The following is a 576,716-nucleotide window of genomic DNA, read 5'->3' as shown; positions in this document are numbered from 1 at the left end:
GATTGGCACTTTAGACAAAATGGAGCAAATCGGTTAATTTATCTGTGTTTGACTTGCACATCTGCAAATTTTTTACTGTGCCAGTTAAATCAGTGATGTTTCTTCCTCTCTAATTGTACAGCAACCAGTGCAGTGTTGATCAGCTGTTCTCAGTGTGCTTCCAAGCCTAAATTTACTGAGGAAAGTCACTTGGGCAAACAAGGCTTCATAAATTATAATTTTGTTTAATTGTAAATGTTTATGGTATAAGAGATGAAGGTGAGAAAATGGGGAAAATATAATATAGAGAAATTCTTGAAATTGAAAGGTTCTCAAACTCTTGTACTAGGGGGCAATAGATATTTAAATGGCACTGCTGAGTAATATTAAAAATAGTTTCAGTACTCATGGCTTGTAGAAGTCTCTCACGACCCTGCAAATTATTTCTCTCTGTACTGATTTTGTCCTTTTCACATTCACTGAGCAATGATTATTTCCCATGCTTTTAAATGGAGCTGAAATTAGCTTGGTTATTTTTGTTTAACAACAACAACCTCAATGCATGTTGTGCTTTTTATCCTGCTAAAAGAGCTTTGTTTGTTCCCTGGCATTGGAGATGATGTCAGCAAAGCTCCTGGAAGAGCAACTGCTGTTTGCTAATTGCTGTCTGCTTCACAACTAGCAAAGGTAGGAATAAAGCCAAGGAACCTTTGTGGCCCCACAGAATGTAACCTGTGTTTACATTCAGTGGTGTGGCTTCGTCAAAATGCAGTAGCATGAAGTAGGCATGAAGTACTTAAGATAGTTTTCAGAATTAAGTTATTCTTCTGCTCAGTAACAATAGTAGTAATATGTAGACAATTCCTGCTTTCTGTGTTCAGAGGTCCAGCATTTGAGTAAAATGCAGGAGATTGGAATATCTGAAAGGATAAGCTCATTTACACAGTCTGGCAGGGATTTGCACTTGGGGTTGATTTTTTGCACTTCATATAAGGTCAGGAAACTGCATTTTTGTTTGTTTTGTTTTGAGCATCATTCATCCATTTAGGACATTATCAATCCAATACATACATCCCATTTCTACTAAAATCAATGAGACAGGGCCTGAGAAATGAGGGCAGAAGATAAATACTGTGAAGACAGAAGAAAATGTCTTCTTTAATTCCTGCTGGCAGCAGTTCATTGTGTCATGCAGAGTGCTAAGGTCTAATTGCATAGAGATGGGCAGCCCTCATACAGGAGTTTATCTCTTTTGGCAGACAAGTAACTGGGAGAACGGTGACTCCTCACCCCTGCAGTCCCATGAGCCAAAGGGTTAATTTTTATTCCTGCTGTGGATTCTCAGGCTCTCTCCTTTGATGGAATCCGCATTCAGATTCTCCAGCAGTGAAGAAGAGGGCAGGTTTTTCCCTTCCAGGCTTTCATTATGCTGCAGTTTTCATGATTTTCCAGGGCTGCTGGGTTCATGAAAATTAATGCAATTCTGCTAGACTGTTTCCTTTGCTTGAGATGTGCCCTGATGCATTATGAAACCATTCAAGGGACTGAAATTTCCCTTCCACTGAGTTCGAACCAACAGCATTTGATTCGTGCTGTTCCCGGAGACTTCCTTATGACTCCAGTATTCTTCTACAGAATCCAAGAGAATGAATTGGAGAAGTCTTCTACGTTTGGGACCCTCCCCTCCAAAGCTTATTCCCATTTGATGGCATCAGCTCACTTTGCTGGGAAGTGTTACATGTACTCAACAGGCAGATTTTGCATATACACTGTTCTGTGAGATTTCAAAACCATATGTTGTCCTTTCTCTTGCTGTGTAAGGAGATGGCAACAGACAGTGAACAGGGAATATTTGCCAGACTGGAGTTTTCAAAGGCAACCAGAGACAAAAGCAATTGGTGCAATGATAACAGAACAGTTTCTTCTCTGATGAGTACTGTTAAGTCCTCCAGTGATGGTACCTTAGCTGATGCTAAGCTCAATTTTAGCTGGAGGAATTTCCACTGAAGGCATGGGTTTACTCTAGTGCTTTATTGATTGCTATAAAGTAGTTCTGTATTTCAGAGAAAATCTTCTGTCAGGCACCTAGAGTTTGGATTTCTTGATTATGTCATGCCTGTGTCTCGTAGAAAAAAAAAGTAAACCTTGAGGAAGAGAAAAGTTGATTTTGAATGTAAAGGAGCATGAAAAATCAGGATGAAGTTTGATCACATTTACTAGCGAGGAATAGAGGTTTCACTCAGAGCTGTCAGGTAAACCCATGTGAAGAGATGCTCATCCTTAATATGAGGGTGATTGGAAAATTGAGGGTGATTTCAAAATGAGCCAGTGTCTATGTATATGTACAGCACACCAGGATGACCAATCCTGGAGGGCCAAATGAGCATGATTATAAGGTTTTATTTTTAGAATTTCAATGTATGCTTTGAATATATGGGCTCCACCCAGAATTTCTTCCCTGCCTTCTGACAGTGGTGTCTAGGTATTCAACCAGATGGCAGTAAAAATGGGGGCACAATGCTGGCTTTTCACAGGGGCGCTTGTCTTCAATAAATAAATAGATGTTGCACAGGATAAAGCATTGCTCTCTAAATCTGAAGTAGCTGAAGGATGCCAGTATGTGCTGCAATCGCATTCCTGTTTGTAGTGTAGTCATACCTGCAGAGAGAAATGGGCTCAGGAGTGCCCCAACTCCATCATTCACATTTCAACATCAGGTGGATAAATGGCTCTTCCAAGGACTTCTCCCCTGCCTGACTCTTCTGCATTACTGGTTTTCTATCTACTGGTTCAGTAACCTGCAAAGATGGCCAAGGGGCAACTTATCTCCCTTCCCCTCATCTGTTCTCTCATAATCAATTTGCTGAAAAGACAGATAAAAATTCCAGTGAGTGTCTCCTTATAAATTTGGAGATAAAGACATAAGTGGGTAAGGGACCTCTTCCAGCACCCTCTTCATTTTTTAATGGTTTCCCCAACAGTCCCAAAACACTCTTGTGACTTTTCAAGTATGTAAATGCACTAATTCCTGTCTCTTCAGGTATTTCCAAGTAGAAGTCAGGCAAGCACCACCTATTCCAGTGATTATATGCCTGTTCTCTAGTGTGTTCCCCTTCCCATCTGCTGGGACGCCTCATACTGTTTAGCATTGCGTGAATAGCAGGGTGCTTATGACATGCTGACATCTATTTAGATCTTGCAGCTGAAAACTCTGGTTCTACAGAGAAAATTGCTGTAATTTCAGGTATAAATGCATGGAAATTCTTGGTATCAGTACTGTACTGTCTTTATAATGGTGCCTGATGGTTTTTTTGGAGGAATGGGGTGACACTGTGTGAGTAGGAAGTTGGAAGGGTTATTTGGTGGTTGAGCAAGTGGCCATTGGGTAAACTGTAGCTGAAGTGTCTCAGATATGCATTTCTGCTGCATGCACAAATAAAAATATCCCAGTGCACGTGGCAGGAAATGAATGGGTGGATGAAGCTACACTTGTAAGGGTTGGCCTTAGCTTTTCTCTTTCCTGGGACATGGAGGCAGTGTCTCAGTGGGCTGCTGTGACAATGAACTGCACCTCCATCAGCTGCTCTGATGAATCTTCCAGTGGACATTGCCCAGAGCTGTTGGACTGTGGGCTGAGCACCAACAACCTGAGCTGCCTGTAGTCCTGACCCAGCAATGGAACACTGACATCCTGGTATGTGAGCACAACTTCATAGCAAAGTCTGAACTCGAATGAAAGAGTCCATTAGCAGCACCCTTCCTTCCTTCCTTCCTTCCTTCCTTCCTTCCTTCCTTCCTTCCTTCCTTCCTTCCTTCCTTCCTTCCTTCCTTCCTTCCTTCCTTCCTTCCTTCCTTCCTTCCTTCCTTCCTTCCTTCCTTCCTTCCTTCCTTCCTTCCTTCCTTCCTTCCTTCCTTCCTTCCTTCCTTCCTTCCTTCCTTCCTTCCTTCCTTCCTTCCTTCCTTCCTTCCTTCCTTCCTTCCTTCCTTCCTTCCTTCCTTCCTTCCTTCCTTCCTTCCTTCCTTCCTTCCTTCCTTCCTTCCTTCCTTCCTTCCTTCCTTCCTTCCTTCCTTCCTTCCTTCCTTCCTTCCTTCCTTCCTTCCTTCCATTATCCCCTCCCCTCCTCTCCTCCCCTCCCCTCCTTTCCTCCCTTCCTCCCCTGCACTTTCCTCACAATTCTAACTGCTTCACATTTTTCAATGTGAAAGGATCAATAGGGAACCATCAAAGAAATGGTGTAAGGACTCATTTATTTCCAAAGTTTTTTCTTTCTTTTGTCATTGTTAATTGGATTGCTTGTAGCCAGTGGGCTTTTGATCCACTTAGCTGCCCCGATGGCAGGGGAATGGAGAGGAAAGGAGAGAGTATTTAAAATGCTATAAATCATGTAGAGATGCTGAATGGTTTATAATGATCAATAAAACAAACAATTATCCTGTCATTACCCAATACACTGTCATGATGGCTTCAAGCACTGGCAAGGAAAATATAAATAATAGTAGCATGTATAAAAAGGGAAAGATCTGAAGCTGCATTTGTAATGGTAAAATCCACAGCCCAGTAAAATAAGGCTCCCATCTTAGAGCATGCCTGAGGTAGAACTCACCTGCAATTAGCTAATATTGGTTTTCATTCTGTTCTAGCAACAGCTTTACTCTTTTAGTAGAATCGTGGCTCTGAGAGCACCTATCACTGTACAGAGAGTCAAACCCTGCTCTGGAGGGCTTGAATTAAAGCAGAAGCAACAAGTAGTCAATATTCTTCACTATCTTTTCACTATGGGAGGTACTGGTGATTGAGGACTACAGCAGCTTCTGTTTCCACAGAATGCACAAGTTCAGTCTGAAGTTTGCCTCTCTTTGGATTCCTAAAAGAGACTCCATGGGCGCTTCTCAGACTTGAAATGTCTTTCCCAAATTTAAATTGGTGGCAAAACTTCTGTTGATTCCAAATAGTGCATATTTAATTCATCATTCTATAGACGCTACTTGAACCAGCATACCCAAAACAGCAACAAAAGAGCAAAATTTTAACACAAGCATCACTGAAAACAAGTGGATTGCCAAGTGATGAGGCAGTCCCAACTCCCTGCCCTTCCTAGCGCCTGTGCACTCCTTAGGTAAGAGTTAGACCTGTGCCACTGTATAGCCTCTGCCTCTTCCCCTGCTTCAGTGAAGGCATGTAACCTACAGCTACACCTGTGGTGAAGACTGTCCCACCTAACAACTGATACAATTAAAGATTTCCTCTGGGATTAAGTGCTTTGCTGAGAACGTCATTGGGGCATAAAGTGGAGTTATAGCCAATAGCCACAGCACCAGTCCCTTTCTCTGCAGATAGGAAACAACTCTACCAGTGACTATTGTCCCATCTTACAGTATCGTGATGAATTCCACTTCTACAAGTACATTGCCAATGGCCCTGGATCTGATTAGATGGCATGTGCACATCATGTTGGCAAACAAGCTAGATGTATCCTTTTATCAAAGGTTCACCCCCACTGGACATCTCTCACAGCAAAATAGTTGCTTTGTACCGGCAAACAGCCTGTGTGAATCTTGAGCGTTCCCTGGTTTCCGTGGAAATCTGCCAGCCCAGCAGTGGGTCTGGAAGACCAGCAGGGAAAAAGTTAATACAATTGAATGCAGAGAAGAAAAAGCATTGAAGTTTTCAGTGGTATTTTTCTGTTTCTTTTTTTCAAATGCAAGTGCTTAAAACGATGTATTTATAACAGCTGGAGGAGTTTTATAGTGCTGTAAAATGCACAGTTTTACAGACTTATAACCTGTTGTGTAAGGGGTGGGGGGGATGTTGCTATGGAACAAAAGTAATGATGTCACATTATTAGTACTTTTGTCTTCAATGTACCTGGCTGCTGGAAAATTACAGTGTTTGCAACAGACCTTGCAAGGATAAACACCCAAAATTTGAAAAAATAGCCACATAGTAACTTGTTAAAAATTAAACTCACCCACAGAAGCCATTTCTTTGTTTTGGTATCTCTTGTGCTAGAAGAATAGGAATGGCATGATGTTCACAGTCCACCCTGTTCTCATACAGGATGTTTTTCAACCTTCACCTACTTCCTCTTCAGGCAGCCCCTTTTTGTGAAATGGATGGGCTGATCTTGAATCCATTGTGCAGTTGTGGCTCCTTAGCTCCATATGGTCTTTAGCAAATATTCCTTCAGCTCTGCTACCTCTTCCTGTCAGAGGAGAGAGATCTGGAAGAGTCTCTGGGAGACAGAAAGAAGGTGGGAACAGAATATTTGGGTGATGTGTATCTCAATACTGTCATCAGACTGAGATTAACCCTGTCTGTGGGAGTTTCTCTATAGCCACTGTTACCTTTACTTTGACATTTCCTGAACATCGTGCTTGGGGTTCTGTCCTCACACTCCACATACATGTAATCACACCTCCTTCGTCAGAAGTAAGAGAGGGCTAGAGTACTCCAGACATTTGAAAGTACTTAATATCACAGTTATATGAGCTGACTTTCACAGAGCTGCTCCAGCACTGCTGCACTCAGTGACCTCTCAAGTATATCTGTATCCAGGAGATCCCATTTAGCAGGGCACAGCTCTATGCAAATATGCAGAGACAATCTACTGCTGAAGAGATCTTGCTTTCTTAATATAGCAGTCTGCTTCAGCTGCTGTGCCTGTGTCAGGGTCCACTGGAGCTTATTGGCTGTGCTCAGTGTGCATGGCTATTCCAGACCCAGGCTAGACTGTTTACAAACAGTAGAGATATTCTGTATCTGTAACAGTTTTTATGCAATTTAGAGAAACATTTCATGGCTGATGTAGAGTTGTCAACAATAAGTAGAAACTTCAGCCCCAAGAGCTTACACTTTAAATAGAAAGCAAGGGCAAGGGAATGATTATTCATCCTCAGTTTGCAGATGAGTAGCTGGTGCATACTGCAACTAAACATCTCACCAAAGATTATGCAGGCAATCTGTGAATGAGCTGAGACCGGAACTCAAACCTCCATTGTCCCAGCTTGGGACAATGTATCTCCTCTACTTGCTGCTTGCATCTTATTTTACCTTCTTGTTATAGCTAGCCTCAAAGCTGTCAGTGATTGAGAGCTTTCCTACATTTTAAGATGTGTGTTGGGAAGAACAAAGTGCAGGGGACAAGTCTAACAGCAAACATTTCTTGGCTATACAGGCAATGAAGACACCACCTGTTCTCTCACAGGGGGTTAACCACTGCCTGCTGAAATTCACAGACATCAATCTATTGATTTCATCAGATGCTCCATAAAGCCTCTATTAGTCTGTCTGAGGTGCTTAAGCTAGAACACATCAAAGTAGGATAGTATATCTGAGTGCTTGCATTGTTTATCACACTTATTCTCATAATACTTCATTTGACAGGAGAGTTTTGCTGTTTCATTTAACAGAGGGACGACTGAAGCTCAGAGAGACCAGATGACTTGTACCAAAGTAGACACAGGCAGTGGCAGAGGAGGGAGTTGGATCTGGGACTCTGAAGTTCCAGGCTTGTACCTTCAACAGTGACTGATCCCTCAGCCTGCTTGGCTACCAGTTTGAGCAGTTCCACTTCACTGGGAGAATTGCTCAAGAGACAGCAGAGCAAATAGTTATCTACAGAAGGAGGGAAGGACAACCTGCAGATGTGGAGGCCTGGATATGTTCTCTGAGATGTTTATAACCTGCACAACCTAAAGGTAGTGATTCTATCTATCTATGCAAGTATATAGACTTGGTAGGGGAAGACAGGCATTGGTTTTGTGCCCTGGGAATGGGCTGCCCACTGTCACAGCCTGTCAGTCCCTCAGCCTGCATGCTCTGTAATTTATCATTTCCTTCAGTTCATGAAGAGATGTTGGTTTTCATGAACTGTACATGTTGGGTGATCCACAAATATGATCCATACGACACATTGCTGCATGATCTTGCCTTGTGCTGTGTAGGTGTGATTTGTCATGCATGTTATGTGGTAATTTTCCTGTGACACTGATTGTGGCATCTTGAGAACAGCTACCTACAGTAGGGAACAGCTGAAAGGGTAAACAAGTCCGAGTCTGGGCCAGGAGTGACCCTGCTGAGTGTGAGAAAGTGAAGGAGCCATTCTGAAAAGTTTCTCCCAACCACTGTATTTCACACTGGACCTCAGTCACATGAACCAGGTACCAGCTTGGGTGCCTCAAGGCTCTGAACAGAAAAGGGAGAAGTACAGCAAGAGGGGTCCTTGCCTGATGCTGCCAAATACCAAGTCAAACTGTGCTATACCTGCAACACACACTTTATCTGTCTGGGCTTTATCCAGTAGAGGGGGGTGTTGGATACTGACCTGGAGATGGCATTTTTCTCTAGGTGTGATCATGGCATGGCCCCCATTCTCTTCAGTTTTTCTGACATTTATAAGTGATATGAAAGTTTTTTCACAGAGGTGCCATAAACAGGTTACTGTGCTTGTTATTTACTAAGGGAACTTGCTGTTGATGTTTTAACGAGTGCTAGTTTTAGTGGTTGTACCCCTTTAAACTGTAAATCTCAGATGGCCTTGCAAATGGGAAAGTTTTGGGCTGTGGCATACCAAGAGAGTAGGGAAAAAAAGCACTTTATAGTGGAATTTGGGATGATAATGCAGGATTAGGCCTGCATGAACCTGTATGGAATAGAAACCAAAGCAGATCTGTAGAGGGTGATCTATAATTGAAGAGATGTCTCATACCTAAGAAATAAGGTACCTCTATTCATTCTTGGAGCAGTGTATGCCTGGATATGCTCTGAATATTTCTTTTGTCCACTTAGGTGCACACTTTGGTTTTGGTCAGGTGGCTCATTTTTTCTTTCTAGACCTAACTTGTTGTGTACTGCTGCTATGTGCTGCTAAACAGATGTCATGTTCTACTACAAAGCACCCTGCCTATCAGCTCTAGGTAAAGTCCTTCTTGTATATTTTAAAAAAACAAACAAACAAACAAACAAAAAAAACCCAAATAAACCCACCAAAAAAAGCCAAAAAAAAAAAAAAACCCAAATCTGTGGAAATACTATGGTCTAAAAGCAGAGATTTAACTGGTTTCTATTCCTGAGGATCACTACTATCTATAGTGCATTGACGACTCATGGAACAGGAAGGACTATCAGGAGAAAGAACTGGAGACCATTCACAATTACCAATCAAAAGACAGATGTACCATAAATTGTGTTCCAGAGAAGTCAGCAAGAATTACACAGACCTTTGAACTTTCCATATGAATTGAGTCAAATTGGCTAAAGGAAAGTTATGCATTTGAATCCAACAGCAGAGCCTCCTTCCTGTGGGTGTATTTGAGGTCATAAGCACTGTGGAAATATTGCTTTTTTGAACATGTTTTTTTGGTCTCAAAGGAATTCCCAAGAAGGGAAGCTGAAGCCAGGATGAAAGAAAAATATTCTTTGTGGAAGTACTGACTAAACCCACAGGAATAGCTTCTGTTGTGGTTTGGCAGTGTAAATCAGAATGAACTCACCTGTAAAGTGAAAAGGACTCAGACTAAATCATGCCTTTGGAGTCAAGTCCAAACAGAATCAGCAGAGAGATGATGTTCTAGCAGTAGACAATGAAAGCAGCAGGATGATAATGCCCAGCACCAAGTCTGTTTTGGACACCTCATGAATGTGCCTGGATAAGAGTCAAGATATCAACCTACTTGCTTTCATTTTGGTTCCTTTCCTAGAAGAAAATTAAGAAAAACTAGAGTTTAGAAGAAGTAAAATAGACTTATAGCAGCTGGGCAATCCAACTTCCTCCTGAGATTTGAGTTATTCCTTGCAATTCAATTAAGAGAGCTTTGGGTTAAGTCTGTTGGCAGTGAACTTGATTCTGGTCCAGGCTCAGGCATCTCACTGCCTGTCCTGCTGCCTTTGCCATGTCAATATACCTCCCTGTGCCTTGGCTTGTCCAGCTGCAGAATGTGGATTGCACTGCCCAGTGGGAAGGGCCTGGAACCCCTTTCAGCATTAGTTTATCTAAGGCACCAAAAGAGATGGAAGAAAAGGGTAGAGGAAAACTCTCTGGAAGTGCACAGGTCTACTGAAATAAATGGTCATGGAAGATGCAGAATCAGAGTTTTAGGGAGTTTTAATTATTTGGACCTATCCCTGAGGCTTTGTTACAAGATGAAATGCTCCTTTATAATGCACAGCTGGAAATACTTTATCCCTTCATAGATTTCTTCTATTGCTTGGTATTTCCTATAGCATCATGCACTACACTGTATAGTAAATCTCTCCTCCATCAGACAGACAGATACAAAACAGAAAGTGACTTATTATTCAGTCCCATTATGCCTGTTTTCATAGAAACTAATTATTCTGCATTGTTGTATTAGATACTTTAAGAAAGATTACATTTTTCTTACTTTTGGCTGATAAAAAAAAATTAAATCCATCAGTTTTCCTAAACATATTAGAGTAAAGACAGAATTTCTCGTTCTAATTATTAATCAGTCGGATTTGAGGACACAGAATATTCGACTTAAGCTCAATATATGCACGAACAATGTCCCAATATCACATTTTGTATTGAAACAATTTTTCACTTTATTAAAGTCTTTAGGAGAGGAACCCAAGCTGCAGCTCTTGCTCAAGGTCGTGGGAGCTTAACGCAGCCTCATTGGTGTAACAAAGCTTAAATGTTATCTTCAACTTTACAGGCACTACAGGCATCTTCTTTCCTCCCTCCAAGCCCCTCCTCATGCCTTAGTGTTGTAGGGATGAGATAAGGGAGAGAGAAGCTATCCATCATGCCTGGAGCCTGGGTGGGAATGTTCTGTAGAAAGAAGAGAAGCCTGGGGCTTGGGGCAGAGTTAAGGCAGGTGCTAAAAATTTTGATAGAATGGTGATTTTTATAGATTTGAATCTGGATTTCAGCCATGATTTGGCAAATAGAATTATGGGAGCTCTTAAACCTGAGCATCTAATTCTTCATAGAGCAGGTACAAGAACAGGGAAAGTGAAGAGCATCTTTTCCAAATCTGATCTGCTGGCAAGGACAAGCAGGTAGCTTGGAGAATGGCTCTGATTCTGTAGCCATGACACCACTTCCTCATGGAGCACAGCAGAGCTATCAGGATGTGAGTGAGCCAGGATACACTGATGGAGCCTGGTGGACCTGGCCCTCTGTACATGAGATCTGGCAGCTCTGTGAGGCATCTTGCCTAGAAGAGCACAGCACTCAGCCCTTACAGTTGCATTTCTCCCTCATGAAGTTGTCATGCACCAGATTGGTTACTGCCTTTTGCTGTGTAAGCAAAACTTCAGCCCAAAGTGGCTGAATTTTATTTTAGTTTTAGCCTGAACTGCCTTGCAGTCTGTTTTGTTGGTTTTGTTTGGGTTTTTTTATGAAGAATTTTCATCAGCAATGTAAGATTCTTCGTAATTTCAGGAAAATCAGAAATAATTTAAACATTTTCCATTCCCCATTCTGTGGTTCTGTGGGAGGACCAAGCATACTTGACTTGAAGAGACAGGTCAGACACAGGCACTAATCTAAGGCAGGATAAATTTTGGCTGTTCCAGTTCTGTAGGGGAGGATAGATAACCTCCCCACTAAAGATTTGAAGTATCTGCCCCTCCTAAAAGGAGTGTTTATGGTGTTGTTCCAAGAAAGGGACTTCCAACACAACTCAATAAGGAAGCAGACCACAGAAGAAAAGACCAGTTGTGGATGCCCCATCCTGGAAGTATTCAAGGCCAGGTTGGAGAGGTTTTGAGCAACCTGGTCTGGTGGAAGGTGAACCTGCCTGCAGCAGGGAGTTGCAACAAGATTATCTTGAAGGTCCCTTCCAACCCAAACCACTCTGTGATTCTAGCTTCTTGGCCTGCCTTTGAGGCTTAGATGTAAACTGGGGGGTGGGCACTGCCAAAATCAGTCAAAAGAGCTTGTGTCATTGCTGGAGCATGCCTCAGACATCCCAGGATGTGTAAAGTGAATTAACCCTTTTGCAGGCTTGAAACAGTGCTCTATGCAATGTACACTATTCCCTAAATGTGAGCTTCTCCATTCAGCCACTCCACTGCAGTTAGGAAGAATCTCATCTCATAGGGCTCATTTTCTAATCAACCATGCTCCATTTGTGAACACCACTTGTGTACACAATTATGGTACAGTCAGTTAACAGCATAAGGTAGCTACATGATTTGCAGGCACCTGCATTAAATATTTGAATAAACTCATGCTAATGTCACATCAGATTTCCATTTTAGTGGCAAAAATTTACTGTGCACACAGTCATACAAGTATTTTCTAAAACTGGACTCCCGGTCTAACAAGTGGCAATATAAAGATCTTGTCTTCTTTCAGAGATACCAAGAGCCTGTAATTCACTGTGTTATGCTCATGTTCAGAATCACATTTGCTTCTTTAATAACAACTACAAAAAAACCCCAGCTCTACAACCCTGTGTCTTTTTAGGCTCCCCCCGCAAAAGCCCACTGTCAACATAAAACGTAGGGCATCAAGATTAATAGCAGAGTAATGCACATGGATGTCATTTCCATTTTAATTCTAATCAGCGTTTAGCGTGGCAAGTGTCACTGTAACACCAGCAGATGGAAGCTGACACTGTCACTGCTGTCAAGTGCAGAGGGTTGTGGGTAGCTAGGGCACTGCTCTGTTATTTTCTCCTGGTTAAATACCACATTGCAGCAAATTAACTTTGTTTTGTTGTCACATGCTCTCCTGTAGCTGCTTTCTTAACATTGCTGACTATGCAGGCTTGAGAGTGAGTGCTGGTGGTTGGAGGGAGGGGGTTTCAGGCTCCTTCAGCTTGCCCATGGCACTAAAACCCACGTCATGGGCATGCCATAGAAGGAAATGGAAAGAGCAGGGATAGAACTGGGAGATGGAGAGGTAATAAACATTTCTAAGTCTGTGCAAAATATTTTTCTGTTTCTTTCTTATTTTAGCATTTCAGTGACTCAGAAAGTATGCTGGGAAGCAACAAGCCTCTGGCCTTTCCTGTTAGAGCCCTCTACAGTGGGTGCCTCAGCCTGAACTAGGCTCCTCTAGGAGCCTTGTCTGGGGTTCTGTAGGCTAAACCTGTCTGCCTTTTGTTTCTCTCTGCACTGCACAAATGTCAGGGCACACACATTGTGTGTGTCACTTGTTTGACCTTCTCAGGTGCTGCAGTCATTGAATCTGCATCTCCTGCATTTGCAGCACAAGACCTTTGTGCTCTGTGGCAGGTTTGCCAAATTGTTGAAATTCTTCAGTGAGGTCTTAGAATAGAAAACAGAGCAAGGGGTCATGCTGCTTTTGAGGTGTGCAGTCTAATGGGGCACCTCTTCTACAGGAATTCTGCTGAAATTTCCTTGTCTTAGGTAAAAACTTTTTCCCAGTGCTGCTGGAGGACGGGATCCTCCCATCCCTTAACATTCAGGACTTTGTTTATTATTGTAAATGCAAGCAACTGCAGAAGAGATAGCTGATTGTATCTGTAATTTTTCTTCCCTTCTGCAGGCTCCCAGTTTTGACTAAGTATTCTTTTAAAAAGAATAAATAGCCCTTGGGAACATGTGAACTGGAAACTGAGATCTCATGGTAGTGAAATGTGCCTATGCAGCTCATATATACTTCCTTGATAATCCTTTTCCTGACTGCTGTTCTCCAGGGCAGATAATGATTTTATCTGAAGATGTCATCCCTAGAATATCCACAAGTTGTATTCTTAAATGAATTTTCAAAATAATCCCATTGCCTCATCTTGGCTCTGCAGAGTACTTGACCTTGGTCTGTCATTTCCTGCCTTAGGATGGTCCTTCTACACCTTTTTCAAAGAAAAAAGAAGATGAGGAGCCACTGGTCTCTAGGCAGGGCTGCCAGGGCTGGGGAAGCTCCACAGGGACCTATCTTACGTAATTCCATAGGAATTTCTCAAATATTGACATCTGGCCTGCTACAGCAAAGTCACCACTGCTTGGTCTCACTCCATTCTCCATCAGGAGCCTGACCCAATACGACAAAGTCACTGCTGGCAGCTATGATGTGTCCCCATCATGACACACCCTGCTCCCTTCTGGCTGCACTCCTGTCCCTTCTTCTCACCACACCTCCCACGCAGGTCCTCTGCTTCTCATGAATGCAGGAAAGGGGCCAGGAGGTCAAACACTGTGTGGGGTTTGTGGTCAGAGCTTACAAATATAATTTGTCCTCTTCTACTATTTTGTTATTCAAGGGGAGGCAGCCTACTATTTCTAGTTAAAAAAAAAAAAAAATTACAGCAGAATCCTCTCCTGGCCACAAAGCAGCATATCCAGGAGATTATAGTTTCCACTTTGTCATCCCTGTTGTAAAAAGCTTATCAATTGGCTTTTTGCACTACACTTAGATTACAGGCAATATGTTCTAATGGATGGGACTAGGACTCAGGAAGCTTGAATTTTAACTCCATCTCTGCTTCTGGTTTGCTATGCCCTTGCAAAAATCACTTCATGGCTGTTTCCCTTCTACTAAGTTCATCAGCCTTTCTAGGAAAAAACCCATTCTTCTTGTAGATGCAGAATCCAGTGAGGTGAATGGGGGTGGCCCCATTTCCCACAAAAAGTGATCTGTGGAGATATGAATGTGTATGATATAGCATCAAATTTTAATTTTTAAACATCAAAACCTGCTTCTAGTACTGCTGTTCCTCAAAGCCTTGATGACCATGTCCCATAGAATTGCATTGCTGTTGCTGTACTGTCACAAAGCAAATATCAGCAAGTTTAGAAACTGCAAAAAATCTCAAAATAAGAACAGGAGTTCACAGACAAGAGCTGGACAGCCCTATGTCCTGCCACTTCTCCATGCAGAGCTCCTTGCTATTCAGGTCAGATTGGAGGGATCACTTTTAAACAGATCTCCAGTTCCCTTTACCACAAATGAGGCCTTGCAGAACCTTTACTGCAAATGAGGCCTTGGAGAAGCAAACTCTGTTTTTAGTGGCTCACTTAGAGGGCTGATGCACCAATGTTAGATGGTTTAAAAATACACAATGACATTGAGTCCACATGTAGACACATAACAGGAAGGTATAGAGATGAATTTTAAGCTCAAAAGGGAGTCCCTTATATTTGAGCTTTCAGACATATTCCTGTTTTTCCTGACAAAGCTAGAAGAACATCATCAAAATCTTCTAAGAAACATTTCTACAGCGCACATCTGTCTCTCTTCTCTCTTTTACTTCCTTTCCCCTGTAGATGCCTATCTACTATATATAGACTCATTGCTCTCAGTATTTATCTTGCTACTTGACATCTTCAAGAGAAGTGCTGGCTTGTAGCATACATGGCTTGGGATGTGTTTTAGAAAGACCAAATTTGAAAGCACTTCACTCTTCCACTCCTGCAGCAATCCCTGAGCTTCCTGTGTTTTTTGTATGTCAACATAGGACTGATCAGTGTTTTGGACAGAGCAGCTGCTTTAGGAATGGGTTTATTTCACCCAGTGCCAACTTCAGCTGAGCCTCCATCATGTGCAGAGGAGATGGAAGGAAGCTGAGCCTTCATGGCTGAAGTGTTCATTGGCATCTCTGCCAAGGATGACAGCAAAGAAGCTGTGCTGGTTTGGCTGGGACTGCTCTGAATTTTGACAAACTTCACTGGAAGACAAATGTCTTGGCCACTGTCCCAGACCCAAACATTAGAGTCCTTTCCTCAGCTCCCTGCTTGCTGCTTCTCTCCCCAGAGACTCCCATACTTCTCTCTGTAAATAGGCACAGTTCCAGCTGTATATTGGTAGTCAACAACAAATAAAACTAATGCCTGATAGAGTGGCAGCTGTGAAAGGAAGGTGCAGCCTGAAGGGAAGAGTGGAGCTTGCTTGCAAGGAGATATGCAGGTCCCTGTTCAGGACTAGTGCCTGAACACTAGGAAAGGAAGGGCTGCAGGGTGTGGGGTTGGGTAGGAGAGGGTTGAAGCCAGGGAGCTGAAGGAAGGGAGCCAGTGGCTGAAGCAGAGTGGTGGTGAGGGAGGACCCTCTCAGGGGGCCAGTGCTTGCTGACATCGTGGGGATGAGGCAGCAGTGCCTGATTGCTCTTCCCCCTTACCAGCACTGCTGATCTAGCAAAATGACATTGTTTCTCCACAACAGGAAAGGAATTGAGGCAGAAACCTCATCAGTATACCACACAAGACAACTGATATAAAACATTCCCCTGTTAGTACCATTCTAAAGAATCTTTAAAAGATATTTCTTTTCTGTTTTGTAGCAATCTCTTCAGCTCTTGCTGATCCCTAGGGAAAAAACCAACAAACCACAACCTAGCTTAAAAAACAAAAACAAAAAATAACATCCAGCAGACATCACAGGACTGGGATCAGGAGATAACAACAGAGAATTCCTCTCCTGCATGCAGGTTAATTAAATGACACAGATAACCTTGTGCATGCCCAGAAAAACTGCGTTTTCTTTCTGAAATCATATCAATCATTTAATTATCCCACTTCTCACACTGCCATTATCTAGAGCTAAAGGCTGCACAATTATTTTTTGATTTAGTTTTTTTAAACTCACCTTTTTTCTTTCAAAGTCTGTGTTATCACTCAGTTAAAGATACATGTAAGTACTCTAGCTCAGATCTGACCTCCCAGCATATTTTTCCAAAGTTCTTGCATTTCATTTCTCATCACTGTGTATGCTAACAACTTCTTAGCAGAGTATGCAGCAACTTAATTGCTATTTGTCACGCATGGTAAAGTAAGATGCTCAAAGTCATAGAGTAGGTCAGTGTCAGAGAAGGGGTTCATTCCCAAGCTAATGAACTCTTTCTAGAGCCTACTTCTGTCTCACATTGCTGGCTTAAGGAAACGAAGATGGTCTTTAGGCTTTGAATGCCCTCAATCTCAATAAAAATAGGTTTAATTAGTATCTCAAATCAAAGGGAGGAAAAGCTGCTCATCTTCTCTAGTGATAAATATGCTGTGAAGGCATCAGTACAGGTGTACTGCAAACAACACACAACAGAGTTTGGCCACAGCTGACTGACCTTGATCAAAATAAAATGACTTGAGAACACTTGAGGGTGTTGCAGGGAAGAACTGGATTTATATCATCTCTGTGGTGCAGAACTGAAAAGTGGGAAGCTTCAGGGCAGAACTGAGTGAAATCAGCTAAATTGCATCAGATTGCAGGACAGAAATGGCAGCTGGAGTGTGTGGAATACCTTTGCAGACCTGGATGGAGCCTGAGGCTGCCATTGCAGTGGGGGTCTGCAGGACAGGACCACATGAATTTTTCTGGTCTAAGAGCTGCTTTCACAGGATACTGCTTGCCAAATCCCAAACCTTGCATGAACCACCAAATGTGCAAACCTGCAGTATGTGGCAGAGCCCACTCTCCACTTCTCACCCCATAGTTGTATTCCAGGCTAAGGAGTGTGGGCAGCTTGTCTCCCAAGATTTTCAATCCCCAGATATCTGCATTTGCACTACTAAAGCAGGGTGGTGGAAGGCCAGGGAGTGTGTGGGGAAGCTGGAGCGATGGAGAGAACTTCCTGTGCATTAGAAGGAAATTCTTATTGGCTTTGACTGCAATTTGTGCCTTCACAGCCTGGGTCCCTCGCCAGCTGTTTTTCCTGTGCTGAGTGCTCTGCTTGCTCTTGTTCACATTGCAATCTCCAGGACTGTATTTTTTTTTTTTTCTTAACCAAAGAGCTGCCAGCTGGTGTTGTTGATCACACCCCCAGCAGCAGGCACAAAGGCCAGCACACACTTTACACAACACTCCTTCTCTTTCCCATTCTATTTCATCCCTAATAAAAACATTGTCATTTTAAACAAGCAGCTGGGAGTGTCACTAATTTCAGTCCTTTCATTAAGGTGGTTTGGCATAGCTTTTTTCTGTACAGCTCTTCTTGCCCCAGAGCTATGGTTGGGCACAGGTTGGTCAGAGTCCAGGTGCCACACTCTCAGTCTGCAGCAGTTAGTAACCCTAATCCATTCAGGCAGCCCAGGCAGCCCTCCTCAGCTGTGTGCTCCCCTTCTTCAAGCTCCCCACATGATCCTTTGCTGGGAGTGTCCCTGACCATGCTATTCATTCTCTAGAGTTTCTGAGCCCTTCCTCCCTCCACTGGCAGTCACTGCTGTCGCTCCACTAAAGGCACAAAACCCTAACCTCCCCCTCTTTCTCATTCAGAGACAGCCAACAGCTGTCACCCTACCAGAGGGCAGAATCTGCTTCTCAGAAGTGCCAGAGAGGGCAGCCTGCAAGGTGAAATCACTCAAGTCATCCCACTTGAAGTTAGGCAAGCTAGATCTTGGTCTGTGGAAAGCTAGAGGCTATTGAAGATGTACTTTCCGCTCTGCATGTGTTTCTGTGTTTCTTTCTCTCCTGACTCCAGAGAGGGCCCAGAATGATGAGACGTCCATCAGAGATGCTGAATTTCAGTAGCTGAAGTTGGATGCGATGGATCTCTGCTTTGAAAATCTTCTACTGCAAATAGTGCCAGACTCATGAATGTCTCCTATCTTTGTCTTACAGTAGGCTTTTTATTTTCGTCTAGTACCTGTCTAATACAAAGGGGTTGAGTATGTATATTGTGCTAGGAGTGACCTCCTGAAGTGCTGATATTCAAAGTATATGCACCTACCACTGACTTTTTCAAGATACAAGATTAACCTGAGTCACTGGCTTTCCCTCTTTCTGATGGATACCCTTTCCATACTCCTTCCATTTCCATTATATCCATATCAGCATGCATGACAGAGAGAAAGTGTAAATAGAGGCAAGGTACACGATAAAGAGCAGGGTAATACATTTTTTATCCCCACCACTTAGGGATGACAGCATCACATATTTACTCTCTGTGAGCTGTGGTTGTTTGCTTCTAACAAATGTAAATCAGGAGTGTGGTACTGCACCATCCATCACTACGTATTTTTAAACCATTCCAGAGTTGTTGAGGTTGTACCTGAAGTCACTGATATTATTAATAGGGGTGGCAATGATAACAAGATGCTCTGATACCTTATTTCCCAGTGGGATTCAGTCCTGCACAGTGCATATCTGTATTTTTCCAGCCTTGACTTGTCTTCTTGCCCCTCTGGATCTGAGTGACAGCCTTTGCTGTAAGAATCTAAAGAGAAACAATGATCATTTTCATCATCTTCAGCTGCATTTGCAGTTGCCCACTTTGCGTTCAGCTTTGCTAAGGATCCAGGTAGGAACCATCACACAGCTTTGAGTAGCTCTGAACGAGCAGGCAGAGCAGCACCCCTGGCTAACCTGCAGTAACACAGCAGGGGAAAGGCAGTCCCTGAAGGTCTCTTGTCACACAGTGTGCTGGGCACCGCTGTGTACTAGCAGCAGGTGGGAGGGGAATAAGGAACAAGAACGCAGATGATTGATTGAGAGAAATGGCTGTCTCCTGTCAGGAGCCTGTCACTGCAGAGCTGGCACGGGATGACGAAAGCAGCCTGAAGGGCTACTCACCTTCTCTCTCTCTCTTTCTCTCCATTCCTCCCACTCGGAGGGCAGGGGCAATGGGGTACATGGCCTTGCAACCAACCTCTTTTGGCATTCATAGCTAGTTGCACTTCAGCATGAAAAAACGAAGGTGGTATGTCTCCATATTTCCTCATATTTTTAAACAAGAGTAGATAAAACCCCATCCTAAACAATTACTGGTCTCTCCACCTACTCTCCTACTCCTTTTTGTTCCTGCACAAAACTTGTCAGCTTTCCATCCATAAGAGAGGTACTGCAGGCAGGGAGGAGGGGTGAGGGAAGGCTGGGGGCTGGAGCCATTTAAGCTGTCACCAACTCTATCAGAGCATTTAAATCACTGACACGGAATTACAATGCCACATATTGCAGTTCAAAAACAACCAGCACCCAAATTCCCTTCAGCGTAGCATCCTTCCCCCAGGATAATGCATTTTCTAACTTTATAGTATATTGGGATACAAAGAGCACAGAAAACTCATGGACTGGATAGTATTGCAAGGATCTATACATGGAACTTTTTTCTGCTGATGGGTAAATCAAATTCAAACAGCACAAGCCATTTATGCTCTCCTCTTTCTTTCTATTTAAATGGGTTACTGCTGGTAAGCACCATAATAGTTAAGGATCTGTCAGCAATTCCAATACAAAGAAGAGCAATCACACCTTTAAGCAGACTTCCAGTGATGGGCTAGAGACTATCAAAGTTAAATAGATTCTTAAAATCCTAGCCGTTAGGGCTGGGAAATCTTTCAGCACTAATAGTGCATGACTGTTCCCTGCAATGAAACCATCATGATAAGTGGTTTAGCCCGTGCTTCTCAAGAACAGCTCATCGTGCCCTTGTGGCCAGCCCCCCTCAGGTCAGATATCCCATCATCTAATCTGCATCAGTTTGAGAACTTGTCCCCTCAAGGCACCTTCATTCTACAGAGATGCCCCTAGTCTTTCAAGACCTGTGCTCTTAGGGGGTTAGTGCTGATGCTGACCTATCTGTCTCAGTACTTACCAGTTTTTGCCCTGCCAAATGTCTCTCTTAGCCTGTGATCACAGCTGCTGATGCTCAGAGAGGTGAGGGACTGTGGTAGGTGCCAGCTAGCAGAGGTCTCCTTTAACTGTGATTTATAGAGTAATTGCCTGTCTGCAGCACATGGGTACACTGTCGGCCATGCCTTTGTTCCCCTTCAGTTCCTCTTGAATGCACTATATACTAAGCATTATCCTCTCTCCCTGGGTTGCCCTTCTCAAAGATACACTCTGCCATTCACTGAAACTCATATCAAAGCCAGGAGTTCTGAATTTTTGCAACAACTCTGCTGCACCTTTTCTGAATTCTCTGCAGTTTATTTACATCTCCCTTGTGTGTCACCGAATGTGACTTCTGTGTGTGTGATACTGGCTTTTCTACAGCAGTTTGTAGCAATTTGCCAGGGAATAATACAGGACATGTACTGAGTGTGTCTCTTGGTAAATTCTCCCAGTTCTCAAACATTTTCGATGTAAATGCTTCTTGAGGAAGAGTTTGGGAGGGGAACAGTAAGACTGGGGGAGATAGCACATCTTCGTGGTTTGACAGCCTCTTCGGAGGTGAGACAGGGATTTTTTTTTCCCTGACAGTCATTTGATGAGATGCTTAGGAGAACAGTCTGTTCTGATGTGTAGAACTCTGTTTTCTCTAGATATTCCTTTGAGAACATATAAAGGAAAATCTAAGGAGCCACTTGATTTTAGGTCAAGTACTATATTTGTTTAAAAGTGGAAGACAAAATAAACGGAGTTTTGCTTCTTACTAGAACACTGATAAAATGGCATGGCATCTAGTATTTTTGGAGACTTGCAAATGAAAACACAAAAACTTTGGGTTCATTGAGAAGATATTGGTTGCAGCAAGGTGTTTCAGTATATATGAACAGAAACTCCCTCAAATGGGCTAAGACCTCATTTTGACATGAGTGGAGCAAGGACATGAAAGTTGGTCCTTCCAACTTGTCTCTAGGATTTCTTTTCCAATAATTATTCCCACTGCAGCTTAGAGGGCTAATTCCTGCAGTTTAGCCTAGGAGTTGCCTAAAGTACACAAAGTCAACAGCTTTGCTCTGAAACAGGCTAAGCAGCTCCCAGCAATTCTGCTCCAATTCTGCTCCAAACCTTGCCTCCTTTGGGAGACTGGAGCGTGACAAACAGCTTGAGAATAGGAAGAAGCCTCTCACAACACTCCAGCCATTTCCCAAGTGCACCAAACCACCCTAAAGCTGTGCCCTAAGGGTGTTCCCTAGATCTTAGCCTGTAAAAGAATAAGATCGCTGGCACCCTCCATTCCACAGCCAGTGAAATAGCTGTTGCTGCAGCTGCAGATTAAATGTCTTTGGCCTCACAGAAAGTGAAGAATTGGACAGCTCCCTGCCTGATACTCCTTTACTTTTGCCTGCTTTGTATATTGCTTTTTACTTGACCCTTGACACATTCTGGTCGTTTTCATTTAGCAAAGGTAATTGTCCTCCAACATGACCATTACAAGTAGGGAAAGACGGTGCTTAAGAGAGAATAATGCAGAACAAAATGCATCAATGCCATGCTGTACCCAGATTCCTTTCACCAAAACTCAACCCTCTCGCCCTCTCCAGCACCAGAGGCACTCACAGCCTTGCATGAATACCTGTGTGGGTTAGGTATGTCCAAACACAGGAGTTTGAAGTTGTGTGCTCTTGTCCATCCAGGCCTTAGGGCAGATTCATCTCACTTCCACCAAAGTTTATTCTTTATTTGAGTCATGCAGAATTACCTCAAACCAAAGCAGCCCTTATCTTATCTCTTTTCTGCTTTTGTTTTTCTTAGGTCTGACCTATTCAGTGGGACTTGTCTCCTTAGTAGAAAACACAGCAGGATCTACACTTGTAGTATAATTCCTCTGTATAGTGGTTACTCAGCAGATTATGAGTTGTGAATTTAGTCATCTTGCATTCGTTGCTAGCAAGGCAGGGTCCTGCTGAAGTCACTAAACACCTTACCTCTGTCACAAAATGGTGCTGGAAATCACCTTGCACACCTGAGGGCATCCTTTCTGAATGCTAATGACCCACAAAAATGCAGCATGAACTAAAATTTACCCAGACCAGAAATCTTCTTTTCTCATAGAGCCTTTCCCTAGGGTTGTTAGTTTAGGTAATCAAGTCTTCATGAGCAAAGAGAAGCATAGATTTCCCTCATTCAATATAACTGTAAAATACTGCATGTGTTTGTGGGAACAGGTATTTGCTGTTCCACAAGCAGGATTGTAATTTTTCTGTAGAGCATGAGAGCCATGATTAGAAAGCCAGGATTGCTCTGCTCACAGGAATCCTGCCATTGTCTTTGATTGCATGGTATTAACTGTAAATTATAGCCTTTTGGAGACTGCATGTAAAAATAAAATATAAAAAAATTGTCAAAAGACAGAGAAAATATTGATTCTGGAGGCAGTGGAAACTATGTCTTGGTGGAATTAGAACCTTAAAAAATAATAACAAATGAGCTTTTGTGAGGGTGAAAGAGGGACTAGGAGAAGAGAGCAGTGATTCTCCCCTTAGGGCAGTGTAAATTTCAAGTAGCCCCATTGTACACGAGTTATCACTGGTTTAACCAAGAGTCTGGCTCAAGGCATAAGGAGAAGGCACAGAACATGGATTACAGAGGTGTTACTGAGGGGCTGGTGAACTGTGTCTGCAATGTATGGAAACACAAAATGGAATTAGCTACAGCCTGAGACTGCTGTTAAGATCTCTCAGATTTCTAATGCCTTTTCTAGCTCTCAGTGACACACGTTTCCAGGTCAGCTTGCTCTCAGGAATCAACTCTGTCTGTTGCTCCATGCTGATGACAGATACCACAGCAATCAGTCCTCCTACAATTGAACTGGTAAACTGGAATTGCAACTGGACTTTGCTTCACTCCAATACCTGGAGGATTTCCTGCAACAGCTTTGAAGGTGCAAAATGGTGGTAGAATTATAGTTGCTAAAAGCCTTCAAGCCTGAGGCTGCTGAAAGCTGAATACAGATACCCTAGAGAGATAATGGGTTTGCAGAAAAAGCCAAGCATAGGACAGATGGCTTTTTTCCCCATAGATACATTGGCTTTAAACCCAGAAATTACGATTAGGTCATGGAGTCTGGCTTGCTGTATGGCATAGGCTAGAGATTTTCACCCAAAAATTCCTGTTTCAAGCCCATAACTTCTGGCTGAGCTCAAGTGTGTATTTCTAGAGCACTCATGCTGTGGATGCAATTCAGACCAACAATTCTATGAATCTATTTATCTTTGCCGGTTACAGCATAAATACCTGGCTGTCCCAGCCTTGGCTGTTAAAAAGGCTAAATAAAGGTCACTGGGCAAAACACAAAAATAAGAAAAACAGCTTAGCAAATCTTTGAGCAAATACCTAGGACAATTGCTATCATTTAATATCTGTTGGTGAACTTCTTCTACTCCCAGACTCCCCACTGAGAGGGCACAGTATTCATTCTGTAGATTTCTCCTCCTTTACCCTTCCTGGAGTCTGGTTTTATTAGAAACTCAGCACACAAATACCACAAACCCTCTCTTCTCATTCCTCTGCCACACTTTGCTGTTCTTAGAGTTCCCCTCTAAGATCCCACCAGTCCTACATATGTGACCAAACCAATATTTCACTCAAAGTTCAATTGGAAACCTTTGTCCAACCACAGCAACTCACACAGACGTTGTAGTAATTGCTCAGATTTTTTATGAGGATTTCTAGCAGGAGATCACTCCTTTCTTCTGAGCAGCAACTGACATAATTTCTGTCTGATACGGATTGGCACTTGCATCCTCTTGCCTCAAGAATCCATTAGTAAATCTGCATGTCTTCCACTATGCCCCAAGCCCATGCATATGAATTCCATGAAGATTATTTTCTTTCACCTTTCTAAGTTCCCTTGTTCCGATACAAATCCACATCAGCCATTCTATTCTCCTGAATTTTCCCCATCCAAGTCTTCTTAACTGCCTGATTGTTGTTGATATTTCAGGAAAGGGACACTAGAGACATCACTCAAGAGGGAAAGTGTAGGGGTTTCTAGGGTGGTAGACAAAGAATTTTAAGAAGATTTATATGACATATTGCTTATGATTTGAGAGAATCATTACCTAGGAGATTCATCTCTTGTTCATAACTTTTTTTTGGCAGGGAAAAGTAGGCCAGGGACCTTTACAGACTTTCTCTCTTCTCTTTGAGTGATGTTGTCTCCTTTTGCAGAGCCTGCCTCACTGAAAATCATTACATATCCATAGAAGGCAGAGTTAGACTTCCTTTTGCACTTTTCCCAGTACACCTTGAAAAGCAAGAGGATCCCTGTAGAAGAGGGGGAGCAAGACTGTGAGATTAGCTAGTGCCTCTCTGAGGCAGGGAATGAACTAGGTTGTTATTTCACCCCTTGTCAAAGGAGTAGAACACATGGCTCGTGTGACAGTTCAGCCGAGTCCCCTCACTATCAGCAGCTATCTATTGCATGCTTCTGCTAATAGATATTCTCCTAGAAAGGTTATGATAAAAGAATTGGGAAGGAATAGAAGGAGCTACAGGGGATGGTGAGAATGAGAGAGGCACAAGTAACCAGATCCTAACACATTCTTATGAAGCCTGTCTTTTATTTCCTATGTTTAGAGAAAACAGTTCTCACTTTATGGCTTTTGTTCAATCAAAGAGAAAATGAGCTATAAAAACAAAGATAGGAAGGAGTTAACCAATTTCCAATTCAGTGTGTTACAATTTACTTCAGTAATAATAATAAAAAAAGAACAATACTGAGAAACATAATTTTTAAAATGAAGACTACTAAATCAATAGGCACTACATGACTAATCATTTTCTATTTTCTTGGGGGAGGAAGGTAGAGCTGTGATCAGAAATCAAAAGCAGAAGTGCCCAGTTTCTCTGCAATCTGACAAATTCTGCTATACTGTAATAAAGAAGAAAGGAGATTTTTACATGAGCAGAAACTAATGCTGGCAAATGGCATTAAAAACATTGCACACTAACATAATCTCATTTTGTGGAAAGATAATGAAATTCATTTGATGCTAGATAAGTTAATTCCCAAATACCTGCATTTCTTGACAACTGAATGTTTCAGCCTGAGACCAGAAGTCAGTGGCAACTGCTTCACTTACACAATCTTCAGTTGTGGTGGGACTTCACATAATAACTATTAAAGTCTGTGTTTACCTAGCAGCAAGTGAGTAGCCCTGTCAGCTTCAGTAGGAATATAGTCTGTAAGAAAGGCAGGTGTTTGAGTGCTTCTTGAACCTGCCACTCCAGCAGTAATTTGTAAAATCCTATTTGTACAAATAGTTCTCAAAGTAGCGAACAAAGGTGAGCAAATATTCTCTCTTTCAGCACTGAATATCCAGAAGGCCTCAGCATCAGTGGAAGACTGGGAGGAGATTTCAAGAAGGAGATTTCAGTCTGCATTGCAGTTCCTCAAATTACTTTAAGAATTTTAACCCAGATTTCATAACATACCATCGTAGTCCTCTGGCACTTAACCGCCCCTTTGCTCTTCTTGGGGTTGATAGTAGATGTCTTTGCTTTTTAGAAGTGAAGAAATGTGTGCTGGCTCCTGCCTGGAGCATTTTACTGTACAGAATCTTACATCCTAAAGGACTCAGCACAGCTGTCATAGATGAACACATCCCAGTAAAAGGTAGCATTGCAAAAGCTTTTAACAGGACAAAGCAACTGACTTAGAAGTTTTAAATTCCACCATTTTTAACATAATATCCACAAATAAGACATAATGAAGTGTGGGGTGGGACAGGCAAAGGAACTCAGATCATGGGGCATTCTGGTACAAGAATTCTGCCAAGGCCTGTGTGACAGGGACACTGCCCCCAGGCTGTGGTGGGTGGGTCACAGCAAACTCAGCAGTACTAAATGTATGAGTGATGTCGTCTAAACAGATCGAACCCTACCACTGCTTCTGATCAGATGTGCAGGAACTGGCACAACTGACATAAACAAAAGGAATTTTGATTTGACAGAAGGTCCCAGGATGCATTTTTCAGCACATACTCACATACCAACTCAAAGTTATTGGGTAATAGGTAAGAAAAAAGCAACTTTGATTTTGCAAAATTCCTTTTGCAGTGGAGCCTGTGTTTAGAAGGTGCCTGCTTTAGTATACAAGTGTTTGTGGGAGATTAGTACTTATTAACTAATAACCTTTGATGATGTTTACTCCCACAGTTGATTTGCTCAGGTGTTTGTCACACAGAAGTAGAAATAAGCTTCAATGACACAGCTTGTTCATGGTTCAGTCTGCAGAGTTTTGTGATTTCTTGGCAACTAAGTGATGGATTACTATTTTCTGTGAAATTCTCCTCTTTCCTGAAAGGCCTTTCATGCAAGGACTCTGGGGTAATTAGAAAAATAATAACCTTGCAATACCCTCTTGAGCTGTTTTTAATGAAATGAAGTGTGGAGAGGGTAGGTGCTTTGTCCATAGTCAAATAGTGGGTAAGTGGCAGAACTGAAAATAGAACCCAGGAGCCCTAGTTTCTACTCTTTGCCTCTAAGAAGCACTTCCACTCACATTGGGTTATCCAGTGTTAAAAGACCTTTTTTTCTTTTTCTTTTTTCTTTTCTTTTTCTTTTTTTTTTTTTCCTTTTCTTTTTGGACAGGACTGAAAAAGAGTATTTAGTGCACAGGGAAATCTTGCAATGGCAAAAGCTGGACCAGATTAATTAGCAGATTTATGCTGGGTTCTCAGTCAGTTTTCTGCAGCTCAATCATGCTTTATTGAGCACATAAGTCATTTGTGAATGTTACCCTTAAAAGAGCCTGGTGAAGTTCCATCTTCATTTCAAAAGCAGGGAATAAAAAGCACAGAGAAGAAGAAGAAGTTACTTCCCCAAATTCACAGAGGGAATCTTGGACACGCCTGTCCAATTTTATTGCCAGCTTCCTTTTTTGCTCAGAAAAGTCTTTTCTCTGTTAGACTGCATTGTTTCCAGAGTTAGGAATGTGCATCCCTGGTCAGACTTTAAAACACAAGTGGAATTTCTGGGCACATATATGAACAGCTTCCAGGGTCTCAACCTTTAATTGAACCGAGTTTCTAAAACAATAGCACGAAACTAACCATTGCCAGAAGCTACCAATCCAACATGGACCTTTCAAAAAGGTGATTTTACCTCTTCAAAACTTGGTGGTGGTTGAATACAGTGCCACTGAAGCCCTTGAAAGTACAAACCTGTGCTGTCCACTTCCCTCTGCGTCAGAATAGATTAGGAAGGAGTGGTAGTAAAAAATTCTGCTCCACCACAGCTAAGTTTCTGGAGAAGCTTGCAAGATGAGGGAGATGATTGTGGTTTGTTTGTAGCGATATTCCCTGTCAGGTCCTATTCTGAGGAGGAAAAATCAGAACCTTTGATTTAAAATCAAAAGACTTTGCTCGAACCAAAGACCAGATAATTTGCTAATGGAATAATTTTCCTGTACAGAACCTGACTTCACTGTCATTTCCTGAACATTAAATGTAAGTTTAATGAAAAGATGTGTCTATTAGTAACTGCAGTGATACTGTCAGTTCTTTACAAATGTGCCTTTGGCTCATAAGTCAGGTATCTATACTTGCAGAATCATGCTGGTCTGTGTTGATTTTCCACCAAACAGTATAATGTGTTCATCCCATTCCCATCTCATCCATCTCTAATTGGGTCAATATGAAAAACATCACTTCTTTTACAGAGAGAAAAAGAAATTCTTCCCAGACAGCTCAGATCCCATCTGTTGAAGGTAAATGAAGATGTCCATCCCTACATTTTGGAGTGAGGTTGGATTAAGAATGATAGAGAGGCGCTATATTACAGGGTGATAAAGCACTGTTTACCTCCTGGTATGATCAGGCTTGTGGCACAACTGGGGAGCAGCAACACAGCTCTTGGCAGAGCCAATGTGCCATCATGTGACACTGCGTGACACACAGCAGCTCCGAGGCACATCAGTGTCTGTGCCTGCCTCAGACACATGCACACAGTGCACAGGCAGAGAGCCATATACAAACATCATAACACAGCAATTGCCTTCTGCAAAGAGAGCTAAAAAAGGCTGATAGAATTATAAGAAGATCCAAACTTCCTGCCTAGGTGTGCTGTGAGAGGCAGAATAAATCTACTTCCCCTCTGGGACAAGCTGCCTGCTGGAGAGAGCTAGGCAGAGTATTAGCATCACATTGCAGTTTATTAGCAGAGGGATTCTGGACAATGGTGTTTCTTACCAAGCTGATCAGAGCCATAAAACAGCCATTCCAGCTCTGGAAGCAGCTTTTGTGTGCCTTGGCCATATAACAACATCCTCACTCAGGGTACCTAAGTCTGGTACCATCTGACTGAGCAGCCTGTCTTGCTCTCAGATCTTGCCATGCTGCCTTTTATCCAGCTGCACATGAGAGTCTACTACCTGATAAAGTAGACTGTGAATAAAAATGGGCATTTGCTCTGCTCAGGAGCATCCTCACCTATATGGGGAAAGTCTAATGACATTGGAAAGGGTGGAGAACTGAGTTTCCATCATAGGTCCTGTTCCTGTCCTACAAAGCATCTCAGCAGAGTCCAGCACTTTGCAGTGACCTTGTAAGAATTAAAAGTATCCATCAGTCCATGCAGGCTTTGGGTAAAGCTGAGTCAAGGTCTGACAACTGCTCTGGCAATAAGTGTATCTCAGTAGAGTGAGTCAAGAGCATATTATGCAAAGGTTTCCCAATCAAAACAACTTATTAAAAAAGAAAAGCCTTCCATTAAACATCAGTGCCTCAAGGTTTATTAAGCTTCATATTTCTTATGACTCTTCCTATATAATCTTAGTAAGCTTTTTAAAAATTAAAATACCTATGAAATAATATCAAATGACTATCAAGTAGTCTGTGCTCTGTATTTTCAAGTAAACAAAACGTGATTATGTTATGTATCAGTTTTTATTTACTGAACGTATAGTATTCAGCAAATAAAAGGTCAGATGTGTTTTCAAGATAAAAAAAAAGGTTGAAAAGTATTGACAAAAATGTTATAGTCACTCTCCTGACAAAGGAGAAATTACTCTATTTCAAATCCAATGAGAAGAAAAGAGTTGAAATGCCATTCAAGATGGTCTTATGTACCCAAAAGCTTTGCTTTTTTTTTCTCCCCCTCCTTTTCAGCTATACTGATTGGTCTTTTAAAAGACATTAGCTTTATTGACATCCTTAGATGTTCACAGCATAGCAACTTGCTGCACAATCTTCTCTCTAAATTTGTAGCAGTATGTTCTGAGTGTGCTTGGCTGGACTCTGTGCCCTGTCCTCAGGGTGGCTGCTGGAGATGAAGAACCTGGTCCACCTGTGCTGGAGCACTCCAGCAGTCTGGGGGCAGCCATCCCCAGGCCCTGTGGATTCACAGCTCTTTCTCAACACTTTCCAGAGCTTCCTCACACTTGATATCTTCCTTACTTATTGAGCTTTGGGGTAGGCCTTTAATAATATTAACCCTTAGAGTTTTACTCTTGGTGACTCTTAGAGTAAAACATGATTGATAGCCTGATTTTATACAAAGAGATGCTAATTTCTGTTTAATTTTCTCCCTTTTATTACTAATCATATCACTGCAAAACGTAGTTTACAACAATATAAATAGGATCCATTGCTGGAGGGAATTGTGCGGCTTCTGTCAATATTTCAGCACCCAAATGTGAAACAGAAGCAATTAAACTCTGAGGGGAAAAAAGTAACAGTGTGGAACACATCAGAAATCGGGTCATGAATTCACACAGATGGGAAAGCCAGGAAGCAGTGGGAAAGCAGGATTTTGATTGACTCACCGTCAACAGTAAATGAGCCATTGGCAGTTTACTGTCAAATTTTTGCCTTTTAATCTGCAAGTTCCAAAGGTGATGGCACCCCCTCAACCCACTGCTTGGAGCTGGGAGGGGAGAGGAAAGGGGGACAGAGAAAGCAATGGCAGGAGTTTAAGTGAGAACAGGGATGGGTCGACAACACAGAAGGAGGAAGGCAATTTTATCATTCTCTAAATCTGATGTGTGGAGCTAAAGTTAAACAATATCCAGGCAATAGTCATGGGTGTTAAAAATATGCCACCCAAAAAGGATCATGAGGTCTCTGCAGATTAATTAATAATAACAACGTTGCAGTAGTAATTAGAGGCAGTGACCAGACCCAAACCCTGTGGTGGGAATTGTTATACAAATATAGTTACGGATAGTTCTTGCTCCAAAAAATCATATAAAGCAAAGGGAAGAGATGAAGGAGCAGAAACCTCCCAGGTGAAGATGGAGGCACTGTGACCCTAGCAGGGCTTTGGTGTTGCTTGGAACATGCAAGGTGCAGACAGGGAGTGTTCCTTTGTTTGCTTGTACAGAGTATCTGCTGAACAGGCTGAGAGGAGGACAGGCGATGTTTCAATCCTCTGCTGGTCCAGCTTTCTCCAGTGAACAGCCAAGACTCAGCCACAAGCCTGGGGGGCACACCAGGATACCTCACAGGCTACCAAAAGACCAGTTTGTCCCTGCTAGCTAGGATGTGCCTGTTGCCTGAACTAAACTCAGTGGAGGTTGTGGGACTTTCATACCACCCAAGAAAACACAAGACCTCGGAAAACACGGGGTATTTTAGCATGCAGGAGCTCAGTATATTTTTCTTTTCAAGCAGCAGCGCAGCACTTCTGAGAATGAAACAATCAGTTATAAAAGTAACCTTGCAGCACAGCTTCAAGGGGGAGTTATATATGCTGGCAAATTTTCACTGTTTATTCATTCTAGACATACTTATAGACTAATTCTCCTCTTACTCTGATTTTATATCAATTATTCACCATTGATTGAGTGGAGTTAATTTAAATTTACAGCAGTGTAAGTGAGGAAAAGCGGCTCGTAATCAGTAGCAAGTTGATTCTGCCACCTTTACTCACCATGAATAGTACCTTACTCATTGAATAATCCTATAAATTCCTCTTGGGGTTTCTCACAGAATAGGACAGTATGTGATCTGAGTAAGGATGGCAAATACTTCTCATACTTTTCAATTACCCTACTGGACTGGACTAGGTGACATTTGTTCAGCTGTGCATTTTTAATAATTTTCTAATGCATATCTTGAAATGACATTTCCTCTGTACCATGCTGTTTGGAGTTTGGGAGAGGTGTGATGCAAGAAAAGAGCAAAAATGTTGTAACAGCACTGTTGGACAGACAGCATTAGAAAACTCTTCCCCAAGAGCCACAATCCCCTTTTAAATTGCTTATTTTCTTGTGCTTTTGAAGAGATTTCCTCTCACTGGTAGTTAATGAACATTAAATTATGTTAGAGTAGGGTAATAGCTTGCTAAATTTTTCACTAAGAAACCAAGTTTCCTATTGCAATCCTTGTTCAGCCTATGCACGTGCTGAAGGGATTTGCTAGATCAGGACTAGCCTGGATGTGTGTGGCCTATTGACATTCTGAACTAGGACAAAAAATTAGTGATTAAACTTGGTGACTGCTGAGGGTGACTTTATTTAAAAGACTCCTGATTTTTTAAGTCCAAAGCAGTAATTTTTAACAGTGCCAGAGAGGAATTCACGATCTTTCAGTGGTGGCTCAGCTCTGCATTCCCAGTTTAGAACAGCTGTCAGATTAAAGGTCAGAGATTTTAAAAACAATAATAATTTTTAAATTACTTGGTTCTTTTTTTTTCCTTACCAAAACCAATTGAATCCAGTTATCACTCAACACATAGATAAAGTTAAGAAATAATTATGTATTTATTAATCTTTTGAAAATTATTTATCTTGGAGACAAGCACTCAGTGAGCAAAAATTATATTAAATTGTTAACCAAACAAAATAGAGGATTCAAATGAAAACCCTTCTTTGGGGTTCTCTGCTGTGATCTGTACCAGGAGACAGGATCTGTGCCTCTGCACAGGCTCCATTCTCTCCATTGAGCCAATCATTTTGCCAGTGGGTAGGCCTGTGCTTGAAATTAGACACTTTTCTTTCTTTTCTTTTCCCCCAATTAAAAGAGACAAGAGAGGAAACAAAGAGTAGGAAGCAGCAGAGGAGATATGAAGGACAAGTTCAAGAGACGTGGCATTAACAAGCAGGACAGACCCCACAAAAGGGATACATTAGGCCTGTGATACAGTGTGGGTATATGTCCAGCACTTCGTTTTATTTTTGCAGTGTTGAAAGAGAAATTCTCACTCACATCTGCTTTGTCAGTTTTGCTGAAATGATTTGGGTGAATGATAAGGAGATAGACAAGGAATCCATCACACAGATGAAAGGAGTTGGTGGATGTGTGTCAGGCAGAAAGCGCCCCTGCCCCAGGCCCTGAGGGCAGAAATCAGCTGAGGCTGCTTGCCAGGATTTCACAGCCTCTACAAAATCTGGATATTGTGTGACAAATCAAAATTGCTTGTTTCTACCTGACTGCATGCATTTCCACTTGATGGGTTTTATGCTTACATGTCTCCAGTGAAGGAATGTGCAAGTATGGCAGTGCTGAAATGTTCAGGACATCTAAGTAAATGTGGCTTCTATTAATAAAAAATAACTTTGCGTTATTTTATGACAGCAAAAATACATTTTGCCACCCAGTAGAAGTCTCCATGAATAAGAGAGGTGCAAGGATATTTTCAGTGAGTGAGATGGCTACATATTGATGAGACCACTGGAGTCTCCTTAGTCTTAGTGGTGATACTGGTAACCACACGTGTATTGGCAATGGAATACAGAGCCAGCCCTAATGCTGATTCAAACCCAGGTAATCCTTGAAAATTGTTGGGTGATTTCTGTGTGCTGAAGCCAAAGCACAGGTTTGGGCTGTGTGAAAACACAGTGGATGTGACTGACACAGAGCCACACATCTTTGTGTGGTTTGTGGCAAGCAACTGGAGACACTGCAGATAGGAATTGTTTACATTTGGAAGCAGAGTAAATGCAATGGATGTTGGGGACCTTCTGGAAAACCAGGGATTCTGGCACTGCTATTGATCTGTTATATGATTTACTTGACCTTCTGCTTTCTTGCAGTGTCACTCATTGTCTTGCCTACTTATACTGTACACCTTTCAGAAAAGAGATTATTCCTAGCCCAGAGGATCATTAGTTTTATTTGAATCTCTAGATGCTTCTGTGATAATAATAGTAAAGAAACTAGAAAACCTGTTTTAAATATATGGTGTGCACCTGTGAGAGACAAGGTATGGGAACACCAGCGAAATGGGGTGACCTTGCTGGGGATACTTCTAAGCTGAAAACACACAGATTTTGAGAGAAGAGTTAGGGGAACAGCTGTATGAGGAACAGGGGCAAATAATCTAACTGCATTTAAGGTGATACTTGCTAAAAAGAAATGTATAAAAGAGGGTTTAATTCTGGTTGTGGGAACTGTACTCAGTGGCCAGTGGATGTGATCTTGCATCCAGGGAGCACGGGGGAAGGACACAAAATGATGACAGTAAAAGCATCTGAACTTATTTTTTCTATGTAACTGTACTATTGCATTCTTACTTAGCTGAGAACTAAATAGATTGACTGAAGCAACAAATAAAAGCAGTGTTATAAATTTTGTAGGGGAGAGCAGTTTGACAGAGATGAAGCAACCTCACCCTGCAAAGAAAAGCTGTGTTTCACTCATCAACCACATTTTCATTTTTCCATCTACAAAAGTGAAGCAAGGAAAATCAAGAAACATAATGTACCTGTGTATTCAAAAAAAATCAAGGCGCAGAAATGGAGGGTAAACATTAAATTTAAAGCATTAAAGGTTAATAATTTTCAACATAGGAAGGTTTCCAGAAGCAGGGATCTGCCAGGCTGTGTAGTAGAAATGATGTTATTCTGTGCTTCTCGGTGAGCTGCAGGCCAGGTGATCAATAGAGTCCAAATTTGCAGCAAACAATTCAGAGTTGAGAAGACAACAAGTGATAAAGAGGAATGTTGAAGTTCTGTAACCAAAGAAATAAATAAGCAGCCAGCAGCAGCTGAAAGTTATGTGAAGGGATGTTTCAGGGTAGTGGATGACTAAAGCTACCACCACTTACTGCTGTTTGCAATCCTACAGGTAACAAATTACCTGTAAACCTGCATTATTACAAATTCAAGTTCCACCAAGTAAGAGCTATGATGTATATAACTCATATATAAGAGATATAAACCTATGCGCTTCGAAACATGAAGCATAGCTACCGGTCCAACATCATGAGGAGTTAGTAGATATACACTGTATGTGTCTTCTGAAAGGAATGGCCATCTTTCTCTGAGCCAAGAAACAATTTTGGTAGCCCTCCCAGTGCATACATTATCCACTTATATAACCTTTGTTTTCAAGGCAGAAGAAAAGTAACTTCTACAGAGCTTTAAAAAAGACCCCTAATTTCTTCCTTCACTTATCTGGCTATTCGATTCTGCTTCATTCAGAACATCTTTTTTCAGACAATTCACTTATTCTTCACAATCAGCACTTCAGTCCAGTTCAGAGGCCTGCCAGATCTTTTTTGTTTGAACACTTCTGCTCTTCAGAATTCTAAAGTCAGCATTTTAGGTCTTCCTTTTCTTGACAGAAAACAGTCACTTTGGAGATGATTAACACTTTTGTCACAGAAATGTTTTCCCATCAGACAACGTGATTTCACCTAAACTGAAATTTGCAATGATAAAATGTCATTTCTGACAAAAAAAACTCTCTAAAAAATAGGGTTTTCCAGCTGGGGGAAGCATAACAAAATATTTTGTTTGGGGTTGACATTTCAACATAAAATGACTTATTTTTTGTTTCAATGTGTTGGTTCAAAATTAAAAATGCCATAACAGAATGACGTGTTGGATCATTCTGTTTTGATATAAAATGTCCAGATCTTAACATTTATTCTTTTCCTCAGACTTTTTGCTTTTTGTTTAGGTTTGAAATGAAGAATAAGTTTTAAATTCCCTGTGGGAGGAAAAAATCTATTTCCTCCTCTGCCCTCACATTAGGAAGAGAGACTAGTCTGAAGTTGAAGGAGTAGGCAGGAGAGCAGGGCAGCCCCAGTTTTGCATCCTGTGTTTCATGTCATGGTTTAGCTGCATACATTTGGCCAAACTGCTTTACTCCTTAAGAAGCTGGGTGGGTTGTGGAGGGTTTTTTTTAATGAGGCAGAATGCTTGTCTACATCTCTGGCAGTGCTTGGGAAAATCATCAAATCTAGCTTGTAAATTAGGAATAACAGTACTTGCCTGTCTCACATGCTATGATGTGAGTCCTAATTGGTGCTTATGAAATTCTCTCAGATTCTTGAAAGATGCTGTAGAAATCTAAAATCATATTTACTTGAATGAGTTATTCAGGTGACTTAGAAGTGCTGAGCAAACTTGGCTGTTATTTTTAACAAGTATGAATTATTAGTTTTGAACAGTACCTCTAATCCTCTCTGCCAGGTTCTGGACTGGCTTCTTTAGGTTCTTTTCCTTGCTCTGCACTTTTATGCACAGGAGTAAAGCAGCACTTTTCAATAAGCTGAACAGTAATGCTAATTACAAGGATAGTTTCTTCTGCAGTTGACAACAGAGATCCATGAGAAGTTTCCATGTTGTTTCACTTCCAGACAGATAATCTGCCTCTGTTTGATTACTTTTTTTCTTGACATCATCTCTAACTCATGAACATAGACATAGAGTGGTAAAAGTTGTGGGATCAAGACAATAGAAAATGCTACAAACCAAAGCAGATGAAGTAAGAGTTTTTATCTGGGGTTTCTTTTGCCAAGTTTCTCTCCTGCTCTGCTTGACATCTAAAGAGATTTTCCACAGAGTTCAAATATCAACTATATTGGTTCAAGGGGAAGAAGATGGGCCAGGATTCTTGATTGCATTGTACTGTAGTTTCTTATTCTCTCCAGTTCAAGGCTCTTCATGCTAGTAGCTTGTACTGTGTCTAAGCCAGTACTTTAGACTCCAGTATCAGGTCTTCAGTCCATGTCTGCAGTCAAATAAAAGCATGAACGACAGTCCTATCAAATGCAGCAGGATCAGGACAAAGTCTTGTTCTCCACATTCCTCTTTCTTTTTATCTTACTATCTCTCCTCTTTGTCTTCTTCAGCATTTCTTGCCCTTTCTGAGTTTTCATCTGGATTCCATCACTCATGGGACAAGCATGCTCTGTTCTGCAGCACCTGCCAATCAGCCACACCACCAAGTACAGCCCTCCCACCTGAAAATGAACCTCTCATCTTTCATATCCCCAGCTCTTTTACACTGCTATTTGTCAGGTAAGCTTCAGTCTGCCTGCTGTTTAATCTGTTATTGCTCTGTCTAATCCTCACCATCTGCATCCTTATTTTCTGTATTCCCCTGAGACTTTGAGCTTCTTTACTTCCAGGTCCAGAAGGACAACAGCGTGGTTTTTCTTTCACTTGGGCTGTAGGAACTGTTAGAAAACATCATGCATGTGCAATGTGCCAACACTTCCACGATTATGTAGGCACAGACAGAAATACGTGTTTGCATGGGGCATCCAGGGTTCTTGCACTGAGCATTTCCTTTGCACAGTAACATCTTTGTTTCCCCATCAAGAAGCATAATATCCTCCTTGTGTTCAGGTCAGGAGGAAAAGCAAACCCAGTAAACTGGCACAGTTATTAGATCTGATACCTTGGCTCGGGAGAAGAAATTGGGAGATAAATTAAAAGTTGGTCCCATTGGAAGGTTCCCCAATGGATATTGATCAGGCCCAGGTGAACTAGAAACAGTCCAAGGAGAATTTATTGATTAGAAGCTGACAACCAATTGTTTCTTCCTCTCTCTGTTTCGAGGTTGTAGTTTTTGTCTGCCTGCTTCTCTGATAGAGGCCGCAGGTAAATTCCTTTAACTGTACTCCTTTGTCTATGTCCAAGGGGCAGCAGAGTGGAAGCACAAAGGCTGGCAAAGCTCATTAAAGTCAGAAGCACAAAAATGGAGCTCAGGTCTTGCCATCGCCTTCCCCAGAGATGCTCCGGGTTGTTCTCTATTCCCTCCTGAAACCCTGACCTCTTGTCCTTCAGATTACACAGCTGGTTACCTGAAACCTTTGCTCTTGGATTTCTAACTCTGGCAAAGACAGCATTCCCATGAAAAACACACACATCTCAGTCAAGGAGAGGCGAGGAGAGAGGCAAAGAGGCACAGAGGCCCAGGTAACCCTCAGAGGCATTTATCTGCTTTGTCAGCAGATCCAGCTAAAGATTCAGAAGGAGAAAGGGTACTTTTCCCTGACCGCAGGAGCCACCTGTGGTTTTTAAAGTGAGTTATCAGTTTGCCTCATCATTGTTTTAACAGTTTTCTACTGTTAATAGATTTCAGTACCACTGAATCTAAAGGAATTAGGGGCCCAATTCTGAATATAATCCTGCTGGGGGAAACACAGAAACACTCCTGCACATAGGTACATACTCTTCTATGAACTCTTTAAAACTGCAAAACAAGTTTCAAATCATAAAGAATGTCAAATACAAAGTTAGCAAACACAAGCCTGAGTCTTCTCTGGGGTATATAATAAATCTTTAACTGCATCTCCTAACACTACTTTTTACCCAGCAGTTCTGTCTCGGGACGATGCACGGAATAGATGGAGCTTTATGAGTAAGCAGCTAGTCAATATTTTATTTCCTTCTTATTGTTTGGCATATGGCTCCAGGCTCTATTTGCTGGATACAATTCAAACCCTACTCTGGAGGGAAAATGATGAACTTTCTACCAGACTTTTTTGGAGGCACTATAGTGGCTAATTGCTGTACAGACCTTAACCAACTTAGTGCAACATCAATTCTGGCTGATGAGGGCGTTCTATTGTTTTGAGTTCCTTCTTGGGAAAATTAGGCAGAGACATTGCATTTTTTTTGAAGTTGTTTATATATTTGAACAGCTCCCATCTTTCTCCATTGTAGATAGCTATGTTCAGGATGTCCTGGAAATCCAAGTCGGGAATCAAGGAAACAGGGCAACTTCACTGAGTGACCTCTCGTGGTACTTGGCTCAAGTGAATTGCTTAAACTAAGACATGCATACAAAATGACATTTATACTAGGAGGCAGGAGAAAACCATCCCTCTAGACATTCAGACACAATTATCTTGAAAACCACCTCTTCTTTCCTCTCAGCTCTTGCCTTGTTTACTGTATGCTTTTCCATCTTGGCAACAAATGAGAAGAGATCCTAAAGACAACTTTCTTTCTTTCCTCTTTCAGTATAGCCTCCTGTTCTGCTGTAATATGCAATATGTGAGTCAGGCTTCAATCAGCAAATAGTCTGTGACAGGGTAAGAAAGAACCAGATAATCAGAAATATGTTCCAAGGAACTGGATTTACTAGGTCTTCATATTCAATTTGCTCCTGCTATTTTCTATATTCCAAATACATAACTTACCAGTATCAGGATGTTTTCAGTGCCTTGCTTTTCTTATATATGTCTGTGCATGTGTTTGAAAAAACAAGCAATGAAAACTTCAGAAATTCCATCATGTGAGTTCGGATTCATTCCTAGGTGATTCATCAGCAACGTGGGAACATTTATACATGCTGTATAGACCTCTGCTACCCAGGCTGTGGGAGGAACTGATAGAAGAAGTACACAGTTATCTTCCTTGTAGGTCAGCACACAGAGGGGAATGAGGCAAGCATTTTGCATCTGGGTTTTACAGTTGCTTGCTAACAACAAGAGATAGTGAAACTCTTGAATCCTGGATTATACTGTGGGCTCTGAAAGGGAATTTAAGATAGTGGGCCATGACATTTCTGTCTCTTTTCCCCAAAGTGGTCCTAGGTGCCCTCTTCTCTACTGTTTATCTCATATTCTATCTTCTCTAGCTTTGCTGAGCTCATACCCTTAGGAGGTGTGAATGTAAAACCAGACAATACAAGGTTGCTATTGAAATGTCAAAATTCTGTAACAGCTTTACAGCTTAAAATAAAGGATACAATATTTTATTTCATGGTTTACTGATTTAAGAAAACATGTATTGTAGAGATGTTATAATACTGACTGAACTTTGTTGCTGTGATGCCAAGAGGATTTTTTGCCTTTTCTTTTATATACCTTATATATAACTTTTAGGTATCCTCAGTATTCTTAGCATGCATACTTGTAATTCCTTAAGTCTGATAACTTAGCATAGTCCTAGTATTTTGTTAGGCCAGGAGACCAAACATCCTAAAGGCCTCGCAGAAGGAGGCTGGAAAACCTTATGCTATCTTGGAAAACCAAGGTGCTCTCTAGAACATATCCTGTAAACTAGAGATTTGGCCCATCCAGTGGGCAATTCCTCAGATGGGGGAATATCACACCATTCATCCAGGACGCCACTGTGGCATCCCTCTTAGATATGCTAATTGGTAAGGTCTATAAATGGCATGTGCAATCTACTGTGTGTGTGCATTGCAGCACATTCCACCTTGGCAGAAGGGTGCACCATAAGGATTCTTATTAAATACCAGGGTAAAAACCCCTTATCCTTTAACTGTGTCTGGCTCTCAATTTTTTAAGACCAGGAAAAGGCACCGGTTGAATTTGCAGAAAAAATAGTAAATAAACTTCTTTCCCCTATTTCTTCTCTTTAAAAATAAAATCTGCAAAACTCCAGGAAGATTTTTCCTAGATTTATCTCCATTGGGTTAGTAGCCGCTAGGCCAAGATGTTTTCCTATGTGATTTATATGTCTTTTCACTGGTCCTTGGAGTTAATGTTTCCCCCCTAGGTGTTGGCCATTTGTAGCACAGCTTGAAAGAATGAAATAGTGTTTTAAACTCTTCTTCCCATCTCAAAGTTGGGCTTTCAACTTTAAAAATTGATTCACTTTGGGTGAAAGGTCCTGGCTTGAAGGGTTCTGGGGAATGAGGTTCTTTATTAAGTGACAGAATTTGTGCATGACGGACAGGATCAGGAGACACTTCCCGATCACTGTCTCTCCTTCCAACGTGACTTGCTCCTGAACTAGAGGTATCTGCTGTAAGGGTGAACTATTTTAAAGGTCTGGTCAGTCTCTCTACTCTCTGCTCTCTAGTTTTGATGGTGACTTTCTCTGATATGGACACTTTTTCTAGGAAGAGTTAGGTGGGGATTGCTGGCATGTTGCACACAAACCATTCAGCCATTTGAAAAAGTTGAGCTGAGGTTATGCGGACACATAGAGCCTGGATTAAATGAGTTTTAGCCATTTGGCAGATTGATTCTCTCAGGAATTTGTTTTTCAGCTTGACAAAATATAAAGCTTGATGAAATGCAATTTTAAAATATATGTATTTGGTAAATTAATGAACTGGCACTGACTAAATGAAATTATCAAGAGCAATCAAACTCAGACATTTTTTGTGATTTTAATGAGCTTCTCTCTTCCCATGGACAGAAAGTTATATGTGAAATCACTGTTACATAGCAGAAAGGTTCACTTTTAGCATCTTTAATAAGAAAACACTTTATAAAAGTAGGTGCATAAGAAAATCCAGAGTGTTCAGATCCATTTCATTGGTTTCAAATTTGTTGAGTTCAGATTAATATTAGAAGAACAGGATCAGAGGGGTTTTATCAATGTCCCCATGTTCCTTTTATAGTTACAAAGGTCTGCTCCTAGGGGTTCAACTTATCTGCAGCAATTTGTTATCCAGGGAAAATCTTTCCACCCCATGTGCACCAACAGCAAATAACAGTGAAGAACAGAAACCAGGTGGAGATATGAAATTCTGGGGTAACTGGAACCAATACCCAAGCTTCCACTGTCTTCAGTAGAGACAAGGTTTCTCTCTGGGAGTTTGGCTTAAGACAATTTATATTAGCAACTTCCTGTAGTAAAGGAATACATCCCACTGATGACTTGGGCCTGGGTGAATCTTGAGTATGTGCTGGTAAGCTGGGCTTTGTGCAAATGTGGCCTCTGCTTGTGGAAAACAGTGATCTGTGATCTGGGATGTCTTTCTCATGCAGACTATTTTTTATCCTTTACTTCTCAAATTTCTTGTTCCAACTGATGGATTTCCTTACACTGAGGAAAATATGTCCCCATCCACCCCTGTTCTCCATTCTTTTGAAGAGGACATGGTAAGGGCATATCAGACAAATGGGCTGATCCAAATAATCATGAAATGCTGGCAGAGTTTTGACTTCACTCCTCTCCTGATTGTGGCCTCATGCTTTCAGCATGTTCAGTGGAAATATGCCTGAGCATATGTTTGAATTTCTGCTGTAGAGCTCAGTAAAAACAGACTGCCAAATTCATCTCTGATGTAAGCCCTGTTTTACTTCAGCAAATTTACTCCGGGGAGAGATTTGGTTCTGTGTACTTATGTGTACTAAATGGAAAAGTGAATTTTTCTGTTAATACTCTCTGCTAGGTTTTGGCTAGAAAAAATGCTATAGCACTGTATTTTTGATGCAACAAGAATGCGTATTTATGCATCTGTATCTGTACAGCTTTTTCTGTATCCACTTATTTGTAAAATTAAAATATTAGATAATGAAAGTGGTCTTAGAATCTGAAGTGATTAGTATGAAGGCTTTTTACTCATTAAGAGGCAAGCTTGCATTCAGATTTTGAGGGGGAAGGATGGGCAAATCTGGGTATAGGTCTGCAGGAACAGATCTGGATTAGGACATGGCATGCTGGGCCTTGGCATAGCCACAGGGAGGTAAAGGCAGATCCAGCCATTGGGTGGTGCAGGCCAGGACACCATGGTGTGTGGGCAGGGGTCACAGTGCCTGCACTCAAGTGCTCCAGGCAAAGTCATCAGATCCTTCATATCACAAAAACAGAGTTTACCTAGCAAACAATTTCAGTGCTGAAATGGACAGCACTCCTGATTTTTTAAAGAATTATAGGAGAACTGAAATGGAACCTGACAGACAGCTTCTCTCCCTTTGTCTGTGATTTAGGAAGACTTCAGGAGCAGAGGGAGGTTACCAGGGCCAAGAGAATCCCATCATTGCTGCCTCATGCAGAGTTTGCCCCAAGGGTGTGAGTTACACAGGTGTCCCCCAGCACCATCAGGCTCCCTTTGGGGCTGCAGGGGTGTGGTGTCCCCCAGCACCATCAGGCTCCCTTTGGGGCTGCAGGGGTGTCAGACTGCAGGAGCCATCCTCTCCTCAGGGAAGACAAGAGCAGACATGGGTATGGTTCAGTGCCTCTTTTTTGAGTCATGTGTTCCCACCTTGGTGGAAGCACAGTAGACAAACATGGGATTTAATCAGCCACACCAGGGCTCCTGAGGAGTGACAGCTCTGTGGCACTCCTGGGCTGTTCCTCTGCAAAGGCAACCACTAAGATAAAAGGAAGAAAGAAGGAATATGGATAAGCTTGCTCTCCTCTGTGTAGCATCCTGCAAGTTTGTACAATGACATTTACCAATGCTGCCCACATAGTTCTGTCTCACCAGAGTCTGGAACAGAGGTTAGATTTTGTAGGTCACCATAATAAAACCAAGGCTCCACTCCAAAACTCCTCACTGACTGCCCTGTGATGCAGGGCAAAAACCTTCAACCTTTCTGTACCTCATTCTGCTCCAGTGATGCCAGCTCTCCTCCAGAAAGGCTTGGATGGCTGAGAGCCATAGCATTCCTGCTGGAGAAAGGCTTCCTGTGTTTGTTCAGTGACTGTTCTGAGTGAATCCATAATATCAGAGCCTAAAGACGGCAGAGTTCCCACTCAGAATCCCTCTCTGCCCCTCACTGACAGTCTTCCTTGTGCTTCCTGGTAAAAACACAAGGTGGCACTGAGTCAGCAGGACCTTAGCTGACAGTTGCCTCTGCATTTCTTTCTATTTATATACAATTATGGCAATTTGCAAGATCTCCTGTGGGTAGGCTGAGATCTCCCATTTCTCTAATCGTTTTGTGAGGATAGTGCCAGTGACCATCCTGACTCATTTATTGCAGAAGTTATTGTTTAGTTACTTTATGTAACGTACTAACAATTCCATTAGGAAGTGCCAGAGTAACCTAGCAAATGGACGCTCTCAAGGACTACATTCTTGCATCTGCAAGAAAAAAATAACACTTGAGAAAATTAAAGAGAAGCTATCTCAAGGGATCCAGGGATCACCTGAATGGTGATCTACCATCAGGCCCAGACTCCTCATCACTGACAATACTTCTGCCAGACAGAGAGGACTGCATTGCAAAACCCCACCTCAGCTCCCTGCAGGATGGATGTGCCTTATGAGTTCTACTTTTTGCTATCTGCAAGCAATTACCAAATGTAAAATAGCAGTGGGGCATGATTGCAGCTATATGAAAATACAGACTTGCCCAATCCCTACTGATGGCTTAAAACAGCAGTGTCAAAACCACAGCTACACAGTGCCCCTTTCCTCTTTGCTCTCCAACTGGAGGTACATGACTGATAACACAGTCAAAACTGGGATTTGCCTTCCTCTAGGATCTAGGCCTGGTAAACAGAGATAAGTGCACTGTTTACTATGGAAGTATGTCTGACACCTAGAGGGGAGAATTGGGCAGCAACCCCTAAGGTCCATTCCAAGACTTTTTGTAGCACACCATGGGCTATGTGCTTATTCCCTCCAGAATGTCCTTATGTGTGATGTGAGGATGACAAGCTCTCTTTCTCTGGACAGCAGTGTGATGACAGAGTACTGGGTGATACAAAGTTCTAATAGCTGTGCCATGCAAATAGGTGAAATGTGTAACGCTATTGCATTTGGGCTGTTTGATTGAAATGGTTTGTTTGCCTCCCTGCAGGGTAAATGTCATTTTGTGTGACAAAGCTTGTGCAAATATATTACAAAGACATCCCCTCACACAGGAATTTCCCTGATTCTCTTTTTTGGCATCACTAACATGGTAGGACCAAAGGACAGCAAGTTTTTAACTGGAAGACGCTAGGAAAGTGTATATATATATATATATTAAAAAAATTACCTTTCATTTATTACAGTACTGCCCAGCCAAAAATCATATTCTGTTTTCCCTTATACAAGGCCCAACAGCAATGACAAAAAATAGAGAGTTATTTGTGGATCATGTCTCCAAGCCTTCTGTTTGCTGTTGCCTCAGACAAGTATCTCTGGGTTTAGGAAGTGTTTCTATCCTGCCCATTTTCCACTGCCTGTGCTTCCCCACCTTGCTCCTTGGCTCTGTGGAGATCCTTCCCCAATCCCCTGCCCACAAAACAGTTTATTTAACCTTGAAGTTCCCTTATCAGCTGCATCACCCTGCTGTAGCTGTGAGACCTAAATTGTTTTCCATCTCCGTGAGCTGAATGGGGCCAGGCCTTCAGAGAGCACAGGCTTGGAAGCACTTTAAATTAGGCAGTCTGAGATGGAAATGCTCCAGGTAACAAGGAAAAACAAACAAGCCCTATCCTTCTTCTGAGGCCCTTTGCTCCTTAAATGCCTGGTGGCTCTGTGGGAGCTCCAGCCCATCTCTCAAGAGAGTTGTGCATAGCATATGACTCTTAATTAAATACATATTTCTGTGCATTGTGGAATGAGAGGAGGCTGGTACCAGCGCAGACCAGCAAGCCTGTCACCAATAATGCTCAAGTTCTCTCCTAATTGCCAGGTCATCACTGAGCAACATCCCTTGTGGAACTGCACACACAGTGTGGGCACAGTCCCACTGCACCCCAAATAATGTGGGTTTTCCCTACTCTGATTCTGGGTGTCAGCAGTCCCTTCCAAACCCCCCTGCTGGCCAGGCTGTGGGGAGTTGTGGCTCAGGAAGCACAGGACAGCCTAAATGCCAGGTGCAATGACCACCAGACACTGTTCTGGACACAGAGGGATGGGAGCAATGCAACGTGGCAGGGCTGTCTGCATAAGCGGTGCCACCAAGGTGCCGCTTGGAGCTGTGTCTGCAATGTGACAGGTGCAATTGCAGCATATGCAAACATAGGCCAGCTTGCTTGAGTGCCAGCAGGGCAGGGTTCAAAGTAGGGCAGCTGCCCAAATTTATATTTAGAACTTGTGCAATGGCTGTGGGAAGTCAACACCATCACATCTTCACCTGGTTTACTTCTAACCAGGGCAGGAAGCTGTGCTTTGCACAAAACCAGTTTGCCTTGAATTTGGAAAAAGTACAAAGAAGGGATTGCAGCTTGTCCTGAAAATTTCCCTTACTTCTGTATCTTACCCTCAGTCACAGAAGCACAAACCTGTTCCTCCAAGGGTAGCTGCATGCCTTTACTCTCCCTTGCACTGCAGTCTTGTGTGGGAATTAAGTAACTTGGATCCTCTGGAACTGCAGACTGAATACAAAGACAATCATGTCTTTTACATCATTGATTATCTTTTTTGCATTTGGACTGCAAGTTTCCATTCATTTTGCAAGTGGCTTTTCAGCACAAGTGTGGTTTTGGTGTCAGTTATCACCAAGTTTGACACAGCCCATGAGAAAGCAGGAGGAATTACGTGAGAAGAGTTTACCCGGCTGCACAAATGTTCTTGGACATTAGAAGGAGCTACCATGTGTTTATTCAACAGATGAGCTCCAGGCGAAAAATTCTTATTTCATTAATACTGGAAAATATTAATCCCTCATAGCATAGGGGGCCCATGAAAAGACTGGAGGCATAACTGTGCTCACAAGAACTCCCATGCAGAATGTTCCAACCACAGTTTTGTCTCTGGAGTTACAGGGTATGTAATGATGTGGAGCTGACAACACCATCTCTCCAATGGAGGGCACATGGCTTTAAATGTCAGGAGCAGGGTTGGGAAGATGATGAATTTATAGATCGTGGGGCTCAAACAAAAAACACTAAAATTGAAATTCTGTGTTTGTGGGAGTCAAACGATATTTTTTATTAGTTCTCAGCTTATTTGCCCATTTCTACAGCATTGTTATTTTTCCAGTCTTTACTCCAAATCAATTTCTTTAGCAAAGGATATTTTAAAGCAACAAGGAAACATTTTGTACAAAAATGAACTGTTTTGACATTTTGAAAACCCTCCCCTGATTTCCTGCAAATACTGCTCAGCAAATTCAGTGCAGTCTCATCAACAGTTTTATTCTCATAATCTTATGCTAAAATACTATTTTGTGCAAACTTACTGCCTGACAGAAAAAATAGCAATATTTCTTCTGTGAAGACAGAAGTCTGGACTTAGTGAGAACTTTGGATACTTTGGCCTCTTCCCCTGTCTGCCAGTGGCATGTTGTGTTGTCCTAGGTCACAGCACTTCTCTACTTGTTTCCTCTTTCTCCGGATGACAAGTTCTTAGTCAAGTAATTCTACTCAGTGCGTATCCATCCAGCACAGATTAGAGAGGGGAACTGATGCTGATTGTGATTCTGGGTGTCATTTTGATAAAAATTTCTATTACAACTTCTCTTCATGCAGTGAACAGGTTGTGGCATGTGGTTCCAGGTGAAGGAAATAGATTTTGTTTTACAAAACATAGCGGGATTTCATCTGTATGAAATCCTAATTGCATTCTTTGGCTTTACTTTAACCAAGCAAAGCAAATTAGAACCAAAGCAAATGCTACCTATATTTAGCAAATACCTTTCCCTTTAAAGCCAATCATTGGGAAGCTTTTGTTCATCTTCTTTTATCACTGTGTCTCTTAGTACATAAAGGACACCATGTTGGACCTCCTACCTTCAAGTCCTGCCCAGTGCAGCCTGCCTCATCCTGCCCCTTCAGACTCTGCGGGGGCAGCCAGGCAGTTTGGACTCCTGCTTTTGCACTAGCACAGCAATCTTTCCCAGGCATCTGTAAGTACTGGATAATGAGGGGCAATACCACCAACCCTATTTCACACAGTATCTTGACCCCAGAGAGAAGTGGTTTGAAGAAGATCATGCTGGGAATCAGTCAGACCCAGACTCCTGGGCCCAAATCTGCTGTTGCACAGCTGCCCTTCATTGACAGCAACATGAGTCAGAAAGCGCCTGTGCATATGGTTCCTAAAATAACTGGTAATCAGCAAAATTCAGACCTTTTACTCAGTCACTTCTCTTGAAAAACTCTTGTTAGGCCAAATTTCTTTTTCTCCCTCCATCACACAAGTCCTGCTCCATTGAAGATAAAGGACTTGTTTGCATATATCAGAGAACAAGATAACCATTGTGCTGTTCAGGAGGTATTTTATCCATGTAAAGATTTGGCCAACTACTATTATTTAGTTACAGGCATGTAGGTGATTTGCTAACCATAAAAGAAAGCAGATCTTTTTAATTCAATCTAATCAACACACAAAGCTGGCTTAAAAGAGAGGTGAGAGAAGAAATTTCAAGCTGGAAATGCAATGTGGAAACCTTTGGATATTTCTTTGTGCAGCTCCACCATGCCAGCCACACAACTTGAACCAGTTCTATGTGAGGCAGTTCTGTGTAAGCCAGTTTTACCAAGGGGAAGCAGTGCAACAATGGTAATTCCACTGAGAATCATAGTCCTGCTGAGATGCTGTGTTTGGCCCAGGCAGACCCTAATCTTGCCATATTAACAGAGCTTTCTTTTCTCTGTAACACCTCAGAAAACCACACACCTACAATTTTGGTATTTTCATCTTTTTTTCTTTTTCCTTCCTGTTGCTCACTTAACATAAGGGGTTTGCTGATGTTGTTTGAAAAGCACAGTCATATGACTAAACTGACCAATTAGAAATTTATTAAATAACCCATAAACCTGGATGCTTTTAAAACATGTGTTTTAAGGTTCGTGACAATTTTTTTCATTATGGAAGGAAACCAAATCAAGCATGTAAGTTGTGCCACAGTGTGCATAAAGCAGAAAGCATTAGGCACCAGCCAAGCCTGTCTTGGACCATTCCTGTACGATCCACAAGCTGTTGAATTACGAAGTTCCTGCTTTGTCAACTGCCCGTGGCTTGACCTTTTGATTTAATCTGGTAGTTGTTAAGGGAGCTTTCTATCTAGTGTTCTCAAAAGATGGCAGGGAAAGTCTGCCTTCTATCCAGCATTTGTTCAGCTCTGAGTAAATTGCTACTGCTCCAGCACTTCACCTGTGCTACCACTTCGCTCTGAGTATCACATTCATCATCCATTAGCTTGACTTGCTGTATCATGACTCTGCTGCAGTGTTATACAGAGATTTTTCAGTGCAGTGACAATGTGGAGGGTATCAAACACCAAAGGAGCAACCCTTGCCCAAAATGTCATATCCTAGGTCAGTCTCTGACCTTACGAACAATGCTTCCTCAGGGAGCCTGACTTATGGACAGGCCCTTGGCTTCTGTTGCCAGAGAGATCACTATATGACCTTTCAGAACCTTTGCTCGACTTGTTACTTCATCTGCTCTGTTTTTAGGAAAAGTGTGGAGAAAATGCTGAAGGAAAGATCATCCATGATGTTGACTGACAAAAATGCAATTATTCTTACTTTGATGTCTTTCTTTAAACAGTTTTTCTGAGCTAGGGACAGCAGACATGCTTTTAATTTATTTATTTGAGCAGGTGATGATCCAGAATGCAGAACCACCTGGTGCATATAACCAACCTTAACACAGCCTTCTGATGCTGGTGTTTGTCATGGGAGGGGTTCAATTCCAGCAGTCTCACCTGCCCCCTTCCAATAAGGGTCAGAAATTTCCTGGGGAGCTTCACCGCAGGGTGCAGCACAGCACAGGTGACTCAGCACCATTTTCTCCCTGAGGCCTCCAGTGAGCCCAGGGGTGATCCGCAGGCTTATGAGTGCAGACTGGATGAGAAAGCCTGCAACAATAGCTTCTGCCCTGTATTCCCATGAAACCAGGCTCCACTATCTTGCAGTCAAACTTCCAGGCTACTGTCTCTACTCTTTCTCCTCTGCTGCTCTTCAGGTGTGAGGAATCCCTCCTGTAGGCATTCAGAGCGCCATGTCATTATCCACCTCTGTCCCCCACCTTACAATTTCTTATCTCCTGCAGTGATGCAGCGCTGACATCTTTGACTGCCTTGCTGATAAATTTTTATCCTACCACCACATGTCATTGTCCAGATTTTGTCTTTCATCTTCAGACTACAAGGGGTTTTTTTGGGCAGGCAGTCATGTATTGCTTGGTAGAGGGCAGTGGGGTCTATGGTTCTGTTCCTATAAACTGTGTAAGAAAGCAAAGTATAGCACATTAGTCTTTTTAGCACAGCCCTCCTACTGTCTGGTCCACCTGAGTAATAAAAGCTATGAGTTCCCCTACAAAAGGAGCAGAAGACCTAATATTTGAGGAATGCAAACTACATGTGCATCAGCCCAGGGAGCATGGGCATTGCTAGCAGAAAAGGGGTTAATCCAGTCTTTTTCTCCCTGAAGTCCCTGCCGGGTGGATGAAAATGAATCACATTTCATTCTGCTCTCAGTCAGCTGAGATTGCTCTATAATTTTGTTTTTAGTCATTCGTGACTGAGACCTTCTCTGGCAAATTTAGTCACTGAATGTTTTTTTGCTGTTTAGCCCCAGTCATTTGAAATCTCGGGGGAAAGTGGGTTTCATATTGGGACATCTGAGAGATGAGCAAGGGTAAAGCTGATGGATGTTGATAGTTCAGGCTGATGATATTCAGCATCGTTTCCATATCCCACATTGCTGGGCAGAGATACTCGATTCATTTATTCATGATCATATACAAAGCATTTTAGTCTTCAACTCATAATAGCTTGTGACCTTAAAGAGACACAGTCAAGTACTTTTTGGGCCAGAATTTAACCTTCTGTAGAAATTGCTATCTGCTGAAAGTGATACATAATAATAGCTGCTACCATTGCCATTCATCCTGCCATCTCTACATACTATACACGCATTACAGGGAAATTAATTTCATGACCATTAGAAGAGATATAAGTGTATAATTTTCCTTTTTAACAGCAGGAGAAACTGAGGCACAGAAGTTAAACCTCTGGCCACATATAAAATCAAGGACAAAATTACACAGAGAATTGAGGTCTTCTGTTCCTGTTATGCATAGGCAAGCAGTGTCTTACACATGCTAAACAGTTAATTTGTGTTAATCCAGCCCTAGGTCTTGAAGAAAGTTTCCAGAAAAAATTTGAGAGTTAAAAAAATCCTAAAATGCAAAAGGTCCCTTTGCTGTCTGTGCTTTAGCAGCATTAGCAAGGAACTATTCTCACTATTTCCAGTGATTTCACAGTGGCATTGACAAAATTTCTGAGGCACAAACAGGATACCAAATAAAACTGAGACATGAAAGTATTCCTGCTTCACTCAGAGAAAGATGGATGAGCCTGGAAGGCAGAAGGGCAGGGCAGAGACGTGCATCTACCCATGAGCTTATACATGCAGGACACAATGGCAATCAGTCTGATGAGAGACGTTTTGCTCCCCATTTTCCAAGAGGAAGTTAGGAGCACCGCAGAGTCCTGCAGCCTCTCTAAATGGAGTCCCAGTTCACTTGTCATGATCAGGAAATAAGTCTGCAGCAGGATTGCAAAGGGCTGTGCCACAGCTGAGACGTCCAGTCGAGTTAGCATGGTGAGACCCTATGGTTTCTGTGGAATGGTGCTGGCTGTTGACAATAGGGGCTGATGGAGAAGGCATTTCCATGAAGTTAATGGCTGGCTGGTGGAGGTTAGGGCCTGAGGCCATTATTACCATTGTAAGTTCTGGAAATATAAAAATGCAGAGAGAAAAAATAAAGAAAATTGCCTTTTTATATATCAGAGGGTTTAAAGTTGAGCTGGCTGTTGCCATGGCTACAATATTCAGTTTGCAGTCTTTAGTTATTTAAGACCAAGGGCTCGATCTTGCTGAATCAGTGAACTCAATGGAAACATGTCACCCAGCCTCAGCAGGGGAAGAATGAAACCACGGTGGGGTGGTAGGAAAGGAGAACCCATTCCCATCCCATTAGAGCTCACAGCCCCTGTGTTCAAGGAGGCTTTCTGAGGTGCAGAAGCAGTGCCTCTGTGAGGAGATGGGAATAGCTGCAGGCTTCTGTGAACTCCTGAAGTTCATAGGATCAGGCCAGGATGCTCACACCAGTTCTGAGTTCCTTACAGTACAACATGGGCATCTTTGAAATGAAAAGGACTGGGACTAGTTACTGTTTGTAAACTCTAGCAACTACATAAATATTTGCACTATATCAATAATTTGTAAGATCAAGACTTCTTGAAAGGAGACATAATTTCTCAGTGGCAATTGCACATGTTTTGGATCACAGAATTGGTAAGGTTGGAAAAGACCCCTAACATCCTTGAAATGTTCACCTTATTCCCAGAATGGGCTTTTCACGGTTCATCTAGCAATGACATAGTTTGTGTTTATGATGGAAAACTGAAGTTTTCCCAGTGTGAATTTTCAAGTTCTTGTTAAAATGGATTAGAATCCCTTAAAGATTGCTGTCTTTTTGGATTAAACTGTGAAGTCAAATGAGACTGTGGTAGAGTACCAAGAAAATGCAACCAGCAGGGGTTTGTTCCCTATCTTTGCTTCTCTTCCAGGGGATTCCCAAGGGGATCTGCTACAAAACAACATCTTGGGCTGCAAAGCCCTGTCTTACAAAAAAGTGGTCCCATCTATGTGCCTTGATATCCCTCTTCTGTTTCTACACTTGCCAGAGAAAAGCCAGAAGGATTTCACAATCTTAAGAGAAAGAAGCAAGAAGTACAAAATTAAGTTCTCCAGGTCAGAGACAGCCCAGCAGTGTGTCCTCTGTAGCAAGTTGCCCCAGTGGCACAAAGTAGCTGCTTTTCTGTATGTTTTAACAAGTATGTTATAGGCTTAGATGCAATACTGAGAAACATAAATGCCTTATATTTGCAGAACTGACTACCACATCAGAATCTGAGGTGAAAATGTATGGATATGATTCTCTGAGCTGTGCCTCTCTCCTAAAGTGTATCTATCTGTCAGTATAAACACATTATCTCAGAAATGAACACAGTAGTTTTGTATTTACTATGAAGCTGCCATGTCCCAAAGCTGCACTGCAATGCCCAGGATTTGTCTGTGGATCCCCATCCCCCAAATTTATCTTGCAGGTTCATCCTAGGATATTCAAATTGTTCCCTACATGTGTAAGTTGGCTGTTTCCTTGCTTTTCTGATCTATTCTGCACATGCCTCAAGAATAATGGTGGTCCTATGTCCCTTTGAGGCATCTGGTTCAGCTGTGCAGTGGTTGCTGGCTTTTCCTCCTCACCAAACAGGAGGTACAGCACTCCCCAGATCAGCCTCAGAGCTCCTGCAACCCCCAAGTGAGACCAGATAACAGTGCCCCATATTGAGACAGAGACAGGAGAGTTTTATCAGGGAGGAACATGAACCAAATGAAAGCTTTGGGATTTCACTTCAAACTAAAAATGCCATTAGCAGCCCCCTTTGTGTTTGGCTGCATGGGTGGGCAGGCATTTCATTAATGTCCTGAGCAAGCCGAGGGAATAGCTGCCTGCGTGTGGTTAGTAAACAGCACAGAGACACTGCATTAGTATGAAATTAAAGAATTCAGGAGGGAAAAGAGAGATTTCCAGAAAAATTAAACACACCAGATGACCAAGGAGACATCTTATTTCCTTAGGCAGAGCTACACAAGTTTCATCAAAAACTCTGGAAGATGAGGAGTGAGAGGTTTCTCCAAGAGCTGGCCATGACCTATTCACCACTCCGTGCTTCCTCCCAGCTTCTCTGCCAACCAGAGACCGTAGACACACACCTCTAGCCTTTTTCCACAGTGAAAACTCCGCTGAGTTTCCCCTTTGTACTAAAAAGAAATATGATCCAAATTTCCAGCTTAGAGCAGAAAGCCAGATGCGGATTGCAAGCAGACCCCACACCTTGTGGAAGAACAGGGGGTTGCTCACGTTTCCTTCCCTCTCCCATGAGGATGCTTTTCCAGGGTATGTTAGCAGCAGTTCCCAGTATTTCTGTTAACATTTCTCTGTCTGCTTTCCAATGATGCAAGATTCATTTGAATACATAAGCATGCTGGGAAGTAGGAAAGGGATGATTTCCCTATTCATTAAATCAAAACAACTTGTATTGGGAAATATTGAATTTTTATTGAAGATGGATGATACAATTGAATTTTCTTTTATAAATTGGTTATTTTTTGTTGACTGCTGCTGCCATTGTGTGTGAATCTTAAGACTTAAAAATTGCTAGATAATATTGTTTAGGCCTATATATGGTAGTGAGAAAGGCTGTTGAGAGTCCCTGGGAGAGGAGCTTTTCCTCTATCAGCTCTGCCTCTCTCCCAGAGGTTTTCCAGCTGGGAAGAGAAGATTCAGTACTGATAACTGCAGTGTGGACTGATGCTTGCTAGAGGCTCAACTGTTCTGTGGGTCACAAGCATGGGCACAGCTATCCCTTCATCACCATTATTCACACTGTGTAAATCTGGGTTTGATACCCCAGAGTCACCTCCAGGCTCACCACTGAGCAGGATGAGGCCTGGAATATTGGCCCACAAAATTTCCTGTCCCTAATGCATGACTTAATACACTGCATTAGTATATCTTGTAATATCTATACAGGAATTTTATACAATTTACATGGTGATAGGTAATTTCTTCTCTCCTCGTATCCCAAACCTGTATTTCCTTTTCCTCTATCTGTCCCTCTTCCCTCCTTCCTTCTCTTTCCCTGAGTTGTCAGTACTAATGAACAAAGAAACATCTTTATTTAACCCCTCATGACATCCTCTGCATCTGAAATCCCTGGTAATGGCTTATGGGAACCTTCCATTGATTGGGTTAATAGAGAATAAAATTGCTTCATAACTATATTTCTCTTTGATTTTAAAATTATGTCCCCTATCCCCAACACTGGGAAAGAGTTGTTAACCCTTTCATTGTACTAGTCCTGCTGGGGCCTTCTCTGGATGGTACCCAGTGTGGAGCTGGAGAGGATAGGTGAAAATTAGTAAAATCCCTGAAGGAAATATGTGGTATTTCTGTGAAGATAATGAAAATTATCTGAATAGAAGAAATATCATGAAGAAAACTATGCATAGATTGTAAATGTTACTGTGAGAGGGGGAGAGTGCAGATTACTGGGTTGCTGTATTTCAGCCCCTCACATTAAAAACTCAGCTCCTTTTCCATCAGTCTCATATTCCTCACCTGTGTTAAAGGAAATGGAGGCCATTGTCTTCTTACGATTTCTCTCTTGCCTAAGTTTTATCGAAATGCTACAGAAATGTAAATGTTGCCTGGCTCTGCTGCCACCCATTGGAGTTACACTTTTCTGTGTGCATGCCTTATGCAGCATTTTGTGGATATTTATCTTGGTTTGAAGTTTTTTCAAGATGTTCATAAAGTGCGGAGAGAGGATTTCCCTCTGTCTTTGTACTGCCCGTGGCCATTGCAACAGTAGATGAATATCAACTTATCCTGGTCACCAAAACAAACTTCCAAAGAGAAGTTCAGCTGGAAAATTAGTCTGCAGCACGTGTTAGAGTTTTACATATCTTCAAGATCTCCTTCCTCTATCTAATGGCATTACTGCCCTCATTTCTAGTCTTTAACAACTTGTCACAATAGGAGATGAAAACAGTGACATAATTTCTTATAGTAAACATATGTTCTTTCAGCCCAAAGGGTCCAAGTGTGCTTTGCCAATATGTGTGGCAATAACCATCACTCCCTGGCTGTGAAACAGCTATTTGAAAGCACAGGGGAATCTATGTGGAAGCATGAAGAAGAGAACAGAACAGTATTCCTTTGGAGTTGTTTTATTGATGAGATGAAGGAAGGATGTCTCAGAGAGGTGGAAAGGAATTCTCAAATATTAATTTGATCAGGACAAACAGAATAAATCCCCCATCATGACCCAAAGATCTTTAGGGAGAACAGTAATTAAGAATATCAGCACTTAAATTCCTTTTTAAGCATTGCAAGAAGCACAGGTCCCTAAAGTTTTGTTGAGGGATTCATTCAGCACCAATTCTGAAAGAAGAGCTTTCCCTCAGAATAATAAATACTGTTTTCTCAGGCTCTGCTTCTCCTGCAGGTCTCTTCCATGGCCCAGCAAGGCCTGTTAGTAATTAGGTGATGAGATTTGACAAGATCACAGCACAAGCAGATATGGCTGCAGGTTTCTGCCTCAGTTTTCAATTAGTATTTATCTGAGCAAAACAGCTCCTCTGCTACATTGTAGTGGCTCACAGGGTAATTTTTCAAATGAGCATTTTAGTTAATATCCCATAATGGCTCAGATATGCAGACTGAACCTCCTAAAAGATTTAGATGTTTATGGTATTTACCGTAACAGCTCCAGCTCTTGGACTGATTCCACAGCAATGCCTCTTCCCAGACTGGTTCAGAGCAGTCTATGACAACCACCACAACATTCGCTCTTTCCATCTCAGGAATGGGCTCCCACAGCTGATACAGATGCTTTGCCTGTCTGCTGTTGATTTGCTACAGATGGAGACCCTTCTTAGCTAGCAGAGGCCCTGCTCTAGTGACAGCATCCAAAGCCCAAGCAGCACAGTGTCCTTGCAAAAACAATTTGTGCACATCTTTTGTCATTATTCATTGTACCAGACTTGCCCAAAAATACAGTTTGAAAACAATCTCAATCCTTTTCTCTTGCAGCTTGGGACATTCCCACCTACTGCTGTGAGAGAAAACAGATTTTGAGATCAGTAACTGCTGCTTGCTGAAAGCCTGGCAGATATGCCAATACAAGCACCAAAGATGATACCACTACAGTCCTGATTTGGGCTATACTGCTCAGGATTTTCTCCTGCATGTCATTTACGCTCTTCTTATCCACTGCTGGCGGTGATGGGGGTATGAATCACATTACTGCAGCTGGTAATTTTAGAAACACTGCCTGGGAATGCTGCTAAATATAGAGAGGGGCGAGTAAAAGGCCTTCCTCTTATCAGGCATCTGTGCAGGTTCGTGGGATCTCACAGTACAGGTGGTATTGTTCCTGATTTAAGGCTCTGCAGAACCTTTGATGAAGCCATGCCTGTCCATCACAGAGTAGAAGGCTGCGTGGGGCCAGCAGATCACAGAGGCTGAGAGGTCTCCCAGGGCCTGGAGCATATTGGCAGTTTGTCAGGTAGGACTCTGCCCATGAGCACTGCCACTGAAGGTTTAATTTGAGATCTGCTCTGTGTCATTTACACAGATCTCCAGGCTAAGCAGGAAGGAAGAAACACTGGTGTTTGCATCTACAAGCTGAGGGGTAAAACACACAAGCTGCAGTGGGTGGAGGAGAAGAAGTAGACAGTGTAGACCTCTAGGCAGCACATGAGAGTACAAGGCTGCCCAACAGGAAGAATTTAAAACACCATTAAAGGCCAAGTGAATAAAACTCATGCAGCTCATGCCTCACAGCTTGACTTTGAGGACTTGGGTTGCCATCAAGACATGCTGCTGCAAAGATCCTTTGGGACATCTGCAGTTGTAACTCATCTCAAATCATAGGGAACAAGGAGGAATTCTGCCAGTACTATATCTTTGAAGAAAACCAGGACCCTATTAAGATGGTGTCTCTCTAAGTGAAGGGTTTCCTGCCCTGTCAGTCCACTGAAAGGCCTTGCAGAGCCGTAAGGGGGCAGGAGAGGCAGCAGGAAGGTGAAGGCAGGATCTTCCAGTCAGTAGGACTGAACTGAATGGGAGAGTAAGAATGAATTTCCACGTGTCCCTGCAGTGCCGAGGTAATGCAGCTTTATTGGTGCAAAGCCATAGCCTACTCTTGCTGGCAATTGGAGAGAAATTCCAAAGTTTCCATGTTTAACAGCTTTGGTTTCCTTCAGGAGCAAGAAGTCATCCTGGGGTGAGCTCCCACAAGTGCCTCTTCATCTGTCTATATGTAAAGGGAGAATTATTGTTTTCCCTTGTATTTTTTGCCTAGATTTTCCCCTGAAGACCCAAAGTACATTCCTTTGCCAAGTACAACCAAGCAAGTGTCAGCATTTTCCTAAAAAACGTCCATTCCCAAAATGGTTTTCTGCCCCCAAAACATCAGTGGAATTATTTGAACCAGTTCCATTTATACTGGCAGAAAAAAAAAAACTCAACAAGATGCCAATAGACATCTCCATGTAAATGACATCTTGCAGCCCTGTGATAACCAAGGCTTGGAACATTCTTGTACATGGAAAGAGAAAAGAAATGGTGTGTGGGCCTGTGTTCCAAGGGTGACAGAAAGGAGAGCCCATACAGAAAAGGCCTTACAAGCCAGAGCAGAAGAGAGCTTTCATCTTTTTCCAAACAGAAAAGAGTCTGCATATCAACTGTAGAACAGAGGTGCAATTTCTATGCCAATATCAAACGAATCCTGCATGCCAGTGTAGAAGGAAATTTACAGGTCAATATAAGAGAGCATTTCTGTGAATCACACTACAAAAAAGGGTGCTTAGACTGCCCTAAAAGCAAGTGCTTTTTTTCCCAAATTAGCCCAGAGGAGAGCCTACCAATGAAAAAGAACCTGCATAAAAAATCTCTTGTAGCTGCCATTGAAGAAAAAGAATGACAGAACCAGTCTTTTCAAACCTAAACCAATTAACAAGGTAAAAGAAAAAGTCTTATGATAATTAAAAATTAAAACCAACAAGACAACAGTGTAAAAAATGAAAGAAATTAATAAAAACAATTAGCAGAGATGAAAAAAACCCAGGGATGGGAGTGATATAAATTGAACCTATTATAAGGCACTAATGACATTTGAAAACCTAATTTTTACATTGTCAGACCATTTTGATTAAGTGTTAAATGCTGCTCTTACGAACTTGGCATATATTGTGCAAGAGCAGTAATTTCTGGCTTTATCTTTTTCATTTTCTCTGAAAAGCTGCTTGTGTGCTGAAAGAGGCAGCAAGCACTCAGGACTTATCAGTGCTCCCTTCCCTTGCATTCCTCATGCAGGAAGTGCCAGCCCTGCCTGACAATGGCTATTTTCATGTTCACAGAGAGTAGGACCTATATAGAGTTGGGGGCAATAAGTCATGAAGACACTGGGTGCTGATGAGAAAAACAGACATCTTTTTAACTAGGAAACTTCTCTCCTTTTTTTCCTATTTTTTTCCTCCTTTTTTTTAATTTTCAAAAACGGAATAAGCAAAATAATTGAAAGAAAGAAAATTGACTTTTTATGGCTTTTTAAGTGCTTAACATGAAGTTTCATCTAGCAAAATTATTGTTATTTTTATCTTTAGCTGCGTCGTTCATGCTTCTCCTTAAAGAAGATATTTCTCCAGTCAGGATGCCAGCTGCAAGGAGCCGCGCGGGGAATGACAATGGCCTATGCAAATACAAAGCTTCAGCTATAAAGGAGCTCCAGAGCAGCCGCCCCGCCCGAGAGCTGTGACCAGCACAGGAGGAGGCAGGCGAGGCCAGGAAGTGACCCAGGGCAGGGGAGTGACCCTGGGCCAGGGACTGACCCAGGGCCAGGGAGTGACCCAGGGCTAGGGAGTGACCCAGGGGCAGGGGGTGACCCAGGGGCAGGGGAATGACCCAGGGCCATGGAGTGACCCAGAGCCAGGGAGTGACCCCAGGACAGGGGAGTGACCCAGGGCAGGGGAGTGACCCAGAGCAGGGGAGTGACCCAGGGGCAGGGGGTGACCCAGGGCCATGGAGTCACCCAGGGCCAGGGAGTGACCCAGGGCCATGGAGTGACCCCAGGGCAGGGAGTGACCCAGAGCCAGGGAGTGACCCCAGGACAGGGGAGTGACCCAGGGCAGGGGAGTGACCCAGAGCAGGGGAGTGACCCAGAGCAGATGAGTGACCCAGGGCCATGGAGTCACCCAGGGCCAGGGAGTGACCCAGGGCCATGGAGTGACCCAGGGGCAGGAGGTGACCCAGGGGCAGGGGAATGACCCAGGGCCATGGAGTGACCCAGAGCCAGGGGAATTACCCAGGGCCATGGAGTGACCCCAGGGCAGGGAGTGACCCAGGGCCAGGGAGTGACCCAGGGCCATGGAGCGACCCCAGGGCAGGGAGTGACCCAGAGCCAGGGAGTGACCCAGGGGCAGGGGAGTGACCCAGGGCCGGGAGTGACCCAGGGCCAGGGGAATTACCCAGGGCCATGGAGTGACCCCAGGGCAGGGAGTGACCCAGGGCCAGGGACTGACCCTGGCTCTGCTGCTGCAAAGGGAGGTGAGGATGCTCCAGACCTTGGATGAGTCCCTCAGTCTGGGCAGCAGCAGCGAGTGCCCAGCCAGAGAAGAGAATGCTGGATCTACTCCCACATCAGGGAGGCCAAACGTGGTTACTGATTTGGGATTTGTGACTCCAGACACCCAAGCCTCGGTTTCCTGGAGTCCCTTCAGTACCCCAGGCCCCATCACATCTGCCCTTGAGAAGGTGAAAGTCTGTGGGATTGCCTTGTTTCAGAGCACAGGCTTGTTTCTTCTGGCCTCATCTGCAAAGTCTCACTGACCAAAATTCAGCAACATAACATACCAGCCCCGGCACACTTGTGCTACGGCTTGCTACTCCAGAATTGGCCAGAAGAGAACATAGGGAAATTACCAATAGGAAATTATAAATTTTCAGCAGGAAAAAGAATTGTAATTTTTTTTTTTTTAACTTGAGAACTGAGAAAGGGCCAGGAAAGCACTTTGCAGGCAGGAGGGAGTATATGACAGTTTGGACTGCTCCTGGGTGCTGAGCACTCCTCAGCTCTGTCCATTAGAGAGTGATAGACTTGTAAATGACAGATCTGGTCTTGGTGACAGAACAGAAGAGCCCCAGTCCAGCATGATGGTCCACACGCAGCACTAGGTAACAATGTGCTTCTCCCCAGCAAGTCACAGTAACTAGGACAGGGACATGCAGGTATTGTCAGCAAGAAGAGCAATCAGATGAAGGGTGATTACACAGAAAGCAAATTGGGCTCAAGAAGCTGGCATGTCTGGAAATGATGGTGCAGAGAGAATCTTTCTGCTCTGGCAGGGCACAAAGTCTTTTTACAGAGACATTGCATCCCTCAGGATAAAAGATTTGATCACAACTCTCTTGGTGCCAACCTGACATAGAAGAAAAATTATACATTACAAAATGCTAAAAGACAGCTAAAGGGAAGGAGTCAGACGAGGGGATGGAGAAACAAAAATAAATCAGAATCACCGCAGAGAAAAAAGACTGAAGGTAGAATTAAAATATAGAACTTTTTGAAGGTAAAGATTTTAGAAAGAAACAAATATTGAAGAAAATAGGAGAGGATGTATAAAAAGACAGGACATAAAGCCAAGCAGCGTGGCCAGTGTAATTTATATCAATTTTTAGTGCTCCTTTTCCCCTGCCCTAGGAATAGTTCATAAACCACAGCATTTATTATAGGGGTGGTGTCACACACTGCAAACCTATTTGTGAATGTTACCACTGGGGGATCACATGTGGAACTGGCTTCCATTGCAGCTGACAGGCTCAATAAATTCAAAAAGATCAAGAAGAACACAGGTGACAGGGGGTATTTGGAGTGTGCATGCTCTTCTCTTTTTGTTGCACAAAGAAAGGAACGCGAATCCCCCATGCTACCTACCAGTCACCACGTTTTTATTGTAAGCCTTGTAAAATCTGATGTTAAAGTCTAAGCTCTCAGGTCATGCAATTATGTGAGTCTCTGCTTTCATTTTTTAAAATGTCAGTTTCTAACCTGTCTACCTGTGAAGAAAGACGTGGAAGCACAAACATGTACAGACTCTAAGCAAACTATTTATTGATTTATTTTTTTTTTTAATGTCTTGATGCTGGGTACTTGATTTTGAATTTCCAGGGTACACTGAAAGGGCACAGTGGCTTTCTTGCAGCCAGCACCAAGGCACATGTGAAGTTCTTACCATATTCCTCCAGTTTTGAGGTCTGGTATGTTCATGAACTGTCTTTTGAAAAACCTGTAGGTGTTGACGTGAGCTATAGAGATTTGACCAACCTTCAATTTAAAGAAAGTCCCTCATAGAAGTGAGTGAATACAACTAAAGTCTACAAAGGTTAGCCAGCTTTTATTATCTGGAGATACATTCCTCATGTTTTATATTTATTGTATTTATCTGCTCCTTTTATTTAATGGCAGATATCTGGGAGCAAGCATCCATTAAATTCCATCAAAACTTGATTCAGCTCCATGGTGCTGAGAAGAACCATGATGATGAGGATGATGAGGATTATGATGAGGATGAATGAAAAAGCCATATGGGGGGGCCACTGAAAACCTAATTTCATTATGTGAGAGAAGGAGCAGCAATTCAGTAGGTGAGAAAGAGGAAATGCAGGCGTTGGATCATTCATGCATTGCATGAAAAAGAGTAGCAAGATAGCTGAAAACCCTCTCTGGTCTGTTTGCAGGTGTTGCAGCCACCTTTGATGACAGTGTAGACATAGTAAAATATATGATTTGACAAAAGAGGTGTACTCCAGTCAGAAAGAGCTGATTGCTTTAAGCAAGGCCACTACAGCATAGCCAGAATTTCTGCTAGCTCTCCTCTCAGCAGCTGCGATGTAGTCCTTTTGTCTCATGACAACAGTGGAAGTGAGGATTCGCTGAGCGTTTAGACTTCATCTCCCCTTTCTAGTTACCTCCAGCTCCTGTATGTCTGCCTTGCTGCAGGAACTGGCTGTTTGATTCTCCAGTGCTGTGCTACAGCTTGTCTCCAGCTGTGCACTAGGAATATAAATCATGCCAGTGCTGCAGCAGGGCAGGAGAGATGGGAGCATTTGCCTTCCTAAGGCTCCTCCAGGTGCTTGTGTGGATTCTCCAATCCAGCCCCAGGAGAAGCTTCCCTTGGCAGCCACAGCTGCCAAAGCCACGGTGCCACTTCCCCCAGGACTGTACTAGGGACAGGGCTGTGACAGAGCTCTGTGCCAGCACAGCCACTGTGCAGCCTGCTCTCTAGAGAGCATGCAAGCTCTAATCCATGCATGGCTTCTGTTTGTGGAGAAACAGGGAACTGAGGCTGCAGCTTCTTCTGCCAATGCGCCCCTTCCATTTACAGTTTAAATACTGTGGAAAATCTAGAAGGACAGACAAGCAGAGCCTGAAAGGTTGACTTGTTTACAGAGTCAAACCTTGCGAAGAAGCAGATTTCAGACAGTTACTCAAGTCTCTGTGATCCACAGAATGGCTCAATTTGTTTGTGGGATCTGGTAGCCAAAGAACCTGCGTTTAGGAGGGATGTAGAGTTGAGCTGATGGATGCCAGATGCCCAGATTTTGCAGACAGGAGTGTGTGTACATGTTCACATCTTGTCTGTATGTGTGTATGCTTGCAGGACAGAGCCTTTCCCACCATCATTTCCCACCATCATGGTTTTTGTTAACTTAGTTTGAATTTTTTGGCTTTCTTCCCTTCTCACCTTCCTATTTGTGTTATTACCTCCCTTCTAATTGTAGTGCAAGCAATCTAATTCCATTCAGTGCTTTGGCAATGCCAATCACTGGCTCCAGGTTAGAGAGAGTGAAGTGGCAGCTGGCTGGTAAATTCATCCCCAGCCTTGCCATGGCAGCTACCTGTGGGTCCTGAAATAGCCAGGAATTTGTGCTCTGCTTCAAGGACCTCATGGCCTGAGGAACAACAACTGTCAGGACTGTATGGAACTAAAAGAATTTGTCACCACTGAAAGGACAGTGTCAGCTGTGGAGCTGGACTGGAAGAGGAAGAGAAAACAAGGTTTGAAAAATAGAAGAAAGAAAAAGAAAAGTAGAAGAAGAAAACTAATCAAACACCATAGTCACATTCTGCCTTGTATGACAAACCAGTGCTAGATATTCTCAGACTCAGAAACTTCATTCTTTTCTTGCAAAGAGAGAAGCCAAAGGTGGTAGAAAAAAGGCATTTCTAATGTGCTGACCTTGAGGTGTGAAGCAGTGCACTCTAGCTAGGATTTCCCAACTGGTTACCTATTTCCTGGTCATCCCTACTGTTGGATTTAATGTTCTTGGCTCCTCTGTTCAAGCAGAAACTAAAATATTAACTCTTCCCAGATTTACTTTTCAAAATCTGTCACAGGACAGTTGAAAAGGGCAGAACAAAGGCAGCATTGTCTACCTAATGAGAAGGAAAAAGACAGTAAGGAGTCTGGGTTTATCGCCATCTCTGGCACTGACTCATTGCACGGTTTGGTTTGGTTTTGTCTTTTGCTTCTTCACAGCACTCTTGTAAATATGGTGGGTGTATGTAAATAGCCTCAATGGGCTTGGAGAGAAGCCATGCAAGAAGAAAATTTATAAGAGCATAGAATGGTACTACAGAGCCTCAGGAGAAAAACTGGAAAGACATCGCTTCCCTGGAGTCACTGTGAGATATTTTCATTTGTCCTTTGGCATGGCAGCTTCCAGGCCTGACATTTAGAGGCCCCTCCTGTGGCTGGCTCCTGCTGTACTGTAAAGGGAGTGAGAAGTGCACCCCTAGGATGGGGCAGAGTCCTGCAGAGCAGCAGCACTGGATTTGGCTGCAGGGACAGAGGGTTTTGCACTGCTCCCAGCTGAGGAGGAAGAGCAAACAGAGACATCCTGCAAGAGAGGTCGCTTCTCTTGAAGGGGAGTCTGACAGGATGAAGGTCATACAGTGAAAAGTCCTTGTGTGTTGTGTACTCTCAAACATTCTCTGGGTCACCTAATTACAGTGTTCTCCCTCTCCCCAAGAATTTCATCTTCGAACATGTAAATCACAGGGAGTTTTTTATTTGTTTATTTGGGTTGGGGGTTTTAGTTTGTTTCTGGTTTTGTTTATTTTCGGTTTTGTTTTTTTTTAAGAAAGGAAAACCAAGAACTATGTGACTTTTCAAAAGAAAAGACTCTCAGATTTTTGGTACTTCACTCCTGACTCTTGAAGGCCTGCGACAAGCATTACTAAGTGGGTTAGTACTACCAGTATCTCAGATTATTAAAGATAGAAACTGAAAACTAATTAGGAGTTCATGTTGCATTTTCCTCTAGTGTTCCACTCAGCTGGCTGGAGTGATACTAGCCTGTTTAATTTCCTTTCCTTCTGCTTGTCAGTGCCACTGTCTGTTTTTCATATTGGTACCAGGAAGCTCCTGAGTTTATAGCATATTTCAGGGAGAGAATTCCTCTATCAATATTGAGTGATTCTCTATCAGTTTAAATAAAGTGCAAAGGATATTACAAATATATATTTTTTGTGGGTGGTTCCAAATTCATAAAGTGTACATTTTTGCAGATCCAGGTAGGCAGTTGAGGCCATTTCCTGCTGTTGCTATATTCATCATCCCACCTCTTCCAGTCTCATTTTTCTCTGTCTTGTTCTTACCTTCCCTTAGATGTACTCTCTCTTTCCTATGTCTTCTCCCAAATGCTGTCTTTCTCATGCTGCCTGTGCCAGCCATGTCCCTTTTACCCTGAATGCCTCCTCCCCTGCAGCTGTGCTTTCACACCACATTGTGCGTGGCCCTTTCTGCCTGCTGTGTTTCCATCTTGGCTCTTCTGCTCTCTTCCTTCTCTCCTGTACCTCTCAATTTTTCTTTTTGCCTTTGTCTCCTGCTGCCTCATTCTTCTGTCTCCCAAGGGCTGCTTTCCCAAGAGAAGCTAAGTCGAATTGATCTGCCATTTAATTGCCTGATGTGTTCATTGCCTGTGCCTGCTGTTTGAAATAGGCCTGCCTGAAAGTCCCTGGGGGAGGCAAGGTTGTGTGGCAATGGGGGAGGCGGATAGATGGGCTGGCAGCAGCTCAGCCAGAAGGCAGCTTCCTCAGAAACAAAACACCTGCCAGGAACACCTGTGCTTGTAAATGTTTGCTGCCATCCTTGGGCAGGTCCCAACACTGGGGGAATGAACATGTTTATTCCATGGCATCAAACCAAGGCAGCTTCCTGGCACGTGTGAAAGCTTCCAACTAGCACTTATACTGAGCACTCCGTGTTCAGGGGGAGAAATGCAAGCCAAGAGTCACACACCTCTGTAGCTATGGGTTCAGAAAAATTGGGAATCCTCCTGACATCCCAGCAGCTCTAGCTCCAATGGACCTTGTCATTGCATCCCCTGTGGGATGGGTGAGTTGCACAGTGGTGCAGATGAGGGAGGACCATGACCTTGTCTTATTCTGAAACCTTTCCCTCCAGAATGTCAAAGTACTTGGTCAGAAAACCTGGCTCCAGCCTTATGGTCCCTCATGTAGGCAAGGTTCCTTCCTCCCTATCAGGCTCCAGGAAGAATTGACTCATCCAAGGTCATTGCAATGATTTCTAGTTGTAGTTAAAATGAAATCACTGTCTTCTACTTCTAGACTGCAGACTCAGTCCTCCTTTTCCAAGGAATTTAAAGAGGGACTATAGTATGAATAGAAGCAAACCCATTTAAGCAGACTCATTGTCTTTGCAGAAATCCCACCTATGAACTGAGCTAGCTTGGATTTAACACCACAGGGTTGATTAAAGGTTACATAAAGATTAAACACCAAGACAATTGGTCTTGCCAGGGAGGCAAAACTAAGGATTTTTGCACTGAGCATGGTGGAGATATCCTTCCCTTCCCCTGTATTTGTGCAAATTTACCTAACTTGTTTGTTACAAAGGAAAAACATGAGCTCCATATACCTACAAACACCCCGGAGGCTTCACTTCACCTCAGTGTAACAGCTGGATGAACGCCCTAGGCTCCAAAGGCTTTGCCAATAAATGACATTTTCTCCTCTCTTTAAACACCCCGTGTGGCTTCTTAAGCTTTAGGCAGCAAAGCATTCACGGGAGAGCAGGCCATTCAGAGCACCCATCACACTGATTTTTGCTGCTTTCCTAAACACTGTCCACAGTGACCCTCATTGTTAAGGGAATAGGAACAGATTATAGCGTGTTTATGGAGGAGAACATCACTAATGCTTCGCCTGATCAGACACTGGAAATAAAGGAATAAGCTAAAACTGAATAATAATAGATGAGAAACACAGAGCCAATCTGAATTAAGCACAGCAAGAGCTGGCCAGTTGTCTTCACTGCTTTTGTGAAGCAGTTTCATTATTTGCTCTGCAGCATCTAGCTAATGACATGGCAGACATAATTAATATGGCATGGGCCTTTCCGGTGGGCAGGGCTGCACGCACAAATCCATATCCTTGTATTGTTTCTTGCTGGGGTTTAGGTGCATGTATTCACCAGACAAAATATTACCCGTCTGTTTTTACTATCTCCCTTTCTCAGACTCTCTTTCTGTCCTTCAAGGCCTTGGGATTTCTCATGTTTATTCCTCTGTTCTCCTTCTCTCAGCATTCATTAAGTCAGCAAGCTCCTTGAGAAAGAATCTAGTTTTTCATTCCATGTATAAAGTGTGGTCCTGGTCCTGTTTGGATCCTGGAACTGCTACAGAACATCTGCAAATATGCATGTGCTGCAGGGAGCACAAGGTGACCATGCTGGGACATTCTGTGAGCTGTGTCCATGCAGGCAGGGAGTCAGGACACACACTTGGTTCCAGGCAAAGCTGGATCCTTATACTGAGGATTACATTAGGGAAAAAGATAATGTGTGGCACAGGCAAAGACTTAGGAGGTGCATCTTAGGGAAGGTTCTTAGGCTGTCAAAGAAACGCAGAGCTATGACTCCCTCTTCTTAACAGCTGGGACAGCAGAATGGCTGCATATATCCATCAGCACAGAGCTGAACAGCCCCATCCTGCCAGGTGCTCTGCTTCTGACTTTGAGCTTTTTGCACAGAATATTCTTCAGTTTAGTAAAGTGCCTTGATTTAAAAAAACCCTTTTAATCTTGTATTTCTGTCTCACTGAATCAATGGGATTTAAACATGTGCTTAACCTTAATCATGTTCTTGAGTATTCTCCAGAACTGGGCCTTTTACAAGGATACAAGTCTCAGGGAACTTGTAGGATTTTTGCCTTCTTGCATGCTGCTTCTCATATACTATTGATGGAACAATCTGTTACTCATTAATGCTGCAGAATAAGCCATTTTGCCTGAATCTTTTTTTTTTTTTCCACAGACATTTTAACTGCTTGTCTTATGATATATTTATTTGATTTCCAGTGCTTAGTTACAATATGGCAGCAAATCTAGAGTACGTTTAATAACTACTTATTCTGTCTCCTCAGGCATATATTGACTGAAGGAGGTGGCATGAACTCAGTGTTGGCATTGAGCTACAGCACTGAGGACCATCCTACAAAAAGAAGCAGAGACAGAGAATGAGAAATTTCCAGCTGGAAATTGTTGTCATATAGAATGTGAAAGATGGAAATCAGTTCCACTGGAGTCTCAAGGAGAGATTCCACCTAACCCTGTCAGGAAGGTTCAGGGCCCTTGCTGCTGGTAAGTAGACTGTTCTTTGTATCTTTCTAGAGGACAAAGGGTAAAATCTCATTATTAGGGGAATTTGTTTAGCACTGAATAGGAGCCCCAGCTGTAGAACAGCTATCCCCTAGGGAACCCAAATGATGTCTATGCGTATGTTACCCCAGAGTTACTGGCCTGCCTGTCTGGGATGTGGCTTTGTGATTGATAAATATATGGAAAGGGTATTGGACACCATGGAGATGACAGCTTTGGTGGAGGCTGTTTGTTCTTCTCTTCCTTGTGGGGATTAAGGGGTTTCGGAGCATTACCAACAAATCAGTCCCTGCTGTGAGCCATTCCACACTTGTCCTTCCACACTTGTCACTCCACACTTGTCACTGTTGGTAAGGGTGTCATTCCTTTTCATGCCCTGGCAGGAAGTTAGGAGGGTTTCCTTGGCAGATGTTTTTCATGCTGGCTCCCTGCAGAGCAGTGATCCTTCTGTGCCTCTATGTGCAGCTCACCATCCACTGCCCAGAGTCTGTCTGTCATCTCAGACGCTGGATTTCTATATGCTCACTTGTGCACTGGGGTACATATCCAGGGAGCTACTAAAAAGTGTGTTCTTCACATCAGACCCAGGTCTGCAAGACCTGGTGATTACTGGCCACCAGAGAACCCCTCACTGAACTGAGAGAGAAAGATGTCTGTACAGTTGATGCAGAGAAGTTCTGCTGCTGGACAAAGGGTAGTGGGACAAACAAAAACCTTCAAAACAGGTTTACTGACAGGTCATAAGAAAAACTGAACAACATAAACAAATTTGCCACAGGAGCACACCCTAGTATTACAGCTTTACTTGGGGTCTGGGTTAGTACATCACTGTGAAAGGACAATACTCCTCAGTCCTTCCCATGTCCAAGTGCATTCAGAGCCTGGTGCCTGTGAGCTGGGAGACTCTGCCACCCCCATGGCATGCCTGCCCTCTTTCCTGCAAGGTATTTAAAAGCAGCCATAGTGCTGTGAATCCAACTGCAAATCCCTTGCTGCACTGCATGCCAAGCCAGCCTCTTCCAAGGCAGGTGTGTTCCTGATTCTAATCAGCAGAGAGGATACAGGCGTGGCCCAGGGCAGCAAGGATGCAACCTTCCCGTGGATCACAGATGGCAAAGGCTGCCATTCACACTGTGGCCTAGGCAAAATCCACCCCTCTGGATGCTCAGGAACTGTTACAGGAACAGCTGCTCTGGGCACTGTGTGAGAGGAAGGGCCAGAGACGCTTCAAGTGTTTTATCACTTTATCACTCTCACCAAACCTATCCCCTGTGGAGACAAAGCTCTGACAGTTTTGTATTCTTTGTCTCGTACAAAGAAGGTTCACAATAGGAAGGTGGCTGTTTGCAAGGGCTTGAGAACTAATTAGTGGTTTTCTTAGGACTGTTTAGATGCTAAAACAAAACAAGTCTAGGGCAAGAGCTGCCTTGTGAAGGGACCATTAGCTATTTCAGTAAGCACTATGTATTCTTAATATTTTTTTCTGTACTGAGCATTGCAAAGGTGTAGAGGATTCAAACACGTTGGTAATTTCTTGACTGTAAGATAAAACTAGTGATATGAACACAGCTCACTGCAAGCTCCTCTTCACTTTGATTTAGTTGTGGTGTTGATTTTGCTTCATCTAGCTCTGAGACTAACTGGGAGACTCTTTCAGCACCAAATATTGTTGCTCTGATGTTTATGGTACAGAAGGTTTTAGGAGATAGGCAGCATCAAATTTTGCATTCTTCATTTAGACTGAATCTGTGAGGGCCACAAAAAAATCCAGTCGCTTTTGATCCTGAATAAAGATGAGAGTTTATCTGACACTTTGCTCTGTGTCTTGAGATATCCAAAATTCCAGTGTTGTGAGCTCTGATTTGGATTTCTGGCAGCACAACACATGAATTAGATAACTTGTTCTTGTTCCTAATACAATTAGATAATTTTGTGCTGTTTCACCAACCTCTTCTTGTGTGACTTAGGTGATGAGTCTGTGTGCCTGAGACAGGTTTAATACCTACCCACCCACAGGTTCCTCTTAAGCTATCATTCTACACTGTCATTTTACCAGAGTTCCAACCTGAGACTGTGACTGCAGTGGAGTTCATTTAGTCTGACTTTCAGCTTGAGCTGCTTCCAACACTGCTGCTTTCCCTGATTTTTTATGCCAGCTTACAGGTGATCTCACAAATGTTAGAGGAGACTGAAAGGTGGCTGTATGAGCAGCTGGCCCTGACCCATTATCAGGAAAGCTGATGTGAAAAATCTGCTTTTACACTGGGGGAGGGATGTTTTACGAAAACCAAGAGCTGTTCCCGAGCTGTTCCCAAACAACTGCAAATCTGTGCTTAACACTGCAGGGAGAAGGGGAAAGATATTTCCTTTGGCCTGCCTGTGTCACCATTTCAACACATCCAAAAGCCAGGTCTGCAGGTGACCCACCAAATTTTCAATATATAAAATTTAGAAGCAGTAATTTGCTAAGCTCTATTTTCCTGAAGGTCATGTGGTTCTCAAAGCAGAAGAATCACTGAGAGATACAGTTCTAATTGTACATGATGGTGTCTGATTAATTGAATTTAAATGAGTCTTCCAATCTAAAAAGCAATAGTAGTCCTTCTTAGTTGGACTGCATAATTTTCTATGCCCTGTAATGATTCTGCTATTTAATTTACACTTTCTCTGAGGATCAGCCTGGCTGTTTCAGAAGACTTTAGACTGGGGCCAGTTTCCTTGAGAGTTAGTTGTAACATGCAGCATTGTTTCCATTACTAATTACTTACCAACAGGGATAAAAATCTACCATTTCTTTTTTATCTTTTCCTGCAAAGACAGTTTGAAATTATCTTTTCCAAGTACTTTCCAAGGAACTCATCCCTTTTCTCTCTGAAGAATCTCTTACTCTGATTACTTGTTGTAATGGAGGCTCTGTATAGGACTGCCTCAAAAGACACTCAATAGTTTCAGAAGCCACAATTCTCTGTAGACAGCAGCAGCTGCTGGCTTCCTGTAGAATGCAGTTCAAAACAACAGATTTGGAGTCCACAGCAACACCTGACGTGAGCCCAGGTTTTGTCAGAGTCTGTCTGTCACACATCACATTTCCCTGCTGCTCAGAACTGACAGCAGGCTGTTACCAAAACATTTTACTGGAGCCCTCACGACTCTGCTCCTCACTTTGACCATAAAATGTTGATTTTTCAACAATGTAATATTTACTCAGCTGTAGGCTCTGTCTTAGAGGGGGAGTCTCAAAACCATAAAGTACAGTGGGATTGCCTAACGGAGGTTTGGGCTAGGAAAGAAGCTGAATCTTATCATATACATGGTTTATAACCTCTAAAACAATCCTTACATTTTCATTCTAACCAGAGTTTTGATGTTTTGACCGGACATTCTGACCCAATTTACAGATCTAAGAGATTCTGGACAAATAACCTGACCTTTTTTTTGGGTATTCATACAAGTAGTTACCATGATACTCATTACAACTGCTTATTTTGTTCCAAACTGGAGAGGACTTAACCTCCTGGTATCACTGGAAACTTCCTATCTTGCAGTTCTCTTCAAATACTAACTTCATTTCTTTGAGGTCTACCTTGAGTATAACCATTTAGTGACTTCTATCACTCATTTCAAGGGGAAAACTTTTGGAAGTCTTTTCCAACCTTAATGATTCTAAAGATGGGGCCCTACACAAGTGCTTGAGTTACTGCCAGACAATATTGTCCCAAGTTACAACCCTTGAAAAGCTAATTTTGGGGTAGCCCACCAGTACATCCACCTGACTTGCCATGGTTGCTGAAGTTGTTATTTAGGGTGTACCCTGATGCTTCTCCTCCCCCAGTGGCCTTTTCCTAACTAGTGCCCCTGGGTATTTAGTGAGAATGTTCCAGAGTTTTAAGTTTTATAGAATTTTACTGTGTGGCGAGTGTAGAAATGAAAAAATAAATTTATATGATAGACATAGAAATGAGTCTTCTCTTTAATTTGCACAGTTACAGCAAAAGCTCTAAGTTCCTTCTCCCCCCACATTGCCAGTTTGCCTCAGTCCTTAACCAGTGGATCTCTACAGAGGCAGCTAAGAGACCTCAGCCCTCATGGTCAGTCTACAGCTCCAGGCTGAATATCCACAAATTTGGAAGCATGAGCTGACAGCCTGTTTCTTTAGTGGTGTAGGTGGCTAGCCAGTAAAAGAAGGGCAAAGAAGATCAGCTAGTTTCAGGTAATAAATGTCCATCAGGCCTTCAGTCTGACTGATTTCTGTCAGCTTAAAATCAGGGGCACACATACAAAGACTTTGTATCACAGCCCTCTGAGATTTGTCTCATAGGTAGCCTTGAGGCCTTTAGAGAGCTCCCTAATCATCTTTGCTGTCTTGGAAATATGTATTTCTACTAATTAGCCAACTATTGGAAAACATGTCTGGACACTGCCATTGGCAGAATTAGGCTGGCTTTCCCCAGTCTGTCATTGTCCTGCATAGCTCTAGAGATGGCAATTTCCTGTTGCTGGCTTATATGGTAGCAAGACACTGAAGAACTTACACCTCATCTTTTATATGCTTGGAAAGGGATGTCAAGATGATGCAGTGTTGTCTCTCACTCCCTCTTTTCTTATTTTAAGTAGAATTAGAGCCCACGAATGTGAGGAAAACCAGCCATGGCTGCAGTCAAGGCATTGTGCAAGTCTTCCTCCCACAGCAGTGCTGGTGTAATGTAGTCTAGTTTGGTTTTGTTTTCCCAAATGTGGCCTCCCACACTTTCTGCTAAAGTCCCTTCCAAACCAGTTTTCAAATGTTGCCTTCTCAGCTCTGAGATGTGACAGCACCTGAGGTGTGCTCTCACAGGCACTCTCAGTTAATGCTGCAGTAATCCAGGTACATATTTATCTTTGTGAATGCACTTCTGCATCTCCTCATTCCTAGACCTGGATCTTTGCTAAAACATAGTTCTAACCCCAGCAGAGTGTGCAACAGCAATTCTCAGCTTGGTTTATTGAGCCAGGCTGGGAGATTGAGCTAATCAGCCTAGTTCATACCTATGGTGAAGGCAGACAGAAAATTTACTCAGGACAGAACAAGCAGCCTTTGTTCTTGTCTTACTAATGACTGATCTGCTGTTGTCCTTTAGCCCTTCCTTTCTGCTTGCTTGGGACATACTTCCTGCAGAGGAGACCATAAAGAAGTGATCTGACTAAAGTAATTTTCTGTGCTTCTGGAACGAGTCTAAAAGCAGCAATAGCAAGTACTTTAAAGCTCCTTATTGAAGTGACCCTTCTGTACCTTAGGATGTACCAAAAGAGATGGACTAAAGCAATCAGATGTCTACAGGTATCTCATCACTTTTTGTCTAGTCAAGCTTTGTAATTCTTTTTTGTTAACTAACTATAACCAGATAAAATACGAGGACCTCTGTGAAAAGCAGTGGTTGTAGCAGACAAGACTTCTGAGGGGACAGTTTCAGCAGTGTTATTGAAGCCATACTTTTTTGCATTGTTCTGAAGTGAAACAGGAAAGCTCCAACATCATTCTTGTGGTTTGACAGAACTGCAGGCAACTGACAGCTTCATGTTGTAGTGATCATTTAACACCTTGTTAGTCCTTGGGGACCTGTTCAGAATTAAAGTTGTGTTTCACCAGGCGATACGCACGCAGGCAGCGGCGTGAACAACTTCCAGGATAATAGTTGTACTGCAAGCACTGGCTTGAAATGTTAAGGGAATTGTGTGTCTCTATTAAGGTAAATATTGAGTATCTATCACTGTGGCATTTCTGGAATTGAGGTCTGTGTTAATCAGGAGGCCATTATTAAACAACCACAAATCACAGGCACAAGTAAGCAACCTTTCACTCAGCTTTGCTTCCTGCTTTCCTGTATTCAGCCAGGCTTACACTGGGTCTGCACAGGCACACAGAGGTATCTAGCACAGAATCACAGGCAGGAATTACACATGCCATTTCAATATCTAAGGACTAGAGCAGCAGAGGAGACAGAGGGACATGAAAGGACAGGAAAGAGAAAAAAAACTGAGGGGCACCAGTTAAAAGAGAATAGCTAATCACCTAGAAGAAGAAGTAAAACATAAGCATGAATGTTTACATGAGACAGGAAAAGAAGGATGGATGAAGAAGGATTAGAAGGTAAAAAATGGGAATGGAGAATTTCCAGAGGTAAAGTTGAAATAGAAAAGCATACAACAAAAGGGGAATTCCATTAAAAAGAAAGAAAGGAAATGCCACAAAGCAGGCACAAAAATGAGCATCTGCTCTAAAGAAAACCTATGACTGGAACATTGCAAAGAGAATAATGAGGTGACCCATGGCCAAAAATGTGCACTGTTTCTCATTAATACTGAGATGCTAATGGCTACCTTCCCCAAATCTTCTCTTTCCTGGGGTACCCTTTCTTTTTGAAATGTTCTGCTTCAAATATAAAATTGAGGCAGTTTCACCAACAGGGAATCCACCCCTGCTGTGTTGAGCTTTCAGGTTGAGTTGGCTGCTCCAGACAAGTCTGAGTCTTTATCAGTCAACACCAGGTTCTTCCTTTAATGTATGTTACCTGCTTTCCTAATACTGTTATTGCTATTATTATTACCACTACCATTTTGTTCCAAAAGTTCACTCAGACCTTGATCATGGTCAAATTCTACTGTGATAATCATTATTAAAAAATTTCAAGTAGTAATAAGTAAAGGAAATAATGTTATCGCTCAGTCCAACAAAAAGATTATTTGAACAAAGTACTTTTCATCAGGAAACTTCCATTTACTGAAGCTGTTCCTGGAAATTTTTGAATCAGCTAAGGAGACAAGATGGACATGTAGCAGTTCAGTACAGCTTCTTTATCTGGAAGACTCTGTTGTTGCAGTGTCAGACAATCATGCAGTCTGATGGCTACAGGCAAAAAGAAAATTGGGCTTCTATCCCTCGAGGAGGATCATCTCTGATAGCACAGTGTTTCCTAATGTACTGTGGAGGCATTAAAGGAGAAGTGCCTCCCATGGACTTCCTGCCTCCACAGCTCCAGGGGGTTTTGAGCAACCAGGGAGGACTGGCTTGAAAGGCTGATCTGCCTCAGACCTACAGCCCTGTCACATCTCAGCCACTGTGCCAGGGCTGCAGTCCATGGGCAGAGCAAGCAGCTCCTGATGATGCCAGCAGATAGAGAGCCCATGTGTGCATGGATGTGAGACTGAATATGCTCTCTTGGGGTGTGCATTGCCTTGGGCTTTGGATGTAGGTTGCTACTGCAGTTTCTGTTTAAGTTTTTCTGGTTGTTAGGCCTCTGCTCTTTTCAGTTCTTTTTGTTCTCCCCCCACCCACCCCCAACATAGTCAAACAAGGCCTCGGGTTCAGCTTCCCAAATCAGCCTCCACAAACTTGACTAGCCAGATCTCCACAGGGAACAAAGTCACATAGATTTCTGTGACAAAACACATTGATCTGACAGGGGTTGAGATAAATCTGCCTCAAAAAGTTAAAGCAACAGAAATACGGATCCACAATGCAAGATTTCAGTGACAAAACCAGGGAGCTGACAGGGACTCAGACAAATCCATCCATGCTGAGTGACTGTGCATTCATTCCACACACAACTGCCTGCTTAAAGAGATAGTGATGAGAGATCCCCACACAGCATCTAACACGGCATCAGCATTTGTTAGGAGATTAGTGTCGGGAGGGAGAAATACCCAATTAAAGAGGTATTACTCTGCCATTGGGGGATTGGGAGTAAGTAGCAATAATCATGCCAGCCACTGCCACAATAACAGTGCTGTGAAGGAAAAAAATGGAATGTAAAAGAGTCTGAAGAAGAAAGAGAAAAGCAGAGCGTATTCACAGGTTTGGAACTGTGGCAATGAAACAGCTCCAAAGAAGATAACCAGCTCAGACTCTAATTTAAAAATGTATGGGATCAGGACAAAAAGCAGCCTACATAGCAAAATGCCAAGTAGATCATTCAAGGTCCATGTGTTCCTGTCCAGCTGGGAGAATTGCAGCAGAAAGAGTGACTGCAGGGTGGGAGAAGCTGGTGCTTAGAGCAGGCTATTGGCGCATTTATACTGCCACAGCAGAGACTGCTTGAGACATAAGAACATGAGAGTATGAGGAATTGCTTCCTGGAGCAGAGCACTGGGCCATCTGGTCAAGTGTTCTGTCTCCCCCACAGCAAAAGCACATGCTCTTCAGGGGGAGCCTGGGAGCTGTGGCACTTTCTCTCCCTGTTCAGAAATGCTGGATCAGTGATGCTAACGGACTCATCCTTGCCCTGTTTCCAGTAGCCACTTGTAGATTTGCTCTTGAATTTGTCTAATAACACACTCCCCCTTTGCAGGCTGGCTGGTGACTTTTATTTAATTAAAAAGAAAGAAAAAAAGGAAAAAGAAAAAAAGATTAAGAAGAGGACCTGTGTCTAGAGCAGTAGCCTTATGCTTGGAAAACTCTGACTCCATTTCCTGCTATATAGTAGGAAAGCCGCTGAAATTGAGGCTTTTAGATTCTTAAGGATGATGATTTTCAGAAACAAACATATCTAATTCCCATTGATATCAATCAAAAGGAAATAGACTCCCCAGGGCTTTTCAATTCAGCAATTTGAATTGCAGTTATGCATTTCATGGTTTGAAAAGTGTATCAGCCAACTCTGCATCCGTAAGTTTCTTAAGGACCTTTAAAAATGTGCCTTTAGTCTCTGTGCCCTAACCTCAAAGTCCTAAGGAGGAGGTTAGAGCTGCCCATCTCAGAGAGGTGTGATAAAGAGAAACACATCAGATACCATGAAGGGTTCATCTGCTAAGGCAAAGGAATGTCTAATGAAGATCAAGAACTGTCAGAGGCTCTCATTTGCCTGGGGCACTCTGCTGAGGATCAGCCAGTGAAATGACCTTTCCACACTCACAGAGACAGTGCACACATGACAGTGTAACCATGGTGGGGAAATGAGGTGTGGAGGTGAACAGTGAAATATATAGCTGCAGGGATGCTGCAGACAACTCTCTCTCTCTGAGTCAGAAATGCTCCCCAGCTAAAGGGAGTGTATGAGTGCTGTATGTTCTTTACGAATTTATCCAAGACCCACATCAGCCCTGGTGTTAGTGCCAGTCCTCCTGAGACTGCTGAGGTGGAATGGAGGCCAGTGACAGAAGGCTACCATGCTAGTGAAGGTAATTCCACATCCTCAGGTGACAAAACTTATCACCAACTAGAAAATCCCTGTCTGCACATGCTTGCTGTGGAACATGTCAGGGAGATGCTGCCTGTGTAATGTCAGGAGAAGCTCCTGTTGGATTTCCCTTTGATTGCCCTTTCCAAAGGCATAGACATTTGTCGTGCTTGCTTGCTTTCTCACTTGCTGTTCTATCTTCTAACCATTCCAGCTGCCCATCTGCTTTTGAGTTGCTCATCGGTTTTCTTGCCTAGGAATGTGAAACAGCAAAAGCATCTCATGCACTGAAGCAATTTTTCTGTAATGGATAAAGAACTACTGCAGCCAGGTACTCTATTTACAGCTTAGAACACGAACTCAGCATCCCACTGTTGTTACTGCAAGCACCAGTCTCTGCAGATGAGCAAAATGAGAATGACTTGGATGTAGGGATTTCCTTTTAGGGAGCATACGGTATCGGCTAAGGCAGCATAACCCACAGACCAGAACACTCATGGGATGAGCAATGCACTTCTGGCTTGCCAGCTGCTGGCTGAGTCTGGGCCAAATTGCTGAGCAAGCAATGGTTTTTCACTTTTGTCTTCCTGGCAGGTTCCAGTGCTAACTGGTTTAAACACTTGGCGCCTTCAGACTCAGAATAGAGTCTAAAGGCACCAAGAAATGCAATTAATGAGAGGCTGTAACACCGTGTGTCAGAAAGGGCCCTTCTGCTAAAACTGCCTACAGGTGATTCCCCTTCTGGCCTAGGCAGCCTGGGACTCTGGTTTCCTATCTAAAGGAGGTGTATGTGACTCAACTATTAATAGTATCCACCTCTAGTGCACTTCTTTGCGGTGTCATTTAATTCTTAGAAGCGGCCATCTCGTCATCGAGCCCAGGGAATCACTGGAATGGCTGAACAACACCCAGGGAGGGTCCTGGACCGAGGGCAAGCTCCGAGAGCCGGTCCGCGGTGCCGCAGTGCGAGGCCCTGCCCGGGCGCAGGGGCTCCGTCCCTCCCGCCCCTCAGGGCCTGCCCCCGGCCGCCCCGGCAGGACGCGCCCCCGGCCCGGCCCGGCCCGGCCCACGGCCCCGTGCGGGGCCTTCAAATGTGCCAATTGCCGCCCGGGCCGCGGCCTCGCACCGCACCCTGCTCGCTCCGTGCCTCTCCTGTGCTGGTAAGCGACTGCAGCTGCTCTAATGCCTTTCCTCTACTTGTCCTGAAAGAGTTGGTGGCTTGTTTCCTTGGTTTTTTTGTGGTTTTGACATGTATCAGAAGTAATATAGGGCAAAAGAATGGAGGTAGAAGGGGAGCTCTAAGGGTCCCGCAGCCTGGAGTTTCCTCTCTTGAGTTGATGCATGGTTTGCTGAGAGAGGACTGCTTTAACTTAATGTCTCCTGGGAACTGAGGGTTCTAGTTAATGTTAAAAGTGTTGTTCTGGCAAAATATCTGCCCCCATACCCTGGTTAACGTTAAAAAGCCGTCCATAAAACCTCAGTGCTTGCCACATGTATAACGTTCTTTATCAGTTCAGAATGTTCTCCACAGTTGTATCCTATTTGCCTCATATCACCAAGCTTCTAAGCTTGTGATAGCTAGCACCTCTGTAATTATAGAAAATAAGTGTTTCACAGTGTTGGGCACCCCAGCAGGAAAAAGCTCTAAGTTGTAGTCTTGGCTCCCCCACAAGTGTTTTATCTTCTACTCCCTGCTTGATTTGTGGAGGTGCTGGTACTGTTTCAGCTCCACGACTCAGATACTGAGCTCCCTGAAAGGGCTGTGAGATTCCAGAGCTGTATAAAGCATCATTATTATGTCTATTTTTATAGATAAGAAAAAGCATGTTTGCAGCAAGCAACAAAAAAAGTATTTCCCAGCTTTGAATGTGATGTATAGAAAAAGGTATATTGCTCAGCTGTTACAGTACCTCATATCAGTGAAATATAGGGTGTTCCTCAAGTTGTATTACAGCTGCAAAATCTGTTTCCTGAAATATTAGGCATGCCAGCCAGTTTGAATGTAAATAATAAGCATGTCCATTTTTAGCTTTTTAGAGGCCCAGGAAAGCCATTTATTCCAGCGCCATCTTGAACCTTTGCTCTCTGGGGGTAACTGTTGGTTGTTTCTGTGCCCTGGAAATTTGATTTATCTGAAAACAAGTTTTCTTTGCTTCACTTTGGGCTATTCTCTCTAGAGGTTAAGCTGTACTTCAGGTAGCAATGAGCCCTGAGAACAGAAGACAATTTATTGAGAGTTTCATAGCAATATTAATCTGGAGCAGGTGTCTGCTTCAAAACATCATAAACCAGATTTCCTAAAATCAAGGTGCAGGCTTAAAATCTGTGATATTTGCTAACATACACACTTAGAGAAATCATTCAGTTTCTTTAGTTTCTTACAAAGGATTGTAAGTGACATACAGCAGTCTCAGGTTTTTTCATGGTTTCCTTTTCCATGTAGTTATTCTAGCCAGTTTATTTAAAATTAAATTACTGTTTAATTATGTAATCTAGACACTGGAGCTTTAGTGAAAAGTGTCAGGTATGGTTATATCCTATATAAAAAAGGTGAGATTTGACAGAGCCATTTTAAGGATTTGCCTGGGTAGTTTTCTCAGGCTCCTTTCCTCCCCAGTGAATTTATTGTAATTAAAAACTAGTGCTGTGGGTGCTCTGTAGGATTTGTATCAGTGTTTAGCTGTACCCTAAAAATAAACATGTGCAGAAACTTATTATTCTGACCAGCAGGGGGTTTGATCTAGGGGAGAGAGCAGACTTTTGGGGACAGCAGATGAGCTTTGTTTTAATAGGGTTGGTTTTTGCTCAGGCTCTGTAGTTACAAGTCTGGAGGCCACTGTCATAAGCAATATCCTCTCTCATGCTCCAGTGGGATGGGATTTTATGCAAGAAACACTGCCATTCTTGACTAGCAAGGGGAACAGTTCTTGCCCCATTACAGATGGGCCTACATATAAAGGACCTACAGCAAGAAAAGTCATGAGCATCTAAGTAAAAAGATAGGTAGTTTTTTCATTCTGCATGCAAGACCTACATGAGTTAATTGGGAACGTGAGTTAATTGCAGAGTGGTCAAGAAATGAAGTAAATATGGAAGTGTATAGTACTGTACAGTCTGTAGTCTTCTCACTTCATCCACCCCCTTCCCTCAAGTCTGAGCACTGATCACAGCAAAGTAACGGAGTTTTTTTTTTCCTCCTTGTTGATGCTGTCAAACCTTCCATGTCCCAAACCCCGTGTGTATAGCACAGCACCCTCTGGAGCTGGTGGAGGGCATCAGTGCTCACAGTCACAGGGCACACTCAGCAGCATCCTCACTGTGAGCTCTGCTACAGGATCAAGAGACAAAAGTAAAAACTCGGGAGGAAAAGCACTGGGTTTATTTTAGCATCATGGTGCTGGTATGGTTGTCAGTGTTTCTTGGAATATGTACACATTACAAGATCTGTTCTTTATGAATTTTTTATTGATCTTGCCTCAGTGACTATGATTAATAGTATTTTCATCCAAAAATGTCAGCTCTGCCAATAAATCTGATTTTTTTCCCTATCCATGCTTCTGTTCCTTCAATCCCTGGAGAGGATTAATATGAGAAGAAGCTGAAGCTGAAGGGGAATGTTCTCAAGGACCACACCATCACCATATGTGACTTCATTAACCCAATCAAATTCCTTTATTATCACCTCTTACTGTGGTGGCATTTTGCATCTGCTTAGTGGGGGCATCTGTGTTGGATCTGTGCATGGATGACAGGAAAGGGTTCCTTATTTCAAAGAATTCAGTGCCTAATGAGCTGTGCACAGGGATTGTATCAAACTGTATTCAAAGATTATTAGGACTACAGTGCTTGGAGACCGAAGTATTTTACAGCTTTTAGAGGAATATATAAATGCCATGTTTGTTTCAGAAGGACTCTGCCAGATTTCATCTGTTGGGCAGAGAGGCAATTACTTCCTAATCACTAATCAAACAAAAGGTGATGCAATAGCAATACATCACCTGCTACCTACAGCTTGCCCCTCCTAATTTGTGTGCTGAAATGTAGTCTCTGCTGCTCTATCCCTTCATATTGAAGCAAGAGGGAAGCTGCTGTTCAGCAGTCAGTTTTACCTCAAAATCAGATTATTAATCAGAACCGGAAGACTTGTTTTACATACTTGGGAAAAGCTGCCCTTTTTTTTTTTTTTTTTTTTTTTTTTTAAGTGCAAGCTCAAAGCTGTACCATATTTAGCTGGCTACCTTCTTTATGGAGCTCAAGGTAAACTGAGGTGCCTAAATACCTTCGTGAGCTGTCTTAAACACCCACTGGAGAGGAAGAATAAGTAATGTGTGTTACTGCTCTGCCTGAGAGTCTGCAGCTAAACCACTATTAAAGCTGAATGCTGTGAAGGGTTAGGTTGTTTCTGGAGTGAGAAATTCTCCAAGCCATGGGTGGGATACCAGGAAAGGGGAACCAGCTGTTATCAAATGAAATTATTTCCCTTGAATTTCTGCCTTGGATTAGGAAAAACTTCAAGGAACGAGGCAATTTGGCATTTTTTTGCCTCGGTAGCTGAGAGAGTTTCTGTGATATCCGTTGAGAGAACCAATCAATAAGTAAATTGATCAAAGATGAAATTGAACGCTTCTTGCTTTTGCACATCAGAAAATGGGAATGTTGCATGGCTCCATTTGCCTGCTGTGGACACAGTCACTGGTGTCTGCCAGCAAGTTGGCAGTGTTGGCTGTGTTCCTGTGTTTGAGAGGGGAATATCCGTATCCCTGTATCCCAGTGGCTCTGTGCACACTGCTCATGTATAGCTGTTCTGGCCCTGCTCTGCCTGTGGGCCTCAGCCAGCAGTCCTGAGGTGCTGAGGTCAGAATTAACAATGTTTATCAGAGCCTGTGCCCTCGGCAGGAATTTTTCTCATTAACTGATGCTGAAATTCTGTTTCCTAATAAGTTTGCTTGTGGTTGTGTGGAATCTCCATAAATGATTGTGGATGTCCCCGAAGGATGTATGTGTGCTGTTTTTCAGTAGGTGTGTAAAACTATGCTGCCAATTTTGCACAAAAATATTTACTTTAGATAAATCTTCTGAGACTGAAGAGACAAATTGGAAATATTTGTGTAATAATTACTCATGGAGGGCCAGCATCTGAACATGTCGGAAATTAATTTGGTGGAATGTGTATGTGATTAGTCTGGGTGCTGATGCTATCTTGATGAGTACTTTCTTTCATTTTTACTGATTTCTTTTTCATGAGGAATATACAACAACACTGTAATGTGGAGTTAATGAAGGTTGGGTTTTATTTTGGAGGACATATATATAATTGCAGGGAAATAAAACATCTGTGCAACGTATATTGCATATCTGTAATCTGTCCTTAATTGTTACACTTTTTATCTTTGCATTTTCAGAGCTGGAGACTGGGGAGTGTTATTGAATCTTTATTGCTTCTAAGATCCTAGATTGATATTTGGAAATAGTAAGCTATATAACAACCCTGAGCTGATTCTTCTTTCTGTGCAATGCAGCTTTAAATTTCTAAAGAGTCAAAGCTGCATCTTATTTTAAGATGCTGGTGCAGACTCCACTTCCTGGAGCCTTTGCTTTTGTTCTTTCTCGTTTTTAGCTTAAAATAAGTCATTCGGAATAAAAGCCTATTTTTGTTCTTTGTGGGTGGGAAAAAAACTTGACTCCCTCAGTTCTCATCCTGTGCACATCAGCATGATGTATGTACACCCAGTGTTAGTATCTGGGAGATACCAGATAAAGCCTTCAGTTACTTTGATCTACTAGTCATGTGTTAAAAGTAGGAATAAAAGTTCCTTTCTAAAATACAGAGATTTTGAGATATTTGCGGTATTGTGCTTTTCATCCCTCTGCATTTTACAAATGGAGGAAACTAATGTGGAGGGAGCACTTGGACCATTGCATGGAGCAAGCCACCCTTACTGCAGAACAGAGGTCTTGCAGAACATGTGAGCATGAAACACAAGACCTTAGGTAGGAGAAGGTGTGCTGTGCCCAGCTGAGGGGGCAAGTAGAATTTCTATAGTCCCCAGAAGTTCTATATAAATTACAGAAACAGAAAATAAAGCTTATTAGGTCATTTCTTCCTTTTTCTCTGTTCCCCAAGGCACGGTTTTTAACACTTCAACCATTTTTGACAGATGACTTTAGCCCGTTCAAAAAAAATTCAGATGATGGAGACTCTACAACTTCCCAAGGCAATCTATTCCAGTGCTTAACTGTCCCAATCATTAGTCACGTTTAATCTGTGGAGGACAAAGGCTGACAGAGCCGTTCCCTACAAAAGGAAAGGACTTTTAGAAAATACAGGCTCTTTAATTTCAGTGGACTTTTTCTCCCCTGATGTGTAAGATGGTTCCTTCCCAGCAGACACAGGTGTGGCAGTGCTTGGGCACATCCAGAGCTGTTTGTAATCCTGAGGGCTCAGGAACTCACCCCTCCTTATAGTGTGAGGCCAGAGCATGGATGCCAATGCATTCCTTGTTCTCCCAGAAATTTTGTATAGCTAGAACTTAGGAGTGTGGTCCAATTTTCTGGGATTTCTGGACATGTGCAGGACATACTCAGTAAATGTGAGACCCCTGAGGAGAGCAGGACAGCAGCTTGTGTAGAATGACTGCAGCTGCAGGGGTATTTAACACCCACGTGTAATGTATGCAGGGAGGGAAGGAAGAAAAAGAGAGGAGGAATATTAAAGAAGGGGGATATTAAAATAATTCACAAAAGGAAGAGTTGGCAGAGATGCACAGGAAGGGGTTTTGAGTCCTGGTGGCTGTGTGCTGTTGTCAGAGTGGAAATGCAGAAGCTCTGTACAATCTGTGTTTGTGTCAGTTTCCCTGTGCAGAAGTGCTGTGATATGAACTGGCTGTGCTGCTCTGCAAGCTGTCACACAGGGTGTGTTTGAGCCATGAGTTAGACTTCTGCTACGTTTGAGTGGGATGCTGGGGCAGTGGTCCAGCCAGGTTCTTCGGGACCAGCAGCTGATAAGCTTGTTCTGCAGGGCAGGAACTGTCACTTTGTGCTGAGCCACGCTCTGTGCTGCCACCAAACAAACTGTAAGAGAATTACATTATTTTTTCCTAGTGAAATGTGTGCTGACAGGGAAATCTGCAGGTGTAGGAAGGTGCACTGTTAAGGTTTGTACTGTCACAGCTGGTGTTGGCCAGAGCTCTTGACACAGCTTGGATGACCGCTGCCTTGCTCTTAAGGTAGTTGGATGTCTCAAACAAAAGTGATGTGTCTTTAGTGGTCAATGGCCACCTGGATTTATTCAGATGCTGGGCTGAAGTGAATAGCTGATCTTGTGCTGTTTAGCAAGCTATTACTGGAGATTTGGAATCTGAAGCAGGCAAAGACACCTGAGACCATGGACCATGGATCCTTGGATATGTGCGCTGGCCCTGATTTTTTTTTTCTTTTTTTTTTCCTCTAGATGCATACAGGGTAGTTCAGGTGTTCCCACTGTGTGCCTAGTGTCTGTCCCAAAACAGCCTCTTAGGTGGCCTGAGAGCTCTCCCTAGCCAGTACCTTTGGTTTTCTTGGGAGAGGAACAATGTATGTGAACATTCAGAGCTCCTGCCCCTGCTGAGGCTCATGTAGGGGGGTACTGAGTTGGGAGCAGCTAAGGGCTGTGTTCCAGCACAGATGCTGACAGGGAGCTGGTTTGTTAATGGTTTCCTGGCATCTTGGACTAGCAAGCTGTTCTCAGCTTTCAAAACTTTATTGTCAGAATTTTAACTGATAACTGTTAAATTTCACTGTTGCATTTGGTTTGGATCTGCTGCAAATTAAATCTGACTTTGTGAACCACTCTTTACAATGCTGTCTGCTGGAAGGGATCCGAGAGCACCACCTGAGCCAATCTCTGGGTCAGGTTGCTTTCCCCGAGCTCTCTTTGTGGCTGAAGCAGATAAAATTTTCCCTTGGTTCTCATTCTGTCAGGTGTTTAAGAGCATCCATAATATTTTAATTAAAATGACAAAATGGAGTAAATCTAATAGCTAGCTCTAGGTTATACAAATACCGTAGACCTGAGAGCATTTTTAGGTGCAGAAGGGTTAACTGCACAGAGTTTCATACTTGAATGGAAAAAGAATGACACCTTTTTGTTATCAGCCGTTTTGGTGCTGTCTTTTTTAATCATTTCAGGCTTTGAACTCCTGCTCTGAAAGAGAGTCTCTGTCTCTTCATCTTCAGCGGCTGCCAGGTCTGGAGGTCTAATCAATGCAGGTTATTGATAGCAAATCAATTAAGGCAGACAAAAGATCAAAATTAAGGGGCTTTCACTAAATTAATAAGTGATTCCAAGTCTTTTAACAGAGTGCCTGAGATAAGGGCAGCTCAGTCTTCTGGGACAGCAGCCTCCAGTCCTGTTTCCAAAGACAATCAGCTGGAGGGAGCGAGCTGTGCTTTTTACATCTTTTCCCCCATTTAAATAACCAGTTTTGTTCAATAGTAAGTGTTTAAAATCTGAGTCCAGCAAGGCTGCCAGGAAGCAGGTCCTAACTGAAAAGAGTAGATTTATCTGCAGAAGGATGTGATGGTCTCATTCAGCTGATTGAGAGAGGACCAATTATTTCAAAAGCCAAATTTATGTAAGATCCCAGCCAAAACCAGACTTAAGGTTTACTTCAATAGCAGATATATCTGAAATTGAACTAGAGAAGCCCACAGAAGCAACTAGATGCAGAATAACTACAATTATATGCATTCTTGCCAGATCCAGCCCTTCTGCCTTGTGGCCGGCCCTCTTGGCAGAAGGTGGGCAAGGCTCAATCCAAACTACTTGCAGTCGGTGGTCCTGCACAGTTCCCTGCCAGGAATGTCAGAGCTAAGGTGCCTTACACTGTGGGGCTGGGATTTACTAGTGCCAGTACATCCCAGCCCCATCAGCCTCTCCCAGCAGACTGACTTGAGGCTGGGAGTTCCCTACCAGTTAGAGCAGCTTTTCCACCTTTCCTCCTGCTTTAACCAAGGGAAACAAATGAATTGTGCTATGCAGGAAGAAGAGAGCATCTCTTACAGTTTCCATGTGCGTAGTGCTGCCTGCTTTTTGTGCCTGTTTTCCTGCTTAATAACAAGGGCCATTCTTTGAAATGCCAGAAACTCCTGCTGTGACAGTAATTAACAGGGATGGAGATGGAGCTGGGAAGCAGCTTACAGAAGCACAAATGCAGCGTGTACCTCCTTGAGGATGAAGACTGGCTCAGGTCCCTCCATGAGTCTCACTTGCAGTGTGGTGGAAACACTGTCCCCCTGTTTGTGCCTATCTGGGTTCAGTCAGGTCCTTGTGCCATTGCTGCTTGGCACTGCCCAGAGGGGCTGGATGCTGTTCCCAGGTGCTGAGCAGGCTCTGGGGGCTGAGAGCAGAAGTTACAGTGCCCTGCTGGCACTTTCAGGGTGCCACAAGAATGGATCCAGAGGTCTGGCTTTCTCTATGCACTTGATCCTGTGATGTCAGGGGAAATTCTGAATTAAATTCCTATCGTTTTTGGTTGTAAGCCTAATTGCAAGTCATTATGTGTTAAAGAATACTTTTTATATGCTGTGTGAAAGATTTCTCTGAAATGGCCGTGGCTTCCAAAACTTCTGACTAGAACCTTATGCCAGAAGTGCTAATATTTGGTGAATAGATGGAGATTTACAAATGTAGCCCTTGTCATAGCCATGTCTGTGACAGCAGAATTGTACCTGAATGCCAAGCTTTACTGGGTCAAATCTTATGCAATCAAAGGTTCATCTTTGCTTCTGCTACTTTGTCCACTGAGCTCTGCCCGGCTCATTGGCTATTCTATTGCTGGCACTGAAATCCAGTGTTTTACCTTCATCTGCTTTCCTTTGGACTGAAAACAGCAACACAGCTGATGTTTGTTGGTCTAATCCCCTGGTGATGATCTGCCCCCATCACAGAGTTGTGGAGCTGGACACTTGGCACGGAGCAGTGGATGTAGTTGGCATTGCAACCCAAAGCTTGGGTCACATCTGAGAGGAGGCCTAAGTGAACTTCTTACCCCACATGGGACAGATGAATTGTAACACTGGGAAGTGGCTCTCCTCTCTGAGGGTGCAGTGCTGCTGTGCTTTGTTTTTGTGCCTGCTGGGAATGACTCTGCTATACTGTCTTCCTTCCTTCAGGCAGGGTTTGCAGCCCTCAGATGTGCAATCCTTTGCCTTTCTTCCACTGCTTTCAGTTTCCTCCTACAAACGCCTGCGCTGACTGCAGTTCTCTGCAGCCACATGTCTCAGTAACTGCTTAACCTAGAAATTCATTGCTAAAAGGATCTGACATCATAACACCCTGGAAAAAGACTTCTAACTCCCCTTCCCCCTCCCTGGTCCTTCTCTTTCTTTTCCCAGAATATATGAAAAGCTGTAACTACTAAATCAAAATCTATTTGATTTTTGTACTCCCTTGATAACTGGGCAGCTGATCCCTATCACCCAGCTAAGGCTTATCTGCTGCCTCCAGCCTCCCTGCTGCAGCAATTGGTTCCTGCGGGGACAGCGCTGGGTTATAAAGTGAGCCTGATACCGTGGGCAGGGCCTTTTGCTTTCTCACTGTGGCCATTGTTGGCAATATGTTACCAAGCAAGTGCCTTGGATTTCTGGGAGGACTAGAAGGAAGGACTGGGCCTGTGGGATTTAGAGGTTCAGAGATATATTTTTAATCCCCTTATTACTTTTTTTAAGTTGTGAAGTGATGTCAGGGAAGGTGCGGGGTCAATAGCATAGGCTAGAGCCAAGGTAATGGGTTGGTGGTTTTGCTTTAGCTCTTGAAGATCCCAGGTGAGATCTTGGCCTTGTAAGGCAAGCACTGACCTACATGTGTGTTCTTCATTTCAGCCTGTTCTGGAAACAGTTCTAGTAGAAAAAAAACCTGCCAACTGCTGTGCTTGGTATATTACTGCTAATTTTGAACTGTAATTGTAATTTTTCTGTAACTTTTCAATGAGTTTACCAGGGTGCTGAAGAGGCTGTAGATCCATATCTGCACAGCTGGGTGTAGGTAGCTCACTCCCAGCTACATAACACTAGTAGGATGTGGGAATAAAGGCATTCCCACCCCATCCCTTCTGGCTCAGTCATATCCTAGCTGCAGTGATTCAGCTATCTGGAGCCACTGGAGAGGCTGCAGTCATGTTAGCACCTTTTAATAAGCAAGATGAGGAAGCAGGGACTGCCACAGCTCCAATGCTGGTATTATTTAACTTGCTCAGCCGTCATGCGTAGTTAGGGTTCTGTTACTCTCATTGGGCATTAGCCTGAGGTGAGAGAGAACAGAGTTAAAGCAGATTGTCTTTCTTCCCTGGAACTGAGGAATCTGGGCAGCACACACAGCTTTTTTGGCAGTTTGGTTCAAGATTAGTTGGCAGTGCAGATAAAACTGCATTTTGCAGTCCCAAGAAGAGTGATGCAGGGTAATTCCTGCAATTGGTGGTGTAAGAAAAACGCTGAGCTAAGAGCAGTGAGGCAGCTGAGAGACTCAGCCAAGTGACAGAGATCAGCTGCAAGAAGTCCAAAAATAAAAAATTGAGACAATAATTATAAGAGCTGCTGGGAAAGGCCTTCCCTCTCCATGCTTATTTGCAGCAGAAGTCGCTGGCCTATATAGTCTATCCTTGCTTTGGCAGCAGCCACTTGTGTTGTATAGCGCAAAATAGAGGCTCCACAGCCATCCTGCCCCTCAGCTCTCTTCGTCAGCTGCTGCTTTGATGATGTGTAACGCCACCCCACACCTCTTTCATCTGCAATGATGTTTTTAAAACTTGTCAGCCAGCCTGGCAATTTATATGTGTGGCTCTGCTTACAGGGGAAGGTGAGGCAGACACTTAACTCCTCACATTTCAATTTCTCCCTCTTCAGACCTCGAAGTGTGTTGATACTCTCCCCCTTTTGCTGACAAAACCTACTGGCACTGGATACCCAGCCACTGACAAGCTGCCCCAGTTTGGTTACAGGAATATTGGCTGATCCTCTCCTTGCTGGTTTGTACACGTGAGCAGATCTGTTCAGTTCACAAGTCAACTCGTTTCAAAACTGTTACTTGTGTCTAATGACTAATAAAAATGAAATAGTGTAAGAGCAAGTTGAACACTCCCAGACTGGCTGCTTGCTGTATCGGGGTGTTCTCTCTGATGTGAACTTACACAACTGAGTTATAAAACCTTCAGCTGGGCTGATAAATATTATTTGGCAGTGCTCCCCAGCACTTGCATTGACCACTGAGATAAATGTAGGATTTTCTCTCTTTCAAGTGGGTAAAACTGTTCCAGTTGGTGGTTTTTGCAACAGCCTAGAGCAAGCCAAAGTCCCAATGTCCTGTAGAGCTCCATGTCTTGGCTCTGATGCTGACATTTGGACATCCAACAGGATCAGCTGCATTGTCTGAAGCATTTTCTGCTACTGAGTGGGCTACAGGCCTCTTCTCTGGACCCAGATAAACCCTGGCACTTTAATGGTTTGAAACAAATTCAGGGCTAGGTGTTTGCAACACTGCTGCACTCAGAAAAAAACCAGCTTCCTACGTAGGTAGTACTTTTCTAGTGTCTAGACAGATTATTTTACACTCCAAGACTATATAATTGTATGTGGTTAAGATACCAGAGCTCAGCTCTGGCATAGGCACTGGGCACTGTTATCCTCACTGAGCAGGGTACTGCCTTTGTTTAAACTACCCAAATGAAAAGCTACTGCCTTCCCAGTGATTTAAACAAAAATGTTGTGTTCTGTATTGGAGTTGAATTAAAAGGGAGTGGTGCTTCAGCCCAGTGGACACAGTAATTTGCCAAGCCAAGGAAACTTCACTGTTTGCAATCATATGGCTGTGCCATGCTTCTCTTCTGGTTGAATTAAAGTGACTTGATCTCACCTGCACAAACACTTGAGTTTTAAAAAGACTCAAAAGTGCGTGTGCAGGTATTTATCTTTACCTCTCAGGCCTCAACACTCAAGTGCAGGGAGTGGATATGCAGACATGTTGGCTTCCCATCCACAAAACAACCTGTGCCCAGTCCAGTGCCATCTCTGTACCAGGAGGGTGCCTTGGATTCATGTTCTTTACCAGTGGATTTCTGCAGCAAGAGCAGGAATGTCAGCCAGGAATTCCTGGCATTCATTTCTGTCACCAATATTGCTGATTGGTAAAGTGTTATGGTGGTGACAATGGGCATCTTTTTTCCTGTAAGAAATGTTATGTGTCTGCCTGTTTCATCCTGTCACCCAGTGCCTTCTGGGTCAAGTGTAGAGACCACTCAAAATCCAGAGACCATGTGGAATTAGAGTTCTGCAGGGTTTTCTGTGTTACAACTGTGATTTACCTTGCCCTTTGTTCTACGTCTCCCTTCCCAACTGGCACAGACCACCTTGTTTTCACTATCCTAAGGGTTGTGGAGAGCTTAGGCAGTCTTGTAGCCTGCAATGAAAGGTCTGAAGTTCCAAATGTATTTGGGTGGAGCTACCAGAAGTAAGGCCTTGGTGTCTGTTTGCTTTTATATCAGAAATGGCAACAATAAACTCTCCTGAGACTTTCGCCTGCAAGTGTTCCCTGGTGGACAAAGGGTCACCTGGTGGAGGAAGTCCCAGGTCTCATGGTGTGGCTTTTTTCTGCAAAACGTAGCTAGACTCCAAATCTGGAATAGAAATACAACTCATTAGATTGTCCTGCTCCTGGAAAGAGAGCACAAGGTCTAACAAGCGTGTTACAGAACTCAGATGCATCCCACTATCATTTGCTGTTGTGGATACCCCAAACAGTGTTGCCTTCCCATTAAGGCAATGAACTGAAGTCTGTGAGAGGCAGTAAAATGACTTCAGGATTGTTGGAATTTCTGTAGCGTGGCAGCAAGCCGTTGTAGAGCAGTTGACAGAAGTAAAACCATTTGTCCTTACAGTGTGGAAGCATTGAGTGTGTCCAACCAAAATGCAAGCTCCTGTCAAATAGATGTGTTGGGTGAAGCTAGGAGGGAGAAGGATGGCACAGGGACAGTGGCAGATCTAAGAGGAGACCAGCCTTGCTGGCTGCTGCCTGTTAGAGCCCCATTCATTGAGAGGTACAGTTTTGGCAATAAATGTTTAGTGTGCAGGTGGGCATTATTTTATATCTAGTGTAATTTGAAAGCAGTCAGGATCTAAAAAGCCCTCAACAGCAGTGATCCTGAGCAATTGGTACTGCTGCCAGCATTGATAGAAACACAGATTTGAGCTATCAGAAGCACAAAACTCTGCTTTAAAAAATATGTTTGACATAGGAAAATGAAGAGTTTGCCTCCATTGTCCTACTGGATCAGGTAAGAACTCATCCGGAAACACTGGACACAGATGACTGCTACTGTCCAGTTCCTGGGCACCAGCATTGTCTGTAAGAGAAGTGGTTCTTATTTTTGCTTTTTAGCAGCTCTCAGATTTGCTTGCAGGAAGACTAAAATAAACAAGATCCCTTCTCCAGCGCAGGCAGTGAGCTATTCCACATACATCTGTCAAAAAACACCTGCTGTGGCAAGGGATTGGGTTGAGCTTGCACAGGGTTTCTGTTTCTTAGGCCATGGAGGATGTTGCTGAAATTCTCACCTCTAAAAGCTCTTTGGTTTCACTGGTAGCAGAGTGTGGCAGGGGACAGTCTCCTCTGTTCCCTCTCAAGGGGAGGGGAGGGAGCTGTTTGCAGGTGGGCAGGAGATGGTACAGGTGCAATTAAAAAAGTAATAAATGTAGGGACAAAATTACTCCCCTGCATATGAGTATTTTATAGTGCCTGAGATGAACAAGAACATAGATACTCTTAGGGCTTTGAGACACAAAAGAACTCACTATTATCCATCCTGCTTTTCTATGCATTAAGGCTTTTAAAAATACCTCTTCCCTCCTTTCCTCACTCCTTGCAGAATACATACATACAATTCTTTTTGCAAACTGCACAATCTCTTTCACCTTAGTAAATTGAAATTCAAAATTTTAGCCTGTCTTCCCTGAAGAGGTGGTAATGCTCAGTGAAAGGCAGTTTATTCCATGTGATGGCTTATTATCATCACTTGCTTTCCTACTTTATCTCTAAGTGGTTGTTAATTGGTGCACCCATACCTAGTTAGTTTGAAAACTCAGGTCTCTGTTTAGCAGCCCAAGCCTTGCTAAGACTGTCCTTTTAGGCTGTATTTAGAAGAACTGGCCACATCATTGGTTTTCTGTCCTGACCAGCTTTATGTTCAGTATAGCCTGAATAAAGGCAAAAAATGTGCAGTACGTGTGCTTGGAACAGCTCTGCAGGGACATCCAGGAGAGGAGGAAAAGACTGAAATGGTGGAAATGAAAGACCCTAAATGTAGACCAGCACAATTTTGGGTGTAGTCTCCAGTTCAGACAGGGAAAGAGAAGAGAGTTGAAGCCTGGGAGAGGTGATGCTGTATTTCTCATCTGGATGAAGTCATGCAGAACGTTGCTGTTTTCTTTTCATGGTACCTGTGCTTTTCCCTGCCTCCTTCAGTACGATCAACTACTCAGATGGGGTTACTCTGTGTGCATGTGTATAAATAACAATACCTTCCTTTCAGTGTTAAGAAACAAAAACAAGTTACTCAGTGGTAGGAGTGATGGATTCCAGAGTGCATGACTGAGGCTCATTAGAGCCCAGTGAAGTATAACCCTCCCCTCTTCCTGGGGGGGAAGCTGAGGAACAGCAGTGGGATGACTTGACTCAGACAATGTGTGACAGAATTAGGAACAGGAATCGGGAATTTAGTGCTTAAGACTTTGGCTTTCTGACAAGATCATCTGTCTGTCATTAACAGAATGGAAACATGAGTCGTGGCTTTGTCTTTAGGAAGAAGAGATTAAATCCAAGTGGGTTATTTCAGTTTGGCCTGAAAGGCTCAGTGGCAGGTGCGAACTTTCTGCTTCCTGTCATCCAGCTCTTAATTGCAAAACGTCTTTGCTGTTTGGTGTAGCACTCTGAATTGCCAGGATGTTGTGCTACAGCAAGATGACACAAGCATTGCTCTGTTGCTGTCTGGTACCAGCTTTGCTGGTAGGCAGGAAATGGAGCACTGACTCCATGGTATTACTGCCAACAAAGTGCCTTGGAGCACAGGGCTGCCAGAGTGAGGTGCCCACTCGTGTCTGTCCCTGCTGGCTGCTCAGGATCCCTCTCTGTAATCTGGAGAGCAGCAGTGAGGCTGGGTCAGCTCCACGTGAGTCAGGTTTTAGCACTGAGGCAGCTTGTTTTAAGGGAAAGAGATGTACCACAATCAGCAGCAAGAGTCCTGACTCCATGCCCCACTCCAGTGTAAGCTGGTGAAACTTTTTTTGGCTTCAGGAAAGCTTTGGATTGGTTGGCCTCAAGGGTCCTGCCAGGATGCTGCTCTTGCTGTAGGCATGTGGCTGGCTACAAAGGAAAGGGGGGAGAAAAGTAGTGATAGAATGAATGAGAAGAAAGGGGCAGGAATAGAAATTCAATCAATCTCTATATTCTACATGGGAAAATTAACATTTCTTTTAAGCCAGCAAGATGGCAGAGCCTGGCTGCATGGAGATAAGTGTGTACAGCAGCTGCCCAGTGGGGTTTTACAGGTTGACAGTGTTTAGCATGATGCATTTAGCAATTTCATTGCCAAATTCTCAGTGATGTTACATATGGCGAAAAAAATCTGCAAGAGGAAGGTGAGGTGTATGTGCTGAATCCACCAAGAAATAGCTTCCCCACTCTGTGGCCTGATGAATGCCTGGGTGAAAGAAGAGGTGAAGCAAGTATGTGTGAAGGACAGGGAGCTCACATCACCTTTGTCTGGTGAAGTGACAAGGGGTTTAATGAGGATACCCTGACAACAGACTCTGCTGTGCTGCCTGTTCAGGCAGATCAGTGCTGTCCTGAGGTGGCTGCTCAGAGTTTGTATGTCTTAATAAGACCCACCCCATTGTTTGCAGTGGTGAAGCCAGCTTGGCTATTCTTGCCTTCTTGGCTATTTGTCACCACACAGTAACTGGAACACCAGTATAGTGCAGATTAAAGTGAACTTTTTCTTCTGTGGGGAAAGGGAAGAGTTGTTCTTGATGGTATCAATAATATCTGGGAAAAGGGGTTTTTGTCTTGAACCTCAGGTGGTTCTGAATTTCTGCATAGAGATGGGAATGAGGAGCTAGAGGGTGGGTCCAACAGGATTAAGGTTCATGTTTGAGCCCTGTTCCACGACCCCATCTCACATTCTGAATTTGGCTTGAGAAATGAGGACAGCTGAGATGATTGGCTAAGAGAGACCCAGTCTGGTAAGAGAATGCTAAAAATTTGACTCAATGTAGTTAGCAATAAAAAAAGTCTGACAGGTCTGGGGAAGGGCTGCGTCATTTAAGCTGAAGGGGAATGTAAGCATAAGAATGTACAGTCTAGTCCTCAACAAATGGAGGCTGTAAAGAACAAAAATGCTTCCAACCATCGAAGTGAGGTTGTGAAGCATCTTTCCCATAGGAGCAGGGGAGAGAAAAAACAAATTGTCTAGGGCATTGCTGATAAATTACAGGGCATGAGTGCCAGCAGTTAGCACAGACTGGACTTGAAAACACAGAACTCCCCTTCTGTGCCACACCCCAGATCCTATATTTTTTAATTTTTCATGCTAGGCTCCCAGCCTGCTGAGAAGTGGTGAGAAATAAACATTGCTGCTAGACTCAGGTCCTTCACAAAGGAGCAGGATGAGGCCACTTTGAGCATGTTGTCAGCAAAGTCCTAGAATTTAGCTTGGGAAGCTTTGAAAAGGAATAAATGTTTAATAATAATACGTAGTTTAAACCTGTTTTATCACCACTGGCTTGCTGTGTAAGGAAATTTCAAGATGAACTATCTGCTCTAAGTACAAATAAGTATATTTTGCATGTACTTTTTTTACAGAACTGCAGGGCAATATTGACAAGCTGAAGTTAGTCTGGGCAGAGGAAATGAACCATCAAATCTCAGCAGAGAGTATGAAGACTATAATGCTGACTGCTGAGAGCAGTACAAGATGCCTCTTGAGTACCAGGGGAGAATGATGATGAGATATTTTCACAGGGTGGATATGCAAAAGAAAACAGTGCACAGTGAAACACTGGCAGGAATCCTTTGGTATCAGGAATCATCTTCATGTCTCCTGGGATTCTCCTAAGTTAAATAGCTGATGCTTTAGAAAATTGACCTGCATTATTTCAGGGATGCATCCCCCAAGTTTTTATTAACATGCTGTTAGGAGAATGTTCTGATTTTCTGCAATTAAACAAGAATAAGTAACTAGTTGACATTCTGTGACTGAAGCCAAAAGCTGTATTAAATTACTGTATGTGCAGAGACAGATACCATCCAGAGAAATGGATTTGGCCAAAGAAAGATAACTATGAAGAATGGAGTGACTTGCTGCTTCTAACAGATTAGCAGCCAAACTGTTTGAAAAAGGGAAAGACCAAATGGCAGGTTTTGCTTTGACATGTTTAATAGCATTGTTTTTTCTCAGTGTCTATTCCATCCCAACTCTTCTGACTTTGCTTTCAAATTGTTGCCAATAGTCTGTACATGTGAAAATGTCTTGTGTGGTCAACAACCTTGTTGCTCTTTAATAATGGGTACCACGTAAGAGGGACTTGTCAGACTGGTGCTCTCTAGTGCAGTTGTTAGTGCTGAAAATGCTGCATTGTGTTTCTGTGGTTGACAGTCTGGATGTTTCCCTGAGTGAAAGGCTCCCCCTCTGTTGTTACTCTGTGCAGAGCTAAAACCAGAGCTCAGCAAAGTCTGGCAGTGTTCTTCCATCGCAGGGCCTGCCTGCTTACATGATCACCAATAATCAGCTGCACATTAGCAGCTTGTTTTCTGCTCTCTGGCTTGTTGGAGATGATATATGAAGTATGAAGAATAATGTGAGATGTTTTTCTTAAGCTACGTTAAGCCCACTGTGCTGACAGCAGCGAAACAGAACTTGTTTTGACAAGGAGCTGAGTTAACATGACACAAAAGCTAAACTCAGGAAAGATGAGGATCTCTGTCAGACCTTCGTGATTTTTTTTTTTTTTCTGTTGTGGGGCAGTTTAAAAGCCTCTCCCCAGTATTCTTACCTTCCCAGGGTTTATTTTCCGTGCTGTTACCTTTTTTCCCACTGATCTTTGTTGCTTCCAGCAAAAAGAGTGAAGCTTTATTTTGAGACTTCTGGATCATTACAATATTGGTAGTTTTGCATCTTCATGTAGTTGTGACATGTCACTGTGAGTTGTTGCCTCCAAGGAGACAGATTCAGCTCGACAGGAGGAAGATAGTGTCATATCTCATGACATGTTTCTTTGCACCATGGGGCATATATGAGGAGTGAGGACCCCAACACAGATGGCTTAAGCCTGTAATCCTTTTGTCTTCTCTCAGGCAAGCATGGGGATTTCAGATCAGCTTTGGGGCATGGATCAGGCAGGACTTTCTGTTTCTGTAACCATCAAGGGGCAACTGCTACCCTAGTAGGTCATTGAACCAGCTCATTCTGCCACAGTCTGAAGGATTGCTTGAGGTCTGGCATTATTCATGCTGGGATGGGTATGAATAAATCCTGTGTTCCAGTGTGTAAACTGTTTGCATAGCAGAGGTTGGAAAGGGGGTGTTGTCCCCACTCTCCCTGCAATGTTGCATGAAGGCTTTGCATTGCCCTGGAGGTGGAAATATTTGAGCTTAAAAGAATCATGGTGCTGAAGGTGAATGGACTCTGACAGTCAGTGACAAATAGCATGAATGCTTTTCCATGGATCACCTGGACTGGGGGAATCCTGTGGCTACATACTGCGGTTTCTCTGGGCTTGCCCAAGTTTTCTTGTTCAAGGAGGAGTGCATGTGCTCAGGTACGTCCCCAGCATGATGCCACGAGGTTGAGATGGTCTGCACCCAGTAACCAGGGTTACAAAGCCAATTACAAAGTTTCTGTTCCATAGTTTAGATTTATTGAGTTAATCCTGCTGCTGGATATTTATTAATTTTTTTATCTATGGGTATTTTCTGCTAGATTCTCTCCTCTAGGTAATGGGCTGGTACCAGTGATCTATAGGAGCTGATCTCAACAGGAAGGGACCTTTCTGGTATTATCAGTAGGCAAAGGTGCCTTGAAAACTGCTCACATGTAGAAGTGTGCTCCTCCTTCAGTACTTGTTCAGCTTTCACCAGTCACCAACTACAGTAACTGAAACTCAGTCTTCCCTGCTGCCATGGGGTTTGGATGACAGTCCTCTTCCCAATGGCCAGGTCACAAATGGCTCTTCTGTCAGTACTGGAAACCCTTCTCCAGGGCTGCATGAGCCAAGGAGGTTCCTTGCCAGGCCATCCTGACCAGATTGCAGTGAGCTGAGCCAGGAAAGTGCCTCCATCTGTTGCATCTCTTTTCAAACTGCTGGTCCCAAACACAATATTGAGTAAAGTGGTAAATGTTGCTAAAACACTCTGGGATTGTGAGCTGGGAGCAGCACTGAGGTTTACTGGAAGCCTGTAGAAGACTTCGACTTTCATAATGCTGAAATTTCTGCCTTCACTGCAAGTGGCTGCAGAGCTCCTACTGACCTCAGCTGGACAGGACAGAGCCAGGAAGTACAAATCTTCTCTTGCTGCCTTGCCCAGAGTGTTGTCAACAGCCTGGTTCTGGCAGGTAGATGAAGGAGTCCCATAATATGCAGGAAAAAGAATTTATTAATAAGCTTTATACTGTCATGACCAGCTGTTTGGATTTTGCCTTTGTGTGTCCATGTGCAGGTGTGCTTTTAACTCCTTTTCCTCTCCAGTTGAGGAAGCACAGACAGAGACATGTTTCTCACATCTGCAGAAGCTTTGGGGTTGATGTTGGTGTCTAATGCAGGAGCAGGGGACTTAGGGCCATGACAATATTGCTCTAAGGTTTGCATGAGCACATAGATAGGCCTGGATGAAAGAAAACATCTTCACTACAACAGAGATCACACTAGCAACCACTTCTGAATGTCAGAGCAGCGGCTAATATTACAATAATTGCTAAAATTACCATAGCATCTTTTCTGAAGATGTAATGAGAGATGAATGTTGGGCAGCAGAGGTGCAATGGACCTGAATCATCTGCAGTGGATGATTTGTTGAATGGAGCTCTGTGTGTGGTGAGGAGCTGGATCTGCTCTGTGGTTTTCCAAAGGACCGTTGTGCCCATCAGTGGCCAGCTTAATCTTACTGCTGCAGTGTCCACAGCAGCTCAGTGCTCCGTCTATCCAGAAGCCAGGGGATCAGACAGGATGTTCTGGCCAGGGACTTTGCCCCTGTCAGAATAACTCCAATTGCCCTGGGCATTTTCCAGTAGCACCTGTGTGCAAAAATGCAGGTGCTGAGTTACATTTCCAGCCTTGCTGAGAGCTACTAGCTGCACACTGGAGTTTGACACTGTAATAATAGATTTCTTTTGTCAGATGAAATTAATCTTGGATTATCTGCTTCACCAATCCAAATACAGGCTCCTACATTAGCATCCACTTTCCTTAGGCTTGAATCTTTCAGGAAATAGATGCAAATTGGAAAACCTGCATTAAGTTAACTGAGGTTGTAAATCCCAGCCACATCACACGTGAGCCTGGGAGGTAGAGAATAGCTTTCAAACTATTTCCCACAAATTGAGAGTGAGTGCTGCACTCCCGTACATTTTATTAAAGCTGTGGTGAGAAACAGACTTGCCAGTAAAGTGCCCCCGTGCTTGAAGCGACCACTCTCATTTAGAGGACAAAAAATGCTGTCATTGACCTGCAGCCAGTGGCATCCAGATTAACTTCTGTCCTCTGAATTAACAGACAAAACTTTGTAAGGTGTCAATTGGAGCTCAATGTATCTGACACAAGCTTGCTGTGTCAAGAACTCTAACAGGGAATCAGAGGAGCACTTCGCTCTGCCTCTCCTTATCCCTGCCCCCATTGTAAAATATGGCTTTTAATTGTCTGTAAAATTTGGCTGGTTGGTGAATCCACAGGGAGAAGATGTTGGTGGATGTGCAGTGAGTGGTGTCAACACTGTGCTGCAGTGCAGAACTGTCTGAGCTGTTGAAGAATCATTTACAACTGGAAGCAAGATTGCCTGGGTGAAAACTTTGGGGGCCTGGACCGTTTGGATGTGGAATGACTTGGCATGCCTTTCTGGATCATCTGAGATAGTGTGTCCTTTGCTGTGTGGATGTTTAACCTTCTGTACTGCATCACTCACTGCTGAGTGTCAGACATATCCCCATTGCCTGAGATTTAATTTCAGGAAATGCTTACATTTTCTTGCTTAGTTTGGTTGGGGTGTTTTTTTCTGTTTTTGCAGTTCAGATGACATCCTTTCAACTAAAGCCTTAGAAACTCCAGGACTGTAGTCCAAGTGTGATTTAAAAACATGCTAGGAGTGGAAATGCAATTAAGGTATCTTGACCTTCTTTACTCTGCCCTGCAGCAATGCAAAGGAAAACAATTTGGTTTAAAGGTTATTGTAATCTAGAGCTTTAAACTCTAACATGCCTTAATCATTACTGAGTGGTTATTGAAGAAGTTTATCTTCATCACAGTCATAAACAACTGCTAAATAAAATGTGCCTTTTATGTTTTTATTAAACAAATAGCACAATAATACTGGTCACTGTGGCCATTTTGTGAAAAACTGAGTCAAGTATCAGTTAGCACATGAAATAATGTGAAGTCTCAGCTGATGGTGTTAAGTGGAGATAGTCATACCAATCACAGGTACTGTGTTCCTTACCTTTTTGGCTTCATCTGAAGAAGGAAAATTGTTATATGGTAAGGTTATTTCAATACAAAGAACATGTTTCAGGAGCTCCCACTCCTGCTCTGGTTGATGCTCCTGGAGACTACTCACACATTTAATATGAAGAGTGACATACATGTTTTTTCTAGCATGAAGGCTGGGTCTGTCTTCTCAAAACTGCACTTAGATTTTAAGCACAGACATGAAGGACCAAGGAAAGGTTTTTGTCAGGTGTGCAGCAGGGCTGATTTGCTTGACCCACAAGAGGCTGCACCCTGGGTAGCTGTTTACAAGCCTGTCCTCACCTGATCTGCCACCGATTTGCCAATATGATGTGTAGGTTGTACAGGACCACACAGGAGAAGAATATGCCTCTTAAGATGATTTATCTTAATGAGGTGGAGAGCTTGGAGTGCATGGTTTTTCCTTTTTTGTAAAGATCTTGCAAGACAAAGAAGAACCCGCTATCTTTTTCTGAGGACAAGGTTTTTAATTTTTGGTTTAGTAAAGTGAAATTCTTCATAGGACATGAAGGCTTTTATCTCTCTGTGCCTTCACTATAATAGATCCTCATGTGAGCCAGAGGATGAGAATTTCAAAACCTGTCACTGTTGGTCTTGCCTGTTATTTGTGGTGTGAGGAAAGCTGACTCAATTGCACGCTTGGAAATTTTCCACCTTTGTAGGAAGGGAAGGACAGAATCCCGTGTGGATCTGTGCTGCTGCAAAGCCTTGAGCTGCTGTGTGGGAGCTGTGGCTGCACAGCTGCAGCTTGGCTGTGCTGGGAAGGGGGTTCAGTGCACATGGCCCTGCTTAGCAGATGCACATTTTTGTTAGTGCTTGATCTGACACTTCATTTGGAAAGCATTCGCTGTCCTCTCCCGACAGTGTTTTGTGATCCATATTTTTTTATGGCTGGTATAATCTGAAAATCAAGTATTTTGGCAGTTTTCATAGCTCCATATAGTACACTATATTAATCTGAGCAACTGCCATTTGTCTTTAATCTGTCCAGATCCAATTATTTTAAGTGTCCACAGGTGAAGCATTAGAGACCATGTGTTCTTTCTGTTTTTAAAAAAAAAATGAAATTCTTTATCTGTCATGGCTGGAGGTAGGAGCTCAGTTCCTGGTCATCCAGTGGCATGTGATGTGACAAGTCCTCTCTGTGCCTTGGCTCTCTCCTCTGTGCAATAATATTCCAGCATTCCTTCATTTATAACAGGGCCAGAAGTCTACAATGTCTCTAAGGTAACCAGGAGAGATTCACATCAGACCTCTGTCATTTGTTTGGGTCCACTGGAGAACAGAAGTTTATTCAGTATTATCTTCATTTTGAAAGTAAGAGCAGTAATACTGGAGTCTTCTGTAGCAGGCATGGTCTGAGTAGGGACAGTTTATGTAAGTGAGGAAAACAGGAACAAAAAAACCTGTTTTTTTGTTGTTGAGTGTTTCTCAAATGATTCATGTTGGCAACACAACCTGAAGGGATGAAATTAATAAAGTCCAGACTGTTCTTACACTTGCCAGGCAGGTGCACAGAGGTAATAATGGTAATGGTGTTACATGGGTATAATTGCACTATATGTTTGTTTTAAGAGGCTGGCAAAGAGCTCTTGGGCTATAAAGGGTTAGGATGTCCAAGGAATGCAAGAGCAAGATTGCTTTTGCCTGAAGGCCTAGCTGCATGCTCAGCATCTCTAATCCTCTTCTCCTCCCTGGACTATGTTTCTTGACCTCCTTGTGGGGTTTTGATCTATTACTTGGCCATAACTTCCTGAGGGGGATATGCCTCTTAGAAAATCTTGGCACTTCCCTATAGAAACAGGGCAATGTCTGGAGAGAGGCACAGGATTGGACTTTTTGGCATGGGTGTCCCCATCAGGAGTCACAGCCTGTGCTTGGCTGATAGGGAATTTCTCCTCTCAGAAATTTCTGTGCTAGCAGAATTACTATCATCTCTTTAGGGGCTATTTGGTGATGCTTAGCATTATAGTCTCAGCTGTAGACCTGGTAGCTACTGCTGTGTGAGGGTAAATAGCCTACCAGATTTGTCAGTACTTGTCCCCTCAGTCACTGGCAGTCACCTCTCAGCCAGAGAGCTGAACTGAAGCCATGGACACAGAACCATCTCCATGCTCTGAGACATTTGTGCCAGCCCAGCCTGGGAGCTCAGCAGCAGCAAGGTGGACAGTAGGGCTTGGGCTGTGTCCCTGGGTGCCAGCAGAACCCTCAGCCAAACCCCATTAGGCTGTTGGGATATTCCATAAAGGAAGAGGCAGTGGCTCACTCCTCTGAAGGAGTGAGCAGGACCAGGCAGCTGTTTGATGCACCACCACTTCTGCTGGCTGCCAGTGAGGAGACCAGGGAGCCCTGGGTGTGGGCTGGCTGAGGGAGGCACCTACCCACCCACCTGGAGCACACAGGGCCCATTAAGAGTTAATGCCTACAATTAGAAATGAGCAGCAAGAGCTGGAGGGTTCAGAAGGATGGCAGTGGGTGTGAAACACTCTAACATTCCCATTAATTTGAAATGTCTCCGTTCTGGCCAGAAAGAAGTGCCCAGATTTTTTAGTCAATATTAATTTTACACTTGGCACCACAGGAGAGTGTGAACTGCTGAGTTCACAAAGGGCCCATCTAATAAACAGACAATAGAAAATCAGAAAAGGGAAGATTGAGCTCACTTGCCCGGGCAATGAGAGTATAATAACCATGGGGGCTGCAGAGGGCAATGGAAAATTCTGAGCAGTAATGAGGAGTCACAGCAAGTGCCTGTGCCTGGGCTCACTGGGCACAGGTAGGAGCCAGGAGAGAAGGTGGGATGGTGCAGCATTGTGTGGGGAGAAGGAAGGCTTGGATCAGGAATCAGAGACAGATGAGGAGGAGGATATCACGTCACAGGTGTGCTATAGGAATGGAGGGCCAGATTAAAAAAGCAAATTGTTCTCCTGCAAATGAATCCCAAGCCTGCTCTCCATCTGATTTCCTTTAGAAGAGGGTTTGACATTTTAGATGAGCTCCCACATGCATGACTGCTGCTCCCCTCTGCCCCTCCCTGATCACCTCTCCTTTAAATGAACCTTTCCCATCTCCTGGTGACCTGCAGGATAAGAGACATCAGGCTTTAAAAGCCACCGGGTTAGCCAAGTGAATACTGCAGAAATAAGAGAGAAACATGATTCCAAGGAGCCAGATGCTGCCTCCTTTCTAATAACCCCGAGGAAACTCTCTGGGAACTGGAGATAATTGTAAGGAAAACAGGTTGGTTTGTCAAACGTGGTTGCCTGTTTTCCTCAGCTTTCAAGCAGTCTGCAAAACCAGTTTCTTTTTATTCAATCTTGTTGCCTAGTACAGGGCTTTCCAAAACCAGAAGTACTTTGTTTCAAACTAATCCATGGGCACTTAAAGCGTACAGAGCTCCTGGTGCTCCATGCCTTGGCCTCTCCTTTCTTCCTGGGGTAGTAGAGTCCAAAGCCGGATAACAGACTGAGGACTTCATTTCCTGCTGTGGCTGAGCTGATGTTTCAAAATAGATTGATTTTTCTGCAGGATTTTTCTTTTAGTTCCCTTCCCTTTTCTTCTTAATGAACACTTTTCATATCTGTAGAATCTGAATTCTACCTCGATTGAAATGGCACCGCTGTTATCAAAATTCAAAGCCTGTATCTCAAACCCCAAGCCACTGAAATCCCTGGCAAACCTAGCACCCGGTTAATGAATACATCTTGAGGAGCCCAGATACTTTATTTTCATTTCTGTCACACAGTTAGTGTTTTTGATCTGCCCATTAGAGAAGCAAGGTGAAAGAGTAAGAACTTGCCTGTCTCTGCATTATCTGCCTGTGACAAGGTGCCAGTGGCTGCTGCATCTGATCAGCTATAATATTCAGGACTGATTTCTGGATAGAAAGCCACTGATTTTGTTTAAGATCAGAAGAAGGAAAAGAGGCACGACTTCCCAGCAGTTGTGATCCTGTCAGTGAGATTAAAAACAATGAAATGCATGGCATGTGAAGTCCTTGGAAAGAGAGGAAATCAAAGCCCTGGTAAAGAAACGGGGAAAACAAAGTGTGGTTAGACAAAGGAATAAGGGGATACACGTGAAGTGCATGTGTTGGAGAGATGGGGCAAATAGACTCCTTTGGAAGAATGATAAATCCCCAGAGCCTCTGGGGTGAAAAAGAAAAGGCTTGTGGAGAATTCATGAAATATGCTAGGAATGAGGACAGGGATGGGAGATGGGGCAGTCTTATGGAGGAAGTGGAGTAGCTGGGTGCAGGGGCCTCGTGCAGCAGGAGCGATCCCTTCTCCCAGGGGTGACATGGCACCAGCACTGGAGACCTGCACTGGGCAAAGGCAGCAGCCTGTGGGAATGTCCTGGGCAGATGGCAAAGTAAATCACAGTGCAGAGACCTGGCCTTAGTCTTACTTGTAGCTGCAGCTCCTCAAGTCTCTTCCTTTTCAAGCTTGAGCTGTGTTTCTGGAACTGTCTTCATACAACCTGGAGGTTTTACTGGGTTTTCAGTCGAGCTGAAATACAAGTAAATACTCTAACTGCAGCCATCTTTTGGCACCCAAATTTGCAACACTCTTCAACCACCGAATGACATCTGTTTTGAGGTGTGAGTTAAAACCTATTTTGTGTCCTTCTGCAGGTGCTTTGCACTTGGTCTGTGCCTTTTCCCTGCTTGTTCTGTGCAGCCCAGGAGACTCACCCTGGGTCCAGGAGACTCACCCTGGAAGTCCCTGGGTGTGAAGTAAAGACTTGGACTGCAAGCAGCTGTGTGATTCTGGGAGGTCAGCAAGGCTGAGGGTGCCATTCATGGCAGAGAAGTGCAGTACAGTGAGACTTTTTTTTTTTTAAACCTTATTCTATCCCATTTATGAAATGTCTGCTTGAAGGTAACTGGCTGTTTTTGTACCATTGGACTGTGGCGCTGTCTGTCTTGATCATGGCTGTATCTGGGGGTGTTGGAGGGGTGGGAGAGACAAGTAAAGTTCCATCTTGATCACAACTTCTGCCCCAACTGTCTTAGTACAGAAGCTGAAGTGTGCACATCTTCACGTCTGCGTTTTTTCAGTAGAGTGACACCTCCTCTTTCAGCCTTCAACGTGAAGACTTAATAAATGCAACCTTTGACCTCTCCCTTCTCTTTCATTTAACATGTTACCTTTTTCCATGTGTTTTATCACCTTGGTGTGGTGGCTGCCAAAGACCACACCAGGGCCCTGCTGTCTAATGTGATGTGGATCAGGTTGTAAGGGTTGAGGTGAGTGATAATGTGTGTGTTCTGAGATAACCACCCACTTACTAACATGCTTCCTTTGGCCAAATGGCTGGACTTACTTGGAAACACACCCCTTTTGTGACTGCTGCCCTGTGATGGGAGAGCATGAGGCCTCTTGTGGATCAGTACTGGGAAGGTGCCATGTAGTTCCAGTGTTGGTTCTTGAGTGCAGTGATCACTGTACCTCTTACATGTGTAGTGAGTCCCACCCTCCCACGCAGGGCATGTGCGAGGGTTTTGTGTAGGAGGGTGTGTGTGGGGCTTTACACCCAGCTCTCACTAGGCCTCTTTTCTGAGCTCCCCCTGGCTGCTTGCTGAGGGTGTTGATAGCACCTTCTTGTTCCCCCACTTTGTCACAGAACATAAAATGCTGGCAAAACAGGTTTCTGATTTGGATCCAGAATCCAACATTTGAGCAGCCGTGAATTGTAACAGATTGCCAGGACTGGAAGGCTTCACCTGAGGTCTGAGGAACTCAAGTATGAAATAGCTGCATTGCCAAAGGCAGTGTGTAACATTGCTTTAAAAAATTTCTTGGCACCTGAAGTACAGAGAGTGGGTAAATATAACATTAATCTTTAAAAAAAGGTTTGGGAGAATCCAGGAAACCAGGAGCTTGGAAGCCTGGCATCTGTAGTACATAAACTAGTAAAAGCTGTAATAGACAAAAATATGTTTGACAATGAGATAAACACAATCACTTTGGGATAAGTCAGTGTGGTTTATATCAAGGCAGGGTGCTTGTCTTGCAAACCTCTTGGAGTTCTTGGAAAAGACTGTTGATAAGAGAGAAAGAGCTGGTACTAGATTTCTGTAAGACTTTTGACAAAGTTCAGAATGCCTTACTGGGAACATGTGCAGACCCTGCAAAGAAGAGAAAGTCCAGAGATGTACAAATAATTTGCAAAGAGATTGGAGACAAGGTGGGAGAATGCTGCCAGAGAGTTTCACAGTTCAGTGCTGGGATTTCTAATCTTGAAGCTATACAGGAATGACCTGCAAACAGGGAGAGTGAGTCTTCAGACTAGCTTGTTGAAATAAAAATTTTCAAGGCAGCAAAAATAATGGTTAACACTGGAGTATTGTTGGAAAATCCTGAGACTGAATGGCTGGCCAGTGAAATGGTGGATGAAATTTCAAGTAAATAAATGTGAAATGAGGTATGCAGATAAATTATGATTGTTGTGCGTCTAAAAATCATGGGCTTGGAGTTGGCAAAGATCTTGAGGTTATGTCATACAACCTTGTGAAAGCATCAGGTCAAGCAAAAGAGAAGGATAAAGCAAATACTAGAAGCTAAGAGAAATAAAAAAAAGACTAAACCAGGAAAACACTGTTGCATGGTTCTGGAGAGAGACGTGGTGTTGGTTTTAGTCTTGTTTTGGTTGGCTTGTTTGTTTTAGTTAAAAAAGCCTGGTGTGCTTTCACCTTCAATACAACAAGTGGTTCTGCTTTCTTCATACGCGAGGAGTGTACTAGGCATGGGAAAACTCCAATAACAGGAATTTATAGGAACAGGAATCCTTCTGTATAGGATTGAATGAGAAATTGTCCTCAGCTTGGAGGAGACATGTCTGAGAGCTATAGCAAAGGTGGAAGAGCTGTTGACTGCCTTCCTCTGCACAAGAGCAAGGGGTTTCCAAAGAAAGCCTTGGCTTTCTTTGGAACCATCATGAATGTTCTTACCTCCTCTGTGGTAGGGTGGTTTTTCTCATGAATAGCAGAATCATCTCTCCTGAGGAATACTGCTTTCCTATCTGAATTTCTTTGCTGAAATGGGAAGACAAAGCCCCCCTAGGTAAAATCTTGTGTGATAATTTATGCATTCATTATGCTGGCCCAGCCTCCAAATAGATGTTTGGCTGTGGAGGGAGTTTCCTCGCCCAGATGAATCACTCACTGGTATTTATGCCATACATGCACGATAATCTTTTTGATCTCTGTAGGCATCTGGGATTCTTCTGCTTGGGTAACTGGCAGCCAGCCTGGCTCATCATAACTGGCAGCTGCAAAGGTGGAGACTGGTTAGAAATAGCTGGAAATTGATAAGACCCTTTTGGAGACTTCTCTTCATTTTACTGTGAAGGTGTTGCGTGCTTGATTGCCGTGTTTGCACCATTGCTTACAGACTGCCCTGTGTGATCTCTGTCCCTGCAGCACAGGGACTTCCATAAGAGCTGGGTGAGGGGGGGAAAGTGAGCACAGGGAGTTAGAAGGGACAGGGCTCAGTGGGGACTTCAGAGCACCTACATAGTCTTACTGGATGCTGAATATACTGAATTTGCTGTCTGCAAATCCCCATCAATCTGTGGCTTAAAGAATGTGGGGAGAGTGTTGGAGTGGACAGTGTTTTATCACTAGCAGGCCAGCTCCCACCAGCATTAGCACATGGCCCCATCCAAAGACCACTTGGGAGGGCTGAGCAGGACATTTTCCTATCATGTAGGCTTCTTCTCTTTTGTGGACATCATTACAGACATGAGCTCTGCACCTTGTCTCTGTGCAAGGTGTGTGTCATGTTTAGGTGATAAAAAGTATTATATCTGCCCCTGGACTAAAGGAAAAAAATAAGCCCTTATCAGGAAAGCCTGTATAAACAGCTCTTTTCCAACTCATTTCTGCTTTTCTGTCACTCCCCCTTATTCAGTCCTGTTTCTCTGGCACAGTCCTATCAGCACACTATTATTGTCACCTTTAATCAATCCATGTGTGTCTAGCAGAGAGGTGTTTTGGTGGATATGTATATGCTTGGGAGTCCTTGGGGCTTTTCCTCTAAGGAAGGTATGGAGGGTAAATGGTCTGCCAGAGTTTAAAGTGGTGCTGCTGGGGTTGTAGAAGAGAGAGGTGCTGGGGAAGGACCTGAGATCTCAAAATGGTATTGCCAGAATGTTGATATGCAATTGAAGTGTGCAGAAAAGAAGGTGGAAGGAAAAACGGTCCTAAAAAAAGATTTCCCAGCAGTTTGAAAATTAGATTTTCCTGGTGTTTGGTTTCTAACCTCCTGTAATCAGCTAATGCTTGTGCTGTCAAAGCAGGTGCTTGACCATCTCTGCGGGTTCCACGTTGTGTGTTTTAGTGACTGGTGGTTTCTGAAAGCCCAGCCTGCCCAGCAATGAGCTCGTGGGTATCTTGGTAATGGGGAAAAAAACCTGCAGGCTTCCCTCTGGGAAATGTGTGGGCAGAGTGCCGCTGTGTGGTGACACGGAGCACGGCGTCCTTGGCACGGGTGGGGGTTGAAAGAACATCTCTTTGAAGCTGGTGGAAGGATGCCTGATTTCTTCCCAGGGTCTGGGTTGTGCCTGGTAAAGGACCAGGAGCAACACTCCAGACTCTTATACTTTGGTTATATATTTCCTCTCCAATAGCCTTTTGAAAAAGGTAAAGCAAAACGTGTTCTTTTCAGTTGTGTGTTAATGTCATGCCTTTCCTCAAAAGGGACAGGCAGCTAAAGAGGTAAGAACAGGACATGTACAGATAATATGCCATGTTCTGGCATTTTGTCCAAATATTATGTTACAAATTGTCTCAGTTGTAGGCAGCACAAACTCAGGTACTTGGGGCTGTGCTTTCTTGTACCTGTGCCAATAATGCCAGGGCTGCACTGTGCTCATACCTCTATTAGAGTGTGCATTCTGCACCCACAGTGCTTATACTGAGACTACAGTTGTCTTAGTTGCTTGTCCTGGCATCCTCATAACTAGGTCATTTGGCTTTACTAATAGGCCTCACACCTTAATTCTTTCTTTTCACTGCTTTTTTTGCTTATGTATAAAGTCTGTGGATAATTTGCTTTGGGTTCTGCTCCAGGGAAGGGAAGGCTTTCTTCTGAAGTTGTTTGTTGTAAGATTGAATGGAAAAGAGAACAGTAAGCAGCAGCCACCTTGCCAGGGGCATAGCCTGCAGGCTTTCCCTGTGCTATAAACCAGGCACTGGCTCTGCAGCTGAGCCATCCATATGCTCAGTGGCTCTTTGCAGGCATCATTCCAAAGCAGCCAGGTTTCATGAGCTCTTCAGCCTGATCATAAGAAATTTGGTAGAATTTAGAAGTGTGTGTGACCATTTTCACTGTCCCTTTCAGTGTTGTAAAGAGGATTCAGCTGCTGATGTCCTGAAGCTGCCCATGGGATCCATGTTGTTAAATCAGGGAAGGGAGCATGGTATGCACTACAATGCACCTCCAGATACACACACACCCCCTTTATGTGTGTGCTGCTCTTCCCCTCACTTGGAGGGCAACCTAAGGGATAGTCATGGGCCTGAACTGTCTCCCTCAGAAATAAACATCTTCCTCCATGTTACACCAACCCCCAGTCTTTTAGTTTCCCATCTAGTCCTCCTTCATACCCAGCTATCTGCTGGTGGAAGGTTCATTTTGTGTTACAAAGGTCCTTCAAGGCCATCCCCAGGCCATCTTTCACAATGTCTCCACTTGGCTTTATCGACCAAAGTGTGAGCTCTTTCTAATTCTAGCTGCACCTTTCTTGCCTGCAGCAAAGCTGTTCCTTCTTCACTTCACATTCTCAGTTGTCCCACCTTCCTTGTCTGCACATTGTCAGGAGCAGTAACTGTCTGTTGCTATAAAGGTAGAAAAAGGTCACCCTTTTTACCAGCTGACAGTGCTTATGGCATTACTTTGGCAAGATTTATTCTTCCCATTGCAAGAATCAAATTCTATCACCTCTGGTAATTAATTGACAGAATCCCAACCAGTTCAAGAAATTTTGCAGCCATGAAGGACAAGTAAAAATTCATTCTGGTCCCCTGGGATCACCTGTTCTGGCCCTTTCATTGATGTTTCTGCATAAACATGCTTAACCACAACTTAGTTAGAAACTTTGTCACAGAAAAGAGGAGTTGCCAGACACGCTTCATTTCTAAAGGAATTTTTATTACCATCTGTGCCAATCCTAGTGTTTGTGTGACCCATTTGAAGTTTTTCCATGGGAAGAGGCTCCACAAATTCATAGCTTACTCCAGTGCTTTGCTGTCCTGACCATTAAGTCATTACACTTTTCCTCAGTGTTCAACTTAACTTTTGCATTTAAACTAACTCTTTATTCTATCCACTTTATTACTTTCCTAGATGCTGCACTACTCTGTGTATTGGAAAGTCATTATCATGTCCTTGGTGCTCTCCTATCTCAATCTTTCTTCACAGGCCATGTTTTCTAAGCCTCTGATTTTTTGGAGGCCTTCCAGCAAGTCCACAGCTTTCTTAAAGTGGGATTTGTAACCCTGTGTCATCCAGAGAGTTTGAATGAAAGAATTAAGAAGTATAGTATTGTGGGGCACACTTCCATTACAATGATAAAATAAAGCATGGCAAATCTATTTCTTATCTTGTGGAAATCACACCTCAGCCTAATCTCCAGTTAAAATATTCATTAATACAGTCTGAATAATAAGCACATATAGAACAATTACTATGAATCCAGCTTTCCTTACACTTAGGAGATGCAGATTTGTGCACATGAGAGGTTCTGACAAGACCAGAATAGCAGGGAATGAAGATTTTATACACACCTGTCTCTAACAGAAAGGGATTATACACAAATGAATCTACAGCTGGTGTTAGCCTACGTATCTCACACTGGGCCACAGTGACCGGTCTGGTTTCTGGAAGACTGAAGATAAGGAATAGGAATACAGGCAGAGACTTGCACTGCATTGTGGTAAAATCTGGATGCTTCCTAAAGGAAACTAGTGAGTGTCTTGCAGGCATAACCTAGCCCTTGTGCCTATCAGGTCTTGTTGCAAATACATGAAACTCTCTGAGAACATGAATGTCGTGGCAGGTCACTCAGATTGTGCTAATTTGACCCCATGCCATCTAAGGAATCCTTGTACTCTAGATTTGGCTGCTGCTGCTTTTCTGCTGACTGGTGTAGGTCATGCTTGTTCCTCCTTCATGGGACCTCCAAAAGGGACATTTCATCAGATGGTGCAATTGAGACTAGGCTTCAGCTCTTGGCCAGGAACTGCTCACCTCCCTGGCAGGAGAACTGCTCTTCTCCAGAGTGCTCTGGGACAGGAACAGGATTGCACAGAGCAATGAAGAACTGGCCAAAGAGAGAAAAGAAACAGCAATGTTTACTGGATAGGAGGGACAGCTTGTGAAATGAAAAAATAATTTCATGTTCTCAAAGGACTCCTGTGATCTGTGGCTGTTAAACCACAGCTTTAACAGGGCTTAAGGCTGCTGCTGAAGTGGGCACACTGCTTTGGTACCTAATATTTGGAGATGAGGAGAGGGGTGGGTACAACAGTGTTTGAGGTTTTGTTTTTTGGGGTTTTTTAAGGCTTTAGAGCATGAGACTTAAGGATCTCTGTCTGCTTAATTTGGCAGAAAAATTGTTTGAGTGGACTTGATAACTGAGCAAGGGAAGCTGGGTGCTTTTCTGAGGGAAGTATGATAGGAACCAGCACCTGTAGTCTGAAAGCACAAACCAAACTGTAAATTAGGCACCCTGTTTGAGGGATTAGCCCCTGAAACGCCTGTCCAAGGGTATGGTACATTCTCCATCCCATGAGACCTCATTCTTTGCAACTCCCTGAAAGGAGGTGGTAGCCACCTTGGGGTCAGCCTCTTCTCCTGGATAACCAGTGGTAGGATTAGAGGAAATGGCCTCAAGCTGTGCCAGGGAGATTGAGGTTGGGCAGCAGCAAGAATTTCTTCACAGAAAGGGTTGTCAGGCATTGGAAGGGGCTGCTCAGGGAGGCGGTGGAGTCGCCATCCCTAGAGGTGTTCAAGAAACCACAGGATGTGGCACTTGGTGCCATGGTTCCGTTAACATGGAGGCACTTGTTCAAATGTTGGATTTCATGATTGTGGAGGTATTTTCAGATCCTAATGATTCTAAGATTGTCTTCAGAAACACATTTTCTGGGACTGATGGTTTTGTCATGTGTGAGATTTTTGGGCTCAGTCCAAGAATAATGATGATATGTCAGTCATTTACATATAGAATGATCAAATAATTTCTCTTAGCCTTCAATACTTAAGAAATTATGAAGTGTGGATATTAAATTAAAGACACAATTTTCCAATATGTGCCCAATAAAGATTAAATAGGACTCCATGTTTCAGTTTTGTATCTGACATTTCCTTACAGGGAGTTTAACTTCTAGAATATTAATAATGTTCTTTAGCACTTAGGGACTGTCAACCATCTCTGGTTTAGTGTTGTAGAATCAAGTTTTATACTGACTTGCTGGGAGGTATTTGTATGAAATGCAGATTTCTTCATTTGTACTAAGGGTAACAGTTCAAGTTCTGACTCAGTCATTATGATTACACTATGTTCATACAGCATGCTTGCAGCTTTTTCTCTAGTGGTATTTAAAAACAGATTTTTAAAAGGCATTTAAAAATGAAAGAAGTTTGCATATTTTCATATGGAACAGTAGTGCATATGCAGGAGGATATTTGATAAATATATATACATTTAAATTAACATATAATAATTTTCAGGTACTTGATTTCATACACTATTTAATGATTTTTGGATTAGACATTGTTGCAGGGGTGATCAAAGGGCTCTCTTAGCATTTCATGTTGATTTTGCTTTATTAGTGGTTTGGGGCTCCAAACAAAATCTTGAGCCACTTTGCTGAAGACATTAAATTACATGGTAGGAAATGAATCTCTTCCCAAAGGAAATATTGTCTGAATAAGCCAGATGTTACCTGGTTTGTTATCCCCCTTTACATGTGGAAAATGGAGTACGGAGCAAAGGCGCCGTTCCTGAGGTCACAGGGAAAGGACGTGGCAGCCCCAGGGACTGGACACATTTCCAGAGCCCCTGTGAACAGCTTTAACCAGAAGATCATTCCCTGTTTATAAGGTCAAGATCAGTATTGTTCCAGACTGCAGTAAATTATTTAGGTGCCATATTTAGATTTAGAGACTTTACTGAGGAGCTCAAGAGATGCAAACCTTTTGTATGGATGACTCTGAGGAAAAAAATTTGTCTTTGGTTTATTCAGTGGTACTGTCACTGTAAGCAATTTACTACTTGACATAAAGAAAAGCCTCAGATTTTGTCTCTAAGATACTGCAATGGGTTTTGCGCAGGTACAGATTGAGATATTTCAAGTCTGTAGTTTTGCTAATGGTGGTGTGCCAAAAACCCCCAATATAGGTGTCTTGAATATGTCAAGGCAGTCATGAAAAGTCTGTGTTTTCTTTAGCAAAATACTTTTGGGGACTTTAGTGAGATCTAATGGCTGTTCAGAGAACTAATACAAAATACCTAACTTAGAGCTATGCAACATCTCCTTTCTAAATATGTTTATGCTTAACTGAGCTCAGCTTCCCATTTTTATTTGTGGCTTAAAGTAAATGCCCTGAGCACATTTTACACTCAGATTAATAACCACTTTATCATCACAAGCCTTCCTGGGGCTGCCCATTTGGGGTTTTTGTTTTGGTGTGGTTTTGTTTCTTTCATAAAACAGGGTCAGCATGGTTCTCTCTAGCATTTGTAAAGAGGGAAATACATGAATTATCTGTCCCCTTTATTCAGATCATTCATTTCACTTTTGGAAACTGGCCTTATTTTCAGTTATCAGGCCAATACGTAGAAGCTGTCTGGTGTAAGTGGTCTGGTTGGGGATTTTTCTTGGTGCTGGTGGTTGTGTTCAGTGTGTGATTCCAGGCGTGTGGAGGGGGAGCTGGGTTTCACTTGCAGTCACTGCTCAGAGCTGCCATCTCCGGAGATCTCCGGCAGCGCTTGCTGTTCCATATCACAGACTGGGAGAGCAACCCACGGCGCTGGGCTCGGTGTGAGCCTCCTGAGATGCGTGTGTGCAGTGAGTGACCTGGGTTAGCTGCCTCTCACCACTGCAGGGGGCTCCCAGCTGCTGGATACCTCTCTTTCTCTCCTGCCTTCAGTGCTGGCTCTGCTGGGGCTGAGTCAAGCGGTGCTGCCCAGCTTCTCAACAGGTAAATCTTGTTCCTTTCTTACCGCGTCATCTGAAATGCGTATGTAGAGCCCATCTGCAAGATGCTGGGCTTTATTAAGGTGTGGAGATTAGTGAATTGCAGGTTGGTAACTGGGGAAACCTACTTTCAGGCAGTCTGAGGTATGGAACTTGCTGCCTCGTATGTCCCCGTGCCAGGTGCCACAATGCCAGTCCTTGGCAGGAAGTGCAGAGGGCCATTTCCTGGCTTTTCACAAGTGGACAGTGTATTGCAGATGTCAGTAGTTGAGCTGTACAAGTTATTCCGTGGAGGAAAAAGGCTTGATGCTATCTCAAATCAAATAACTGTGATTTTTAAATTCTTAGTAGACACAGATTTCTGCTTTTCCTGTTATTTTCCTGTGTATACTGTTGGGTTTTTCTTCACCGATTTAACTCTGCACTGCTTGGGGTGTGTGCTTTTTTGATGAAAGTGTCTGGACAGAGACTTTAAGATAAGAAAGAGTTCTTTGGCTAACATTTGGGTCTTTGGAAAAATTCCTTGAGGGAGAATTCTACCAGGCTTGTAATGTGTAGTGCTAGGGAGTCTACAATCTACACAGGAGTCTCACTGATCTGGCTTGATCATTTAGGGAGAAGTGCTGGAAGTTTCCCGAGTATGAATGACAGGTGTTTCAGACCCTAGGCCTCAAGACTTGGGATCCTGGGTCTGGTACAGGGTTTCCTTGGATAGAGACAATGAGCTGAGCCGTGTCCCCTGCCTGCTGGGGTTTGGGAGTGGTGGGAAGTGCTGTGTGCTTCTAGGGAGCCCAGCTCCCACTCAAATGCTCTGTGCCAGGTTCCCAGGGCAGGGAACTCCACTGACAGCTTTGGGCCAAACTGGTCCCACAAGCCTTCAGCTTCCTGGGGAAAGAGGGTGAGGGTGTGTTCTGCTGCTCAGCAGGATGTGGCTAATCCTGAGCTGTATTTCTTCAGTTGCCACTACCTCTCCTTTGTGCTCCTGAGCTTGACATGGGGGAGGCTGCTCATGCATTCCTTTAATGATGCCTTGCTCTGTTCTCTGCTGCTGGGGGTTCTTAGTGTCACTCTGCAAAAAAGGAGTTACTTAATCCTCAATCCCTCCACCCCAGGTTGAGGGAAGTATTAATACTTCAGTGCTATTCCATAATCTTATAGAGAGAAAATGTGAAGCGTAGAAAGATTACACGACTTGCCAAGTTCAGAGTGAGAGATGCCAGATCTCTCTTCCTTTCTGCTCTTGGTATCCCCACAGTGCTTTTCCATGGCTCCCTGGGATAGTTAACTGCCTCCTTGGTTTGCCTGTTCTGACCTTAGGAAGCCTGGAGCTTTGATAGGGTTTAGAAGCTGATGATGCTGAGGTAGGATTGAGGTTGAACCCTTCACTGTGGAATTCTGTGGTAACCTTCAGGGAAAGTCCTGTGCATGTGGACTGAAAAGAACCTCAGCAGAGCCAGGACTGTATGTGTGGCTTGACTCATTGCACAGGCAGGTGCAAAGCCTCCCTTTTCTGAGGAAGAACTGGGAATACTTTAGGCTAACTGCCGCAGAATTATGGCGGCGTTTCTATGACTAGATGGGGTATGGGTTAAGGTGAACATGGTGCCTTCCAGAGCCATAACTGGCTTAGGTATCTGGGCAAAGAAAAGCTGGCAGACAGTGAATCAAGCAAGGCTCATTCAAGAGAGCTCTTGCAGTGCCTTGATGTTGTGCTGATGCTGGGCATTGAGGAGCTGGGAAAGAGGAAACAGAGCCTGTTCATGTTCACAACATTGCTTGAAACTCAGTAATCATCAGCCCTTTTCCCATGTAGCTGTGCATGTCTCTGATGTTTAATAACAAAGCTCCTAGACCTGGTTTTCTGGTAGATAGGTCATTATTCCATAAGCTCCTGTCCCAGCATTGCCACTTTTGCTGGCTGTGTCAGAGCAGGCCCAGGCAGGATGGCCTTTGGCCTTGCTCAGGCTCTTTGCCCTCAGCCCCATCCACAGGGCAGCTCAGCAGTCAGGGAGCTACGCACCAGTTTGTGGATGGAGAACTGAGACACACAAGGGCACTTTGTTATAGGCTCCTCTGCACCACCCTAATCAAAGTGTGAAATGTAGCTCTGTTGGGCTACAGCAACTCTCATTCAGACCTTGGGCAAGTCTCTAGAGCTAATGGGAAGCCCGGAAGCCTTTATGGTTCCTGTATTTTTTTGTCCTCTAAATTTAAATAGTTTCTGTCTTCTGACCTGGGTATTTTATCAGTCAGGATATCCCGGAGGTGGTGGAATAGCTTGCTGGTTGAATCATTTTGGAAGCCAATGCTATTAACATTGCACAAGAACTGAATCTTTCCCACTGAAGTGTTGCTCAGCCCATGCTTTTTAGATTCTTGTGAAGTTAGGCTGTCCTCACTACAAATAGTTTTGAGAGTAAGCATCTTTATCATACTCAAAGTGTTGAGATTGGAAAGGGTGGAAATGACAACCAAAATGATCAAAAGATACAATCGCATCCAAGAAACAAACGTGCTGGTTTACTCAGCCAGGCAAGATGAGGGACATGTGTAATCTGGTAGAGTTTAGAAATGGAGGAGACGGAAATGTTGCTGCTGAAGGACTTGGTGATACAAGAACAGGTGACAATAAATTGCGCTTTAAAAAAAAACCAAACTAACTAGCAAGGAACTAGGAGACTTTTAAGCATGAGATGAAAGAAGCTTTAGACTTAGCTGCTCAAAGTAGTCCGGGAAATCACCTAGAGAGGTTAGTTATGATTTGGAGAAATGATTTATGAGATGGTGGCAGTTACCTTCTGTTGCCACAAACTTGATTTAGTAGCTTATAAGTTCCTCTTTTTACGGCAAAGTCTGGCAGAAAAGGCACATTTGCCAGAGTGTTACTGCCACTGTACTTTCCCAAGGGAGCTGTTCCAGTGCATGGCTATCCTGCTTTTCTGGTAGAACTGTCCATGGGGAGCCGCAATGAGCTGTGTTATATCTTGATCTACTGCGAGAACTGAAAAGACGTGAGCGTTTGATTTCTCAGAAGGTGAAAGTAATTTCTCATAATACAAGTGCAGATTGTTATTGCTGCAGTTATTGGAATGAGGTTTTCCCCCTGCCTGGCTCTTCTCTAGGTGTCTGGACTAGCAAAGTCTTTTATCCCCCTCTGCTTGGTGCAAGGCTTGGGCCAGATTTTTCCCTCTGTCTTTTACCAGAGGGAATAAAGAGTGACCACACTGATGGAGCCAGTGAAGCTCCCCTGGGTTTGCTGTCACACATGACAGCAGCACAGTGGTGCTGTGCTGCTAAGAGGGAGTTGTGCTTGGGAAATAGCTTTTCATTTTGTTATAGAGACAGTGATGGAGTTAAGGCTATAATGCAGGGTCTCTTATAATCACACTCTAATTATGCTTTGTAAAAGGCTTTGTAAGCTTTTATTTTGTAATGAGTACTGCAGCCAGAGCAGCGTTTCTGGCAGTGAATCACGCACATGGTTTGGGAGGTTCAGTGCAATGTCTCAAGCATCCCTATGTCATACTGTGTCTGTCCCAAGGACATAGCCCAAAATGTAACCTCACTGAGGAAACAAACAGGGAGGGGTTCTGCCCTTTAATTTACCTGTCCAAGTTAGCAGCCTCATCCCCAAGGCTTCCTCTGTAGTCTATGGAAAGGGAAAAGTCCCTCAAGAGTACTCTTCAATACTCTGTGTTAGGCTACAGCTGCATTGCCCCCAGGAGGAGCTTTTCTTTCCTGAGAATTTGTCATGTGAGAAAAACTGGCTTTGTACAACTTAGGACTTAAATCTTGTAAAGTACTATGACTGTGAGGATTCCCTGCCCTCTGCCAGGTGCCTGGGAATGCATTTGGGAGATGAGGCTTTCTTCGAGGTGATGTCTCTTCAACACAGAGGTCTCAATACTGCCAAAATCATGCGTTCACATCCCTGTGCCATTTGCAAAGTTTGTGTATATGGCTGACATAAAGATGATCTAAGGCCCACAAACATTTGGGTAGGTTTTTCAGATCGTGTGCCTGGGCTTTAGCCCTGCTGGCTCCAATCCCAGCAGGCAGTGCAGTGACCCTGGAAGGTCTACTTGGCTTTTGGTGTACCGTGTGACTCAGAACTCGTGGGGGGGTTTATATGTATACATGGAAAGTTGTTGAGAAATTTGAAGTAAAATTGCAGTGGGTGCTTTTCCTTTGTCTGTGTCTTGCTTGAGTCATGTAAAGGTGACAAAAGCCCTAAGGGCTGATGTTTGTATAGTTTTGCTTGTGTGTTTTTCTTTTCACACCAGGCTTCAAGAAGGATGTGCCTTCGGTGGGTGATGGGAAGGTGGAAGAGAGATGGACAAACAACTGCTATCTCCTGGCTGTCTCTGGCATTTATCTTCTGCAGTCCTGCCTGTAGAAAGCTGGTCAGATGTGTTAAAGGCATTGTAGAATGTATTAGTTCAGTAAGGTTTAGCAGAAAATCATTGTGCAAGAACTAGCTTTCTTTGCATCTGAGGAAAAATTAATTCTGTGCACTGTGGTTGCTTGAATAATGAGATGCAAAATTTGGATTCCATGCAGGTGTCAGTTACAGTGAGCTCTTGAGAGAGGTTGTATCAGTAAGAGCAACGGTGTGTCAGTGTCTATCACGACTGTGCTCATTGTGTTAGGATGTGGAGGGAAGGTTGGAAGTTCCCTTGCTGCATCTGTCAGTGACACTGTCAGCTTCTGCATGTCCTGCCTGTGTTGACCAAGGAGGAAATGCAAGCTGAGACTGAAAAATAGAATGAAAATGTTGAACTTCACCCTCCTATCAGCCTCCTCCAGATAAGCAGCTGTAATCTCTGCTCAGGGGATCTGGCCTGGACAGCACTTTCACACTTGTCCATTCCTATGGCCATATCTGTTCCCTTTCAACTGGCAGCTGAGGGAAGGCTCAGGCTCTAGAGGCTTCAAGCCACCTTTGCACCACACTGGGGGCTCATCCAGGAGCAGATGTGTGTGACATGAGCTGGGCCTGGCTTAGACGCTTTTTGGAAGAGGCACTAAGGCTTTTCTCCTCCTAGGGCAGTCCAGAGCCTCAGTGACCCCCTCCTGCCTCAGCCAACTCCAGATGCTGGCACCAGCCTGTTTGAGCCCCAGTTCTGACCAGAAAATGCAGGCTCAGGGAGCTGTACCTGGCCAAAGGGCAGAATGTTTGTTGTCATCCTCAGTTAAGGTCCTCTCTTCTTTGGAACTTAAACATTGATCAGACTACAAAACTGTGTCTGTAAAAGCACAGCTGTTCTCTGAAAGAGACTGCAAGTGTTTCATGCTTGTCTCTCAGGGACTTGGTGGCAACTGTGCATGGTTTGCAAGTAGAAAGAAACTTTTTTTCCCCTAACTGCCTCTCCTCCAGATGCAGCCTGAACTCAGAGACCTGAGCTGTAGTCTTTTCATCACCCTCTGATCAGAGGGTTTGATAGAAAAGCTGAGTGTGCAGCAGCACCTGTGAGCTGGGGCCCAACAGTGTGCACGAAGGGCCATCCAGGGAGTTCTCTTCGTAGGACTGCTCATGCATGAGCTGGAACTGAGCCAGCTGCTGCCCTCCAGCATTATTTTGAACAAAAAAGTCACACTCTTCTACTTCTATGTGGTGCAGCTGTGCCCTTACTTAGTGCTGCCTTTATTGCCTCAGGTAGAGCCTGCTGGAGAGACCTGGGGGCTCAGCAGTGCTCAAGGCCAATGGGGCAAAGACCTCTTTATGCTTGCTGTTGTTATCTCTCATTTAGCAGGTGGAAAAGAAGAAGTAAAACAGGTAAAGTGAAGAGTTGCAAAAAAAAAAAAAAATTCTCTGGTGATGGTTTAGCAGAGAATGTAGAAATGCATGATTCATCTAGATACTCCTGCTTTCCTAAGCAATAAATGGTGCTGCTTTCCTAACTGCACTATTCTCAGCTGTGTATTTTGTGATAAGAACTACTGACAAAAGAGGATTCAGCCAGCACTGCTGGCCTCTGTCCACCTGAGCTCAGCCTCCTCATCCCCTCCCATCTTCTTGAGCCTTCCCTTGTGTGCAAGAAGGAAAGGAAGGCCAAGGTCTGGAGGTGCTGTAAGTGGACTCAGATCCTTGGCTAGGTTTTGACTCCACACACAAGCACCACCTCTCCTAATGTGCCTGGAATTCAGGTTTCTGCTGTGGTTCTGGTCAAGGTCTCCTTTCCTCTTCCTGCTTTGGAATGTGAGGGTGTCCGGGCTTGCAGTCAGAGCTCCACCTCTGGCAGACATGCCAGTGGAGAAACCTCAAGCAGAAGCAGGGAAGGTCATTGGTTTCCTATGTACTCTCAACAGCTCATGATCTTGGTTATTTCTTAGAGCAAACAATTTGGATCAGGGCTCATTCCAGCCACATCAGGCACTAACCAGAGCTTGGGGACAGGGAGGAGGCTGACAAGCCTGCTGAGTCAAACTTCCAGCAGACAAGCCCGTGCTCAAGATCCTACAAAACCCAGGTCTAGGGGCTTGTGTTGTCCTGTAGAAAACAGTGAGCCTCATGTAGGACCAAGGGCTGAGTGCAGTGAATGGGGTCAGGCCATCTCTCCAGACAGTGCTTGTTCAATCAGTGACTAAGAACAAACTCTTGAAGGGCAGCCCCAGAGCCAGACTTCTTAGAATTTGTACCCTGGGACTTGCTCTCTCAAGCATCCTCATGTAAGGCTCTGTTAGCTGTAGATTTTGGTCTCAGGATTAGCTTTGGTATTTGACAGTATAGGAGCTCCAAAAAAAGCTTTGCCCTTGACTGGTGCATTTATAACTCACCACCACCACCCCTTTATCTTCCACCTCGTTCCTTTTTGGAGGAAGCCTTCAAAGAGTGGAGTTTAGAGAGCTGCAGATATTGTCTTTTTTGATTCAGATTAAACAGGGAAAGGTAGATGCAGGTACCAGCATAGTCCATGCCTGGAGCAAGTCAGTTCCTTTGGACAAAAGCCTCAGAAAGCTGAGGAGAATAGGCCAGGTAAAAGAATGTGCTCTATAGATATTCTAGAACCAGTTATGCTCCCAGATGTCTGCTGGGTCCTGAACTCTTGTAGTTGATGAAAACCATAGCAAGCTGCCATGCCTGATTCTTTCTCATTTCAGCCTTGCAGGTAGAGAAGAATCCATAACAAGATAAAGCAAAAAAGAGGAGACAAGTTTTCTTTCCCAGTCCAGGAAAAATAACCTGTTGGATTATAATCTGCTAACAGCAAAGAGTGCCAACATGAGCAACGAGGGGGCAGAGAATCCCATCTCATCCACACTGACCCAGGGTCTGAAGAGAAAGAGGGGGAGACCAAAGAAGCAGCCACAGGTGAGAGAACATCATCCCAAGAGGATGCCACGGCAGTAGCCCCATGGGATCTGCAGGCAGCCCTGGGAATCTGCTTGCTCACAAGTATAAGGGAAGGAGAGGTGTTCTGGGGTAAATGCTGGGGCTACCCAGGACAGCAGCAGGATCTGCACACTAGGAGATCTCAGCTCCTGGCCTCAGAGGCACCTCTGATGTGACAGGCAGTGACAGTTCAGCCAGGACATGTGTGAGAGGGGCTGGCCAGGTCTCTGTTCTAGCCTGGAGACTTTCATGTGTCATCACCCTCTGTTTCTGCACCAGTAATTGGATAGAACAGGCAAGGCCCCTTGGCCACAGTTCTTGGAACTTACTCATTTCCCCAGCCCAAAAGACAAAAAGAGGTAGGAGTATTGCTGATCATTTTCTAATGCACTTCCCAGCTGGAAAAGCAGAGACAACCAGTTATCTAAGGGTTTGGGTGCTCTTAGTGGGGGGTGCATCCAAGACCAACCAGAATGAGAGATTATAAATTGTTCCAGGGATCGTCCTGCTTAAATGGTTTTCTCCTTTTATCCCAGGAGGATGGTGGAAACACAGATATTATCCCCCAGGATGCTGTGGAACCACAGCCAGTGAAAAAACCACGAGGAAGGCCAAAAGGAAGCAAGAAAATGACTGTTCTAACTGGGGGAACGGTGAGAGGAAATGGCTTTTACTCATTTACAGAGGAGAGAAAGACTGCCAGAGAGACCAGCAGGGATGTTTCTCTTAGCTTAAAAATAGTGAAAGTTGCCCCTAATTCAGCTCAGCTTTAATTGCCACCGTTGGACAAATCAGTTACTGTGGTTTTAGTCCTTACCCACCTCCCAGCCTAACTGTGTTGCCACTGCCTGTTCAGCAGTTTCCTCCCAGTGTTCCTCCTCCACCACTGCCAAATAATCACAACCAGTGCAGTCAGGCAGGTGTTTCCTCCTCAACTGTCTTCTATCCCCAGCTTTTTTTTTTTCTGCTAGGTGTGAGACAAGACCTTTTGTACAAAGGTCACCTTGGCCATGTTCTGTGGTTTAGTCACAATGCCCAGCAAATCTGAGAGCTGACAATATTTCCCCTTTGTTTTCAATAAAGGCAGAACCTTCTGCTGGGAAGAGGCGAAGAGGGAGGCCCCGCAAGTGGGTGAGTACGGTGTTCAGTCCTTTCCCTCTTCTCCAGTCACAGATCCTGGGGAACTTGCAGCTGAGTTTGCCCTTTTCAGACTCAATGTCTGCCACAACATTCTTTCAGCCTTGGTAGCCTGGAAATAATTAGGGAAGCTCTGACTGCCTTCCTGATGGCCTCCAAGATTCAGCTGCTGCAGAATTCTGAGAGCCCAGGGGAGATACTGTACTTAATTCAAGACATACCAGACTTCCACAGTATAGCACTTTCTCAGGCTTGGAATGTAAGACCAGAAATTCCATCCTTTCTTACAGAGAGGGGTTGTCTTCCCAGGAGACTTGAAAGACTGAAACGATTGCTTAGCATCTCAGTTTGTCTCAAAAGAAGAAACTTAAAATTAAACTAAAAGAGAAATTTGATGAATGGAGAAACTTTGAGTCCTGTCAGCAGGAGACTATTTTATGCAACAAACAAAGGATTAGTAAGAATCATTAGCTAAGAAGAGAACATTTCAGGTGTAAAAACAAGACAAAAGCTTTTAATCAATAAGGGTATTTAGTCCTGTGAACTATTAGTGGTATGTTACCTGTCATTAGGAGTGATTAGAAATCCCCACAACAGCCACAAACCATTATTTAGTGTGCAACACAAAAATTGCTAGATCCAAACCCAAGCGGTGCACTTGCTGCAGGAATCCATAGGTTTGTTGTACAGCTGTGGTGGCACAAGAGTGCTCAGGAGGGAAAGGAACATTTCTGGTTCAGCAGAACCAGAGGGACAGAGCAGCCTGTGAGGGCCATGCAGAAGGCTTGCAGGGAAATTTTCATCAGCAAGGAAGTGCCAGGATATGGGAGAGAACAGAAGTCTTTTCTAATGTGGCAGTGACCTTGCATGCAGATATTTCCTGGATAGTGGGCAGCTGTTTGCAAACCCTGTGCAGAAGGTCCCAGACAAGGGAACTGTTGCATAAATCTAAATGTTCCTTCTCTGCAGTCCAGGTGAGAAGGTAACAGTCTAGTTCAGCACACTGTACTTGCTCAAAACCCATTGCTTTTCCTAAGCCCATTTATCTTATGTCATTTAAATACACAGATTGGGAAGCCTGTGTTACCAGTGCTTAAAGCAATCAGCTGTGCAAACTAGGATCCTCAAGCTCTGTGGAAAATTATCAGAGGCACAAGTGGCTGTGTCTTACAGAGCAAAACTGTACCCAGTGAGTTCTGCTGGTGTCATTTCTGGTCTGACAAATCTCAAAGACAAGCAGGAGTTTTTAACATTTCAAAATATGTCATTTTAACTTTGCTTAGTGAAGGATTCTGATGTTTCAGTTCAGAATTAAACAGCTGAAGAATTTTGGGGGGGCAAAACCAAAGCAGAAGAAAAAGAACAGTCATTTTGGTTTTAACTGTCAATAGACAAAATGTTTAGCTGGTCAAGACAGGGAAGAACCTGAAATATATAGAAAATACAGAATATAGAAAATATCCTGAATATAGAAAATATTGATGAAAAAAGGTCTCCACAGCTGCATAATGGGCAGTTTTTTCAGTGTTGGGCTGTGTATCACAAGGCTGATATTGGGATGGTTTACTATGGCTTCTGACAAGTATTCAGAGACTTGTGAATGTGTGTAGACTGCATGCCCTGGTGTGTATTCTTGCCTATGATTGGATGTAGGAGTTGGTGGCAAATGGATGTGCTGTCAGGGCTGCACAGTCTTGTTTAAATAATTATCCACCTAGTTTGCATATTTGCAATTTTGTCTTTCAATACCTAATTTTGCATGGCAGGGGGGGATTGTTTATTTTTGGTGTTTTTTCATTGTAGCCTCAAGCAGTGGTCCAAGAAGGAGAGTCTCAGGAAGGAAATCCTCTGAAAAGCAGTGACTTGAATTTGAACTCAGCACCAGCCACACAAGGTTTGAAATTAGATAATCATAATTACATGAGACTAAACAGCAGAGCCACGCTCTGGCAAACCATGCACTTACCCACAAAGCTCTGGCTGTAGTCTTCCTGGTAAATCCTATAAACAGAGGAGCATTTGGAAGGCTTCCAGGCACATTCCTTCCATCTAATTCAGTTGTCACTAATTCAGCAGAAGTGCAGGTAGAAAAAGAGAAAGGGAAGAAAATCTGTCTGTCTTTCCAAGAAGTCAAATATCTGAGGTTCTGATCACTGCTACAGGTACAGCTCATTGAAATTGTCTGGCTGGTGTGTAAAAAGTGAAAGTAGTCTATTGTTAATGTCATGTTTTACTTGAGAATATTTATGAATAGAAGATCCCTTGGTATTTGGGACATTTTAGTACTCTGGATTAACTCCAGAATGCTTCCTGGATGGTCTTCCTCTCTCCTTCCAGGCTTGTACTGTCAGTTAGAGCTCTCTGGCAGTGGCTGGCACTGGCAGAAGTGCCTCAGCAGCACAGACAGTGATGGCACTGGCCAGTTTCTGTGGAAGGCTCCGATTTATCTAAGGTTCTCTGAGATGGGATGCCAGATAACTGTTATTGCTGTTGTAGGAACGTACAGATGCACCACTCAAAGCCCCAGCCTCACCTGAACCCTGCAAATACACAAAATCTGACTCTATACCATTCAGGATTGTTTCTGAGGTAGATTCCAGGAAAACTTGTGTGCATCTATGTCCTGCCTTCAGAGAGCCTTGTAGGAAGCTGTTCATGAAATGTTTTCCCTGGGGTGAGAAGGGGCCAGGAGCCCAGGGGAGGCAGATGTTGCCTGGTTTGCCGTGTGGCAGCACAGCTGCTCTCTCCTGCCTTTGGTGTGCAGCCCAGCCCGGGTTCTTAGAAAGTCCCTGGAAATGCCACATGATGAAATGCCAGAGGAGTTAACCTCAGTTGCTCAGTTCAGTTTCCTCTGGGGCTCCTGCTCCCGTATCACTTCCTGCCACGGAGCTGAGCGCTGACATCAGCGGAGCCGCAGGCTCACGGGGGATGAGCTCACCTCCGGCCCGGCCCGGCCGCCTTGGGGACAGTTAAACATCGCCCCAAACCACAGCCAGGGCGGGGCCGTTCTTCTTCCTTTCAGTCTGAGTGGGGCCCGCGGCAGTGGCAGGAGGATCCGTTCCCTGCTGAGGCAGGGAGGCGGCAGCAGCCGGGACAGGATCAGCGGATGCTGCGGTCGCTGGGAGAGGGCCGTGCAGAGCACGATAGCGCAGCCCCAGCCGCTGTGCCCCGGCCGGGCACCCAGGGGGGACTTCTGCTCTTGGGGAACGTCTGCACTTCTGTGAGAACAGAAACCGGCCAGGAAATCACTGGGGATAAGCATGTACAGTATGAAACCAGGCAATCCTCTGGAAAAGGTCTTAAGTTGTTATTTGCTCAGGAGCTTGAGATGGAGTGGTAATCCTGGCTTAAAACTTCTGACTGGAAAGGAGAAGCATGCTGTTCTGGCTTACTGGAAACTGTGGATCCTGGGACTTGTGTGCAAGCACAGTGCAGCTGTAGCAGCAGCTTGCAGACAGGTAGCTTCTGGATTAACCCATTCTGTGGGTCTGTTTAACTGGGGTATTATATGCCTGCAAGATTTTGTGCTACTCATGCAGGAGGCTACTGCCCTGAGACTTGTTAGCAGGAGTCTGATCTCATAATGATCTGCTATAGACACAGCCAGAGCTTTGGCCACGGAGGGCTTTGGTGGTTTTTTTTCCCCTTCCATATGAGGAATTTTGAGGTGCTGCACCAGGGAGGGGATGGGAGGGTACAAGTGCTTGCCCATCCTGCAGGTTGTACACTGCACAACTCCAAGTGGGAAAAAGATCTGCCCTGGGCTTCATGTCTGCAGCAATCAGATGAATTGCTGAAATAAACACTAACTCTGTCTCTCAGTTTGTTATGGAGAAAATCAAGATATGCAGCAAGAGCTGCATTAGAAATATGCAAGATTTGCAAGCCTCCAGTGGGGCAGAGAGCTGCTTTAAAGCCAGCTGGTTTTTATTCTCATGGCCTTTGCCTGGGGATCTAGCTCTGCTTTTCCCAAGGCACTGGTTATGGGGGACTCCAGGTTATCTAAGAACAGGCAGGAATTTGTTCATGGATCAGGCTCGGTTGTGTTGCTACCTGTAGATGCTGCCAACCACAACTCCAGCATTAACGTTTCTGATTTTCTGGGTCAAGAAGCATTCAGGGGTTTTTTCTGTGAGTACCATTACTGAACGATTGATGAATCTCATTTCATAGGCTCCTAAGCCACAGTGGCAGATATGGTTTGTCTGAATAACTGTTCTTGGCTAATGGACTATAAGTGTGAGGGAGAAAGAGGTTGCTTTCCAAGAGCCAATGCAAAGCCCCGAAGCAGCCTTGGGATCTTGCCACTATTTTGCTATCCCTGTGTTCTTTTTCACACAAACTTTGTCTGCTTCGTTTCCACTGCTGCCCCAGTGGTCCCCTGAGCTCTTCTGAAAACCAGGGGTGAGGCACAGATCACAGCAAACTTGTGTAGCCAGAAACATTCCCCACTCACACCATTTCCAGCCATTCTGCACATCTACTTCCCTGGTGTTTAATATTGGGTAGGGCACTTGGGTACTTGGTGTCTCATGAGGATTCAAGGAAATACATAATTGCTGTCAGCAGAGGTGGTTGATGAGTGTTTGCAGAGCAGAAACCAGACAATTTGTCTCAGACTGTCACTTCTGGGCCCTCAGTAGCCTCATGCTGAGCTCTGCTGCCCGGGAAGCCATTTGTGTCAAGAGCTCCATTTAGCCTGGAGCTGGTACAAGAGCAATGGGAATGTTGTTGTGAAGACCTTTTGTTGCTGGGGAGTGGATCCTTGTCACCTTTCAACCTTGTAAGGGGGTACTGGGCAGCAGGGCTCCTGGACCCAAAGCTCTAACCTTCTGTCTCCTGTGATCTTTCCTTTAGACATCACTGGAAAAGACGGCTCCAGGTCTGGCAAAACCACTGGTCTTAGGAGATGTCTGAGTAGCATCCCTGCTGCAGCTCAGTAGTGTCCCACCTGTTTGTGTCTTGCTGAAGCCAGAGGAGTGGAAAGCAAACAGGACTTTTATTGTTGTATTTCAGATTCTTCATTTGTGATAATTTTAGCCAAGCTCTCTCCTGTTGCCTGTGGACTTGCTTACCCCAAACATCCAAACAAGGATTTAGGGGAAGAAATGGCAATTTGCCTTGTTGGAGAGATGCCTTTTAGAGTTTGTAGTATATCTTTTGGGAGTATAATAATTTCTCTTTAAAACATTTGGATAACCTGGTGCCTTGCCCTGCCACAGAGAGCAATATTTCAACAGAAGTTGACTCAGCAATACAGACACAGGAAAGGAAATCTATTTACACAGCTAATGGCTGAGCTTGTCTGCCATATCACCTCTGGCAGACTGATGGAGCAGTGCCAGGAGTTAAGTTTTGCTGTGTTGCCCATAGGGACTGTATCTGAAAGACAGCCTTTGAGTCCTTTCTTGACTATTTCAGAACAAAAAACCTTCATGGCATTTCCAGCTTGCCCTGCACTGCTGTTCCAGTGGCCAGTAACTTGCATGCTTTAGAGGAAAGTTTGCACCCTAATATCTTAGGGATTGATTCTGAAATTTTTATCTTAATGTGATCAGCTCAGGGCCTTCTCCTATAACTTCTTCTGGCCTGGTGGCTCTCTCCCCAAGTTTGATAGCAGCTCCAAGTGCACAGTGTTTACAAGCTTAGTCACAGCCACTGGATTTCATCTCTTCAAAGGAGTGTCTCTAAAGAGCCAGTTATAAAGTTGCTTCCTTGCAGAGCCTCGGGATTCAATTTAAATTAGTTTAAATTCGGTCCCTAACATGCGTGTGTGGGGTCCTCTAGTGTCACAACTATGCAAAGAAAAGCTGCTGATAGTTCAGTTTTGGGAGACAGCAGTAGCCAGTTGGTTTGAGATTGTTGCTGGCTGCTCTCAGTTTCACACTGTTTGCAGATTTGTGCTTTTGGTGTCAGAGCTGTTAAATTCTGAGGAATTTAGGGTATTTCCAATATCCAGTTGCAAATAGTGAAATCCCGGTGGTATTTTCCATCTCCTGGATGTTCTGCCTGCCTATTAAAGGGACAAAGTGGGTATTTCAATTATCTCTGACAGGATGTAAAATTGGCTAGCTTTACAGTGTTAAATATTTAAACAGAACATAATTGGCTTTAAATTTATGGTGGTGCATAGCAGAACCCATGAAATGGCTGTATATATTGAACTCATTTATTATCTTTTCATCAGAGTTCTGTTCCCTTGGCAAGTATTTATTTAACACCAGAAAAATATATGCAGAATTAAGAAGGGCTGATTGGAGAGATAATAGGGGGGAAGGTCGTGGGTTGCTTTTTTTTTTCCTTTTGGGTCATTTTGTCCAGTCCATCTAGTTTAGTACTGATGAGTCCTGATCCCATTAATTCTGCTTAGTAGTGATGAGAGTCCTAGTCCTAATTCTATGTGGTATCTGGTTTGCCCTAAGGGTACTCTCTTATGGATGGAGCTTGGTGGTCACAGCTCAAAACTGCATCACAGATAATCTTTGTGCCTCCACTACCAAACAGCAGAGAAATCTAGGACTGAATGGATTAGATCACAGGGACTGACCTAAATCCTGTGCTATAGGATGAGCTGTGCTGCCAGATACAAGGAGTTTGACCCCCAGCTCCTGCTGTGGGGATAACTCTGGGTGGGACATGACACAAGTCAATCTGTACTGTTGATGGAGACATGAGAAGGTGCAGCTGGTGCTCCACTGAATTCTGCTGCTCTTCAGTGCACTCACAAATTCAGCTGCAGTTCATATCTGCATTCAAAGGCTACTCCAGTAACAGACCAATATATTTACCAACTCCTGTGCCTGATTTTCAGTTGATTTGGTAGGTTCAGTACTCTGTTTGCAAGGCCTGTTTGTACTCTGTTTGTACTGCCTGTTTAATTAACCCCTGCTACCTGAGAGCAGTAGCTGTTGCAGTGAGACTGTAACTTCAGCTTCTAAATGGATTAGGGATTACATCTGTAAGAGACTCAAGCTTTTCCTGTGACATCACTCAGTCCTTTCTCAGCTGGTGGCGTGGAATAGGGGTGCACACTGCCTTGGCTAGATAGTATATCCATCTGCTTTGGGTCAGCAGTATTCCTCTGGGAAGTGCCTGCAAAGCACTTCTTAAAATTAAAAAAAAAAAAAAAATCTAGTCTTTGCTACCTCTTACCAGTCCACTGAAAAACCTCAGAAAAGAACTGTTTCCATAAAAATGCAAGTGCTGGAGGAGAACAAACAGAATTCCACTCTTTTAGGAGCTCTTCTGTGTGTAGTTGAAACCCCAATTCATAACTTCAGCTTCTATGTTTACACAGAGAATTAGGATGGAGGTCAATGCCTATGAAAGGTGGGCAGAATTCCAGACATCTTCAGGGAGCTGGGATTTCACACTGGATCACTTGGATTGTCTTTTTAGAAATTGTCAACTTTTTTATTTCCCAATTAGTTAATTACCTTTTCTGTGTAGACAAACCTACCTCTAAGCAAGTGCATGTCAAGTGTTTTTAAACTCAAGCAGTTTTGGTCTAACTTGGCTAAAAATAAGAGGTCATTACAATTGGTTAAACCACAGGAGGTGAGTGAGGTTTGTTGTCTAGCAAAGTTTGGAAGTTTCCCATAAATGGTTTTGGTGAAGGCATAGAGAGTGTTGGCAACTTGCAAATTAGCCTGGAAGTTTGTTAAATAAAGGTCTTAAACAAATGCCCCTCAGGCTCCTGCTTTGCCTCCTCCTTGTGCAGCACCCTCAGCACACACATGGCTGGATAAGGTGAGTGTCTCTTGACCTGGACTTCTGGGGATTATAAACAAAAATTTGGTTGTTCAGGAGCAGCCCAGATTGATGTGAAAACAAGAAATAATAAGCATGAGGAATCACACATGGAGAAAATCAGACAGCCTCCTAAGCCCAAATGTGGAGGCCTAATTCCATCCTTTTGTGTGTCTTGGAGGCTTGATTGGAACACAAGCCACTTCTGCTTCACATGTACACCCAGAAGTCTTCACAGTTGAGTCTGTTTCTCCCCCACATTGTTCTGTGGGATATGCAGCTATTTAGCTTTAAATACAATTAATTCTCTGCCTGGGCACTGCCTCTTGAGTTCATCCGACAGCTTTCCTAACTAGTCCCAAAGTTTTGGGGCTGTGGGCCAGATGAGGCAGGAGCAAATCTGAAATACATCAACAATGTCATCATCTTCTGTTCCCCTCAGTGTGGGCAGAGCTGCAGGTGAGCTGATGAACCCCTGGTTTGTACAGGAATTCATTTTATGGGTAAGTTGGGATTTCTTTTTGTACTCTGGATGCCAAGGACTGGCAGCTGGAAGCTCCCGCCCTCCTGACTTCTCCAGCAAGCGTTTCTGAAGGGATCTGAGTTTCTGTGCTGTAGAACACTAAACTTTGACCCCCACAGAGCTTCCCCTTCCAAGTTTTTCACATTTAGTTCAGTTTTTGAAAGAGCAGGGGAATTCACTGCACAGAAATTACCAGCAGATACTGGGCTAACACTCCAGCAGTTCCTGTGGGAAATTGAAAATGATAGGGGAAAAAGACAATCACACTAGACTTTCATGTAAATAGTTTAATTATATTTCAATGCTTTAAAACACAGAAACACTTGAATTAAATTACATCATAATGCTTCTGCTAAATTATACATCCAAGAACTGTGAGAGGAGGTGCTATGGAACTAAAAGAATATGAGCCCAGCAATTACCCATAATATTCTTTTAGTCTTATTATCTGCACTTCTTTACTCTTAAGGGCAGTCATCACAGGACAAAGCCTACCATCACAGGGAGAATGGTTCAAGAGAATTCCTGTGTAGGTGTTTGTTGTTGCACTGCAGCACACAGAACTGGGAGAAGGGCACACACTGGGCTGAGGCATTGAGGAAACAGCTCAGCTTACACTTGCTTTTTGTTGAGTTTAAAACATTGAAATTCCAATCCTAAGAGTTCTGGGGAAAATGCTGCAATTTAAGACAGCTGGACACCCCTACTGCCACGTGTTTCCCTGTGCTGCTGCAGAGCCTGGAAAGGGGACAGGCAGTGAAGGGAGAAATCAGCTGTGGCTGCTCTCAATGAGCACTTGCAGGAGCTGGCAAGTGTGTGTCTGTGTTGGGAGGTTATTTGTCTCTCAGCTGATGGCTGGGAATACCCACAGACAGACTCCAAATTCCAAGGACCTAATCTGCATTACACTGAGTATTTGTACCCATGCACCTTCCTTCCAGCAGCATCCCTGGGGGCAAACAGCAGCAGCCTGGGAGTGCCTCCTGCCACATCTCCTGGCAATAGGGAGTGGGCTGTTTTTCACACCCCAACCCCGAACATACCCCCAGAAATCCCTAGTTCTAAAAAGACAGCTGGATACTGATAAACTAAAGCAATTTAGCCCTGCAAAGCTGCCCTGAGCAAAGCTGGAAGAGGGAAGGCTGGTAAGGAGCTGTGCCCTGCAGGGGTCAGGGGCCCAGGGCCAGGAAAGAGTCTGCATTTAATGAATATGGGAAAAACAATCACACAGGGGAAGAACAAAAACTAACTGGCAGGTCCAAACTTGCAACAAAGCACGTGGTACCTGAATTGTCACTCTGAAACAACTCCTTGCATAAAGCTTTAGATCTGCATTCAAATTTTGGCTTTCCCTGATTCCCTTTTAACTGGTGCTGTGGATGGAATAAAATCTGATTGACAATGCCTGTAACCACACAAAGATCAGCAGGTGATCAGGGCATAGGTGGCACTGATGGTGCTCCCTGGCTGCTGTGCTGGTCTGCAGCACTTGGGGCCAGTGCCCACCAAAAGGCTTTCAGCCAACAGACCCCCACACTGCACTGCCACGTGCCAAGGTGGCCAGAGACCCCTTGGCACTCTCTTCCTCCTGCAGCCCTGAAGGATGCACAGGCAGAGAGATGCTTCAGGGCTACAGGGAAAACCCCTGGCTTACCTGTCTAGTCCCACCTACCTGTTCCTAGCAGGTAACTCGAGCAGAGGCTAAGGCAAAGCTCTGTGTTCCCTTCAGCAGGAAGAAGAGAAGGCTCTGACTGCAGGTCCTGGCAGGTAAGGAAGTACAAACCAGCTGTTAGTCATCTCTGGGGGCAAACACTGGGTTGTTGTTGAGCCAATACATGTTTTTCCTTTTTTAAAAGAAAGTATTTCAAAGCTTAATGTTTTTTCCTAGATAACGCTCTGCACTGTAGAAACTTCCCTGAGCCAAAGCAGGAAGGGATAAATGGTATTGGAACCCTAGTTCTGCTCAACTCCTCCTTGTGGCCCAAGCATTCTTATTCCTAGCACAGCAGCACGGCTCACATAGCCAGACAGTGTTAGTCCCTGGCTCTAGCTCTGTGAAATCCCCTCTGTCTATACAGTAGCTCTAATTTGGGATATTCAGCCACTTCCTCCGATAAGGATGTTATCAGCCAAATCTTCACTGTTTCACTTTTTCAAGCCAGTGAATTCCCCATGCTACAACACCACCCTGGTGCATGTTTAGCAGCAGCCACGGGCCTGGGAGGTGATAAATCCTATGGTTGTGTTCTCCTTGCTGTGCCCCAGGTCAGCCCTCAGCTGGGGCAAGCAGCTCTCCTGGCTCATAGAGGCTTTGCCACCAGTCCCCACCCAGGACTGGCCAGAGCTGTGGTCACTGCACAGAGAGGCTCATCCATCACTTTCCTTGGGGCTTGGGCACACAAAGCCAGTGGAGAAGTTCTCTGAAATGTGTGCCTCTCTCCTTCCCTGACCCAGAGAGCACAGCTCTGTGCTCTGACAGGTTAATCTACACAAAGCGGGCACTGTTCCTAAGCTCAGAGCTTGATAGGTGGTGTCAGGCAGTGCCAGCCCAGAAACTGGAGCTCAGGAGCTTTTAATGGTAACACACACACACCAGAAAATCACCACTGCCCTCACAAAGGGTTCGTTTCCCAGAGTGATGGCACTTCCTGTGCCCGTGTGTGACACAAACCAACAGGTGACCAGCTGGGCTCAGTGGATCAGCCATGCTTGAGGGAAGTCACTGCTTTGTTGGTTTCATCCTCCTCGTTCTCAGCAGGATCCCGGAGCAGGGCAGGGCCCGGTCATGCATTGATAGCGTTGGCCACGTCAGTGAACACCAGGCGGCTGGGTCTCTGCAGGGCTCCCTGGCTCGGCAGCAGCACCTGCAGGGGAGCAGGAGAGCTCAGAGCCAGCACGGCTGCCTTGGCTCAGGCAGGGGCTGCACCTTGACACGGCATTCACCCCTCCCAGGGGAGGCTGCCTGGCTAATAAGGCGTTAACGAGGCTGTGACAGGAAAGTACAACAAGCTGGAGAGTTAGCACATCCGTGCCAGTTTAAAATCCCCACATCATTGGATTACTGGGTCTCACTCTTTATATATACAAGGCAACATGAAAAGCTTGAGATATCAAAAAGGTCTGGAAATGTGCCTTTGCCTGAACTTGAGCTGTTGTTTTAGACTCTCCCTCTCTTTTTACATTGAATCTTCAAACTCTTGTACTTCCCAACATTAGCGAGAGGGATCTGAGGTAGCCTGCTGGCCAGTCTGTCCCTGGTTTTAATGGGCTGAGGTTAACTCTGGCCTTACAATTTCCCCCCTTTACTACCTCCAGGTAAGCCCCCTATGTGGACTAATAGAGGGATCTGATGTTGTCCTAGTATGTGTTACTCAGAGGATAAGATCCTTTGCTTTTATACACCACATTTCCTGCTTTCCAAACTAGTATATTTCATATGTTGGTTATTTTTCATATTCAAACAAATCTCCTTTGAACTCTTTAGCAGGTTGAGAATGTCTCAAGGTAAGTATTTTATAATTACAGTTGTATTTATTATTTCCTCTTTTCTGCCCACACCAAGCTTGCTACAGATTTTCTGAAGGTATAAAGTGTATGGAAACAGAACTGTTTGGGAGAACTCCTGCTGGACAGGAAAAGCAGGGGATGACATGGGTAACACAGTATCTGGAAAGGAATGCGTGAAAGGAGAGGTATGTTTGCTCCAAGGACAGGCTGTGTAAGGGACACCTGTTCCAACCATCCCTGCTGGCTCTTTTAAAAAGGCTTTTTGTGTAGTAGTGGTGACAAAGGGAGCAGACAACACTGTGCAACTGGACCCAAACAGTGGTGAGAAGCCCTTCTTTCCAATTTCTCCTACCTCTTGTTGCAGGAGAGAGCCTCCTGTCAAAGACTGCCTGACTCCTCAGTCCACCCTAAGACTCCAAAACACTCAAGTCCCTACCTCCAGGGCTGGCAGAGATGGGGAAGTCCTCCTGAGATCTTCCCTGCCCTGAGCCCTACAAAATCTCCTTGGCCCTGTTGTAAAGCAGTGCAGGTAGCAGTGGCTGCAGTGAGCCTGGGGTGGTTGCTGCCTACCTTGCTCTGGGATGCCTGGGAAGATGCTGCATCTCGCCCGTGTTCCAGCAGCTCCTGCTCCAGCTCATCCTGTTCCTCGGTGGGATCGAAGTTGTACATGGGCATGAGCTGGTGCCGCAGCTTCTCCAACCTGCCCAAGGGAGGGGAGGGAAAGGGTTGGCTGAGAAGGACAGGGCTCAGGCTGCTCCCCACCCCACTGCTGAGGCTTTCTGCAGGCTGCTTCTCCTGCTGCACAGGGATTCTGCTGCTATGGCTCTTGCTGGATGAGGCTAAGAACCTCTTACACACAGCTGGCAGGAGTGCAAGACACCCAGAGTGCAGTTACAGGAATTAATTGCCATCACTAATCTATGTTGGCAGGCTTTGACACACAGAGGAATCAGGATTTAAGTTCTTGCAGACCTTAAAAGATTAGGCTTTATGTGGAGGGACAAAAGAAACAGTGGAACATACTGGCTTGGCTTGTTGTGACTTCTCCCCCTGTCCCTCTGCCCACACCAGCCCATCCCGCCATGTCACAGCCAGCAGCACTTCACTTCAAGCTCCAGTGGCCTGAGAGTACTTTAATTCTGGGGATGAAGTACATAAAATTAAACAGAAAATAATGAGCAATAAATAGAAAATAGGAAAGAGAGAGATTCTCACAGGGAGCTGATGCCTGTGGACACTGTTCCTAGTCTTGTATCATTGCTCCAAGAGACAGAGCTATGAATTATTACTCAAAAGGTCTCCTCAGAGCTGGATGATGGATGGGGTGGCTCCTGGGAGAACACTGAGTCCTGCCTTTGGCTATAGCTGAGTTTAGGAGTAGAAGGAAATACACAAGCAGTTACTGGCAGTGTCACCACAAGTATCTATTTTGGCAATTGTTAGGATGACACATTCTTCCCCTGCTTCTCTATGGGCTTACCAGCACAACCATTATCTCCAGCAGTGCTACTTTCACAGGCAAGCACTGGCTGCTCCTGCAGCAGCACCCAGACCTGGGCTTTGGGGCTGGGCTAGGAAATTTTACAGTGGGCAACAGCACTTTCTAGAAGTCTGTGGCCTGGCCAGATCTGCCCCAAGGAGTCAGGAAGGGAGGAGGTACCACAGCTCATGGATCTTCACCAGAGTCCCTGCTGTGAGACGGAAGAACCAAGATGCGATTCTCCCTGCGTGCTGCTCTCCTCTCTATTTTCAGCCAGGAGCTTAGCAAGGAAATTAAGACATTAACTCCTGGGCTGAAGCTGCATCTCTGCACTGTGCTGCTGCCAGTTGCTGTCACTGCCGGGGCTGCTAGAAAACATAGGAATCTGGGAATGGCCGAAACCTGAGATCTTCACCTGTCACGATGGAGTTCCCAGCATCTTTATACTCCCATAACCCTCTCCTCTGTTTTGATGCATCTCATATTGAAGTGTGATGAGTTTGTAGGATCCCTGACCTCCTCCTGCTCAGCCTTATTCTCCTTCCAAAGCTGTGAAGGAGTCTTTGACACTGGTGTCAGAGGGATGCCCAGTCCCAGGAGTGCAGTGTGCCAGCCTCAGTCACACAGTGTTCTCCCACAGCCATCACTTGCACTCTCCCCATCTCCTCCTGAGCTCACTCTGCATTCTGAAGCACTGAGTTCCCTTCAGCCAATAACAGATCTTACTTACCTCTTCCTCTTCCTGATATACAGAACCTGAAGGAGAAAAAGAAGCATCATTACAGCAGTTCCAGTAGGATGGGGAATAGCTGAGAAATTTTGGGCACACAGGAAAGAGGCAGAGAAGGTTGGTGTCCTTGTGCACCAAAGTGGGGGAAGGGAGAAGTGACAATGAAAATGACATTTCATAGCATCACTGTGAGCTTGGCAGCACATCATGTCTGACACTAAGTGCTCAGTGGCCTGTTATTAGGTGTGTTAGTAGGAGTAGGAGTATTAGGTGTATTACCAGGTGTAGCTCAGCACATTTCTGTGGCTGCAGGACATATGTTGCAGTTTAAGAGTGGATGAAAAAGCTTCCCTTTGTGATTTTGCAGATTGTGCAGACTTCCTACAGCACAGAAGTGCTGCTACCCCCTCCCCAATACAAAGGGAAGAAGCAAAGAGGGAGGGCATGCTCAGGGACTTGCCTCTGTCAGCCTGTGCAGGGAAGAAAGGGAGGCTTTGGGCCTCCACAGCCTTGTTCTGAGAACTATGGACGCTGGATGCTGCTCTTGGGAACTTTTGACTGTTTCCAGGTTTTCTTAGGGGCTTTTGGAAAAATTCCTCCTGGGGCCTGCAATGAAATTTTGCAGTAGGCTCCTCTGATGGCTGTATTAGTGAAGCCCTTCCTTGCACAAGGAATGGGAGCTTGCTGCTACCTTCTCTGTTGGCAGGGAAATGATCTGGTTACATAAAAGGAGAGCTGCAGCCCTTGCACTGCCTGTGGTTGGTCCAGAACTGGGGTACCTGAAAGCCTCTCCCCCCAGCATTAATGGCAAGGTTAGTGACACACCAAACCCTCAAGGACTGATACCCAGCATGCAGAACCTTGGAAATGCAGTCCTTGCTAAGATGGATTCAGGCCACTTTAATTCAAAAATAATTACCCCATGTCCACAGGGGGGACTTACATGGTTTCAACAGTCTGCTTGAAAAGTTAACATGGATAAACTTTGTTGTGGGGCCCAAGAGAAGGTTTAAATCAATGCAGCTGTTCCAGGTAACAAGTCAGAACAGAATCTGCTTTTTTCCCTTTAAATTTAACTTCCTATTGCTATTAAAAACAAATACTGATACATATGGCTGGTCCTAGGCCTGCTGAGCATCCCATTTGGATTAGACCTCAGGGAGACTACAGAAATACCTGGAGCACTTGATAAAGGCCTTAAAATAGAAAGGAATCTCAGGAACTATCAGTTCCCAGCAGTTCTGGGTGAGACTTGAATGGGATACAAATAAATTATTCAGTGCAAACCAGTCCTAGAACCTCCAGCCACCCTCCATCCTCAAGAGACAGGAATGTTTAGCTGGGCTCTTACCATTGCTACAGCCAACCCAATCACAGTAATGATCCCAAAGGAAAGCAGCATGGTGCTCATGCCAGGTCCAGTGCTGGCCATATCTGGGATTTTGGTGCTGTTGAAACTGGTAGTCTCAGGGCTTACGGTGGCTGTTTGTGGTACAGTCACATCCAGAGCTGTCCCTGGGTCTGGCTTGGCTGTGGTGGGAGTGCTGTGATGCACGTCATGCACAGAGGGTGAGCTGTAACTCATCCTGCCAGCTCTTGGTAGCTCCTGTTACCAAGCTGTTGTCCTCTCCCATCAGCTGCAGGAGTGCAGAGCTGCCCTCCCAACTGAGGGCCCCACGTGAGACCTCTCCTGCAGCATCACCACTGATGGGTTTTCCTCAGGGTAGGAACCACACTGGACTTGGCCTAGGACAGAATGAGAACAAATGAGCAGTGCAGAGCTCTTGGAGACAGGCACAACATTTCCCACAGTTCCCCAGCAGAGTTTTTGAATACCTGCTCAAAGTAAGAAAAATGTTTTTTAAGCTTACTGAGAGCCCCCAAAGTCATGCCTGATTCACTTGGAGTTGGTGATAACTCTCCCATCACTATTCCAGCTCTGCCTCCTTGCAGTCACTTGGAGATCTATGTGGGACAACCTCAGAACCCTTGTCTCTGATGTGCCCCAGGCTGAACCAGGTGGTCTCTATCTGCCCCATGATAGAGCATCTTCCTGCTTCTGTCTCTTTCTTTTAATTTTTGAAAAGTTGTATTGATCCCCTTATCCCCTTCATGGGGTATGTTCCCCCAGTGGGAACATACCCCATGAAATGACACTCAGCTGTGAGGCATCCATATCTCAGGATGCTTTTTATTGAATCCAAAGCAGGAGTTCCCTGTTGTGGTGCATCCCTGCACTATCCATTGTCCCACTGCCGCTCATCCCAGTGCTCTGGAAAGGGTGGGTTGCATCAGTCCTCCATCTAAAGACACCAAGTATTCCTCAATCCCTCATGAAAGCACCCACTCAAGCTTAGTCATGCACTGGCAATTATCAATATTAATTTTAAAATTAGTCTCATTTTGGATTGGAATTGTGAAATTTGATAGATCTGTTCATGCTGGAGAACATGAAAGGCTTTAATTGCTTCATACTTCTATTGTGCAAATGATCAAGAGTTGCAAAACATGACACGGGATGAGCCTATGGGAAGTATTTGCACACTTTGTTTATAAAAACACTGTATGTAACCTTAGATCATCAGTTGCTTCCCTGAAAACGCAGCTACCTCTGGAGCTGAGCTGACCTGAGAACTTCTGTAGCAGTTCTCTGGTAATTTCCCTGCAGTTTAGCAGACATGACATCTCTGAGCTGGAATGCAGCTGGCACAGAGGGGTTAGTGAGCTCTGAATAGAAAAAGATGTGCCTGCAAAGAGAAACGAGCCATTGTTCTGCTCCACTCTGTTCCATTCCAGGCAAGGTTACTGTGCAGTTCCCATACTGTGCTGCCTTACTGTTGTCCACAACTGCAGGAAGCAGCATGATCAACATCTGCCACTAACAGCTGGAGCAGGGAAACCACCCCAGGCAAGCAGCACCAGCCTGTGCTGTGGCCAGTCAGCAGCTGGAGCAGTCACCTCCACTTGTCCTGCAGCTCTCTGAGCAGGTAAATGCTTTGCCACTCATGCAGGGTCTGTCTCAGTCCCCTGGAAACAACTTTGTGAAGCAAAGGGGAATTCTGAAGTGCCTGGGAGACACTGTCAAGCTCCCTGGAGTTTCCAGAGAAATGTTAAAAATAACAGTTCTGGTCTGGTCCCTCCTAACATTGTCCCTCCTAACCCAGTGAGTCATTGCAGCTGAAGGGGATTGTGCCCTTCACTGACCCTCAAGCCCTGCACTCTGCTTTAACCACAGGGCACCTGGACTTCTCCAGCCATTCCTGACCACAGCAGAGCTCAGGTGCAGTGCACACTTGGGCACAAAGATGGTAAATTTGAAATCAGTGTCACAACAACAGCAGCAGCAGCAGTGACAGCCCAGCAGGGAAAGGGAAGGAATTATTGAGCAGATCAAGCAGCTGCTCAGGCAGAATCCATCAATTTGTGCTATTCAGGGAAACTTTCCATAATGATAATACCCATTTTTAAAAAAGCCACTACCAAGGAAATAAAGAGTGGAAAAAGAGTCTAAGTGAAAGGAGTGAAGCAGACCCAAGGGGCTTTACAGAGTATGGCTCTAGATCTTGAACAGCTCCTAAGTTTTGGAAACAAAATGGGTTAGGCCTTCAGCTGAATGTGGTGTCAGTTCTAAAAAACCAAAAAAGGCTGGGTTGAAATAAGCCAGCTGAAACTCTGGTCAAGGGAGAATGGTGCCTCTTTTGCTCTTGGCATCCTGCTCATGCTGAAGGATTCCCATTCCACAGACCTAGCTCTAAAAGCAGTCCTGTGTCAAAGGTTTCTGACCTGGCTTAGACAGGTTCAAATAGTGCTGTTTCTGCTCCCCAGCTCCTCCTGGTCCAGGCTGCAGACAGTCAGACCGGGAGGCTGAGTGCCAGGATGGCCCAGGGCCCACAGCTTACACAGCAGAGCTGGGGTGGGGATCACCTTTCCCCACCATCTTCCTTCCCCAGTTGTCATCCTGGTGCTGGAAGTTTCATCTGCAGGCTGGGCACACTCCAAGCTTCTGATGGCAGCTGTAGGGCCAGGGACAGCTACTACCTATCACTGGCAGGTTCCAGCATAGTCCATGCACAAATAGAACAGAAGAGGAACCAGATCCTCGGCTGCTGCCAGCTGGCACTGTTCCACTGCCTGCACCAAGAGAGCTCCTTGCACAGCAGGAGTGCTCTGTGCTGGGCTCTGCTGGTCTGCAAATAAGGACAACACGTTTGTTTCTCTCCCAAACCAGCATTTCCAAACTGATCTGATTGATAGGTGCTGCTCACTTCTGAGATGCAGAAAATTGTTTTGGGCCTCACTCTGAGTCTTTTCTGAAGTATTGGTTTTAATCTCTGTGCTGCTGTTTCATTTTGGGTGTGACAGGAACAGAGATTTGTGTCACAGGGATGAAAATGGGGCAGAGGGTCTCTGGATGAAGAATAATAACAAGTATAGATTCTTCATTACTTCACCAAGATGAAGTATCTGTAGTAACTCAGCAATGCAAGCGGCACTGTGTTGCTGCTGGCAACGGGATGTGGCTTCCCAGTGGGTGAACTTTTGGCTTCCCCCACCTCTTCTCCAGAGCTGACCAGGCTCCAGGGCAGCGAGGAAGCCCCAGCCGTGTGTGCCCGCTGCTCCGGAGCTCCCTGGCTGTCACCCTCCCGCTGTCCGAGAAGGGCAGGGTCCCATTCCACCCTGGCCCAGGCGCGGGGACTCTCCCCAGCAATGTCACCGTTCCTCTGACCCCGCTCTGACACACACCGGATTAGCAGCGACCGCCCCGGCCCCGTGCGCGCAGCGCCACTGCACCGCTGCCCCGACTCCATCCCTGCGGGAAGTCCCTCCTTCCCCATCCCGAGAAGTTTCCGGGCGGATAACGGGTTACGGGGCCCTTCCCGCTGCCCAGGCGGCGCGGGCTCAGCCCCGGGCTCAGAGCCGGCTCCCCGCGAGGCGCAACCACCGCTCCGCCGGGCCCGCCCGGGACACGGCCGGGGCCGGACCCCGAGAGGCCGCGGCAGCCACGCAGTGCCCGCGGGAGGGACGGGACGGCGCAGCCGGCCACCCCCGCAGCGCGGCCCGGCCCGGTCCACCCTGCCCCTCCCTGGAAGATGCCCCCGCGCCGGGGCGGCCGGGCCGGCACTTACTGCGCGCTGCCGCCGAGGCGTCCGGTCCCCCCGGGGCGCGGGCGGAGCGGCCGCCGGGGGCCGCGCCCGGGGCCGCGGGGGCCGGGCCGCGCCGCTCGGCTCCGCGCGCACCGCCGCTGGCCCCGCCCCGCCGCACGCCGCCCCAGGCCATTGGTCGGCCCCCGCGAGGCTCGGTTCGCGATTGGTCTGCGTGGCTGTCACTCAAGCGCGCGGCGGCGGCGGGCCGGCGGTGCGCTCAGGAGTCGGGAGGGGCTCCTTGCGCTGCTGCTCCTTCACGGCCCTGCTGCGGGACGGGAGGCGGCTGCCCACGGCCCCGGTCCCCGAGGCAGCCGGCGGTGCCCCCAGCCCCGCTGGGAGCCGGTTGGGCTCCCGCCCCCGAGGGAGCAGGCCGTGCCCCCGGCCGCGCCGGGAGCCATGAGGTGAGGCGTCGCTGTGCGCGCGCTCCCCTCAGAGCAGCCCCGGGCCCGCTCTCGCCCCTCAGGCGAAGGGAGCTCCCGGGCGTGCTCGTGGTGTTTCATGTGCAGGGAGAGCTGAGAGGCGGGAAGAGGAGCCGCCTCCGATCCCAGCGCTGCTCATACGGCTCGTTCACCGCCGCAGGTCGGCAGCTCCTGGCTGCCCTCCCCGATGTGGCCGCGGGGCTGTGAGGCGCTGGCTCAGCCGGTCACTGACAGCAGCTGGAACGGGACTTGGACACTGCGAGCTCCAGCCCTTGCTCAGGCCTGTGAGTGGGGCAGCGCCTTTCCACAGCCACCTGTGCACGTGTGAGGCTACAGGGAGAGGGAGCTGGGGCTGAAAGGACCAAACCACGGAACTGCAGAGGGGAAAGGGAAATCTGCTTCCTCCCTGTGTGCAGACTGGTATTTGTACCAAGAAGAAGCATGCAAGGATTTTACATAAGTAGCTGGTCTCCTTTATTAAGGGAGACAAAACAAGGAGCCACTGGAGAGGGTCCAGCAGAGGGCAACAAAGATAAAAGGTCTGAAGTATGTGTCTTATGAGGAGAGACCACAGGAGTTGAGCCTGTTTAGTCCAGACAAAAGTGAGAGAGGATCTCATTAATGCATTTAAGTACTCAAAGGAGGTTGTCAAGAGGGTGATTCTCAGCAACAGGATGGGGAGTAGTGGCCATAAAGTAAAACACAAGAAATTTCACCTCAACATTAGGAAGAGCTTCTTTATGCTGAGGGTGGCAGGGCACTGGAATAGGCTGCTCAGGGGGTGCATGCAGTCTTCCTCTCTGGAGGTACACTAAACCCACCTGGCCGTGTTCCAGTTGGGAAGTTCCTTGATTGGGAAGTTGGACTGGATGATCTCCAAAGGTCCCTTCTAACCCCAGCAGTTCTGTGTTTCTGTGCAAATTGTTTCAGCCGTGGCCAGTTAAAGTCCTCTCTGCCTCCCTTAGAACGCTAATGGGTGTTAATGTTTTATTTTTTCAGTGTTTCTCTTGTAGCAGTAAACAGGGCCTTGGAGTGGGAAGCTTCCCAAATAGATACTGTAGCTGACAGACCTTACCTAAAGGCAAGTTTTCATGGGGGCTGTTTGTCTCTCTGCTGAGAGTAACACAGATGGTAAAAATGGGATCATTCGGCTCTTAGAGCATCCATCCCTTTGCCAGGAGGGAGCAGGTGAGACAATCTGGAGATCTGCACTGCAGGGTATTCCTTCTGCTGCTTCCCTGGGCTGTGTTTGATTTTGCAGAGGAGGGCAATGGAGGCCTGACTGTTCCAGGGTTTCCCTGTGCAGCAGGAGCAGGACTGTGGTGCCAGCATCTCCAGGCTGGAGCCAAGTTGGTCTCCCTAGCTCTCCCTGCAGCAGCATTCCAAGGGGGCAGCTGCCAGCTGCTCAGTAGTTGTTTGTGTGGTGATTTTTGGGAGAAATTGGAGTAGAGGAGGTTGTGGCCTCTCTGAGACAGTGTTGAAAAGCAACCATCAATAGAGGAATGGCAATGAGTACTCAGGGAAACCCAGCGTTGCTCCAGGGACTATGAGTCAGAAAAGAGAGGGGCTCTCATTTCTCATGGATCACAGCAGGAAAATGTGGTTGTTGTTCTGTTTGTCTCGAACAGTTCCAAGTGTGATATGCAGCAACTGTTTTGTAAGGTTTCATTTCCTTTGTCTCCTGCAGTCATCTTGTTTGTTTTTATTCCCCCCCCCTGTCTGGCTCTGCCTCTTCTCTCCTTTAAGAGACCGACTTCCCTCTAGCAGGGTTTGTCCTTTCTGGCCTTTCCATCTTTCAAGTGTTTCTCTTCCCTCTATTATGTTGTGAGGTTTTCTCCTTCCTCTGCTCTTAGCAGTTCAGCTCTGGCTCTGTGTCCCCTTGTTTGCCCTCTGGGGATGGTAACAGTGTGAAACACCCTTGATCCGTGAAGTCCAGGTCTTCTGTGAGCATCTCTGCCAACCTCTGACTTGTGATTTATGAAGAGAGAGGAATAAAAGAAATAATCTAGGACAGACTGAAGATCTTCGTACAGGGAAACCAGGGTGACCCACCTGTGGGGTGGAGAGCCAGGGACTGGAGCTGAAGGTTGGTGTGTCAGTAACTTTCTGGGACCCAGGACAGGCAGCAGAGCTGTGCCTGTGTGTGGGCAGCTCACTTCTGCCCTGCCATGGGCACAGACTGACCTCTGGAGATGGGCAGCTCTGGGAAGAAGCAGGTTGCAGGGCTTAGCTGGTTGGCTGTCATGTGAGTCTTTTTTGGGGGTCGTCCTTTGTTACTGTTAATTGGTTTTGTGGTTGTGGGCTGGGATTAGGGCAAGCAGTCTGCATTTTGTCAGAGGGGAACCTGTTATTTAGTAGACCTAACTCACACTCTTCTCTTGCCTTGTCTTCTAGCCCAGAAGAGCTGCAAATGCTGTCCCGTGGAGAACCCACTGACTGTGGTCAGCTGGTGCTTAGTCAATAACCTGTGGTAGCACCAGGTGAATCTCAGCGCTGACATCAGTAGGTGGCAACAAGGAACAGGTGTGGAAGCCAGAAACTTCACCACAATGAGATGCCTCACCCATCCACTGCTCAGGAAGTTGTTGAGCCTCCCACCTCAATGTGTGCCGGGGCGAGGGACTCCAAGTAAAGATGCTATGCTCTGTCCAAAGCAGTTGTTTCTGAGGCAGAGCTGCAGTGCAGCACCTGGGCTCGTGACTGCCACTGATATGGTCAACTATTGGCAGAAGGTGTTCAAGACAAATGGGATCCCTGAAGCACAAGAATCCAGTCAATATATTGTGTCATTTGTCCTGGGAGCAAAAACAGTTAAGTAATAGGAAAAGAGTAAGGTCTGCGTGTGCTTCTCACTTCTTCATTTTTATTGAATCTCCTACCTTTTTATCTCATTTAGAGGGAGTAGAACAACTTATCCTCCGTTAGATGGAAGAGGGGGTGAGAGGTAGTGTATTATTGCCAGTAGAACACTCAGGGGTCTCTTAAAACATCTCTTTTGCAGACACTGAATTGTAACATAAACATCCACCCTGACTTGCCTGATGAAGTGATTCTTAGTTTTAATTGTTTTTGTGAGCCCCGAAAAGTGTCAGAAGAACAGTTGTAAAGGTTTGTTTCTAAAGATGCAGATAAGTTCTTCTGATGGCTCTCCAGCTGATTTCTAGCAGTCCCAGGCAATTGTGTTTGTCAGCATCCTGTGTCACCCTGGAGGATGCCCACGGCAAAGGACCCTCCAGTGGCACAGATGGGCAGGTTTTAAAGTGACTTTGTCTTCAGTTTCAGAGTCTGGATTCCAAAAGCCTCCACACTCCACTTACAGCGCTGCAGCAAGAGCAAATCCAGCAGCTGAGCCACAAGCGGCTACAAAGGTAGGAGCATCCTCTTGTACCTATTCCTTTGGAGGGCTTTCCTTCAGCCTAAAGGCAGCCAGGAGAATGGCAGCAGAGGGAAGGCAGCTCAGATGTCAGCTGTGCAGTGGTGGTCTCTCATGGTGATTTAAATGAGGGGTACAACTTGTCCACCTGCAAGGCCGCTGTCCAGTTGGTCAGGCCCCAGCCTGTACTGGTGCATGGGGTTATTCCTCCCCAGTTTATATGATTTCGTATTACTCCTTGCTGATTTTTATGAGATTCCTGTCAGCCCATTTCTCCAGAGATCTCTCTGAAAATTTGCACACCCATCTGGTCTGTTAGCTACTCCTCCCAATTAGTTCTGTCACTTCAGGCTTGCCAAGGGTGCTCTGTCCCTTCAGCCACACCAGTAAGGTGTTGTGGGATATTGATCTTGGGGTACTCCACTAGAAATCAGCCTTCAGTTGAGCCTTGTGCTGCTGAAATCAGCCTTGCAAGCCTGACTGTTCAGTTCGTTTCCAGCCCACCCCATTTATCCAGTCTGTACTGCATCAGCTTGCATATTAGGATGTTATGGGAGACAGTGTCAGAGCCCTAGGGAAAGTCAAGATGTGGTTTTGATGCACCAGACTGGTCATTGTGTCATGGGTGACTGTCAGCTCATTCAGGAGTGATTTCCCCTTTGTACATCCATGCTGACCAGTCTCAATCACCTTCCTGCACTTGGCATGTTTGGACACAGCCTCGAGGGCTCTTTGTTCCATCACTTTCCCTGATATCAAGGTGAGGCTGACTACCTGTAGTTCCCAGTTCCAGTGCTTGATGACAAACTGGACTGTGGGAAGGGAACTCTCCCCACTCCCTCAGCATGCACATGCACATTGCTCATGCAGTTGCTGGCCCTCGGCAGGGGTTGTGCTTAGCAGTGAGGAAAGCGTGCCATGAGAGCGTCTCTGGTCACCCAGCGCAGTCCCAGAGCGCTCACGCTCCCTTTGCCTGCCGCAGGATGCCAGTGCAGTACGTGCTTGGAGAGTGGGACTTCCAGGAGCTGACCCTGAAGATGAGACCCCCAGTATTTATTCCACGGCCTGAAACAGAGGTATGAGGAAGGGGTGGGGGCGGGCTTGGATGTGTGAGTTACATGACAGGATACAATCAGGGCGTTGCTGTGAGGGCATCCTGTATGCTGGGAGGCTGCAGTGATGAGGAAATCACATCACTCCACTTCTTTTAGAATGGGGGTGGTTCAAAGCTTGTGATCTGGAGCTGATGCTAGTAACCTTTGCCTCCTGCCTCAGAGGAAGGGATGTTGCAACCCAATGTATCTCTTAATTACACAGAAATCAGTTGCCATTGATGGAAGGATGTGGCTTTGCTTTGCTTAGTCCTGCTATAGTAAGGACTTCTGAGAAGTTCAAAACATCTATTGCTATATCCCATCCCCTGTATGCTTAGTGCATACAGGAATCTAAACGTTGTCCAGAGGTTGCCAGCAGAACCCTGCAGTAGTAGGAAAACAGAAATGCAGTCCAGAGAGCCTGAGTGTCCCTGTGCTGGCTGGTAGGAAGTAGCACCTACTGTCTGTCACATGGTTCCATGGTGGTTTCTGGACAAATACAGGAAACTGAAAGGTGAGTTCTGACCTGGGTTGGAATTAAATGGGACTGTCAGTCATAAGAATGTAAAGGACAGCCATACATGACCAAGTTAAAACTCTGTGTTCCCCAGCATTCCTACTGCTATGGAAGAGCTTAAGATCTACATGGTGACACTTCCCCTGTCAGTAGCCTAGTTTCACTTTCAGCACATGGACCATCATAGCAAGGAAACTTTTTGTTTACTAGTCCTCAGGAAAGCTTAGGATTTGCCAAATGAGTTTTTTATTTTGGATTGTTTTGGAGGTTTTTTACCTTCTGAGAATTTGTTTTCTTTTGGAGCCTCTGTAAACTTTCCAAGATGAAGTGGTCTTCCTACCTTGTCCATTTATGAGTACCAGAAGCTTAAACCTGTTTCAGTCTAGTAGTCATTCTTCAATTGTTTGCCTGTTGTAATGGGCAAAAGTTAAACAGAAATTTAAGGACAAAGACAACCTGTGCTTCTGTTGTGCCCTTTGAGGAAAAGGGTGCTATTGAAATCCATGAAGGGGTTCTAGAGTATTTAGTGGGAATCAGCACAGCTACAGCATAGACATCCTCTCAAGTCAGAGAGAGGAAGAATATTTAGAACCAGTCTTGGTTTGGTGTGGGACATCAGCAGCACCTCATGGAGAATCTGCTGGGCCCTAAATCATAGTGCTGACACTTGTGTCCAGAGAAGCTGGGAGCTCTCTGCCTGGTCTGGGTTGATCACTCTGTAGTGATTGAGTTTGGAGATGGACCTCCAAGGAATAAATTTGCCAGTTGGAGCCAGCAATGTATGTCAATGGTATTTCTGCTCTGGATGGTCCAAGAGAGTATTTCCAATCTCCAAATCCCAATTAGTTCACAGATGCAATGGGAGCATTGAAATCAGGGAAAATGTGTATGTTCTGCAAGTCAAAATATCTGTTGGTGAGGCTTCCTCTGGAGCTGTGCTCTGGTTCTTCACCCCATGCAGTGCCAGGCTCAAAACAAAGGCCTATTGTGTGGGGTGGAAGCTGGGCTGGCCAATGCTTGAGAATGTTGTTAATTGAGCCCAGATGCCTAATTTTTGTAAAAGCATCTCTGCTGGCCCAAACTGGAGTGCAGTGCTGTGTTTGAAATCACTTAACATACCCTGGTGCAAAAATGGAGTGTAAACAGCTTAACCCAGACATGTCTGGCAAAACTTTATTTGTTGTGTCACTTAACTTACTATGAAGGCACATTTTTAGCACATTTATTACAGAAGACCAGACATTTATGATCATGATTCAGGAATGGAGCTCTGTGGGCAATGGAGAGTTTGCTTGTGATGTGCTGGGGAGGTTCCTGTGGCAGGAGAGCCATGGGGACAAAATCCAGCTATTCAGCAGCACCTGGCAGGACATGGCTGTAGACTGGTGCTGCTTCCAGGAGCTGTGTCCTGTGTGTAACCTGTGTATAAAGTAGTGTCCAGATCCTTTTCCTTCTGCTGGAAGAAAGGCTGGTGATTTCTGACTTTGTGTGATGGGTTTGGGTTGGGCTTTGTCTATGTTTTGTTTCATCAGAGTAATTTTTTTCAGCCTTCACTGGACTTGAAAACTAAAATGGAAGTACCTGCTTTCAGAAATGTTAAAGTTCATTGCGTCTGTTACTTTCCTTTTGTTTAGAATTTGTCTGCAGTGTTCTTAAAAGGAGTAGGGCTGAAACTTTTCACCAGATAATTTCTGTAAATAATCCTGGTTCTTTAGGAAGCAGTTAATTGTTATCCCAGTTTCAAGTTTATCTGTGACTGCACACACAAGCCACGTGTCTTGTTTTTGGCTGAGAAAATGTGACTCCCTAAACTGACTCAGTGCAGACACACAGGCAGCTTCAAAATTTTCTTCCTAATTTTTTGTATGTAGCTTCTGCAGGTACTCCTGTGTGTTGGTTTGAGTCTGAGGAGAAGGGAAGCCATGTTTATGACACACATGTTGTTCTCTGGTTGCAACAGAAGGGTTATTATGGCTCTTGCTCCCAGCGCCTTGGTAATGGCATGAAATTAAACACAGCATGACCCAAACCACAAGCATTGTTTCAGGCCTGGGGACAGAGACACACGCAGAGAGAGAAACTCCCTTGTCTGCTTCATTCTGTCCTGTGTGAAATTTGCCCCCATGTCATCTGTTTAGTTCCCTCTGGTAGCTGAGCCCTCTCCTGTTCGCTCCCTCCGGGAATATTTGTGCAGCACATGTGGCTTTGTTCTTCTGTTCCATGGGAATCTGGCTGGGAAGGGGACAGGCAGGCAGAAGCAGGGAAAGAGCAGGTCCTATTCAAGCTCTGGCCTGCTGGGAGGAGAGCTGTGGACTGGCTGCTGTGGGTGCTGGGTGGGTTTGGGAGGCCCTTGGAACTCAGCATCCTCCCACCTTTCCTCCTGTGGCACCAGAGCCAAGCTTCTGCACTGGGGAACGTTTGCACCAAAGTTATGGGGTGTACACAATGAGTAATCTTTGTTAGGTGATTATTGTAATGTCAGGGCATCCCTCTCTCAACACTGCTCCCTCACTATTAAAGGAGAAGAAAGACCTTTTCCCAAAGCAAGTATTGTTTTGAACTTCTAAAATTTTAGAAGTTCAAAATTTTGCTTTTTTCCAAGAAGTTCAAGTTCTTGCTTTGGGAGAAATAGGACAAAGAGGAGGAGTATTCAACCAGCCGTGGATATGTCATTCCTTTTTTGCCCGGGTGACTGCAGGCTCTCTGATCCTGCTTTGCCTTGGTCCAGGCCGCCTCCGAGGGAGGGTGTGGGATACGCGGCACACCCGCCTGGTGCCCCCAGAGGGCGCTCCAGGCTCACGCTCGCCCAGTTCGTGACGGTTCGATTTCCCGTCGTTATCCCAGGATTTCTGATGGTTCTGGAAAGGCTTAATTGTTCAGTGGAAACAAAAATAGCCATAGTTTGTGCCTCGCAGCTATTGATCCGAGCTCCTATAGCAGATGGTGGGAGCAAAATGACAAGAGAAAAGGTGGGTGTGGAAGAGTCCCCTCTTCTCTTGACAGTGAGCAGTTAAGGAGTGTTCTTAGCCAAAGCTGGATTTTGGACCATCCTGCTTCATAATTGCTAATGGATCTGTCCCCCACTGATTTGTTTAATCCTCTTTGGAGTTTGTCTATGTCTAACCTCCCTGGCATCACGTGACAGCAAATCTTGTATTGTAGGTGGGAAAAGTATGTTCTTTGCTTCTGGTGCTGCCTGCTTGTTTAAGCATAAAGGAAAACCTTTAGTTTTTACTGTATAACACTTAAATAATTCACCACAGCATTTGTGATTTTTAGTTAAGTCTCTGTCTATTCTTTTTCCACCTGTGATTTTTAAGCTCTTTTGCTTGTTTCCCAAAATAGGTTGTTTCTTTCCCATGTTTGATGCTTGAAAGCTGAATTCAATGCTGTTTACTTGCACCTGCCTGTGGAATGGCATTCATTGTGTGGAGTGTTCTGTGAAAGCACTTGAGTCAAAGATTGGCTCAGAGAAACCTTTAATGAAGTTTAACTTCCAGATAAACATAATCATTAAACTTTCAAGAAGGTCCAGCACACAGAGAAGGGAGAGTTTTCTTTTCCTGACCTGTGTATGCAAATAAACAGATTGCAAGGTGGGCCCTTTTGCTCTCCAGTGTTTTATGTCAAAGCAGTGACCCATTTTCTGTTCCAATCAGTGCTGAAAGGAAGCCTTTGATGCAGAAATGTCCTTTCATTTCCCTAATTTCTTTACCACAGATGGATACTTCTTGGAAAGGTCTGAAGGTCATACTGTCTAGTGAGTATAGCCATTAATCAAGAGTCAGAAGACTGGCTTTTTTTTCATACTTTTGCCTCTGAGCAGTTGTCTCTTCAAGGGAAGGCTGCATCCCCTTTCTGTGTAATGGGCTTCCCAGTTTGGGAAGTGAAAAGGCTAAAAGTTCCCTGTCTTGACATGGCTTAAGGTCCTTTCTTGAAATATATGTAGACTTGTATAAGGCATATTAAACATAAATACACTAGAGCATTATTTAATCAATCAAAAATTCTCTGCTATGTGTCAAAATAGAGCTGTAAGCAAATGTGCTAAAGATGGAGCATTGCTGTTGTGGCCTCACAGATCAGATTTTGCCCATATGACAGGCAATACTTCATCCATGTGTTGGAGGACAAAAATATTTCCTGCAGGTGGGCTGTGGCACAGAGGCTGGGGAATGGAAGTCACAAAGGGAGCAGAGCAATTGGAATTGCCTTTTGGGCTAGGCACAAGTGTTTAATAGGATCATATAGAGAGACAAAGAGAGCAGCCTGTGCCTTGTAGCTGAGGCACTTGTGCTGCCAGAAGGGCTTGGAGAAAGATTTGGGATTGCCAGTGTCTTAGGGATATTGGCTGACCAGGAGCACCCCCTTTTTGTTGCCCAGTGGGCTGATGGGATCCTTGCATGTGGGACAGGGGAATGCCACATGCATATAGCAGCGTTAAATAATGAGTGTTGCAGTAGTGGAATAGCTGCAGAACTATTATGTCTAGTTATGTTACTGGCTACTTGAGGAAGAAGTGGGAAATTAGATTTGGAGAAAAAACACTCTGTGGATTAATAGGTTGAAAAAGTCTGCCTTGTTGTTGAAGACTGTGCAGCTCATCAAAGACAAGCTTAGGGGTAAATTATCTGGCACAGACGGCAGAAATTTGGAAACTGAAGTCTCTCTAGTTTCACAGACAAGTGTATAATAAGCACTATAAATGCAGGGCAGAAGAAAAGGTGCACATCTCAGCAGAGAGTGTAATTAAATGCTGAAACAGCATAGCAAGAGTCTATTGCTGGCCACTTGAAAATCAGGACAGAATGTTTTCCCCGGACAGATTTCTTCTTGTTCAAAAGGAAATGATGGAAGAAACAGCGTTGTTCCTAGCTGACTGGCCAAGATGAACTGTGGTGGTAATTTCTGCTGGCGTCCTATGCAAGAAAACAAGGCTCTGCTAGTGCAGAGAATTTCTTCCAAGCTGGTGATTTTCAGGACAGACAAAAAATGGAAATTTAAAGCTAAAATTTGTGCTGAAGGCAAGGAAAGCAGCAGCTGTTCTTTTAAGTCATGCACAAACCTGTCCCCCAGGTTGACTTATATAGACTTTTCTAATATGTTCTTACAGATCTCTGTTGTTAATGCCTGTATTTTTGGGGGGTTTTAATCTCCCAGTTGTGGTTGAAAGAGCCTCCTGTTTCCATGCATTTCCACTGAGTCCAGTAGCTCATCAGCAGCGAAAGCAGGATGTAGCACTAGAACTGGAGAAAAACAAGCTTTAAAATGGCTGTGACAGATGGGACTGAAGAAGATTCCCTCATGAGGGGGGGAAAATCCTTTTCCTCCCCCAAGCTCTTTTCAAACATCCAAGTAACTAGAGCTAGGGATTAGCAAGCTAGACTAGTGCATCTGTCCAGATGCTGTGTCTGGCAGCGGTCAATACCTGTATCTGCAGAGAAAGCAAATACCTTTTTTCTGGAGAGGTGTGCCTGGCTAGAGCTCTGTGCTGGACACCTGAGGTACAGCCAGTGTACAGCAACTTGGATCCACGCTTGCCCCTCAGGCATGGCTAAATTTAGATGTGACAGCTGTGGTAATTTCTCTTGGGCACAAGCACATATGGGTTGCTGCCTGTTGGTAAAGTCATTCCTGGGTGCTGTCACAGCCTCTGCTCCAACAGATGAAGCAGCACGTGGCATGTGCCCTGACATCAGGAGCAGCTGCTGCGTGACCAAAGCCAAACCCCTTCCTCAGTACTAGGTGTGCTTTGACATGCTTGTCTGTCATTGCTAATGCCTAAAGCCACCCTTTTTTCAGGATCAGTGGCTCCTCTGGAGTTACTCAGGTGCTTTGATTCCCATCCATTTATAGTGGGAGTTCCATGTGTTTGATCCTCACATGGGCCATTCTCTTCAGAGCTGGACTCAAGGATCCACGTGGGTCCTTTCCAGCTCAGAATATTCTGTGATTTTTCTTTTTCCTACTATAGTGCCAGGCAGAATAGCCCAGGACAAAAGCCCTGCTTGCCCATGAAGCAGTGGGCTGGTTTGATGGCTTGGTTTTGGAAGTGGGATACTGGCAGGGATTTTCTAGGGCCATTGCCGTGGAGTTGGGTTTCCAGCTTGGCTTCCTGGTGTTTGTCATGTGCTGGTTGGGAGCCAAGTGGACAAACAAGACAGGAGAGGTTATTGGGTTAATATCATATCAGGTTCTATGGAAAGTCCTGGATTCTGAGAATAGAAGTTTCTGGAAAGCACACAAATAAGTGAAACATTCCCAGGGAGTGAGTGAGAGCAGGTTACCAGAAGGTTACCAGGGTTTTCCTGAGTGGGTTTCCTTTCCTTCAGTTTAGTGACCTGGGAATTCAGAGTCTCCTGCCACCTGGCTCTTACCCCTGGAACTTTGTCTTCCCTGCTTTCCCCTGAGGCATGGAAAAAGGGTGCTTGTAGGGAATGCAGTAGTAGTTTGTGACTTCCACCCTTGCCTTTCCTATTCCTCACTTCCTCTTGTTTTATTTAGTTAGTTTGCCCTTTTTGATGGCAGAAATATCTGATGGGCTCTTCCGAGGTGCTGGGCTGTAGCAGAGGATCCCCTCAGCTCTGCAGCCAGCCTTGAGCCCAGGAACCTCTGCTGCCTCCTCCCGACTGTCTTGGGGTTGGAACCCAGCTGAGCCTGTCTGGTTCTGCCTGGGCTGCAGCTGTGCAGCCTCTGTGGTTTGGCTGCTGGCAGCCCCTGGCCTCTCACTGCTTTGTGCAGCTGCAGTTCCAAGAAATGCAGTGAACCAGAGCCCTGGTCACAGGGCAGAGGTGACACCAAGAGCCTGTGAGAGCAGAGAGGGTGCTGGGGGGCCTTGGGGAACCACACTTGTGGGTGGAAGGGTGAGGCAGAGGCTCAGGGGAAGCTGGAGGCGTTCACAAAGTCTTGCATTTATTGCCCTCAAAGAGAAGGTGGGGGGTGGAGCCCAAATAAAGGACAGTGTAAACTTAGGGTGAATCTGGCAGTGAAGCAAGATTTCCTGGAACCATAAGGTGAGAACAGCCTCTGAGTGGTTTGGCTAAGAGACAAAAACTTGAGAGCCTCTTGGGTGCTGGAAGTTAGGTAGGACGAGAAGCAAATATTTGTGTCCCCTGTACATGTAAGCGCAGGGTAATCATACAATGGGAACAATTGGGGTTGGAAGGAACCTCTGCAGATCATCCAGTCCAATCCCCATGTCAAGGCAGGGTCACCTGGTGCAGGTGACACAGGAATGTGTCCAGGTGGGGTTGGAACATCTCCAAGGGGGAGACTTCGTGCCCTCCTTGGGCACGAAGCTGTTCCAGTGCTCTGTCACCATCAATGGTAAAGAATTTTTTCCTCATGTTGAGGTGAACCTTCTTGTATTTTTAATTTATGACCATACATAAGATTTGCTTCAAGGAAAAACTTCAAGGGGCTACTGAATCCACTTTTTCATGTGACTTCTGTTTCCTCCTCCTGGCTGTTTCAACACCTCTGCTCACCTATGTATGGAATGAAATGTGCAGTCTGTCCGTGCATGCAGGTGTCACCAGCTCCATCATGGGGCTGCCCAAACCATGTAGGGGACCTTCCTTCCCTTTCACCTTGCTGCCATTGCTAGCAAAAGCAGCAGAGGATTTTAGATTCTTTCTGGTTCTGTCTGTTTGCCATTCAGTCCCTTCACTCCTTCCAAAACAGACTTTTGCTGAAGGAAGAAGCTTCTTGCAAAGACTAGAGGAGAAAAGTTCTTCAAAATGTTCAATTTCCCCATTCTGACACAATTATCACACTGATACCCATGTGTCTGTATGCCAGGCTCCAGGATGGAAGTAGTTCTGCCAGTGCCTGTAGTACTGGTTAGCAGAATTTTTTTTTGTTGTAGATTGGGTTGTAACTGATAATAATGACTCATACTGTAAGCAATAATTTGAATGTTAATATCTCCACAACTGAGAGTTCATTCTACCCAGCGATTGGCATGCTGTGAGCAAATATGGAATTGGGTCACAAAGTGTTTTCTTTTATTTCCCAGTGGAATTTCTATAATTTCATATCTCAGCCTTCAAAGCTGGTGATCAAACTGATGGTTAAAATGGCTTTTGGTAATGTTGGCATCACATTAGCAGGTGTTTGTGCTCTGAATCTGTTCAGTCTGAGAAGACATGGGGTACCCTACTCAGTAAAGACCCCAGCCTTTGGCCAGTTGCAGTTGTCCCAGTCCCAGTTTCTCTGTGCCAGTCCCAGACACCTCTTTTTAGTACCATCAGCCTCTTCTTTGCTTTTTCCTTGCTGTGGTTCCAGTAGGATTCTTGTGCAAAGGTTGGGAATGTCTGACTTGTCTATTTTGTAGTCTTTGTATGAACACTGTAATAGCCAGAAATACTTCATCTCCCAAGATGAGATTTGAAAGGGACTCTGCTGTGTTCTGCAAAATGCTGTAATTTATCAATTTCCAGTGGTGATATTTTGGAGGTGATGGTGTGATTGGAGAAATACAGATTTTGGGTGGATCATTTGCTAGAAGGTGAGAAATACTGAGAAGAATCTGATGAATACAGTTTCAAAACAATTTTTGATAATTTAATCATTCCTGAAACGTAGTGGCAATGGGAGTGGGATGACTAAACGTATTCTGTGTCATGGTTGCTGGATTTTCCTGATTGCCAGTTAGAATACATCTTCTTTGCTGGTCAATCAGGTTGAAAATAATTATTCAAGCTTTTATTGTAGTAAGGTACTAATGTCTGGAAAATTATGCCATTCCTTTAGGTTGTCCCATTATTTTTTATGTCTTTTACTTTTGCACTATTATGGTAAATGCGTATTATGAGAAAACCAGCCTTTGCCTCAGTAAGAATTGAAATGAAATAACCAAGACAATGAGGTAAGGCAGTCAGAAAGCAGGACTCAAAGCCTAAGTAATATCAACGTCCCATTTTATTTGTATTTTATGTGGTAAAACCTGAAATCAGTCATGTTTAAATGGGAGCTTTGGCAAGCACACTAAAATGCTTTCACTGTGGAATGTGTAAAGTAGGCATTCCATTCAAACCCATCAAGCTTGAAATTACTAATGAGAAACCTTAAGGAAGTTAATAAATGGTTAGAATAGTTCTCATGTATGGAAGTCATATTTGGACATTTGTAATCAGTAACTTGTGCTACTCTGGGAACAGATGGTTCCGAGTTACTGTGGAGATTTCCAGGAAATGTTTGTAAGTGTCCAGAAATGGCTGGTATTTAAAGAAGTTATTTAATAGCCAAGCAGAATTTTTTGTGTGCCTTTTCTTCTGTGGTCTTGGAATCCTCAGCACCCCTCCTGCTTTGCCAAAGCAAGCTGTGGCTACAGTCCCTGTCTGTCTGCAGTGCCCAAGTCTTTTCAGGCTGATTCATCTGGAGCTGTTTGAATGGCCAAAGCCTCTTCTCACAGAAGTGGGTAGATCAGGTGTTTATTTTTCCCTTTTGCTGTCTGAGTCCTGTAATAGTTTCCTCCAGGTTGGGAGCCTGTGAGACTGTTTTCACCCGTATTTGTCTAGGAAAGGAATCCCAGAGCAGCAGTGAGGAATTTGTGATTTTGGAAAATTGTTAGAAAAACTCCCATATGAGGGCAATGCCAGTAATGACATGGTGACCAGGGCAGGGCATTGTAATGTGGCTCCTCATCCCTGGCTGAGTATATTCAGATATCAGTCCCCAAACTTGCCTGCTCCAGGGATGGTTCAAGAAAGCTCATCTACCTGAATGCTTCATTTTTGTACCTGTTTGCATCTCCCTTCCCACTCGCTGCACATGTGGAGGGGCCTGTCATGAAGGATGACCAACAGCTGTGAATCTCTTCAGAGGTACTGCACCTTTGCACAAGGCATCTCTTATGGTGCACCCCAGTAAGGATGAGAGATCCAAGGAGAGGCTTCTGCCCTTATGCACAAGCCTGTCCAGTTCAGGCTCCTGACAAAAGTCATTGTAAAGTAACAGAGGAGCTGACCTGCCTGCCAGACTTGTTCCTTTTAAATATTCCAGCTTATGTCAGTTATTTTTTGTAAATTTTGTTAAGCTTTCTGGATTTAAAGGAGAGGTCCAAGAGCAGCCCTCTCAAGTAGAGAATCCTAGGGAACACCTAGGGCAGCAGGTCTATGTCTGCTCCTTCCCCAAGGATGGGAGGGAGCTGAGAGCTCCTGCTGAGCTGTTGATGCGCTCAGAGTGTTCATAAGGTTTCCATCTCACAGTTTTCTCCAGTGAATAACAAAGGAAGTTCATTCTGCAGTCAGAGGGAGGCACATGTGTGCTTTCTCTTCTATCTCATTTTCAGAAACCTTAGAAATCTTTGAGACTCTCCTGCTGTATTGGATTTTATATAACATGGCAAAGGGATTTTAGAAAGAAAAGTTTGATGTGAGTGAGGAGGCAGACATGGCAGAACTGCATACAGATCCAGGAACATGGATAAAAATCTTTTCCATGTGACTTTATAGCAACAAAATGTAGTAGGAGTCCACAATCTGAAATCCATGCAGGGAACTGCACACTTGGATCATTTAGTAACTCATTGCCTTGACTTTTCATCTGCAGGTTGGATTACTGGTTTAGATGCTATCAGGAGCTGTGCAACTGCCTCCTGGTCACCTACTGTACTGAGACTGTGTAGAAATCTTGAGTTTTGAAGCTTAGAAATTCTAAAAGCCAAAATTTTGGAGTAAGTGGTGTTGCAGAAGATAATGTGCTCCAGCTGTCTGGTTATTGTTTTCCCCAACAGTGCTAGGAGATTTCAGAGGATCTGTGGGAGATTGTATCCTGAGGATTTGGTCACTAATCAAAGCACCCTGTGGGGCAGATGGAGCTGGAGTGACTTCTGGCATGTCAGTTCCATTACTACCATCTGTGTATTTAAAATTAGCAACAAAAATACATTGCATTGGGTACAGAGTCTAGAAATTCAGTCTTCAGATCACAAAGGTGTGAGTGAAAACAGCTCCCTTAGTAATTTTGTTTTTTTGTTTTCTTAGGATCTTGTCTCTTTAGTTGTGGAGGAAGCATTTCAGAAGTCTGAGAATTCGACCCTCTGTTTCCCAGTTCCTGTTCCTCATCCTGTGATCCTGGAAATTGGCTGTGGCTCTGGAGCAATTGCTCTGAGTCTGCTCTGTAAACTGCCACAGGTGAGCTCTCTTCAGTGCTCCTGGTGCAATAGATGCCTGTGTTAGAGGACAATCCCACTCTGCTCATCTTCATTGAGATGTCACAAACTTCTCTGAAGGAACTTTGGCAGCTCAGGTCTCTGACAGGCTCTGCAAGTTCCTAGAAGGTAGAGGAGGGATATTTGGGAATTGCTCCCTCTCCCCATCTGTCTCCAGGGATAGCGAAGGCATAAGCAGAATGAAAGAAGTGAATGTGCTCATTCTTGAGCTACTGCAGCTCACTAATAATCACCTTATCTTGAAGCACTGGTGGGTGTTGGTTTAAGATACTAACCTGGACTGAGGACAGGAGGGACTGAGGCATGGGCACACACTCTATTTGTTGAATTTATGGGGCAGTCTAGTCTATAAACCACCTTGCTGTGAATCAAAAAATCTGGTCTCTAGGAAACTGAAGACTAAATGATACAGGAAAGGGATTACCATGGCAGTGTCAGTATTTGGGATGAAAAAGACAAGGAAATCTCACTGCCACAACTGCCAAAACACGTTTTTGTAGTCTTCTGTTCCTTAGTAACAACCCACAGCTTCTAAACAGAGTCAAAAAAGCAGGAGGGGACTGAGATCTGGGTGACCAAAGCCCTTCTTGCGCTGATCTCCATTTTTATGGAGATGTTTATGGAGATATTCCTGGTCAATAAAATGAGAAATGAATCCAAGATCTCATTGCCTGTGGTCATGGGAAGATATTCCCCACTCCTCAGAACTGCTGACCAGCCAGTTCCTTCTCAAGAATGAGAATTGCTGTGGCCAGCCCCTCCTCTTGTAGAAGTATAAGCCCTGCTGTGTAAGAATTAGAGGTTGATGCCTCTAATGGAAGGGGTGTTCCTCCTCCCAGTGACCTGAGAAGATTAATATTTGAGCTTCATGACTTCAGAGTATAATTGCTCTGATTTCCTGAGCTGGGAGAAGAGCTTCATGCTCTTTTCCTTGCTTGTTAATTTAAAGAGCTGTGTCAGTCTGTCTCTCTAACTCATGACAGTCCTTTCCCAGCCCAAACTGCTGTACCCAGGGAAATAAGGAGCCTTGACTGATTAGAATTAGTGGTAGCCACACTGACAGCTAAGTGGAGTTACAGACTGGGTAATCTCCTTAGTGTTTGAGGCAGAGTTTGGCACTAAGGTACTGAGAAAACAGCAGCAGTTTTTCATTTATGGTCTCAGCTGTGTCCTTCACCTTAAGGGTGAGCTTCATGTGTGGGGCTGCTGGCTTGGGACCATGAAATTAATCCCCTTAGGAGTGATGGCAAATCACACCATCATCACCAAATACCAAGCAGTTTCTTCAAGCATGTGTCCTCTGTGTAAATCCTACCAACATCTGTGCTTAAAAAAAATATCAAGCATAGCAAAACCAAGTTAGGCTTTTGTCTGTGGTTTTCCCAAGGTGGAATTGAAGGTCAAACAAATCTCTCTTTGTGGAGCCCTGTCTCTTACCATTTTGCTGGAGAACTTTTAAATACCTGACACACAGTCAAGTACATGCAGTCAATACAGGCAGTGAAATAACTGTGTAAAAGGTGTCTGCATAACAGATGGAAAATGCCAGAATCTGTGTCCAAGTGGTTGTGTTTGTGTTGAGAGGGATCCTGTCTGTGCTAGGAAGGATAAATCCAACAACATGACCTTGCAGCAGTCTGTGCCTAGCCCAGACTAGCCAGTGTTGTCTCACCCTGCCAGGAGCAGTGAGGGATCAGTGAGGTGAGTCACTGTGGCTCTGTTATTGTCTATTCTGGTGGGCTGCTGGCTGTGCTGCAGAGAGCCTTCAGTCACTTTAGTGCTTTACACACATCCCTGTGATCCCAGCTATGCCCTTCATGCATTCCTCAGGAGCTGTTCCTTTCAGGAGCCAAGAGTGAGCAGTCTCTTGTCAGTTTTGATCTTGCATGTTTGGCAGAGCATGTCTGCTCAGGAATCTTGATGTTATAACACCTGCTTGGTGGATTTGTTGGGTTTTTTTCTGTTCCAGAGCAGAGTCATAGCCATGGACAAAGAGGAGGCTGCTGTGAATCTCACCAGGGAGAATGCATATAGGTACAAGACCACATATTACTCATTTTTCTGTAAATTGTTGCTTGAGAAAGACCAAGAGTTGTCAATACTTGTACATGTTTCTCACCACTGGAAACCAGAGACTGTTTAGTTGTTGAGCTCCTAAAGAGTGTAACAATTTAGAAAAAAAAAGGCTTATGTTTACCAGAGTGTATTTCTTTGGCTTGTGAACATAGTTTGCAAAGACAGCAGCCTAAATAAAGCAGTGGTACTCACATGCTGTTTGTCAAGGGTTTTTAGAGTGTTTTTTGGTAGCTATTCTTACCCCTGTCTGTGAACTCAGGAAGCTCAGGACTGAAGTAGGAATGTTTATGTCACTTAGGAGGTTAAGGACAAGTGTATCCTGAGCCTTTTGCTCTCTGGCTCCCTCAATCACTATTGTTGTGCTTGTTTCTGTCCTGGCTCCTCCAGAAATGCTTGCACAGTCAAGTAGCACTTTTCCTCTGACGTGCTGCCTGGTGTCCCTCAGCATCCTCCCTGCAGTCTTGGTTTGGTGGGAATGGTGCTGCTGGATCCCATGCAGTTCAGACACCTGTGCTGTGGCAGGATGGATGTTCAAACACCTTGTGCTGAAAACAGAGACATGTCCGTCATGTTGTCCTTGTCTTACTAGAGGCTCCACTTCCTCAGCAGGTTCTTCTGTCAGGTTGTTCTGGACTGTCAGTACCGCAGTGAACCCCAGTGCTGGAATCCCAGTATGCTTCTGAGTCTCTGTAGGCTTTGTCAAATGAGCTTCAGATTGCATTCACATCCTCAGTAACTGCTGGGCCCTAGGCATTCATTAGAGCCATCTCAGACAAAATTCCTGTTGCTATTTCTCATGGAATCCAGTACAGCTGTGAGTCTCAAGAGGTGCTCATTAACTGGGATTTCTGTCCACAGACCCACATACCCCTCTTTTCCCAAGCTGCTGCCGGCACTGAGGGGGCCACTTCTGGTGCTGGCTGCACTGGGCTGCATTTCTTCACTTCTTGCAAGTCCCAGCTTGTGTGTGTGTGTCTCAAGAGCTGAGCAGGAGCTGAGTAGCAACAAGCTTTTCCCAAACTGGTCGCCTCACTGTTACCCTTTGCCTCCTAGCCCAGTTACAGAGAATGGGGAGCAGAGGTTTCTTCCTAATGTGTCAGTGTCAAACCAAATTCTGTTGCAATTTTTCATAGATATAATAAAAGCTGGCCAGATCTTTGTCTCCTTGATAAACTATAACTCTGGCCTCTGGGGAAAATTGTCTTGCTTATTAACATTGCTTGTTGGCTCAAGAGTGGATGAGGGAGTATAAATGCCATGTCAGAGAGCTGCATATTTCTCCATGGATATTTTCATTGTGTCTTTGTGATCTTCTCCCTGGCATGGTGCCCTGTAGTTCTTGGGAGAGAAGTTAGCAGGATAAACTGTGCTACTGCTTGACTGAACCCAGCTTAGATCCTGCCTGCTTTTCAGAGCTCCCTTATCCCAGCTGTGCTCTCCAGATGCTTAGATGAGTCTTTCTGGATCAATTCCAGTGCCAGACCCATCTGGGCACATGGCACACATTGCAGGAATCCCTCCCTTTCCTGATGCCCTCAGGACCACAGCCCTCAGCAAAGGGAGTAGAACTTGGGTGTGAGGCTACTGTGGTGGGAGGAGAGAATATGCTGGGAAGATCTTGGCTGTTGTGAATGTAGGTGTATCAGATAAGAGGTGCAATATTTATTGATCTGTTTGTAGAATGTACTGTTCATGAACACAAATACACCTCCTAATCTTTCTTCTTTCTGTTGTTGCATCTTGCATCTGGAATTTTACAGGTTGCAACTCCAAGAAAGGATTCACATCATCCACCAAGATGTTTCACACAGTAACTCTTTTCGCTCTTATAATCCCCTTTGTCTTTTTTCCTTTTTGTCTTTGATGGGTGGAGGGAGGCATGAGAGACAGCCAAGGGACCATTCTGGGATGCAGACAGTAGAAGAGTGTTGATGTTAATAGAGAAAAAGGTCAGTAAGAAGTGAGCCAGTGAAGCTTTTCCCTGCAGAGATTTCCAGGGCAGATGATCAGCTGACAGAAGTCCCTAATTGTATCAGAAAGTGAATTGATCCTGGGTTTAGGTGTCCCAAGGTTGTGTCTGAGCTGGGAGTCCAGGTGCTCTACTGTTGCTGGGGAGAGGCGAATTCATAAAGAGTGTAATTCATTCCATGCAGGCTTTAGATAATCAGGTACACACCTGTCTCTCCATTGATGGTAGAGGGAGCCCATATATTTAGCTTAGATTAAATGTCCAGCCATATTCACCTGAAATTAGGTTAGTTGAACCAGGAGAGGATGCTTTTCTTCCCCAGAGCCAGCTGAAACCAGTTAACACTAGCATTTGGTGGGGCCTATGCAGTTAGGTGGATAGTGCTTGGCTGTTTGTCAGCAGCTGTGGAGCCAGGAGCTGCAGCACTGTGGGTTCATTAGCACACCTTTCTGCCACTTGTTTTTGACACTCTGCTGCCTCTTTGAGCTGAAAGCCCTGTGCCAAGAGGCTGCCCAAGGAAGTGCCACACTCACATGGTTCCATGAGGTCTGATTCAGGGCTGGCCTGTGTCAGACAGCAGCAGGAGTGTAGGGACCTGCTCCTGGTCTGCAGAAGAGCAGCCCATTGTTGTTTTTGCTGAGGGGCCCTGGCTCTGCAGCACTATAAGAGGAAGGATGTTCACCTAGACAGCCAGTCTAAGTTCCCACTTAGGCCTTTGTGGACTCTCTGAGTTCTGGTTGTTGCTTTAGATCCAGGTGGGCACAGAGTTCCAGGGCATCAAGCTCCTGTGCTTTTTACCATGTTTTGTTAAGCAAGCTCTTGATACGAAAAAATACTTCATCTGTGCTTTCCTTTGTATTACTCTTGCACTCCTGGGACAGGGAGCAAGGCATGTTATTGCAGAAAGAAATAGGATAAAATTTTATGATCACAAAGCAGAGTCAAACACATTTACACATGCCTGGAGACAGTTTCCTGGGGAGGATCTTGACACTGAGCTTATAGGGAAGATGCTGCTGTTAAGAGATGTTTGTGATTCTTTTTCTTCTCTAGGTTCTGCCAAACAGCTGTTGCTCTGGGGCCCCATAGATGTCATAGTCAGTAACCCCCCATATGTTTTCCATGAAGACATGGCTTCCTTGGATGCAGAAATCCTCTGGTAATCAAAGAGATTTTTCCTCTCCTGTTCCTTGAAGCAAGGTTTTCTGTCTGCTTCCTTGTACTACGCACAGTTGCATACAAAACATGCAAATGTAATATACACATGCAAAATATAGGTGTGTTTATTTGGGATATAATAATACAGCCTTGCTTTGATACTGCTAACATGCCTGAAGCAACATGGAAGTGTTTTAAAGATTTGTTAAAATAGAAAAAGTACACAGTTTGAAATTAGCAAGTTCCCAATCCAAAACTGATTGTCATGCATGTGAGAAGAAAGTCCTGCCCCCACCTCTGTACAAGATGTGCACCAGAGCAGGTTCTGGCAGCTGAGCTTTCTGCATCCCAGCTGGCTCTACTGGGCTAGCCACAGCCTGAGCTGCTGTTTGGCATGGATCAATCAAGTCCTTGCTGTACAACACCCTTGCTCTCTGGCCAGCTTAGAGAGAACAGACCTATGTGTTGGATCCCAGCTACAGTTGGCCCCTAATTTTCAGAAATACTTCAGGGGATGTTTTGTCCTTGTGCTGAATGTGAGGTTTCTCAGCCCAGTGGTAGCTGCCTTCTCCCTCTCTGTATTTCCCATGGAAGGGGTGAGTGCCGTCCCCTGCTCTGGGAGTGCTGCAGTTCAGGTGTGTCAGGTGCACCTTTCTTTGTGGGGTGATGCATTCTCAAGGGCCACAGGAATTGCTGTCAAATGTCTTTTTCTTCCCACACTCCAGCTATGAGGACCTTGATGCCCTGGATGGGGGAGATGATGGCATGAGAGTCATCAAAACCATTCTGGCTTTGGCTCCTTCTCTTCTGAAGGTTTCTGGGTAAGCACTACAGTCTTTTGAATTTCATGTCTTTTATCCATCCACTTGTGTAAATTCTGTGCTTCCCTGTATGAAAACAAAACAAGAGGGAAAACAGTTGCCAATTGTCCTCTCATTGCCCCAGTTAATAAAAGTTTTTAAAATATCATGTGTGTAAACAAAATTAGCTTGAAATTGGTTAATAAAGTGGTGTGAGCCCTTTTCTTGGCTGTTGGTGGCATTTCCTAGTCATTAGTGAAGTGAGAATCTTCAAAGGTGAAAGCAGCAACAAAAAGAACATGGAAGAGAGCAGCCAAGAAAGAGTGCAGAAAGGGGAGCTTTCTAAGGTGAGTACCTGATGGAAGGAGAAGCAATGGACATCTCTTTGAGGGTGGATGTAGATCCCCACTTCCCTCCCACCCTTTCATTAGGGGAAAATTCTTTGGTGTACCAGTATAGAATGCTGAATATCCCAGGAAAATGAAGATCAGTCAGGGATTGTTTCTTAAATGTTAAATTTCTCCACGATTAATATTCAAGACTGGTTGTTCCTATTTTCTGTCACGTGGGATCCATTTTGAAGATCATCATGCTGATACCCAAAAGTCTGGGTACCCAAAAGTACTGTTCATGTGCCAGGGCATTCACACATCCTGTTGAATACTCCTGACATTTGGCCACCATAAGAGAGGTTGTTGAAAATCTGCTGTTTTGAGAAGAAGAATGGGAATATTGAGAGGCATAGTGCATGCAAAATTCATTCCTCATGCTTTGCATGACCACAAGAGCAGAAGATGCTCCTCAGAATTTCCCAGCATTAGAGACTGGTCCTGTGGGGTTGTTTCTTAAGACTATTTCTTTTCCTTCTCTTTTTGCTTGTTCAATAAGGTCAAGCCCTCATTGAGGAGTGGAAGTCTTTTAAGGTCAGAAATGAGATCCACACTCAGCTTGTAGTTAGCCTGGTGAATTTGTAGGGAGTATTTAGTATGGGATGTTTTAAGAGTTCTCAGGAGAGCATTTGATGGGATTTGGCTTGTGTTCTTAGCCTGCTAAATGTGTCTCTTGCTGTGTCCCAGGCCATAACCAGCTCCATTACTCCCTGTGCCAGTGAGCTGGGGTGGTTCTGCTTTGTCATGAGAGGGAACATGGGGAGGGAGCCAGTGTCATAAAGCCTGGCAGAGATGGAAATTGCCCTGCAGTGCCAGGCCTGGTCCTGGTGCCCTAACTGAGGTTATTTGATCAGTTCTATGTAGGCCTGAATGCTGGTGTTGTTTTCATAACTGATTTATGGAGACATTCACTGTGGAAGAATGTGTGTTCTGACTTGTACTTCATGTCTCTTGCTGCTTATACACAGAGGGACTTCAGGCTGCCAGGCCAGTGCTCAGTGTTCCTGCAGCATAAAATCTGCCTTCTGCCTTTAAATCTTTGGGGGTTTCAGAAGCACATGGCTGGTGGAATCTCTGGGTGAGCTTCAGAAGGGCTCATTACATCTCTATACAAGGCTTTAACTGCTCAACAGAGTACCATAAGAATTGCCCCCAGGATCAATACTTTCTCCCCTGAAGGAGGCAGCTGGGATCTGCATCTTATGTGGACAGCTATGATCTGGTTTAGGGTTGTTGGATTGCACTGTGTTTACTGACCTTTTAATTTCATGCACTGGTCAGAGTCACACAGAAAGAAAGATCTTAATTTTTATCAGTTTAGCAACCTAAATGTGCGTCTCTCCAATTCTACTCCCAAATGTGTCTTTTCAGGAGCCTGTTTCTGGAAGTTGATCCCAGGCATCCAAATATGGTGGAGCACTGGCTACAGGCACACCCAGAATTACTGCTCACCCTCCGTGCCGTTCACAAGGACTTTTGTGGCAAGTAAGTCTTTTTTTGCCTTTGCATTTTTGGAGGTTTTGTGTCCTTTGAAGAATATGTCCCTGCACCTTTATGTATTGAGTGAACCCAGAGCAGCTTCACAGCTGAAGCCAGTCTTTGACAAAATAGGGTCTCCCTGGTTGTATCTCAGCTTTCTGATATTCTGAAACAGCCTGGCAAGTGTTTGAGTGAGAAATTCTGACCCAGGTGAGCATTTCTGATGGGGTGACTGGCTCTGGTCGGGTTATTGCTGTTGGAAAATTACTGCTTTTATAGGAGGGAGGTAGAGGCGCATTGTCCCTAGTGAGACTTAAAGCTCTGGTCTTTCTTTTTTCCACAGGCCTAGGTTTCTGCACATCCAGAAACAAAGCAGCTGACAACTGTCAGACATAACTCTCCTTGCAGGATGCTTTTTGCTCTTGAGCCCAGCTGAACAGCTGGTTGAAAACTCCTTCTGCCTTGTGAAAGTAATCTCCATTCCCCGGAGTGTTGGACTTTTCATGCAGTGACAGACCCTTCATATCCTGACACAGACCTCATCCAGAGATGCAGAAGTTCAGCTGAGCATGTGGAAGTGTTTCACCTACCTCAGGGAACTGCATGAAACATTTTAGTCTGCTCTGCTAAAGTGACTCAATCATCTCAGGACCTAAGATTGAAGAGTTCACAGCTCCAGATTAAAAATACAACTTCTCAATGTGCCAAATCACCCATTTGGCCTAGAAAGAATTTAATTATATATTTTTTTTAATTGGCCTTGAGATACATTTATATAAAATGTGACCAGATGGGGTGATAAGCTCAAATCCTGGCTTATACTGGCACATGGATTTGCAGGTATAACAGGACATAACTGTTGTGCACATTTCAAATGCAGTTCTGTTCCAGGATCCTGATGCTCCAATAGCAAAGCAGCCTTTGTTTCCCACTCCTGCTGAGTGATTGTCTCTGAAGGATCAGTGCACATGTTACAGCACCTGAATTTACAGCCTTTGACATTTGGTAGATGCTGCCAGAAATGGTCAACACATTGTAATAAAGACAGTGCTTCAGACTAGGGTCCTTAAAAGAATTTCACTGCAACTATTCAGAGATGCTGGCAGACCTGAATAAACATCTGGCACCCACACATTGCTCTGATAGTAATAGAAATGCCTAAATTCCACATGAGACATTTAATTGCAACACTTTAAAGAGAAGGCCAGAGTCACTACTCTGCTTTTGCAGATGGAGAAGTTGAAAAACAGGAGGTGAAATGACCTGCAGAAAGTTTGACAAGCTGAGTTTGGAGTAGGACCCAGTCTCTTGACAGGCGTGGGAGTAGCTGAGGTCTGTCTCTTTGGGAAGGATGACTCAGACTAGGCCTGCCTGAAACAGCTCTGAGAGAAGTCCCTGAAGTGGACAGTCAACATCATGTCAGTGTAAATAATGGCAGGATTAAATTCAAGCTGCTGCTTGCTGGTGCTGCTGTTTCCAGTGGTGCAGGTTCCCTTCTGAACCATAGCTAGCCAGGGAAGGAAGGAAAGAAAGCCAAGGAAGGACTCTGCTCTGCCAGTCCAGATGGAAGCAGTTGCTGGGCCAGTGGAGGTGAGCACTCAGGAGGGGTGGGAGCATCCAGACAGGGCCCTGCTGTGTGTCTGCCAGGGAGGAGCTCTCAGGCTCTGTCCAGGCTGACCTGGGGCTGCACAGCCAGGAGCATCAGGAAGGAGATGCAGCAGCAAACTGAGTCTGTTGGAAGGCTGCAGCTGCTTCACGGGGTGTTACATGAGCCCTGATACATCTGTTCCCTTTCCTCTCTGCCTCTCGCACACTCTCACTCCTCAGATGAGTTTTCCCCATCCCCTTCACTCCTGAACATTGGCCCTGCTTTCCCACAGACACCTGAGCTCTCTCTGATGAACTAGCTCTTGGGTTCCAGCTGGAACCTTTCCCTGCTCACAGCTCTCTTCACAGACTTCCCTTTCACCCATTGTAATCTCACATTACATTTATCCACTCCAGTAGTTTATCGTGTCCTGTACACTCTTTACTTGAATTTTTATGTCTTCTCTGGCCTCCAGTACCTGCCCTGGTTAAACACAGTAGAAGAAATCTAGGGAAAGAGAGAACCAAAATAGGTCAGTTAAAGTGCACTTGAGCATGGGTTTGGAAATACCATTTCAGTACAGCTAATTTCTGGCCTCCTAGAGCCATGAGTACAAAGTACAGTCAAAGTGTATTTTGTGTGGTTGTGGCTTTTTTTTCTAATAGTAATTTAGGGGTATTAAGTTCAGTTTGTCTAACTCTGTTTAAAAATTAAAGAAATTAGTTCTCAGATTTCTTCTGGGTGTTAGCAGTGTTTGTGTATGAAATAGAGCATTATACACAGCCTGCTTCTGCCGGAGGTAAAAGCTGGGTAGTCCATGGGCTGGTGGGAATCTTAAACAGCATCATGCTGCATTCTTTAGAGGGTGGGCTGGTTCCCTGCAGTAGACAGGTGCTAGGTGGCTCTCTAAGAATGCTAGTGGCAAGGCTGCAGAAGGCAGTGTGCTTTTTCTTGGAAGCATCAATCAATCCCTTGTCCAAGCAGGACAAATCCCCTGCAAGATACTCTATTGGTCTAATCCAGTAGGACAAGTGTTAAATTCCTATACTTACCACTAAAACACTTGCATTTCTATGTATTTGCATTGCATACTGGTTATATATCTTGGAAAATCACATGATGCTGCTGACCTTTTCATAAAAGGAAAAATTGCTGTTCTCCCAGGAGGCTGGATGTTCCTGTCGGACTCGCATCCGAGGGAATGTGCTGCTGTAGTACAGTGTGTTCCTCGGTGCTTGACACAGATTGGCCTGGGCTCCTTTTGGTACAGAAGCCCTGGAAAGCTCTTTGGAGGTTTTAAGGAGCCTGGCTGTGGAGCCCTGGGCCGTGTGTGTGTTGCTTGAGGGCAGGAGGCTGAGCTGGCGCCGGCAGAGCCCCAGGCACGTGAGCTGCTCCCTGGAGCCACACAGGCTGAGGCTTCACTTGGCATTCTGCATCATCCAGTATCTAACAAACACTGAATTTTCTGGGAATTTACTGGGTCTTGGGAACTGTATCAAAGTGGTGATTTGATTCCTGAGGTGATGCTGTCAGAGGGGGGCTTTGTGTGCTTTCACCCTGAGGAGCGTGGTTGTGTTTGTGTTCACATCTGTGTTCTGGGGGTTGCCGGGTGTGCGGTATCTGCTGGGGTGACATGGCCCTTCCCGAGGAGGAGCCGCTTTGGCAGAGCCCTGCAGATGGAGCTGCGGTCCCAGTTTAGCTGTGTGCATGCTGGAGACGCTCCTGCCTCAGCCTTCCCTCTCTGGGCAAGGTGCCCGCCCAGGAGAGCAAGAACTGGGGTCGGCAGAATGTAGGTACAGCTGCAAATGGGGCTGTTCCTGTGCTGGGGAAACAGAACTGCCACAATGGGCTTGTGAGGCTGGAAGGGGAAGGGGACTCAGCTGAGTGGGGTTGTACCTCCTGCTGTGAATGGGAGGCCCAAAGCTCCCCTAGGACTGGAGATCAGAGATAGATCCCATTCTTCTTCTGGTGTAACGTCCATGTGAGCACCCCAAAGTGCAAGTACAGACTGTGCTCTCAGTCTCCACCTGAGATATGGGGTGAAAGGGATTTTGCAGGGACCTTAGAAACAAACATTTATCCTCACAGTGTTCTCTGCTGAGCCTGTGCTCTTGTAGGGCTGAGATTACTTTCCATGGGAGGGACTGATTAGGGTGACACAGGACATCTCTGGGGTCATACATGACTCTGTGTGTGTGTGTGGATTACTGGCCAGCACTCAGTTCCTCAGTGTAGGGCCACAGATCAAAATGACTTGGAAGGGAATTTGACTGTCATCTAGCCCAATTTCCCCATCCAAGTAAGCATCAACTAGCCTTACATCATTCCTGACAAATGTTTGCCCAGCCTGACCCAGAGGCTCTCATTGCTGGTAAGGACTTTAGCATGCAATCTGTCCTGATGCTTTGTGGTTCTGTCTGCTAGAAAGTTTTCTTTTGTCATGGCAGTTCTGCTGTGACTAAAGCTGAGCACTTCTGAGGTGGAGAGCAGCTGTCTCTCTCCTTTAGAGCACTTTCCATGTAGTCTGTTCCCATATTTCCTCACAGTCTTCATTTCTGGGACAAACAACCTCAGCACTTCTTTCTGAAGGTGCCTTGCACATCCTTTCTTCCCTGCTTGTGAAATGTAAGGGGGATTCTGTGTGCTTTAGACTTGTTAGAGGTAATAATTGTGCCTCTGCTGAGTGGGATAATAAAGCTGCTAGAGCTCACCCTGTTAGAGAGCAGTCATTTCCCAAGTGAAGACCATGCCAAAACTTGCTTTAACTTTTTTAATATTTTTGTTTGGTTGGTTGGGTTTTTTTTTGGTCTGGGAAAGTTACCAAAAAGTGTATTTAAATTTTAATAAACTGCAATCCTGATGAACAAATAAGAAGGCTTCTCTCTCACACTCAAGAAGATAATGAGGTACCATGAGAGATTTAATCCAGTTTCCAGGCTATTTCCTCTTCCATAGATGTTTTGAGATGCTTTGAGTTCAGTGTCAGAAGTTTCAGATGTTCTCTGGGGAGAATCATGTCACAGTCCTTCTCTGTTTCTTTTCCTTGGCAGCTGCTGGCAAATCTCAGTGTGGTCCATCCAGTCTCTGGTGAGCACAGGGGCACTTTTATGAAATTCATCTCATCTGCTGCTTGGTGACAGGACTCAGCACCCTGCTGCAGTGTGATAAACCAGATTGGCTGTGCTGCTTTCCCCTGCAAACCCAGAGGATGTGAGAGTGAGCAGAGCACCAGCAGTCACTTCTCTGCAGCAAGTGCCTCTGAGCACAATGAGGGGCTGCTGCAGAGGGCTGGGAAGGTGCATCCTGTGCACAGCAGCTACTGCTGCTCTGGCAGTGCTTGACTGTCAAATGTGCTGTGCTGCAGACAGGTGCAGAGAAATGCTGCCACATATTGTGGTCCCTGTGGTTTGTCTCCTTAGTGTGGCTGATGTCAGAACTGTACCTATAAGTGGTAGCTTCTAGCTCTAGAGATCTGCTTCATCTGCTCCCTTCATCAGCACACCTGGATGGTCACCATTCTATGTTTTGTGTGCTCATCTCTGCATTTTGGGCAGAGTGGGCATGGATGTGTGATTTCAGTGCCAGCTGCCCTGTCAGCATTACAGAGATAACCCCCATGAGCAAGGTTACTCCAGGGTGCAAGGCCTTAGAACCACTGCATGTGAACAAACTGCTGCCTGGGGAGGAAGGAGCCTTGGCCCTATTCCATGTTTGCTCTGGGTTCAGCTTGCTTAAAAGGTCTACATAAGTAGTTTCACACTTCATCCTTTCTTTTGTGACAGCTGGGATGTTCTGAAATCATCCTGTCCATGGCAGGGATTCTCAGGTCTTGGCCTGATATTTGCAACATGGCAAAGAAGAGTTTACCATCCAAATATCCAGTGGCAACAAGTGTGATGAGAAACTGAGGCACAGCAAAAGGAGGGCCATGACAGAGTCCCAGCAAGAGCTCAAATGCTCTTAGTGGCAGTTCTGGCAAACCCAGCTGTAGCTGTACTTCTTCCTTCTGTTACTGGTATTTTAAATAGTGTCCATCCCAGCTGTTCCTTGGAAGGATGATGGTGCCTCGAGAGCAGAAAGCAGTGATTGTTACTCTATGCTGGAGAGTGTTACCAAGAAATGTTTGATTTTGAGAGCCGTGGTGTTTGGATGTGACAGGAGGGTCATTTTCACAGTGTGTTACTGGCACAGCCATTGCTAAATGCTGCATGACTTGGAGGCACACAAATAGCAGATTGTTTGGAGGAAGGAGGAGGTGAAGAAACATGACATGAAGCTCATCTAGGGAAGACAAGATTCTTGGGAATGGGTGTGTTAAAATGAAGCTGAGGTTTTATCACCGAAGGGGTTTCAGGGACAGACAAAGGTGATACAGAGATTCCATCATCAGAAGACCTGAAAAGGCACTTGATTATTAGAAATGCACAGTTCTTATAGAAACAATGGTGGACCTAAGACCTGATTGGCATTTAGGAATCTTCTCTCACCTATTGGTCAAGAAGGGACAACTCCTTCTTGTAAATGTCTTTGACAAACAGAGATTGCCTACCAGGTGCAGAGATTGAGATAATATTTGGTTTTATTCTTTCTCTGAGCTTTCTCACAGCTTCCCAGGAAAATCCTGGGAGAGTTGTCTCTCTCTGTTCAGAGGATATGTGATTACCACAAGGTTTTAGGAGGGAAGGCTTGTGCTGCCACATTCCCTCTTTGCCATGCTGAAATCCTAAGTGTGGCACTGATATAAAGTGCAAGTTTAACGTAGGAGGCAAACTGAGCATTTCTGCTTGCTGCCTGCGCTCAGCAGGTGAGTGCAGCCCCTTCTGCACGTGGATGGATTCCTGGTGGACCACAGGCGCTGGCAAGCAACACCGGACAGAGCACAGCACTCTTGTTCATCAAGAGAGGAGCACTCGAGTGTGTCACAAAGATACCACTGGCCTGAGTTTCTATAAACACAGTTTCTGTGGAAGTTGCCAGGCTGGATGTGAGTATAGGGAAGGCAGAACTCTGCTTCCCAAGGCATGGCCTCAGCAGTGGGAGATTTTTGATTCCCACTTTACATCAGCTGCTACCTACAGTTTTAGCTCCCCGCTTGCTGCTTCTTCCTTTCTTGGTGGTCAGCTTGTCTCCCATGTTTTGTATATACACAGCAGCATGCTCACAGTGGGCATGTCCACCAGCTTGGTAGCACAGTGCCTGTGCCTATGGAGTCCTTCCCTTGGCAGCCTGAGCTGCTGCGGGAGCTGCAGTACCCAGCAGTGCTGGTGGGAGAGTGGCTTCTGCCATCCTCTCTTTTCTTACTGCAATACTCATGTGAGACTGTCTGGAATGTGAGCACAGTTGCTTGGGTTGTTGAAAAAGGTTTGAATTATTATAAAATTCCTGGCCTGGCATTTGGCTGATGATTAATTACTTGGGTTTGCGTGGTACTTTGATGTTCCAGATGTAAACCCAGAACAAGCTGTTACAACTGTGTTGACCTCAGTGGAGTCATCGAAGTCATTCCAGTTGGCACACCTGGTGCTGTGTGGTATTTGTATTCTGTGAAACCAGCATCCAGTCATTGATTTAAGTCTTTCCAGGGACTGGAGCCTCTTAAGCTGTTAATCTTTTTTTCTCTCCTGTATTGATTGCTGTGCCACTTACCAGGAGTGACCTTCTCACCACACCTTTTGACTTTGACCTTGCTGCTTCTCTGGAATCCTTCTCTGAGCCTTTGCAGTTTGTGCTGTTTGTATTCCCACAGTGCTTAGAAACTCCTCACAGGTTGCTCCATTTCTCTCTTAAGTTTTCCCTTCTCTACTCCCCCGCCAGTATCTTGTTGTGTAACTCTCCCCAGCCAGCGTTGTTGGCTTGCACAGATAAATTTCTTGGTGCTGGATAATTTGGAATAACCTTATGACAGAAAAATCCCCCTCCAAAATGCAGTTGAGTCTTGCATTGTCCTTCAGTGATTTGGCAGCTGGTGGGGCTTGCTGGGTGGAGTCCTGGTGCTGGCCTGTGCTCTCTCTGCTTGAGAAGAGCAGATTAAGCTCAAACTTCATTCAAACAAGGCTTCTTCATTTAATGTGGATGGGCAGCAGGCACTCAGGCTGAAAGTAGATTTTGTACTTTAACTTCCAGGTCAGTGGGTTTTTTGTGTTGTTTGTGTCAGCAGACAGTGGCCCTTTGTTCAGCAGCACAACTTTTTCCACCTCAGCAGCACAAACAAGGCACGTGATACAGGTCCTGAGTTGTGCAATAAACTCCAGCAAATATATTGCCTGTTCCACTTCAGGGCTTGATTGTGTGCCCTATTGACCAGCAAAAAAGGCAACAGTATAGAGGTAATTACTTACTCATTTACTTCAGCTTTTCCATCCATGGTTGTTGCCTATGTGGGGTAAAAAAACCCATAAGTACTATGAGAGGGAAAATTTTGTCTTCAGAGAGGTGGTCCTGGTAACTTGTGAAAGCTGGATAACTTAATAGCATTAGTCAAGTATTAAATGAAATATTTAATTTAGTAATGATGTAATTTTGTTGCTAAGGAAGGATAGGGTTACGGTAAGGGTAGTCATGAGCACAAAAATTAAAAGATGAAGGTGTCCAGATGAATGTCCTGTAGCTTGCTGGAGTCCTGATCACAAAACAGCTGCTTGGAATCCCATCTTTGCAGGGGTTGGTGCTTGCTGGCACCTTCCTCTGCAGAGTCTGGAATGGCAGGAGGGGAGGCCCCATCCCTCCCTAATGCTGGGCCTTTTCCTGAGCCCCTCTGGAAGTTGTGGGCACGTGCCAGTAGAGCTGTGAGCATTCCCACGTGGATGGGGTGGGACATCCCACACAGAGCAGCACACTGCTCCCTGCCCAGGTCTGGCCTGCTGCTCTGTGCAGCTGCTGGGCAGAGGGTGAAGGGAACACCAGCTCTCCTTCCTACTCCAGTCTGGCAGTGCCTCACTGCTCCAGAGAGGCTCTGCTCAGCCTGGGGCCAGCTGTGCCTGCCCTGCTGTAGCCTCCCTATTTGTGCTGTGGATCCCTGCAGAATTCCCTCCATCCAAATCCTCTTGGACTTTGTTCCCAGCAGAAAATCCTGCTCGGGCTTCTTGGAATTAAGGCACATGAGTCTAACTCTGAATTGCTGTTTCTTGGGAAGTTCTGATGCTGTAAAGATTGTTTGGCTTTTTTTTTTTCTTTTCCCTGTAATCTGAATGAAATAATGTTTAAAATTTCCTATGAGGACACTGTGTCCCAGATTTTGAGTTTTAGAACTGTATTGCTCTGGGATTTCTGAATTCTCGTTTTGAGCTGTATCCATTTTCAGTTGTTGTACTGCTTATGCTTCGTGTTGATTTGCTAAGTAAAGCCTAGTAGCAGGTCACAGTTATGTGTATTATATAAAAAAATGGTAGTTCCTTTTTTTTTAATCAATAACAACAGCAGCTGCTTAATATGATTGAAACATCTCATTCCCTAGAACAAGAACTGCCTTGTTTGCAATGTAATGAGAATCTGGCACTGCAGTTACAACATCCAGCAATGGTTTAACCTAGAACGCTGGGTAACATTGTATTATGGAGTAAAGAGCAATTCATCTTAATGATATGAAGAGTAACAAAATTCTTCACTGTTTTTATCTTGTTAGGACAAGGTACTAATGATGCATGTGGGATAAAGACCTCTTTAAGATAAAATTTGGAAGTTATGGAATGGAGCTTCTGAGCTGCCAGAAGCAAGGCTGTTCCAAGGAGCTTTGTCAGGAACTTTTATCAATGTTCTTTCAAGAAACAAATCAAAGAAAGGGTCTGTTCTTTAAGAAGTTCTTCCCAAGAAGTTGTTTTGCTGGGTTTTTTCTGCTGTTCTGTCCCAGGAAAGGCCTCTTCATTGCACTCCTGAGTGCTGTCAGTAGAGAAGTCTTGGATGTTCTCATTTAAACTCAAGACTCCACAGTGAAAGTCCTGAAAATCCCCTCACTGCACCAGCTGCCCTTCCTTCCCTGGCTCTGCACTGCTTGTGGCACATCATGTCAGGTGTGAAGGAATCCAGGAATCCTCCTTCTCCTGAGGCAGGAATGTGCTGCTTGGCTGCTGTCCCTCCTGCCCCTCACAGGGGACAGGACAGCCTCTGGCCCTGCTGGACTTCTTCATGGAGCCTCCTCCACCTGCAGGAAATGCCAAATGCCACCATGCCTGTTTCTCTTCTCCAAAGTGCTGCCCAAACATTCAGCAATTCAGAAATAAGTTCCAAAAAACCACAGGATGTCCTGAGCAGGGAAGATGTAGATAAAAAAAAATTGTGGTAATTGGGAGTGGGGCTGTGACCCAGCCTCATCCCCATGGGCACAGCTGTGAGCAGCAGGTGGGCAGCACTGACAGCAATGAGCCAGGGAGTGCCCAGGGGCACTGAGCAGCCACCAAGGGGAGCAGAGGGCACACGGGGGCCCTGCATCAACAGGAGGGGACAAAAGGTTGTGCTGAAGAACAAGAAGGGCAGATGCTTGCAGCCTTCTGAAGTGATGGGATGTTACTCTGTATGGGCTGATGCCTGAGGTGGTGAGCTGTTCCTGTGTGTGGGCTGAAACCCTCTGGGATTGTGTGGGGACACTCTGTGTATGGTGGCCATGCCTGAGGTGGTGAGCTGTTCCTGTGTGTGGGCTGAAGCCCTCTGGGACTGTGTGGGGACACTCTGTGTATGGTGGCCATCCCGACTGTGACGTATGCTGTGACAGGAAGATGGCTTGCATGACTGGGAGGGCACAAAATTAATGGAGCCAGAGTTTCCTTTCCTGTCCTGCTTTACATTGAAATGGGATGTCTGGTAGGTGGGCCTTGGCTGCTCTTCTGGAGGAAGTTGTTTCTGTGGTTACCTTGCAGCTTTTGTCACTGCAGACTCTGCTGGGAGCCCATGGTCTGGGCAACCAAATTCTAGTGTGGATCCCAGCATAGGTGAAGGGTGTATCAGTTTTAAATTCATGCAGCTATTACACTGTGTAGTTAAAATAAAATGAACTGACACTGCAGAAACAGCTTGTTTGTTACAAACAAATATGTTCTGTTCACAGTGGAGGAGTACATCTGGGCTATGGAAGAATTTTTTTCCTAGGCTAACATCTGGGCCTAGCTATGTCCAAATTGATTCTTTAAGCATGTATGCAAATGCCTTTGCTTATTTTTAACTGGTGCTTCATATGCCACTGTTCCTAGCCTGGGTTTATACTGAAAGTGGATCTTGCAAAGGCTGGGAGACAGCACAGCTACATATATGATATTAAAAACTGCAGGGAACCTCCAGTGAAATGCAGGCAGCAGGGAGTTTGCCCATCAGTAGGGAACAGATGTTTCATTAGCAGGGAAGCCTGAGGGAAAGTGAGCCTTGTTAGGAGAAGGATGTTCCCATTGTTCATGGCAGCAGGCAGGGCTTAGTGGATGTATCTGTTCAGCTGCATTTTAGAACTTGCAGAGTCCAGGTAAAGGCTGTGAACTTCTGAGTAGGACAGGTCTGCGATTTGAGGATCTAATAGAGACTCTGTCCTTCTGTCACCCCTGCCTGAGCCAGAAAAGCTCCAGATTTAGAAGGAATGTGTGGTGGAGAAGAATCAGGGCTCACATGGCTGTAGGATGGTTTTAGGGAGACAGCCTTGCTGCAAACAGAGAGTTTAAACAGAGTGCAGGGGTGTGCCAAGAACTCTCTGTGGGGTTCAGCCTGAAAAATGGGCAGGTGCAGAAGGGGCTGGGAGGAGGAATGAGGGTCAGAAAGCCTGGCAGGTGAGAGAAAAACAAAAGAGAGGGATTTATTCTGCCTGTAAAACAAAGCCTGGGGAGGAATGGGTTGTCCCTCTGTAAACACTTCATTGCCAAGTAAATACTAGAGGGGACAAAAAGTCCTTTGTAATAAAGATCAATGCTGGCACAAGGACAAAGTGGTACGAATTTGCTATTAATAAACTTAGCCTGGAAATTAGATTTTCAACCACTGGAGTGAGATTCTGGAGCAGTGTCTCAAAGGGAGAAATGGAAACCAAGCAAGCTTTGTAAAGGAGCTTGAGGAGCCTGCAGTCACAAGTTTTCTCTCTGACAGTCTCATTTCATGTCATGCATGCAGATGCCTTAGCCTGGCCCAGCAGTCCAGACAGGAGGGTGACTTGCAGGAGCAGATGAAGCAACTGTAATCAGAAATTCAATAGCCAAGGTACAAGCTTCAGGAGAGGAGAGTTTCACAGTAGCTGAGCTCTGCAGACATCCAGTTTTGACTGTCTAGTGGTTGGATTTTGTGAGTCCTACATCTGTAGTCTGCAGGGAGAAGGGATTTTCTTTCACTTTTCTTTTTCTGCAGTAATTGAAAAATAGAGTTAGAGATTTATCATTCTATGGAGACAAAAGTTTTCTCCTCAGTTGTCCAAACAATGCCTATTCAGCTATGACAAGAATATCTTTGTTCTAAGCTGTTGTAGGATGTTTGCCTTAGCAACACAGAGGCATTTGGAGGAGCTGCCTACATACAGTCTTCTCTCTTGGCAAATAGAAGAGGGGAATACAACAAATGCTCCTCCCTAAGAAGTTGAAAGCATCAAGAAATCATAATTAAGATGGATCTTTCTCCTTTTGAGGCTTCCCCCAAATTCTTTTGTACTTTCTGTCAATTCAACATAGAGAATAATCTGTATAGGGGATAGTCAATGTAAATTTCTGTATTTCTTTTCATGTGTTTTTTTCCTTCCTCTGCCACTCCATTGTTTCTCTACTTTCCCTCACATCTTCAATGAAACCAATGAAGGTGCTTTTGTTGTGCTGGTTTCATGCCTTTTCTTTGTAATGCTGTTAGTTAATGTAAGAAACTTTTGCCCATTGAGGAGATATTTTATTATATTAGTTTAAACAAACACCAGTAATAGAAACAAAGGACTCAAATCTCATTTGCTTTCCTTTTTTGTTAGTGTTCACTCCAGGCTGGAGCAGTGGATGTAATCAATTGTAGTGGATGTAAAGAGAGGACTGAAAGAATTCTGAAAAATTAGTAGTTATAAACTTGGAGTTTTGCCCTGAGTACACACTCAGTTTTGACATTTTCAAGGGTTTGCAGATGTTTGAGCTGAGAACAGTAGATCCTCAAGAGTTTGTGTGTTTCTGTAAGTCATATTGAGAATCCCTCACCTATGTACGTTCCAGAGTGGCAGCATTCATGGAATAATGGAAGATGTTTGGAAAATGTTTTCCGTGTCTCTTTATGTTGTGTCACTGCCTCATCTCTCTGCTGCCTGTAGGACTGAGTCACAAAATCCTGTTTAGCCTGGTTTACACAACCACAGGGCTGCCCTAGAGATCTGGGAGCTTGTGAAAGCCACCAGTGGGTGTCTGACCCCACCCTCAGCTGGATGGAGAGGCAGCTGTGGAGCAACCCAGGCAGACTTCTCCAGTAAGAGAAGGAAGGTGAAAGGTTTGCTGGTTTGTACCCATTACTGGGATGAAAGAAATTTCAAGGTGTTTTTTCCCAATTAAGGGGTCATTTTGCCACAGTTCCTGCTTATCCTGTCAGAGTGACCTGCTCAGCTCATCCCTCAAGCTGAGTTTCATTCTTTCCACTGGTGAGAGTGGTGAGGGTCGTGTCAATGAGATTCTCCTGTGGTTGCATCAGCCTCAGTTGGACAGTAAATAATGCAGGGTGGAGTACATAAATGCCCAAAGGTGTGTTCATAAATCCCATTGAAGAGACTAAGAACAGTTTCTTCAGTCAGAACAAACAGAATTTGGAGTGTGTTGCACAGGATGAATTGAAAAACACTGCTGTTGCCCTGTAATCTGAATGCTCCTACCTATGACTGTCAAGATGTTTCCATTAAAGGGATAAAATCCCTTCACTGAATAATGAAAGGCCTTTATCCTAGAAGTTATGTCACCCATTTGTCTCAGATAGGACATTAGAGCAGCTCTGGTGCAGAGGACACCCCATCTCCTGTCCTGGGCTCCCACCAGCTGTTCCTATCTCCGCACTCAGCTTGGCAGCTGGGGTTGTTCTTTGTGTCAGTGTGGTTGGTCACTTCTGCTGAGATGGTTTTTTCCTCCTCTGAAGGAAAGGTGAAGAACTAAAATGAGTTGTGCCATTATCCAAAAGGCGTTTGGAGCCTGGTGCTTCTTGTGCAGCGCACAATTCCAACACCCAATGAACTTCACTTTCTCTGAGAGACCAGCCAGCTATGGGGATTTATTCACCCTTCCATATGGCAGATGGGGAGTGTGGCAGGAGGGAACTTGGCACAGCCCTTTGGCTTGGTTCAGATTCAAGTGAAGTGAGGCTGTTCTTGAAATATGTCAGTTGTAACCAGTGCCACACCATTGGATTTTGTACCAGTGGGTTGTAAAGATATGTGAGGGGGCAAATCTTGGTCATTTTGGATGTGGAGGGTCTCCCATGCTCAGTTGAATCACTGCTTGCAGTGTCTGTGAGGATGCAGCAGATCAAAAGAAGGAGCAGATGGGCATTAGAAGATGAATTAATGAAAGGAGCAAGAAGGCAGCAGGCAGTGGGGATTACCCCCATCTTTCCTTTTCCTGGCTATGCCTGGGATTTTACATCTTGGTAATACAGAGCTTGGTGCCCAGCTGGGAAGTGTGGCCCAGCTCCTAAGGAGGAGGTAGATTTTAATGTCCACTCCTCTGTCTAAGATTATGGGTACTGACACTTCTTTTGTACATCTGACTGCAAGAGAGTCCAGTCAGCAGGGTGCAGAGGTGGCATTTAAATGTAACTGAACAATTGGGAAGGACAAGAAGGAAGGGATCTTTGTGTGATGCTGCAATCTGTGTTCAAGGCAGTGGTGCCAGACCTTGGAGAGGAAATCTGCTCAAGGAAGTGAACTAACATGATGTAATACCCTGAAAAGAACTGTACAAATCAGGAACTACTCCAGCCTCAGTGTTTTGCCTTTTGTTCTGACTCCTCTGGGCTGCTGCTGACCAGAAGAAGCAGTGCAGTCCCTGCAGGCATTTGCCTTTCATTTCAGTGGCTCAGAGTAAGGGATATCACACAGAGACAGGCCATCATCTGGTTAAATTCAGCTGCAAATGTCATGGAAAATCACAGTGCTCTGTGTGTGAGGTGCCTCTAGCCTGTTACTATGAAGGTGTAGTACTTCTTGTTTTACCCATTTTCTGTCAAGGGCTTTGCACCTTTACAGTTCACTTTGACAACTGGTGAAACATCTGCAGCACAACCCCTCAGAGTGACCTGCTACACAGCCTTGGTCTGGAACACACCTGTAATTTTCCACCTACAATCCCTGCTGGCGGGGGTTAATGGTAGGTGGCTCCTGCCAAGTGACTCAGGCCATGACTGGTGCCTGCCCAGCTCTGATAAAATCTCTGCCAAGCTGTTTAGAGAATTCCTTGCTCTGATCACCAGCTCATGTGGGTGTTGTCTCCACACCCCCGGCTCTGCTGGCAGGTGTCTCCCTTGAAACTGAGAGCTCACATCAAGCTCCTGGGCTTTTCACTGACTTTACCTGAATGCAAGAGATCCAAGGGCTGCATTTATGGTGTAACACACAGTGTCTTGGGTTTTTTCATCCTCTTTTAAGTGACAACAGAAACTATGACCAGATTATTTGGGTTTTGGTTTATTTGTTTTTGGGCTCTGCCGTGTTGTGTGCTGAGCTTGGCCCACGTTGGGGATGGTTGATGGTGAGTGGGGACACCTGCGAGCAGTGGCCTTTGCCTGGCTGGTGAGGGCTGTTAAGTGCTTGCTCTGGTGCAGGTGCTGGGTGTAAATCAGGAGTTAGTCACCTGCAGAGGTGTTTGGAGCAGCTTGGGCACAGGTCTGGTTTGCAGAAGTGCTTCTTCACATCTCTCTGGCAGAGTAAAGGTGTCTCAAGGCAGTTACTGATTAATTTTTCATCTGTTTGATTTTCCTCTCTGACAGAGTGGTAGAAAGACACTGTGCCAGAATCAGTGCTGCTCAGCACAGAGTAAGGATGAGGCTGCAACACTTTGCAGCAAAATGCTGCTGTATTGGCTTTGTGTTGATTCATTCCAAATATTTATTCCTCAATAGCACTGTTTGTTTTTGTGTGAGCAGGGAAAGAAGTGGACAATTGTGCTTAATATTAATTTTCAGTGGTGCAGTTAATTGTAGACTTCTCTGAAAAGTGAATATATTTCTTTTGCTAGTGTTCCTTCCCCCATTAACCTAAGCATAGGTGAAAGCTTTGACTTCACAGGGTTGTTACTGTTTTGTCTCTCAGTTCCATGTGTAGTGAAAGGAAACAAATCCAGCCCTACCTGTGTTGGGTAACATAAGGGTTGGTCAGAAGGGAACAAGGAAGTGGGACAGAAGCTCCTTGGTTTCCTCAAGGCTGTTTCCCATTATGCCAAGCACTCTCACTCCTCCTCCTCCAAGTTCCCTCTGCATGGAAGAGAGAGCACAGAATTCCAGTGCCTTTCTCCTGGGTGGAGGGTCAGGGTGCTGATCTGGAAAAACTTACCCACAAGGACACCTTTTAACTCTGGGCATCAGCACAGAATTCCCTGATCACTGTCAACAGTGAGTCATTGCTGGAGACCTCTGTGACCTCCAGCACCAGGCCTGGCCCGTGAGGGGAGGGGAAGGTGCCTGTGGGTTTGTGGTGGAAGTGGCCCTTCACTCCTTTCAGAGTGACAGCACTGTGAGTAACGACATGGCATGGCATGAGGTGGCAGACAGCTAAACTGACCTCAGTGGTGGCTGCTTGCTAAAGCCAGGCTGTCACCAGAGTCTCAGAGATGAGGGGGCTGCTTTTGAAGGCTTTGGGACAGACTTTTCTCAGATAAGAGGGCCTAAGTGGGACCCAAAGGACAGTAGCCCTTCTGAGTACCTCATCCCTGAGTACCACTGTTCCTGTTCATGTGTAGGCAGAAGAACATTCAGATGTTTTCATAGACACGAGTATTGCCACAGTTGCCCAGCCCTGGTCTTTCCTCTGCAAGGCTTTGATTGTGGGACCCTACACTGCAATCACTCTGAAAATGAAGCCAGGCCTGAGTAAGAGCTGCTGGTTAAGCACTGAGTCACGGAGGGAACATGTGGCAGCAGTTTCTCAGAACTCCTCCTGGCTTCAGTGGTAGCAAAGAAGAATTCTGTCTGTGGTTGTAACTTTGCCAGGGGTTCCTAGATTTGTGCTGCTTTAGTGCACAGGCAGCAGGAACAGTCACCACAGGTATTGGGACAGCTGTCATCAGTCCTGGAGTCAAGGGCAGGGCTGCAAAGAGGATGTTTCATGCCTCTGGGAAGCTGTGCCTTTGGTGTCATGTGCTTCCTCCCACTGTGTGCTTTTCTAATCCTATGGGCCTAACAGCAGCCTGCTGGAAGTGTCTTGTGCAGTTGGTTTTGGCCACCCCAAAGGAGCTTTGTCTTTGCAGAGGATGATTCAGTGGAGGTGGCAGGAAGGAACAGTTTGACCAGACAGAGCAATAATTTCTTGTTGGGTGGCATGAGATAGCCATGGTCCTGGGAGATTAAAGCTTTTCAGGAAATGCTCTCGTTCATGTGGTCCTTTTCCATTCTTGTGTTTTCCTCTTGCTTCCACCTAGAAGGGTTTTGTGCCAAGAGACCCAAGAAGATTCTACTCCTTTCACTGATGATCTCTTCCCTTGCTTTTCCTTTTGTCCTTGCCTCAGTCCCCCTAAGGCAGGGGGGTCTCAATCCCCAGCTGCCAGCCTGTGTCAGGATCAGCACTGTGCAGAATTCAGGCTCTTACTTTATCCCTCTCTGCAATTTCCCAGCCATAATATTTTAATTCCCTTCCTTCACACCCATTCTTGGAGCACACTTCTAAGGTCTGACTCCAAGTCCAGCAGCAGTGAGAGCAGTGGGAGGATGCTGTGCATGCCAAGGAGAGCAGCAGTGTCCTGACCTGGTGCTGGGGTTGCAGGTGCACATTAGTCCCTCGAGCCACAGGGACAATGGGAGTGCAGGAATGTGCATCCTGAGAACATAAATGTGTGGTGATTGGTTACACAGATCAGCAGGTGCTGCTTCTTTGAGTGCAAGGATTGATGTGCAGTGTGGACTTCCAAGAAACCATGAAATAGTGTTTTAACAAACCCAGCACATCTGGGAGCAAAGGATTTTAGAGCTGGATTGGGAGCATGACTGTGACCTTGTTAAACATAAACCTAAATAAAAGGAAGACTCTCTCAGCTAATACTGTAAAATACAACTTAAAGTGAAAAGATTCTTGAGTTAAACTTGGCAAGTGTTGTGTAAGAAAACAATATTAGAATTAGGTATTCTTTAAAAACAATGCAAAAAAATGTGATTTGCCCTCAGGAAAGAGTTATCTTCGTAAAAGCTGAGCATTGTTCAGTGGTGAAAACAGCATTAGGAACAAAAAAGTGAAAGCAATGTGAAAGGGGAGGGTGAGCTGAGCACAGTTAATATAAATTAGAAATGAAGTGGAGAAAACTAGAAATGAAAAGGAAAATGTAAAATTATCCTTGGCTGCTATCTTGAAGGGCACTAAAGAATTTAAACATTCTGCTTGAAACAGAAAAAGGAATTGTATAAGGCCTCTTTGAAATGGAAATGCTGCAATTGTTAATGATGATGAAAATAAGTAGAAGCATTTAGTAAGTATTTCTGATCTGTGTTTGTATGACAGCAGAATAATACAGTAGACTCACAGGAGGACAATGAATTAATTTCTCAATTATTAGGCACCAGGAAAAGAAAAGTATTATAAAATACCAACTGGTAATAAGCATTTTAGAAAGTACATGTTCAGATAACGTGCAGGCAAGAGCCCCAGCAGAGGTGTGGAGAGGATAGGTGCTGTGCATGTGGCAGGTCTTAATGGTGGGGAAATCCAGGACACTGGGGTTTTAATGTGCCAAAAGGAAACATGGATTAGCCAAGCAAAACAATCATGTGGGGAGTTCAGAGTGAAGGGCTCTGTGGTGGGGAAGCAGCAGGCTGTAGAAGCCTCACAAACTGAACTCTGACTTGATCTGACATGGCTGTAAGAAAGCTGCCAGCCTTTTCTGATAATAGAACCCTCTAACAGTGCAAACCAGCTGCTTTCCCTGAGAAAGAACTCTGAGCTTGGGACTGTTACTTGCCACCTGCATCAACTATTCCAAGCTATCAGGAAGAATGCAAACAATATCTCAAATCATTACAGGGTAACAGCTTGTTACTGACCAGCTGGGGATAGACATGGGATGTTTGTAAAACTCTGTATAAAGGGATGTGTAAATAAGCCAAAAACCTTTTTCACTCCATGAGAAGAATATGTTTCATCTCTCTAAAGCAAAGTCAACAGCAACAGGGCTCCTTCCTGTCTCCCTCTTTCTCTGGGGGCTTAGGGAGAAGCCCTGAGGGAGATGATCCTTTTGTGTAGCTGCCGCATTTACAGCCTCTCCTGACTCTTACAGGACAGAATGACTAGTCAGCTTCTTTAGGAACAGGTTGTTTGGAGTCATGGAATCAAATAAATAACATTTTTAAAAGGCTCTGGATCAAGAAAAGCCCCAAAGTGCTGCCAACTTGAGAGACAAGTGGGCTGGCTTAGATTCCAGGCCACCATTCCCCAAAGCAATGTGGCTTTTGGATTTACTGGTAGTGAGGGTGGTCCTATGCTGTTTATTCCTGGGTATTCTGTCTACCAGTGAGTTAAGCTCCTCCTTACACAGGAATTCATTTCCTGTGGAAATATTCTGAATGATGACACAGATGCAGAAAACAGTAATTCCTCCTCTGATGGGTGAGGAGGGGGCATGGAGTCTGTAGAGCTTGGAGCCTCCCTCTGACGAATAGGTCTGCTTGCAGGTGAGCTTTTGGGGTTGCCATGGACTGTCCAGCTGCAGAGCCTAGATGCTCTGTGGAGCAGCCTGTGAACTGAGGGAGTTCTCCCACCTTTGCACCTGCTGCAGGACAGGATTTCCAAGATGAACTCCAGGAAGGTTCTGTGTGCTGGCCATGTCTCCAGTGGGCACTACCAGGGGCTTCCCTGCTATGGGCTGGAGGCCTGGATGAGATCTGGCAGCCCAGACTGCTCCTGCATAACAAACTGGAGTATAAAAGGGTGAAATGCTGCCCAAGGAGGCTTCAAAGATACAAAACAGACATGCCTGGGTGCTGCTTCCAAGCCAAGGCCTTTGAGCTCCTCACTGCAAAAGGGTGGAGCAGGAGAGGAAAACCTCATCAAAGAACAGCCTTTGCCTGCTTGTCTCCCTTGCCAAGAAGGCAAGACTAAGGATGACATATTACACTGTTCATATGCTCATTCTGCTTTCAGTTGTGTGATAAAAAATATTTATTGTATTTTTAATATATAAATATATGCACAGTCCCCCACCTCCCCATCATCTCCTGTGCCTCTGCTTGGATGTGTTCACCACAATGGCAGAGGTGGTAATTCCACTTTATATTCTTAAAGCTGCCTTGCTAGGAAGGTAATTTGGTTTTCTTAAAAGGCTGGAGTGCTTTTCCCTGAATTGTTATTTAAGGTGTATTTTTCAGATGTACTGACATCTCCAGTGAGCGTTTCATAATTTAAGGGTAAATTATTTCTTCTCAGTCTTCTAGGAAATGCCAGTACCTGTGAGTATCATAGAGAGAGGCCTTTGTGTGTTCAGTTAGCTCTGAGATAGGGATATTCAGTTTCTGTGCTCTTGCACTTTGCACCTGGTATTATTCATCTCCATTCATTACAAATGAGCTTCTCAGCCTAATCTTTTGTTCCTATTATCAGGCTGCTATCTGTAATGCTGATGTAAAAGCAATATTAATCATTGGATGAATGGTAGGAACTGGAAATTGAATTACAAATGGAATTATTAGTATTTATGGAAACTTAATTATGCTGTAATGTTTTGTAGACCTGCATTGGAAAAGATCTGCACCACACAAGGAATGCTTTTCCTGGTGCAGTTTTATATAATCAATTCTCAGTATCTGGAGTTTTCTCTAGGTGATTTTTAGATGCAGTTTTAGAGCCCAGTGCTGCTTTTTCTGTGCAGGGTGAGGGAGGGGAGTGAGCTTGGGGGCCCTGCTTGTTCTTATCTTCTGGGGGTGGGAATGCAGTAAATGAAACCAGCTCAGGGAAACTCTTAATCTCTCTACATTATCTGTCTGATCTAGCAGAGATCCCATGTTATGGAGAAAAAAAATTCCAGGAATCAGTAGCTTCTACATCTGGGAAGTAACTTCAGTCCTAAAACTTCTTTGGCAAAAGCTGCTTGGAGGATGTTTTTAGGGACATACTGTGAGTGTGACAGGCTGTTCCATCTGTTTGCAGAACAGTTGCAGGCTGTGAGCAGAAGAGATGGGGAGGTACCACTGACCTCTTCAAGGGTATCACCAAAGGTGGAAAACACAGCTTGGAAATGCATTTGAAAATACCTCCTTAGGTGTTAGCTCTGCATCAGTCTCTGCATGTCCTAACTGGCACTGTGAGGCTTGGGGTGCTGATATTGTAGAAATCCATAAAAATGCAGCTCCAGATGTCAGCCACAAGCTTTGCAGTTTCTGAAGCATTTCAACACTTCTTATATGTCTGACTGTGTTTCTGCTTACAGAATATTTTCTTTGTCTTATTCTTTTAGCAGTTGTTAGGTTAGACTGTAAAGAGGACATCTTTCCTAATAATCACATGAAAACTGGTAGTAGAAAATAATTCCTTTTAAAATGTAATTCTCCAATTTAGCATTACCCCAGTAAAATTATATTATTCAGAAGAAAAGGCCAGAAAATGAAGTCTTCCAGTTTCTCTTCTAAGACCTGTTATTAGTGAAGCTGAACGAGTGCAGTGCTGCAGGCTCCTGCCATTTTTTCCAGCTGCAGTGTGACTGCTGCCTGGTTTATTGTGCAGTTTGCACACTGGGTTTGTCTTTTAATCACTTCTTTCTTTACCTGTTTCTATTCACAAACTGACAGGACTGGCAGATTAGCATGGCTGTAGAGGTACCTGTTATTGGAGCTGTTGTTTCCTTCATCCATTATAGATGGGGGTTCCAAGGACATTCTTATTGTTCAGTAGCTCTCAAACCATGATTTGTATCTGCTCACTGTATGTGGGCTGTTCATTCTCAAGGGGTTTGTGCAGAGTGACCCTGGCCTGGGTCACTGTAAAGCCACATTCAATTTAAACAAGGGTACATTCAGCTGGCCAGAGTGTGTGTTTGGAGTTTAAGCCCATGGTGGTTTGCTCCTGCCTCCATGGGGCTGATTACCACACATTCCTTTCTTTTAATTTCAGCCCTCTGCAGTTCTAGGAAAAGGTCCTTGATTAAGTACTGAGAAACCAGTCTATTTGTGGGTCTAATTTTACTGCTTCAATTACATTACTGTATGCTAAATATAGGAAGGCACCAAGCAAATCCCAGATCCAGGGCAGAACAGGGTGTTCAAGAGCACTGTTCAAGTTTAAATGGCGTGGTTTGGGCCTCTGTTTAATTCTAGCTAATGAACCAATTTCTCACAGAGCATAAATGAGCACATCTACATTGATTTATAGGCAAGGAGCTGGGTCATCAGTTTGGCACAGCTAAAAATGAGCCCAATGCCCAATTCTCTGCTTCCTGCTCCTAATTGAAGGGAGCAGAGATAAATGGTGTGTCATGCTGTGGAGTGCAGAAGTCCTGGAGGGACTGCAGGGTGCTTCAATCTCTAAGCTAGTGCTTGAGAACCTGAAAATCATAGAGAGGAAAATGTTCAACAGCCTGTAACCTGGTCTTGTGATTTGCTGCTCACTCTGCATTGCTTTCTGTGCTATTCCCTGGGTGGGTTTTTAATATCCCTAAAATCCATGTAAGATAGCAATGAAGCCTGCTTGTCTCCCAGACCTCGGTGTGTGGCCTTGGCACGGCAGGGACCTCCAGCAGCCCATGTAACCAGGCAGGTGGGAACTTTCATTCCATCCGACAGCTGAAAGAAACACCCAACAGACACAAACCCAGAGCGTGGAGCATTGCAGTAGGTGAGGGACTGATTGCAGTGGAGACAGAGCCTTATCTCTGAGCTGAGCAGCTCCTGTATCTCGGGGAGCAGCTCCTGGGGAGCCCCTGTTGGCATCGGGCCAGCCCTGTCCTGGGGTGGCAGCGCCACTGGGGGCCACTGCTGGGACATTCACTGTCACCCCCAGGGGCTGCACACGGGTGTCACACCTCCCAGCACAGCTGACAGAGGATTTCTTGTATTGTCCAGCAAGGTCAGGCTTGAATTTTACAAAAGCTGTGTGAATTCTCAGCCAGCTGTGCCACTGACTGCAGACTTTGCAGCAGGATTGCTCCCTCTGTTCATAGCTCTGTGCTGCTGCCTTGTATTTCTAGGGCAGCTTGTGGGGAACCCTGAAACAAACTCGTTTTGGTTCCTGTTTTCCTTTTTTCTCTGCCTCAAGACTATTCTCACATTCCTCACAGCTGGTGACTGCTCCATTTCCCTGAGTCTCATTCAGAGTGCTGTACCTACAAGCCAGATACTTGTCATCTCGAAAAGATGTTTGTTTCCACAGAAGAATAGCAATGAGGTTACTGTCTGCTCCCTTCACAGTCAGCCAGGCTGGGAGAAGTCCAAATGTCCAATCATCCCTTGGAATTCATAATGCTTGAAGATAAAGCAGCCAAAAATAGGTTCTATGAGCTGGATGGCTCTATAACTTTCTGTGTTTATCTAACAAGAAAATGTTAGGAAGTACAGTAGGTCATGGACTAAACTGAGCGAGATCATGGGGCATGTGGGGGCTCATGGAGATGAGCTTATTGGTTATTTATTTGATTAACTTAACCTCTCTCTGCTTGAGAATTGTCTTCTTGCATTGCTCTTATGTTTGCTTGATGATAAAAGGAAAACCAACCCAGCTGTACTGTGAGGCATTAAGAGATGCTGAAAAGAGTCTTTTGGGGAGAGGAGGGGGAAGAAAGGAGAGTTTGCACAGCTCTGCCAGAGCCTTATTTTTTCCTGCCTTCCAAGAACAGGCTATGTTCCATTCCCTGCCGCCCCCTCAGCTGGTGCTGGGAAGAACAGCTGAGTTTAGCTCACTGTTCCTGGAAGTCACTGAGACAACAAGCATCAAGAAACCAGCATTTTCTGTAGCACTCTCTGCTTCAATGGAAAAGATGAGCTGATCTTGATCCTGCTTGTTCACTAGCCAGGATTAACCCTCACTGCACCAAGACAGGCTACAAAATGTGCCCTTTCAGAAAGGGGCCATGTGTCTGGAAGCCACTCTGAAATGCAGTGTCACACCAGGTTTATGCTGGGACCCCTTTTATTGGTTTTTTTGACTGTCAGAGCTGAAACAGAACAATTGTTCAGCCAGGCTGTACCAGTGGCCATGTCTTCCTCTGTGCTCAGTGAGGGAAGTGCCTTTTGCAGAGCAGAAAGCTCAGCCACAGACTTCCCCAGAACTGCCCTAGTTAAGAAAAGCCTTGTGAGGGCAGTTCCAGCTTGGTGCTGTGCACTGATGCACAGAATATTTGATTTTGGGCTTTTAGAGCCATATAATAACCATGCCATTGGGTAAATTCCAGTCAGTTCAGTGAAATTGCTTTTATGAGGGTTACAGACAGGGAGGAGGAGTTTATAGTTTATGATCCAGTGATTTGGATTCTGTTTCTTGTTGCCTGATGGGTTGTCCAGGGCCTCAGTTTCCCTGAGTAGTGTAAGATATACTGATACTGTAGTTCAGCTGGGCATCCTTAGAGTTTGTTAGTGCCTGTGGGGTCCCCAGCAGAGAGATCTCCAGAAACACAATCTATTACCAGACCACTGGAAATGCACTGGTTCATTTGCTTCTTTACTTAGACTGATTCAAAGCTTGTTATTCCCCAGCTGTGAATGTCACAGCCATAGCCCCAGTGCCAAATTTAGCTGAGTCTGATGAGATCAGGAAACAGCTTAAAGTGACCAGAACAGGCAGATGTAGGCATGTCTGGTGTTATTTCCATGGATGCAATTAATAGAAGTAGTCCAAAGGTTTTTCTCTTTCAGTGCTTTTGTCTTTCTTTATTCAAGGGATAAAAAAAATCTGTTTCTTTCCCTGTGCTTAAAATTGACTTAGACTTCTCAACTGACACAGGTCAGCACTGATCCTTTACTTTCTCAGTGGATCTCTGATGAGAGCTGGCCCCTAATGTCAGCTCCTCTTTGCAGTAACCTGGGAAAGAAAAACTTGGCATGAGTGCCAGCATGGGCATCTGGCACAGGGCGCCCAAAGGAGAGAAGGTGTTGGGGTAACCTGGGGTGTCAAAAGCACCATTTCTGGTGGGTGGCACTGGTAGCTGCATGTAATGAGACAACTTCTTGAGATGATTTTTGTGCTTGTACAGAGTTCAAGGAAGTGACTGATTTTTTTTTATTTTTTTTTTAAATTTCTGTCATGGAGGGTGAAGGAAGAAGGGCTGAAGCACTTTGATCCTACAAGATTCTGCTTTGCCCCATCCTGTCCCCTAAAGGGATTTCACTCCTCTTCAGTTGAATTTCAGGCTTCAGAGCCATCATCCCATAGTCCTGTGAGGCAGGGAGGAGGCTGTGGGGTGATCCCTGGTGAGGGTCTGGCCTCTGGGGAAGGTGCTGAGTGACCAAGGCCATCTGCAGCTCCCATACCTGCTGTGCCTTGGGCAGCTGCCTGGAGCAGCAGCTTTCTCCTGGAGTGTGCATTCCAGGGAAGCAGGGCCACAGGGCTGGAGCTGTGGGTGTGCAGAGGGGCTGGAGGTGCTGTCCCTGGCAGCTCCCTGAGTGCAGAGCTCAGCCCTTCTGTTGTGTGTGGTCTTATTTTGGTTTGTGCTCATTCTTTTTACAGCGTGGGAAGGTGCCAGAGCAGCAATGCTCATGCTGCTGATCAGTCTGTAAGGGTTTCTTTGTTTGTCTGCTTCAGTTCTTGGAATTGATCTAGGCCAGGCAGCATCTTGAAAAACACTAACTAGAAAAAATAGCTTCCACCTGATATTTTCCTTTTAGCACAGATTCAAAGGGAAAAACAGAGCTGCTGCAAAAGACTGCAGGCATCCTGTGTGGTGAGGAGGTGTCAGCAGCTGAGTCAGGCCCACAAAACATTAAACAGAAATCTGTGTGTATCTGCTTGTCTGGACACAGCTCCATCCCTGTGCTGTGCTCACAAGGTGGGTGAGTGTTTGTAGGGTGCAGAATAACTAACACTTACCAGGCATGATAGTGATGGGTTTGGTCCTTGCACTGTGGCCTTGTAGATGCCACCCACAAGAATAAAATACAGTCTGCTGTTTCTGAGTAACAGGCTGATCACAGTGAAATAAGGAATGAGACCATGATAGCATTCACAAATTTCCAACAAATTTGTTTTCCAGCAGACTGGAATTTTCATGGGTGGAGAATGAGAATTTTCTTTGATTTACATTTTATGATAAAAATGTTCCTGTTTTGTAAGCAGAAGTTGCAGGATCAGTTGCTCCCCTGCACACAGGTCCTATCCACAGTTCTTCCCAGGCTTGCTAGCCCTGGGATGTTTGGTCATATGAGCTGTGACAATTGTCCTAGAAATATGAGGCTTGAAACCTAAAGTGCTCATTATCATTTCCATTACAGACCCATTCAGCAGTTTGCAATCTGGGATGCATCTAATGTTACAGGAAGCCATCTCCCAGGAAGCTTGCATTTGATACCAGTGAGGCAAATAAAGGAGGAAAAGGGGCCTGGAAGCCCAGGGTGCACAAGTGGTTTGTCTCAGGATAGCTGACATGTCTGGGAAGAAAGGGAAATTAGCTCTAGGTCTTCTGAGTCTCAGCCAGCAGCTTTGCTGCCTCTCACCTGGGGGTAAAAGTCTCTGAAATGGGTGGTTTGATCACTGTTGGCTCCTGCTTCCTTCTCTCTTCATTCATATTCAGTAGCTTGTTTGCCAAACAATTTTGTAGGTCTCCAGAAAGCAGAGGGTTGGAGTTTGAGAGTTCAGCTACCATCAAGCTCCCAAAGGTGCCTGGGAGCTTTGCTTGTACAGCAGAAATTTCCAGAAGCCTGCTGGTGACCTAGACCCTTTGCACCAGGTGCTGCAGTGGCACAGCTTGGGAGTGCTGGCCCTACCCTGCCAGGAGGAAAGAGACAATCCTGTATGGCTGGGAAAGGGCAATGGTTTGTATCTTGTTGCATCCCTTGGCTTTAAGGCTTTAGTTGTTTTTTGGGAATGGCACTTAGAGGTGAGCAGAGACCCACAGGTGCCAGCTCTGGCTCTGGTGTGCACTGAGAACTCAGAAGGGACAGAGGCCTCTTTCCCTCAGTGTGAGGTTTCTTTGCCGTTTCCATCCCAGGGGCATTTTGTTATCAGCTGCACTTTCCTCATCACTCCTAAGGGATTCTCCCTGGGATCTTATCTCCATCCTCCCTGCCCTTCTCTTTTCCTTTCCTTGGCCTGCACTCTTGGCTTCTTTCCTCCAGTGTCTTGTGCTTCTCACTGTCCCCTCCCCAGTCCTGAGCGGCACAGACTGCTTCCTCCCTTCCTGTGTCCCCCACACTTGTCCTGTTCTTTCCTAAATTCTCTCTTTCTTATCCTTCCTCCACTTTATAGCTGGTTCCTCTGTGGCTGTCAAGTGCTCTTGTCCCCAAGAAGAACAAGCAGACCAAACAAGGTTTGCCAGGTCTTTGCTGTGCTGTTGATAAATTTGGTGTTTCTGTTGCTCCTGGTTCTTGTGAGAGCACAGGCAGGGAGCCCAGCACCCCCTCCCACGCAGTGAGCTCACAGGGAGCTGTCACAGTTTATTCTAAGAAATCAGCTAATGTACAGTACTCGGCAGAAGCACCCCTCCCCTGGGAGGATCAGCAGAATTAGGATGTGCAGCAAGTTATCTTGGGGATTACACAATCTTATCACCTCCTCCAGGGCACCAGGGAGAGGCGAGCTCTGCTCTGAGCACTCTGAGTCACGCTTCCCCTGAAACATGGTACAGGTTTCCTGACTCACTTCCTCCCAGGACTTCTGTTTCCTTAGGTCTTTTCACCAACATCACAAAAAAAAAAAAAAGAAAAGTGACAGAGAAAGGGAAGTCAATGCAGCCATGGAAGTGCGTGCCCTGTGCTCCTTGTGTGTTCTGAGCTGGGGTGGGAAGGCAGTTCTGCTCAGCAGGCAGTGTATGGAGAGCCACTCGCTGCTCAGGAGGCAGTAAGGATTTTGTCTGGCTCCCTGAGACAGTTGGATGTAGATGAGCACTTTCAGTTACATGGCTGGTTTCTGTTATTTAATTTGGAAACACCCCATCATATATCTACAAATTAAATGTACCAGTGATCATCCTCCTGTGACTGGCAGTTTGTTCTTGCACCATCTGAGTCTGGAATGGAGAAGGGGTAGGAGCTGCGAGTGGGCAGAGCTGCTGTGGCACACATCCTGCCCAGGAGCCTGCTGACTACTCAAAGCAGATATTCTAAGCAATGATGGTGGGCTTGCCTTGCTCCTGGCTCTTAGTTTAGGCTGCTGCCAGCTCTTGGTCTCCAGCATCAGGGGATTCTCTGCGTAGTTGTTTTTTTCCTTCAAGCCTCTGGATTTATAAGTCTCTCTTGTCATGAGATAGTCTAGGGTATCATTTCTTTTTTGTTATATTTTTTGAGCATATTCTCAGCCCTTGTAGTTACAGGGAGAGCTTGGAAAATATGACTCTGTGAGGGATCAGCAGCCTGAAGGCCGATAACCAGTTCCATGCAGCTGCTCCACCCTGACACCCCAACTAGGAGCATTTGTTCTATTGTGTTTTTGAGAGCTGGCTCCTGCATTGAGAGCCCTTGGAATAAGCCTTGTGCACTTGCTCACCTACTTCAGTGGAGTGGGAGGGGATTGCTGAGCTACTGAAATAGCTGCCTCTTCAGCACCAGGAAATATACTCTCTCTGCATCACAGCCTAGTTCTAGAGTGCACTTTGTGCCATAAATAAGTTCAGGTTGCCAGTCATCCCCAGGGCTCAATTTTTTCAAGCCTTTGTGGTAAGAGAAAAGATCCATATGAGGTCTAAGTCCTGCTTATCTCCAGTGTGAGCTGCCTGGCAGTGTGGGTTTCCAGGACATGCTGATAGAAGGTCAGAACCTGGTTTGGTGTAGCACTGCCTTGCAGAGCTCTGGATCAGGCTGTAGCTGCTGCTGGACTACTGACATCTGCCCCCAATGCCACCTCTGTGTCAGTAGTAGGAAATCACCCTCCTGACCTCCAGCTTGTGTCTCTCTGCTGGTAGAGGGCAAGTGGAAATGAGCAGGCCTTTCCGTTCTGTGTCAGGTGCCTTCTCTGAAAACACTGGAAGGAGCTGAAAAGAGAATAAATGTACACCCAATTCCTGTGTTTATTTGTGTGCTTGTAGCTTGGCAAGGGAGGGAAGTGTGACTGTGTGAGGACTCCCTCCTCCTACCCAGGATTTATCTTTTTGAATGAAGATTTACTCACACTAGTCAGTGAATAGCTTGTCTCAGGGAACTGGATGTGGGTTAGTTCTTTGGGAGATTTGGCAGGTCAGAAGGAGAACATGGACAACCAGATTCTATTGAAACACCAGGAACTTCCATTCTGCCTCCCAAAACAGCACTCTACAAGGGATGAAACACTTCGGCCTGGGTTGAGCATAGAATTTTCTGTTGTTCTGACAGCAGAGATCATAGAAAGCTGGTTTGGGGGTTTATTTGTTGATTTGATTTCATTTTGTTTTGTTTTTGTGTTCATTAGCAGGAGCAAATGCTGCTCATCTTGTTAGCTACTAATAGCCCAGGAATGCTGCATCCCAGCAGTGCTGGCCCCGTGCCTGAGCCAGAGATAATAGTCATGTTTTTCACTCAATTACAGGTGTACAAGCCAGTAACAGCACTTCTGCAAGAATCACAAAGCACCAGCTGGAGTGTCTTACAAGATTGAGACATACCAAAGGTTTCCCAGCTTTCAGAAGGGGGAATAAGGAGAGCCTCTGAGCACATCTGTGTTTGGAAAACAGGAGTAAGAGCTTTGGCCTCTGCTTTAGGTGGAGGGAGATGGTCTGGAGATGCTCAGTGGCAGGGGAATGGAAGAGCTGTGCTGTGGAATGTTCCAGCATGTCAGGTTCATTGCTGTCAAAAGGAGGGATTGCAGACATGGTCAGATCTTAACTGTGAGCATGGGAGGTGACTGGCCTCTCCTCTTGGAAATCTGTAGCAGGTGTTTACTGTGTGCATTATGTGACTGCCTTTTTTTTTTTTTTTTTTTTTGTTTCCTGTTTATTGACCTTTTTTTAAAAAAAACCTATAGGTTCTAATAGAGTGCCAAATTTATATTATGAATCCTACAGTGACTGCTGTAGGTGTATCTTAAAGGGCTTCTTGCAGGGAAAGCTTGGCCTAACACAGCAAGTTCTGCTGCAGGTCCCCCTTCCCCTATGCTCCCACTGGGTACCTTGTGTTTGGGGGCAAGGAGTCAGGTGGATGGAAAGGACAAGGAATCGTCTGTGTGTGTCCAGGTCACCCTGCAGGACAGGGGAGGAGAGGCTGCTCTTCTAACTTTGGAAAACAACCAGTTTGGCTCTAGCTGTCCTAAGTTTAGAGAGGTAGAAGGATTTTTTGATAGAATGTGGTCTCATTCTTTATTCCCCCTCTGACATTCCCCCCTAAGCTCTCTGGAACACTGGGAGTTTATCCCCCGTGTCTGTAAGGATTTTCTCCTAATATATGGAATAGCTAAGGAAGTAGTTTTACAGCCTTGTCTTATAGTTACAGTTAGAATCCTTGCTTGGCAGCACTTGCAGTCTAAATAATGCAAGATAAAACCACAGCTGATAAAACCCAGGGCACAAATCGAATGAAAGGTTAGCAAGAGGGCGGCTCAGACGTAAAACAAATTAGACATACTGAACTATTTTTTTTCCCCTCTGGAATGGTTGATATTAGTAATGTGGGGAGGGGACTTTCCTTGGAGGCTTGTGTTGAGTTTGCAGATCTGGCCAGAGCAGAGCTCTCTTCTCATCTGCTGCAGTGCCTCAGTCTGCTAAACCTGCACAAGGGGAAAGTCTGTGCAGCAAACAAAAGGCAGCTTTGACGTCAAGACCTGGGACTGTTGCCCTGACACTGGGAGGTGGAGCCCAGAAAAGAATCTGCAGCTAATAGGCTCTGGACTGGAGTGCACTTTGGCAGAGGGACAGCTACTATCCCTTCTTTCCAGGAATAATATTGTTTATTTCTATCTCACTCTCTGGCTAGAGTTACCTTACTCAGATTTCACTTCACCTGTCTCTACCACAAAGTCATCAGAGCCCAGGAAAAATTGAATCTGCAGACTCCATGTTCTCAAAACCCCCTCACTGAAGAGGGATACATCAATACTGCATTTTTATCTTATTTCTTTGCTTTGCTGAGTTTATGACTGCAAATATCTCTTACTGAAGCTTTTGCTGGTACAATGCAATAAACACCTGCACATGCAGTTTGCTCTGTTTGTATGTGGCTGCACATGTGCAGGTGCTGGAGCAAGTACCATTCCTGCCTGCTGAGGAGCAGTGGTGGCTGTGGCTCTGTGTGTGCAGGATTCATGGTGTGGCAGCAGTGGCTCTGTGTGTGACAGCAGTGGCTCTGTGTGTGTGCAGGACTCACCGTGTGACAGCAGTGGCTCTGTGTGTGACAGGAGTGGCTCTGTGTGTGTGCAGGATTCATGGTGTGACAGCAGTGGCTCTGTGTGTGTGCAGGATTCATGGTGTGACAGCAGTGGCTCTGTGTGTGTGCAGGATTCATGGTGTGACAGCAGTGGCTCTGTGTGTGTGTGCAGGACTCACTGTGTGACAGCAGTGGCTCTGTGTGTGTGCAGGATTCATGGTGTGACAGCAGTGGCTCTGTGTGTGTGCAGGATTCATGGTGTGACAGCAGTGGCTCTGTGTGTGTGCAGGATTCATGGTGTGACAGCAGTGGCTCTGTGTGTGTGTGCAGGACTCACTGTGTGACAGCAGTGGCTCTGTGTGTGTGCAGGATTCATGGTGTGACAGCAGTGGCTCTGTGTGTGTGCAGGATTCATGGTGTGACAGCAGTGGCTCTGTGTGTGTGCAGGACTCCCTGTGTGACAGCAGTGGCTCTGTGTGTGTGCAGGACTCACCGTGTGACAGCAGTGGCTGTTTCTGCTTTGCGCAAGTGGCTCTGTCCTGGGGACAGAAGTTTTTTTTCTGGGAAGTTCCACAATGTCGTAACACAGTATGGTGCCAACCTGATGTTCAGTGGGTTTATTACAGGGGTTTGATTGGTTCTGGAATTATTTTAAAAGTCCCTATTTTTATGTTGATTTCAGGTTGTCAGTCTTTCCTGGGCAGACTGTACAAATTGTTGAGTCATAGATCAAACCTATGGTAACCTGTTCCATATTTTCTGGTTTATTCATCTTTCCCTGCAGCTCAGTCAATGTGTGTTTACCCCTTCTGCTCTTGGGGACTCTGTGCTTTTGAAAGTTGAGAAGCTGAATCCCAGCCTCTGGACAAGGATGGCAAAGGCACCCTCAGGTGTAGCTCTATTTGGCTGCATATGATCCAGGGGGAGATGAAAGGGAATTTTATGACCAGCTTTGGAAAGCTTCACTCCATAAATCTAATCAAGTTTGTCAGAGTCCTGTGAGTTGTAATCCCTGATCACTTGTTCTTTAGGTTGGCTGCAGGGAGCAACCTGTAAATAAGCTTTCCCTCTGCTGCACTGGCAGTACTGCTACCCAGACTATAGAATGAGAGACTTTTTCGCCAGCTCTTGTTCAACCTTTCCAAGGTTTAAGCTCACAAAAGTGCATTGCTCCTCTTTTTATGTATACATACCATATGGATGAGAAGTATTGAAAATACGAGATATTAATGGCATAAGAGTGTAGAGCTCTGTCTGGTTTTGAGATTTTTTTTTAAATAGAGTCATCCCTTTAGAAGACACGAGTTCATTTTTTCCATTCAGGATCAGTTACTCAGGATTGTCCCTGGTAAGATCTGACTTGCTTTGCTATGTTGGCGGCCATTTACTTCCTCCTCCCACCTCAAATTCAGGCATGGAGATTGTCTGTGTCAAAAAAACCCCAACAGTTTAAGCCAAGTTTTCAGCAGCTCCTCAAATAGGAACATTTAACAGAGGTTGTTTTTCCCTTCTAGTTCCTAGCATGAGCCTGTCGAGGATCTGCAAGTTTTCAAGCTTGGGTCAGAGCTGTCTCTGCCTCTCTCTGTACTTCCCTAATCTGAATTCCTCACTGTGTGTGTTGTAAGAGTTTCTTTGTGTGTCATTCTACACAGAAACCAGATCCCAAGAAACAGTAAGTTTTTTTTTAAACAGCGTTTCCTCTTACAATCTCTTGCCCCGCTGTCTGATTGGGTGGTTGGCAGATGAGGGATTCTGCTCTTCCCTGATTTCCTAGAAGAGCCTGGCTGCTGGCTGAAGTGACCACAGCAAGGAGGATGGGAGGGACTGATTTGCAAAAAAGGTGGTGATGGATGAGTGTTAATGGAGAAGAAAGAGTTCTTGGACCTGATTTAATTTCCCCAGCCTTCCTAGGAAAGGGAGGAGAATGAATGCATCTCTCCCACGCAGCACTGTTCCAGCTGCCTCCTACCCATCCATTTAGGCACTAGCTCCATATTTCTGTGTTGAGCAACAGAGGAGATGCTCCAGTGTGGACCTAAAACATCTGAACACTTATGCTGTGGTTTCTCACTCTGTTCTCCATTGCATTTAATTACAGCCTGTTCCTTAGAGCCCTTGTGTCTCTATAAATTGCCCTGTGGGAAGAGAAGGTGTTTCTCTGGGTGCCACCCAGATGTTTCAGCAGGGGAGGAAGGAAAGGTGGAGCACTTGGAGACACAGGGGAGGACTGGGAAGATGAGCACACTGGCTGGGTGCTCCTGATAAACTGATTGGCAGTGAAGTAATTAGCACTGGCACACTGCCAGTGCTGAGCATTGATGCAATTTGCTTGGATCGGGCTTTCAAGGTTTTTTTGCCCAAGTCTTGGTTCCAGCAGCCCCAGCAGGAAACTGCAGTTCATCACTGGAGAGGGGTGTTAAACAGTGTGGTAAATGTCATGGCTGCCCAGCTGTGATAGGTCTAGCTGGGGGATGAAAAGTGGAGACTTTCTGAGTATCGATCAAGTCAAATCCTGGCAATCCAAATGGTGTTTGGAAACTAGCTCTGTGGGGAATGACTCTATTTTATGCTATCTGGGCAGAAAGACATGCTGGGGATGTATATAGAATTAAAATTCTGTGGGGTGAGCCTGGGCCACCAGTGTTTGCCCGAAAAATTCAGCAGTTACCTGAGTGCTGGCTGAAGGAGTTCTCTAAGAAATGGGCTGTTTGACTGTTGGAGTTGGTGCTGTGCTTAAACTCTGAGTACCCAGAAGGACTAAAGAGTGATGTGGAGAACAGCTCTTCTCTCCTAGATGCTTCTTTTCTTGTGCTCCCATCCCATGGGACATAGGGTACAAGGCAGGTGTCTGATGCTGTAGCAGTGATGAGCAACTTTAATCACCATCTTGAGGGGTAAATATTACTTATAGTTGTGCCTTGATGGCTTTAGAAAGAGTACATCCAGAAAGAAGAAGTAAAGAAGAAACATATTGTTCAGCTGATTCAGTTTTCTGAGAAAAGGTGGAAGCTCTGAGGTCCTGTCAAAGGCAAGACAAAGCAGCAGCACAAAGTTATGGACAAGGAACTAAGGACAATGATTGATCAGGCTTCAGTACCTGTGTGTGCAGACTGGCAGCAGTGATGGTACATGCTGTATTGAGAAGTTAATATGTAAAGGCAGAGTTATGTACTCAATTTGTGCAGTTCTACGTTGTTTCAAGGGTGGAATTGCATAAGGGATTGTTTTTCTGGGATTCAAAATTTCACTGTTTTGGCTAGCAGAATTGGAGTGAAGAATAAGGAAAAATAATGGCTGGGTTTGTAAATAGAAAGAAAAAAGGATGGTGGTTTTATTTTTTGGAGTGCTTCCTGCATCTTTCTTCTCCCATATCAGTAAAATCACTTCATGTGTTCTGCTTGAGTGAGAGTTAAATTTGCTGTGTTGTCTGTAATTTATTAGCAGTTTGAGTTACAGCAGCTGTAACTTATATAGATTGGAGACATTTTCCATGTAACTGTCTGTTGCATGTTTATCCCACACACACCAGACATTAATACCTAATAGGTAATTTTCTCCTAGGATCCTCATAGTAGAGCTGATGAGGCACAGCTCCCACCTCCAAAGAATTTTCCTTTAAGCTGTTGTCCAGCTCATCTGACGCTGCCATTCTGCCACTCAGAAAGGGGGTTCTGCTTTACATGATGTTGGTGCTGAGGGGGTTATGAACATGATTAACCTTTTCACATATCTGGGATGAATGAATCTGAAACCTATTTCACATTCCTGGACCTGCTGTATTTTAGTCTCAGTTTTAGAGATGAGTGCTCAAGGAAACTACTTAGAATTTAAGACAAGGAGCTAAATTAAGAAAGAGTGAATACAACTCAGTGTATGGGGAGAGGAAGAGGAGCATCACCTGTCAGCTCACCAAGGCATTCAGAGACTCAGGGAAACTGTTTGCTACTCATCATTAGGGGACTGGTTGTCAACACATTCAACATGAGTAACTCAAGACTTGCCGCCAGAAAGCCCTCCTGACAGTAGACATCCTCTAGTTAGTCATCTTTTGTGGATGCCAGCAGTAATCCATGGAAACCCCTCCTGTCCTAAGGGCTGCAGCTTAAAAGCAACTGGTTAAGACAGCTGCCTCTGGTGATGTTGGTGTGTATTTTATGTCTTTTCTTTTGTGTCAGAAAGAGGCTTGGATCTGAGGGAAGTCAGGCTCTGCATTCCCATAGGGTCACTGTAGATGTTGTGCTGCTGGGTCAAAGCCAGTGCAGGTTTGTCCAGAGTCAGTGCGAGTGGGTTTTCAGCAAGAGCTCCTGGCCTTCCCCATTTGGCATGTTCTGACCTCTCAAAGTGTCATGGAATGTGGATTTTTGCTGTTTGTTCTCCATTTGTGTAGCAAGGAATAGTTTCATTTGCAGTTGCTCCTTCTAGAAGAGTGAGACCAAGTTATAGACCAGTGTCATGGTCCTCTTGATTTCTGGCTATTTCCTTGGCCCCTACAACCAGGAAAAGGACTGTCCCTCAGATAGACCATGGGGCTGTGAAGAGCAGGCCAGAGTGCCTTTTGGGCACTGTGCATGCTCGATGGCCTGATTTTACAAAGCACATCTCAAGGTGTGCAAGTATGTGAAGTTCCAGCCTGTTGAGGTTTCCAAGAAAAGTAAGCTGGTTAGGCAAGGCAGTGTTTCTTTGGATGCCATGGAAAAGGCAGTATTGCACATCACTTGCTTATTCCAGTTTCTACCCACCCATTTAAGCTGGTGTGTGAACACAGAGGCCCCAGGTACCTGCTCTCTAACAACAGTGCTTATTGCTGGAATTCTTCCACACAGACCAGTGCCTCACTCATCTGTGATTCATGGCTTGAAAGGATCAGTACTGTGTTCTGGGATCATGGTACAGTCTAAATCTTGACATTTTCTTCTTTTTCCTCTTGTGTGTAATAAATAATATTTAAGGAAGCTGTTGAGAAGGATGTGGGATTAAAAGCCCTCTTACTTTCAAAAGCCCCCCTACCAATATGTGTAGACAGCTGTAAATATTTTTCATTGCAGTTGTCACACTTGGTTTAAGATCCCAAAGGTGAAAGTCCATAGTAAACTTTCTGTTTTAACCTAATATGCTTCTTTGACCTTATGAAAAACTAAATAAACACACAGTATTGTGGCCTTGGGGACAGGCCAGGAAAAACGCAGTAAATGGAGCAATATCATCACCTTTCATGGCAGTGCAGATGATTGAAGGAAAAGTATGTGCTGTCAATAGCAGGGAAATCCATTTAGTTTATTTACTTTCCTTCAGCTCCTGATTTTCATCCACCATGTTCTGGGTTTTTCTGTCTGTTAGTTGTCAGCCAGGTGCTCAGCAAGCTTCCTTCTGTAAACTCTGAATGTCTGCAGCTAAATGCTGTGCTGGGAGAACCCAGACTCTGGCCAGGTTCCTTCTCTATCGTCTTGGCAGAGTTTTCTTGAACCAGAGAAATTGCATGGGATTAGCTAAGAACTTGGTCCCAGCCATGTCTTGGCTCATGCTATAGCCATCTATTTATCCAGAAATAAATTTTATAGCTAGGTGTGTGCTTGGCTGTGCACAAAGCTGATTGGAGCAGAGTTAGGAGCCGAGAGTTAAGAGTCTAGAGCCTCAGGCTCTGAAAAAGCCTGAGGTAGAAAAGGTGCTCTATAAAATGAGGGCCCAGGACTGCCTGCTGTGTGGTCCTTGTGCACAACTGTCCAGCTGGTACTGGAGATTATGCCCAGCCTGGATTGCCTGTGTTAGGCTCAGCCTAGTTCACACCTCGCTCTTGTATGGCACATTTCCATCTTGGCGATGATATTCATTATCGCTGATGTTTCCTGGTATAATGTGTGCTGACGCTAGAAAGGGTTTTCAGCGTGATACCCGGGCGTGGCCGCTGCCTTTGGCAGAGTCCTTTTCAATCGCAGGGCCTGAAATTACTGCAAGCAAAGCTGGGCTATGGCAGGGGCAGGGAAGGCAGCGCCGGGCAGGGGAGCTGGGGGAGAGGTGGGAGCCGCCGCTGCCAGTGCAGACAGGCTGCAGCTGGGCGGCATCTCCGCCCTGCCAGCGCTGAGAAAAGCAGGTCAGAACAATCCTTCTGGGACTGACGTGAAGGAGAGGGCAACGTCTGGAGAGCTGAAGGGTCTGTGCGGTGCGGCCTCTCTGCTGCCATCCTCCCTCCCCCGTGCCGTGCCCTGGCCCCCCCGTGTCCCCGTTGCCGGGGGGAGCGCAGCCCCGGCGGTTCTAGGAACAGCTCGGCCCGAGTCAGCAGCCGCCAGTTCCGGGAACCGCGGCCCCGAGCCCTGCGGGACGCTTCAGGGAATTCTCGCTGCCATTCCAAGCATGGCAAAAGAGCTCGTCCGGTGACCTGAGGCTCCCCCGTGGCCGGGGGCAAAAGCTTGGAATCGGGCCACGGGAGTGGGAAGATTACCAGAGACTGGAGGGGCTGGAGATTTATGCCCCGCTCAGCTCTTTACTACAGAATGTTGTTTGGCTTCTTGAGGGATCCAGAGAAGGAATTTGCTACATAAGAGACAGCAGTAGTGACCACAGGAATTTAGAAAAGGGATATGGAGTTAAAAGGTCAAAATTTCCCGCCATCAGTCATCATCTCCATGGTAGGAGTCAGAGAGGGTGCCAGGAGCTTAGACAGAGATTTTGGGACCCTGAAACATCCCACAGCCACGTGGCCTTGAATAAGTGAAGCAAGACAGACTGAGTTCCACTGCCTGGTGCCGCTGTCCCGCACTTGTGCTTCCCAGTGCCACGACTCATCAGTCCTTGGCCTGTCCTGAGTTCAGATCTCTGCTGTGTGTTCCCTCCTTCCAAAGCAGGAGACGATGGGAGCTTTTCTCTCAAGCCCTGTAGAGCTTCTAAGGAAAATACTCAGCCTGACACTGACAAATTAATGTTATTTTTGCTGCCCACTTAGAAGTTAAAATTATTTCACGTACTGCTGGCAGCCTGGGAAGAGTGAATTTCTCACAGCACTTGGCTTTAAACACATCTTTTGCATGCAGTTACTGAGTTGCTTTGGGTTGGCTTCAAATTAGCAGGGAATTGAGGAAGTTGTTAAGTTGGATATTGGCTTCCAAAGCACTTTTCTCAGTCACTGTAGCAATGATGCAGACAGTGCCTGCCTTCTCAGATTTTGGGTAGGGCATGTGTGGAGGGTCTCTCTCCTGGAGAGGTGAGCTAACCTACCATGAGTTACCATAAGACAGGAGGGAAGGACTCACATTTTCTAGCCTTCTGGCTAGACCAGATGAGTCACCTAGGCCTTGACTTCACCAATGCTGTGAATTTCATTGGGATGTTATCATTTTGCACACAATTTCCAGCCTAGTCCTTCTCTTTAAAGGCCTGTGGACTCTGTACCAACTCTGACCCTGAATTTTGCTGCTCTTTTTTGACTTGGGCTGACAACCACAGCTCTGTCACATTGTGCTCCAGCCAGCAAGTGTGTTGTCCTCTGGGGCTGTTTGTTTAATGCCCTCAGCTTTCCCCTAGACTTTAGTGCAGACTGTTTCTTTACTTTAACATATAATGCCTTTCTCAGGTATCAGTCAGCCCCCAAACCTCTTTCTCCCCATTTATTTATTGCAATTCTGCTTCTAATGTTTGATTAGACTTTCTGATACTGCTTTTGCATCTTTCCTCCTCTTCATTCTTTGTTATTTCCTCTGTATTTTTCCACTGTGGAGAAACTTCCACAAAATGAGAGCCAACAAAGTCTTTTCAGCTCACATATGCCCTGGGTTTGGGAGGAAGCATATGCTCGTGTTTGTGGGGGAGGCAGCTGTTCTTGCTCTTCATGTAAAAGACCTTAATGCATTCACAGGATTATGAGGTTAGAGTAGCTGTTCCATCAAAGCCATAGCAACTTCCTTGTTGCCTTTCATTTTCTTAGTCTATTATATGTGTTTGGTTTCTATGAACAACTGATTAAAATGCATAAGAGTAGCTCTTTATTAAGGTTTTATTAACATTTAATTTGCTTTTCAGTTTTTGGTACGAGATCAAAAGGCTTAGCTCTTTCCTAGAAAGATAACAAAAGAGTTGCAGTGCTGTGCTAGGATATTGTTCCTTTTAGAACTTCATGTGCTCTGCAGGGATATGGGCAGAGACCCCCTGCCATCAGGGGTACGTGGAGGGAGGGCACAGTGGAGATCACCAATCTTGGGGTCTCCAGGTGCCACACACAGGAGCAGCTCTGCCATGGTCTGCCGGGGTTTCTCTTGCTTCTTGCTCACCTGGACACACCTGAAATCCTGAACTCAGCCCCTCCAGTCCACCCTCCCTCAAGCCCTCTCCCTGCTGTGCTTTTATACCACAAGACTGAGAGTGTTGGGCAGAGGGTGGTTCCTTGGCACAGCTTCTTCCTGGTCTCCCCAAGTTTTTTCTGGTGTGTAGCTGATGCAGGTACTAGTGAATAAAGCTGTTGAAGAAAAGATTGCCTGTGAACTCTTCAGCTGGAGTCTTCCTTTTTCCCCATACAGGTTTAGTTCCCTTCTTGTTACTTTTCTGTGCAGAGTCCTTCAGGAGCTGGGAGATCAATTATATTTGCTTTGTTTGTAGATGCTCTGCTCTAAGGGAGTTATTCCCAGTTCTGTCAGAGCATCTCCACTGAGCCTGAATGTAGCTAAAACAGCAGAAGTAGCTTTTCTTTCATGTTTGAGTTTTTCCCTTGTTCACCAAATATTCTCCTTTTGGATGCAGGCATGTGTTTAAAATACACAGGACTCCTTGGGTTTGGGACTTGTTGCTTTGCTACAGCAAAAAGATAGGATGAAGCTGAGAGGAAAACTTAAAATTCTATATGAAAATTTTCTTTCTTCTCTCATTTTCTCTTTCTGCAACTGATGCAGATGCTCCCTGTCATTATTCTCTCAGTTATCAGCTGCTGCTCATGTGGATAGACCCTCCATTTCAGCTGTTGCTGACTGCCAAGAAAGAGTGGTGGTTTGATGACAGAAGCTTCTTCCTGTTGTTGTAGATCAGTGGCAGAGAAGTAGAGCAATTATATTGTTTGTCTGTGAAGTCTTGAGGGATTTTTGATCCATGCATTGTTGCATTTTCTATTGACTTTCCTCCTAGCAAAGGTTTACTTTGAAGTTTGCACGTAACTCATTTGTTACATGCGTCTGCGAAGGGTGAAACAAGTCGCAACTTTTCTGGCTGCTTGCTTTCAAACAAGCTGTGCAATGATTCCTCGGAGGAGTTGTCAAGGAGTTAATTTTTTATGAATTTGTTACCTAATCTGAAGGATAAGGAAGATGTTCAGCTTACTTTTCCTATGAGAAACTGCAGTCCTAAAGCAAACAGATCCTCCCCCTCTCTAAACACACAAATTTATTGCTATAATACTTCCTTTGTCCTGTAAGAGAACCCCTTTCTTTCAGATATTAAATGCAGAGGTAGTTCCTGCCTGAGCAAGTTTCCTTGTGAGTTAGGAGCTGGGACTGGAACAGTGAGCATGGCTGTGTCCACTGCAGATTGGACTGGCTGCCCACAGCCCTTTGGCTAAGTGGGTTGTGCCATGGGCTGTTTTGGCTCCTAGAGTAAGGCAGCTTTTCCTCTTCTTCCTCTGGGGTGTTCAGGGGAACTGAACTGATTTCCATTGATTTCAGTGGAAAATCCCACTTGCTGGGCTCCATGGAACTGCTGCTGACAGCCAGGGCTGGCACCCCAGGGAGTGTGGAGCAGCTAGAGACAAGTGGGAATAATTACAGTGTCATGTTTAAAGACTGTCCTGGTCTCTTTGTGGTGTCCTAAAGAAGGTGCAGAAGGCATGACGCTCCCTGCCTCCTTAGCCAGGGGAGACATCTGTCCAACCTGAAATTAGTGCTGTCCTTGGAAGAGGCTTTTCCCTGATTTCCCTGGCTCCTGGGTGGGGTTTGGGGAAGGCCTGTGCAGATTTCTTGCTCAGCAGTGGAGAGGAAGCTTCCATAGGTATTCACAGCACCATATGGCTGCAACATGATGTAGTGCCAGTGCATTAATTCCCTCCTGAGACTGGGTACCTCTCCCTCTTTGTTTGCCTTCTTGTTTGTTAGTTTATTCTCCTGTTGCACTGTCTGGGAGAAGGCTGAAGGGAGCAGAAGCAGGTGAAACGTTTAGAAACAACACAATTTCCTGGAATAAGGCATTAGCAGTTGTCTTTATTGACTGTCTTCTCAGTCCCAAGGGGATGTTTAAGCAGCTCAAAGGCTGTACAAACCATCTGTGATAACAGTAAAGGGCAGTGCAGGGGCCGATGCCCCACTGGCACAGCCCTGCCTGACCCCGCAGCTCGAAACACTGAGCCCCTAAAGCTGCCAGGATGCAAATGGGGGGTGTTTGCAGGATTCGCTCCCCCTGTTTGGCAGGAGGTGCTGCAGTGGCACAGCTCAGAGCCATCTGCTCCAGCAGCCTGGATCAGGAGAGCACACACCACTGGAGCTCCACAAATAAAGGCCATGGGCTCACTGTCCTTGGCCTTCCTTCCCCCACTTCGCTGCGTGATCACCGGAGACGGGTTTGCACAGTGAGCAGCAATTCCTGTCTCAGGGTCAATTCTGTGCGGATTTTTGCCCCACAGCTCTCACTAAAAGTGTGTGAGACTTCCATCTTACCTCCTTTCTGGGCACTGCTTCCCAAACTGAGACCCCTCTTGTCAGTGTAAGGTGCAGGTCAGGTGTGGTTCCTTCCAGACTTCAGGGAAAGTTCATTTTTAGCTTTGTGTGCTTCCCTAGGCAATATTTCCAGCTGATCTATCTTCTTTTCTGTGTTTTCTGTGTTTCATAGAATTTGCTCTTAGAGCAAAGCAGTAGATTTTGGTTGGGTGGAGTTTTTTCCTTTTTTTTCTTCTTTTTTTTTTTTTATTTTGTGATAAAGCTGTTCAATTATTTTCCTTAGAAATCCCTCCCTCGGTGCACTGATTGGGCGTGTGGCAGAGGAGGGGCTGCTGTCAGCATGGCTCAGTTCCTGGAAGAGCTGAAGCGCAATGGAAATGACCCCAGGGAGCAACGGGCTTTCCACAGAAACCTGATGGGGGAAGGGCTGCCTGAGCCTGGATGGCTTTAAGAGCTCATTTTGTTGCCTTTCTGCAGCCTGACAGAGAAAGGGAGGGAGTGACAGTGTTACACACGGCTTCAGTCGCATCAGTAGGGTCTTAATGCAGCATCCTGTGTAGTAAGGACATTAGGCCATCCTTTTGTGGTTCTGTGCCCCCAGGCACCCTGTGGGTGCTGGCAGCATCCTGCTCATCTTCAGAGACCCAAAGGCTCAGCAGATAAGTTTCCCACTCCTTTCTTACACTGGAAATTTGTAATTCTACATCATATTCCCATTTGTATAATGTTTTCCTTCACCTTTCACTATTTTACTTGCACTGTTCCTGCCTCTTTGCTTTTAAAGGAACAAACATGAATTGCAAATTTCATAGCTGTGATCTAACCTTTTTCCTCACTTATACTTTCTGGGCTGGGTTGGTGATAGGGCCTGAAGTGATCTTTTTGGATCAGTCATCCCACAGATATTTTGATATTTACCGAATCACTGGTATCTTTTTTTATCTGGACTAAATATCAGTTGCCTTGTGCTTGAGGGCAACCAGGGAAGAATACCACCTCAGTCCTTATGGCAGGGGGCTAAGGGAGTTCACATTAAATGAAAAATCTGCCTGTGTTACAATCTGGAAATAAGATAGCAGTGGAAGGATCTGGAAGCTTCTTCCAACCCCAGTTTGCTTTGGGTGCAGTGTCTTGTGGTTGCAGCCTGAGCTGTGAGCAGGCACAGGATGCTGCTGCTGCCTTGTCAGACTGAACCTGCCATGTAGGAAAATGCTGCTTTGCATGAGAGCATTCCTGAAGGCTGCAAACCTTTGGAGCCAATGGTTTCAGCTGCCCTGAGCTCAGGAGCTTGTCTTTGTTAGGAAGTCAGAGTGAACCAAGGCAGTGCCTGGATTTCAAGTGCTTGTGCTCTGTGTTCTTGGTGTCTTCCCAGAGGCTGTTTTTTTGTAACTCACTGAAATTACTTAATTACCTTGTGTCTGAAACTGATACCAGAACATGGGGGATCTGGGGTGCTCTGAGGTGCAGAGATTTGCCACCCTCCTGCAGGCTCTGCTGGGCTCTCAGCAGGACTATTGCTCTGAGGAGTTATCCACTCAGGATTGATTCCCACTCCTGTAGTGTGGGGTGAGCCTCACCTCAGACTTCAGGTGCCACTGGCACTAAGATTTAAAGTTTTTGTGCCGGCACAGGTGGCTTTCAGAGTTTAAGCAGAAGAAAGAGATATTGCTGTTGATGTCACACTTGATCCACAGATCATGCTCAGCCAGCAGCAAATATAACCCTGCTTCTTGGCTAGAGAAAACCAGAAAGGACTCTGCTTTTGTTTCCTGCCCCAGGAACTTGAGTTTCCCCCACTGGCTCCTCCATTCCCACATCAAAGCCTTTTGTTAGACTGTCTGTGACCGCTGCTGCACAGAGCGGTTGTGACCTGCCCTTTCCTACACACTTGGGTGACTTTGCTGGGAGCTGCACCACATTTTCCACAGTATGGGAGAAATTCTTCATATATTACAAAGTTGAGTAATGAGGGGGTTGATTGCAATTTAAACTTTCTTTTTCCAAGCTCATTTGGTCAGCATTGGAAACTCATATCTGATATGAGATATACTCAAAACATACTGATATGAGTATATCTCATATCAGTATGAGATATACTCATATCTGTGCATGTATATTTTCATATATATAGATAAATAAGTCTACTGCTCATAACAAAAGGACTTGACATTTAACAGCACAGAGAAGTGAAACTAATCAGATATGTTATTTGAAGACAGCACGAAGAAATGCTGGTTTGTAGCTGTTTCCTTTCCAGGCAAATCCTCTTAACTCTCTTCTGTCAACTAAACACAGGGTGGATGAGGTGTTTGTCACGAGAAGTGTGTTACAAGATGTAATTAGTAACAGAATCCAACTTTCCATGAAAAGCTTATTAGCAAGGAGTCAGGCCTGTTCAGGTCCTCCAGTGCTGCCCTGCTCCTGCTCCATCAGGGTGAGCTCCCAGGGAGCAGCAGCAGTTCCTTGCTCAGCAGAGCTGTCTCCAGCACGGTGGGGAGGAAGGGCAGCACAGAGCACAGCGCTGGGGTTTGTGCAAGAGCAACAGAGCACAGGGTGCGAGCTCTGGGATCAGAGGTCAAGCCAGAGTTTGCAGTTTGAGAGGGAAAGGACCAAGGGAAGACTTTCTATGGTGAGAAGCCAGGGACAGCTTTGCCTCCCGAGCATATAATGCCAGGATCAGAAATGTGGCATTGATTGCTGTGGGGACAAGGGAAGCCACTGTTGCTTTCCTTTATGGTCCTACCCCTCCAATGCACTTGTCTCCTCTGGCAGTGCAGGGAAGAAGGGAGCTTGGGCCACTTACAAACTGCTCTTGCTCAGATTTGAGGCAGCGTTGCAAGGGCAAGAAAGAGTCACCTTTGCCCAGAGTAACTTTGGGCCTGGCTCGCTTTGTGTCGAGGTTGCTGGTGTGGGGCTGAGCTCAGCGGAGGCGGCGGCGCGGAGAACCAACCCCTTTGCGTGCTGCCATAAGCAATTCTCTGCGATTGCTGTCGGGCTTGTTTGGAAGCTGCCCTGGTGAGACTCCTCAGGCCTGGGTCGAGCCCTGCCTGTTCTGGCGCCGGGCGCTTTGCCCACTGTCCGCAAAGGCCGTTCCCGCTGCGGCGGCGCCGGCCGGGCGCCAGGGAGCCTCTGGGTCAGAGGAGGCAGCCTGGGGGACTTGAGCACATTTTGGTCTCCTGGCCCCTCACCCAGGGTCCTCCCCAGGCCACCCATGGGCAGCCCCTTTCTCCACGACACTGTCTGTAAATCCATTGGCCCAATGGGAAGCATTCACGTAGCCCTGTGTCACCCCTGGGGATAAAGGAATCCTTCAAGCTCTGTTCTTGGGTGGTTCAAAGGGTTTTTGAGAAGGTGCAGAGGATTGCTTTTAGAGTAAGATAGCAGTAGGAGCTGCTGGTGCACGCAGAATAACTGGTTTGAGTGAACACAGCTCTGGTTGGGCTGCTTTGACTTTGATGTAGAAGAAATGACCCACTTTCCACAGGGACAGCTGGCCTTTGAAAACAGAAGTGAAATTGTTACTTGGTAACTGTGTAGGGTTTGAAGTGCCTTTAGCATCCTAGTTTATCCTCAGCTGCTGAACCTTGTGGTTGCCTTTGTGTGTCTCAAGGGCAGGCTGGTCACCACAGATAATTTTGTATCACTCAGGTATTTTCTGATGATGTGGAAGAAGATCACCAGCACAGGGAGCAGAAATGAGGAATAAAATGAAAACTCCCCCCATTCAGGCACTTCTGTCAAGTACCATGCAGGAGATGTACACTGGGTCCTGGTGTCCTCAGCCTTTTTGTTCCCGCCTCCCCACTGGAGGTCATGGGGAGGACACGCAAAGGCCCAACATCTCCACAAAACAGAAAGAGGAACCAAAGAGGAAACTTCCTCTATTTGCTCATTTTCCTTATGTTCCTTGAACATGCACATAGTTCAAGTGGGAAAGGAGGAGAAAAAGAAGAAGTGTTACTAAGGTTCATAGATCTAAACAATCAAAAAATTAAGAAATTCAGAGACTTTTTTTGTGCAGATTTTCAATGTCTGGCATTTTGCTGTAGTGATAGTCATTGCTTTAACTATTTACAGGTTTTCTTCTATCCTTGTACCACTCTCCTTTTCCTTGCTGCTGTTGGAAGGTATCCCAGCCATGGTTCTTTCAGGATAAGGGTCAAGTTAAGGGGTTTGTGTCAGTGGGGCTGGACTTCAGAACACATTTCATGCTGATTTTTAACATAGTCATCTTGGCATATGCACTGGTCCCAAGGTTTAAAACTGGGGCTGGGAGGTGAAACTTAAGAGGGTCTGTGGGAACCATCTTTGCTCACTGGCATTCGTCACATAGGTGGACTTTTGGGGGTGTTTTCCCCAGTAATGAGTTGGGCTCTTTCTTTGGCAGTAATTCCAGCTGGCACTTGGCAGCATAACATATAAACCTCATTTGCCTTATTTCCTTTTGCATTAAAAAGCAATCTCTACAAGGCAAAACAGACATAAAAAGTCTGTGTTCCCTGACAGAACTTGAAGTGCTTCCTTTTGTAGGCTTTAATCACCAGCTGCCTCCAAACAAGCACTGCTGCACTGATTATATCAGCCTTAGGAAGGCTGGAGAGGAAAGGTAAAAAAAAAAAATTCCTTTATACTTTGGTTTCTGTGACATCATCATTTGAAGTGCACATCTTGGAAAGCAAACCCCTTGGAAGAGCCAAGCACTGGGAATATTTATATCTCTGGAGCTGGGCAAGGTAAGCCCCGTGAGGAGTGTGACCTCGGCTGGCTGCGTCACACGCTGTTTGTTGGGCTGTTACCTGGAACCACCAGTGCCTGTGTTCTCTTTGCATTAGGTCATTTGTTTTGTCAATAACTGGAAATTCTGAGAGCTTTCTGCTTCTGTGCAGTAGGAATTGATGATCATAGTTGTAGGGATCCCTAGAGGATATACAGTATTTCCTGTAGACCTTTTGGGTTTTAACTCACTTAAGTAATAGGCTGAAGAGCAATGCTGCTGGTGGGAAATGGGAGGAGAGAAAAACCAGCTTCTTTGACAGTTTCCTATTTCACTTAACTCAAGCATAAGGACAGAATGTTTCTTTTGACTCACAGGACAACAATTGTCCTTGGTTTAAGAAGTTCTTTGACAGGAGTGTTGTTCTTCCATCAGCTAATTCCTCTAGGAAGAGCTGAGACTAACAAGGTGATTATTGGAGTAATTATAGGCCAAAAGGCAAATACAAAATAAACTGCAAAATTGACATGCAAAATCCTGCTTGTTGCCTCCTGCAAACTGGATAGAGAAGCATAAGCAGGGTAATATATTATTTTTATTGTTTATTAGTCAAGTAGGTCAGGATTGATAATATGTGATGGGGTTGTCTGGTCGTGTTACAGAATGGACTTCTCTGAACCCACCTGTCTTCTCAGCCAAGATGGGTGGAGTGTTTCCACTTCCAGTAGCTGTGCTGAACCATCCCTTTGGAATGATGGTTTGTATAAGCACTAATACCAACATGATGATCAATGCATATTTTCTGTTAATGCCAATGCCCTTCTATCTTAGGAAACAGCAGAAGCCAGCATGTGACATCTTCACTTACTGCTCCAGTCAGTGTCACACTGTCACTTGACACTGGCACAAGTTATTTTGTTTTCAGCTGTGTGCCCGACTTGTTCTGGCTTATGTAGTGAAGATCCTCTTTCAGGCTGTGCTCTCCAGCCAGGCAGGAGAGAGCTAAGGGATGCCAAAACTGCCTTCAGGTGCCTTCTTCACGTGGCACTTCTGAACAGGAGGGGCCCATGGTGTGGACCAGGCCTCCTCCCTGCCTGCCGTGGGTTGGCAAGGCACAGGGAAATTCCTCCCTTACCCCAGAGCCAAGCTGGGAGGTTGTGTGCAGCCTGAGGGGCATGAGCCTGTCAGATGGAAGCTGCTGTGGATGGAGACAGATGACTGAAGGAGTTGTGGGCACCGTAGGAGCGGGAGCCCAGTCTGGTTTGTGGAGAGTGCAGCTATTCCCCACATAACACAATCCACACCTTCTGCACCAAAGTGTTTTTGCAAGCTCCATGGCAAACTCTTCCTCCCAGCTGGTTTGCAGTATCCCAGGGCAGGGAGGGCGTTCCAACATCTGCACACTCGGGCTTGGAGCGGCTGTTGTGGAGAGTCCTGGGCCAGCTGCCTGGCAGGTCACACTAACCCTGCTCCGAAGGCTTTCATCAGCCACAAAAGATTCTGCACAGGGAAGCCTTCCATCTCCTGTGTTCTTGGAAAGAAAAGAGTAATATGGAGTCCCCATGTCAGCCCCCACCCAGATTGTTCTGCCCCTGCTGATCCATCCCAGCCTTGCACTGCTGTTTTGTCCTGTTCTTCCCAAAATGCTGCCCAGTGCCTCTCAGCCAAGGTGAGTTCTATGGAGAGAACAGCACTAAAAGAGGTGAATTACAAAGAATCTCCAAAGAATGTAAGGAGTATTCCAAAACCAAGGGCTTAGAAGAGAGTGAGGTATTTTCAAAAAGTTAGATTTTCCAAAATGTTCCCTGGAAATAATAAATAATATTAGGTCATGCTGTAAGCTATTTCAGATTTATGTTTTAATTATAATAACACCTTTTATTAGTGCTCAGCACTTTCAGACAAGTGCAAACATATAGCATATACACTGGGCAACATATTTCTTCATCATAATTCCAGGCTTGGAGGTAGTGTTTTGAACTCTGCCTCTGCAGTGTTTGGCAATGGCTGCGGTGACACTTGCATGATGGGAAGAATCCTTGCCAAATTGGGTAACTTCTGACAAGTATAAACACAGCTCTGCCTTCTGTAAGCTAGATTGAAACCATGTTGCTGTTCTAGGGAGGAAACAGCCCTGACACTAAACACTCTGCAGTCTATGATCAGCTATTAAATCTCTGCTCATTTGCACTGAGTGAGCCCACAAGGAGCAGGCAGTGAGGGACAGCTGGCAGGGAAGGGTGTCCCAGGAGATGAGCAGTGGGTCTTGCTGTCTCTTTGTCCCTGATATAATCCAGATCTGTTGTTTTTAGGAGTTGTCATCACAGAAAGCTCTGTCCTAGCCAAGGTGAAACAAGTTTGCTGAGATCAATTCAGGCTTGGCTGCTCAGTTTTCTGCAGGCTGATGTTTACGTCCCAAAGTAGCATTGCACATGTTCTGACTGGAATGTTTGTAGGTGAATTCAAGAAAGCCAGAACTTAATTGTAAACTGCACCACGGGCTTTCCTTCTGCCTTTGAAAGAAAAAACCTCCATGCTGGGTTTGTGCATGCTGGAGACAGTGTGTGAGGAAAGGGTTTTCCTGTGTTAAACAACAGCACTTCAGCATTACAATTTCCCTTGAAGACAAATTCGTATGAGAATTTCACCAGGGATCAAATTTTTGTCTGTAAAACTAGGAATATGAAGTGAACCAAATTCAGCCCTGAAGTAAATGAATTCCCATCCCACTCCTTGGGAAAGGAACCTGGATTTAGCCTGTTGTGTTTTACGGGTTTCCATGGCAGGGCTGTTTCAGCAAGGGCAGCATGTCTCCAAGAGCCACAGTTGGAAAAGTTGCAGTGTATCTTCCAGAGCCAGGCAGTCACATGATGGAGTTACTGCCCAGGCCAGAGTCCAAGGAACTCCAGTCCTGGCTGAGCTCTGCCACTGAGTTTTGATTGACCAGCTCTTCCTTTGTCCTTCCATCTGGCATATTTATATCAGGTTTTTGAGAAATACCAAGTCTCTGATGGTCTGTTTGGGCAATCTAATGCTGCAGTAACCAAGCTTTTATTGTCACTCTAGTACCATGGGGAGACATTAAAACAAATGCCTTCCCTGGCTACATAGAGTGTTCTCTTAAAATAGCTATTTTGACAAAAAACTAACATTGTGTTTGGTTTTTGCAACTCAAGTCTGAGCTGCTGCAAGTGCATTTACTCTGCATGTAGGAAGTAATGGCATTGAGGGGAAAACCCTGCCAGTGAGGTCTGAAGAAGAGCAACCAGGAGGAAGGTAGCTCTTGTTCATGAAAGGAAACCCTTCTCTGCAAATCTAGGTTGGTATGTCAAGTTGGAGCAGTTCTGATTGAACCCTTTCCTTTGCTGGGCCAGGCTGCCTCCTCTGGGTCTGTTCTTTCCTATATTTAAATTCATCAAATGAGGATTTTGCAACAGGGGAGATTGATGGGCCAACAGCCTCTCTCCAGCCATGACCACTGCCACAACTGGTTACAGGGGAATTAAAGGACTAAGCCAGCAGTGGTTTGCAGTAAAACTTCCTTTTTTGTTGTCTCATCTGTAGTGAATATAAGCTGGAGTTCTGAAACTTTGTTGTTTTCCCTCCCCTTTCCAAATCCAAAAAACTACTCTGAATTATTATGTTAAGATTGTTATGATGTAAAGTCCAAATTGTAGTTTAATTTCCATAATTTTCTTTTGAAATTTAGTGCCCAGGCTAACAGTGAAACCCTTAAAATTACTTTTCTTCTCTCTGGTCAATATGTTGCCTACCAATAGCCTTTTTTTTTCTGAACAATATGTTATTTTCAAGTAGGAAAAATTACTAGTTCTTGCTAAAGTTTGGAAGAGTATGTTTATGTAGACTTCTTAGTCCACATAATTGGACACTGAAAGACTCTAATTTTATTGCTAGGGCCACTTTGTCATTTTTCCCTGAGGATGTTTTTTTGCTGCACAGCAGAGGTGATGACAGATGTCTGATGGATGCTGCAGGGTCGTGCCTGCTCCCGAGGGCCACTTGCTGCACTTGTTTGTGCTGTGAGCAGCAGGAGCCTCATGCTGGGCTGTGTTTCTGGGGGAGCAGCAGGAGCCTCGTGCTGGGCTGTGTTTCTGGGGGAGCAGCAGGAGCCTCATGCTGGGCTGTGTTTCTGGGGGAGCAGCAGGAGCCTCGTGCTGGGCTGTGTTTCTGGGGGAGCAGCAGGAGCCTCGTGCTGGGCTGTGTTTCTGGGGGAGCAGCAGGAGCCTCATGCTGGGCTGTGTTTCTCGGGAAGCGGCAGCAGGAGATCAACACCAGGTTCATTCCAGGCAGCATTAGCCTCCAGACAGAGCCGTGCCTCCACGTGTTTCTGCTGCCTGGGCTCTGGCACCCAGCATTATAAAAAGCCCACAGAGGCAGGCCTGGGTGTGGGCAGGGAGCAGACATGTCTGAGTCTGAACGTGTTATCAACACTCAGAGCAGCCAGGGCCTCCTCGCTGCCCTGCGTTGGGCAATGCTGGCAGCGCTGCCTTGCCTTGACTCCCTCTTCCCAATTCAAAGCTAGCTTGCTGTGAACAGACAGAGGAGGAACGTTTCTGCCCAAGGACAGGGCAGATCTCTAAGTAATACCTTATTTTTATCTCTGACTGGCTTTTTTTTGTAAGGAGCTGCTCAGACTGATGGGTTTTTCTCCTGTTTCCCCTGTGAATGATGGGGGGGGGTCACAGACAGCATGATGTGGACGTTGTGACAATGCTGTTCAGAACTGAGGGAGCTGGAGGATGTTACTTGGCATCCAAAGTTGTTCTGTCACATCTTCACTGGATATTGCTTTACCCTCCGCTCCAGACCGTTGGACTGCTGAAGATTTCTGGGCTGGGGAAGAGGATACTGTAATTCCATCAGGATTGCATGGGTCTCAGCAACCATTAGGGGGACAGATAGGAGAGGGCTGTGATATTGGCTTCTGACAGATTTGAACACAAGAATATATTTGGCAGAACAGCTACACAAACAGTGTCCAGTTAATTTTGGTTTTAATTCCCTTAATTTCATAGATTGCAGGTAAGACTGACAATGGAATTTGGACTAGAAATGACATGTAATAGGTCAGTAACTAAAAACACCTAACCATGTCTGTCCTAAGAGAAGTAAATACACTCTGCTGATTCACTTGATTTGATGCTGGTTCCCCTGGCTTGGACTGGGGGATTTTGGGCAACTGAGAAGATGTAGGGAAAGGACTGAGGTTTCAGTAAGTTAGAAAAGATAGGAATATGTGCATGTGAACTGGTTATTTCACCCGTGCATGTGTTCCTTTTTCAGAAGGCTGATGATTTAAGACAGAAAATGTTACCATGTGTGCCTGACAAACTGCAGGGGAATTCTGCTGAGGGAGTGAGCCATGGGAGTGTGGTTTCAATCATGGACTGGGATTTTGATTCCCAATCCTATCAGTCTGCTTTTCAGACTCTCTGAGGGCTCCACACCCATGTTTCTATCTGCAGACAGAAACTGTAAACCAAGAGAAAATCCAAATTGTTGTGCATTGGCTCAACAAACCATACAGGTGTCACTGGGAGAGGAGCTGCAGCTGTACTGCAGTGCTGGTAAAGGCCAGCATGCATTGCCACAAATGCTCCTGGTTCCAGAGATGTGGAACTCAACTGTAAAAATCAGCTCAGTGTGCACAGAGGTTTGGCACAGGAGTTTTCAGAATATGAACCTGTTTTCTTTAACAAAATGTACTGAAGGTGTAGGAGTGGGAGTTGTTAAGGTAACAGCTGATGAGGTAAAAGCACGTGTGACTGCAGCTCTGGACCAGCCTGGCTCATGCCAATCATTTCCACCTTCAGCCTGTGGAAAGGAAACAGCAGGGTTTCCTATGTGTACTCAGAGGAAGAGTTTAGCCCAGCTAAGAAATTAAGAAATCACTCAATAATGTGTCAGAAATGTTACATTTTTCTTTCCAGGTTTTTCCAGGGTTTTCAAAGTTTCTTTTTAAAGATGGATGGAGCTTTTCCTTCTTTTGTTTTCTTTTTTTCCTTCTTTTGTTTCCATGTTTCCACTTATTTTGTGTTTGCTTCTACCCTGTGTAGTTCTCTTTCCATATTTCCTGTTAAACCAAGTGTGATGTGATTGTTTTTGTTTAACAACTTGATCTGGAACAGATTATGGCATTGCCAACATTTCCTGGTTTGGTGTGCAATAGAAATCTATCCGTCCGCTCACACTGATGAGATTGTGGAAATATTTGTTAGGGAATGCCAGCTCCCTGGCTGGCATAGGAAGCACAGCACATGCTTCAGGAATACTTTAAAGCAGTATTTTCAACTTTGAAGTCACTAGATTCACAGAGGGAGAAGGATGGGAGTGGAACTAGTTCAGTTTGTTGGTGGTTTTTTTTTCTGAGTGTGTTTTCCATTTTGCAGTGGTTGGGAGCACATTATGCCTGCTTTGGGCAGGATGGGGGGATATCTCTTGGTCATCTCTTCTGGAAGAGGAGCACGGAGGGACCACAGTGGAGTCACCTCCCAGTAGTGACATTGCCTCAGTGTGTTCCCTGTGTTTCAGAAGCTGGACAGATGGGGTGTCCTCTGGCTCCCTCTGACACTACAGGGCAGATCCAGTCCCTGTGGTTTCCCCACCTGCTGTCTGGTGTCTCAGGTGATGTGAAAGGCTGCAGGGCCAGACCACAGGTACAGGGACACTGCAGCCCAATGGTCCCAGAAAAGGGGAAAATGGATTTGCCCTGGATCTCCCACCCAAAGCATCATCTGCCCACTTATGTTCTGCCTTCTTTCCCCTGCATTGTATTGGTTTTCTATGGCACACAGAAACCATACAAGAATCATTCCTGTTCTTCCACATCATCAAAAAATGTGCCTTCAGTCCTTATTAACGCTGGACTTAGGATCTGCTGCTGCTCATCAGTGTGCAGTAGGAACCAGGCCCACACTGAGGATTTTGGTGTTTACTCTCCCACTATCTGAAGGGTCTTCTTTTTGTTGAAAGGCTTTTTGTCTTGTTTGAAAAAAATGGTCCAGAGTTTGCCCTGTGTTCTTGGGGAGGATGTCTTTAAACAGAAAATGAACTAATCCACTTGGATTTTACCAAAGACTTTGAGTGGCTTTAAAGTATATTTAAAATGTTTATTTAAAATCCAGAGTCAAATAATTTTTAACAAACTGTCTCAAGATAGAAGAAACTGACTTTTTGGAGTAACTGTATTGTTTATTTGTTGTATTGCAGTAGCACCTAGAGATCCCTACTGTGCTAAATGCAGAACAAACACAGAACAGAGCTGGTCCCTGCCCGTGGGAGCTCACAGCCTTCAGTCTGGGGTCAGCCAGGAGCTCCTGGGCTCTCTTGGGGCAGTGAGTCAAACCCACAGCTTGACCTCCCCATCACCCCCAACAGAGAACAGATCAAGTAGGAGACAAGTTTCAGAGAGCTGAACAACCTGCCCTTTCCTGCTGTACTTCTCCAACTGATTTTTCCCAAGTGTAGTTACCAGGCCTGTGGCTGAGCTGTGTGGGCTCCCTGAGATCACTGCTGCTCCTCAGAGAGCTGTGGTTTCCTTGTTCCCAGTGTCCTCAGGCAGATAGAGGTGTTTGGATAAAAGGAAGTCTTTTCAGTGGTTTATAATTTCTATTATTTTTTTTTAAGTTTTCCTTTTTGCCTTCAAAATTTTCATTCTCATTCAGTACCTTTCCATGGTTGCTGCCATAGAGGGGAAGGATATACCAAAAAGCAAACCTGACATCACACATGCACACTGTCAATCATCAAAGTATCAAAAACAAAGCTTGCAAGAGCACAAACTTGTATAAATGTGGAGAGAAAAAAAAGGACACTGACTAAGCACATCGGGCCATCTTGTCCCTTTTGGCAGCTTTAAGACAGGGTGGAAGAAACTCACCCATTTTTTGAGTCCTGGGTCACCATCCCATCTTTTTCCATTTTCTCTTCTAACACTCAGCTATAGCTGGGGGTTTGTCCATTCTGACTTACAGAGCCTTAGAGTCCCAGGGAGGGATGAACAAGGAATCCTTCATGTTCACTCATGCTAGAACAAGTCAGAGGGTCTTAGGGGCAAAATAAGCCACATGGTAATTTCTGTCTGTTCCCTCCTCTACTCTCACTCGATTGCAAGGTGTGAAGATTATGAGATTCAGCAAATGAACAGGAAGGGGCAACTTGTCTGTGCTGGTTTGGGGCAGATCCCATCTGCTGTCTGTCCCTCCTGTGTGTAAAAGAGCAGGGGAAGAGCCATTGTGCCTCATCTCAGGGGGTGAAAGGGATGGGGTGCTAGAAGGAAACCCAGAGCCAAAAGCCTAATTATGGATAACAAACATGCAAGTCAGAGCAGGGGGGAGGAGAGGTCTGGACCTTGGCAAACAGAAATATTGGATTGTGGTTTCCAGTGTGTGCTCCAGCCTGGAGCTGGCAGAAGCCGCATGGCCAGTGACTAATGCTGACCAGGAGCAGAGCGTGCAGCAGTGTGGCATCATGGGAGCAGGGAGCAAGGACAGCTCTGTGGGCTGAGGTGCCTCTAAGTGTCACCCCAGAAATAAATAAATAAATATCCTGAAGCTGTGCGTGTCACTGGTGCAGCCCAGCAGAGCTGTCTCTGAGCCCCTGCTCAAGGAGACCCTGCTCTTGCCCTGTGTCTCGGGCAAGGTCAGGGAACAGCACTTTAAAAACACAAGCCAAACACAGGGTGCTCTGAAATGAAATCCTTCTGCCTGCATATGAGAAAATTTGGTTTCTAATTACTTGTTTTGAAATGTTTTGTCACAAACTTCCTTTGGAGATGGAGAAGATGGAAAAAAATGGGATGAGAGCTCCCTGGCCCAACCTCACTATCCAGATCTCTGTGTAGAGCTCTCAAGGAAGAAGAGCTTCCTCAAAGAAGTCTCCTGTCCATGTGTGATGCAGCACACATCTCTGGGAGTTCCCACTGTGTTCTGAGGTTGTGATACCCTCTGTAGCTAAGGAAGAAAAAACAAATAGTCTTTACCTCTGTAGAGGTGGGTCTGGATACAGTCATCTGAGTCTCATATACCCCAGAAGCCTAAGGAGAGCTTGGATGTGGACTCCTGTAACCTGTCACAGGGACAGGCTCAAACAGAAGCTGTTTGAATGTGAATCCAAATCCAAATTCCCAAAGAGTTTCAGCTGCCAGTTGGCTGGGAGCCTTTATGCTATCTCTAATTCCACAAAAGAAACAAAAACAATAATAAAGTAAAAGGTGCTTTAAAAATACCATGAGGAGAGAAACTGCCATGGAAATAAATAGCAAAAATAACAACGTTAACATGTCCGGTGTCACAGCAACTCTGACATTCAAGTAGTGTGGCCGTGCCCGCAGAGCTTCTGCCGGCCCCTGCCGGCACGGCCCGAGGGTCAGAGCTCAGCTGGTGCCCCCGTTGCTCACTGAAACAACCCACTCCTCCCTGGGGCTGGAATGGATGTGAAGAGAAGGGGAGAGGAAAGATGGATGCAGTCTCTGCTGATAATCAGGTCTTCGCTGTGCCCGCCTTTAGTGGGATGGAGCCACAAAGTTCTCGTTGTTGCGTCTCTCGTTCCTGCCTGAGACAGAAGGGCCACGCTTCAGAGCTGGAAGGGATATTGCTTCAGGTATTCCCCCATCCGCCGGGGCAGGGGCAGCCGCTCCACGTCAGCCGTGCACTTGTTGATGCGCAGCCGGCACAGGTGCTGCAGGCTGGGCATGCAGTCCTTGCGGCCCAGCGGCCGGATGAGCTTCAAGTGTACTGCAGCTGCTGCCAGCTCTTTCTGCAGGGGAGGTAGAGGAGACGGAGGCGGGTAAGGAGCCTCGGTCTTGCTTTCCGTTGTGCAGGACAAGACGTAGTGCTGGATGAGACTGACCACATCTGGGAAGGCCAGGATGCGAGGTTTGGACAGGTAGTTGGAGTCCAGGCGGAACCTGCCATCAGTGTACTCGATGCGCACGTTGGTGGGCCCGCGGTTGGTCTTGACGGACAGCGTGAACAGGTAGCTGGGGTGGGTGCTGTCCCGCACCAGGAACGTGCCCTCAGGCATCTTCTGCAGATGCTGCTTGGCCTCGCTGGCGGTGATGGAACCCCAGTACCAACCTGGAAAAACATCCGAGAAAGAATTTGTTAGGGAAAGAACATATTCCAGGACTGGCGGTAAATTTATGGAAGCCTTGAAGACAACCACGTTAAGGGCCTGAGAGCCAGAGCCAGAGTTGGCAACAAATTAAGACCAAGTTCTAAAGGTTACCTGCCTGTGCTTGCCATTGCTGTGCTGGGGCTTGGGATGAGGCTGGCGGCTGCTGCAGCAGCTGCAGTTTACAGAGAAAAAGCAATTTGCTTTTTGCAATTCCTTCTCCCAATTCAGTTACAAAAGATAAAGCAATAAAATAGTTCATGATGTATAGAGACTGCAGATACACTTGCTGTGTGCACAAGAGCCAGCCATCCACACGGGAACCAGGTTCCTGTCTGAAGTGGGATCAGGAGATTCTTCTTGGTGCTCAGATTATGGAGTTGGGTCCCTGCACCCTTCTGACCCCGTGACTTTGCAATTGAATCTTACCAGATTCTCGCAGGTAGGAGAAGGTTTTTGCAATGCAGAGAAGGTCTTCTTCAGGGTCCCGTGTCTGAGGTGGGTTGCTGTCTGGAACTGGAGCTGCAAGGGCAGGTGCAGACTCCTCCTGGAAGGCCATAACTGGGAGAGGCTGCATGATGGGCTCTGACAATTCCTCAATGCCCCTGAGTGATACTCTCCTGATCTTTTCCTCCGCCAGCAAAGGATGAGGTCTGAAATGAAAGGCACACTGTGTTATTTATCCTTGCCTTGAGATCAGTTGCAGGGTCTGTAGAGTGCATGCTACATTATATAATGTGTTAGGTTTTACAAACAGATCCTCAGTACCATTGTTTCTGAGAGAGGCAAGGGAGGAGGAAGGAACACAGCTAGAGATGAGCCCTTAGAAACAGGGAAAGTGAATTTGCCTCTTTGATCTTATGGAAGGTGGTCAGTCTTGCAATTTACAATGATTTTGAACTTGAAATTTTTAGATGTTGCCTTTTAATACGTAGTTTCGGGGGCAGTAAGGTTTATGACAGCATTACAGCTTCGGTTACATGATTACAATGTTGGAGCATTTCTGTTTCTGCCAGTGGGATTGTTCACTTACTGCAATATAATTAGAAGCAGAATTGGGAATAGCTTGGGTTGTGTCCTACCCACTTTCTGCTCAAGGATGACCTGATCCTAAATGAATCTCTCAGAACTCAGAGTGAGCTGATCACATAGGAGAACAGTGGGAATTCTTGTTTTAGCCAAGCCTGTGCACTACACTCACCCCACCGTTCAGCAGCTTGATGGAGGAGGCAGTGTGGCTGTAATCCCTGCAGGACTACAAGAGGAGGCTCTGCCATGGCCAGGCTGCTAGAACACATATTCCCTGTGCCTGAAGTGGTGAAGCTATTCAGCATCTAAATGTATTTTCACAGAGCGTGGAGCTCTCATGGGTCATGGGTGCTCCTCCTCAGCAGCACAGGGACTCCTAAAGGAAAGCAGAGCTCTAGGGAGGATGGATGTCAGAGGCCAGGAAAGTCTTCATTCCCAGGCAAGCTCCTGAGCAAAAATTAGTTTCTGTCCCAGTATGTGTAAGCTCTTTGCCTCTGTGTCCCCCTGTCCTGCTGCATGCCCTGTGTTACATCCCCCCACCATGCCCAACACACTTGTCTTTCAGACACTTTAAAGAGAAGATGCCTGAGAGAAATACACTCAGTCCTCAGTATGACCCTGCCACAGCACCACTGGAGCTGACAGTGATGGCACAGGGTAGAGCCACCTCCTCACATCATTGAAGAGAAGCAGGAGGAGACTGTGAAGTCCTAAGTGCTTCCCTTCACATCATCCTCCTGCCCTCTGCTCTGTGTGAACAGGGACACTTCAGGTACATAAATAAATGTGCTATAAACTGATCTGCACCTGATCATATCTGCACTCCACCACCTCAAACTGCTAAGACTCAAGTATGGAACAGAGAACAAGAAGAAGAGATGTGGGAGGAAAGTAAATTAGAGAGGACCTGAAAGCACTTTCACACCTTGTAAGCGAGATACATGATCAGTTCCACATCTCTGCATTTCTAAACAAACCATGGAGGTTTGGAGTTAGGTAAATTTAAATCTACAGAGAGATACTCTCACCCTTGCAATACATAGCAAACCCCCTGCTATTCTGTTGGTATTTAGGAAGGAACATTCTTTTTTTTCAATGTGTCAAATCACATTTCAGAAGAAGGATACCTGCTTGGCTTTCATGGTATCTAATCTATGTTTCTTAATTTCTATTAACGGGCAAGAAGCCAGGCTGAATAAAAGTGATTGCTGGCCCTTGTCCTCACCAGGGACCCTTGGTTACAGGACCTGCATTTTCAGGGGCTTTTGTACATCTGGATATATTTTTGTACCTGGAGATGATTGTTGGAAAAGCTCCAAGTTCTCTTTTAAATCCTCTGGGAGATACATTTATAGGTGTTGAGGGCTCCATTTTTCAAGATATTTGGATGTCTCCCTCTTAATGTCACAGTCTTCACAAATGCCTAGCTACCTGTCTCTTTGGGGAAAGGAGATTCCCAATTCTGCATTACCCCCCGTTTTGCACAAGGAGGACCATAGGCCAGATCAGCTGCTTGGAACATGGTGCAAATAGCACTGAGGTCATGGACTTGATCCCCATATGGGTCATTCACAGTTGGACTCGATCGTCCTGGTGAGTCCCTTTCAACTCGGAATGTTCTGTGATTCTGATCCTTGCCTGTGCTGATCCTAGTTACCAATTGGTGCTGTGCAAGGAGGGTGTCCTGGGCCTGCTGGCAACGCAGTGTCTCTCACACCAACAGCTCCCTAAGCTGAAAATGACTGTGACTGGTACTAAGGAAAATCAGTCCTGCACCATTCACTCGCCAGAATTCGAATACTGCAGTCCAAGTGCCAGATCTCTCTGAACTTATTTCCTCCTGGAAAATTTTTCTGGCCTACCCTTCCAGAAGGGTTTGGAACATAAAGAAAACTTTTCATAGCATGGAACTTTTTTCTTTTTATATACCAACTTCAGAGAGGAAATCAGGAATTGGCTGAGAGGTGGGGAAGGAAGGGAGAGATAGCGAAGCTACACAGGGAAATGTCTGCCATGAATCGGAGGAAAGTTGTTACTTTCAAGGGCTGTACCAGTTCACAGCTTGGTCCTCCAAAAAACCACATCAACTGTGTGAATTTGTCAGTCGATTTCTTTTACATAGCCCATGTGCTTGAGATGAGTTTTCCCACTGTACTCATGCTCTGCTGCCTTACACTTTGTGCCACCGGAGGCTGGAGGAACCCAGACCCCGTGCAGGCACTGTGGGGATCCTTCCACCGCAGCCAGAGAAAGGCTGGCCTCACACATTTCCTATTTTCCTTCTATACCCTGGTCTTATGCCTCTACAAAACCTCCCAGTGTGGCTGTAGGCTCAAAGGAAGATGCTGGAAGAGAGGAGCAGGATTAGAAATTTCAACAGACTAGGAGGTCCTCGTGTCCTAAACAACTTTGTACATAGGCTGAAGAAGGAAAGGTGCTGCTGGGAGCAAACAGAGCAGCTCCAAGCACAGGAATGGGAGAGCAGAGGGATCAGCAAGTAACAGCAGACTATAGCTTTTAACGCAAGAACATTTGCAAAAGGGTTAAGAAGAATTTGCTAGGATAAGGACAGATTGAGAAAGGTTTGCTGACATGAAAAAGTCAGCCCTTTGGTGGGGCAAAGAAAGGATTTGCAAATAGTGCTTGCAAGAGAGACAGGAGAGGAAAGACGTGGAGAATCAGGACTGAATAGAGCAAAGTGTTCATACAACAGCTGTGAGGAGGAAGCAAACAACCATATGAAATTTGGCATGTTTGGCTCAAAGTCTGGGTGCACTCTCCAGAAAAACAGCAAATAAACTTCCCTGTGCTTTGGCAGCTAGTGTTTCGGAAAGCCTTGGAACAGCAAGAAAATTGAGCAGAATCAGATATGTCAGATACCATTTAATGTTGGCTTTGTAGTTACTGTGCTGATAAGCTAAACTTCATAAGACAATATAAACACTACAAGAAAAAGTGTGGAGCTGCTCTCCCTTCCATCAACTGCATCCCAACACTCCATTGGGAGCTTGGTCTGAATAGGATGGAGAGTATGGAGTCCAGGATATTCGAAATCCTAGAGGATAATGAAAATGGAGCAATAAATGGTCTTCAAAATAGACATTAAAATGAAAACATCTACACATCTGGCTCCATAGTAAGTTCTTGGTGGGTAAGGGAAGCAGTAGCTCTTGTATGTTGAGCCTGGAGAAAAGCTTCAGAAGGGGGTTTCCCAAAGGCCAAGCTGAAAACTGAATTCCCTTTGCCATGGCTATAGAAACTGCAGCTGAAGACTGAAAATAAGAGTGAAAACAAACCCCTCACACAGTAGGAAAGTAGTGGTAAACTCGAGCTCTGCTTCTCTGTGGAACACATTTTGGGGAGGAAATGGCAGGAAATTCCCCATACTTCAGTCATTGCAGGCAGACAAGGGAGATTTTACTCTGAGGAAAATCCACCATACACTGGAGTGATAGGAAAATCTGACAAGATGACTCAGATTGAAACAAATGCTCACAATTTCCAAGTATGCAGCATGTGTAAAAATACCAGGTGATTCCTGCACACTAGGTATTCCTCATCTGATAAACGAAGCTGGTCACAGGGACTCTGAAGTGCCGACACATCAGTACTGATACCAGAGAAGGCATTTGGATGTCACCTGTTCTCCTGAAGGCAGATGTGGAACTATCTGTGTGCCCCCTGTGGCTCTCCCTCTACGGAAAGCTGCGTGTATGTACATACACTTAAACTTACACAAAACTGACATTAATTTAGCATAAATGCCTCCTTAGAAATAGACCAAAGCACCTAAAGTCCAGGGAAGTTTTTCCCTGTAAGCAGTTAGATTCCAAAAGGACTTTAGAGAGCAAGCACCTATGGTGTTGGGTTGGTGTCTGCACTGGTGCTGCGCCCACCACACTGAACAACACACTCCAAGTTATTCTTACTCTCCCAAAGACTTTGAATACCCTGTAGTTTTTCAGCAGTAGAAAGCACGGAAATCAGGAATACCTTATGGTTCCATGATTTTGGCCTTGGAATCTAAAACACAGGCACACGGGACAGACACATGAACTCAGCACTCGGCCGGCCAAAGTCATTCCCATTCCATTACAGTAACACATGGCAACACACGGGAGCTGAAAAACTGTCACAGAGAACCTTCCGAACTACAATTATCAAAGCACAGCTTTTCACAGAAGGCTGCAAAGTATCTTACCCCTGAACGCAGAGGATCATGTCACTCCCGGACCAAGGGAAAAGCATTAAGTCTTCAAGAAGGAAATTATTTCTTTTCTTCTTGCCTTCTTTGTTTTCCCGAAGCAGCGAGTTCAGCCTCTAGCTGGGGTTCACGGTGAGAGAAGGCTGGCGAGTCCCAGCAAACCCCTTCTGCAGGTTGTTTCAGACACAGCAAAAGCCAAGCAGAAGACGAGCTGTCCGACAAAGACTTCAGCAACTTCGGCCAAGAAAATGCGTGCTCTCTCAGTGCTTTAGAAAAAATAATGTATTCTTGTTCTGCTTTTCAGAAAACAGCAGCAAAAAAAAAGTTTAAAAAAATAACCAGAGAAAAAGGAAATTACATATATTTAAAGAGGAACTGATCTTCCTTCAGAGTACTCTGAAATAATAATAATAAATAGGTACCAATAAATAAGATCTCCCCGAGTGCTGCGGGAAGAGCCGGAGCAGCGACCTGTCTCAGCGCTGGCTCCGGAGAAATGAAGCTCCGTGGAAGGAGGGGGGGGCGGAAAAAAAAAAAAGGCAAACCTCCTTGGTAATCTTTTGTGTGTCCCTTTTAATCTGTTCCAGGAAGTGAGGAATTCCTGGAATCGTATTGTGTTCGCATCACTCTTCCTATATCAGCCACGAGGGGAGGAGAGGAAAAAAAAAAAAAAAAGCGAAGGTATAAATAGCTGCGTCCAGCACGGCCGCGTCCCTGCTGCCATGGCCGGGGGAGGGAGGGGAGCGGAGCCCTCCCGGCGCTCGGGTGGGCAGGCAGGGTTGGGGGGGAAGGGAGGGGAGGGAGGGAGGGGAGCCGTGCGGAGCCGCCGCCGCGCGTGTTCGCGGAAACGCCTTTGATCCATTTCCAAGAACTTTCCAGGAACGCGGGGCCGGCGCGCCGGGCGCTGCCAATGGGCGCCGCCGCCGCATGCGCGGGGCCCGCCCGGGGCGGGGCGGCAGCGCCCACCGCCTCCTGCCCGGCCCTAGTGCACGGCTCCCTTTGATTTTCCCGCAGTTGTCTGTCATTTTCCTTCCCCTTGGTTTTAAGCGTTTGTAGTTTTGCGGTGTCGTTTCGCGCCTCCCCTCCCCGGCGGTTCGGCATCCTCCCCGAGCTGGTGGCGCCTCTCCGGGTCTCTTGAGCACCGGCTCGAGGCTGTGAGGCTGGAGGGGTAACCGGGGACTGGGACAATTTCCAGTGAAACCTGGGGAGTACGGGGAGGGTGTGCTGCAGGGTCTGCTACTCTGGGCAGCCATTGTGTGGTTGTCACGCTGCATAGGTTGTCTTATAAGGGTTGTCTTGGTCACCTGGGAGTCTCCTGTGAATCAGGTATTAGCTTAGCAAAGTCTCCTGGAAAAGGCTACACCACCACCGTTTTGTCCTGCATTTATAGAACATTGTCGAGTTAAAATCTGGTAACTCATGAGGAAATATTCCGGTTTCTTTCAGGGTTATTGAACCTTTTATTTTTGAACAATTTATAACAAGAGCTTGATTGCTTTTTTCTTTTCCTGCCAGGAGTTGCCACCTCTTCTATTAGAGATAAGAGAAAATGAGAGTGGTCTGTCTGCCACCTCCATTAGAGTAGGTTGAATACTTAAAAATATTAGTAATCATTGTGCTATTCAGAACATTCAGAAGTGGATGGGGCCGGGAGCAGAGGGGAAGGCAGGATGCTGATAAGGGTGAGGTTAGAAGGGTGTTCCCTTCATGGGAATGAGCCTGAGAGCAGGCAGGCTGTGTTCAGCTCCTGACTCAGGCTTTCACTCCCTACAGTGTCATTTGGCAGCTGCTCAGCCTCTCCATCCGTTTTCTGTCCTGAATCAGGGGCAGTGCAATAATGAGTGCTGCTAATAATACCTAGCTATGCGAAGAGAGAGGTGCTGAGGGCCATCTAAGTATCCTGAGTGTCTGCCCATCCATCTAAGTACTCTAAGGGCCGTCTCAAAGGGGTGGGAATGTCAGCCTGCAGGCACTCCTTGACCAGTTTGCTTCTGAGCCTGACAGCTTCAGCTCACACTTCCTCTGAATGTGTGTAAATTCGCAGGGGAGGCGACGGCCTGGCAGAGGAATTTCAATCCTCACCTTTCCTGTGCACACCAAGCACAACATTCAGACGATCATTCGGAGGGCCCTTTGTAGCCCTGGCTCAGGGTTGCAGAGGACACCTGCGTGCCTGTGCCCCTCCAGCATCTAAATCCGAGGTTGTTTAGACCTTCTATCCGTGGTGCAGCAGCACGATGGATTTGAACAGATCTAGACTACAGAGGTGGGAGCAGCTCTCGTCTCCGGCAAACCACAGTGAACCTGCACATTCAGAAGGTATTTAATTCGTCGTCAGCCTCGGGGGGGACGCTGAGGTCCCAGCTTGGTGTGCCGGCAGGAGCGCTGCAGTCCTGCGCCGGCACTGAAGAGCTGTCTGCATCTTTTTTTCACTTAGAATTGGGCTCCATCTAGCGATCCTCCTCCTGGAGGAGGCTTTTAGTGCAGGCTCTGTGCTGGGGGTGAGCAGCCATTTGTATCTCGGGCGCTGGGAAGGCACGCTCAGAACTGTGCAGAGGGAACATCCCCGCCGGAGCGGGGTCTGCGCTGGCCAGTGCTCCCAGTACCCGTCCCGCTCTCCCGCACTGGTTTTCCAGCCGCGGTCCCCGGACCCGAGCCGCTCTGCTCACGGTCCTGCAGGACCCGGAGAAACGAGCATTGTCTCGAAGTAGCTGATGTGTGTGCACATCAATGAAAGGAGATTGCACTTGTGCTGGAAACTTCTTTGGGGACCACCTCAAAAAAAATATTCAGGCTAATGCCTGGGCTGCCTTATCTAAGAAATCTGTGATCGGTTTGAAGTCAGGAGCACTCAGCAGTGCTTCATCACTCGACATGAACGTTGTGCTCATTGGCACTCCTCGGGCACAGGGCAATGCCCCGAGAGGGGAACAGCACAGTGTGCCCGATGTGCCAGTGTCCCAGACCCTGCACAGTCAATATAAAGCGTTGCTATTCACACAAATTAGTTATTTAAAGCCAGTTTATATTCATATAAATGGCTTTCCAGAGTACTGTCTTGAAAAATAAGGACATTACAGAGGCAGTAGCAGGAAATCTTGTTGAGTGATATCATTGAATGCTTAGCTTTAGTTATGAAAGGTATCAAGGAAAGCTCAAAGCTCTCAATAAAGCCAGGGAAGAAAATCCAGAAAGTGAGACAGTAAATCCCTCAGGAAAGTTCACTGGCACAACAGCACCATCTGCTGCTAAATGTGTGCTTGGGAAACCCGGTGGCCACTTCCCACTGCAGTTGTTACAGGACTTCCTCTAGGCATTTGGACATTCCTGTGATCTTGGTTTACCTTCACCAGTAGCTTGAAAGACTGAAAGTAAATCACCCCTTTGGTTACTGCCTGGCCCTTATCCTGAGCTGTAGTATAACAAACCCCACTGAGTGACCCAATGTTACCAATAACAAGCAGCTGTTCCTTGTTTAGAGGGGCCAGCTCGTTATTCCAGTAGGACACACCAATTCCTGTAATCAACAACAGGTGGTGCATTTAATGCTGTGGTTTTGATTTCCCAACCTGGTGAGTAACAATGGAGGAGTTTCCAGGGTGTGTGTGAGCTGTGCCGTGGATACAGGGACATCTGAGTTGGCTCCATGAGAAGCAGGATGTGCAGAAAGGAATGGGTTTTATTTCAAGCTGTGAAAAAATACCCTGGGTTATTATAAGGAGCTCAGCATATTCGTTGTCCTGAGGCTTGTGGCACATGGTGACCTAGAAGGTGATGGCAGTGTGGCATCTGTTAGGAGTTTTGCTGCCTGATTCAAATGTTGCAAAAATGGTATTCTTGAGTGATCTGAAAGGCCACCTCAGGACTACCAGGTAATGCTGTCATACCCATTAGTTGCAGGATGTTTCAATGAAAGAGATTAATTTCTTCTGCTCCACTGCAGCATAAAATGAAGCACCATCTCCTGTAGACAGATTAGAAGGGTTTTTTTATGCTTTTGATTTATGATTCTTCTGTGAAAAAAAATGTGTCTTTTTTTTCATGTCTGCTGAAAGGGAAACATCCAGCTGGTATCTCTCTGACTATCCCATCAATAAACTGTGGAGGAACATAGATGGAGCCTCCCAAAACCTTCTCAATGACCAAGACAAGGTACCTGTAATAGAGTGTCTGAAGCCAGGCATAAAAAAGCAGCTTTTCTATCCTTGTCTGTATTTCTATAGGAAAATACCTGCTATGTGCTAACATGGAGAAATTAATCTTGAGGAACAAAGTCAGGTACCAGGACAGGCTCTCCAGATGGTGAGAATGGTGTTCTTGAGACTTCTGTTTACTTAACTAGAAGCTGCTTCATGGCCAGAATTTTAATTCCTCCTGGAAACCATGTTATAAACCCATAGACACAAGGACAGAGGGTGTTGAGAATAAAAGCAACAAAGCATCAGTAAAGATCATTGCCTAGGAAAAAGCTTTATAAACCTGGTTTTGTGTCAGCCAGGAGAGAAAAGAGCCAGGCTGTTTGCTGATGAGCTTTTTGAGTTTGGGGTTTTTTTATGCCTTTTTGATAAGTCTGAGACAGACACCTTCAGAGCAGAGCCAAAAGACAGGCGAAAAAACATGCATATAGTTTGTGTTTCAGACCACTGTGTACATGACAGCCTAAACTAAAGATCCTACAAGAGACTGCTTTTGTTCTCCTTCATATCAAAATGTTACTCTGTAGAGCTGCCCTTTCTTTCTTTTAATATCAGAGATGCAGTTTCTGAAGAACTTCCTGGGGGATTTAATAAGGTTGTTGCAACCACCCAACCAGACAAAGCCGTGTCCTCACTTCAACCTGACAGTACAGAGGATTTTCTCTTTGGTGACATCTGTATAATGCATCCCGTGAGTGTGTGGATTTCTCATAACAGCAGAAAAAAATAGAGAGCTGTTACTCAGACAAAGCAAAGTTTCAGAAAAACATGTCACTAGTTTTCAGCGATAATTTCTTTATCATAGCTGTTTCCATGAGACATTGCTATCAAAGGGCTGACCACCAAGGAAATCACTTTTGTATATAAGGAAACTGAGATTCCTGTACCATTCAGGTATCACTGCTCAAGATCTGCCACCCCTCAGAGAACATTTGATGACGTTAGCTTTCCTAGCTCTCCAGATGACAGCAAATTCAGTTCCTTTCATTTTTATTAGGAAATGAGACATTTGAAAGTCTGAAATGTCTTTGATCCCAGCTATTGAATTGCTACAGCCCAGCAAAAAGGCAGTGAAAATACCCAGTGAAATAGCCAAAATTAACCTTCTCTGTTTAAACAGAGTGGTGCTGTCTGTCTGTAAAGCAGGTATCTGTGATATTGAAGATGTGAGAAAATCAGGGAGAACATATCCAAACTGTGTGCTGGCTAAACTAAAAAGCTTCACCAGGTTAAGATGATGGTTAGAGGAAAGGGGTTGCTGCCCCTAAGGTTATTGAAAGAAAAGGACTTAATTATTTGCTGTTTTCTCCTATAAGCTGTGTTTTATTTTGGGACAAAGCAGGCATAACTCAGCTACACCAAATTCTCTTTTGAAATTTAAGTTGCTGGATGTTGTTGCTGTTGGGGACTTCTCATAAAAGTAGGATTAATGTTTAATTTACAGTGTGGAGGATTTTTGTGAAGATGAAAGAACTTTTGCTGTAGTGGGCTCTTAGCCTGTAATAGTACTGTTTTAGGGGGTTTTTTAAGTTCAAAAAGCAAACATCAATAAATAAATAAAAACATCTGTTTGAGTGAAAAACATCCCCTGGCTCAAGAAGCTGCAGTGGGGCTGTCAGTGTATTCTCCATCAGCATCTCCAGAGGATGCTAATGGAGCTCCACCTGCCATGAGCCCCAAGAGAGGCTTCAGGAGCTGCTTTTTACTTTGGGGTCATCCTTGTGTAGAGTGAGGCTGTCTGATACTTGGGCTGATGCTAGAAAGGCTTGTTAGGAGTTTATGGTGGTTGAAATTAGCAGAGGGTTGAAGTAAGGCCATATTTACCATGATTCACATTGGGGTTTTAGGTGTTTTGCCCTGTTTAAACTTATTATTGCTTGCTGGTAAAATGATGAACTTTGCCTAGAGCATACCCAGGCAACATCAGGTGGTGAACACAAACAAGCTTTTCATCCAGTGAGATACTCCTCTGACTTCAAAAATGTAGTTTTTATCATCCCAGTTTAACTCTTTTCATCAGGAGATGGCTCATAACTGAGACATGTAGAAACAACTAATTTCACACATCCTGTCTCATTCCCTCATCTTTCCTCCTTGCTTTCCGTGCACAGCTTATTTTTTTAGAAACTCATTCTTGTAATAGTTAGAGTCATAGTTTCTTAATGAAATTCCTTACTTCTGACACACTATAGAAAATAGCAACCCTTTCAGTAGACATCTGCTTGGAATTTTTACGACATTTAATATTTCTTAGAATAGAGCCATAAATCGCCTTCTACCAGCTTCAATGTGCTAGTCAGCGTAACTGCTGTCTGCTTTGGGCAGCCTTAGGCTTTTGGGTGAGAGTTACATGGAAAGATCTGAAGCAGGGGCAGGAGTGGGAGCTACAGATGGGCATGAGCAAGTATGGTTTTCAAATTAAAAAATGCAGAAGAGAGTGGAGAGATTTAGCAGTTTTCTGAAGGGTCTGACCCAGTGACTGAGTGCAGAGAAGAGAACTAATAGTTACCTGTTGCAAAGAGAAGGAAGTTACCATCCAGGACAAGCAGAAAAGCAAAGACAGAGAGAAGGCATGGGAAGGAAAATCAGAGCAAGCTGGTGACCGCAGAACCATGTTATTGAAGGTTTGCAACCTGGGAGCTCACAGTTACATATATACATTTCTCTGAGACTGCTGCAGTGGGAGGTGATGCAGACTAAGACGGCTGACAGCTAAACCTGAAAAGATTGGAAATAGCTGTTTTCCTCAGGGATTTGATTAGCCAAGAATAAGTGAACTGAATCGGGGGGCCAGGCCCTCCAGCAGCTGAAGTGCTGAAAGCCTGGAAGGGAAACCTGAGGCAGAATAGCTGTAGCATCACATCACATGGTGATGTACTGCAGATCTGCATCCTGCTAAGTTGAACTACTTTTTATTCCTTGGAGAAAGGGCTCATTAGCCCTTTTAATTATTTTCCTATCTGCTAGAACTCCAGATGCTATTATGTTACGTAAAATGACAAATGTATTTTTAACTTGTAAAGCATGTGAACTTTAAGCCCCTTCCAGTGATACGAATACAGCTCCATTTCGATGCATGACTCATCTTCACATGTAGGGAAAAAAGCTCAGCATTTCACATCCCTGGAACCACACTCTGTGCACCAGTGATGAGCGACAGTTGCTGTGGGAACCATCCCTTTTAGTATCCTGACTGTGCATCCGAAAGTGCCGAGAAACACTGACCGCATCTTTGGTCGCCTTTAGTGACTGCATTAAGTGAGAGCATCCTTTCGGTAGCCAAGCGCCTGAAGGATCACTGCCTGTTTAACACGGGGTTTGGAGCGAACGTGGCGATTCTCCCCTTCCCCGAGGAGCCATCGGGGGAAGGGCCGGCGGTGCCACCGCGCGGGCGCGCTGCGGTACCAGCCCGGAGCCGCCGCCGCTGCAGCCTCATTTCCCCCCCTCTACCAGAGCCGTTTACCCCAATAAATTAATATCGTGCCTTAAATCACCGCCCTAGATCACCTTAAAACCACCGCGGGGGTTGTTCCCCACCAGGGCTGTTCAGGGGAGTCCGAGCAGTGGAACCTGACACGAGTCAGCTCCCGCTCCCCGCTCGGGCCCGGCCCAGTCCGGGCCGGTTGTCGGGGCTCGGGCCGGTCCCGCCGCCGGCAGCCCGGCGCGGCTCGGGGCGGGAAGGCGGCGCGCACCTGCCCGGGGCGGCGGGGCGGACCCAGGCAGAGCCCGCCTTCCCCGAGCCGCTCCGGGAAGCCTCGGCTGGGGCCGCGCCGCCACAGGCAGGTAATCGAGCTCCGGCGTGGAGCTGCCCCCGCCCGGCTCCCGCCGCCGCCACCCCCCGCTCTCCCGGCTTCGCCTTAGGGCTTTCCCGGCCTCCGCCGCCGCCTCAGCGCGGGGCCTGAGCGAGCGGCCCCTCTGCTCGTGGTAACGGGGCCGCTGGCACCGGGACCCGCCCCGGGATCCCCCTCAAGTCCCCAACGGGACCTCTCGGCTTCGGGAGCCACGCCGTGACATCTCCACGGACTTCAGTTTCTGGGAGGTTTGGTGGTCCCTGCCCCTAGCATGTGGACCCAGGCAACTAAAGCACAGTCCCAGGGTTCGGTGCCTGCCCAGGCAGTGCCGCTCTGAGGTTCAGTCCAGGTATTCATGGTTCTCTTGCGTAATTTGGGAGTGTCGGGATGAGGCCGGGGACCATTGTGAGGATTTCTATATAAAACATTGAGGCAACAAGTGGTTGATGAGGGTTTATGAGCTCGAAGCTCTGTTCTGTTGTGCAGAGCTTAGCTGTGGTGTTACTCCAAGACTCAGCAGTTACTCAGTTACTTTTTGTTGCAGTAAAAGCAGTGATTTATACCTGCAGACTGAGAGCTGTGTGTACTGGAAGTGGGGTGACAGGTCTGTAAAGCTCCAATGTGCTTTCCTGAGGTGACCCTTCACTTCTCTCTGGCACCTGGTCATCTTGTTAAGAGAAAAGTGGTGAGGCGGTACAACAGTTAGTTGATATCAATTGCTAACACTTGTTTACATTTCTACTCAGGACTAAATGGCGAGCAAATGGACTGCTTGAAGCACTGGGTTTGATTGCTTAAGAGAAGGGGCTCTGCTGAGGATACCCCACGGGAATCTGTCGGGTATCTCTGTCATCCCAGACTCTTCCCTGATATGGAACAAAGTGAAGGTGAACAGGAATCCCAGGCTGAGAGTCACGTGGAGAGCAAGAGCAGCGTGAAATCCTTGCCTGGGGGAACAGCCCATGTCAAACTAGAGATAAAAAAACATGCAGTTACAGACGACTACAAACTCTCCAAACGTGTGCTAGGGTTAGGAATCAATGGCAAAGTACTGGAGTGTTTCAACAAGGAGACAGGCCAGAAATGTGCTTTGAAGGTATGTGTGTTTTGTCTTTTTTTTCCTTATTTATGGTTTGGAGGCCAGTGTTTGTTCCCTGTAAAAGCTACTTGTTCTGTGCTTACCTTTCTCAAAGAGTGATGCGTGAAGAACCTGAATATGTGGAAACATTTGCTATCACAGCACTGGAGTCCCAGCTTGAGCCTTTTCCAGAATATTCTGTGTAGTTTCCAGAATAATGTTATCAGCTGTGAAATTCTTGTGTTCATATTTAAAAGACAAGAAAGCGGGGGAGGGAACCATGTCTTGGTGTGTTCTGGGAGAAAACTTGTTAGATTTTGAATGAACATATTATGCAATACTCACGAAGGAAACTATTTTGGATCATGTGCAGTGAATAGGCCTAAACTGTGAAATACTTAAATGTTCATTGATCTTCAGTCTTTCCTCTGTTTGAAGATTTTTCTTAAGGAGCATTTCTAATTGTTCATTTATTTTCCTCCTTTATTTTTGCAATCAATTTACCAAAGGATATTTCCTGGGAAAGCACCAATTACACCAGTATGTCAAGTGAGTTTAGTAGATATTTATGGTGGAAGTAGCACTTAAATAAGTAGAGCAATAACCATTCATTAGAGAGCATAAAGCTTACTTACCTTTTGTTCTGCAGCTTTTAAACTTGAAAATTTCCTTAGTGCTCTTAAACCACATTATTGGGAAAACAAACAGCCTAAATGAGAACCAGGATGGTTCAGTACCAGAAGACTAAAAGCAGCTGAAGTAATTGTCATAAGAATTACTTATGGGTGTTACAGATTCCTTGCTGGGGTTAATCTGGTGGGTCCAGGAGGCTCTCAGGTATCCTTCCTTTCCCTGTTCACACTCCATGTGTGCTGGGAGCAGAGTGGATCTGCCATGGTCAGCTGGGGGCTCTGCCAAGGCCTGCAAAACAGAACTGCTGTCCCCACCAAAGCCTTTGCGTTGTGATAGAGTAGGCTGGAAATACCTGGCAGCTTTGGCTACTGGAAAAAAAAATTAATAGAGGAGTTAGAAAAGCTTATAAGACAATAATTTGCTGATTAATTCACATGTTTCCAATACTCTGATGTAGTTTATCACACTCTTTTGTATTAGCTTCATGTAGCTGACTGACAGAGGTTTATCAAAAGGAAACTGGAGGTTTTGACAACAGACTGCAGGTACTGGGGTTTTGCACCTGCCATGGGGAGTGTCACATCTTTGCATCTCTGAGATGATCCATTAATCAAGTCCTTCTGGAGTGCTAGCAACATTAATTTCTAAACTTAGCATACTGTGATGAAGGATAATAGTTAATGCGGAAGCTGATCTGCTTTTTCTGAAGAGTTCAGTGGCTTTGTTGCTGGTTAGAAATCATTCACGCTTCAAAGGGTTTGCAGTCATAAGGGCTGGAAGTGTTTTAAAACAGAAATTGCCTTTCCAGAGGGCAATCCAGTAGCAACAAGTATGTTCCAGAGTAAATTTTGTAGCTCTGGAATGAAGTAGGAAACTTATTCCAATGTATGTTAACATCTGGGAACTATTTTTTTTATTTTAGCCCTCAGAGCTGGGGAGAGGGAGAAGAGAATGGAAATTGCAGTGGCCTGATAGAATGTATTCTGCTTGATGGGTTGGGGGAACCTATTGGTGGAGTCTCTAATACCTGTTTGTGTTTAGCACTGATTGAGTTGGCTGATTTTTTTCAGAACTTTTACTATATATTAAGGACCAAAGTTCCCCTTCCCCAGTCATTACAGGTCAGCAATAGCTGATGTATCACTGAACTTACCCTGTGAATGTGTTTGTCATCCTGTTTGCCATCCAGCTGTGCAATGTGTGCACTTTTCTTCTGAACAGGACAGAAGTATGGCAGCAATATTAAGATGTTTATAAGTTCTCTAGGGAGTTTGAATGGCAGATAATAGTTTGCTGCTTGCATGTGTGCATTTCTCATCGTTACGGGTTTAAGTGCTGAATAAAAAGTTAAACATGCAATTAAGTAAAACTGCCAGCAGCCCAGAGAGAATCCACTGCTCTCTGCAAAGATGGTCTAGTGAGAAGATTACCCAACAAGGAGGAATAAAAACTCTGCTTGGTTAATTTGCAAGAATAGAAAGATCTTTTCCCAGCCCTAAAGATATTTGCAAGGATGAAAATATTCATAGGAAGTTTTTCCTTTGTTTCTTGTGAAACCTGAACTGGGCCACACAAGTCCCAAATCTGCTCCAGATGACAGTTCAGAGCAAATCATCCAGTCAAAGCAGTTATGTAAAAGGGACAAGAAGCTTAGGAAAAAATATTCAGAAACAGCTTCACAGCAGAATTCTCTGTGTAGGGACAACAGGGCCTTGCCACTGCTCGTTCTTCTCAGGTGTGATGGCAGGGTTATCATTCACTTACAGGAATAGAAAGTGGAGACTGATGAAGCTGTTACAGAGCAAACCCAACTGGTATGACAGGTAAAGAGAAATGGAAAGACTGAGTTGCAAGTTGAACATGAAAAAAAGGGAAGCTGGATGGATTTTTTTCTGGAGGTTGCTTGCACATATCCACTGAGATTTATGTATATTTGTGGACAAATACTTCAGGCATGGGAGTGCGTGCTGTAACTTGCTCCTGGGAAGGGAAGAACATCACTCCTGCTGCTGAAGATAAAGTGTAATAGGCTGTTCCCCTTCACATCAAACTTGCCCATTAAAGCAGCTCCTGACTGGGCAGATCACACTGCTTTCTTCCTGCAGGTTTTCTTTTGAATGGGAACAAAGCCAGCACAGCCAGGGTCTGGATAGAAGTTACTCAATGGAAGGTATTTTAGCAGAGGTACTCAAGAGGAAAGGGCTTGAACAGGCAAAAATATTCATCCCCAGAGCCATACATCAATCAAGCACTCCATGCTGTAATTGGGAGGTCCCTGTTCTTGTTGTTAGTCCATATCCATAATTGGAACAGGTTAGAATTTCACTAATCATTTTGGAGTGGGAAAACACAAGACATCCTTTTGGAGATACTGCAGGGTTTTGGTTATTTTCCTAAAATACTGTGTGGCTTAGTTTACTCTGCTTGGCATTGTGATTTGCTGCCCAGTTTACAATGTGCTGTCAGCTTTGTTTCTGTTAAATTGAAATGCCACAGGCATTGCTGTCCTGCTCCAGAAAATCTCATCTGGTTTCTCACTTAGACACATAATGACGTTTTGGCTGAACAGCACTGTTTCCAAATAGTGAGAACACGAGGATTTAGAAAAGTAGAAGTATAAACAAAACTGCTGTGCAGCACTGTGGCCTTCTAGAAGGGACCTATGTTTTGGTCTCTGTCTCCCTTACAAACAGAAAAGCTTCTCAGATCTCTTTCCATAGTTGATCCAGAAATAGCTGTCAAGTGAAGTCTAGTCACTCTTCTATTTTTATCTCCTCTCTGCCAGCCTGCCCCCTTCTGTTCACTTTACCTTTTGGGGCTTTATGGCAAGTTTAACCTCCACTGCTTTAACACTGACATGTGCCCCAGTGTTCTCTGCTGATGTTTGCACTCCTCACTGTTTTTAGGGAGAGGAGGAAACCAAAATAGCTGGTTACCTGTGAGGATAAATGTGAAGTCCTGGGACTTGCCTTCCATGAAAAAAAAAAAAACCCCAACCTACAGCTCCTTGTTCTTTCCTTCTCCCTCATTTCTTTTTTGGCACAAATTCCTGCTAAGTGGTGTCAAAATGATACTTCAATGTATTTGATGATCTCCTTTATTTTTGTGGAAGATGGTAGGAAGGGCTCAGAGCTAGAATTAAGAAATAATAAGAATAGAGAGAACAGAGAGGTAGAGAGCCTCCTGCAGGGTATTGAGGCTTCTCTGCATCTGCAGCTTCAGGATTTTGGTGAATGTTTCAGGATATAAAAACGGTGTTAGACATCACTGCTATACTATTTATCTTCAGTAAACAGAAGGTGCTTCTCTCCAGAAGGAAAGGAAGGACAATTCAGGCATAGCCACAAAATAAAGACCCTTTGAACTTCAGGAAAGCGGAGTACCTAGGCTATGGGGGCATTGGCACTTTTGGGATAAGTAACTCCTGAGCAGCACTGGTAAAATGCTTCTCCCCTAAGCACTGGGCACATGCCCTGTGTCCTGCAGATGCCTCCAGCCACCCAACACTTTCAGGTTCAGATGTCAGGTGGAGGGTGTATGAATGGACCTGCTACTTCATGGAATTGTTTAGGTTGGGAAAAAGCCTTAAAGATCAAGTCCAACCATTAACCCAGCACTTCCAAGCCCACCACTGAACCATGTCCCCAAGTACCACATCTACACATATAATAGTGAGTTAAGTGAGTAAATAGTGAATAAATAGTGAGTTAAGCCATCCCCTGCCTCATGGAAAATGTGTTGTGCTGCTGAGTGCCAGCAGAAAAGTGACTGTAACTTGCTGATTTGAAGACAACTAGGCACAGCCCAAATGTTAAATAAAGCAAAAAGCAAACACAAGATTGAACACTCTCCTTGCCTTTTAGGTTTGAAGAATGTTTAGTGAATGATAGAAATAATTGTAGAGTAGGAGTCTCTGCTGCTACACATAAGAGTATTAGCATAACTTTCTTCTCAGAAGGAAAGGAAACAGGTAATGGAGAAAAAAATTTTATAAAATAAGTCCCTCCCAAAATTATTCTTGGGACCCACACATAGGACTATCTAGAGAATGTTGTTCTGCTTTCCATAGGTGAGTTGTTGTGCACAGACAGGCATTCTGCCTCAGTTTCATTTAGTCTTGAGCTATGTTTCTGTCTCCCACTCAATTTTAATGTTTCTGATTACATTAAATAGTTCTGCAAAAGCTATTATTGGGATAGTCTGTTTCCAGTTAGTTTACCCTGAAGCTAGGTCATGATTGCTCACAAACAGGAGACTGTACAGTCCAAAGTATTTGTTTTGCAAATTATCTAAATAGCTAGTGCTTGTAAAATACCATTCTTGCTGCCTGAAGTAAGATGATGACCAAGGAAAATGATGCAGCAGTGGAGAAAGCACTGCACACAGTGAAAATGAAGGTTATTTTAGGCTGATGATTGCTTGTAGAATAGGAAATGTTAACAATCTTCTTAGATGCTGTAGATTGCATTTTTAGAAGAGAATTATGCTAGATTAGGAATGAAACATTTCAACATTTTTGGCATAAGGAATAATGGTGTGCTAAGCTTAGAACTGTGATGACCGTTTGGGGAACCAAGTGTAATGGTTGCTTAGGTTTTAGCCAGGATGAAGCAGCTCTTCTGGAATGAGTGTGTGTTTCTGGAGGAAATCAGCACTTCCTAGTGAAGTATTCTGTAGTTCCCTCTTCCCTACCATGTTTCCTGCAGAGGGTTTATGCTGGTTTATCTCATGCTACAGTAAATTCAGTGTCAGTAACACAGCTTAGTCTGAGTAACAAAGTCTGGGAGCTGTGCTGTAGATCAAAGCTGAATACAGCATAGAATGAATAGGAGTTCAGAGGAGTTCTAGTGAAATGGCAGTCCTGTCTACAGAGGAGTGCCTAAAATATGGATAGCATCAGACTGGTCCTTGAATTTTATCCTTCAGTGCCAATCTTGGTGACTATTATGTAAATATGCTTAAAATACCTAAAATAACTTCCAGTCGATTAAAAAGTGGGTCGTTTCTACTGCTACAAGAATTGTTTTTAAACCAGTGAGTCATTCAAGACCAGAGTCTTTGAGCACTTTGTTCTTATTGGGGCCAGACTGGCACCTTTCAAAGTGTCAGTTGGACTAGTTAATTTTTAAAAAACGAGGACTTATCCATTTACTTTGAAGAGCTGACATTCTTGACTGGTCTGCTGTTTGTTTGAAATATAGCAAATAATTTAAAAAATAAAAAGATGGGCTCGGTCTGAAATAATGGAACAATATGTAATAAGTTTTTTTTTTTTTTCCAATGGCAATTAATTAAGCCTAAGAAGCAGAAACAGAAAGCCAAATGCTATAAACCATTAAGTCATCTTGAAAAAGCAAAACTATGTTGATGCTACTTTGCACCTTCTCTGTTCTCCTCCAGTCTCTCAGCAAGCTGGCACACGTTATAGCCTGACTTGCGTGGCAACAAAGCTCGGGAAGATCAAGGCGTGTTCCCCGCCTTGCTAGGTTCAAAGACCTGATAAAGTTCCAGATAAGTGTCTTACTCAGCTGCGGGGAAGGTGCTGAAAGCAGAGCACGTGTGTGCCTCGGTCAGCCACCGCTGATCGCCTGACACCCTCCTAGAACTAGAAGGCTCTTCTCTCTCTCCCCCTCCTCGCTTTAGAGTATAAATCCTCCTGTGCCATTTAACCAAAGGAAAACCTCGCTGATTTGTGCTAGTGGGAGTCTCGTTACAGGTAACTGGATTTTGCAAATCAGCTTAAGTGCAAAGGAGCAAGATGCAAGAATTTTAAACTTAATTTACAACACCAGTATACTTCAGGTGTATTTACTTATGGCCATGTAGAGAGATTCCCAGATTGGAAAAACCTGATAACATTTGGAAAGAATGTTGACATTTCGGGTCCACACCTGAATGTCAAGGCTCACACACATCCCTTTTTCCTTTAATGTATTTTCCTGTGTTAAGAGTGGCCTGGCCTGAGAATGAATGGCTTCTTGTTGTCTTTTGTGCCAGTTCAGTTTCAGCAGAAAGCCGAGATTATGTTCATGCTGTGATAAATTCATGGGAAGCACAGAGAAAGAAGGTGTCACTGTTATTGGGAGCAAGAGCCAATGCAAATTTGAGGAAGTTAGTGGATTAATATCTTGTCTATGAAGTGTTCTGTTTTAATCCCTTCACTGTATACAGTGATTTTTTTTCTTTTAAAAAATGATACAATCTTTGATTTATTTACACCATCATGCAGCATTTTGCATCCCTAAATATTTTTGCAGTTAATCTTTGCTTGACCCTGAAGAAGTTCCCATTTCTCATATGACCTGAATATGTTTCCTGTTTTGGTTTTCCATGATAAATGTGTCCTTTGAACAGCAGACTTTAGGACGGTGTCTAATATTCTATTAGCAACAGTACAGTTGTCTGCAGAGCTTTATGTTTTCTGGCCCTGCAGAGTTGTGTGCAGTCTGTGTGGCTCTTGCATTCTCTGAAGACACAGCGACACTGATGGGAAGGGAAGGGGCAGGGATGTGGCCAGTGCTGGAGGTGGAGAGTAGATGACCTGCTTAACTAATTGGAAAACCGTGAGAACTTCTTTCCATCAGCAGCAGTGAAAGCTGGTGGTGTGGTCTGTCTGGATTAGGGTGTATAAACTGCAGGGATTGTGGTATTTTACACAGACTTCCTAAGTACTTAAGATGATTCAAAGCTCCGTAAATGAGATTAAGCTGTAACGCTGCAGCATTTTAATACCTCGGCAGTGAAGGGGAGAGGATTCTTGCTCAGCATGTAAATCACGAGTAGCCTCCCAGTTCCTGAATCTTTGTGATACCTGGCATTTTGCTTTCATGGCCTGTATTAAGAAAAAACTCAAATATTATATTTGTATAAAAGTTAACTTTTCCTCCAGAGAAGTTTGCTTGCTGAATTTGTTTTAAAACCCCCCCGAAACCAAACAAATCACTCTGAGTGTACCATCTTTATGAGTAATTTCAGATGATCTGGATAAGGAGCCAGTCTTATTTAAGTTGCACTGTGCACAGATCTTAAGTCTTGCCAGTTCAAACTCTGGCTCTTGTCCATGGGCTTTTTCCCAGGATTTTTTTTTCTTGAATACTCTCTTAAGGATGCTGGCATTCCAAGTAACAGGCCCTAAAGCAGCTCCTGGGATCTGAGTCAACAAGGGCTGAGGACAGATTTATTGAGACTGTTGTAAGGGGAGAAATCAGAAAAAAAAAAATTGATTGTTTATGGGTTTTTTGGATGGTATTTCTGAGATATATAAATGGTTTGGGAACGGCAGGGTGTGGAGCACTCATGATCTCCGTGGCCAGGCCTTGGCTGTGCTGAGGTTTTGGCTGGGTGTTTTGCTCAGGTGTGAGTCAGCCTGGGCCTTGCGAAAGCCCTTCAGTGCTGCTTTGTGCCAGCCTTGTTGTACCGTGGGGTGGGGTTGGGTGGAGTTTTGTTTTCAAAGGAGAGCAGTTTAAAACTGGGTAGGGAGCAGCTGCCTCACACACCTGTGTCCTGTGTACTCCTTAGCCCTGAATCTGCCTTGTTTCAGTGATGAAATGTCCTTAAAATCCCTTCCCAGTGCCACCAGGCCTGGCATTTGCCAGTGTCTTCTTGCCTGTTGATCTAACTCTGAGAAATACTCCTCTTTACTTGCTTAATTTTTAACCAGCATTAGATTTATTTTTCGTGTAAAGGATTAATTTCTCTCAGGGCCTTATTGCATTTTCCCACATGTTGCTTTTAGTCAATGTGGCTTTGTCAGAGGCAGTCTGGTTTCCACAGCAACGAGTTGTTAGCACCAAAGATGTCAGAGATCCAAGGTAGGGAGGGGAGGGCGCTGCATTTTCTGGCTCAGCTGCTGTGCCACGGTACCGGCCTTGCTGCAGCCACGCTACAGCACAACGTTCCCATTGTCTTGGTGAAGAGTAAAAGCCTTTCATTTTGTTCTACTCTTCCCTTTCCAATCAATTTACAGTCAAAATTTGACACTTGGGAAGTAGATGGGGCTTGATGGTTCCTTGATGCTTTGAAGCTTCCTGTTCTTTCAAGCCTCTGTTGTAAGGGCGCTGCTGTGTCCTCTGCTTTTTAAGGAGTTTTTCTGTGGACAAAATAGGGCTTTTGCATACATACAAACCCTGTAGCAGTAAGTTTGTGATAAAGGGGAGCAGAGCACTATTCTTTCTGACCCATGTTCAATGTCTGTGTGTGAATGATAACACGAAAAATTGTCAATCCTTTCACCTTGCCCAGTAATGTGAAACCTGCTCCAATTAAACCTGCTTGGTTGGGTTTTCCAAGGCACCCATTTCTTAGGGTGGGAACTGAGCCTCGCTGCTATTGACCTGGGAATATTGCATTATTTAAAAGGATTTTCTAAAACACAGTTAACCTGTGAAATTCATTGCCCCGGGAGCTGAGAGGTTGTGATGCTGTGGAGATCTTGAAAGAAAACAGAGCTTCTCTGAGCATTTCAAATGTGAAGAAACCCCCTGTAGTTTTAATATACTGTACAAATTTAGCTGTGATCTTCCAGATCCTGTTGTTACAACTGATAAACACAAAACTGTCAGGATAAATAATGAAACTTTGAGCTTCAGAAGGCATGTTATTGTTTCTCTTGTGTAAATGTACTGCTGCTTCAGGGGTACAATATCCTCCTGTCTAAGGAGAGGGAAATGGAGCTGTGGCCTCAGCTCTGCTGGTGGCTGTGCCTCTGGGTAATGCCCATCCCTTGCACAATAGTTTCATGTTAATGGTGTGTCTTCCTGGGCAACTTGTACTTGTCCAAACTTGGGTGTAAACATAAGGTGAAATACATTTTTTGCAACAGCTATTCATATTTAGATCCCTTTTTTTTCCCTTCTTCTGAAGGGCAGGGAGGAAGGTGCTTTATGAGACTTGGCCTGTGGAAATACAAATACTGTAATATTATTGAAAGCTCTTTTCAGGCAGATTCTGCTTCTTATTTTCACATTTAATATGAATTAGGGTAAAACCCAACTGCTAAAGACAGTTAAAACCAGAAGCTGAAACTTCAGACATGGGTAGTTAATACTTTAGACTGGCTTAAATAGATGATGAAGTCATGCACCCCAATGCAGGTTTTAATTCAATTTTTGCATGTCTGCTATTGACTTTTGAAGGCTAAGCTTTGTATCTGGAACTTGGAATAGAATTGCAAAGTACTTTGGTAGCTGGTTGTATTCTTACTCTTCATTTCAGTTTCTTAACAAGTGTCTGGCTTTGCAGAGTTCATGGTATGTAAGTCATGCTTACAAAGGGCAAAATATCTGCATAGCTGTCTTGTGTCCTGGAATTAGGTGGTTTTCCAGATTTATCATGTTTAGTTGGAAGGGTTTAAAGTTGATTTTTTTTTTTTTAATGTTTGAAAACCTACAAAGTAGCATCTCCCAAGATTGCTGGCACCAGGGTGCAGGGAAGCAGACTGCCAAAGTGAGAGTGGTGCATGGGGGAAATTTAGAAATAGTCCCAGTTCTGGTGGGTTGGTATCAAGTAGAACTTTTCTCCAGTCTCTTAGCCCTGTAATAACTTTTTCCTGGTGCCGAGATGCTGTTGTTAAAGGCCTTGTGAGGGTGAGTTTCCTTTCTAGCTGGATTTCAGAAACCCTGCTTGCCCTGGTGTCTCTGCTGTCACAGCTGTGACTGCCTTGGCTTGGGCAGGCAAGTGTCTAACTCTGTGTTTGTTACTGTTGAAAAATGGGACAAGACACTCAAGATCTGCCAAAACTGACCTCTTGCTGCACTCAGGGGAGGAGAAAACAGCGGTATACATTATTTATAAAACACTTCATACAAGAGCAATTAGTTCTGAGTCTTTCCCACCTCTCTGCTGAATCAGTTGTGGAGGTGTGAGGGAGGGTGAATGCTGTGCTGTGTGCACAAAAGCCAAGTTTCCCAGGGAAAATAAGGAAAAAGTTCTCACAAGTGTTGGTTCAATAAAACATCCAACACAGCAGTAGTAATTTATTGTTAAATGGTTCTTGCTGTTTGTGGCAGTCTTCATTTTTGGCAAGGTGAGGTAATAACTGTGTAGGACTGCTTGGGACTCAAACCAAATCAGGATTTTTCCTCTGTCCTGCAAGAAGGGAGCAGCTTTCACAGGAGGGCAGTTCTGGAGGAGGAGAATGGCTCAAGCTTGGAGCCTGGGCAGTCAGTGTGAGAAAGGGCTGTGTGACAGAAATCTGAGGGTAATGTGGAAAAACATCCATGATCCTGCTCAGTGTGGAGCTTCTCCCGTGTCTTCTGTCCCATCTATCCCAAGCATCAAAGCTCAGGAGGAGATTGGTGTTCTCTGGTTTTGTTTATGTAAACCCTAAACTTGAACACCCGAGGCCACTCAGGGTGCTGTGACTGTACTGAGTGCTCAACAACTGCTTTCTAACTCAGTCATGCAAGTTCTAGATATTTATTTCTGCTTCTTGAGGATGCTGTGACTGGGCAGACCAAAAAGGAAATTTCTGTCTTTTGACAGATCTTTTGACTTGATCTTCCATCTTCATTTGAGCAAGTTAAAATAGGGATGGCTTGGTAAGGGGAGGTGTTGTTATTATCACCACTGGTCACCAGCTTCTTGTGTGCACAACACACCACCTTCACCAAGGAGCATTGCTCTGCTTTATGTTAAAAATTAATAACATTAATGTGTCCCATCATCCCTTGGTTTCCTGCTGTGTAGGGGATTACCAGGAGACTACTGCTTGTCATTCCCCCTTTATGTGCACAAGAGCATTAAATGCTCTTTGGCTGAGCTTAGCACTGTTAATATATTATTAGTATAAATGTTCTGGTTTGTGTTGCTTCTTATTATCAAGGGCTCCTCACCTTCTCTGAAGACCAGTATCCTTTAAAGCTCCTAAGTCTACCAGGTTTGAGTGTGTTTGCAAAAGAGCTCACCAGGATAAAACTCCCTCAGTTGCAACTTTTTAACTTGAAACCATTCATAGGAGGAACTTTTCTAATGCAATGACGCTGCTGAGAAATTAGTCTGCATTAAGGTGTCTGTTCAAGCCTTCAAATGATACTTAAACTTTAATTAAAAAATTAATTAACTTTAATGAGAATTTACGCTTTCATACGACATTTAATCTAAATCTGTAAGTTACTCATTGAAATGCTTTCCACCTATGGACTGTAGCAATCTTTAGATTCCTGTGCATATATTGTTGAACTATAATACAGAATTCTTGCATGGTGCTTTGTATCTGCACAGCAGAGCAGTCGTGTCCCTGCTTCAAAATATGTGGGGGTTTTCTAATTTTCTGTTTACTTTTAGAAAATGGGGCAATTGCATTTATAAAGCACCTTCCAAACCACACGCATAGAAGCCTGTGCACCTCGGGACTGTCAGTGTGTGTTGGTCACTGAGACATCAGGAGCAGTCAGTCATCTCTCCCACTTTGGTGGGACTGCTGGCCAGTAATGGTCCAGAGCTGACTGCCTGTTTGGTAAGGAGTATTTCTAGGGAGCCCAAAATCAGTATTCCTGGGAACTCTGACATCCTCCCCCTTGTTTGGGAGAACTTCATCTGCAACTACTCGTGGGTTTGTGCTTTCATTCAGTTTATTCCACGCTTTTTAACTTTTTTCTTCTGTGTAATCAGAGCAGAAGTTGATTCCCTTCTCTTCCACCCCCACCTTTTTCTGCTATTCATTCTCTGGAAGGATTACAGTTTAACTACTAAATGTCAGTAAATGTCAACTTTTGCTTCCATCCCAAAACTTCAGAATTTTTATTAAAAATTATATGAGGGGAAAGTAATCTGTGAGACATCACTCTATACATTTTTTCCCTTTTTTCTAAGTTCATTTAGCAGTCAATAAAGAGAAATTGTAATTTTCAAGTATGATTACATTTACTGCTGATTTTTTTTCCGAACTACAAAATTTGGTGTTTTCAATACATAACTTTTTTTAATAAGGCACCAAAGAAGAGAAAAAGTAAAATTGCTTTAAAAATAAAACCAGAATTTGCACTTGAACTTTTTCTGAGGCAAGATAGAACTGTATTATCTCTACTTTTTCTTTATAGCTGATATGCTTCCCAATCAGTGAGGCTTTTCCCCCTAATTTTATTTTATTTTTACTAGTTATATAAAAACATAAGCTCTGGTATATTATTTGCATGTTTCTTATTTTCTGAAATCATGGACCTTGTTAGCTCAAAATAAAATACATTGGTTTGCCCTTTTTTTCTTGTTTGTATGTATCTTTGTGTAAGAACATGAGAGCCAAAATTTGTATTATTTAGAGAAAAGGGAACAAATAATCATTAATTACTGGGAACTGTAGCCCACTAGAGGCTTGCTAGCAACTGCAACTACACAACAAACCCTAACTTGTAGGATGAGTAACTAAACCAAAAATGTTAGATGCCTTTCTGCCTTTTTCCTGAAAAGCCTATTGGAGTTTGCCTTGAACTGGGAGTTCAGTTTTGAAGCTCTATTTGTTTGCTCAGTGACTGTGAAAGTAGAAGTCAGTAAGCATTTTGGGGAATACTCAGGCTTCTGTACATTCTGTAAATCAAGGATACAGGAGAGGGGAGTCCCAAAGCAGATGGTGCTGCTGCCGTTCCACGTGGCTGTGCTGCCTTTGTGCCTCTGACCCTCCAGTAACCCAAGGTTCTTCCATTTAACACTGTCCCCATGAGGTCTGTGTTCCAACTTCAACATTTACATCTTCCTGTCTATCCACACAGGATTATATTTTTACGTCTTGAAATTTGCCAGAAATGAGAGTAGAAAAATTTGGATGTATGAGGCTTTTATTCAGCAGAATATGCCAAAGTTTACCTCGTTATTTTGTTCAAGTGTTCCCATGGAAGACTTGGAGGAGCTATGAGGCACGTTTAGTATTTCTGCTGTTTGGCCAAGTACTTTTTCCATGCAGTTGTTACTTTTCCATGCAGTGTTAGAAGGCTGGGCCAGCAGTGGGGAGCGTTCCCTGGGCTGCTTCTCTCCAGGCTGGGCTGTGACTTGTGCTGCTCTGCACAGTGGCTGCTGCCTATGGAGCTGTTCTGGGGGAGGAGCACAATCACTGCCCCACAAGGACCCCATGCAAAGGACAGGCTTTCATTGCATGAGGACAAGGAGTATTCTGGGATGTGCGTATGTGTTCCCCCAACGCACATGCTCTCCACTCAGGAGGCGTCTCTGGTACCACCTCCCAAATGGCTTCTCTGCTGGGGTGACCCAGGTCCAAGGCTGAGAGCAGCTGAGTTGATCAGGGTGATCTGATGATGACCACACAGATGCTGAGGATGGGCCCAACTCAGCCTCTCAGTGTGAGTGTTCCTAAGAGGAGGAGCTGAGGGCACTTGGTTTGTTCAGCCTGGAGAGAATGTGGGGAGACCTCCCTGGGGTCTTCAACATCCTTTATGAGGGGCGGTGCAGGGGCAGGTGTTGAGCTCTTCACTCTCATGACCAGTGAGAGCACTCAAAGGAATGACTAGTCAGGAAGTGTGAAGTAAGTATCTTCTAATTTCACCTATTTTATTGATAGCTTGAAATGGGAGAAAAAGAGGCAGCAAATTGCTTACTCATAGACTTTGTAAGATAAAAAAAATAAGGTACACAAAGGATCTGGTATAGCCCAGTAGAACTGAGGAAAATAAAACCAACTAATAAGTATAGTAGGGCTAAAAGACATGGAGGTAATGACCCTTACTGAAAGAAGAGAACAATCAAATAAATGAGTTTAAGAATTATTGATTTTATTATTTCAGTTAAAATAAAACAAAATCAGAGTGGTAGAAAATTACCTATTTTTTTTAAAGGCAATGTAGTGGTACAATTTTGTGTAATATAATGCTGAAATGAAGATAATTCCTAGTTTGGATTATTGGATCAATCAGGCATTAATAAAGGTACCAAGTCTTTTATCCAAGTCTTTGATTCTTTACTATACCAGAAAAATTAGGCTGTATTCGAGCAAAGCAAATGAAGAAGTTGCAGTAAAAGATGCTGAGGGTTGTGTTAAGTAATTGATTCCTCTGCTTTTGTAAATGATTTTCAAGCAGAAGTATGAGGTACAGATTAATAACAATAAAGTCATCAATACAATGTTACAAAATCAAAACAAAGTGGAAGACAGGTACTTCTCCAGAAGATGTGAGAAATAGGCAGAAGTAAAATATTAAGCCTAATGCATGCAGATACTTGAGTTTATCCCTTCTGGGGATTAATTAATGACAGCACAGCAGCATTAAAGACGTTAAAGGACTTTCTATCGAGACCCTAGGTTATATTTGGTGCATCAGGGTTGATCTGATTTGCTGCAGTAGTGCTGGAACCACTTAATGTGTGGATGGAACTGCCTTTGCAGCCTGCAAATCTCAGCATCAAGTGACAGATACTGCCTATCAAGGAAACATCAACCATCTGAATTCTTCCAAAGCAGATCCTTCTGGATAAGGGGTGTTTGAAGGGACAGCAGTGATGAAAGCTGAATAGATGTGGTTTGAAGACAGCATCAGGAAAAGGCATCTCAAAATGCTGATTACTTTCCTGATGTAATTAGCCCCTAGGGCAGTATCAGAGTTCATTGTGGAAAGAAACAAAAATAACCACCAGAGTCATTGTCCTTGCTCAGGCAAAATATCTGTAAGTTGAGAGAGTGGTTTATCTTGGTGAAGACATCAGATCTGTGACTAATGTGGTAAATCTCGTGTAAAAAGAAAAAAAAATAGATGTCAGGGAAAATGATGCTATAGTGAGGTCAATGCTATGAGTGCTCTTTGCAGGGAACTCCACTGTGCCTCTGGAAATATCTCAGATGAGGCTTGGTTTTGGTTCACCCAGAGCTACAGATTGCTCTTGAACTCAGTGGAGCTTTTCAAACCCAAGCTGTGCCCCAGCTGGGAGTGCCCAGGACTTTGGCAAACCCAGCTGCAGTCCAGGCCCTGGGAAATGAGGAACAGGCAATTAGAGAGTACCCATGTGGCTCAGCTGACTTCCTGAGCATTGCAGGAGACTTCAGTAAGAGCAAGAGGAGAATCCTCCGAGTAGCATTCAGCTGTGGTTAAACCACAAGACCCTTCTTTCTTATCCTGCACTTTGCAGTGTCTGTGTGGAATGCAGAGGAGATGGGAGAGGCTGCAGAGGGATTCCTGTCACTCTGCATCCCTGCCTGCATCCTGACTGGGTTCAGTTGTGCTCTGGTGTAAGCATGAAGTTAAAGGGGGAGAAATAGTGTGTAATAATATTGTGGTTAATACATACAAAGGGAGCAATATTCAGGTTACTCACCTGAATTAAGTACCTTAAGATTAAGCACCTTAAGCATGAATTTCACTAATGTTATAAAGACCACTTTAATCATATTATAAAATATGTATTTTGCTTTTGGTAATTATCACAAAGACCTGTTCTTAGCAAGTAGAAGATAGACAAATGGTTCTTTTTTTTCCCCTGCAACATTTTATTTATTATGTATTTATTGAAAGGGCATTAAATGGTTCAGAGAAAACAATTTAGAGAAACAGCAGAACTGATGGAATTGCTCAGTTCTGCTGTGTGCACAGAATTTATATTATTAGGATTTATTACAGTTTCTGTCATCTCTATTGAAGATTGCCAAATAATTTATGCCAAAGCACCCCACTGCAGTAAAACGTGAGAAAGTGACATCCAAAGACAGGTTTTGTCCCAAAAGAAGTCTGTGACCCAGAAAAGGATCTGAGATTCCTGGCTCCACTCTCTTAATGGCAAGAGCTTAAGCTCTTGATCAAGCCAGAGCAGTCCATGGGTTGCCTGTATGTAAATACATTATTCTGTCAGAAAAATCCATGGTGAAATCTTCCAGGCAATTCCAGGCCATGAGCTGCAGGAATGTTGGAGTCAGTGCCACATGGAGAGAGTATCACACAACAGCCTTCAAGGAACACTGCTCAGGAGTTCAGTGGTGCTCAGGTTATTGTTGATGCTGCCATCAGTCCCTTCCAATAAAGACTCACTGCTCTTTGTTCCTCTGAAGCCTTTCCAGTGAAACCTGCAACCTGGGCCTTGTCTGCTTTACTGCTAATTGATTTATTTTTTAGTCAGAAGCGTGCAAAGATAATGACTCAGTTTTCACTTCATTTTTCTTTACAAAAGTTACCACATTTGCCTAAACTGGATCAGAACTTCAGGGGTTTGAGTTGCCAAAGCTTCTTTTACAGGTGCCTCTGTTTGTGCAGTGGTCACAAGACACGCTGCAAATGGCTCTGATGGGAAAATACACTGTATAGGCTGGGTTTTCCCTTCCAATTTTTATTGGCCTGGCATTAACAGCTCAACTGTGTAAAAGAATATCAGTGTATCTGAACAATTTAAACATTTCTGGAATTTTGGAACTCGGAGCCCTGTGTGCCCTGAGCAATGCAAAGGATGTTTTTTGGGGTATTGCAGGAGAGAGGGAAGGCTCCAGGGCTGGAACAGAGGGAGGGAAGATGTGGGATTGGGGATGTGATGCCTGCTCTCTTCCATGTCTTGAAGTGGTAGCTACCACTCTGAGTTCTGTACTAACTTTACCCAAATAATAAAGACTTGGAAACAAGATGTCTGAGCTAAAGGCACAATAAATAATAAATCCCCACTGAACATAAGAGATTATTGATAATAAGAAAATCTATGGTGACAGCATTAACAGGCAAAGAGCGTGGAGATGGGAAAGATAGGGTGAGGAATGTGACTATTAACTGTGTGCCCTGGATTTTAGGACAGGCAAGAACAAATGTGTTTTGGAAGGTTTGCATAGTCAAAGTTAAGATAATGTTATCATATGTGGCCTAGATGAAATCTGGACTGAAGAAATATTGCAATAATGTGCAACACTATAGACTATTTATAAATCTGTAATATTTACATTTGATGGTATCTCTGCAGAATGCAACCTTTAAATTTCACCTTTCAAGTGCCAGAGAGCACTGGGATTTAAATATATTTCTAGCTTTTTCTTCTGCCAGATATCTGTTTGGCTTTGTACCTCTTGCAAGGTATGTAAGACAACTGTGTGGTTGTATCCAGGAGAACAAAGTTATTGCACACATTGCAAAACAGCCAGGAATTCAAGGCCAAGGCCTGCAGAGTTGAACAGAGCTCAAAGGTGGGGAGAATTTATTTACAAGCTTCCAAAGACATGGGCACAGTGCAGCTTTAAAAGTTGCAGCCAGACCTCTTTTGGGCAGAGCAAGAGGTGTGGGGTTCTGGTAAATGTAAAATTTCAAGTTTCCAGACATGTCTAAAGGAGCATGGAAGGCTCTGTGGCTCACTTCACTTGACTCACATTCTAGGATTGGATTTTGTTCATTTTTAGTTCCTCTAAATAATTGCTTAATTTGAATATGAAACTTTATTTCTTTAAAACATTATTTTTTGGTTTGTGGGTTTGGCGCTATTCTGGGGTAGCCAGAATTTGGGTTGTGAAAAATAGGCACTTAGTCATTTGAGTTAAGCATCCAGACTTCGGTCCTGTTCCTGCAGCCAAACCTTATTCCATCTTTCTCAAGATAATTTTTCTTTCTGATTCAGAGGCTGAATCACCCTTTATTAGAAATTGCCTGGGTAAGCATGTTACAGAGTTATGAAGAGGCTTCACTTTCACATTCCAAATCCCAAGTTCTTGTGGTCTTTTCACAGAAGGTTCCCTGGAATACGTGAGTGAAGCAGATATTTCTGTCACAGTCCTTTGGGAAATAGCAGGAGTGTTTTCCCAGTAGTTCTTGCTGTGGCAATGCATAATCTAGAAACTAAATGCGGCTCTGGCCTGGCATCCCCTGAGAGTCCTGGGTGCAGCTCTCTGCTTCTGCCGCTCTTGTGAAACTTGCCTTAGGGGTGTCTTCCTTCTCCAGGCTCTCTTCTGGATCCCCCTCACCCTGTAATGAATCCATGTATCCCTGAGGAGGTTTTCTTGCTAAGGCTCACCTTTTCTTTTGTTGTGTGACAATTGGTTTTGGAAATACCTCCCTTAAAACTGAGCAGAAAATGGTACTGTGATTGCATGAAAACTCTATCAAATACAACAATTTGTATCCCCCACACTAAGAAACACCCAGGAACTTTTAAAACTCCTCACAAGAAGTGAGAATAGCCATACCCTTCCTAAAATAGACATTGGTTCCCCCTCAGCTGGGCTCTGAGGAATTCAGGGCTATGTCCCTATTTTGCCAGCTTTGTCTCAGGCGTGAAAACCAGGAGGCATTGCATACTGTAGGCATGCAAAGAGTTCTCTGTAAGAGCTGGAGGGACTCATGTCCTTCCACTGAAGTGGAAGACCCTCATCTAATTCAGGCAGAGCAAGGGTCTGGAAGGAGATTTCTGCAGCCAGACTTAATAGGAATTTGTGCATTATCTGATCTGGAAATCCAGGATCTCATGGTGGTTCTGTCCAGGACCTATGAATGCTTTTCTACAATTCTGCTGTATGTTTTCATGTGGAAACTTCTAGTTTTGACTAAAATAGTTCTTATCTTGCAGTTGGAAATACAGATAGTGATAATTATGAATTCTGGCAGAGTACCCCCCCCCCCCATGTTCAAAATATCACAGCCTCTTACTTTGGAATAGTCGTTTCTAAGAAGAAAGTGAGACTTTAGGAGTTCTGAGTTTTAATGCAGTGAGGTTTGAAAAATGTCTCCAGCTCCTGCAATACTTGATATCATCATTTAGTATTAAGGAGTGTTTTGAAAGGGATCCTGTTTGATGACCTGGTTGAGCTCGCCCTGCAGAGCTGTGTGATGAGAACAATGTATCACTGTCCTGATCTTCTCTCCTTAGACCTTCAGGGGTTCTCGTCCTCAGCCACAACAGAGTACTGGGTGTGGAGAAGCCTGTGGTGGCAGGGACCCTGGGATGCTCTTTGGAGGTGGTGTCCTGCTGGTCATGAGCAGCCCTTGTCACTCCCATTAGAGACTAATTGGGGGCAGGAGGGTCAAACGTGTGTCTAAATTTACAAACAAATGACCCCTCCCTTGGTTATGAAATGTTGAAGATGGATCAAGAGATGGTTTCTAAAGGTTTTCAAAGCAGCCCCTGCTTGGGAAAGTGTTATATGGCCATATATAAATAAACATAAAGCATTTTTGGTGATGGGAGAAGGATTAGCCCATGGAAATTGAAATTACCACCATCTGACAGGTCTTGGAGAAAAGCCTGCATATTAAGCAGGTGACATCCAGATCTTCTGGGGTGTGGCAGAATATTCAAAATCTGCAAATTCCCCTTGCAGTCTCCACCTGGGGATCTATCTTCCCAAGCAGAGGGAAGAGCATCATGGCTGTGTGCCTTCTTCCCTTGCCACTGCCTGCTGTGAAGTGTTGAAGCAGCTCAGTGGCGGGAGCAGCAGCTGCATGCTTGGACAATCTGTTCTCCTGTTAGCATGGCTTCAGTGCAGGGATGGTTTCCTGTTCCCCTGGTGGGTCACGTCCAGGAGAATGAGGCTGGATGAATACACATTGCCTCTGTGAAAGCATCACCTCAGGAGTCAGGAACGCTTCCATGGGGCAGCTGTTTCCAGGGCATTGATGTTAGCTGAAAGCAGGCAGGTGTCTCCTGAGTCTCTTCTCTGTTGCCCCAGCTTTGTCACTCCCTCCTCCCCCTGCCTCAACCCAGACTCTCTCAGACATGCTGACTTGTGGAAGTGAGCCAACATTGCAGTGTACCACAGGCAGCTACTGCTGCAGGGAGAGGAGGGGAAGGACAGTGCCTTAAGAAAGGGAGATGGATATGCTTCAGCTTGGAAAGATGAAAAGGATCTAATTCCTGGAATGATTCTTGTTTTTCATCAGTGCTTTTGCTACATCTCATTTTTCTGACCCCTGTGCATTCCTCTCAGCATGGTGCTGCTTTAGACGAGACATCAAAACATCAGACTTCCAAATATTCCTGAGATCCTCCTCCTCTTCCTTTTTCATGTACAGTCATGGGGCAGCCAACACAAGGCAGGAGGAGAGAGGAGATTATTCAGGAATGGGAAGGAAATGCTCTTGATTTTGGCAAAAATAGCACCCTTCCATTTAAGCTGCTCCTGCTCTGCTCTACCTTTGTGGTGGCTGACTGCTTTCTGTCAGCTGGCTGCCGGGAACATGGACCATTCCTCTCTAACCTCTGTCAAAGAAATGGAACATGAATGTCGGGGAAGGAGCCCTCTGCTCACACTTCTCACTCCACAGCATATCCTAGTACAGGGAAAATCTTTAGAGTAGACAAGGGGGCTGAAAACTGAAATAAAGTGGGCAGCAAAATGAAAAGACATCCCTACCCTCGGGATGACTGGGGAAATAAAATCTGCTTGCCTGGAGTAGTTGGGAGCTGTAACTCAGCAGGAACAGGAGTTCTTAGCTGTTGCAGAAGAGTCTCCAGGGCTTGAGTTCTCAGACAGTCAGGGTGGGAGCCTGAATAGGCTGGGCAGATGCCCAGTTTGGATGGAGAAGGGGAGCTGTGCTCAGGAGGCTGTGGATTAGGAGGATCGGGCATTTACCTGGTGAGGGGATCTTAATTAATGGAGGGTGGCAGGGTGTTTAAGGTTTCTGAAGGGAAGTGTGAAGGAGGGTATGGCTTTGTATGAACTGGCAGATCCCAGCTGCATTCCAAGAAGTGTTTTCCAGCATTGTGGATATTAAAGAGTACTTAATCAAGTAATGAGTTCTGTAAGGCTTTAGCTGCTCCAGGAGTGTGCGGTGGGGCTTGAAAGGAAAGTCGTGCTGGATTCTGCTGCCATTGTGACAAAGCAGAGCTGTAACCAGGGGTGGCTGAGCCAGTGCACCCAGCAAAAGCCATCAATGAGAATTGTAACATAAATTACAGTTTTACTGCAGCGTCACTTGACTGTGTTGATTCCATCTGTTGAATTCCCCCTCCCCCCAGAGTATTTTTCTTTTCTTTCCCTGCCTTTCCTGTGTACTGGTTTACTTAGCTTTAGAACATATATTCAGATAAAATAACGACAAGAACTCTTGGGAGAACAATCTACTTTTTCTCTTAATGGCTTCCTTTGCATTTCTAGCTCTGCTGAATGCCGCAGAGTTTTGTTTCTGTTCACAGTCACACTATTCTCTGTCATGTGGTGGCTGCACACAATAAGCAGTTCCAGGGATCTTTATGCCTGGAGGACCATTAAGCTTCCATCCACAGAGCTATGTACTGAGTTGTGCCTTAGGAACAGATTCAGATCTTTGCTTGAAAATGCTGACGGCAGGGCTTGCACAGACATGAGTGTGAAAACATACAGCAGTGGATTGAAGCACTAAAGAAATCTTACAGATGTCCTTGCTGAAGGCTTTAGGGCTTTGTTTTATTTTTGCAGTGGAGTTAAGTTGCCACAGGTGACAGCTTTTAGGATGGAGTGTTTGATGTTGTGCTGGCCAGAGTCACTCCACTCAGATTCCCAAGAACGGGGTCAAATCTCAGTGTCTCTGCTGCGAGAGATGTGGAGCTGCTGTCAGTGCCACTGATGTCAGGAATTTAGCAAGTCTTCCCTTAAGGTAATGCTTAAACAAAGTAGATGAGCTCCATGGAATGGGAGGAAGAAGATTTGAGAGTTTTTTGTTTATTTCTGGGTCCTTTGGATGATTTAGGAGTACTGGAGACAGATGATGCAGTAGGAGAGAGACACTGCTTGGTCATGCGACAGAATGCACAAATGTGGGTGTAGAGGAAGGAGATGTCGAGGAAGAACAGCTCTGTCTGAAAAAGAGCTGGCCTGGGGTGGCACATTGCCAAGCTTTGCATGCATGGATGGCAGCCTGGAAGTCAGCTAAAAGAGAGTTTAGGTGTGTGGGCAGTGGTATGACAGGAGAGAATCTTTGTTCTGAATTTCTCTGCCAAATGATGGGGCCATGGAGGAGAAGAGAGCTGCAGGTGTGGGGGGAAGCTCATTAAGGTGTCAACTGTCCCAAAATGGGGCTGATGATCAGACAAGGGTGAAAAGACAGACACATGGCAAATGGCCACAGCAGGAATCCAGCAGGCAACCCAAAGACCTTCTTTCAAGGCCTTCCTGGGAGTTCTTGAGTGATTTATCTCCATGACTGTAGTCACACATGCAAAAAATACAGAGAAAGGCTGGGAGACAGCTCACGTTTCTCTCAGAGCTACTGTTATCTGTGATAATGAGATTAAACATGTTCCTAATTTCTGCTTCTACCTTGTTTAGTATTATCACATCTGTGTTAATTTTCAAACTGCTGATTAGAGCGAAGGCTAGGAAAGAGAACATCAGACTTAGATCTTCTCAGTGCCTTCTGCCACATCCTGCTCCAGCAAAGCTGTGCCATGGCTTACTGAAGATGTCAGGAAGTGCCACAGTGTTTTGTACTGCTGCAATTTTCTTACACAGCAAAGTTTCACAAGCAAGGTTTTCATTCAGTTTGCTCAGCCAAGGATTGAGTTGTATAAATTACTGAAGCCAAGTCAGCTGACTCTTTGTTATCAGAACTTATGAACTCATGGCTGAAAGGAGTGAAGTTTGTGTTGAGGGGTGGGTTTGGGTTTTTTTCTTTTTTTCCTCTTTTTTCCTTTCCCTTTTCAAAGGCAAACCTCGTATCAGACACTTGAGTAAAATTACAAGCTAAGAAATGTCATAATTTTCAGCTGGGATTTTAGATTTCCTTTTCCTCAATTTGGAAATTGAGGAAGAGTGAAAATAGTGGTAGAGCTTGAGATTATTTTATTTTAATCACAGATTAGCATGTCTGGGTTTTGGAAAGGGCTTTACAGCATGTCTCCCCAGGTGCTGCATATTGACTGCAGGTGTTGAATGCAGTTGTCAGTGCTGGCTAAACAGCATTTTGTGGTAGTAATTGTCATCAGGAGAAGGTAGAGAGAGGAGCTGATTTCTAGGCATTCTTGTATAAACAAGTGTTGGAGGATGTTCCTGTCTCGTAGCAGCCTGTTAGTAGCTGTTGGTGATTTATTTTTCTTCTAAAATCCATTTGCAGTGTTTTGAATACAACAGAAGCCACATGCAGCTGGTTTGTAGCCTGTCACAGCTGAGAATAGCTGGAATCTTACAGTGCCAGTAGGAATATTTTTCCATCCACACAGAATAAGCACAGTATTAAAATACAAAGTAATATTATGGTTTTAGCAAAATACGTAGCATGCCTTTTATTTAAATCTCTGTATACCCCATGGTATTGAATGTACAGTTGCATATGTTTGGCACTGCAGTTCAAATATATTCATGTAAGACTATTAGAGTATCAGGAAAGTCACTTTTCTTTGTGGGCATTTTGGCTCATTTTTGTGCTTCCTTTTATGTCAACCTCACATGTGCAAGGGGATACCTTTGAAATGTATCCTGGCCCCCAGCCTTGCCATTTCAGCTTCATTCCCTGTATCTCCACTAACATTTATGAGCAAAGACAGCTGACCTTTGCAGAGTGAATGGCTAGTTGCATGTGTAATTAGAGCATTAATAGTGCTATGTCTCATTTATTTACCTCAGGTTGTAGAGTCATAGCGAGTGCCTGGTGGTGACTCGAGTACTGCTACAATAAATAAAATTCAGAAACCACACCAAAGTTATTTTTGAAAGACTTGCTTGATTCACTGCAGGAGAGAGGCTTGGAGCAAAATAATATTTATGTGGTGTGTGCTCTCTAGGGATGGAGAAACAGGAGTGAGCAAAGTTCTTCAGCAGACTTGCTGTACATCCAGTGCTCAAACTCTTAGAAAAAAAAGAAAAATCTCTGTTAAACTGTTCTTTTTCTCTTTGTCCATTCCACTCTTTTCTCCTGTGTGTAAGGAATTTGAAGTCAGGTGTGTCAGCAAGGAGCTGATTTCAGCGTGGCTCTGAGTCCACGTGCAGAGAATCCTCCCCGAGTCCTTTGCACTTTGCCTTGTGCTGGCCAGGTCCCAAAGCTCTGCTGCAGCTTCTGCCATTTCCATCATTAGCTGAGTGGAGACTGGAAGAGCAGAGGGAGAGGGTGGCTAGAGAAAGGCCCTTCAGTGCAGGCAGTACAAACCTGACCCTCAGTAGGTGAGGGAAAGAATTTGATACCACAGGCAGGAGTGATGGAAGACTGTGCTACTGACTGTTGTTCCTATTATTAGCTTGGAGAAGTCCACCTTTGGGACTGGCTGTCTGTCTGAGTCTCATGGAGAGGCCAGGGAATGCCAGCTGTGGTGGCAGCTTGGACAGCTCTGCAGGAAATAGGGTGACAGTTTGTTTCAATGAAGCCTACAAGCAACTTTAATTTCCAACAGCCTAAGCTGGATTTGAAATAACAGCAGAAAAGTGAAAGGTTTATAGATGACCCTCTACCTCTGCCTGCCCTGGTTTTAGCCCTTAGACTGATGCTTCAGTGCTAAATAATTCCAGCAGAAGTTTGTTGTCTTGCTTTCATTTTAAAGAACAGAATGGGTGCTTTCTTGGAGGTTTGCAGGAGTGGATTCCCACTTGCTGCCATTGCAGGCACGCTCGTGGCTCGTGCTGCAGCTCCAATGACGGGCACTGCTGATGTGGAAACCTTGATCATTTCAATTCCTTGAGTGCTCCAACACAAAGGATGGCTTTAGCCCTTCTGAAGAGACCTGGAAACAGACAAAGATTCTTAACATCAAATTAGAAGATATATTGGAAATAATCAGGATGTAATAAAAGACCAAACATCCAAAGCCATACTGATAGCTCTTTTTTCTTTTATTTTTTCTCTTTTTTTCCCCCTTTTCTTTTAGTATCATAGGGGAGGGAGGGGATGAAAGAAACATTATCCAAGCCTCTTTTTGCCATCTACCCCTCTTGAATAAAGAATGACTGGAAGAACTGCTCTGCTGCAAATGGTGTCAGGTTCTGTGCATCAGTGTGAATTCAGTTCCCAGAGCTTATTTGTAGGACTCAGCATTTTTGTAACAGCCACACACAAAGAGGAAAGCAAGCAAAAAGCCCCTACATTTAGCCCCTTAGACCTTTTATTTCCTAGCTAGGGACATAAATAAGCTAGATATAAGTGCCTATATGTCAGTATTGAATGCTGAGGATCCTTAGGACTGAAAATTTCTTCAGGTTCCATTTCTGTTTTAATAATGGGAAGCCTTCCTGTGAGGAAGATACCAGAGAGATTATAAACCTGATAGTCTTGTGAAAGGGAGTTCAGATTCTGAAATTGGTGCATATAAGAAAGACATGGTTGCAGTGTCAGATGCTGCTTTGTTGTAGCACATGGAGTAGATGAGAACTGAGCCTGTAACCCTTCTAATCCAAGCACAGCACCTGTTTGGAACTAGGAAGAACTGCTGAAGTTTAAAATAAATAAAATAGCATAGTGGAGGTCTTAATCTCCTATGTAGGGAGGAGACAGCAGGTCTGACAGGAATCTGTGTAATCTGGCAGTGCATATTATAGAGAAAGTCACTGAGAAGTGATTGTTTCCTGTCCTCAGCCTGTTCCCTACCCATGCCCATGGATATCTTCCCTCTCAGCTGTTACAGTTTCAGAGTCCAGAAGATCACTTGCCACTCCCTGGAGCCCTGAGGTATTTCCTGTATAGATCAGACCATTAAGGTATGAGGACTCCTGCTGTCCTTCCTTGTGCATACCACACTGAATCAATGGAAAAGCTATTAGAAGATACTGTGTCACTTCCCCCCCCACCACCACCTTTTTTTTTTTTTCCTTTCTATCAAGTAATTCTGCACAGGAAGAAATTCCACCGAGCCAGCCTTCCAAACTGCAGTTTAGAATTTGTTTGGCAGGTGCTCCCCAACCCCAGCTAGGCCAATGCCCCAGATTAAGAGTTCAGGCCTCCCTGCACTGCCCAGGCCCTGAACTGGCAGCACATCCTGGAGTGTCTGCTGGCATCTGCCCTCTTGTTCCTCAGGAACAGCCTGAGCACTCCCACTGTGCTGCTCTTTTCCCTCTTCAGCTTTTTCAGATATTGAGGACAATTGTGTGGATCACATCCTGTACTTTCTTACCTTCCATCCATCACCCCATTTTTGTGACTTCCCTGTTTCATCTGCTGCTTTTAGGCAGTGGTTTGGTGATGCTGAGCTCCAGCAAAACTCCAGTTTTGTACTGAGCAGCTCCTGGTGCAAACTGTCTTGTCTGACCACACACTCCTGGAGTTGTGCAAAGGCTGCTGTGCTTTGTGTCATCTGGTCTCATGAGAAACTGGGAGATGGAGCATTTCTCTTGGGGTTTGTGTGCTTTTGAAATTGGGCTTGTTCACGATCCTGCCCACAGCCTATCGTGACATGCTGTGACTCAGCTGAACCCCGAGGGAGCTTTAGGGCAATGACTGGGGGCTCCTGTGGGCAAAGCTGCTCTTCCCTCAAGCCAGCAGCTCTAGAAACTGATCTGAAGTTCTGGGTTTGTTCACAACTGCCTCTGCATTCTGTACAATATCAGGGAACCTGGTTGAAGTCTTATCAAAGCTATTGCAGAAATAGAAGTACAGTTGCTCTTTGGGCTCAGGAAGATGGCAAAATATCCATTTGGGTTCTTTGCAAGTTTGTTACATTTAATCATAAGTCTAAAATTTTAGACTGTGTTTCTAAATCATCCCCTAAATTTTGCAGGAATTGGTGCTTTCAACCCTACATGGCTTTCATTTTACAAGTGTCTGTGTCTCTAAAATGTCTTAAAAGGTGCAGTTCTGCCTTCCAGTTTTAGACATAAAGAGAAGATTTAATTTATTTTTAAAGTTCAGAAGGAGAAATCCAAAGGTTAACAGTTGGTTGGTATATCAGATGTTACTTGGTATGTGTATGTGCTCTTTATTTTTGAATTTCCCTTTCTCTGCTCCTCCAGGTGTCATCTTGACATGAGTGCATTCAATCTTGGCACGAAGAAGTGTACAAAACTTACTTGAAGTGTGGAGAAAAGAAACTGCAGCATCCTTGTGTGCATCCAAATGCTTGTAAAAGCTTTTCAGAGAGGGAGAATTGCATTCTTTGAAACAGTTTTCATAGGCACTCGGTACAAACCTGAAAAATAGCATCTCTGTGCACTGTGCAAGCACAGTAGACACAGATGATAGTGCAGTTACATCAGTATAGAGAATGGCAATGTCTGATCAGTAGCACAGGATAGAGGAGAAGCTTTTGGAAGCATCCTCCTCAGAAGTGGCATTAATCCAGTAGTATCCAAACAATGAACACTGTAAGGCCTGGTTAGTCTTGAGGGTGTTTGGGCTTCATTGTGGCACATGTAATTTAATGAACTTTTGAAGAGACCTCTAGGCAATAGCCCAAACTCAGAAGCTCAGAGGGGAAAATTCTGATGGACAGTCCTACTGAGCTAGAGCACAGTGGCTGTGAAGGAAAGGCTGCTGAATGGGCTGATGGCTGAAAGAAGCAAAGCAAGCACACTTGGACTCACTAGCGGGCTCTTTGTCCAAATTGGAGCCATCTCTCTCTTTAGGAAGTTATTTCTGTTGGAAATGAGGCCAGAGCCAGGCTGGAGCAGGAAGGAAGAGGCAGACAGTGATCCCAAAGGGTGTGCTCTGGGTGCAGAATGACAGCCATGCAGAAGGAGCTTGGCTGCCAGGGCAGTGCCCTTGGCCAGAGAGCTCCTGCAGCCCCTGCTCTGCTGGAAATCCGGAGCCGTGCGGGAGCTTTGGGGCCCGGGTGGGCACGGTGTAGCTGCACACTCAGCTGCAGGGCCAGCTGCCCTCCTGGGCCCACTTGTCCCCTCCTGCAGCCTTCCAATGCTTCACAGAAAAACAAAAATGTGCACTCAGCAGAGGAGCACTTGTCACCCTTTTCCTGTTCCTGGCCTGGAAGACAAGCTTTTACCCTCCTTCCAGTCATTCCCAAGCACTTTCCCAGCATTGTGTGAGGGGCTACAGACCTTTCCTGCCGTGTTCCTTTGTCTGCTCTGCTGAAAGAGATCCTGAAGCAGCAAAGAGGTGTAAGATTTTTTTTCCCAATGATGTAAATTGTCTGTATTGAAGTCAATAAAGAAAACAGAATTTACATCTTCCTTCCTGCGACCTTTCAAAAACGTGTTTGCCTGTATTGAAGGTGCCTGTGACACCATTTGTGGCTTAACTTGGCTAATGGATGGAAACAGTTTCCTGCTCTGATTCATAGGTCCCTAATGACAGGTTACATGTTAATTCTTGTTTTCAGCAATTATCATGCAGTTGTGTTTTCACTGGAACCTAATAGCAAATGTGAGTGGAAAGAGCTTCAGGCTAAGGCCTAATAGTCATCAATGATACTTTTTATTTGCCTGTCTGAAAACAGTTGTTGTGAGCCTTTTCTAACATAAATATATCAGAGGTGATTGTTCTTTGCTTGTTTTTTATTCTGTTTCACTACATTTAACAATGCTTTATATAGCATCAGTTTTGTTGCTGTTCCATCATCACCATGATTATTACCATAGGGCATACCATATCAAACTGAGATCACAGCTGCATTGTGCAGGAGCTGTACCAATGTGCAGTAAAGGAGTCTCTGTCACAAAGTGTTAGTGGTGTCTGGAGAGCCGAGGCAGAGAGGAGCAGGCACAATTCAGCAATGTGCCCCTGCTGCACAAAGCTCAGTTGTGGTGTTGGGTACAGAGCAGTGCTTCAGACAGGAGGGGACACACTTCTTGTGCAGAGGTTGCAGGAAGGATGAGCTCTTGCTGCCCTTCTAGAGATCAGTGCCTTTGAAATAAACTGGCCTTGCATGTGACAGAAAAAAAGTTCAAGCATCTAGATGACCCAAGGTCCCTTTCTTACCTTGGTGGGGTCAGAATTGTGTGTAGTATTTAAGAAGCACATTCAGAGTCACTGTAGAAGTCCTCATTGATTCAAATCTCTTAACTTGCAGGATTTGCACTGCACCCACCTGGAAATCTCTTCTCCCAACAGCTGAGGGCGGGTGGAAGAGTTATTGTCCTTAGCAGGGGGATTCTCTGTTTAAAAGTTTAGCAAACACATAAGAAAAAATTGCTGTTTCCCATCCAGAATTGGGTAAGATAGACCTGTCTCCATCTCAGATTCAAAATCCCTCCTCACTGTCATTCAAGGCCCTTCCAGCTCTAATGGACCAATTGTTTCTGTATTCCTCAGTCTAACAAGTTGGACAGCCCAGAGAAGGTGAAAATGTCATGGTGGATTCTCATCCTTTGGCTGGAGAAGGTTTGCTCATGAGGAGCTCATCTGTGAGCCCCGGAGCACGCTGGTGCCAGCTGCCAGCAGGACGGCGGTGCCCGGCTGACTTTGCTCTCTGCTCTCTCTCCACAGCTCCTGTACGACAACCCCAAGGCCCGTCAGGAGGTCGAGTATCACTGGAGAGCCTCGGGGTGCCCTCACATTGTCCATGTCCTGGATGTGTATGAGAACATCCACAATGGGAAGAGATGCCTGCTCATTGTCATGGAATGGTATGGACCAGCAGCAGCCCCTCAGCAGGCACTGCCTTAGGAGGGATGGAGGGAGTAGGAGAATGTGTTGGCTTGGCTGGCACTTGGGACATTTCTCAGCAGCACAATTTTGGTTTGTACAGGAAATCTCTTGTTCCCTTTATGGAACTGATAAGGAAATCAGTGCAGCTGTTCCAGCCATCCTGTGTTCTGGAAGAATGAGGAACCTTTATCAGAAAATAAATTTTCATTGTGCTCCATAGCAATTGTCCTCATTAAAGCTGACTGTTTATACACCTTTGAAAGATGTCTCTACCAATACATTCTGCTTTGGTTGTGTCTAGTTTCCAAGTTCAGATGTAAATCCAATGATCCAATGTGATCTGTCTTATTTTGACTCTAACTTTCCCTCTTCTCTCCCTAATCTCCAATACTACAGTTATTGTCCTTTTCACTGAGGACAAATTAATAATTCTTTTAGTTGTCTTTGCTTCTTTCTTTTTCTTCCTCTCCACCCTTTACATGAAACAAGATTATTGACAGCCTCCCAGTGCCAGCATATCTGATTTCCCATCTTTGTGTGTCATGTTCCCTGTGACAGGGTCCATTGAACTGAAAGCATCAAAATTCTCTGGTCTTATTTTGTTTTCTATTTATGCCATATCAGAATGGCTTTCTGCATTGATGTGAGTGAGTGTGATGTTTAGGAAGTGCTGGCATAGGAGGCAGCCTGTAATCTTTATCTGTTCCTGCTGTGGTTTCCATGAGATTATATGGATGCACAGTCAGGTTAATTTTGTCCTTTCTGCTAACATAAGGTGGGGGTTGTTGTGTTCTTTGTCTTAGCATGGAAGGAGGAGAGCTGTTCAGCAGGATCCAGGAGAGAGGAGACCAAGCTTTCACTGAGAGAGGTAAAACATTGAAAGTTTAATTTTAAAGTTTGTGAAAGATTTTTTTATTTCTTCTCCATTTCTCTGTCCCCTGTTTCCTTTTAGGAATTTTTCTTTGATTTTATCCATGGCGGTGTTTGTTGTTGTTATTATTGTTGTTTATCCCACTGTGTGTTAAGAGTGATTTTGAAAAGTTGCCAAGAACCAGGAACTATCAGAATTGGCCAAGTTCAGGCAAAATGTGGAAGGTTTAGAGAAAAATCTTCCTACAAATCTGCTCAGCTTTTTCACTTCTGTACCTTGAGAGTGTCTGTTCCTCTGATCCCTGGTCCTGTGCCAGAGCACCTCCACTGTGATCAGTGCAGCTCCTGCTGGGATCTCTCTCTGGCTGTCCCTCAAGCAGCAGCAGCACTGCACACTGTTGGGTCATGAGTATAATGAGCAAATCACATCTGATGAAACATCTCCTATTCAAGGGTTTTAAAGCACTGCTTGAAAGGAAGTGTTATTAACCACACTGTAAACAAACCTGCCTGTCTGTAGGAGGGAATAAGCAAGGGTAAAGCCCTGCCATGAGGCAGGGACAGAGTTTGCACTAGACTAGTCTTGCCATTTTTATTGTCTTTGCTATTTATTATTGATAGAGAACCACAGGTCTGCTTGAACCTGGCTCTCCTTGCCCTCTCAGAGCAGACAAGAGCTCGTTTCTGCTCAGAGTGAAACCATTAATGTTTGTAAGGTGATAGTGTTTGTAACTATTGGCCTGACAAAATTATTAGAAGCAGAAAAATACACACCCGAGCTTGTAAATTACTGTGACTTATTTTGCAGGTCAGGTGTAGAGGCCAGTCTGTTTTCTTCTTGTGTGTTTCCTAGCCTGGGATGAATCCTTTCTAGTCCTATTAGAGACTTGTGCAGGGAAAATGAGCATTTTTAGAAACATTATCTGTTTTTCTCTAAAGGACAAATTCCAGGGAGAAAACTGATTCCATGAATTTTAGCAACTGCACTCTACGAAAAACATTACTTTTCTACATTGCAGAGCATTGTATAACATAAATACTTCCTCAGAAATCACCAGGTTAAACAAAAACCACCTTCATTCTTTCCTGAGGTAAATGAGCCTTGTGCCACTGGATTCCCCAGGTTCACTGCCTGTTTATATAGCCTCAGCTTCCCATTAGGACCAGGAGGGAGGAGGTTGTACAAGGTTTTCCCCAAAGAATAGGAGTGTTTCTGCATTCTGATTATCCTTGTCTGAGATTGTATAATTTCACTCTCAGGCCATGTGAAAAAGGATTTCAGGTTGCAGTACAAGTTCTGCCTATGCAGAGCCCAGAGGATCAGGTTGAAGTTTCTGTTGTTTCCCTATCAATGGAGATGTGATATAATGCTCACATGGGACTGTCATTCCTCCCTGCTCTGAAACCCCTCCCTGTGTAACTGAACCCTTCCAGACTGCCAGAGCACTGCTGTTGCAAGGTAACTCCACCATTAGAAATTCCCACTGGGGCTATGTTAAATTCTTGAAACATATTATTTCAAAGGTGACAGTTTGGCCTTTGCTGAATAGAACTGTTGATTTTGTTCCTCCTGATGAAAAGCTTCTAAAGACAGTGAGGAATTAAGATGTGACCTATCCTAAAATTACTGTATTGTTATGTTGCTCTATTTTTAGAAAATCTGATAGATCATCCCCCTGAACTAGAAGTTGAAAGTTAAATTTCTCTCTCAAACAACCAAGGACGTGTCCTGGACAATCAGAGATAGGTTCTTGTTGGGCCTCCTTTTCTTAACAGTTACTGCTTGTGTACCTGCTCTGCTCTTGCTGCTTTTTTTCGTGAGCAAATTAAAGCATGAATTTCCAAGCTCCTGAGGAGTCTGAGCTGTTGGGCTGCAGTGCCTGCTCAGGAGGAGACTGAGCAGCCAGGCAGTCGGGGGCTTGGTGCCTGCAAACCCAAAACACAGCTGTTAGGGCTAATTTTAGGGTTCCTCTAGTCTTGACGCTTGCCCCATGTTCCAGCAAGCTGTTTGTAAGCCATAAGCATTCCCAAGCATGTCCCTGAATTACAGTGGGAATGTTAATGTGACCTTTCTCTAAAATTGTATTTATAGAGGCCTCTGAAATAATGAGAGACATTGGGACAGCCATCCAGTACCTGCACTCCATGAACATTGCACACAGAGACGTCAAGGTGAGGCCCCAAGGTGTGTGGGCTGGGGACCAGAACTTATGGCAGGAAGAAGCCTGGGCAGCAGTGATTTTAACAGAACTGGGAGTACAGTCAGATGGTCAAAGTGTCCCTGTTCCTCTGCCAGTGTGAGAAAGGATTTGCTCACTAGTTTGCAACTAGTCCAAGGTTGGAATATTCATGTGTGCTAATGCCTTCCAGTTGTGTACGGAATGCAGAAAAATCTCATGATAGTCAGATGCTTAGTTAAAGAGGTACTGCCCACTTGCAATACATTAATTAGCTAGAAAATAGCACTCCTTCAAGTGAATCTATAACTTATAGATGCCTCTTTGTACAGTCTTTGCCAGTCATTAGTTGCTTTTAGCATCATACTTGTATTAAAAAAAAAACCCAAACCAAACAAAAACCCACAAAAACCTCAAACAGCAAAACCCCCTTCAGAAAAAGGGGAAGCTTGTGGGAGAAATAATATCAATTTCATGCATTTAACCCACTTCAATAAATGTGTGAATAATATTTGGGAAAATAGGGAGATCTCAGATGAGGTGAAGTTTGAACCCAAATCTCATTGTAGGGGTTTGCCAGAGTCTGTAGGGGTGTATTTTGTGTTCATGCTCTGAAGTGCACAGCACAAGCAAAGCTGAGCTCGCTGCACCCTGGCATTTCCAGTGCAGGGACACAGCAGGGGATGGAATGTGCAGGAGAGCTGTGCTTGTAATGATAGACTGAGGCATCAGATCAATTCCACAGCTCTGAGCTGGTGGATTTTCTACAGATGTTTGTGTGTTTAGCTGGAGGGAGAGCTGACACATCATGGTGTCACCGGGGGGTAAACTGAGAAATGAGTTGAACAAATTGGAGATAATGGAAATACCCTGTTGTCCCTGTTCTTGAGCACAGGAGTTGTATTTCCCTCTGTGCCACTTCTGCCTGTATGGGGTGTGGAGGAAGAGTGGAATTTCTTCAGGTTTCAGGAGACAGAGCTGGGGGGGCAGCAAAGGGACTGTGTCTGCATCAGTTAATTTTGCTGGAGCTGTGTCAGTTCCTTCATGGGGGCTTTGGCTGAGGATTTCCCTTGTCCTGCCCCTCGGGTGCTTGAGGCACAGTGTGATGTCAGATCAGCTGCTGTCACCGCACAGATCAGTCCCAGGAAGTGCAGGGAACTGGGAGAGGTTCAAGAAGCCAGACTGGATGCCCACTGGACAGGGTTTTGTGGTTTTCTCTCCCAAATAACCTTGCTAAGAAGGATGTTGATGCTTAGTCTGAGGAGAAGTGGTGCCTGTTGGGAGGGAACTTTCTGTGTGTCTGGTGGGGTTATGACAGAAGTAAGAAGACCTAAATGGTGGTGGTGTGTTTGACCTGTCAGCTCATCAGAGACATCTCTTCATTGTCCTGTTTATCCTCTTTTGGTGGCCTTCCAGCCTGAAAACCTGCTTTACACATCTAAAGACAAAGATACTGTGCTCAAACTCACAGACTTCGGCTTTGCCAAAGAAACCACTGTAAATGCACTGCAGACCCCCTGTTACACTCCTTATTATGTGGGTGAGTTATCCAAGGCACATTCCTTTTGGGTTTCAGTCATTCCTTCCCTTGTAGTGGGTGGGAAATCTTCTATTCTGGATGTAATGTGAAGTGTTAGCCTCCAGGATTTAAACTGGGATCCAATCCAAACCTAAAGTCTGGTTCCAGTACAGTTCAGTGCTCCTGTTTTCTGCCTTGGTGGCAGAGGAAAAAGCCTTCATAAGAGATACAAATGAGGATATACAAGGAGAGAGAGGGAATTCCTTCTGATTACACATGAAGTAATCCTGATGTTTCCTCTGAATGATGCAATAAAAGCCATAATTTGAATTGAGCTTCGTGATATTTGGGTATTTCTGTGCTAAACTTCCCATAACTTAAATTAAAGCAATAAGAGAGAAGAGTATTGCCTCAGCTGTAAAACTTCTTTAAGCTGGCAGATTGAGGAATTAGTAATGAAGAACCAACATGACTTAATCGCAGTAGAATTTTTCCTTCATTTTGTCCAAAGTTGAAGCACTGTGTAATGAATGCCACAGCAGAGTGTCCTTCATGCACTCATTTTAGTCTTGAGTTAATAGTCATTCATCATATGGTTTGACTGGGGCAGTCCATGCTTGGAATTTCTTTGCTGGAAAAAGGACTTAATTTGTTTGAAAAATTACTTCTCTGATAAAAGTTTGTATAGTTTTCTGTATTGAAAGAGACTTATTCACTGGGAGCAGATAATCACATTAGCAATACTCTTTTTTTGATGCCTTCTTCTGTATTTTTGTGAGCTGGGTTTAGTGATAAAATGTTAAGGAGTTTACACACGTATGGTTTTATGCCTTTATATTTGTGTATAAACAAGCTGACATTTCCCTTCTCAACACCTTTTTATAAACCAGCATGATTGCTCATATGTTTAAAGAATAATTTTCCTTACCAAATCAAGCTCCCTGGCAGTTTACCTGCCCCAGGGGACAAAAGAAAATCCCCTCTAAATGTATCTCTGTCTAATTTTGTTACTTAGTGGAAAAAATATAATGCTCTGGAGGCCGAAGAAAAATACAGTGCCCTGTAGCTGCTGGAGCTAAATACACCACCCAGGTATCATTCAAAATTTTATCACAGCTCCAGTAGGGCCTTTCTATTCTGATTGCTGGAACATATGCTCCTGCCTCTTTCAGTGCAGTGTCTCCCTGCACACATTTAGCTGTAGCTCCTTCTGCTTTTTGGTAATCTTAGTACTCCCTTGAGCAGAGAGACACCAAGGTGAGGAGTAGGGCATTTTTCCAGCTCTGTTCCTCCTTTTTAAAGCTACTTTAGATGCCTTTAGGAACTTGGCAATCGAAAGTGCTACCCAGTTCCTGCAGCGAGTTGTGTTTTTTGAATGCCTCTGATATCTGTTGTTGAAGTGTGCTGCTGCTTACAAGGTGATGGAGATGAAGAGAAATACCTGGTACTCTGTTTACTTGTGGTTTTAATCTTCCCCAGCCCCAGAAGTCCTTGGTCCTGAGAAGTATGACAAATCATGTGACATGTGGTCATTGGGTGTCATCACATATATTCTGTAAGTATTTGGGAAGGAACTTGGTGAACAGAAAGAGAACACAACTTGTTAAATCTGCACTCACAAGTAATTGTTCACTGGGATCCTGCAGCCTGCAGTAGAATATCAGCTTGAATAAAACTTTTTAAGAGGTGAAAGGACACCCCTAGTTATGAAAATTCTTTTGTCCACTCTTACAGCCTGTGTGGGTTCCCTCCATTCTACTCAAACACTGGTCAAGCCATTTCTCCAGGGATGAAGAGAAGAATTCGGATGGGGCAATATGGATTTCCCAATCCAGAGTGGGCTGAAGTATCAGAGGAAGGTAAAAATCCTCCCTGGTGCTGATGAGTGTGAGTATGGTGGTGTGCAGTGCTGCAGTGCTTACAAAGAGACTATTTCTAAAAATCTGTCTGAGCTTTTATTTCCCTTTCTTCTACAATTTAAATCAATTTTCTGTAAGGTGCTACAGAGAACGACTGGGAACTCAGATACCAGCCAGCAACCTCTGTGCTACAAAAAGCAAATGACTACTGAAAACCTTCTTTCAAAATCCAGCTAGTGCTAGTGAATGCTGATATTAAACCCTCTTGAAAGAGAAGTCTCTAATCCTGAGAAAGGAGACAGGAGACAGCCTGGACAGCTCCAATGCAAGCTGAGCTGGAAGAAAGGCAAACTCTCTTAAGAATTTATTCAGTCTTTGCCCTCCTTGGTGATCCAGCCAGCAAGGATGGCAAGTTTTCATGCTAGCTTTTTGAGATGTGGGAATTTGCCAGCCACCACTTAAATCAAGGTCAACAATTTATTTTGTATAAGTCATTGATCAAAAGCTGCTGGGCTCAAATCAGTGTCCTGAAAGTGGATATTTTTGATTCCCTCTTATCCTGACAGTCTCATAAGCTGGAAGTCTCACCTGCCTGTCATATTAAAGAGAAGGGTCAGCAATGTCTAGGCTTATCTGTTTTTCTTACAAGCCCTTTATATTGCCGTGATCCTGGTTTTGTCTCCTGTTTAGCAGTAACAAATTATCCTTGGACCCTGCGGTGCTCTGTGGCATCTTCACCCCTCACTGCATCTCATGGCTGTGTGCAGCACAGCCTGCTGAACATTGTTGAGGGAGATATTTTAGTTTCAAGCTAAATATTTTCTCTCCTTTGGGTCTTGCTCATGTTCCAACAGTTAAAAACAGGCTAGAGGAGCTAGGTGAGAGAACATGCACTTGCACTGTGTGTAGGTTTTCTGTGTGCTTGTGTGGATGGAGATAGGGTCCCTCTACCTTCCATCCTATTAAGATCATCTCATCTGTGGCTGTTCTTTAGGCTGATGAGGCACCTGCAGGAGGTTGCTTCTTTTTTTCCCTATGTTGTGCTGTCCTTGTCCTTTGCAGCCTCTCTCAACAAATTAAACTTGTACCTCTGGCAACTTCTTACAAGCATTTAGTCATCTTGCATGTGATGTTCCTAAAAGAGAACTCTTATTTAGAAGTTCTTATAGGTTTCCTAAGGAAATTTTGTGTAAGTCCTTCTAAATAACTTCCTTTGGATGCAGTGTTTCCAGTCTGTCCACCCACGCTAATGAAACCCTTGTCTAGCCTCTCACCATCTCATATCTCAGTTATTAGTGCTCTTGCTTTGGCAAATCCCATGTTCACAGAAAGCTGCTGCAAAGCCAGTTTGTGCAATCCATTTATTTGACTTTTTTGTCTTTTTAGTGGCCTCTCAGTTGTCAAAGTTTGTTGTCCCTTTTTTCCACAGCCTGTGCTAGTTGCTGTCCTCCATCATTTCTTAAAAGATCGGTTTATGTATTAATTCAGCCCATAATGCCCAGCTTGTTGCCATCTTTGAGGCAGGCAGCTTAGCAGTTCTCTGTCCCTGTGCTTTTCTTTTCCTCCAACTGTTGCTCTCAAAGCAGTTGGTTTGGTGATGTAGAGAGCATAGCTGGAATTCCCAGTCTTTTCTTTCCTTCTTGCCTCTTGTTTTGGATGTTTTCCTGTTTTGCCCCTTTAAACACAGTAACCTGCCCCACTGTATGTGGCTTTTTAACTCAGTCACAGCAATTGGGAGGTGTTTTCAGTTGTGCAAAATCGTGTTTCTTCATTCAGCAGGTCCTTGTGTTTCCAAGGTTGTTTGGGAATGCAGTCCTAGACTACAGCATGCCGTGTTGGTTCTGTTTTTCAGCCAAACAACTCATTCGCCATTTACTGAAGACTGACCCAACAGAGAGGATGACAGTCTCTCAGTTTATGAATCACCCTTGGATTAATGTGAGTCTTAGATCTCTTTTTACACCACAAATTGATTCTTACATGCAGAACGTGGATATAGCTCCACACAGCACAGCAAGAGAAGGGCTGTTATTACTGCTGGTCCCTTAATTAACCTCCTGTGCCCTCCACAGAGGGTCACCTGCCTGTAAAGCCACAATTCTTCTTGCTGTTAGCAGAGGACACACAAGGGGAGACACCCACAGCTGTGTCCTTGGAAGCAACAGCCAAAAATGTCTCTATGTTCTGTGAGCAGGCAGTCTCTGTTGACTCTGCAGCATATGCATGTGTTACTCTCTTTAAAAATATAAAAATAAACTCTGTGTGCTTACTTCATCAGTGCAGGATTTAAAGAGCTATTATTAGTGGTCTCAGGCACCATTGTGCATAGCTGTGTCAGGGTGAACATGCTCCTGTGCTCAGTGGGAATTCTCATCCTTGGCAGAGTTCGGAAATGCATGGGGGAGGAGCGAGGGTCTCTTATTGCCATGTGAGAGATTGCCAGGTAGGGTGGTACAAAGAGCTATTTATGGTCCCAGTTCAGGTTTCATTCTATGACTTCGTTGAATTTACTTCTCCTTAAAAGAAATTTTTTGGGGAAAAAAGAAAAAATTACTTTATTAATACAATATGGACTATTTCAAATAAGAGACACAAATCCCAGAAGTTACAAGACTGAGTTTCATGATACCATCTCTGCTCTGTAGGTGTCCCTCAAAATAGTAGGTTATACTTCTCACATTTGTGTCTAAAAAAATACCAGTCTTGTTCTCGCTGCCCAAAGAATCATCAGCCAGGAACAGAATCATTTCTGCTGTAGGATTCCCTTTGTTCCCATGGTGCTGGTGTGTCTGTGCTGATCCTCAAAGCATGGGCAGAAGCCCAAGCCAGAGGTGTGGCTGATTGTCCCCATTCCTACAATGCCTGCTGCAGGATCTGGAAGCCCTTGGAATCGAGTGAAATGCAGCTGTAGGACATCCTGATGGAGTAGGAAGGTGTTGTCATTTAGAGTTGAGAAACTGAGGGTGTAAAGACTCTGTAGAACAGACCCCAGACAATGTTTCTGAGTCTTTTTTAACCAAATAAAAATGTAATCACTGCTCAGAATAAATATCTCCAGCTTTGAGTGTCTGAAGCCCCAAGAAAGTGTTTCAGAAGTCAGCAGGTGAGGAATTTCATGGAGTGAGTGCCTAATAGCTAAGGAAGCTGCCACCTACAGTGACACTTGTTATTGGAATATGCACAGAGCCAATTAATGAGGAGGAGATTAGAGGCAAGGTCTGCAGACTCTGCTGCACCTGCTCCAAAGGGAGCCCTGCTCCAATACTCTTCCTGGAGGAAAGCTGCAGGTTGGCTTTCTTTTCTGCTGAACCTATTGCTCACAAGGGGGCAGAGGGAGGGAGAGGGAAAGACCAATACAGTGAGTGTCTGTGTTCTCCCTTTTCCTAAATCCCAGAGTGGAAACGTGAGGAGTTGCTTGTGCAACTCTAGGGAGTTGCAGCAGGGGAGGGTGCTTGTGGCTCTTTTTTTTTCTTTCCCCTTTTTTGTTTTTTTTTTTTTTTTGAGATGGATGACAGAAGTGTTTTACTGTGAAGTAGGCAAAAACTGTCAGTTTAGGTGGAGCACAGACTCATTTAGTTCCTTGTCTATAAAATTTTTTTTAACAATTAGGAGCTCACAGCAGAAAGGCACCTTCCACAGGGAAGCAGAGTCAGGGACAGCACTGAAACCAGTCTGCTTGTTTTCCATTTCTCTTGTCCCAGCTGTGTTTGATAAAACTGTACCCTGGCCAGCTGGGGTCCTTGTCCACAGGATGCAGGAGTCAGGATTTCTGCTTTACTTCTGTGACTGCTGCACTGCTGCTCTGAGCCTAGAGGAACATAAGCACTGGTTCCAGTGTGGGGTTTCTTTTACAGGGATCTCCTTAGACTTTGTTGACATGCAGCTGTAGGATGCCACAGCAGCAAACAGCAAGCTTGGGTAGAAAGCATAAGGAAAATAGAGTATCCAAGTGAAATTATGATTCGGGTTAGGGGCTGGCAAGAATTGCCATGATTCTTCCAGTTCAGTCAGGGAACTGTGCTTCATGCTTTAGAAATTGTCCCTTATTGTAATGTAAAGTATCTCCTGATCTTTCATGGCAGGTGAGCAGATATCTGTTTCATGTGGATGCACTGTCTTCTGAGCTGTGCCTTGCTCAGAACAATTGTGTCATTTCCTCTTTGGGGCTCACTTAGACTGATGAAGTGGTGATCTCAGTTAATGCTTGTGCAAGAAAATGTCTCCTACAACAATTCCTAGGAAATAAAGGTTAAATTAACCACTTTAAGACATTGACTAATGAATAGTGAAATGACAGTTAAAATCTAAAACATACATAAAAATTTATCCAACACTGTTTGGATAAATTGTTCAGACTGGGAGGGAGTAGAGTGAAAGAAGCTCAGCGCTGATTTCTCTCTCTTTTTGTTCTTTAAATGTTGTGTGGGGAATGTAGTCCTATCCTCCTGCACATGAGTTCGTTTGTGGAGTGATTGGAAGCAGGAATAATGAGGGCCATTGGAAGACATTAGATCAAATTTTATGCCCTTCATAAGCAGAGAAGAGCAAGAAATCATTTCCCAATTGTTGTTTTTCAGAACTTCTTTTGGTATTTTTCTTTGTTCTCAGAGATCAATGTCAGTGCCACCAACTCCTCTTCACACTGCACGGGTCCTGCAAGAGGATAAAGACCACTGGGATGAAGTTAAAGTGAGTCAATCCAAATTGAGATTTCTTTAAGTCAAGTGTGCTAGGAGATGAAATGTGCTGCCTTGGATACTGTGGCTATTTTGAATACAATAATGTCAAACAAGGGTGCCATAAACAGTCTTGGTTAGAACAGTAATGTATATGAGAACTGCTTAAAAAAAGAAGGAATGCTATTTGAGCTTCATTGGCAGCCTTACAGCTGCACTAGATAGCAGCAAAGATGGTGGTTGTGATCAAAGGCATGAATGATGCTCCTGCTGAGCCTCTGCATGTACCCAGGGAGGAGGAGGACCGTGCTGGGGCAGTTTGAGCTTCATTACAGTGAAGAATGTGATGAAAATGTAGGGGGACAGGTGGGAGGGGTGAGCTGCATTCTGGTGTTCTGCAGTGCTTTTGAATTGTGGAACAGCACTGAATAACCTTAGTCTTGTCTTTTGGTGGGGGGGAGGAGGAGAGAAAAAAAATTATCTTAATCTAAGCTGGTGCCTTACCTACTGTGTGTACCAATGACTGCTGAATGCTTCCTGCTGTAGGGCACCCTGAAAGTCTTAACTCTTTCCTGCTGGTCTTTAACAGGTTGGCATGCTTTTACAATTAATTCTGAGTTTTCTGCCCTTCAAATTTCCTAGAATTTTGACAATTGCAACATTCCTGTAGTGTATTTTATTCATTATTGATTTTATGTAAATCACTGATCTGTAGTTTCAGCTGTTGAGCTACATAATGGTAAAATTTTTTAGGACCTACGCAACATTTACCTTCTGAGTTAGAGATCAAGTAGATATTTTCACTTAGCTGCCTTATTTTCCATGTTTCTGAGAATTTCTTATGCTTGTGCTTCTGTGTAGGTCCCAGAGGTATTCCCTCGAGCTACCAACATAGCCATGATATTGAATTGTTTTTCCTTTCCTGAACCAAATGTTTAGACCTTTTTTTTCTTCAACAGATTTTTCTTTACAACCTTATTAAAAAGTTTAAAATGTTCCTGTACTTAAGCATTAATTCAAACTTAGGAGGTGTGTGAATTTGAAGCGCATACTTTTAAAGATCTTTGTGTGGAGGCACAGAGCCAGCCAGGGAGAAGTGCTGGCCATAGGGAGACGTGGAATTTAGGCCAGCAGAGTGGGGTCCTGTGTGCTCACTGTGAAATGCTGTGAGAAAAGCTCCTGCTGGCTGAGCCCTGGTGGAAGGAGCCACCAGTGAAGGGGTTGGTTCCTGGTGCAGTGCACGGAGAGGGCTCAGCTCCTGCTGGTCAGGGCTGACAGAGTGTGTCCGTCCTCTCCAGGCTGGAGGGTGGGGTGGCTGTGGGCTCGCTGCCTCAGGGGCTTCACTACATTGCTTGCTTGCTTGCAGGAGGAGATGACCAGTGCTCTGGCTACCATGAGGGTGGACTATGATCAGGTGAAAATCAAGGACTTGAAAACGTCCAACAACCGCCTCCTGAACAAGCGCCGCAAGAAGCAGAAGCAGGCGGGCGCCTCCTCGGCGGCCCCGGGCTGCAACAACCAGTGAGGGCAGGAGCCAAGAGGGACCTGGGGGTGGAGGGTAAAAGTTCAACAGAGCAATTGAAAATCATGTGATCATCTCAGTCCACACCACAAAGGCAACGAGACTGTGAAGATGCTATCCTGCAAAGAGGGAACAGTGTGATAATGTTTTGATAACTTGAATCAGGGCTTTGCTTTTGAAGACTAATGGATCTGACATGATTCTGTTGCATATTGCAAGGGAAGGTACAGTAATGCCAGAAGTGTTACAGGTTTTTGGTTTGGCTTTAGCTGTGTGGGACAAGAGGAGAGAACAGGAGGCAGTCTCAGCACATTAATGCACTGAGGCTTTAACAGCCATCTACAAGAGTAGCTTCTGCTGCTGTTTTAAACCGGGGAATAGGAAAGTGCCAAGTGTTCTGCTGAGTGTTTTAGTAGTTTAGTAGAATTGGTAATAGTCTATATTTCGAAACTTACCTCCTATAGTTACAGAACATCACCTAAACTGTAAACAGATATTCTTGTTCCAGGAAAAAGCATCCATACATTTCCATTTCCATAAAGTCTTCTGTGTAGTCTCATATGAAGATTTGAGTTTGTCATGGATTCCCATTTGATAACAGTAAATTTCTGAGCTGTAGCCACTATGTTGTATCTTTGCCACTGTCAGACCCCTCTCTTGTAATGTTTTTAATTTAACTGGTACTTTATCTGAAGAGTTTCAGTCAGGATTTAAGTAGTTGAAAGCATCCTGCAGAGAATATTGCTGTTCCCCTTGGATCCACAACCTCCAGGGCGTGCAGCTGGACGTGCAAGGGGTTGCTTTAGAAGAGAGATTTCTGAAATTTGGGGAAGAAGTGGCAAATGCATGTCCTCTGAATGGACCCTGTAATCTGCCAGCATCCCTTCTGGTAATTATCTCCACATCCTGTGCCTAAGATGTGCTGATCACAGCAAATTGTGGGGTGTTGGGTTTGGTTTGTTTCCTGGGGTCAGGAGGGGGGAGGATGGTACTTTATTTATGGTGATTAGGTGGTGTTTCAGGATCCAAAGATTTTCACTACTAAAGGAAGATTGCTTTTAAGTACATCCATCCATTGTTTTTTTCCTGTTTTAATTCTTCTTATTTCATGGGAACCTGGCCTTGGTTTGCTGGTATGTTTTATTTTGTGATCAAAATATTTTCTCTCACTGTATTTTGGGGTTTGGCTTTATTTTTCATTTCGGTGAAGCAAATATTTGTGAAAGTGTTATCAGAGTCTGGGATGAATATGATGTACTTCCAGTGATGCAGGCAAATACACCTTTGAGGTAGGCCACAGTACTGGTGTGTTATAGGCCTGCAAGAGTGTAGAAAGGCAAAAAGGAAAACAGGGCTCCAGAGTGGATCTGAATTGTCAGATCAGAGTGACACACAGCAAAGCTCAGCTCAAGGCTTTGGACCTTGTCTGGTGAGCCCAGTTCCCATCTTCAGAGTGGTGAATGAGACCTCACTTCTCCTTTGTGAACTGGTCCTAGGGTTTTGTAACATGATTTATTAAAATCAGTTTTTAACACTCCTTCCTCCTGTCATCCCTGTTTTTGTTGAGTTGTTGCAGAGTTTGCATTGCTTTGCAAGACCCATTGTGCTGAAGGTGACAGGGAAGGGGAGAAGGAAAGTGTTCCATGATGTCCATATTCAAAAGCTGCCCAACTTTGAACATTTTATAAGATCACAAGGTATTGGTTTTCAATATCAATCTCTGTAAAGTTGTGGTCTTAAATTATTTCATGTTTTGGGTATCTGTGATTATAGCATGTCCTTCATGTTTTTGTTTTGCCATATTACTCCAATGGATTATGCAAATATTATTTCACTACCTGCAAATGAAGAGTTGTGATGTGTTCAGGATGCAACAGTTGGAATTAGAGCCAGGTCCAAGCTTCTGTCCCTTTACCTAATTTTTTTGAGGGAGATATGTACATTATTGCTGCCATTCCATCTCTGTGCCCCATGAGGGTGATGGATGTTCCCAGGGCAAGCAGTGTATAGTGTCCTGTCCTGTCTGCCTCAGGGACAGTGCCACTGAACTGTTGCAAGCCAACTTTCTTCCTCTGCCTTGGCCAAGGTTTGAGCAGGAGTTCTCAGTTCCCACCTGGCTTGTCAGTTCATTCTGGAGCTCAAAGATATGTCTGTTCCTGGGTGGTTTTCTGTTAAAAACCTGTAAAATACACCTGGGCCTGATTCCTTCCTGTGGGGTTCCAGTATTTACTGCAGATCAGAATCTGGAACTGAGGCACCTGGCACAGCACCTTCAGCTTTCTGTCCCTGTGTAGCAGGACAATCCCATCTCATTAAACTCAGACTAACAGTTTTTGCCTTCTACCCTGCAGCAGCAGCACCCAGGAATGCTGTAAAGCCCTGCAGAAACCAGAGGAGGCCTCAAAATGGCAGACATGGAAATGTATGCAAGTATTGGACAGAAGGGTTTGTGTTTATTGCACAGAGGGAAGGAGGAGACTCCTTGGGAGCTGGGAAACAGCTGCCTCAAACTGCTGCCCTGCTCTGGGCACTGCTGCCTTCTGCAGCCCAGTGGAGCAGGACAGCTCCTGTTTTACCTGGCTCTGTGTCACCTGGAGCTGGGAGGGGCTGCCAGGGACCAGGTTTGGGGTGCAGGCATTTCCCCAGCAGGGCCTGTGTGCCCCAGCAGGGCCTGTGTGCTCCATGGAGATGTAGGGATGGATGGAGCATCCGATGGGCTCGGCTCTGCCTGGCCCCGCCACACCACCTGTCCCCTGCCCCATGGCTCTGAGAGCTCCCCAAAGCCAACCTGCCCTCAGCTCCCCAAAACCAACCTGCCCTCAGCTCCCCAAAGCCAACCTGCCCTCAGCTCCCCACACCCTGCAGTGTCTCAGGCCCTGCTCTGGGTGCATGGCTCTGCAGAAGGTGTTGTCCCTCTGGCTGCCAGCAAGGCTCTGGGGAGGACCCTCCTCCTCCCTGCATTCACACAGGTTATAAAGAGCTCTGGTGAGCTCTGATGTTTGGCCTCTTCCCCCAGCCATGTCATATAATAGGCTTTTTAGAACCTGCTGCTCAGGATCCAAATTTATAGCCTGCTTTTAGAAAGGATAGGCTATTACAGAACTGATTATGCATTTGCATATTCATCAGCCATATAGAGGAAGGGACACAAGAAATGAATGGTCAATAGAGAAGGCTTCAAGGAGAACACAGATTAAAAGGTCTATTTATTTTTTACAGCAGAAGCTAAAAAAGGCCTGTGCACAATTCCCCACCCCCATCCCTTTTCGCAGCGATTGCTCATGGGCTGCTGCCTCCCCTTGTGTTTCTCTGCACTGTGCTCCTCACACGTGGTTCATGGGCTCTCACCAGGGCTCTTGCTCTGATCCACACATAAATGTCTACCCAGGGACACAGGAAATTCCCTCCCTCACTCTCCCAGCTTTTGCACTGCACACTTTCTTACCTCTTTGACCACATGTGCCACATGGTGAACCTGGGTTTGACATGCTACAATTAAAAACTCACATTAATGATAAGCTCTTGGCCTAATTCTGTGTTTTTCTATTTGTCAAAACCCAGCATGCAGTCCTGGGATTGCTTTTCTGTCTTAACACTTCACTGCCTTGAGTCTGGAGGCCCAATTACATAAGTGCTTCTGACTTGTCTGACATGAGGGATAATGAGAATGCTACATACTCAGTTTGATCTAATTTCCCTGTCCTCTTTTTAATTCACACTTTATTTGGCCCATGTTTAGACAGAGGTGCTTTTGAGAAGAGGAAGGTTTAGTGAGGAGGAGAGAGCCAAAGGTTTTAATTACTTGCAGGGAATCACGAGTACTTGTACTGTTTTAGACTGTGGTCCAGGTGGGGAGGAGGTGTTAATGTGTGCTCAGCTGCTCTGATGTGTTCTCCTGCTTAGCCCAAGGATGGAGCCAGCTCAGCTAACAAACCTCAGGGACAAAGAGAAGGAAGCAAGCAGGGAATGACTTCACATGCAGGACAACTCCTTTTTTCTAAGATTAAATGTTTTGGAGAGTTTTACTGTGGAAATATCAGAATTTTCTTTTTTTTAGGTTCCAATATTTCCCCTCTTCACCCAACTCTTCTCAGTAGTGGAGCTGGCAAAGCTGGGTATGGACATGGTTAATTCTCTTTTAGAGAGCCTAAAAAGGATAAAGGCAATGAAGCAATCTTGAAAGGCACTCAAAACAAAAAAATCTTGTTACAAATTCTTGCAAGCTAACAGGCAAGTCCTCATCTCTGTACTGAAATGTATCTCACCTGTGGAAAATAGAGGTTAGAGCAAAACCAGTTAATAACATTTGCTGAGGAAATGTTTCCCTGAAATCTTTGCACCGGGTAAGAAAATTCTTTTTGAGAATTAAGTCCAGCTTTAAAATAGGATTATTTATTTTCAGTTTGTGTGGTTAGAGGAATTTAATGGAGCAAAGGGAGCAGAAATGGGGGATGATATGTCATGTTGAAGAATAAGATATGAAATGCCTGCTGTTGTATTCTACTCCAACTTACTTTTTTACTGCAGGTGCTACCTCTGTACAGACATAGCAAGATACATTCAACTCTTTATTAGTCTTTTTTAGCACTGGAGAAGGAGGATGTTGCTGCACTCTAGGGAAATGTGGAAGATAACCCTGTGACTGTAGATGAACATCTATTCTGGTAAATCTGTAAATGATGCCTAGCATTACATTTATTTTTAAATTTCCTGCCTCATGAATCTGCCAGATGCCAAAGTCTCACAGGTCTGCTCTAACTGCATCAAGGCACACAGGCATCACTGTCAGTGGGTTTCCTCCTGCAATTTGGGACCACAAGAAGAAGCAGTTGCTGAAATGTACTGCAGTGGTTTGAGCTTCCAGGAGCCAAAAGAGGGAAAAGGTGTCTTTCAAATAGCTGGAGATGATGGGGAGGGCCAGGCTGTCTTTTTATCAGGAGAGGGGTATCCTAAAGAGAACTCTTGGCCTTGAGTTCAGTTCCCAGAGCTGCTGATAACAATCCTGGTTTAGCTCTGTGGGGCTGCAGGTCCTGGTGAAATCTCTGCTGCTTTGACACTGTGCTGGGGCCTTTCCCACTGTGGCCCAGGGAAATGCACTCATTGGGGCCAGGGTTGCAAACCATGGAGAATTCTTGGTCCTGGGGCTACACTGAAGCTGAATAATGCCAAAAAGGAGGAGCTGCATTGTTTGCTTCCATGTTTGGCTTCTGAGTGTGTCTGTTGAATTTTCCTGCCTCCAAGGTCCATCCCAGTAGTGCCAGTGTAGCAGCTGTTTCTTCACTTGTTAACAGGGAGCACAAATGCTTCTTTTGGGGACTGCATTTCTTTCTCTGAATTTCAAAGCTGGAATGAAACTCTTAAGCAGCATAGTTATTTTGTCTAATGTGTTCTCCCCAAATTTCCAGGCTAATCCATTTGGGAAACATGGAAGATGTTCCCAAGAGACTTCTTATTGCCTAGCTACTGAAGCACCTGCTAAAACTGAGCTCTTTTAAAAACTGAAAATTATTTAAATGTGAAAAAGAGTGGGTTGATCTGGAAAAAAACCTTCTCAAAAGACTAAAATTAGAATGGAATGTGTTAGAAGAGAAATGGGGAAACTGGTGGGGGAGGAGGACTAAGTTTTTTTTTTAAATAAAAATGCTACTGCTTGAGTAATGATCAAGGAAATTCTGGTTAGGATATTAGCTGCTGCTCCAACCCAGAGCAGTTCCTGGATTCAGAAATAATTATGTTTTCCTAAAGATAGATCTACAGTACAGACTCCAGGGTTTTTTTCTGAGTTAGTCTAAAGCAAGGATCAGCTTGATGTTTATAAATGAAACTTTTGAGTAAATGCTGGTAGTGAACCAAATTAATAGAGCTTTTTTTTTTTTAGAGCAACTAATGACTGAATAAATAATCTTTGCAGATTAACTTCTGCTCTCCTAAAGTTGCCTGAGTAAGCTGCTTGCAGAAAGTTTGTAAGGTGAAATTACCTTTCAATTTTGCTTTTGGAATTTTGCATTTCTATCTTGCACTTTACCACTACGTGTTTGACTTTTGTCTTGAATAAAATTCTAATTAGTTGTCCCGAGGCTACCATTCCATGATGCAATGGTTTTTGTCTTTTCTTGGCTCAATTGCAGTTGTACCACCACTTCTTTTATTTCTGAACTCCTTGTTTTCAAGGAATCCCATTACCTGGCAGGAAGCAAAAAACTTCATTGCGTGTAAAATGGTAAGGAAGAAAGTTCTAAGCAATGGATAATTGTAGGAAAAATCATCCTCTGAGGAAAAGAGGTCTCTACAAAGGAGTGTACCCAACTAAAAAGAGTAAAATGAGGTGGTCTGGTTATTGCCCTTTTAAATCCTCTGCTTTTCTTCTGCTCCTTGACTTCAAGAGTCAGATGTATTTTATACTGCCTGGAAGTCATGAGTACTTCCTTTAGAGAGACCTGACTGCAGTATTTCAGTTTCTTCCCTAAACATAAAAAAAAAAAAATCCTACAGAAGTTTTATGCTGTAGGATATTTTAAATCTGAGGAGTAGGAAGGAATTGCATTTCCTGATTTCAAGTGACTCAGCTCGGTCTGCCTCCTTCTTTCATAATAGATTCTCTGCATCCAGCTCCAGCCTTGGCTGGCACTCGGGAGAGCTATCAGATGTTTGCTCCAATGATTTGTCATTCCTGCACCAAGTCAATTTTTAAGCTGTTCCTTGAGGATCCTGGCACAGGCACCCAGCAAGCAGTGATTAGCTCAGAAGGTGCATGCCTGTGTCACAAGGAATGTGCTGCTGTTCCTTGGAGCTTCCATCAGCTCCCGTTGGACAGTGATGTGCCTGGCCAACAGGAGCTCAGCAATCATCAGTCAGCACTTCATTAATATTTGGTTTATAGTATCTGCAGCCACTCACACACATCAAACCTTATTTCCATAACCTCAGTCCCACATGAAGTGTTACTCTTTTTTTTGTGCAGAACCTTCATGGCGGTCATGTTCTGTACGAAGTAAATTAATTTCAAAGCATTTTCTTTTAAGCCTGATACTTTTTTTGGTAGGATTCCTGAGATTTTGTGTTTTCCTTTGGAGCAGCTGTTGTTCCCACCACCAGAAAATTATTTCCAGTGAGAATTTGAAGGGAAAGTTCATATTTGTTAAAAAGAAAGTTGATATTTGTATGCCACGTATGGATGCATATGACGAAGTCATAATGTGGAAGAATCTAATTAGTACTATCCAGGCAACGGAAGACCTTGAGCTTGCTTGATTAGAATTAACTGCTGCATACATGAAAGGAGAAATTTAATTCAAATTTCTATTAATCAGAAATACTATCCTGCCTAAATAATAAAAAAAAAAAAGCCATGCTAATTTTCTGTTTGGATGATGATGATGTCCATGTCAAGAGTGATTTTTGTGTTGCTTTGATCTCTGAAGTTATATACCCTAAAGTAATGTACAAACAGAAGTATTTCAAGTTTTGTCACCCGAATGCTTTCAATTCAGAAGCACAAATATATATTTATGTACACAGAAGTAGGAACTCTGGCACAAAGCCTCTAAAAATGTTGTTGTCAAGTTCCCTTTTGCCCTTCCCCACAGCATCACACAGGTAAGGTTCTCCCTGCCAGTGAATGTTGTGTGGTTCCATTTCTCAGTTTTCCCTTTTCCCTCTGCCACGGGGCATTGCTTTGTCCAAGAAAGAGGAGGAGAGCAGCTGAGGGAAGAGCCCTGGCTGGAATTGCCTGTGTTGTTCTGCACATGCAGGTGAGGCCTGGCAGGATGGGATGCTGTGGGTCTGTAAATGTTGCTCAGTAACTGCCCCCCAGCTCTGCAGGAAATTGCAGTGTTGTGGGAAGCTGCCTGGCAGATCATGACCACTTCTATGTCATATTTGGGGTTTCTTCTGGGTTTTTTTTCCTGCAACAATTGGATTATAAGAAAACTATGCTCTGTTGAAGGTCTTACATTAGGGAAAGGCTGTTTGATGTGCTGAATGCCAGCTTGTGTGTTGGTTTGTGTGTCACAAGCCATCAAGGAGTGTGATGAAATAGTGACTTGATCTCAAATGCTGCCAGCTACAAGGATGCCAGCATCCTGTCTCAGATAGGTTTGGTGGCTCTCTGTCCATCTTTGTAAGTCTTGAGAAGTCCAAGTGACACAACTCAGTGTGCTGTGGCAATATCACAGACCAGGGATATATTTTAGGCAGATTCCTCTGTTTATGTACAATTGGGTCAGAAACCTCACATGTGACTAATTGTCACAAAAATGGAAATATTGTACATGACTCACATGAGGAATCATGTACAAGCTGCTGTCCTGATATGCAATGGGAGCAGGAAAAGAAGTCATCAAATGTTGAATTTCGTGTTCTGTTGGGCTGTGTGTTTAGCTGAGGGGTTGAATATCACCCTCCTTGATATAAAAATTAATGGATTCTCTTTGAAAGTGGATCAGAGCAGGGTATGTTCAACTGTGCATCAAAGTGCAGAAATATAAACGTTAATCTAAATTCCAGAATCTCAAGTGCATGTAGCAACAAAGGGGAAAGAATATGTAAAGTGCACAAGCTCAGTTTCATGCCTTATTTTGAAAATAATTCATAGTAATCTGCATGTTACTTAGAGTGCCATCCTTGGGCATCAGATATTTCTTTTATGAAGGTAACATTCCTATCCTTGAAAGTTGAAAGGGACTTACTAAACACCTTACAGTGTTAGAAATTATGGTCCTAAGGTTTAGCTCTGTCTGTGCTTTTGAGGGAGGCTCATTGATTCTGTGAATCCCAAATGAGCTGGGATGGAGTGTGAGCTGCACTGAGCACCAGTTCATCTGTACCTGCAGCTGCAGGGCTGCAAGGGACAGTCAAACCCAGGCTTCCATGATGGCAGATAGACCTTGAATTCCTGTAATTGGGAAGGCAAAACCGAGACTACACTCATTTGTTTCTCATTTAGTCCTTGATCTTCTGTCTTTATTCATGTCACTGGAGATAGGATGGCTCTGACAGCTCTGGAGGGGGAGCAGGACATTTCAGGTGGCTGCCAGCCATATCCATGACAAATGGAGAGCCCTGGCCATGTGCACAGAGCCAACCCCAGGACTCAGAGCATGGGCTGAGTTCCAGCTTGGTTCACATGAGATTTGACCTTGTGCTGCTGCAGGCAGGCCCCTGTGTCTGGCATCACAGCTGTTTGTGTTTTGTTTGGTTTTTTTTAATAGGAAAGGTAAAAGATTCCTGTGCCCTTCTTTTTGACTTGCATGTATGTTCCTTTCCACGGTTTCTGGGATTAAGGTCCCTCCCCACCCAGACTGTTGTGTGACTGCTCTATGATTTACAGCCATTGCACTCACTGTGTGAGAGTTATAAGGGACATGCAGAGATCATCCTCTGATCCTGCAGTGCAGTCACTGGCTGGGCCAGGCACCAGCCATTGACAAAGAGGAGATAATGTCCCTTTGAATGTCCCCAGTTAGGATGGTTCTGTTTTTCAGCTGTTCATTCATTAGCAGAGCAGTAAACAGTGCAGCAAAAGGTTGTGAAGCAGGGTGTTTATTCACTTGTTTTCTGGCCTTCTCTCCAGATTAATGAAATGACTCATGGACAGTAACAACATGCTTGGAGGGGAAAAAAAGAAAAAGGGAATAGAAATATCTGGAGGTGGGACATACAAGGCCAAATCCTTCTGTCAGGACACCCACAACTCACCTTATATATGTGATCTGATTCTCTTTGTTAAATGTAAAGAATGAATCACAGCCAGAACTCCAGAGCAAAAGAATGAAATGAGCATCTAAAATGTGCAGAGTGGTTTAGATCTGTGTGGAGGAGCAGGCTGGTGGAATGTGAGACTCTGCAATTGCTTGTAAATGTTTCTGTGCAATTTGGCCTATTCTCATACCATGTTCCCCTCTGCCCAAGAGCAGGAGCAGTGTGTGTGATGTCCCACAGAGCTCCTCACGCAGGTGAGCAACACAACACAACTGACCCATTGTGGCTCTGTGGTGCCACTCACTCCCTCTCTTCTTCTGAAGTCCCACGCCATGGTGATGCTCAAACCTGTACCAGTCTCTCAAAATGGTGAAAGGAGAACGGTGAGACTGCTCTGATTTCAAAGATACTCAAGAACTCACTGTCCTTGGAGAATTTGGAGCTGAAAGACTTGGAAAGGTTACATGGATTTTGGGCAGAGGAGGAAACCAAACACAGAACCAGGTCTCACAGATGCACTTGGAACACCCAACCATCTTGGTCCTTTCCACTACAGCATCCCAAGGAACACTCAGACCCATCTTTGTGAAGGTGATATATCTACTTCTCAATTATTTACCAATAAAAATCTAAAATTTTCTATATTAAAAGCTTCATGAGCAATGAAGCACAGGTATCTTTTAGTTTAACAGCACTTTTTTTTTTGGCAAGGTTCAACAAACTGAAAGCAGGACAAGAGAGGAATAATAATTGTGGAATCCTGAGAAGAATTAATTTATAGCAGACACTACAGGCAATTCTGATGTTGGAAAAAATAAACTGAGATGCACCTATGTGATACTTTCAAATACAGAAAATGCTGCTCAGCATTTGTATTAGAAATTATTATCAATTCAAAATCCTTGTCGTCTAAGGGAAATGATTTCTGAAATGCTGTCCTAAAGACCTCTTTGGTTCTGACTTTTTTTCCATGGGAGTACTGATCACATGGAAACCTAAAGCCCTCAGCCAGCTCCTCCTCTAAAAGATGCTTAATTTATGAATTCCCAAAAAATTGGTTTATAGCCAAGATGTTCTGCTATTTACTGTTTATTTCAAACTGTTTGTTGGTAGTTTCTATGTTGCTTCATTTTGAGAGGAGCCAGTGTATTTAGGGTGGAGATTTAAGCCACACAAGGTGAAAAACTGGGATGAAGCTGGAGAAGGAAGAGGAACTTGTCAAAGCCTGTAGAGAAGAAGTGAGGATAATTAATCAGACAAATGGAGCTAGAGAGCAGGTGTGCAGAGGGAATAGTCTGATGGAACAAAAAAATGAATGTCAGAAGAGGTGAGTCTCTATTTTATGCACTATAAGCTATAACAAGAAATGTTTTCCTTAACGGGCTGAATTTTTATTTTCTGAAAAATAGCCTTACAAACTTTAATCAAAACATGATAATTTAAATTTTTTATTGTTAATTGTTTAGTTAATCTAAATAAATTGATTCAATGCTGGCCACCTAAACAGTAAAGATGGAGTCCCCTCACAAACCTGTGAATTCCAGCAAATTACTAAAATATGTTACGTGAAAAACAAGTTTCCATCGTTTGTGTAAGTGAAATATGTTAGAGACACTAAACTGGGAAGAGAAGGGGAAATGTAGGGCAAGGGCAAAACCAATTTTCCCTTGATATGTTTGTAAACCAAACATTTTGCAGTATTTAGGTCAGCACAGGAGGCAGGAGCAGTTTATAAACTGCAGAGAGGGAGCAGTTGAGGTTCACTCTCGAGCAGGCAGGGGAAGGTCAGGTCCCTTGTTTCTCTGAGCAACAGGGCAGGGTCACCTCCTTCTCCAGGGAGCAGGATGTGGCTGGCAGCCCAGAGCCCATCAGCAATGGAAATTCATTCACTGCTTTTGCAAAGAGAAGCAACTGGTGTCACTTCCTGCTTGGAGATGGAGGGGAAACACTCCCTGGCTCCATTTTTCCTTTGCAGTTCCCCCACAGAGCCTCTTGCTGGATTACAGGGTCTTGGGTCCTGCCTGCACTTTTTCCCTTCTCAGGGCACCGCTGAAAGTGTTTTGTTGTTCCTGGAGGCCAGAGGGCTGAAAAGGGATGAGCACACCCAGAAGGGTTGGCTTTCTCAGGTGATTGAAAAGGAAAATTTGGAGTAACTTAAAATTAATAAAGAGAAGCAGGAAGGAGGGAAACTTGAGGGATCCAGAGACCATGGCCCTACAGATTTGCAGATGGGATCATCTCATGTGATTACAGACCCGAGCTGGTTTTCTGTGGTGCCTGCCCAGAGTGATGTTCTGATTCAGACCATTTCTCCCTTCCATTTGATCCAAGTCCTGCCTTCATCCTAAAATTTAAACTGACACTAAATAACAAAAAAAATGTATCTTGAGCCAGGTGAATGTCAGTATCTAATAACTGCAATCTAATAGTGTGATTTTCTGTGCTCACAATGATGGCAGAGGCCCAGGGTGGTTCTCTAGGTGTCCCATAGAATGCATAGAATTTTTATTTGTAGAAATACTTGATTTACCAGATATCAGAGTGTTCCAATAATCACAAGCCAGCTTTCTGCATGAGCAATCAAAGGCTGTGTTCTAGATAGGAAGGAAAGTTACAGAAGTTTTCTGGTTTAGCAAAGGAAGCAAACTGACAAAGTTATTGTAATTATCAGCCTTTTATTTTTCTTTCCTTTTTTTTTTTTTTTAAGGAGTATTTTTTCAATTATTATTTTAAATTGGAGGAAATACCAGTAGAGACTGATCTGGACTGAAAACTGTCTACATTATTCTGTATGCAAGCTTAGCTGGGCAGACTCTCCTAATCCTTTCCTCTGTCCCTGTGGATTTGTTCAGGGTGCAGTGTCCAGAGCCTTGGTCAGGAATGACTTCCTTTGCCCTGAGGGTCACAATCTCAGGAATTGGTGTCAGGGGGAGCAGGACAGAACTGTCAGATATGGTTTAGTGTGGGCTTGGCAGTGTTAGCTTTACAGTTGGACTCAATGATCTTAAAGGTCTTTTCCAACCTAATGACTCTGATTCTATGTTTAGATCCAGGTTTAAGGGAAAAAAAGAGGGAAGAGACACAGTGGGAACACAACTGTGATATTTGCAGCAGTTTGCCTTCCCTCAGAAGTTCACTGAGAGTTCTGCATGGAGATGACAAAATGTAAAATCACCATTTCTCAGTGTTAAAATAGACTGGCCAATACAACTTTTCCAAGGTCATCTATTCTCAGACTCTGTACTGCAGCTTTTCTGCACACAGTTGAAGTTTGTACTCTGCATTAACTGGTAACCATACTCAGTGCATTAAAACCAAACCAAATTCTTCCAGGCTTTTCATTCCTTTCATGGCAGATGCTTTCTTAACCTCTGCCATGTCTAATCATGAACTTTACACTATGCTGATGAACTTTTTGAGATTAGGGAATTTTTTAATGCTGTTTATTCCTGGAGTTCTTAAAAATAATCAGGTTGTGCATGCTGTGCTAACAGATCCAGAGCCTTGAGAAGGGTTTTCTCAGTTTCCTGTAATACCAAAGTCCAGGAACATTTTTCCTGGATTAAAAATCAAATTTAAAAGGAAGTTAAACCATGTGAACTTAGTGCTTGTGCAAGAAGCAGACTCAGCGGCATCAGTGAGATGTCCTTTGCTTGGCTATGAGGCAGAGCTGTTGCAAACAGCTTCCTTCTGTTTTCTTCAGCCCTACCTGAGACTTTCACAAGACCCTTCAAACTCATTCCTGGTGTAAAATATGTCTGAATTCCACATCCAGCCTTGGCATCTGGAGCTGTGACATCCATGACCCAGGAGCTGTGTCAGGAGCTCTCCACACTGGCATTTACATCTCCCTTGTGTGCGAGGGTGACGGCTGTGGTAGGGAATGCACTTCCATTCTGAATATCCTCTCCCTTTATCCATAGACACACCTAAACATGGAGTCTGCAGTCCAGTTCCCCTTGAGAAGTAAGTGGTGTTAGTAGCTTGTAGATTTGCACTTTTCTGTTCACTTTATTGTCAGTACCTGCATGTTTGGTAAGTTACTTAAAAGTTTGTCTGGATAATTATTTGTGATTTACACATAGGATGTGCCTTAAGCCAAAACAAAATATAAAACCTGTAAGGCCTCCACATAGATGCTGGTGAATGATGTTTTTTTCTGATTTCCCCAAAGGAAGCCATAAATCCTTGGTTGTGATCCAGTAAGTTAATACTGCAAATGTTTAAAGCAGTCACAAATCATTAATTTGAGTAACCAGGAACTCACAGAAATATCAGAACAAGCTCATGAGAAAAATTACTCCCACAGAGAAATCTCTTGTCTGTCTCTTTTCATTCGTGGTCCCTACTCTAATCCAAGGTGAATTTCTTCTAATTCTTTAGAGATTGAAAAACCAAGAGTCATCTTTTATCTGCTTGCTAAAGATAAAACTGTGCCTAGAATAGTTTAGGGCTGCTGTGTGCCACAGGGTCCCTGTTGTGCTGTCTGTGATGTGCTCACGGCTCACCGGGGCTGTTCTGTTATGGCTTCAGGTTTTTGTGAGGCCACCTTATTTTTAGAATGAGTTTATGCTCTGCTGCAGGGCCCCCAAGTTGCATGGATAACCAGATGGGGAGAAAATTGCTACCATAAATCAATCTTAAAAGAAAGAGATCACAGAAGTAGGACAAGGAACCATCTTCAGATATTAGAAGGAAAGGGAAAAAAATAAAGAGGGGAAACTTGAATTAATCCTAGTGAGTGTCTAGATGGTTGCTTGGCTAAAGTACCACAGTGACTTTAATTCACCTGTAGGTAATGCATTTGCATGGTGTGCAGCAGGAACAATAAAGAAATTGGTGTTGAGTGATAAACACTGACCTTGGTAGCACAACAACCCAGCCAACACTGCAGGGATACCTCTAGCAAGTTGTGCAGAGCAGGTCCTGGCAGGGAGCTCTCACCTCAAACACAGCAGATCCTGATGTCATGGGTGACACATGGAGCAGCAGGCTGGCATTGCCAGGAGGGAGAGAGAGCTGTGCTCCTCAGGTAATGGATTAGGGACCTGCTGGAGAAGAGGGCTGTGCTCCTCAGGTAATGGATTAGGGACCTGCTGGAGGAGGGATCTGTGCTCCTCAGGTAATGGATTAGGGACCTGCTGGAGGAGGGATCTGTGCTCCTCAGGTAATGGATTAGGGACCTGCGGGAGGAGGGATCTGTGCTCCTCAGGTAATGGATTAGGGACCTGCTGGAGGAGAGGGCTGTGCTCCTCAGGTAATGGATTAGGGACCTGCTGGAGGAGAGGGCTGTGCTCCTCAGGTTATGGATTAGGGACCTGCTGGAGGAGAGGGCTGTGCTCCTCAGGTAATGGATTAGGGACCTGCTGGAGATGGAAGAAGATGGGAGGATGGTGACACAGCAGTAGAGCTCTGTGGGGAAGCACCAGGTACATGTCAGTGATGGTGAGAACAACGCCCTGCTGCCTTCAAGAAGCCCCTATCTGTCACTTCTCTTGATTCACACACGTTTTGGTATTGTTAGAGTTGTATTCAAACTCAAAATTACTCTTTTTTTGAGATTTTATTTATTGTGTTTTTCATTTTGTTTTGGTTTCATTCTATTTGGAGGTAAAATTACTCATGGAAGTAATATTTTAAAGTTAGTTCTTGTCCCACAGCTTAAAATCCATGAGTCTGTCATGCCTCTGTTGTTTTCTCTGATTAGAATGGCTTTTCTCCCCTGGCTGGCTGCTGGGCTGGAGTTCTGTGTTACAGAGCAGGCAGTGTTCAGTGACCAGATGAGTATAAAACATCCCAGGACAAGCAGTAACAGCACACAAATCTTGTAAATAATGTCTCATAAATCTGAGGGAGCAAACAAGGTTTGCTGAGTTTGTCTTGTTGACAGGTGAAGTTGGGAAGCTCCTCCATGCTTGGTTCACTCTTTCCCTGCTGTGTCAGGGGGAAGATTTATCTGTGTGCTTAAGAACCCTGAGCAGCGATCTTACAGCATCACCTAGGAACAGGAGGGGTTGCCAATTCCTCTATCCCCACCTTGCCTAACCAATGAATCAGAGGGAGAGTTGTGTTCCACTCTGGTAGATTGTGTTCCTGCTCACAGGAAGGAAAGCTTGTGCTGATTAATGAGAGTTATGCTGTGAGCAATAGAAAAATAATTCCTCTAAATTCTCTAGAACTTGCACTATTTCTTATAAACAAGGTTTTAAAAAAAGCCAGGCAGTAATGAGGTTTGAGCAAACATGCTCCTGGTGTTAGACTAAGAGACACTATGCCTGTTGTCAACAGGTGCATTGATTTGGATATTGACCAGTATATTTTTGTTTTTCACATATTTCAGATGTTTCTTTGTGTAACACGGGCAATATTGTTCCTCTTAACATCTCTTACTTCTTGTCTTCCTCTGACGTAAGGTAAAATTGCCAAGTTTTCCATTCTGTTCTATGGTTTATATTTTAATTCTCTAAGAATTTAGGATTTTAGATTGTGTTGTAATTCTCTCAGTTAAATTCAGGAAACTGTGTGTTTGTGTGTCTGTGCGCACACATATGTACACATAAAAAATTTGGAGAGTTGAATTATTGCTGTAAGTGTATGAGAGCTGGCAGGAACCGAGTTAAGAGCTGTAGGAGCACGTGAGTGTCCTGTGTTTCATGTTCAGCAAAGGAAGGTGTCTTCCAGGGCCTAAGAAAATTTGAAAAGTAGCCATAAAACACAGCATAGCTGAATTTGGGCACCCTGCTACTGAGAACTCAGCAAGTCTGGTTTTTTTAGCTTAATTCTCTCTAAGTAAATTAAATTCCCCTGAAATAAGTGTGTGTAGGAACAGTTCTGTTTAAAATTCATACAGTATTTTAATCTGATTTAACTTGCTAGATAGACAACCAATAATTTTCCCCTTATCTAGAATAATTCTGTATGTGGGTAACACTGTAGGGTGAAATAAATAAGATTACTTTTTAAATTTGACTGGGTTCATTTTAGGATAAAAAAACCCAATTGTTATGAAAATACAACATGCTAGCACCTTTCTGTGTTAGCTTTTTGCACATTCCTCATCCACGGTATTAAAAGGAAATGATTGTGGTTCCTTTTCTGCTCCTCTTTCAGTGATTATTTAGAGCTAGGAGATTATTTAGCTTGATAGTGATCCCTTCTTGTTAATCTGCTGTGCTTGAAAATGAATTAGGATTAGGAAAATAACCCTTTATCATGAATGACAAAGACTCAGAGGTCACCAGCAGGTCACCTACAAACCTCTCTGTGGTCAGTCTTGTAGACACTTTGGGCTGGAAGGATTCTGCTGATACATTTTTCTGAATCCATTTGATTCAGCTTTTCTCTTATTGCTGCACCATAACTCCAATCATCTGCCAATCCTTCCCATGTTATTCTAATTATTCTTCTAAATTTCTCTTTTCTCTCCTCCTTCAGTGTAACTCAGTCTCATCTTTATTAATAAGCCTCTAGTATCTTCAGAGTACTTTGAGAAGCAGTAAGTTGTTTGTAGCGTGCAAATCGTGCACCAACGAGGCAAATGAAATGAGAAAAATTAAGTGATTTTCCTTGGGGGAAGTTTGGTGAGCAGCCCAGGATTAGAAAACTGCTCCTAACCTTCCATTTTGTAATTCAAGTGTCTCTTTCCTCTTTCTTTGCTGCTTTCTCATCTTTTTTTCTGTGACCTGCGTTCCCTTTCCTCCCCTCCCTCTCCGTCCCCTGGGGGGCCGCGCTCAGAGCGGGGCCTTTGCCCGGCGCTGAGGGCACGCGGGGCTCGGTGCCAGGGACAGAGCCCGGGGAAATGCCGGGAAATGGCCGGAGCTGCGCTCAGCCGCGGGTCTGCGGCACGCCTGAGCCTGGCATGAGCCGGGCTTAGCGAGGCCGGGCCTGGGCCGGGGCCGTGCCGCTGCTGCCGGGCTGAGGCCGAGCCCTCAGCGCTGCCCCCGTCCCTGCAGCAGCCGCGGCCCCTGAGCCCCTCCTGGGCAGGGCCTGGCTCAGGTCGCTCCTGTCCCCCTCGGAACCCTCCGGGCCTTGCTCTGCCCTCAGCGGAGCTCCACGGAGAGTTTTCACAGTTGGATTTGGATTTTGCTTTTTTTTTTACTTCAACAGGTAACATTTTAACTTAAAAACTAACAATTCTGTAACTCCTGAAAGCAGCTGGTTATGTCTCTTCAACCTTTCTTCCCCTTTGAAAATTGAGATTATGGTTAAAGAGGTCCCTTCTGGTGGAGTTTTCTCATGAAGTCATAAAAGTGCTTTTGACTTCTGTCAGGGAAAGCAAGGCTTTGAGGCATTCAGAATTTCCTTTATTTGTGTTGGTTTCATTGCAATTTCACCAATTTAAAAGAGAGGTTCTGGATAAAACTTAGTTTCTCCAAAATAGTTCCTGGAAAATAGTATAAGCTCTCCTCCAGTTAAGTAGCATAAAAAGAGAAAAGAACTTCAAGTGTGATTGAAATTTATCTGTTTTTTCTTCTACATTTGGGCAGACCGTTCCATTCCTGTAAATTGGGGAGGAAAAACTTTTAAAGACATTTTATGGTTCAAATTCAGTGTTATTGACTGAGGTCCATATGGCAAGGAAAAAAACCCTCAAGTATTATGTACCATATATTCTATCTGTCCTACTGCAAGGCAAAAAGGATGAAAATTGGTGTATGGATGTAGAGCTGACCCTACAGCTTTGCAGCTAGAGCTGGTGGGTCTCAACTGAGTCATCCCAGGGAGCACAGTGGGATGACCTAAAAGAGGAATTGCAATTGGGACGAAAACTGTGGGAACTGGAAGTCCGGGGTCCCCTGACTTCAGACAGTGGTAGAACCAACTCCAGCTTTTAAAGTGCAGTGAAAGCCACTGGAAGAGCTTCATAAGAACAAACATCAGAAAAATAGAACAAGAATCCATCTTGGTTGTGTGTATTCTGTTTATACAGAATGTTTTAAGTAAGAAAATCTCTTATTTGATAGTAAATTTATAGCTATTATTTGCACTTAACCTTCTGTTCAGAGCACAGTAAGAGATTAATATAATGGCCAGTTTAAAAGTTCTGTGCAAGTCCAGCAACAAGGCAACTATTCACTGTTAGCCTCAATGGGTAAATGGAAGGGCTGTGTGAGGAGGAAGGGAATCCTTTGTCATCCATTTCAGTCCCCAGGTCTCCAGCCTGTGGTTTCTAGAGACAGACACCACTCAGAGCAGTTACCAGTTTGTGATCTGGGGATTTCCAGGGAGTTTAAGGGCTGTTTCTAAGGACAGTGCTAAAAGAACAGTTATAGGCTGCTGTAGATTGAACTTCAGAGTTACATTTGCATTGTAAAATATTTCTGTAAGCAGCGTGCAGGAGAGTGTTGGAGAAGGGATGTGCACACTCAGGGAGAAACAGGAGCTCCATCAATTAAGGAACTGAGAAGTACTCACAGGGCACCTGGCTCCTGACCACTGCAAACAACAGCTCTTCCCTTTGCTCTGGCTGAGCTCATTTAGCTGGAACCCGGGCCTGGGTGGCTGCTCTGAGGAAGGTGATGTTGCACAAGGGCAGAATTGGCTTCAAGGGCTTCTTAGGAGCAGGGAGAAGGAAAATGCCTTTTGTTCCTTCCTGCAGAACTACTGTTTAATTGTAAGTTGGATTCTTTGGGTACTTCTTGTGGCATAGCTGGATGTGGTTTTGCACTCTGCAATGTGTAAATTTGTACTTGTGTTTCTTTCCTAAAGCAAACCTGAATCTCCCAAGAAATCTGCCCAAATTCCATGGATGTTTAAAAGATGACATTGAGTGTTCTTTGAGCTCTAATGCAAGAACATTGCATAGTACAGCTTCAGAAAGTTAATATGAACACAAGAGAGTGCTTCCTCTGTAAACTGCTGTTTCCTTTTTGGAAGCTGGGAAAAGCAAACCATATAACTTATTCTAAAATACAGTTTTTACTGATCCCCTGGCTTTCTGCATGGCATGTTCAGAATGTCAATCCATATAAAAGCCAGACACTTTCCAATGTTCCTGAGACACCATTGCTTACAAAAGGACAGCAGTAGGGCAAGGGGATGGTAATTATGTGTTGACCTCTCACTTCCTGAGAGAACTCCATGAAATTCAAAATAATTGCTCAGTGCCCTGGTACATATTGGTCTCTCCCTTTGGGATTAATAAACTCAGGGATCTTTGGCCTCTGAGGTGCCTGACCTTGGTGGGACACACACAGAGGCACCATTTGGATCAGCATGAAGAAGGATCAAAGCTGAGAGGGGGAGCAGTGGTGGTCAGTGCCTCACATGGCATTGAGAGATCTTGGTTCTTTGTCTCTTATGGGCTCCATGGACTGCAAACCTTTGTCACTCCTTTACCAGGGAAGAGCTGTTGCCATGAGATTACAAATTTTCCAGTGGCTAGGAAAATAAAACACCAAATCAAGGAAGCTGAAGAGAATAAGGAGAAAAACTTCATAGAGTGATGGAGAGGCCATCCATGCAAGGTTTGAGTTTCACTTCAGGGCTTTTTTAGAGGGATAAAATCCATAACCACTTTTCCCCAGTAAAGCTGATTAGTGTCCATGCAACCCTTGGCTCTTTCCAGTTCCAGCACTAACTCAGCTCTTCACTCTCTGCAGTGCAGGTTTATCCTTAAGCCAGACAGGTTAATCTCAGGTCTGAAATGTCTTTGCAAGTGGGTGTGTTAGACCAGGGGTGATTTGATTTTTGAGAAAACTCTTCAGTCTCTACTGTTGGCTGCCTGAAGTGTTGCACCACCCTCCATATTCTCTGCTGTCACACCTGCCTTTAGGAGCCTGACTTTTTTGGGTGAATTGTGCAGAAAGCTCTTTCCCAGGAGTGAGCTGGGTGATCCCAAGTGGGAGCAGGGGTGATGACCCTCCCTATCCCACAAAGAGCTGTGCTCACCTGAGTTCAGCCCACTGAGTGCTTTTATCAGCATCTCTCCTGCTGGTGGGATAAAATCAATTATTTCTGCAGGAATTAAATTATGGTTGCATTGTATATCTTGTAGTGAGGTGTGGGGTTTTGCAATCGTCTAAAAATACATTTGAATGCAATATTTTACTGAAAAGCTAATTTATACTGAGACATGACAGAGGTACCTCTGTAAGCTCTGATATTAATAAAAATATTATCTTCTTATTCACATCTCACTTGGGTGACCCAAGTGTCTCATGTGGTGCAGGTTCAAAGCAATTTTTCTTTTCCATGTGTTTATTTATCAGGACTCAGTCTGTTGTTCTGAGAAGGTGTGTTACATCAGTGTTTTCCTTTCAAACTGCCTGTTTCATGAATTTGTAGGATCTGGGTGTGCGCTCAAATCAATGAAGAGGTTGTGGGTGGAACAAAAGGAAAAGACAAAAGATAGGAGTAGTGTTTCAAGAAGAATCTGGTTTCATGGTTCATTTTCTTGATGGAAAAACTGACTAAAATTGCCTGTTCATTATGTTTCCATAATTTGAGATTTGAATGGAGTTTGGGGTTTGGCTTTTTTGTGTTTCTTCTCAGTTTCACTAAGAACACAGAAAGGCAATTTATTGTTTGCATGCTTAGGAGGCTCTGAACTTTGGACAAGTAGACTTTTTATTATTTCCAAAGCCTGCATCTGAAATTGTGTTTTTCGAGCCCAAAAATATGCTTTTATCTGTGGAATTACTTTGGTAATCACATGACTTCTTTTCCTCCCCATGAAATTGTTTTATTATCTGAATGAATGTGAATATACAGCACCAGTGAAGCTCCTAAGCTGCAGGAAAGTGCTTTTGTTTTGTTTAGGTTTTTGTTGCCAGTTTATGTTCCCTGCTGAGGATTGTACAGCAGAAAGGTTAATTTACTCTGGGCAGTTTTCAAACACAGACATCTCTGATGAGAGTTTAGCAAGTGCAACTCTCTTCCATGAATTCCTTTCTTTCAGAACACGCACACCATTTATTACAGTTGTCATGAAAAGTCAACTTTTCAACTGGTTTGATTAATTATTGAGGACTAGTAACCTTGTAAAATCCTTGACACCAAAATGCAGAAACATGACTTGATCCACCAAGGAAAATGGAAGTGGCACATAACTCTGCTTTGCACCCCAAATCAAGCTGTACTAATCTCATGACAGATCATGTTTTATACAGCTTTTATCCGAAGAGCCCCAGAGGGTTTGCCCTGAAATATTCACCTGTAAGGTGAATTGATGTTTATCAGCTCAATGTCTTATATTTGGAAGACACCATGAGCAATACTGTGTTAGCCTAAAACTGGCAGTGAATCTAATGAGCTGACCTGCTAACCACTGCTTAAGGGGAAACCAAAATGCCAGAAATTCTGCACTGGGCTTACCAACTAACTAGTATCCAATTAATCTTAGGATTAAATTCACAGAAATCTGAGTAGTCATTTTAAACATTCCACTTCTGACAAATTTCTTTTAAATCCATTTAAAAAAACTGCAGCCTGGCTTTTGAAAGGAGTTTAGGAGCCCTCTAAAATGGCAGTGTATAATTGAAATTCCAGCCGTGTGTCATCAGATTTGAAGTAACACATTGTCTTCTGTCTGATAACACACAGTGATACCGAGCCAGCCCTGAGGAAATCCACTCTGTTAAAGCTCCAAGGAAGAGGCATCACTTGGGTCAAGAGTCCAAGCCATTCCTATCATGAGCAATAATATCAGTATAAACCCTTCTGGCAGGTGGATTAGGCTTACCCTCAAAAATCTAAGTTGCCCCTGAAGCTCTTCTTGGAGGACTGTAGCAGAATCTTATTCCAGATTTCATTTTACTTCAGCCAGTTTCCAGCCATTGATTTGGGAATCAGATGTTTTAGCCTTTCCTCCTCACTTGTCTGAGCATTTGTCCTTTTAAAGTGTTTAAAGCAAATAATAATTCCCTTCTTCATCCTTTTTTGGACAAGCTGGCTATTCTATTCCTTTAAAAAGATAGGCTTTCAATTCTTCATCTTGTTATAGTGGTTTCTCAAACTGGCCTTACTGAGGAAATTAATAAATTATGAAATAAAACCACACTGCCAGAGTTCTAGAGGAGGTAGATTACCCAGGGGTTGATACTTCTCTGCCTCCTCCTTACCTTTCTCTCCCCAACTGTGCGCTCCCATGTCCTGCCCACGGGAGGCAGGGGACTTGGGATCAGCTTCAGATTTCCTAATAAAGTGAAGGGTTTTTCCTCTGTCACCGGCCACAGGTAAAGCTAAGGCCCAGAGTAACTTTTTTTTTATTATAAGTAGCTGTATATTATTAAATTTTTATCCTCCTTATTTATTCTCTTAAACAAGATCCTCCACAAATAAAATTCCTGTATGTAATTTTGTCTCAGCATATGCTGACTATGCCTCCCTCAGTCATCAGGAACTCCCACAAGTGCTCCCCTACTTTTTGAACCAACACTATTAATTAAAATACTAAATAAACACGGTCCCAGATGTGAAGCTGAGAAGCACCAGTAGTGATCATCTTCATACACAGCATTTTCCCATTCAGAACACTTTAAAAAAACCCCAAAAAAACTCCATCTTGCAGTTTTTATACTAGTCCCTTCGCCATTTTCATAATTCCATTATTTCTCATCTGGTTCTACATTGTCTATTTTTCTATTTTTCACAGGCACAGACTGTGGCATTCAGGTCATAGCTCCCTTTAGATATAAATACATTTTACATTATAAGAAAAGCCAAGTGCCTTAGAGATTTCTTATCTGAGGTTGTCTATGCCAATGTGTTCATAGCCTATCATATAATCTAGGAAATGTAATTTTTTCCATGCTTTTAATCGTTTTTATTGAAAATAGAATAAGCATAAATTAAGTTGCTCAAAGATGAAAAATGCAGTAACTAAACCAATTCAGTTCAGACTGAAGCAGCAAAATATCTCAAGTGAATATATCTACAAATTAATGCCCCAGTTATGAAGGCAAAGTGTAAAGCTGATATTAGAATATTTTAGTCTCATTTAACAGGACACTGTCTAACCTGAAGGGGGCATAAGAAGCAGATGCATTGAGGTCAGGTGCCCCAAGTGCTCCTCAGGCTGAAGTCTAAGGACTGAGCTATTGATAGTGGTAAAGCAGGAGTCCCTCAGCATGGATTTGGTGGATATTAAACCCTCTCAAACCCCAGTGGGAAAGGCTGGTTTGGATTGTCTTATGGCAACTTTAACTTCTGTAGCATTGCTTTTGTTCCCTGCAGTCAGGCAGTGCAGGCTTAGTTGGGTTCAGTAAAGCTTGAACTACTCAGCCTGGCCATAGCAGTGCCTCAGGTATTTCACTTCTTTCTCCTGGAAGGCAAAAGAAGAGAAGAAAGGAATATCTGAAGCCTCCAAAATTGTTCATTGGTCATTCAAGATGCATTTTGCCTTCATAGAACCTTTGCATTTCATAAGTCTCATTAGCTGTAGGAACTATTCCCATGACTTCAAGATCTCCGAGAGCCCATCTGGTCTGTTCCCAGAGAGCAAAATCCTCAGGGTGAATCAGAAAAGATTTAGTTCCAGAAATGCAAAGAACAGGATATGTGAGTGGTTACTGCTGGTAATGCTGCACCACCAGACTTCTGACAGAGGTGGTGAGAACACCCATGATTAGTAACTAATCAGTAGCTAATTTCTTAAAGTTGCCCAATGATCTCATCATGGTTTTTCCATGTACATGTTTGTCGTTGCAGTTATTTCCTGCATTCTCCTTTTTTCTCTTTTAAGAATTCCCCCAGACTCCTTGCTAAATAGAAATCTGGGAACCAGCAGGTCTCAAACTCTCTTTACTTTTTATGCAAAAGGTATGGAAAGACTATGCAGTATAATTTATGTACAAAGAGACTATGCATATGTGATTAAAGGTTTCGAAGGCCAATTTAACTCAAACCTCATGATTTTCATCCGCAGAGTCCTTTTACCATGGCTTGAGTACTGATCTTTGAATTTCTGTCTATGACTGATTGGCCTGATGTGATCACTTCTGTGAGAACTGACAGGACCCCAGGCAAGGTAATGGGCTTCTCTGCTGCAACTACCCATCTTTTGTGTGAATATTCTGTAAAGGTTTACATTTGCCCATATATTAATCTATGGATTCTCTGTAATGCCATAACAAATTTGTTGCTATTACTGAGCAATGAAGGAGAGCAGTGGCTTCAAAGAATCAGCCATCTATAGGAGCTCTGAAACTTGCATGCTTGAAGAACTTATTCTATCCTTAAGCACAGACCATCTGTGTGAAATTTTTTACCTGGGAGAAAACTGAGTCTGTGCTTTCCTCAGTGTGTGTGTGCAGCTCCTGTCAGCATTAATTGCCAAATTCATAAAGAAAGTAGACCCTGAACTATTGTTTCAGAGCCAGCAGCACAGCAGATCCTACAGCTGTGTATTTGTAATTGTGCCATGGTGAAACAAGCCCTAGAGCACGCAAAGAGACTTGGAGATTTCCCACCTCCCTGACAGCTTTTCTGACTAATTCAGCTGTGCTGGCAAGTTCTGCCAGTTAGCACATGCTATTTTCAGAATAAAATGGATCCAGCACCAGGCAAGAGACTCCAGTAGTGACGTTTCCCCTTTGTTTCAGAGAGGTGTATTTAACCCTTCTGCCATCTCTAATGGCCGTTATGTGGGTGTGATGTGACATAAAAGATCCTCTTGAATATTCACAAAACTTTGGCTTCTCTCTGCACAATTGTTCTTTCCTTAAATTCTGACTCCAGGAGTTTAAAATACAAATACCTGAAGGCCTGTTTTGTAGGAGTTCTTCCTTTTTTGTAAGCATGTCTGAGGATCTTGCTGGCCTGGGAAAATGGCTTGGTTTGATGTTTAATTGACAGTTCTGTCTTCCTTGAGGGATCTCAGTGCAGCTCCACCCCATCACCTCATCTGCCCTCGCTCTGCCTTGGGGCAGGGGTTCTTCTCCAGCCCCCTGGCACTGGCTCTGCACAGCCAGCAACTGGGCAGGGCAAACTTCCCTGTCCCTCTTGTGAGGTCCCAGTGAACACCTTCCACCTGACTCCAGTGGCACCTTCCAGCCCCATCCCTGGGTGGGTGGTTGGGACCTCCTTTCCTTTGACAAGGTTCCAGAGGAGCTTGTGCTCTCTGCTCTTTCCAAGCTGGAACTTGATTAGATTTGGATTTTATTGTGAAGGAAATACAATAATACTTTAAAGAAAGAGTAAAGAATACCTGCAGGATTATTTTGTTTGGTTTTGCTTAGGATGTTGAGTAAACAAAGAAGGCTTCTGCAAATGGGAAATTCATTTATTCTATCAAAAAGAAATTAAAATATCCCTGCAGAAAAGTGTAATAAAAGTAATATTTTATGCATAAAGACTACTGGGTTAACTTGAGTGACTAGTCTTCTGTTTTATGAAAAGCTTCTATGCATAAAAATTGATGCAGGTAAGATTCCTTACTCAAGTTTTGAGCCATTTTGACTGTGAGAGGATTCCTTTTTATTTGCTCTGGAGTCTCTGTATTCTTCTAAAACAGGAGATCTTTGTAATTTATTCTTTTGGAGCCCACTGAAGGCTTGCTTCTCTGGTGTTCTGCACTTCTCTTGAGGCTACTCTCTAAATGGATGTCAAGATGGCCATTGGCTTCTTTTAAGCAGAGCAGCCTGAGGGCTTTGGGACAAGCTGGAGTGAGGAGGTGAATGGACTTGGGAGTGTGGATTTCAGTAGCAGCATGGACATTGCCCAGCACTGAAAGTTTGGTGAAAATTGAGTTGGTTGCTTTTCAAAAGTTGCCCAAACTTATTTTGTATATTAGCAAAACAATTTTCCATTCTCTGTCTGTGTTGTTACAACCACCTAAACCATCTGTCTGCAAAGGAAGAAAACAAATTACCCTGCAGGTGATATTCAGCATCAGAATGATCAGACTAAATGAGTCAAGTTTGGCAAAATTATAACTAACTAAAACCTGCATTCCTGATGTCAAGTGTCAGAACAGTTTTAGTGAAGAGTATTTTTCTGCTTTAGCACATTTATAGCAGAATCTTAGTGAGTCCTAGAAGGAAATAAACCCTGTTTAATGTCTGTGAAAGTGAAAACAGAGGTGTTTTTCTTGTACTGTTTAAATGTCTCCTTGTGTTAGTATTGCACTACTCAGCATAAAAGTCTAAATGGATTTCCTCAGCTAACAAAGTGAAATAGTCCATAATATGCCTCAGCTCCTGCAGCCCCAGTGCCAGCTCGTGCCATTAGAAGGATGATAACTTACAGGATCACTATAATTCAGTCAAACTTGAAATAAAAACTGTGGGAAATATGTTGCTTTGGGGGAGATGAAAATATACCAGCAATATTGATCTTAGCAGCAGATGATGTTCGTGCTGCATTCCAATGTGACAGGACAAAACAGACAAAAATGAAGAGCTGGCTGCCTGTCACATGACTCAGCAGCCTTTTGGAAGCAGGGATGTTGCTTTGTGTCTCCTCCCAGTTCCTCTCCTCTCTTTCTGATTAGGAAGAGGCACCAAAGCAGAGCCTCCTGAGTTTCTGGCTGTTTGCTTTGCTCAGAGAAGTTTTGGATTTGTTTGTTTTGAATAAAAAGCTGTTCCTTGAGGCTAGGACATAAAAAGAGCTTTGGCAGTGAAAGAACTTATTATTTAGAGTGGATAATTCTTCTCTGAAGCTGTAATTCTTTTGAAATATATGTCAGATCCTTCTCTCTCCCTTAAATTTTTCCTTTCCCTTTTTTCTTAAGGAACTGCAACATTTTCATTCTTAAATGCCAAGAATGAGGTTTAGACCCAATATAACCATATGGTCTGTATCAAAAAAGGATGAAACCTTAAGGATAGATATATCTGAAGATTCTTGACTTGGGGGGGGGGGGATTTTAATCAACAAGCAATTAATTGATGAATGTTGAATTCATCTAACCAAACATATTCCTAAATAATATCATTCTACAATTTCCTTTACAAGCCTTGGGCAGAATTTTACAAAAAGAAAAAAATTATTCCCTCTCTTTGGCTAAAGACAAATTTAACACTTGCTTTCAATGCAGAAGCTGTCACTGAAGCTGATTAAGCATGCTCTAAATTATTGTAGTTTACAAGACAATAGCAAAAAATACATATATATATATATATATATATATATGTCATACCAATCCATATGGTGCTATGGAAGCATTTCTCTCCAGTAGTATATGTTTAGAAAATGTCTCTCTGTGCCAAGTGCTTGAAGCAGTTTCAGAGTAAGCCTTTAGCTAGTGCCATAAAGTTCTTCTGTTCTTCTCAGTTAAAAAATCCCAGAAACAGCTGCAGACCTGGAGTTTGTGTGTGTGTCTTCAAGATCATTTCTAGGTGCTTTGGTTTGGTTTGGCAGAAATATCAGTGATTCTTGCAGTTGTTTGCAGTGGAGCCCCTGTATTTATTTCAGCAGGCAGAGGAGCTGTACCTGCCTCTGATCTCACACCCAGAGCTGGTAACTGGGACTGACTACACCCAGTGCACCTTGGCAGGTGTGAACCTGCTGCCTCTCCCATTCACCATGGAGCAGGAAACCAGGACAGCACTGTAGAGGCAGCTCAATGCTGAAAGGAATGCACAAGTTCAAGTATTTTCTCCCTTTTATCACGTTTTCATAAATTTTAAAGCTCTTTTAGGAGTAGCAGGAGTTTCTCCTCCCATACCTCCTCCCATGCTATAGTTGTGGGGCACTCCAAACTGCACAGCAATTCTTTACCATTTTCATTTTGCTACCTGCATTTTGCAAGTAAAGAGAGGATTAGAAACCCTGAAATTTTTCTTTCTTGATTACTAGGGTAGGCCTGTGTGCAATCTCTTTCACAGTTCTGGCTACCAAGCTGTCGTCATGTCCCTCAGTCATGTTTGTGTCTGAGGACGTGCTGCTGGCACCATCTTGGTTTAGCTGTGCTGTGCCTCTTCTCCTTCTGTTCTCATGCTGATCCAAGTCCCAGATTTTTCCTTAACAGGAAAGTGCATGTTATGTTTCTGTCACTGCAAATTCTCATTTTAGTTGAATAATCCTGTTTTTAACTTGCCAATCCATCACCACAAGGTAGCCTAGCAGGACTTTGCTGTGAGTGCCACACGTGCTGATCTGCGCTTTAATCGTCACTCCTGACACCGTGTGCAGCCTCAGGAACCCACTGGTGCACATTCCAACTGGGACACTTCCCAGGATGGAGGAATCCTGCCTCTTGGGGCAGGGGTAGCTCTGCAGGAAGCTGATGCTCATTTTTTGGGTCTGTTTTTGGATAAGAAAGAGAAGCTGGACAAATTGCTGGGAATGATAGTAGGTATGGCATGCAGGAAGATTTCAGTACAGGCAGGTGGCTGTACTTAGCAGATACTGCCAGAGATAAGATTTTTATCTATATTTAAATTGCCTTAATGAACAGGCTACTTAGTATTCAAAACTGTTTTCATGGTATAGAAAAATGGCAGGAGAAGAAATACTGCTTTGAGAAAAATTTAGGAATATCTGGTGAAAGGCAGAAGTTTCATCTGTTCATTCAGGGTGGATTAATTATTTTCCATGTGATTTCAAGAAGCTATTTCCTATACATAGTCTTTTGAGCAAATAAATCATCTACCTTTCTAACAATTCTAAAATTCTGACCTTCCATTTCTGTCCCCTTCTCATCCCTTCAGTTCTGCAAAACAGCAGAACATTGTCCTCCATGTGCCACATGAAGTCTTCAGTAAGTTTTTAATATTCTGTACAAAAAGGGAAGTTTGGATGTTTATGTCTTTTTTTTCTTTCTTTCTTTGGGGAGAGTGGAGGGACTGGGGATGGGATTCTTTGATAAAAATGTCTCCTGAGACTCTTATCTTGTTCTGTAGAATGTGCAGATAAATTATAGCTTTGAAGACACTGTAGCCTGGTAGAAGACAATTTATCTATTGAATGTATTAGGCCAGATCCTCTGCTAGTAATTATTTGGATGGAGCTAAACAGATTTACACCAAAAATGTGTGTGTTGCTGCTGTGTGAAGGATATGGATTGCAGGAAATGTGCTGAGCCATCCGGAAAACAAGCATTGAATATGCTGAAGAAGCCTAGTTTAGAAATGCAATTACATTTTTACATATTTCTGTATGGAAATGGTCTTTCAGGACAGAAGAATCAAGATATGTGAATGACAACTTAAGTCATTAAAGGATAAATTGTTAGGGCTGGGAAGGATTTCTGGAGATCGTGTAATCCACCCCCCAAGGAAGACAATCTATAGATTTTTTTTTCCATTTTCTTTTTGCCACTTTCATCTTTGAATGTTTTCTTTGATTGCCAGTATGCACAGAGTGAAACTTTTAAAAGTATGTTCATCAGGAATACGGGCAAATGCACACTGAAGGATGCTGGCTGTGATGTGCTTCTGCTCTCTCTCAGCAGATCTGTGGGGTGAGGAAGGAACAGAAAGAACCAACATGCTTAGACCCTGGAAATTTTCCAGGGTTGGAGACCTTGGGTCCTTGTTTACATGCTGTGGCTATGCTCAAACACAGAGTTTTGTGAAACTCCTCGGATCAAACTCCTTGTTGTGTGTGCACCTAATTCAGTGCTGTGCTGCCCTTGCAAACAGAGCTGTGGCCCCTGTTTGTAGCCCAGGGCAGCTGAGAGTGCTCGAGCCAGTCCTACACACTGACTCTGGGATCTGGGACCCTCTGAGCTCTCTGAACTCACACCACCAGACACTGAGCTCCTTCTCTCTGCACCTTTTGCCAGTAGAGCTGGCCCTGCAGGGCCTGCAGATGATTCCTGTCAGAAGCAGGTCTGGGAGCTGTGCTGCTGCTCCTGCAGTTCTGCACATCTGCACCCAGCCAGAGCTCAGGCAGCTGAGCAGAGCCCATCTTCAGCACCCAGAGCCACTCAGGAGCAATTCCACTGCAAAGTGGCTGAAGTGATTATAGTCTTAGAGGAGTTTCCAAATTAGAGAAACAACTACCAGTGAGTTTTACTCAGTGTTAGCAAATAAACCTGGAGCATGCAGAGTGTGGTTACCTGGGGAAATTCAGGGAGTTCTAATCCCCAGCTTGGAAGCCCAAGTATTAGCACATAAAAAGGGAAAGATGATGGATCTTTGGTTTCCAAACACTGTACACAGCTCAGGCTTTCTGGCAATGTCCCTGGGATTATGTTCATTCCTTCTGAAGCTGCAAATTGATTAAATTACATCAGTGAAAGGCCACTAATGACATGTTTTAGCTTGCTTTCTCTTGCAGCAGCATGTTAATCTTACATTTGGAATTTGAATGACATGGTGGCTCCTGTTCCAAGGAGCTGTTGGTCACACACCATCCAGTGAAGCCTCTGACCACACCTCTTAGAAAACAAAGGAGGGAAATTCTACAAGTCTTGCTTCTTGTCCACATTGACAGTGATGGAATAAGACTGCTTTGTTCCAATCCTGTTTCATGGGTATGTGGAATTTTAACAGTGCTCTCTAGGTGTGGTGCTGAAACATCTTTTCCCAAAACTTGTTCTGTTTCTTCTGAAATTTCCAACTTTCCAAAGTTCCCTGTGTGTGTGTCCCTGTACTTTGGGTTTGTGCACATTTAATGGTTCATACCCATCAATGAAACCACAGATTCTCCTTTTTTTTCTCCCCATATACAAAAACCCAAGTGCACAGGGATGGATTGCTCTGGTTCACTGGGGACTCCTGTCACAGTAGAATCTACAGTCTCAGTAGAATCTTGTCTGGTTTTATCCCTTGAGTTCTCTGCAGCTAAACTTAATATCATAATAGTTCTATGTGCTCCCTTCCCACCCTGTTTCCTGAGCTATAGTGAGACTTTTTGACACCTCAGAAGAACTCTCTGTATCTTTCATCCTGTCCTTTCCCCATGTCCCTCTGCCATCACAGTCTCTAATTATAGCACCACACTGGTGTCTCTTTCTTCTGGGTGGCAGCAGCAACCCCTGTGGCTTGTAAAATGTGTTCCTTATGGTACCTTCATCAACTTCAGGGACCTGAAGTATAAACTGCATATTTAGAGTATTGCTAAAATGCATTTATTAAATATTTCAGATAATCTGATCTGAATATGAAGTTAATTACAAAATATTTAAACAGCTACATATTCACGTAATTTCCTAGACTTTAAAAGAGATTTAGGCGTTACTCAAAGCTGCACCTTCAAAGTCTTTTTATCTCTAAAACTTGTATAATCAGGCCTAACTCAGTATTGTACCTAAATTAGTGTAATTTACATTTTTGTCTTCCCATCTCAATATAAACCACAATTATTTAGGTTCCCATTTAGATAATCCCTAAAATGTGATTCACATCTCCTTTATGCACTGCTATTGCCATTTAATTAAATTAGTTCTTATAGCAGCCTCAGGTAGCAGCACAGTTATGCCTCAGCTCTGAGCACTCTTCCCTGATTTGATAAGGTTTCTGGAGTCCCAGGTTTTCTGCAAAGCTTGTTTGCTGTGCAAGCACCATCAGAGCTCATTTCTCCTTGTGGGATTCTGCAGGGTAGTGAAGCATTTGGGAAAACTTGGCTGTAGCTGCCGGTGTGGAGCCATGCAGTCAATTCCAGGAGTTTATTTCCTCAAGTTGTCTCACAGCTGGGGGATGAGGAGTGCCTTTATAATATGTAATGAGGCTCTAGATAGCTCTGAAGTGAAGTGAATGCTTCTGAAAATCTCAGTTGGGGTCACGTCTTGCTGATGTGGATCACCAGCATTGGCAAAGTTAGAACTGGAACAGCAAGAGAAATGTAGAAATTGCCCATGAAACAAATTTTGAGATTAAATTGCAAAAAAGGCCTTCTTTAAAGCTGTTGAGCTTAAGTATCAGATCATTTTGCTAGTCAACTGTGTGCTCGTGTATGTCATTTGAAATGCAATTATTCAAGTTCAGAATTTGATATCATTTTTTTCAACATCAGTTTTCACAGCAGGGGTGAAATTGAAAGCTATGAACCACAGCCCCTGAAAATTGGCTTTTCATAGGAACTTCAGACTGCAATTTCTCCTGTTATTGGCTAGTCTGGCAACACAGTCATCCCTAAATAAACTGCACTTCTTTTTAGCCATGTGAGTGATTGTCCTGGTAGTAGTAAAGCTGTGATTTATTTCCTTGAGGAATTTCATTGTATCTGTTCCTTTCTATCAGGTTCTTGAAGGACATTTTTCACATAAACCAGCTTTAGTCTGTCAAGCAACAGAGTCACTGGGAACCAAGGCTCCAGAAATCCTGTAGGATCCTCCCACTCAGTATTGCCTGGCAAGCCAATTAGCTTGATATTTTTATCTCTAACCTGGTTTGGAATTAATTGTAAATTACTATTTTATCATTCTGTTTTCTGTGATAAATGCCCTACTCAATTATTATTAGGTCTGCTCCTAGGACAGCTGAATCTCCTTCTATCCTTGTGGCACCTTGTGGCTTTGCAATCTAAGGAGGATACAGAAGCACCTCATTCTACTTCACTGAGTCTTGATTTTGGCCCAGAGCACAGGGGAACGTGTTCACTCTTTGAGACAGGCAGGATTTTCTAGCACACCTTTCACTGTGGTAAAAGTACCTTTCTGTGTGAAGGTTCATGTCAGTTGTTTAATATCTGTCAAGTTGTCTTCAAAGCAAAGCCCAATTCTCTACACTAAATTAAGAAAGTTTGAGCTGCTTCACATTTTATTCCAAAACAGTTTTCTCAGCTTTTTATTTGATTTCTTTTTTTAATCTCAGGGTCTACCATGAGACAATGTTCATTATAAAGCTTGAAATGCAGTTTTTACCACAGAGTGCATCTACCTTCAATGCAGTTTTGAAGTCTCTCAGTTCTTCCCATTTACTGCACGTAGTCTCACATAGAGTGGTGTTTCAGGGCACACAGATTCAATATTCAATTCCTTCTGGTTAAAATGACACTGGAATATGGACTCCAGGAACACCTGTGGATGTGCACTCCAGGAGCACCTATGGATGTCCATTAAGCAGCTGGAGAATGTCAGTTCCTGGTCCACACCAGAGCTTAACCAAAGTGAAACACATGGTAGAGTCTGTGTCCTCAGCACCAAGGGCTTTGCAGTGCAGATGTTCTCCTGTCTCACTTTTTTCCTGCAGGAGAACTGAGCTGATGGAGATGTGAATCTTCAACAAAAAGGAGAGCTGTGGTGCGTTTTGGGAAGTCCATTGGAGGAGCAGGATTAGAGGCAAAAAGCTCAGCTCATTCCTGTCTGCCCTGTTCCCTATCTCTGTTCCTGCTGTGCTCTTGGCAGCTGTTGCAGCTGAGCTGAGTGAGGGTTGTGCTCCTCTTCCTGATCTGAAGACCCCGAGTAGGGGCCATGGACAGGAGAGGCACACGAGCAGTTTGCAGTCTGATTTTGCAGTGTGTGCCCAAGCTGAAGTCTCTCTCTAGTTACAGCTCCCAGGAACCATTAGAGTCATACTCAACAGGAATGACCCCTGAGGAAGGATGGAGTACATTGGAACCACAGGTACTTCCCAAAGATGCTGCTTCCCTACAAACCTTGCTCCATCTAACTACTGTCAGAAAATGCAAGGTTCATCTACCCAGATTTAATCCTCTGCATCTGAGCTTTCCTCACTCCAGGACAGTGACAAGCACAAGCAATTCTTTTCCACAGGCAGCTGAGTTCACAGAGCTGTGTATTGAAAATCTCATACAAAAGTGAACTTGGTGCTCCAAATCCCTGGGATGAGGCCTTTTCCTTCAGCATTTTAATCAAGGCCTTTGCTACAGCAAATGTTTAGCACTGTAAGTAATTGGTAGAGACTGCTGACATGATAAAAGTGTGGCAGGTTCAGCCTAATCTGAAAAAAATCCCTGAGAACATTAATTGCATGAGCTGACCCAGTGAATCATCAGAAAAGCAAGGCATAATGCAAATGTTGTGCACAGCAAGTAGAAATATACCTGGCATGTTTCAGAAAGCCAACACTGAGAAGAAACAAAACTGGCTGCTCAAAGTGGAGCATTTTCCTGGTTTTCCATGGGAGCTGCTCCACAGAGACCCCCTTGGTCTGTTTGTCACTATCCCTTTGGCAACTGGGACCAGTAGGCAGATGGCAAAATACCGTGACTGCTTTTAGCATCACAAAGTCACTTTGGTATTGAAAGTGCACAAAGTCATGATCTTATTGGAAAAATTCTGAACATCTGAGTCAGAGCCACTTGGTAATTGAGTCAAGGCTTGTATGATTCAAGAGCTGTACGTGGTTAGAAAAGTTGTTAGAAATTATAGTGTTAGAAGTCCTTTTCTCTCAGCAAAGAGAAGCTTGAGGACACTGGGGACTGATGACAGAGAGGAAAGAGCAAGTTTGTAGACAGCCAGATAAGAAAGCAAATATAAGTAATATGGAGTACATACAATTTGATTTGTGTATTTTAAAAACTGCCAATACCTATGAATTCCAGTGGTCAGTATTGGCCCTCTTACTGACACCCTGTTTGCCCAGCCATCATTTCTGGGATTTATTGAGCCATTCCAAATCTCTGGGCAGACTCAAGCAGCTGCATTTCTCAATGAGCAGCTAAAGCTATTGGTCTCTCTTTTACACCAGGTTTAGATGGTACTGCCCACTGAGACCAAGGGATATCCCAGTGAGAGTTGTCATGTCTGTAGCATCTTTTGGCTTATTAAGCCTTGAAGGAAGTTTTGAACCACAAAAATAAGAGAAGTGACAGGATCCTAACTGCTAAATTATTTTTTCCCTGGCTGTGAAAATGCCAAAGCAGCCATGTTTTGTGGTGATCTTTTCTATTGTTCGGCTGTTTCGGGCAGTAAATGATAAGGCTTCTCTCCTTTGACTCAGGTACAAATGGAATTCTTTATGGAAAAAGATGCAAAAGTTGTTTTAATTTTTAGAAATGTTGAAATGTCTATTTCATAACATAATGCTTATTGATGGAAAACTTCCCATGTAGCCTCTAGTGATATTATTTTAAAATAATACCTGTATGTGCTAGTATATTCATATACATTTTTTAATAATTAAAATAATTTATTTTAGGATCACCTACTTAATAATTTGTTCTATAGAAAGTGGTAATAGTAACCTCCTTTGAAAAACATGGATCTGAGAATTTCACCTAAGAATTACCTCAAGACTGCCCTTCATGCTGAGCTAATGGATGTTTCTCCCAGTGACAGCCAACCTAGAGTGAAAGGCTGAAGCAATAAACAATCTTTTACATCTTCTGGTAAGTTGTGCTGGCTTATTCCCATGGTTAACAAACTGCAGCTATTCCAGTCTGAACAGTTCATCAGCCTTGAGCCTTAGAATGCCTTTGCTAGATTTGAAGAGCAATCAGAAAACTCCTTGTGTATGTGCTTATAGACAGATCATATCAGACCTTACACTTCTCTTTGACAGAGCTAAAGAGATTGAACTCTTTAAGTCTCTGGATTAGGAGGTTATTTATTCCCCAGATCATATTCTTTTGGCTCTTTTTCCTGAACCTTTTCTGTTTTCTTTATAGGGAAGGGTGGGCATCAGAAGTTGACGCAGTATGCTGCAATGTGAGAGGGATGCAAAACTTTGTGGTGGGATTAGGCTCATGCAAATCACTTAGAGGGAAATGTTTCCTTTTCATCTGAATCCATCTGAGCCCCGTGTGGCCCCTGCTGAGGCCTGCAGCAGTGTGAGGTTTGTGGTGCTCAGTTTTGGAGCTGATCAGGCTCTGGCTGCTTTATTTGAGTGGTCTGGCCTGAGCTGCTGCTGCTAACAGTAGTGAGATCTCCAGGGTGTTGTATTAATCTGCATTAGATCAGGAATGCCCAGGACACACATCAATGGGATTTTAGCAATGACAATTACCGTTATGTTTTTCAGTGTTATAATACTTCTGTCCCAAAAGCACTTTACCTAAGACATTTAGATGGAATTTAGTGGGAAGCCTCCTATGATTCATATTTATTGTAAATATAATTTTAAAATTATTTTAGCAAATAATCCTAGAGAAATCAGACATCTGTGCATTGCAAAGGTCTGAATTGGTGGAAATAATTTCCTGGAGTTTATCAGATGCCTCGCAGCTTTGGAATGCAAAGTTCCCTGTGTAGGATCCATCAGTATTTTATAGCTTGCTCGAGTGAATCACATAGCCTTGATTGCCCTCTGAATCAAGTGGCTGCAATTCCCATAAACATGTATTTAGAATAAAACAGAAAAATGGGACCTCTTAGTTTCTGTTTATCTTTGTAAGCAACCTCACTGTGTACAGATTTCTTGTAGTTCACTCTCATTTTATAGGATCTCTTCTAGTATAATATTTGTAATGTTAAGAAAAATTTGCAACTACTCTTGGCTATGATCAGAAGACAGTTTATTGGCTTCAGATTTATTTCCTAATATTGTGCTAAATTTCTCCAGAAGTGTTCAAGAGAGGGTATTGTTTGCATCAGTCACGCTCTGTGTTTGGGAAGAACGAGGCAGCTCGCATACAAGCTCCCTAATGTTCATTCTGGGTGCATGTTTTGGCTCCTGAGCCTAATCTCTGTCTGGTTACAACAGCAAAAAAAGGCAGGTTATGCTATTTCTTGTCTGCTTTTATCATGGTTACATGAGATGTAATTATTCTTCTCTCCAAAAGAAAATGGTGATAAATGTATTTAGTAAAAAATGGGGGGAAATACTCTGAATAAAATATTTCTTTTATTACAGTAGCAATCTAAAAGAAAGCAGAGATTTTACTGCAAGACAAGATCCTTTTATTGGACACTGGACTGGTAATGATCGACCAGAAGCTGTGTCTTCTGATCATTGTTCAACAACGTGGTTGTTGCTTGGATCACTTGTTCCCCCTTTGAAATGCAAGTATTGAATCTGTCTCATTTTAAGACTGGAATGTGAAGGTGAAATATATAACAAATTTCTGATTTCACAACAAGGCACTAAGCTACCAGATATTTCAGCATTTGGAGCCAAAGAGTGGCTGTTCCCAGGTGTGTTGAACTCTTCAAGCTTTGCCTCCTCCCCATGGATCTTTTCATGCGGACACCAAATTGTGTTAATTTACCATGGAGCATATGAACCTGCCACACACCCTACAGAAAACTATAAAAGAAAGAAATTTTATTTTCTAAATTACTTTTAAGCTCTGTCTCATTCTCCTTGTAATGTTCTCTCATTTTTGCATTTGAAAAATATCAGGTCTGAAAAATCTTTTTATTTTATTGTTCTTTCCTTGATATAGTTCAGATTTATTTCTGGAAGTTCTGACTTTCTCCTTCACATTTTACAGTTGTAAGTCGTACCTTTCTCTCTCCAATTCATACCTTTTAAAAGCCCTTTTAGGATCTTCATTTGCACCATTAACCTCCTTTGGAGTGGTTATTCCTTTGGAGCCCAGTTTCACTGAAATGTCTTTGTTTGGCACTCACATTTTAGAAATAGTAATCTATTTACAAATTAAATATATTCAAAACCTTCATGTTCAATTTCAAAAGTTTTTCAGTCCAATTATTTTCAGTAAACAGTTACCATAATTACTCAAAGATTCTTCTAAAGTCAAGACTAAGCCCAGTGTTTGTTCACCATTCTGTTTAAATTGAATCATCTTACCTGCATTTGCTCCAAGGTTGTTTGGTCAGCTCTTCTTGTTGCAAATCAAGATCCCAGTGTCCCACATTGGTGACACTTCATGAGAGCTGGCTAAAAGTTTTGGAAAGAAATGTGGCAGCTCTCACACTAATGAGAGTGTGAATGCTACCAGCAACAGGAACATTTATTTTCCCTTTGTAGTATGGAGAGTTAATTCCTATCCTGACATAATTTCTAGAAGCAATAAAATTGAAAAGCTTTCTCATTAAATCCAGTATTAGAATGCTCTTGAAAATTTTGAGCAAACTCATTTGTTTGCTCATCATTCTCCAAAATTATTTCATCTCAGACAAATTCTGTTCTGTCCATGCTGCTGACATTTTTGTTCTCTTTGCTTCATAACACAAGTAAATCTGTATTTCTGAACTTTATTTCAGTAATTTATTTTTATCACTTTTCATTATAATTTTCCTTAGATGTTTTCATCAGGTTCTTTTAAATGATGCATTAGACATGCAGGTTAATTATTAGCTATTCAGACAGCAATCTCACACACAACAGTAAAATATTTCCCTTACATGATCTTGCTATATATTATTTATTTTTCTTTTTATTAGTTGTATTTTTATACTCCTCAGGGAAAAGCTGTATTGCATAATTCCAACTACAAAATGTTATATTTGTGTAATAAATTGCAGTCTTTGCCTGTTTATGTGCATTGGTAGTGATTTTAATAACATTATTCCTTCAGTGGCTTTTGCACCCAAAAATGTTTCCATTTTTTCCCTCAAAATTACCTGAGCTGATCCAATAAAAGGTACTTATATATTTTCATTATTTGTGATGAGCAGTGTTGCTAACTGCATCAGTGAATATGAGTTCCAAACAAACTCACAAGGAAGAGGTAATTTGTTTCAGTGGGTGAAGAACCGATTTTAGCAGGTTGCAGGGGAATTAGTATTAATGGAAGATTACCTGGATCCTGGAAATCCTGCCCTCAGCTCCTCCAGACAGCAGCTTGAAATCCTCACTCTGTGCTGAGTCTGGAGGGGACAGGGAGCAGCTGTCCTGCTCAAGCTGACATGGCCAAGCACCCTGAGAACAATCCAGCATTTTGAACTGCAGTGGGGAATGAGAGGTGCACCAGAGGCCAAAAGATTTCACATTATAGGAAAATGTAAAAGCTGCATCAGAATTTGTGGTCTTCCAATTCTAAACAGCAGCACATTTGTAGCAGTGTGTGCTGAGTGTAAACTCTTGGAGACCCTTCTCTGTTACCAGAAGGGAGAAAAAAATGAATTATTAAAAATTGTCTGAATTTTATCTTCATAATCTGAGCAGGTTCAATTAGTTGAGAGATCTGTTTGCAGTCTATGTTTACATTTTGCTTGCAAGACATTTTATTTCTATATTAGTTGCTGGGTTTAATACTACTAAATAAATATCTTAGGTTGTTCACTGTCTGTAGGACAGTTGCAGTGGTCATAGTCACTCCAAACCCTGGTGGTCTTCCACCTGATAGTGGATAATTAATTAATCATATATAAAAAATATATTTCTGACTGAATCCGTCCTTTAATCTGTGTCACGTTGCAGGTAAAAGTGTGTCTGTAAAAAATAGCTTTTGCAGACTCTTCTCCAGGCCTTCCCTTCACTTTGAAGGAATTAATGGATTTAAAAATGTCTGCAAACTTCCATTTTTGTGGCTGAAACAGTACCTGGGTCATAGCTGGTCTCTGAGGGATCTTTTTAAACCACTTTCCAGTTTTTTTTTCCATGTGTGTGACATCCTGTGCCTGTCACTGAGTGCTTTATAATGTGAATGTTCTTCCCTCTCTCAGTGGCCTGCCCTCAGAGGGAATGGTTCTGGGAGGGCTTTTGGGGACAGCTCTGCACTCCTGCTCCCGGCAGCTACGTTGATTTGTGTTGCTATTTGTTTAGTATGCTAACAGAACATAAAGAATTACAATTTGATTGCACAGCTTTACAGGAGATCAGGACACATCCTCACCTTTACACAAAGCAATCTTAGCTGGCAATTTTTCCCCATGTGGATACCACCTGTCTAATTTAGGCTTATGCTCCTGCTGACTGATTCAATCACCGGATTCAGTCACTTCAAGGCACCAGGACATTCCTTGCTGGTTTTCAGGAAGGTGCCTCACAGGAATGAGCAGTTGGTGTCTGCAGCAGCCAGAGAGCATCATTACTGCTGGGCTGTACCTGGGGCTGCTCACTGGCCTGGGGCTCCTGAATCCCTGTCCTTTTTGCACAGTGAGCGACTCTCACAACTGTACTCGTTGCATTGCTGAAGTGTCAGGAAGTGATAAGGAACAGGGAATATTCAACACCATGGAGATGTGTGGGTGTCACTCCTCTGCTCCTCAGCAGAAGACCCCACATGGGTGTGTTTAAGAGCTGTTGGCCAGTTATGCTGTAGCACATTATGGCAGGAGAGTGAATTTGTGTGACTATTGATTACTTCTGTGTGGGGACAGCTGAGGTGTTTGGGCTTTTGTTATTTAGATGAATCAGCTGCTGGTCACTTTGTGCTGATTCACTCCCAGAGCTGGATGTGAGTATTTGGATGGATTTACAGTAACTTCATCCTTTTTACTCAGGGACATGCCAGTCTGCAGAATTGCTACAATTGACTCATTGTTCTGCTGTGTCAGGTAACAAAATATTCTGCTTTCTTTTATTCTGCTCAAGAAGATTCAGTTTCATTACGTAGGTCAAAGCTCTTAAAATAAATTCCTGTCAGATTTCCCCCCCAGCTAACCTAAGTGACACATGTGGGTGTCTTTGGATGTCGCTGTATCGAGGCATGCATGACATAAAATTTCAAGTCTGCTTTATAGGAGACTGAAGTGGTTTGGCATGCTGGGAACACATATAGAATATATCTCTTCAACTTTGGAATACAGTAATGCCTTTCACAAGGATATATTTCAAATTAATTTTGGAATATGAAGTTTATATGAACACTTAACTGTCAGCTACTTGTCACTCTGGGCACATGAAACTAGGAGCTGGAAACCTGTTTTGGCTCTCTGTCAAACTAATGACAGTTCAATTGTCCCCATCTTAACAAAATTAATTTCTTTAAGATTTGTAATATTTATATATTGTAAAAATACATTATTTATTTGACTACAAAAATTTTGACTGTACATATATACAGTGATGTATTCATCTAGCTAGTAATCAAAATAATTTTACAGATAAACACATACAATGTTTACTTTTCAAATATAAATATGTGATTAGTATGGATGGTAAAATAGTAGGAGATGTTAAATAGTGTTCCTGGGGTATTGAGCACCTTGCTGGGACTGTGTATTTCTGTAATCATTAGCTGAGCTGCAGAGCTGTGCCCCCAGCTACACTGTGTGCCCCAGCATTCCCATAAGGGAAATTGGGATGAACCAACATAGGCCCAGCATGACTTCAAGTTATCCATCCCAGCAGTTCAAAATTCCGGTTTTACCGATTGCTTGTGTTAGTGCTGGTTTTATTTCCAGATCACGAGGTACTCTCTGCAGAGGGACCGGCCGGAGCCGAGGCTGCTCCCAGTGCCCGGGGCTGGCGGGGCTGGCGCTCCGCGGAAGGTGCCGAGCTGCGGAACGGGAGGCGCCTCCCGCTCGGCCGGGAGCGCTCGGGGAGCACGGCTGGAAGATCGCTGCTGGGGAAGGCTCCGAGCTCCCGCGGAGCCCGGCCGGCAGCGGCTCCAGCACCAGGGACAGCGGGCGGGGAGCCTGGAGCGGAGGGGCCGGCCCGAGCTCCTCGGAGCACCAGCGAGGGGTTAGAGCGGCCCTGAGGCGGCCGGGGCTGGCGCGGGACAGAGCGGCGCTGAGACAGGGGACAGCGCGGGAAGGGACAGCACGGCAAGGGACAGCGCGGGATGGGACAGCACGGGATGGGACAGCGCGGCAAGGGACAGCAGGGCAAGGGACAGCGCGGGATGAGACAGCGCGGGGTTGCTGCCCTACCCCCAGCCCGGCCGGGCTGGACACCTCTGTCACCCCTCGCACGCACAGCGCCCGCAAACGGCAGCGCAGCACTCCGGGATGCTCAGCCCTCGTTCCTGTGATGTGTTAGATGTTGGGCACAAACCAAGGTTCTGCTGCCCCTGAAACAAAGCCGGAACATCAGAGAGAGCGCTTAGAAATCCCCAGCCAAACCCTGCCCTCCCTGCCAGGGGTTTGGCTGAGGGCTGATTGTGTGATAGCTCAAATCACTTAATCAGCCTCCGGAACAGCAACATGCTCATTTCCATGAGTGATGGAACCACTTCTCTGATGTTGTCTTTCAATAGTATAAATTTCTTAGCATGAAAGAGATCTCTTCCACGGCAATAAATACATAAATTATAAGAAATGCATAAGGTCAGAAATGAAATTTAAAAAAAAAAAGCAGAAAAAACGTACTCACAAGGAGAGTTCACAAATGCTTCTGAACTCTCATTTCACAAAATAAGACAGGAGTTAATTATTACTTGTGATAGGGTTTCTTATATCCTGAACATTAAAAGAAATTATTAGGAAAAGGTATAAATTTGTCAAAACAGTGCTAATTAACATCCTATGATTTCTCACCCTTTTAATAGGTAATTTGCTGTAGTGAGTGCATTAAGGATAAGTGAGAATGAAGCAGCAATAGTATTTTCCTCAAATTTCTCAATTATTCATGGGACAATAAGTTTTAATATTTTTTTTTAATATTTGAAGGGAAAAATACTCTGTTTTTTAGTGCAAGGAAAACATTTGTTCAGCATGATCTGTGATATTTTTTATATAAAGGTCCATCTGACTAAATAATTACCACCTGCACTGTAAATTTTTGGTAGTCGTACTTGACATATTGGTATTAAGGTATTAGTCAGTCCATTCTCTACTTTTGTGCTGAAAAAAAAGATCAGTATTACTCTCCTGATTTAATCCAGATACTTCTATGCAAGCAACATATAAACTTAGGTGCGGGCACAACCACATTGATCTATATTTGTCCTTCTGCAAGTCCTGTTTTTTTTCTGGTTTTATAATTTGTTTCAAGCAATGTTACAAATAGAGTGAAAGTAACTTTTAATATTATATTTGTATCTGTTGTGTAAATTGGTTGTAATAGACATTTTTATGGGGAGTTTTATTTGGTGAGGCTTAACCCCACATGTCTAATGTTCTGGAAGGATATGAAAACACCTCTTTTTCTGCCCCCCATGACTTTAGATTCCCTTTGCTCTTTGGAAGACAACACCAAAAATAGGGGAAGTACTGGAATATTTTATGCTGACTTCCATTTTGCATGAAAGACAAATTCTAGAATGGAAGACCAGAACTATTATAATTGAGATGTTCCCAGGTTTACCAGAAAGTTCTGCTTGCTGTATCTTACATGGTGAAGTGAAATGTGTGCTGGCTGCTGTTGGTCATGAGCTGCTGCTTCAGGCACTCCATAGGGAATAAATGATGGAGCGACAGCAGCATGCTGGGAATGCTGCTGCTGGATGGAGTTCTGCTTCCTTTCCTGCCACTCTGAGAAATGTTGAGGGCTGGGAGCAGATTTGTCAATAAGAAACTCCTTCTGACTTAAAAATCTGGAAAGAGTCTTAAAATAATGAACTTTAACATCCTCCCCAATCCTGAGCACTAATCAGAAATCATCCCAATTAAAGGTGTGTGAAGTTGTGGGGCACAAACACTGTGATGCCTTGGAGAGAAAATCTGTCATTTGCTGCATTTAGATTCATAAATTGCTGGTTTGATCCCTCATAAGGAAGAAATCCATGAGATGCCCTATGCAATAGGACAAAAAATAGAATTTGGGTTTGTGCACCAAAACCTGAGAACTGCTTAAAAATTTTAGAAGATGACTTCATCAAAGGAAGAATAGCTCAGTTCTTGGGACCCCAAAATCCCTCTTGAGGCATAAAGTAGAAACACTTGGTGCTTCAAAAGGACCTGTGAGGTCATCACAGATGCTGATATAGTGGATTTGCTTTGCATCTCTTTGTTTCTCCCTGCAAGGTGAGGAATTCATAATTTAATGGGAAAGTAAAGTTGTTCAGTGGTTTAATTCGTCTTAACAACAGGGGAAGAATATGAACTTTAAAGAAACAAAAATAAAAAGTCAGAACCTCAAGTGTAGCAAAGGATGGAATGCTCTCAACTCACAGGGAGTTGAGATTCATCTCTGATTGTTTTTTTCTGATGGCAAGGCCCTGGGCCATCTTACTGAAACAGAGGCTTGAAGTAATAATGGAAATTACCAGCAACTATGGGCCTGAGAATGGGGAGAAAGGGTAAAGTGTGGGGCTGCACTTCCCTGAAAAAGAGGGCAGGAGGGTGATATGTTCTATGGTACCTTAAGGCTGGGATAACTGAGAGGAAGCTGCTTGCAGGGAGGTGTAAGAATCTCTCTGCTTTCTGCACTCTGACCTTCCATTGTCCCTTGCAGAGCATTTGAAAGGATTGTGCAGTTCCCTTGATCTATTTAAGAGAAAGAAACTGTGTCAAATCTCTCCAATCCCAAGCCAGCTGTCTTTCAGATCACATCTATATTATGGCAAGACAGGACAATATAGGATGAACTCTCTAACGTATTTTAATTAACACTGTGTTAAACATTGCTGCCTGCTCTGTTTGGATAAGGACAACTGTGTTTGCAGTAGCAGAATCATAAGCAACTCACAATACCTGTGACAGGACAGCTCCTGAGCACAGTGGACATTAAGTAACTTTACACAGTATTTTTCAGAAATTAGTGCATTTCTGCTGACTTGACTAGTTCATTTAAATAAGTTCTTGAAACTTGTATTTGCCTTTATTTCAGTACAGTGAGTTTAGAGTTTAGAGACAGAACAGCACCTCAAAGACTTCTGCAAGGGGAGGCCCCTTTTCTCTGAAAATCATTAATTTTGGGATCCACAATGCCCACCAACAGAAGCTCTTCTTGTAGGAGCTCTGACATTTACATCAGATTTTGAAACTTATTTTGATTGCTGATGCAAATTTTAAAAACTTCTTAACAAGACCTTTCTGGAAGTAGGCTTTGGATTCCAATTTTGTGTAGTGTTTTCAATGTGCAAACTTTATAAGGGAAAACAAAAACAGCTCTAGGAAAAAAGAAGAAGAAAGAAAACCCTGGGGCATACAACCCTGAGAATTTCTTGTTTCTGCTTGCTACAGTACTTCTCTGCTTTTCCTGTGCTTTCCACAGCAGTATGAATATTGAAGCTGGCAGGAGTGAGCTCTGTTAAGAGAGAGAAGAGACAGCAGAAACAGTTGTTCTGCAGCAGCGGCGGTTTGCTTTGGTCTCTCCTGTGCACGTGGGTAATCCTGAATTCCAGCTTGGTGCCTGGGAGATTTGTGGCTCTGCCTCCGTGGGAGGATGAGGTGTTTGTTCCTTGCTACACTTAGCTAAGAGTGTTTACTAAAGCAATCAGTATTTCTGTGGAGGTGATAGGAGCCTCATTAAAGGGGTGGATGCAGAGATCAGAGGAACAGGTGTAAATATATTTGGTTACTTTAACTTAGGCAAACTTGCATTCCGCTGACTCCACAGTGAAGTACATTGACTTTTTTTTCTTCCGGAAGTCATGTGGGTCATATGGCCATCTACTGACCCTCTCTTCAGCAGCAGCAGTACAGAAAAGAGTCAGGAATAAGCATGCAATAATATGTGTTGTGTTTCAAATACAGGTAATTTGCCATCAGTGTGTGTCCCTGCCAGTGCTGTCATTTGTATGTCCATGATCACACATATGGCCTTTAAATAAAGTGCTTTTTGTATGCTGTTAGGTCCTTGCAGGTCCTGTTCTGTCCAGCTGTTTTGGTATCCTTCTCAGAGTCTATCTAAACCTAGAAGGATCTCACTTGCCTTCCCAAGTTCACTTTCATTCTGCGTTTACTTTAAGGGAAGAGTCAACTCAGAAATGGTTGTAGTTTGGAAAAAAAAAAAAGCTGTATTTTTTCTTAAGCAAGAAAAATATCAGTCTAAGTACTGGTCAGCTTGGCAGCAAGAAGAATCCTTGAAGGGTTGAGAGTGTGGAATAAAGAGCCTGGAAGGATTAACCAATTCCCGTCAGAAGTTTTCTGTTCCCAAAGTACTCAGAAGAGATGCAAGAGGTATTTATTATTGACATATACAGAGTTAAAAAACCAAAAACACTTTCTCAAACCCTGGAGCAGCCTATCTCCAACAGATGCAACTCAATGACTTTGTCATGCTTTGTCCCTTCAAAAAGCTATTTCTGCATGCTGTGGGAGTGCCTCAGGAAGGGAAGGAACGGAGCTATTGTAAATACAAATGCCTAAATGTGAATATGAATTAAGGTAGGATAGAATAAGTTGTGTTTTTTAAATGAATAATGTACAAGCACACTCAGTTCTTGGCCACTTGCTGTTTGCTCTCCACACAGGAAAACAAAACCCGACATCCCAAAACCAAACCAAAACCCAAACAGAAACCTGGCCCCGCTTGGTGGGGAAACAGTAGTTGCACGTGTTAAAAAAATAAATAATGAAGGTTTCCACAGCAACCCAAGTTCTGTAGTGCAAGTTGATGACTTTCATTCTGTTTTATTATATAATCAGAGAACAGATATTCTATTAAAAGTGTTGGGTACATCTGAAGTTATTTTGTTAAAAAGTTTAGTGCAACCCTAAAACTTCACATCAAGCAAGTTGTTTGCAAAGGTTTCTGAAAAGGCTGCATAAAAAGTGTATTTGCGGAGGCTCTGACCAGGGCGCTGGCCCGTCAGAATATTGCAGGGAGTAAAATTTCAGTTGCAGGAAAACTTTTGTATAACTTATTTCAGCTTTTCCTTTGCTGTGAAAAATTCAAATTCAGTTTTTATGGAAGTGGAAGCTGAACTTAGACATGAAATCTAAAGACCGTTTCCCGTTTTGAGTACGTGTTCATTGTGGAAACCATGCGAATTTCGCCAGCCCTTTAGAAGCTTTGGAGATTAATAATACCGACAAGAAAACGAAACACAGTATCAGCCAAATTTTGATCTAAACGCTGGTGGTGCCTGGGGTTAGCGGTGCCAGGGGCAGCTGAACGCTGCCAGGAGCTCGGGGCCGTGTCGCGGGCAGCCCGGGGCGCCGGGCGGGGGTCGGGCCGGCCCCGCTGCTGACCAGTACGGCCAGGCTCGGTGCTGCACTGCGGGCCGGCGTGCCAGGAGCCGTTCGGGGCGGCAGGTGCGGCGGGGATGGGGCCCGGGATGGGGCCCGGGATGGGGATGGGACGGGAGGATGTCCCGGGAGCGGCCGCTCCCCTGCCCGCCCTCAGAGGGCACGCGCCTCACCGCGCCTCGCGCCCGCGCGCGCCTCGTGCGGCCGCACGGGGAGGGGGGGGCGGCGCGAGCCGCGCGTGCGCGCCAGGTCCGCCGGGAGCGCGAGGGGGGGCGCGGCAGCCCCGAGTCCTTCAGGCGGCGGCGGCGGGAGCGGCGGCTCGGAAGGAGGAGGAGGAGAACGAGAACGACGAGGAGGGGGGCCCGGGGTCGCCGAGCTCCGCGGGGCCGCCGCGTCGGCAGGACCGGAGCCCGCGGGGGCCGCGCGAGGAGAGACGCCGGGCCGGCGGCGAGCGGCCGCGGAGAGGAGCGGCGCGGCGGCCGGTACCACCCGGGCGGGCGGGGGGCGACCTCCCCCCCGCCCCCCGGCAGCGGCGAAGCGACCCCTGAGGGCAGCCCCGGCAGGAGCGTGGAGCGGGGGCTGCCGACGCGGCGCCCCCGCTGAGCGCGGGGGGAGGAGAAGCCGCCCCCGCTCGATGAGCGGCGCCCGCCCGCCCGCCGCGCTCTGCCCGGGGACCGGCGGCCGCGGCCGAGCCATCCGGCAGCATGTGGAGTCCCACCGAGGAGGAGAAATACGGCGTGGGTAGGTGCTGCCGCATCCCTCCCCCGCCCCGCTTGCCCCCTCCTCTCCCCGCAGGACCCCGGGGCTCTGTTGTGCGTGTGGGGGGGGGCGGCTGTTCCCCTCCCCCGGGGCCGGCGGTGGTCGCGGCGCTGCCCCTCAGGTGGAGCCGGGATGGGGGCAGCGCTGCCTGCGGGGCTGTGGGGGCTGCCCGGCGCTGCCTCCCCTGCCCTGCCCGCACCGCTGGATGCGCTCTGCGTGTGCTTCGCTTCGCGTTATTTCCCCGAGCGCCGCCGCGGCGACGCGAGAGACAAGCGGAGTTCGGGGGCCCGCGCTGGGGTCGGGATCGCACAAATAATCAGAAAACGAGTTGCTGAGCCCTTAATCTACTTAAGCGCGCGGTTCCCTTTTCCCTGCGTTTCTATCTGCGGAGCGAGGCGATGTGTGGATGGAGTTGGGAAGGGGCCGGCGGCGCCGCGGTGTCTTTAGGGGGCGTCGGTGCTGCACCTGCCCGGCCGCGGGGACGAGGGGGCGGCCGGGCCGGGGGCTGCGGCGGGCCGGGAGCGGGGCCTCTGTGCGTGCGGACTGCGCTGCTTTTTCGTTGTTTTGGGAAATCAGATTTTACAGTCGTCTGGCATCGTGGTTGCTCTAATCTGAGGCTTCACCGTTGGCGGCTTTGGTTTATTATTTTAGCGTGTAAATCCCTGATAAAAGCAGAAACGTTACATCTAATGAAGTGGAAGATACAGAATTTCTTTTACTTCGCTCTTGCTCATTTCGATTTAATTTGTTTTAAACTGTTGATTTGTATTATAATAATAAAAGCTACTACTGCTACCCTGATTAGTTACTTAAACGCCTCATTAAATTTATAGTTATCAGTTGTGCATATTGATTTTTAAGTTCCACAGTGTGCAGTGATGATTGATTTCTACAAAATATTTAAAATAGTATCAACAAATTTGCTACATGATCTGTTCACCGGAACTGTTAAAGTGGGATTTTGGCAATTAACTTGTGAGTAATGAATAGCCTTAATGCCTCTTTGTTAAAATGCTTTCTGTTAATTTAATAATAAAAAACTACTTGTTAATTTTTCATCTTGTACAGCAAATATTTTGCTTAGTACATCCCACTTGTCTTCATAGTAAAGAGAGATGAAGCAAATCACTTTTGTTTAAAAAAAATAAATTCAAATGCAGCATCAGATGAGAACCTGTAAGTGTAGGGTAATAAAAACAAGTGGCAGGAAATAACACCTGGGAGTCGTTGCCTCCAATCCTGTTGCTGTGTCTGTTGGTCACTGGGAGTATATGAAGTTAACAAGCCCTGATACATCCCAGCTGGATGCATTCAGGAATACCAAATTGTTTTGCTGGGGTTTTTTAATGTAGTTGATGCTGTACTTTTTTTCATATCTCATCTGCTGGGCACCTCTGTTACCCTAGGATGAAACCGACTGCTCTAATTGTAATGGATGCTTCTGAAAATAATTATCTGTCTTCCAAATCTTGTTGTTGTCCTTCTGTTTCTGTAGTTGTTTTTCTTTGCCTTGTCATAGGGTTTGATAGGCAGTGTTTGTTTTTGTGTTAGGCCCATGTGCTCAAATAAGAAAATCCTTGTTTTACCTTGATCCAAAAACAGGTGAACTGATTTTTTTTACTCAGATATTTGAAAAGAAAAGCTGGGAAATCTCCAGTCAGGTTGTAAACAAGTCTGGAAGAGGCATGTGGAAGGGAGAGCAGTGAATGAAAACAATTGTGATTTCAATGATGTTCCCTGGGCTGGAGAATATTCCTCTAAGGATGGGGATTTTTCTTTTGCAGACAGCACACCTGTAGGTAGGGCTGAGGTAACAGCAGAGTTGTGCAAGTTTTGGTGATCTCTAGGCAAGCTTTTTTTATTCTTGAGTAGCTTTAATTACTTTTCCTGTAATTGAAATTTGTTGATAATCCTCCAGAGAAGGAAAATAGGTGAAAAATGCTGCTTATACCTGGGGTTTAGTTACTGCAAGTAAGGAGTGGCATTTCAGTTTCTCCAAGGTAGATTTGTCATTTCTGGCTGGAAGGGTAATTTTTGTGTATTTTGAAGCAAATAGTCTGCAGAAAGTGAGGACCTGAGGGTTTGCTGCTGGGAGGTGCACTGGCAAAAAAAAGGGGGGGGAGGGGAGGGGAAATAGCAGTGTAAATTATCCTGATTCCACAAGTAATATGTGCAAAAATAATCTTCTTGGCATGAGTCACTGTTCTGAGCTTATGCCTTTGGGCTTTAGTAGTTTGGGTTTGGTTAGAGCAGTCTCTGTCCAAAAAAACCACTGTGTGTTTTCTCTGTGCTCCTGCTAAACCATGCAAAGTTTCAAGATTTGCCTTTGGGTTAAGGCAGTTATCTTTCTGTCCCTGTTGGTGTAAGCTGAGCGGGATCGGTTTTTCTGCAGCTAGAATACCACAAAGAGGTTTCTGGTGGAACAGAAAGGCACATCTGGGCATCCAAGCCCTAGACATAGCTGTTCTTGTGTACCCAGACAAGGGAAAGTACCATTTAAAGTGGTTCATTCTGATGCTGTTGTCTTTGTTGAAAGTAGGTTGTGCTCTGCTGCCCTACCTGGGTGGCTGGCTCAGAGGTGATAATTCACAGAAACTGATCCTTCAGAGAGACACCACGTTCCCCTCTCAACACCTGGCTATGGAAGGGCTTTGTGTTCCGCACTGGCTTCCAGGGAGCATCAAAGGCATTTCTCCTGTGCTTGCTGGAGCCCTCAGCAGATATTCCTGGCTCTTGGCTGCAGGAGAATATGTGAAATTTCCTGATGGGAACGTTGGTGCCTTTTGGCCAGTTCTGGAGCTCTCTGTACCTACCTGCAATTAAAAGAAGTTTTCGACACTTGCAGTTGTAGAACACTATTGCATTGCCCAGTTCTCATACAAATCACTGCTTGCATCTGCAGCAAAGATATTAAAAGGTTGCTCAGGATATTTCTAAATAAATTAAACACTCTCCTAACAACCTTGAAGATCTTCCTTGATTTTATTTCTCAGCTGCTATGGCAACTACCTGGTAGCTGTTGTGAGTAATTCCCCTCTATTTAGAAATACTTATATTCGGTGCCTATAATCCTAACTCTACTTTTAAAACTTGAGACTTGCTGAAGCAAAGCAGACAGTTCTTCCACAGGTGCTTAAAATGGCCAGTGATGAACACAGTTAATAAAAATTCTGAGCTGATTATTGAAGATAATGCTCTCTAGCCCTCTAGTGTTTTAGTATTTTTAAAGCAGTCTCTGTCTCTAAGAAATTATTTAATAAAGTGATCTGATTAGTTAGTTTAGTCTTAAAAAGCAAATATTAAATATTAATGTATTAAAATAAAAAGTTAAATAGAACTCTAGTAAACAATATTTGGCTATGTAAGAGCTGATTATTTCATTAGGCTGTCAGTTTTTGCTCTTTTATTTTTGTGCAAGGAGCACATTTAGGTGGCTCTCAGAAAAGTTTTTGTTTGGTTGGTTGGTTTTTTTTGTTTTTTAATGTGATTCATGTTGTATCAACAAACCACTTCTTATGGCTGACCATATTAAATATGTATTAAGTAATGGAGGAGAAGGAGAACCTGCCTGCATCAACAGAATCTGTTCTTAGTTTATTCAAAGAATTAGGGTTAAAATCTGTTATTTTAAAATGCTTTTTGAATCTTTATTTTCACTGCTTACTTGATAACAATGAAAAATAATTCCATAACCACAGATACAACTAAACTTTGCCTTGTTCTTACTGAGAAGGGATGGAACATCACAATGTCCTAGTTATGGTTTTGTACTGCAGCTTTTTGATCAGTATCTTAATTTTCATTTTTTCCCCCTTGCCACTAAACCTTGGCTTGCACACTTCCAGTTCATATTTATGCTCGGAAAAACAGGACTGCAGAACTTAAAGTCTTCCTTCCTTCCTCAGGGCTTTTGGCAAAGACCCTGCCTTAGCTGTTCACACAAGAGGCAGCTGCTGAAGGGGGCTGTGAGTGGCACTGTGGTTTCACTCGCTCACTGGAGTGGTTTGTTACAGGTTTAAAAATGAAAAGTTTCAGAGAGGTAGAGAAAAGTCCCTCTCCCAAATTAGGAAAATGCCCATTGTTTGTATGGGAAGCAATATCAATCCTTGCATCAGGTGCTGTGTTAGGAAAATGAAATAGGTTATATTTCATTTTCTCTCCTGTGTCCCTGTGCCAGGGGATGTAATTGTCTGGCAGCAGGAGGGAGGTGACTAAGGATATTCTTCAGGGATCTGTTTTGGAACCAAAGCTACGTGCATGGATGCACTTTAAAATCTTCTGTGCTCCACTGCTTTGGGAAGTGCTGCTGGTACCTGGGGACTTGCTCAGGAAAATGGGATGATCCAGGGACTGGGGTAATTTCCATTCAGTACTTTGCTCCTAAGGGCCTTTTTTTTAACCTGTAGGCCTTAAAAATGAGCAAAGGGATCATAAAGGAAATGTATATGTGTTATTTAACTGGATGGGAAATGAATCACACCTTGAAATGTCTCTGGAAAAGAGCAGCTCCCAAGATGCACCTGATGGGATACTATCATATAGACAGGAGAGGTTACTGAAGTGTCATTAAATGTGGTGGGCAACTTCAGCTCCAGAGTAGGGTAAATCTGGAATTCTGTGGGTGCTGATAGAACTTGGAGATTATATGTCCTCTTTTGGGTAAGAGATTAATATCGTTTGGCTTGTCTATCCTAGAAAAGACTAAGCCAAAGATATTGGTTAGACCAGCTCTCATGAAGAGCTCATTTGCAGAACTGGATGAGAATTAACCTGTAAGATATCACTACTGTGAGATTATCTAAATACCAGTTGTCCACAAATGCATTTGCAATAGAAATTAGCCAAAACTTTCTAAATACAGGAAGAATGAAGTTGAGAAGCAAATTGCTCACAAAGGCAAGATGTGAGATGTGTATGTTTAACAGTTCATTGCATGGTTTGTATGGGTATGTGGGGATGATCCTGCAGTAAGAAGTGACAGCAGTGAAATATGGGGTTCAAATTTGGATGATTTGATGGGTTTTGGAGCAATTTTCTCAATTTCTTTGTTAATGTGCTGTATTAAATATTCAGTTAAGACCGGCAGGACTTCAGCCACTGGCCAGTAAGGTGGGGGCAAAAGCACTTTCTCCCCGAGCTTATCCCCAGCACAGAAGGGATTTTGTTTTTAGAATGATTTTCTAAGGGTGGAAACATTTTGATATTCAGGCTTTCTGTCCTCACCTAACAATACATCCAGTAACAAGAGACATTTGATGATGTGAGTTGGCAATCTTGGACAACTTTTCCTCCATGTTTAATGGAAATAGCGTTGGGTGGGGAAGAACTTGAAATTGGAATTTCTGGGCATAGTAGTGCAAATTAAAAGCTTCTGACTAGCTGAAAAAAAAAAAGGTGAATCAGGTTCTGTCAGGTGTTGTGTGCTTTGAGTTTAAATTCATTGTTCAAGTGTTCAGAGTGAAATTAGTGGAAATTTAAAATTTTACTTTTGAACCATTTAAGGGATAGAAGGTTGGTGTGTGAGTATGGGGTGATGGTGCAGGTTGTGGTTTGCAGCTGTATGTGGGAATAGAGGAAGGATGACTTTTTATTAGTCCTCTGAAAGCAGCTTCCTTAGGGCACAGTCAGTAGCATAGCTCAGCTGGACTTGGGTCCCACTACCCTTGCAAAGCCTTTTTTGCAGCAGTTCTGCCCTTAACAAGTCAGACTCCAATGCAGACATCAGGGAAACGTGTAAGGACTATTACCAGAATTTTTAATTAGAAAATTCTCTACCACATGTTTGCTGGCATTTCAAAACCCACAAGAGGGGGATGATTGGGAATGAGGAAGTGTTCTGTGTTCATATGCACAGTGACATGTAGATAGACAAGCTTTTATGATTAACACATTAAATAGTTATTTGGAAATGGTTCTCATACAGAAGAGCTGTAACTGCCTGATGGGACCAACAACTGGTGTTATTGGTGGCCATATGTATTCCATAGATTTGTTCTCTTGAGAAACAGGAACACTTTTCAGATGTGGGTGTGAAAACACCAAAGAATGGGAAGTCTGTGGAAAATTATTTAGCTCTTGAAGAGACTGATGCAACTTTTCCCTCCTTCTCCAGAGAAATTATTTTTTAAATTTGTGTGGTTACTAAGTTTGTTGTGTTCTTCTCTCAGCTGTGCTATGCACTTAGGAAGAGGCCAAAGGAAGCACACCATGGGATCTTATTCCAAAACCAATTGTGATTGACAGTGGTCTTTCCACTGATTGTTTTTAATTTATGCATCAACCTTAATCTCACAACATTTTTCACCTTGTTCTGTTTCAAATTCTGTCTGCTCACTGAACCTCAGGGCAAATACAAAATATATCACTCAAGTGTGTGATAAAATCAAGCCTCTGTTCAAGTTTTTCCATGTCAAAATAAAGTTTGTGTGGTCTCCTGAGATCCTGAAAACATCTCTAAAGATTTTTTGGCCATAATTCCTTCCTCTCAGCCATGTTTTAGTGTTTGTTCAAACTATAAGTCCTTAGTCCAAACTTAGGGAATATATTTGGAAGGCAGGGAACTGAGGCTTTGAGCAGACTGAGTGCTTTCCAGTGCAGTTGTGAGGTGATTACTTATTCCAGGGATAAGACTTCCCTCTGTCCCTCTTCAGCTTTTAACTACTTTTTCTTTTCTTGTGTCTTTCTGGATATTAAGCCTTAAGAAAAGCTTATGACAAGTGGTGCCAGCTAACTTTTTGTGATTAAAAGCAGGCCTTTGTGCTTTCAGAGGTGAGCTGGTGTTTTCTGAAACATCTAGACAAACCTTTATTTTTATTTCAGTGCAAGGAATCTTGGGCACTAAATGCTTTTAGTGTTGGCAGTAGGCAATTGATGGAATGGTGAATTATTTTATTTTCTTTCTGTTGAATGTAAGTCCCTGAGCTACCCAAGGTGCCAGAGTGTAGCACAGAGTGCTTTGGCAGGTGCCTCACTGTTCTGGAAACTTCTTGTACTTGTGTTTTTGAGCAGCAGGGCCCTTCTTCCCTCTGAAAATGTTTATGAACAAGATGTTTATGGGAACCTGCACTTTTAGTCTTCTGAACCTGATAAAGGAACCCTTGAATTCATGTCAGAGAAACCCAGAACTGTGAAATAGAAGGCAGTTGCAAGTGATATATGACTGTTTGGGTGACAGTGCACATGGTCCTTTGCCTTGCTGGGGTGGGAGCTGGCTGGGCTGCCCAAACAAGTGGTGAAGGGAGCAGAGAGCCTTTCATAGGAGAGTATCTCAGACAGTGCTGGATACTCCCTGTAGGGAGCAATGTCTGTTTCCAGTAACTGAGTCTGGATGTGGGGGGATAGGAGGAGATGTTTCTGTTTCACCCACCTCTTCCTTTGTGGAGAAAAATGCCTGTGGAAGTGTCTGCAGAAAGCTGCCTTCTTCACCTAGGCACTGCTTTGGGTACGTGTGGCTGTGTTAAATGGACAGAGTGTAGGCTCAGGTGAGAAAGTTTCAGCCAGAGTGGGACAAGTAATCCAAAAATATGAATTACTGGAAAAAAGGGTTACTGAAAACTGTGGTTTGAACTTTGGTGCATCTTTTTGTTTTGTTTCTCTAAATGCTCATGATCTGAATGATTGGTGGCCTGAATTTTGATAAACCGAAGATACAACAGTGTAGTTCTGCTGGACCTGTTAGAGCAGGATGAATATTTTTGTGAGGTAATTTTGCCCTGACATCTGCTGTTGCTGTACAGAATGGAGCTGGACACTGCCTGTGGGCCTGGCGTGATGGGAGATGAGGGGAATCCTCTCTGTGCTTGTGCCTCTGTTTAAAGGTGATGCTGTGAGGCCATTCCTCCAGCAGGCACTTGTTAGAGTAGGAGGAGCTGTCCTGGGACCTGGAAAGGTCCTGGCCCTGCTGTGTGTGCAGAGCATTCACTGGAAACCTGCCTGCTGGGGAAGCTGCCCTGGCACAGCACAGTGATCTGCATCCACCCATCCACCATCCTCCTGCCTGCTACTTCAGCTCAGCCCTTCCCAGTGCACTCATCTGAGGGGAGGGGCCACTTGTTTTTCTTTTTAACAGATAAGTGTTTGGAAATCTCTGTGGTCCAAGGGGTTTATGCTAAGGAAGATTGTGTTTCAGGCACAGAAACAGATTCTGTTTGGACTCTGGGGCAGAGGAGGTAGAAAATAGGCTTCTCTCTCTTTCTTCAATACAGCAAGGCCCCAAACTGCAACTACTGATCTTGTTGGGTTTGTTTGGTTGGTTTCATTTTGGCTTTTTCTCCTCCACTTCTGGAGTGACTGTATTTCTGGCAGAAGACCACATTCTCCTTTTAATAGGGGAAAATAGTTTATTAAATAAATAAATTATAATAATAATACCACCACCTGTATGGAGGACACAAAAAGGGAAAAGGAGGATTTCCCCAACATCTCAGATGATGCTGATAGCATTAAATAATGCATGTTTACTTCAGTAAAGATTGGAAGACTTAAAAATCGTGAAAAGAAAGCATTTTCAATTTTGTCAGTCAAATGCTTTTTTTCTTTTTTTTTTTTTTGTATTTTAGTTGCAAACCAAAAAAGTCAAAGTTCTTATGGGTGGATTGACAGGTTTTATAGATGTCTTCAGCAGAGTTCTTGTGTAGCAGCCAGTACAGGCTGACTCTATAAATAGAGTTTTTAGCTAAAATGCAGGAGCTGTATGCTGGTAAATATACTTTTATAAATCTGGCCTATTTTCCCTTCCTGCTGCTCATTGAAAATGTGCAAACTGACCATAAATGCCCATGTAGCTTTAAAGTGTTAAGAACTTATTTAACAGATAGGTGGGAGATCTGAAAGTGTCATGCTGTAGCCTGTGCAGAATGGGGCAGGCTGGAAGGTGCTGTGGGGTGATCCCTGAGGTTTTGCATATGTGAACATGAGCCAGTGGTGTTCTCCTGTGGGCAGCTGCATCCCTGGTTGTGTTCCTGGGCACCAGCATGGTGATGGAAATGCTCTCTTCCTCCTTTAGTTGCTCTGGGGCTGCACCTCGCAGTACGAGGGGTGAGGTGAGAAGGTGGGAACACAGGGAGAGAGGAGGGTCTGTAAGATCCAGGGTGGTACAGCCTGGGAAGTGGAGCAGGGTAAAGGGTTGGCTCATGGATAGCTGCTGTCCAGGGAGGTGCAGAGAAGACAGGGCCAGGCACTTCTCAGAGCTGCAGGGTGAAAGGAGGAGCCGCAGAGTTGAATTCCAGTCAGGGACAGTGATTCCCACAGTTCATGTGGGAAAGCCCTGGAGCAGGGTGCCTGGAGAGGTGGTGCAATCTCCACCCTCCAGGAGAGTCAAAACTTGATTGGTTTCTTACCTTGCTCCTGCTGTTGAACAGTTAAGTGTTCAACAGGCTCACGTTTGCAGCCTGTGGAATGCAGCAGTGCAGAGCAGCTCCTCACCTCTCTGGGCAGAGCGTGCCCAGTTCTCTTTGCCAGCTGGGTGTTGGAAAGAGGGAGAAGGTTTCAGAAACTGAAACAGCCTTTGCTCTCTTTAAAAGGGAGAAAAAGCCTGCTGCATTCGCTTCCTGCATAGAGGGAATGATGTATGGGTGAATGAGCTGATGGAATAGAGTGACAGGAAGAGGATGAAGTAACAGGATAGATCCTTGCAATGCTGGGAGCTCAAGACCAGTTCCTTAACGCAGCTAAAGCACTGGACAACGCTGTGGGTTTTGGTCCGTTCCTTCTCTCCCACCTCCTGCCACCAGGACGTGCAAAACTATTTTAAACAGCTCATGATTTTTGAGCCCATCTCTATTTTTATCTTGGAGGGCAGGGGAAGGATGCTTGCAATCCTTTGCTCTGCTACTGAATGATCACCTTTCTTCTCAGGCATCTGTTTCTTTTTTTGCAGGAATATTGTCCTGGTGCTGGTATGACTCAGTAGAAAGAGGCGGTGTTGCTAGGCAGCGGGTGAGCACTTTGCAGATGCCATGTGATGGCAGTAAGCTGCCTTGGAATAATCCATTGGTGGCAGTATTCCTGGCTGAGGTTCTGTACTGCACAAAGAAAGAAGCATCTCTGACAGGAGCAGATGCTGCCTAGCAACTGCCACTGCTCCCCGGGCAGCCTGAAATACCTTCACTTAATTGTACTGTAATTTTGGCAATACACAGGACCCAAAGTGTAACGCCTTGCTTTCAGTTCTGAGGTGTATTCTTCTTCATTGAGATTTGGCATAAAAGTTCATAAAGACCCTTAATAAGGTCAAAAAAATTTAGCCCTCTTCTAAATCATGTCTTTTGTTTAATCTGTACTCTCCGATTGTAATGTTTGGATGGCTTTTAATCAGCTTTTGATAATCTTTTTTGTGTGTGTGTATTACATTAGTGCCTGGCAATTCCAATCGGATTAGAGCCCTGTTCTGTGTCATGTGTACCCGTGCACTCTGCAAGAAATGCCCCTTCTGCAAAAACTTCATGTTTTATTTGGGTTTTTAAGGTGTAACTGGATATATCCTCTTCCATATTTAAATTATTCATGTTGTCATCTTGCTTAAACACAGGATTGTTTTAGAAGTGCTGGACCTGGGGTCTGTTCCCTGTATTCTTTGTGGATGTACTTACTGAATGAGGCCTGGACTTGCAAATAAATCTGCAAGTCTCAGATTCATTTCTGGCAAATAATTGAAACCCTCACCCACAATTAATAATTTAAATACTTGGAAGGTGTATTGTGAGGGTGAAAACATTATTGTAGGTATTTGTAAAATAAAATGGAAATGTTTTTCTTTTCATTTCCTCATGGTTCTGCTCCCTTGTCAAATATTATCAGACTCTAACTGTGCAGTATATGAAGCTGCCAGGTTTAATCAAGCAGTTCCACAAAGGAAAAAATTAATAATGTTGGCCTTTTATTTTGTTTTAAAAATGTGAAAGGATTTTTTTCATCATAAACTACATCTTGTTATTTTAAATTATTAAACCCACAATTTTCTGTGTTCAAGAACTTCTCCTTTTTGCTGGGAAAAGGTTTGTGGTTCTGAGAGAGGCTCAGACTGGAAGGTATGGGGAGGTTTGCAAGTATTAATTAATTCAGTGCTGCCCGTAGGCGTGGTTGTGCAACACAGTTGCCTCGCAGAAAGGTAAAGCTAAATCTCGCCTCTCTCTTGTCCTCTGTGGGATAATTTGTGTCACTGCTGGTTTTCCTGCCCAGTCATCCTGCCCTAGCCTGGAGACTGTTCCCTCTGCCATCCCTAAATGCAAAAAATCCACATCTGCTCTTCTTGGAAAATACATTATTAAGCAAAGGTAGCTTAGAAAATTCTCAAAACACAAATACCATGGAGTGGAAGAATAAAAATTGTTGGCTCACTTGTTTAATACCATTCCTGGGAGCGCTTGTGACACAGGAGCCAAGCAAGTGAACCCCCATTTCTGTGTGATGGAAGAGACGTGTGGAGTTCTGGGCTGATGGGGCTGTTAAAAGTGGATGTGGTTCCACAACATTTGGGTGGCTCCAGAGAAGAAAATGTATAGAAAATGCTACTAAATACATATATAAAATTAATACAAATAAAAACCTTCTTTTAGGAAGGCCCAGTCCACAGCTGTCTCAAGTTGGAGGAAGGCAAATCCTTGCCCTTTTCTAATACCCTTCATTCCCCTCCTTGTTTTAGCTTCTGTTAGGGAAAAGGTGTTGGATTTAGAGCCATCTTTGGTCTCACCCGGTGACTTTTGGGTTACATGGAGCCTTTATTATCACCTGGGTGTTATAGGGAAGAAAATAAAGTTTATCTTATTCAGCTCTTGAACTTAGCATATATTCTGTCATACTAGACACTTTTAATAGTCAGATTAATTGGAAAAATTATTTTAGGGAAAGATACGTGCTCATCATAATATTAGTTTATCAGTTTGGAGTAATTACATTATTTTCTTAAATATTAAATACTAGATAATTTAATATTGATCTAGTATTTAATTCAATCTTTAATACTAACCAATCTAAATCAATCTTAAGCTCAGAGATTGACTTGTGTTCTGTGTTAGCTGGTGACAATGAGTAGCAGTTGAATACAAAATGCTGTATAAGGACTGTGAAATTTCAGAGTTTGTGTTTACCCTCAGTAAACACATACTCCAAATTCTTAGCTGGTATGAAAGAGGTGTGAGTTTAAAACATGCTTATGTGTTATAAAGCATAAATTACACCATCAGAGAACTTGGGAACTTTGACGTTTGTAGCACAGAGCACAATTCAGTGTCTGCTTGGTGTGATTATACCTTGTCAAGGTATTTTGGGTATGGAGCAATACAGCTGCAGCTGTGCCTCTCCCATGTGTTCTCCCTGCCATTCCTCCTGGAATGGGTTTGCTTGAAGATCTACTGAGGGATGGTCAGTGCATTATCTGAATAACTGAAAGCCAAGTGTAGTACACTCAGTAATTTTTTATAAAAATTAAATTACTTTAATTTTTAGCTTTAAAATACTTTAACCTGTTCTGCAAGTGTCATCTAAAAATATTGCAGGCTACCAGAATTTTAATAAGGCAGATGATAATATTAACAATGAATTGAGAATTGGAAAAAACTGTTGCGAAGTCCAAGAAGATCTGTCTGTTGTAAATGGAGATGTGTTGAAAATTCACGAAATTACAATTTTCACCCCCAAATGAACCCATAGAGTCCATTAAATCATGGCCTTACCAACATCTTATGATAAAGAAAAATCAAAATGTGGTTTAGCATATTGGATCTGTTCCTCTAGCAATGATTTCTATTGTGGATGTGAAAATCTGGGAAATAAATAGTAATTTTTAAAAGCCCAATTTAATGATTTAGAGACACAGTTTAGATTTGAAGAAGGAAAAAGAAACAATGTAAACATGGAAAGCTCTTGAACTGATTTTGTTTCTCAGCCCTCACTTAAATAAGTTCTTCTGATTTTCATTGTTACATCTTGGACAGTGAGGAGGGAAAGGGCTCTGTTCCTTTGTGAAAATAAACAAATTACTCATGAGCTGAACTGATATTATGTAGTGTAAATAGAACATTATGCAAGATCAAAATATTTTTGTAGTCTTCAGTGAAATGTGTAGAAATAGGTTAAAAAAATAAGCAAGTACATGGGAAGGCATATAGCCCTGTCAGTTCATTGCATAACTTGGAGTAAATGCTAAGAAAAAAAAAGATGTTTTAAGGGGAGAAGCAGCTGGATGTGTTGGGCTGGGTAATTCTCTGGCGTTTCCCTGGTGTTGTCCTGGGTTTTCCCACTGTTGATGTGACAAATGTGGCACATTTCTATTACTGTTGTTATCAGGGCATTGGCATCCATGTGAGAAGAGAAATGATCAGTGGCATCATTGCAGCCCAGGTGAGACTGGGTGGGCAGGTTGGGACACGGGAACCTGAATTGGTAAGAATTAGAAGAGCAAGATACATTTAAATTATATCACCGCAAAAATGAAACCACCTGTGTGGCTGGCAGCAGAAAGCAACAATGACCCAGGTGAAATGTGTTTCAGCATTTCTCTGTGAGTTGTGCCCTCCTCTTTGCCATCCTGGTGTTCAGATGAGGTCCCAAAGCAGTCACTAGCACAGGACAGCAGAGCTCAGGCGGTGACTCCTTGATAATCGCAGCCCCGGTGTCCTGTCCTGGCCGTGGCTGCAGTGGGGTGGAGCTTTCCCCAGGCTCCGCTGCTTCCTGGGACCTTGCAGAGCCGAGGGTGGGGCACATCCATGGATTTGTCTGTTGGCCTTGGAGCTTGAATGGTTATTTAATTTCTGTCACCCACAGAATCTCATGAGGAGTTTCACAGTTTGTGCACTGTGTGGAAAAGTACTTTAATTAAGTTCTGAACTCTGCTGCTTCATTTGACACTGCTCTGCTTTTTGAACTGGAAGAGGAGGATAGCAACAGTTCCCTGTGCACCTTCTGTCTGCACCCCTCTCCACTCTTTCAGCCTTCCTGGTACAGAAGTCCTGTCTTGGTTAACAATCAATCACATTAAAGTCCTTATTCAGTCCTTGCTATGTTCTTTGTCACTTCTTTCTACCTGTTCTTATGCTGTTCAGTCCTTTTTGGCAAAGGGGAGAACTGGCACATGGGGTTCATTGGGAATTTTATGCAGTACTGTGGGTAATGGTGTCTTCCCTTTCTCCCCAAGACAATATTCTGTATGATGTGGGTTGGTCTCTGACAGTGGCTGAGCACTGAATTTTATGGTAAGACCTTTGACATTCCAGGGTTCCACTCAGTGTGGCACTAGCAAGGGAGGAGATGATGATTTCGTGTGTGAGGTGAGGATGAACAATCCTTGTGGAATGGCACACAGGTGAACTGAACACTGCTCATCTGCCAGTTCTGCTTGTGGAGCTTGGGTCCATCTATAGCTCTTTGTTACTCTGAATAGCCTGAGTGGCCTTATAAACTTTGTAGCTTCTCTAAACACTGAGCTTTTTTGAATTATTTAAGAATACTTGAAACAGGAAAGATTCCAGTAGAGATCCCCTCAGAGCTTGCTGCTCAATCTGTCCTCACTGAGAAAAATGGCTCTTTTATTTCACATCACTTTGCTGATTATTTATCTGTGCAAACACCTTCCCCTTAATCACAGCCAAGTACAGTTTCTTCAAGAGCTATTGACAGGGGCTGTTTGAGATCATAGTTTGTAAAAGCTCCTGAATTGTATCAATTGGATTGTCTTTGTTCACACAGCAAGGAGATGCTTTAGGTGGAGCACAGGAGGAATCAAAGGTGTGCAAAGATGCATTGGCTTAACAAGTCCTGGTTATCTTTTCATGCAGTTTCTCTGCTGCTGATGCCTTGCAATGCAGCTGTTTATATTATACTGTGTCAGGGCATATCCACGGGCAAGGCAAAATCTGCCATCTCCTGGACCCTTGACTTTTGAAACAATTATACCAATGCCATCTGTTCTTATATGTGTACCCCACAATCCCTTCGTATGTTCTGGTACAGCATGAGAGTCAGTGCCTGTGTGAGCTGGTTTGTGCCTTTCTTACTGATAAGTTCCAGAGGGGAAGAGGGAAGGATTTCCTTCGCTGTGGTCCACTTTAAGTACCACAGATAAGGGACTTCAGTCTTGGAGATAATTCCTGGATCACATGGCATGTGGTGCTTTTTCAAAGCTTTCCTCTTTGGCAAGTGTTGGCTGTAACTGCTGGCTGAAATGACTTTGTGAGGGGAACTATGACCTCCTTATAGAGCTGAATGATAGCAAGGGGCTTCATATCTGAAAATGGATATTAAATATTTCAGCAGTGTGTCCTGGAGTCCAAGAGGGATCAGTCAGATCTGTAAACTGGTGGGTAAAAGCTGAGCTTTGTGCCTGTTTTGATGGTGTGTTACTTGTGTGTTCTGGTGACTGAGGATGTGGATCTTGTAAGAAATGATGGAAGCTTATGGATTGATGGACAGTTTGTAGGTGATCATGTAGAGTAAAGAATTTCTCTGTGGAAAGGAAAGAAATCAGTTTTGAGAGTCCTCTCTGTAAATGGTTTTCTTCAGAATAGTTGAATTACTCTGCATTTGTCATTTATATTTGTGATCATATTTTTCAAATAAAGATGCTAAGAACTGTGTACCTAAAAGGCACTCTATAAATAAGATTGTCTTACATAATGCATTTTTAGCTTAACAAATGAGTAAGATCCATAACTTTTTTGGAAGTAATTGTTGGAATAATAAATCAAACTATAAAAGAGCCTTAAATTTCTATGATTCTGTCATAATCAGGAGTTGTTTTTACAATTCTTTTTTATTTCAGAAGTGTTAAATTTTGTTCTTGTTACACAGTTTAGCAAGACAGTTTGGTCTATTGGGTCAGTTTGCTTGGATACTTTAATTTTTCCTGACTTCGATTTAGTGTGGCTGGAAAATCATTTACTCTTGAGATTTGTCTTCCACTGTTTCAATAATACCTCTATTGCTATTCACCAGTCCTACGGATTGATTATTAAAATTGTCAAACAGAAGAGACTAACATCATTTATTGATGATTACAAAAGGAATTCAATTCAATGCTGTTGTATTGAGAATGAAGGGGGACTGTTACTTTTGTATGAGAATTAATTTTCTAATTGAGTATGATCACCAAGATTGTATCTAGAGCTGATGGAATCAGTTAATTTCTGTTTTGTAATTTTTGCTTATTTAGTATTTTTTTTGAGTGAAGTAGACCTAAGAAAAGAGCTTTGTTTTTCTTGTGAACAGAGTGCTCTGAATTCTGAAGAGCCAGTTACATATTGTAGAGTCGTTCTGTCAGATGTTCTTTGTGTGACCAGTAGAATCCTATTAAAAATGGACAGTTTGTATCTGTAAACTAGCACATCAATTAGAATTACTTTCTGTAAGGCTAAATATAGTAAAGTCACCATTCTTGACCATATTTTAAAAAATTACTCTATCAGCAATTGAAAAAAACCTTGGTACTATCTTTTCCTGGTACCTTTCCTTTAGCTTTTATTCCAAACTCACCTGTATTATTACATAATAGGCAGATATTTGACGGCCAAACAATGGGTAATTTCTTTCCCAGCTGCATCCTTGATTCAGTAGCTTTAATATAGTAAATAATTGTCTTAGGAAGTCAGCTGCTGTTTGTTAATTCAGAGCTTCTAATGCAATGTTAGCATGCAATAATGCTTTTCAGAGTTACTGTTTCTTGTTGGGCTTGGCTGAGTAAGACCAGTCGAGTTGTTTTTCCTCCATGATTTAACTTTTCTATTGTCTACAACCAGTAACACCCACATGTTCTATGGCTGGTATCTCTGTCATGAGATCCATGGCATGTTCAGAAAAGATGGAAATGGTCTGGAAACTGGCTTTTAGTATTATCATGCCTATATTAATTCTTAAAATTAATAATGTGTCTAAAATGACTCTCATAAATGAATATCTAATTACTGTAATAATACATAATAATAATAATAATACTTCTCTATTTTGTTTTCTGGTGTTTTCAAAGGTAGCTTTTTACTCAAGCTGTTTGAAATTCCCCTTTTTGATACATACATGAATTTTTTTAGTGGTTTTGTTGGTTTGAACTGAAAAAAATCACATTTTAATACAGGACTTTGCGGTATTTTGCGAATCAACTTGTATGTTCTTAGTTTGGTAAAATTGCAAATTAGAAAAAAGAAAGCATTTTCTGTATTTAAAGGATCCAGCTATTTAAAATACTGAAGAGACAAAAAAAAAAAAAAAAGGAAAAACCATTGGAGGTTTGATTATGTCCTGCCAGTTCATCATTTCAGTTGTCAGTGTTCCTGCACTTTGGGAGAGGCTTTCAGTAGTTTTTCTTTCGTTGAAATCCATATTTATGATTTCTTCATGGGTGAAGAATGGATCCAAAATGCTGATGAGCTTAGTTTTTGTTGGATTATGCTGTCTGCATTTTTCCAGTCTGGAGCCAGTTCTTGTGTTTCTCCCGCCTCTGATGTAAACAAGAATTTAAAGCCTCATTTAACTGACGGTGACTTCTGCTGGGCCATAAGATCTGAGAGAGCAGTTTAGGCTTCTTGATGAAATTCTGAGTTCTTAACTCTTGGGATTAAATTCTGCATTGAATCTCACTGGGGAAATGCAAGCATTTGATGCCATTTGGTTCCCTTTAGATCTTTCTTTCACTCTTTCTTGTATTGGCCTCATCTGGGTGTTTGCCTGATGGGTGTAGTTTGTTCTTCCTTTCCTATGCCCATTATGAAGTGCGTGCAAAGGGTTAAAATGCAGTTTTGTTTCGGTGGAAGTTTTGTCTTTGCGTTTCTCATTATTTCTTAGAAATTCGAGGTTCAAGAGACCTACCTCGTGGTACATGCTGCAGGTGGGAGTCTTGGGTTCCATGGTGCTCTTCCCCTGGGCTTCAGCCTGTCTGCTTCATGTGCAGTGAGAAGGGATTCATGGCTTTGGCATGGGAGGATCTTTAGGGAGGAGCTGGACTCAGCTGGTTGGAGCATGGTGCTGGGAACTCCAGGGCTGTGGGTTTAATCCTTCTATGGGCCATTCACTTGAGTTGGACTCAATGATCCTGGTGGGTCTCTTCCAACTCAGAATATTCTGTGAAATGTGCTTCCATCACATGGGAGCGCCTTGACCACAGCTGGAGTGTTTGCATTCCAAGGGGAGTGAGTGTTCTCTTGGAGAAGAGGATGGTGCCCACTGGGGGTCACTGTTTCAGCTCGTGGGATTCTGCTTGTAATGCTCCGGGGTGTGGAGGTGACGGACAGGGGAGCTCTCCTGAGGGTGTGTTTACCTAGAGCAAGTTTTACTGGACTGCTTGCATTCAGTCTGTGCCTGGGGGAGTTTTTAACGCTGGGCCCGGGGGCAGGTAGGACCTTACCTGCAATTCACCCTTTGTTCTCACATCTCATGTTGAGGGAACTACCCATGTCCATGCCCATCTTGTATTTTGATAAATATAGCTGAAGAATATATCATTATACACTGTGAATTTTTAAAACTTCTTTTAAAAATCGAGTTTCATTTAGTATTTTTATTTATTGTATTAGTATTTTCTGAGACGTTAAGTTGGATTCTTATTTTCCCTGGTTAATTAAAATTAAAGATACCTGGAAAAATAAGATGTGTTGTCATATTAGATTGTGCTTATGAAAAGTACAGATTCTTATGGATTCTTTCATATGTCTGCATAAATACAACCTATGGTATTATAGGATTTTTGCAGTCTATTAGATACACAGATGATATTTGAAATAGTTTCAACTTGGAAAAAAGTAATTGCTGGAGTTGATTTCCTGTTTTAATCTCTGCAGTTTGGGCTGCCTGTTCCATTGATGGGTTGTGGAGTAGAGTAAGAATTGTGAGACAAGGAAATCTTTGTATGCAATATAAATCAGAGGTTGGTGATTAAAGTGATTACAAGCCTTGCTTAATTTAAAAATCTTTTTTAAAGCTCAGCTTTTACGGTGTTGTTGAGCTTTATTTCCGATGAAGGCCGGAATAAACACACCTGATCAGGAAAAGTTGGCTGACAGGTTTTCTGGGCAGCTATGTAAGAGCTATTTTTATGCAGGGAGTGAGCTAAAGGGCTATGCTTAGAAGAAAATTCACACAAAGATCCAAGCCTCATATGTCTCTCTCTCTTTTTCCCCACCCTCTAGTGATATGCAGCTTCCGAGGAACTGTTCCGCAAGGCTTGGTCCTGGAACTAGGTGAAACTGTCCAGATCCTGGAGAAATGTGAAGGTAAGTGGGATGTCCAAGAAGGATCCCCATTTTCCATGTAAGAATATACCAATATCTTAATCTAGCAGATTTTAATAAGTTCTTTGGAAATCATGATGCATCAAATCAAAGCACTTGAATAAAACCTACTCTGACCCACTTTCCGTAGGAAAGGCTGAGTGCTCTTGGCACTAATCCAGTCTGATAGGGGGTCAGTGTGTTTGAAGTTAACCATCTGTCCAGAAAATCTTGAACCCTGACCTGATTGTTGTATTGTAACTGGGTCTTACACTGAATTTTCATCATGCAAAGTGCAGAATCAGTTGGGTTTTTTTTCACTGTATTTTCTCAGTGTTACTGTTATGCATTTCTATTAAGCGTATCAATTTAATTACTTAGAAACATTTTGAACAGGTGGAAAATATTAGTTATTAAATAGACTAGCAATATCAGAAAAAATGTAAAAAATATGGGTTTAGGGGGATTTTAAAAAATTTATCTTGATGTATGTTTTTGTACCTAAAGCAAAATGCCATTGTGAATTTTGTAGTTCTTATGCGGCTGGAGATGTCTGTGTGTGAATAAATTGAATGTCCTAATGCTCTGCTTTATTCACAATGAAGAATGTGATTGAAGTTGTATGTAAAAGGAGAATTATCCTAATGCTCAAGCAAGTGTTGTAAAACGTGTCTGGTGAGAAGTAGGTTGACAAGATTCAGTAAGAGTACATGTTTCACTGTAGTCTGAGGTGGAATAATGTAACCTTATTCCCTAAGTGCTGAACAAATTCAAAACTCAGATCCACAAATTTGAATTCCAAATTAACATTCCACAAAGTTGTAGATGTGGTTTTTTGTTTGTTCAGTTTAAAGTAATTTTTCATCTCCAGTGTTAATGTTGCTCCCCAGACCTTCTGCATGCTTGCAGCAGGCTCTGCTTTGCCTCTCATGCCTAGAACTGTGTTTTGCTCTGGATGCTTTTTCTTGTACTCAGGTGTTTGTTTTCCTGCTGACTTAACTCATCACAAAAAAGTCACCTTCTCTATGCTAATTTTTCTAGTAACGTACGTTTGTAAAAATTCTGTTGAATGAGAGCTTTGCAGTGCAGTGGAGAAAATTACCCATAAAGAAGCTTGCTATAAACAATCCCATGCTTTTTTAAAAACTCCAAATGCTGTGGTGGGCTAAGCTGTGCTCACACACTGAGGGCAGATTGTAATTATTTTACCAGGTCTTGTAAATTAAAACATGGTCCAAGCTCAGAAAAAAATATCCCTTTGCTTAGGATGGGATAAATCTAAGGGAATTAAATACTGTATGTTGCTGAAAGCAGTCATGGTATTATTCAGCCATTTCTGGGAAATTTTTAAAACTGGGAAATAAAAGCATCATCTCCATGGAGCAGGTTTTTTATGGAAAAGCAAGTGGATAATCCAACTTGTCTTTAGAGTGTTAAAATAATTAGGCTTTGAATATTTCCTCTGCTGGTAGTTTTGGGGATGATTCCTCAAAAGCAATTCATGCCAGTCTTCAAATTGCTGAGAAAGGAGGTCCTCAGACAGGGAAAATGGTTTTGTACAGATTTTTTTTGGTTTTGTATTTTAAGCCCTCCATCCTGTCATTTTGGTTGAGGTGCCTTTAGCATGGACTTTGTGTATAAAAAGATAGATTAATTTTGATAATAACATCTGGAACTCCACACTGTGAAACTCATCTGAATATTCAGATGGTCTGTGCTGTATCTCTTGCATGTGTGAATTATGCAAAAAAGCACACTAAATGTGCAAAGCAGACTCTTAAAAGGGGAAAAAATAGCAGTTGCTTTTTAAGCATTCTTGTCTAAGTGGTTGTTTAACAGGGTCCTCTACTTCTGCATTCTTTGCTAGGGATTCTTTTGTGTAGACAGACTGGATAAAATAATGTTAACCCACACAAAATAAGGGTCACTGCTGTGAGAGTCACAGGAGATCCATTGCTGTTTCAGCTTCACTTCTTGAATAGTTTATGCATAATTGTCTGCAGCAGGGATTTTTCTGTCTGGGTTGAAAAGATTCACATACACAAAAACTTTTAGTGATGTGAGCTATGATTTCAGATACTCGCTGGAGAATTCAAGGCTGACAAAGATTCAAAGAGTAGCTATACTTCTGAATGTGCTTATTTTTAATCATAAGAACTTACTGAATAACTATTTGTATTATAAAAGAGCAAGTTCTCTTCTATAGTGATTGGTGTAAGAAGCAGTCCCTGCTTTTAGAGCAATTGAATGAAAGAGGAGGGAATTTCTTGTTTCAAGGTTCTGGGTACCACTGCAGCTAAGTTTTATAGATATTTGTAGAGTAAAAAAACAAGTGTAGGTGCATACACACACACACCCACATACATGTATTTATCTCTAAGGTTAATAAATATAAATATAACTACCAACTGATAACATGTTAAAAATATTGTGGTTGTCTATGCATTTTTTTAAATGGACTAGAGTGAAATAGAGTTGACTTTTTTACTTTGGAACTTGTTCACATGCTTGAAATTGGAACTTTTGGATTTCCCCAAATTTGTGTGCCTGCTCCCCTGTGCCTTCATACTAGACCACAAATGTCTAAATCACTGGTTTTTAACCCTTCCTAGGTCTGACAAAGGCTTCCCACTGCCCACTATTCCAGTAAATAAGACTCATGGACCTGGTACCTGCCTTTCCTCTGCAGCTACCAAAGGCTCCACCTGTGTTTCCATCAAACACACAACATCTATAAAGTACAGGGTGTTACCAGGGAGGTTTTGTAGTTACTGCTTTCACAAAGGACCCTCAGATCCTCCGCTGGTCTTACTCAAAAGTTAGAAATGTTCATCGAGATACCAGTTGGACCTGTGCTTGTCATTCACAGCTTTCCCTCTCTCTGAGCCCTTCCACTATGGTCTTTGCACTGAGGGAGAACTGAAGCACCGAGTGGAGTTCTCTGCTCTGCTGCACTAATGCCAGAGGGGCATTAGTGTGGCACTGGAAATGCTGAAAGATGGAGTTTTCTTTTGTCAAGTGGCAAAGTATGAGCACACTCTTTGTTTGAAATGCACATTTGGACTGTGCATTCTGAAGAACATTCTGTCTTTGGAGTCACATGGCCATTGCCCTGCCACAGGCAGTGGCTGTCAGTAACTAGTGGCATTCAAACTAAATTTAAAATGTCTGTTTTGTCCATTTGTTTTTATTGCTAGAGGGCAGTTTTCTTTTGATTAAAAATGCTATAGCTTCAGTAATAGTAATTATTACCTTGAGAATTTTGTATATTCACTGAAGAATGGAAACACCAGCTGATGCCTGAAGCACCAGTTAAAAGAATATTATCTTACCCATGCAAATTCTGCATACGTACATTAATAATTGTGTTCTTAAACCATCCATAAAATATATTTAAAGTTATTCCAGCAGTGATGGCATGGTCAAAATAAGTGTTTCTGGTATTTGGAACACTTAAGCAGCAGATATAACTTGCAATTAGGGTTTTTTAAAAAATTCTTGATGAATTCAGTGTGATTGAGAAGTGATGCCTTTGCCATGCTTCCAAAGTGTGCCATACAGATGAGGGAGGAGTCCCATTCCAGGCTGTCAGTGCTGTGGGAGCCCTGCAGGTTTCCTCCCATCTGAGTCAGGAGCTCACCTGTGGCCGCCAGGGCCAAAGTGACTCCTTCCCAGTAATTTGGTTTTGGCCTGAGGAAAATGTCTCCAGTGAGATATCCATTTTCCTGTTGGCTTTCCCCCCCCCCTTTTCATTCTTTTTTCCCTCTTTGCATTTTGTGGGATGTGCCCATGGAAGTGAAGCCTCTTGGCCTCACACCTCTGCTATGGTGGGTCTTGCCCAGTTATTGAAAGTCGCCTTTCAGAGCCCAGGAGCACCTTCTGAAGCCCCTGGCCAGTGCCACAGTAAAACACATCCCATCTCTCTTGGCCTTTCTGGCAAGGTAATCATGCAGCCCTGGCAGCATTATCAGCATGTTCCTGTGGCTCTGCTGGCCCCAGGCTGCTCCCTGACGTGGTGCAGGCAGGCTGGGCCAGGGATTCAGCTGCTGCTGCCCCTGCCTGGCACGTGCAGAGCAGCCAGCTCGGGACAGAGCGCTCCAGGCTTTGGGAAGCTTTTGCTGAGCGCTGCTCCTGTCCCTCTCCTGGCTCACTTTGGGTGCCTTCAGCTCTGCAGAGCGGTTCACGTGCAGATAACAAGGTAAAAGCAATTGTTTATTGGCTTGTATTTGCAAAAGACAGCTTTGCTCCAGGTGTGAGGGTTACTCATGTTACTGCCAAGTACATTTTCTTTTGTAGAACAAAGAATGCTCGAGTTCCTGTAGCAGATTCTGTAGCAGTACTTTATTTAAGAACAAATTTTAGCTTTAGGTTTTGCCATAAATTCTTATGTGATTTAGTTTTAGAATTTTGTTTGTCAAGAAATTATATGCAGAATTTCTTTTTTCCTACTGTCTGCAGCTCATGATTCTTTACTTAACTCTTTACTTAACTCTTAACTTAATTCTTTACTTGAGCATTATTTTTCTGAAAAGTAGATCAATATCTTTCAATTAAGACCCTTTTGCTTTTTTGTTACTGAGTCCTCTAAAGGGTGAGCTCTTTCCATGTGACAGACCTCTTGTGGATTAAGTAGAAATCTGAAAAAGGTTATGAGGTGGCTTTTAGAAAGGATATCCAGTTTCATTCAACACACTTTCAAGTAAAGATCAAAAAATCATTGGTAGCTCTTCCAGTCACTGAAATGGCATGTGCAGGACTGCCCCAGAGCTATTTTGCAACTTAGCTAGGGCTGCACTATTGCTGAGACTCCTGGGTGTGGCACACCTTTGGAAAGAGGGGTTTTCAGTCTTTGTCCAGCAGTTTTCAGATTCTCTAATGTGGCTTCAAGCTCCCCCACTGGATTTCCACAGATACAGGTAGATTTAGAATGGCTAATCCTTAGTTTTCTTGTACTAGATGATGTGTGTGGTATGGAATATGCCTTTGGCTGATTCAGGTCAGCCATCTCAGCTACGTCCCCACCCAACCTCACTGCAGGCACGATCATTGTTTCACATTAATTTATTCACAAAACTCTTGTCACTTTATAGCTGTGTTTTTCTCCTTCTTGATCTTAAATCCCATCTTCACCATTTTGTGAAGTCAGTACCCTCTGAAGACCATGTGTCACTAAATGCATGCCGTAACTCTTGAGATATTAGCAGTTGTTATTTGCAGTGCAGTGACACCTAAAGCTGTTGGTCAGTGTTTTGTCTAGCCAGGGAGTGCTTGTTGGGGGCACAATTAGATGAAGCACCTGCCTCAGTTTGAGGACTATTGTCATTAAATCCTCCAAAACAAATGCTCTTTAAGATAAATGATTACATCAATATTAATGTGTTTAAGACTAAACCTGCATTCCAGAATGCAGGTTTAGTTCATTTTAGGGAATAATGTAATGCAGATGCAATTTTCTAAATGTGCCTTTAAAAAGAGCATTGTACCTTTTCCCATAGCCTTTACTTTGTGTTCCAGAATGAGATGTGCATTTTACAAGTGGGGCTTTCAGCTTCTGCTGAGCTCCTTGACTGTTTCTTGCTTGCACAGAGTTGAAGGAAACTCAAAATAGAGAGAGGTGACTTAAAAAAATTTGTACTACATTAAAAAAGATAAAAATAAAAGAACAAGTAAGATCTGGAGAGCATAATTTATAAGATTAAAGGAAATTTAGCAACTTCTCAAATATATGAAGAAAACTACAAGAGGGAAGTCAACAAAATATTTTCCATGATGTCCAAAAGAAAAAAACCAGTCTAATATTTAAATAGAATCAAAGAAAGTTCAGGTTGTAAGGGGAATGAATGTATGCTGTCTGAGCCACTGAAATAGGTTGTCCACTGAGGATTTGCCATCTGCACTTGACATAAATATGCCAGATTTCCAAGTACTATACCAAAATTTCACATGTTACCTTCAGTTTTACTGGCCAGTGTTGATGTAAAAGAAATTTCTTCTAAAAAATTGCCTGTGCAACACCACTGCTTTTAAACTGGTCTGTGTGGAGTGGCAGAAATAGAGTTTCCTTCCAATCTGGTGCAGAAATACCTGGGAATCTAGGTTTTACAGATGTATGGATCATTTTCCACAGACAAGGAGTGCAGTGTTATTCAGCCCTGATAATAAATGATTGGATGCTGTTTAAACATCCAAAACATTAATGTGAGGAGAGATTTAGAGGCATGGCTCGGATGAGCTGGGTGATTTCTTAGGGTCCTTCCTTGCCTGTTTTTCACAACTGTGTAAACTCAGAGCTTGTAAACTTTGAAAATTTGTTTTGGAATGAAGAACAAAAGCTTCAGAAATTAGCTAGGTTTTTGTTTACTACCCTGCAGATCTAGATTGTTGATGGTCACCCCCTTTACTGGGTTTTGTTTTTTTACAGGTCTGTTCACAAACTTGGATAAAACCACTTTTTTCCCCATTTACCAAGAAGTTTGTAATTCTGTTTGCCTTAGAGCTTAAATGTCTGGTTATTTCTGAGGTACAGACTGTATTTAATATTAGTAACAGTGAATCACAGGATAAATGCATTTATTTTTTCCGTGACCTTAAAAATATGCAGCATCTGTTGCTCAAAAGCAGGTGTGGGCACAGTTGTGTGGAGTTCTAGAAATCACTCATGTTAAGGATCTGTATGTGTTGTTTGTGCATTTATGTTTATATTGAAATGATTCCCCTAAAGTTTGATCAACTAAAATGAATTCAAAACAACAATAGTTTATTTTTAAAATATAAACAATGATTTCATAGGAAAACAGATCTTTGTGTTATGTCTTATGTTCATGAGAAATTTGTGTAATGAAAAAGTTGGATTTTAATTCTTATTTTCTGTACTAAGGTTTGCAATTGTCTTGAATTCGTCAGTTATTTTATTTCATATTGACTTACATTCCCTTTTTAACAAAATAAAAATTCAAGACTATCAGGTTGTCTTTAAAGCAAATTCAAGACCTTCTTTCCCACATCTGATCCTCTCAATGGGACTCTTATTATAATTCAGCCAAATCTGAAGTCATTTTTCTAAGAGAGACAAAATACCCAGTTACTTTGTTCTGTTCTTCTCTATTCTCCATAGCAAATTACTGGCAAGTTCTGCCAGTGCAATTTAAAATAAGGGAGGAGAAAAGACAGTAAGTAGGAAGTGAGTGGGAAAATGAGAGGACTTTTAATGGGAAGTGGATTTAGCTGATGTGAACTGTTGGCTGTGGCCAGGTGAGGTCTGTGCCTGGCTGGCACTGGCTGCAGCTCTGATGACACCTGGGGGCTGAATTTGGCTGGAGCCTGGCCAGGTTTGCCCAGGAATTTGGGGTGGCCAGGGAGGGCCAGGCCCCCTCCCCAGACAGGCACCCAGTGTCCCCTGCAGGTCTGACTATTCCATGCCAGCTCCAGAGTGTGCTGCTTTTCCACTCCTCAGCTGGGGGAGGATTTCAGCCCCTTTATTCCCAGCTGAGTCCTGCAGTGGCACCACTGTCACCTGTGAGGAGCAGCAGGAACTGGGTCCTTCTGTTTAACTTGCAGCTTTAGTAGCTTTGTGTTTTACTTCTCATTTATTGTCCTGTCTGGAGCTGTTTCCTGATGGGGAATACAAGAATAATAATGGGGTGCGTAAATGACATCCTAAAGCCCGTTCTCTACTCGGGGATATGTAAGACCAGACACATGCAAAGAATTTATATTTGTTTAAAGCACATTAGAAATGTATGATAATGGCTTTTACAGGTTTCTGTAGTCTGGAGATTTTGTCAAGATAAGCACTGCAACAAGACTCATGTGCCAACCTGGAAGAACGTTCAGTGCAGACTCTTCCCTGAGCGCTGAATGAATCTTTGCCACAGTAACTAAGGATCATTAGTATGAGAACTAGCTAATCTGCTTTTATTCCTGGTGGGAAGAAACAAGAGCGTTGCTGGTTGTTAAGGGTTTGTCATTATTGCAGAGCAAAACAAAAGTAATTTTTACAAAAAGCCCTAACAAAAAGATATTGTAAAAATTTCACCTATGTGAGGCACAGCTGGTTTTTCAGATGGTCTCAGTAACTGCATAGTTGTAGTCAGTTTGCTTCTGTGTAAAGACAGCAGTGCCACAAATATTATAATGTGTTTTATCTGTTTTCAGGTTGGTACAGAGGTGTTTCCATTAAGAAGCCCAGTGTGAAGGTAAGCATGAATACATTTGTTAATCTAATGGCAGGTTAAATCTATTTTACTGTTGCAATCCAGTAAACTTTTCATTTTTCTTCTCTTAACTTTTTTTCCTGTGGGAGGATTGGATTTCTTTTTAAATTGAGTGATACTCATTAATCGCTCAAAGGATCAGAAACCTTCCTGACATGTAACATGCAATTTTTTCAAGTTTTATAAATCTCATCCAGTTTGATCCTCTCCATCCTACTTCCCTAAGAAAAGCATGGGTGGGTGATATTGCATTTCTTAAATGCAGCATTTTAAAGAACACATTTAGTAAATTGAATTATTAATCTAAGATAACTTTGAAAAAAGTCTGTTGAAAAAGGATTTTGTAAGTTGTTGGGGGTGGTTTCAGATTTTTGCAGTTTAACCATTTGATTTGGTTATTTGCCATTTTTTTTCCCATTGTTTTTGCTCTTGGATAACTTTTTTGACTGTTCTGGTATGATTGTGTTTGTGAGGACATCTAATTTTTTTTAAATGCTTGTATCCAAACATGCCAATAGGTGCTTCTATATGAGCTTCACTTTATTTATTTCTGTTGGTTTAAATATTGCTTGTATTTAAAGATTCCTGATGTTTACCTAATACCTATGTATTATGGAATATAAAATTACCTGTATTACATTGACATGACTACAGTATTCTTTTAATGAAATGTCTGCAGTCATTGTGTTTTGGTACTTCTGCTTGTGATATGTTCAGTTTTGATAGGAGAGCCCTTCAAACCTTCCCTGGTTTCTTAGATACCAGAAATAAGCAGTATTAACTAGAAGTGAACCAAACCAAGAAGTGAAGTAGCATTTCTTTTCTTCCTGGATTTTCATGTGGCTGAAAGCAAGCACATTTATTGTTTTCCTGATGTAGCCACTCCTCTTAGATTTAGCATTTTTCCTTCTATAATTTTAGTCCTGCCTATGAACAAGAAGGAATTTTCCTTAGCATTTGGAATCTTAAGTACATAATATTCCTTTCTACCTGCTCCCCCAACCCCCCCCCCCCCCGAAAATTTTTGTTTCAAAATTGCATGGTTTTAAAGCTCTAAAAAGTGAAAACCCACACTTGATTGCTGACATTTTTGTCAGAGGCTGTCAGCTGGTTTTTTATCCAAAGCCTTCCAATGCTGCTTCTGTATTTCCCACTGAAGTGCAGGTTGCTGTTCTTACACACTGACAGACTTTGCTGTTAGGATTCAGGGCCATATGCTTTACAGAGAATGTGGAACACTGGGAAAAGGTTGGATTAAATTCCCTCTTTTCCCCATGTCTGAACACACAAGAGCACACTGGCACAGGCAAGGTCAGAGTCCAACCCTCATGGGAACAGCAAAAGACAAATAACTGGAAGTGTCCCAAGTGGGTGTGAACAGCTTTTCTTTGGAAAGGGAGAAAAACTGACAGCTCCAGGGTATGTAAGTAATAGAATGCTTCTGTCCTTGGGGCTTTAATGCAAATTTGATGGTGGGCTTTTAGTTGTAGTTTAATTTGTCTTTTTAAGCCTCTGTCTGTGTCACCCCCAATCAGCATCAGCCTGCTCTGGGAGCTGCAGGTGCCGTGCTGCAAACGCAGAAGAGCCACTTCTCTGATTCCCAGGTGGAGGTTTGGTCCAGTGTGGTGTCCTGGTCTAAGACAGACTAAAACAGCCAATTGTTACTAATCATAATGTAGAGTTTTGACTGGCAGCTTTGACACAATGGTTGTTTGGGGGGTTTTTAATAGATATATTGGCAGTTATTTATTGTGCCCTAGGTTACCGATGCTGAAAACTGCAAATGTATTTTTCTAATGGACTTAATTTTTTCTCTTGCAGGGGATTTTTCCTGCAAATTATATTCACTTGAAAAAGGCAATTGTCAGTAACAGAGGGTGAGTATTTTTCCTTCTTTTTCAGAAACTAGACTGCTTTTTATCTAGAAGGGAAACAAAGCAGTAATTATTGAAATGTACAGAGATGTTTTAGTTCATTGTATCTTTTTTTGTGTATGAGGCCTTGAAAATTAAATGTAATTCTACAGAGTTGGGGGGTGGCTTGTTTCTTTTTAATAGAGCAAGAATCAGGTCTGATGGTTACTCTTCTTTGCTTTGGCTCATAAAATTGTAACTGTAGAGGTTTAATCTGAAACTAAAGAACCTTATATTCTTCCATTTCTGCTTGTTGTCTCACTGGCAAAATACTGTATTTTCCTATTTGTTATGTAGGCACCAGTCAGTAGACAGCCCATCTCATTTATCTACAGACTTTCAGAGTCATAGCTTGTTACCTTGAATGTTTTCCAAAGGATCCAGCCCTCCCCACTTCACCCAAAGAGTGACTGAAGTGCACTGCTGAAAGCTTCTGCCCTTCTCTTTGTATTCATGTGTTGCTGGCAATGGGTTTATTTCAGTTAATGGGAGTAACAACACTGGTGGAAATGTCAGGTCAGGGAAGTTACTGACTGGGGGCTCTGGAACCTGCAAAGTTTCCTGTGAGATTGACTGAGACTCCTGAAATCAATATCTTGTGTTTTCACTGCTGCTTTTACTTGCATATTCCAGATAAAGGCTGCTGAGGGGAGATTTATAATTGCAGTGTTTCAGACAGTGACCTGAGGCAACAAATTAAATGTGGAAGATAAAATGTATTAAATGGCTCTTAGTGAACTACCTGCTGAAAAACAGGTGACTTCTGATAGTCTTGAATTGTAGATTTGTTCCCAAGGGGCCTCAGTAAGGGCAGCTGTAATAGTGATGCTTCATCATTTTGGGGTGTAATAAAATGCTATATATTGCACAGAATAACCACTCCTAATGTGTATTCCCCTTAGGGGAAGGAGCAGTTCCCTGTCATGTGCAGTTAATTAGTCCTTGATGTTAGTTTAGAGTTTGTGAAGGGCAACCAGTTCAGGTACTTATTAGGAAAGCTGATACACTGTTAAAAAGTATCAAAGCCTCGTGCACCAACTGACACAATAGAATGTAATGCAGTTCTGAACCAGAGGGGCATGGTTATTTCAGGTTTTCTTTGAAAATTCTTTATTTCAGAATACATTTCAAGTGCCATTATGAGCACTAGTGAAATAATAGAGCATGTGTTGAAGCTGGCAGGTAGTGAACACCACACAGCCCTGCTCACTGCCCCTGCCCTCCCCAAACACCCCTAGGGACTTACAGGGACTGTCCCCAGGGCTGGAGCACCCCTGCTGTGAGGACAGGCTGGGAGAGGTGGGGCTGGTCAGCCTGGAGAGCAGAGAACATTGCACAGAGCTGCTTGTGCCCTTTCAGCAGCTAAAGGGAGCTTGTAAGATGGTGGGGAGAGGGCTTTTTGGCAGGGTCTGGAGGAGACAGACAGGGGATGATGGATTTACATTTAAGGGAAATGTTTTAGGCTGTGGATAGTGAAACTTTGGCATAGTTTGCCAGGGAGGTGGGGGCTGCCCCATCTCTGTTCAAGGCCAGTTTGGGTGGGGTTTGGAGCAACTGGGACAGTGGAAGGTGTCCCTGCCCATGGCAGGGGATGGAATAAGATGAGCTTTGAAGTCCCTTTCAGTCCAAGCCACTCTTGTGGTTTTCCTTTAATGGTTTTGGAAAATCTTTAGCACAAAGGAACAAGTTTTATTATTTTGATTAGAGGATAGATCCCTCAGATTTCATCTGCAATGTTGCTTTCTGGATAGGACATGTTAATAGACAGGTATTCTGGGTGGTTTTGATATTGGCTAACATTATTGAAGGGAGGAAAAAGTGATGGACAGGCTAAGTAAGGGACCCAAATTGTGTAGGACTCCACTTTACAGGCAAGTTAATTTAACGTGTGTAGTAATGAAAACTTTTCATTGACCTTGATTAGAATGAAAGTATGCCTTTTGAACAGGTAACCAGGAAATGCTTCACATAAACTTAATCTTATGGAATGCAATGGAGGAACAGTAGCTATGACTCTGGAGTTGCTTCCTTCAGTTTCACAACACACAAAATGATCCCCTTAAGATATCTCCTTGTGTTGAACAAATTCAAGTTATGGATTTCTACAAATTATTGTGCAGTCACATTTCTTTTTCTACCTTTTCCAGGCTACATTTCCTAATTTCCCCCCTCTTTTTCTACAGGCAATATGAAACAGTTGTTCCTCTTGAAGATTCTGTGGTGACTGAAGTGACAGCGACACTGCAGGAATGGGCTGTGCTCTGGAAACAGCTGTATGTGGTAAGAGCAGTGCTCCTCTCCTTGCACATCTCTAATACCCTGGGAGGAATGTTTCCTGCCTTTGTGCATTCAAAATCCATCAGAATCAATATCAGAATTGTTGTTTTTCCTTGTATTTAATGGGGGCTTCCCAACTACAGAATAATGGATCATGTGAGAGTCACATGGACTACACTGGAACTTTCTGCAGTTCTGAAATTCTACCTTCAGATCATAAAATTTCATTGTTATAAAAAAAGGCAACAATTTTAAAGTGCTATTAAATATGTAAGAAATAATATAATACTTTTGCAAGTCCCATCAAAGACTTCAAAAATTATTCAGCACCGTTTGTATGTAGTTGTTTTAATGTCTAGAGTCTGAAAGGAGAACTCAAACTATGGGAGGTTTTGTACAGTTGTTCCTCCATAAATTAGAAGTAGACACTAGGATAAGTGTATTGAGTTTTATACACATCTTTTTTATATAATTTTCAGTTGCTGCCACATAATGTTTCCTATTTCTGCTTTCATCCCTCTTCTTTTCTTACATTTTAATAGCCAAAGCCTATGACACAGCAGATAAAAAACTTGAGCATTTGAAGGTATTTTTTCCTGGCTTTTATTTTCTCTTTTTTAGCTTAGTAATTGCAAGCCTTAACTGTAGGATTAGGATCAAGAACTGTAGGTGGCCTAAGCTTCCATTTCCTTCCTGTCCTTCCCTTAGAGAAATACCTCTACATAGAGCTGCAGGAGCTTTGTTTCCTCATTTAAACCTGCAGTGACAACAGTTCCTTGTCTAGGAAACCCACCCAGGAATGATCCAGTGGAGTGAGTCCAGTGCATCTCCAGCATAACCAGCTGTGTTCTGTACTTCAACAAGCAATCAACTCTTATGAAATCATAACTGGTCCCAGTTCTTCTGTGGGGTCAGATGTCCCTGGAGGTATTCTCTTGGGAAGGAGAATCTGATCTAATGAAGGAGGGGCATGGAACATGGTATATCTAATGTTTTATACCACTCTTTACACCTAGTACTCCTCCTTTTTCCTTTGTATATACATACCTCTCTGGGTATGGGAATAAAGTGATCTTTTCTGTTTTCTTCCTGTAAGATTTTTTCCCCGCCTTTCCCCAGTGTCAGCTGAAGATGACAACAGTAATATTGGCAATGGTATTAAATTGGAAAATGGGGAATCATTTTACCTACAAATGAGCTAAGCTTCCTTTCTACTAAAGTATTTCTTTTTTATTGTTAACACCAGTTCCTTGAGGGGAAGGAGAGAGAAAGCTCTAGCTATAAACTTTCATTTAGTGATTTTTCTTTCTGGGGCTGCTTTCTATTGTAGCTCATTATATTTCTTATAACATTGTACAAAACATTATTGTATTCTTAGATAACAGGGCAAAGAATTTACTGTTCTCACAGAACTTTGGAAGGAGGCATCCGCTCCATGACAGAGAAGTTGGCACAGCATCTGAGTGAAAAACACATTGTTTTGTGTTGTGGGGTTTTTTCCCCCAAAAACTTTTAAAAATTAAGAATTCTAATATCGAAATAATCACAGAAATGTTTAGATTGGAAGAGATTTCTTGAGATCATCAGCTGCCTTCTCAAGCAGGGTCATCAAGACCCTGACAGGACTACACCAGCCAGGTTTTGAGTGCCTTCTGAATGGAGGCTCCCCAGCCAATGCTGCCAATGTTTGAGCACCTTCAGTGATTTCTTATCTCCACTGATACAGTACCACAGTTTCTCTGGCAGAACAGTTTACACCATTGTTAAGTGGGTACCTGAAACATTTGTCCCATCTGTGGGCTGTACCTTGGAAGCCTGAGGAAATGCACTGAGGTGCCTGTGGCAGAGCTGGGACTAGAATTTTATCCTTGGTGTTCAGGCTGGAAGCTATGTAAGGACATACCTTAAAATATATTGAAAGACTAAATGGAAATTCTTTTTTTTTGTTGGATCAGCACCAGCAGAAATTTTTATTATTCCCAAACTGTAATAAGAATCATCTAAGAAATGTAATTAATGTTATTTATCATGCTGCTGTGCTTAATCAGCTTTGTAGAAATGTTTCTTACTGTAGGGGAAATTCAAGTGCTGGTTGTTGCACAGACACTCTCAGTAGGTCAGTGCCTGCAAAGGGCCCTTCACTGGTCAGTGGGGCTGCCAAACATGAGCAGCCTCTCTGAACATCTCTAAATAGGCTCAAATGTTCATCTCATGCTTTTTGGTGAGCTCCCTACCTGGATTATGGTTTGAAAGACCAAGTTTGTTTCAATTAAAAATTCCCAGCAATTACCTTGGTAGTATTGTTGAGGTGCATTGTAAGGTTTGTGTTTGTCTCTCAGTGAAACAATGGGAGCTGGGATGTAATACCCAGGAAGTCTGCAGTGATTAAAACACTGCCTGGAGAGGGATGCTATGTTGTTCCAAGATAAGGAATTTCTGCTGACAGAAAATTGGAGGGAGGAGGAGAACAGTGAGAAATGAGAGGGTGAAGTAAAGCACAGCTTTGAGACAGTTGCGGAAAATTAGTTGGTGTAAAATATTGGGAATCTTCCTTGTTTTCTTCTGACCATAGAGAATCTGTGCTGGTACTGGGAATAAACCGTGTGTGGGGAAGCTTGAATGGGTTTGAGTTACAGGAGTTGTGCAGCAATTTTAGTTTAGATTTCTGAGAAATATATATTAGAAAGGTTAGCCTGAGATCATTGCATTGCACAGGGCTGTGATAGTCTTTAAATTTTTGCTATCAAGGTGAAAGCCAAGTTTTAGTCTGAGGAGAAAAAGGCATTTGTCCATAATGAGTTCACAGAGAAAGGGCTGTCACTGCAATGAATTTGAAACAGAAATATGTATGATGTGTTGTTTGCTTTACTGTGATAACAAATTATGCTCTAAGTAGTTAGATTCTGATCATGTAACACTTTAAATACTGACAAAACAGCAAGTTTTTTTTGAAAATGCCAGAGGTTTTTGTCCAATTGGAAAGCCATATAAATAAAACTTGCATGGAAACTATCAGAATCTGTTAATTATATTGAATGGGATTTTTAGCAAAAAACTATAACCTTGTTAAAAATTCTATGCCTACTTAAAAATCTATTTTTAAATAGATTGAGTAATCAGGAATAGAACTTAAATATTTATTATTTAATAAAGGAGTGAAGATGATAGTACTTTTATGGTTCTGGGGACAGACTTTTTAGCTGGGCCCATAGAAATAGGACTAGGGCTAATGGTTTTAAATGAAAAGAGGTTAGATTCAGATTAGATACAAGGAAAAAAGAATTGTACTGTGAAGGTGCTGGGGCCCTGGCACAGGTTTCCCAGAGCAGCTGTGGCTTCCCCATCCCTGGAAGTGTCCAAGGCCAGGTAGGACAGGGGCTTGGAGCAACCTGAGACAATGGAAGGTGTCTCTTCCCATGGCTGGGAGTGGAGCTGGGTGAGCTTTAAGGTCCCTTCAAACCCAAACCATTCCATGATTCTATGTGAAGAGCACATTTTCCCCTATTTCAATGTGTAATCTGTGTGCAGACAAGGTGATGTCATGCTGCTGGAAAATGGAAAGCAGTTCTTTGCCTTCTGATTTGTATCCAGGCTGTATCCTGTATCCAGGCTTCAGAGATGAGCACTGAAACAGTAAGATTTAGTAGCTATTTTCTGGCAAAAAAAGCCACTGTTCTATTTGACCTTCTTGGTTTGGGTTTTCCTACTTTCACTGCTATTGTAAAAATCATTAGGAGGGAGTTCACTGTGAATGTGGATCTCAGTATTTAAAATCTGTACTATGCAGCCACTGGAGTTGCTGGTAATGTGGGTAGGATTACTGCTAACCACAGCTGGCCAGATGTGTGTGTGTTTGCACACCCTCGTGTTTGAGTACTGTCAGTAGGTGCACAGACCCAGTGTCTCGTGGTGTTGTTTTGCCTGGCTCCAGGACCCTTTGTTCATTTGGACACCATAACTATGTCCTTCTGTGTAAGCCTAAGGAAATGTAGAAGAGGGTTTTACTTATTGTTTCCCAGTATTGCAAAGGCAATAAGCAAAAGATGTCAGTGATGCCCTTCCCCAATCTTGTACTTAATTTGGAGTGGAGGAGAAAGGAAAAGTGAGGTTATTGGTGTACCACTGTAAGCAGCTGAGCCTGTTCTTGTGCCTACCCCGAAGGGATGAGGAAGAGAGAGCAGAAATGCAAGAACAAACCTTGGGGAGCCTTGTTTAGGCACAGAGGTGGACAAAGATGCAAAATTGCATTTGTTACAGTGAAATGGGTGTGTGCAGCTCTCGGGTAGTTGCCCACACCAGTCTACTGAACTTCTGTTGAGACAGCAAAATGATATCAGTAAGGTTGTTAACTTTCTCTCTTACCCTGTATGTGTTGATAAGATTTGTTATTTTTATGCTACTTCTAAATAAAGGACCTGCAAGTTCTCTGTAAGCTTTTGTTAATTAGGTCAAACAAGACTCCTGTGAGTTTTTAAGTCAGCTAAGGAGATCACTGAAACTCACTGCTGGTGCACAGTAGCTATTTTAACTGTAAAAAAAAATTCCTCAGAGTCTGAGATGTGATGTGAGGACTATTTCTGTTGAGAGAGCAGATGACTGTGGAGAGACCAAACATAATTGCCCAATTTAGAGTTTGGTCAGATCAATAACATTAATTTGCTACTTTTATGCAAGGAGGAGTGGGGGATGTGTGGGGTGACTTCTTGTCCACTTTCAGGAGTAAGATGTAATTTGTTGGGAATAGGTGGAATTTTTGCCAGCTCAGTGCAAAACCAGTTTCCCATTGGCTCCTTTCAAATTTCCTGAGGGATCCTATTAAGGAACAGAGTGGGTAGCAGGACTTGGTGCAATTGCAGCTATGTGATTTGGGTGGTTTTGGGTGTCCCTAAAATTGAAGCACTAGTTAAAATTCATCTTGAAAAATGCCATTCACTGAATCACTAAGGTAGTTTACTCTTATGGGGAGTGTTCTAGGAGACATTTTTATTCAGCGAGATGTGCTTTGCTCTACATCTGATAAAACGTGGAATTGCTGATGCGTTTTCTGAAGTATGTAGGCAGAAGAAAATGTGACATGACCTAAAATGGATGTGCTGTATCAGAAGGTCTCCCTTCAAGGAACAGAATTTCTTCAAGTCAAGGCTGAGCATAATAAATACACTCTTAAATTCTGTGCAAGCAGACTCCTGGAAAGATGAGGTATTTGTACCAAGACAGACGTACAGAACCAGTACTGGTTGTATACCTGGCCCTCTTTCCTCTTTCTCATTTTCATGTCATTTTCAAGGTTACCTTGAAGGAAAATTCCTTTAGCTTGATTGTTCAGGTTTGTGAGTCATTTTAAAAGAATTTGAAGAGCTTGTCTGGCCTCAGTTGACATTAACAGAGAGACTCAGAGTTATCACTTAAGAAGACAGGACTCTGGGTAATAGTGTTCAGCAGTGGTATGGATATTTTTATATCTTTCTATGTTTGGAGTGAAGGATGAATCTTCATGGAGTGACCAGGAACTCAGATGGGAGTTTGGGGCAGCTGATAGTCTCATTAAGTGCTGCACAGCATATAAGGGATACTAACTAAGAGTAAATATTTCCACTTCCAGGAGCATCTAGTTCTGCAGTCCCTCAGAGGGAATAGTGCACTGAGAAATCATCTCATTGCTTAGCAACTGAATCTGAGGCTTTTAGCAGATTTGTTATTTGATTACTAGAAAATAGTTGAAGATTTTTCTTGATTGGGTTGTGATGGGTGTGTGCAGAATGATTTGGAGAATGCAGAATAATGAACACTTCAGCATTGTATGCTGAAGGTGGATATTTTTATAATTCAGTATCTTTACTCATGGAGGAGGAGGCTGGATAAACCATGGAATGCTACAGGTTGGAAGTGACCTTGAAATATCTGGCCCAGCCTTTTGTCAGAAAGGGGTCCTACATGGGATTATGTAGCACCTTGTCCATATCCAGTGAATGGTTGTTTTTATTGAAAGGTGTTTCTGTCTTACATTGGGATGAAAACTCTCCTGGTGCAATTTTACACCCATTGCCCTTTGTCTTTTCCCTGTGTCTCCTTGTGGACAGAGAGCCTCCATCCTCTTAGGGAGGCTGTGCTGGTGCTGCAGCACTGGCATGGGATTCACAGGGAGAAAGGACCCAGCTGTTTTTGCCTTTCCTCACAGGCCAGGTTCTCCAGCCCTCAGGTCATCTTTGTGCCCCTCCCCTGGACCTGCTCCAGTCTGTCCTGTCTTTCTTGAATTGTGTGGGCCAGAATAAAGACCTCATTGTACAAGTGTCACAGTGTGATTTATGTCTGCTCATTATCTTAGGCAATTAGAAGGTTTTGTAGGTAAAATCACAGACTTTTGCTGCTTGGGTGTGTTGAAAAGTTGAGTAGAAGCCCTTTTCTTGCTGTGTCAAATTGAGACTTGAATTTGCATCAGTTTATTAGCTATGGTTTTTTGGAGGTCTTTAGTGGATGTCATGACCTCTCTCTACATTCCTTCCTTGGAAGAGCAGTATTCATGTAGAAATTACACTTAATATTTATTAGGTTCCTGCTATAAAATGCTATCCATTTCAGTACTTCTCCCCGTAGCACTAACTTGCTGAAGTTCAGTTCAAGTACTTCATATTTGAAGGTTATAAAAGGTTCCCATAATTATTATTTTTTATTTTCCTTAATTTTAAGAAATTTTATGTAGTCAGTTTCTCCTAGTGATTTGTGGAAGACTCTGAGCTCTAAGGAATTAAAAGTAGGGGTATGTTTTTAGAAGAGTAAAATAAAATTTTTTTGTAAGCAAGTCTTATGCCATGAAAATCTGAAAATCAATTATAATTGATATAAAAGTTACTTTGCTTTGAAGACCACAGGATGCTATGGCAGTTTATTGGGTTTAAACAACAGTATAACAAGGAGCCATAGATGCAGTACCTTTCATTTACTGCCACATACAGATTTATGGTATCATTTAAGATTATTAGGATCAACTAGACAGTTTTTATGTATTTTCAAACAAAGAAAAGGTTGACTATAAAACAAAAACTATGAACTATCAATCAAACTGTGTGGGAGGAATATATGTTTTGAGTTACCATGGAGATGGATAGATTTTAATAGATTTTAAAAGTAAAGACAGAATTAAATGTAAGTCACCTTCTGGTGTCCTTTGCAAGTCCTACTGTGACAAATGACATGCAGAGTGTTTTATAACCTCTTGCTTTGTAGAGAAATGTTATTTAGTCATTGATATGGGAGGTTATAATATGCTCTTTTATTTTGGTAAATAAAACAGTGGTTGTATTACTGATGCTGACATTCATAGCAAATTGTGTGAGGATTTGGAGGGGGTTTGTTAGATTAAATTTTTCAAGTATTAAGTGGTTTATAGTTAACAAAGAGCTCTTGCCTCCTTGAATAGTATCGAGTGTGCATGCTGCAAACAGTGCTACAGTACACATGTAAAGTTCTTGTGTGATATTAAAACATGGGAATTTGATTTTATTGAATGCTGCTTTAATACCAGCTGGGAAAAACCAAGGAAACAGAATTTCCTCAGGGGAGACCAGTGGCTGACCTGCAGATGATTTCAAGCAGTCTCTTTTGCACTGTAAACACACTGAATGTTGAATTGCATTAAGTAAAGTAAAGAAGGTTTTAATCAAAAAATTGAGCAGAAGTTTGAGAGTTGCTTCACCTGTCACTGAAGAAAATCACCTGAGCTGATCTAAGTCTGCTGATGTTACAGAATTGCATTTGAAATACAGGCAAGTGGTAGTGTGGTTGGAGTTTAGTATTGCAAAGATGGACTTTGAGAAAACACAGTGGTTTGGTTTGGTTTTTAAAGAACAGAAAATTAAGAGTGGGGGACAAGGGCTAGGAGAGACTGGAAGTCTGACTTTTTTGAGTGAGTGAGCAAGGTGCTGTGCATGGATAGGGCTTACAAAGGAAAAGGCTGATCATCCCTAGTGGGTATTTACTGGAACTAAAAAGACAGTTTGGGCTTAATTTCATAGAAGACAGAAATTGTTTTTCAGTAGAAAAGCAAAGAACATCTGTCCTTTTGGCAGCCTGGATGGCACTGTGGTCCATGTGGTATCAAGAAGTGTCCTTCAGTCTTATCCTGATTTATCCTTTCTGCTGTCTCAATTCTTAAGACAGAGAGAGAAATACTCTAGCATATAACAATTGCAGTGATGAATAATTATTGTAATTTAAATATATATATATATGCATAACAAAATTATATTTGTTTTCTAAGAGGAGTGGGTAGCAGAAAGTTTCACAGGTGAGAGGGGTAGAAAAATCAGTGTTCTATGGATCAGTGTAGCACAAGTGGACTAAATCCTTTGTGACTGGAGTGACAGTGAGCAAACATTGTGGCTGCAGCAGTGGACAGCCAGCACTTGGGCTGCCAAATCTGATTACTCTGCATTGTTGCATTTGGCTGGAGAGGAGGCAATGGTTGATAAACAAACAGGTCTAAAAATGCATCTCAATTTAAAAACTCAGTAGTAAGCCTGGCAAATGGATAGACAATTAATTTTACATGACATATCAAGGTGAAATGAAAATATTTAAGATTATTGAAGGCATGTTTCTTCTTTCTTATTTCAGCTTCCATCCTTATGATTGGATATAATGTAGATATAATGTAGGGATAATTGGTAAATTAAAACTGTTCTAGAGGTATAAGCAGGGTGACAAAGGCAAACATCCAAGAACCAGAGAAATGCCAGTGTTCCCAGTCCAGTCTACATTGTCCCTAAGGGTTCTGATAAGAATTTCAATCTCTCTGTAAAACCAAGATAATATATCTCTAGTCTTACATATGTTTTCATAAAAATATTGTAGGTTTAAAGCATTTGGATACTCATTGTTACATAGAAATATTAGGAATGGGAAATATCGACCTTTATGGTAAGGTTTGAATAATTTTTAGTGAACTAAGCCCTAGGAACTGTATGTTCAGCCACAAATGGTAATGAACTTCTGAATAGTTGTTCCTAGATCAGTCAAAATAAAGAGAGGTTCTGGATGTGGTCATGCAATCAAAAACTACTGTAAAGCACAGAAAGCAAGGCTGATTTCAGTTGTTTATCCACATTTTCTTGAGTTCTTGACTTTATCTTTGAGCAGACTTTTCATAACAGTTTTTTGGTGACTATTGGAATGAAGAAGGGAAAAATTAATGTAAATTTTATCTTTGGAAACTGCTCACATAATTTCTTAAATGGTGATTGTTACATCTTATTTTTAAGTTAATAGTGATTAATGGCTTTTGGAGAAATGTGTTCTCCTTTCAGAAAGTCTTCCCTTTGTTTCCTAAAGTTTTATTGTTTAATAGAAATTAATGATGCTATGTTTTATACATAGAGATTGCTTAAAATAGAAGGAATGCAAAGAAAGAAAAGTAAAAAAAATTGGGAGAGGTTTCTGTGAGAGTACTGGAACTCAGCTTCTCACTTTTTTTTTTTGTGTTCATCTTCCTGTAAATTCCATGGTGGTTTTGTTTCATTTTTAATTTAGAGTAGAGCCTTGTGTTTGCTGGTTGGTCATAGATACAGCCTTGGGTTCAGTCATAAAAGTTGATTAAATATCAAAAGAATACTGATTGCCAAGTTTGATTTCAAAGTCTTTAGTTGCTGTCACTGCCATCACTGTACTGTTTAGTGAGAAAGATACTCTGATTGTGTGCTTATGCCTGAAAATATCATACTGCCTTTAAGGGGGAAAGAAATCCATCAGATGATATGAAGAATTAACTCCAAAAGGTATTTAGGGCACCCTAACAGTTTATAAAACAAATACTGATTTCTTTTTACTGCCAGTGCTCCCTGCCACTAATAGGTCAAGATCCAGAGTGTTTAGATAAGATCCAATACATATTACAGAAAAAACTGTCACTGGAATAATGGAAAACATAAATCATGTGTAGGGTTATATTATTTTCTGATAATATACGTGTAGCTCTTTGTATCAGTGGCTTCCTGTGGATGTGGTCTGTAGTGCTGCTGCAACTCCTGGGGCTGCCAAGGGCACAGCGAGGGCTGGAGGTGCCTGAGCCCTGCTCAGCCAAACCCTGCATCCCCCAGGGCTGGGGCTGAGGGGCTCTGGGGTGCTGCACAGCAGCTGCAGAGACCCAGGAAATCTGGGAACCTCCCCTACTGTAGGGATGGGGAAGAAGTAATAGCTTTGGGTTCAAAGAAATTTAGTTGCTCGTGGAATTGGTATTTAAGGTCTACTCTTTGGTCGAAGTCTTACCCACAGCAGTTAAGATTGTGTGCTCGTGTGACTTGGCACAGGGCTTCCTAGGGCTAATATAACTATATTAATTCTTTCTTTTCACTTTGTTTTGCTGAGCTGGGTGTGAGTTTTGCAATCTCCCTGAGCTGAAAGGGCTTCTCATAAATCTGGAAGATGCTGAGCCCTGAGTTCGTTATCTGAAGTGTGTGTTTGTTTCAGCAAAGCGACAGAAGTCTGAGTTCAAAGCCCTTTACAGAGCAGGGCAAACAGTGGTGTCTTTTATGTTCTTTGCTGTTCAAGCATTGGCTGTTTGATCTAAATTAAATTGTGGTTGATGGAGCAGATTTCAGTTTATTCTTTCTGATACATCCTCAGAGTTTATGGGGGGTTTGTGAATGCCTGTTCTGTAGTCTGTGCAAGAGGCATTCAGGAACAGAGCTGAGCCTGCATCCTGTCACAAGCAGAGGGACACTTATTTAACACCTCTCTGGACCCTCCACACTGCTGTAAGGCAGCACTGCTGCCGAGAGAGGCGGTTTGTCCCCTGCTGTCCCCTCCTGCCTGTGACATTGCCACCCTGCCCCTCAGGAAGCAGCAGTGGGCTGGGCATGGAGCAGCCCCATGGCCCTGGGCAGTTGGCTGGGAGTCTGAGCTTCCCTGCAGTTTGATCAGTGCCCTCCCAGTGATGCTTATCAAAAATGCCCTCCCAGTGATGCTTATCAAAGATTTTTGACTGTGATATTACTGAAAGTTTTTCTTTAATTTAAGAATAATTATTCCAGCTTTCTTTTATGAATTAGCTTAAGCTCACTTTACTGTGTACAGGTGCATAAACAGGTGTTAAACTCCTAGAAGTGATCCTTGTGTTGTACATTTCCACATCTATTACTGACAGCACGTAATAATATTTTAGGGTAGGCCAGTAAAGTTTTGAAGGCAGTAATTTTATATTTGGAATCCATTTCTGCCTTTCTCTGTGTGTTTTTTTTTAGTAGTCTCAGAACTTGAGGTAATACTCAATGTCGTCTTTCTGGCCTGTATGTGACCTGGCAGGCTGTGCAGAGTGCAGAGGGAAGCTACTTCAAAGGTAGTTACACCAAGAAGTTACCATTTTTAAGGAGAAAAGCAGTAATATTTTTGGTATCAGAATTTTTGTTGTGACCTGAATAGCTCAAGTTTAATTTGAAGTGCTTGTGGCCAGTTACCTTTCACTGCAGTTTCTCTGCAGGTGAGATTCTGCCCAGTGAGTTCCTAGCGCTGGTAAGTGCCTTTACTGTCAAATGGACTTGTTATTTTCTCATTAAAGGGACATGCTTGGAAAGCTGCTTAGATGGAATTTAATGAACTTCTAAAATGTAGCATAGAATAGTGGCTCACAATAGTAAAAGCAAATTATCTTATTTTCTGGGTAAACAGGGAAAGAGCAGCAGCAAAGGTTTCTTTTTAATCTTTCTGACTGTATGTTCACTAATGAAAAGGACACTGTAAAGAAACAGATGTGTGGCAGGTTTTCATGATAGAGTTAATGATATTACTGTAAATAAAAGTGTTAATTATGGAATAGTTCTTAGAATGGAAGAGGGAAGAGGAAAATAAGATTTTACTCACTGTGTGGATTTGGGGTTTTCTGTGACAACTAAACAACTTTATTGTATATAGTATTATCAGTATTTTAATTTCATTTAAATATATGTGATGATGGAAACTTGATCTTGGAAGTTGTGGGACATGCTGGATTCTTAGAGAGATGTAATATATCTTTATATTTCCAAAATATAATTATTAAGAAAAAAACAAAACAAAACAACTAAGGTGTCATTTTGAATTGGGAGGTGCCTATTACATAAGATGTGCTTTTTTAGAAGACATCAAACCCTGTCAGCTTTGTGGAGCTCTCAAAGCCCTGTGCAGGGTGGCAGCTCAGTTCAGGCTGGCTCATGACTGTGCTCTGAGGACCAGCCCCCTGAGTCTGTCAGAACTCCTATCAATTATTCAGTGGCCTCAGATGTTTAACAGACAAAAACCCTGCCCTAAATATTGGGAAACTTTGATTTGTACTTTTATGCAGTGAGCTCAGCTACCCCATTTCTTCCACCTGACTCTTTCCCCTCATCTGTCCCTTCTTGTCTAATTTTTTTACAGGGTCCCAATCTGAGCTTCTCAATTATTTCTTGTCTCCCTTTCCCTGGTTGCTTGGCAGGCACTTCCCAGTCAATCCCAGTCTTTATTTTCACGAAACTTTAGTGTGTTTTCTTTAATTTCCTGAATTTTTTTGGGTACTTCTTGCTATCCTAAATAACTTAGTTGTTGTTGCTTAGCTGTTACTTTAACTATTATGAAACAGGACAAAAAATAGTTGACTTAATTTTTCCTGCAATTAAAAAATTGACTGGACAATTTGTTTAGCTGACAAGGAGTGATGTGAAGAGACGTTTCAGCAATTTCTTGAAGAGGCAGAAGGGATAGGGAAATGGGGATATCCATTTGCCTTTCAAAAGGGGAAAATATTGTGACCAATTGAGTGCTAAGAAGATAGAAACCAAACAATAAGTTTTCTGCCAGTTTTTGTCTGGTCCTTGTGTCACAGAACAGAAACAGAATGGCAGTTTGTTTTTGGGGAACTAACAGCATCACTGACAAGTTTAGAGTCAGGAGGATGATTTTAATGAGCCACTTAGGCTTGTTGTTGGATTTTGGTGTCATACTCTGAAGTAGCTGGTGAGCGTTCTGTCTCGGAGCTGACAATAATTGCCAGGCTTGTCAGCTCTCGCTGTGATACTGGTGCTGTCATCGTGGAAATCTGCATTAGAAACACAGCTAAATGCAAGACTTCTGTTTAACAGTTATTCTGTTAACAGCATAGTATTCTGGAAGGAACATAATTATGATTTGATATTTCTCTTGAAGCCACTGCATTGCTGTGTTAGATGAAGAACAGAATGCTGGTATTAAAATAGTTGCAGAAAGAGGAAACACAGACATTGTGTACTTTCCTTTTTTAAAAAGAATTCTCTTGTGTGAAGCAATCTAAAATAAATCTTTTCTTGTTGTCAGTTTCATTTATCCTAGAAAAGCCATACCCTGTTTTAAGATATAATTTTTTAACACCTCTAACACATTCCACTACTATTTTCCAAGGGGATTTTTTTGTCAGTAAATCTGGGAAATGCATATCTAGGTAGTAAGCTTTGCAAAAGAAAAGCCAGAATTCTCTTGCACATGGACAACAGGCTGAGCTATTTATACTCCATGTTTATCATTTGTACATTTACTCTTTCCAGTGCAAACACTGGTACTATCTCAGCTGCTTTTTTGAGAGCATTATTGGGCAGTGGATGGCACCATTTTCTAATGGTGTTCCTCCATTTTATTAGAGGAAATGAGAGAGCTGTGCCTTATGGAACATCTTTTGCTAGAGGTCCTCAAGTTGGTTTGGCCAGGACCTTCTGATGGGTTGAATAATCTAAGCCATCACCTTTCCTTTTCTGATTTCTTTTAGCCCTCTGCCCTATGATGTTGAACCTCTTTACCAGTTTGAACTCAGTCTAACAAAAAAAATTCATTCTCTTGCATAAAAGTGGCTGTGTAGAGGAAAGAAATGTGATTTTATAGCTCCTGCTGTGGGAAGGATTGCAGTGCAACTTCATCCATATTGTGAAGCAGAAGGCAATTCAGACAGGAATTTCTGGTGAATTAAATGGGCTGTGCTGCCACAGTGCTAAAGTTCTGTCATAACTGAGTGGTTACCAAGAAAAAGAGCTTTTATATTATTGGTAATAGTCTAATGGCAGATTTATTATTTTTGTACCTGCAGACTCTTCTGTTGTGGAACTTTGATTATTGCTGTGCTTGTTATCTCCATCATGGAGTTTCAGCTTTAAAAATCAGATGGAATTAGATGAAGAATATTCACCTGGCTCACAGGGCATTTTACTGCTGTGTCTTAAGTTTTACATGCACAGAATCACAGAACTGGGTAGATTGGAAGGAACTTCTGGGGATCTCCAGTTCAACCTCCTCCCCAAAGCAGACCCTATTAGAGCAGGTTGTTGAGGATCTTGGCAGTTGAGGTTTGAATATTTTTGAGGAACCCACAACATCTCTTGTTGTCTATCCTCAGTCTATCCTAGATTTTGACCACCCACAAGGGAAAAACATCTTCCGTTTATCTAGCTGGAATTTCCAGTATCTGATGCTATTAACTAACCCTCCCTTGACACATTGATTAAAGAAATTAAGTGTAGAATTAAATCTAGCACTTATTAAGTGGTTTAAAAGCAGATGAATTGATAAGAAAGCAATTGAAAATGGAGAATTTTTATTCAGTGCTGCTGGTTGTAATAGGACCTGCAGGGATGTGTTCTAGTCTGTTATTCACTAGTCTTATTAATAGCAATCAGGAAAAATCAGTGACATAGAAATTGCTGATGATGCAGAAATAGGAAGTTAAACAATGATTAGTTCAGAAATTGTGTGGTTTCTGTCAGACACTTGGCTCATTTAAACAGCACTGACTCCAATACATCCAAATATAGAAAGGCCCCACAGATGGTGTTTGTGTCCTGAGGTGCAGTGACACTTAACATGATGGAACATTGCTATGGCAAACCAATCCCACATCAGCCTCTGCCTTGCTTTTGACAGCTAAGAGGATAAGAAGTCTTGCCTTTCTAGACGGGGGCATCTGGAGTTGCAGAGAGGGAGAATAATCGAAAAATTCTCTGTATAAATTAATGAGATGATTGCTGGGCAGCTGCTACTGATTCTGCAGTGTCCTCTTCAGAATAGATGGGGAACAGCCAGAAAGGTTCCAAGGTCATCCATGATGGCAGCGAGTCCCAGGAGGGGAACCTGGAGCGGACCTCCAGGTTGTCCATCTGAGTCCTTTACAGCGAGTTAAGGTCCACCTATGGCATTTTCAACATGTGCTTGTGTTGCCTGTTTAAAAAAGTGTATCTGCAGCAGTGGATATTTTGCAGCCTCTCAAAAATTCAGTACTTTTTGGACCATATGCGTTACAGTTTTTTTCTGAAGCCTGCGCACAATCTTCTCTGCTGCTTGGTGTTCCTTATCCTATTTGCCATGAACAAGAGAGCTCATTCCATTTCTATTTCCTGCAAGTTTTTGATTTAAATTGTTTTTGTAATTTTGTCATTTCTAGACTAAAAAGTCAGAGTCAAATCCAACCTTTAAAAAATATGAAGTTTTCTGAATATTCTCATTATTGCTTGAAAGAATTACCTGTTTATCTATGTCTTCTTGATGTATAATAGATAAAAATAGAGAGATAATTAAATAAATAAATAAAAGTGAGAATAATGTTCCAGCAGAAACCTGACAGAGTGAAGAGATTGCTTTCCACATTTGCTCAGACAAACTGCAGAAGTTGAGTGAGGAGTCAGCTATTGCGACTTATAAATGGGTATGTGGAGGAGGGTTGCAGGTAGCTGATTGATAATTGTGGTAATCTGTCAACAATCTGTCAATTCTCTCAAAGAAAAAAAAAGGAGGACAAATCCCAGTATTTACAAAGCAGAGCCATGCAAATTTGGAGTAGTATTGAAGGCACATCTTAATAATTAGGGTGATTAGCAATAGATTAATCATGGAAAGCAGTTGTTTCTTTATTACTGATATCTTTAAAACAAGACTGGATTGTATTTTCGATGATTTGTTGCCACATTATCCTGGAGGAAATACGTGGCAGCAATCTGTGAGCAGGTTTCTATGGCGTGTGCCCTGCAGGAAGTCAGACTAGATAATCACAATAATCCTTTATAGTCTTGGAATGGATGAATCTTTAAATCTGTTTAGTCAGTACCAGCTGTGTTGAAAAACAGCATTACTAAAATACAAAACAATATGCTATGAGGTAGGGGATGTGCTGCACTGATGTGTTTTATATTCTTCCAGGCCAAGAGCATTGTATGAAAAAGACTAATGGTTTTTTAGGAGTCTTTGTCTAGTGATGCCTTTCAGAGATGAGTGCTAATTCTTGTACCCCTTTAAACTCATTCTTTGTGGTTTTTGATGATTTATCTCCTTGGTGAGGACATGCTTTTTGGCTGTTTATATGGAAACTGTGGAAAAGATTGACATTCAATACCTTCTTTTTTGGGCTTTCCTGCATTTCAAACACTGTAGGGAACAGCAGATATTTTGGCTATCTTCAAGTGGGAGATCACCAGAAATGGTTCAGTTGCCTGGTAAAGGTGTCAGGGTGAGTCAGGACCATTTCTTTGCCTTTCAGACAGGTTTAGCAGTTGGGATTCAGCTGTGTCCTGGAGGGCCCTGCTCTGCCAGACGTGCTAGGCAGCAAATAATGCTGCTAACACTGCTTGGCTGTCATTTATTAACTGGAGCTTTTCACCACTCTCCCTGTGCAGTGATGTTTTTCTTCCTTTCCATTTGGCTTTTGTCTGTGAAGCATCCTGAGCCCCAGTGAAAACACCCAACTTCCACCTCAGAAGGTGACCCTAATTAAAATAGATGGAAAAAAAGCTGAGGAACTACCTGCACTCCACACTAACAGGAATGCTTTGGTACTGTTTTTTAGAATAATGAAATGCCCAGAGTCAAAAAGCATGTTTTTATTCTGGTGTTATTGGGAGCTTTGTTTAAAATCTGCAGTTTTAACAACTGCCAGCCACAGGTCCCTTTACAAATATTTGAACTGCTTTTGTCACATACATGAAACAAACATTTTTAAATTGAAGAGGCTGGAATTAATTCTTTATCCTGGGAGTTTACTTATTTTCTCTTCGCTTTTTATTTGTAATTCTCCCTCTCATCTTTGAACTATTTTAATTTTTTATTTACCAAAAACTTGAATATTTTACAGAATGAGTGAAAGCAAATATTTAAAAACAGGCTTTATTTATAATTTACATCCTATTTGGTGCGTTCTGCTTTTCTTTTTTGTACTTTTTGTTTAACTGCTAAATTGTAATTTGTTTTCACTCCTGCTGTATTATGGGATGGCTATCAGCTCAGTGCCAGAGTTTAAAGCTCCTCAGCTTCACATGATCTTTCATGGGGTGAAGTAGCTTAGCTTGCATTTGAATCAGTTATTATTTTTCCAGTATTTTTCCTGAGGCCATGTGTGGAGCTGCAGAAGAAATTATTTGTTTATATAAATCTTACTTTGATGGATCTGGCTCTTCCTAACAGCATTTCTGGCTGTTCTGAAACCCACACTCTCTTCTCACAGAGTATCTGAGTACATCATACAGTGCAATTCCATTTGTTATTTGTTCTCTGGAGGCATCATCCCTAAAACATGGGGATCTCTGCACCTGAGCACAGCCACCACAGCCTGCAAGAACTGTCTGTCCTGGCTTCCCCAATATTCCTGTTCTCACAAGTTTTGTGTCCATGACCCCTCTGAGATCGAGGCTGTAGGAAAATGGTGCTGGTCATTGCCACAAATGGTATTCTCTGGATCTTCCTCTTTAGGAACCTTTTGTTCATTATGTATAAACACTCCAATCCAGACTTGAACAAGGGAGAGAGCAGTTATGTAGTCACTGATAATAGCTGCTGGTTCAAGTGTGTGTATGCCTTTATTCTGCACCTCATTTCTCCTCCTGTCATGCTCCAAATTAGGAACATCAGAGATGTTTTGCAGCAATGAGCTGTGGCTCCTGCATTTATTTTGGCTCTCTTTTTTTTTTTTTTTAAATAATGGTGGGAGGCACAAAATGTGTCTGAGCCACCATTGAGCATTACTGTTAAAACTGATAAATCAACAGGAGTTTGCATATACTGAAATAGCTCAAAGAGCCATAAAGAATCATTACTTCAGTAATGAGAAAATCCTCATATGTAATGGAATTTTGATTTTCATACTCTCACAATTTTATGTTTCGTTTCTGGTGTTTGAACAGAAATAACTACATTATAATGCACAATAGAAACAGAAAATTTTGAAACTGTAGATTTTTTAAGTTAGAAAACAACTTGGGTGATCAGCTTCCCTTCCAAAAAGTCCTGAGCTTACAAGTAAAGTGTACGTAATTTCAGTGCATCTTAATCTTAGAAAAGAGTTGTGCTCTTTTTTGAACTCAGCCAAGTTATTATTTTATATATCTATTTTATAGAGACAAAATTAGGGCTTCCAGGAAGGATTGGAGTTGCACTAAACATCTGTGTGGAGCAGTAGAAATGGATCAATATCTATTGAAACTGCTGGGTAAATGTGCTACTAATTCCCTTGTGAAGAATTTTTCTCTGCTGGGCAGTGGTCTCAGACTTTGCAAACCCACAGACTTTTTTGCTTAGAACTGTTCCTTTGAAACTGAAATTGTCTCTTTTAGAGAACTGAAAATTGCTGGAACCTATCTATGAGAAGCATAGTTGAAATGGCATTACTGTTTTGAATTTCCATTAGACAGTTTAGTTGGAAAACCACTGAAATCCAGTCAGCAATTTTCTTTAGGGATTCACAGAAATGTTGGAAGACAAATGGTGGCACCATGCCCAGGATCATTAATTACAAAATGCACTAATCAAACCAGTTTGCAAATAATGGTCTGTGTTCTGTATTTTGTGGGAATAATGGTGTGTGTTTTGCTTGCGGTTTTCTTTCTTAGTGTTTTAAGTGCTTCTAATGCTACTTTAAAGTGGCTTTTGGCAAAATTTTCTCTAACATAATGAACTTGTGTTATATGACCTGCAGGGACCCTGACAGAGACAAAGAATTGTTAAAAATGTTCAAGATGACTCGTACTGACCCAGTCCTACAGATTCTGGGACTTCTTTTGAGCTTTTTTTCTCTGAAAAACTGCTGTTTGTCAGGTCCAAAGCGCTAATACTCCTTCTAAAGCATTCCAGTATGTGAAGGAGAATATTAATTTTGTGCCCTGTGGGACAATGTGTGAGAGGAGCTGGGAAAAGGGTGAAAGTATCAGGTTGTATCCTTGAACTCCGCTGGATGTGAAGTTCCCTGTTAAGAATGTAAATAGCATTGGAAGAGCAGATGTTTGATTTAAATGCAGTGGAAATGCTTAAGGGAGAAAGTATTTTTCAGCTTGAAAATTTGGCACAGTAAGGCACTGCTAAAGGGAAACTATTTATCTGACAGAGCTTGTAATATACTGTAATCAGTTTGAATTTCTTCAAAGATATTTATCATGCAAGTTCTAACTTAGCATGACTATTATCAATTAGTTTGGATGTTAATTATTTATTAAGTCCTCTTCAATAAATATGTCATGTTTATTCAAAGTGTAAACAAAAGTATTTAACTCTACTTTAAAACTGATGTGCAAGGTAATATAATTCTCTGTCATGCAGAAAACAGCCTTAAAATACTGATTTTTGTGGAGGGATATGTTGTATTTGCAAAAGAATGTAACCATTTAGTTATGGGTAGGAAGGTTTCTTCTGAATACCTTCATTTCTTTTTCATTTAAATGATAGTAAAAAGTCTTCTGAAAGTGTGAAATATAGAGGCATCCACACTTATCCAATAGTGCTTCAGTTTCTTTTAGAGCAGAATGTTTTTGTTTGTTGCTTACAGGTGCATAGCACCAGTCAGTATCAAATGCGGCATCTTCCTCAAGTCCTCTAGGTTCAGATCTTCAGCAGGTGAAGGTCACACAGCTTCCCCTTTTCCAGTCCATCAGGATAAGTGGGATCTGCTGGCACTCAGTGCTTCCAGCAGGCGGCATTTTGGATGGCTGTGGTAAGATCCCAGCAGGAGGCTGGCAGTGCTCCTCTTCCAGCCACATTTACCAATCTTTCAAGCCTTGTGGGAGCAGAACTTCTGATGGGAGAAGAAATACCTTTGCTGTATTTCAGGACCATCAGTTCTCCCTCTGGAAGAGCCCACATGATTCAGCAAATGTGTTTTGGAAAGGACAGGTCCATTATGGCTGTGGTTTTAATGTAAGTAGGAGACGCAAGTGTATGAGGAAAATGGAAGGTGATAATGTGAGCAGGGAACATTTGGTACCAATTCTAGTTCTGCTTGTTAAAGCTCCTTCACTGCTGGGACCTCGTGTTTACAAACAGGGGAGGACAGTTTGGGGATGTGAAGGTCAAAGGTGTCCTTAGCTGCAGTGACCTGGAGATGGGAGAGCTTAGGATCCTGAGCTCCCTCCTGAGGGGAGGAAGCAGGATAAAAAGCAGGATGACAACCTGAAAAAAGATCACAGTGGGAAAAAGAAGCCTCTTCCTGTTCTTGGGCTCTTTCCTTGGTGTAATGTCTTCCAGAACTTATCTTATCTAGTCTTGTTAGTCATACTATACTTCTGAAGAAATATGATAAAGCAGAATGTATTGCCCTCATGTTCTGTCCTAACACATCTGTGTCATGATGGAGGCATTCAAGACTGGGGGGAATCATCCTTAATTAAATAGCAAAAGCCTTGCATGCATATGTTTTTTCCTCAGAATGGAATTTTATCCTAAATTGTACATTCTTACATTTAAGAATGTCTAGAACAAAATGTTCTTACAACATAAAAACAAATAAGTACATTTAATATCCAAAGGATTTGGAACTGAATTCAATCAATGTAATATGGCTTGAAAAGGGGTGTTAATGTCACTTGTTTTGCAGTATTATCAAAATGAAAAATTAGACCTCTAAATTTATCCCCTTCAAGTCCATTTCCATAAGCTTTGTTAAAAGTTTATGATGATGTTAGGAAATGAGGTTAATGTTGCTGTTGCTCCTAAAGATTTAGGAACTCAGTTCAATCTCAGCCAAGCAATGGTAAGCTGCAGGCTGTGCCACAATCTTGTTAGGTGGGGCTTTCTGCAGCCCTCAGCTAGTGGCAGCCAGGGTAGGGCAGGGCTTTAGACAGAGGGCAACTTTAGAGTATTTCTTCAACCAAATTTTTCCTCTTCTCCTAGTAATTATCCCACAGAGCCCCTTATATCCCTTCTTTGCATCCTATTTTTTCTGTTAAGCAAAAAAGCTAAACAACACTAATTAACCCCAGAATACCTGTCTCATGCTGGCCAAGGTGCATTTCCTGATGATGATGTTTAAGGAGTAGCAGCAGCATATGAATACTGATAGTAGGAAGTGTCAGACACCAGAATTGTCTTAGATTTGTTTTAACTTGTTTCTGTAACTGCTAAATGTTGTCATCTTGTACTTGTCCCAAGTTGCTGTATTAGACAACTCAGGCATCTGAAGCTGTAAATAAGGAAGAGATATGAGAGTCAAGATGCACATCTTGACTGCCAGGGAGTGTAGTAACTTGTACTCAGAGCTATTTACATGTGTGGCATAATTGATGTTTAGAGTGGAGAAGTTGTTTGTACTATACTGAGTTACTATAAATAAAAATAGGCTCTGAATTGCACATTAGTGTGAGTTAATCATTTAAGGTCTGTGAGGTGATACAAACAAATAGGAGAACATTTCTCTTCCTGAAGAAGAGCAATAGATTGGGAATAACCCTTTGTAAAAACATTTTTCTTCATAATTTTCTGTGGAGAGCTCTGAACTGAGATGGGTTGATTTGTTAAGTAGAGAGCATTGTGACAACAGGTTTAAATATTACCCACCGTCCCTCACAGCAGATCTGAGGAAAAGCTTTTTCAAGGCAAAAGAGCTTTGCTGACATTGCGAGGATTGTCCTCCTGTGTCCTGCTGTTCCTTAAGTGCTGCTATTGCTGCAGTGCTGCCTGGGCTCCCCTCTGCAAGAGGTTTAAGGCTGTAGGGTGTTTGTTTGGTTTGCAGCAGATAAAAGATATCACCAGGTTTTTGGATGTGCTGGCAGATAGCTTTGATTTAAATACATTATTTTGATTTTGGAGCAGAACAAACCATTGTTGGTTTTGGTTTATCGTAAAGAATTTGAATGCATTTAATTTATTTTTTTAAAATGTGCAGTCCAATCCAATGGAGTTCTGAAATTATTTTGGAGGCAATCCAGTTGTTGCTCTGCTGCACAAGGTTTCTGGTAAAGCATATTAAATGCTCCTCAGGAGAGGGGGAGGTCAGCACAAGCGCTGCACAAATGGAATTTCTAATACATTTAGGAGGCATGGGGGGAATAAGGAGGGGTGAGAAGTTTGCATATACACTGCTAGTGTGAGGTGCCTGTATCCAATCAGCTTCTCTGTGATTTAGGGCTTCATATCACAGGCTTCATTCTTCTGAGAATTTAGTTTTATTTTGCAGCTCAGGGAAAGCCAGGATTGTTGCTTTCTCCTTGGATTGTTGCCAAGAGTGCAAGGAACCTTTTTGTGAGGTTACTGATGTAAATTCAATATATCTTTCAGCTTTTGAGCTATTTGGAAGAAGCATAAGGACATAGTATATCTAGAAAAAAATTACTACTGAAGTATGATATATGGTATTTCAGGCAGGTTATTTAATCTAATAGAAAGGAAAAGCTTGTAGCAACATCTCTGTTTATCTTGTACAGGCTTTGTTTTGTTGGTTGTTCTCTGCTTTTGCTTTCTTTATTGATGTTACATCACTGTTTTTACTACTTAAGTTCTTCCCTTGTCACATGTCAATATATTAAGATATTTTACTCATTTTCAATGGCAAAAGTCTGAAGAACTTATTTTTTCTGTCCCTCTGATTTACTGGGCTTTGCTACAAACTGTAAATTGAAATGCCCTCTGTGAATACGGTAGAGAATCAATATAAATAGATTTTTATTGGAGTAAATAATTTCTGTTTGAAGCTGAAAGCTATGAATATTCACAAGAAAAAATAAGTAAAATTCATGATAATGCATCCTTATTAATAAATTGAGAACTAATAAATAGAGACTTTCAGGATAGAAGAATGAAAATAAACCTAAACTGAGATGCCTTTCTCAATCTGTTACTTGATTTGGAAGACTTATGTTGTTTATTTGGCTTGACAGTTGTAGAGGCCTTTTCCAACCTTAACATTTCTATGATCCAGTGACTCTCAGTGTCTAATGGTGTCCTGTCAGAGAGGGGTGAGCTCAAACCCAGCCTCTTGTGAAAACCCCAGGATGCTGCCTCAACCCTTAGTAAATGGAGTTTGTAGTTTTTATTAGAAGTTGTAATTTCTTAACTTTATTCTTGCTGGATGTTATTTTCGCTTATTTGTTGTTTGTATTTTTTAACAGTTTTTAAAGTCCATTTTAGTTCTGTAATTCAAGAGGACCAGCTGTCTAGGCACATATGGAGAACTGATGAATGTGTGCATGTATTAATTGTGTTCTCAATTGCTTTTTCTGTGGGTGCCAGTCACGACACCTGTGTACTGTCCACATCTCCCACAAAAATTTTTAGCTCTTTTCTATTTTTGAGACAACTTTGTGTTGACTTGTAGTCTGACCTTTATTGATCAACAGGCACTTGATCTAATTTGGTAGGTGAAGTTTAAGGTTTGCATGGTAATATTACAGATTTTGAGTAAGACTAAACTATAAATATTGCAAAAATCTTTAAATTCCAACAGAGTTTTAATATAAAGTAATTTGCTTAATTAAAACCATCCTGACAAAACTGAGAAGAAAGGCAGGATTGTTGTGTTGATTCTAGCTTTAGTATTTCCTTTCATGTGCTGATGGTGCTTGCAGGCTTTAATATCTAATGTAGATACCAAAATCCATAACAAGGAACCTGGGGAAAGCTACTCACTTGCTTTTATAAGGAAAATAATTTTTTGCGCCCTTCTCCCCCATTACAGCTTAAGGCAGTTTTATAGGAAATGTCTTAGGGGACTGCTCTTGAGAGGGGCGAAATCCTGACTTTACAGCGGTGGTAAATGAAGTCATGGTAACAAAGTGCCTGTAAATAGGTCATCTGCTGTAACATACCGGTCTGTTCTACATTTCCAATGATGTGGTATTTATTTAGGGAAGATGGCAGAGGCAGCCGTGGTGTTCACCAGGCACCTGAGGGAACCCACCCGGGGAAGCGGGGCCTGCTCTGTGCTCGGCTGTGTGGGGCTCCGGCCCAGCCGGGCTGTCGGGATCCCCAGCCCCTGTGCCGGGTGCGGGCCTGGCATGGTGTGAGGGAAGAGCCGATCCCAGCTGGGGGCTCTGGGACAGCAGCTCTGGGGCAGGGACATGAGGGGAACGGGGAGAAACAGCCCCACACACTGGAGCTCAGCAGGGGGACGTGAACAGGCAGTGGAGCTGGGATCCACACTGGGATCTGTGTGGGCAGAACCCACCCTGGCACAGGGCAAAAGTGGAAGGAGAGAGAGAGAGAAGCAGGGCAGAGCTGCCATGGACTGACCCCTCCATTCTCCGGTCATGGTGGGGAGGAAGTGATTCTGTGAAGGACGGAGGAGTTGGGAGTAAAGGGAAAAAATGCTGGGCTTGGGAAGGGGGTGCTTGAGGACAGGGGCTCTTTGTGTCTTCATATCTCCCCTCCCAACTCTGTTGGAATGGCAATAAATAAATTCCCTGAGGGAGTTCTGTTGTGCTGGATGGTGGTAGGTGAGTGAGCTCCCTGTCTTTATTTCAACCCACAAATATTGTCATTTCCTCCCCCTGCCCTGCTCTGTGGGAGAGGGGCCAGGTGAGGAAAGCTCCATGTTAAAAATGAGAGCAGGCTCCCAGTACTAAAGCGATTTCAGCATTTATTATAAGAAAAAGAAAGGCCTAAAGCATGGAGGCCCGCGGGCCGAGCAGGAGCGTTCCCGTTGAGGATGGTGCAACGCCGGCGCTGGGGCTGCTCAGCAGCCATGGCCCCCATGTCCCAGGTGGAGCAGCACGGATCCAGTGGGTCAGAAGCCCCTTTTTATCCCGTTTTTTGTCCCTTTAGATTGGTTTACTTTTGGATCCTACATTTGCATGAAGGTTTAAGGCGCTTGATTGGCCCATTACAGTTTGTCCAGACTGGCTCGTTTCGCTTGGGGGGATGCACTTTACTTAGGTGTAATACGGTACACTGAGTACCGTAGTTCTTCTAACTAACACCTTTTACAATATAATAACCTAACTAACAGTACATGCTTAACGATCTATCAACTATTTTACAACAGTTTCTAACCTATTTTTAACACTCCACACCAAATCCATCTTTTGGCTTTTGAACTCCACAGAGTTAATACAGAGTTCTTAAAAGAAAAAAAAATCTGTCAGAATTCCACTTTTTGATGCATAGCTGCATATCTGAAGATTATCCAAACATTGATTAGCGTGACTTGTTAGTTATAATGGATCAAAGAAATACAGCACATGTTTTTATGTCTGGGGATAGTAAAATGAGGCAACATGATGTCTTAGAGGACTTGTGCTGCTTGTGAGGAGAGTCCCAATTCATGAAAGCCATCCAGGTTCTTTGTTTGTGACTCATTTTAATTACCACCATAAAGTTCTGCAGATTATATATATTTTCCCGATTTGAAAAATATGTTTATAAATGCACACAGCAGGCCATTCTGGATGGACTGATAAGGTGCTCCTTGCTTGGGAACTTGTGATAATGTTAGCTGAAAAAATGAGAGGTCAGAGATTGTATGAAAATTAAATATGAAACAATTAATGCTTACACATCAGACTAACTTGCACAACTTTTATTTAACTGCTAACAAGATGATAAAGTTTCAGGTTTATTTATGCTGCTACTCTAACTAAAATGGAAGGAATTTAATACTTAAAATTTGGGGGGGGGCGTAGAGGGGGTAGTTTCTTAAATGTGGTGTCTGGGGCCATCTCTTATACAGGTTTTTTTACATGGGGGTAGGATTCCCTAGTAACTTAGTTTAGTGTTGAATTTTAAAGGGTTTTTTTTCATCTTGAAAGAGAGAAGTCATTAAAATGTATCTCCTTCGTTCCTTCTCTCTCATGTGAAGCTTATTAGTCCCTGGGCTCCTGTAGTGTGAGGAGGGATGTTAGAAACTGATTTTTGACTGCTTCAAACTCCCTTCTGCCTGCAAGCCTGGAAGTAAGCCACTTACAACTCTGTTCTAGCTCTCCTTTCTCGCTCATGAGCGTTTTCCTTCACTATCATGGATTTTGCATCTATGGTTCTTCGTAACAGTTTCCCTGAGATCACAGCCACAGCTCTGCTGGCTTTCACTTTCTCTTCCTCTCTTCCTTGCCCTGGGCCCTGGATTTTCTGTGTTTAGCTCTCTCTCAATACTTGTGCATTCAGTTTAAAGCAGGTGAAACACTTGTGTCCTGTAGTCTCCTTTATTTGTATTTAAAGTAAGTACTTCTGGTTCTCCCTGGCTTGTGTAAAATGACTGTTTAAACGTAACCATAGAACATAACTGTAATTTAACCAGCATGGTGCTCTGGACCTGACTGCTTTGATAACCTTGAACCATCATTACAGGAGTGAGAAAGGGGCTCTCTTAACAGGTTTACTTGGGAAGTCTCAATATGATGGTTTGGGACCTGATTCTCACGATAATTTCATTCCCAAGTGTTTTATTATTAAAATATACCTAATTTGGTATTTTGATACTACCAAACTCAATTGTTTTTATCTTTTCATCTTGTTTTCATGTGTTTTTAAAAGTGGCAGCCTTTTATTGTTCATATAGCATATAAAAATGGACATTTCCCATACCTACTGTCATTGTCAGCTTATATAGGATTTACTCGTGATCACATTTAGTAATAAAACCTAAACAAAATTGAGTCATTTTGAGCTTATCAGCTATGCATGATTATCTTCCTTGCATAAATTTATTCAGCCCCAGAAATTTATGTCTTTCTGTTAGGTCTGGTGTCTGTTTTTTTTTCTTTCAAGTGGGACCAGAGTATTGATGCACAGTTGAAAGATTGTGCATCTTTTCATCTCAAAATTGTTTGATAGGAACAACTGATGATGCCATCTGTGCTTAACCTGCTTCAGCAAAACAGATGTGTAATGAGGTTCAGAGAAATTAAAAAAATGCTTATGAAAATGGATTGCATTGATGTCTGTTTTCCTAAGTCATGCAGATCTAGTGGTCTTATAGGAAAACAAACTCAAGTAGGTGGAAGTTCTTTTTTCATCTCATCTCAGCTATTTTTGGTAAACAAGTGAAAAACACTTGTTCTAATAATGTGTTGCAACAGAAAACACTTATGTTTCTCTTTGTGGATGTTCCTCTATCAGATGTAATCTTGGTAGATGCAGGTGTCTCTATTTAGAGGGCTTTTATAACCTACTCATGTACAAGCAGAGAAGTGATCAAGGCAGTGCCAGCTGATCAAGTCTCCATGTCTGTCCATCCACTCGGTGTTTTCCCAAGTGACATTCAAACACTTCAGGCTTTGCAAAGCTGAGGGAATGGAGCTCAGCTGTTCAAAGAACAGCATCCAGCTGCATCAGGAGATCTTGTTTTCCTTCTTGGGCTCTTCTGTCATGGCTCATTGGCTGTTTTGTGTAATATTGGAGACTGACTGGACAGAGACAAATGCACAGATGTCCTTATTTTATCTTATCTTATGGGTGGTCTTGGTCATTTGCCTTAAACTTTCCTTTTTGGGGAATTCACATATAGTTATTTCCTGTAGGGGGAAAAGGTTTTTCCACTTCTGTCTCGTTTTGGGGGATTTGGTTTTGGTGAAGAGGTTTTTTTCCCCATAATTGAGTAATACCAGTTCTTTTGGAAAGGATTACAGTGTTAGTTGTGGAAGTTCTGGGGGGTGTTTTCTATTTATTTGTCTTTACTGATGGTGATGATGTGGGGGGTTTTATATTATCTATGGTAATTTTTCTCTTTCAAAGTAATTTTCCTGGTGGATTTTATTATTAATTGCTTTACTCCTTTAAGAGTGCCAGGTAATGAATTTTCACACACCCACCCCCCCCATACCTGGCTGAACTTTAGTAACTGGAATATCACAAATAATTTAAAAATGCTCTTTTGTTGTGGTGACTCATTGTTGCTGACTGCTCAGAGCCATTCAGTTAGTTGTTGACAGAAGTAAACTTTTTCACCTCTATCACTTTAAATCTAAATTTTTACATTTACTGTATGATTGGAATTCCCGCTGTGTCTAATGAATCCTCTTATTTAGCATTAGGTTCCATCAGAAAATGGGCCTCTTAGCAGATTGAGCCTAAACCACAGGAATAAGAAGTTATTTAGTATGAATTGCATCAGTTAACGCTACTTTTTGATGTAAATATTTTAAGGCTCACAAAAACTGATGTTTCTCTAGGGTAATTAAATGAACTTATTAATCTCTCTCTTTCTCTCTCTCTTTCTCACACTTTCCAAACTTATTCTCTCCCCCTCTCTTTCTTTCCCCTGCTTTCTTCCCCCTCCTTGCCTCTTTCTTTTTCCCTCTCCCCCCTCCTCCCAAAAATGTGCCTTTACAGAAACATAAGGTAGATCTTTTCTACAAACTGCGGCATGTGATGAACGAGCTCATTGACCTCCGCAGGCAGCTGCTCTCGGGGCACCTGACACAGGATCAGGTGCGAGAGGTCAAGAGACACCTCACAGTGAGGCTGGACTGGGGCAATGAGTAAGTACTGCCTCCTGTTTCTTCTAATTCTTCTCAAGTAAATGTTATTAACAAAAAAACCCTACTCAACGCTTTCTTTCCAATAGTATTTGTGCACAGGGAGAACTTGGGATTATTTGAAAATCAAGTTTAATTTTTTTCCTGAATTTATTGCTTTCCACAGGGAGTTTTGCTCTTGGTGTGAAATGTGCTGTTTACCAGTAGGCCTTTCCAAGGGCTCCCTGCACTTATAAAAAGATTAGGTTACTTCACTTCCTTGGTATCAACCTAGAGAATATTAGGTCTGGGAGGATGTGTTCAGAGGTACTTAAAATATATTTTTCTTCCATTGAGGAAGTATTTTAATGGTTGTTGCAAAAAGTAGAGAATCTCACAGTTAGCCAGGGACATGGGAGCTGAGGCTGTGATATTTAGACTTCCTGTATCATGACGCTTCTTAGAGGTTTAGTTTCCTTGGTCAGCTCCATGGTGATTTTGTGGAGAGGTTCTTTTAAAGGCAAAGACAACTGCAATTCATTCACACAAAAATGATAGTAAATTGTCATTAGACAACAACCAGCCCTTGGGCAGACTTGTGTGTTCTGGGATATGGATCAGACAGGTAAGTTGTGCTTGACACACATGACACTCACTCGCAGACAAACAATTTCCCACTGGGAGTGGGATAAGTGCTAATGAGCATGTGGGAGTGGGGAGGAGTCCTGTAAGTTGACAGCTGAGGAAAAAATCCCAGTTTTTCATTAAGCTATGTTTTATTCCATTCTTTGGTCACCTACCTCAAAACCCCCTCTGAGGAACATACGTGAACACCCTGATAAAGGTTTAGCAGCCCCTTTGCTGCACGTCAATTCTCTTGTTGAAAGAAAGCTCTGAAGGACATAGACCAATAGATTGCATCAAGTCTTTCTGCAGTGCAGAGTTACAGATATTTTCCTTTCTTATTCCCAATAGAGTAAATGGGAATCAAGAGACTGTTTTTGAGCATTATGCCTGCCTGGTTTTGCTCAGAGTTTATGGTCAAATTAGCAACAGGAAGCTGCAAAAATGCTGTGAGGAAAAAAAAGATGAGAGCAGAGAGCAATGCAGCAGTGAAGAGAAGAGGTTGTTCCATGAGGTGCCTGTAGACTTTTTTTGATGTAAAACCATTTAATAGGAATGTAATGTGAACTATAAAGGTAAATCTAATGCATGACAATTATGGAGAAGCCTCAGTGACATCAGTAAATATGTTCAGGATTATATTAATCTACTCAGGATTCTTGTTCAGGAAAAAAAAAATTCTGTTTCTTACAACAGGTATTGAACTCCCTATAGAAAGAGATGCATGATATCAGAGATACATGCAGTATTTAAATGTAAATGTCTGGGACTTTGGGGGTGTTTCTGCAACATCACTCTTTTCCACAGAATTTCTGGAAGAATTCTGCCACTTTCTTCTACCCCCCCTCTCTGAGGTTTATCACAAACCTTATTACCACCTGTGTTAGACATATTCGTATTAATATTACATAGACATATTCATATAGTATTGCCCTTTCTCAAGTATTAAAATAGTGGTAGTTGCTGTTCTGTCATACTTGAGATTTGCAAATAAAAGAAATTAAAAACATTGTTATTAATGTGCATTAATGTTGTCTGAGAAGATTGAGTTCCCTGCATTTTCAGCAGGGTTGTAATTAATCAAGACAGTACAATGTAACAGGAGATATTCCATTGCTAAGCAGCTTTCAGGAAATAGCAGTCTCACACATCTAATATGTAACATGTTTGCTTATTTAATGAGACACTCTTTTTATCCTGACCTTGATCATCAATGAATTGTATTATTTGGGGAGGAGTGATGCAAACATGAAACTCATACTTCTTGTCATCACCAGTTACTGTTTTTTTTCACTTTGTTAAACTGGTACAATTTTCCCTTAAATACACTGGCAGTGGCTCTGGAATTCATCCCTTGTGTCCTGGTAGGAGCTGGTGGAAATCAAGGGACAGATACCCTCCTTGAATGAATAGCTACAAATTGCTTTTTTTGTGAAAGAGCTCATTTAGACTGTTTGAAAACAGTCTTCACTTGCTTCATTTTGTGTGCTTACTGTATATACTAAGAAGTTTTGCTCTGTAGCTTGGCCTATTAAAATGTGGGAATATTATTTTAAAAAATAATTGCTGCTGAACCCCTGTATTGTTGCTAATCATTTTTCTAACACAATACTGATTGCTCCTTCCTATAGCCATTCCATTTTCTGTTGCTGACACATTCTTTCTCCCCTGTACAAAAGAAAGGTCCTGGACTCATCCTTTTTTTCATTCATTCATTCCTGCTTTCTTCCTTGTTCCACTTACCCCCAGGTAGCTTAGGTTTGTACACTTGCAGGGCTGATATTGGTGCTACAGAGGTTTTTGTATTTCCCCATCAGACTTTGGCACCTTCAGATGAGCGCCTTGCTGGTTTTAGACTTGCACTTTTAAGCATCTCTGTGTATTTTTGCACAGCCAAAATCTTATCTGCTGTTTTCTTTCCTGTTTCACTCTGATACAATTGGCCATAATATTGATCTATGAAAGGCTGAAATGCTATTGGAAGTGTCCAATGGTCTGTGAATAACAAGGAAAAAGTTGTAAAGCATGAAACAAATGTTATAAAGCTGAAGTCTGCTATTTATAATCTCATTTAAGTCACATTAAAAAGTTGAATCTTCAGTTCTTCATCTCATTTTCTATCATGTTACAAATAAAACAGATACTTGATTTTGAAATTTTTCTTTAGTTTTTTGCTTTTACATGAATGGATAAGTCTTTCAGCTTTTACTATTGCTTAGAATGGGGAACCAGAATGCAGCTTTTTTGCTGATGAAGAGCTGTTTCATTGTGGAGACTTTGCATCAAAAACAGATGAAGGAATCTGCCTGACAGGGCTTCTATTTGAAATGTGAATCCTCTGCTTCTGCTTCAGTGCCAAAAGCTAATTGCAGCAGTATGTGCAATACCTTGTGTGCCAGAAAGGCAGATGAAGCTTTCTTCAAAGTAATTCAACTTGAAAATCAGAGGTCATCTCACCTGATCTTCAGGACTGATTCTTTCAGATTAATGTAGCATCTGTCAGGAGATTACCAGAAAGCATCCAGGTTTCCTTGCATACTCAGGGAAGACACTTCCTTCCCTATAAATGTGGAATATATATTCTATGTTTTGGGTCAGAAACAGAGTAAGGAGGGGGAGGCACCAATACCTTGATATTTTTGACAGATAAAAGCCATAAACAAGATGAGTTTGTAGGCTTTTATTACTTTTTAGTCAAAGGTTATTCTTTTTTCCCATAAAATGTTATTAAAATCATTGCATTAAAAAAAAATTCCAAATAGTTGCCATAAATCCTGCACAGAATGATCCACAGGTAGCCAGAAAGCAAAAATGAGTGTTTAAAAAGAAAAACAAAGGGCAAAATATTAGCCATGTATCTTTTACACTGTCATACAAAGAAAATAAAACATACTTTTAATGTCATGGTTTTTCTCCTACCTCAGGATTGCAGTTAAAAAGCCTGTAGCAGCTGGTTAGTACCTACTAACTACTGACATCCATAACTGTGGAGGGCAGCAATTGTGTGACCTAGTGAAGTCACCACAGTCTTGAATTTCAAAAAGCCCTAAATTTCAGTGCTCACACTCTTTGATTATTTTAGGGCTTGGACTGATTTATCATCTTGTCATATTTTCTTGACATAAAAGGAATAAGAATGACTTTTTTGTAATGTTGTAACAATTAGCTTAAAGTTAGTAAAATGCATCTGGAGATAAGAATTAAAAGTACAGATGATACCTGTTTGGAGAATTAAAGGCAGTTTTATTACAGTAGCTGTCATTACATCAAAGGGGAGATCAAAATAGGATTGACCAACTTAAACAAGCATGAAGAAATGCCTTTAAGAATTGCAGGAAGAGCAGCTGCCATTTCTATCTGAATGTGCAGCATCTTTCCCTCTCCTGAATATGCTTGGAGTAATGATTGAGTTGGCATTAAAGGTGTGAGGAACTTTGCTGTAAGTCAATCTTTGAGGAAAACCTGAATAACCTCTCTCTGTAGCCTGATACTGCAATGCTCAGAAGTATTTGCTACAATTCCCTTTTGTCATTTCCTAACTAAGATTATTTACCTTCATCTCATCTTCTTCATTTTAAGAAATAATTTCCTGTGTAGCATTACATCAGTACTTAACTAATTTCTTTGTAGTTTGCAGCCCCTGCAGTTTTTTGTATAACTTAACTTAATTCTGTCAAAGAAAACTATTGGGTTGTTTTAGCAGAGTCTCATTTTGACAAACATGTTTTTTTCATGTATTTAATTTTCTGTGGATTTCTGTATTGTATTTCCTTCAGAGTCCATTTTAAAATCTGTACATAGTTTATGTGAATCTCTGCTAGCATCATTTTCTTTCCCTTCACCATCTTTATTTGTGTGAGCAAAATACAAATTATATTAAGTGAGCCTTGATATACTAAGAAAAGGAATTAGAGAAAAAGTGGTGGCTGCAAAATTAAAGCTGAAAAGGTTGAGGTAAAGTAGATATTTTTGGAGCAAAGGGGATGAGATCTTGCACCCTCCAGAGATGTGATGAGCTCTCCCAATCTGTTCTTCAAGATGAGTTTGCATCTGAAAGATTTTTGGTTTTTTTACATCAAATGGCATATTTCTTCAAGGTTCTTCTAGGAAGAGTTGTGCTGACTGGTGGTTTTATGAATTCTGAATGCTGTAGTGTTTGTATTGTAAATAAGTGAACATACCAGAAATTAGGACTGTTCTTCAAAATTAACATTAAACCTAAGTTAATTTTTCTAGAAGCCCAGGTAACCTTGAGTTGTGTGTTCATCCCTTTCACCATTAAAAAGCCCTGTATTTTTGTCAGTTGGCTTGATTTCATATTACTTGAGGAAAAATTATCTAGAGATTTTAGGTGGTGGATTTTTTAAAATTTTTATCCCCCAAAGAAAGGAAAATCATGAAGATTCTTATGTAGATGAGGAAGAATGTCTAAATGCCAGCTGGAGGTATCCCAAACAGATGCACTCAAGAGGTAATTGATAGGCTTGGAGATATTTTGTAGGTATACTTGGGAAATATTTTTGAAGGGCAGTTCAGTGTGAAGGCAGAATAAAAGAGCACAAGAATTTGCTTGTAAAAGGAAGTATTGTGGAGACAGGAACTGTCAAATAAACAAACCAGCACATTATGTAATTTTTATGCATGCTCTGTTTTGGAGAAATACTGCCTGGCAGCTGGGGCTCTTCTATTCCCCCAGTGTTTGATAATAGAGAGGGAAATTGGGCCACTGACTGTCATTGCCATGTCAAGCATTATGTTGTCAGTCCTTCATAGGCAAAAAAATAATTGATACAAATTGAGTGTACAAACCTGAACTTCCACCTGCGCAGTAAATGGCTGTGTGTTTGTGCTCCAGCCAAGACACCCTTATTTGCTGGGAGCAAGTGTTGTGCAGGATTAACATAGTATTAGAGAATGAGAATCTTCTGGGCTGAAAATCCACGGTGTTAAGGGATTTAACTAAAAATAGGGTATTAGATAAGTTTCACAGGGATGCTGCTGCAGTTGTGTTGAACATTATTAAGCAGAAGATGATACTTTTGTCGTGTTCTGAGTAATGAGTGCAGGCACTGCTTTACCCCAGCTCTCCAGAGAGCTGAAATGATGTGAACAGAACCTCGTCAGGCTGGGATTGGCTTGGCCAGGTTTTCCTGGGGAACTGTAATAGAGCTCTGTGACTGCCCTGGAACTGCAGTGCACACACAGTGGCTTTGATAATGTCAGTTCATATCTGTGTGCTGAGGGGAAATCCCTTATCCCACCCTTTGGGGGTGGGAGTGTGCACACATGTGAATGACAGGGTGTTTTGGAGGTTGTTTAGATACTCACATTCAGGAAAGCTTCTGTGAATGAATTTGATGAGCACTAACTTTTTTTTTAAAAAAAAAAACCTTTGCAGTGATCTCTGACTAATTTTACCATTTTTTGTATTATATTTTTTTACTTTCTGTGATAAGTAGGCTCAACTGGCAGCTGCAGGTAAGGATTACCTAGTGTGTCCTTATTTTAATCTTTTTCATTTGGTAAATAGGTGCAGTAATCTTCATAGTTGCAGCTGCAGTTTTCAGATACTGGTCCTGGGCCACAGATAACTTGTGCTTGATAGGTTTAATCAAAGCAAAGTGTGAAACCATGACTTTCACAATGTAGCATTAGAATTTAGAATTTGGTAATTGACATGAAACTGCATTGGAGAGGGAAAGCTGCTCCCTTTTTTCCATTGAAAATATAATTGATTTGAGCAAAGAACTGAGAACATGGAAATTCCAGTTGGTCAGTAGGGGGTTTCAATGACCGTACGGTGCTGCCAGGGCAAGTGAACAGGGCTGAGCTGTATTTTGGAGATGCGATGGTTTAGGGACATAAATAAAGAAGGAAAACCTGCTTAGGCAAAGGTTTAAAAAAAGAATTATGGAGTTTGGTAACTTCTGGGTAACGTTTAAAAGCACCTTGGTGAGCAAAGGTAGCTGAGCTTCCTCCAAACCGCTGCTTCTCCCCAGCTGTTGTTTTAAGCCAATTGCTCAGAAAGAGACACTGGATTGCCTGGAGCCTTCTGTTATTGCTCCACACAATTACTCTACAGTACCAGAGAGATTTTTCTCAATAAAATTTTTCATTTGCCATCAGGAACAAGTCTGTGCAGAATGTTTCCCTCTCTGATTACAAAATTAAATTGGCTTCTGCTTTTCTTTTATAGTTTGTGACAGGAGTGCCACAGTAATTGGTGAGGGCACCTCTTCTGTTTGGTTTTTTTCTTTAAGACTGTTAAGAATTTCAATACAAAATGTCTGGAAGTGAAGTATCAAAGTTATATAAGGCAAAAGCAGGAAAATAGTTAATTCATGTGTTGGGTTTTTAAAAAATTTACTCCTAATAATATTGTTTAGTGTAGCTTTTTATTGTAATGCTCAGAAACTGAAAATCTATGAACTGAAGATCTATTTGTGCCTCAGAAACTGAAGATCTATGGAGCAAAACTTGGGGTTTGTCGCCTTTAAGGTTGTCTTGTTCTGCAGTCTACAGTTATTAATTAATCATTAACAGTTTTCATTTATTTGTCTGGATAAAGAATATCTTATTCTGTCTGCTCCTCCTGTGAAGCTGTGACCTGAACTGCCTTCTCTACCCCTGAATTCCTTAACTTGTCATCTTTGCACTGGTATTTTTTTATCAGTTTATATATTTGATTTGAGCCAAAATATTAATTCTGTTCAGAATAATTAAAAACATTTTGTGCGTGTTACAAATACAGATTAAGATTATTGTTATTGCAGTCATTGTTTATTACTAACAAAAATTACTGTGTTTACATGGGGGTGAAGTTTTATGAGCGCCAGGAATATCAAAGCAGCTTCCCAAGGCTTGGAATTTGTTGGCACATTTGAACAGGACTGTTAATGGAACTTTTTCTTTATGTAATGAAGGATCTTACTCAAATACTTCAGCAGGCAAACAGAGTATGAACTCTGTTTGCCTGCTACATTTCCATGTACAAAATTTCCTTGTGTTGAGTATTGCACCGGCATATTGGCCTAAAGCTTCCCCAGCATTAATTGCCTGAGCTCCACTGAAGTCAGGGAACAAAAAGTAACAAGTTTGTTGAGGGATTTTTTGATATTTGCATTAAATTTTCTTTAGAATTGTTTAATGGTTAACAATTGCAGTAAGACTGGAATTTCTGTGTCCCTGCCCTGGAGGAGGCACGTGCAGGAGCTGTTGGTGACCATTCATGTTCCTCACTGACATTGTTCCTTCCTTCTCTTGCAGACATTTGGGCCTTGACTTAGTTCCACGGAAAGACTTTGAGGTTGTGGATTCAGATCAGATCAGTGTTTCAGACCTTTATAAAATGGTAAGAAATTCTATGGGAGATTGCTCTGAGTTTTCACTGTGGGAGGGAAAGAAGGGAAAATGTTTTTATTCTTTATTCTTACATGTTTCCTTGTTTCCAATGATGTTCATTTGCACCCTGATCACCGGAACAGTGTCTCTCCTACCCTAAGCAGTGGCATGCTTTGATACATTTTTATTTCAATTTACAAAGTAACATGCTGTTAACTCTTGGAAGGTTCTCTGAGTTCAGAAAGCCTGTGAGAACCATTATTTGATTCTTTGGGCAGATTTGCAGATGAAGAATACCTAAGTGAAAAGTCTGGTTTTGTGGTTGCATAGATAATAAACATCTTTGCCCTGTTGCAAAGACTTCTTGAGCTCACAAAAAAGGGGAGAGGAGGGAGACCAGTGCAGTAGTTAATTTAAGCAGAACTAATCCTTGAACATTAAGGCCATCCCTGCTGAATGTGAGTGCTCCTTAGAAAGCATGGAGTGCATTTGAATAAGAATATTTGGATTTTCAGGTGAAGTAGTATAATTCCTTCACTGGAGTGAGTTCCAAATGCTGTCATTATTAGTCACTTGTGCAGTCCTGTTTGTACATAATGAAGCTGAATTTGTTTTGGAAATGTGAATTGTGCCATTAGTGAACTGTAAAGCCACTGATGCATTTTACTACCTAACTGTGTTTGGATTCTCTGTTAGTAGGACTAATACATATCATTTTGGTCTGGATTGTGATGTAACTGTAGAGGGAGAAACAACATGTATAATTCAGGAAAATGAATGAAAACTCTTCCTCAGATGCTGTTTTATCTACAACAAAGACAAAAACCCCTCAGCAATTATTTTGTACAACTTCTTCATTTAATATCTTCCAAAGAAAATATTTGTTTTCGACGTAATGTTGTTAGAGTGTCACTCACTTCTAGGAAGCTTTTAATTTCCTGTTTGAAAACAGTTTTGACTTTCAGCTATTTAAAATAGGGGCAGAGAGGTCCATGGCTTGGTGATGGGTTTGGTTGCAAGATGTGACTTTTCCTTAAACCAAGGGCATGTTTTGTAAACAAGCTGGGTGCTGTTGCTGGTTCGGATTATTTGCACTGTATAGTAGTGGATTTCATGGAAAGAAATAAGAATTCTGCATAAGAAATATGAAAGTACACTAGTCTATAGAGCTAATTTTTAAAGTTTGTTCCTAATTTGCCATGGTCTGAGGAGAGTTTAGTGCCAGTACAGCAGAGTTTTCCTTCAGCACAGCCTAGAAATAACTCAGTAGCAAATTCCATCAGTGAAGACTCAGGGTGTGAGATTAGTTGCTAACTAAGGATTGGTTTATTACTCTGAGGTTTATTCTGCACATTTTTTTACTCTGAATACTTGGACTACTGCAAATAGGCAATATTTATTGCCAGAGCAGCCTGATTATGTCACCCCTTGGTCCTGTGACTGTCTCTGTGCTGCTCCATCCTGGGCAGGGCTCAGGACAGAACCATTACTCACTTCACACTTCACTGCTGCCGGAGTCTGTAGATGCAAGAGGACAGTGCTGTCTAATCACATCTCTTCACAGTCAGGAGGCAATTTCAGGAACCAAAGCAGCTGAAAACCTGTTACTTATTTTAAAATTAAATTTGGTAAAAAATGAAGGAAAGGTATGTTAGTGACTTAAGTTGTTTTAGGGTTATTTCTAATGTGGTTTGGGGATTGCTTTTAATACTTAACAAAAATGCAGGGAGAGAATCCTTCTTATTTATGACAAAATACTTTATGGCCTCTCAAATGAGCAGTGAGGTTTTACATTGTAAAATAATCTTGCAGGAATAGTTGTGAGAGCCAAATTACTTTCTTATATTTTCAGGATTGTAGGATGTTAAATGTGAAAACACTCATTAGCAGAGCAATGGCTGAGGTAACACATCAGACTTTTCTCTCTGTGACAACAGAGATTCAAGCGCTTTTTACTCAGCCATTAGACTTAGCACTGCTCTTCTTGATAAATTGTAAGTTGTTACATTTGAGCCTCTCTTTTAGCTCTCATGTTTCATTGCTAAGTGTGTTTGTGACTGCTGGGTGATGCTGTATTCATCTCTCTGGCAGAGCTGTTGTGCTCTGAGGCCTTGCACATCCTGCTTCTCCATGTTACTCATTCTGAAGCTAAATGCCAGTGGCTGCAGGATGCACAGCACTTGTCAGGAATTGTTGCTTTGCTCCTGAAGGAAAGCAAATTGCCCTTTCCCTATGACAATGTTTGTGACTTTAACCAATATGACAGAACACTTTTTAAAAATACATATTACTTTTGAATGGTGGGAAAATATGTTCTCAGAATTCTGCCACAGAGCTCAGCGCTGGAGTTGCCCCTGGATTGAAGTTGTCATTTAGGAACACAAAGTCCTGCAGATGTCAGGGACACTTGGATGGCACATTTTAGTGGAAGGGTTACAAGACCCAAATGTCTGAAGTCATTTCACAAATCAGAAATGTTCAAAGCTGGTGATTAATTATGTTTAGCTTTTCTATAAGATTATTGAAGTGGGTATGTGTCTTCAGGACAAGGTCAGGAGGTGCATGAAAGGCACAGCTGTTGACTGTATAACTGCTGCAGCTTAGGCATTTCTTCCAACTGTGTGAGAGAAATGCCATGAGTTCACCAGAGTTCCTAATTAAAAAAAAAAAAATCAAGTTCCTAAATGAATAGTTTCAAATTAATGCTGCCATCGCCTCTGAACTGTTTATTCTTTATTCAAGTGGTAAATGTGATTGATAAGATGGAATAGTCAAGAAAATAAGAATTCAGTTACCCAAAACTCTTCTAGATAAAGAAAACCACTGAGCACAAACTAGACAGAAGATCAGGAAAACTTTGTTGGTTTTTTTTTTTTAATTTTTATTTTCTTGGTTGTTCTTTGTAAAACAAAGCAGATTGGCAGAGAACAGGTTTGTATATGTTGGGTTCTAAAGCCCAGTAAAAAGTCAGATGAGAATATGAAGGCAGAAAGCAGTTTAAGACTGACTTGGGAATGATGGGATTCACTCACCAGGCATTGTTAGGGAAGGAATGAGGAAGAACAACACTGAAAACTGATATTGGTAGATAAGATACCATGAGAAAGAGGTTTGATGAGAAAGTGGAGGTAAGGACAATTGATAGTTCTTTCAGTGAATTAAAAGCAAAACCACAAGATGCTCTCTAACAGGCCAAGGTGGATAAATTCAGAATTCTTCATTTCCTCCAGGCATTAGAGTGAAAGGGAAATTGAGATTACTGAGAGCCAGTTTACAAGAACAGAATTATAGAGAAGTATAATAGAATAGCACAAATGGGTAGATAGAAAAATTAGAAAGGCAATACACAAATTCAAATAAAACAAGCAAATGTGGTCAATTGTACCAAGAAACAGTTTTGTATAATTAACCTGGTACTCACTGGGAAGCTAAAAGAAAGTTTTTATATTGGGAAAAACCAACTGGCACGTGATGCAAGAAAATAATGTGGCACTTAATGTCCTTCTTGCCCCACTGAACTCTGGTAAGGTGGTAACTTTCTCAAGAAGTTTTCAGTTCCAGGGGATTTGGAACTATGTACATTCCAGTTGGGATCTTTGGAGAAGCCATATCAGACGTGTTAGTGATAATCATTGGGAAGATGGATAAGGTTCCAGAATACCAGCAAAGGGCAAGCCAATTTCACACCTTAAGAATAGGTGATGGAGGAGGAGCTGGTAATTTTTCTCTCCCTGTAACAAATGCTGGAAAATAATAATAATAAAGAAAATAATAATTACTTGCAGCAAGGACATGAGTATTAGTATGTGTGAACTTGTCCAGAATAAGCAATTTTAAAAAGTTTCAGAACATAGATAAGTCTAGTGGATGGAGGAATGCAGCTGATGCCATTTTTAGATTTTGGTAAAGGTTTTAAATGTTTGTTTTAATTTAAATTCTCTAAAGGTCATTAGTTCTAAATGAAATTACTGTAATGTAAACACAGAGCTTATTAGAAAACACATACCAGAAAAAAAAAAAAAGGTTGTTAATAATTTGATTAAATAGGAGGAGAGATGAATTAGCTGAATTTCTTGGGGTCATCCTCCATTTTGTAGTACTTCAAGTTTAATGTTTAATTAAGGACTAGATGCTGAAATAAGGAGTCTGCTTACTAAATATACAAAATCCACATTGTTGGAAATGGTCTTTCTGATGCTTTCAGTGGAGGAAAGGATCAGAATTCCAAATAATAAAGGGAAATTTAAGAAATTGTGTGAAAAATGCAGTATACCAGAGAGAATCATAAATGTAATGTTTTAACTCCTGCAGTCAATTGTTGTCTCTGAAGTACAGATTGGGACACTATAAGCTTAGGTGGGTTTTTTGAGGATATTTGAGGTTATAATGGAATCACATGCTGAATTAATTAATCTTTTCATCCTAATGATGGATAAGAAAAGAATCAATAGACCTAGGTTACAATAGCAAGGAATCAATTTAAGCATCAGAAAACACTTTGATGAGGAAAGATATACTGAACATTGTATCTGTTAAAGTTTGCACAACCTTTGCAGACAACTATTTTTTTTGAAAAATAAAGTTTAAACTGATTTTTTTTTTTTTTAGAAGGAAGATAGATAATTTAGTAACAGTCCTATTTTTATATCACTTTGGGAGGCTTTTCAGGTTAGAAGGGAGGTCTAGGCAAACTTTCTGCTCTCAATGCAAGGTCAATACTGAATTCAGACCAGGCTGCTCAGTGCTTTGTCCAGTTGGATGTTCAAGTTCTTCAAAGGAAGGGATGGAATGTTGTAATGGCTGCCCTGATGGAGTTACATTTTGCCTTGTTGGAACATTGGGATATCCCATGGTGTAGTTGATGACCACAGTATTTTGGGCAATGCGCTGTGCAGCTCTGTGGAGAGCCTGGCTGCCTCTTCATGCTGGGAACTTCATGGTTACAAGGAAGGCTGCCACAGGTCACCTACAGACCTTCTCTTCTCCAGACCCAAAATGCTGCATTCCCTGCATCCTCCTCAAACACCTTGTGCTGCTTCACTGGCCTTTGCTGAATGCAGTACTTCAGCTGCAGTTTACTCAGTGCTGAGGAAAAATGAATTAATGTTGTTTTCAGTCTACTAGCTCCATTTCTGGTAACAGAAACAGTAAACTGTTAAATGTCCCTGCTGCCTGAGTGCTGCCCTGATTTCTGTTTCACTTGCTTTAGTAGGACCCTGCCAGTCTGCTGCCTCCAGTTTAGGATCATCTGGGAATTTAAGACCACATAAGTCTCAGGACAGACCCCTGAAAACTATCAGCCACTACCTTTGGAGCCTGAAAATCCTACTGTTTGTTAGGTTTATTTTATCAAATAATGGGTCTGTCCATGAAGGTGTGAGTTTATAGCTTGGGTACAGGAATGCTGTGGGAGACCATGCTGAGGGCCTCGCTGAGCTGGGGAGACACAGCAGCCACTAATCTTCCCTCTTCTACTGATTTGGTTATTTTACCTCAGGGGAATCACTTGATCCAGCATAATGTACCCCTGATAAATCCATGTTGGTTATTTTCAGTCACCCTCCCATCCAAGTACCCTCTGGGCACTTTGCCTGGCCAGAGGCAAGGGCACATAAATTAACTCAGTCAGTGATTGTATTGTTCTAACGTGGTCCTGAAGCATGAAAGCAGAGAGTTAGTCAAATCTAATCTTTTGGTTGTGGAAAAATTTAAAACCTGAGGTTTTTACCACTTACTGTCATAGATTTACCTCAGTGTACACTCTGTAAGCAGCAGTGTTTGCTGATGAATCTCTTCAGACCACCTCTCATATTTGTGTTGCCTGTCTCACTTTCTAACTTGGATTTAGAGATTAATTTAACCGGAAAAAGTCAGGACACCTTGAATAGCTTAAATAACTGGTCTTTTCTATGCCAGCTGATTCTGAGTGGTTGCAGGTGACAAAAAGATGAATAGGCAACTCAGCCAACTTGAAGGCTTTTAACATTCAGAAGATGATGCAGTAGTTACACAAACAATGGAACTGAAGATCATTATTTTTCTACTGAGAGTGTGAATGAGGACATTTTTATAACTGTGAATGTAAACAGATGTCAAAATATGCCATTTAGAATCACAGAATTGTTTCTGTTGGAGGAGACCTTTAAGATCATTGAGCTCAACCATTCCCCCAGCACCGCCACAGCCCCACCAACCCCTGTCCCCAGGTACCACAGCTACAGGTCTTTTAAATCCCTCCAGGGGTGGGGACTCCACCACTGCCCTGGGCAGCCTGTTCTAATGCTTGATGATGCTTTGGGTGACCAAATTTTCCCTAATAACTGATCCAGTAGTGAGGGGCCCAAAACTGAACACAGGATTGGAGATGTGCTATCAGCAGTGTCAAATCCAGGGGCATCCTTGGCCAGCTGGGCCCACTGCTGGTGAGGGATTGAAAGGGGCTCAGTGAGCACTTCTGGCAGCTTCCTCAGTACCCCAGCACCTCCTTCTCATTATTAAGAGTATCTCTCTTTTTGTGGTAAAAAGTCCTATTTGTCTTCTATGTGAAAGACAGCATTGTAGTTTTAGAGTATTGCCAGATACATTTCGTGGACAATCTTTGGCTTTCACCTCCTTTGAAGCTTTGTGTTTGTCAACAGATCTGTTAATTCTGATATAGAGTGTAAATGTTTGGTCAGAATGAGATGTTGGGTTTGTAATAGGAGGAGGGAGGTGGGGAGAATGAAGAGAGTATTTAATAATGTGTGGCAGTGTCAATGTTAATATTTTGGTTTAAAATGCTAATAATAAGATGATGTGCAGGGAAAGGCATGGCAGAATCATTAATGATGGGTTTTTTTAAAGCTCTCTGAAACCTTTTCAATTTAGATTAGTATTTAAATCTCCCTTTGGAGATTAAATGGCTTCAGTGAGTCTTGCAGTCCATTTTCTGATTATAACATCTCCTCCTAGCAAAAAAGGCTTTAAATACAGCATCATCCTTTGAGTTTTTAGACATGTAGCTCTTTATACTGATTCTTATTTACAGGTATTGGGCAGCTAAAATTGTAGTAGAGTCTTTAACCAATTTTCAGGATTTCATTTTTTTATTAGAGCAAAAAGATTTAACCTCTAAAATCCATCTTTCTTGCTAGATGCTTGTGTTTTTTAACAAATGCACCTTTCCACAGGCAACATACCAGGAGGTGAGGATTAGTGGTGAGGTATCTTCCCATTTAGCAGAAGAAGACAGACATTATACAGAGTAATGAAATTTTCCAACACTGTAATAGCATTTCTTTTTTAAATTCTGTCTAACTTGTGACAGCCTTTTACTTTAAAAGCTAAGGTAAATACTCCCTGTAAATTCAAATACGTTAAGAAACAGCTTAACTGAGAAAAGCCTTTAGGAAAACAAGTGGTCTTGTGAGTGATGATACACTGAAAAAAGGTATGAAAAGTTGCTGATCATTTTGATAGTAATATTTTAGAATTACTGTTCTAATGCTATATAAATATAATGTAAATATTTCTTACTTTCAAAAAGGTTTAAATTTTACTATTTTGTATCTCCACAGCATTTGTCAAGTAGACACAGTGTCCAGCAGAGCACATCACAGGTAAATACCATCCATGTTTGAATTTTTTATTGTCTTTAAGTTCTTGGTAATGAAGGTAAAGGTGTGATGGAGATTACTGGGTAAGTCCTTTCCCACAGAACACTTCCTCAGAAGTATTTAAGTCACTGAGGTCCTTCTTCAAATTCCACTTAGGTCTCTTCCTGAGCTTGTAACTGTTGTTCTTAAAAGATACAATTGTGTAGAGAGATCAAAAGCCTCAGTCTGCCCCTGTGACTCTTCTGTCTACCTGCAAACACGTGGCTTAGTGGCTTCTGTTTCACACATCCTTTCTGTACTGGATAATCCTGTCCTGGTCATGGAATCTGGCTTTGATCTTTACAGAGATCTGTGCTTCCACGGGTACCTGTCTTTAAAGAATGAGGATTTCCTTGGGTTTAATTTTAAGTCCAGAACAAAATTCCTTTTAAACAAGTACAAATCTGAATTGTAAGTCTGGAAATTTAAGATTTTTTTGGTTAGACTGTACCTGTCTATGCATTCAGAGGAGGTGAGCATAGGGAACTTAGGATATTCATGCAACCTGTTTATTGAGATCAGCATGAATGAATGTAAAGGGTTGTAAAAACTGAAAGCCTACATTTGCTTATACTCTTTTTTTCCTTTGGCCACCCCAGCATTCGCTGCTGTAAATAGGTCTTGATATGCTGAGCCAAACTGTAAACCTTTCTATTTCCTTGATTGGTTGCTTATGTTATCAACCTTGTTAAGTTCTTTTATACCTGCAGGACAAGCTGGCCTGTTAAGCCTTGTTCTAAGTCATGGATTGTTTCTGAGAGGAAAATGCCCCTAAGATTAAGTCCAGATGTTCCCCCAGCACTGCCAAGGCCACCACTAAACTCTGTCCCTAAGCACCCCATCTACACATCTGTTAAATCCCTCCAAGGATGGTGACTCCACCACTTGCCTGAGCAGCCTGTTCCAGTGCTTGACAACCCTTTCAGTGTAGAATTTTTCCCTAATATCCAACCTAACCTCCCTGACGCAACTTGTTCCTTGAGAGAAAAGACCAACCCTCACCTGGCTACAACCTCCTCTCAGGGAGCTGCACAGGGCAATAAGGTCCCTCCTGAGCCTCTTTTTCTCCAGGCTGAGCCCCCTCTGCTCCCTCAGCTGCTCCTCATCTGACTTGTGCTCCAGACCCTCCCCCAGCTCCCTTCCCTTCCCTGGAGAGGCTCCATCACCTCAGTTCTTCCTTGCAGTGAGGAGCCCAAACCCCAGGATTTGAGGTGTGGCCTCAGCAGTGCCCAGTACAGGGGGACAGTCACTGCCCTCATCCTACTGCTGCAGAAATGACCTCTAGAAGTGAATTGCACCTGCTCAAAAGAAGTAATGTAACAAATGTTACTAACAATGCTTTAAGTCCATCTGCTTTAAATGGAAATCATCAGGACCCACTCCAGTACTGTCTTATAATTCATTTTCAGTACCAGAACCAAAGCAAAATTTGAGAAATAGAATTGACTTGGTTTACTTGATAAAATCAGATTTCCAATGCATAAACCATTTGGTTTGTGTCTACTTGGTTATCACAGTTTCATCAATCTATTCAAATTAGAGGCGTTAAAAATAGAGGCAGAAAGCTTAATCTAGCCCCTGTCTCTGAGGCAGAATATATTTGAGATTAAACTTTTACTTGAGGGTGAGAGGAGAGCAGGATCTCTGTTAAAATGCTCAAGTTGGTCTGTTCAGGTGTCCTTTCTGTGTGAGGAAGTGCCAATGGTTTTCCCTGGTTTGGCTCAGGTGGACACCATCCGTCAGCGGCACGGGGACGCCTGTCGGATGCCAGTGCCTCATCACTTCTTCCTCAGCCTGAAGAGCTTCACCTACAACACCATTGGAGAAGACACTGATGTCTTTTTCTCCTTGTACGATGTCCGGGAAGGCAAACAGATCAGGTAGGAATTTGTCAAAGAGCTAAAGAGCTTCCTAGGAAAAGAGCTGTGAGCAGAGCAGCTGCACTGGAGATAAACCCGAGGTGTGTTCTTGTGGCCCAGCTGGAAGGACAGAGCTGGGATATCATGAGTTGCTGGCCCTGCAGTTCTTACATGGGAATATCAGAAGTACTGCTCTTTGCATAGGAAATTTAGTGAAGTATTAAAGGCACAGAATGGTTGAAATTTTTAGTTTTCTGACTTTGCCTCCAAGGTCTTGGTGTCTCATAGCTTCCTCCTTAGGAACCTCCTCCTGTTGATTAAGAAGCACAAATAATGACAGGGCCATGCTGTGGGGCCGGTTTGAGAAGGGACTGCTGTGTGCCTCTGTAACTCTCCTCCACTCCTTGCCTTCCAGGCCTGTCACAAAATAGCTCTTTCTCCTCACTGTATTGCTCTCAACATAAGCTCTTAACATTTATCCCTATGTCTGTGCTCTCAGTTTATTGAACTAATTGGTACCAGTGTTAGCAAACATGAGATGGGCTGGCTTTTCCTCTTACAAGCATGTGTTTTGAAAACATCAGGGTATGTAGAAGAGCATTGCAGCATTTATTTTGTGGCTTGGAAGTTTAGCAAATGCAGCTTGGTCTGATCTGAAGAACACCATATTTGTGCTGTGTGCTGAGTTTTACCAAAAGCATTTCCTGACAGTCACTTGCTGCCATAGAAAAAGTTTTCAGCAATTAGATTTAGATTTGTTTCAAAGTGAGAGAAGAGCCACAGAATGTTCCTTCCTCTCTTAGGAAGAAAGCTCAGAGTAAGTGAGAACAGTTTTGTGTCTCTTCAGAGTACATCCCACTGAAAATTGGTCTATATTAGAAAGCTCTGATGACTTGATGGTATTCCTGATATCCAGCTTAAACCTCCCCTGACGCGGCTCCAGCCCCTTCCTGCTGTGCCTGGGCACAGAGAGCAGAGATTGGTACCCTCCCCTCCCCTGCCCCTCAGGAGGATGCTGGAGGCTCCAGTGAGGTCTCCCCTCAGTCTCCTCCAGGCTGAACAAACCAGGGGCCCTCAGCTGCTCCTGGTAAGCTCCTCCTCCAGACCTTTCCCATCTCTGCAGCTCTTTGGACACTCCAGTGGATGGAGTTTAGGATGTGCCTATGATTCTTCTCTTGAGAGAATTACCAGAAAATAGCTGTTAAAAGGGAAAGGTGAAAATGGAAAATCAAACAGAAAAAATACACCAAACTAGTTCCTACTGCAAAGCAGTAAAATATTAAATAATTGAGATGAGAAAAGCTGCCAGGAAGAGGAAGGGACAGGTGGACAAGCTGCTGCCAGCAGAAATTGCTTTGAAAGGAGATGAATTGCCTTGGGCTGCAGTTTGTATGTAAACACTGAGTGGAGAGCCTTAAGGAAAGGGGTTTGCCAGTGATTAAAAAAAAGGAAATAATAGTTATAATGAGAAAAAGCACAAAGAGCGGTCCAGGCAAATTTAAATATATAGAGTAATGCTTTTTTGTACAAACAGTTGTTATTACTTAGCTCTTTGCATTAAGCATCAGTGGTCTGCTGTAATGAAAACAGCATAATTTTTACATTTTCTTACATCCCAAAGAGTGCTGGGGAAGAAATGTGTAATGAGGCTGAGCTCTGTTTTGGAGAAGAAACCAGAAAACAGACAAACACATTGCTACAAATTTAGAATGATGTTTTTATATCTACTTTAAAACATTTTCTCTCCTCTCGGGAAATAGTACATTAAGGTAAAAAACCCAAGCAAGGCTTCTGCACACTGCACTCTAAATGAAAGGGACAAATTGACTTCTGAAATGGTTTGGAGGTTGATAAATTTCTTACCCAAGCAGCTCATGCTGGAGGCTGAGTGGCTTTCAGCGTTACTGCCTTGGACATGTGCTGGATTACAAACCTCCCTGAACCTGCTGGTGCCAAGAGCTATTTCCCAGGGAGGTTAAGTGAAGAATTGCTGAGAGTTCCAGTGTTTTTCAAGGGCTGAAGCAACAGCATGCACCAGGTGTGGATTAGCAATCAGAAGGTTGGAGCAGCAGCTGAAATACTTTTTGAGATGGTTCCCAGGTTCTGAATACAAAAATACTCCTGTGTTTAATGGTTGTCAGCAAAGGAGGAGCAAAAGGTGACAGTGGGGAGCTATGGACAGCAGGAATAACAACACTGCCAGCACAGGGGTCAGACCTAGAGGTAAGCACAAGGAAAAAGTTACTTCACTTTTAATCTGGCATAAATATAGAAAGTAATACTTCTAAGTAAATAGAACTTGAAGGCTCAGATTTAAAAAGGGATTAAAGCTTATTTGTCTGTTTTAAAGTATTTGGGATTTCTTTTTTTCTTGCATACAAAAGATACTAGTCTAGCAACTTTGTGACTCATCTTTAATACCTCAGTTTGTTTGCTAAGTGGAAGTTACTGGAAAATGATGTGATAATTGATCTAGTTTGGATTATAGCCAATGATTATACCCCATTGTGAGATATACCTTGGGATGAATGATCATGGAGGGATCAGGTTGAGAGTAACAGCAAAGAAAATGTTACTGTAAAGGTGGTGAACTCAGTAAGGAAGGTGCCAGTAAAGATAAAATAGAGATAGGTAAACTGATATGGAGAAAAGACATTTGAGAGTTGTCTGTTTGTGAATGATACTGTTGAAGAGTACAGAAGCAAATTGTTTGAGTATGAAGGAAAAAATTAAATATATGGGGACAAAAGAAAGTCTATTGTATTCTGTGGTTGGAAAGTATAAAACAGAACAAATGAAATTGCACAAACAGGGATGGGAAGAGACAGAAACTTGGAGAAAAAAATGCAACCTACCAAAGAGCATCAAGGACAAAAAACCAAAAGAATAAGTCTATAATGCTTTACCAGCAAAAAACCTTTTTTTTACAAAATGAAGAAATAGCTGAACAGATTAAAGGGGATGTTAAGCCATGAGCAGATGTTTCCAAGATAGCTGGAGTATTTAATGGCTGTTTTTCCTCAATCTCCCTAAGAAGGTCAGCTGCAATCCGACGACAAATGTGAAAAGTTGTGGAACAAATACACTACTTGTTAGCACTAAGAAGCTAACAAGATGGTAAGTAAAAGTCAACATAGATTTGTGAAGCACAAATCACATCAAAGCCAACTAATTTTGTTCTGTTATATGGGAGCACACCTCCTGCCTCAACAGAAGAGAAGTATTAAACTTGATAGAATAAAGAGATACAGGCTGGATGAACTGCTCTGAAGGAGCTAGAAACTGGTGGACAAAGGCATGCAGAATGTTATTTGTGCTAGAAAGATGCAACAAATAAGAGATACATTTACATTTCTTGACATTTTTAGCATGGTTTTGATAGTGAAAATAAATTAAATTCAGTAAAAGAGTGAGGTTTAGATACCTATTGTATAACTCTATTTTTCTTGGAAATGCATGGAATTATGCATAACTTAGAAAAATGTCATTTTTAGAAGTATGATAGTGGGATTTTTTTCTGAAAATAAGCTTGTTAAGTCCATTCTAACTGTTATAGAATCCCAGAATGGTTTGGGCTGGAATGGACCTAAAAAGCCATCTTGTTCCTCCCCCTGCCATGGGCAGGGACACCTTCCACTCTCCCAGGCTGCTCCAAGCCCTGTCCAGTCTGGGCTTGGACACTCCCAGGGATCCAGGGTTTCTCTGGGCAGCCTGTGCCAGGGCCTCCCCACCCCCTCAGGGGAGAATTTATTCCTGATATGTCATCTAAACCCACTCTCAGTGTAAAGCCATTCCCCCTTGTCCTCTCACTCCAGCCCTTGTAGAGTCTCTCTCCATCTTTCCTGTAGGCTCCCTTCAAGTTCTGGAAGGGGCAATTATGTTACCCTGAAGCCTTCTCTTTTCCAGGCTGAGCAGTCCCAGTTCTCTCAGCCTTTTGAGTATGGAAAAGGATAAATAAACTTCTGTCTTATTTTTTCTTTATAAAGTTTATGTTTAAACATGTGAATGTTTTTCATTCTGCCTGCATCTTCAACCAGTTACCCTATTTTGCACACCACTGGGATTTAAAATTTTCTTGTCATCTAGAAATATCCTTAATTATGGAGAGTGAATAGAACAAAAGAGAAATTCTGATGTGATTGAATTTGAAGATCTGGGGGCCTAAGCAGTAATTATGCATGGGAGATGGTGTTGTGCATATTTCTGCTGGTAACTCCTCCACCTGCCTCCTCCTACTCACTGAGCCTTTGCCATTCCCATTATAGCAACGACCTCGTCGTGACTGGGGGTTTGGGAGATGTGCTCAGTGCCTGTGCTGGGGCTGATGGGACTGACTGAGGAGGTCCACGTGGACATTTCTCATACAGAAAGTGTTCAAACCCTTTGTTGAGAGACCAGATGTTCTCTGCAGTGTCTGTTTTAAATATCTGCCATGTCTTTGGGGTGAGACAGGATTGTAAACACTGCAACACAGGCTAGGAGTTTGATTGGGAAACATCTCTTTCAGTGTTAAAATTTAAAAGCTGTAGCCAAAATGAGAAAAAATATAAGCTTGCTCTTTAAAGCTCTTGCTAATAGGTGATACAGAAAGATGTTTTTTGTGGAAATGTTCTCAGCTTGTGGGTGGATGATGGGGAGAATGTGAGCAGTACAGTCTGTCCCAAGTCTTGTCTTAAGGATTTAGCACCATTGACAAAGCAGTTCTTTGGAGAGAAACATGGTTTGGAAACATAATTATGGACTGAAAAAACGCCCTGGGTCTACAGCAGGATAGTTGGATTCAGCTGCTCAAAAGTCATCTGACATAAAATCATCTGCCCCTATTTTTCAAGGCTGAGTCAAATGCTCAGTGGCAGTGTTTGGCTGTTAGTACTCCTCTGCAGTGGGGTTTGGTGGTAACTGCAGAGGTAATGGAGATAATGATTTCCTATTTGTAAGTCCTTTCTGGATCTTGGGTCATTTTCCAACCAAATTATTTTCTGTGATAAAAATCAACAGACAAGTGTGTAAATAGTTCAAGATACTAAAGGGATAAAAACATTAGAGAACGTAGTTATTAATTTAAATGTGTCCTTGTAAACAAGTACACTTCTGGGGCATGACCAACCTGGGTTTGGTTTACCAGTGTGTGAGTGTTAGAAGTTTTCTCAAGTTGCTATTCATTTGTATAACCTGGTTCTGTAGAAACCCCAATAGTGCAATTGAATGGTCAGGGGAGGCTGGAAAAAGAAAACGTTTGTGCCAGTGTTTAGGTAGAGTAGAATGAAATGCACCACTTGGAAACACTGGATTTAGAAATGATGAATTTGTAGGGAATTTGATTTTCACTTTTTCTGTAGTAGGAGTCTCTGAGACACAGTATTCCTGGTTCTGACGTCAGAATACAAATCTGTACCAAGCTGCTGAAGGTTACCTTGACAAATTTGACAGGAATCCCTCATCTCTGTTTGTATTTGTTGATTGCCATTAGCTCCATGGTTCTCATCATCATGTAGTCTTTTTTTTATTATTCCTTTTTAACTGTCAATAGGAATGTATATCAGCTGCTAAAAAAATGTTAGCAGGAACAGTGTAGCTAAAATTACTTTGTGCTTACACATGCCATCTTGAATAATTTTCCTGTAGCACTTGCTAACTGCAGACGATTACCACTCTCAGGAGCTTTCATTTCAAGCACTGAGCCAACATGTGAAATGCAATGGCAAATTTCCCACAAGTCCTGTCCAAGAAGGGGTTTGAGTCCTCTCAAAGCTCTGATGTGCAGGATCAGCATCCTTAATGCAGGAACACCTGTACAGAGCCTGCCCAAGGCAGGGCTGTAGAACTTGTACATGTTCTGGACACTAGAATCTGCTTGGGCAGATGGGGTTTGGCAGCTGGGAGTGGAGAGAGGGGGGCAGGTGAAATAAGAAAGAGTAAGACTGGCATTAATAAGGTGAGAAAGAGGAAAGAAGGGTCACTGGGTAGATAAATATGGTTGAGTAGCTGAAAGAGAAGTTGTTAATTAATGTGGAAGGATCCGCAGTAAAATCTGTGTCAGCCTGACTGCATGCTCTCCCAGGATATGGGACTGACCTGAAGATCCTTTTTCTGAATTGTTTCTCTCAAGTAATGGCTCTGGGAGTGCTGGGACAATGTGTGGGCATTTATCCCCAGTTAATTGCTTTAAAATATTATCATGTTCCTTTATTGCCAGTTGCTATGTAAGGAAGTAGAAAATTATATTTTACTTTTATTGTGCAATATGCGCTAAATTTTCCTTTTGTTATGCTTTTAATAGCGTAGCTATTTTAAAATAGAAAAGTTATCTCATTCACTGTCAGTATAATGATTTGGCTGCTGGGAAAAAATAACTTTGTATCACTCAGAATTATTTCTTTAATATTCAGAAAATTTTCTTAGGGATTAACCTTACCAACTAATGAGTTTTTTCTTCTGCTTAGCCATGAAAAAAGCCATGTTTATATTTTTACCTGTCTTTTAGCAATCTGATCTATTGGGATAGCTAATCCTCCATCAGCTCCTCATCAGCTCCTCCTGTGCTTCAGTTTGTTGTGGCTTTAGTATTTCAAGGGAAGTATTTTTCTGAGTTTTGTGCAATAGATAATTCATAGCAGTAGTAATGGGAGCAGCATGAGATTTTCACCCTGCTCAAGGTGAACTTCCTCAAAAGCTAAGCAAGCATTAAGAAATACTGCTACCCACAGCAATGGCCTTGTTCTGGTCACTGCAGTGACCATGGAAAATCTGTGTGTCTCTGAAGTCTGCTGCAGACAGACAGCTGGGACAAAGAGCCTTTCTGGTAGAATATAGAACTTCTGAGAAACACAAGTTTTGTCATCACTGAAGACAAAACCTGTGGAGTATTTTATAAGGTTTTTTGCTGGGTAGATTTTTAGAAAAGTACACAGGAGGGGTGATGCCTTTTCATTTTCTTTATTAGGTTGCTTCAGTTGACTTTCATTCCCTGGATTTCTCTCTGGAATCTGCATTTGCTTGGTTTTCCTGTTTATTCTCTGTCTTGCTAATAGTGTATGCAAAAAAACCTGCTACTGTCTGGATTTATATATGAAAGTTGCCATAAGAGATGTAAGTGCTGTTATTAAATATGTTAATTCTTTTCTATAAAATTACTATTTTTCCTAGTTCCTATGGAATTATTAATATGTAGCTATTCCAAAGTGGGAGCTTTTACAAATATCCATCTTATTTTGAACCTCTCACCACCACCATCCTCCTTCCCCCACAAGTGGGGGCTTTTTTGCGTTGGGGATCAAGTATGATGTACAAATAGGCAGGGATATAGAGTTTTCTACAGGGTTATTTTGATTTTTTTAGCTGTTAACAGGAAGAAATCAATGAGTTACAAGCATTGGAACTTCTTCCCTTTTCCTGCTCAGGAGGAATTGACAATGTGTTGTGAACACACCCAGCTGGAAGAAATTCTGCTCATGTGAGGGGCAGCGGGGAAATTTGTGTTGTTTATTGTGTGAGTGAGCTCAGAGAAAGCACTTCCACGTAATTTTTTGTCTGTAGGAAGGCTCAGTGGATGGAATCCTCTTGTTGTGCTTCAGCTCTTTCTGTGGGGAAATTCCCCCTCAAAAGCCAGGTCTGTGTTCCTGACAGAAATTGTCATGTGCAAAGCTCTTGTAGAGCAGGAATTAAATGTGACAGCTGCTGTACCAGACCTCAGAACCATTAGCTTCTCCCAGGGTAGAGATGGTGAAAAAATCCTTATTCTACAAAATACCTGTAATCCAAAATTAGAAGTCTTCCCTGCAAAGCTTCCCTCACCTGCCACCTGGCAGGGTCAGTCTGCCTTGCCTTCCATAAGTTAAAATCACCATCACTGGGGAATTGCACTAGATGACTGAAGTCTCTCTCTCTTTTCTTTCTTTTTTTTTTTTTTCATAGAAGCTCTTTCTAGTTGACAGAATTCCTTTCAGGAACAAAAATATGTTCCTTTCGTGATGGAAATAACAGAAAAGTCCTCATGATGGTGTCAAATATTCAAGGGTAGCAGAGTCATGAGAAGCCAAGGAGAATGTAATTGGTGCTTAGTTCCCTTTCCCCTGCAAGCCTCAATAACACTTTAATATTGTGGTGGTTTTCCCTTGAATGTGGCAAGAGAAATGACAGGTAGTTATTTTCACTATTTTCTGTTTCCATGGAAACCCAGTGTTTGCAGTAACAGTCTTACTGTAAGCTCTGTAATCCTCCCCTGGGGCTTCTCGCCAATGTGGTAATTTAATAATTCATGAGCATTAGGCCTGAATTTGCTAGGAAGCAAACTGTGTTGCTTGGAGCCGTTTTCTCAGGGCCAGATTGATTTCCCTCACAGATTCAGTGCTCTTTTCTCTAAGATGTCTTTATAAAATACACTCCATAAACCAAAGCAGTGTACTGTGCCTCAGTTGTTTGTGAAAGCGGGGTTATTGCAGAGCTGCTGGATAAGACAGCTCAGAAGAGAATTCTCCTGCCACCCCCAGCAAAAGAAAAGGGGAAAAACTAAACACACTGTGTGAGCACTTGCCTGAAAAGGAAGATTGTTAAACAGTCCATGAGTCACTGTTGAGACAGTGAGCAAACTGAAAGTTCAGCAGAGGTGATGCTCCTGTCTCCAGGGCTCGGCAGTGACCGCTGTCCGTGATGGATTGCTCAAACACTGCTGGGATCTGGGACATGCTCTTGGTTTACACTGGAAGTGGGAATTGAGTTCTTCACAGACATGGGTCCATTCTGTACATAGGCTCTGGCTCCTGCTCACACTCACACTGAGAATGGAGACTCATTCTGTGGAGCTCTGGGAGATTTTGTTATTAGGTCAGTCTTACAGCAGCTGTAAGAACCTAGATTTTTTTTCCCAAGAGGATGAGCAAAAATTAGCAACTCTGAAAGATAATCATGATGAACAGAAAATAAACTTGAAAAGCTTTTTCAGAGGATACTCCTACTGCTTAAATAATCTTTCAAGAGTAAAACTAATTCTTTTCCACAACGGGAAATTACTAAAATGTCGATATAGGTGCGTGCTTTCTTCATGAACATGAGACCATGCTCATGAAATAAAGTTCAGAAGGCCTGAAGTGAGGCTTGTTTCCTTTTTAGAAAGTTCCTACAGGGTGTTCTCAAAAGCATCAGGCTGCAGTGCTGTCCTGATGTGACCATTTCAGTCACTGACTGTGGTAATGTTCTTGCAGTTGACAAACTCGAGAGATTTGAACAAATTTCCAAATTCCAATTTCCAATTTGGCCAATGGAATTAAAATAAAAGTCTGGGGTTTTTTTGTGTGAAGTTGTGCAAGCAAATATGAGAAGCCTCATGTGGTTATCATTAACTTGCAGGGTGCAGCACAAATGAAAAGCCAGGACAGTGGAGCCTGATTTTCCCTCAGCCTCCAAATAGGATGGTGGGGAGCAGTAATTGCTTTCTGGAAAACTGGCCAATGCTGCTCTCCTGGGGCTTTAAAACTTTTGCTCTGCTGGGTCAGTGCACTTCCTCTTTGATACAGGAACAGCTTCCCAAGTTAATCCATGCAAATATTAGCTTGACCAAACTGTAAGGTTTTGAGACTGTAGTTCAGTTTTCTCTCCTCTTCCCGCTCCCACTAAGCCTCAGGGATCTCTTTCATGGTGTTTCTCTTCCAACTTGATTCATGTTTTGAAACAAACTCCTTTTTTTGCAGCTTTAAGAAAATGCTTTGATCCTATACCAGTAATTCCTAACATAATTCCATTCATCTGGTCAACATATTGTCCTTGTAGAGCTTGTACACAGGACAGGAAGAATGCAGTGTTTGATGGCACTGTTGAGATAAACTTCCTGAAATGTGGTGTGTGCACCAGGACTGGGATATTTTGAAGGGAATTGCTGGCAAGGTTTAATTGCCATAGAGTGACTAGCTCATCCCAAGCTCTCTCCTGGATGGCCTGTGTAGGGCTTGTTCTTGAGATTTATCTGGGACAAAATACACTGCTTTTCCAGTAGCATCTTCTAATGTTTATGGTACTCATATGCCAGCTCAAATGTTAGTCTAGAATTACTGTCAGGCATGTTAACATTCTTTAAAGAAAAGACTAGACGTTTTTCAGGGAGGAGGGCAGAGAAGAAATGAAATAGTATCTTGCTTGTCATTTATTTTTTAACCAGTAAGACTGAAGGGAGATGAAGTGTCCTGGCTAGGCAAGTGTTTGTAGCTTATTCCTGCAAACTTCTGGGTTCTATGGCAGCATTTTCAGATTTTTGTTCCTGAGTTTGTATTTTGCATGCAGTCAAGGTTTTACATGATACTTAAAGTGTCAGAAAGAAACCTGGTGAGACACCAAGGGAAGATCAAAGTCTAAAATACAAATTGTTATATGATCTTTTCCACTACCACGTTACCCCTTCTCTGGGCACTTCTGTGTGTGTCATGGACCAATATGAATTCTTAAAATAACCTGTGATCTTAGAAGGGGTTGGCCACATGCTAAATTCTGAAAACCCAATTAAATACAGCTTTTGAGAAAGAACTGAGGTATTTGGTATTGGGGGTTTTTAGTGTTCCCCCAGTTTTCTCTGGGGAGAAAAAGAAAAACTAGGGAGCATTTGTACCTTTTCCCTTTCATTGGCACATTGGAATGGAGAGGGTGAAGGAGGTTTTGCTTCTGGGAGAAACAGCTGCTGGACCATTATTTAAGGCAAGGGAAGGGTATAAGATTTGAGGTTTCTGCCTAAGGAAATTGAAGCCCTAATGTGGTGCTGTCCCTGCTTCAGAAAATCAATCTCCTATTCTTTGTTAAAGAATTAATTTCTTTACTCCATGTTCTTTATCACCAGTCTCCAATTCAAACAGAAAATTGGTCTGCAGCCTCTCTGCAGACCTCCACAACTTTGGCATTATGCATCTATTAATGCTGTACCTACATTCCCAAATTGATGCTCAGTCAGGATTTTTGCCTTGGAACACCCCCAGTAATGAAATGTGCCCATGAATGAATACAAGGGGCTCACCAGTCCAGCCCAAGCTCTTTGCCAGCCCTTTCCTTTTGTTGTCATCTTCACACTTTGTGTGAAGAACATTCCAAACAAACCTCAACTACAAAAATTCCCTGGGGGCACAGTGCCACTCCTGCTCACCAACAGTAAATTTTGTCCCTGTTTGCCCCCTTTTCATGCTGAAAATATAACATCCCAAACCAGTAATGGCTTCCTTCCTTTCTGCAGAGTTCAGTATGGCTCTGCTTTTCAGTCACTTTGGGGAAGCCAGGAAGTGAGACACTGCACTCCTTTCATTTTTCCTCCTTTTCAAGTGAACGAACAAGAAGCTGTTTGACTTTGCTTGTCAGAGCAGTGGTTCTTATATTTGAGTAGCTGTAGCAATTACTAATCATGAGAGTGATTGTAAACCCTGGCTTAGTGCTGCACAAGAGGTGGTTTCACTATGATGTGAATTAGCACAGGAGGAGATGCTGCAATTAGAGTAATTGGAGCTTACTTATAGCATATAGGAGGAACAGGAATAAATAAGCTTTTGTTTAAGATACTGCTTCTGATGTGGCACCTCTTGGGTCTGAGCTCAGCAGGGTGAAATGTTAATTTTTTTCTCAGTTTTGATGCATTTATCTCCAATTTTATGCAAAAGAACTGATTTTGGTGTATATTCAGAATAGCTGAAAACTTTTATTGGGTTGTTGGTTTTAGTTGTGGGTGTTTTGTGGGTTTTTTTGGTTTTAGGCAGCAGTAGGATCAAGCAGTCAGATTGCATCTCAGTACCTCCCATGCTTCATTTCCACCACATTTGGCAGTTATAACTACTGGGGTTTTAATTAATTTCCATATGGAGTTTATTCAGATTTGATATTTTAGTCTTACTAAACTGGACTTATTGTTGCCTAAATTCTGTGTGTGCTCTCATCCTTGTGCAGAGAATAAAATTGAGGAAAAGACATACTGGAAACTCAACTTTTTCCAAGGACGTAGCTCTTAAAAGAAGAAATTAAGATACTGAATTCCCATTAAGTTTCTTGACCCTAAATGTGTGTATTTTTGTCTAAAAGCAGACCTGCAATGATAGATGAAGGCAGTGGATTTTCAGGTCATTGGAAACAGGGTTATTCTTCCAGATTTGCTTTGACATAGAAATAAATTTGCAGTTGTAAAATGGGAAGCAGCTGACTAACTAGTTCATAATGTGGGTCACCAGTGTAAGAAAGGTTCCAGCCCTATTCCAGCAACCCTGACAGTATCAGCACCACTGAGACCTTAGAATAATAACAGAACAGCAGAACAGTAGTAATCTGTTCTTGATCAGCAGTAATATCAAAGATTAGAGGAATGCTGGAGATGAGAAACAAACCCACAAGTTTAGGAGAAGTGATGTGAAAGGGAGAGAGGGAGAACTGGAGCTGGCTTGGTCCTTTGGGGTGGCCTCTTGGCACTGATGCATTGTCACTCTCTGCCTCCTGTCCTTGGATCTCCTTTGGCCAAATGCCTCTTCCTGTTCCACAGTTCTCAAATGCTGCAGTTGACTCAAAGTCCCTTTAATTATTTATTCACACAAACTCAAGAGGACTCTAAATGAAGGGAAGGAATGTAAAGACTGTTACTGCAGTGGTGCTGGGATAAGGAAACAGGTGATCAATAGGCAGGTGAGAGGGGGTGGTGGCTGCTTCATTTCTTGAAAAGCACTGGAATAGAGGGACAGGAATCAGATTTTCTCCATGGCTTTAACAAGGAAAAGATGAATTGCAAATTTTAAAAGATTTCCACTTATTAATGGAGGAAAACCTTGCAAGAGACCATCAAGTGAATCTCCAGAATCTCCCTCTTTGGGTGCTTTAAAAGCACACTAAGCAATCTTTTGTTAATGAATGTAATCCATACAGGCAGCTCAGCTCAAAGACTTGGCAGCCCCTTCCCTGCCATTGTCCGAGGGACAGTCTGCACAGGATTTTGTGGCACACAGTATTGCATTCAGCTCCTGTATGAAAATGAAATGCTCATTAGAGCTGAAATATTAATTTTAAAAACCCTGTTTTGAAAGTTCAAGACTCCATCTTACTGGGAATTTAAAATACAAAATGTAACATTGATTTATGTGTTAGGTAGATAGAGGTAGCTGTGAAGATGTAATGTTGTTGTAATGTGACTGTCAGTGGAGTATTGTGAAGGTCTAGTATTGTCCTGCTCTCCACTTAACAAATCACAAAATTACTGAGAGTATGGATTTTACCATGTCATTAAAGCATTTGGTAAAATGTTCTTAACTTACTGACATCTCAAAAGAATCATGAAATATCTGTTTCTTATGGATTTCTTTGTGGCATTTCAGCAGTCTCTGAGGTTATAAGCATTGGTAGCAAATTAATTAAAATTATAACTGAATGGGGTTGTGGGATACATGGAGGTTGAATAATAGTGAGTGACAGGGAGAGTGAAACAGTCAGAGAGGGATGATCTGGATTGCTGAGCATCCTTTACTTACATAAATTATCATGCAAAGGTGTATAATGAGATGTATGGGTCATGCTTGAGAATTAAGGACCATTTTAACAAAAGTAATAATTCTGAAAATATATCAGTGTTTATAATGGACAGGTCACATGAACTCACATAATAAAGCTGTGTGGAAGGGCCAAGAGGTGATGTCTGATAAATCACAGTTACACTGAGCAGGAGCTTGGCTGCACCTGTGTGGAACCCCCAGATGTGTGTATATTTATGGTGCAGGTGGTCTCAGTACCAGACTGTTACAATCTTACAGCTTTAGAACTGTTCTGAAATGCTGTTGAAAAATTTCACTGTGGGTGAGTTCTACAAAATGATTCCTGCACTTTTTCTTGGATTTTTTTAACAGTGTTAAATTGCTTTTTTGTGTGTGGAGATATCAATGCTATCCCTGCCCTGCCAAAAATGAGTTTCTCTAAAGGGCTCTTTAATGCAGCAGGGTGACAAAAAGCAGTGGCTGGGCACTGAAATCAGGCATTTCCCATGGTCCATGTGCTTTAACAGCAGGGATGAGTGGCCCTTGGAGCAAGCTGCCAAAGGAGGTAGTGTGAACACTGTGCTTTCATTTTCCTCAGGCCAAGGATGGATAATATGCTGGCAAATGTATCAAATGAAGGTTACTGGAGTTGATGCAGTTGTACTGGATAGGATTGAAAGGATCTGTGATTATTGGAAGATTTAATGGTGCGCTCTCTCTTTATTTCTGTGAAAATCTAGGAAGAAAACTGTGGTCAATACTTAGGGGGCTGTGGCACACTAGGGAAAAAATGCTCATCAAACTTACTTTTACACATAAATTCTCTGTCTTAAGAAGAAATATGAATGTCTGTGTCTTACCATGCATTGTGAGTATTGTTCATTTTGCAGTCTGGCTAAACGTGCTGGTTTTGTTCATCAAAGGGCTGCTTAATTTGATTGGTAAGAGCTATATCAATTGAATCTTAATGTATTTGAATTAGTGTCTTGCTTCTAGAAATGCTCTATGTTGAAGGAGATTGCTTAATTGGTATTCTTGTAACTTTTAGTTTTGAGTGGATTTTAATGAACTCAGATTTACCAAAGGCAGTGTACCTCTCAGCAAGTTTGCCTTAGCCTTTGCCTGGAGGAGTTGTAATGTGTACAGGTTCTGTGCTTCTTATGTTCACATTATTTTAATCTTATTGCATCATGAATATGTATCAACACAATGTTTTCACATGCAGACTACTTACTATTAGAAATCTGTGCTAGTCCATGTAATTTTGTATAGACCAGTGAATACTGTTTTATAGACTTTGGAATTGTAAAAACCACTGCATCTTTTTTTAATGACACCCAAATCTACCTGTGTTTTCCTGTTGAAGTATGTACAGGAAAAGCTGATTGTTTTTTTACCATTGTTTGTTTTTCAGTGAGAGGTTCATGGTGAGGTTAAACAAGAACGGAGGCCCCAGGAACCCGGAGAAGATCGATCGAATGTGTGCACTTTTCACAGTATGTCTCTGTTCCCTTTCTTCTCCCCTTGCAGGAGTGGGGCTGGAGGTTTCTTGAGGGGAAGGAAACCCAGTTCTTCCTCTCCAATATAATAAGTAAAATAGAAGTAATTTCTAAGTTTTGTTATGATTTTTGACTAAACGTTAACATAGAAAGTGAATTTACTTCTAAATTATTTTTATGGCTAAGTGAATATTCTGAAGTACTTGCATTTGTTCCTGCAGATAGTGTGAAATTTTGAATATTTTCATTGGATGTGCTCTTTGATAACAGAGCATAGGAAAAGGCTGTGCTGGCCTGAACATAAAACAAGGCACTTTTTTCTGAATGAAAATCAGACAAGTGTTTTCCCTTGTCCTCTCCCTACGTGCCCTTGTAAGAAATTGCTTCTGTGCTGGTCTTAAGTTGGGTTTAAAATTCCCTCAGAATCCGGTGTCAGACCATCATTTTATCTGCTGCTTCTTCTCAGAAAGCATATGAAAATCTAGAGACACTGAAACTTAACAGCTCCTCACAGAATAGCTGTAAGGAATCTCAGGTCCCAAGTGTGATAAACACCTTCCATCATGACTCACCTTTAGTTAGTGCACATGCTGGAAGCTCTGTAGCAGAAGTATTTTTACCTTCAGTGAAGAAGAAAGGGGGCAGAGCTTTGGTTCTGGCAGTGACACACTCTGAGGTCAGGCAGGGCTGGACACTGAGCCAGGCATGGTCCCCAGCACTGTTCCCTTCTCTCCCTTAAGAAGGCAGCAAAATTCCTCCTCTTAGGGAACAGAATAGATCCAGGTGTAAGGATGCTCTGTTCTGTCTCCATCTGGATCTGAGAGCTGCAATCCAAAAGCAGCACTGACCTGGATGCTGACATCAGTAGCAGTTCTGGTGAGGTGCTGCCAGCTGAATGAATATCAGCAAGGTGACACTGCCACCCCAGAGATGGTAACTCAAACCTAGAGTCTGGCCCTGCTGAGAGAAGGTGAGCAGGGGTTCAGTTCAGCACTGATGTCTGAGTCAGGTGAGAGGCAGGAGTGCAGCTTTAGGAGCTGCCCTAAGGAATAATCCCAAATGGCAGCACAGGCTTTGTATCCACTTTGGCACTTTCTGGCCTCTGAGGTTCATCAGTTTGAAAAAGATTCTCAGCATCCAACTTCCCCACCCTCAGCCATGCCACACGACTTGGAGTCATGGAACACATGTCCTGTTTCTCTCTGTGTGGAGAGCAGTGTGAAACAGTTTTGCTCTGGTGATCTGCAAACCAGCCTTTACACCCTTTAAAAAATAATTATAAAATGCAGCCAGGGCTATAAAACAGTGCCAGGAGAGACCTGCTGCATATTCTGAGTAGGGCCACCGTAGTCCAAGAGCAGCCAGCCCTGGGATTGCAGCATTTGCCAGTGCAGCCCCAGTCCTGACCAGAGGTACCTCCTGAGCTCCCTTTCCTATTACTATGCAAAAATACCAAAGCTGCTGCAGTCTCAGCTCTCCAGGGTGCTCAGGCTCCATCACTGGCTGGTGGAGGTGCTTGGACTCTCACTCTTCTGCTATAGAATGTGTATTTTACATAACAAAAATTATAATTAATGTATACTTTACATAACAGGAATTATAACTGGAAAAATTATCTGTGCAAAAGATCTCACAATTCTAAAACAGTATTTTTCATCAATGTGTTCAAAGACCTTTCCAAAGTGTCTAGTAAAAGAGCAATTAATATTTGCTTTTTTGGATAACCATTTTATCTGCAGTGGTTCTATCTTATAATAATTTCTTAATTATGAAATGCTTCTAAGATAAGATAGTTCTGTGATTTTCAGGTCTTCTCCCAGGCTCGTGTTCATCTTGACTTTAAATCTATTTATTTATTTTCTTGCCTTACCTCACCACACCACAGTACCTTTCTAAAACTCTCATCTTTCCCTAAGGCAAGCAGCCCATATCTTAGATAATTGAAGGGATCCCTGCCTTTTCCTGCTATCTCTGTTACTTCTAAGGGTTCAGCTGTCTCCTTGTGTAAGATATCAAAATTACCCTGGCTTGGGTTTTACATCTGCTGTCATATCATAGCAAAGGTGAGAAACTGCTTGCTCTGGAGATCAAAGCTCACTCAAGCAAACCTCAGCCTGTGCCCTTGTTAGAAACATTCCTGAATTAAATGTAACTGAATTAAAATGTAACTACATTGTATAGGGTTGTTATTTTTGTTAAATACCTTTTTTCTCTGTGGCCTATGAGGTTGGCAGCTGAGTTAAATAACTTTAAACTGGCAGACAGGTATCCTTGGTTCCAGTGCTTTGGGGGTTGTTGTGATGGTGTTTGGGTTTTTTTAACACACAAGCAGGCCTTTCTAGAAACAGCATTGTAAAGAACTAACCATTATTGTAGAGTAACTCTTCTATACCCAATACAGGTGGGAAAATTTAGGGGTGATTTTCTAAAAAGCCATTCAGTTAGAATTGTAATGAAATTATGTTGTGTATCAGTCAGTATCATTTAGGAAGCTCAGAAGGATGTGGGAGATACCCACAAATATCCACCCTGGATGCAGTCCTAAGAGTAATCAGTGTTTTGTCCTCTCCTGGTCCTAGGAGATGTACATGGATTCTCTGCAGAGAAATCATCTGAAAACTTCCTCACAGGGATTGGGGCTTTTGATTGTTTGGTCCATGTCATAGTAAGAATTTCTTGCCTTACAAAAAACCTGTGCTGTACAAACTGAAATTCAAGGCCATCTGGGCCCACATTTTTTGTCTTTTGCCTGTGACACTTTATTTATGAAATTGGAAAAGCAACTAAAGTGTGAACCCATCAATATGTTCATGCCCTGCCATTGTCTGATGTTTTGACAGCTGCCCTTTGAAAAAATAGTTCTTTAAATTGCTGTTAATTAGAACTGGTAATCTGATGGTATAATAAAATTCCCCCTGTCAAAGCACAGATATTTTCAGGAATCTATTGCTCTCTAGAGCATTAAGTATTACCTCCAAGTTTTTTTTGCTTTTTGAAATGTCTTGTCAGGCGTTTCTGAGATTAAAACTAGTCAAATCCCTTTTAGTGTGGAACTTCATGTCTCCGAGACATGCAAGATAAAGGCTACCATATGTTACCCTGGTATGTTGGGTGATGGAGAAAGCCTAGAAAGTGTGTTCCCTTCTTGGTGCAGCAGCAAAATCAAGCCTGAGGAGGAAATGCTAAGGATGGTTTATGTTGCTTCATTTTTTGGCTCTGGAGAGACAGATCTGCTGGTTAGCAGCATCCCAAACAGTGGCTCTGCAGCTCCCTGCATATGCTGCCCTGGGAAATGCAGAGCTGCTTTTAGAGAGCAAGGAGGTACAGCCATGAATTTATTACTTGCCTGTTGTAATTTTGCAATGTGACACAACTGGGAAGGGATTGAATCTTCTCCTTAGGATAAATTCCCTTTATGCCTGTTCTGAGTCACTGTGCCAGCTTTTATTGTGCTGTGTGGCTGTAGTCTGGAATTGCATTGCCATCATAATCTCACTGGTTGGGGTTTGGGCTCTCAAGTCACATGAGAAAGAAATTCCCTGTGTGATTTAAGGTTCATGTTTTAACTTTCAACAAAATGCAGGTTTTAATTCTAAATTGGTTCAGATTAGGGATGACAGATCTTAGGTGTCCACAGTTTAAATTTCTTCACCTTTTTATATAAAAATAGCAGTAGTTCCTTTTACAGTGGTTATAATACCACATAGTTGAGGAGCTTCTTTAAAGAAAACCACGAGTTTTTATCTGAATCAGAGACTGTTGCAGTTAATTTTTGTGTAAGTAGTACCTGACAGTGAGATGGCAGCACTCAGTAGAGAAAGAGGCAGCAGCTGTCACTGTAGAGCACAAGGAACCTTTTTGCATCAGTCTAAAACAGGGATGAATATTCTCCCAGTACACAGTATCTGTTTAAAGTCTTGTCTGGGAGGTGAGTGGCATAGGAAAAACTGGTTTTTAGGAAGAAATGTTTCTTAGCCCTTTCCTCTAATAAAAAAAAAATGCAGGAGGAATGTCTCAGAAGTTGCTGGTTGTTTATGAAGTTACCAGTGAAAAGTACAACATACCAAGGAAATTGCAATTAAGGTGGCTTCTGACATGTGAATGCAAACTGCTGCAGTGTAATGAGTTATTGAAAAGTGTCCTATGTGTATTTTCTTAATTTTTATTTATTTTTAATTTCTCTCAGAGTTAGTAACACTTATTTGTCTTCTTTAACTTCAGAGCTTTCCTTTTGCTCTTCTGTAGGTTCTCCTTTTCCTGTGGTTTGGTTTTTCTTGAAGCTCATTTTTAAAATTCTTGACCTGCTTTTCTGTAACATGGGATTTCAGAGTTTTCATCCACATTTATAGTTGCAGGCACTTATGTTGGAATGTCTCTCTTTTTTCTAATCTTTTAGGATCTCAGCAGCAAGGACATGAAGAGGGATTTGTACATAGTTGCCCATGTAATCCGAATAGGTACAGTATGATTTAGTGCTTGAAATATATGTAATAAACAGAGCTCTTAGAGTATTTTTAAATGTATGTTTTAATTAGCTGACTTTATAATGATTTATACATTTAGAAAACTCAGTCATAGACTGATTGACATTCAGACCATATGGAGCTAAGTGTTAGAAAGTTACTGATGACTGTGTAGCAGTGATTTTGTTTTTCTGAGTCTGAAACTGAATTTTTGATTAAACACTACAGAAGAGGGACAAAGTAAAAAGGCTTTTTGTTTAATGTCTAAAAATTTCAAATGAGATCTTTTTACTGGTGGTATAGCTGGGTTACAGGGCAGGACATCAGCCTGTCTGACCCTCCACATTGAGTAAATCAGAGGCTGTTAGACAAATATATGTCAAGATTTGTTTGCTGCTGTAGGAGTCCGTGGTGCAAGTACATATTTTACCTGTGTTAAGTATAATTTATTTTAAATATTAATCCTGAAATGTTAGCAGTGTATAGTAGGAGCAGCAGAGACAGTTTCCTCAGCTGTATTATTGTAAACAAGTGAGAAGTGCAGTGCCATTCGTGTGTTTCAGGCGACTGAAGAATGGCCAGGCAGTGTTTGCAAGGAAAGGGTTTTTAAGCCTGTTACCAGCCCAGTCAGTGGTCATACCCATTACCAGCCACAGGCACCTTTTCTGAAGTACAGCAGCTCTAAGCAGAGCTTTGTGTGTTGTGCTGGGAATGGCAGTGTGCCTTCAGAGCCACAAATGTGTCAGAGAGGTCGGGGTTTCATTATCTGACTTCCCATGTCGTAAGAGCCTACACATCAGAATTGCTCTGTTATCACTTGAGGTGATAAATGAAGCCTGTGGAAAGATGCTGAATTAACCTTGATGCAAGGGCTGGACAAATTATTATGTGTAATGTTACAAGTTCACTTTGATTATCACAGTGATTTTTCTGGCCTTGGCGTCTTTTGTTCTATGTTAAAACTGCCTCAGTAATAGGCTGTTAATCACTGAGCAAATTTTGTACCTCAGAATTCTCCTTCCTGTGCTCCAAGAAGGATCCATCCTAACATGATAAACAACCAATATACAATATTACAAGTATTATATGCAATATATTATACATTCCCTTAAAGCAGTTGAATAAAATAAGAATTTGTGGAGATAGTGCACTCTAAGGAAGGAGCACAGTGAATCTCTGGGTCAGACTGATGAGTACAGCCATATTCTTGGCTCATCCACAGATGATTGGTAGTCAGCCCAGCTGGATGCAAATATGTGTCATGGAGCTGCAAATCAAAGCTGGCCAGACATGACGCTTTTCACTTTGCCCTTGGCTGGTTTTGGCTGAGTGAGGTGTAGGTTCAAATGGACCTCTGGGTTTGAAAGGTTTGAGTGAAAAGCTGTGGTGGGTTGACACCAGGTGCCCTCCAAACCTCTCTGTCACTCCCCTCATTAGCAGGATGGGGCTGGGGAGTAAGTAAGATGGAAGAAAATTCATGGGTGAAGGTAAAGGCAGTCTGATAAAGCAAAGGCCATGAGCAGAAGCAAAGGCAAGCAAAAGATTCATTCTCTTCTTTCCAACAGCCATCAATGTCCAGTCACTTCCCAGGAAGCCAGGCTTCAGTCTGTATGAAGCAAAACCTCGCAGTGACCAATGTCCCCACTCCTCCTTTGCCTTGTGTTGCTGAGCAGATGTCACATGGTTTGAGACATCCCTTGGCCAGTGTGGGTCAGCTGTCTTGGCCGTGTCCCCTCCCAGATCTGCCCCCCAGGCTCCTGGAGGGAGGAAGCTGCAGAGGCAGCCCTGGTGTTGTGCCAGTCCTGCCCAGCATCCCTGGGCTGTCACCAGCACAGCCCAGCACCTGGGGCTGGGGCAAAAGCAACTCCAGCTCCTCCAGAGCCAGGCAGAAGTGTCACCTGCAGCCTGGAGCCAAAAGTGCTGGCTGTAATGAACACAGCAGGCAGGATGTGGCTGTGTGTCCATCCCTGATGTCTGAATGTCCCTCCTTTCAGGCCGCATGTTGCTCAATGACTCCAAGAAAGGGCCCCCCCACCTGCACTACCGGCGCCCCTACGGCTGCGCCGTGCTCAGCATCATGGATGTGCTCCAGTCCCTCTCAGAAATCAAGGAGGAAAAGGACTTTGTGCTCAAAGTTTACACGTGAGTAACTCCTAGAAGGAAGTTTTTTGCTTCTTTATTATTCCAGCGGCTCATAAAAACTAATGAATGTTATCCACAGATGTTTCAGGTGTTTGAAATGCTTCAGAAGTTATTGAATATTGCCCAAATCTATGTGACTTGCAAAGCTGCTCTTTTATTAATGTGAATTATTTAAAATCTGCTGAGCTCAAACCCAAAGAAATGTGCTGCATTTCATCTGATGAAGGGAATAATAATTCATGCCTCATCTGCTATTCCTTACCACTCGTGGTAACCAACAAAAGAAGTAGAAAACAACTGAAGTCAACAGTGTGTGACCAAAATTCTCAAAACAAATCAACATTTTTTGAGCAGGAATCTGTCTTCAGTTATTTGTGATTTTGAACTTTGAACTAACATTCTTATTATGAAATGTGGTCTCACAGTTGTAATAAAGAGGCCACAGACAAACTGTCTGGAGACTGCAGGGAATATTTAAATCCCTTGTCAGTGAGGATAAATACTGGCAAGATCTGCTTTGCAGATGGGCTGAGGCACAGCTGACACTGCTTTGTGGTCTGCGGCCACTGTTGAGAGTAATAAGATAATTTGGTGGGTTATGGAACTTTGTCATTCTTTGAGACATGCATTCAGCAGCAGAAAATGTGACCTTCATGGGAAACTAAATGAAAAAAATGCCTTACTGTTCACTGAAGATTACTGGGTGTCTTTTCATACATTAGAAATCTCTTAAGTCCAAACAAAAGTCTCTCAGAGTCAGCTCTTTTATTACTCTTTTGCCAAAAGTTATGAAAACTGTAACAAAAATGTCAAATTGTAGGGAAGAAAATGGTCCTCTCTTCCCTCTGTCAGTAGAATCTGGCCAGTCTTGGCCTTTTGTCACATTCAGTTTCAGCTTATCTCAGAGCAGTGGGTTTTGGCTGAATAGTTCTATTGGCTTTGTAGATATGGTGTTAATATATTGCAACTGCAACATTTTGAATGTTTACAGAAATGGAACATTCTGATGATTAGATTTCTGTTTTGTCGCCCATTTAATGCTCTTTAGCTTCTGAAAAATAGAACAGAAAATCTTGTTGAAACACTGGACTTTGTCAGTGACAAGTGGAGTCACACAGCCCTTTAGAGCAACCCAAAGTCTTGGTACAGTGATGGAATAAAAATCTCAGGAAACAGAGCTTCCCTTTTCTTCCTGCTAATCTGCAGTGTTCTGTTAATGTGGATTCCCTTCACAGCACCCAGAGCACCAACAGCTTCTGCCCAAATTCCTCAGCAGATTTGCACCAGCTGTTCCTCATGTGGGCAGGGAGAGCCCCTGGCTGAATCCAGCTCTGTAATCAGATGTTTGTAATTCTTTCTCACTATTATCACTCTCCTGGGCTGCTGTGAGGTTTGTACGTCATTCTTTTATGTTGCTGCTGTTTGCAGTGTTCTGTGTAAACCTCCAGCAGAAGTACTCAGGGGGAACATGGATATATCTGAGGGGCACCAGCTCGTTCCCTTTGCAGCTTTGATAGTTGTTGGTCTTTCATGACAGAGTTGTCACAGGTTTGTCTCTTGCATCTTCTCTTTGCTCATTCCTTCAGCTAACCTGCCTTTTCCTGTTCATTGGCTGCAATTGAAATGACAGGGTTTTGTCCTTTGGAAGTTTAAAGTTGAATATGAGTGCTTTAACTGCCCTGAACTGATTTTCTTACCTGCTGCTCTTATTTTGATTACTGTTAAAATGCCTCAGGCCAACTCCTAAACATCATAAAGATGAAGTAAGGAGAGAGGTGTATTTGTACTTTTCAAGGAGCAGTAAAAAGCATTCCTTTTACACACTATGTGGTTAAAGCTTACAGCTGCCACAAATGAGGCAGCTAGAAAAGCCTTTTCACAGGGAGAAGCTGGAAAAAATTTGAAAGACTGAAAACCTAACAAAGGCTGAAACAAATACATGGTCTGTAAATGGAGGCTTCTGCTGAATCCACAAGAGAATGCTTATGGGAGGGGAAAAAAAAATCAATTTACTTCACCAATCTTTCTCAGCTTGCCTTATTATTGTTAAAGATTTATGTCTGAAAAATATTTTTTTCTCACAATTGAGATTTTTCTCTTTGTTAATCCCACAGTCATGTTAAAATCTCCCTAAGAGGATAGAGTACCACAGCTGTAGTTATAAGCTCATTATGCAAAAGCATAAAGGTTTACTTTTATTATTCTTTTTAATATATATGTAAAATAATTTGAAAGTGAGATGAAAGTTAAATTCTCAGTCCATTTTTTCTGAAGTAGCTTGACTTAATATTTTGTACTAATTTTTATCTTTATTGAAATATTTTGCTCATTGAACATTACTCTTTGTGTTCATCTTACAATTCCCCTGAAAACTTCATGCCTTTCTCTACTGTATTCACTTTTTCTGGGGGTTTTTTTTTCCTGTCCTATTTTCTTTCAATCTTTTTTCCCTCTTTCACCAGCCCTAGATCTTGAAATTCTTCCCCATTAATGCCTGAATGCCTCTCCCTTTGGCTGTTCCATTGTTGCTGTTTGCCCAGCTGGACAAGAGCTCCCATCCCATTGCTGTCCCCAGCTGCTGTGGGATGGAAAACATTCCAAATGTGCATTTGCTGCACAACCAGCCAGCCTCAAAGGTGAAGGATGGCTCAGGAGTGAATTCTTATTTAAAGGAGAAATAGATTCTTTTATCTACTTGGTATTTGGACAAGTAAAATGTGAGCACAGTAAGACACATTCCAAGTGTTTCCAGGCTAGCCTGTCAAAGCTGGGAGAAGATCTTCCTTCCTGTCACCCAGGAAATGCAAAGTGCAGCTTCCACTGGCACTTGGTACAAAACTGGCTTTAAGCTGCTTTTAAGTTGATTTTGGGATGACTTGGTTGGAGGTTAATTTGCAGGCATAAGTCATTGGAGGCTGAAGCCTATTTTAACTTGCACTGCATAGGCTGGTACAGCAACTAACACCACAGGTTGGACATTTGTAACTGTGAGGAGGGAGGATGGTATAGATTCTGTGCTATAGGTTCTCTCTCTACTTTTAGGAGAATCTTATTTGGAGTAGGATAAATGGCTTCTAATGTGTTGACAATGTGAAGATAATTTGTATTTTTTTTTTTGATGAGTGAGCTGAATTAGCACACACCACCACAATTATTGGCAGGGTGTCCTGTCCATTACTGCCTTAGCTCTGTTGTGTTTTGGTTTTGAGGGATTGTTTAGGGGGTGCAAATACAGTCAATTTACCATCCTGTGAAGTTCTGCTAGGTCACTTCATGCTGATCTGCCAGAAGGGACACAGTACTTACAGGAGGTGGGCAGTAGAGCAAGTGAAATGTTCTCTGTGTTTCATTTGTTCCAAGTTGTCTCTGTTCCTTTTGCTGTTCTAAGAACATTTGGGGGTGTCAGTAATTGTGCCATCACAGGCTTTGGGGGTTACCTAATTATTCTTGGCAGCACATGGTTTTGCAAGACTGAAGCTGTAGGAATTTACCAGTTCCTACTTGTAGATATCCTGAATTCCTTCTGCCATGCTGTTCTTCAGTTACATAATGCAGCAAGCAAAAACATCCCCACTGTCTTCACAGGAGCTGCTGTGTGTCTTACTCTGGCTGTGCTGACATGTTGTACTCTTGGGGGGAAGCAAAAAAAGGAAAAAATGGTAATATCCTTGGAGAAGTTTTACAAAGTGGTTTATTTCTCAAAACTCCTAGGAGCTGAAAGCTTGGAGTATTAGCTTTACTTTTTTTTAACCTCTGAGAGTCAATAGGACAGAAATTTAATTAAATGGTTTAATCCATTTGCTTTTCAGGAGAAATGAGATTGATTATTGCTGCTGAGTTAAAAATTGCTGACTTTGTGGGGTATCACTGAATCTTGTCATTGTGATTTAAGTGAAGCACAGATGTATTTAAAATGCAGTTAGACTTGAGCAACATACTGCTTTGCCTTTCTTTTTTAACCAATGGCTCTGTTTGTGGTAAAGGTGCCATTTTTTTTTTCATGGGAGGAGATTATATGGCTCATCTTCCATTTAAAAGCTTGATAAAGGAGGCCACTTCAGTTCTCTGCCTTTCTCTCCCCAGTCTGAGGTCTCTCCCATCCTGTGGGACAGTAGCCTGTAGCCTCAGGATGTGGGGATGATTTCCTTGGTTCCTTTCTTAGTGGCACTTGAATTCCTGCATGTTGTGCTTTGGATCCTGAATAGAAGTGTAGCACTCATTTTCTACATGACAATTCAGATAGAATGTCCTGAGCTTTCTTCATTCTGTCATAATCTGAAGAATGGAACAGTGGCTTTTATGACAGAAGAGTCACCACCAGCTCCAAAGTGTCCATTGAAGGGACATAACTGTTAGAGAATATTTTGTTTCCTTCCACTTTTATAAATAAGAGTGATGTGGGATTTCTCTCATTCATCTGAACCCTACAAGCTTTCATATTATCTCTACAGCAAAGTTGACTGTTGTGTTCTGAGATGGTTCAGTGAAAGCATTTCACTTGAATGAGTGTTCTTTTCTTTTAGGTGTAACAATGAAAACGAATGGTGCCAGATCCATGAAAACATCATCCGCAAGTCCAGCACCAAATACACAGCCCCCAGCTCCAACTATGGTAAATATCTCTGGGGCTTGTTTGTCAGAGCCACAGCTGAACATCTCCTGTAGGAAACAGCTGATTATTTGTAGCAGAGAAATGCACTGAGATGTAAGGGTTTCCTTTCGTAGCTAATGACAGATAAATAGGGAAAGTAAAACCTGTCTTATCTGGTGACCTCATGTAATGATGTATGCAGTTGCTAATTCAGAGATATCACTGCTCTCCATTCCCAATGAAGCAGCTGATAGGGTACAGTTCAGCTTCATTACTGCCAGTTCTGCATTCATTACCAAGTGCCTGAATCATGCTGATGTCCAAGTACTGAATTTGTCTTAATTTTGCTTGTTTGCATATTGAGACACTAGTGGAATATGCAGTGCACACTCCCATAGAAGAGATTAAGCACAACAATAAGCAAATAAAACATTTTGCAGATATGGAATTCTACTGTGTGTAAAGCTGGTTTCATTCCCTGCTGTTCCTCCTGTTAAAGTTATCCACTAGTCATTATTAAAAGATCTTCCTAAATTCTTTGTAACTTTGAAAACTTGAGCAACATGTCTGAACCTCCAAATTTGCTCCACTCCTTTTATACTGGAATTTTAAAAATTTATTTTCATTGGTTTGTTTTTTAATAGCAATCAAGGATATTAAATGAACAAATTTTCCTGTAAGTGGCAAAAATAGTCAAGGCTGATTTCTAATGAACATGTCTCTTGAGTGCTGTGAAACCTTCTGTACACACAGACACCCTCATACATGGTATTCAAAGGGCTTGGATGTTTGCCATGGTTTCAGAGCCTGTGTTTTCCCTGCAGTGCTCCCCTGCCTACCCAGCTGGGCAGTTGCAAGTCCATGTTTTGGCAGCTTTTGAGTACATACATGCTGACTGTCCAGCTGGCTGGTTGGCCTCTCTTGTCCTTCATTTTAAGGCTTTATCCTCATTTTTTTCATCCCAACTCCCAGTATTCATGAAATGTATACAATCTTCATGTAATCTGGGTATCTATTTATTTGCCAAATTTGACTGAAGCCAAACAACAGGCTTGAAAATTATTTCAGGGGGAGAAGGCAGGAAGTGGGTGGGAGGTACACTCCTGGTTTTGTTTCCCTGGTAACTTGTCTGAGAAAATGGTGACTAAATATTGGTCACAAAGCCCAGATATTGAGCTTAGGAAAAAGCAGGACTTTGGCTCATGCAAAAATGTGCATCCAAGGCAGGGTTTGGTTTGGTGAGTGTTCTGCACAGTGAATAGAGAGGACAGAAAGAACTCTTGACCGAGTGACCCTGAAGGAGATAAAGAATGCGGAAAATTGCTCTGTGCAGGTAATTCTCATGGATGTGTGGAGCTGGTAGTGTGTGCTCAGCAGGTGAGACTGGGCTTGAATGGCTGAACTGAATCCTGGTATTGTTTTGTATGGTAATGCTGAACTTCATCATTTTAGCAGTACACTCTCCTATGTTGTAAATTAAAAGCAGGTAGAGAAAACAGCCTGACTGAGATTAAGTGTGCAATTATTCCTAGCTCAGGTGATCCACTGAATCACAGAGCTGGTTGCTGAAGTCAGTTTGGCCAGTTGGCACTCCTGAAACATGTTGAGGAACTGCTGGGAATTTCATTAAAATCATCAGCCCTCTATGAAGCAGTTAAAGAAATGAGTGGGAAAGGTTTTTTCATGGTATAAAGCAGAATTAAAGATGCTTTAGAGAAGTTCCACAACTTTGTGTGGTTGGTGGTCCCTCAGAGGTGTCATAACCTGCTGCATGTGAGGAAAGGAAATAATGATACTTTCTGTACCTGGAACATGTCTGCAAAATTACATATTCTGACTGTTAGGAGTTGTATTTTAATATAATTCTGTGTTCTTAACTGATCCCTTATAACAGTTTTGTTTCCTCCATTTCAATTTTCAATTACTCCAAGGGAGAAAAGAACTGTGTTTCTATTTTGTATTAAATTAACTGTGGAGCAAAACATTAGTTTACCTGCATGCTTTGTACACACAGAATCTAATTCTTAGGTCAGAAACAATGAACCTCTTTGGTTTTTTTTCCCAGGACTTATAATATCTCTTCAGCTTCTTCGTGGTGACATGGAGCAGATCCGAAGGGAAAACCCCATGATCTTTAACAGAGGTGTTTCTGTCACCAGGAAGCTGGGATTTCCTGATGTCATAATGCCAGGTAAACAGAGCAGCTCCAAGCTTAAAATGCTGGTCATTCTTTTCTCATATTCTCTCAATCGAGTGCAACTGGGATGGGCACTTTACTTGAGTGGGATTTGTGATAGACTTGTCTTATTTATCAGTAAAAGCCAGATTTGGGGAGGTAGATGCTAAAACATTGTCAGGTACAGACATTACAGTGATAGAAGGTGTTTAAATCACGTGGATAGAAGGGATCTGGAAGGATTGCACTGATACTCCCCACAACCCCTGCCAGTTAATATCCCTTTTACACTCAGCATAGAGATGTTTCTTTTTAAATGCATGAAATTTCTTCTTCCCAACAATCCAAATCCTGGAAAAAATTAGTTTCCACTTTGCAACCTTGATGTTTTCAAGTTTGTGTGATCCTTTTGTGATGAGAAGCAGAGAAGGTGCAGACCTGGTCAGATTTTGCCTCTGGCCTCAGAGCAGCAGCTGGAGATGCTTCTTGGCTTGGCAGCCCCAGCACAGCCCAAGAGTTCATTTAGAGAAGAGCCCAGAACGTGGGCAGTCATGCAACCACGTAAAACCTGGTGTTACAGTGGCTTGACTTTTGCAGTGTGGTAGGAAATGGGTTTGCTAATTAGTAGCATTTGAACTATTACTTCATTGCTGTGATGAGCAAGCCCAAGGATAACTTTACAGACATGGGAGATTTGATGAAAGCATAATGGGAAAAGCATTAGATTTTATTACTCAAAAGGCTTCAGTAAGACATCAGTACCAGAAGTAGTTGTAGCCTCATTATGGGAGCTCTTCAGAAACCACAATAAAATAGAGTAGGTGGGAAGCATTTCTAGAAACTAAAGAGTCAAAGGATTTAGAATAACGTGTATATTTACTAATGAGCTTGAAAATAGTGGTAACAAAGCAGCAGAGGATGTGGGCTATAAAGTCAAATATAAGTTTTGGTTCTTAATGACCTTATAGCAGTTCCAGGCATAACCCAAAGCAATCAAATAGGGAGAAGATGAATTATTGCAGGCTGATGTACAGACAGCTGCAAGGTGATCTGCTGTAGTTGAGATCACAGCTGGATATGTCACACTGACATGCCTGTTCAAGGGAATTGGTTCTCCTGCAAGAACTGCTTGATCCTCCATTTCTGTGGCTAAAGCTGTACCTCAGGTGGTTCAGGCCACTGAAGCTGAAGAAACAGTTTTGTGTCCTCAGTGTTCCCCTGGGTAACTTTTTTTTTCTTTTCTGGGCCCTGGCCCTCTGCATGTGCACAGTGTGTCCCCTGTATTTGCTGCTTTGGGCAAGGCTTTGGGCCAGGGCTTGGAATTGGACTCATACATTTATATATACACACACACACACACACACATATATGTATATATGTGTGTGTGTGTGTGTGTGTGCTCAAAATGCTGATGGATAGAGGCAAATGTGGGAAAGGACCACCATTCTGCTATTAAATGCTTCCTGCCTCTCTAGAGGGTCTGGGCACAGAACTTCTCCTTGATTCCAGGTGTGCCACAAGAGGTTTTCATATATTGAGTTTAGATACAAAGCTTTAGGCATTGTGGGAATAATGCTTCTATTTGTGAGGCAAGGCAGCTTGTACATGTCTGTAAACACCAAGTAAGAAAAGCAAAGCAGTTGAGGAAGTGTGAATCAACTTTCACTGTAGTTATAAATGAGGACATTGCCAGAGTAGAGGGGAGCTGTGAAGAGAGGGATAGTCATGAATGGGGCTCCAGACAAAGGCTTTCACTATCTTGGGTATTCCCCAGAATAATGAAACCTCTGGGAAATGAGGAGATTGAAATGTAATGGAACTCCACTGATGCAGCAAACAGTGTTCAGTCTAATTACTAATCAGGGTTTTTTTGGAACTCAAAGAATGTCTGATGTACTCAAGTGACAGCAGATATTTGCCTGTTGTTTGCTTTTAACACAACAGATCCAGTTGGGTTGGAGTTTGCCTGACATCCAGGATAGAACATTTGGGTTTATGTTACCTTGCAGGTGGATTAGCCCAGCTGCAAGAACAAGGCATGTCTACCAATAAACTCTGTACTCATATTTCTACAGCCAGGCTCAAACATTCTTCCTTAGCTTTATAAGTACTGTCTAAAGTTGAAAAATAATTCACTGGGGACACATGTGACCAAAAAAAGAGAAACAAAAACCCCTAACCAAAGACAGAAGCCTGTCATGCACATTAGCAGCTCTCAGCTGTGTCTGCTGCTTTAGTAGTCTTTGTCAAACTAGCTCTTCCTTGCTTTGCTTCAGAACTGTTTGTCATTAAACACAGGGTTTCCTCTTCCAGAAAACAGCACAGAAACTTCATGACTTGTATTTTGCAAGTGGATACAGATTTTTCAGGACAGTGTGGTTTAAAAATGTTTTATGAATAAATTAATAAAGGCTATGATCATTCTGCTGAACCAAGGAACCTATTTTCAGAAAAATAGGTTCTAGCACTTCAACTTAATTTTTTTTGTCATAGGTTTGAATGTTTTCATTTTCTTTTTTAACAGGAAATCCTCTCACATGTGCACATCTTAACTGTTAAAATTTTGTAGCTGTGTCTCATTACTGTTTTCCTATCCCTTTTTGTTTTCTAAACTGTAGCATTAGCTCCCTGTATCAAGCCCTCTTTTTCTGTCCTTCAGATAGGAGAAACATCAGTGGTAGCTGGTCATCAGTGAGAAACAAAGTGAAACTGGTTCTTTATGGGTTTGTATCTTGCATGGTTATGCAGAACAAGCTTAATATTGTACAAAACAACCCTTCCTGCCTTCTTTTGTAAAGATAAAATGTTCTTTGTTTCCTACTGCGTTGTGATCTGACAAGAGCATCATAAAGACTTCAGTTATCTTTTTTGGCAAAATCAGAGGGGATTCAGTCAGACCAGCCTTCTGAAGAAGTTATGGTGGGGTTTTGTTCATTTGTGGTTTGTTTTTTTTTTAATTCCTTTTTTTAATTACTCCTGGGTTTAAGGCCATGCATCTGATGGTGCCATTTTACCTTTCCCAGAGCTGAGAGCAGTGAGGCCTGTGCTGCTCCTTGGGGATTGCAGCTGGGCTTTGTGCAGGACTTGCTGAGCAGAAATCTGTTGCACAGGCTTGGTGTTTGTCAGTCCCCCAAGGACATCCCTCCCCTTGCCCATGTGCTGATAAGTATTCTGTCTTTTCCTTTGATCCTCTGATGAAAAGTGCATGCTTCATCTCCGACTTGTGAGTGATGTTTCTTTCTCTTTTTTCTCTCTCCTTGTCTTAATTTCCTGGCTTCTCTCCTGTTCCTTTCCCTTTATTCTCTCCCCTTTGTTTCTGATGCAGAGATGAAGATTGTTGGGTGTAAGTTTCTGCTTTTCTGTGTAATGTCTGCTTTTTGCTTGCTTTTTTTCCATTTTCATATCTTCCATGGAATGTTGGGATTGATAAAGACAGCGAATCATAACATCACAGGGAAGCTTTGGTAACAGGGAGGTGGAGATTTTGTCTCTCTTCATACCACAGGGTTTCAGGCAAATTTAGAAGCTGTGCCAGGTGAATCAGTAAGAAACAGGTGAGAAGCATCTCAGCATCTGTTCAGTCAGTGAGCACAAAGTCATGGCAAAAATGCATTGAGGAAAGGAAATGGTAAAATCCATCAGCCGTTCTCAAAATGTTCATGGCAAGACTGTTAACAAGACCAAAAGCCATAATTATGTAATAATTATCACCAAGAAGTGTCTACAGGGAGAATAAAAAGTATTATTGTCATAAATAAACTTGTGGAAATGGAAAATTGGTGGAGACAAAAAGCATTAAAAAACACAGCTTCCTAATACTGAAAGGCAACTATTCTAGGGAAATCACTGCATTTAAAAAGGGCATTGTATAAATTCTTTTCTATACATAGAAGTCAAACAATGGATAGCAAATAAGCTAATAAGTATTGCTTGTCCCTTTTCTTTGAAACAATTGTGTTCTGCTTGGTGAAAGCTGGAGAAGCGCACGGAGTTAAACTTGCATAATGTTCTCTTTAGAGAAAAAAAAGCTAATTTAATTTGCCATAGAGGCAGCAGATAAAGCTTTGTTTCCCCTTGTTGCTGTAATATTGCTCACAATTATGTTAATAGGTGCTCACTGTAACTATTTCAAGAATATAGGCCTTAAAAAAACCTGCTGCCTGGCTGGTGAAGGGCCAGAGAAATGAGCTGCTGAAATGGATGGAATGTGATCCCCAGAGTGGGACTGTGCCAGGAGTGCAGTGGGAAAATGGGGGGGCTGCAGAGGGGGTGGCACTGTTAAAGCCAGGAGAGTCACACCGTGGGGGGAACAAGTCCTGAGGGGCAGCCAGGAAGCAGGACAGGGGTGCTGGAGAGCCTTCCCACTGACCCTTGGCCGCTTTGTCCTCGTCCCTTTGGTTTGGAGCAGTGATGTGATGAGCACAAAGCTGCTCCTGTCAGCCTCAGCTGTGCTGCAGTCCCTGCCCTTCGCAGGAAGCTGTGTGCTTGCTCTGGAGGCAGCTGCACCTCCAGCTGAGGGTGGAGTTTTGCTGTTTGAGATCAGGGAGCCATCACTGGCCCCCTCCAAAGCAGCAGCTTCCTGGGAAGAGCCATGCAGAGAGGGAATGTGAGGATAATGGGAGAGGTTCCCCTGCAGGGAGCTCAAACAAATAGAGCCAGAACATGTGATAGATAACACTGCACAAGAACACAACTCCTCTACACTTTATGCTTTGCTTCAAAGCCTTTCCTTGCTGGCCCAGTTCCTCAGTTTGAGCTGCTGTAAGTTGGCTCAGGTCAGTGGGGTGATGCTGATTGGCTCTGGTTGTTCATTTATGGACATAAATGCACAGGTTTGGGTTTTCTTCAGAAGCCATTGTGGAAGATACTCTGAATATCTTTCTTGCCCATTCACTCTTCTGTGAAGGGCCACAATTTCTGAAGAGGTGCCAAACCCAGGGGTATTAGGGAGTCCAGCAGACAGTGCATCACAGTGTGGGGCCCTAAGTGAAAAGGACCAATGCAGCAATTTCATAAAAATAGACCTAAACACTAATATTCTGATTTTTTTTCCCTTTGGCTGCCTATATTGTAAAAGACCAAACCTTCACCTTAAAAAATCCAATATTCTCTGGATAAATAGCTATTTTACTTAGTTGAAATTAGACCTACACACACAGACTTCTGGCACCTGCCACTTTTCCCCAGTTTGCAGGGGTATATTACATGTCTACAAGGTCACAAGCTCAGAAAAAGAAGTTGTTAGAATTGAGTGACCAGAAATTTGTGTCTCTTTCTCCTGCAGAAACTTCTGGGAATTTTGTACCCTTTTTTGATATAGTGTTCTTCTGCACAAAACAGGGACCATTCCTGTCCTTAGGGTCCAAAATCCTTAGGATCCCTGAATAAAAAGTGTTTGATGTTTGATTGAATGCAGACAGTTCCTGTAAGTTGTTACTATTGTGCAGTACAAGTAACTGGTCAGTCTTGCAGTGGAAAACCTACACACCCTGTCAGGATAAACTCCCATTTCTTCTGCTGGAGACTGGACAAGGAGTGGCTGTTGGGCTGCTTCAGGCTATTAAGTCTTGAAAATGATAAATAACTATTTGGAAGTCTTCCAGTACATTCCTTTATACTGCAAATGCAAAATCAATATTTGGCTCATGTAGCCTTTTCCACTACTCCTTTTTGCCCCATTACCATGAAAATAGTTTTAGGTCAATACAAGTGAGCCCCCCCAAGCTGTAATTTATGATTTATAATTTAAACAAGTGTATGTTGGACACTGGGCCTCATAAATAGGTTAAAACAGACAAAACAAAACCCCAATAAAGGTGAAGGGAATTGAAAAAGAAAGAGCCCCAAAAATATCAGAAAATTATTTTTTGATATTATAATGGGAAATACTCTCTTTCAAGGCATTTGATAATTAATGTCAGTAACCACATGTATAAAAAGTGTATGGATTATGCTAAAAAGAAGTTTACTTTTGTTTTTAACTGGAAAACAATTGTAGAGAGACGGGTCTTGAAACAAATCCCATTCTGAAAACTCTGAGGTTTTCAGTTCATCCCTGACAGCCATCCAGCACAGAGACCTCAGCTTAAAATGACATCAGCAGGCTTTGCTCTATAAATACCTGTGGCCCACTGGCCTTGTAGCACTTTTTATTCCTCTTCTGATGGTGGAAGGCCACAGCTCCCCCAGTTTTTGCTCTGTGCTGCTGTTTGGGAGGGCCTGAGGCCTCTGTGGTCCAAGCTGAGGTACCCACCTGGCTGTCCCCCAGAATGCAGGATTTGCTGTCACAGGCACAGGGCTGTTTGTGCAGTCATCTGCACAAATGGTCTGACATCCTAACCGAGTTCATTGTTTGTCTCTTTGTCTCTTTCCAATGGAATTCATCTGGCCAAGCCCTGTGTGCTCAGGTTCCTGCCTGGGCATGTCACTGTCAGTGGGGTTGGAGCTGCCCAGGCCACTCCTGGTCCTGCTGATGCCACCGTGCCCGCTGTCCCGTGCCCGCTGTCCCATGCCCACTGTCCCATGCCCACTGTCCCTGCATGCCCAGCCCCATGTGGGGCTGAGCTTTCTCTCTGGCCCTGCACACTCAGAGCAGAGATTGCAATGAACTGCTCTGTGCTCAATCAAGCACTTGTCCTGGGTTCTGTGCCACCCACTGGGGTAGCAGAGCTCAAATCCCTCAAAGCCACAGACAAATGCAGAAAAACAAAGGGCTTGTGAAGCCTTGGGTCAACTCTTATGCTAGGAAAAGGAAATTGCTCCTTGTAGGAAGGTGATTTCCACCAAAATAATCACCCTACCTGATGGTTAACTGCTTTTTGTATCTCTGTATCTGCTTAATGTATCTCTGTAAGATAAACTTGCATCTATTTTTACTGTATGTAGTGACCTTTTTTATTTTTTGAAGAGCCAATAGACTATTTTTACAAGAGAAGATACACTGTTGTATTTCACTATAACACATTTTCCCATCTTTTCCCTTAATTTTTATGCAAATTCACTGGTTTTAAGATCCCTCTACACCCCACCCCAAAGGCATTTTTTTTAATTAGTGGAGTAATATCCCTCCTGTTAAGCTTAATAGAAGATAAGATGCTATATATAACCAAATGCTACCTTTAAATTAGGCTGAAAAATTATTTGCTATCTAACATTGGACTTTGTGTAGCCAGACTGCCTTCCAGAAAAGAGGTCATAAGTAGGGAGCTCCAAAATGCTAATTATAGTGAGTACAATTAATTTCTATTAAGATTTACAGCATACAAATTGAAACTTTTTCCCTAATTGAGCAAACCACAGAGAGAAAGGGATGGAGTCTGTTAAGCAGGAGGATTTTCAAAGCAAAAGGCCCAACTTAAACCATATTTTGTGGTGAATTTTGTATTTCCTTGCTATCCCTATAATCAGGATAGAGGTATCTCAGCTTGATTTTGATATTCAAGATAATTTTCTCTGTTGTGGCCTGTGGATTGTTGCATTTGATGCTGGGCTTTGATAAGCCAAAGCAGATCCAATATCCAAGGTCTTTCACCAAGCCCTTGCTGTCATCTTTTCCCTGTCGATGCCCCCTGGCAGCCCAGCCTCTGGCTGGGAGATGTTCCCAGCACTGACCCTGCAGGAGAGGGAGGCTCCTGGAAAAAGGAGCAGATTCTGCACACAGATTGCCATTCACAGAGAGTTCCCAGCAGGAAGCACCGACTGCAGCCACAGAGCTGGATTTTCCATGCTGAAAGGGTTGTACTTATCTCCAGAAATAAAACTGAAAGCAAAGGCAGGACTGAGAGCTTCTATTGTTTGTCCCTACAGTAGATTAAGGGACAAGTTCTGTGGGGTTTTAGACTTCAGGAAGAATTTGAAGTGCTGCTTTGAGGGGCACAAAAGGATGTTCCTCAGTGCCTGAAAGCAAATGCTGCCTTATTTCATTGTCCTTCTGATTAATACAGAGATTTAACTGCATCAGTTTCTCCAAGTGGAAGAAGCCAGACATTGAAGGAGTCTCTGCTTTGTTCCATTACTTCATTATTTAGTGTCTTGGGGCAGATTAGTAAAATACTTGCCTTGAAAGGGTTTAAATTTTTTTTGTTTGGTTGGTTTTGGTTTTGGTATTTTTATGTATTGCCCTTTAGTATGTTTGCCTTTCTGGCAAGTGGATAAAAAGAAATGTTAAGTGTGAACCATCATAAAATGGTAACAGTAACTAAATCTTACAGGAAAAATAGGTGATAGCTGCTGTCCTTTTGGTGTAGGCTGTAGAATTGAGCACATTAGTTTTGAAAGCAGTTTCCCAGATCAGATTCTAAAATAAAACCAAACCAAGTGAGCTAGAGTCTGTGAAATTCAGGATAACAAGATGCTGAGACACAAGCATTTCTATTTCTGAATATAGTAATTTGGTCTGAAAGCTCCTGAAAATGACGTAGTGAGAAGCTGGCAAGTGTCCACACTGCCTGCTTTCATATAGACATGCATATGGATACCAGAGGCCAGCCAGAAATCCAGCAAAAATTACATTTATAACTCCTTTCTAATCCATCTGAACTGAATTGTGATCAGGTTCCCAAAAAAGCTGCTTTTATTTTGTTGTTATGATAAAAGGAAATTATGAAAATATAGAAAAGGCTTGGAAGGCTAACTGAACATAATGTTATTCTGATCATCACAAAAATATTTATTTTTTGTAAAATATATTGGAAATAGGAAGTCTGAAGCTAAGGATGTTTTTCAGGCTCAGCCTGACACTCCCAGCCCAGCTAACAAGGCACAGTGTAGCAGTAAGAGGTTTTTTTCCCTTCCCCACTTACATAATTAAAACCAGTATTGATCCTGAGTTCACATTATTAAAGGCATTACTAACAATGGTCTGATTTTATGCACTGATATTAAACTGTTCATCCTTATTAACAATTAACTTGCTGCTTGGAATGATTTGGGCATCAGCCATCGTCTTGCAGAACACAGAGAACGATTTGAGAATGGAACTGGGACAGCCCCGGTGTCCCCTGTGGAGTTTAAGGCTGTGGCTCCCTCTGTCCCTGCAGGTGACATCAGGAATGACCTGTACCTGACCCTGGAGAAGGGGGACTTTGAAAGGGGTGGCAAAAGTGTGCAGAAGAACATCGAGGTGACCATGTATGTGCTCTATGCTGATGGAGAAATCCTGAAGGTAAGTGCTCCTTTCCCTGAGAGCCTCAGGTGCTCCCTGCAGGGCACATCCTCTTGTTCCAGTGTCTCTGATGCAAGGGAAGAGTTAAAATAAAACTGGCTCTCTCTCTCTCTTTTTTTATTGTGAAGTTTGTAAGCTGTACATTATGGTCAGTTATAAATCTGTAAGGATTTGGAGCACTTCCCTTATATGGGGATAGAAGACTTGGAGAAAATACTCACAAACTGAAAAGCCTGTGTGATTTCCAAATGTGATGTCAGTAGCTAAAGTAAAAAAATTTAGAATAACTGTAATCAGAACTAAGGAGTATAGGCATATCTAAAATTAAAAAATGTGTGTCATACACATTCAAACACGATGAAATGTGATTCCAAGGGAGACTTCTAAATCCAAGTTGTTGGGTTATCGTACTGAATGTAGTTCTGGAAAATAACTTGAATAAAATTTCACCCTGGGTTGGCTCCATTCCAGCTGGGAATGGGGATTGTTTATGTTTCCTGTTTTACCTCCTCTGTTCTTTTAGTTTTATTCAAGAGAAGGAGATGGGTGGAAGGTTGTGAATACAGAGAAGTAAACAGGAAGTATTTCAGCATGAGCAGCTATCAGAAATAACTTCCCCTACCTTTTCTTTTACCTCCACTGCAATAAAATGGCCTTTGTAGCCATTACTGTGGAGAATCTACACACCTAGAAGTGTGTACTGAATACATTGCCACAATCTTCTGGTTCTAATTGAAAGAAAAACTTTCATTACTACAACTGCTTATGGTTTCATTAAATGTGAAGTGTATTTCTTGTAAAGAACTCATTTGTGCTCAGAGCTGCTGCAGGAAGATCAGATTCCTTTTCTGCCTAAGCTTTTCAAACCGAGTGGCAAAGTTTTAATCATCAGTTGATTTCAGTCTGCCAAGGACAAAGAGAAGTCCCTCAAACTGCAATATCAGCATCTTCAAATGCTGATACATAATGGTGCCTAATGATTACACACAAAAGCCAGGTAATTTCTAGTCATTATCAGTCTTAACTTGGGTAATTTTGGTTGGAATGGTCATTCACAGAGATGAAGTTGGTTTTTCATTGCCTTTGCCTGTTATTACTATTGGAAAGTACATTGGGGCTTGACATGGGAGAGTGGGACAGGCATGACACAAACACTGCAAAGGATGGTCAGTCCAGTTAGAAAAAAATCAGGTGAACAGATTGTCCTGAGAAGCTGTGGTTGCCCCATCCCTGGAAGTGCTCAAGGCCAGGTTGGATGGAACTCTGAGCAGCCTGGTCTGGTGGAAGGTGTCCCTACCCATGGCAGGTGTTTGGAACAAGATGAGCTTTAAAGTCCTTTCCAACCCAAACCATTCTACTATTTGCCATAAAGGAGAGACTTTATATATATAAAGGAACTTTGGGGGGTTTTAAAATTTAGACCACATATTAAAAAGAAACTCCCAGTTTTTATGGTATTGCTCCTCTGTACGGTTGCAGTCAGAGCAGCAAAGACACTTGGTTTGTGTCTGGGAGATCTTTGGTTCCTTTGGTGTCTCATTATGCCTGGGAATGTGGGCAGAACACTGAGAGTTCATTGACCCTGGAGCACTGCTGTTCCTGGCTGGAATACCCTCCACCATTCCTGCCCCATGGCCTTTCTGGAGCAGAGCTGCCAACAGAGACACTGCGTGCAGAGTTACACAGGATGGGGGAAGTTGCCAGAGTTTTCATTTGATATTAGAGTAAAATCCTTAAACTTATCCTAACCAGCAGCACAACCCAAATCTAAATTGTGTCTTTGTGAAGTCTTTAGCAGAGCCATGGACAGCATAAATGAGAATTTTCTCAGCTCCTCATTGCTGCTGAGTGTATCTTGATCCAGAAATAGTCCTATTGAAAGGAGTGAAATTACCTCCAGAATGTACTGCTGTTCCAAATGAAAATGAGTATTTCCTTCTCAAAATGGTCTTACTCAATTGTTAGTATCTTTCAATATAGTCTGAAAAATTAAAAAAAAAAAAAGTCCTTTGACACATTTCTCACTTCTTTCTTCTTTCTATTCCAGTAGCAGGAATAGCCTATGAATTGCAAGGCACCACCTTTAACAGTAAAGATTTCCTGAACAGTTTTCTAGTTTAACTTTCCTTCCCTGCCTCTGCCCTCTAATTCCCCTGCATATTTGGGTCTCAGGGTCACCAGGTGTCTGGAGATTAGTCTGATGTTTGTATTTTGCAGATCACAATTTAGAATTAAAGATTTAGCAGTCTGCCTTCCTCAGACAATAGATTGTAGTATAACTGCATGGGAGCTAAGTTAACAACCAGAAGGAGAGACTATGGATTTATTTGAAGTTCATAGCATGAAACTGCATTCAAAGACTGGCAGTTTGTCAGCCAGAGCAGGTGGCTTCTTGAGGGGACAAAAAAAGCTCACATTAAAATTTGAATTTTTACTGTACCTTGTAGAGAAAATAGAAATACTGTTTTGTTTGCTCCTGTGAGCCTGATGCAGAATGAGGTTTTGGAATTGCTGTGTTGAAGCCCAACCATTTACTCTTGCTACAGAATAGAACTGGAATCTTAGAGGTGTTCTGGGTTGCAGTACTGGCACTGCTCTCTACTAACCTGTTGTTATCTGCAATACTTAATTCTTGCTGCTGTATTAAAAAAATGTGGGGTTGTGGCTCATCCCATGTGGTTGCTGAGGATTATTTGAGAGGACTGAGTTGTGTGAGTTCAGCCTTCAGTCCCTCAGTTTGGATCAGAGCCTTTGAAGTGAGTTCCTGTCAATGTAGTCTGTTCTTGCATTGAATCCCAGAATTCCAGAGAGCATTTCTTCCCTTTTGGGCTCCTTCACAAACTCCTAACTTTCTCAAAGCCAGCAGATTATTGCCAGAGGTTGAACTAACTGGGTCTGGTTAATGGGATGTTCTTGACTGGGCAGTCAGATTTAAAAAAAAAAATCAACATTTCTGGTATTTTCTTGGGTTAGAATTTATAGATGCCTTGGGGAACTGACCAGTAGCAGTTCTTGTCATCATACTGTTCCATGGGGGGATTTACATCAGAATTTATATTACATGTGTTATTCTTGGTCTGCTTGGCTTGTTTCTTTCTTGATTCATTATCCTTGGACATGCTAAAAGTAAAGAATCTCCAAGCTGTCTTTTTTTCTGCTTGGTTTTGAGAGATGTTGTATCTCCTGCATCTCTTTGTCAGTGCTGGGTCTAGAGCATGGGTTGGTGCTCGTATGTAAAAAAGTGTGCTTCCTGCTCCATGTCTTCATGACATAGGACCTTTTACTGTCCTTTTTTCAAGACTTCAATATTTTAAGAATTTTTTTATTTTCTGAACAATATCACTTCATGTTTTTCTTCATCTGTATTTTTGTGAAGGCATAGATTGGGCAAGATCTCAGAGTTTGTTATATCTGAAGGCAGAAATTTAGATCCAATTATGTTTTTAGGTGACAAATGTTAACACAGAAATTCTTTGCTTACCACTGAGGAAGTAACTTGATTAGAAGTTTCTGGGATACTTAGTGAGGCTGGATAGTTGTCGTTTTGAAAGATGAACGTTTGTAAAGAGCTTGGAGGGCCAGTTACCACTTCTGAACTGAGATACTGAAGCAGAAATCTGGTTAAAGGATCTTTTCCCAGAAAGCTAATATTACAAGAGATGGTCCTATTGTGTCCTATTTTTTGGACTCAGTTTTATCTATTCGGACTTAGGTGTTTATTGTATCTACTCAGTACTTGATGAAAAACTTAGCTGAAATAATAATTTAAGATACTGGGATTCATCCAGTAGCACAGGTCTCTGAGTTCACCCTTTAACCCAAAACAAAATTTCAAGATCTCCCAAAAAAATTTCACATTTCATTGTGTCTGAATTTCTGCTTCTGCCTCTTTTATGTCCACAGAAAGCCATGAATTATAGAAAGGTTCTCACTGGCTGAGTAAATGACTCCTGGGTGCTGATGTGCTGTGTTTAATGCTGGCTGTTTCCTTTGGTGGCAGGACTGCATCAGCCTGGGCTCGGGCGAGCCGAGCCGCAGCGCCTACCACTCCTTCGTGCTGTACCACAACAACAGCCCGCGCTGGGGCGAGATCATCAAACTGCCCATCCCCATCGACCGCTTCCGCGGCTCCCACCTGCGCTTCGAGTTCCGCCACTGCTCCAGTGAGTGCCCCCTGGGCAGACCCAAAGGGCTCCTCCAGGGCCATTAGAGCTGCGTGAGGCTGGCACTGGGTGGAAGCAGGAAAGGGAAGCCAGCCTGACACACAGTGAAGGGCCACTGCTATGCCACCTTTTGCTGAATTTATCAAACAGCGCACTGAAAATGTGCTGAACGATCAGTGCAGGGCAAAGCGCTTTGTGGATGTTTGTCCCCGCTGTTCTTTTGTTGTGGTTTTCTGTAGAATGTTTTCTTTGCAGGATAAACATTTGAGATTTTGCTGTGCTTGGCATGTCTGTGTTTGATTTGAAGCTTGTCAGTCCTTTACATAGAACGAGAAAAAAGTAATTGGAATCAGAAAAGTTGTTTGTTATGTAGCTGCTTGTTTGCTTTTAGGCATGTGGAGAAGTTGGTGAGTAATCTTGTATATATTGACAGGGTATGCACAAATATAATTCCTTCTTTCTATCTCTTGCTGCAGCAAAAGACAAGGGAGAAAAGAAGCTCTTTGGTTTTGCATTCACCCCCTTGATGAGAGATGATGGCACGACCTTGTCAGATGATATCCATGAGCTTTATGTTTATAAGGTACCAGTTCTCTGCAGACTTTTCACTGCTCATCTCTACTTCATTACTTAAATGACTAATGGTCATTACATTATCCATCTCTCCCTTATTAGAAGTTTGTGAGGAACAGATTAATAGTAGTTTCAAAATTTTATAATTCAAAATCACATGGTTTGGCTAGAGCCTTCTATTCTAGGTGCAGCTTACCTTCTCCATCCTGATGATAATGATTTATTTGCTATTAATCCCATCCATTTTGACTTCAAACACGCTGATTTTCATGGGCATTCAGTACTTCTACCAGCCTGAGGCATTGCTCTGTGCCTTTGCAAGATGACATTGTGCTGGATTCAAATGTCTCGTGCTGCAGTGCCACAGCTTGGCAGCCCTGCAGCAAGAGATTTGGGCTTGGGCTTTTTCCTCCCTGCTGATTCACCTGGGTTTATTTGTTCAGTACAATTTTCAGGCAGCACCACTAATTTTACATCTGGAAGATGTGGTGAGTTCTAACGAGGCAGTGGTTGGAGATCACTCTGTAGAGCTGGGTTTCTTCTGGGCATGTCCAGGCCCCCAAGCACAGTTTTTCCTTGAAATGTTGGTGTTCACCCACAAAATCCCAACGCAGGCACTGTTGGGGAACTGCTGACAGGCCCTGGGTGTGTGGGATGAGATGGACAAGGTGCAACTCCACCCTTGTGCTGTCCCTGCAGTGTGATGAGAACAGCACGTTCAACAACCACGCGCTCTACCTGGGGCTGCCCTGCTGCAAGGAGGATTACAACGGCTGCCCCAACATCCCCTCCAGCCTCATCTTCCAGCGCAGCACCAAAGAGACCTTCTCAGTCTCCACGCAGCTCTCTTCTACCAAACTGACCCAGAATGGTGAGTTGCTGATCCCTCAGAACTGCCCAAGGCAGCAGGAATTAGGAAAGAGAGAAAAAAAAAATCACTGTTAGCACTTCTACACAATCCAGAGTTTGTTTTGCTTGGCTTTTACAGAGTGGCTCAGTATATAAGATTTTTTTTACAGCAACGTCCCTAAAGCACAACCAGACAGGAGTGGATTGTTCACAGTGCAGTGTCAAGTCACACAGGGAAAAATGCAACCTTTTCTCTCTTCAAAGCCCTTTACCATTCCTCCATTCCTTTCTCCATTAGCAGTATTGATTCACTCCGTACTGTACTTCTTGTTTCCCATATTGTATATGTGTATATATATATATATATATATATATATACACACATATATATATGTGTGTCATTTCCCAGGAAGTGTGGACTGCATCCAGAGGTGAAGTGCAAAGTGATGGGGCTGGGGTTGCCATTCTTCCCTCTGTGTGGTTCTAGCTCTTCCTTCCTCTCTCTGCAGTGGATCTGCTTGCCCTACTCAAATGGAAAGCTTACCCAGATCGAGTGATGGATATTCTGGGAAGACTGAGACATGTCAGTGGCGAGGAGATTGTTAAGGTACTACATGAAATAACAGCCTCTGGATGTATCTGTGATAGGCAGTGAGTTCAGACCTGCAGGCCACTTCTGAAGGCTCCCTCTTACTGTGCTTTTTGATTCACACTGGGAATTTTCACCCTGTATGAATTGGGATTTTATTCTGACATGAAACTGGACAGGAAGATACCCTTGAGAATTAGTGCACAGTCAGTCCAAGGGATCAAAGCAGAGCTAATCCTTAGTCAGATTCTCTCAGCCACATGTGCTGGGTCCTCAGCACCAGTGGTTCCAGTCTGCAGTCCCACACAGCTGCTGGTGCAGACACAGACCATGGCAGGGGCTCTCTGGTGCATCCAGCCAGCACTGCACCAGTCTCCTGGCTGCCAGCTCATCATTTCACCAGGTTTTGTAGCCACTGTTGCTCTACATGATAATCTTGTGTGGCCTGAGCTTCCTTAGGGCCCAGAACTTCCAACTGCCTTTGAATACTTGTGGTCTCAGCAAAACAAAGTTCATTCCAGATCTGCCTCTGATAATCTTAGGTGTGCTGGGAACTTTCTCTAGGATTTATTTCTATAAATCTGGAAGTAAAAGCTGATTTTTAACACAACAACCAAGGAGAAGATGCTGAAGTCCTATCACATAAGTAGTTTATCATTAAAGCCACTTCACTCTAACTCATTTGAGTGCTGCTATATCTGTTATGAGTGTTACTATTCATGATAACTTGGTAACAGTAACAGGGGAGCACAAATCCCATTTATATTGGAATGCTTCAAGAATGTCATGTTTTGTACACCTCATTTGTAGGGCAGTACAAGTATCTGGTTTTTATAGAGAAAGTAAAAGAAAGATATGGATTGAATTATTGCATGGGGAGAAGTAATTGATTCTCCCCATAAATCAGCTGTCATTTGGCACTGGGATATGAAGAACAGAATGTAATAATTCAGAAAAAAAGACATTTTATCATTTCAGAGACTTCATAAATTGTTATAATTTATTTCTTGTTGTCCACATCAGAAATTTAAGCAGAATAGATTAAAAAATCATGAGAGAATGTACAGTTAATGATCTCCAGCACTCTCCTTCACACCATCCTTTTGGAGACTGTGCTTTTAGAGAGAAAATCTCTGAACTGTCAGTGCTCAACAAGCTGCGGAGTTAAGGGTGAAAGAAGCAATTGGCAACATGTAACTTGCCCCAATTAATGCTTGTTAGAAAAGCTTTACTTTCTGTCATTTAACAAAAATTTCAGTATTAAACATAATTTAATGTACTGCCCAGCCTCAGATTTGATGCTGTATAGTACCTGAGACTCCAAAGGTTTGAGAATGAGAGCAAGTTCTTTTGCCACTGGTGTCAGGCAGCACTTCCAGTCAGCTTAAAGTGAGAGGAACACTCAGTCAAAATTAAAAATTAAGTATATAGTACATATTTCTTTTTTTGTTTGTTTGTTTGTTTTCTGTCACTTTTATTTGAAAATATTCCTTGCAGAATAAAGAGAAAAAATTTTCTTTGTAAAATCAAATTAAAATCTATCACATCATATGGGTGAACCTGAAGTGATTTGTCCTTGCCAAGTGTTTCACAACAATATTAACATGTATGAACTAATTAAAGCAGGGGAGAAATAACCTTTTGAATACCATTTAAGTTGAAATTCTTTGTTCATGTCATTTTAGTTCCTACAAGATATTCTGGACACGTTGTTTGTAGTTTTGGATGACAACACAGAGAAGTATGGTCTGTTGGTCTTTCAGTCTCTGGTAAGCTGCTGGATTGTTATTTACCTCATGCTCAGTGAGCTTTAAGTTTCTTATGATCGTGTTACTAGTATTGTACTTCTGTCAGATATGAAATACTCAGCTGATCCAGCCATGCTTTCTGTAATGATCTTGGCTGAGGAGGGCAGGCTGACCTCAGCACATGCAGGGGCAGCAGTATTTACTGTAACATGGGAGAAGCAACCAGTAATACCTGATCACACAACAGTGACTGTTTAAAGCAGCTCATGTATTTGAATGCTCCTTACCTTGGGTCACTTGTCTGTAGTCACTTGGCAGCGATGTGCAGCTCCTTGAGTTGGGTTCCCTTCTCCATGTCCCCAGGTGTTCATCATCAACCTGCTCCGTGACAGCAAGTACTTCCACTTCCGCCCCGTGATGGACACCTACATCCAGAAGCACTTTGCAGGAGCTCTGGCTTACAAGTAGGTCTTGTGTTCCTCCCTTTGAGAGGTGGCATCACCAAGCTGGGGAATGGTGGCACCATCAGGATCACAACCTTCCTGGCAGCAGAGTCCCCAAAAGTAGAGCTACTCACCTGGAAGTTTTCCAGCACAGCTGTAGGGAAAAGCTGCCAAATGTCACCAGTGGCTGAGCATGGTTGGGCATTTCTCTTTCCCTTCTGGACTGGCAAATCTTTCTTTTCTTTTTTTCTTTTTTTCTTTTTCAACTGAAGAGACACTTAGTGACAACTCATTATCAGCCTGTAGTCTATCCAGATGAGCTCCCAAGAGCATATTCATTCCTCATCTTAAGGATGTTGGGATACATGACTTGTGTGAAAGCTTAGAGAACTAATTGTAACTGCTAAAGTAGACAGATAAGATGTTTGTTCTATTTGGTTACAATTTAATTTCAGAAATTTAAATTTCACTGTCACTTTGATGATTGTGTCTTATTTCCTGGTATTCAAAAGAGTCTTGCATCAGAGAATGAGACAGACCTTTTGAAAGCAGTAACAGTTACCCTTCAGGTTGTTGGTTTTTCTTTTAGACCATTGCTTTTGTATATTTGGGTATTTTCTATCTTTGGCCACAGTAAACTATAAAAACAGCTAATAATTTCTTTTGATTCTTTTAAGCAATTCACATTTTTATGTAATTAAAATAAATGTAAAAAATACTCTATCAATGGCAGGTAGAAATCCATAGATAATATACAACGCTGGAAGGCATAGTCATGTTCAGAGGGTAAAAAGGTGTTCTGCTTTGTGTTAATTAGCACCTCTTTCAGGCAAAACAAATGTTTTTTGGTAATCTGATGTCTGAAATAAAAATGGGTTTAATACAGCTTTGTAAATTAGTCCAGATGGTCTCATGTACTTAGCAAAATGGATGCAGGTATTTTCTTTGTGATCTCAGTTTCTAAAAGCTTCTTACTATGATGAGAGCTGGGATTTCTTATTAAAATATGTATATTTTGGTTTTAGAACCCTGCCTTTATCAAAGCTATCTTTCTAACAACATCTTTTTTATGCTCTTAGTGTTCCTCATGGCCCAAGTCAATTACAGAGAAGAAATAATTTTCTGGTTTTGAAACTTAAATAAACGTAAATACTATGTAAATTCAGTATCAAGGACAGCTGTAACTGACCACTGAAATAAAGTGAAATGAGACTGTTTTAGAGATCTGTCCCTAAACCCAGAATGCTTGCTGACTGTCAGAAGTGGTGCTGAAGATGCTGTTCCCTGTTCCCTCAGGGAGCTGATCCGCTGTCTGAAGTGGTACATGGACCGCTCGGCCGAGCTCGTGCGCCAGGACCACATCCAGGAGGCAATGAGAGTAGGTATCCAATGGGGCACTGCTGTCTCTTCCTCTGGGACACAGAAGGGCTGGGAAAGCTGGAAATGGAATCAAGGGTAGTGTGGCACTGGTTTCCTATAATTGTTTAACCAGGTTTTTTTATATATAGCCACAGTTTTAGTTTTAGTTTTAGGGGGCGATTCATTCTTGTGCTGAAAAAATTGAAAGAATTAAGTCCCTTTAAGCCCTTTTGCAACCCTGTGGAAAACTTAAATGGGACTTAGATCCATGGCCCAGTGCATAAATCCTCCATTGATGTCAGCTACACCTTGCCCTCCAAGCAGCAGTAGATTTGAGTGTATCAGGCATGGGTGCTATGGATCAAAGTTTCGCTCTTCACTTCTGGCTGTGACACAGCTCCATGGTAGCAGGGGTTGAAGTCCTGGAGTATCTTAAGCAGCAGATAAATGATTCTTTAACTGGATGGAAATCCTCAGAAGTAGCAAAGGATCTGACCTATGGTTCTGTGATAGGAGCATGATGTCCCAGGGAGGCACAGCTGTGAGAAACACCAGGAACATTTTGGTGCTATTACAGAGATATCGGAGAATAAATAAAGTAGTCATTTTACCATGTGTAAGCCTGAAAGTCAGTGTGTCAAGTGCATAAATACAAGATGCCAACATTTGCAGGAAGATGTTTTCCTTTGAGTGACTGCCCATCTGCACCCTCTGCCTCCAAGGGGGCTGGTGTCCTAACACCTGAGTCTGGGCACTTGGAGAACTGGAAGCAGTGGCAGTGATCAGCACTTGGATTTTGTCACTTGACAGTTCAAATAGGTGTAAACCTCTTCCAGCTGAAGGACACTGCCAGTGTCATCCTCTCACTTTCCAGATCCCCTGCTAGGATCCTATTCAGATAATACAAGGGCATTACACCTTTGCTTGCTTTGGCTTTGTAGATATTGACATGCTTAGGAACATCTTCTTTGGAATCTCAACCACAGATTCATATGGAATGGTGAAAATAGGGCAAAGATGCCTTTTCAAGGAATTTGCAACTTTCGCATTCTTTTTTTTTTCTATCATTATCTTCCCTTTTTTTTTTTTTTTAATTGAGAAAAAAGCTATTAAAGTTATGAGATGAGAAGAAGATCTCCAGCTGGAATGAACTTCAAGGAGGTTTTCTTGCCTCTCAAACCACTCATTAGTGCTTTATGCAGTGCAGCAAATAGATATGTAGGATGTTGTCCCTATGTGATCTGCATTTGTTGAACCTCATAGCAGTCCTGTTTGGAAATAGTAATGACAGCAATGCTGGAATGTCTTTCAGCAGCTGGGGTTAGGGAAGTCAGTTTGTGAATATGGTACCCTGTGTCTCGGCCTCCAAGGCAGCCCTTTGCTTACTCAGGCTCTCAAGTGCTGGCCTGGAATGTGGCTGGTCCCTCTGTGAGGGAGGTCAGTTTGCAGACCTGACAGCCCAAGCCTTTCCAAGCACAGGAATTAAAATTACCAGCAGAGTTTGTGCAGACCTGACAGCACATCCTCTGCCACCCACGCTGCTGTCACATCTTATTCAGACAGTTGCCTTTGCAGGTATCTCTTGTAGGCCCAAATTCAGGTCTTTATCTTCTCCCATTACAGTGAAGTGATTGATTTCTTTCTTTGTTTCCAGATTGTATTTCAGGCATTTGGAAGAAGTTTGTACCAAAGACATTATCATTGCTAATGTGTCATTACTAGTACCAGATTCTACTGTTGGGGATTTCTGTGGTCTTTGATGTGTTCACCACACTTCTTGCATTAGAAGTTCTTTGACTGAGAAGACAGGATAGCTCTGTATCCCTTTTTCCCCTGAATCACCTGTTCAGTGTAGTGCCCTAAAGCTGGTGCTGAAATACTCTGCACTCTTTCAACTCCTGGCTGCTCATGTACATTCGTGATGGACATGATGTCTCATAGGATTCTAATTTCCAATCCTGGCATTAGCAAAGAGAGTTCTAGAGGATTTCTAAAATTTCTCACCTCCTTCAAGAATGCTCTTAATTCTCAAAACCTCCTGTGCAACTTGGAGAAGCTATAACTGAAAGGAAATTTCTACCTAGAACACAGCATCATGCTCCTTTATTTTGCCTTATACAAAGCTCCACAAAAGCTCCATCCCGGAACAGCTCCCTGTGCCTCCCAGGGGATTTCTGTAACCAAGTGTCCATGAATGGCTCCACAGCCAGTTTTGCTGTCCCTGAGGAAATTAAGAACTAAGGAGCTGTGTCAAGGAAATGCCCTTCCAGCTTCAGTTATCTTCCAGCAGAACCATAAGTGGGTTTTGCCTAGATTAGGGAACCAACAGCATAGGCTTTTCTCCCTCAGGAGGTTTTCCCTGAGTCTTCCCTGCTGGTCACAGGGCAGAGGTGCTCACTTGTTACATGAACATGCACATAGACTGTGTTTGTAAGTGACCTACTTTAATCTGACACTGATCTTTTATATCATGCCAAACATCACTGAAGGCTGGGAATTTATCTCAGTGCACTTGTATGTCTTCAGTCACAAATTCACATCATATTTGTGATGCTGTAGGTAGCAAGAGCCAAAGTTAGTCCTAGTGCTGACTTGTGCTGCCAAGACTTGGTTTGTGTTTTTAGCATCCCAGCCACGTGTGCAAACACTGGGAACTCCTTGGTTCACTGCCTGTGTGGGCTCACTGTCTTTGCTAAGGAAGTGCAGTGCTCTGAGCCCTGCTGTCTCACCTTCCACACACAAATGCTCTGATTCACTGCAAAACCCAATCCTCACACTGAAGTTATGAGCCTTCAGATAAGAATTATGGTTGTGTGTACTGAAGGCCTAAAGCAGCTCCCACAAGCACTGCATGTGTTTGGTTTGGTGTTGGCACAGGGCTGTCAGCTTTGCAGAGCTGACTGGGAACCAAGTGGCCTTTGTCTTGTCTGGAAACAGGAACGCAGCTGATACTTCCTGATGAGGTTCCTTGGTGTAAGGAAGCTTCACTGAGAGATGGTTTAGTACAGAAGTATAAATAATACCTGCTAATTACCAACATTGCCATAATTTCTGGGGGGTGGGGGGAGGCTGTAAGAGTCAATGGCATTTTGAAATCCATGATGGCTTTATGAAGAATTTCACATTCTATATTCTAAAAGCTGTGGCATTCTAAAGCTTACAACATAGCATTGCATACTTGTGCATATTGTGTGGTGGTTCAGTGAGGGACTCTTATGGGTGTAAAAATATCTCCTGGGAGCAAAACTTGTATTTGAATTAACTTCCAGTTTCCCAGCATTGAAGAGGGACAAGAGCATTTTCCATGGAATACAGTGAAATGTTACTAAGGTTGCTGTACAGCCTATGATTGCTGAATCTCCAGCCTGTTGCTTTCCTGTGCTGGGTTTTGAGGATATCATCAAAACATGAATTATGTCTTCCCTCAGTCCTGCTTTGCTGGTGAATCCCGTTGAGCACTAACAGAAGGAATGATGTCCTTGCTATTTGGTATACTCTGGCACTGCCAGTTGTGCACAGCCAGTATCAAGGAGTGTGTGAAGTGTCACCTTGCTGGGCTGGTGTCTCAGAACTGTTGATACGACAGTGACTTGTTACAGCTGTTCAGAACAATGTGTTTTCTTTATGGTCACTGCTGCCAAATCAATGCAGTTCTAAATAATGCCATTTACAAAATTTTGAAAGAAAACAGAACAGCTTCTTCAGACACTTCATTGTGCCATGTCATGAGAAAACCAGAAGTTTCATACCTTGACCAAAATTTTCCTCAAATGATGTAACTCAGATTTGTCTCCTTTGATGTAAATGCATACTTTTTCTGTTAGTGGGACATGCAAGTAAAAAAGCTTATTGGTTGAGAAAGGGTACTTGCCTAAGAGTAGCTCTTCCTCAAATGAATTATGTAACTTATAAAACCTGTTTTTCATTCTCCTTTCTAAAGCTCAAGAATTTAGTTATTATGCATGTAGAGTCTTTCCTGATTCTCTTTAAAGCTCCTTTATTTTTCTTTCTCTCTTTTTCTCTGTCTTGATCTCCTTCCTCTCCTGCTCCTTAAGGCCTTGGAATATCTTTTCAAGTTCATTGTCCAATCTCGGATCCTTTACTCCAGAGCTACTTGTGGAATGGAGGAGGAGCAGTTCCGCTCCAGCATCCAGGAGCTTTTCCAGTCCATCAGATTTGTGCTCAGCTTGGACAGCAGGAGCTCTGAGACTCTCATCTTCACACAGGTTTGCTATTTCCTACACTCCCACTGGCAAACCACAAGGTACCCTTCCTGCACGGGTAGGAGGTGTGGGCACATGGGGTGAAATGCAGGTCAGTGGAGTTTTCCCCGTAACAAGCTGGTGATGCTGGAAAACAAGACACCCATTAATGGCATTAGGCAGTGGTTTTGCACAGGTGAGCTGGACTGGGGGCACTCTAGAGGAAATGACTTCTCACATGAGAATGCAATTTTTGCTTTTCACAAAAGTAAACTGTGTTTTCAAGTCTCCCTCATTCCTATGTCTTATGGTTGGCTGTTGCAGCAAAGCAGATGGGACTCCGTTTCTTCATGCAGAAAAAGCCCATCCTTTATTCACATAGTTGATATTTATAGGGAAATATCAGAAGGCACTGTGTTAAACCTAATTGGTCAGCAATTTACTGACACTCAGTTTATTGGTGGGTAAATGGCTAGGGTGTACATCTGTCAAATCTCTCTATATTTGGTTAGTTTCCATATTTTCTTCATTGATTCTTATGGGACAGATTTCTTATTTAGAACAGGTGCAAATGGTTTTCTTACCAGAACAGCTTGTTGTGTTAACTGCTTTCATTCTTATGATTTTTCACATGGGAAGTTTGCTAGCTACACTTAGAAGAAATAACAGGCCAGGTGCTAATTTAACCTGATTTTATAAGGCTTTTCTTTTATAATATCTACTTGTATGCAACAGTTGGCCTCAGGAATTTCTAAATCCTTCATTATAGTACTTCAAATCAATACTTATGGTCAGCAGCATCACAGTGAGAAGTTCAACTGATGTATCTGCACTCAGGTAAACAATTCAAGCATGTGCTAAAATTACAGTCAGAATCATGTGCAGCCTGACCACAAATATGTTGTGATGCCCATACTCATATTTAATGCATCATTAAATATGGCCCAGGGGACTTCATGAAGATTTCGTGTGGGCTGAAGACAGTACTCCAAGTAAGTAAGGACGCTGCTGAGTTTTGGGCTCAGTTTTAAAGACCTCTGTACTGCATTACATACTGCTGCATTTAAATTTTAAATGTCAAACATCCTGTTTGATGCCTCTGCTCAGAGAATGTCAGAATGGAGCATCAGAGCTCCCTGGTTAATGTGAAGGTGGTTTGTAATCACTAATGCAGAATTACAGGTGTTTGGAACACCTGCTGTATTTTGCAAAAGAAGCAGCTGCCGTGAACATCGCAGCCAAGCAGTGACTCTGCTGGTTCAGGAAGCTGCCAGAGGAGTGATCCCTTTCTTAAGGAGCTGCTCTGAAAGATTTGAGAACAGCTGCTCTAATGTTTTATTTAATCACCCATTAGTGGGTATAATACGATGAGCCAGGAACAGGAAAAATCAGTGCACAGAATTTTGCAGACAAAGTGATGGTGAATGGAAACAGTATCTGCCTAATGTTTTCCAGTTGTGTTGGTCCCAAATAGAGAGGGAGAGTCACTTTGAGGATGGGGGATTTTCCTTTTTTTTCTTTGTTTCTCTTCTTAATTTTTTTCCTCCTTTCTCTCACTATGGTATTTCTTACTTTGGACTTTTGTAATTTGTAAAGCCTGTCCTTGTTGAATCTTTGAAAAGTTTACTTTTTGTTTCCCCCTTGCCACTGTGTTGCCCCCTGACCCCCTTGCCCCGTAGGCCCCCCAGCCTGGAGGGCAGGCGAGCGGAGCCGGGACAGGTGCCCCACAAAAAGGTGGGGGCACAACCAGGCCGACATTTAATTCTGTAAGTAACGATCCCCAGGACTGCTCAAGTGTTTCATTGTGGATGTTCCCAGTCAATCTCCTTTCCCTACCCCAAACACTTTTCCTGCATATAAACTAGAGTGATGTTTAAGTGGCCGGTACTTTAAAACTTGGAGATGCGGAATATTTCAGCTATTCATGGACCAGTTTATATCATCCACACACCAAAAAGACAGTACTGAGGGTGTACACAAGATTATATAAGTCAAATTGTTCAGGGGAGCCAAACATTTGTTTCTTATTGGGTTATTAGTTCTGGAAATCTGGACAATAGTTAAATACCCACAGAAATGCTTGAGGCCCTGGCAAACATCATTTCCCTCACACTTGTCCTCTTCTCCAGGATATTTGAGAGATCTCAGTATCTCAGTTTTTTCCAGTAATGAGAGTAAAACTGATTTCCTTCCTCCCAGGCAATTAGTTTGACACAAGTAATGTTCCAGCATATTTTAGGGTGTTGAGCAATAATGGAACCCTTCAAGGAACTGTTGAAATTATGTCTCCTCAGGACAGCTCCAAATCTTCCTGAAGAGATCCCATGCCTACCCTTGGATTGCTAGGGGTTATACAGAAATCCTTCTGCTTTAAAAGTAACAGAAAGTTTAGGAAAACTCCTGTAAGGATTTGTTGGGCCAATATTGTAATTTCACTTGTATTATCCCAAAGATAAAGACAGTGACTGGATTTGTGGCTCTTACTGCCTTCCAAGAGTACCAGGAGCTAGTGAAACAATTTATACTTATTTTGTTAGTACATTGTAGGTATATAGGAACAAATAGGTGACAACACCTAGGAGGCCTTGTGGGGGTTTGTGTAATCTGAATTGATTGTAACAAAACAAGATTTTGAGAGAGAACGAGTGGAAGAAGGAGGTAAATTTATATTCAGAATAATTTAACAAGCTCTACCATGTTAGTTGTAAAAATAACTTGATTTTGCTCAAATATTATTAAATAGATTTCACTGTTGAAGGAGAAAAGACTTGGCAAAGAAGGAAGCTGGGATTATATGGATTAGGAGAGTCATGTCAGTAAGGAAGAGATAAAGAAATGTTTATGCAATGAGAAAACAAAACAATCTCTGAGGAAAAGGAAATACTGACAGTGGTGAGACTCTGGAAGGGCAAAGCTGAACAGAGATCTGCAGTGAAGTCTAGTAAATCTGAACTTGTGCAGGAAATCCCTGAGGGGTTTGTGTGGAGAGCTTCGGGGAAGGGAGGTGGGAATGGCAGGAAGGGAAGAGTGGAGGTGAGGCTGGCTCAAGAAAGCAACCATCTAGGAATTAAAATAGTTACAATGAGGAAGCAGGTGTGAAGCTTGGGTAGGATGTGGATGAAGGGAAGAATTTTAAAACATTAGAGGTGGTGGCAGTTGTTTAAAAGGACACCAAGTGTGCAGAACTTGAGCACAGGGTGGTGCATGGAATTTTCTACTCTTGCGAAAAAATTAATTAAAGAATAGGAAATAAGACATGAAGGGATTTTTGTTGCTGTTGTGCTGAACCATTTTTGCACTTCAAGAAGCCCTTGAAGAAGGGCTTCTTTTGCACTTCAAGAAGCATAGCTCCAGCTTACTGGAAATATCTGTTACTGCAAGAATCACATGCACATTCGCATGATGTGATGCCTCTTTCACGTGGACTCACACCCCACCCCTGCTGTGGAAATCCTGGAATGTCACATGGCAGAGCTGGTTGAGGGTCTGTCAGCAGGTTCTTCACTTCAGAATATTTTCTGAAGAGTTTTAACTGTCTTAGGTAGTTGCTTAGTACAAACAATTGATATAGAACTCTCTAATCAGAAGCAAGTGTTGTATTAACTGAAAAAGGTAAATCAACAAAAAGGGACTATCTTGTCTGATATCTCAATTTTTCTTCTGTTTTATAAGCTGTCTCCTAAATTACAGTTTTTTGAAGTTATATCTATGTGCTCTACTTATCCTAAGATGCACTACTGTAGCAGCACTTGATTTTTCTGTGCTACATGTGACTTGTTCACTCTGAGCTCCAGGTACCACCAGCCGTAGCACAGTCTGTAGTAGCTTTGTGCAGACCCTCGTTCGGTGTTCCTGTTGTTCCCACCTCTCTGCACCGATGCAGGTGGGGAGCCGCAGGTGCTGAGCTGCTCCTGTCCCCGCAGGCTGCCCTGCTGAACTCGTTCCCCGCCATCTTTGATGAGCTGCTGCAGATGTTCACGGTGCAGGAGGTGGCGGAGTTCGTGCGGGGCACGCTGGGCAGCATGCCCAGCACGGTGCACATCGGCCAGTCCATGGACGTGGTGAAGCTCCAGTCCATCGCCCGCACGGTCGACAGCCGCCTCTTCTCCTTCTCAGGTGAGGGGCTCAGGGCTGCTGCTCACTGAGGGCACCAGCACCTTGGGTGCTTTTGCAGTGGCTCTATTGGGAGTAATTCCCTGCTGAATGCCAGTAATGTTGGCCACTATTTCTCTTGGCAGCATCATTGATAAATGTATTCATTCGCTCAGTTGGTTGGAGCAGGGTGCTAATAAAACCAACGTTGTGGGTTTGATGCCTCTTTTCCCAAGGGCTTTCACTTCAGAGTTGGATTCCGTGATCCTTGTTTGTCCCAGCTCAGACTATTCAGTAATTCTCTTAACTCCGTTCAATACAAATACTTTACAAGTTTCACTGCAGTAGGAAATGTTTATCAATCCATCATATATAAATTGTAGTTACTAAAGGTTGATTAACATACATCAAAAAAATTAGTTCATTATTAAAACTGCCAAATCTCACTTTACATTTCACATTGTTCTTACCATGGACAGGAAGAAAACCTCCTTTCAGTCAATTTATGCCTGAGAAGCAGGGGGGATAGTCATGTGAGAAACCCACCACATTCCTTTAAAGTATCTTTAATCTTTATGTTGTAACTTTAGTATTTCTTTAGCTCAACACTTTAGTAATCTTTAATTCTTAAAATTTTACTTAAATACATTTATATTATTGCCTACATATACTGTAAAATAGAATTTTAAAAAATCTTAAAGAACTCAGTGGAAAATGGCTGAAGATTGTGAGTGTATTTCATACATGAAGGTCTGAATGAAAGAAATGAAGGTGAAGTGGAAGACAGAAAGCTCCACTGGGTTTTTCTTTCCTGTAGTGAGGACCTCAAGTTAGTGCACTTAAATTATTGTACTCAGTCCAAGGTGAGAATAATAACACCACAGAATTTTGTCGAAACCATCCATTGTAATTGTTTGTAAATATTTTCTTTCCTTACATTTGTAACGATTTTCCTTCATTCAGAGTCCCGGCGCATCCTGCTGCCTGTGGTCCTTCACCACATTCACCTTCACCTACGACAGCAGAAGGAGCTGCTTATCTGCTCTGGGATCCTCAGTAGTATCTTCTCCATAATCAAGACCAGTTCTTTGGTAAATCTGCTACGTGATTTCAATTTTTTATTTGCACCTCTGATTTAGTAAAATGAAGAGTGAGACATTTTTATAGGTTAATACAGGTTTTTCAAAGAACCTTTTAAAAACAAGATTGTGCTGTCAGCAGGAGAACATCTGAAATGAGGGTTTGGCTCTGTGTGTGACTCAGAGCATCCTGATTACACACTGTGCTTGCTGTTAGGAGGGGGGAATCATATACACCCTCACCAGCTTTGACACTGTTTAATTTTCTTCATGCAAGCCCAGAACCTGGATGTCAGTGGAGTTTAAAAGTTCTACACAGCTCAAGGACTCGTAGTTCTGCAAGAGACAGTAACTAGCACTTTGTGGTCCACATTAAAAGAATACTCTAAAATTATCCAATCAGTGAATTCCCACTTACTTCTGGAAATTGCTGCTGAGTTTCAACACCCAGCTTTGACGGTCATAATACTCTGATCTCAAATGGTAACTGGATCATGTGAAGCAATGCTCACAAAGAGGGGGTGGTGAAGTTTCCCCACCTGACTAAAGTAGGAAGCTCATGGTGCTAAATATAATTCATACCAATGTGTATTTCCAATTACAAATCAAGGTTCTGTGTGAAAGGAATGAGATGAAAGGCATCATGGAAATAAGCTAAAATAATACTGCCATGGAGTAAAGGTTCCTGAACATAATCTGCTCCTGTTGTGTTTTAGACCTTTGATTATAGACTAACCTTTATGGCTGTGACCCTGAATGTTTCCATCAGAGACTGTCCAGGTAACACACACACACACTCTGACCGAACAATGGGATCTGGGACCAATGAGGAATTTGATTGTACTTCTGCGAGCCTGTTACAGAGCTCTCTGTCCCAGGGAGCCTGCTATGGCTCACTCAGCAGAACTGTCTTTACCAGTTCCATCTCTCCACTTCCTAACTGTCTGTTTGCTCACCACTTGCTGTAGGAGGGAGATGTCGTGGAGGAGGTTGAGATGATGGTGGAGAGCCTCCTGGACGTGCTGTTACAAACTCTGCTCACAATCATGAGTAAATCGCAGTCTCAGGAGGCGGTAAGAGGGCAGCGCTGCCCGCAGTGCACAGCAGAAATCACTGTTAGTAACTAACAATCAGTTTCTATTTCCTGCTTCTCTAACCTCTGGTTCAGTCCCTCACCACCACTGGCACCTCATCATCATCTCTGCTGCATGAATGCCCAGGGCTTTGTCTCTTTCCCTTAATAAGCCACAAACCCATTCCTTCCTCCCTGCACCAGTGAGGGCTGCAGGAAGCAGTGAAGCTCAGGAAGCTTTAGTGGATTTCCAGATTATTTTCTTGTTTGTCTTTGCAGCTGTAATTGAGAGTTACTGCTTAAGATTTGAGGTACTAGGGAGCTGCCTGGGCTTCACCCCTATGGTGGTATCACCAAGGGTTATAATGAGTATCAGGCTGTGATCCCCAAAACTGAGGATATGACAGTGCTCTGTGGTTAAATCCCTTTACTTAAGACCCTGGAGAGATCCTGTCCAGGGTCACTGATTATTTCATGTAAATGAAACACAACATATTTTTTCAAAAGAAATTAAGAGATGCTAAGTCAAGTGAGCTGTTGAGCTTGGTGGGAGAAGCCACAACTTTACCCAGGCTGCCAGCCTTAGCCACAGGGAAGAAATTTTTCTTTCACATGCGGTGGAAGAGAAGAAAAAGAATAGAATTTTGATGTTCAGCCTTTTTCTTTCCTGGATTTCTGCCCTTTTCTATTTTAGCCTATTTTAGCCTATTTTTGTTTTCAGAGTCTCTAATGCAGCTTTTGCACAATGTAGGATGTTAAGCTGCTGTTCAGAACATCCTTTTTTTAGACTTGTTTTTTTAGCAAATGGCTGAAACCTGCAGCAATGCTGCTGGGGGCAGATGTGCACTAAGGTGCACTTCTCACACAAGAGAGAAGGTTGGATCTTTCCTTGTTAGCTCAGTTAACAAGATGTGCTTTGATACAGAAGAAAAAGGGGACTGGTTTGCAAATGTCCAGTAATATCTCAGTTGCCTTTTACTGCTGCCATTTGACTTACTGCTGTTTCCCACATGCCAGCCCACACAGAAGAGCACATCTTTCTTCCTAGTGAAGTACAGCCCTGGAAAGTTTTTTGCAACAACCTATGTCAAAGCTTCTGGGTAGATGCTTGAGCCATTTAAGAGTAACAATAAAATGGAAGGCACAGTCCCTTGTATTCGCTCCTCAATTTACATTTCACAGCACAGTGATATATGGATTCTTATTAGATATGGCTTAGATTTGTGCATTTTCCAAATTAGTTTCTCTGTTGCAGAAAAAAATAGTGTTGTGCAAGGGACTGGCAGTCAACAGACCCAGTCTTGATGTTTTTGGCACCACTTTGCTTGTTCTCTTGGACAGATTGCTTAACTTCTCTGTGCTTTGCTTTCAGATTTGTAAAATGGGGGAGCTCCTCTTTGGAAAACACTTTGGGATGCTGTGGTAACTGGTTAGGGTGCATCTGCTTTGCAAAATTACAGAAGTGTTATTGTTGCTCATGTAGGCTTACCCAGACTGTGCTCAGGAAATCTGACTGCAGATCTGTCAGTACTGGAGCTTTGACAGCACAGAACTTGGTGAACACTAATAAGCCATATATTTATAAGCTTCCAGGCACCTTCTGTAGCCCAGCCTGATCCCAAGCTGTCACTGCTTTACTGGTCAGAGTCACTTAGTTCAAATAACTGCTGGTCTGTAGGCATGAGCTGCAGTCACACCTCTGACAGACACTGTGTATTAAGTACCTGAAAAAGGTATTGTCACAACCTGCATGCTTGGAGGGGGATTTGTAATGTCTGTATTCATAATTTTAAATTACTTTTGTTTAGACTACAACTTTGATTAAAAGATCTTTAAAATGGGCATCTGTGGAGGAGCCTCCTGGATATAATACAGTATCCCTGTATTCACAGTAACTCAGGAACTGTTAGCCAGCAGTACTTTCAATCTCTGCATGTCAGCTGTCCCCTCATAGGCATTGGGGCCATTTCAGACCCCTCCCTTTATACCTTCCCCCGGGTTAAGCTTTGTATCTGTGAAATTTCAGATTGAATGAAAGAGTTTCTCATTTGGTCAACAGGGAGAATATGTCTCCTGCCTTTTATCTTTGCTTCGTCAGATGTCAGACACTCACTTCCAGCACTTACTGGACAACTTCCAAAGCAAGGATGAGCTGAAGGTACAAAAGGATGTGATGTTTGTAGGGTGATTCCCTCAGAATGGGAGAGCAGAGGGGAATCCCTCCACCATCACTTGCCTGTTTATCATTCCTATCCACTGGCACTCTGTTCAGGGACCTCCCTTTCACTTTTACAATCATTGGTGTAGTGTTGCAAAAACATATTTAAGACCACAGGGCACTGAATTATCTTTATAACAGCAAATAAAGTCCCAGGATAGATGTTGTTGGACATAAAGGATATTGTAATTGTTACATATAAAACACAGGCAGAGGAACAGGGCTTTTTAATCCCGAGAATGTGAAGTCAGTTGTTGTATAGCATTTTGCTACACGTTCAGTATGCACTGGAGCTTTCTTACAAAGGATATTGATTTTATGCCAGAAGAGAATTTCAAGCCTTTTGGGGGTTACAAATGTCTCTAGCAGATGAAATATTTTTTGGGAAAGCTGTAACCTTACCACTCCACTTGCTGTGTGCTTCTTTGAGAACATCAGTTTAAATTATGGCTCTCCATGAACAGCAGGGGTTGGTGGAGGGGCACAGACCTCTGACATTTTGAAGTGGCACATCTCACATCTCATACCAGCAGAACTTCTTAACTCAGCTTCAGTGGGGAAGAGAAGTATCTCCAGCAACAGCCTGTTTAAAAGGCAGACTAATTATATAAATAAAGACAAACTTTTATATAAAATGATTTTGTTTAGCATGGCACTCAAATAGGCACAATAAGAACAATGTAATGTTACCTTAACCATGTTCTGTTACCTTAGCAAATGAAATGGAGAAGCAGTGAGAAGTCCTTTCTGGATAGACTTTCAGCTTTTAAATATTTTGTGTGAATATACAGAAGCTGAATAAATCAGGGAGATGAATACGGGATGATAAAATTCTTATCTTTAGGTTGCAGGGTTCAGTGTATCTCAGGTTGATAGTTATGTGAGATTGCTGCCTTTCTGATAACTTTGAAATTGCTCACAGGAAAATTATTTGGTAAATTAATTCATAATAAATTTTAATAGATCTTTTAAAAGCCATCTAAACTATAGTTCTTATGTCAGACTTCTGGAAAGGTCATTGAACTAAAATTTATCGTTATGCCCAAAAAAGCTGTTGTATCTCTGATAATCTGAGTATATGTTCCAAGAGTACCACAAAGGCTGAAGATTTTATATATTACTCTATTCTCCCATCAAATATGGCTGTTATAATATTTTCAATACTTCTTCTGGCATGGAAAGGCATTTTATTCACTTACCACTGTTACACTTCAGGCAAAATGAAGCCAAAAGTCAAGGAGCTCCTAATGCTTCACTCTGAGCTCAGTTACACCAAGATATTAATCAAGACACCCTCCATTAAGGCATATTGGTAGTATGGTTTTGAAGAATCCCTGCTCTGCCAGTTTCTCTGCTATTTTGATTTTGTCTGGAAGGAAAACAAAACAGCTAAATCATAGGTTGCAAGGCCAACAACTTGTCACATTTGATCTTCCCTGTTGTTCTGTACAGACATGGAGGTGCAGCTAGTCAAAAACCAGAAATGTCTTCAGGTTTGGGGATTTTTTTTTTGGAAGCAAACATCCAGCTGAATGTGTCTAAGAGCTCTTTGCTGCTGTGTGTTGCCAGAAATGGGGTTTTCTGTTACTATTTTAGAAAGCCTGTGTAGGAGTTTTATTGGGCTTGCGGGTATGGTTAGTTCTCACATTGTGATGTAAGTCCAAAGAAATTTGGACAGATAAATTAATAAAATGAATGCATTAAAAAGTGATTATGAGTCCAGTATATTTGAAAATAGCTGCAAATTGACATGAACTCTGGGTGATAATATGAGAAGTCAGATACAATTATGCACATAGGGAAGATTTGCATCTCCCTGTAGAAGTGAAGATTTTAAAGAAGCTGGAAGTTGTATATTAGACTCAAACAAAAGGAATAGAGCCATATTGCAATGTATGTTGCTTTCACGTTTCCAGGCGGATGGCCTTGCAACACAAAGCTCAAGTAGAGCACACTTAGCTTAATTGTCTTTCTTACAATCAAGAGAATAGATTCACCTGCAACTGCTGCTGATTTTTACATATTTTCCCCTGTGTGACAGGAGTTCCTCCTGAAGATTTTCTGTGTGTTTCGGAACCTGATGAAGATGAGTGTCTTTCCTCGGGACTGGATGGTGATGAGGTTGCTCACCAGCAAGTAAGTAGAGGAGCAGGTATAAAATGTTGCCTTTCTGTGGCAGTTAAAGCCTGGGGGCAGTGTTTTTCCTCAGAGTGAGATGTGAGGATCAGAACAGGATTTCTGGATTGCTCATCCTCATTCTGCTGTTGTTGTAACACTCTGGACCAAACCTGTGTGTTTGTGGGTTTGTTAAACTCCAGCAGCATTCTCAGAGCCAGGACTTAAAAGCAGAGCTGAAGGAGCTGCCCTTAGGGGTGAAGGGCTGAGTGACCCAGCAGCTCCAGCACACAGGGTGAGCCCAGCTCCCCACACCAAGCGCTGTTTATGAGCTTCTCCCTCCCTTGTCAGGGAATCCCTCCCTTGAACATATGTTTTTTCCCATGAACACCCCTCTGTAGCTGAGCAAGGAGAGGCTCTTGGATATTTTGGGAAAGGGGGAGCAAACCCCAGCCATGACACCAAAGCATTACACAGAGTTCCTGCTCAATTCAGTTGTCATCTGCCATTTTAATGCTCCATTTTATCTCAGTTTCTTGCTTCTGCTGGGTTAAGTACTGTACTCTTTGGATCAGCAGCAGTGTTGAACACAGGGTGGCTGGAATGGTCCACTAGTTTCCTTGGCTAAACTAGCTGTGGAATTCCCACTGACTGAATGATAGCTGGAGCATTCCCACTCTGAGGAAACACCATGGAAAAGCTCCTATAGGCTGCCTGCTCAGCTGAGCTGAATGCTCTGCAAGTCCACCCTGCTAATGAGAAATGAAAGAAGTGGATTTCAGTAATTCAAGCGTAAAGATTCAATGAAATTCTGTAAGAAAAAAGAAATCCACCTGAAACAGTGGCTCCCTCAGATGCTGCAGGTTACCTTTCCCTTGGGCATCATTTTGCCACAAAGCTTTAGACTGACAGTTACATTTAGCAGTGCTGCTGGAGTATTGCTTGCATGTGAATCAGAGATGTGCTCTTCTTTTGATACTACTATTGCCCTATCTACATGCCATTTATTAATTCCTCAATCTATCATGTGCCTTCATTGCCTTTCACTAAAGTGTATGTAGCCACCAACAAAAAATAACACAGAATCAAAAATTAGCAAAATACTCACAAATATCTTGAGTTGAGTGAGATAAAGGACTGTTGCATAGACAAGAACAAGGACAGCTCAAACTTTTTGAGTGCTCTCCTCTGGGGAAAAAACCTTTCTGCTTACAACAGGAGGAAAAGGAGTGTATTATTCCATTTCCCTGGTGGTCATATGGCCCAACCATGCAAAATAGACAGGATTTTAAATGCTCATGTGTAAATTCTAAAAGTTACAATAGTAGTGAAAGTTCATAGTCTTGTATTAATTAGTACAAATTGTTCATTAAAGCAAAGAATGGTGACATGTGTGTAAATATCACAGAGATCACACAAAGAATTCACTTCTCTGTACCTGTAGTAAAACCAGCACCACCAACCACTGTAATATGCTGTATTCCAGATTCAAATGTTCTCTTTTGTTTTCTTTTCTTTGTTTTTGGCTGCAGTATTATAGTTACAACAGTTCAATACTTGTCTTCAGCCCTGCATAAGAATTTCACAGAAACGGACTTCGATTTTAAAGTAAGAATTGATTCAGAAAATGTTCTGACATCTTTTCAAACCAGCGGTAACAAAGGAATAGGAGCTGCCCTCTGCATTAGCTGATGATATTTGCAGCATTTATTAAGAGTGTCTGTCAGGAAGATGACCTAACTGATAAAGGACAGGAATGGAATCTGCTATGGAATTGATGGGAAGTAGAACAGATACAGTGTGAGATCAAATCAGGAAAATTGAGTTCCTCATAAAGGAAACTGGTAATTCCATAAGCATGGGGCCAATGGAGCATCTGTCTGATTCAACCTACAGAAAAACAATTTAAAAGTTTGCTGATGTCACGAAGTTTATTCCTTCTTGAGCTCTGGTGCAAAGAGGAAAACCCAGTGGCATTGCTTTTGTGGGGGTTTTAATTTCAGTTCCTACCAGGGTTTAAATAATCCATTTGTCCCCTTAAGACTTAATTTGTATCTCCATAGTAAGAGACATATTGATGAAGTTACTCCTTGGTTACAAAAAGGAGTCCATCTTTCTCCACTTCTTTAAAACTTACTCTTGGAGTGTAATGTTATAAAATTTCTTTGCTTGTCACAGGTGTGGAACTCTTATTTCAGCCTGGCAGTTTTGTTTATAAACCAGCCGAGTCTCCAACTAGAAAATGCCACACCACCTAAGAGGAAGAAGATTTTGGATAAGTAAGGATATGTTTTGTTGTGTTTCCACCTCAAAAAAGAGCCTTATTTTCCTACCCTAAGTCTGTGTGATTTATTATGAAACCTGGGATGTGTAAATGCCTGGGAAATGAATAACTAGATCTCCCAGTACAGCAATCAGTGATTAGTCAAGTTGTTTGATATTCTTACATTGACATAAATGTGAATTGAATTTTTTTTAACCATTTGATTAATTTTTCACATCTCTGCCTTGCAAGTTTTTGTTCCCTGGGCAGCTGTCTCTCTGTTCTCTCTCAGGTATGGTGATATGAGAGTGATGATGGCCTATGAGCTCTTCAGCATGTGGCAGAACCTGGGTAAGTCTCTCCCTCTCTCACCTGACAACCAAAGCCAAAGGAAAGCTCCATTTCTGTCAGATTTTAAATTTTTTTTAGTGTTTTGTGGCATCACAGAATCCTTTGTTTCTCTGAAGAGAAGCACTTCTCCCACCAAAACTCTCTTCTGTATTCTAGAGGAAAATAACAAAATGTTTGCTGATAGAGATCACAAATACAAGGATATGAGAAGGGGTGAATCACTATGAGAGCAAAGGAGTGACACAAGTCAGATTGGATAACTTAATAATGTAGCTGCAAAATATTCACCAAGCCAAATACAAACATTTTATGTGTAGGACTGTAGGTAGGAGTTGCTATTCAAAAAATCAAAGACAACAAATGTACCATGGTAATAATAATCACCTGAAGGGGAGCTGCGTGTAAAATGCTATGAGTAAAGGGAGGTCTTGTAATCTTTGAGAAAATGTGTAAGCATCTGGAGTAAGAGAAGAGGCACCATATTACTGTCACACTATTTTCCCTAAGTGCACTTGATTCTAGATTAGTTTGCCCAGTCCTGCTTTCTACAGATAAAAGAAATAACAGAACACAAAAAAATAAAAACCCAAGGCAAGATGGACAAGGTTCAGACAATAAGTCAAGAAGACTATGGAAGCAAGAAAAATGAATAAGCCTGATTTGTCTTGTACAACTAAAATGATACAGCCAGAACTGTCACAGTTCAGAGGAACTGTGTGGAAAATAGAAGGCCCTCCAAGGTAACAGAGATCCAATACCCAGAACAACAAACTGGACAAACTCATCTGAGAAGAGAGAAGCCAGTTTTGGATGTGTAGATGCAGACATTTATCACTGGATGCGTTTCCAGATCAGGCTTTGTTGAGTTTGTCAGCAAAGGGTAGCACATGGCTCAGAAGAGGCTGTCAGCAAAGTGCCTCAGGTCCTTCCTGGAGAAAATCCACTTGGTGCCAGTCAAGGGCAGTTAGGAAATTGAGACAGCAGTGGGGACCAAGAGTTCCTTGAAATCTAAAAGTGCTCTATTAAGTACCACTATTCTCACCAGCCCTTTCAAAATCTTCATGAATGGGAAGTACCCTGGCCTCTTTCTCCCCAGTTAGTATGTTTTAGTTGGGTTACTTTTGACAGTTTGAATTCCTTTGCAAAGAAAAATGCACTGACATTTTTTGCTGAAGGCTTTCACAGTGAAATTAAAAATACTCTTGGAGACTTTGCAAGAAATGATGTAAAGCCAATACTGATTTTTTATTCCTTTTCAGGAAAAGAATATTTGCTTTTGTAATGCTCATGCTTACTACTGTGCAAATGTCATTATTGCAAGGCCTCCCTATTTTCTCAGTGACAGATAGCAAAGGCCTTTATTTAAATACCATTGTTTTGTGCTGTACAGGTGAGCACAAGATTCACTTTATTCCGGGAATGATTGGTCCCTTTCTGGGTGTTACCCTTGTTCCACAACCAGAAGTCCGGAATATCATGATCCCAATCTTCCATGACATGATGGACTGGGAGCAGAGAAAAAATGGCAACTTCAAACAGGTGAGGGCACTTCCCAGGCTCTCCTTTCCTTGCTCTCTCTGTCTGCTGGGTCCAGCTGGAAGCAAGGAGTTTGTATTTTTTTATCTGTTTCTCACTGTGAATATGTCATGTAAATATATATAAACTAGAAAATTCAAAACCTAATTCACAAGGCCCCCAGGATTGTTTAACCAGTGCAAACTGCATTTCCCATGAACATGGGGAAGAGGAGGGGTGTGTTCAGCACATCCCAGATGGGGCAAAGAATTTTCTTAGTGCTGGGCTATCACTGCTCCCAGTGGTTTCAATTAGATTATTAGTCAGCCATTAAATGGGTCAGACTGAGAACCAAAAATGGGGATGTAAAGATTTAGCCAGTCTTTGTGAAAACAGTGCTCTCTGCTTCTCTGTCTTCAGTTTGCAGCTAGGAAGTGGTATTGTATAATTAAATCATTACACCATGCCTTGAAACAGACTTTGTAGCTGTTTTTATTTTCTGAAATTGCAGCAGCTCTCTGGGAAGGGTTAAGTCCAACAAGAGCTCTGCAGTTTCTACCTGCTGTGAGCTCTGATTGCAAATCAGGGAGAGAAATCTTCATCATTGTTTCCCAGTCATGGTCAGAGAATTGCTTAGATTTTCCACTGCAAACCAGATGCCTGAAGTGCAGAGCATTGCTAATGAAGGATGGGCTTGGTCTGGATTCTCACATGACAGTGTTTCATTGTCATTGTGCTGGGGCAATACTGGGGGCCAGTATCTGCAGAGGAGTGCTCTGAAGGAGTAAATCACCATTAAATTATCATAATTCATGTGATTAGTTATTTGCACAGTCATTAAAATGCCAGATCTAATCTATCATTCCAGGAGAATAGCAGACCTTTCCCATAACCTGATCTATTAAAGGCTGTGTGCAAAAGTATTACCAGGAGCTTGTTTTTCTTCCTCTGCAGCTCCCGTGATTGCTACAATTGTTATTATTTACTATTATTATTATTATTGCACTAGCCTTTTGATCATAGTCCTCTTAGCATAACAATAGAACAGTCTTTCTGTGGAATTTACAGTATGAAGCATCTATAGTCACCTTGGAGTTTCTGGGCCTATTTATATTTTCTATATCAAGATGAACTCTTTGTAATCTTCATTTAATTTTTATATTCACTAATGTATTTTAAACTACAGCTTCAAGTCTTAAATTACCTGTGGAGCAAATTTCCACACTGTTTTATGAAGCATATATTGTAACCTCCTAAGGTTAAAGATGAAATAATCATCTGTATAAGTGATTAGATAAATAGTTAAATACCCCAAGAGGTAATAAACCTCATTAACATTATCTGCTGGAACCAGGCAGTTATTTGCTTTCCAGTATAATGCTGGATAGCTGGACACAGGCATTACTGATTTCTGTAATCACTGTAGATCACAAACAAAGGGAGGGTTGTTTTTTTTTTTTTAATTCTGAGCTTCTCTTTGCCTTTTGAATATTCAGTTGCTTGTCAGAAAATATAAAAACCCTGAAAATTCATTTTCAAGCTCTCTTTTAATTTTCTTCAGTAGTTCATGTTTTTACAAGGTTATTTTTTCAGCAAGGCTGGATAACAATACAGTGTGGTTCAGGGATGGAATCAAGTCTCCCTTTAATGATTTCAGCAGCAAGAGCACCTAGTCCATTTGTGTGCCTCTGCCTGATTTGTTTTTCCTTCCCATCTTTACTTCCTTTGCAGATTGGCAGCTGAAAAATGTATAGAAGCTCAAACTATGCTTGTCTTTAAATAAAAGTAAGCCATGTTTCTGCAAATAGTTTCAGCCTTTAGGAGCCTCTGTCTTCACTGTAGTGAAACTGTCTTCTGTGAGATTTCTGACTTCATGAAATTGTTTTTGTTTAATGTTACATACATCAATTTCTGCACTTGAATAAATTTTATGAGAATATCTGATATCACACTTGATATTTAGAGTGGTAATTAATATGTACTCAAAATCTTTCTAAGAGAAACATAATGATGCTGGTGTGGCCCTTCATATAAGTGACAGAAAAAGCTAAAGTGTCATATAATCATAGAGAGGCTTAAAAAGGGGTGTTTAATGAACAAATAATCTTCTAATATAATGATGCATGGTGATTGCAAATCAATTCCACCAGCAGAACCAGCAGAGCAGAGCAGTGGTGGTGGATATTCTGCTGTAGCTCAGCATCCAGTTTACCTGATGTGCTGGTTCACTGAAAGAGTCTCTGAGGGATGGATTTGGTCTCTTCCTGCAGGTGGAGGCCGAGTTGATCGATAAGCTGGACAGCCTGGTGTCCGAAGGAAAAGGTGATGAGAACTACAGGGAACTCTTCAGCCTGCTGTAAGCTTTGCCAGTTCATGCTCCTCGTGTTGTGCAGGGCCATTGGAAGAGTCAGGCACTGATCTGTGCAGCCACAGATCTTTGGGGAGGGCAGGAAAGGGCTTCCTGGCTTCCATGGAATGGCTCAGCAAAGTAGTGCTGGAAGTAATACAGAGACCTAAATTCTTCTTTGTCTTCTCTCTGTGACATCTAATAAAAGGCTGCACAGGTTATCATCCCCCTATCAAAAATTCATTTGCTGGAGGAGCCAGGGCCCTTCTCTTTCCATGGCAGTGAGTGCGATCCTGGTCTCAGGAGTGTTAGAGAGACACTGTACTATCGACAGTCAGGCCCTGTTAGAGCAAAGGAGATTTTCCTCAGCATTTTCCTTTTTTTCCTCCTATTTTTGAAGGCCATGTTTTGGTTGGTTCAACAGTTGCCAATTGCTTCCTCCAGAGTGCATTCTGACACTTCCTTTAACACCAACAATGCACACTTAGAAGGATAAACTTTAAGATTTTATATCTGACTTTACACTTCACTACCTTTGATTACTGATCTGTCTTCAGATTTAATTTCTAGTGTTCCTAGTTTATTTCAGAAGGAATTATTTCAAAATCTTGACAGGCCAGAGCAGTTAAACCAAATTTTTTAAAACTCTAGTGAGCCAGAGAGATCATTAGCAGAATTTTAGCCATATATTTCAATTTTACATGGCCTCCAATAGAACACCAGCTGTTTGAGGCATAAACCTTTGTTTTGCTGGAATCAATAATTCTGTTTCTGAATTTGCAATTGCACATTCATTCATTTCAAGCTAGATAAGCCTGCCCATCCCATGTGCTTATCCTCAGGAAGTATGGAAATGTATTCAGTTTGGATTTGTGTATATTCAGCCTTGGGAAGTCTTGGATCTTATGTGTACAGATAAAGTAAGTCTATTTCAGGGATAAAGGAAAGATCTATTTTTTTTATTCACATGGCAAGAGAAATAGTGTGCCTTTGCTGCACTTGAAGACATTCATTACCTGAAATGTTAAAAATTCAAGGACTGTAGCTTTTTACTCATTTTTAGGTGGTAGTGATTGGATGCATTACCAAGAAACACAGCCTGGAATTCCAGCAACCAGTTAGTTTATATCTCCCACCAAGCTGTCTGAAAACAATATGAAGAAACAAAATTTGTGGAAAAAATTCCACAAATTAGTAAATGCTGTATGAAAAAAACAGTTGACCCTGAATTTTACTGTCTCAACTATACTGCTGTAAAGGGAATTGGCTCCCTCAGCTGCAAATCATCCCAGTACTGAAGAGTTTGCCTCTTTGGAGGATGTGATACCCAACAGAATTTCTTTCCTAGAAGTGGCACATTCTTTGATTGGAAATCCAGTTTCAGGGAAACTGGCATGTAAATTTGCTTTCATTCTTCACTTTTTAAACACAATGTTCATTGTTCTCATTCCAGCCTTCTCTCTTCCTTCACAACTGTGTGAGATGGGTGCTCACTGTACTGTCTATGCTAGGCAGGAGCAGATTGCTGTTATTTCCAGTTTAAATACAAAGTGAATCAGGGTTGGTTGGTTGCTGATTAGAGATGAAAATTTATGCAGGGACGAGCAAAGAAGAAATATTTGCAGTAGGCTGGGACTCCTTTTCAGTTTCTGACTGCTGGTAGTGTTGTTTAAGCTGCAGGTAATAATGTGGGAATCAAGTATTGCTATGAGTGCTGCTCTTTTTCATATCTGTTAAATGACAGTGTGAGGTTATTTTCCCTTCTCCTGTCAGTTCTTTAATTTCCTTGTCTTTACTTCATGCTGCCTGGAGTAGAACCCAACTCTTTGGGCCTTATCCCAGGTAAGATGCTAATTCTTCTGGAATTTATTGTATGAGGGAGAAACCAAGTTGTCTGTACCAGTCTGCATGCTCTGTACTATTTCCCTGGAAGTCTCACCTGCTGCCTTTCCATCTCCAAACAGTTTGCTGGAGAAGATTGAGCAGGAGACGTGGCGGGAGACTGGAATCTCTTTTGTCACGTCCGTCACTCGGCTCATGGAGCGTCTGCTCGACTACAGGTATCTGGCACCTGCAGGGACGTGTTCTAAGCATAAGAAGTTTGTCAAGACATGGTACCAAATTCCTACAAGGAAGATTTTTATTGACTATCAAGCTGCATACATGCAAGCCAACACATCAGTGCTGGGTTCTGATCCTCATCTCATTCTTGTGTGCTCGTTCCTGATAGTTTTGTACTGAGGTTTATTCAGGTTGCTAAAACATTAATTCTTTCTATCACTGAAATTATCACTGAAATTATCTCACCTAATTCAGCAAAATAGATGTTAATGCAAGAGTGATCCCCAAAGCCTCATTGAACCAAGGTGTGCTGAATGCCTCATCCAGGCCTGCAGGGCTGGAGAACTTCCATCTAGAAACTCTGACACATCAGCTGTGGCTCATGAGTAAGATTTCATTATAAATTAGGCAGCCTTCATTTAGTTTTAAACTGAAGTTTGCAGGACTGTTGTGTCAATGCAGCTGAGCTTTGACTTAGTTAGAAGGAAATATTTTAACTTTAGATTTATATATACACACACACTCAGAGGGGTTTTTTTAATAATAGACAATTTGAACCTATATAGAACTGCCCCAGATATTTCTATCTTTAGCCTACTGACAGGAGTTCAAATAATTTTTTCTTCTGCTGCTGCTCATTAGAGGTGAAACCCTCTGACTAGGCTGGGTGTTCTGCAGTCCCAAATCCTTTTCTGTGCTTTTTAGTTTGCTCTTTTTGTTATCCCTACCACCTTGATCCAATCTCCTGTGTTTTTCCTGGCAACAACTACTCTACAACTACTGTGCACAACAGGTACTGGAGACAAGTTTAAAGGGACTGTAGGGAAGCTGCTTGGGGTTTTTGGGGGGCAAGGTGGGGGTGTTGTGTTTTTGGTCTCTGTTTTTTGTTTTTTAATGATAAACATCTGCCAGAAGGCAGCTTTGACACACAGGTACACATTTCCATGCTTAATTGAGAAGCACATTCCAGTTTTTAATTGATTTTCAATCTGCAGCTGATTTGTCATTCCCAGAACAGGGAACTGGAATGTAGCATTGGAATTTAGAAATACACAGACATTTCTTAAAGTCCAGCTGCCAGTCAGTAGCTGTAGTAGTTCTCAAGATGGTTTGCTGTGTCACTGCTTTAAAAATTAAGTCTCTTGTACTGTCTGAATAGAAATAATTTCTAAAATATTCCAGAAACCAAAGATAAATTTGTGATTTAACTTACCTATGCAAAAGTTAGAAATCTAGTCTAAATCCCTCAGCTTGTATCCTTGTGTGCCACACCACGCTGCAGAGCTGCATTTATGGAAGCCAACTAAGACTAAATGTTTACATCTGGATAAATAAGAGTTTTTACTTTTATAGTAGATCTTGCAAGTAGATCTTGCATTTGGACTATTTTTGACACTGTATCTGATTTTTGTTCAGATTCTTGTAAGGAATGAAGGAACAGTCATTTCAGGGGCTTATTCACAGATGCAAACTTGTAAGGGGACACTCAGTTCTCACATCATCTAAGCCCTAATATGGAAATTTTTCTTAGAGGAACTTAATAAAATTAAGCATATAATTATCTGTTTTTTGTCATCCAGGGAAAGTCTGGAAGATGGCTTCAGATTTATTTTAAAATGACTGTTTTTGCAGATGTTTGTTTCAACATTGCTCTGCTTTCTTAGGGACTGTATGAAAGGAGATGAAACAGAGAACAAGAAGATTGGCTGCACTGTTAACCTAATGGTAAAGGTGTTTCTTTTATCTCTTTCTGATACTGTGCAATCTCGTTGAAACTGGGATGGGAAAGGCTGGGATAAGAATCTGTGTCAGGCAAGTGTAGCTTCAGAATCCAAGCACTGGGATGACAGAAGAAAATGAGGAGGATTGTGAGGATCCTCTGGAGGCCTCTGATCTGACTTGCTGCTTTAAGCAGGGCCAGGTAGGTCAGGCTCCTCAGGGCTGTGTCCAGCTGAGTTCTGTATATCCCTGTGACACAGGTTCTACAACTTCTCTCACCTCTTCTTTCAGCTTTTGACTACCTTCATTTTGAAAAAAAAATCATGCCACAATAAAATTAGTGGGTTAGATCAGTGTGAGTGTGAAAAGAATTATTACTTTTCTTTCCCACTAAGAATGTATTCTCTTTGCAATAACTTTTCACATCCACAGACACTGCTGAGTGTTTGAATGGAGAGTCTCAAGAGTAACAACTCTGTTTTTTCTTTCACAGAATTTCTACAAATCTGAAATTAACAAGGAGGAGATGTACATCCGCTATATCCACAAGCTTTGTGACATGCACCTGCAGGCTGAGAACTACACAGGTGAGAGAGACGTTCCATGGAGTCTGCTTGAACTCCTCATGGCATTTTTAACTTTCCCAATGGTATTTAATATCTGGCTCATTCTTTTGGAAAGAATTTGCGTGAATCAGTTATGGCAGTGGGGAAGGGAAGAAGCTGAGGCCCAGCTCCTTTCCTCAAGTTAAATACTGTCTGTTTATGCCTGCACAACCACATGTCTATTGCATTACACTTCAAATTTTACATTAAAGTGTTCTTTGAAGAAGATGGATTTTAAAAAAAATCACAACAGTGGAATGAAATTTAAAGGAAGATTAGCCAAAGCACCATTATATTATCACTTGTCATATTTCCTTGCCTTGAAGTGCTGAGGGAGCACTTGGAACGTGTATGGACTCTAATCCTCTGTTGTCCAAGCTCTGTTTACAGCTGCAGGCCCCAAATCTAGTTACAGATCTGAACATCTGACTGTGCATTTAAATCAAGTAGCTGGTAAAAAGAAATCTGACAGATTTGTACCAAAAAAAAAAATAAATCATGTGCTGCTATTTTAAGTAATTGAATAATTTAATGGTTCCCTAAGAGTTGAGATTTTTTTCACAAACTATAAGTCAGACTGTGTCAGAAGCAGGTCTGTGACCTTTAATATTGGCTGTGTTTATCTGCTGTCATTGATTCAGTGTTCCATAATTGCCTTTCCTACAGAGGCTGCATTCACTTTGCTTTTGTACTGTGAGTTGCTTCAGTGGGAGGACAGACCTCTGAGAGAGTTCCTGCATTACCCATCTCAGTCAGAGTGGCAACGTAAGGAAGGTCTGTGCCGTAAGATTATCCATTACTTCAACAAAGGGAAGGTATGCCAACTTCTTCTCTCTTCCAGCAGCTTCCTTCCCTTTTCCTGACTGACTTAGGGCTTGCAAGCCATCATCTCAGTTCAGTAGTCTGGAAGTAAATTTGTATCAGAAGGGTTTATAACATGACAGATTGGCTCTCTGGACAAAAAAAAAAGAGATGAGAAAAGGTATTTCATTATGTAGGGCATTTGGAATGGGTTAGGGAGGCCAACAGGACAAACACCAAAACATTTTTAAACCTCTAAACCAAGTCTTGGATCAGCTGATGTGGCAGACTGCTTGTTCCTCAGCTTTTGTGGGGTGGGATTGCAATTTGTAGCTGTCTTTGCAAACTGCTGTACTATGACTCACTTGAGAACTTGTTTTCTGCTTAACCTACACATGGAAATGGCAGGCAAATGCTATAGGGGTCTCTTTATTGAAAACGATTTAAGTCCTTTCAGTGTCACTTATTTTAAAGTGATTTTCAATTAAAGTGCAATTCCATCCACTGGAAAGAAGAAAATCAATCCATTTCAATTTCATATATTGAGTATGGGTTTTCTACAGTTAATTATATTTTTTTTTCAATTACTGCAGAAGTAGATGTTTTAGTCCCTTGTGTCATGGTGTTTTGGGAACACTTCAGAGGTGAACTTTAAAAGTGACATCATCTGTTGGAGTATTTTCAAATTTTTCCTTTCTCTAGGAAAATTCCTACAGCTTATGTTCTTGGGAGATAACATCTGTATGTGTGCCTCAGGGCTGATTTTGCCCATGATGGCAATGACAGTGGCATTAAATACAAATATGAGTTGGTTCTTATGGGGCTGCCATTCCAGATAATTCATTCCTAGTCCTGGTAATAGGAGTTGCATGTGGCAGAAAAATTTTCTAAAGAACCTGCAAAAGGAAGTCAGACTCCTATGTGAAGGAAGAAATGGCCCATTTATGAGGAAGTGATTTAGATTTTTTTTGTGTGTGTGTCTGCCAGAGTTGCTCTTTTGTATAACACTCCTTATGGTTCTCTCATTTCAGAAATTTTCAGGGGTTTTCAGACTGCACTTAAAAACAAATAACCGGCTTGTGCAAATATTGTAGTACTGTACTGTCTGACTAGACAAAGATGATAGAGGCACTATGGAAAGCAAGTGAGCCTTTATTTTTGACAACAACAGGGAATCCATATACACAGTGAAGCAGAGTAAAAATTGACTGATGTAATTAGGCTATAAAACTCCTAACAGATTATAGAGTGTTAACCTCTTGAGGTTTTCTCCCCACTGGATGTTTTTGGAGTTACTTGATTTGTGTTTTAATCCTGCTTTATTACCAATGGTAGCTGAATGATTAAATAATCCACTTAAGCAGTGTGTATGTCACTCAGACTATGGGAGTGAAAGATGCAAGAAGCCAAATCCTCCTTTTCAGCACTCTTGTTGTGTGACAGGGAGCAGCTCAGGGAATGGAAGAAACCTGCTTCCCTCTACTTGTGTCTGACAGCTTCTTTCTGCACTATCCTGGGATGGTCCTCCTCAGGTTCTTCAGAGCAGGATTTGTTATTGTCCTTCAGTTGCATTTCCATTTCTCATGCTGCTCCTGGCCTCTTCCACTAAGTGAGGGTGTCAAGGCAGAGTGTAAAGGCTGTAAAAATTCTGCATTTGTTTATAGGAGAATTTTCTCAGGACAGGAATGGGAGGAAAACTGCCCACAAGGGTGTCTTGTGACATGCCAGTGGCACAGCCTGTGGCAGGCCTGAGATGCTGCAGTGGGTGCAGAACTGACTCCCACCCTCAGTGGCGTCAGCAGCAGCCCTGTGCTGGGAAAGAACATGGTGTTCCAGAGCCCTTTTAGCCTTCACTGGTCATGTGCCTCTTCCTGCTGATTTCTGCTATGCTGTGAATTGGTTTGTGGCTCAGCTGGCAGTGTGCAAGTACATAGCTTAAATTGAAGGTATTTTTAACCCTCAGTTACAGTTTTGACCGTTAAAAGTTCTCTGGTTGAAGACATCCATGAATGGAACAGTTTGAACCCGACTGATCATGTTTCTGCACAGCAATACTCGAAATCTACACAGCCCTTTTGTGTCCAGTTCACTGCTGGATTTATTACCTGACAATTCTGAGCAGCTCCCACCATGGCACTGCAGGGTCTGTTCTCCCTAGTCCAGCCAAGTGCACACAGAGACCCAAAGCAGCGTTCCCAAAGCACTTAGTTTTTGATCATGCACTCCATACCCAACACTTGAAATCATTTCTCTTGTGTACCCTCATGGGAATCATTTCCAAAAGAAATCTGCACATTGGGATATGAGTAATATAGGCTGGCATTCAGAAGGATTGATTGTCTCTACCTGTGCCCCCTTGTGCGCAGTCAGCTGAGAGTGGCTGGTGGCATAGGAGAAAGCTGCAATAAGTGCCCTATGCATGTGGCTTTCAAGTAATACAAAACATGCAAACACATCACAGGTCAGCAAAACAGAAAGCAATAATGAGGAAAATTACCAGTGCAGACATCAGGAAGTTATTTGAAGAGGGAAGTGACACTTGCATGTCACATGGAATTTCATATTAATTACCTGTACTGTGAAGATGTTCCTCGTTAGCATCACAGATTTTAAAACTGAAGCTCCAATGACCTGGATATCCATTCATTCCTTTTCAAATAGCTACTAACCATTTTCTCTTTAGGAAGTTACCTGTATGTTGTTTTTCTTCACTTCTTTATCTCATCTTGTATCTGCAGAATACTCAGGTAGCACAGTGGAATTTCTTGGTGTGGAAACTGAAACAAAGAGAGAGCCTGAGTTAGGATGACAGGAATGGCATCAAGGTGTACATGCAGAAGAGGTAGTATATAGAGAAATCAGGTGTGGTTACATGTTGTTAATTTAATTGACATCAGAAAAGAAGCATGAAAAGGTTACATCCCTCAGATCACCTGGAGGGAAAACAGCTGGTGAGATTTCTGCTTCTGTCCAAAAGAGAGATTAGAGAGTTAGGTAGGCTTTAGTCACAGCATCCCATTTGGAAGTAAGACTGCTCACACTCTCTGTGGGAAGAAAAGCCATTTATTCCTGGCTAGATGTTTTAGACATGAACATAGATCAGCTGAGGACTGAAAATCTATGTATAGTGTCTCTGTAAAGAATGTGCTGCACCATGAAAAATGCAGTGGTGTTTGAGTTTGCAAATACAAACACTTAACTGACTATGGTTGATCTCAGTTCAGTGGATCAGTTTGTGTGTCATGGATTTTGACAACCCACAGCAAAAATCCTGTTAATTTGAGCTCACAAATACCTCACTAATATTCAGAGTAGTCAAGAAACTGGTCATTCAGTTCCTTTCCTATTGTGTCTATTGCTTTGATCTAAATAAATCTCAGGCCTCCCATTCTCCCAAACTACAAATACTATCAGAATATCCAAATTGATTCTGGTACAATGTTTTATTTAGCAAGTTTTTATTGAAGCTTTTGTAATTAAATGAAGCTAAAGAGCTGTAGTAAGGAAATCATAGTAAGGAGAGAACAGACACTACAAATGAAGGCTTAAAGGGAAACACTGTAAACTGCCTCATAAATTAAATCAAACAGTAGAGATTCACTTTTTTATGTGAAGGTACATGTAAGCAGAAAAATATTCCCATATTAAGTGCTAATATTTTACCTAATTGCTGTTAATGACTGTTTCCAAGAATTTACAATATTGCTATTAATATTCTTAAAACTTAAGGTGATAGTCTAACTCACACATCAATTTTGTTTTCACTACAGCAGGGTCCCATGTAAAACAACTGGCAGATTAGCCCAGTAATGCATAATAAAACTTAATCCAGTAAAGGTTCAACTGAGACCTTGGTGCTCTAAATCCTTTACCATAAGCATGGTAAGAAACAGCCACTCCCCTAAAAGGCTTCCAGTGTGTGCAGGTAAAAGGTATAATGGAAGAGGAGATTTCAGTGTAAAACAAGCTCTCCAAAAAGCCACTTGTAACAGGAGAGTCCTTCTCTCAATGTGGGTGTGCCCAAATTGAGAGGAGGGTCTCTGTCCCTCCTGACCTCTGGGATGATGAGTATGGTGTGCTAGGAGAGATCCATTGTGTGGGATTGGGAGCTGAAGAAAAGAGTGTAGCTTTCTAAAGATGGATATTGATTCACTGCAGTAATGCAGGTCAGTTCTGAGGATGTTTTGTATATTGGAGTGTTCCCACTGCCTGACAGTTTGTGCTTTCAGTGGGAAGGAGCAGCCTGGGAAGGGAAGCACTTTGCTGTAGAGGCAAGCCCAAACTGTACTCCAGGGAGTTCTAGTGCAGGAAGCAAAGGAGCTGTTGGGGGTGGGTTGAAGGGGTGTCTAGCACGAAGAAAAATTGTTAGTTTATTATCTTTCTCCAGATAAGTTCCCAGTCTCATAAATGAACTGTCAGAACAAGCAGTATGTGTGTGTAATTTCCACGGAACATATGCCTCTGTTCCCATCTTTTAGAAGGAATTGATCTGCTATTTAATGGAAATGGTTTCACCACATTGCATTTTCACATCTAATCTCTGCCATTTCATACCAAATGAGTTCCCAGAGCTGAGTTTCCATATTGCTCTTAGCTGAGCTGGCAGTAGCATTGTGTTTGCTGTGAGTGTGATTTGCTTTGGCCCCGCAGAGCTGGGAGTTCGGCATCCCGCTGTGCCGAGAGCTGGCCATCCAGTACGAGAGCCTCTATGATTACCAGAGCCTCAGCTGGATCCGGGTAAGTGGCAGCACTTCCCCTCCTTGCACACACTTACCTCATTCCCCAGAGCATTCTGAATTTAAATAGAATCACATTCTTTATAGAGCTCCATGCATTCACTGAGATTCCTTGCCATTGATTCATATTGATGACTTTGTAGGTCCACTAAAACAATTCCAAAGTCTGGTAGCAGTAAAATCCTGTGAGTATTTGAAGACAGCACACACACACAGGAACTGGGCTTGCTATTGCAATGGCATATTTGCATATATTTTTGCATAAAATATCCTATTTTTTAATACATATTTCATTTTAATTCCAAAAAGAATCAAGGACAGCTTGTGCCTCAGTGAGATAAGATGAATGAGAGAATGAAGAAGACAAATGTTTATGGCATTCTTACCAGTTTACAGGTATCTGGTCCTCTGGTACAACCAAACGTGACGAAATCAAGGCACATTTGCAGCATCATACTTTAATCAGAAAAAGCTGAAGTTCCTGTTGATATGTAAAAACTTTCTGAATGTGAAAATAGTTCATCTCCTCCTGTCCTCTGGGGTAGCATACATGTATCCAAATTTGAGATTTATGCTGCATTGATATACACAGTGGTTTAAATTCTCGTTCTAAAAAGTCCAGTTTATTTTTATCTGAAGACACCTGTCTAACAAGGTCTGATAAACTGCACTTCTGAAGAACCTGTTTTCTCCAAAGTGGCCCCAAAGAGAGCACATGACCAGCTTGGCTGTGCACTCTCTATGCCATTCACATCACCACCACATTCCTTGATGCTTCCTGCAATGACTCTGGGACCTTCTCCTTCCTGGAAAGGGAGTTAATGTTTGTGGGAACTGACCACAAACCAGGATGCAATATTGCGAGTTAGGGTCCCTTGCAGTGGAAGCAATGGTGTCAAACTGGTTCTTCTCCTTGAAGAGCCACCTTTTGCTACAGTGAAATTCCTGTGAGCCTTTCAACTGAGGTTCAGTTTGCCAAAGGCTCTGGAAATCCCACTCTTCCTCTTTGTTGGTCAATTCCACAAAACTGCTTATTGGAACTAGAAAAAAGTCCATTTCCTCTTTCCAACCACCTTTTTCTTCCATGTTAAACCTTCTGGTGCACAGAGCTGTAGATTTAATTTTGTTGTATCCTTTTTCATGCCACTCAACTCAATTAAGGCAAACCCAATTAGATGTAATTTTCCAGGCAGTGGTATGGATTTTGATCTGTAGAAGAGAATAGGACACTGTGAGCCAGGCAACATGGATTGTAATCTCAGCTTTGCCATTAATTCTGCAATGCAAAGAAAATTGCATGCAAGACCTGTTTAATTTTAAATAAGATAAACCAGGAAAAATTAATATGTCCTCTTCCAAAATGTAAAATGAGTATGGTGATATTCTAGTCTGTTCCACCATGTAGACTGGTTTAATTAATAATTTTTATCTTTAACAGAATTTTGGTCTTTTCATAAAAAATCATGGGGGTAAAACAGTAATGAGACATTTTAATGCGTGTTGAGATGTTCATGTTTTTAGTGCAGCTTTAAGGGTCTGATAGCAGCTATCTCCTTCCTCCACAGAAAATGGAAGCTACCTATTATGACAATATCATGGAACAGCAGCGCTTAGAACCGGAGTTTTTCAGAGTTGGTTTTTATGGTCGAAAATTCCCATTTTTCCTGCGGGTAAGCCAAACTTATACAGGATGTGATAAAGTGACCAGGCTCAGAGTAGCTGTTAAGGCTTTGTATTTTTGTTTTGGAGATATGATGTCTATTATTCAGCATATTTTTTTATGCCTGCACAAATAAAAACAGTTTTCTAGCTGAACTGAAGGACACGGTCCACTGGGAATGTTCTTGGGAACAGAGATCAGAAATTTGACTCATGCCACTGTGAATTTTTGATGATCTGCAGATGCAGCACAAATTGCCTCTATATTAAGCAAAATGCTGTATTGCAGCAATGTTGGGTCATTACAACTAATTTTCATCATCTCAAATTATCACACTTTAAAAAAAGTCTCACTTGACAGAATTCTAATCCCAGCCTGATGACTCTTATGCTATGTGCAAGTGAAAATTTCCTCTCTTCAACAAAAGCCAAACAGCTTCTTTGGACACGTCCTCACTCGGAGCTCATTGTCTGCCGGTGTACCAATCCATTTAAAAAGTGAAATTTGCTTCTTTTCCTAATGATGAATCAAATTTTAAATGGGTATTTGTTTATACAATGTCTTGCTGCTAGTTTAGAGCAAGGAAGGAATATAATCTGACAAGTGTTCCAAGAGCTGCCTGCAATTTGATGGCAGATGCCATCGAATGTGACAGGACAAGGTAACTGGAAGCTTTCAAGGACTGGAGGTGCATGGTTTGTGTTCTCTTTGAAGGAATGGTTGACAAGAGGTGGCACCAATCAAGGTACACAGGATGAAGCCATACGAAGCCAAGCCATTTTGAGAGCTGCCCTCTTATAGTCCCCTCTGATTATGAAGTTGTTTGTTGTTTTTTTTAACAAGGATTTCAATACTCAGGTTTAATTATAGTATTTTAATGGAAACACAGGCAGGGGTAATAAAGGCAAGTTGAAATTAGTTAAGGAGAAGAAATACCAGTGCATAAAGGGTAGTGATTTCATGTTATTTGAAGGTGAACAGTGCCAGAATCAGAGAATCACAGAATCATTTAAGTTGGAAAAGACCTCCAAGATCATCAGTCCAACCTTTGACCAACCACCACCTTATCAACCAGACCATGGCACCAAGTGCTACGTCCAGTTGTTTCTTAATACCTCCAGGGATGGTGACTTCATCACCCCCCAGGGCAGCCCCTTCCAATGCCTGACAACCTTTTGCATGAAGAAGTTCTTCCTGATGTCCATCCTGAATGTTCCCCTGGTGCAGCTTGGGGCAGTTTCTTCTCCTCCCGTCCCTTGTTCTCTGGGAGCAGAGCCTGATCCCCACCTGGCTACCACTTTCTGTCAAGATGCTGTAGAGGGTGAGAAGGATCCCCCTAAGCCTCCTTTTCTCCAGTCTGAGCCCCTCCTCCCCCAGCTGCTCCTCACAGAATTTAGAATGCAGCAGCCTGAAGCAGTGTGTACAAGACCCTGCAGAGGAATCCAAAGAAAGGACAGGTGCTACAGTGCAAACCCAGAGCTGCCCCATGAAGATCTCCAGAGAAAAGTGGCAATTCCTGGTTTTTATATCTAACAACAAATATTTCAGCAAGTGAGTGACAACACAGTCATCATGGCACACAAGCATTCCTAACATCGAAGTACTGTCAGTGACTGGAGCTTATCTTGTGGATCCTCCCTTTTACCTGGGATCCTGCATGGCCAAGGTGTTTGACACTGCTTGAGCTACCTGTGCTCAGCCCTGACTCTTTGCAAAGTGCTGTAACAACGTGGATCCTTGGCTGGAGAAATTACCAGCGAACACGAGCGTACATAATTATAATCCTTGTTAATTCTGCAATTATATTTGCTAGCAGTACTTCTGATAGCAGATTACTAATGTAGCAATCTCATTAAAAGTCATCCTCCTCCTTTCTCTCCCTAATGATCCATACAGCACACACATTGTGGAGCACAGACTAAGCCCATTAGCAGTCACATCAGCATGGATCACACTGTAAAGAGATTGGAAGCAGCTATTCTAGAGAAGAAAAAGATTTACATGGATTTAAAATCTTCAAATGGATATGGGAGTGATTTAAAGTGATCAAATAACTCCAAGCCCTTTTCTCATGTATTTTTCTACTGCTGTACAGCTTAAGACAGAAAATAACCACTTCTTTCTGTATCTTTGATTTTTGAAGACCCTTTGTCTAGAAAAGTCATTGTTCATGTTTCTATGAATTCTGCATCTATTTCTAGCCTTTCTACATAAGTTAATTTAAATTAAAACTGTCCATATCTTCCATCTACCAGAAGTTCATGTAAGGCCTGACAAGCTATGTTTTGAGATCTTGTGCTGGCATCTGTCTGAAGTCTTATTAAATTTAGCTTTAATGTGTTTTCAGGGCATTAATTTTAGAATCACAATAACTTTATTTATAGGCTTACAGTTTTCTAGATTGCTGCAATCAAAAGCTAAAACAGAGAAAGCAGTTAGTGTCATGAAGAGATTCACCTTCAAACATGGGCTCACTCCAAATTTAATAATAGCTGCAAAGTTTGAGCATTACAGACTGAACTGTCAGGATTCATCATGTGATTCTTCTCCCAGTCCATTGGTTGCTGTGACTGATGCATACAAAGTGACACATGTCACAGCCAGAACAGGAGATCCTTTCCACAAAGTTGAAATGCAAAGCCAAAGATAACTGAACTCCTTGGCTGTGTTTTATGATCTGGTTTTGCTACTTTCCCTTCAATTTTGCGACCAAGATAAGAACTGCTTGGCCACATCCTTTTTCCAGAGCAATTAAAAACACATTCTAGAATATACTGCAGCTTCTAAATGCAAGAAATAAAAGGCTATTCTTGTTTATTTAATTTTTTTATTGTTTTATGAAGGTGAAAACCCCCTCTGTTCCTCTGGTTACTATGTGAATGAGAGTTTAAACTACCAAAATTAGAGAATTTGCCTGCTTTGATTGGTCTTGCACTAGAAGATATTAATACTGATGAAAATTGTGGTTTGTGAGGGTTAAGACCTGGAATACAATCTTCCTGACACTGAGGAATTTAGAAATACTGTATCATTCTGTTTGGAGTTAAGAGATAGCTCAAAAAGCATCCAAGAACTCTGCACAAGTGGTTTAATGCCTCAAGAGTCATCTAAATGCAGCTTTCCAGTATTAGCAGAAATGAAATTTTGTTCATCAAGAGGAAAGTGCTTTTAGGGCTGAAGGGGAATTTGTTAAGTGGCCACTGAGAATTCTTGGTAAAGCTTTTCTGTATTACTGACTATTGACAGGGGACTTCCTGAGCATGTATTGTTCATCACCATCAGGGCTGGGTTGTATGACTGTGATAATACAGCAGTGATTAAACAGTGATTTTTGTGAATAGTTTGTTGCAACTTCTCTCTTAGGAGAACTGATCAAATGATAAACATATATCTCCCTTTGTTCTATCAGAACCTCAGGACTTTTCTCCATCTGGTATAAAGAGTATTTGACAGCAGCTTTCCCAGCATAGAACAGCTAAGCTGGTGACTTCAGTTTTAGTTGATACATTTCAATATAGTCCAATTAAAAAAAGTGCTTTTTCTGAAAAGCAGGTAAGAAGGGACCACAAGACTGAATGCTGGGTGTGCCTGAATCAGAGGCATTGTGCTGTTCAGAGATCAGTGGAATAGTCTCCTCATTCATCACTTCTTCATGAAATGCGTTGTAAAATAAAAGGGATAAAATACATCTATTCTCACATTAGCATACTGCCACTGTCATTTATCTTTGGTTTTGAAGAAACATTTAAAGTGAGACAGAAGTCAATAGAATTTAACTTACTTTTAAGGAGACTAATTTATGCTTGTCTTTCTTGCAGAACAAAGAATATGTGTGTCGGGGCCATGACTATGAGAGGCTGGAAGCCTTCCAGCAGAGGATGCTGAGTGAGTTCCCCCAGGCCATCGCAATGCAGCACCCAAACCATCCCGATGACTCCATATTGCAGTGTGATGCCCAGTGTATCCTTCTGTGAAAGGGCAAACTCTCCCTGGAGCTGGAGCAGAGCACAGAGGTAGAGCTGGATATGGACAAAACCAGACCCTGTCTGCAGCAGACAGTAACTGGTTTGTTATGGGACGTGATGTTGGAGAGAGCGGTGAATTCTTATTCGGGGAGTAGTGCAGGTCATGTTCCATGTAGAAGGGAAAGGCTGTGCTCAGTCATGTCCATGTTTTAATGCTTACCAACAGCACTGGCATCATGCACAGTGTGGGTCTTTAGGAGTATTTCTGATACCTTCTCTTGGCCAATATTTTGTTGGGAACAGATACTAGTTCCAAAGCACTATTTTCAATTCTGCTTATTTTTCTTACATTAGTATTTTACTTTTTTGCAATTTCCCTTTCTTTAAAACTATTGAACTTTTTTATACCCAAGGCTTTGAATCTTATTCTTCTCACTGGTCACCTGTACAATGCTCAGTGCATTTAAGGACTGAACTACATCACATTTAAGAGGACTGCAGGGACTTTGGAGAGCTTAGTCATGGAACCCGCACTATTTGGCTTCTGAGAGAATGGCGTGGACACTGTGCGGGATTTGAACCGTGACGTCACTGTCAGCAAATGGAGCCTCCTGTGTGGGTTGCTGTTTCCTATTTGTCTTTCCTAACACATGGATAAAGCTTTCTTTGACTGCACAATTTCCAGATTTGCAGATCTATGCAGTGACTCCCATCCCAGACAATATAGACGTGCTGCAAATGGACCGTGTCCCCGATCGCATCAAGAGCTTTTACCGCGTCAACAACATCCGCAAGTTCCGCTACGACAGACCCTTCCACAAGGGCCCCAAGGACAAGGAGAACGAGTTTAAGGTAGAAGTAGCAAATAAGCCATGCTTAAGTGTTCATCTCTTCAAGGTGAATACTGTCTTCTTATTTTATGCTGATAGAGCCTTTTAGGTAATCCTGATTTGATAGCCAAAGAGCCTTTTAGGTAATCCTGATTTGATAGCCAAAGATACTACAGTAACTCAAGTAACAGGTTAAGTCCATGGTCTGATTGAATATTGTTGAGTTCTGACCTGCTTAAAGTATTGTCCAGTTTTAAAGGTGTGTTATTTTAGTGTCCAGAGACACTGCTTGTTTGGCTGTACTTTTTTTTTATTACTGACACATAGGTCTACAATGTCTTTTTGGGTCCCATGACACAGCTGGTGATTGCACAAGTTTTAAAAATTAATAGAAATGTTGAATGTGTTGTTTCAAGCATACTGAATTCCTGGTTTGTTAAGTGACTTTCAGGAAGACCTTCTACAGAATTAATTCTCAGGAGGTTAATGCATTCTTTTCTGAGCCTTGCCCCCTTTTGCACTTGTAGTAAGAGTACAGAGGATGTGGTTGTGATTCACTGTTCCTCACAGCCTCAATTACTTCTTGCAGAGCTTGTGGATTGAACGCACCACTCTGACCCTGACTCACAATTTGCCTGGGATCTCTCGCTGGTTTGAAGTGGAGAGAAGAGAACTGGTAACATTCATAATTCCTGTAATTGGGGGTCAAAATGATGAGTTACTGAGGACGTGGGATAGGCAGCTTCAATTCGTTGGGCAGAAATCTTGCAGTTTAAAATGGTGTTTACCAAGAGTTAAATACATCCTTTTTCTACCACTTCATCTAAAGAATCATGGAATGTAACCAGGGGAATTGTATTAACTAACAGTATATAATGGAGACCGTGCCAAACGGATGGAATAATTGCATTGCTGCCATGTCTTTGTTATATACAAAGACATCTATTACTGCAACTGAGTGACCTGAAATCCAGCACTGCCAACAGTGGAGTTTGTTAATGTAACTAATTTTCTACAAAGCAGTAAAAGCGAAGGGAGCTCACTGAACAATCCTGGAGTACCATTTTATTACAAAGAAGATAATAAATCTCAGTGAAGTGTCCACAGAATTAAAGTATATTTTATTGCCTTTCAGGTTGAAGTAAGTCCTTTGGAAAATGCCATTCAAGTGGTTGAGAACAAAAACCAGGAGCTGAGGACACTGATAAGCCAGTACCAGCATAAACAAATGCATGGCAACATTAATCTTCTCAGCATGTGTCTGAATGGAGTGATTGATGCCGCCGTTAACGGGGGAATTGCGCGGTACCAGGAGGTGAGCCAGGCTCTGCTTCTCATTGAGTATCACCCTTCCTCAGTTTTATTTGCATTTCTGTTTCAATGATAGTATGACTTAATAAGATAAGAAATTCTCATGTGCATTATCTAAAGATGGGGTTATACCCCCTATTTGGTTATTCTGCATCAGTGCTTGCATAGCCACATGCAAGGAGGCTCCAGTGGTGGAGCTGGGATCTCACATGGAAATATAGGTACAGGTAACAGCAGGGTTTCTCCAAGATGACACCTGGCTTACTGGAAATCCTCACTTGGCAGGTAAAACAGTGAAGCAGCTTTTTTTAATACTGCTTACATTATAAATTCATTTTGCAATAGAGGCTGTGGAACTGGCAGTAACTGATTAGATGTAGAATCAGGAAAAACCACTAATTCATGCTATTGAACCATTATCTTTGCTGACGGGCTAATTTCAGACTTGCTGTAGAACTAAAATGATGTTAAATACAATATGTTATCCAGAATCATCTCTGGCAAGCTGTTACATAAACTGAGCATTACAAAAGGTAGGTTTAGGGTAAAATACTGAAAAATTGCAGCAGTGGTTCAGGGGTTTCGCAACGGAGCCATGGAGAGAATGCTCTTCAGGCTTTACATTAGTTGCCAATTTACTCACTAAATTCCTTTAGCTTCAGGCAGTTATGTGAAGGAAACTATAAAATTCAAATACCTCGAAGATACAAGGCTTAGAGGTATTGCTCATCACTGTCACAGGGGGAAACTTGGTCAGAGTTATGATTCAACAGAATCATTTCAGCTGCCAAGCCCATTTTCTCTGCATCCCAGACTGCTAAAAAACAATAAAATTAAGCTTTGCTGTTACCTTAATATATTTTTTGTTTTCCTAAGATTTTTGGACCTTTTCCTTTCATCCTTTGACTCCAAGTTATGATAAAACACCTTCCCATAAGCAAAAGGCCCTTTTTTTTTCCTCTTCCTGCAGGCCTTTTTTGATAAGGATTATATCACAAAGCACCCCGGAGACGCAGAGAAGATCACCCAGCTCAAGGAACTCATGCAGGAACAGGTACTATTTTTCAGGTGCAGAAGAACATTGCTACATTGTCTGGATTCATCAGCAGTCAGTCTAAACATCAGATCCAACTGATTCACTCAGAAACAAAAGATTTTTGGTACAGGAGATTTAAATACATTCAAACAAAAAACAAAAGGGAAGTGGGCAAGGTGATTAGGACAAGTCAGTCACCTTATGCGATGTGAGGTGAAGCTCAGCTGAAAGTACATTAATTTTGTTTTCTACATTTATTATCCAACAGCTATCTTGCTGCATTTCAAGCCTGCCATTCATTTTTGCCATTTTGTCTTCCTAGCAAATTTCAAAGATAATCGGAGGCAGGACAGGTCAGGGTTGAGATTAAAGTGGCAGAGCCACATATGAAAACTTAGTGTCTATTTATATTATCTGCAGTTTTATTTTTCCATAGTGTCTCCTTGAAACATCTTGGTAGATAAAGCTGCGGGATGCTTTGATGGGAATGGAATCAGATAATCACATCCCTCTTAACTGAAAGTTTGGAAAGATATACCCCATTAAACAATGTGCCCAGATCTGAATAGAGTTACTAGGCTTGTTCTTCAACAAATCACTGAATTGCATTTCAGATTTCCCATCTGTAAAATAATGCTTATCTCCCTTCAATCCTCAGGAGATGTTTGAAGATTAATTAGTTATTGTTTGTACAGATTTTGGATCATGTAGGGAATTACATACATCTTAAGCCTCCTATCATTGCTATTTTCTTTCATCTGAGGCCTTATGTAATCTCATTCAATCATTAATATTATATGTTTGACCTTTGAAAAAGTGACCTTTAGAAGTAACTAATGAGGAACAGGAGGAGTGACTGTGTGTGCCACACTGCTGCTGTTCGTCTCAATTATCAGAAATTCCTTTTAGAAGTCTCTGCTGGCAGCTCAGACACTGTCCCTGGCACTGGGAGGAGTTTTTGTCACAAGGCATTATCTCTGTGAGGGCATAATGTTGTTCACTCTGCAGAGAGAATCTAGCTGGTTGTTTTGGGGTTTTTTTGCAGTTATCACCCAAGAAAAGCAACGCAACATGACACAAATGTACTTGTCTCACACTTAAATACTTGTTGGAGTAGTATGAACTTGCCAGGACTCCAAGGCTTGCTTAATTAGAAGCAGTCTTATAATGGACAGTGGCATATTCCTTACACATTGCCAGAACTGCAGGACAGACTTCTGTTCCCTCTCTTGGACACAATTTATTTGGGTTTCTGATGTTGCATTTTCTTTTTCCAGGTACATGTCCTAGGAGTGGGCCTGGCAGTCCATGAGAAATTTGTACACCCCGAAATGCGTCCCCTGCATAAGAAACTGATAGATCAGTTCCAGATGATGCGATCCAGTCTGTACCATGTAAGCCAACAGTCACTTTTCCAGTTTTGAATTATATGATTAAACATCTGTCAGTTGTAGTAAGGTTCACAAAAGAACTGGGCTGATACAGCACTTATTGAACCTACTGGACTGCCAAATTACCAATGGAATTCTTGATTTCTGTGCAAGAAGGCAGTTGTAGAAAATATGTTAACTTGGCCTTTCAGCAAGAATTGTTAATATTTGTATGTTCTTTGTCATATCACAGTGCAATTGTAAAGCCTATTTTTCAGTTGCTATTTCACATAGCAGAAAATTATGTAAGACAGAGGAAGATTAACAGGAGGTGTTGAATGTTCTCTTCAGAAGAAGTCCCATAATTGGAAGTAGCATGGATGAAGAAAACTTGCATTTTTCCATGAGTGACTTAGCTGAAGTGTGTTTGCTATGCAGGAGCTGCCTGGTTTGGATAAGCTGAGCCCAGCCTGTTCAGGCTCCAGCACCCCCCGCAGCAACGTGCTGGTGTCGCACGGCCCCATGAGCCCAGAGAGCATCAAGCTGGTGCATCGACACAGGTAACCTCTTCCCTCTTCTTCCCAAACACCCAGGGGCTCTGCACGCAGTTCCACCTAAGTTCCAGGATCTAAGGAGTGCTTAGCAGTACTGCAGGAGTGGCAGCATGAGTTTAGGCAGAAGTGCCTTATGTCTTCATTCAGTGCTTGGAGAATTGGAATAAGAAAGTTGAGAAATCTAACTTGCAGCAAATATTGAACACCTCCAGGTGTGACTCCATCACTTTACTTACTGTAGAGGCAGAAGCACAAATCTGCCACTCAGTTTTCTGGGCTCAATCTGACTTCAGAGGTCCCAACCTCTCCTACTTCTGTTGCACCAACAGCAAATAACTTGGTCCTTATCTACCATAAAACTATATGGCTTGTTTTAAAACCCAACTCAATATGTACCCATTTTGAAAGATCAAAATTGTTAACATCATTATTTTTATAATTCTGACTAAATCAGAAGCCAAATACAAGAAAGGCTGCCATAGTGTTTTGATCAGTACATCAAAAAATGACCCTGTGGTGCTTTTTCAAACTGAATGCCCATATATTAAATCTAAGATAATGAGAAAAGGATAAAAATTGGCATTACCAGGACAAAATAGTGTTTTTTATATCCAGCCAACATTGCTTATTTGAAAATGCTAATTGCTCTTCTGTGTTTATTTTTCTTATTGGGTCACTGTATTTTAGCTGATTTTAAAGGCTGGCATAAAAAGCTGTGGAAAATTGGTCCATGAATCCAGGATGGAGACATTCTTTATGCTAGTAAAACTGAGTAGCTTATATTGTTCCCATTGCTTAGCAGTTGATAAATAGTGTCTGGGTGATAACTTTTTTTTCCTCAAAATTCATCACTTTAAGAAGGCTTTTGTAGTTTTTAGGACAAACTAGGGAAATGCTGTAGTGTACAGTGTATTTGTGTGTGTGGTTCAGAGTGACAAAGAAAAGTTCATTCCCTGAGGGAATTGGGGTACAGCCTGCACACCAGCTGGGCTGTATTAATTTACTGTCAGCTACAAAGTTGCCTTCAACCGTAATGCTGAGGCCCAATGCATGCAATAAGGAAAACTGGATTTTGACCTGTGTGTCTTGTGCTTGGATTCCTTTGGAATGGTTTTTTTTTTAAGCTGCTCCCACTCAGCATTAAAAATGTGAGTGGTTTCAGTGTGTTCTGTTATAAACAAAACAAATATGCACCCAAGGTCATGATGTGACATTACCCTGGGTTGGGGTTCTGAAATTCAACATCCTATGTACTATTCTCTTTTACCTGTAATCTTCTTGTCACCTCTTTCATATTTACCCACATTTATGGATTTGTGTGAGCTTATTTGGCCCTTTAAGAAGTGTTTGACATCTAGAGGTGACCTAAAGCAGCAGGTAACTGCAGGTACTTAATAGTTTGGAAAAAATCAGGTTTAAAAAATAATTATGCCCTTGCTCTATTTTTTTTTTGCAGCCCACTGAACATGCTTGGTTCAGTCCGACACTCCTCATCCTCTCTGTCGTCGCACACCTCCAGTGAAACAGGAAACCTGGTTATCCTGACAGACAGCTCTGTGGGGGAGACTGCTGAGGATATGTACCACATGCAGGTACAGCTCCAGCACAGAACAAGTTTCAGAGGGTTTTGCTTAGGAGCAGTACACTTTACCTGTGCACATGCTCGGATCTGTCTGTGATATTTTTTTCAAATAACTGAATAGGTAGAATCTAACATTGTTCAAGAAATATGACAGTAACTGACTAGATTAACTTTGGGAAGAAATCTCTGTTTGTACAGTGACTGTGGTACTGCAGTCCAAGGTCACCCTGCTGCTTTCAGAAAGTGAGATTTTTATCCCATTTTGTTTACCTGCCCTGTTGAACATGTGCAGTTAGTGCTGCTCTTGGTTTGGGGAGGTGGAACAAGTCCCACGGTCCTGAGTTCAGGTTAGCAGTGGCCTGCACTGAAGCTGCCCTGACTCACCTGAGACAGGTAAATCCCTAAGGCACTTTTGTGCTCAGGGCTCTCTCAATGGTTTCTCTGCCTCCTGCAGCTTGTTTATCCTAAGCCCAGGTACCAAAGCTCAGTCACCAATGTCTCTGTTTTATCCTCATCCCAGGCTAGTCCTTCCACCTCCAGCCTGAGCTCCACTCACTCGGCACCATCCCAGATGATTAACTCTGCCCCTTCCAGCGCTCGAGGTAAGCACGGACAGGCCCTGATGGGGGGGGCACCTGCAGGTGCTCCCTGAACCTGGCAATCTTGGTGACTTACAGGTGAAACACCACATGCATTGACATGTAACACTGTTTCTCTTTTGGACATGTAAATACCTCTTCAATATTTTTTCTTTACAAATGGTTTAATTCCCCGTTTAAGCTTTTTTTCATGTATATCAAATGTATCTCTAATACATACTGGTTTCAGGCAGTTGAATTTCATAATGATTTCCATTGTTCCACCACAAAATTGTGGCAGGCAGTCTAGAGGAAAACAAGAATAGTCCTCGGTATAGTACTTAAAAGAGAGATCATGAAGACAAAGGCAAAGAAATAATTTTACAAGCTTAAAGAAATTATGACAAAAAAGGACTTGAGGCAGTTTAGCAGAAACATATGTATACAAAAGTAGATGTATAGGATGAATGTTGAAAGATAGGAATTTTAAATAATGGAGATAAAGAAGGGCTTCCCTGCTGGGAAATTCTTGAAAAAAGAAAAAATATAAAAGCAGACTCTGGGGATACTCATATTGCCTTTGTGTTACAGTAGCTGGTCTTGATATTGCTAATTATTTTCTTCCCCAATTGAAGCAAAACCACTCTGTGATCCCCTGACTTTCATAACTTCTCTTCAAGGTTTTCCGTTTTTTCCTCTCATTTTGGATTCTCACTTGCAGGTTCTACACCTCTTTTCACAGGCATCTGAAGAAGGTGTCCATGATAAAGTCAGAGATAAAGGCTGATATTAAAATCTTACCCCTTTTTCCATACAGGGGAATTCTGTGTCTCCTGATGGAGAGGGAATATGGAGAAGAGCCCTTTCTCTCAAGCAGTCTTGGGGCTTTTTTGCTCCATCTGCCAGTAAAATCCTAATTGACTGTTGTTATGACACAGATGCAGCAAGGTGATTTAATTGAGGGATCAGATGGAGTAGAAAGGTGAGAAGTGAACATCTTCAAATAAAGGCAAATAGCTGCACTAATTACCAAGGGCTGGAAGGAAAATCATGACAAACAGTAACCAGGTGAAACTGGAATAAGAGGAGAGGGAAGATGGAACTGAGGAGAGGGCTATCACGTCAGGAAGACGTCCCTAAGTGGAAGTGCCTCAGCTGGCATGTGAATCTTTGGGGGGATCTGAAGGCTTTGGTGCTGTACTGTTTCACGCTGTTTTCCACTTTAGAAGTCCAGTGACAGGCTCACACTGACAGGCTGTGACAGGCTGTGACAGTCTTCCTGAGCCTGATGACTGCAAAGCATCACCAGCTTCCCTCTACGGTATTATTCACTGTTGCTCAGAAACCAACGTGATGAATGCTCCAAAGGCTCTGGGCTGCTTGGTGAGCCAACAGCACCTCCCAGGGATGGGACCCAGATAGATTTCAAATGGGAAACAGTAAGAGAAGTAATGAGTTTGAAAAATATTTATATAGCCTGTGATACAATGTTTCTTCTCTGCTGTTCTGTTCACTTCTAAATTAGGTGAGCACAGCATTCAGACATTACCCACTCCTGGGATTTCACTTCTAGTAAGGTCTCAGATGCAATCTGTGTTTCCCAGTGTGCCAGTCACTGTCCTGGTTATTACAACACTGCTGTTGGAAATGGAGCTCTCCTAATGAGAAAAAGCCCTTACACTTAAATTCCACTGTGATAATGCAGTTGTGTTCTTCTCCTTTGTGATTCTTCCTTTTGTTTTAACTGGGTGAATTTGATGCTTGTGAAAATGAGACCAGTATCACTGGCTGGAGCAAGGTACTTCACAGACATGACATGCAGCTCTTCCAATGCACCTCTATCCTTTTTTTTTTTTTCCTTTTTTTTTTGGTATTTATTTATATTCTTTTTAATTTAGCGCTGGTGAAAGGTGCTGGATTGACACCACTGGAGGCTGAAGCCCTCTATTTACCCACAGAGCAGATACAGCATGGGCGGCAGCTGTGCAAGTTCCCCCACGCTGCCCCCACCCATGTGCCTCATCTCTGTCCTGGAGGGACCACCTCTAGAGGTGAGAGGATAGTTCAGTCTCCATGACCCATCCAACCCTTGGCCTTTCTGCTGAGACTGCCAACAAAGCTACGAGAGTCACGATGCTGCAGCTGAACACTTGTCAGATGGGAAGTGGACAAAGGCCAACAATTCATTTCACAAGGGCCACCTAAATTTATCACCGTAACATCTTTGCCAACTGTGGCTTTAACCTGAGCATGGTTGGGTAGGATTTCTAGGGTTTAACCTGATTTTTAAATGCTGCTCTCATTTATTCAAATGATAATGCAGGTACTTAGACCACCTTCTCTATTTTACTGCAGAGTCCTTTCCTGAGGAGATGGATATCTTTAAAACAAATTAGTTCCATCAGTGACCAAAGGAAGCCATGGCCTTTTGTATTAAGAATCCAGGAATTTAAATTGTTATCCACTTCCAAAAAATTACCCTTTTATGGATCTTTGAAATAGCAACACAGGTGATTCTTTGGCTTGTCCAAAGAAAATAACTAAGCTATTTATCTATAAAGAACTTTTAAAGGATAGTCATCAGGAAAGTTGATCAATTATTTGATTTTATCACTGAACTGCAGATTAAGGCATCAAAATTTACACTAGTTATAATATACACAAGTTACAGCAGAAGTCTTAGATAGAACTGAACTCAGAATACTGCAAGAATTTTCTAATTCTGTGCTAACAATAGACATTAGCAGTTACTCATAATTACAAGTATGTATCTCTCAGTTTTCACCTGGCTTGACCCTTGAGTAGTTTCTTCCCTGTCAGGGAAGCACCACTGTTGTTGTGTAAAAGGTCAATAAGAAATTCAGTTTGGTTTGACTTCATTTGAGGTGGTTCATGAGGCACTGCTGAACTTTACTGCAGTTAAAAGATTACACAAGCCAGGAGTCAGAAAGCAAGAAACTACCTCAAAAAGGCCTGGAAAGAGCTAGGAGTGAATTAGGATTTATCAGTAATTTAATTTAAAATACAATTAGGACTCCTCCAATGCACTCAAAAAGCAATGCCCACATGACACTTGACTTGCCTCTAAAGGCATCCCTGCTGCTTCCTCAACACTGTCCCTTGTTAAGGTGTAGAAAATGAGTCACGGTGTCTTACTCAGCACTTTGCAAGAATACATGTACTTATATTAAAACTTTCTTTTTAAATCAAAAAAATTAGGATTTGGTGCAGGAGCAAACTTTTCATAACCATAATAAAAATTATTAACCAGAAGAGATTCAATGATTTTGGAGTTTACCTTAATGTTCCGTTGATTCCTTAAAATTAATACTAGTCACAAGTGGATTCATATATTTATAATTTCAAAAGCAAAACTAGCTCTGGCTTTAGCACAGGTTTTCCTTTCTCATTAGAAAGTACCTACAGTGCTGAACACATCAAGTGCACCAAGCTACATGCTAAAAGGAGTAAGCTCTGGCACATGCTGCAGCATTTTATTATGGCCACTGTCTGCTCTGGAAGCTTTAGAAGCTTTTTTTGACTTTGCTGTTTAAGTTTTGCCAGCCAGAAGCTGCAGTTATTGTGCTATCTGTCCAAAGTAGCAATACTTAAATTTTGTTTGCAGACTGGACACTTGGCATAATCTGTTACCATTTTTATAGGAATAGTTAATGACAAATTTAGAGTACCAGTTTTTTAAACTACACTCTGCCAGCACATGTGGGATTTTTTAGGTCCTGCAGTCCAAGGTCTTTTGACACTGTAATCCCATATAAACTGACAGCAGGTAGAGGTGGTTTGGTCTTTGATATGACAAGATAAATAAAAAGGAAGTTTGCAGTGTAGGTTGTGCTGTGCTGTAGTTCTGGGCACAACTAAAAGTTCAGCATCTTAACATTTGTCCTGCAGAACAGGACAAATCTGTGACCTGGGAGGAAAAGACTCAGCACAAAGCGTTAACACTGTGTTCTCCAAGCTAATGTTGTACATAAAAGCAAAGAATGTTGTCTAATTATGTTTCTGTTCTATGTCTGGGGAGAAAATGAGTTCGGGACTAGAATGCAGATACTCTGCTACTGTTCATGTCAGAGTGGGGGTGTAGATTAATCTGGCATCTGCCCCCCCTCATGGAAATGTTGCAATTGTAGGACTTTATCCTGCATTCTGCTGGACACATTGTTCCTTCCACTGTGTGCTGAATATTAGTCCCCAAAACTGCATGTTTGCTTTTGCTGGGGTAAAAGCTGCATCAGCCAGCAACAATGCCTTTGCTCATATGTTGGAGTGCTGTCCAGGTAATGTGTGTGGTTGTGGAAGTTTGCCAGAGGGGGCATGTATTCCCCAAAAGCTGGCATGGCTCTGTAATGCGCTGTGTGCTGCCATCTGTTCAGTGCGTGTTTGTGACGCAATCAAACAATCAGTGCAAATTACAGCTCACTTCAGCAGCTTCACAACATCAATCCTGCCTAATATTGTGCATCCCAAGGGTTGCATGTATCAGTAGGGTCAGACTTTAGGAAGTCACTAATCAGAATCATTCTTCTGGCAAACCCACTGTCAGCTGTTGCACATCAGAAGGTGTATTGTTATGTGGCACTCATCTTGAAGGACATGAGTCCCAAGTAATTCCACCTGCCAGGAAGCTGTTACATGAAATACCCCAGTATCTTAAATGACAACTATACAGATAACTAATAGATAAATCAAACTTATTATTCCTACTACAAAACTCTAAGCATTGGTAAATGTCTGGTGTCATCAAAGGGCTCAGTACAGCAACACAACAGTAATCATCATTACAGCAGCATTGTAAGCAAAGTGCCTCTCACATTTATAGAATATGCTATTTATTATTGGGGTTGGTTTGCTTTAACAAGAGGAAGCTGACCAAGATAGCACCAGTTAAACACTTACCTCTATCCAGAATGAAGGAATAAAGTATTTTCCCATAGATTTCTGCTTTAACTGAATGGTGTATCTCAAGCTTTTATCCCTTTCTCCCACATTCAGTCTTAAAATTAACAATTTTATGGCATTTCTGTAACTCTACAATACTTTATGGGGCAAAGGAACGTTAGGCACAGCCACAGCTGATTCCACACAGATGCCCACTTATTGTTATGTTTGAAAGGAAGCACTTTGCAACATACAACTAGGGACACACACATCTTACACACCCCACGTGGTATGTCCTTAATTGTATACAAGAAGACAGTTCTTACTCCATCCTCGTGCTATGCACCCACCAACAGTCAGCTGCTTAGTGGGCTCGGCACCATGTTTCCTTGAGTCCTGTGAGCTCATGTGTCCGAGCCAAGTGCACAGGAGGACTGAGATCCCTGGGCATGCAGAGACATGGCTGTTGTTTGTCCCGTGTACGTGATTTTTCTCACTTGTTTACAGGCTCTCCCTCTCTACCAGATAAGTACCGCCACTCTCGGGAGATGATGATGTTGCTGCCAGCCCACCGGGACCGACCGAGCAGCGCCATGTATCCTGCAGCTATCATGGAAAACGGACAGGTAGCAGCTCTGATTTCCTCTGTGTCACTTCAGCCACCTTAAACTGTGGCTGTAGTTTTGCTGGCTTTCACCACCTTAAAGCTTTCTTTTTTATTTTTGGAAAGCACAGCAATTTGGGATCATTTTCAGAGGTAAAGCAGAACTTTCCCTATTAGTCCACCCCTGGAGGCACTCACTGTGGCAGTTGAGTGATACAAACTGTAGTGACTACTAAAAGAGCAGACATATCCTGTGAAAATGGACTCACTTCCTAACTTTATCCTGGGAGCCCTGGTCCATTGCAAGTAGCCACACCATTTTCTTTATTTGTCTAGAACCATGGCCATCCATCCTGCAGTCTAGCCTCCAAGTTTATTTTAAATAACATATTGATTTCCAGAGGTATCAAAAACCATGAGAGGCTGAAATAATATACTGATACATTGTTTTAAAAAAAATCTGTGCCCTAATTTCCCTGGACAAATTTAATACATGTAAGCATTTAAATCTCACCCTGGCCTGAGCTTTTGAAAGGAATCTTCTGATCCTGCCCACTTATCATACATGCACTGGAGAGCTGTCTCATAGCATGCAAAGTCAATGTTCAAACAAAACCAAAGATAAGCTTCAGAGGGAAAACAATGTATTCCAGCTGCTAATGGGCACAAGGCCAGGCTAGAGCTAGTCTGAAACAACTCCTCCAGAGAGCAGGAATTGTGGACCCTCAGCACTGTTACACCCTAGAGATCCACTCACCTTGCACTGCAGTACCTGCCAATGTAGGCATAGCTTAAAGTTCCCAGGGAATCTTTAGTTTAAGAACTTATTTGCTTAAAAAAAAGGAACAGAAAGTCCCCATGTTGCCCCAGCTGTTCTGTAACTTTTTTTTTTAACTCTTCTTTGCTAACTTTCTTCTCTCTTAGCCTCCAAATTTCCAGCGCGCCTTGATCCAGCAAATGATTGGACCGTGCAAACCTTGCAGTGATCCCAACCTGTCTGTGGCTGAGAAAGGTACTCCTTTTCCTCTGCAGCATGCATGCTTGCTAGCTAAAAATTATTCCTCTGCTCATGCTACAGCAAGTAACAAATGGGCTTCTACATTTCCTGGCGGAGTGCATTTCTCTCACACTTTTCTAATTAACAGTTTAACTGGACCTTCTGCCAACCTACCATCCTTTCAGAGCCTTCACAGTAGGGTGGGGTGGCACAGACCTCCTTATTTCAGAAAGCTTTCTGAGTTTAGCATTTTGTTATTGAAACAATTCCTGCAGCCTTTGTCAAGCAAACTTGCAAAGCAGCAAATGAGAAGTTATCTAAGAACAGCCCAAGACTGGGACTATTTTTTACTCATGAGTTATACTGGTTTTTAACACACATGTATTGCTGAAAATACAAACATTCCTCATAATCTCTCTCTGAGGTTGTTTATATTTATTTATCATTAGCAATATATGCTTTTTTAACTCATTCTTTTGAAAAAAACAAGGCAGAGTCCCTGAAGAGAGGAAAAAAAAATGAAAGAGATGGAAGAATTTGTTTCGTGTAAGAGAAAAGGAGCAGCTTGTAAAGGAGGTGCCATGGACAAAATGATGGGCTCAAAAATTATCTGAAAGGCAGAATTCTGAAAAAGCAGAAGAGGGCAAAATTCCTGAATCAGAATCAGAGACAGGGAGGCTGACTAAGCAAGCAACAGTCATGTATGGCTGGAAAAAATGGTATCCTAAAAGATTTTTAAGGCCAGGAAAAGACCACTGCAACTATCTAGTCTGACCTACATCATGCACTCAGATTTTTATCTGTCTTTTTGTTCCAGTAACTGTGCCAGAACTAAACTATACCTTAAAAAAAAGCTGATTTTTATTTTAGAATTTCAAATAAATCAGAATCCCCTACTTCAGCATGAGTGGTCCAGATTGAAACCAAACACCAGTTCTGAATAAATGGCAGAATGATGACTTGATAACAATAATGAGTGATGACAAGAGCATTCAGATGCGGAGTGAGGGATTAAGAGCTCCATCTTAGCCATGTTACTTTGAACCAGACATATGACAGAGATGGTGAGATCGTTGTACTGGACAGGAAAAAGATCTGAAAATGGAAGTCAATAAATATTTATTGTCTGTCTAGGAAAAAATACTTGAATTTGTATCTGTGGGTGATATTATGCAGGAGTGTGGTATTCAGTGCCAGGAGATCAAAGAATCCCTAAGAAGCCACAAAAGACACAGGTGATGTTCAGTGGGGATGGTGAAGCAGGAATCCCAGCTCCTGTGCCTGGCTGGTGGCAAAACACAGTTACAGATGCTGCTGGCAGGCCTGAACCCCCCGCATTCTATGTACTTGGGATGCCATCTGCCCTGGATTTTGTGAGCAATCAGGACCCTGACTGCCCCCACCCCCTCCTGGCTGTGTCAGAAGTTCTGTTTGGTAATTCCCAGTGACAGTGGTGACATCAGTTGCCTGGGGCAGAATGGTTCAAATGCAACCTCCCCACTAATGAAACTTGGCCACTGAACAGTCACAGAGAGAGACCTGGGCTAAGTCTCAGCACTGGGAGCTCCCTGCTTCGCTTCTTCCCTGAAGCAGTTTGGCTGAAACACTGGTTTTACTGGGCAGCAGCCACTCTTCAAAATCATCTCACCTTCTTCCAGCACTCCTAAATACTCAAAAGGTTGTGAATGAGGGAACACTGAGAAAGCATAAATCAATTTTTTACTGGGGTACCATGTGTTCTTCTTCACATTCTTATTCTGCATCTCAGTGTTTTAAAAAAACCCAAAACAACAAGCACAGCAATAGTTTTACAGGCCAAGCAAATCAGGTTTTCTCTCTTTTTCATTTGATGATGGGATATGGCAGGAGAGATGAGCAAGGCTGGCACTGCTGTTGCATCTTGTCCCTCTGTAGCTCATTGACACCAATTGCAGTAGTGCAAATTAGAGCACTCTGGCATGTGTACAGGGAAAAAAACCATCTGGAGCCACATTACTTATATAGAGAGGTAGGCCTTGGTTTGAACCTGTTCTCTGTCAAGATTCTTCTTCATATGCCTTTCTCAGGTTCTCAGGCTAAGAGTCTCTCTTTTTAAAAAAAACAAGGACATTTACTTTTATATTTTGTGGGGTTTGTTCTGTCTTATGAAGCTGTCACTTTGTGATCTTTTTTACTTTAGGGAATTTTAGGCCTTGGGGAGCCCGTGCTCATGCTAACTCATGAACTAGGGAGACAAAAAAAAAAAAAAAGAGAAACCTTTCAAAGTCATTTTAGAAAGAAATGCACCAAGAATGGCTGCAGGCATTTTAATTAAGGAGAAAGCCTCCTCAGATGTCAAATTCCATGTTTATTTCTCCAGGCTTCCATTTTGCAAACTGAAGATGGAAAAAGCTATTTTTATCTCAGTTTTCTTTGACAGGCTCAATTAATTACTTTTTTTTCTTTCTTTGCTAATCTGAAGAAATTGCAGCTGCTTATTTGTTTTTAAATAAACATACAACTATTGTATGTCTCTTCTCAGAATAAATCAAGTCTTGTTTGGAAGGAAGGTGCATTTTAATAATGTTCAAGGTTGACAGAATTCTCAAGATCTTGAAAAAGGTTCATGTTCATGTCAAGAAGCAGCTTTTATTTCTATGAAAAACCAAGTTCCTGAAGTTAATACTCACTCTCTGTTAAATGCAGCAAGCTTGCTCTCTCTATACTTCCTGATTCACAAAGACTTCATCTCTTCAGGAGACTTAGTAATACAAGGAGGCCAAACTGTTGTCTTTAAATATTTTGTCATCAAAGCTCTTGATCAACTCTGTAGCTTTGTAACTTTAAGCTTTGAAGTAATTTCTTTTGAAACAGATTGAGGTATAATTTCCATCATGTCCTTTATTCAGTCCTCAGTGAGCCTGCAGTGCAGCCACAGGCTGTCCTGTGTTTCCAGAGGGCTTTGCCATGTTCCCTAGTCACAACTCCCCGCAAAGCAGGACAGCTCCCACCTGAGATCCAGCCACCGTTCCTTTGGTGGGATTTAATTTTTACCTCCACATTGATATGCAAAAATCCTGCCAGAGTCCTACTGCTCTTCAGATTTACTAGAAATGAGCCCAGGGATGGAGGGGACCTGGGCAGACTAACCCTGCGATCACCTAACTCTCACTTCCTTAACAAAGCATCTCTAAACTTAACACTCTGTAGCCTCTCTGTGCTTTCAATCCTGCCATTCACTAAGTTCCTGGAATCTGTCTCTCTGCTGCTGAAGAGCACACTGGAAAAGCCAGTGCTGGCCCCACAAACTCCCCGTCCTGTTACCCGAGTTACATCTGTTTCAATCCTTCAGCTGTGCCAGCAGCACCCAGTAGCTGGAGCCTGGACAGCGGAAGCCGAGAGGCACTGCCATTCCTGTCTGCCCACGCTGGGAGCAGCCTGGCCCCACCAGTGCCTCCCCGAAGCCTGCCCCATGGTAAGGACGTGCCCAGCAGGCCTGCTGCAAATGCCTGCAGGTCACACACACACAAATCCAGACCACCTAAAAGCTGACTATAGCCCTTCCCCCACCCCTGTAAAAACAATCAGAAACAAAAATCCCATCGTCTTTTACTGGTCCGCTAGGTTTTCAGGTTTGTTTTTTTCCCAAATCTTCAAGTTCTTGCAGTCCTTAAGCAATGTGGACTTGTGTGTACTTTGGGACTAGAATTGTGAGCGTGCCAAAGCTTGGTGTGGCTTCTTACCAATGACCAACTTTAGCAATAATTTAGGCTTACAGAATGAAACTTCAAATGTTCATTGTTTAAGAGCCTGTTTGCCTTGCCATGAGATAGATTCTCAATAATGAGAGCAGTGAAACATCTCTCTCTGCACTTAATTTCTCCTTACTAGCCTGTGTGTGACAGATGCACTCCGCAGTGTCCATCAGACAGGCAGCCCTAGGCTGGCATTAGCAGCATTTGGAGCTGTTACCTGGCATTACAGAGCTACACCCAGCTCTGTGGCTGCAATGAAACAGCTCAAGCCTGCACTTCTGACCCTTGTCTCGTTCCAGGACACTACTCACTGCACTTCGATGCCTTCCACCACCAGCTCAGTGATGCTCCTCCGGCACTGCCTGCACGAACATTGCGCAAGGTAATGGCAGGGGAGCAGAGAGGGATGTAGGAGCACAATGGGCTCCTGAAAGGGATCCCTGCTTCTCTGCTCCCACCAAACAGCTTATGAACACAGAAACACTATTTATAACATGCTAGTAACTTGCACATGAGAAAACCCACTGAAAGTTCTTAACCTATTCCACAGCTGAATGCTATAGAAATAACTCACGGGTTGTAGGTCCTTCCCTTTTCCTTTTTGGCACCATATGCTGTGATTTCAGCACCCTGCTCATCACCTCAGCTGCTGTTTCTTTAACAGCTCTGGTGTTGTTGAGTGCACTTGTCTGCCCACAAGTGGTACTTCCATACGTGTAAACCAACAATACTTGACATTCTGAACATAAATGGCACTGCACCATTGTTAACAACACTGTCAAAAGCTGAAATGGGGATCAACACACAAGATGCAGCATGGCCTCCTTTGTCAATTTTGACCTAGTTTTGTTTCTCTCCAAACAGTCCCCTCTTCATCCTATCCCTGCATCGCCCACCAGTCCGCAGTCTGGTCTAGACGGCAGTAACTCCACTTTATCCGGCAGTGCCAGCAGTGGTGTCTCTTCCTTGAGTGAGAGCAATTTTGGACATTCTTCTGAACCACCTCCTCGCACAGACACCATGGATTCTGTGCCCAGCCAGGCGTGGAACACTGACGAATATCTAGAGACACCCTACCTCCCTGTCAGGTACAGTCTCTCTGAGCCTGATGTCCTGGAGTCGCTCAAATCCCAGCCATGCCGAAGCCACTCTGCTCCATCTGGAGTCATTCCTCAGGACACCATGGACCCTCCTGCTTTACCCCCCAAACCCTACCACTCCCGGCTGCCAAACATGGAGAACGAGGAGGGGATGATGATTGAAGATGATGACAAACACCGCCCGTTGCATCGTAAAGTGTCCCAACCGGTGAGTGCTGGAAAGGAAGAGCAGGCCAGGGTGGCATGGGAGCACGGCATCAGCGAGCAGTAGGGACAGCTCCTGGCATTGGCATTCCAGGTCTGGATACGACAGAGAGAGAGCAGGACTCGGAGAACAGCAAACTGATTTTCTACTGCCGCAAGGTTATGTCTGAAGCCCACAAAAGCAATTGGGCCAGCATGGCAGGTTGCTGCTTTCCTTTTTAATTTCTTTTTACACCTTTCCGTTATGTTTTTTAACTTTCTGTGCAGTGGACAGTTTATTCCTTCTGCAGTTTCTTAACCACATCACACGGCATATGAGCCATAGAGACTTGCAGAAGCTGAAAAATACAATTTTAAGTGGAGGGGAAAACGGGGGGAATGTAGCAAGTTGATTTTGAACCTGCTTTCCTCCCAGTTCTGAGACGCACATGAGTAGAAGCAGTTGCACTAGGGACATGTTTCTTTGCTGTACAGAATTGAAAGCTCATTGCTGAAATCAGGGATTCTATGAACTGTCAGGCTGGAAGGTGCATGAGCTGCAGGCAGTGGAAAGATGGCAATTCTAAGAAGAAATTGGCTCTTTTGAGAGCAGGTTTGTACATATCTGTGCAGTGATCTCCCTGCATTGGTTCATAGGTGCTGAGGCAATCTAAAGCAGTGCTAATGCACTGATCTCCAAGATATCATTTCCGACAAACTCTGCCTCCTTTGTTTTTTAGGTACTGTTTCCTTTCTTAAATTTTGCTTTCACTGGCTAAGCCAACCTGCTTTCTCATGGGAATCGTGTTATTCATCTGTGCTACAGAATGAGAGGAGGTTGGTGGCTACTGGAGCTACAACCTCATTGTAGGCCTTTCCCATGCCCAGCTTTGGGCAGGCTGTTGACACCAGCATTTCTATTCCAGATTAAAACAAAACCAACCAAATTGAGTTTCTCATGCCACAAGCTGGTTGATGACCCAGCCAGTAAAGAAAAGGTGGCTTAAATGCATCATATCCAACAATCCTTGCCTCAGGGCTGAACATCATCATTCTCACCAACTTCCATCACCCAGGAGCTGAGATTCATTCCTGTTAACTCAATATCCTCAGTCCGTCCCAACAACTCACTGCAGCTGGTGTGCAGAAAGAATCTCTCATCTCTCAAAGCAGACAGAAAACACCAAGACTTGAGCAATGCCTGGTATCAAGTGTACACCCCAGAGTCAGGGACCTTAAAGGCAACCTGTAAAGAACAAGTGTTTGTTTCCTCTTTTGCTTCTTTAGAATGTGTAGTAAGAGCTGCTGCTCCTCTCTTCTGGAAGGTTGATTTCTTTTTCCTTTTCTCCTCAGGCAGCAATACAGCCTTTCCCCATCCCATATTTTTTATTGATAAGCTCTAGAAAGGGCCGAAGAACACTGTGGGGGAACCAAGCCACACCACACAAACCAGAACTGTGCAGAGCTGGAGACAGTTCAGGTCTATGAACCCAAAACATGCCTTTTAATCAGCACTTGCACAGTTCAGGAAAAAAATATCCGTGGGTAATATTGTTCTTTACAAAGAAAAGAATGTGGTTCTAAGAAACCTTTTATTCCTGTTTTCATATTTATCAAGAAATTTTCAATCAAAATAGTATCAAATATTTAATATTTTTAGATGAACAAGCCAATTCCTTTCCCTTGCCATACCCACACACATTTTAGCCTGCCTTATAACCCTTTCACCTGCAGACTGCAAAGCACACTCTATAGGATGGAAACAGCCATCCCTCTTTCCTACCACTGAAAAATCTGAAGCACATTAAAGTAAGAACTCCACCATATAAATTAGTACCAGAAACAGGAACAGCACCCAACTTACGTCTTGAATTCTTGCCTAACTGCTCTGTTTCTCCTGCTAAGAACAGCATAAAGAAGCAAAAAAGGATCATTATAAATCTTTTACAGGTCACCTTTAGCACTACCTCTAAATACAGTGACTGGGCAGAGTACATGGTTTCTGAACTGGCTATGGATGGTCTGGCTGTATAAAGTCTGGACTCAGCAGTTGTATGAAGGGGACTTCAAGAGGATTTGTTTGTTTTCTTTCTCAAGCTCTAGCCCATGCAAAACTACTAAGTTATAGATTTGTTTCTTAAATGGCCTATTTGGCTGGAACAAAGTCTCTCTTGCTTCCTCTATTTTGTTACTAACACAGGCTGCTTGTAATCATTATATCCTTCACAATTTAAACAATGATAATAAAATCTGGCCTATAGTGGATGTGTCATCTTTAGCAGGAAGGAGAGTTTTCCAATGCTAGGACAGTCTTCAAGGTTAACAAACCAAGCTGGATCTCTGGTATAGAACAAATGTAGGAAAACAACTGATGTTTTCAGTAAAGGTAAGTCAAGGTAATTCCTTAGAAAAGGGTGAAATGTTTTCACATATGCTATCCTCTAATCCCACTGAGACTCTTCCAGTGAAGTTCTTCAAAGAACTAAATTTTAATTCCATCTCCCTTGCCCCAGTTTCTTTTTTTTCCTGGCAGCAAGACTAAAAGTAGTAAATGTAGTGACTTACCAAGCTTCCTTAATGCGAAAAACCAGCAGGTCTTGCAAATAAAACTTTGCAGAACCAAGAATGCAATTACCATGGGACTGAGTCCCAGGCAGCTGGAAAACCTGCCCACCAGATCTCTGATCAGAGATTAGAGATCTCTGAAAATGCATCATCCTGCTCTGATTAGAGACCTAGTACAACAGCAGTGAGTCCATTTGGGGAGTCTGGCTTTCCTATGGTATTTGCAAGAGTTTGAAAATCAATCGGGTGATGTGTACAAATACCTAATTTATGGCAGGTCCACATACAGAAGGGTGGAATAAATTGCTGAATTTACCAAATTTAAGCCTCTCTGGAGTTAAATTTCTGTTATTGTTCTGATAGCTACCAAGTATTCTGTCTCCCTTTTCAGTGTTTGCCTTAAAGGGAGCAGAAGATAGAAAGACTACTATTAAGATTTTGTGAATCTTGGAACTAATACTGCCTGGAACTACTAGTTCTCTGTAGGGTGAGGTGTCTTTTAGCATAGTACAACTCCAACATCAAGCTCAGTCCTGGAGTAGGTGGAAGCAACAGCAGTTGTTGCACTTGCCCAACAGGATTTGAAGATTCCTTGAATAAGCAACAGCAACAGGACGTTTTGAACAGGACCTTGACATTCTATACCTAACTCTAATTCAAACCTCAGAGTACTTGCCTTCATTGGGTTTTCTTTGCATAAGAAAATAGCATGTGCATTCCTGAGAAAATTGGTGGAATTCTGCTATAAATCTCTCCATTGTCAGTGTACCTGCTGGCCCCATCTGAAACAAAATTGAGAAGGAGCTACAGTGGTAGAAGAAAAGCAATTAAAACAATTTCTCTGAATCCTACTTTTTTTTTCCCAATACTTGGGTTGGGTTTTATTGCTGTATGCAAGACTCGGATCCTTTTTCGTATTTTCCTCTGTTTGGTTTTTAGCTTACTTACCCTTTTTTAGGTAAGGGATATTGCATATCCCTTCTGTGGAGTATCAGCCAAAACTGGGGAGGCTGGAGAGAGCAAGAGCCTTTGGGAAACAAATTATGTGATATTTAAAATTTCCTCTGGTCATGCTTCTTTGTAAATACCCCCATTTGAATGCTGTGTATTTGTACAGGAAATTGAGCAAAAAATGTATAGATTGTGATGTCTGACTGGTATTCTGCCCTGTAAATGTGTTTTTAACCTCTGGCATTCTGTGCTTATTTAAAAAAAAAAAAAAAAGGCGAAAACCTCTAACCACTTCTCTTTTGTGTATTCATGTTTAAAATAAAATGAAAACAGCTATCTTATCTATAATGGAAATCAAATTCAAAAGGAAAAAATTAATTTGTACAAGTGTCCTAAAGGTACTTCATTGTATATATTGTGATAGCATGTTTCCAGAACCAACAAATAAGTGGTGTGAATTTTAGATGTAAATATCTGCCGTTTGTTTTGGGTTCCTTTCCCTTACCCATTCACTCGACTGCTGTGATGTGGAATTAAAGATTAATACCTGATATTAAAACAGTACAGCTGTATGGTCATTGCTGTCCTTGAGGCAGGGCTATCCTCAGGCTGCTCCAAACCTTCACAAGAGACAAGGAAGAGCCCTCACTTCCTACCTTTGTGCAAATGGGCAAAATGGGGCCAACCTAAAGGACTTTGTGTGTGGTGAGGGAATGGCTTCCCTGTTTAAGTGTTACTTAATATCAACTTCTTGAAGCAAGCAGCTTCAAGGTACACCCCCCTCCTGGTCTACTCAGGTAGATGGACATGGCACTTTCAACAGCCCCAGGCACAGTTTTGGGACAATACTTTGACAAAGCTCTCCCCTAGGACAGCTGTGGAGTGGCTGGGTGCCACTTCCTTATCAGCTGAGGTTAAACCACCACTGTCTCACTGCCTAAAAGATTGCTACTCATTCATTGCAATAGTATTTAAATACTGATCATTTTAACAGAATAGGTGTGAAATAATAGTAGTTAAGACATGTATAAACACAGAATTTGGGAATTGAGAGCTATGGTGACTTTACATGCTCCTAATCTCAAATTTTCTTCCATTACCACTAATAAATCAGGTCATTGTACAGGAAGCAAAATAACTTGTTTAGTGTCTCAACAAACCAACAAAAAAACTTCTGAAATCTGTCTCAAAAGACATTTAGCAGCAAGTCTGACTCTTCAGAGGGCCCCAGGACGTACATGGACTGCCAAGGCACCCTTTGCACACAACACATACAAATACTGAGAAGAGAAACTGTAACAGGGTACTGAAGTCTGTATCAGTCACAGAATAGAACCACAGAATCATTCAGGTTGGAAAAGACCTCCAAGATTACCAAGTCCAACTTTCAGCCGAATACCACTCTGCCCTCTAAACCATCTTGTGAAGCGCCACGTCCACTTGGTTTTTGAGCGCTTGCACGGATGGTGACTCCACAGGACAACCTGTCCTAGGGCTTAACTATCCTTTCAGTGAAGGATTTTTTCCTAATATCCAACCTGAACCTTCCCTGATGCAACTTGAGGCCATTTCCTCTTTTCTTGTCAATTGTTCCCTGGAGAAAACACTGACCCACATCTGGCTACAAACATTCAGAGAGTGGTAAGACCTCCAGCCTGAACACCCTGGTGCCCTCAGCCGCTCCTCTTAGGACTTATGTTCCCAACCCCTCACCCTGTCTTCAATCAGACCCTCTGAGACGGTTTCTAAGCCAGCTTATTAAACCTTAGTTAAGTAAGTATTTTTTATTCGGACAAAAATTATTTATTAACCCAGCACAGGTAATAAAACTGTGTTTTGGCACAACAAAAGATGTGTGAAGCCCTCAGCTTTAAACAAGAGTTTTAAAAATACTCTAGTTTCTATTAAACCAACAGAACAATTTTTTTCAGTGCAAGTCCAATACTTTATTTAAGCTGCCACTAGTCAGATTGAAATCTAAATCCCATGTCCAAATGCCTCTTCTTATCTAAATAAGAAAACTTCAGCACAGTTTCAAAATATGACTTGTCCGACAGTATGAATTTCATTACAAAGCTGATAAGAGGAGAAATTAAACCTCTAGAAATGACTCCAACCTGGCAGATGAAAGATGCAGCCTTCTACACCCTATACATAAATGTGCCTCCATTTCTGGATGATTCCAACAAGCCATGGACACAAACACAGTTCACAAGGCAGAGCTCTGAGCTCAGGCATCTTAAGAGAAGGGTTCACACAGCACTTCTCTCTTTTGATGGCCTTTACTGTCAATCCCATATAAATTAAAGCAAAATTTGGAATAGATCTATTACACTTCATCTTTTCAGCATTCATTTACAGCAGTACTGCATCACCTTTTCCCAAACTGTTTCCTGTCCCCTCTGACAGAACTCACTTCTTTGTCCTCGCAGCCCAGCACCCGAGGCTGAGCCCCTTCATCCCTCCCCATGGCTGCAAAAGATTTGTGTTCTCAGAAGGCAGAGCTAGCACAGTCCCAGCCCCCACAGCTGCCAGAGCAGCCTCTGTTTACATGCACTTCCCAAGGACTCCAATCCCCACAGATCCACTGAGCCAAATTAACTCTCCTGCCCACTCAATTGGCTGACTAGCCCAGAGCAGACCTTAGGGCACCTTCCAGTGCCTAAAGGCATTCCAGGAGAGCACGGGAGGGACTTTGGACCAGGCCCTAGAGTGATAAGGACACAAGGGAATGGCGTCACACTGACAAAGACCAGGGTTAGATTGGATACTAGAAGAAATAACAGTGAGGACCAGCACAAGCTCTCCATCACCCAGGTCTCATCCAGGACAAATCCCTAATGCTTCAGAGAGATAGGGCCTGGAAGGTGGTGGAACAAACAGAGCCTCAAAAATCTCACCATGAAGCAAGAAGAAGCACAAGGTAAAATGCAAGGAATCTATTCTAGCTGCTAAAACAAACTATAAATAAAAAGAAGGAAAAAACCCAAAACACAAAAGGAGTCCTTGTTTTTCCTCAGACCCATTTGAGGAACCCATATTGAAATACAGAGGCTCATTTCCGAATCCAAAACCAAATAAAACCACTTGTCTTCTGTTCTACAAAAATGTATAAAGTTCCTAGTGTGAAGATGTTTCATAACAGCACTATTTTGGTAAGTAAACTCTGTCCTTATTATGACTTTCCTAAAGTCTCCTAATTCCAAATTTAAGCCCTATTCCCACCTAATTACAAAGCCACTTCATCTCACAGTTCTTTTGACCACTATCCTGATAAGAAACAAGGGCACTTCAAGCCACTACTTCTCTTCACAGCTAAGTGACTTTAGTGGGCAATGAGCATTATTTTAAAAAAAAAGATCTTCCTAAAGCATAGTGATATTGAGCAATTCTGGAAATCATTATGGACTGACTTAATAATATTTATATTGATCTTAATAACCACATTTGGAGAGATAAAAAGACCTAGAAATGTGCAAAACCATGTCTCCTAATGAACACATTATGTACTCTCACTGGTAATTAGTGTCCTAGTTAGTGCTCACCTGCTGTGACCTTTCCTGAGTGAGGTGCTCCTCCTCCCCACACCGCCCGTCTCACCTCATCAAGCTTATCACTTGCACCTGATGACCTGCAAGAAAATTCTGATTAGGCACTGCCCCACCAGGCTGCCTCAAGAGCCTGCCTGTGCAAGAGAGCCCATGGAGCTACATGGGAGCTCCCTTGGTGTAGTACAGGGCTGTGTGACTTTGCCTCTCCCTTCTTTCACTGGAATGATATCCCAGGATGCAGAGAGTTACTCGTAAAGCCGCACAAGGAGCTATCAGCAGGTGTGTGCTCCTCTCCCAACTCCAAGGGAATTTCAGTTATAAACTCACAGTGTTGGGGATTGTTGAAGGCAGTTAACGGCACAAACTGTGAGAACTTTTGGAACAGAATAAAAATATTCTGAGTTGGAAAACACCCACAAGGATCACCAAAGTCCAACTCCTAGCCCTGGTACAGGACAACCCCAAGAATCCCCCTATGTGCCTGAACAAAAGGTGATAGGCCCAGAGACTAGGATATTAAGTTGGAATTAAACAAACAAACAAAAATTTCTTTCTGCAAAAACACCCACCCAAGAAGCCAGAAACAAGTGCACACAGGTTGCTATTTTGACCTCTCTGCTGCCCCTCCTCAAAGATCCAGTCCTTGCACCTCACAGGCCCGTGCTGGCACCGAGCCCGTCCCTGCCGCTCCCACCCCTCACGGGACACCCATCCCACCAACCGCCTGCCCACAGGCGTCGAGCGACCCCCTCAGCCTCACCTCGCGCCGCCTCACGATTCCCCGTCACCGCCGGGAGAGAGATGGAGAAGTAAGGGCGGAGCCCGGGCCCGGCCGGCCCCGCCTGCCCTCAGGTGTGAGGATCTGCCCCTTTCCAAGATGGCGCCCACGGCCGCCGTCAGGGAGCGCTCGCGAGCGCCCTTCCCTTAACAAAGATGGCAGCGAAGGGGGGCGGGGACCCGCACCGCGCGCCGGCGCTCCGCCGCCTCTCCCCAATCAGCGGCCGCCAACTCTCCCGTGGAGGCGACGGCGCGGCCAATGGGAGCGGAGAGCGTGGCGGCCGGGCGGGGAGCGGGCCAATGGGGCGGCGGCGGCGGGGGCAGCCGGTGTAGGGTGGTGGTACTGGTGGTGCCGGTGCGGCGGGCGCTGTCGGGCGAGGCGGGATGCGGGCGGCCCACGGGCTTTGCGCGGCGCTGGCCCTGCTCCTGCTGCCGGCCGGTGGCCGAGCGCTGCGCGACGGGGACTGCGAGGGTGAGTGCGGCCGGGGCCGGCCCGCGGCCACGGCGGGGGGAGGCCGTTCCTCGCCGCCGTCTCCCGCAGTCTGGCCCGTCTCCGCCAGGTTGCGGGGCCGGGACGCGGAGCAGCCTTGGGAGTGTGACAGCCCCGAGTGACAGCTCAGCCGCCGGGGCTGGGCCGGGCCGGTGGGAGCGCTGCCTCCAGCGGCAGGAAAAGTCTCCCAAGTCTGGCTAAGTGCGGACGGGCCTGGCCGGGCGCCGCTCGCAGGCGACCGGTGCCGGGGCGGTCCTCGAGGGTGTCCCGTGCTGGGGCGATGCGCCGGGCGGCCCGCGGGGCAGGCGGGGCGGGGCTTCCATCCGTGCCCCACGCCGGGGACGCGATATCCGTTCAGAGGTGCTCCCTTCCAGAGGTAGCACTCTGTCGGGAAGTTGCCGGTCCACGAGGTCAGCGGTAGTGTAGAGTCCCCACGGGAAAGAGAAGCGACGACTCTGGGAGACCGGACCGTCTCCAGGCCGGAGATCAGCACTATCGTAGCTCGGCACTGGCGGGGCAGCGCTCCCCGCTGGCTGTCCCTGCCGGGTGACGGTGACCAGGGCAGGGAGCAGGAGAATGCGAGTGAGGTTACTCACCCGGGACTCCCCCTTAGTCATCCCAGTATTAAGGAGTGCTCCGAGTCCTTTCAGTCGCACAGCCAGGAGCCGCGAGCAGCTGATCCAAATCAAGTCGGGCCCTTTGTGTACCACGGAAATACAAACGCCTCGGGGGTGGAACCTGTTGAGCTGCACAGCAAATTAAGCTGCTCCTGTGCAGTGAACTGAACAGATTCCCCAAGTGAAGCAAGAAGAACTTGAGGTGGGGCTCTAGTAGCTAGCTGGGAGTTTGGGATGCTAATATCCCTCCTCTGTAGTAAGACAGAATGAGGGGAGGGAACCCCATAAATCAAAACTTCCAGCTGTTGTGGCAGCACTAGACTGGAAACATGTTTCTATCCTACAGTGGCTGTCAGTGTCACTGCCGGCAGCAAGTTTTTTCTTCCCAAGGTTTTCACTTCCCAATAGCTTACAGTGGACATAAGTGTGTCTGTGACTGGGGATAGATGGATGGGAGGTAAATAAGTGTGTGCTGTATGCATACAAAAAATGTTTTCCAAAGTGGCCTATCTTATAATTAGTTCTAGTTTTAGTATAATGAGAGTACATTTCTGCTCAGTTCTGTGATGGCTATGCTCCATTTCCTGTCATGCCCAATTACTGAGTTGAACACAAGTTGCTAATGACAATAATATTTTACAGTCCCTTCCTGTTGGAGTAAACAAATCCCATAAAAGCCATAACTCATACCTGTTCCTTAGCGGCAGAATGGTTCCTGGCACTCATCTTGCATGGGAAGGTGTGAGAATCCCCAGGTGATGAGCAGGAATTGGGGGGACTGAAGAGTGCTTGGTCCAGGTGATGCTGATATCCACAGATGAGTTGTGAGCAGCAGGATGACCAAAATCTGACACTCGGGGTATCCCTCAGTCATCCCACAGGCTGTCTGCCCTCCTTCCCAGCCACACTCAGGGCTGCTGCACCTTGGAGCACGTGCGGAGCGACTGCTGCCCAGGGAAGGAGCAATGACCGGTTTGTGCAGCCCTTCCCACAGGCAGGAACTTGGATCTGTTCTCTCAGCTGCAGCTGCACTTGTGGGAGTTGCCTTATGTCTAAGAGTCTTCCCTCTTTCCATCTGAAACTGCATCAGAAGCTTGTGGAAATGAAAGAAGGAGAAAGGTGCCATGGGGACATAGCATGGGATCACATTTCTTTTTCTCTTGGAAGTAATTTCAACTGAAGCAGCCTGGTAATCAGTGGTACCCTGCTACTGAAGTCAGCACATGGGGTGTCTCAGAGGATTATGTACAGAGTTGGTTTTCAATCAGCACTGGGTTTCATACCCATGTTCTTAAAAGTTGCTTCCCAAAGCAGCAAGACAACTTTAAATGTATATTTTTGCATGGGTGTGGTTTTGTGTCCATCATATGATCCTGCGCTCACTCAGGACAATGTACAGAGGCTCCTAGACACTCCCATGGATCTCATTTCTCAGATTGTCACCCACCAAAACTACCAGGGCATGTTGTTGATTCACGTGTGTTCTGAATGAGTTTCTGAACCATGTGTGAAGTTCAGAAAACTTCACTGTTTTCCAGTTATCCAAACTGTTATCCAAACCCCTGATTCCATTTCCCTACAAGTGTTCTTGAAGAGCTGCCATGAGATTGCTGCTCTGGCTGATAACTCCATCTTCCCTTCCAGTGTGTGTCACATTCCTGGGAAGGTTCTACCAGAGTCTAAAGGACAATGATGTTGAATTCACACCTTCCAGTATTGAAAAGGAGCTCTTGAAATCCTGCAAAGAAGCAAAGGGCAAAGAGAATCGCCTGGTAAGTAGGGGGAGTCAGTAATATTTCCCTCCTGCAAATGAGGGGAAACTGAGTTTGTGTGATGTGGTTTCCCAGGGGCTGTTTTTGCTGGCTCTGTGGCCACAGTGGGTCCTGTACTTTTTATGAAAGGACTTGAGGAGTTCAATCTCTTTACCTTAAAAAAAAGGAGAAAAACCACCACCCTGTCAACAGTGATTGGACTGGCTGGCATCTCACTGTTACTGAAGCACTGGATATTACAAAGCTTTTGTTTGCTGTACAGCTTCCCTGTCCCTTAAATGGTATTTGGGGTGCTATATAATCTGTTAAAATATTTATACTCTTCAGCTGTTTAGCTGAAAACTAAACAAAGGAAAACCAAATTGCCCTAACTAAAACCAGAGGCAATTTGTGAATGAAGAGGCCCAAGAAAAAGGCCTGAACTCTCCTCAGAAAACTACAGAGACTTGACATGCAGAGGGGGAACACTTCAGAGAGGCTCTTTGAATGAAGAAGACTTTACTCGTAATCCTGTTCAATTTTTATAAAGTTAAGAAACAAGACCAGCCTCAGCAGCTATAAAATCATTGCAATGGAAAACACCTGCTCAGTATTCTGGGCTCAGTTAGGCTCCTTTTGCCCAGCTCTAGTAGTCCCTTTGGGAGGTCCTCTAACTGTAAACACTGAGCTGCAAAGCCAGATGATGACAGGAACAGAAAACTCTGCTTTCAGAAGCTTTCTTTCCATGCATCCCCACTTCACTCTTTTCTTTCCTCTAGTGCTATTATATTGGGGCCACAAGTGATGCAGCCACCAAAATCATTAACGAAGTATCAAAGCCCATGAGTCATCACATCCCTGTGGAAAAGATCTGTGAGAAGCTAAAGAAGAAAGACAGTCAGATCTGTGAACTAAAATACGGTGAGTTGCCTGCACGAGAGGAAATGCCCATGATTTGCTGGGGTGTGGATGACTGGGGGTGAAGCAACATCCTAAAACCACTCAGTCCTGAGTTCTGTAGCCTAGTTAGGTTGCACAACCTGGGTTGCTCTCCATGAACATCCTAGAGAGTTCTATGGAGATGCTTAGGTAAGACTGCTAACCCTTCTTGGCTTCTGCAGGGACTCTGATCAGCCCTAGAATAACTAACTCGCAGGTGTAGCAGCACTGCGCTCACATTGTTGTTTGAAATGTCGTGTTTGGGAGGGTGTGTGGTACAGCCTGTGCTGGCAGCAGGCAGGGGTGTCACTGTGGCAGGGCTCAAGGCCCTTGGCTGAGCTCTGCAGTCCCAGCTGCTCTCCTGTTGCCAGCAGCAGGGTGATAAATACTGCTTTCGCACCTCCTCTGGTGTCTCCTCAGAGCATTCCATTATTTCTCATCACCCACCTTGAACTCTCATGTTCCTAGATGACTCCTCTTCCTGAAAAGACTAATACAAAAATGGGCTTAGAAATGCCTCCTTCTCCTTTCCTTTATGGCTGCCCTTACACCCCCTGGAGACACCCCTTGGATTGTGGGTCTTTATACTTTTCATTTCTTCCACTAAGGTCGTGTTGCTTCCTAAAAAGCTTTTTGTTGTTGTCACTTTCTTATCTTTCCCCTGAAATCACTCTGCTACATTTCTTCTATCCAGTGGAAAAGAAGTGTTGCTGCTCATGTAATAAAGGGGCATTCAGGGCTATTGTGGAACTCCTGCATCTAAGCTGCAAGCAAGCTTTCTGTCTTCTAATAATTTTTAGCCTTAAGAGCCTTATCTGCTGTCCAAACCTAATGTAGACGTTCCTTCCACCCCTGGCACCTTTTTTCCCTCTTGGGTTTTGGCTTCCTCACCCACCTGGCATATCTGAGTGCAGCTCTGCTCTCCCCGCAGACAAGCAGATTGACCTAAGCACCGTCGACCTACGCAAGCTGCGCGTCAAGGAGCTGCGGCGGATCCTGGATGACTGGGGCGAGGTGTGCAAGGGCTGTGTCGAGAAGTACGACTTCATCCGCAGGATCCACGAACTGATGCCCAAGTACGCGCCGAGGGCGGCCGGAGCCCGGACAGACCTCTGAGTGCCGAGACCGGGGCGATCCTGGGGCTCTGAGGGGCGAGACCGGGCCTGTGAGGGGACTGTGAGGGGCGACCTCGAGGCTCTGAGGGGCGACGCCGGCCCCGCGCTTTGTACGGGACTTTCATTAAAGTTCGCCGGTGTGTACCGGGCGGAGCCGTGCCGTGTGACGTGATTGCAGGACACACCCCCTGCGCACCCCGCACCCGCCGCGTTCCGACATTCCCCGTCCCCCCCGCCCTCGCTCTATCCGCGGACCGGCCCCGCGCGCGCCCCCTCAGCCCGCTGAGAGGCGGGACTTCGCCGCCCGCCCTGATTGGCCGCCCGGCCGTCGCGCGCGGGCGGCGGGAAGCGCCGTGTGACGTCACGGCCCCGTGACGCCTGCTTGCGGCGCGGCGCGCGCGGGGCGATGACGTAGGGCCCGCGCGGCGCGGCGGCCGGAGCCGCCTTCGCTCCCTTTTGTCCAAGATGGCGGCGGCCGCCGGAGGCGCCTCCTGAACCGCGGGCCCGGCGCGATGAAGCGCGGCAGCGACCGCGACTCGAGCCCGCCGGGGGCCGCGGGCGGACGCGCGGCCGCCGCCGCTAAGCGGCCCCGCGACCGCGACCGCGAGAGCAGCAGCCGACGCGGCCCGCACCGCAGCTCGGGCGCCTCCCGCAGCAGCCGGGACAAGTCCACGCCCGGCGGCGGCGGCGGAGGCGGCGGCGGCACCACCACCAGCAGCAGCAGCGGCGGCGGAGGCGGCTCCAGCTCCCGCAGCCACCGCGGCGATGAACGCGCCGGCGGCGGCGGCGACTCGAACCACCGCCCGGCGGGGAGCGGCTCGGCCTCGGGCGCCCGCGGCGGCAGCCAGGCCGCCCCCTCGTCCTCCTCCTCCTCCTCGTCCCGGGCGCTCGGCGTGCCCAAGGCCAAGGCGCTGCCGGGCGCCGTGGTAGCCCCGTCGCTGCTGCTGGCCGGGCCGCCGCCGGGCGCCGCGCCCTCGCTGCTGCTGGCGCCGCTCGGGGGCTCGGCCGGGCTGGCCGGGGAGCCGCCCGGCTCCTGCGAGTACAAGACGCTGCTGGTGAGCGGGCTGAGCGCGGCCCTGCCCGACCAGCTGCTGGAGGACGGGCTGTTCCGCCTCTTCCAGCGCTTCGCGGGCGGGGGCGCCGGGGACATCAGTGTCAAGCTCTCCCACACGCCCGAGCTCGGCCGCGTCGCCTACGTGAACTTCCGACACCCCGGGGACGCCCGCGACGCCCGCCGGCACGCCCGGGCCCGGCAGCTGCTCCTCTACGACCGGCCGCTCAAGGTGGAGCCCGTGTACCTGCGCGGGGGCCGGCGCAGCCGTACGCCTCCCCCCGCGCCCTCCCCGGAGCCGCTGGGCTACCTGCCGCCCCTGCACAGCGCCTACCAATACAAGCAGCGCTCGCTGTCGCCGGTCACCAGCCCCTTGCTGCGGGAGCCGCGGCCCCGCCACGCCGCCGCTGCCGCCTTCGCGCTGGAAGCGGCCGCCATCGGGCTCTCCCGGGAGCGGGAGCGGGCCCTGGATTACTACGGGCTGTACGACGAGCGCGGCCGCCCGTACAGTTACCCCATCGTGGCCGAGGAAGACCTAATGCCAGAGGATGACCAGAGAGCCACCCGCAACCTCTTCATCGGCAACCTGGACCACAACGTGTCGGAGGTGGAGCTGAGGCGCGCCTTCGAGAAGTACGGCATCATCGAGGAGGTGGTGATCAAGCGCCCCGCACGTGGCCAGGGCGGTGCCTATGCCTTCCTCAAGTTCCAGAACTTGGACATGGCTCACCGGGCTAAGGTGGCCATGTCGGGCCGCGTTGTGGGCCGGAACCCCATCAAAATTGGCTACGGAAAAGCCAACCCCACCACCCGGCTGTGGGTGGGGGGCCTTGGCCCCAGCACTTCCCTCGCCGCCCTGGCCAGGGAGTTCGACCGCTTTGGCAGCATCAGGACTATTGACTACGTGAAGGGCGACAGCTTCGCTTACATCCAGTACGAGAGCCTGGACGCTGCCCAGGCCGCCTGCGCGCAGATGAGGGGCTTTCCCTTGGGCGGACCGGAGAGGAGGCTCCGAGTGGATTTTGCCAAAGCAGAAGAGACGAGATACCCGCAGCAGTACCAGCCCGCGCCGCTGCCCGTGCACTACGAGCTGCTGGCTGACGGGTACAGCCGGCACCGGAGCCTGGAGCAAGACTTGAGGGTGCGGGATAGGACTCCTCCGCACCTCCTGTACTCGGACAGAGACAGGAGTTTTGTGGAGGCAGAATGGGCCAGCCCTGCCAAAAACGCCGAACGCAGGAACAACCTGGAGAGCTACAGCCGGTCCGTGCGCAGCCGGAGCGGGGAGCGCTGGGGCAGCGACGGCGACCGCAGCGTGCCCAAACCGTGGGAAGAGAGGCGGAGACGCCGGAGTCTCTCCAGTGACCGCGGGAGGACTACTCACTCGCCTTACGAGGACAGAAGCAGGACAAAGGCCAGTGGGCCAGCTCTAGACCGCAGCCCTGACAGGGCTCGCAAGGAGAATCACACTACAGAACCCGGAGCCGAGAAAGAGCAGAGCAACTCCCTCCAGAACAATCGTCACGCGGCCGAGGAGAAACCCCATCGCGAGCCGGCCGATGCTCCCCAGCCCAAAAAAAGGGACAGCGAACGCAATCATCGAACTGGTGAATCGGAATCCAAAACTCACGAGGAGCCAAAATCTGAGACCAAAAAGCTAAAGAATTTATCAGAATATGCTCAGACACTGCAGCTTGCTTGGAACGGGCTTCTTGTGCTAAAAAACAGCTGCTTCCCCACCTCTATGCACATCCTGGAGGGAGACCTGGGTGTCATCAACGGACTCCTCAAAGACCATTCATCCGGCGGGAAGTTGACGCAGCTCAAAATCGCTCAGAGACTTCGGCTGGACCAGCCCAAGCTGGATGAAGTCACCCGGCGCATCAAACAAGGCAGCCCCAACGGCTACGCCGTGCTCCTGGCCACCCAGTCCGCCCCGGCAGGGGCAGGGGCCGAGGGGACCTTCCCTGTGGTAGAGCCTGGCTTGCAGCGACGGCTTCTCAGGAATCTGGTCTCCTACTTGAAACAGAAGCAGGCTGCTGGGGTTATCAGCCTGCCCGTGGGAGGGGCAAAGGGCAGGGACAGCACAGGCATGCTTTACGCGTTCCCTCCTTGCGAATTCTCTCAGCAGTACCTCCAGTCAGCACTAAGGACATTGGGGAAGTTAGAAGAAGAACATATGGTGATAGTTATAGTCAAAGACACTGCCTAGCCCACACTGTCTTTTCAGATTCCATGTTTTCTTTGCGTGTCACACAGCCCAGTTGTTTTTAAGGCTGATCATTTTGGTTGAGGCTCAAAACACCTTGACCAAAGTGGTAAGATTTTTAGTTTCTAATTAATTTTAATACCTATAATATCTATTAAAATTTTAAATAGAGCCCATTTTATTCGTTTTTAATATGTGACACTGTCCGCTGTTGTTCTGTATTTTTATTTTTTAACTGTATGAAAAGTTGTCAGTAAAGCCTTGTTCACTGATGGATTTCTAAACTTGTGCGGTATCCGAGTTCTTGTGGCCCAGGAAGGAAGGGTGAGCTCCCTGTGCTGCAGGAGCAGCCAGGCCAGGCCAGGCCCCAGTTCTCAGATCCCAACCTTGAGCACCTCCTTCATCTTTATATGTGTCCTTCAAGGTGGGAGGGGAAGGGAGGGTCTTAGTGCTGTATCAGAGATTGAAAGGTTGGTTCTCTATTTTTTTTTTGTCCTGTTCACTCTTTATTTCGTAAATTTGAGTCTGGATGCTTTGCTGTTGAGTCTCTATTTGAGAATAGAAGCTTCCTAGGAAGCCAGCAACCAAGGAAGCAAATCCTGATCAAGAATAAAAGTGTTTTTCATTCACACCAAAAAATTAGTTGGTACTTGGCAAAAAGTTTGCTACTAAGGAGTGGATGCTGTATTCAAGTTGGTGATGTTTGAGACTACCTGGCACATGTCTCAGTCATAGAAGTTCTTGGATAAAACAGACAAGGTTTGACATTACCAATTTTTATAAAAGGCAAAACAAGCAGAATTTTTTAAAATGTGATTTAAGGGGGAACCCCCTTGGCCCATATTAGATGTGGACAAGCTAGGGGCATGAAGGTGTTTGGTGAGCTGGAGGTGCCCATTTGCAGTCAATCATGTTGTACTACCTGGAATCCTTTACTGAAATATAAATGGCTATTTTTTTTTCCTAAAGTTTAAATTTGTTTGCAGGCTGACAAAAACAGACAGAAACATGCCTGTCTGGCTGAGAATGTGTTCTGTTACCACAGGTGACCTGTCACAGTGGAACCACTGGAGATCAAAATCTGAGCTCTAAAACGGGATGGATCCATCACCTTTGCTGTCTGTGCTATGAGGTGGTTGGTTGGGAGGCCAGACCCTTTGAGTGCTCAGCTGCATAAGGATGTGGTAACGAGTCCAAGCCGGAGTTAAAATCCACACTGTTCTGTTTGGGGATATTTTTATTTTTTAAAATGATGCCTGTAGATTTTAGGAGACTTACAGAAAATTGTGTGGGATTAAAAGTGCTACGTTTTAAAGTTTCTTTAGATTTGCAGGTGGTTTTTTGTTGTTGTTCTCTTAGTAAGCAAGTGAACAAACTCGTGGGAGATTTGTCTCGCACCAGTCTCTGTGACCCAGCAGCTCACTTGCTGAGGGTTGCCAAAAACCCTTCAAAAACTCCTCTCAGGTATGATTGGTGTCACGACCTACTAAGCAGGGAGTGTAACTCAGTCTAATGATGCTGTTATTTTTCAGTTTTTAACCCTGCAGGGACATCATCGGGTGATGATGGATTATTAATATCAACAAGCGTGGGTTGGTTTGTTGGGCTGGGGGGATTGCGTTGCACTTGACGCATCTTCCGTGAAGGCACGGATCAGAGAGGAGCTGAATGCTCCATTGGGAACAGCAGGGAGCCGGGAATGTGCTGTGGGAGCGAGGAGCAGCTCCACTGCCTGAGCAGCCAGGCTGCAGCGGTGGCTCTGGGCTGCCCCGGTTTCACACGGTCATAGGGACACCGACTCCGCCCACCTGACCGAGTCCCCGGTGCTGCCCTAACGCAGACGGTGCTAAATGTCAGCAATTGTAACGGTTTGGTGTTACCTGAAACCAGTGCTTTTAAATACCCCGAGGGCCGGTCCTAGAGCGATTAGAGCCTTTTGTGGGAGCATCCTGCCTTGGAGGTGTCTGGGCAGCTGGAGGCAGTGAGGTGGTGGCAGGACAAATGGCCACCTGGCTGACGGTGGCAGGGAGGTGCAGCTCGTGGTGCTGTGCCATGGCCTCGTGTGTGATAGGGTGTGTGAGTGTTAGGAAGGGGAAGGGAAAAAACTCCAGTTAATTATAAAAGCTGCAATTGTTCGCTGACAAAGCCAAGGAACAGCCCAAAATCCCCCATCTCCCACTTTCCTTGTGAAATAAGTAAATAATAATGTAGGGCTGTTTAAAAGACAAAGGTTGGGTGAGATTTGAATGATGGGATTTCTCTTCCCAGAGAAGTGGCTGTTGGTTTTAAGCATGTGAGACCAACAATCTCCCTCCTACCAAGATTAATAGTTGTAAAGGAGAAGTTGGACAGTCATGGTAAAAACACCTGGAAAAGAAGCAGCAGCATCCATCTGACACGATGACCTGAGCCTTCCCTGCTCCCCAGCAGGCAAGGGAGCCACACCATGGCTTTAACAGACTGTGCCAAGGCCAAAGGCCCCATCCTGGACCTGTGTCCACCATCCCCTCCCTTCACAGATGCATTCAGGCTGATTCCAAGAGAAGCAGGCCTGAAAATGGGTTGGCAGTTACAGCAAAGTAACTCAGCATCTGGATCTTGCAGCATCAAAGACTTGGGCCCTGCACTGGGATGGGCAGCAGTTCTGGGGAGAAGATGTGGGGGGTGGGAGGCCTGGGCCCCTCGGTGATGCTGGAAGGTGCTGGTAAGGCAGTGCTGGGCATTGGTTTGAGAGGATGGAGCCTTTCAGCCCAGTAGAGTGGGGCAGTAGGGTGATCATGGCAGGGTAAGGGTGTCTGGCTCCTCAGGGTGATCTGAAGCTCAAATGGGGAACAGGGTGTGAGATGGTGGATGGGCTGGTCTGAGAGTGTTCCTGCTTAGCCTGAAGTACCTCATCTTTTATTCTAAGCAAACATTCTGTCTTACAAGGCCTCTTGAACAGCAGTTGCTGGCTGCCCTACTGAAACAGGGATGAGAGCCCTGGACGTGCTCTGAGCAGTGCTGAGAAGCCTCAGTGATTACCCTCAGCTACACTCAGTGAGGTTTGTACCCTGCTCTGCCAGCCTTGGCCTGTGGGAGATTTTTGAACCCCAGCCCTGCAGGGGTGTGCTGCTCCCTCCCACGGTGGTGGCAGGGCATTCCACAGGCTGTGCTCCATGGAAGGGTGCTGCAGTGCACCCCGTGGGCTAGGCAGGTACTCGGGTCCTGTGCAGTGAGGATCACGCTGACAGGAGGGCACAGGCTGTGCTGGGCCCATCTGCTCACATCATGGGAGAAAACAGCACCTCCCTGCTCCCCTCTGCTGCAGAGGCAGGAGTATGTCTTAGCCAGCTGGCAGGACATTTAAATCTCCTTCCACCCCCTAAGCCAGGGTCTGTGACTGCTGCACAGAAGAAATACTGTATGGCACATCAGCCTCGTGCTGTGAGTATTCCAGAAGATTACAGGATTCTTTCAAAGCAACATGCTTTCAAATAGATTAAATAATGATGTCAGGGTGGCAGGTGATTTTCCAAATGCTGAGGATTCTCCCCATCCCAAGCAGCAGCTGCAGAATTACGGCCTGACAAAAACAAAATAAACGCTGCTAGTCCCCGGTTCTGAACTCCACTTTGCACCCAGGCTGGTGCAGTCACCTGTTCCCCAGAACTCATGCAGTAGCATGGGGTGCAGGCAGCTTCCCCAGGTGTGTATTTAACTTCAGAGGGGCCAGGTCTGCCCAGGACAGGGGCTGGGGGAGCTTCAGCAGTTTTGCAGGTGACCTGCAGGCCCACAGGGTAAGGCCCAAACCCACTCCTTTGGCTCTGTTCAGTGCAGTTGGGGCAGGTGTGGGAGGGAGGCTCATATACTCACAGCACCTCAGGTTCAAGTCAAATGCACACAACACAGGAGCTCCAGTCCAGGTGTTCTGGTTCTGTCTCAAAACTGGCAAATGCCTCCAAAACAGCCAGGCCCAAACCACCAACAGATGCAGTCAGTTACAGCTGGGGTTTAATGCCAGAACCAGATATGGACATCTGGCAGTGCATCTCCCTGGGAGTAGTAGCTGAGTACATGCTTTATTTTTTTCCTCCTCCTGAGCTGCACATATTCTGTGGTGAAGTTGGGTGGGATGGTTTCTGATAAGGCAGAGGCTACTTCCACAGCTGTTGGGTGGCAGGTCCAGTTTTCAATCCCCTCATTTAATCAGAATGCTGCTCCAATTGCTAGTCTTAAATGCTGTAGTAGTCACTTGTTCATCTTTATCGAATGTGTGGGGTACAATTATCCATTACAAGTTGCAGCAGAACCTTTCTTTTTAATTATTAACAAGCAGCTCAGGGTAAGTGCATTAAGTAGATGCAATGCTGGAGGGAAAAAAAGCTATCCCTTCTTTCAGTTAAAAAGGAAATCCTTCCTCTTCAAGCAGTAAGACTTTGAGCCTGAGCAGTTCTTGGCAGAAGAGTGGTTGTAGTGTCAAGGAGTGAGAAGTCTCCAGTTCCCTGTTCTGCCTCAAACCCTATTCTGCAAGTGGCCAAAACAGAGAGAGGGTTAAAAGGTGAGTGGATGGGAATAAACAGCACAGCCATGGCCTTGGCCAGGCAAGCAGGGAGCACACGCAGCTGCCAGCTCTGAGCACAGGCCCAAGCTGGGCAGTGGGTGCTGCACTGGCAAGTCAAACACTCCACTGCCATTTCTTCCTCCTGTTCTGAGGGCAGGGCCTCTTGTCATGCCCCAACCTGATTTTCCCTGTGCCCTGACAGCCACAGGGCAGACTGGGCAATGCCAAAGCACAGGAGGAAGCGGGTGCTGCTCCCAGCTCCTGGCACATCCTGGCAGATGTGGAATTCCCTGCCTGAGCTGCAAAGTGGACACTCCAGAGCACCTCCCCACACAAGAACAGCCCAGCACCAGCAGCATCATCCAGCTCACACTCAGTGTGGTGAGCATGCCACTGAGAATTCCAGGCTGTCAGGCAACCCAAGGGATCAGACTGGAACCCCCAGTGCTGTGGCCATGCTGCACTCCCAAATCCCGTTTTTGTTTCCTTTGTGTTTCCTTTGCCCTTCCTTACTGCAGCGAGGTTCCAGCTACACCTGACTGCTCTCAGCCAAGCCCTGCAGGCACACGGAGCACTTCTTTTGCATGGCTACAACTCACAGCCATGGACACAGACAGGATTTGTATTTAATTTTTTAATAAATACACTTTACATTAAAGAAAAAGGCCTTCAATTTGCAGTTTCCACACAGAGGGCAAGAGGAAAAAAAAAAAAAAAGAAAGAAAGATTAAAAAACTTGAACCACAAAGGGCAGAGGGGAGAAAAAGGGCTCAAACTTCAATCCCAGATTCCCATGTCTTCAGGAATACCAGGCTCTGACTAGGCCCAGCCAGGATTTCAGCCTCCCACTATAGCTGGTACCACAGCACAAATTGACATTGGCAAACACCCCAGGGGCTCTTCCCTGGAGGACAAAAGCATCTGGAACACACTGGTGCATTAGCAGGTTTAACACCTGTAGTTGTTCTTTTTTAAAAATAAAATCATATTTAAAATAAAAATATTCTCACTCCTCAACGATATTAGAAACCATGATCCTCTTATTTCACTTAGCAGTTGCATAAATTTTCTTTTAATTTTAAACAATTTTTCTCCCCAAACCTACCCCATGGTACAAGGTACTACAGGAATACAAAGGTCTCCCCTCTTTACTAGAACACTTGCCTTTTTTTTTCTTTTTTTTTTTTTTTATAAAACTATTTCTGTTCTTTAGGAAAGAACTTTATACAAAGAAAATATATTGTGAAATATCTTCAGAAGTTTCCTTGAAGAGTCATCTCAGCCTAAAATGAAAAATAAAAAAAAAAAAAAAAAGGCAGAGAGAAATGAGGCCTAGCCCCAGGTCTCTTTATTGAGACTTAGCCCCGAGCCTCGAACTGACTCAAACCAACAGAGCGGATCGGCAGGAGATCCTCAGGCCTTCCCAGGAAAAGCAGGGCTGGGGTGCTCAGTCACTTTCCAATTTGGTCTCTGGTCTCCTGTGGGAAGGGAGCACCTCCTCCTGCCCACACCCCGCCCGCAGCCGCTCCTCACTCGTTCAGGGACAGGATGATGTCGTCCTCCAGGTCTGAGTTATCGGAGCTGTCGGCTGCAAAGGAGACACGTGGGTTATGCTGGGTTTGTGACACGGGAGGTGGTCACCCCTGCCCTGCACCATCAGTGCTCCAAACTGCACAAATGCAGCCAGGAAATCTACACCAGAGCCTTCCTTCCCTGCTTACAACAGAGGCTCAAGGAGAGCAGCTTTAGCAAGTGCAGTTCCTATGAGCTGGCAGGTTCTTCCCCAACAAGGTGGGGAGGACACCAGCAGAGCTGCCTGCACAACTTCCTGTGCACAAAGAAGGGCGACAGCTCTTCACACCAGGGGCTGGACAGATGTGGCAGGCATTCCTCACAGCTGGACAGCTCCACCAGCCTGGCCCCTGGATGATGTGCACAAGGTAATTCCTTATGGAGTGAGCTGGACCCCACTAAGGTGGAAACAATCCACACACTCCCAAGTAGAACCTTCCTCCAGTAACTCAGAGGTTTCTGTAATGAATTTAACTACAGGTCACCTTCTAAAGGTGACCTGCAAATTGTGCTTTTCCTGGTTTTCTTCATTGTGGTACAGAATGAAGACATGAAGGGATTTACCAGAAGCAGTCACACACACATACACACACTTGCTTTTTATCTTGAAACACAAGATCTCTCCTCCCTCAGTTGTGCAAGAGGGAAGTGGTAGCAGCTCTGGCAGCAAGAGGGCTCCTGCCTTACCTTAGAGGTGATGTTGGCTCTTTTTCTTATGCGAATTCATTGGATGCAGCAGATAACTGGGTGTTAAAAATAGTTAAAAAGAAAAAAAAAAGACACCAAGACTTCCACTTAGCCTTCTCAGAAATGGTGGATGTCTAAAATGCCTGTTAAGGTAGAAAGACCTTCTGGAAGGTTCACCCCTTCTCAGATGCTATCCTTAAGGAAAAAAAATCACAGGCAAGCAGAGAGGGCACAAACCCTTTCCCCCAACCCTCCTCCCTGAAGATCAGCCAGCTGCCTTTCCACTGTGATCAGCAAAGGATGCTCCACCTCATCATCCACCAGACTGAGCCTAAGCTGATGGGTCATCAGTGCTCCCAGAACAGCCACAGCCACGTTGGGGAGTTAGAAAACACCAGCCAGTGCTGCAGCAGCTACACTTACACTGTAAGAGGAAAAGAAGCACAAGCAAGATAAAAGTCCAGAAACTCTGGAGAAGAAAAGCTGAGAAAGTTAGTTTTAGCAGGGGAGGGGATTGCTGGTTTGGGTTTTTTTTAACCCAAAGGAAAGCTTTGAGAAAGGATCTCCTCCCTATTCCCCACTTCACCACACACCCTTCCAGTTCTGAGCTCTATGTCTGCAAGTAAACCTGACTGCAGTCAACTGCTTGGTATAATTAGCTTGCACAGACCTGCCTGGAAGTTGCCATTTTGGTTTATGGAAGAAAAGAGGAATCAGAATCAAGTCCATCAGGCTGCTGGTGAGAATTCTATGTATTTCTTCCATCCTATGTCACATATGCATTTCAAAAATTACACCCACCTGGCCCAGGAAGAAGCTCTTTAAAGACCTGCACAATGCATGAACTGCTTTGACAAACAAATCTAAGTTCCCAATGTGGTAACAAGTGGGGGGTGGGGGGGGAAGACAAATTCAGGTTCTCCATGGATTATTTTAAAAAAGGAATTAAAACGTCTTCTAAAGCACAAGAGACCAATGCTACTCACTCCCTATTTCAATTGTTCTCTGAATTATTTTGCTTTGGCAACACTCACTGTATGTTATGGAGGTTCATCCACAATACAGCAAAAATCTGCAGCAGGGATGCACCCCATTCCAGTACTTTCTACACTGGCAGTGCCATTCCAACTTTTAATCCTGGAACAAGCATAAACAAAGGAAAATTTTAATTGTTCTTTTTTGGGTGGGAAACAGAAAGAAGTCAAATGAAGTCACAGAAAAGCTGCCACAGAACCCCACTAATCAAACCCATCAAGAGCCATGCATGCTTCAGCCTGGCAGAACTGCACCTCCTGCTCAGAGTTCCTGAAATTGCTGCTAAGCAACCTAACAGCCAAAGGATGGACTGGCTGCAGCTCCACTGCCATACAGATCCAAGGTCTGCTCAAGTAGCTCTATCTATAAATGAGGTACAGATGTGGCCACTTCACAGCAGTGCTCTGCAGAGCGCGCCTGAAATTTCTACCAAGTAGCCCCTGGTTTGTTCCAGGAAGAGTTATTGAAATGGCCTGAACATCCTGGCCATGCTGCCCCTTGGACAATTCAAGGTACAGCACCCCAGGCGCTCTCTGAAGAGCTTTTGGCTCTGCATTCCCTGAGGAAACACAAGTGGAGTTGTGTCACAAAGATCCTGTCCACTGCTAGGACACAGAGGTTCCCTGTAACTCCAAAATGTCACACTGCAAGATGCCATTAGTGACTGAGCTGTGCAAATATCTTCTATGGCTCTACAGTATAAACCTATTTCCTTCTAGAGAACAGCAGAGTGACCCTACAGAATAATTCTGGCAACCTCATGTGGCCATGTCTTTAAAAATGACTGAGCTACATTGCCACAGAAGACATGGATGAGCCTGCCAGCCACACCACTGCCACAGAGGGGCCTGGCATGCTTCATCCTCCAGCTCACTGGCAGGGAAGACTGATGTGAGAACTGAGATGGGAAACAATCTATCACTGCAGGACTTCAAACACCTTGCACACTGTAATTACTCATCCTTACCAACCTTTTAACTTAAGGTAACTATATTATGTCCATTTTTACAGCTTGAAAATTAAAAATAACTACGTGGTTTGGCTGCACATACTCAAAAATTGTGCTACAAAAGAGGGAACAGAATGTAAGGTCACAAATCCCAAACCTCATGCTATCCTACTCACCTTCTTTCTTGTGAAACATTTTTCCAAACATTATTGCTACATAAAAAGTTCAGACCTTTCTATGCACACATACACACACACACACTTCGTATTTTCAAATCACTGTATTTGTAGAATGCCCAAAAAAAGAACAATTTAAATTGTATCCCAAAAGTCTTGTTAGCTTCAGAATAGTCTAATAAAGGAAGTGAAGTCAGAAATGCCATGTTGGCTTTGCACTTTAAGCAATTACAAAAGAGAAAGAACAAGCCCCAAGGATCAAAAGTGCTTCTCTGTCCTCATAGGCTCACAAGAGGCACAGAGGACAGGTGAGGTAAGAGTTAAACCTGTGTCCCCTTGAAGGGCAGGACAGGCAAGCAATCATACAAAGCTTCTTCACACAGAGTTCTCACACATACACACACACCTGGGAGCACCTGAAGAAAGCAGATACCTCCTTTTCCAGAATGCACAGTTCTTCTCTCACATAAGAGCTGTTTTTACCAGCAGTTTACTAAGAGAAGCCCCAGGTGAACAAGCATGATGATGGCCTGTCACTTATACCAGCCAGGGACAAGTCAGTTAAGTCATTTCAGGGGAAATTTAGACATTACCTCTTTGTCAGGACCTTAAGCAGTGGACAAGGACACCAAGGTAGCCACACACTTACTATCTCCAAGAATCAGCTCAACTTCCTCATCAGCATCAGAATCTTCATCTTCTCCCTCATCTCCCTCTTCCAGGAGGTTGGCAATCTCCTCATCATCGGAGGGAGAAAAGTCATTTTCTCCATCCTCACCAGCATTCTCATTGTTCTCATCCTCCTCCAGCTCAGCCTCCAGCAGCTGGTCTGTATCTAGTTCATCAAGGTCATCTGTGTCATCATCATCTTCATCATCATCTTCTTCTTCTTGCTCCTCTTCCTCCTATAAAGACAGCAAAAACAGTCCATTGCAGACATTAAGATAAATGTAAAATGGAATAACAGGAACTAAAGAAAACCTATAGTTTTCACTTCTCCCCACATCCAGCCATCAGATATTATAAACATTCTCCCATCACCCATCTAAGCACTCTCTCCAAAGCTTCAGAATGTCATACATGCCAGATCACCTGCAGGCCTGCAAAATCTTAACTGCAAAATGCTGATGCAAACAGGTGCCATTGGCTCAATCTCCTCTCCAAGACTGGCCACCAACACATCACCACAATGCACCCTTAAGAAGGACATGCAGTAAGACCTGTTAATCCATGGCTTTGTTGCTAGTCTTGTGCAAACTGCTTAAAGTTTCAGCAGGACCAAAAGCTCCACTTGACAGCAAACCACATGCGCCACCAGTCTCTGTCACTGCCGTTTAGATGAGGTATAAAATGTAGGGAAAGATACTTTTAGCCTAAGCCAATCCCTGAATCACTCAGCTTCAGATGACAGAAGTGTTTAAGGCAGCTCAGCAGACACACCTTTGGTATTTACCTGTGAATCAAGATCTTTATCAAACCATCAGAAATGGCCTTCAGTAAAGCAACTGAATTCCTCATTGTACAGATAAAATCCAGAAATCTGTGTGTAGTGGATGAGACTGAGTGGGAAGGAGCTGTCACAGTTCCATCCTTCTCCCAGACAAACTGCCATCACAAGCCAAGCTCCAGAGCATTCCAGGGCTGAAAGAAAAGCTTCAATCTACCTGCACATCTCCTCAGCCACAGCCTGTGTCTCTAACAGAATGCTCTCAGCTCATTCAGTCCTAATTGTCCCTTTGTTTTGGGAGGCGGCACATTTTGCAAACTTAGGAAGCAATTAAGATCGATATCTAACAACCCACTTCAAGGGTTCCTTTGGTCCTCAAGCTCACCACACTCCTACTGTTTAGACTGCTGCATTTTCAGATCTAAAGGGACAGAGGAAAGTCCTTTACTGTCATCTCCCCAACCTACTTTTGCTTCAGTTAGTGCAATAAAATACCACCACACCCACACAAATACAACATCTGTCACAGGCAAAAGAAATAAAGAAAGCCAAAAAGCCTGAGTAAATTGTATTGTTTCTTCACTTGCAAAAAGCAGCCAAGTCTTCACTGCTGACCACAAGTGCCATGTTCTTAAATGCAGATAACAGCACAAAAGCAATGGTTTGCTACATACAGCTTCCTTTATGAAACAGTTCATATTAAATATAAAATTAAAACCAACCTCTTTTAAAGTCTGTGCTTATTTTAAGAAATTACAACTTTACTTTGAGTTAATGAGTCCTCAGATAAACAGTCTTAATTGTATACACACTGGGAAGGGAAACATCTTACCTGCAGTTCAGTTTTATGCAGTGCCATACTGGGTATAATTCTCCATAAAACTCTAAAAATTCTCCATGAATTGAGTATAAAAGCTTTGCATTAATAATTTGTATTTCTTTTTGTTCTATGCAGTATCTGCACAGAGACCAATGTCTTAAATTTTATTACTCTATTTAGAATTGAAAAGCTGATTAAAAACTGAAAAGGCAGGAGAGTTTATTTTCCTTTTCCAGTGTCTAAACAACTCAGAAGCAGAAAAGAGACACCAATTTATTTAAAAAATCTTGGAACTATTAAACCAAGTTTCTCAGTCTCTGGAGATAGAGACACACCTGTAGATATTAGTAAAAACAAGTATGTTGTCTACAAGATCCATTTAGAGTCCATGTAGGTAAAACTTGAAGGATTCTGAAATGAGTTAGGTCCCCTCTGTGTTTCTACACATGTGCAATTTCTGAAAGTATTTTTTCCTAAATATCTAGTCCACAAGGATTCAAAATGTCAAAGCTACTAAATTTGATTATGCTTCATGTATAAGGTATTTCGTGGAAACTGAATCACTGTTTCATAAACATTCAAGCTTAAGGTAAGGCCCTTATACCAATGTCACCCTTCAAATACAGGATGAAATGAAATACAGTTGTATAGAGCTAACAATCCCTTCTGGCTGACAGTAAGAGTAAGAACCAAGGTTGTATATTTAGCTGCAAATTAATTTTGAAGGGATATATCAACCAGTGAAGAAAAAATAATTTGTGAAAATACAAACAGAAAAAATGAAATGCTTCCACTTTTACCATTTAAATTACTTAATCTGAAGTTGGTGATTAGGGCCAGGCCACATTCATTTAAAAACCACTTAAGAACAGCAAGATGAAAATTATACATGTCCTTTGTAAAATAGAAAACAGTATGTAACTCATGCTCCAAGAAGTCACACATGCATGTGAGTGTGACACATGGAGTGACATCCTTTCAGAGCTGGGGGGGTGACACGTCACAGAGCTCAAGAGGAGCATCTTCATCAGTGAGGAGGAAACCTGTACCTACCTAGCCATGTTCTAAAGAACCCAAACACCACTTGGACACTGTGAAGCTTTTGCTAAGCTACAGGCAAAAAAATTCTGTCTCAGTTTCTGAGCCATGCCAAGCACCAGCTCTGCAGGGCCAGCACAGCATTCCCAGCTGGAGCACACAGCTCCCTACAGAGCCTGGGGACAGCTCTCCCAGCAAAGCCCCCAGAGCTTCTCCTCCAAACCCAGTCCCTGGGACACACAGCTCAGAAAAGGGTGAGCGAGTGCCAGGGGCAGTAAGTGATATCCAGGCTGTTCATGAGGACTCAGGATGAATCCTCATGAGACACCACAACTGTCTCATGTAAGGGATCCCTAGACAGAGAGAAAATGGCACACCTTCCCCAGAGACTCAAGCACTCTGAGTTAGAGCAGAGGAAAAAAAACTTTGTGCCATGTCACAAGGAAAGACAAGACAGCTATTCCAAACCATATATCCAGGTTTGTGTAGGAAAACTTTACAGAGATGCAATAGTACAAGAAAACCTGGACATAAATTTACAGAATCAGAAAAGCTGATTACACAGCAAAGGACTATCTCAAGATCATCTCAAAGCAAATTTCTGGTAACTTTACCACCAGTTTGCTTCCAGAAAGCTGAATAGATTTGGTTCAATTAATTTACCATTTCCCCCAAAGGAAAAAACTAAACAACATCCCCTAATGGAATGGCAGATACTGGGGTGGCTGCACTAGAATAAAAAAAGCTACTTGACTTAATTCTTCATATTACCAGTTTTTACAGCCCTTTCAGAGCTTAGTAAACACCCTTTACACTTGTTCAAGCATTATGGGTTTTCTGCCATATTGTTCTTTGATGCTTGCTGGCATGCACCTTGTAAGCTTTCATCATCATCATCAACTTTGTTACCATTGCCCTTTACCAATCATCTTACACATAAAAAATTCACAAATTTGTCTTTTTTGGGTAGCAAATCTTATTGATACTTGACATACTGGTGTTTATCTCTCAAGAGTCATTCAAAGGCTCAGGAAAACTCCAGTATTTCACTTATTTAAACTGATGCAATATACATGTTAGCTAAGCAAAACTTTTCGATTTTAACATATTTCTGTAATGTATTCTAACATTAAATTAGTGTATGAACAAAGTGCTTCCAGGAAGTATGACATACAGCACTGCAGATCTGCAGTATATAAAAATATACCAGCCTGCTTTCAAGTACTCTCAAGACATTTTTATAGAGCTTTCTCACATTTCTTAAATCCTAAAGTTTATGACCACGTGACCAGAATTTGAGACTTCTCCACTGCAGATTACACAATCAAATTTACATTAGGCTGGCATTTAATTGCCATGGGAAGATCCCACAGGCCTTTTCCAATTGTTGATATTTGGGTGTGAAATTTTGATTCAGTTTTGAGATCTACAGGTCACTGATTTTTTGCTTATTTTACATGGTTTCAGCTGTTACAAAAAGCTTCATCTGTTTGTCTCGCACCTCATTGACTTTTTCTTCCTCTCCTCTCATCAGCACCTCTCACCTCCAGCTGCTTTCCAGCAACACTTCCTCCCTCTGAAAACATAATCTTTATTGCACCTCTCAATTTGAATCATGCTAGATGGTATTACTCTAACTATTCTTATTTTCACCAACTTTTTGCTCTCTGCAGAACAACTAATCAATGTTAGTAAAGCTTCTCCCACTACTTCAAATGTTTCAGCTCATTTTTAATTCACTTCTGACTACTTTTAGCCAAGTCAAATTATCTGCTGGTAATATCTAGTATCTGCTTCCAGCAGTTGTTTACTTTATCTAGGTTTGTTTTCTTTTTAAAGAAAATCATGTTTCCCATGGTCCCATTATACTGGTTAATTTATTTGTAAAGAACTCTTGCAAGAAACAGCCTACTGGTTTACTTCACCTTCCTTCCCCAAGTTTCTCCTAGAGCAAACTTGTAACTTCAGTAATCTGATCCCTTCCAGATTATCAGTATTATTGTACTTACTACCTACTGCCAAGCTTTGGAAGGGGCTTTGCTTTCATAAAAATGGACATATGATCATTATTCAAATACAAGTGTATTAAAGAATGTTTCACCCAGAGGAGTAAGCCTATCCTTGTTCTAGTAATTTGTGTTTCTCCACAGACAATCCCCTTGTCATATCTTCTGACAGTTGTACTCCTTGCTGAGTACCATGTTGGTACTTCCTGGGCCTTTGCAATGCAGCTCCCAAGAGTGGCAATATCTGCATTTCAGTCACTTAAGAGTTTCTATCCAATTCCCTCCCCCCAGCCACTTCTTAACACTCCGGGACAATGGTTTGTGGAAACAGCTTAAATGTAGCCAAGAGACTCCCTGGTGAAGCATGTAAGGATTTTTATCTCCCAGATTACCTAGTGTCCATCCTCTCCCTCAGCTAGCAAAGCCCTAATTCCTGTTATCTACCAGTAAATCAATTCCAAGTATTCATCTCCTTCACACTACAGGGCTGCACCTGCTTTTACCTTCTTGGCTACTTCAGGGTTAGAATTTCTACTTCTTCTTAGCCATTAGTCACAGAGCTAAAAATGTAGAAGCCTGGGAAGGTGCAGAAGTTACCATATGTAACAAGCAAGGAATCTTACCATAGGCTGCTATGCAGGTGTAGGTAATGCAGATATAAAACAGGAAACAGCACACAGCGTACAGAATGTCACAGAGGCAAAACATGGAGTGAAGAAATAAAAAGCAGTTAATCTCTTAGTCTGTGTAAGTAGGTTTAGCTTGTCTAACAATGACTACTTACCTGTGATGAATGACAAACCATCCATGATACAGACAAACAAAAGCTTTAAGGGAATGGGGCTCACATGGATCAGGAGGTTCAGATGGGGCTCTTTTGAGCAAACTCAGGTTTTGCCTATTAAATGTTTCCATTTCAATCCATCTGCAGCTGATAATAATCAACCTGGCTCCAGCCACTGCCCTCTGAGGCATGTGCAAGCCACCATTTCACAGCTGGTAACTTCCTTAATGCTTGGGATAAAGGGGTTCTAAGGTGACTTATTATATTGTCTGTGCTGCAGGGCTCAGAGGCAACGTAAGGAGTACAGAACTGGGCACAATTTCTCAATATGCTTCTTTACCTTTCTCTCACCAATCTCACACTCACTTACAAAAATAAATTAATTTCTTTAATTCCATGACAAAGAACAATACTGCATAAAGGAATTAAGGAATTTGGCAGGTAAATGAACTCCCTCTCTATGGACAGGATTTTGTTCCTTTATTTTCTCAAGCCTCTGACTGGCATTTCTCATGACAGCTGAGGCAGCTTTTATTTACTTGGATCCCAGCTACTGTGGGAATTCTAGAAAGATATGTTAGGTAAGAGGAAGGATATCTTTGATTTATGTCACTGAACAGGCAGAATATATTTTTATCTCTGCTGAAGCTGTTTTACACCATAATACTAAGTCTGCCCTTCTGGAAACTCCAAATACTTATCTCCTTCCAAGAAATTCCTCTGTTTGCACTGCCTGAGAGCTACTGAAAATAGATTCTGAAACAACAGAATAGTCTAAAGTAGTCACAGTTATTTGCTACTATCTAAAAATGTGGTAAAAAGTACAGGCACTGTTCTTTTAAATATCAGTTTTGGAGGATGCCTGTTCAAAAGATGCGTCTGTTATATAAAAAGGTCTTTGATAGAAACCACTCTTTACTCAGCCTTCCCAGCAGCAACTAACCTCAAGATTTCTAAAATGGTGTGCAATAGACACATATTTATTATAATTGAAGACATTTGTCTGCAAACACCCATTCACAGCTATTATTCTGTAAACCATTACATTCCTGAGTAAGATCTGAAATCAAACTGTAGCTTCAAATATTACAGGAACAGCTCCTAAAACAAACCCTTACTTTAGGGTCCCTGGTGACAAAAATCATTCTGGTCAGCTTATAGTGGCAAAGCACCACCATGGTCTGATGATTCCCAAATATTTGTGCCAATATGGATTAAGGTTTGTGGGGTCTTTCCCCAGCAAGTAAGTATTCACATGAAAAAAACAAACCAACTACATCAAATAACAGCAATGAGGTACAGTGGAATTGCTGTTGCAATTAATGTTGCAGGCACACAGGGGGAGAATCCTAAAATAAAAGCAGAAAACTGGGATCACATAGACATAGAAAGCTGAGGAAAACATTGTCCACCCTGGCTAAACCATATGTTAGAGTAGTGATTGTTTTTTCAGTCTTTATTGCCTTATCAACAAAGCTTATTTCCCATCACCTGGAATTTTCTAAACCAATGCAAAAAGACAAATTACACACCTACCATCAACCATTTGGATAGCCCAGAAGCACTGCAGGATAATTAACAGTTCTTCAGGTCTGGCAAAAGAAGTAGAACACTTTATAGGACAGGGACAGCTAGGTGAAGCAATGTGCTACTGAAGCCATAAATCTCTCTGAACATGACAATAACTGAGGACACTACTTGAGCCTTAGAGATGCAACATCACCCACATGTACCACAGAGAGAAAAACAGGCCTTAAACAAGTAATATGGAAAGGAAAGCTAAAACAGGGAAGTAAAAATGAAAATCCTAAAACTGAAAATCTTAAAACCCACTCAGAAGACCACCTCGTCCAGATTTAGCTTTGAGTCTACTCTGTGTTCCCTTGGTTTCAGCTTTTCTGAGCACATATTTCTGAAGTCTCCTTTTCTAGCCCACAGCAGCTGCCATGTGCCATTTCCTCTGAAATTCCTCATCTGCCTCTCTACAGAAGACAGTATATTAGCAAGGGAAACAGGGGATACTAATCAGCCAAGAAAGAGAAATAAGAGAATAAAGCAAGCTAACAACTAAAAGATGGTCCAAGATCTGCACCAGTAGCTTAGACACCCAACTTATTTTCACTAAATCTAACTGAAGGAGTATATCAGAACAGTGGCAAATACAGGAGGAAAAAGAAGATTTTGCAGCCAGACTGAAGAATAGGAAACCCTTACTTATTTCCCTGTATGCTGAACACAGCTTTGCAAATACTTATGAGTAAGACTTCTGGTTATTGATGGACACATTTGGATACTTGCCCAGCAGTAAAAGAATTCACAAATCTCATGGAACTTCAAGGCAGGAACACTGGTATTTTTGGAGTAAAACACCCAACCAAAGAGCTTGCAAACAGATTCTTGTTAAGCATGTTACAGCCTCACTTTCCCTCAGTGCATAGTAAGTACAGACCACAGAGCATCAACATTCACTAGCATTTGTTCTGTTTAACAAGGCTTGACAGCTCTGGCCAAACCTAGGGAAGGCAGCCTCCCAGGGATCTCACTGGAAAGGCTGCTACAGCAGCAGGGAGGAATCAAGCCACAGTGGTGCTGTCCTCAAGCATTTCAAACAAGCCCACATTCACAGCAGCAGTCCCATGCTCAAGCCACTGAGTCAGCCCCATCATTTAATTTGAGGGCAATTTATGTAGCAGATCAGTTGATCTTACAAGGTTGGTTTGAGATAGGAGGAGTAACATAGATGTTTTGTTTCTTAAATTACAGAAGGAACTGAAAGATATCTGTAGACCAAACATCCCTGCTAGACTCATTTCACAGACTCTCACTCTTTGCTTTTTGAAAAAGTTGTCATGGAGCCATCAGCTGACATTTGTCAGAACTGACATTGTGAGACACAATCTCTTAGCACAGATTTTACAGCCATTTCATTGTGCATCACATGGCTTCTGAGCAAGGCTTGCCTATAAGTCACCCTTCTATCTGAGTACTCTTTATTTTGTATTTTCTGTACTGGGTAATCGTCATTTTATATCTTCTGTATAGGCCAAAAAAGGTATCCACGGACCCATGTAGGTGAGATAAAAAAACCCAATATACATCAAGTCAAGGTGTGAAGAGGGAGGGGTCAAACAGATGAGCTTCTATTCACAAACCTTGACTAAAAAGACACCAGATTCATGTTGATTCATATGCATGTGCCCCCACCACCACTTTCATGAAAGATCAAGAAAGCATCCTCTTTCAGCCAGAAAGGGTTTTAGAGTGTCTGTGAGAAGCTCCAACAAGTCTGAAATGTATACCAAATTTTCAAAAGCTAAATCACAGCTACTAACTAGGCAAATACTAAACACATATGTGTGAGGATATGGATATGCACACAAACAAAAATTCTTCCAACAGGGAACCTCTCAACAGACAAGTGTACCAAAGAGACACTGTTTTTATTCAGGAAAACCTCTATTCATTCTAGCTCAATGCTGGATGTTTCTACAGAGAAAAAAACTGTATTTCTTAAACCTAAGACAAAAATAAACCCAAAGAAAAAGCACAGAACATCTGTGGGACAAAGAGCAAGGGGCTTAGTTTATGTTTGGCTAGATATACATACATTGAATTTAATTTGGGTTCATAAGCCTTGCTTATATTAAAACCAAATCTCTCCTACTAAAGAAACTTGGTTGTAACAATCCCTAAAAGTTGCTGTCTAGGAAACATGTACAGACCCCAGAAACAGAGACCATAAAAAGCAAGTTATGCAATACCAACTCATCACTCTTAGCTTGCAGATCAATCCAGGAACAGCTTTGTTTGAACACTCCATCAGCTTCACAGAAAAGCTTTTAGCACACTTAGATTCTGCCTGGGGCCACCTCTATTTGTAAGACAGAAAGTGTCCCCAGTCACATCTGATGGATGGCAGATCCCTTATCTCTGCTGGGTACCTGGTGTTACAGCCTGGAACCATTGACTGCCTTGCACAAACACAAATCTCCCTTAAGTCAACACTTACCAGTCATTTTGCAAAGCAGTGCCCTGACAGCTGCTAGTTAATCATTGTACAATGCAAGACCAATTTCTGCTACAAATTATTCTTGGAGATTTTATAAAGAAAATATGAATACTGAAATATAGTGGAAGTTAACAAAAGCAGTGGAAGTGGAGATAGAAATAGTAAATATTGCCCAGGGCAAACACTGGATGGCTAGGATGCAGAAAGGAAGGAGGGAGCAATAATCTTTCCTCCCTCTTCATTGCTTCCCAAGAAACTCTATTCTTCTAACCTATTCAATCTAGGGATAGAAACAGTGACCAAAGATTTCAAAAGAATGCCAAGACTTCAACTGCAACCTTGTAGCACACTCAGTGGCCAGGAAAGCACAGTTCACACTCAAACCAGAACTACTGCTTTATCTTCAGAATTACCGGGAAATCATAATAACAACAACTACTCACTGCAAAGAAAGCTACTCTTTCCTGAGACCTGCTCTCCAGTCTCCTGAACTAGAAAGTACAAGTTCTAACCTAGCAACAGGAAGATTCAGAGATAGGAAAGCTAGCACGAATCCAGCTTTCCACACAGTGGGAAAACCCCACCTAAGTATCACCTTCACCTTCTGGCATTCTTTGGGAAAAGGTGAAGTCAGCTTTTCTCACAGGAGATACAAATATATGATTTACTAGAATGCAGACACCAAAAAGCAAAGAATAACGCATTTTAAATCTTTAGGGAATTGAAGCATAAGGATTTTGCCTGTCCAAGAAAAACCCCAAAACACCTGACACCTACAAAGTTACAAACTGATTCTGTGGAATTTTAATTCTCACTTTACTGTAGTAAGCATTCTGTGCTACTGTGTATTCTACCAGCTGCACCCTGAGGAGCACTTACTGCAGTTCTGAGCTCTTCTGTCAAGTTGCCAGAGGTGAAACAGCTGATCAGAAAAGGAAAACCAACACATCCCAGTGCAAACCTACAGCCCTCTTCAAAATTCTTTAAACCTTTTGCTGTGTAGAAGTACAGTGCAGTTTCACTGCATTAATCACAAGCTGTGTCTCTTTCAGAAATTAGTGATAAACTATGTCCAAATATGAGAATTGGAATTGAAAAAAAGGAAAGCCTCAAGCTAGGCTACTGTCTATATTGGGGGTTGAAATACTTTTTAAAAAAAGGCAGAACAGAAAGCAAAGCTTCTGATCAACACTGAATACTTCAGGAAATGAATAAATAAACTATTATTTAGTTTATAGTGTGTTAGTTTACAGTGCACAAAGTTGCTGTTCCCACAGGTTCTGCACGAGACAGTCTCAGTTTACACTGACAGTAAAGTGATCTAGTTCATATTAGGTGAGGCCAAATGAGGCCTCTGTACTTTCTGGGTAATAAATGAACACATGTAGAGGGCTAACAGCTACTCTAGAACACTCAGATCACTGTTATGTTTCTCACCTGATCTTCTTCTTCATCCTCCTCATCTTCTGCCAGCCGCTGCCGGCCCACTTCATAGAGCCTGCACACGGTGTCCATGTTCATGGCATCCATGCTGCCCTGGTTCTGCAGGGGAGATGCCCACATGGGAGTTAATGCCAGGAACTGAGCTCAGCTGCCACATTCAATGCTACATCTGACCTCAACCACAGCACCTTTTCCAAAATCCTTCCCTCCCATTTACCAGCAGCACTACAATTTGCAGTAAAAACTAGTCTCTTTGGTTTCAAGACCTGCCATGTTCCCTGAAGTGACATTTCCAATGACTCCTATTAAAGAAAATTTTCTTGGTCTCACAACCCTTGTCATCTCCAACTTCAATAGTTAATCGTGGAATTTGCCCTGCTACAAATCCTTGACTTGCTTTTGTGGTCTACAGGGATCAGTGATTCAGAGAGCATAAAGCTGTCAGGACTTTACATTACTCACTACACGTGCATAATCAAGCTTCAAGAAATTGTGTTCTGACGATATATTATGGAGCAAAGAACTGCATCCCTAACAAACCAGAAGTTTAGCTCAGTAATTTTTGCTTCAAATCCTCAGCTTCTGGGATTTTGCTAGGAAAACAAATGTAAAAGGAAATGTAAAAAGACAAATGCAAAAGTAGGAGTGATTCACAGAAAAGCTCTACGGGAAGCCCCCGAAAGATGGCATTTCCCAGTTATTTGATACAGTGCACATTTTAATTTGCAATAGGAAATTATTGCTAAAAATAAGAAAAAAACCACATTTTTCTTTATGCTTATGAGAAGGAAAATCTCTGTACATTTTGAAGTGGGAAGAGTCTGAAGAAGAGAAGCAAATGTGTTTGGAAATTTAAGGAATAAGAGGCAGCAAAACAAAACAGCAGGGGTGCAGAATAAAAAACGAACAGCATCTTTAGCACCATCAAAACACCACTGCTTAGGACATGAATTTAACAGCAGGAGCTCCAAAAAAGAAACAACAAGCAGCGCATTCAAACCACAGCTACAGAGACCAGGGTTTATTTTAGCAGCTTTACCTCAATGACAGCCAGATAGCAGTCCTTGCTGTCTGTGCACAAGTCAAAGATATTCCGCTTTACATCTATGGTAGCTGGAAAACATCACAGAACAAAGTCAGTAGTTAACTGCAGGTTACTTAATGCTCACTGAAAAAGAAGCATTTAAAGCCAAATAATACAGTTTTGAGACAAGAAAAAAACAGCTGAAACTAGTGAAATGAATGTCTGTAGTAATAAAGAATAGAAATGTTGGAGACCATTGTAAAAAACAGCCATGTAAGTTCTTAACCTGCTCTGTACGGTGCCTCCTCCCTTGATAATACATTTATTGGTTTCCCTAAGCACCATAAACAACACGTTATCCTTCAGAATAGGTGGCAACAAAGGGACTGAGTTGTGACCTATGCCTCCCTCCAATAGCAAAAGCCACATTTGTACATGTCCACAGCAGCAATTAGCTTAGCTTCATGAGCTAAAAAAAGAGCCCCGTGTGAAATGAGAGCAATGCCATCCTGGCCAAGTGACCTACTGTCTCAGATTATGCCTTGCTTGGAAAGAAGAGAAGAAATAAAGCCAGAACTGCTGAACAGGAGCAAGTAAGGCAGTCACATACTGAATGGGATATGATACTTAAAATTATGTCAGTGTTAAACCCAACTCCTGTGCTTCCTCCAGAACAGGATGTAGCAGTTTATTTGCTCACACGTGCAAAGAGAGAAGTGAATGTTACTAAGCAAACTTTTAAAAAACCTTCAAACCTCCCGACAAAGCCTCTCTTACTCTTACCTATAGGTTTATAATCAGTTGCATTAAATGTCCTGAAAGAAGAGCCAAAGGGACTTCTCATTCTCTCCTCCAGAAGGTCATCCTCATCATCTGCCTGCAACATAGCTGAACCAAGGAAAGATTATTCCAAAAATCTGCCTTCCATTAGTTGCTACCATTAATCAACTTCAGATCAAATGAGACTGACACGAATTTTCTTTATATTTAATAGCTTGGCAAGACCCATTTAATATCTACTCTTCCAGAGATGCCTTTATTGATAGTACAGATCATCAAAACTTAATACCGAGGACAAAATTATTTTCTCAAGCATCACTGGATCTGCCATTATACAATAGGTTGCTTTTCAATCTCACAAATTAGTTGTGATATTGCTGATGTTACAGAAAACTGTCTTTGTCAGCAACACATGTAGCATGAACATCCTGGAAAAAATCCAGTTCACATATGCCAGTGAGGCCTAGAGTTACAGAGTCTCTGAAGCTTCCCATTTCACTGAACAAGCACTACTTATCTCACAAGAGGTGACCCAGGAGAGTTATGGAAGGGGAGAAGTCCTACCTCCATACATCACTGTGCCAGTATAGTTGAAGACCACACGACACTGATCCAGTGCAGGTACTGTGTGTAACAAATGGAAAGTTCGGAGGTCCCACTGAAAAAACACAGGCTAAGGAGCAACAAACAATTGAAAATTTCTATTTCCTTTTCAAAGGAGTGACAAAGAACTGGCTAACTGCATTCAAGAAACCTCATTGCCTCTGTCTTGCAAATATGACTAAAGCAGAGGTGGACACGTGCTCTACAATTCCATTCCATGTGTCCAAAATAAGAAAGCTCTTACTCAAAATGCCATTCCCAGACACGAGAAGTGACAGCAGTACTTTCAAGGCTGCTCTTGTTAAGACATGGGAAGAGAGCTGAGGTGCTACGGAGTGTTATCAGAGAAGAAAATCTCTCTTGCTCTCTCTCTGTATTAAGTATTTTCTCCAGACTGCATCAGAGGCAGAACCTAGATTTAAATTAGCTACCTAACAGTCCCTACCCTTCCTTGATTCACAGACAGAAACTCATGTTAGCACATAAAACATGCAGCACAGAAGACCATGAATACAACTCTGCAAACAGCTACTTGTTCATCCATAGCAGTTCTTGAGGTCCCAGTACCAGTTAGCACAGTGGCCCAAAGGATACAATTTCAGTGTTGACAATGACCTCCAGCCCATTGGGATGGAAAACACCACTGATAGTCATGTTGAATTTGTCAAACTTGTGGATGGCTTGTGCTGATCTGACATCCCAGAGGACACCATCATTTAGGACAAGGTCATCAGTAGGGTTAAAGGTGGCACAGTTCTTCTTGTAGTTGTTGGCAAGATCTGGGTTAAACAGAGTCAATAGCTTGTTGCCAGTCTGAATATCATAGATCTTTTAGATTAAAAAGAAAAAGAAAGATTAGTCACAATTTGTAATATACCTGTGCCTAAAAATCCTCCCGTTCCCCTTCCTAGATTGCTCACAGAATCACCCCATTCTCCATTTCAAGTGACAGCATTCCATAAATAACCTTTCCTACCAGCCCTTTAATAGTTTTTCACAGCTGGAACCAAGCCTCACAGCAAGTTTTGGCCAGTGCTTGGCTTACTGCAGGTTCACTGACACATTTCACTACAGTCAGGATGGGTTCCAAAAAAAATAACCTCACTATGAGGAGTGGACTGGGAAGCTGCAATCACAAGGTACCGCTTAGCCAGAAACTATTTCAGAAATGGAACTGCTTTCAGAGCAGATGGTATTTACAAACATTAAAACTCCAAAGCACACAGTGAGGGGAAAAAAGCCAGAAACTATAGAAAATGAGTTAAAATTCCTGGCATTTACACAGAAAGGCAAATTTGAGCTTTGGCACAAGAAACTTTTGGAATATAAAAAGGCCTTTAAACTAGTACAAAGGGTTTGTGATCATATCCTCAGATAAATCTGATCTGTAACATCCCTCAGAGCCTAACTCTTGTTCAAACTTACAGAGGAAAATATTCTCTAGAACTGGAAAACAAATCCATTTACCAGATTAACACAACAAACAAACTTCTAGCTAAATCCAAGTTAAAACTGGGCAGGAATGGAGAGTTTACTTAAACAAATCAGAGTAACATGTGAAATTACAAATAATTTGAATAAGTTATATTTCATGGAAAATTTTTATGCAAATTCTCTTTTAAGGGGGGGGGGGGGGGCATAACAAATGTAAATTAGCACTGCAAAGCAGCAGAAGGTCTCTGAAGCCTGGTCTGTCCACCTTGCAGGAATTCATGCAAAGCACTACAATACTCTCTGAAGATACAGTGGTAAAGTTAAATTACCCAAAAGTAAGATGCAAATTTATGGGGGGCAAAAGGAGGACATTTCTAATAGGTCATTTCCACAGCTGTTGGCTGAGCTACTGTTTACAGTGGAACTTTATTATTATTGTTATTATTACTAAAGAGCAACGCTAAGAAAACGACTTGCAAGGAAAGAAAAAATCCTGCATGATCTCTCTCAAATGAATAAAACAAAGAATACTCTAAAATTGCCCAGGATACTTGCAATAGAGGCAACACACTGCTTATGATGGTCAAGTTTATACCCTCAGGAACAGGGAGAAGTTACTTGACACTTTCAAAGCTTTCCTCTGAAGCTCATCAGTTATACAGAGCATCAAAGCACTCACATCAATTAACAGCCATCCTATGGAGAATTATATTTCTGCCAGAGCTTCACAGCCATGAGCTTTCCTGGTACTCACATGTGCAATGTCTCCCTTTGTGCCAATGACCCTGTCCTGAGAGTGCTTGCTGAACTCCACATAGTGGTCATCAGGGAAGGAATGCCTGCAGATACAGTCAGTAAAGAAGTCAAGGAATTGCAGATTCTACATGACCCAAACAACCCCAACAGCTTCAGCACAGGTTTCAACTACAGAGAAAACATGTAGAAAACCCTCTCCTTTACCAATGACCACATCATACTGCAGTAGCAAATTCAGACCTGCCATTAACAGAGCCTGCCACAAATATAACACTTTGGAGAAGTCAGCAGGGAATTATGAACATTGACATGTGCACCTTAGTCAAACCTTTCCTCTGAAGAAAAGCCTCTCACTGACCCCATGCAGGTTACACCAAAACAGTTGTTTGCAACTAAAGTAGACAACAATCAAACCTTTTAAAATGAAGAGTTTTCCACCCACTTTTTTATGGGAAGGAACAGTTGTAAATACTGCAATAGATTTTAAAGAATTTGCAGTCCAGGTCTGACAATTTCACAATGCAAACCACCGTTGTGCTAGTCAAATTCTGAACTGGATACAGAGAGATCACCAAGGTAATTTACAAACATGAGAATAAAAACACAAACATGTTTCTTCGCCTTCAGGAGTAACAGTGACTTTAGTGATCTATCTCCCACAGGACACAGGACTTCAGATAGAACTTAGTTAGAATTTGCTCTGTACCAAATAAAATAGGGAAATTACCAACATAAGAAAGGGATCACATTTTATTTTTCACAGGAGACATTTTGAGATCTGTGCTATTCTGTTTCAGGGTTTATTCCTATATCAAATGGTTCTTTCTACTGCAGCACACCCCACAGCAGAATCAGAGTGTACCTACTTCATATCAAAGACAGACTTCATTCCCCACAATGCAGACAGAGGCTGGCTCCATGTAGCAGATGTCAGCAATAAAGATCCATCCTGAATTTCCAGATTGGTGTAGAGGAAAGGAAAAGAACACCAGGGAAAACAGAGGTTATCATTTTACCTGTACACTTTTAACTTACAAGATCAATTTAGAAACTGCAGAGCAGACACTTTTGTGCTTAATACTACTCCTATAGGAATAAAATCCAAGTAGCTAATACTGTGTATAACAAAGAGCCCAAAGTAGATAAACTTTACAGGTAAGAATAAGAACAATCTATGATATTAATAGCAGATAAAATCAGGATAATCCATGGCTGAATTCTGATGACCTGTGAGGGGAGTCCATTCTGCTTATAAATCTTTTCTTTCTTCCTAGAATCATCCCCTGAAAGGTTTCTTTCTCCAGCAAAGATATATAAACTCTCATATCTTATCTCACACATAAATAAATGTGTAATAGTCAGTCTAAGCATTTTTCCACTTGCAGACATATATATATATATTTCTTATGAAGGCACCCAGCCACTGTCTATCTTCTTTATTATCTTGGGAAGAAAAAACCCTAAATGTAGAACTCATAAGAGCAACAATATGCAAGTAAGATAAGTACTTCAACAACAGGCACTGCAGGCCAGCCAGTGGGTGCCCTTCAGATGTACATACCCAGATGGGCCCAAAACATCCCAGGGCTTAGGCAGTGAGAACTGCTAAAGATCAGCACAGGTCTGTGGTTCCTTACCCTGGATGGCTCAAGGTGCGTGATGGCAGAGTTATGGCAGTTGTAACTGGCCTCTTCCTGTCCACTGAACACGTTATAGAGCTTCAGCTGCCCCGTGCAAGTACCCAGCATTAAGAATCGTTCTCTTGCAGAAAATGCACAACAGGTAAAGCCACTCTCATCCTCATTCGCTTCCCTGAACACAGAAATTGGACGGAACCTAGAGAAGGCAAAAATACATGGGTAACCCAAAGGAGAGAAGCAAAACTGAAATGCTGTGTGATATTAAATCCAGCCCTTAAAGATTACACAGGTACAAGTTATAACTTTCTTCTAGAGTAAGCCAAGTGTCAGTTTGTAGACTAGTGCTTGAGTATTACAGCAGTGTTTGCAATCTTTCAGGGTTTGTTTTCCACTATGTGGTACTTCTGTTAAAGCACATCATTAAGCTGAAGCACTTGGACTCCATCTTCAAAGCTGGATTGATGGAAAACCTGTAATGCCAACACCTGGGTAAGTACAGAGAGCTAGCAAAAAAAAATCCTAACAGTTCTGAAACACTTAGCACAAGAAGATGTCACGTGAGCTAAACAACATCCTGGTATCATAACTTCCCACAGTAACACTGCTTTCACTGTGAAGATGCTCTCATGTACATGTCACCTTTGTTTTCATAAACTTTACATCACCTTCCAGTTTAACCTCAGGAAAAGCCACCAGTGGTGCCGGTGATTCAGTTGCAAGAACAAAATACAGATTTCACTGTCCTGCATCTGTCAGCCAACCATCCTCAAGGGTATGTTACACTCTCGTAAAATTGGTGCTGCATACTCACCCTCCAAAGGAGAACAAAGAGCTACCAGCTTCATTAGTCAATGTTGCTATTGAAAATAAAGTATGCTTTGTGTACTAAGGACAAGACAAACAGCACAACTCCTAAAAATGCCTTTCAAGGATCTCTCACTGTCACTGTGAATGAAAACTCTTTTGCCTCTAAGGATACTCCACCGTGGGACTGCACAGCCTGAATCCAGGTAAGGCTTTTTGGCACAGGGTACATCCTGAGAGAGATCACAACATAGTTTTCTTCCTTACCTGCTAAATATAAGGTGTCTATCAAAGCAGCCACCATCCACCCCTCCGTACTTCGGAAAGGCCGCCCTGCGGGTCAGCCGTGAGGTAAAGTTAGTGGGCGCCTGGCGCCTCTGTTTTGGCTCAGGACACTGGTGGGGAGTAAAGAGAGAGAAAGGGGGACAGGTGGCAACAGGGTTCTTGCAGCGGGCGTGCTGCTCCCTAAGGTACTCTGTGATTATACTGTCCAGCGTGGGTGGGGAAGGAAGGTGTCTGTCCAGCTGCTTTTTGATAGCTGGGCTCTGGCTGTAGGCGCCATGGTCCGATTTTTGTCGCAACACTCTGATTTTCCTGCCGTTGCAAGGAGATGGCCTCTCCCTGACAAAGCTAATCCTGCCAATCAGAGGAGAGTTGCTGGCATAAGAAGGGCCTGGAAGGGCAGGTGGACCTTGGGATGCAGACGGTCTTGCCTGAGCATGGACAGAGGTGGCAGTGGAACCTACAGCAGTGTGGCTACTCAAACGGGCCGAGATGCCGTTAGCTATGCGAGGAGTGCGAGGCAGAGTCACCGGAGAGGCAGTGGCTGCAACAGGGGTGAAGGCAGAAGAGTGAGATGCTGCAGTCATGGGCAGGTCAGCCTCTTTCGTAAGGACAGACGCCGTTTCCCCGAGGCCCTTAGAGATGAGGTGGTTCCGAATCAGCAGCAGCAGCTCCTTCTCAGGAAAAGTGATCCTCGACTGGGCCACCACGTCGGCCTTCTGCAGCCGCGCCAGCGAGACGTCCGTGCCGATGAGCAGCGGCTTCCCCGAGACGCGCTCGATGAGCTCGGCAGCGTACTTGCAGAACTTCACATGCTCGCTGCGCTTGTCCTGCAGCACCGGCTCCTTCATCAGCTGCTGGATCTGGCAGCTGCTGAACAGGGGCAGCTTGCTGATGATCTGCCGGACGGTGCTGCTGCGCGACAGCCCCACCAGGGCTTTGCAGGCCAGGGCCCGGATCTGATCCGCGTCAGTGATCGGCATCTTCACAGACAGCAACGACAGCAGCACCTTGATGCCGTTGTTGGACTGCACCACATTCCACATCTTGGCTAACGTGTGCTCGCTGCTCTTGGGGGCCTGAGGAAGCTTTCGACGAGGAGTCCCCGAGATGAATTTCCCGATGCTGGAGATCCGGTTATCTGGGCCACACACGCAATTGATGATGATCTGAAGGGCTGATTTCTGAATCTCAGCATCATGGATGAAAAACTCACCCTCAGCAACCCCAAGGATGATACTAATACCTAGTGAGGGAAAGAAATAGTTTCTTTATTACTCTAACATGTATCTTACACAAGTTGATCAAACGAGTAAGTGAGCCTTCCAACAAATTTGAAGAAAATAGGTACTTCCCTTAATTCCAGAAATTCCCTAAGTTCTGCTAACTAGTCTTAGACATACTCTTCTACCTCCCTAGAAAATATTTTCCTGACCTGCTGGTCCTCCACCTTATCATCAGTAGGTAGTGTCACACAATCTCTTAGATGTGGTGATCAAGCACTGGCCACGAGTAAAAAATCTAAAGTATCTGGACAGAGCAAGACACACAGACATGCTCTGATTCCTACCACACAGAGCAACTCTCTTGTACAAACACCAACAAAGAAAACACTAAGAGGAAGGAAGGGGACCAAGTCATTGAGGACCAAATAATCGTATCACAACTTCCAAAAGGAATCAGGCAAAAAAGAAACTTTAGGGTGACTTTTTTCGCCCCCACAGAATTCCCATTAGTTTCACATCTGCTTCAGAATATCAAAACTCTCACAGAACTGGTGTTTGCCTAGAGATGTTTTGTGCAAAAGGAATTGTCTTTTGTTATATCTAGTATTCTGCCTGCCTTTATTTTAATTTTCTTATAAAGAAAAGTGAGGCTCCAGTTAAAGCAGAAGCCTTGGACCTGATCCAGGCACATCTCACTCATTTATATGCTGAACCTAGAGGTAACCAGATAGATCATAACTCACACAGCAATAATTGTTCTTCTCCCTTACTCTCAGATGCCATATCCTCAGGAGACCAAAATTTCTGAGAAACTGAGGAAACCTAATAGTCCCCTTACAAAAGTATATTTGCCTCCACCTGTATTTAATGAGCTCTTGAAAACAAGTGCAAGAGAAAGACCTGCCTCTAAATTTGTAATCCAACCACAGTGCTAATCATGACACAATTTTAACCACAGGGCATTCTCCCATTTATTTGCATCCTTGACAGTAACTCTGAGTACATTAATTACTTTAACCCTTGTCTCACTGTAGGTGAGGAACAGCCAGCCAAAACTCATGTAGCAGGAGACAACTGATAAATGTGTAAGCTATTAGGACCATATTCTGCTTACCCACAGTGGAAACAGTAGATCCAGCTTCATCTAACACATCCACAGGTTCTGCCAGTTGCAACTGGATTTTAGGTACTACAGTCAGGATGGCCAGTACATCCAAAGCATATCGTACTGTGTCATTCCTGGAAGACAGCAACAGAATAACTTAGAATTGCATGTACAGAGTTGTTTCAATAACATAAAATAGTATTCAATTTACTCTACTCCAAGAAATGGAAGTAAATCAGTCACATCTGCTGCATTTGATGGTGCCTTTTGATTTTAGAATGAAAAGGGCTGGTCTCCATAGAAGGCAGTGATCATATGCACACCACTGCCTGCAGTCTGCCAGCATTTATCCCACATGGCTCACAGGCTCCTAAAAGCATAGTAATTGTGTATTTATAAAAATAAGAATGTTAGGACTTACTAAAGAAACCATTCTAAATTAAGCTGCTAAATTTAATCTAACTGTACATCTTAGCTGGGAAACACTGCTATCCAAAATACTCTGTCACTAGTTAACTAGGAAGGAAGTTTTTCTGAAGTCAAAGGAAACTGACTTCAGCAGTAAACCAGACAACTCTGATAGCCAAAAAGATACCAACTTAGGATCCAGCTTAAAATAGATACAGTTGTGTGGAAGGTGAAAAGGGATGCTCAGCAAGAGGTGAGAGAGCAGAAAAATGCAAAAAAAGAGGAGATTTTTAACCAGTGTGGAAAGGTAGGAGTTAACCCAGATAGCAATTAGGAAACAGCTGCAGAAGGAAAGAAATGGGAGAACACAAACTACCCAGGCAGGGGAGTGCAACCTGAGAGTGGGAGGGAGGCAGGGAACTGCAGAAGCAAAACAGATTTCAAAGGCTTTCAATTTAAGTTAGGCAAGAAGCTCCAGTAGGCAGCAGAAAAAAGGAGGGAGTCCTGGCCCACGTCATTCCAGGATTAAGATATGTCTTGATTTCACCCTCTTCTTGGATCATTGTCTAGCCTTTCTCTTAACAAAAAGGTAAACAAATTTTGAGACAGATAGAGAGGCACAGAACTGTGATGAAGCTTTTCTGAGAAATCAGTGTCACACTAATCAAAGGCCTGATGGATTTTGGCTCTTAGAAATTTCTTGACATCCCTCTCTCTACCTTAAAATTTTAGTCCTGCTTTCCCCAGAGTTAGCTTTGATAAGCACTGTGTGGCCACAGCACAGGCCCTAACAGCACTATCCAGCATGTGCCTGTTTTAAACACTATCAGGGTAGAAAATCTGGAAATGCAATGTCCTGCCCAAGAGTCACAAGTGCTGCACTCAAATAGAGCATTACAGCAAACAGCCTACCTTGCATAGTATGTCTTCCAGTTGCAGGCAATGGAAATGAGCTGAAGCATGAGCTGGACACAAGACAGCTTAAGAAAAACCTCTGCTGGCTCCCAGTAAAGCTGTGCTGGACCATACTCAATCAGGAACTCCATCATCTCCACAATCTGCTCATGAGTATAGGAGCAGGCCTGCAGGGTCCAAGGGACACCATTAGATCACAAGGGTTACAAATTTGCACATCAAATCCCTCACTGCTGGGATTTAACTGAAAACTGCATCTATAAGATTAGACTACTCTGTGTCTTGCAGATTAAGTATTTACTTTCTGGTTTACTCCCCAGTTATAAAAGAATACAGCAACTGTCACTATAATACACAATAATAAGCTTAAGGATAATATCCTTAAAGTTTCTTTACAGTCTCCGAAAGCTAAGGTGAATTTAAGAAAAGAAGTTATATTAAATTAAAATTCTACTCTGCTTTTAAGCTACTAATCTAGTAGTTACTACACAATCATTCAATATACATTTATGCTAAAATACTGAAAAGGTTGCTAAAAATATTCAATTACAGTTTCTAAGTTTTGATGACAAAGCATACTGAATAAAAAAAATCTAGAAGTTTGCCTTTCAATATTTTTAATTACATGAGAAAGTAACATTTTACATACACTTTTTAGTTACTGAAAATAAGTGATTTCTGCAAAAGCAAAAACTCTCTTATATTTTCTTACTTCAGTTCCTCCAGAAAGTCATCATAAATTAAATCAGACACCACAGGTGAATGTACTACTTTCTCAAAACCAACAGCCCTAAAATCCAGTTTTAGAAAAACCTAACAAACAAACAAACCCCAAGCAAATCAATAAAACCAGTTTTGCAGGGAGAAGTCAGGAAAAAATAATCATGGCCAAGACTATGGATTATTATCTATCTGGATCTCATGGGTCATTTCTAAAAACAGTGGTGTTCAAAAGACATTTCGGTTATCATTATCAAATTAAACTTATTTCTGAGTTTTTCAGCATTAAGTACCTCTACACATATACAAATTTTGTCCTTTCAGAGATTCACAGCACAGAAAATACAAATATCAAATACAAACAAATATGATATTTTTATCAAATTCAAGTATCAAAAACAACTTGCCTTTGAGTTTTTGAGAGATGGAAAGGGAACCACAGCACATAAGCTTAATCAAATGTAATTCAGACAAACCTTAAGGGCTCCTCTGTATTTTCCTATAACAGTGCCATTCCACGCAACAGGAAAAGGGTACAAATAAAACAATTGCAGCCTGCCTAGGTATTGCGCTGGCTTCAAAGGGTATCTACACATGTCTGCAGCTTGGATTCAACTGAGAAATGCAACAACCTCGTGAAAAGCCTGCAACGTGCTCCTCACCTTGTAGGGGGGCTGTGGATGGACCAGGATGCCGCCCTCAGTGCGCTGCAGCGACTGCTTCACCTGCTCCAGTTTGATGGCAAGGTGAGCCTCGAAGTAGCGGCGCAGCGCCATGCAGGTGTGCTTCCCCGTCTGGCGACTGGCAAAGATCTCATCATCACTCAGGAGGGCTCCTTGGTCTTCCAGGTTTAAGATCTCCAGAGTGCTTATCTTCAGAAAGAAGTTGGGTATTGGAAAAAATGGTTCATCAGCTCAGTCTTCAGGAAAAAAAAGCATCTACAACTCTCAGCTGCTCTCGTACCAAACCCTAACACTGCCTTTGCTGTACAGGACATAGAAGCACACTGAGAGCTGACAAAGGCTGTCTGAACAGGAAAGGGTCTCTGTGTGGGTAACCAGCCAAAATTGAACTATGCCCTCTCCTCCACTATCCATGAAGACAGAAATCACAGAATCACAGAACGAACTAGGTTGGAAAAGACCTTTGAGATCATCAACTCCAACCTATGACCTAACACCTCCTCATCAACTAAACCATGGCACTGAGTGCCACGTCCAGTCTTTCTTTAAAGATGTCCAGGGACAGTGACTCCATCCCTCCCTGGGCAGACAATTCCAGTACCCCAACACTCTTTCAATTAATTTTTTTCTGACATCTAACCTCAATGTCCCCTGGCACAGCTTAAGACTGTGTCCTCTCATTCTGTCACTCACTGCCTGGGAGATGAGACCAACCCCCACCTAACTAGGTAGCTGTAGAGAGTGACAAGGTCACCCCTGAGCCTCCTTTTTTCCAGGCAAAAGAACTTACATCAATGTAGGTCTGGAGGCAGTGTTGTGCTCAGTCCTCTTAGGCACAATAAGGCACCACATGGTGTGTTTGCACCCTGCAGCACTAATGTCCCTGAGTTAGACAGGGCCCAAGCTGCAGGAGTGCACACCCTGCAGGCATTGCTGCTTTTCTACACAAACAGTACCCAGAAAGTACCACAGTTCCTGCAGCACACACACAGCCATTCCTCTCCTGGAACAAGGCTGCATTTATCCACATCCAACAGGGTGCACATCTATGTGGAGTGGCAAGAAACATCTGGACTATCACTATGCCACCACTATTTGAATGAGTATTGCTTAACCCAGGAGTTGCAACAAAAAAGCTCCCAAAGGGTATAAAGTCTCTAGACAATAATCATAATAATAAAAATAGTAAAGATAAAAGGATGCATGTAAGTGTTGCTTAGAAAGCTCAATCCACCTCTCCATCTCTTGGAAACTGAGGAGGAAAAACCCCAAACAAAAACAAAAACAACAACAACAACAAAAAAACAAACCAACAAAAAACCAAAACCAAAAAGAACAGAACTCTACACCTGCATTTACAGGGTGAAAAACCTGCCACTAAACCCCTGCTCCCTACTTACCCTACTTAAAGCCACAGCCCTTACCAGGTTAACCAGACGCCGCAGCCCATCGTGCCTATCAAAGAGCTCCAGGACAGCACGGAAGGAGAAGCAAATGGAGAAGAACATGGTGGCATGGCAGCAGCCCGAGGCATGGGAGCACTCCATCAGCCACAAGGTGTAGTTCACTACATCTGAAAGCACATTATGGGGGTGCATGCACACCTAGAAAGCAAAAGAACATTCTTGAGGAAGACTTCAAACACTGCTTAAGAGATTTGGTCCAAGGAGAATGAAGAATCTTTGAGAAGCAGAGGACAAGTATCAGCTATTCTCAGCTTGACTTCGGACATCTGAGACATGAAATAAAAAATCCCATTTCCAGACCAGTAAAAAAAGCTGCTGACTAATAAAGACTAATAAAGAGTATGATTTGGCAATATAGGACTAGAAATCAGTCTATTCCCAGAGTAAAGCACAATGAATATAGCAGCCTTAGTGTAGTACAATTCCAGAGTCGTTCTCCATACCACTTCCACATATCCAAAGAATGCTTCACTAGAGGGAGACGACTTTCCACTGAAGAAACACAAATTCTGCTCAGTGAAACCAAGTACCACATGCAATGTTGAGGTACTAGCAAACTCTAGCAGCACTGAAACCTAGGGGAATTGCAAGGATTGCCAAATCCAAGCCTAAAGCCTGACTTTTCTCTGGAAACAGGCAACTGAGCTGGTCTTTTCCTATTCTCAGGCCATGTCCCCAAAATGTGCAGACCATACACTCAGATCTGCACTTTTGCATTTGCCTATTTACTTCTACTGAAGAGAAACTGGGAACCTTCTGTCAGGGTCAGTGACAAGAGGAACTGAAGTGCTGACACCAGCTGCTGTGTGCCAAGTTAGACGAGTTTTCCATCTCTTCTCTGCTGGTGTTGGATATACTCAAAGAACACAGTGCTACCAGTTTCAGACCTGAGGTCTGGCATGGACTACTTGACAAGTGACTGTATCAATGTACCACAGACACCTGCTCTACCTGGTATCTGAACATATTTGGGATAACATCTGGCAGAACATCTGGCACCAAGCATGAATAAAAACAATCTCAGGTGTAGTAGTCCATTGGAACAGACAGGAAAAGAAAGGCAAATGAGAATGTAGGAGTTTTTGGTTGGGATTTTTGGAGGGAAAGAGGGAAGAATAGAATGAAAAGGGTGATTAAAGTATTAAGACAAGGCTGACAAGATCTTCAGTTAATTCCCTAGGAACTGACATCCACACCCTTAAAACAAAACACTGTTATTCATAAACACACCTTGAAACAATACACTATTATCCATATACCTCCTAATGCCTCTGCATATATCCATTAATCATCCATATAAATTTGCTTTTAAGCTTAGGAGATGCTTATTCACTGTTTGAACACAGGTAGAAACACTGAGAAATTATGGGAATCACTGCAGTTGCAATACAAGAACAACTCTTACCCTCTCCATAGCATCTTGATTGTACGACAAGTAATACAAACACATGGACACGCCTGTTGCTGCCATGGAAGGACGAGGAATCTCCAGCAACTTTTGCACTCCTCCATGAGCAACAAACTCTGTAGCAAACTTGTTGTGCAACAGCAATGATGCCAAATGCTAAGGAATCATAAAAGCAGATTAGACTAGAATTCTTGAAACATCAATTCCATCCCCATCCCACAGAAAAACAGACAGAAGAAAGAGTAACTGCTTTGTGCACCTCACTTCCTCCTCCCGTTATATTTAATCCAGAATGCAGTATTTTTCCCAATGACAAAACCAAAAGAGGCGCTACAATTTTTTTTTACACTTCTTGCAAAAGAAATACAAGAAAAGCAGAGCAACTCAAATTATCCAACAGGCCACCTTAAGATCTTTCTATTGTCTTCAAATTAATTTTCTTTCTATTATCACTACCAACTATTTAAATTTCCATTCATATTTTGATTATGACATATTGCTGACAGAAGGAATTTTGTAAAATTAGGTGTAAAGGCAATTAAAGGGAAGCCTGCAGCTGCACTTAAGTGTACTGCACACTGCTTTCCTATATTACCTACACCTGAAGAGGAAACAGTAAGAACCACTGTAAATCCCACTCTACTCCCAACTGAAGTAACCTACAGCTACTGTAGGAACATTGCTCCTTCAAAATAAATTCTCAGGCAAATGACAAAGATACAGAGAGGAAGACTCTGGAGGATCAGAGGCAGAGAAGTTATTGTGAAAGAGGGAAAGAATGCACAGAAAAATTTAACTTGTGCTGCTGCACTGCAGGTTTGGCTTGAATAAGGTTATTTTGTGTGGCTTTTTACCTTGGGGAGGTAACCTTAAAGACTACTCACACAAAACTAGTATTTAAACCACTGAGATCAGAGATGTCATGTTGGGGCTTCTGGGAGTAAGATGTTTATGCTCCTTACCCCTCACAAGTGTCCTTTGAGATGGCAGGCAGTGGAATGACCAAGAATGCCATCTAAGGGCAGGCAGCAGGAACACAATCATTTGACAGAGAAATGAATTTTTATCATCTTCAAATAGGTAGATGAAAGGTGAACTTAATGGCCCTTTTTGCACAACTAAGATATTTTTATTCCCTCCTTCCTTTCATGTTTTTTCATTTTAAGTGCTTGACACTTCAAAAATCAAAACTGCAATGCATTCAGCTTGAGTGAAAGCCACTGCCAATCCCAGGGAATGCTGCAAGACATCAACCTAAAGATGACCACTTGCTTTTGACACATAGCAAGCATATATTAGACAGTTTTACAATGTTTATGGTATATTTTATGTGTTTCGAAAGTAACTTACCTTAAGGGCTTCAAAAGTGAGCAGCACATCATTGGTTCGCTTCAAATCAATGTAGTACATCATCAGCTCCCTTGATCCCAGTTGCATAAAGATGGGTAGCAGCTGAGAAAACAAAAATGGGACACTAGCTGAATGTTTCATGGGAATTACAAGGTCTCTTTTGGTTTATACTCTCTCAAACCCCCAGTTTTCCCCTATTAGCAGATACCTGTTATGAGAGGTCAGAGGTAACCAGCTCCATCCATAGGAAGCAATAAAGGTTAACAGACCTCTTGTAATACATCTGCTGACTGCAGCAAGGTGCATGGCAGCTGCCACACGGAAATCTTAAGACTCTCCTCCAAGTGCGGCTATGGAAGTCCACACAGATACCACCCTGGAGAGAGGCTCCACCTTCCATCTGTGCAAAGACAACTACCCAACAACTGAACAGAAAAAACAGGAGAGCAGGGCAACAGACCAAAACCCTTTGCATCATTCTTGGTAACACCTTTATGCTAGTAATTCCTATTTTTATAGCCTGTTATTGCTGGCATATGAAGCAATCCAGTCTGCATGCAGGGTGTTAGGGGGTAATGGTTTCACTGGCTGTCACAGAAACAAGGCACACATGCCCACACACAACAAAAAAACACTCTTTGGTAAATCTGATACAGCCACATTATTTTGTCCATTTAAATACTACCAGTTATCAAAAGCATCTGCATAACATGGGCCCTGCCACTTCTCCTCAGAACTACTACAGAAGTTACACAAACCACTTCATTTAGAATTTCAAGTTGATTATTTCCTCAGACTTTTACTTGCAGGACTCTATTATAGCCACCATAGGAAACAGGAAACGTCTGCATTTCAAACAAAGCTTTCAAGCACCCAATTTAGCAGGAACATGGGACAAAATTCCCAGGGTCATGCTCCAACTACCAGACCACACATCTGCTAGGTTCAGGTTTGAGTATTACCTACCAAGTAATATTCAAACTAATGGCTTCATCAGTTTAGAAGTCATCAACAACTCAGGGAAAGTTACCAGTCTTAATCACGACAGGAAATATCAGAGCGTGATATAGAAGTTCTGCCAATTTCCCCCCACAATTCCACTCAGCTTTGTACAGAGAATTAGAGCACAGAGTGCTTCCTCCCACCTTCATATGCTCACCTCTTGGTACTCCCCCAAGGGAGTCAGGTACTGAAGAATCAGCCTCTGCTCTATGGCAGGAGTCAAGGGGTAAAGTGTGTAATTAGTGCCAATCACCCACGGGGACATTTCTGACCAGCTGCTGTTGGACAGTTCCACAAACATCCGCTCTGGTTCCGAGGTGGAGAAGCCCAGCTTCTGCTTGGCCTTCCGGAAGCCGTCTCTTTCGTGCTGTTTCCCTGATTTGCTTCTTCTCAGTCCCCCATCATCTAGCTTTGTAGCAGAGTTTACTCTGCTACTCGTCTTGTGACTTGAATCGAGATGAAAGGAGATCTCCATATCACCAGAAACTTCTTCTTGCTCTCCATCTACTGTCATTTCTCCATAATCCATGTCCACAGCCTCTTCATCAAGGGGCAGCAGAGGATCTGATGGCACTTTCCGAGGACTGGGGCGCTTGTTTTCCTGTTTTGTCGTTATTTCAGTGACCTGCAACTCTCGTAGCCGACGGAGCACCAGAGCCACCTGTTTCAGAAAAGCAGCACTCATGAGAATCCACTCCTTGCTTTGATCATGCAACTCACCTCAGCCATATTTTTTGTTATCATCATATAACCCTTCCATGCATCCAGTCCTGAGTATGCTGTGGTGTACATTTGCCCAGACAAATAACTTCAAAGTGACTGAGAGAACTCAAATCCATTTTGCTACAGCAACTCTCATTCTAAAATATCAGCACTATGTCTCCCATGTGAGAAGGAAGTGGCTGGAAAGCCATTAGGAGCAGATGAGCTATAGTGGTGCTAACAGAACCCCATACCAGTTTGCAGCATCCTTCCACCATCTCTGCCCAGCCTGAAATAAAGGCAACATTCCCTTTGGAAGCAGCAGCTTTGGTAAATCGCAGTTCCACAAAACCAAAGGTCATGCTTTTACTTTTAATGTTTAGAAGAGAAGTCATAGCTGTCTCCAAGTTGACTCACCTTTCATTTTAAAACCTCTGTCTGGCAGCCAAATCACAATGTGCAATAGTTACAGATGTAGAGCTTCTGAAAGTTGTTTTTTAAGGAAAGTATGAATATGAGTCTCATTAAAAAGTAAAGTATTTGACTTAGGTTTCCATTGGCATTTGGAATACAACTGCTGTTAACAGACTATCAGGCTGCATGCTCCAACTCAGGCAGGAAAGGATGGAAGCCATGACCCTTACAGATAGTACTACAACCACTGTAAGACTCATATATTAACCCGTGAATGTGCGCTGCCCATAAATAAAAATTATAAAGAGGTAACTGTACTTCACAAAGAGAAAGTGATTGAGAGATCATTACCAACTGGGAGTTCTCATCCCTGTAATTTGCAGCAATGTCCTGGTTTTCCATAGCTCCTCCCAACAGTCCTGTTGCATACGTCCTTAGTGGCTGATCAGCCTCTCGTGCCCATTTAAAGAGATTTTCAACTATGCCTTCCTAGAAGGGAGAAAACAAGAAACCCGTTCTAACAGTCACGTTTCATCTTTAGCTTCTCAGTACCAGTGAAAGCCTCTGTTGGGAAGAATTCTCTCTTATTACAGTAATGATCAGGCTGGATTTCCTACCAAGCATGTAATGAATGAAAATAACTGCTGCAACAACAAAAAAAAAAAAAAAAAAAAAAACAAAAAAACAAAAAAACAAAAAAAAACAAAAAAACCCCACAACACCTAAATCTTTAAGCTGCATTAAACTATGCCCAGGCGTCAGACATCTGGATTTGCACACCTGCAAAAAGTGGCCAGTCAAGGTACTTCCTAGGAGGCAGCAAAACACTGCAGGTATGAATTAGTGCAAACAAACAAGCCCTAAGTTTCACTAATAAAAATCTCCAGCAATTTAGCAAATTTCAAATAAGCTTTGTTGAACATATATTAAAATGAAATTTGGCTAAATTTAAAACAGACAATTTGAAAGACAATGGTTTAGAATGAAAGATCAATTTGTTTCCTCTAAATTGCCACTGGATTCAGAAACATCAACAACAATTATGACAGAAATCTTGCACACAATTTGAATTACAGGTACAATACAATAGAAGATCAGTGAAAAGTAATAACGAAGAGACACATTTAAACAGGAACTCTCAGCTTACAGATTTTTATTGCCTGTTATATACTTAAAGACAATTGCATTATTATTTCAATGCTCTTATGTAATCAAAAAAAAGTCTGATGAGCTGTGAAATCCCTTGGTCGCTAGAGGGCCTCTTTGTGACAAGAACAACAGCCTCTTCCCAAAGCCTCCTATGTACTGCCAGAACAGAGCTCCAGATATTCTCAAGTCAAAAGGAAAAAAGTCCCTCAGTGCAAAACTTCATTTCATTTCAGTTTACAGAGAGCTTTTGTCTCTGGAAAGAGATAGCTATATTCTCCTCAAATGGGGAATTACTGTTTTGGTTTTAAATTGTTTTTTGATCAAGGCTTCCCAGCCTCAGCTTTTGGACAGATCACAAAGAGCTCAAACCAAATTAAATCTTCCACAAAGGGAGCACATTATTTTCTTTTATCATGCTTTAGAATTCATCTGCATATTTCTAATAGTAGAGAAATTAATTTAGAACTTCTACATACAGCACTGCCTCATTTCCAAACTTCAGAAAAATACTAATTCTAACAGATGAGGAAACTGTGGCTTGAGTGAAATTCACTTTCTCCTCACTTTCCACTCTGTGTGCATTCCTTCAGAACAACTCATTTGTCAACATGTGAAGTCTGATTCAGCTGTCTATCACAGCTCCAGATAATGCCCACAAAGCTTGTGGATTTTAGACTGCTTAGTTAAAGTATGACTTGCTTATCACTTAGCTCTAGGAAAGCTATTGCTCTGCCAGAGCTGGGGATTACTGAGCAAGTCCTCCATGTTCTGTACAGTCTGCTCCATTCACAGGCCTATAAAGTAACAATTCCCAAAACATTACATTAAATTCCATCTCCTCTGTTTCAATCAGTCACATCCCACTTTAAAAAGCTATGAAAAACCCAAGATTTGATTAATTGAACAAGCCAAGAGCAAAAAGCCCCAAACCACTAGTGAGACTGAACAGACTGGCTCTCAGACACAGGATTTCAATATGGCTTTTTACTGGCTTCTCCTTTGGGAAGTCTTGTTGGAGTACAAAATAAAGAAAGCTTAAAACCCAAGCTTTAGTGCAGGTGATACCTTTTCCTGGAAGACAACAGCTGTTTCCAGTCCTGGCATGATGTCCAGCAGAAGTCTGCAGGCAGCAGTGTTTAGTGGAGGTTCTCTGCTTGTCATCACATAAGCATTCACTAGCTGGAGAAGATCAGGAACAGCACTGGTTTAAAATTCAACTCTGACCAAACCCAGAGCAGTGAAAGCCTTACAGCTCCCGTGGCAGGAAAATCATAAAGCAAGGAATGCCAGTCTAAGCCCTAGATATCAACATGAGCAGCCTTTAGCCTGCTCCCTCAGTGCCTTAGAACTTAAAACTACTTCTCAGAGAAGCAGAGAGCCTCTGATCTGCTGTTCACTGACTAAATATCTATCTTGAACTGATCTGTAAAGACAAAAGCCTTGGAAAACTGTAACAGTAGAAACACTAAAAGAATTTTTTTTGTTAACATAAGAAATTGCACATTTTTAACTGCACATATATTTCCTTATCACTTGCAGTTTAAGACAGAGAGAGACATGCAAGCAATCTGTCAGAATCCTTCCAGCAATGTATACTGATATAGGTGCTTGCAGGCATGCAAAGGTAACAAAATTCTAGCTATTAAGTCATGTTACAGTTTAGCAATGCAAGTGGAAAGGCAGACTCTTGCCTCCTCCTGATTCTCTGCCTGAGTCTTCTAGAGCTGATATGCTCTTCTGTTCCTGCAGGCAGCCAAGTAGTTCCAAGCACTCAGAAACAAGGCACTGGAATCAGCGGTACTAATTTCCATTAAAGAAAGAAATTATGGCTTTGGACTTGTATTAGAGAAGCCCCATTTTCTTTAAAGATACTGATAAACCTTGAAAACAACTCATTCAGTTGTTGCTACACACATTCCAATAGCTCATGAACTCCCCTTTACCTGAGTCACTCTAACAATGGCAAAAGAGTTGCTCTTAAACCCAACTTAAAAACTAGTATTATGGAAAAGAGAATTCTGACACCACTAAAATAAATATTAAACAAATAACAAGGTCAACTGGCACAGAGGAAATAAAAGCTATAAGGTGGTGTGAAGAATTGACAGAGAAAGTTTTCAGAGCACACCTACCGCATTCATGAAATCATCATTCTTGAAGAGTATCCTCAGTAAGTGACCAAGCATGCACTCCGGGTCTGCCCGACCTGTGGGACAAACAGGAACACAGAAAACACTCACCTTCCTACCTCAAGATGCCAACATTAACATTGAACTGCTACCTTCAAACTGACTGCGGATGCTCTAGATTCAGCGCTACAGAGCACAACTTCCCAGCGCAAAAGCAGTGTCAGACCTCGACCAGCAGTTGGCACTTTCAGGCTAAAAGCTGTTTACTTTTGAATATGAGCTACCAGGTAAGCACTGGGACACAGCTGGTGCTGCCACAACCGCTCAGGACGCCTCACCTGGGTGTCGGTCATCAAACGGGTCTGGGTCCCCTTTGCGGTACTCTTCAGTCTCCTTCTCGATCAACTCGGACATTCTGCAGCAGGAACAACACAAAGTGAGCAGAATTCAGACTCCTGGAGCACAGCTCCTCACAGTCACACATCTGTCAGAGCACTCCAAACCACCCCATCAGCTTTCACCAGTGTTCAGTGCCACCAGAGGATTTCTGACTGTCCACAATAGGGAGGGAGAGAAAACACTGGCCTCTACTATCTCATCTCATTTTTAGCTCCAGAATGCACTGGACCCATAGCAACACCCCAGAGATGCATAAACTTTGACACTCTGAAGGGCCAACACCTTTTATGTACTCATGTTAGACTCTTTGTGGTGTTCTACACACAGTGTAGAGAACTGGAGTAAATAAAGGGCTTGAGTACTTCTTACCACCAGAGTGTCTCTCTTTTGCAGCAGAGCAAGTCCTGAACAGGTAACTTATTCCTCCCCTTTGTTCAGTCTCTGCAGGTGCAGCTGCTCAAACTGTCTGCACAGTTTTTTGTTATTCTGCACATTAAATTTCAATTGTGTCGTAGAATTAAATATAAATATTTCATAAATATTAAATACTTTTATTAAGTGCTGCGTAACCTCTATTCAGTTATCAACTTTTTAACATGCGTCAACTACCACCACGGATAAGACAAGGAGAAACTCAGCCAGCTCCCTGTTCAGAGATCTTCAAAATACATTAAATGCTCCTCTCCATCAGAAAAACAAAACTGAGTTGTTTTGGTGCTATGCCTTCCCCTAAACTTAGGAGCAGCCTCAGCAGACATAAGAAATCCTATGCTCTAACTCATTTAGAATGAGCAGTAAGAGAATTAATTATTATTTTTATTTACAGAAAATCAAGAAGAGGTAAATTGTCTCATGGTCAAGCAATAAATAATTCCATAGTCATTCATTGTCCTTCTCCATGTAGTGTTACAGCAAAAACATATGCAGTTTGAGGTGAAATAAAGAGCACTCAATTCAATTGAAAAAACATTAGGAAATTAAATCTCATTTCCTTGGTATAAAACATGAATCCTTCCCTCTACAGAGATCCAGAGTGGGAGACAGCATCTATGTGCAGCACAGCATTTTAAAACCTCACAGTAGTTATCTAGGCAGAGTTTATCACAGGGGAGGGAAAACTGCTGGAAGGCTGCAGTAATCCCTGGAAAAATATTTGTCTTTCACAGAGTATTTCCCTTACAGAACACTGCTGACTTCTATTCCATGCCTGTTACTTTCCAGAAAATACCCAGTGTTCCCAGGCATGACTAGAGGCAAAAATGTACTTAGTCCTGCCTCTGTGAGCTACACTGACTTGCCAGTGCGACAGAGGATGACTCCTGCCAGATTCTAGGAACAGCAAATTAGCTCATTGGGAATGAGCAGAGAACTTTCTTGCTTGCCTTTGATCTGACAATTATCTTTCAACAAGCTGTTGATCTTGTGGGGTTCCAATATTTACTTTTATAAGCCTGATTGTGAAAGGATGCAAATTGTGTCCCTTGTTAATAATAGGTGGCACAGCTTGAGCTCTCAAGAAATTCTGGCACAAGCAAGTCACTTAAATACTCCACTGCCAGCTCCTCATTTTTTTCCATGAGAACTAATAGCTTGAGGGATGTCTGCTAACAGAAAAGTCAGACAAATGGGGAGCTGGGAAGCAGCACTCTCGCCTTGTCAGGTCTTTTGAGGTGATAATTAGCATTTTGGTGATGTGCCAGAAAGGACAGACAAGCAGCATGGAAAGTGAGCACAACACTCTGGCCACTGCATCCTGTCTGGGTAGGCAGCCAAACAGCGAGCCAGCTCCCAGTGCTTTCAGGGACAACAACATTATCACAGGCTCAAAGAAAGACAAATGTGAATCACTAATTATGGAGGGTTTTAAGACAATTATTCACAACTGTTTGACCAAAATAAAAAAAAAATTAAAAAAAACCCAAAAAAACAAAAAACACTGCCTCTTTGAAATTTATTAAAAAAAAAAAAAAACAAAAGAGAAAAATCAAGCTTGCTTACAATACCCTTCTTTTAACTAACACATACAAAGGTGGTTTGTGACTTGACTTAAATCTATCTAGATCCAACAGCTTTGTCAATTCTCAATTGAAGCAACTGAGTGTCAAATAACTACTAAAGCTCATTTCTGCCTTCTAACTTAGGCACCTGGTATACAGGGCTGTAACAAAACACAATTCACAAAACCACAGAACTTGAATAAAAGTTTCAAGATTTCCTTCATTCACTTGGCATTATACTGGTTCTGCAGACACTTCCAAGTCTGTAAATCCAAGATGCAGGATTTACACTGAGCCTTTTACTGCTAATTTTTTTTCTCTTTACAACTGTGTTTGGTAAGTCAGTCAGATCCTCATTTCCACTTGCCACAAACTCAGCTCACCTTAGGAGCAGGGAAGGAAGGACAGAGGTATACAGAAAAGTTTGCCTACTTTGCAAGGCCCCCAGTGATCGAGATGGAATAACAAAGACATCCTAATCCTGCTTTGTGTCATCACCTGGCATTAATGACCAACTTGAGCCTTTACAGCAGATTGCCAGAGCATAAGGTGCTCTAGGATCCCACACCACAACACAGCCGGTTTGTGGAGATGAAGTTACAATGTGAAACTGCTGATTTATTCCCTTGATGAAAGAGGCTCCTGGGACACAATAAATTATCTGAGTCTCACAATTTGCCTGATTGGTTGAACATGACTTGCATCCAGTCTATGAAGTAAGACTATTACAGGATCATTTTAATTTACAATAGTTTTGAAAACCATGTATATTACATATCTTTTTTTTGCTGATAGGCTTTCCAAGCAATTTCTTCAGTTCATACCTTCTAACACTCAAGTGTTTGTAAATCCAGTTTTCTGGAAGTGACAACTCAGCTGTGGTTTGTAACTGGTGCTATAACTGTTGCTGTCATTGTCCTGTTACTGCACTCCCACCTGTGCTGCCTCAGCATCACATTCAACAGACTCCCATCCACACAGGGAAGTTTTCTTTCATTTAGCTCACAGGGAAGAAGGGAGTAGGGAATATCACTCATCAACAAGTATAACCACAGCTCCCTCTGCCCTAAGACCAAACCAAGATGCAAGGGCATTGCTCTGCCTCAGGACATTGGCACTGCAAGCTCCAGTTGGTGAGGATTCCTCAGGAGCATCTCTACCAGCAACTCTAAGTATCAAAATAACTAAAACTCTCTCCTACAAACAGAAACATGGCTGTCATTGATAACTGAAGCACTGTAAATATAATTTCTGATTTTAACTTCTGGTGAAATCCCCATGCTACCTTAAATAAATCTGTACTATCTCCACTAAAGCAAAAATACCCAAGCCTTCACCATTCATAACCCCTCTGCCTGCTGCACAGAAACCTTGAGAATCAACAAAATTATCAGACTTGTCTGAGCATAAATAATATAGGGAGCTGAGAGGGAGCAAGAAATGCCAGACTGCTATAAGCACAAAAAAATACATGTTTAGTTCAAATGTCTTTAAATTTCTTAGAATACAATAATTTTCTGGTTATGACTACAAGAAAAAGCCTTGAAATAGCACACGTTTCCTTCAGACAATACACAGAGATACACCAAAACCTGTGTCATGATTTTCAAGAGACCCACTAATTTTCAAGTGTTTAGGGTTGGCTTTCTGTTGCTCATCTCCTCCTCCTATGCTGCTATTTTTAAAATGCAGTAAGAACAGCAAAGAAGTTGTGCCTACTGGGTGAGGCACAGCACAGACCTGAGCAAAGAACCTCCACTAGATTCCTGTTACTTCCACCCAGTGCCAGCTCCAGCTCTGTGCACTGACTTGTCTGACCCAACAAGGCAGAAGAGACACCTGGATTGCTCCTGAACTGCAGAGCAGTTGAGTCCTGCACACATGAGGCAGGCCATGGATCTGCCAGCAGAGCTGTGAGGAATTGGGGGAATTTCTGCAAATCTCCCCTTAAAGCAGGAGTAATGTCAGTCTACCCAAATGAAGGCTGGCTTGGGAAAACACAAATGTAACTGATTATCCAAATCTTTCTTTTGTACTAGATACTGTCTTATAATTAATGGTGTTACCTAAACAGCCCCAAATAATTTACTAGTCCAGGGCATTTTTCTCACAATACAATGGCAGTTGATCATCACACAGCTTAAAAAACAATCAGGTTTTAAGATTTCACTTTAAACATGCCCTATGAGCTTCACTAATACCTTCTCAATATAGCTCCTCCTACTCATCCTACTCTCACCCTTTCATTTAATCTGATCAATGTCACTGCAATCTCAAACCCCTCGCATCTTGCTTCCCATCTCAATGAATGTTTTACAAGCTTAAAGTGAAGATACTGAAGTTATTTCAAACATTTAATGATGCTCCTGACTTCTCCTATTTCAGAGAATTTGTAGACACAGTGTAAGATGTCATTAAAAGTTTTTATTTAAATACCACACTAACAATTCATTTTCTAGACCAAGAAAATGAATTACAGGTTATCAGGTATGTGAACACCTCAAGAGAAAACAAGGTAAAAGCTGCTGTCATGTACCTTCAGCCATTCAGCTTTAGGGATTTGCTCAATAGATCTTACCTGGTGAGAATAGGGACCATGTCTTGCCCACTGCCATGCTCTTTCTCCCATTGCTCAAGCAAAGTAGTGAGCTCAGCCTTGGAGTCCACATGCCCAGATCCTGAAGTCATGGCTTAGCCTAAGGCAGAGGTAACAACCAGGAAAAAAAAAGGCATAAAAATGAGCAAGAAATCCCAGTCTTTTACTGTATTCTTTGAAACTATCTAAATCAAATATTACAAGTCATTTGAAAGAGACAAATAATACTCAGCAAAAAAGGAGTGAGAAGACAAAGTAACAGAACAGTACTTTCAAACATGAAAGTTTCTTTCTGGTCCTTTGCCTGCAGACTGAAGAACATGTGCACCTCTGAACACAAGTCCTGACTGGTGCTCCCCAGCCCTGACCAGGCTGTTTGGAATGCACACCTCACCACAGCTGTGTTCACTGCCTGAGCCTTTTAAAAGCTCTACCTCAACTCCAAGAGCAGACCTCAGTTACCCTTTGTGATTTACTCAAGAACCAACCTAGCCAGGACAGCAAGATTGTGATCAGTGTCGTTATCCCAGTTTAATGCCCTGCAGACAGCAGTGGAGATGCCAACAAACTCCTGGGGCCCACAGTGATGAGGAGCAGAGGCAGCCCCCAAGCGCTGCGGGCAGTTGGAGCAGCCCCAGGACAGCCTGGTGGCAAAGAGCTGGTCAGCGCTCCTCCAGGGCCTGCCCCGCTCCCCCAGGGCCTCCAAAAACAGCCAGTGGCTCCAGGAGGAAGGAAGGATGATCACAGGAGGGAGCACTGGAGCAATTACTTCAGATTTATCAGCCTTTACTTGCATGACAGCAGCTGACAGAAGATTTATCTTCCCATCCTCAAAAGTGAGAAACTCCTACAGCACTGAGTGACTTGTTGAAGCATCATTTAATGAAGGGAACTATCACTGTAGGTTCTGTTTAAGCCTTTAAATTTCCAGGTGTCAGCTTTTGTCGAACTGATAAAAACCTACTAGAAATATTAACAGCTTAAACTAGAACAAAATCTGTCTCAAGATACTGCCATGCCCCTAGTTTCCAACCTGACAGACTGCGATTGCTGTAATTTCTGGAGGAAGGAATACCCAAACCTAATTTATAAACTGACTTGGTATTGGAGGTAGGGGAGAGTACACCAAGCAAAACAGATTTCTTCACATCCAAAAACACACAAAGATTTTCAGCAGTTCATTAGCCATAGCATAGCCAATATCCATCCGTCATGAGATTAAATACCCGTTTGTCATAACCGGCCCAGAGAAAGAAGTTTTCAAACCAGTGTTAAATGCAGAAGTGTTTAAGACAATGACATACACATCAACTCCTGAAATACATGTTCAGGAGTCAGTCAAATGGCAGACTCTAAAGGCAGCCATAGCACAGATTACACATGCGTTTATAGTCCAAGCTGTCTCTGAAAAACATCCCCACAATTTAACTGTGTGCTGGACACCTCCAACTGGTTTAAAACTTCTTCTCACTCTGGGAATGGATGAACAATCCTACAGTTCTACCTCGTGTCTCATAGGTGCTTCTGAATTTAATGTACTGTGACTGGTTAGTTAAATGGGAAACAAGAAGTTAAGAACACTGGCTGAAGATTAAACAGGCAGAAACTGCACCAAAGTTATCACCCAAAGACTATGAAAAGATAAACCTGTGATTACAAGAACACCATTTTGTTAAGTACTATATGCAGTGGACATATGCTAACAAAAAAACTACCTAAGCATGAAGAAAGATGATGCTTCCTAAATCACAATAATTATGATTTTATCTAGGGCACTTATTATTCATTCATTCATTTCAGAACTACATCAGGAAATTCAATGCAAATGCATAAATTGCTTAGGAAGAAACACTACCCAGATGCAGGCAAAACCATAATGAGATTGTACACACAGACACACTCCCAAAACACCTTCAAAAATAAAAACTACTCCAAGCTCATTAAGTTCCATTTCCTTTTTCATTAACTGAACACCACTTGCCAGCAGCTCTTCAGAGCTTTAAAATATCACAGAAAAACATTCAGACAAATCCACTCTGGGCCTCAGAACACAAGTGCTGTAACAGAATCCACATTCAACCATTTCAGACATCCCCATCTTCATTCCGTACTCAAGGGATACAGCAAAAAGGGCCCTGTGACCTCAGAGCTGTAGAGGGCCTGTGCAGGCTCCCCTGCAATCTGGAAAACAATTTACTTCCTCTAGCAACCCTTAACAGCTCCTGCTGGAAAACAGAAAAGGTCCAGCAATATCTGCAACAGGCCAATGAAGTGCCAGCCAGGAAGACCACAGGAACTCCTCACTGCCCTCTGGGACACCTCGTGCTATACCAAAAATCAAGGGAAAAATCCCAGCTATCCCTAAAACCTGCCTCAAAAAAGCTCATTATTGGTCTAAATAACTGGTGCTGACAGAGAGCTGCTTTCCTAAAATGAAGTTCTAACATAGAAATGCCACCCTTTCTACTGGGACACAGCAGTGACAATGAATGTCTTGCAAAGGCATCTCCACTCTTCCACAGGCTTATCCCTTCCAATCTATTCAAATAAATACAATTATTTTAGATGGCACCACAGAAACGCCTACTGTGCTCAGTTTTTTCAAGAATTCCACCTTAAATCAAAGTGAGGAGCTCTGCAGAGAAGACAAGAACATAAATGATATGAACTAACCTGTAACTGTCAGCAATATACCTGGCCTGATGGAGAGGAAACCTGGGAGAACAGCTCTGACTCTCACTACTTCCCTTTTCAGCACAAGTTGCTGAAAAAATTCAATCTTAAATTGCTCTCCAAGAATCATCAAAATCGATCAGATTTAAATTTGGGGGGGGGGGTGGGGTGGGGAGGGCAGAGGGATATAATTTTTTTCTCTTAATAAGTTTTGAAAATCATAGCCTATAACAGATTTCACTTTGAACATCTAATAAGCTAAGGAATGGCATTTTTTCTCAAACAGTGCTATTGCCAAAATATATTTAGAATCGATATTAACAAAACATAAAGCACTTACTCAAAGGATTTGACTTTGAAAGACAAATATTTGCAGTCTCAACTACCACGGTGGCCACTGCAAACGCAGATGTGGCTGTTTCAGCACACCGTGGCATTGCTGTAATGCCAAACACTGCCTGGCATTGCTGTGCCACAGCAAAGCCTTTCTGGGCATTGCACTCTTCTGAGCTTAGCTGTAAGAATGTGACATTAAAGGGAAACCCAGAGACTATTGAGACACAGATTCCTCAGGGTACTCTCATGTTTTTGAAACCTCTGACACTTGAGTCACCTTAGTGAGACACCTCTGAACAGCGAGGAAATAAAATTCCAGTGACCTCTAACCACAAACCTTGACTGAGTGCCTGGAAGAGTTGGAGCAATTCAGCTCCACCCTTCTGTCCACTGGAGCCTCACACCAACTGCAACAACATCACAGCTCATTCCCTGACTGATGCTGAGCTCAGGGAAAGGTCAGGAGGTTCTGAACACACTGACTTCCCACAGATAAACACCTTAAGCATGAAACCTCTTAGTGAATATAAACATACTTGTAAAATCTGAAAACCAACAGTTTGGTTATTTGGGAGATGAACACAAAAGGCCTAAGTTAGCAATTTAAATACAAAATGAATGAGCTATATAATAAAACCAAAAATTATACCTCAAGCAAAAAAACCAAATTTCCCGAAAACCACAATTTTGATCAACTTTGTAGGAAGATTGCACATTTAAACTAATGTGCACATTAAATGAATGGACAAAAAGTACATGAAGATTTGTAATTCCACATGCACAGGGGCAACTCAAATTCTAAGAACTGCACTTTGGGCCAACTTAAATAATCCAGTTTGACAATGTTCCCAAACTTGATTCTAAGTATGGCTGAGGACAAAATGTAGGGAAGACTAATGCAATAATGTACCACTAATGAGTTGGAATCTAGTTAATTGCCCAGTAAAGCTGAGCAGTACATTTGCAGGTTCTTTTATACTAATGCTTTAACACAAAGAATTCCTTACTTTAAGAAAAAATAAAATTCTCCTGCACATCACAAATATCCTTTAAAGACATGAGGCATATGACAGCTATTTGTCTAAACCTGTTGAGCCTCAAATACCCACGTGAAAGTTAAAAGTATCACAAACTGTCAACTCTGAAGTTCATTTGCGGAAATAATATACCACCAAGTAAGAAAAGCCTCAGAATCTCTGGAGCACAAAACGTGGTTTGGTGTCCTACACTGAGGGAAGTCTAGGTTTGTTCAACTTCTGGTTTAACAGAGCTCCAAACTTGCTGATATACTAAACATATCCCTAATGTTGCCTTTAAGTATTTGCTTAAAAATTCGGTTGTTGTGGGGTTTTTTTTCCATTCTCTTTTTATTTATTTTTTTAAATTAAGGCATTTTAAGGAAAGGGAAAACCGCAAGGTTATTCAGAAAAGGAAATTCTCCTTCTACAAAACAAACTTAGAACTACGTTCTAATCTGGCAGGACAAGCCCAAAAACAGGAACAAACTTCTGCTGTCTACAAAATAAGAAAAAAAAACAAAACAAAAAAAAGCCCCGCTCTGTTACAACATCAATTCCTCTTCGTGCGGCTGCAAGGGGAAACACGCGGGCCGCACCTCGCGGGGGCGGCCGGTGACAGCTCCCGCGGGGTCCCGCACGGCCCGGCTCGGCGGGACGCACGGGCGGCCCCAACGTTTAGAGGTCGGCAGAGACCGGAGCGGGGGCGGGGGGAGCGAAGAGCCAGAGATCCTCCCGTCCGAGCGGGCCCGGCGCAGGAGGAAGAGCCCGGCGCAGGAGGAAGAGCCCGGCGCAGGGGGCGGGCCGGGCGGGGCGGCGCAGGCCCGGTCCCGCCGGGGGGGACGGGACGGGCCGGGGGGGACAGGCCAGGCCGGGCCGGGCCCGCCGGGCCCCCCGCCCCGAGGGCGCCCCCTAGCGCGGGGGCGGACCTGCAGCCGACCCCGCGCCCCTGAGGCGGCCCCCCCCACACCCCGCGCCGCTGCCCCTGCCCGGCGCGGAGGCCGCGGCCGCCAACCGGCCCGGCGAGGCTCCGGGGCAGCGGCGGCGCGTCCCGCCCACCCCGGCCCCGGTACCTGAGCGCTGCCCCGCGGTGCCGCCGCCGTCCCCGGCCCCTGCTGCCGGCCCCGCGCACCCCGCGGCGGCCGCGATCGCTGTGGAGGGCGCACACTTTTTTGCGTCACCGCGCTGCGTCACGGCGGGCGCGTCACGGCCGTGAGGGAGAGGGGCGGGGGCCACGCGCTCGGCCGGCCTGCCGGGAAAGGGAGTTCGCGCGGGGCGCATGCGCACCCCCGGGAGCTGCCGCCGCGGGGGATGCTGGGAGCAGTAGTTCGCGGCTCGCGCCGCCATTGCCCAGCGCCGCGTCTCCGGGCGGAAGGGTCGGTGCTCCACCAGGCGCTCTCCAGGGAGAGGGGCGAGGCTGTTGGCTCCGCGGCCCGGCGTGACACGGAGGAGCCGCCAAGCAGCAGCTGTCGGCCCCGATACCTGCGTGTCCGCCCCGATAGCGGCGCGTTGCTGGGCACGGCGCCATCCGCCC

At 43.1% G+C, this 576,716-nt stretch overlaps 8 protein-coding genes across 12 annotated transcripts; 5 read left to right on the top strand and 3 right to left on the bottom strand.

Annotated features, from left to right (window-relative positions):
- Nucleotides 1–130,677: 130,677 nt before the first annotated feature.
- Nucleotides 130,678–141,361, bottom strand: LOC311158643 (uncharacterized protein C3orf18 homolog). Its single transcript, XM_084214204.1, has 5 exons — nt 141,249–141,361; nt 137,474–137,868; nt 136,123–136,148; nt 134,483–134,612; nt 130,678–133,269 (listed from the first exon to the last, which is right to left on the bottom strand). Exons 2-5 carry the CDS (start codon nt 137,705–137,707, stop codon nt 133,189–133,191), a joined length of 471 nt encoding a protein of 156 aa, XP_084070330.1. The 5' UTR covers nt 137,708–137,868; nt 141,249–141,361; the 3' UTR covers nt 130,678–133,188.
- A 178-nt stretch (nt 141,362–141,539) lies between these two features.
- On the top strand, nt 141,540–167,084 carry HEMK1 (HemK methyltransferase 1, mitochondrial release factors N(5)-glutamine). The gene is made up of 11 exons (XM_084214743.1): nt 141,540–141,667; nt 144,080–144,495; nt 144,962–145,053; nt 146,041–146,134; nt 157,658–157,807; nt 159,815–159,879; nt 161,682–161,731; nt 162,944–163,049; nt 163,774–163,869; nt 165,609–165,722; nt 166,060–167,084. The coding sequence occupies exons 2-11, from the start codon at nt 144,235–144,237 to the stop codon at nt 166,094–166,096; spliced, it is 1,065 nt and encodes a 354-aa protein (XP_084070869.1). The 5' UTR covers nt 141,540–141,667; nt 144,080–144,234; the 3' UTR covers nt 166,097–167,084.
- A 189-nt stretch (nt 167,085–167,273) lies between these two features.
- MAPKAPK3 (MAPK activated protein kinase 3) lies at nt 167,274–281,688 on the top strand. 4 transcript variants are annotated; one of them, XR_014616495.1, is made up of 12 exons: nt 235,382–235,479; nt 236,234–236,583; nt 266,361–266,500; nt 267,326–267,390; nt 269,485–269,564; nt 270,986–271,109; nt 272,568–272,643; nt 272,823–272,947; nt 274,800–274,885; nt 277,556–277,636; nt 278,990–280,842; nt 281,497–281,688. XR_014616495.1 is itself a non-coding variant. In XM_084214742.1 (11 exons), the coding sequence occupies exons 2-11, from the start codon at nt 236,359–236,361 to the stop codon at nt 279,146–279,148; spliced, it is 1,161 nt and encodes a 386-aa protein (XP_084070868.1). In that variant the 5' UTR covers nt 167,274–167,306; nt 236,234–236,358; the 3' UTR covers nt 279,149–281,252. The 4 variants fall into 4 exon arrangements, 3 of the variants coding, with proteins under 3 accessions (XP_084070868.1, XP_084070866.1, XP_084070867.1); XM_084214742.1 differs by lacking the exons at nt 235,382–235,479; nt 281,497–281,688 and adding an exon at nt 167,274–167,306 and having other exon boundaries at nt 278,990–281,252; XM_084214740.1 differs by lacking the exon at nt 281,497–281,688 and having other exon boundaries at nt 278,990–281,252.
- On the bottom strand, nt 219,263–228,285 carry CISH (cytokine inducible SH2 containing protein). Its single transcript, XM_084214530.1, has 3 exons — nt 227,498–228,285; nt 222,697–222,920; nt 219,263–222,230 (listed from the first exon to the last, which is right to left on the bottom strand). Exons 1-3 carry the CDS (start codon nt 227,542–227,544, stop codon nt 221,728–221,730), a joined length of 774 nt encoding a protein of 257 aa, XP_084070656.1. The 5' UTR covers nt 227,545–228,285; the 3' UTR covers nt 219,263–221,727.
- Nucleotides 281,689–327,148: 45,460 nt separating the features above from the next.
- DOCK3 (dedicator of cytokinesis 3) lies at nt 327,149–507,731 on the top strand (the record flags this gene model as incomplete). The annotated part of the gene is made up of 57 exons (XM_084214222.1): nt 327,149–327,185; nt 346,310–346,393; nt 354,545–354,585; nt 356,425–356,480; nt 358,700–358,796; nt 387,261–387,409; nt 395,276–395,360; nt 402,907–402,948; nt 404,710–404,864; nt 419,724–419,805; nt 424,205–424,265; nt 426,266–426,413; nt 430,937–431,025; nt 433,070–433,195; nt 436,506–436,523; nt 442,219–442,343; nt 446,344–446,506; nt 446,983–447,089; nt 447,779–447,950; nt 448,438–448,535; nt 450,203–450,286; nt 450,629–450,729; nt 452,005–452,086; nt 456,123–456,293; nt 457,949–458,035; nt 460,193–460,385; nt 461,325–461,452; nt 462,409–462,555; nt 464,572–464,670; nt 466,772–466,866; nt 468,378–468,453; nt 469,024–469,124; nt 469,401–469,459; nt 470,850–470,998; nt 473,245–473,330; nt 475,137–475,163; nt 475,286–475,381; nt 477,047–477,107; nt 477,595–477,688; nt 478,373–478,521; nt 483,158–483,244; nt 484,809–484,913; nt 488,722–488,863; nt 489,554–489,720; nt 490,288–490,374; nt 490,834–491,013; nt 491,980–492,063; nt 493,323–493,439; nt 493,854–493,975; nt 495,426–495,561; nt 496,072–496,153; nt 498,028–498,180; nt 501,533–501,651; nt 502,554–502,641; nt 505,958–506,080; nt 506,660–506,742; nt 507,225–507,731. 57 exons carry the CDS (start codon nt 327,149–327,151, stop codon nt 507,729–507,731), a joined length of 6,402 nt encoding a protein of 2,133 aa, XP_084070348.1.
- Nucleotides 507,732–515,786: 8,055 nt separating this feature from the next.
- Nucleotides 515,787–520,533, top strand: MANF (mesencephalic astrocyte derived neurotrophic factor). Its single transcript, XM_084214223.1, has 4 exons — nt 515,787–515,959; nt 518,239–518,366; nt 519,125–519,266; nt 520,216–520,533. The coding sequence occupies exons 1-4, from the start codon at nt 515,872–515,874 to the stop codon at nt 520,398–520,400; spliced, it is 543 nt and encodes a 180-aa protein (XP_084070349.1). The 5' UTR covers nt 515,787–515,871; the 3' UTR covers nt 520,401–520,533.
- Nucleotides 520,534–520,870: 337 nt separating this feature from the next.
- RBM15B (RNA binding motif protein 15B) lies at nt 520,871–524,260 on the top strand. Its single transcript, XM_084214277.1, has one exon. It carries the CDS (start codon nt 520,912–520,914, stop codon nt 523,660–523,662), a length of 2,751 nt encoding a protein of 916 aa, XP_084070403.1. The 5' UTR covers nt 520,871–520,911; the 3' UTR covers nt 523,663–524,260.
- A 4,563-nt stretch (nt 524,261–528,823) lies between these two features.
- On the bottom strand, nt 528,824–576,357 carry DCAF1 (DDB1 and CUL4 associated factor 1). 2 transcript variants are annotated; one of them, XM_084214218.1, is made up of 24 exons: nt 576,256–576,357; nt 571,140–571,257; nt 566,504–566,580; nt 566,169–566,242; nt 565,102–565,215; nt 563,239–563,376; nt 561,929–562,432; nt 560,770–560,871; nt 559,417–559,575; nt 557,970–558,149; nt 556,525–556,734; nt 555,140–555,309; nt 553,829–553,953; nt 551,474–552,734; nt 550,400–550,598; nt 549,629–549,711; nt 548,761–548,845; nt 547,167–547,400; nt 546,534–546,627; nt 545,973–546,077; nt 545,205–545,278; nt 544,160–544,264; nt 533,268–533,523; nt 528,824–529,787 (listed from the first exon to the last, which is right to left on the bottom strand). In XM_084214218.1, exons 2-24 carry the CDS (start codon nt 571,247–571,249, stop codon nt 529,729–529,731), a joined length of 4,518 nt encoding a protein of 1,505 aa, XP_084070344.1. In that variant the 5' UTR covers nt 571,250–571,257; nt 576,256–576,357; the 3' UTR covers nt 528,824–529,728. The 2 variants fall into 2 exon arrangements, 1 of the variants encoding a protein (XP_084070344.1); XR_014616477.1 differs by lacking the exons at nt 528,824–529,787; nt 533,268–533,523; nt 544,160–544,264; nt 545,205–545,278; nt 545,973–546,077 and having other exon boundaries at nt 547,167–547,351.
- Between the last annotated feature and the right edge of the window lie 359 nt (nt 576,358–576,716).

This window comes from Fringilla coelebs (assembly GCF_963513975.1).
Source record: "Fringilla coelebs genome assembly, chromosome: 13".
Classification (NCBI taxonomy): domain Eukaryota; kingdom Metazoa; phylum Chordata; class Aves; order Passeriformes; family Fringillidae; genus Fringilla; species Fringilla coelebs.
The sequence above is the reverse complement of the archived record's forward strand: the minus strand, read 5'-3'. Positions and strand labels throughout refer to the sequence as shown.

Bases quoted from the DNA above. Each gene is read 5' to 3' on its own strand.
- LOC311158643 (XM_084214204.1), bottom strand. From the start codon at position 137,707: ATGAGTTACAGCTCACCCTCTGTGCATGACGTGCATCACAGCACTCCC. The intron at 136,149-137,473 runs GTAAGAGCCCAG...TTTCTCCTTCAG, and splicing joins TTGGGTTGGCTGTAGCAATG to GTTCTGTATATCAGGAAGAG. The intron at 133,270-134,482 runs GTAGGCAGCAAC...GCTCCCCTGCAG, and splicing joins CCCAGGCATCCCAGAGCAAG to GTGCTGCTGCCGAGCCAGGG.
- HEMK1 (XM_084214743.1), top strand. From the start codon at position 144,235: ATGAGATGCCTCACCCATCCACTGCTCAGGAAGTTGTTGAGCCTCCCA. The intron at 161,732-162,943 runs GTAACTCTTTTC...TTTCTTCTCTAG, and splicing joins CCACCAAGATGTTTCACACA to GTTCTGCCAAACAGCTGTTG. The intron at 163,050-163,773 runs GTAATCAAAGAG...CCCACACTCCAG, and splicing joins TTGGATGCAGAAATCCTCTG to CTATGAGGACCTTGATGCCC.
- CISH (XM_084214530.1), bottom strand. From the start codon at position 227,544: ATGCTTTTCCCTTGGTCCGGGAGTGACATGATCCTCTGCGTTCAGGG. The intron at 222,921-227,497 runs GTAAGATACTTT...CTTTCATTTCAG, and splicing joins ATGATCCTCTGCGTTCAGGG to ACCTCATCCTTTGCTGGCGG. The intron at 222,231-222,696 runs GTAAGATTCAAT...ATGTTTTTCCAG, and splicing joins CTCCTACCTGCGAGAATCTG to GTTGGTACTGGGGTTCCATC.
- MAPKAPK3 (XM_084214742.1), top strand. From the start codon at position 236,359: ATGGAACAAAGTGAAGGTGAACAGGAATCCCAGGCTGAGAGTCACGTG. The intron at 236,584-266,360 runs GTATGTGTGTTT...CTCTCTCCACAG, and splicing joins GCCAGAAATGTGCTTTGAAG to CTCCTGTACGACAACCCCAA. The intron at 269,565-270,985 runs GTGAGGCCCCAA...GTGGCCTTCCAG, and splicing joins TTGCACACAGAGACGTCAAG to CCTGAAAACCTGCTTTACAC.
- MANF (XM_084214223.1), top strand. From the start codon at position 515,872: ATGCGGGCGGCCCACGGGCTTTGCGCGGCGCTGGCCCTGCTCCTGCTG. The intron at 515,960-518,238 runs GTGAGTGCGGCC...CTTCCCTTCCAG, and splicing joins GCGCGACGGGGACTGCGAGG to TGTGTGTCACATTCCTGGGA. The intron at 518,367-519,124 runs GTAAGTAGGGGG...TCTTTCCTCTAG, and splicing joins AGGGCAAAGAGAATCGCCTG to TGCTATTATATTGGGGCCAC.
- RBM15B (XM_084214277.1), top strand. From the start codon at position 520,912: ATGAAGCGCGGCAGCGACCGCGACTCGAGCCCGCCGGGGGCCGCGGGC.
- DCAF1 (XM_084214218.1), bottom strand. From the start codon at position 571,249: ATGACTTCAGGATCTGGGCATGTGGACTCCAAGGCTGAGCTCACTACT. The intron at 550,599-551,473 runs GTAAGGAAGAAA...TGCCTTCTCTAG, and splicing joins AGACACCTTATATTTAGCAG to GTTCCGTCCAATTTCTGTGT. The intron at 529,788-533,267 runs GTAAGTGTGTGG...TCTCCTTTGCAG, and splicing joins TGAGCTGATTCTTGGAGATA to CCGACAGCTCCGATAACTCA.